General features: G+C 41.3%; 2 protein-coding genes, 1 long non-coding RNA gene and 1 pseudogene across 16 annotated transcripts; 3 read left to right on the top strand and 1 right to left on the bottom strand.

The window, feature by feature from the left end:
• The first annotated feature begins 54540 nt into the window (after positions 1–54540).
• VPS13A (vacuolar protein sorting 13 homolog A) lies at positions 54541–302553 on the top strand. 8 transcript variants are annotated; one of them, XM_070050552.1, is made up of 73 exons: positions 54688–54930; positions 56615–56797; positions 72852–72895; positions 78369–78411; positions 84015–84110; positions 84720–84821; positions 89460–89569; positions 90200–90259; positions 99769–99828; positions 100027–100107; positions 100909–100966; positions 104320–104447; positions 104617–104723; positions 105774–105945; positions 108840–108902; positions 109364–109493; positions 111249–111343; positions 111634–111776; positions 118093–118282; positions 118369–118483; positions 138823–138959; positions 143449–143581; positions 146308–146425; positions 164393–164531; positions 167112–167196; positions 168716–168870; positions 169621–169777; positions 176908–176987; positions 178509–178568; positions 178752–178905; positions 181224–181340; positions 181422–181525; positions 184211–184378; positions 186625–186929; positions 190679–190826; positions 192478–192628; positions 196721–196848; positions 197204–197385; positions 204040–204257; positions 205101–205333; positions 214138–214230; positions 214677–215033; positions 217335–217436; positions 217786–217944; positions 218112–218367; positions 221134–221294; positions 224975–225078; positions 228659–228941; positions 232064–232459; positions 233056–233160; positions 233278–233424; positions 236233–236361; positions 237093–237226; positions 245339–245468; positions 255220–255452; positions 258770–258923; positions 259401–259547; positions 259857–259938; positions 260799–260868; positions 261977–262082; positions 265797–265910; positions 266686–266831; positions 268005–268086; positions 268966–269079; positions 269909–269984; positions 270070–270233; positions 270878–270923; positions 271029–271152; positions 276343–276454; positions 293476–293561; positions 296449–296572; positions 298442–298516; positions 301114–302553. In XM_070050552.1, the coding sequence occupies exons 6-73, from the start codon at positions 84758–84760 to the stop codon at positions 301162–301164; spliced, it is 9210 nt and encodes a 3069-aa protein (XP_069906653.1). In that variant the 5' UTR covers positions 54688–54930; positions 56615–56797; positions 72852–72895; positions 78369–78411; positions 84015–84110; positions 84720–84757; the 3' UTR covers positions 301165–302553. The 8 variants fall into 8 exon arrangements, 7 of the variants coding, with proteins under 7 accessions (XP_051714804.1, XP_017197429.2, XP_051714817.1 ...); XM_051858844.2 differs by lacking the exon at positions 56615–56797 and having other exon boundaries at positions 54541–54930; XM_017341940.3 differs by lacking the exon at positions 56615–56797 and having other exon boundaries at positions 54636–54930; positions 197216–197385.
• Positions 302554–308493: 5940 nt separating this feature from the next.
• Positions 308494–533017, bottom strand: GNA14 (G protein subunit alpha 14). 7 transcript variants are annotated; one of them, XM_070050562.1, is made up of 8 exons: positions 532935–533017; positions 532137–532342; positions 400653–400837; positions 322163–322317; positions 319864–319992; positions 317343–317472; positions 313678–313831; positions 308494–312406 (listed from the first exon to the last, which is right to left on the bottom strand). In XM_070050562.1, the coding sequence occupies exons 2-8, from the start codon at positions 532258–532260 to the stop codon at positions 312216–312218; spliced, it is 1068 nt and encodes a 355-aa protein (XP_069906663.1). In that variant the 5' UTR covers positions 532261–532342; positions 532935–533017; the 3' UTR covers positions 308494–312215. The 7 variants fall into 7 exon arrangements, 6 of the variants coding, with proteins under 6 accessions (XP_069906663.1, XP_017197434.1, XP_069906670.1 ...); XR_007924456.2 differs by lacking the exon at positions 532935–533017 and having other exon boundaries at positions 308836–309315; positions 309779–312406; positions 532137–532707; XM_017341945.3 differs by lacking the exon at positions 532935–533017 and having other exon boundaries at positions 532137–532707.
• On the top strand, positions 309262–310998 carry LOC100340458 (cytoskeleton-associated protein 2-like pseudogene; annotated as a pseudogene).
• On the top strand, positions 313827–317119 carry LOC138844077 (uncharacterized). Its single transcript, XR_011379481.1, has 2 exons — positions 313827–316537; positions 316915–317119. It is a non-coding gene; the product is annotated as an uncharacterized lncRNA (long non-coding RNA).
• Positions 533018–541233: the final 8216 nt, after the last annotated feature.

Raw genomic sequence — 541233 nt, 5'->3', positions numbered from 1 at the left:
CAATTTATTTAGTCCAATACGTTTAAATTATTTAAATATATGACCAAGTCAAAAATATTAATGAAATGCTTAACATTATCTTTTCATATATTTTAAACTTACAGTACCTACAGAATATGTCCACTTGGACTAGTCATATTTCAAATACTGAAATAAATAAGGCACATGTAGCTAATGGTAACTGTAATGGACAGCCCAATTCTAACATGCGGTAAGTAAAAATTTAAAAAAACTAAGCAGAAAACAGGATAATATCTATACATACCTAGAATACATAAATATTTCTTTTTATTTATTTAAGATAATTTTACATGTGCATATTTATAAAATAAAATCTAATAATTTTTTACATATATTCAATGGATAATGATCAAGTCAGCATCTTCACTTCTTTAAACATTTTTTAAAATTTTTGATTAACACTCAACAGTTGTATTTGTCTGTGGGGTGCAGTATGACATTTCAATAAATTTCAATGTGCAACAAATCATTTCAGTCAATGTTTCCTTTTCCTTGTCATCACTCCATGTTTCAAATGTTTGGGCTCCTCTCCTCTACCCATTCATAAAACACCTAATAGATTATTGTGAATTATATTCACCCCACTGTGCTGTAGAACACTCGAACTTAATTCTGTTTATCTAGATGATACACAGAGATTTCTTAGGCAATACATAGCCACAACCAAGAAAAAAAATAGTATATGTAAATTGGACCTCATCAAAATGCCTAAAACTCTGTTCTTCAAGAGACACAGTTAGGGGCCAGCGCTGTGGCTCAGCAGGTTAACGCCCTGGCTTGAAGCACCTGCATCCCATATGGGTGCCGGGTTCAAGACCCAGCTGCTCCACTTCTGATCCAGCTGTCTGCTATGGCCTGGGAAAGCAGTAGAAGATGGCCCAAGTCCTTGGGCCCCTGCACCCGCATGGGAGACCCAGAAGAAGCTCCTGGCTCCTGGCTTCAGATCAGCACAGCTCCAGCAGTTACAGCCAGCTGGGGAGTGAACCATCGGATGGAAGACCTCTCTCTCTTTCTGCCTCTGCTCTCTCTGTGTAACTCTGACTTTCAAATAAATAAATAAATCTTTAAAAAAAAAAAAGAGAGAGACACAGTTAAGAAAATGAAAAGACAAGTCATCCATTGGAAGAAAATATTCATAATACATACATTGGATAGAAGACTATTTCTAGAATATAGAGAGAACTCAAATTCAACAAGCAGGAAAAAAATCCAATTAGAGTTTTCTATTACCATCAGTTCCTGTCATTTTCAGAGTTCCCTGCTGGACTTTTCTTTTCCTGGGTGTCCATTTCTGTAGGTTTAGGTTGCAGCTTTCTCTGGTATGTAAGTCACCACTGATTATCATTACTCTTCTCAATTTAAAGTTTTTTGTTATTGCTCTGTCATCTTCTTCCATCCTCATTTCTTTGCTCTTATGAGTTCACATGTTCTTTACTATCATTTTCTCAAGGAATTAAGAGGGAGTAGATAAAAGCACATGTTTACCTTACCATGTTTAACTGGAAGTCCTATTTTATGTGTAGCCTTAACAAAGCATTGTCATATTTTTGTTTATTATGACTTCCTCCAGAACAGATGATACTTTATTCTTCTTTCTATCTTGAGTTTCCATCTCAGAGCAGTTATGCCATAAATATTTGTTGACTGAATAAGTGAATGTCCATTTAATGTATATATAACATTGTCCTCTCCTCAACTGTAAGTTCTATGAGAGCAGAGATCTTGTAGGTATTGTTCATTATAAAGGAGATCTTCAAACATTTCATAGAAAATAAATATTATAAAAAAGTGCAAACATTTCAAAATTTTTTGCACCAAAATAATTTACTTTCTTTTTTTTTTTTTTTTTTTTTTTTTTTTTTTTTTTTTTTTTGGACAGGCAGAGTGAACAGTGAGAGAGAGACAGACAGAGAAAGGTCTTCCTTTGCCGTTGGTTCACCCTCCAATGGCTGCCGCGGCTGGCGCGCCGCGCTGATCCGATGGCAGGAGCCAGGTACTTCTCTTGGTCTCCCATGGGGTACAGGGCCCAAGCACTTGGGCCATCCTCCACTGCACTCCCTGGCCACAGCAGAGAGCTGGCCTGGAAGAGGGGCAACTGGGACAGAATCTGGCTGCCCGACCAGGACTAGAACTCGGTGTGCCGGCGCTGCAGGTGGAGGATTAGCCTAGTGAGCCGCAGCACCGGCCGTAACTTACTTTCTAATTCCATTTTTCCATGAACTTTTTGAAGTATTCTCATAGAATTCCTGTTGTCTAGAACAATCCCTTTCCTGGCAAGTGCTAAAAAATAGGGGAAAGATGAATGAGTGGATGAATTTTAATAGTTTTGCAAGCCTTAACACTTATATTTTACATTCTCTTTTGTCTTTTACTGTTTATTAAATCAGCAGAAATATGTGCATTATATGTACTATACTTCCAGGGACTTCATTGTATATATTCAGGAAAGTTGCTGTTGGATGTCTATAATTTAATATATGTACATGGTCATATTTAGAAATTATTGGGATACCCTCAGTGACACTGGTCAATGCAATACATTTGTAAACATGACTCAAATAATCTGAATTAGCTGCTAAAGAACTTAGAATTCAATCATTCAGAGGTCATAAAAAGAAGAAAGGACAAGTGGATTCATAACATAGACAAAGATCTGAGTTACTTTCTGGAATTATTGGGCATTCAAAGTCATATTCTCACTTGAGTCAACTTGGTGCTACTTCAGCATCTACCACACTGTAGTGGAGCACTTATTATGTCAGCTACAGTCATGTTTAATTCATCTAAATGTTATTAAGAATTCCACCCCCTCTACCAACTTTCTGCAAGGCTCTACCTTTATTTTTTCTAGTATTTCTTCAGAGGATGAAAAATTATCCAACCATCCAAGTTTCCATTCAATTTCATTCCATTCAATCACTTTTTAAGAAAAGGATGTATTTTATTTCTTTAAATGACAGAGCATCCCGAGAGGGAGAGACAAAGATCTTTCATCCCTGGTTCACTCCCCAAATGACCCCCAATGGCCAGAGGTGGGCCAGATCAAAGCCAAAAACTTGGAACTCTATCTGGAACTGCAGTGTAGATGGCAGGGGTCATGCTACATGGGTGCAGAACTCTTAGTACATGGAGCATCTTCCACTGCTCTCCCAGGCCAATTAGCAGGTAGTTGGATTGGAAGTGGAACAACCTAGACAAACATCACTCTGATATGGGATGCCAACATTGGAAGTGGTGGCATAGCTCTCTGGGCCACAATGCCAGCCCCTCCCACTCAATCTTTAAAAACAAAATTATTTATTTATTTGAAAGAGTAACACAGAGAGAGAAGGAGAGGCAGAGAGAGAGGTCTTCCATCCCCTAGTTCACTCCCCAATTGGCTGCAATGGCTGGAGCTGTGCTGATCCAAAGCCAGGAGCCAGGAGCTTCTTCCAGGTCTCCCATGCAGGTTCAGGGGCCCAAGGACTTGGGCCTCCTTCCACTGCTTTCCCAGGCACATTAGCAGGGAGATGGATTGAAGTGGAGCAGCTGAGACTCGAACCGGCACCTATATGGGATGCCAGCACTGCAGGCGGCAGCTTTACCAACTATGCCACAGCACCAGCCCCTAAATCCTTTTTGAAAACTAAACTTTTCCATTTAATTTATTCATATATATAAGTACAAAATATTTTTAATGATTTAAGTATTGTCACTTAATGAAGTTAAAGATTTCCCAAATCTTTTTTCCTGAGTATAATTGAAATGATTGATATAATAGGACTCATGAGAGTGGTATCTTTTCAGCAACAAAGATCTTCAGAATCTTGTTATGTTTTTAGAGATTTATTCATTTGAAAGGCAGAGAGACAGACAGTCAGAAAGATAACTCCAATGGGCTGTTTCACTTCTCAAATGTCCTCAACAGCCCAAGGTGGGTCAGGCCAAACCCGGGAAACAGGAACTCAATCCAAGTCTCCCACATGGATGGCAAGGATCCAATCCCTTGAAATATTACCTGTTGCCTAGGGTGTACATTAGCTGGAAGCTATTAGCATCACAATTAGCTTCTTAACCACCGAGGTTTCTTAACCTCAGTCCCAAAAGCCCACCCAGATTTTTGCTACCTTAACATACTGCTAACATAATTAGAATATATTAAGCTCTAAAACATCAATAAGGTAAATTAGCAGGTAGGGTCAGAACAAATGAGGGTTCAAGTAAAGTAGTTAAAGTTAAGGAAAAAAATGGGACAAATATGTTAGAAGTGAGGATGATATTTCAAAGATTCTGAAAACCAATTTTCTCATTGGCTTTGGAAAAGTTGCTCTTCCTATGGACTTATTTCTTCAATTCCAGATTGAAATTCTCACTGAATTTGACTATGAGGACAGGAATTGAGATGCTGTATGTATAAAAGATAGAATTTTACCAATGACATCTGGATGTTGTGGGTGTTTTGGGAATGAACCGGGAATTGAAAGACCTCTCTCTGTCTTTTTTCCTTCTTCCTTTCAAATAAAAATTTTATTTTTTAAAATTAAAAAAAAAAAGTCTTATAACTTATTTTAGAACAAAGGCAACATGGGGCTGGCATTGCAGCACAGCAAGTTAAGCTACTGCCTGGAATGCTGGCATCCCATAATGGAGTGCAGGTTTAAGTCCTAGCTGCTCCACTTCCAATCCAGTTCCCTGCTAATGTACCTGAGAAAGCAGCAGAAGATTGCCCAGCTAATAAAAGATTTCTCTCTCTCTCTCACTCTCGCTCTCTAGCTGTTACATTGCCTTAATAAATAGTTATATCCTTTTTAAAAAGAAAGACAATGTATAATTCCACAGTAATGTGTAACACATGCTTTTGCCTATGTTACAAGATGATCCAGGTTTAGCAATAGATGTGTCTTCAATGAATTAACAAATCTCGTCACTGTAAGTTAAACGTCACTGGCAGTTTCTAGAAAACAAGAAGCATGTATCTAGAATGCTTTCCTGTAGTCTAGTGATCCACACTGTGCTTCAGGAAAACTGACCACAGGGCTGCTTTCTTGGTTCTTTTTTTCTTTATATAATTAGTTAATTCTCCTTTTTCTTCTTTCAAACAAGTAGTTTTAGGTTTTACAACTTTGCTATGTGGCTTCAAGGATTTGTGGTAGAAATGATGAGCAAGTTTGGTTTTGGTTGAAGGGAAAGAACCTTGAGTTTATAAATGTCTCAGGTATTTCCAATAAATTGGAGGTCACCACAAAAGATGTGAGGATAATAAATCTAGCCTCTAAGTATACATTCCCTTTGCCCAGCGGGGAGCCTCCTGGGATCACTTGTCTGCTGTTCATTATCTTGTTTGCATTATTCAACAGCTCTGTTCTTGCTCAGTGGGCGTCAGAGAGCTTTTAACAGCTGCAGCATCCGCCAATTTTTACTTAAGTTCTCTTTCTCCATGTAGCAGGAAAAAAATGAAGAAAGAAAACTTGTTATTGATGTGCAAGTACTACCTGAGTAATTGAAACTATGTCAAAATTGAGCCTTTTTAAATTTATTTTGCATTAACTGTATCAGCAGTATTACATTGTGATATTTGGCAGGGGCCCAAAAGAGAAAGCTTAACTTTAAATATGAAGAATGTAAAGCTTTTTAAGAAATACCTAATGTAAGGGAAAGAGTACAGATTGGTGCCTCCTCACACGGGGCACCAAAACGTAAGGAAAAGAGGCACAGAACAGAGAGGAGGCAGGGTACGAATTTACAGCCAGATTGAATTTATTCAGAGAAAATAAATCTGCAGAGAGAGATGGGTGACCAACCACCAGCAAGCACAGACTGAACAGGTGGCAGAGGGCCCAGACTCCAGCAGGCTGGGCCTTTCATAAGGGGTGCAGTGGGAGTAGGGGGCAGCAGGCAGAGGTGAATTCCTCCACACAGGTCTTCCAAGTGGCCACAGAGCTTCTGAGCCTGCAAAAGAATGCTGGGGGCTGGGGTGGGGTTTGTAAAAAGACAATAGAGTGTGAGACTGAATTGAGATTTAGGGACAAGGGATAAATTCCAATATTATCTATCTTTTGGGCAATGAACAAGAATGGCTGAGGCTTATGTCTGTTCCATCACCTAAAACCATCTAAAAGATACAATGCAAAGACATTTAATTTCTCAGAGATGTTAATTTTAAGCTCCCTTTTAGGAAAAATTTCTTTTTAAACATAGCAAACCAAGAAAGCTTTTGGTTTTATTTTTAAATTGCTTGATTGATTTGAGAGGCCGAACCACACATACTCCCACCCACCCATGCACACACACACACACACACACAGATCTTCTATTTGTTAGTTCACTCCCCAAATGCCCACAATGGCTGAGTTGTGCCAGGTTGAAGACAGGAGCCAGGAACTTCATCCAGGTTTTCCACATGGGTGGCAGGAACCCAAGTACTTTAGCCATCATCTGCTGCCTCCTAGGCTTGTTAGCAGGAAGCTGGATAGGAAGCAGGGTCAGGACCTGATTCCAGGGAGCCCAATATGGGATGTCAGCATCCCAGGTGATGATTTAGCCTACTATGCCACAATGCCTGCCACCCAAGAAAATTTTAAAAATCACCCCAAAAGTATACTACAGGATTGAAAAAAGAATTCACTTTGAGGAAAGAGAAGAGCAAGTTTATTAGTTTAGCCAGGCGAAATCTTTGCATTTGGTTTGTCTCAGGACATACTTGGCTGTTCCATTGGGTAAGTTGTTTCCAAAAATGTTAGCCTCATTCATGATTATGATCTACCTTAATAGCTAACTAACCCTAAAGCTATAACAGTAAAATAAAGTATGGTATTGTTTGAGAATCAACCAGATGATAAAGTAAAATTGGTTTTCCAGGACCAAAGGAGGGAATCTACTTGAAAATAAAACTACCTGATGACAAGAATTGCTGAAAAAAAAAAGGGGGGGGGGGGTAAAAAGGAAGGAATGGACAGAGCAAACATTAAACCAAACAGAAGCTAATGGAAGCACCTTAGCGACTTATCAAATATTATGGCACCTCAGTCATGTGGATTTCAGAGGACTAATGAAAATTCTCTACTAAAAGCAGTGGAGTTCCTCAATGATCAATACTGGTGCTCACATCTTAAGTTAAAGAATACAGAAGAGCTAAGATGAATGGAAAGCATATTTTAAAACAGTATTTAAAAACAGATCAGGGCCGGATCTCACTTGGTTAATCCTCCACCTGCAGTGCCAGCATCCCATATGGGCGCCAGGTTCTAGTCCCAGTTGCTCCTCTTCCCATCCAGCTCTCTGCTGTGACCTGGGAGTGCAGTGAAGGATGGCCCAAGTGCTTGGGCCCCTGCACCCGCATGGGAAACCAGGAAGAAGCACCTGGCTCCTGGCTTCGGAACGGCGCAGTACCGTTCATGGCGGCCATTTGGGGAGTGAACCAATGGAAGGAAGATCTTTCTCTCTGCCTCTCTCTCTCTCTCACTGTCTATAACTCTACCTGTCAAATAAAAAATTTTTAAAATTAAAAATAAAAATAGAAACAGATCAATCTAGAGGTGGGCATTTCCCGTAGTGGTTCACATGCTGCTTAAGACACTTGCATCCCATGTTAGAGTACCTGGATTCAAAACATACCTCCAGCTCCTGGTTCACATTTCTTGCTAATGCAGGCCTTGTGAGGCAGTAGCAATAGCTCAAGTGATTAGGTTCCTGCCACCTTCAGGGGAAACCTAGACTGAGTTCCTGGCTCACAGCTTTGGTCCTGGTTTAGCCCCATCCATGTGGGCATTTGGGAAGTGAACCAACCAATAGAAGTACACTCTCTTTCTCTATCAAATAAAAAAACATAGTTCATACCATTCATAAGGAATTATTTAGTTATCCAATGATAATGTGAATTATATTTGAACACTACAAGAACTATTCTTTTTTTGGTGAAGGCTATCTTTGGAGTATGGTCTGTTCAAGATGGAAGTAGGGAGAAATATTTGTGAATGGAATAAAGTCATTTAAATTTGCTTGTGTGACCCCAAGATCCTCTGATCTTTAGCAAGAGAATAAGGTCTACAGAGGTTACAGTCCATGTCCAGAATGGAATGTCTTGATCTGTGGATAACAACAGGGGCTTGCAATTTCCTAGCATTAGATCATCATATTAAAAACCAAGGGAGCTTTTCAGCACCACCATTCGATCAGATTAAGATCCTCAGTGTTGTACAAAACACAGCTCGTTAGCCACCCGAAGTCTGAAAGCATCTCTAAAGTGTCATAGAAATGCTAAGTAGTCCCAGGCACATGGACAATGCCTGACATCCAAGTGCAAACCAAAGGCCTCCTCAAGTGCCAGGGTATTTGCTACTGGGAAACATCTAGAAAATTAACTGAATCTGTGTGTAGAAACATGTAAATAAGTGGCTGAAAGTTTAATCCAAATATTTGTTATCCTTTTATTTGGACCTCCTAAAGCATTTTCAATGCTATGAAAGCAAATACAATCTTCATCACTTGCTTATTAAGGTGTAATAACAGCCCTGTGAAAGTGTAAAATCTACATACAAGCTCTCAGTTATTTTCTGAATCATTAAATACGCTAGACCTGAAGTTGCTTCCTTAAACTTTTAGAATTCAGCCTGCAAAGGTAGCATCTGTCCTTGACTATCAGATCCAATTTTGGTGAATGTATTAACTCCCTTTGTTAGACAAAGTAGACAACCTTACAGTTCAGTGAGTCTGATTCTCATCATCACTACCTCTCAGTATGCAATCAGCACAATACCAAAGGTTTAAGATGGGACACATTTAAAGCCGTTCTAGGATCACGGAATGGGTACCCAGACTGACTTCGTGAAAATAGCTTCAGTGTTTTGTTTCTAATTTCACCACTGCAAAAGCCTCAGATTTCTACTCTCAGAGAAAAGATAAATAAATTCAATATATCTTTTTGGCTGATTTCCATATTTTCAGTTAACCAAGCCAATTTGTGTAATAAGATAAAACTCAGAGTACAAGAAATGTCTCTTAATTTGAAAATCTCTTTAAACATCTTCCAATGTGGGGTGGGTTTTGGCACAGTGAATAAGATGCCACTTGGGGTACCCGTATCCCCCATCAAAGTGCCTGGGTATAAGTTCTGGCTCTGTTCCCAATTTCAACTTCCTACTAATGTGCACACTGGGATGCAGCAGGTGATGGCTCAGATAGTTGGGTCTCTGCCACACACACATGGGAGACCTGGATTGAGTTCCCACATCCGGGCTTTGGCCTGCCCCAGCAGTGGCAATTGCAGGCATTTGAGGACTGAAGCAGCAGATGGGAGATCTCTCTGCCTCTCGAGTAAATAAAGTAAAATAAATCGTTTAAAAGAGCTTCAAATGTAAGAAAGCTATGTTAATTGATTGTATGTCATTAAAGAGATAAACGAGGGCAGCAGAGAGATATACCATTTAAGTACAAACTGACCATATGCTGTTAAATTAAATTTTAGTTTTTCAGGCTTACAGAGCTTCACCATTCACTCTCCTGAAGAAGGTACACTTGTTTCCGAGTAACTGGCAACATCTTTGATCAACTATAATATGCCTTGTGCTGTAGTGGTTTCTGCCTCACTCTGATTGCAGATCAGTGCAAGAGCACCACAGGGATTTGAGGCAGTGGGGAGAAGGATTGAGGGGACTGTCCATGAGACAGTTCGTGCTTCTCCTTTTCTATTCACCTTGGGCAGGTAGGTATGTGTGTATGGAGAAAATTGTTAGCAAAAACAATTTTGTTTTTGTGCAGAATGGAATCCAGAGATTGGCATGAAGTGCTAGCTAAAGACTCCACTAAGTATAATCCCATTCCTGTCCACACAGGTGGCTTGTGATGAAGCGTAACTGCTTTTTAGAAGGGACTCAGGCACAGATAGAGAGCATTTGCCACACATCACACCTGAAATCGACAAATAATGGCCCACAGGTATGACACACAAGCTAAGGATGGCTTTTCCATTTTAATTTTTAATAATAATGGCGGTAATATCACCCTTATTTAGTTCCCTACTTAATTTTTATCAATTTATTTTTGTTTTATTTGGAAGGCAGATAAACAGATTTTTCCATCCACTGATTCACTCTCCAAATGTCCACAACAACTGGGGATGGGCCAAGTTGAAGTCAGAACCTCAGAACTGAAACTGGATCTTCCACATGGGTGCTAGGGACCCAGGTCATTTAAAAAAAATATTTATTTGAAAGTCAATTACAGAGAGAGAGAGAGAGAGAGAGAGAGAGAGAGAGAGACTCTTCATTCTACTGGTTCAGTTCCCAGACACCTGCATCAGCCAGGGCTGGGCCAGGCAGGAGCCAGGAGCCAGGAATGTCATCTTGGTCTCCCACATGGTTGGCAGGGGCCCAAGCGCATGGACCATCCTCTGCTACCTTTGCCAACCCACTAGGAGGGAGGTGGATTGAAAGTGGAGCAGCTAAGACTTGAACCATTGCCCACATGGGATGCCAGCATAGCAGGTGTTGGCTTTACTGGCTTCACCACAGTTGCAACCTCTAGGGACCCAAGTACTTGAACCTGCTGCCTCCCAGGATGTGCTTTAGCAGGAAGCAGAATCAGAAGCAGAGGGGCTGGGACTTATAGTGGCATTCTGATAGGGAATGCAGGCATCCCAAGCAATGGCTTAACCACTGTACCACTACTTGTCCTGTTTTTACATTTTAAATAATTAAAAGGAATAAAAAAAGAAAACAATATTCCTGACACATAAAATGATTCACAACTCAAATTTCAGTGCACATAAATAAAGTTTTATTGGAACACAACCATGTTTATTCATTTAAGTACTGTCTGTGTTACTTATGCTCAATGTCAGAGTTGAATAGTTGAGACAGACAGCATCTGGCCTGAAAAGCCTAAAATATTTACTATCTGGCTCTTTAAACAAAAATTACTGATTCCTGAAGTTAACTCTGTGCTAAAGATAATATATATGTTATTATATTTTAACAGCTATAGACCCAAAACATTTTAGAAATTGAGTTAGTACCTCACCATTATTTAATCACATATATATTTAGGATTTAATGTTTCCTCCAAAATGAACATTCTGGAAGTGTCAATACTATTTAAAAGTTATGAATACTAAATAGTTTTTACACTAAATAATACTAAAATAGTGCAAAGATCCTTTTTTCCTTATTTCTTGGATTTTACAAAATTTCTCTCCTCTTTCTTTCTACATCTTTATAAATTTTTACAAAATGGGTCTCTCTAATAGCTGGAAAATTCCACAACCCTTAGAAATGATTCAAAAATGCTAGTTTCTCCTCAGGCAGTGCCAAGAGTCCTGTAATATATATACTTTCCCAAACAAGGCTGGCAAACTTGGCCACTGAAGCAGCTGTAAAAATGGAAATGCAATCACAGAAGGAGTTATCAGCCTTATGAATTGAGGAGTCTTGACACTACTTGACATTCATTCTCAATTACCAAGTTCAGGCTTTTTGCCTTCATTGAGCAGCACTACAGAGCACCTCACATAAATGAGTGGATTCTGGGCAGCCATGATGCTGTTAGTAGCATGCTTCACTTCTTCAAAGGACCTGGGTTAGCCAACAAGGCACTAAGCATTAAATTATTTCTGACAGCAGCCACAGGCTATTAGAATGTAACCCACCTCTCTCTTTCAGATATTTATCTTTGAAGCAACCACTCACATGTTTATTGCAGTCATAAAGTCTGTTGTAATGATAAAAATAAAAAGGACATTTAACCTGTACCTACACACTGGAGCAGAGCTCTGGGCTTCTTAACTGCCTTTTCTCACGCTTTCTCCACTTCCAGTTATGAGACTTGAGGGAAGTTCAAAATGGAGAAGGGTGGCTATGCAGTCAGCAGGGTAGGAGTCAAGTATGTGTCAGCTAACTTGTCTCTCCAAGAATACAGATGGAAATGAATAAGGAAACCTGAAGTTTGTCCGGACATGTATGTTTTTGTTGCAGTATTAATAGAAACCTCATGAATTATAAGAGATGGAAACACCTATGGCTTAAAGAATTTGACATTGCATAAAATTGTATGATGTTAGACCCTAAAAATTTGCATTTTATACATTCATACCTTTATTGTGTTAATGTGTCTCAGGTATCATGCTAAGCAAATACATATGTGACTACCAATTGTGTTCAATGTTGTTAATGTAAAAAAGTATTTTGAGAGATTCTAGCAGGAAAAAAATGTGCTTTAGGAAAAGGGATGGTTAAGTATCAGGAAAGATTTTTTTCAAGAAAGGACATTTGCACTGAAATGTGCAGGAAGGGAAGATTCCAGCAGGAAAAATGTCCCATGCCACAAGCCAGGGGTGGGAAGTAGTGTACAGTGTTATATTCTACAAATTTTGATCCCATCTATGTGAGTAACAAATGATTAACAGATTGAAATTGAGATTTTCTTTTGTAGCAAGGCCATGTGCTATGAGCTAAATTATTTAATTTGTAACTGCACTTTAAATTTAATAAATCATGTGGTTAGTATGAAAAATAAAGTTCTGGAAAAGACTTGACATGAAATCAACAAAATGTGTTCAATATATGAGCCGTTTTTAGGGTAGAAATTTACTTCCTCTGTGTTCCTATGTTACCATGGCTGAGACCCTCGGTTCTAGAAACCATTTGATAAAGAGGCCCAAGAGGACCCAAGAATTCCAGGTCAATATCATGACTTTGTCTCTTATAAAACTATCCAGGGCAAAAGACGCAGTCCTTTCTTTATGCACAGCTCTAACAAATAAATCACTAAGACCAATAATCTGATGGGAGAAAAGGGACTAAGGATTTAACCAAGGCAACCCACAAAAAATACTACGAGCTTTAAATATGAAAAGATGTTCAACACCACTCTCAATGAAACTCAAGTTAAAACCACACTGAGACATCATTTCAAACTACTTAAAAGATTAAAACGTTAGATAATGAGCATGGCAAAGGTGCAGGGGACTTTCACATGTACTATTGTAGAAGTGTAAACTGATACTCTATTTGTGAAACAATTAGCAAGAATAGTTATGAAGTTATTTGCAGTAACATTGTTTGCAAAAGAAATGAAAAGTAGAAGCAACCAAATATTCAACACTGAGTTTTTTCATTTTTAATGTCCATTCCATCTTCACTCTTTTTAAAGTGTATATTTACTTATTTAGTATTTATTTGGAAGGGGAGAGGAGAGGAGAAGGGAGGGGAGGGGAGGGGAGGGGAGAGGAGGGGAGGGGAGGGCAGGGGAGGGGAGGGGAGAGAGGGACAGAGAGAGAGGGAGAGAAGGAAAGAGGGAGAGAGGGAGAGAGGGAGAGGAATGAATATTGGAGAAAATAGAGAAGAGACAGATAAAAAGCTTTCATCACTAGTTCACTCCCCAAATGCCTGCAACAGCTAATGCTTGGTCAGGCCAAAGCCAGGAACCTGGAACTCCAGCTGGATCTCCTTCTTGACAGGAATTCACGTGCTTGAGTGATCATCTGCTGCTTCCCAGGATGCACCTTAGCAGGAAGCTGGATTGGAAGCTGAGTAGTCAAGACTCTGCTATGGGATGTGGATGTCCCAAACGGTGGCTTAACTGGCTGCACCACAATGCCCTCCTTAACAATTGAGTTCCTGACAAACAAAATGCGACTACTCAGACAATGAAATACTGTTTGTACATAAATTTGTGTTACTTTTAAAAACTGTTTTTGGGGGACAGCATTTTGGCACACAGCTGTGTAATCTCAGCCCTGCTGCTAATCCAGCTCCCTGCTAATGCACTTGGGAAGGCAGCAGAAGACAGCCCAAGTACATGGATCCCTGCCTCCATTTTAGAGATCAGGATGGAGTTCCCGGCCCCTGACTTCTGTCTGGCCCAGCCTCCACTATTGCAGCCATTTGGGGAGAGAACCAGAGGATAGAAGATTGGTCAATTTCTCTCTCTCTCTCTCTCTCTCTCTCTCTCTGGTTCTCTCCCTCTCCTCCTCTCCTTCTTCCTCCCTCCCCCCTTTTCTCCCTCTCTTTCCATCTCTGTCGGTATACCTTTCTCATTAAGTCAATATTTTTAAAATGTTCATTTATTTATTATCATCTACTTGAAAGGCAGAGCAACAGAGACAGGGAGAGATTTCATCTACTAGTTCACTCCCTAAATGCCCACAAAGCCAGCACTATTTATTTATGTATTTGAGAGTCAGAGTTAAACAGAGAGAGGAGAGGCAGAGAGAGAGAGAGAGGTCTTCCATCCGATGGCTCACTTCCCAAATGGCCACAACAGCAGGAGCTGCGCCTATCCGAAGCCAGGAGTCAGGAGCTTCTTCCAGGTCTCCCACGCAGGTGCAGGGGTCCAAGGACCTGGGCCATCTTCTACTGCTTTCCCAGACCATATCAGAGACGTGGATCTGAAGAGGAGCAGCCGGGACTAGCACCAGCACCCATATGGGATGCAGGTGCTTCGGGCCAGGGCGTTAACCCTCTGCACCACAGCGCCAGCCCCACCATGTATTGTTTTTCATTAATTTGAGAGGCAGAGACATGGAGACAGAAAGAGTTTCCATCTCTGGTTCACTCCCCAAATGCTGGAACTGGGCTGAAACCAGGAACGTGAACTGAGAATCCAGTCTAGGTCTCCATGTATGTTGAAGGAACCCAATTACTTCAATCATCACAAAGCTTTGGAGGGTTCACCTTAGCAGGAAGTTGGAGTCAGGAATCAGAGCCAGGAACTGAACATAGGTACTTTGGCATGGAATGTAAGCATTTCAAATAGTGTCTTAACCACTAGGCTAAACGCACACCGCCGGCCGGCTCTCTCGGGGGCTGCTCAGATGTTATCCGGATGTTCCCCTTAGATGTTCCTGGTGCATGTTGTCTCTCTCCTTTATAGTCCTCTTCCACCAATCCCAACTCTGCTACCCACATGCCAAGTATGCTGCTCTCCTCCAATCAGGAGCAGGATCAGCTCCTGCAGCTCATTCAAGTTGGCGAGAGGCAGCTGCGTAGAAGTTGTTTACTCCCTTCTCAGCGCCATATTGTGGGAGAGCAGATGCATAGAAGAAGTCTTAATTCCAGTAACTTAGCCTAGTCTCAGCTGCTCCCCACAGTTTCCCCTTTCTTTTTATTTTTTGGCGTTGATACGCACCTGTCTTCGGTGCCCCGTGGCACACACTCTGCTCTACTTGCTAGAGTTGCCCACAGGTGCTTACAAGCCCTACCAATCAGGCAAACCGAACCCGGGTCCTCTCTTCGCCATGTTGTGAGGAGGTTTTTAGGCGCTGATGCGTGCCTGTGTTCGGTGCCCTGCAGTGCATGCTCTGCTCGAGCTGCCTGCAAGTGCTTATCACCTAATCAGGCAGACCGAATCCCAGCTCTCTCATTGCCATGTTGTGGGGAGGCCTATTGGTGTTGATAACGTGCCTGTCTTTGGTGACCTGCAGCGGATAAGCTGCTAGCCGCCCGCAGGTGCTCATCGCCTTACTAATCAGGCAGACCGAATCCAAGCTCTCTCATTGCCATGTTGTGGGGAGGCCTTATTTTTCTCTATTTCTCTATCTCCGGGCATTCCTATCTCTCCTATTTTACTTCTATCTGCCAGCATTCGTATTCTCTCATTTTACTTCTAAACTTCTGTTTCTCTTATCCCCGCAGCTTCCTGGTGCCCGCCCCAAGGCAGCTTCTCGGCGCCTTGCCCCGCAGCGGCTTCCCGGCTCTGCACAGCTTCAGCCCGCGCTTCTCTTATCTGTGCGGCTTCCCGGCTTCACGTGCGCTCCGTGGCCTCCGCGCCAGCCCTGCACTTCCTATCTACTCGCACCCCGTGCGCTCTCTCCACTTGTGCCCCGCGCGCTTTCTCTGCGCTCGGCAGCTTCCGCGAATCACAGCCTAGCTCACGTTTCGCCATCAGTTGGTTTAGTTTTCAGTCTAAGTTCCCCGGGCTAACCTGACAAAATCCAACCTAGCTTACGTCTCCGCTTTTTCGGTTTGGCTTCCCATCTTTTGCTCCCCGGGCTAATCTGACGGATTCCAACCTAGCTTACGTCTCCGCTTCGGCCTGCCCCCGCGACTTCACTTTCCCTAACATATTTTTCTCTACCCGGTATGTTTCCTAACTTTTCTTCCAACAATATTTCTCTCTCATTTCTCCTGGCTTCTCCCCACAGTCCATATCCGACTCTAAGTTTCTTCTAGCTTTCACTTTCGCTTTCAACCATAGATTTCTCCTAACTTCCCTGCCATAGTCCGTATCCAAGTCTAGTCCGTATCCGAGTCTATGTTTCTTCCAGCTTTCACTTTCGCTTTCAATCCTAACTTCTTCTGGCACTTTTTCCGTCCGGCTTTTCCCTAGGCTCTCTCTCCGGTATTTTCCCACTTCTTCCTGCTTCTTCCCTCCTAGGTTTCCTATCCAAGTCACAGCCCCACTATGCCTGCTAAGTTTCCTATCTGAGTCATGGCACCATTATGTCGCTCCCCCTCTTCGCGGAGGAACAACACAGGACCCTGCACTGTTCTTTGTCTGCTCGGCCCTTCCCAGGTTTGCTGCTGGTTCTTCCCGGGTTGGCTGCCGATCCTTCCACCTCCATGGAAGGGCGGCTCCCCCTGCCACTTTCCCCACTTCCGCTGGGGAGCAGCACATCGCTGGCCGGCTCTCTCAGGGGCTGCTCAGATGTTATCCGGATGTTCCCTTTAGATGTTCCTGGTGCATGTTGTCTCTCTCCTCCTTTATAGTCCTCTTCCACCAATCCCAACTCTGCTACCCACACGCCGAGTACGCTGCTCTCCTCCAATCAGGAGCAGGATCAGCTCCTGCAGCTCATTCAAGTTGGCGAGAGGCAGCTGCGTAGAAGTTTACTCCTCCCCAGCACCATGTTGTGGGAGAGCAGATGCATAGAATAAGTCTTAATTTCAGTAACTTAGCCTAGTCTCAGTTGCTCCCCACACCTGTCCCCATGAAACATTGTTACAAGAATGAGGTATGTTGACTGCCACCGCGGCTCACTTGGCTAATCCTCCACCTGCGGCGCCAGCACCCTGGATTCTAGTCCCAGTTGGGGTGTCAGATTCTGTCCCAGTTGCTCCTCTTCCAGGCCAGCTCTCTGCTGTGGCCTGGGAGTGCAGTGGAGGATGGCCCAAGTCCTTGGGCCCTGCACCCACATGGGAGACCAGGAGGAGACACCTGGGTCCTGGCTTTGGATCGGCACAGCACGCTGGCCGTGGCAGCCATGGCGGCCGTGGTGGCCATTTGACAAGTGAACCAACAGAAGGAAGACCTTTCTCTCTGTCTCTCTCTCTCTCACTGCTTAACTCTGCCTGTCCAAAAAAAAAAAATGAGGTATGTGGGTGTTTGACACAATGGTAAAGATACCACTTGGCGTGCTAGCTCCCATATCAGAGTGCCTGGGTTCAAGTTCCAGCTCCATTCTCAATTCCAGTTTTCTGCCAATTTGCACTCAGCAAGACAGTGATAGTGGCTCAAGTAGTTGGGTTCCTGACACCAACGTGGGACACCTGGATTGAGTTCTCAGTTTACAGCTTTAGCTTGGCTCTGCGTTGGCTGTTGTGGACAATTGGGGAATAAACAGCAGATGGGAGCTGATGCTCCCAGTCTCTCTCTCTCTCTTTCTCTCAAGTAAATAAAAATTGTAATTTTCAAATAAAGATGAATGATTTGAAATTATAATACATGTGTAAAATAAGTTGATCAATTCTAAAGAACACATGAAAACTTACCATGGTTTGGCTTAGGATTTTTTGACTTTACGATGATTTGAAAGCAATACACATTTAGTAGAAACCATACTTCATTCTATGCGTTTTCTATGACATAAGACCATTCTCTACATGGATTTCAAAACTTTTTTTGCACCAAATAAATGTAATTTTAAATTGTTATCCCTGAGCTTTTTGAAGCACACTCACAATGTGTGTTCAGAGTGTGTGTGTGTGTGTGTGTGTGTATAAAATGTCATCACTCCAGCCACATATGAGAAACTAAGCTACTTATTCATTTATTTATTTGACAGACAGAGAAAGCTCCTATCCACTGGTTCACTCCCCTAAATGCACACAATGACCAGTACTGGGTCAGGCTGAAGCCAGGAGCCAGGAATTCAGTCTGGGTCTCCCACATGAGTGGCAAGGATCCACTTACTTAAATCATCACCTGCTACTTCCTAGGGTGTGCATTAGCAGGAGGCTGGAGTCCAGAGTAATTGCTGGAGCCCAGGTCACCCCGGTATGAGACACTGGTTTTTCAACCAGTGTCTTCATCCCTAGGCCAAACCTCCGCCCCTCTACTTTTTAAAATTTTGACTCTAGGAGCTGGTGTATATAGGGAAGTAACAATTGTGTGAGTTTATGAACATTTGTTTGAAAAAGCTTTCCAAAATTAAGCTCAGGTTTTTTATACTAAAACTTAATAGAGTACACAAAGTCTTTGTGAAGATTTTGCTTGAAATCTGACAATTTACTTAAGCTGACAACATAACTTTTGAAACATTTGCAAAGCAAATTCAGTGCTTAAAGGTTTTAGATGTTTTGGGGTATAAAACTGCTCTAGGGGCTAGAGCTGTGGCGGAGCAAGTTAAAGCCCCAGCTGTGGCACCGTTATCCCATATGGGTGCCGGTTTGAGTCCCAGCTGCTCCACTTTCAATCCATCTCCCTACTGATGCACCTGGGAAAGCAGCAGAGGATGGCCCAGGTCCTTGGGCCCCTGCACCCACATGAGAAACCTGAAAGAAGCTCCTGGCTTCAGATCAGCGCAGTTCCAGCCATTGCAGCCAGTTGGGGAATGAACCAGCGGATGGAAGACCTGTCTGTCTGTCTGTCTGTCTCTCTCTCTCTCCCTTTGTATCTACCTCTCTCTGTAATTCTGTCTTTAGAATAAATAAAAAATAAATCTTTAACAAAAATTAAAAAAACTGCAGTGGCTGTGTATAAAAACCAGAGAATCTATAGTTGACGTGTCACTGAAATGTCAAGAGAGTGGGACCAAAGAGACGAAATGGACAAGGAGACCAGCCAAAGTCCATTACAAAGGGCAGAGAACGTGAAAGAAACAAAACTGATTGGAATGAGAAAAAAAAATAACAGAACTCTGTAGGACTAATAAATTATTGTACTATAAATGTTTGGCAAATGACAATGAACCCTGGAAACATTTGATGTAGTGAATGTGTATCTTAACCCTGAACCCTGTCTGCATATGTGGCACACACTTCTTTTCACACTGTACACAGATATGGCTTTTATAACCAGAAGAAGATAACTTCCAATACATTTGCTGTTTTCAACCATTCTTACTTCACAGGGACAGATTTTGAATTGAATCAGAGTGCACCTTCTGAAATCTGCAATATTTACTCAAAATTATGAAAAACATTAAGTGATATAACTGAGAACAAGATTGCTGATTGTGTCTACAATACCCAAGTAAATGTTACAATATTATTAATGACTGTTAAGATCTCTTAGATTCTTTTGTGCTCTGATATATATGCTATTTTCACAAATTTACTATCCCATTCTTTTAATAGGTTAGTTTATAGAGAGAAATAAGTGGAACTCAAAGGGGCATTGGCAAAGTTGTAATTAGTATCCAAGCCGTCTCTTTGTAAGCTGAATGTTTTATTCATCCAACCATGTCGATATTATAAAAATTGGGACTCACTGAGGCTGTCACTAGAAGCACCCTTTTCATTCTACCTGGAGAGATATTCAGCCCCTACATTAGGCATGAATTTGTGGTTGTGCTTTCTAGAGTGTAGGGCTGACTTTTTATTCATTTGAATATCACCCTTGATTCTGTCTAAACCCATTTAGGACCAAGTTTCCAAGGTTGTTAAAAAGACTACTGAGAGGCCTGCCCTGTGGCATAGCAGGCAAAGCTACTGCCTGCCATGTCAGCATCCCATAGCGGTGCTGGTTTGAGACCCAGCTGCTCCACTTCTGATCCATCTCTCTGCCATGGCCTGGGAAAGCAGTGGAAGATGGCCCAAGTGCTTGGGCCCCTGCATCTGCATGGAAGACTTGGAAAAAGACTACTGGGAAGAAATCCATTCTGAATGACTTACATAATATAAAATTAGCCAGATGACTTACTGATATGTGTTTAAAGAAAGACACAAATGTTGAATTATTGAATAAACATTGGACATTAACCATCATTTGGACTTATTACTCAGGAATTTTTTATTGAAAAAGCAATAAATAGAAGAATGAAGTCAACTTAATTCCAGAAAAAAAAAAAGCGTAGCTATTTTCATTGGATTCTGCATGTAGGTTTGCAGTCATATTTTAATATTATGCTGTATTCACTTTACATGGTTATAAATATTTTCCTTTGTCTATATAATTTTTCTGATCACATTACAATGCCTGTGTACCATGCTAGCATATATGGTTGTGATTTTAACAATAACTTTATTACTTTGAGATTAAATGTAAGGGTAATAATACTTTTGGCAGACCTCACATATTTGAATTTATTTAATATAAGCCACTTAAAACTATTCTTTGAGTTCTTAAAATTCATTATTAATTTAATGCCCTTAAGATCTTGAAAGCATTGACATCCTAACATATGAGTTATTTAATTCAACTTGGAAACATACGTTGTTTTTTTTTTTCAATATATAACCATTTTTTTTTCATAAATACAACTTTAGGAATATAGTGATTCTTCCCATTCACGCTTCCACCCTTCTTCCTCCTCCCTCTCCTATTTTCATTGTTATTTTTTGCTAAGATCTATTTTCAATTAACTATTTTTTCATGGGACCCTGCGTGGCAGCTTTACCTGCTACCCCACAGCACCAGGCACTCCAGCAAGATTTTTTAAAATATTTTATTTATTTATTTATTTATTTAGGTATTTATTTATTTGAAAGGCAGAGTTACAGAGAGGCATAGGTTGGGGGGAGGGTCTTCCACCCACTGGGTCACTCCCCAAATGGCTACAACAGCCAGAACTGAGCCAATCTAAAGCCAGGATCCAGGAGCTTCTTCTGGGTCTCCCATGTAGATGCAGGGCCCAAGGACTTGGGCTATCTCCCACTGCTTTCCAAGAGATCTGGATTGGAAGTGGAGCAGCCAGGACTAGAACCAGCACCTCCATGGGATGCCAGCATGGCAGGTGGCAGCTTTACTTGCTATACCACAGCACTGGCCCCTCTTTTCAATTAACTTTATACACATATGATTATTACTATACTAAGTAAAGAGTTCCATAAATTGTATGGAAAAAAAAACTGTTCCTCAACAAACAAGACAAGTGCTTTTCAAAGTTATCGCATCTCAAAGTGTCAATTTCACTTCTATAGAGTGCCTTTTGGGTGCTTTATTAGTTGCCACAAATCAGGGAGAACATATGGTATTTGTCCTTTTGGTACTGGCTTATTTCACTAAGTATGATGTTGTCCAGTTTCATCCATTTTGTTGCAAATGACAGGATTTCATGTGTGTAGTATTCCATGGTGTGAACATCCCATAATTTCTTTGTCCAATCTTAAGTTGATGAGCATTTGGGTTGATTTCATGTCTTTTCTATTGTGAATTGAGCTGCAATAAACACGGGGTTGCAGATAACTCTTTCATATGCTACCTTTATTTATTTTGTGTAAATTCCCAGAAGTGGAATGGCTGGGTCGATAGTATGTCTATATACAGATTTCTGAGGTATCTCCATACTGTCTTCTATAGTGGCTTTACCAGTTTACATTCCCACCAACAATGGATTAGGGTACCTTTTCCTCATATCCTCACCAGCATTTGTTGTTTGTTGATTTCTGTATGAGAGCCATTCTAACCGGGGTGAGGTAAAACCTCATTTTGGTTTTGATTTGCATTTTCTTGATGGCTAGTAAGTGATCCTGATCATGAGTCTGTTGGTCATGCAAATGTACTTTGAAAATACAAATTACTTCCACAATAAACATCAATATATTACATGCTTGTTTAAGGAATATTTCTATACATCATTTTTGTAGGAGGTAAGGAGAAGACATTGATTTTGCTAAAACTAGACCACAGTGGATTTCAAATAAAAAGAAAGAAGTGCTATTCATTCTGTTATTATATATGCTATAATAGTGACATGTCTAAAAATACCATTTGGGTATTCTTGCTATCCTTGTTTAATTTTTTGATGGCCACTGGTGCTTCAGTCCAGACAGCAGTGAGATTTCATCCTGATGTCAAATCCTATGCAAGCATGATTTATTGAAGCAAAATTTAATCTTACCAAGGCATACTGCATTTTGCCTAGGCTTTTCATGCCAACTTAGATCATTTAGTGTATAATTGGCTGGGACTGGCACTCGCACAAGCTGTGCCATTTCCTATCAGCAATAGAGTAATACGTGAAAAGTCAAAGAAACGATTACACAGTGCAGAAGAAGGGAAATATAACACAAAGCAGTTCTGTCCACTTCAAACAGGTAGTGAGGAAGCTATATTACCTGCCACCCTGCTCTGTTCTACAAAATGTAAGAAGTCAAGAAAAGAGAAAGTACTGACTGGGAAAATAAAGGATGAAGTCCTTTTGGAATTTTCTGTTCAGAGAAGGCAAACAAAATAGACTATTAAGAAAAGAGATTCAGAGACCACCTAATACTAAAGAAAGATGGAAGATTATATTGACTTAGAAGAGATCAGTCAGTTGAGAAATCAAAGAGAAAGAAAAACTTGGAAGTTGAATGCAGTAAAAATGAATGAAAGGAATAAAGTAAGAGACCAAAAAAATTCTTAAGAAAAAGCAAGTAAATCTAGGGCATATGGTCAAATAGCTAAATAAAAACTATGGCATCCATAGATTATGATAAGTGCTTGCTTTCTTTAATAATGAAATATAAAATAATATAACAATGATGTTTCATTTTTTCCTATCCCATTAGCAAAGGCTAAAAAGAAGTTTAATATCCAATTTGGGCAATTATGTAGATAAACAGTCTCACTGTGTGGAACTAATGGGTAAAACTTTATTAAAATATACATACCTATTGACTCAACAATGTCCCTTATAGAAGAGACATTCTATACAAGCATGAAAGAATATACATGCAAGGATGTTCCCTGCAGGATAGCTTATGGTCAAGAAAAACTGGAAATAACCTAAATATGCATGTGCTATTGATCAAATTGTCACATGGCCACACCATGAAGTACTATACAAAAGGTAGACAGAATTAAAAAAATTATTATTTAAACGTCCAAAATACATTAAGTAAAAATGCCTCAACTGTAATAGTAATAATAATAATGACCATAGTAAAAATCTAATATTGTGTGATTTCCACCATATGACAGTCTGAAAAGGCAAAATTATGGAGACAATAAAAATATCAGGGCTTAGAGGAGAAGGAGAGATGAATAGATGGAGCTCAGATGATATTTTTAGTCAGGGAAGCTTCTCTGCACAGTTCTACAGAGCTGGATATTTGTCATCATACACTTGTCAGAACCTACAGAATGTACAACACTGAGAGTGAATTCTAATGTTGCTAATGTATACCCTGGACTTTCAGTGATGCAGACGTGTCAATGCAGGTTCATAGACAGTAATAATGGACCACTCTGCTGGGAGATGTTGACAGTTGGGGGGAGGTGTCAAGAAGTATATGACAACTCTCCATACTTTCTACTTAATTTTGATGTGAGCCTAGAACTGATCTAAAAATAGTTTTCTCCTAAGTTTTAATTTAATATTTACTGAGAATTTATAATGCTAAGCCCTTTATAAGCATTGCTTCATTTAATTTTTGTCAGGGTTTTATTATATACATAGTATTTTTATCGGCAGATGGGGAAGTCTGAGACTTAGGGATTTTGAACAGATTGCTCAAGGGCTAGATAAATTGTAAGGGCCAAAGATGGATCCTGAATCTTTATACACCTGGCTTTCATGTCCAGGCTTTTAGCAAACTGCCTGGGAATTTCTGGGCTCCAAGGCCAGGCCAAAATTCAGATTCCCAAAGTACAAAGTGATTCAGTTTTTAGAAAAAAAAAAACAATTTAGTAAATGCAACAGACAAAATACAGAGTATTAACCAAATTGGTAACATTCTTTAGCTATTGAAATTATGGGGCTGTATTATACTCTGTTTATTTCTACAATGTTTATCATTTTTATGACATCTTTTGCTTTGTAATAAGAAGTAAATAAGTTAATAAAATGTTTTATAGACATCAATTGCAAGATAGCATTCAAAAGTGACCAATAGCTTTTTAATCAATGCTCTGAGGACTTTCAAATGCAGGGATTCCTGAATGTCAATCTTGAACTGAACACATCAGAACCACCTGCGGGGTATTTTACTGCACAAATCTATTTCTTGGTCCCAAATGCTCCATCCTACTCAGTTCAGTACCTCTGGGATGGAGCTCAGGAATTTACATTTTTAAAAAGTTCCTCAGGTGATTCTGATACCTAGCCAGGTTTGGGAATCACTGTCTAAGGGAATGTGATTTATGTAGATCCAAAGAAGACAGAGAGAAAGTGCGCCATATGGCACATTAACTCTTTCTTTAATTGCATTTCAAAAGTGGCATCACAGAGAAAGAGTTGCTATATCATCAGTACATGTAATCCAGCACTTGCATATATTACTGAAAATGTACCTGCAACTTTGTTCATCTGAAATATGGCAATAATTTACATTAATCTTGGAATGGAGGGAGAGAATGTTTGTGAGGTTTTACAACTGAGAAGTTAAAACAGTGTCACACTGGTACAGAAAAAGGCATCTAGGCCAACAGAGCATAATGAAAAGCACAGAAACATAGAGTACAGTTCAGGCCTTTGCTTACAGTAGGGGTGCCCATAGATGAATGGGGAAGGGTGGTATTGTGCGGTGGCCCTATTTTGCACTTAGCACTTCTTAGGCTTTCAGACTGTTATTTTTAAAGATCTATATATTTATTTTAAAATTGAAGTTACAGAGAGAGGGAGGATGATTATCTTCCATCTGCTAGTTCACTCCACGAAATGGCCACAATAGCCAAGTCGGGACCAGCCTGATGCCAGGAGCCAGCAGCTTCTTACAGGTCTCCCACATGGGTGCAGGGGCCCAAGCATTTGGGCCAACTTCTGCTGCTTTTCCTAGGCCACTAGCAGGGAGCTGAATCAGAAGTGGAACAGCCAAGAGACTAATCAGTGTCCATATGGGATGCCTGGGTTGGAGGTGGTGGCTTTACCCTCTCTGCCACAACACCAGCCTCAAGAGACTGATAGATTTTCCAAAAGAAAATCTATCTTCATATTCTTCCATTGTCATAACTTTGCCCACCAAAGACAGAAATCTCAAAGCTATTCTTTCCTGTAAAGGCTTTTGTTTCACATTCTGGACCCACATTTCCAAAGCTTGAGGGATCTCATGGGTAACAGACCAATTTATTATCTTCATTCCATGCTTTTTCTACTGTAATTGCAATCTAAGTTAATGAAACACCAGCAGCCAGTTTCCCAGAGGTCTGCAACCTCATCTTCTCCCTGTCGACTGACCACCAAATCAAGTCCTGTAATTTATACCTTAGAATAGCTCTCAACAGTTCTCTATCCCTATTACCTCTGCCTTAAACTCCTCAACATTCTCATCTCTGTGATTACAGGTCTCCTGTCTCATCTGCCTTCTTTACATACATGTCTCCTAGCCCAGTTTAGTCATCATATTTTAGGAGGAAGGGATTTGTCACATGAAATTGGTAAAATAAAATAACATCTTGTGTACCACTCCCCCTGCTAAAGGACTGGTGGCTTATGGAAGGAAAGCTACATAATGAAGTCCATATTCATTATTTGGCAAGTTACAACAATCACAGCAGTGGTGTATGGATGCCTGTTTTATTGATGATCAAAAATGGCACGGAGGTTAAGACACCACTTGGGACGTCCACATCCCTTAGCAGGGTTCCTGTTTAGCTCCATTGCTTCTGATCCAGCTTCCTGCTAAAGTACATCCCGGAAGGCAGCAGTCGATGGCTTCCTGCCACCCATGTGGGAGACTGGAATTGTGTTCTGGGTGCCTGGCTTTGAACTGGCCCAAGCAGTTAGGGATTAAAACCAGCAAATGGAAGATCTCTGTGTCTCTATTTATCCCTGTGCTTTTCAAATAAGATCAAATAAATAAATAAATAAAAATCTCCAAGACATTGGTAAGGTTGTCTTAGGAACATGGTGCTATCTGAGGAAGTCTCAGGTAGAAAGGGTTTCTTCTGCTGTGGGTAGAGTTGCACCCTCTGAGCCCCATGGACAAGCTTCGGGAGTCTAGGACAAGGTCCATAATTGTCCCAAGTCTCACAAAGCTGACCATGACCGCCAGATTAAAATGCTGGGATCCTTTCTGCAGAAGAGACCGCTGAGCAGATGTTACCAGCAGACATCTGTAGTGCGGAGATTTATAGCAAGGAGGGCTGTTCGGAAATGAAACCTTTATAGTAAAATGTCACGAGCTCGGGATCACTGGAAGCACTGGAGCAGAGGCCAGATAAACACGTCCAAACACACAAAGAAAGCAATTCCCATGGAACTTGGGGGCAGCTGAAGGCTATACTTAAAACAAAAATCCTCACTACCTCAATCTCTGTGATTCTAAAACGTGATACCTAACCAATTTGTCTTTATTTTTTTTTTCCTTTGCAAAAGTTTTGATCCTTCCAGAAGTATCAGGGCATCTTCCTCTGACTGTTTTCTTTCCAGGCTCCTACCCCTAACAATCATCATTAGGTTTCTTTGCAATTCTTAGAGAAGTTGAGCAACTCCTGTGAATTCTGCTGAAATCTGCAGGCCCTGGTAGTGCCTACTTCTCTCCCTACTTGGAGTGTCTCCTGATTGCTCATTTGTCACTTTTCTTGCTTTATAGGATACACGGATCTTTATTACCTTATCTAAAAAACTTTGAAGTGTGAAGTGTGAAAGTAATTGTTCTATCTACCTAACATCCAACTTACCTCATGCAGTTCAGTTTTTATTTCTCCTCAGACATTTATTTACTATTTAAACCACTGTTGACACAACAAAAACTCAAAAAATTTCACAGTGTTGCTTTCCAAAAGATAATATAACAAGGGACTGGCATTGTGGTGTAGCAGGTTGGGCTGCTGCCTGCGACACCAGTATCCCACATAGGCACCAGTTTGAGTCCTGGCTGTTCCACTTCTGATCCAGCTTCCTGCTAATGTGCCTGGGAAAGCAACAGAAGATGGTCCAGGAACTTGGACTCCTCTTGGCTCCTGACCCCTGGTTTTGGCCTGGCCCAGCCCTGTCCATTGAGCCTATTTGGGGATGAACCAGCAGATGGAAGATCTCTCACTCTCTGTCTCTTCCTCTGTAACTCTGACTTTAATACAGCAAGGGTTTCATTTAATGACATGTCAGAGATTTTCCCAGTAACTTTTCCCCACATCTATTTAATTTTTGTACTTACAGGTGGTGAGAAGGATGCATTGCATTTTGTTTTTAAATTTTTATTCTCCAGAGAAATAATAATATATTTATTTGAAAGGCAGAGACAGAGATAGGAAGAGACAGAGGATTCCCTCCACTGGTTCACTCCTCAATGCCCATTATGGCTGGCGCTGGGCCATGTCAGTGCTGTGAATGCAAACCACATGTCTCAGACGGGTGGCAGGAACCCACATACTTTGGCTACCACTTGCTGCCTCCCAGGCTCTGCAGGAAGCTGGAGTCAGGAGCCAAGTACCCAGATACAGATTGCAGGCATCTTAACTGCTAGGCTGCATGCCTGCTCCCGGCACTGTTTTTAAAAGGATAGATTGGGCACGTGATGGAAAATACAAGAGTACTTCTAAAAGTTCATGAAAATAGAATTAAAAGATAAATGTATTTTGGTACAAAAAAAGTGAAATCTATGCATTTTCCCTGGACTTTTTGAAGACCTCTCAATAATGTAAATATTTACCATTTTGTTTATATCCTAAAGTTGTACCTTGGAAACATAATAAATATATATAATATTTTATTAGAAGTGACCCTCAAAGGGGGCAGACACTGTGGTACAGCAGGTTAAGCTGCCACCTGCATGCTGGCATCCCATATGAGCCCTGGTTCGAATCCCAGCTGCTCCATTCCAATCCAGCTCTCTGCTAATGTGCTGGGAAAGCAGCAGGAGATGGCCCAAGTGCTTGCACCCCTGACACTCAGGTGGGATTCCTGGATGGAGATCTAGGCCCCTGGCTTTGGCCTGGCCCCGACCTATCTATTGCAGCCTTTTGTGAGGTGAACCAGTGAATGGAAGATATTTCTCTCTCTCTCTCTCTCTAACTCTGTCTTCCAAATAAATTAATAAATCTTTCTTTAAAAAGAAGTGTATATGAGAGCCAAGATTAAATAAATAATTTTTGTTTGGTTATATGTATTAAAGTTTATGTCATGTTATTAAAGAATAAGTTAAATCCTTATGTCATATTTCATATTGTCAAACCTTCCTGTAGACCCTTTAAAAAGGATAAGCCAGGTCTAAAATGGATTAACCTCCTTGCTTTTCACTGAGAGAAGAGTGGAGCAGATGTAAATGACTTGGATTATTTTTGTTGACTCAAAGAAAATGCTTCAAAAAAAACCATCAACTCTGAACCTGTAGATTGGGTCCCTAATCCAGTCAACACTTGCTGCCATCTTCTGGTCAGAGGAGAGAGCTGCAAGAATCGGACAACTGTTGGAAGTTGTCGATGTTGAAGGTTTTCTCCTGAGGAGAAAATACGGTATTTCTATCCCGATTATTGCCCACCCTTCACCTCACTGATTATTCCAACCATTCAAATATTGACTAAGAATCAATTAAAAATAAGAATTAGGAATGAAAATCTGGGGCTGGTGTTCTGTTGCAGCAGGTTAAGACATCACCTGCAATGCTCACATCCCATAAGAGGACTGGTTTGAGTCCTGGCTACTCCACTTCAGATCCAGCTTTCTACTAATATGTCTGAGGAAGCAGCAGAAAATGGCCCAAGTGCTTGGGCCGCTGTCATCCACATGTGAGACCCAGAAGAAATTCTTAGCTCCTGGCCCAGCCCTGGCCATTGCAGTCATTTGGGAAGTAAACCAGCAGATGGAAGATTCCTTTCTTTCTCTCAGTCTGTCTCCCTGTCTCTCCCTCTTTCTGTAACTCTGCTTTTCAAATAAATAAGTAAAATTTTTAAAAAATAAATGAAAATCCAGGAACACAAGCAAACCAGATCAGGGGTCTGGTTGGGGTAGATGAAAGCAAAGACCATGAGACATGAGAAGTAGTTCCATTTGCATTAGATGTTCTCCTCGGGTCAAAGTTTTATTCATTCATAGCATTATTGTATGTGTATAGGGTACCAAGGACTTACTTTGAGGAAAATTGAGAATATTTTCAAATTACAATTTCAAATACAAAGAAAACAATATTTTATATTTTCCAAAGAGCCTAGTAATTCAATTTTTGTATGAATCAAATGAACTTTTACATATTTAAACACACAGAATCTCTGCTATTTAATTTTGCAGATTAAAGTGATCCATTAAGGGGCAAGCATTGTGACACAGTGGCTTAAACCTGTGCTTGGGACACTCACATCCTATATCATGGTGCTAATTTGAGTCTAGGCTACTCCACTTCAGATCCATCTCCTTGCTAATGCACCTGGGAAGCAGAGCTGATGTTATGATTCAGGAACTTGAGTCCCTGCCACTCACATGGGAGACCTGAATGGAGTTCCTGGCTGCTGGCTTTGGCTTGGCCCAGCCCTGGCTGTTGCAGCCATATAGAATGAACCAGTGGATGGAAGATTCTCTCCGCTCACCCCCATCTTAGCTTTGCCTTTCAAATAAATTAATAAACCTTGAAAAAAAAGCCATTAGAGCAGACAAAAATTAAATGACTCACATACAAAGGAAATCCAAGATATTTGGAAATTTATTTTTAAAGATTTATTTATTTGAAAGTCAGAGTTACACAGAGAAGGAGAGAAACAGAGAGAGAGGCCTTCTATCTGCTGGTTCACTCCATAGATGGCCACAACATCCAAGGCTAGGCCAGGCTGAAACCAGGAGCCAGGAGCTTCATCCAGGTCTCATAATTAGGTGGCAGGAGCCCAAACACTCTGGCCATCTTCCTCTGCTTTCCCCAGGAACATTAACAGGAAGCTGGATCAGAAGCAGAGTAGCCAAGACACAAACCATTGCCCAGATGGGATGCCAGCACTGCAGGCAGCGGCTTAATTCACTATATCACAATGCTGGCCCCTGGAGATTTTGAAAAACAATTCAGAAAGGTAATTTCTCCATTGCAATTACTTATACGTTTAAGTTGCAATTTCCAAAAGTCAATTTCAAGTTAATGGCATATCCACCTATATTGTGAGAACTAGAAAATCATGCTTCTGTGTGTAAATCCTTTTTTTTTTTTTTTAAGATTTATTTATTTATTTGAAAGAGTTAGATGAAGAGAGGGAAAGAGAGAGAGAAAGTGCTTCCATCTACTGGATCACTCCCCCAAATAGCCACAATGGCTGGGCCAGCTCGAAGCCAGGAGCCAGGAGCTTCTTCTGGGTCTCCTACATGGATGGCAGGGGCCCAAGCAGTTGGGCAGTCTTTCGCTGCTTTTCCCAGGTCATTGGCAGGGAGCTGGATCGAAGTGGAGCAACCGGGACTTGAACCAGTGCTCGTATGGGGTGCTAGTGTCCCAGGAGGCAGCATTTATCTGCTGCACCACAACTCTGATCCCATGTGAACTCTTAATATTTTGTATCAGTTTTCTGATCAGCAAGGGTTACTACACAAGGATGAGAAGCAGCCCAGTAGAATCCCCCTCAATGAATGCCTTGTGCTCCTTGGCACCACCTGCTGTCTTAGAGCAGTGTCTCGGAAAACAGAATGGAGATGGAGATTTGCATGCAGGAAGCTTACTGGGAGCACCCCTGGGAATGACCCTGAAGGAAGCAAGGGAAAGGGTTGGGCAGTGGAAGGGCCAAGCTGCAGAGCAGCTGCAACAGAGGTCTCCACTGAGCCTAGGAAAATCCCTGCAGCTGGGATGGCCTTTCAGAAGTTGTTCTCTATCTGGACAAGGGAGGTAGGTCTTGGCCCCTGCATTCACTAGCATCCTGGGAAGGAGGCGTTAGCTTGGGGGATACTCTTCTCTCTTGTCCAGTAGTTCTCTGAGAGACTTAGCTGTGGGCCAGCAACAGCTATCAAGAGCTGGGAGGATGACCCGTGCTGGATGGTACCCTACAGCATCCTGCCAGCGGTATGCATAGCAAGGCATCATTCAAGTATTTCATATTTTACATAAGACTGTTATGCTTATATTCATTTCGCAATGAGTCAGAACCAAGAATGTTCCTGTCTTTTCGTTGGGCACTCTTGGATCAGACAGAGCAGACTTACATCATTATAAGGATTGGTGACTGTGAACAGCCAAGCTGAGAAAGTAATAAGTATCATGTGCTCTCTATCCTTTAGATAAAGAGAGTAATGGCTATAGGAGTAAATAAACAAATATCAGTCTAAATATTGTGTTTGAATGGGTAGATGTTCATGGAAGACACCTGTCAGTCATATGGAACAACAGGGCCAATGGAACAAGTCTTCCCTCAAGGCGGGTGTCTCCCTCCAGCTGTCCTAGGACCTTAACTGACTCATCCCTCACCTCCCATCAACACCTGGCACTGTGCCCTCTGGCTTCCTTGCAATACTCAGTTGCTCTGCAGTCCTACTGTCCTAATGATTCTGGTATCCAGGTCAAATTCACTGCTGACTTCCACTCATTTTGAGACCAGAATCAACAGAAACAGTTTTTTTTTTTTTTCTTAACCAAGGTGAGCTGGCCCACCATATGGGTATTAATTACAGATTCATGTTAGTTCATTGATTTAAAATGAGAGTAATTGAATATATCAATGCTTTCCACTGGTCCCATGCAATGCTGTTTAATTGCTTGCATAGGCTTGTTTAATGGTTTTGTACTGCTGAAAATAAACCTTTAAAGTAGATCATTTGGGAAAACAGAAATATAAAGATTGAGGAAGAAATTATGGTTGAATTCATAGTGATTAAGTATCCAGTTTCTTAAATAGTACTGAAAAGAGAAAATTCAAAATGTTCCATACAGTAAAATATGTATATCCACACTACACATATTAATTTAGTTCTTTAAAGAGATTTGGCTCTAGTAGGAGACTGAAAAATATATTCAGAGTTTCTTTATGTCCACTGGGTAAAAACACTTTCCCAGATTTACATGGTGTTAAATGAAATTGTTGAAAAAGAAAATATCTTTGGTTAAAATGTATTAAAATCATCATGATTCTGACAGCATGTTTTATCTTTATTGGTTCCTTTTTATGTCATTAAGCACATATAGAAATGTATGAAAGTGTACAAAGATTACTGATTATGTAATAAGTCAATTGCACTTCTCCTCTAAGTTAAAATGCTTCCTGAGGGGCAGGCATTTAGCCTGGCAGTTAAGATACTCGTGTCCCACAGTGGAATAGAGTGCCTGGTTCTGGCTACTAACTCCAGCTTCCTGCTAAGACAGACCTTGGAAGTTATGGCTCAAGTAATTGCATTCCTACCATCACATGGAAGACCTGGATTTAGTTCCCAGCTCCTGGCTCTGGCTTGGCCCAGCCCTGGCTGTTCAGGGAGTGATTCAGCAGATGAGAACTGTTTCTCTCTCTCCCTCTCCCCTCCTCCCCCTCCTCCTCCCCCTCCCCCCTCCCTCTTTCTCTCTCCCTCTCTCTCCCTCTTTCTCTTTCCCTCTCTCTCTTTCTCTCTCTCTCTCCCTCTCACTCTTGCTCTTGCTCTCTCTCTTCCAAACAAATAAAAATTTTCTGGTTTTTTTTTTTTTTTTAAGATTTAAAACAAAATTTATTTGGAAGGCAGAAAGAGAGAGGAAAAGACAGAGAATGATCTTCCATACCATGTTTCACTCCCCACATGATCACAATGGGCAGGGCTAAGCCATGCCGAAGCCAGGAGACTGCACCTCTATCCAGTTTTCCCACATGGGTGGAAGGGTCCAAGTAGTTGGGCCATCAACTGCTGCTTTCCCAGGTACTTTAACAGGGAGCTGGATCAGAAGCAGAGCAACCAGGACTTGAACTGGTGCTCTGATATGGGATGCCAGCATCACAGGCAGCAGCTTAATCTGCTGTGCCACAACACCAGCCCCAATAAATAAAAAATTTTAAAGAATGCTCCCTGGGAGCAGGGACTTTGGTTTGTTTCCTCAGCACCCACAACGGTTTCCAGCACATAGTAGCATGTATCAATAAATATATATTGAATGAAAATGGATGGATGGTGAAGTCAGCTATATGGAGCTATTTCCAAGTGTCTTGGAAATAGAGGGGAAGTTGCAAAAGTTCAAAGCAGGACAGCCAATGAGACTGCTGGTTAAAAGGCAGAGTAAGAAAGAGGTGTTTGGCACAGCAGTTAAGACACCACTTGGGGTGCCCGTATCTCATATTCGCGTGCCTGGGTTTGAGCCCTGGCTCCGCTTCCAACTCCAGCTCCTGCTAATGCATGATCTGTGAGGCAGCAGGTGATGGCTCAATGCCACGGGTGTTAATCACCCATGTGGGAGACATGAAATGAGTTCCAGGCTCCTGGGTTCAGCCTGGCCCAACTCCAGCTGTTGTGGACATCTGGAGAGTGAATCAACAGACGAAATCTCTTTCTATCTTTATTTTTTCCCCATTTCTTTGTCTTTCAAAAAAATTAAAAATTAGTTAATTAAAAAATACAGTAAATGTAGAGGATTTTTGGCTATTCAGAAAGCTTTAAAAAATTAAAAGGCAGAGTACTTGGGACTGAAATAAGAATCAAGAGGCTCCCCACCCCCCTTTTTTTTAAGGCTACACAGCCCTGCTCCTAAAAGATAGTTCCTTGAATGTTTCTGAGAGTTATATAAGGGAAATTCACAAAGGTCATGAAAAATGGAATTAAGGTAAGTTTATTTTTGTGAAAAAAACTGAAATACATGCATAGTTCTTCATACTATGAATTTCTAGTCTTCTGAGGAAAACTGTCTCAAATGTGTGTTTCAAAAATTTTTATAACAATCAAAATAAACATGTTTAAATTCCATTTTCACTTACTTTTTTAAGTACCCTTGTATATATTCACCAAGCAAGTATAAAACAAGTCATTTGATCTATAAATGTCTGAGTTAGCTCAGTTAATTTAATTCTATCTAATCAAGCTATAGGCCTTTAATCTTTTTGAGACCCTGACTGTTATATGCAATATGGTTTCTTAACATAGATGGCAGGTTTCTCCCATCTGGGAGGATATCTCCCAGAGTCTTGTGACTAGAATCCTAGCAATGTCCATTAAGTGTCTTCCTCTGTAGGGATCAACTCCCTTCTTGCCATTCTATGCAACTCATGGTACAACTGCCAGCTACAAAAGCTACCTATGACTCGTGTTATCCTGACGTATTCTCAGTCTGGCCAACTGTCTTATGAGAAAATGCTATGGAAGACATGTTTGTTTAGTTGTTTTTCCATAAGCTGAATCAGGTTTGATCCATTTTGTGAAGCTTTCCTATTTTTCTCAAGCAGCCTTAGTTACTACTTCTTCCAGGCATCTGTTGCACATCAAATGTGCATCCATCATGGTGATTAACATACTACATTGTAGCTGGTTATGTGCTTTCCCTCCTATAGATCCAACGTTCCTTAAAGGAAGTATCTCTCTATACCCCTATGTAACCTGATACAACTGGTGCTTGATAAATACAGAGACTGGTTTGGTTTACTGACCTTAGGGAAGGTTTATGAACCTCAGTATACCTGTCAGTATTTTGAGGGAAGATTGCATAGGTCCACCCTATAATCAAGGGGATATTTATTAACCAACACTTAGAGAAGTTGGTGTTGCCACACTTCAACTATTCCCTTCCAGACTATATTTCCTTACTCTGCCATAACAACCTGTATTCCAGTAAAGTTGAAAAGTGTAAAATTGCCCTATATTTGAGCTGTGACACTCAGCAATTTCATATAACTCAACCTAATAGTGTCAGTGTACCTAATATCTTCACAGATATCATTTAATCTTGTCAGCTTCTGGCACCTACTGACACACAGAACCTTCCCCTTAGAACTAAAAATGTTCCATGTGTCTCAGAATTCTGAGAACATCCCTTGGGTTTCCTTCTATATGTAAATTATCACTAGATTACCACAATTATAAGGGGAAAGCTGAAAGTAAAATATTCTAAACAAAGAGGAATATAGACCAGGGCTGCTGCTGTGGCTATTCTACTGAACAAAGATAAGAAAAAGTGTCATTAATTTCGTGACATTTAGAACATTGTAAGGGGATGGTGTTGTGGCATAATGGGTAAAGCCGCCGCCTGTGATGCCAGCATCCCATATGGGCACTGGTCGAGTCCTGGCTGCCCTGATTCCCATGCAGCTCCCTGATAATGCACCTGGGAAAGCAGTGGAGGATGGCTCAAGTGTTCGGGCTCCTGCACCCATGTGGGAGACCCTGATGAAGCTCCTGGCTCTGGCCTGACCCAGATCTGCCTGTTGCAGTCATTTCAGGAATGGACCAACATATGGAAGATCTCTCTCTCTCTCTCTCTCTCTCTCTCTCTAATACTGCCTTTTAAATAAATAAATAAATTTTTCTTTAAAAAAAACACACAATTATTTACATAGAATTTCTGTTGTATTAGGTACTATATGTATGTGTGTGTGTATCTAGAGATGATTTAAAGTATACAGGAGGATGTGCATGGGTTCTATGAAAACAATACTTTTTTTTAAAGATTTATTTGAAAGGAAGAGTTAGAGAGAGAGAGTGCAAAAGTAAGCAAGCTTCCATTTGCTGGTTCACTCCACAAATGGCCACAATGGCCAGGGCAGGACAGGCTGAAGCCAGGAGCCTGGAATTCAATCCTGGTCTCCCACATGGGTGTCAGGGGCCTGAGTACTTTGGCCATCTTTCACTCCTTTCCCAGGTACATGAGCAGGGAACTGATCAGAAGTGGAGTGACCAGGACTCAAACTCATGCTCATATGGGATGCCAGAGTAGCAGGTGGCAGCTTAACCCACTATGCCACAACACTAGCCCTACCCAGTTCATTTTAAATAAGAGGCATGAGCATTTGAGGGTTTGAGTATCTTAAGGGAGTCCAGGAACCAATGCCTGGAGAACAGAGGGGAGAGGAAGCAGCTATATCATTATTACAGGTGAAACTGCAAGAAACTGCATGGAGAAAGATTACCGTGGTTCTTTGTCTCACATGGAAAATTTTTCAAGCAGACAAGGCAGAGAGAAAAGCAAGTTTTATTTAAGCCAGAAACCTCCAGCCAAAGCAACCAAGAGGGAGCTCCAAGAGAGGCAAAATCCCCTGAACTGTAAGGGTCTGAGTCTTTTAAACACTTTTTCGAGGAAAAGAAAAAAAAAAAAAAAAAAGAGTGGCAACTAGCAATGTTAGATGGCGGGACAAAACTCATCAAGAGTCTAGACTGGTCTGTCCTGTCTAGCCATCAGAAGGGTGGAATCACCCCTCCCTTGCTATTTTCATGATAAGACAGGAAGCTCTCAAGGAGTGGGATAGGCACTTCGATTTTGCTCAAGATAACTTTTGGGGAAGGCAAGCATTTTGTACATCTTAGAGGGAACACCCTTTCCTCATTTTCCACCCATACCAACCTAACTGCCTATTAACCTGTCTGATTCCTCACCATAACCTCCTCCTTTGGGTTAATCCATACTCCAGGAAAGTGAAGTCGCATGTGTAACTTTATTAGAGAAATTAGAAACCTCCTGTTTGATGGCTTTCTTTCATTTTGTTATTTTCCTGAAGCATTTCAGACATTTTAAAATTGAAATCATGACAATGAACATTTTGTTAAAGAATATAGGGTAAAAATATGATTGTCATCTTTGAAGAAGATCTCAGAAGATGGATCCACAGCACACTCTCCTGGCTCATGAGTGTACCAAAACAATATGAACAAGCTCAACTCACTTTGTTGCTTAACGTACAATTTTCAGGATTTCTCCTCCTTTTCAATGCCCTTCCATTTTAATCTCTTCCTCCCTCTTTGTTTCAAAGTTGTTTTTTTTCTAGTTGCAAAAGAAATACATGCCCAGTGAAATAAATGCAAAACATATCCCTAAACCTATCAGTCACCTAGAGACAACCACTGTTACATTCTTTTTAAAAATATTTTTGTCCTCAGGGTCTGGTGCTGTGGTGCAGCTGGTTAAGCCACCATCTGCAGTGCCGGTGTCCCATTTGGGTGCCAGCTTCAGTCCTGGCTGCTCCACTTCTGATCCTGCTAATGCTCCTAGGAAAGCAACGGAGGGTGGCCCAAGAGCTTGACTCCTTCACCCACATAGGAGACCCAAAAGAAGCTCTTAGTTCCTTGCTTTGGCCTGGCCCAGCCACAGTGATTGCAGCCCTTTGGGGACTGAACCAGCAGATGATAGATCTCTGTTTCTCTCACTCTTCTCTCTGTAACTCTGACTTTCAAATAAATAAATAAATCTTTAAAAATGTATATTTGTTATTTAGTTGTATTTTATTTGAAAAGCAGAGAGAGGAGGGAGGGAGAGAGAGATATAGATCTTCCATCTGCTGATTCACTCCCCAAATGCTTGCAGTAGCTAGGGCTAGACCAGGTCAAAGCCAGGAGCTAGGAGCTCCACCAGGATCTCCCATCTGGTGGCAGGGACCCAAGTACTTGAGTAATCATCTGCTGCCTTCCCAGGATGTACATTAGTAAGAAGCTGAATGGGAACCAGAAGCTCTAACCTGGCACCATGATGTGGGTACAGGAATCCCACGCTGTGATCTAAGTGCTGCACCAGCTACCTGTCTCTCACTAGCATGTTCTAGTGTAAATTCTTCCAAACTATTTTCTTTTCTTTTTAGAACACAAAAGCAGTTGTGTGAATGAAGCTGTTTTTAAGTTTCTTCACTGACAACTCCATCTTAACCATTGGACAAATTGTACTTAAATTAACAGTAGTAAAAATATAAAAATTTAAATTGAAACATGAAAATAGGGAACAACAACAAAAGAACAGGAAATGTCTTCATTACTGAGCAGATTAACAAATCCACAGTCACTCAGATACTTTCTGAAGTACAAAATACCTACATCAAACAAGTTTCATTCATTTGAGAGGTATTAATACAGGTTTAGTGCTGAGACTATTTGTAGCACTTACAGTATATACAAACCAGCATTAGACTACTGTGGTTCACATTTGAGAAACACAGATTTAAGCTTCATACTACTACTTGCCAATTTAACATAGCTAACTCAGTGACACACATTTCATATTTTTTTCTTCTGAAACTCAATAAGGAAGTTATCATTTAAGCACGTGGAATAATGTCATGTCTTCTTCATTATCATAGTAAATTTTAAAATCCAAGTACTATGTATCATGAAAACTTTACCTAGCTGTGCAAAGGCTCCCAAATACGGTAGACATAAAGTTTCTTCTATGTAGATTCCATTATGGATATTTATGGGTATTTTAGTACAGATAAATGCAGGACACTACTCTAGATTATTGGGTAACAGAAATGTCAGTGTGTCACTATGTGTATTTAAGTTCAGCACACCACACCCACACCATGGCAAGTAAACGCCCTCACATGTACTCCACTGCTTCCGGGGTTCCTTTCCACGTCACAGGAGCTAGTTTAATGGATACCATTTGGTCTCAACCTATCTCTGAGAGTTTCTTTATTATAAATTTTGAAATTTAACTAATGGAACAGCTACAGTCTCAGTAAGCTAGTTTTTTTTGTTTTTTTTTTTTTACTCTTTACCAACTAGTTCAAATAAAATATGTAATGTTTTAAATTTTTATAGACACCTTATTAAAATGATTAAAGATATCTAAAGTACTATTAGTGGATAAAATATTAACCAAAGGAAATTGACACAAAGAGTAATTTTGAGACTATTTTATTGCTAACTAGAAAAGCGATGGATTCATAATGAACACAGATGTAATGACACTTTAACCCTGCTGTTTCACAACATCAATAATAAAAGTAAATGCATGAAGCACAGAAAAGAAGAGCAGGGTTTCAGGAGAAAAATCTGGTAAACACTTGAATTTTAGAAACCCCAAACACAAAAACATTCACAGTGCTTACAAGCACTCTCATTATTTTCATCCTTTAAGTACTTCAAATTTTTATTTCATTTCTAATTTTATCCAGAAATAAAAACCTAATTCATTACATAATGAATCTTTTCTATTTCAGTTTTCAAGTAGTCAAGTAATGCAAACCCAAGTTTTTTCTTTTGTAGCAACAACACACTTGCAGACTGAGCTTCAAGGACAGGGAAAAATTCATTTAAGATAACTGATGCATTCTTCTGCCTAAAGACATAAGAACTAAGACTTAACATTGTAATCACACAGATGGTATGTAATAAGAGAGGGGGAAACAAAGATGGTCCAATATAACCAATGTCTTCTTTTTAGGAAGATTCAAAAACAGATAACCTTAATATGTGGTTAGATTCCCAGTAACAGGATATTCTGAAATCTAAAGAACCACAGAAGAAAAACCAGAGTAAGTTCAATTTCCCTGCCATTTTTCCATAAATGTTCCTATTGTTTACTTTGGATTTCCTTTGCACTTTCAGTGGGAGATTTTCTGCCTTCACCTTCTTTCATAGTGATGACCATGTTTCTGTGTGTAGCACATCCTTAAGCATCTTCTGTAAAGCTGGATGAGTGGTGACAAATTCTTTCAATTTCTGTGTTATGGAAGGTCTTTGTTTCACCTTCATTCATCAATGAGAACTTTGCAGGGTACAGTATTCTGGGTTGACAGATTTTTCTCTTAAGACTTGGAATATATCTCACTATTCTCTCCTAGCCTGGAGAGTTTCTGATGAGAAGTCTAACTGGAGATCTTCTGAAAGAAAACTGGCACTTCTCTCTTAGAATCTTTTCTTTATGTTTTACTGTGCATTTTGACTACAATGCATCACAGTGAGGATCTTTTCTGGTCATGCTTATTAGGAATTCTATGTGCTTCCTGTACTTTGATGACCCTTTCTCCAAATTAGGGCAGTTTTCTGTATTAATTTCACTAAAAAGGCCTTCTAATCCATTCTCTCTTTCCATGCCTTCAGAAACTTCTAAGAACATATGTTGGGTCATTTTGTAGTATCCTATAGATCTCCAACACTATTTCTTAGTTTTCTAATTTCTTCTTCTTTTTTCGGTCTGACTGTAAAATACCCAGAAATTGTCTTCTAACTTGGATATTCCTTCGTTTGCCTCACTGAGTCTGTTTTAAGGCCTTCCACCAATTTTTTATTTGATCTATTGAATTCTTTATTTCTAATATTTCATTTTGATTTCTCTTTAAAATCTCAATTTCATAGGAAAAATGTTCATTCATGTCATGTATGGATTTCTTAATTCATGTATTTTCTTCTGATTACTTCTAATTAATCCTATGATCAATTTTTTGAATTCCATTTTTGGCATTTCTTCAGTCTCTTCATTTTCACATTCTAGTATTGAAGTGTTGTTGTGTTCCTTTGGAGGCATCTTGTTGTCTTCCTTATTCTGTTTCTTGAGTTACTGCATTTATTTTGGGGCATTTGTGGAGATATTTGTTGTCTCCCCCCTCCATGATGGCTTTTATCTTTGGACTATGTGACTTAGTGGAGTCACATAGTGAATGCCCTGAGGTGTGTACTGGGTGTGGCCAGGGAGCTCTGCTCAGTGCTCCAGGATAAGGGGAATGTCCAAGGTGACACCCAAATTGGGCATGGTAAATCTCTCTCTCTCTCTCTCTCTCTCTCTCTCTCTCTCTCTTTTAATCAGAGGGGAGGTTTGTTCTCCTCTCTTGGTGTAGTCTCACGCTCACCTCCTCTCTTCAGAGGAGACCAATGCCTGGGTGCTAGCCCCAGTGGGTGTATTTGTTTGCCCTGCCACAAGAACCACACAAAGGATCCATGTATTCCTCGGTACGAGCACAGATCCCACAGCAATGACACTCACCAGGGAATCAGGGAGCCCTGATTGTGTGGAGCTGCCCACAGTGACTACCCAAATACCCAGCCACACCCTCCATCCTCACATGCAGCCACAGTGTATTCACAGTTGCAGCACACAAGGCTTCTACAGTAATGAGCACCCAGCTCCTTGTCAATGCTCCTAGCCAGACTCAGGCGTTTCCACTTGGCTGGTTGCAGGCGTGTGGACACGAGCTAGTGCAGCTGTTGTGTATGTCTAAAATAACGTCCCTCTCTCTCAGCTAGTTACAGGACACCGGTGTCAGATTGTCAGGGAGAGAGAAACATGCCCCCTCCCTTTTTCCTCTAGGTTGGCAGGACTCCAAGCCAGACAGGGCTTCAAGCCAGACTCACGCCAAGCTTGTCCTGCAGCTTTATCGCCAGTGGCTTGGACTGCTGCAGTCTGGTCTCAACTCACTCTCCCAAGCTGGTGCTGAGGCTCTGGGCTGCTGGGGTCCTGAGTTGTGTGCATCCACACCTCCCATATAGACCCGCAGTGTCCCTCTAATTTGTGTGGCATTTCCACTGCTGTTTCCTCCTTAACTCTTCCCTGAGATTGCAGTCTCTCTACCTTCTTTAAGCTATCTTCCCCTAGACTAGAGCAGTAAGCTCCCTACCTATTCTGTCATCTTGGTGTCTCTTCCAGAATATTTCCTATTCAAATGCTCTCCAAGGTGAACAAAATCTGAAGCACTTTGTGAGGGCTCAAAAAAATCAGCTATTAATACTATTTCTACTGATTTTTGTACTTTAGCAAGATAGTCTACTTCTGTTTTCTTTCAAAATTTAGACAATCTGGGGGCCGGCGCCGCGGCTCACTAGGCTAATCCTTCACCTTGTGGCGCCAGCACACCGGGTTCTAGTCCCGATCGGGGCTCCGGATTCTGTCCCAGTTGCCCCTCTTCCAGGCCAGCTCTCTGCTGTGGCCCGGGAGTGCAGTGGAGGATGGCCCAAGTGCTTGGGCCCTGCACCCCATGGGAGACCAGGAGAAGCACCTGGCTCCTGCCTTCGGATCAGCGCGGTGCGCTGGCCCCCGTGCGCCGCCCGCGGCGGCCATTGGAGGGTGAACCAACGGCAAAAGAAAGACCTTTCTCTCTGTCTCTCTCTCTCTCACTGTCCACTCTGCCTGTCCAAAAAAAAAAAAAAAAAAAAAAATTAAGGTCAGTTTTACCCTAAAAAAAAATTTAGACAATCTGGGGCTGGCATTGTGGTGTAGTGGGTTAAGCTACCACTTGTGATGCCACCATCCCATGTGGGTACTGGTTTGCATCCCCGCTGCTCCACTTCTGATCCAACTCTTTGCTAATGACCTGGGATAGTAATGGAAAATGGCACATGTGTTTGAACCTCTGGCACCCGCATGGGTAACCTGGAAGAAGCTCCTGGCTCCTGGCTCCTGGCTCCTGGCTTTGGCCTGGTCCAAGCCCACTTGGTGTGTTTATTTGGGGAGTGAACCAGTGAATGAAAGATCTCTCTGTCTCCCCTTTTTTCTCTCTTTAACTCTGCCTTTCAAATAAGTAAAAAAAAATCTTTAATAAAACTTTAGATACTAAATTTTAAAAGTGTCTTGTATTTTAATATCATAACTTTGAATATTTTCCTCATTTTATTATTTTCCTTTCAATTTCTTTGAAATATTCAACTTTAATGTTATGCTTGGAAAATTATCTAGCATACCAAGATTATATTATTCACCTACATAGATGTTTGTACACATATACAAATAGTTTTCTCAATTATGACATATATTTTTGGAATCTTTATTCCTGTCCTATCAAGTAATAGAATTCTTTTTTTTCTGAGGATTTATTTTATTTACTTGAAAGACAGAGTTTTATATATATATATATATATATATAGAGAGAGAGAGAGAGAGAGAGAGACAGAGAGAGAAAGAGAGAGAAAGAGACAGAGATCTTACACCTGCTGGTTCATTCCTCAAACGACTGCCATGTCCAGGGCTGGGTCAAGCAGAAGCCAGGACCCAGAACTTCATCCAGGTGTCCTATGTGGGTGCAAAGGCCCAAGCCCTTGGCCTGTCATCCACTGCTTTCTCATGTGCATCAGCAGAAATCTGGATTGGAAATGGAGCGGCTGGGACATTGCAGGTGGCAGCTTAACCTGCTTATGCCACAACGGGAGCCCCAAATAACTTAATTCTAATAGAAATTTATTATAACTTCCTACTACATTTGTGGAAAGTTCTTCTTCTCCTATTTTTAAAATAGTTTATATGTTATGAGATTCTATGTGGTTTGGTTAATAAAGTTATAGAATTGTCCCCCTTCTGTAGATGATAATTTTTTTCAGTTTAAACAATTTCTCTTCATCCTATTCATTTTTTTATCTGAAATCTACTTTATTTGACATTAGTATCTTAAGTTTCTTTAGATGAATTTTCTCATTTTAACTTTGCCTGTTCTTTAATTGTAATCTTCGTGTCTTTTTATTTTTAAATTTTAAATTATTCATGTAAGAAAGAGAAAGGGAGATAGAGTGTGCACGCAACAGAGTCTCTATCCACTGATCCACTCCACAAATGCTTGTCATGGTCAGAGCAAGGCCAGGGCCAGAACCAAGAGCTGGGAATGCAATCCAGGTTTCCCATGTGGGAGGCAGAAACCCAAGTTCTTCAGTCATCATCACTGCCTCCCACCGTCACCACTAGTGAAGATCTGGAGTCTGGGGCCAGAGCTGAGAATTGAGCTCAGGAACTATGATATGGTATGTAGGCATCTTAACCACTAGGCTAAATACCCTGTTTTTCTTTTAATGAAGTATGTGGAGTAGGGAGCTCAAAGGCCAAGGTGTTGGCAAGTTTGGGGCCTAGTGAGGGCTGCTCTCTCTGCTAAAAGATAGTGCCTCATTATACCTGGCTTGTCCAGAGGGATCAAATGTTGCCTCCTCACGTGGAAAGGGATGGGAAGAGATAGCTCTCTGAAGTAACTTTCGTAAGGGCATGAATTCCATGCCCTTCTCATGACCTACTCACCTCCCAGAAGCCCCACCTTCAAATGCCATCAACTTGGAGGTTGGGTTTTGACATAGGAATATGAGAGGGACATAGCCATTCAAACTAAAGCAATAATTTTTGATGGGATGTTAGACATTGTGATGTTATATTGTCGTTTACTGGGTTTTAATATATTCTTTTAAGGAGTATTGGACAGAGCGCCTACACAAATATGCACAGATGGTTTTGATAAAAGTATAAAGACAATTCAAGGGAGGAAAGATAGCTTTTCAACAAATTGTGCTGCAGCAATTGGACATCCATGGGCAATAAAAAAATCTCTACTTAAGTCTCATACTTTATACTACAGTTAAGCTAAAATGAATCATGGGCTTAAAAGTAAAATGGATAAAACTTTTAATGACACAGGAGAAACTCTTCAAGACCTAGAGTTACTCAAAGATTTATTATACTAAACAACAAAAGCATGATCCATGAGGTTGGTGCTATGGCTCAGCAGGATAAACCACAAACTGCCGCCTACAGTGCTGGCATCCCATATGGGTGCTGGTTCAAGTCCATGCTGCTTCACTTCTAATCCAGCTCCCTGTTAATGTGCTTGGGAAAGCAACAGAAGATGGCCCAAGTCCTTGGGCCCCTGCACCCATGTGAGAGACCAGGATGAAGCTCCTTGTTCCTGATTTCAGCCTGCTGATGCAGCCATTTGGGGAATAAACCAGCAGACAGAGATTTCTCTCTCTTTCTGTCTCTCCCTCTCTCTGTAACTCTGCCTTTCAAATAAATACATACATCTTTTTAAAAAATGCGTGATCCATAACAGGAAACTTGATAAATAGAATTCATCAAAATTAAAAGCATTTTCTCTGCAAAAGACTTTGTTAATAGGATGAAAAGGTAAAACTACCAAATAGGAGAAGATATTTGCAAATCAGCTATCAGAGAAAGGAATACTGTCTGATAAATAAAATATGTATATTAATAAAATGAATATATTATTATTAATAATAATAATGATATAGGTAGAAGGCAAGCTGGGTTAGGTTAGACTTAGGCAGACAGCTAAGGGTGGGCGACTACATGATCAGGAGAGCAGCCTCTGGTTACTAAGCAGCACAGGATGAAAGGAGCCAGAGAATGAATGGCAAAAAAAGTAGAGAGAATAAAGAGGCCCCTCTGGTCATGTGGAACATTTTCTTAGCCTAGCTGGGAAATCAGCCTGAGCTAGAAAGCAAATGTGATAATAAAAGACATAATGAATTTTACTGATTGGTCAGCAGAAAAGCAGGCTCTGCCCCCAGGGTCACGTAGATGGCCAAATGGCTCGAGTTGTCTGTGACCAGTCGCAGGGGTATGGTGAAGACTAACAACTCCTCCAAACCCCGACAGGCCCCAAGATAGAACTTGTTGTGTGTCCTGTAAAAAGTCACAACCAAGTGAGGGGAATGAGAGATAAAGACAGGATGAGCTCAGCACACACAAGAAACACTTTTCTTAAAGCACCTTGTACAAACTGTCCAATGGGTATAAAACTCCCAGATACTTCCTTCCAATGGTATTTTCCTTGGGAATAAGCCCTTCAGGGCTGCTTTCCCTCTGCTAGTGTAAACCCTTTGCTCTTTAAAATAAAACTCTCTTGCTAAAAATCTGCCTTCTTGGTTTGTTCATCTGCCTCATACTAGGTCGCAGATAGAACAAGTCCCCAGGGTTCACTATCAGCTGTAACAGTAATATATTGATATATAATTGATGTCCTGATATCAATTAGATATCAATGATAATAATTATCTAATAATTTTGTCAAAAGACAAAAGGAAACATTTCACTGAGATGATCAATAAGCTCATGAAAAGATACTCAACATCATTAGTTAACTGGGAAATACACACCCATCAAAATGACTGAAATAAAAAATAGTGACACCACCAGATGCTGGTGAGGATTTGGAGAAATGGATCATTCATGCATTGCTGGTAGGAATGTGACATGGTGCAGCCATGCTAGTAAAGTTTAACTGAACATGAGACTATCATACCATTCATAAGTTGCACTGCTGGGTATTCATCTCAGAGACATGAAAATTTATGTTCTCACAAAACCCTGTACATGAAGGTTTATAGCAGCTTTATTCATAGTAGCCAAAACAGGAAACAACCTAGATATCTTTCAATGTGCAAGAGTTTAAACAAACTGTGGCGTATCCAACAATGGAATTTTACTCAGCAATAAAGAGGAACAAATTACTGAGACAAGCAATAATGTGGATGAATCATCAGAAAATTAGGCTGAGTGAGAAATGCCAATTCCAAAGGGTTACATACTGTACTATTCCATTCATGTAGCTTTCTTAAAATGATAAGATTAGAGATGGAGAACAGATTAGTGGTTGTTAGTGTTTAAGGAAGGTACACTGAGAAGTAAGTGCAGTTGTCCATTTAATGGCAACATGATTCCGTGGTGGTGGATATGCTCTGAATCTTGACAGTAGCAATGTTAATGTCCTGGTGTGCTTTTGTACTGTAGTTTTCCAATATGTTACCACTGGGAGAAACTCAGTAAAATACACCTGGACTCTCTCTTGTTAAGGGAATAAACCAACCAAGATGAAAAACAGAATACAGCTGGAAACTATGAACTTGTATCCCCACCAAATCATATAGTTTGATTCATTTTTATTCATTGTAAAAATTACTTTGATCTACTTCTGTGTACTTTGACCCACTTTTATGCATTTATTAAATGATTTATTAAATGTACTCCCAGGATTGAGGAGACACATTAACCTTATTGTGCTCCTTACATTGTTTACAGGCTTGTTAGTCTGATAATAAAACCAGTATTTCAAGCTGGAGTATGTTTGTCTTTTCATACCAAATGTACTGATGAAATTAATAAAATTAAAGGAAAAAACCAGCGTGTATTTGGCTTGACCACCAAAAAAATGTGTTGGAATTAATTCTACACCTAAACTTTTTGAACCACCTCAGAGACCAAATACCTGACTTAGCCATGAGTAGAATTAAACCTCCTTTGTTCAGGAACTGGTCCTCTAATAATATGTTGTGGGAGGGAGACAAAGTCAAACTGTATTCAATACCACAAAGTTGCAAATCAACTGGGCCTTTCTTAAAAAGGTATGGATTGGTCTTAGAGTTGTATATATGAACTCTGTTGAAACTGCTAAAAAAACTATTTGAAAAGTAAAATTAAAAAGTTAAAAGGTATGAATCTGGAGCCAGCACTGTGGTGTAGCAGGTAAAGCCGCCATCGGCAATGCCAGCCTCCCAACGGGCACTGGCTCATGTTCTAGCTGCTCCACTTCCGATGCAGCTTTCTGCTAATGGCCTGGGAAAAGCAGCCGCAGATGACCCTGATGTTTAGGGATGAAGCTTTTGGTTCCTGGTTTTGGCCTGGTCCAGCCCTGGTGGTTGTGGCCATCTGAGGAGTGAACCAGCAGAAGTTTTCTCTCTCTCTTCCTCTGTAACCCTATCAAATAAATGCATCTTTAAAAAAAGGTATGAATCCTCATGAAAGGCAAGAAAACTTTAGGATGCCACAGCTAAAACTCAGATGGGAGCCTAATTCAGTAGTAAGAATATGTGGCCAGAATGTGAGAAATTAGGGGCAGGTGTTCTGGCACAGTGAATTAAACCTGCACCTGGGATGTCCACATCCCATAGACAAGTGCCCATTCAAGTCCCAGCTACTCTACTTCCAATCCAGCTTCTAGCTGATGCATTCTGGGAGGCAGCAGATGCCTTAAATGCTTGAATCCCTGCCACCCATGTGAAGACCAAGATAGAGTTTTTGGCCCGTGGCTCTGGCCTGGCCCAGGCTGTCTGTTGCAGGCATTTGGGGGAGTGACAGCAGATGGAAAATATGTCTCCCTCTCTCTCTCACTCTTTTTCTTTCTCTGCCTTCCAAGTAGATGAAAAAAAATTTTTTTTAAAGAATTATAACAAAAAAGTCAGAAAGTGACATCACTAATTTTGATTTTCTAATATGAAGCCTAATTGAAAGGATACTTAGGAATTTTAAAATAAAATATAAAATAATTTATTCATAATTGCTCTTTTAAAAAAAACATTTTGTTTTAAAAATTGGTGATTATTTCAAGTTGAAGACCAATTTGGAAGGATTTTTTGTCAAAATTCCACTAGATGGTGCTCTTTTAACTTCCTCAGAGTGAAAGCTAAAGTAGTTCACATCAGTAGCTGATGTCTGACTCAGCTAATTCAATGTTAATGAAAGCAAATGAGTGCATCTGACTCAGAATTTCCTTGGATGTAAAAAGCAGAGTATATAATCTAACAACCATATAAATGTGATAGTTAATTGATAGAGTACTTTTAGCCGTGGAAAACTACCACGATTACTTTCAAGAAAGAGATTATGGGAACATTACCTATGCACTCTTTGGAACAAGGTTTTATAAAATATGAACATTGAAAGATTTTATACATTATCAGGTTTTGCTTAATAGTAATTGTTGAATCAACTACATAATTTGAATAAAAACATAACTGCTACACCTTTATGTGGGCTCAAATGTACCAATAGCCTTTTTGTGTAATTATAAATCTATCCTTTATGTGTGACACTGTGTGAGAATTCTCTAGACAAAGCACATAAGCTATCTCTACTGGAAATGGAAAATATTTATGAAAGCATTGGTTTGTGTTACAATCTATAGCACATCTGTGTGTACACATGGATACAGACTAGGAGCATGGGATTTCTTGTTTCCTCATAACCTCACATATGTGCTTAGGATGTCAGTAATGGTATACCTTCTCAAGATTTGTATTATAAAAGTACATATGTATAGAAAACAGTTTTTCGGGGCCAGTGCTGTGGCAAAATGGGTTAATGCCCTGGCCTGAAGCACCGGCATTCCATATGGGTGCTGGTTCGAGACCTGGCTGTTCCATTTCTGATCCAGCTCTCTGCTATGGCCTGAGAGAGCAGCAGAGGATGGCCCAAGTCCTTGGGTGGGGAACCTGGAAGAAGCTCCTGGCTCCTGGTTTCGGATCAGCACAGTTCCGGCTGTTGTGGCCAATTGGGGAGTGAACCATCGGATGGAAGACCTCTCTCTCTCTCTCTCTCTCTCTCTCTCTCTCTCTGCCTCTCCTCTCTCTGTATAACTCTGATTTTCAAATAAATAAATGTCACTCCCCGTCTTCGTGGAGGAACGACACAGGACCCTGCGCTGTTCTTTTGTCTGCTCGGCCCTCCCCGGGTTTGCTGCTGGTTCTTCCCGGGTTGGCTACCATCCCTTCCACCTCCGTGGAAGGGCGGTTCCCCCTGCCACATTCCCCACTTCCGCGGGGGAGCGGCACACCGCTGGCCGGCTCTCTCGGGGGCTGCACAGGTGTTCCTTCAGATAGATGTTCCCCTTAGATGTTCCTGGTGCATGTTGTCTCTCTCCTTTATAGTCCTCTTCCACCAATCCCAACTCTGCTACCCACACGCCGAGTACGCTGCTCTCCTCCAATCAGGAGCAGGTCCTACAGTTTATTGGTTGAACTGGAGGCAGCTGTGTAGAAGCTGTTTCTCCCTTCTCAGCGCCATATTGTGGGAGAGCAGATGCATAGAATAAGTCTTAATTCCAGTAACTTAGTCTAGTCCGAGTTGCTCCCCACAATAAATAAATCTTAAAAAAAAAAAAACAAGAAAAAGAAAACAGTTTTTCATCTATTTTGTTAAAAATCTATTATAGACTAGCAAGTTTCCAGGCAAGCAGTTGTTAAGTAAAAATGTCAAGACATAAACTGTGATTAAAGCAGTAAGAAAATAGGATATTTGGAAGTGAGTGCTTGGTTTATTTATGAGTCAGTTAAAATTCTTACCAGAAATGATACTGTGATGATAAAAGTATATGCAAGAATAAAACTAATTTACATACTGCAAAAATGCAAGCATTACTATGTACATTTATTGAGCTAATAAATCTTCACTGACAATGAATCTGTTTTAAATTTATTTTGTTTTGTTTTGTTTTGTTTTTGTTTTGTTTTGTTTTTTTGATAGAAAAAAGGAGAGAGAAAGAGAGTGCTTCCATCTGCTGATTCACTCCCCAAGTGCCTGCATAGATAGGGCTGGGCAGGATCTGAAGCTGGGAGCCAAGAACTCAATCCAGGTGTCCCACATGGATAGCAGAGACTCAAGTACTTTATCACCTGCTGCCTCCCATGGAATGAATTAGCAGGAAGCTAGAATCAATACCTGAGCCTGGACTTGAACAGAGGCCCTTTGATATGGGATATGGGCGTTCCAAGTGGTGTCTTAACCACTAAGCCAAACACCCATCTCGGAATCTCTATTTTACTATTGAAGGAGTTATGTGCACTTATGTACTTGTAAGTATTGGAGTGACCTTAATTTTCTAAACATAAGCATACTACTGGTAAACATGACATTCAAACTTATGAGTAACCCTTTATTATTAATATCTACTCTCTTGGTGACTCTGACTAGACATCTCTAAGACCCTGTTTGCACTAACAGCTGAATTCACTTTAGTATTCTAAATTCTCCTTCTTGGTATATCCAAAATTTTGATATTTCTGACCTTATCTTTCTCCTGTAGACCATTCTTGGATTTCTGGGTTACTCCAAATACATTGGTTCCCAGTGTAATCTCATGTTCATTTGACTCCTCCCTAAACGGCAGCATGTTCCCACTGTCAGTCCCAATTTTTCTGGTTTTCTTTGTCTATAATTCTTTATTCCTAGTGTCATGCACACATTGGATATTAATGATTACTTCTGTGTATGGAGCTCTCTCAAGTATACATCTCTTGCCCTGGACTCTCAGTGGGACCTCACTCCTTTGTTTCTATCATTAGACATTTCCTCCTGAATTTCTACTTATTCTCTGTCCTGGTGTCTTCCTCTAGAGTTCAGACCTCACGGAGACTACCAACAGCTAAAATCCTCATCCTCTACAAAAGAACCATGGTGCCTTGTTTTCACATTTAGTTTCTGTGGATGACACAATCTTGGAATTATTTTATTTACCTCATCTACCATACTTAATCATTCTCCAAGGTTGGTAACTTCCACCTTTATGGCCTCCATTACAGCAATACCTTTAATCCATTCAGATTGCTGTGGCCTACTTGATGCCCATAATTACCTCCTGCCTACATCTTGAACATGACCTCCTGGCTGCTCTTTAATTCTGGGACTTTCCTACCTCACTCCATCCTGTTCAGTGCTTCCCATTTCTCTGTTTCAGTTTACTTTCATTAACAGAAAGGTTGAGGAGGGTAGGCAAGGTAAGGTAACCTTAGAATTGCACATCAAAATGATTATCCTTGGGACTGGTGCTGAGGCCTAGTGGGTAAAGTCATTGCCTGAGACTCTGGCATCACATATGGGCACTGGTTCAATTCCTGGCTGCTCTACTTCTAATCCAGCCTCCTGCCTGGGAAAGCAGTGGAGGTTGGCCCAAGTTCCTGGGCTCCTGCACCCATGTCAGAGAGCTGGAAGAAGCTCCTGGCTCCTGGTTTCACATCACTCAACCTCCATTTCTGTCAATGAATTGCAAAGGAGGGAAAGAGTACACAGGCAGGAAATAGAGATTGTGGTCAATATTCGAAAGTCCAGATATGTAGAGAGTTCATTTCTGGGATATCTTTTACAACTTTTTTTTTTTTTTTTTTTTTTTTTTGACAGGCAGAGTGGACAGTGAGAGAGAGAGACAGAGAGAAAGGTCTTCCTTTGCCGTTGGTTCACCCTCCAATGGCCGCCGCGGCCGGCGCGCTGCGGCCGGCGCACCGCGCTGATCCGATGGCAGGAGCCAGGAGCCAGGTGCTTTTCCTGGTCTCCCATGGGGTGCAGGGCCCAAGCACCTGGGCCATCCTCCACTGCACTCCCTGGCCACAGCAGAGGGCTGGCCCGGAAGAGGGGCAACCGGGACAGAATCCGGCGCCCCAACCGGGACTAGAACCCGGTGTGCCGGCGCCGCTAGGCGGAGGATTAGCCTAGTGAGCCGCGGCGCCGGCCTACAACTTTTCTAAATCAAGATTGGCTCAGGCGTGGGGAAGCTGGAGTGAACAAGCAAGCAAAGGCATTGTTATCAGTGACTCAGTTCACAGTGAGCAACCTAACTCCGCGGCTCTGAGCCACAGGTCCACCAAGAGCAGAATCTCAGCACTCCATACCCGCAGTCCATCTTCTGCTTCCTTCACTTGACCCGCCTCACACTTTACTGCCTGACCTGCTCTTGATTATCTGTGCCCTTGCTCTCGGGACTCATTACCCATTTATTTATAGATTGGCAGTCGTTCCTTGTCCTGACACTTAATCCTCTCTAGCCCTGAGCCTGGCTTCCCTCCTCACCTATAATTTTCATTACTCCCTTAGATGATACTGCTTTCCTTCCTCAGCAAAACATCTCCTTTGGCACAGACTTGCTTCCCCAAGGAAGTAGGGCTATACAAAATTATAACTGATTATAATTAAGTAGATATAAAATTAAATAGTGAAAGAGTAAAATGAGCACTCTAAACTATTGAGGAAGCAGTTACTGCAGGAAGCAGTGCAAACTCAAGGGTTAAGTGGGCCAAGGGAGAGACCTGGAAATACACAAGGAGCCCTTGAACTGCAACACAGACTTCCATGGAGGGAACTATTTGGTCCCTGTGTCTCAGTTCTGAGAAGCAAACTTCTGAGGACAGAGGACCATGAGAGTGGTTCTGATGTCTGCAAGATGCTGATCCTGCAAGTGTCAGAGTAAAAAGTAAGTTAGACTCAGGTGCTGCTACAGTGTCTGCTAGTTCCTTGAGACTGAGCAGTCAGAGAAAACATCTCTGATTAGGTGCTATTTGAGCACAAACCTTAATGGCAAGATGTATCAGTCATGTGAAATCAGCCGTGTAAAAATCTGAGAGCAGTAAACACTGATGGACATTAGCATTTGGAACCAACCATCTCTATTTGCAAAGAGGTTGGTCATTTTACTTAGCCAGAGCAAGCTATTTGAAAATGCCTTACAGCACATCTCTCTAATATTTTACTGGGACCACAGAGTAATCAACGTTTTAATACATTCTGATATGTTATTACATTCAGATGCATTCCCCTCTTGAATATTTTATCAAGCACCTTGTGCAGGGATATGAAAGCATCATGCAGGATCGTCTCATCCTCTGGGGCATCTTTTAGTCGACTGCAAATTAGCAGGCACTTTTTAAAAAAGTTATTTATAGATACTTAGAAATTCCTAGTAAGTTGTGAGAAAAAAATTCCCAAGGGGATCCCATTGTACCCATCATCCAGTTTTCCCCAATGATACCTAATCTCATAACTATAATGCAATATCAAAACCACAAAATAAAGACACCAGTACCACCCATAGAGTTAACTCAGATTTTCCCAGTCTTACATGCACTTATATGTGTGTGTGGTTTTGTGGAATTTTATAGAAACATGACCATATTCAAGACACAGCAGTGTACCCATAAACACAAGATGCCACACTAACTCTCCTGCCCATACCTATCCTCTGGTAATGACTGATTTGTTCTCCACTGCTTTAATTTTGTTATTTCAAGGATGTTTTATAGGTTGGGCACTAGCCTAGAGGTTAAGATCCCTGCCTGAGTTTTATTACTTGCTTTATTTCCTGATTCTAGCTTCCTAACAGTGACTTTGTCTGGGAGGCAGCAATGATGGTTCAAGTACTTGGGCCCTGCCACTCAGGTGGGACACATTGAGGTCCACCCTCTGCCGGGCCAGCCCTGGGTGTTTCAGGTATGCGGAGGGAGTCAACTAGCAGATAGGGGAAGTGCACAGGCAACCTATCTGTCTCTCAAATGAAAATAAATAAATAAATGTAACAGAAAAATCATTACTCCTTTGCCACGCCAAAAAAAAAAAAAAGTTCCAAATACACGCCTTTTATCTTAAGTCTTTGAAAGGAAGATTAACAATAAGTCTCTAAATTTCACATCTTCAAGTCGCAGTGACTTCAGGCCTTTAGGACTAACGGGTGGGGCAGAAAGAGCTTTAACTTTAATTTGTATTTACTTAAGGTCAGTCAGTCAGCGTGAAGGCCCAGGAGTGAGCGCAGTATTCCTGTGGGTACAAGAGGCTGACGGGAACTGTGCCAAACTGGACCGAAGGGCAGCTGCGGGTGGATGACTTGACCAAAAACACGGACGCAGGGCAGGGCGTGGAACGCCGCACACCCCCTCCCCACATCTGCGGGCGAGAAGTCGGGGCAGGTGGCCAGGATCAGGCGGGGCATTAGTAGCGTCCAGCCCCCCTCAGGCTGGCCGGACCCTCCAGTCCAGTAGTAATGGCTGGGATTCCCGCTCCTGAAGCCTCTGGCCTAGCAGTAAAATCGGCCCACACCTGAGCAGCCCCCAGCAGGAGAAGGGAAGGGCGTTCCCCTCGGCTGTAACCGCCGCGTTCGACCCTCGGCGGCCGGTAGGGTCTCCGGCCCGCGCGGGTGGGGGTGGGGGTCCAAAAAATCCTGCAGCTCCGAACACGCGTGCGTTGCCAGGCGATGGGGGTGGGGGGAGGGCGGGGCCGACGGGAAAGAGGAGTAGGGCCCAGCCCGCAGGGGGCACGCGCCACACCGGCGGCTGCGCAGCCGCCCTGTCCCTCTCTGGAGCTCACGCCCTCTGGGCTGTGGCGCCGCGCTCCGCCCCCACCCGCGAGCCCGAGGTGCGCACGCGTGGTGCGAGGGGCCGCCTCCGCCCCTCGCTGGGCTCGCGCTCTGGCTGCCGGTCCGGCCGGCGGTGGTGCGACAGCCGGGGCCGTCCGGGAGCCGGTGAACCGAGCGATCTCGAGGAAAGGCGCAGGGAGAGCGGGGGCGGGGTGGGGACGCGGCCACCGTACCCTTCGTGGCTGAAGAAAATGGTGTTCGAGTCGGTGGTCGTGGACGTGTTGAACCGGATCTTGGGGGACTATGTGGGGAACTTGGACTCGTCCCAGCTCTCTCTGGGCATCTGGAAAGGTAACGAGACCTCCACCGCCCCTTAGTCTCGCCTGCCACCGGACCCGGGCTACCTGAGCCGGGCCCCATCTCTGGGGCTGCGGGTTCCTGGCAAGCCCGGCGCTACCACCCACCGCCTTTCAAGTTACATAAAGCCGACCGGCTTTCCGGGGCCCCCGCCACGAGTCGCTGGTTTTGGAGTCCGGGAGACGGCGAGGGTCTTGGAGGGGTCGGGATGCAAAGGTCTGCCTTCTCCAGGGGACCCGCAGTGGACCCCGTGCGTCTGGAGTTCGGGTGCGAGCCCCTCGCTGCGCGCCGTCGGGCTTCAGCTGTGCTGGGCCGGGGGAGGCGACGACTCGCACCCGGGTTGGGTCCCGTCCCCGTCAGTTCCCCGCTTGGGTTGTGACGAAGGCCCCGGAGAGCCCACGGAGGGTGGCACGCTGCCTCGCACGTGAAGGCGCGGCGCCCGCAGACGCCCTCTTTAACTTCCTTCCCAGCCTCAGTTTACGGCTACACCGGAGCGTGCTCTGCTCCGGCTTCCGGCCGCGGGACCTGGATCTGGGCTCCGGGTTGCTCTTCTGCGGTTTGACTGATAACAAAAACGAAACTCCTGTGCAGCATTAACTCGTTTGCAGCTCGCGAGTTGAATCAGGAATGTGTCATGTTGGCAAGGATTTTGGAGTTTTGTGGGTCAGAGTGAATTACTGAACTAAAAAACAGAAAAACTAGGTGCACTGGATAGCAGCCCAGACCTATAAAGACCAGTGGCCATGCACCTGACGCTGTTTAGATGCCGAAGGACTGGAGCTTTGCTTTATACCTGATGACTATTGTACTCTAACTTACTTACAGCCTCATTTTAGTTCTCCCGTCTGTTATTATGTTATACCCTTATTTATTTTAGGCAGCCAGTAGAAATTAGACTCCTTTGTGACACGAATTAATGTATGTAGTAAAACTGTTTCTTTTAATTTTATTTGAAAGAAGAGAAGGAGAAGAGAGACCTCTCTCCCACTCACTGGTTCACTGTCTGAATACCCGCAACTGCTGGGCCAGGTGGAAGCCAGGAGCTTGGAGCGCAGTCGGGGTCTCCCATGTGGGTGACAGGACCCCAAGTACTTCAGCCATCACCTGCTGCTTCCCAGGGTGCCCATTAGCGGGAAGCTGGATCGTAGGAAGCTGAGTAGCTGGGACTCAAATCAGGCATTCCACTGTGTAGGATGTGGGCACAGCATAAGTGGCATCTTAACTGTTGAACAGATGCAAGCCCAAGTACATATACTAAAGATAATTTATTCTTGGACCTGCACAGACTTCCATCCTATTATGAAATAATGTAAACAGATAATTTCGTTGGATACAAAAATCCCACCTTGTTACTATTAGAGTAACTATAAAAACTGGACTAAAAAAAACTGGATGTAAATACTAGAAAATACTAGGCATTAAAAAACTATGGAACTACAAAAACTGGATATAAGTACTACCCTCTGAATAGTATCAGAAACTTGTAGATTGTTTAGGCACCTTCTCAGCTGCAAAGTGAAAAGCATCTCCAGTTATCTCGAGGAGGCCTAAAAACATCTGGTGTGCTTTGTTTTCTAGTATACATTGCTTCAACCTATAAGGTAGAGGTTTGTGTAGTGTGTAGTTTGTGTACTGTGTGGTTTATCAATGGATTTATTTATTTTTTTTTAATTTACAGACAGTTAAATTCATTGTTGTGGAAACCCGTGCTTTTATGCAGTGGGTTGAGTTACTACTTGCAATGCCAGCATCCTGTATTGGAGTGCTTGTTCAAGCCCTGACTACTCTGCTTCTAGTGCCTCTTCCTGCTAATGGGAAAGCAGTGTTAAGTGGCCCAACTGCTTGGGCTCCTACCACCCAGGTAGGAGACCCCAGTGGAGTTCCTGGCTTCTGTCTGGTCCAGCCGTGGCTGGTGTGGCCATTTGGGAAGTGAATCAGTGGATGAAAGATCTCTCTCTATGTCTCCCTCTCTCTGTCACTATGCATTTTAAATAAGTAAATAAATATTTTTTTAAAAGTTCACTTTTGTGGTGCATGATTCTGTCTGCCCTGACAAATGCTAAAAGGCATGTGGTCTGCCATCATAGTGATACCCAAAAGTTCCATCAAGCCCTCAGACTCCCTCAGCCGTGCATTTGTAGTTCACCCTACCACACGCCTTACCCTGGCAATCCCTGATCTGTTTCTATCCTTATAATTTTATCTTCCCTAGAGTGTCATATAAGTGAAACTATATTTTGTGTAATATTTTGGGTCTTCTGCTTAATTTCATTTCTTTTTATTTATTTGAGAGGCAGAGTTAGAGACAGAGGGAGAGACAGAAGGGTCTTTCATTGGCTGATTCACTCCTTGAAAGCCAGGAGATTCTTCCAAATAACCCATGCAGGATCAGGGGCAGTGGTCCAAGCACTTGACCATCTTCCACTGTTTTCCCAGGCCCTAATCAGAGAGTTGGATTGGAAGAGGAGCTGCCGGGACATGAACCAGCACCCATGTGGAATGCTGGCACTGCAGGCAGAGACTTCACCCACTACGCCACAGCTCTGACTCCATAATTTCGTTTCTTACAAAAATGTGTTTTGGGGCCAGCACTGTGGCACAGCGGGTTAAAGCCCTGGCAGGCAGTACTGGCATCCAAAATGGGCACCGGTTTGGGTCCCAGCTGCTCTACTTCTGATCCAGCTCTCTGCTATGCCCTGGGAAAGCAGTAGAGGGTGGCTTCAAGTACTTGGGCCTTTGCACCTGCATGGGAGACCCAGAAGAAGCTCCTGGTTCCTGGATTCAGATCAGCTCAGTTCTGGCCATTGCAGCCATTTGCGGGGGAGAGGGGGGTAACCAGTGGATGGAAGACTCTATCTATCTATCTCTCTAATAATAAATTTTAAAAAATGTGTTTTTCACAGTCATCCATGTGTTTCATCATTAATATTTCATTCTTGTATTTGTAAATAGTAGCTCATTCTATAAATGGCTGCTGGTTGAAGGATACTTCACTTTTTGGCAATATTTAATGTGCTGTTTAACCATTTGTGTGCGGGTTCTGTAAACATACATTGTTATTTTTCCAAAAGTAAATACTGACTGAATCTTTTTTTTTTAAAGATCTTTTGTTTAATGAATACAATTTTCATAGGTACAACTTTAGGAATATAGTGATTCCCCCCCCCCCCAATACCCACTCTCATCCCATTCCCTACTCCCTCTCCCATCCCATTCTTCTTTAGTATTCATTTTTAATTATTTTTATATACAGGAGACCAATTCTATACTAAGTAAATACTTCAACAGTTTACACACATACACACAATGTAAAAGGTACTGTTTGAGAACAAATTTTGCAGTTAATTCTCATAGGACAGAGGTCCTACATGGGAAGTTAGTGTACAGTGATTTCTTTTGTTAATTTAACAATAGACACTCTTATTTATTATGACAGTGATCACACGAGGCTCTTGCTATCAGCTGCCAAGGTTATGGAAGCCTTTTATGACCACAAACTCTTTCAGTATTTAGACAAGGCCATAAGCAAAGTGGAAGTTCTCTCCTCCCTTCAGAGAAAAGTACATTCTTCTTTGATGGCCCCTTCTTTCTACTGGGTTCTCATTCACAGAGATCCTTCATGTAGGATATTTTTGCCACAGAGTCTTGGCTTTCCATGCCTGCATTGCTCTTGTGGGCTTTTCAGCCACATCCAATTGCCTCTGATTCTGAGGTCAGAGTGTTACTTAAAGTGATTGTCTTTCTTAGGAGTCTGCTGTGTGGACTGCTTCCCATGTTGGACATTCTCTCCTTTTTAATTCTGTCTGTTGTTAGTACCAGGCACTTGATACTATTTATATGGTCTCTTTAACACTTAATCCTGTCTGTATGTTCACTTTAACACTTAAAATGATCACTTTAACAATTAAGATGGCATTTTGCAGCTTTACAGTTAGAAACTTCCTTCTCCCTCTCTTATTCCTTTTTACTGAGATCTACTTTCAATTGACTATGTATTTGGTGCATTTTCTTTTCTTTCTTTCTTTTTTTTTAACAGAGTTAGAGAGAGAGAGAAAGGTCTTCCTTCCATTGGTTCACCCCCCAAGTGGCTGCTACGGCTGGCACTACGCCGATCCGAAGCCAGGAGCCAGGTGCTTCCTCCTGGTCTCTCAAGCAGGTGCAGGGGCCCAAGCACTTGGGCCATCCTCCACTGCCCTCCTGGGCCACAGCAGAGAGCTGGACTGGAAGAGGAGCAACTGGGACTAGAACCCAGCGCCCATATGGGATGCCAGTGCCGCAGGCAGAGGATTAACCAAGTGAGCCATGGTGCCGGCCCTGCATTTCCATTCTTGATGTAGGCACCATTTGCTATAAACTTTCCTCTTAATACTGCCTTTGCTGTATCCCACAAATTTTGGTATGTTGTATTGGCATCTTAATTTGTTTACAGAAATTTTTTGATTTCTCTCTTGATTTCTTCTATGACCCGTTGTTCTTTCAGAACCATGTTGTTCATTCTTAATGTATTTGCATATTATGTAGAGATTCTTGAGTTGTTAATTTCCAGCTTCATTGCATTGGTCTGAGAAGACGCATGGTATGATTTTGATTTTTTGAATTTGCTGAGACTCACTTTATTGCCTAGCATATTGTCAATCCTAGAGAAAGATCCATGCACTGGAGAAAAAAATGTGTACTCTGTGGTTGTGTGGTGGAAGGCCCTGTAGATATCTGCTAGGTCTGTTTGGTCTATGGTATCGATGAGCTCTGTTGTTTCCTTGTTGATTTTCTGTTTGATCTGTCCATTGCTGAAAGGGAGGTATTGAAGTCCCCCATTACTATTGTATTAGAGTCTATATCTCCCTTTGAATCCCTTAACATATCTTTTAAATAGCCAGGTACCCTGTAATTAGGTGCATATACATTTATAATAGTCACATCTTCCTGTTGAATTGATCCTTTAATCATTATATAGTGTCCTTCTTTGTATCTTTTAATAGTTTTTATGTTAAAGTCTGTTTTGTCTGATATTAGGTTGGCCACACCAGCTCTTTTTTGGTTTCTATTGGCATGGATTATCTTTTTCCATCCTTTCACTTTCAGTTTGTTTGCATCTTTGTTGGTAAGGTGTGTTTTTTGTAGGCAGCAAATAGATGGGTTTACTTTTTAAATCCATTCAGACAGTCTGTGTCTTTTAAATGGGGAATTGATACTATTTACATTCAGTGTAAATATCGTCTTTGCCCTGCCACGTTTCCTTAAATAGTCCTGTTTCTGTATTTTGGATTTCATTTGTACTTTTGCTGGGTCCTTTCCTACATTCATCTTCTATTGTAGTGATGTTCTTGTTTCTGTGTTTTTGTGTATAGCACATCCTTGAACATCTTATATAAGGCTGGGCAAGTGGATACAAATTCTTTCAATTTCTGCTTGTTGTGGAAGATCTTTATTTCTCCTTCTTTCATAAATGAGAGTTTTGCAGGGTACAGTATTCTGGGTTGACTTTTTTTTCTCTTAGGACTTGGAATATGTCTCGCCATTGTCTCCTTGCCTGTAGGGTCTGTGATGAGAAGTCTGGGATGAGTCTAATTGGGTTTCCTCTGAATGTGATTTGTTGTTTCTCTCCTGTACATTTTAAGATCTGCTCTTTGTGTTTCACTGAGCTGAGTTTTGCTACATTGTGTCTTGGTCAAGTTCTTTGCTGGTCCTACTGGGAGTTCTGTATAGTTCTTGTACTTGGATGTCTCTTTCTCCAAATTGTGAAAATTCTCCTTTATTATTTTGTTAAGAAGGCCTTTTAATCCCTTCTCATTCCACACCTTCCAGAATTCCTAGGATCCGTAAGTGTGGTTGTTTGATAGAATCTTGTAACTCTCCAACCATGATTTTTAAGTTTCTAATTTCTTCTTGTATTTGGTCTGACTGTATTATTTCTAGAAGTTTGTCTTCAACTAATTCTGATATTCATTCTTCTGTTTCATCTATTGCATTGCTATGAGATTCCACTGCATTTTTTATTTCATCTGTTGAATTCTTCATTTCCAGTATTTCATTCTGGCTTCTCTTTAATATCTCTTTCTTGGGAGTGCTTTTCATTTAGATCCTGAATTTGTTTCTGATTGCTTCTAAATAATCTGTTAATTTTCTGAATTCTTTTTCTGGCATATCCTCTATCCCTTCTTCAGTCTTCATTTTTGAGGAATTGTATTGGTCCTCTGGAGAATTCATAGTCTTCCTTATTCTTATTCAGGATTTTTCCATTGTTTGGCATTTCTGGTTGACTTCTGGTTGATGTTATTTTTAACTCGATTTACCTCTGCTATGAGCTGCTGTGTCTGTGCATTGCAAATGGAAGCATGCAGCTCCACCTCCTTACTTCTAAATTGTGATGGAGGCAGGTACCAGGACTTTGGTGCGCTACGCCCGCCTACTGGGGCCTGGAGCGCTTCTCCTGGTGGTGAGACGAGCTTGGGTTTTTACTGTTTAGTACTATTTCTTGTTGTGCAGCTTGTCTGCTGGAGAGAAAATCATTCTGAAATGTTATGATCCTTGTTCCTGGGTGGGGCATGTTGTGAGGTTCCCCCCCCCCCAATTGATGGGTGTGTGTGCAGGAGGCAGACACAGTGGTCCCCTGCTTACACTCGAAAGTGTAAACAGTCTACATGGTTTCTCCCTGCCGGCTGTATGTCTGGTTGGTTGGAGGCATTGAGACACAGAAGGACCAAGGCATGCCCAACCTCTCCACCCGTTCCCCTACAGTTTCTCCTTCTTCCTGCTTGGAGTTTCAAGCGCAGTGCACTCCACCAAGTTCCCCTGCCTGCCACTGTTCACAGCTCTGTGGACTCGATACCTCTCAGCTGGTTCGCTGGGGGCAGCGCCCATCTCCTCGGTCCCTGCGTCACTCCTTCGGTGCACATTCGCCGCTTCGCCCTCCTCTTTGCTCCCCTGGCATGGGGGTACTCCTGGGCCACTCTGTGTGAACGGCTCGTGATTCCATCACTGGCTGATTGCCCATGATTCCCTTGCACGACTCAGAACCTCCCACTGCTGTACCGCCATCTTACCCCAGACTGTGGGGTCTTTAAGTTACTTTATGAGAAACTATGTGCTATGGTTTGGATATGGTCTCAGTGTGTCCCCCAGGGGTTCATGTGTTGGAAGCTTGGTCCCCGGTGCTGGCTCATAGGGTAAGTTTCTATATAACTTTTTGAGAAACTGACAAAACCTTTTCCTAAGTGTTTACTTATAGTTAAGTGTTGAGAGTTCTTAAACAATGTGGATAGAAGTCCTTTGTTAGATAAGATATTTGAAAATATTTTCTTCCGGTCTGTTCCTGGTCTGTCTTTTGCAGAGCAAATATCTTCATTTTGATAGCATCACTTTCATCAAAAATTTCCTCTGTGAGTCTGTGAATCATGCTTTTGTATCATGTTTATGAAATTGTTGCCTAACCTCAAATCACAAAGATGTTCTGTGTTTCTCCTAGAAGTTTTATGTTTAGGCTTCCAATCTATTTTTGCATAAAATGAATTATTTTTCAAGTGGTTGAAGGTTGAGGTTCATTTGTGTTTGGATGCAAATGATCAGTTGTTCACCACCGTCTGCTGAAGAGACTATCTTTTGTCAGCTGAATTATCTTTGCACTTTTGTAAAAAAAAAAAAAAATCTTACATTGTATAGATTTATTTTTGGATTGTATTTTGTTCCAAAGATCGGTGTATCCATCCTTGCACCAATACTACACTGTCTTTATAATTGGCTTTGTAGTAAATCTAGAAATCAGGTAGTGTGATTCTTTAACTTGTGTCTTGGTTAAATAATTTTTACAGTAGTATGCTGGTGTTTTATGTATAGAAATTGGTTATTTTTGGTAAATGAAACTATTAACTGAAGTATTTTAAAAAATCCTTTGAGAATTCAAAGGTAATAATTTTTAATAAATTAGAAGGTTTCTAAAAATTCTTTGAAAATTTTGTTAGTGGAAACTAGATGCTGCATAGGAAAAATTTTAAAATGAGGGACTATTTTGTAGTTTGATTCCAGAAGGAACTGTTGGTAGTTATAAATGTGTGCTTTTGTTATGCTTCTAACTATTCCAGCTAATTTCGCTATTAGTGCTAATAATGTCAGTTAGTATTTGTGTGGGACCAATGGGTGATGCTCAAAATTTGTGAGATGGTTCTTTGGAAGGATACATTTTCCCTTAGAAGCATTGTTATATATGTTATTATTTATTTAAAACAAATGGTACCAGGGACTGCAGTGCACAGCTGAATGTGTTTTAAGAAGACGGGAATAATATTAGAAATTCAGAGGCAAAAGCATTAGAAAGGGTGATTTGTGTGACTGAGTTTTCATTTGAAAAACAGGAAGTACTCATATTTTCTAGCATTTTAAAAAAGATTTATTTATTTTATTTAAAAGGCAAAGTTATAGAGAGAGATGGGGAGAGAAAGAGAGAGAGAATATCTTCCATCCACTGGTTCATTCCCCAGGTGGCCATATTGGCCAGAGCTGGGCCTGATGGAAGCCAAAAGCCAGGTGCTTCTTTGAGGACTCCCGAGTGGTGTGCAGGGGCCCAAGCACTTGGGCCATCTTCCACTGCTTTCCCATGCACATTAGCAGGGAGCGGGATCAGAAGTGGAGCAGCCAGGACTCGAACCAGCTGTTCCCATCTTCTTTGTTTTCTTTAAAATTGTAGTTCTTAGATAAATTTGTAATATTTCTGGTTATCCCTGACATCTTTATATAGCATTAAAAGCTCAATTTATGTGAATCCTCTACTGGATCACTCCCTAAATGCCTGCAATGATTGGGCTGGCTGCCGTGAATCTAAGGTCCAGGAATGTAGTTCAAGTCTCCCATATAGGTGGCAGGAACCCAGTTACTTGAGTCATTACTGCTGCCTCTGACTGCATTAAGCAGGATGTTGGAGTCAGGAGCTGGAGCTGAGAATCAAACTCAGATCCTATGATTTGGGATGTGAGTGTCTTAATGACTAGGCTAAATGCCAGCCTCTTGTTACTTTTACATGCACACACATAATATAAAAATAAATAAAATATATTTTTATAAGTTTTTTTTTTACTTTTTTTTTGCTTACTTATTTGAAAGGAAGAAAGAAAGAGAGAGAGAGAAAGAGAGGTTCTGTCAATTGGTTTATTCCCCAAATACCTGCAATGGCCAGGGCTAAGTGGCCCAAAGCCAGGAACCTGGGTACCCAGTCTAGGTGTTCCAGGGGTTGGTAGGGCCCCAACTACGCATTAAGTGCTGCCTCCCAGGGTGCACATTAGCCAAAATCTGTAATCTGGAGCAGAGCTAGAACTTGAAGCTAGGCATTCCAGTGTGGAATGCAGGCATCCTAACTGCTAGGTCAAATGTACCCTCTCTCTGTTTTATAATGTGTTTGAAATGTTAGTCTTGGTTTTCTCTTATAATAGAATATAATGTTCAGTGGCCACTGATTGCATGCCCCATTATATCAGGGGTCTTATAGGTAGAAGGAGATGAAGCTTCAGACAGGACAAATTTCTTGAATTTATTTTATTTTATTTTTAAAGATTTATTTATTTGTGAGGCAGCGTTACAGAGAGAGGGAGAGACAGAGAGAGCGAGAGATCTTCCATCTACCTGTTAACTCCCCAAGTGCCTGCAACGGCCGGAGATGAGCCGATTCAAAGCCAGGAGCCTGGAGCTTCTTCCAGGTCTTTCATAGTGGGTGGCAGGGTTTACTTGAGCCATCAAGACTGCACCCCATTGTCCGCATTAGCAGGAAGCTGGAATCAGGAGCCAGAGCCTGGTATTGAACCCAGGTGTTCCTATATAGAGTGGGAGTGTATTAACTGGCAATTTTAGCCACTAAGCTTGTATGTTGCCCATTGGTTGATGTTTGAATGTTAGACTAACCTTGCATATCTGGAATAAATTTTATTTGCTCATGGTGTATAATTACTATACATTATGGGCTTACATTTGCTCATATTTTATTGAGGATTTTTACATATGTGTTCATGATAGATACTTGTAATTTCTTTCCTGTGATGTTTTGTTATTAGGATGATGCTGGTCTCATCGAATGAGTTAGAAAGTGTTCCTTCTGCTTCTGTTTTCTGGCAGAAATTAGAAAGGATTAGTATCATTCTTTTCCCTAAATGTTTGGTACAACATCAGAGAACCCATTTGGGTCTGGTGCTTTCAGTTATTGACTTACTCAATTACTGAATTGTTTTCCCTTTTGTGACTTTTGGTACAATGTATCTGTCAAGGAATTGTTATATTCCTATAAGTTACAAAATTTGTGGAAATGTTTATAATCCTTTATTTTCTAATGTTATTATGTTAATGTCCGTGGGACGAATAGTGATAGTCCTTCTTTGATATCTTACATTAATGATTTGTATCTTTTTCTTCCACAGTTAACTTGGCTATAAGTGTATCATTTTATTTGAAAAAAGAATCAACTTCTGTTTTTTTTTATTTTCTGTATTTCATTGGTTTCTGTTCTAATTTTTATTACTTCATTTCTTCTGCTTACTTTGGATTTAATTTGCTCTTTTTCTAGATTCCTAAGATTGAAGTTAATTGAGTTTTAGACCTTTCATCTTTTCTAGTATATGTAGTCAGAGCTTTACATTCTCTGTAAGCCTGGTTTTTACTGAATTTCACAGCTTTTGATAAGCTGTATTTTTATTTGATAGGAATATTTGAAAATTTCTTTTAACAAGTCTTCTTTGATTTTTTTGTATTATCCAAAGCTAGCAGTTTGGGCAGGGGTGTTTGGCTTAGCAGTTAAAACCCCTGCCGTCTGCATTGATTTACCTGTATATGATTACTGCTTTGTAATTGTGTTCCTGCCACCCATATGAGAGACTTGGATTGTGTTGTTGACTCCTGGTTTCAGCCCCATTGTAGGTGTTTGGGGAGTGAACCACCAGATGGGAATTCCCTCCCTTTGTCTTTCTCTTTTCTCTGCCTCCCAGATAAATGCAGCAAATCATTTGAATATGTATAAGAAGGCTTATTTGTGGGCATTGTGTTCTCTTCCACTGGTCTAGTGTCTGTGCTGGTATGGCACTGTTTTGTTAGTGTGGTTTCAATAAGTTTAAAAAAATGTTGTTTAAAGATTTATGTTTATTTATTGGAAGGGCAGAGTGACAGCTTCCATTCACTGATTCATTTCAGATGGCTGCAATGGCCAGAGTTGGGGCAGGCCAAAGCCAGGAGGCTGGAAATCCATATAAGTGTCCCATGTGGGTGCAGGGGCCCAAGTACTTGGGCCATTTTCTGTTGCTTTCCTAGACACTTTAGCACAGAGCTGGGTTCCAACTGGAGCAGATGGGACTTAACCTGGCACTCGTATGGAATGCTGGCACTGTAAGTGGCAGCTTAACCTGGTATGTCAAAACACTGGCCCCTATTTTTATTTTATTTATATATATATATATATATATATAAATTTCTTAATCTCTCCTTAACTGTATACAGTATTTTTGATTAAATATTTTTTCTTTTAGCATTTTAAATATTACCATCTCACTACTTTCTGACTTTATTTTTAATTAGTTTTTAGCAGATTCTGTGTGATTTGTAGATAAAATCCTAAGAACATGATAGTCCCTTCCTCCCTCCCCCTCTTTCCCTCCCACCCTTCCATCCTCTTTCTTTCTCCAGCTCCCCCTTTTTTAGTTTTTGAGATAACATTATACATTTATATTACAGTAAAAAGGCTCAGTCATTTTTGTTGAGAAATCCACTGATAATTTTATTGATGGTATGTATATTATTAGTTGCCTCTTTCTTGCTACTTTTGAGAGTCTCTGTCTTTGGTTTTCAGTATCTTGATACCAAGTGTCTCAGTGTAGGTCTATAGGTTTACCCCATTTGGAGTCTGTTTAGATTCTGTATTTGTGTGTCTATGTCTTTCCTTAAATTTGGAAAGTTTTTGTCCATTATTTCTTTTTTTTTTTTTTTCTTTTTTTTTTTTTTTTTTTTGACAGGCAGAGTGGACAGTGAGAGAGAGAGAGACAGAGAGAAAGGTCTTCCTTTGCCGTTGGTTCACCCTCCAATGGCCGCCGCGGCTGGCGCGCTGCGGCCGGCGCACCGCGCTGATCCGATGGCAGGAGCCAGGAGCCAGGTGCTTTTCCTGGTCTCCCATGGGGTGCAGGGCCCAAGCACCTGGGCCATCCTCCACTGCACTCCCTGGCCACAGCAGAGGGCTGGCCTGGAAGAGGGGCAACCGGGACAGAATCCGGCGCCCCGACCGGGACTAGAACCCGGTGTGCCGGCGCCGCTAGGCGGAGGATTAGCCTAGTGAGCCGCGGCGCCGGCCCATTATTTCTTCATATGAGCTCTCTGACCCTTTATCTGTCTTCTCTGAGGCAGCCATAATACATACAAGTATAAAGATTATTTCATGGTTTCCTGTAATTCTCCCAGGCTCTATTTTTCTTTACTTGACGTATTTTAAGATTTATTTTACTTATTTGAAAGACAGTTACATAGAGAGGTAGAAACAGAGGGTTCGTCCATCCATTGGTCTTTCCCCAATGGTCGCAACAGCCAGAGCTGAGCCAATCTGAAGCCAGTAGCCAGAAGCTTCTTCTGGGTCTCCCACATGGGTACAGGGGCCCAAGCACTTGGGCCATCCTCTGCTGCTTTTGCAGGTGCATTAGCAGGAAGCTGAATCAGAAGTAGAGCAGCTGGAACTCTAACTGGCGCCCATACTGGATGTTAGCACTGCAGGCCAGGGCTTTAACCTGCTGTGCCATACTGCTGGCTCTGTTTTTTTCCCCCCTCATTGTATACTTTCAAATGACCTGTCTTCATGCTTATTGATGGTTTCTTCTTGTTTACACTTGCTGTTGATTTTCCCTAGTGATTTTTCAGTATAGTTATTGCATTTTTCAGCTCTAGAATTTGTTTTGTTCTCTTTGTAGATATTCTCACTTTGTTTACATATACTTTGTAACATTTCCTTTAGCTCTCTGTCCTTGTTTTCCTTTTGCTCTTTGAGTGTGCTTAAAATGTTTTTTTTTTCTAGTAAATCCTAAACATGTTTTGTTTAGTGTTGCTTTTTTTTTTTTTTTATTTGACAGATAGAGTTAGAGAGTGAGAGAGAGAGACAGAGAAAGGTCTTCCCTCCGTTGGTTCACCCCCTAAATGGCTGCTACGGCCGGTGCTACGCCAATCCGAAGCCAGGAACCAGGTGCTTCCTCCTGGTCTTTCAAGCAGGTGCAGGGGCCCGAGCACTTGGTCCATCCTCCACTACCTTCCCGGGCTACAGCAGAAAGCTGGACTGGAAGAGGAGCAACCGGGACTAGAACCTGGTGCCCATATGGGATGCTGGCACTGCAGGCAGAGGATTAACCAAGTGATCCATGGTGCTGGCCCCCTAGTGTTGCTTTCTTAAGATTTAATATGTTCTTTTGAATGAATCTTGTTTCCTGTTTCATGACATACCTAGTGATCTTTTATTGAACAGTAAGCATGTGAAAAATAAGCCACCACTGTGAATCTTTGCAGAGTACTCTGTACTGTTAACGCCTTCACCAAAGAGCTCTGAGTAAAAGCTTCTGTGCAAATTGTCCCTTAACCTGTGTGTGTGTGTGTGTGTGTGTGTATACATTTTTTCTTTTCTACTTTTCATTTAAAATTTTTTTGAGGTAAGTTTTACATTTATATTATAATCCAAGGCTTAATGGCTCCACTAAATAGAGAGTTCAACAAATAAAAAGTAAAAAGACCATAGTTCAGCAGAAAAATAGGCAGGGGCTATAAACAATAATCAAATGAAAAGATGTTCAACTTCATTCATAAAAATTTTAAAATACTCACAAAATCACTGAAACTTAAGCAAAGATTTAAAACAGTTTGACAGAATACTATATTTGCAGCAAAACTGATACACACAGGCATTGCTTTCCTTTGTTTAAAAAGGATTTCTTTTCTTTTTTTTTTTAACTTTTATTTAATGAATATAAATTTCCAAAGTACGGCTTATGGATTACAATGGCTTCCCCCCCATAACGTCCCTCCCACCTGCAACCCTCCCCTTTCCCACTCCCTCTCCCCTTCCATTCACATCAAGATTCATTTTCGATTCTCTTTATATACAGAAGATCAGTTTAGCATACATTAAGTAAAGATTTCAACAGTTTGCTCCCACACAGAAACATAAAGTGAAAAATAATAGATGATTTTTTAAATGATGATGAAATCAGATCAGACCTACTGTCATGTTTAATCCCAGCGAGAGTCAAGTTGGGAATTGCTAATTTCTTCTTCTTCTTTTTTTTTTTTTTTTTTAACAGAAGGTCAGTTTAGTATACATTAAGTAAAGATTTCAACAGTTTGCACCCCCATAGAAACACAAAGTGAAATATACTGTTTGAGTACTCGTTATAGCATTAAGCCTCAATGTACAGCACATTAAGGACAGAGATCCTACATGAGGAGTAAGTGCACAGTGACTCCTGTTGTTGACTGTACAAATTGACACTCCAGTTTATGGCATCAGTAATCTCCCTATGCACCAGTCATGAGTTTCCAAGGCTATGGAAGCCCCTTGAGTTCTCCGATTCTTATCTTGTTTAGACAAGGTCATAGTCAAAGTGGAGGTTCTCTCCTCCCTTCAGAGAAAGGTACCTCCTTCTTTGAAGACCTGTTCTTTCCACTGGGATCTCACTCACAGAGATCTTTCATTTAGGTGTTTTTTTTTGTTTTTTTGTTTTTTTTTTTTTTTTGCCAGAGTGTCTTGGCTTTCCATGCCTGAAATACTCTCATGGGCTTTTCAGCCAGATTGGAATGCCTTTAGGGCTGATTCTGAGGCCAGAGTGCTGTTTAGGACATCCGCCATTCTATGAGTCTGCTGAGTATCTCGCTTCCCATGTTGGATCACTCTCCCCTTTATTTATTCTATCGGTTAGTATTAGCAGATACTAGACTTGTTTATGTGCTCCCTTTGACTCTTAGTCCTTTCATTATGATCAATTGTGAACTGAAATTGATCACTTGGACTAGTGAGATGGCATTGGTACATGCCACCTTGATGGGATTAAATTGGAGTCTCCTGGTATGTTTCTATCTCTACCATTTGGGGCAAGTCAGCTTGAGCATGTCCCAAATTATACATCTCTTCCCTCTCTTATCCCCACTCTTATGTTTAACAGGGATCACATTTCAGTTAAATTTCAACACTTAAGAATAACTGTGTATAAATTACAGAATTAAACCAGTCATATTAAGTAGAACAGACAAAAAAAAAACTACTAAGAGGGATAATGTATTAAGTTGTTCATTAACAGTCAGGGCTATGCTGATCAAGTCACCGTTTCTCATAGTGTCGATTTCACTTCAATAGGTTTCCTTAAAAAGGATTTATTTTCATTTATTAGAATCAGTCTTCCATCTGCTGGATCACTGTCCACGTGGCTGCAGCAGCTGCAAAGACAGGAGTCTTGAACTCCATCAGTCTCACATGTAGGTGACAGGGACTCGAGCACTTGGACCATTTCTGCTACTTTCCTAGGCTTGTTAGCAGCGAGCTGGATCAGAAGTGGAGCAGTTGGGACTTCACGTGGCACTCATGTGGGATGTCAGTGTCATAGGATACGCTGGCCTCTCTGTTTTGTTGTGTTTAGTTTTTTTTTTTTTTTTAAATTTTAGCTCCCACATATGTACAACTGCTTTTTAAATGTCTTAATTTGGGGGCTGGTGCTGTGGCATAGTGCGTTAAGCAGCTTCCTGCAGCACTAGCATCCCATATGGATGCTGGTTCAACTCCTGGCTGCCCCACTTCTGATCCAGCTTCCTGCTGCTGTGCCTGGGAAAGCTGTGGAGGATGGCCCAAGTGCTTTGGACTCTGTACCCACATGGGAGACTCGGATGGAGCTCCTGGCTCCTGGCTCCAGTCTGGCTCAGCCCTGGCTGTTGTGGCCATTTGGAGGAGTGAAGCAAGCAGCAGATGGAAAATTTCTCTCTCTCTACCTTTACCTCTCCCCCTCTAACTGCCTTTCAAATGAATAAATTAATCTTAAAAAAGAAGTCTTAATTTCCTTCAGGATCTTACCACTACTTCTTCTCAGGGTTTTACATGTTCTGTTGTATTTCTCTTCCCTTAGTCTCTTGCTCCACATACCCATGACTGTACAGTTTTTTGTTGTGTCCTGCACTGCTTTCATTGGTCTTCAGTGTGATTTGCAAACTCTGCTACTGTTTCATGGGATCTCCAAGTCATGTTAGATAGAAACCAGTACTGGGGGCTGGCGCTGTGGTGCAGTAGGTTAATCCTCCGCCTGTGGTGCCAGCATCCCACATGGGTGTCGGTTCTAGTCCCGGCTGCTTCTCTTTCCTTCCAGCTCTCTGCTATGGCTTAGGAAAGCAGTAGAAGATGGCCCAAGTCCTTGGGCCCCTGCACCCTCATGGGAGACCTGGAAGAAGCTCTTGGCTTTGGATTGGCGCAGCTCCGGCCATTGCGGCCATTTGCGGAGTGAACGAGTGGACGGAAGACCTCTTTCTCTCTCTACCTCTCAAATAAGTAAAAAAAAAAAAAAAAAAACTTAAAAAAAAAACTTAAAAAAAATTAAAAAGAAAAAAAAAGAAACCAGTACTATCAGCAGTCCCAGATAATCAAGAACATAACAAACAAGTTCTGTTTACCTTCACTACCCAAAGGAGGAAACAAGGATTGAATGGATTACCACACACTTACTGTGCTGTGTTGGGGGTAGAATGGGACAAGTGTGAATGAAATTTCCAATTTTTTTGGAATGTGACTTTTTTCATGGTTACACATTTGCTTGTTTCCTTTACATCCTTTTTTTTTTTAAAATATTTTTCTTTCAAAGATTTTATTTATTTGAGGGGTAGAGTTACAGACAGAGGGAGAGACAGAGAGAAAAGTTTTCCATCTGCTGGCTGCAATGGCCAGAGCTGGGCCAATCCAGAGTCAGGAGCTAGGAGCTTCTGCTGTGTCTCCCTTGCAGGTGTAGGGACCCAAGGACTTGGGCCATCTTCTGATGCTTTCCCAGGCCATAGCAGAGAGCTGGATCAGAACAGGAGCAGCCAGGACACGAACTGATGCCCATATGGGATTGTGGCACCACAGGTGAAGGCTTAGCCCACTTTGCCACTGTGCTGGCCCTTAAGATTTATTTTATTTATTGGAAAGATAATTACAGAGAGAGATAGAGACAGGGAAAGAGAGGGGTCTTCCATTTACTGGTTCACTCATTTATTTATTTATTTGAGAGGCAGAGTTAGACAGAAGGAGAGACAGAGATCTTCCATCCACTGGCTCACTTTCCAAATGGCCACAACGATCAGGGCTGGGCCAGGCCTAAGCCAGGAGCCAGAAACTTCTGTTCCAGGTCTCCCACACGGGTATAGGGGCCCAAGCACTTAGCCCATTCTCTGCTGCTTACCCAGGCGCATTAACAGGGAGCTGGATTGGAAGTGGAGCAGCCAGGACTTGAATTGGCATTGCTGCTGCTGTAGGCCGCAGCTTTAACTCAGTGAACCACAACACAAGCCCTTGACTTTGCATTTTCAGAGTTCCTTTTCCAGCTGTTCATTGCAAGTATTAAAATACATTTTTCTTTTTGCATATATATCTTGTGCTACTTTGCTAGATTGATGTTTTTATAATTCTGATTTAAGGTAATTCATATTGGAGTATAATTGCATTAATATTGATCTATATCTGCAGGGAGGAAAAATATTACAAAAATGAAGTTTAATCAAACATCTCATCTTAAACTATGCAGAAGAATGCAGATGATTTAATTTGATCATAGATAGATCCTAATTTCTCTTAACTACATTATTTGTGATTATTTTTCCCTAGTATGAGATGCAGGAATGAACTATACTTAGCTTTCTTAAGTGAAAAATATTTGAATGTTTCAATTTTTTTAAAAATTTTTATTTTTATTTTTTAGGAGCTGTGGCCCTCAAGAATCTTGTAATTAAAGAAAATGCCCTGGTAGGTTTTACTCTGAAAAATTTGTGCATTTAATTATGTATATTATTTCTTGATTGATCATGCCACCTTAAATTATTTGAGGAAATTTTTGGGAGACAAAATTTGTAAAATCTGAATTATTCAGAATGGATTTTAATCTCCCTAAAAGTAAGTGTAAAGTGAAAAATTTATTTTCTTCATTCTTGTATGTTTTATTTTAGTGTTTCAGTTGTCTTCCAGTGATTTTCAAGTTTATAAAACACCATTTAAATAATTTTTTACTGGAGGACATTCCAATATGGCAGAATAGGTAGGGAACTTACTCTTCTAGTCTAGAGGAAGTTAGTTAAAAGAGTTAGAGGGAGAAAACAGCAGAGGAGATGCCACACAAATTAGAGGGACACTGTGGACCTACATGGAGGGTGAGAACATGCACAGCTCAGGACCCCAGCAGCCGAGAACCTCAGCACCAGCTTTGGGAGTGAAGTGAGACCAAGCTGCAGCAACCCAAGCCACTGGTGATAAAGCTGCAGGAAGAGCCTATCATGAGTCCAACTTGGAGCCCTGTGGGGGACAATGTACCCACGAACCCAGAGGGAAAAAAGGGGGCATGTTACTCTCTCCCTGACCACCTGGCACCAGCATCCTGTAACCAGCCAAGAGAGGGCAGGCACCATTTTGGATATACATGACAGCTGCACCAGCTTGTGTCCATGTGGGAGAATTGACAGGGGGCTGGGTGCTTGTGACTGTGGGAGCCTTGTGTGTTGGACTGTGAAAACACTGTGGCTACATGGGAAGGCACAGGGTGTTGCTGGGTCTTTGGGCAATCACTGTGATGGCTCCACATGCTCGGGACTCCCTGATTCCCTGATGAGAGTCATTGCTGTGGGATCCATACTCAAACCAAGGACTGCACACATACTTTGTGTGGTTCTTGTGGCAGTAGGGATGAATATTGTACCCACTGGGCCTAGCACTCAGGTATTGATCTCCTTGGAGGAGAGGAGGTGAGCATGAGACTAGGCCAAAAGAGCTGATCAAACCTCCCCTCTGATGAAAGAAATAGAGAGAAAGGAAGGAAGGGAGGCAGGAAGGGAGGGAGGGAGGAAGGAAGGAAGAAAGGAAGAAAGGAAGGAAGGAGGGAAGATTTACCATACCCAGTTGAGTATCATCTTGGACATTCCCTTCACCCTGGAGCACTGTGCAAAGCTCCCTGGCCACACCCAGCATACACCTCTGGGTATTCACTGAAAGAGCAGGCACTACACTAAGCCACAGGAGCATAGTTCAAAGATAAAAGCCATCACAAGGAAGAAAAATAAAACATAATACCACAAATGCCTAATAATAAATGCAGCAATTCAAGAAACCTAAATAAGGAAGACAGCATGAAGTCCCCAAAAGAACACAACACTTCAATACTAGAATGTGAAGATGAAGAGATTTAAGAAATGCTGGAAACGGAATTAAAAAATTGATTATAGGATTACTTAGAAGTAATCAGGAATGGGGAGGGAGCTTATTGCTCTAGTCTGGGGAAGATAGTTTTAAAAAGTGGAGAGAGTGCAGTCTCAAGGAAGAGTTAGGGAGAAAACAATAGAGGAAATTCCATGCAAATTAGAAGGACACTGTGGACCTATGTGGAGAGTGTGCATGCACACAACTCGGGACCCCAGCAGCCCAGAGCCTCAGCACCAGCTTTGGAGAGTGAGGTGAGACCACACTGCAGCAGCCCAAGCCACTGGCAATAAAGTGCAGGAATAGCCTGGTTTCAGTCCAGCTTGGAGCCCTGTGGGGGATGGTGTACCTGCCAACCTAGAAGAAAAAGAGGGGGCATGCTTCTCCCCAACTACCAGGCGTTGGCGTCCTATAACTAGCTGGGAGAGGTGACATGTGACAGTGCGCCAGCCCATGTCCACATGCCCAGCAACCAGCTGTGAGCAGATGCCCAAGTCTTGCTGGAGGAATTGACGGGGCTGGGTGCTCCTGATGGGGCTGGGAGGCTTGAGTGCCAGGACTGTGAAAACACTGTGGCTGCATGGCGGACTCAGGGTGTGGCTAGGACTTTGGGCAGTCACCGTGGGTGGTTCCACATGGTTGGGGCTCCCTGATTCCCCGATGAGGGTCATTGCTGCAGGATCTGTGCTCAGACTGAGGACTGCACAGATGATTTGTGTGGTTCTTGTTGTAGTGCAGATGAATATTGTACCTACTGAGACTGGCGCCCAGGCATTGGTCTCCTTTGAGAAAAGGAGATGAGTGTTAAGACTACACCAGCTGAGCAGAACAAACCTCCCTTCTGATTAAAAAATAAAAAAATAAATTACCACACTCAACTTGGGTATCACCTTGGACACCCCTCACACTGGAGCATTAAACAGAGTTCCCTAACCACAGTAGCACATGCCTCAGGGTATTCACTGAAAGAGTGGACAACTCCACTAAGCCACAGAGACGTAGTTCAAAGATAAAAGCCATCACAGGGAGAAAATAAACCACCAAGTATCTCCACAAATGCCTAAAAATTAATGCAGAAATTCAAGAAACAAAAATAAGGAAGGCAACATGACGCCTCCAAAGGAGCACATAGAATATGAAAATGAAGAGATTGAAGAAATGCCAAGAATGATGATCAAAACATTGATCTTAGGATTGCTTAGCAGTAATCAGAAGCAAATCCACAGACTAGAGAATTCTGTACATCACTTGAAAGAAATTTTTTCTAATGAAATTGAGATTTTAAGGAGAAATTGAAACAAAATGTTGGAGATGAAGAATTCAGTAGAACAAATTAAAAATTCAGTGGAAAGCCTTAAGAACAGACTCAGTGAGGAGAAGAAAGACTGAGTTAGAACACAAATTTCTGGAAATTTTACAATCAGACCAAAAAAAATTAAAAAGCTAAAAAAGTGTTGGACATCTGTGGGATACTATCAAACGACCCAACATATAGATGTTAAGAGTTCCTGAAGACATGGAAAGAGAGAATGAATTAGAAGGCCTTTTTAGTGAAATAATTTTAGAAAACTTCAAGGGATGTCCAGGTACAGGAAGCACAAAGAACTCCTAATAGCCCAGAAAGATCTTCGCCACGACACATTGTAGTCAAACGGTCCACAATAAAAAAGATTCTAAGATGTGCACTAGAAAAATGTCAGATTACTTTCAGAGGATCCCCAATTAGACTCGCAGATGACTTCTCATCAGAAACCTTAGAGGCTAAGGGACAATGGAGAGATAAAGAGATATATTCCAAGTCTTAAGAGAAAAAGCTGTCAATCTAGAATACCCTGCAAAGCTCTCCATGATGAATGAAGGTAAAATAAAGACCTATAACAAACAGAAAGTGAAAGAATTTGTCACCACTCATTCAGCCTTATAAAATCTGCTTAAAGATACACTACACACAGAAATATGGTTATCCCTATGAAAGAAGGTGAAGGCAGAATAATTTCCCAAATAGTGCAAAGGAAATCCAAAGTAAACAATAGGAATATTTATGGAAAAATGGCAGGGCCAAGTCATTACTTACCAATAGTCACCTTGGATATAAATGGCCTCAGCTCTCCAGTTGAAAAATACAGACTGGTAGAATGGATTAAAAAACAAAACCCATCTATTTGCTGCCTTCAAGAAACACATCTTGCCAACAAAGATACGGACAAAGTGTAAGGATGGGAAAAGATATTCTGGCTAACAGACATCATAAAGAGCTGGTGTAGCCATCTTAGTATCAGACAAAATAGACTTTAACACAAAATCTGTTAAAAGAGACAAAGAAGGGCACAATGTAATGATTAAGGGATCAATTCAACAGGAAGATGTGACTATTAAAAACATATATGCACTTACTTACAGGGCACCTGGCTGTTTAAAAGATGTGTTAATGGATCTAAAGGGAGATATAGACTCCAATGGTAATGGGGGACTTCAGTACCCCACTTTCAGCAATAGATCAACCAGATAGAAATTTAGCAAAGAAACAACAGTTAATAGACACTATAGACCAAATGGACCTAACAGATCTACAGAAGTTTTCATCCTACAGTTGCAGAATACATATTTTTCTCACCAGTAAATGGAGCATTCTTTAGGATAGACCACATGGTAGGCCATAAAACAAATGTCAGCAAATTCAAAAAAATTGAGATCATACCCTGCATCATCTCGGAACACAATCGAATGAGCTGGAAATCAACAGCGCAACAATTTCTAGAACATACGTAAACACATGAAGCCTGAACAACATCCTCCTGAATGAACAGTGGGCCTTAGAAGAAATCAAAGGGGAAATCAAAATATATCTGGAAATGAATGAAGATGATCTGTACCCCCATGTTTATTGCAACTCAATTCACAATAGCTAAGATATAGAATCAACCCAAACGTCTGTTAGCCAGACTGTATAAAGAAATTATGGAATATATACACCATGGAATACTACACAGTGGTTTAAAAAGTGAAATCCTGTCATTTGCAACCAAATGGATGAAACTGGAAAACATCATACTTAGTGAAATAAGCCAGTCCCAACAGGACAAATACCTTATGTTCTCCCTGATCTGTGCTAACTAATAGAGCACCTAAAAGGTAATTTGTAGATGTGGAATTGGCTCTTTGAGATGCAACAACTTTGAACAGCCCTTGTCTTGAGCAAGTTATTTTTTTTTAAATACTATTTGGTGAACGCTTTACTTAGTATAGAGTTAATCATGTATATAAAGTTAATTGAAAATAGATCTTAGTAAAAAATAAGAATGGGAATAGGAGAGGGAGGAGGAAGGGTGTGTTACGGTGTTAAAAATCACTAAGTTCCTAAAGTTGTACTTATGTGTGAAGTTTGTATTTTTTACATAAAAAAGTTTCTCTGAAAAAATAATTTTTTTAGTGTTCAACTCAGTGACATTAAATACATTCACAATTTTGTGCAACACTTACACAGTATCTTTTTCTAAAACTTCATATCCCCCCAAAACACCTCTAACCTTTATGCAATTAATTCTCCATTCTGTCTCTCCATAGACGAACTTTTTTATTTTTGCACACTGAAAGTCTACCCACTAAACAATAACTCCCTGTTTCCATCCTTCCCCTTATCTTTATTTTTTCTTTATAAGTTTGCCTTTTATGTACCTCATATAAAAAAGTTTGTATTTTCCCTCCCTCCCTCCCTCCCTTTCTCCTTCTCTTCCTCTCTTCGTCTCTCCCTCCCTCCCTTCCTCTCTCTCTCTCCTTCTCTAACTCTGCCTTTCAAATAAATAAAAAATCCTTAAAAATGTATATTTAAAAAAAAGGAGCCTCCTTGGATTTTATGGATTTGAGGAAAAGAGTATGTGTATGGTGTTTTATAAATGCTTTTAGTAAATTTGGGAAAAACAAAGTAGTCATCTGTGTTGTTGAACTCTGTATGTACTGTTTTCCTGCATATACATATATATATATATATGTATGTATGTATGTATAAAATATGTATATGTTTTTCTCTTCATAGAGTCAACTGGATGTACCATTTAAAGTTAAAGTTGGTCACATAGGTAAGCCATATTTTTATTAGAGTGTCCTTATTTACTGGAAATACAGCCAGAATAACATGCCTATCTCTCTCCAGTATGATCATTTTAATGTTTCCGAGCATTAATTGAAAGTATCATAATCATGTGTCTTAATCCAAGTAGAGATAGTTGTGTAACTTCAAAATATTGTGAGGTTCATATATCCCACGCCGAGTACTTGATACCTAAGAAATTACTTACTTGGTGTTAAAACTTAGTTAATTGAGATCCAGAGCATTTGTCTAACAGAACTGTTAACTGTCTGGTTTTCTTAGGTTTCTGATACTGGTTACCATTGTTGTGTTGACTGGTATTGGATATGTGGTGCAAATAATAGGGTTTGGCTCATCTAGGCACTGTGGTGTGGGGCTAGGTTTTTTTTTGTGTGTGTGTGTGTGAACAAAATTTTTATTCAACTGTGGTTCAAAAATTTTTTAGAATGAATTCATTTAGATGACCAAATAGACTTTCAAAAACAAATCTTTGCCATGCAGTTCAAGTACTTCTAAGTTTCAGTTTTTTGGTAGGGTAGGATATATACCCCAGCAATGTAGTACCATAAACATGTTAATAAAAGGCTACTCAACAGTGAAAGCCTTCTATGACCAGTAACTAGATTTACACAAGTGTAAGTAAGGGATTAAACCATGCCATTCACAAGTTAACTTACCCCTGGGCTCCTTGAAGGCTTGTCAGTTTAGTCTTTGGAGGTCCCCAAATACCATTTCAAGTGTTACCATGTTACTGCTGCTGAGTAATAGTGCAAATGCTAAAACACAAAATTCAGATGGTACAGGGTTTGGAAATCATGCAGATTCAGATGCAGAAAAAAAAATAAAACAACGCAAGACCGTTTTACAGAGGAAACTGATTAACGAAACAACATGGTGATCACAAAATCTAAAAGGATGATTTCATTTATAAACACACAACTTGCAAAATGACAAACCTGTTTATCATAATCTGATTAGGTAAGGGCATTATGTAAACTACCAACACATATATTATCATAATCTTCCAATTAAAAAATGAGAATCAGTAGTTACATAGAAAGTACAACCAAGAATCAATGTATTATTACTTTCACATACTTAACAACGCACGTGAGAGTCTGATCTGAGTGCTGTAAGTGGTTTCACTCAACATCACTACACGCCCCCAGCTCTGGTGGGCAAAAGCCCGTTTCACTTGACAGACAGCCTACCCTGCTAGTTTTTAAAGCTATCAGGCTTCTTAATGGATTTTAGGCACAAGAAAATTTGTGGTTTCTTCTCCTTTATCCCTATTGCAATTAATTGCACTTTTCAAATCCCCAACTAGAAAGGTGCTGAGGTTCCCTTGTTTCCAGTTGATGTGCTTTGCTACAAAGCACTGGAAATCAATCACTATTGCTTTGCCCACACCCCCACATAAAAGATTTTCAAAGTCATGCTTTCCCAGTGAAGACCATACAAGGCCATGTGAATACAGAGCATCAGAGGCACTGAGACAACACTGGAGGGTACTACTTACCATGTTAGGTGTGGGCACCCAGACTAGATTTTGAAGAAGGAGGAAAAAAAAAACTTTTCACTTTGGACAATGCAAGAATGAATAACAATTAAGTCTGGGTGTCAGGTGTCAAGGCCTGACAGATGATGAATCCATCTGACTTGAGACAACTTTTCAAATTAGTTTATTTGAAGCAAAATAAACTACTACCAAGAAACTTTATCAAAGTTCTATCTCAAAAGGGTCAAAAAAGGGGAATTAACTGCTATGAATTCTTTGCATTCAGGGCTGCAAAACAAAGACATATTATTTAAATCAGTTTTATTTAAGAATTTCCAACATTGACAACTCTTATAAAAAGCATCCAAGCACAGTACACAGAACTGCAGCAAACAGCATTCTTATGGGTAGCTAACAGACATTTGAACTTCCACCCTTCTTGGAGACACCTGAGCTCACTGGGGAACTCTGCTTCCAGGTACTCCTGCAAAGCACAGCACAAGCTCAGTCCATGTTCTCACCCCAGCAGCTTCAGTTCACATGACCACGCTTGCAGATCAGTAACAGGAGAAACACACACTATACAGCATTCACAGCAGTTGACAAAGGGGCAGGGGAAATACAAGTATCGTTTCGCTTAACACATTCAGTTAATGTGGGTTATCAAAGAACAAAACTCACTTAAAGTCTTCCAACAGATGGGGATGTTCTTTGAATGCAAAAAACATTTGTACATTATTTGCTGTCAGTGCTTTCTGCACACTCTTGCACCAAAGCCACAGGATTGAGAGACACATCTTGCCAAGATAAAAAATATCCATTGTGGCCGGTGCCGCGGCTCACTAGGCTAATCCTCCGCCTTGCGGCGCCGGCACACCAGGTTCTAGCCCCAGTCGGGGCGCCGGATTCTGTCCTGGTTGCCCCTCTTCCAGGCCAGCTCTCTGCTGTGGCCAGGGAGTGCAGTGGAGGATGGCCCAAGTGCTTGGGCCCTGCACCCTATGGGAGACCAGGATAAGTACCTGGCTCCTGCCATTGGATCAGCGCGGTGTGCTGGCCGCAGGGCTGGCCGCGGCGGCCATTGGAGGGTGAACCAACGGCAAAGGAAGACCTTTCTCTCTGTCTCTCTCTCTCACTGTCCACTCTGCCTGTCAAAAAAAAAAAAAAAATCCGTTGTGCACCCCCAAGTCTCTGCACGCGCTCTCTCATTCCCTCACTCATACTAGCCTTTCATGCCTTGGCACCACCATCAATTCCACACAAGGTTTCAAAAGTTCAAACAGCCTTCTGGTTCCATATCACAGTGGGGCTAGTTTGAAAACTAATTTTTGCCCTGAAAGTTTGTCTGGATTTCCAGGAGATATTGTGCTATCTTTTGTTATGTATTATTTTGCCAGTGTATATACTTATATTTTAAATGTATTAGTTGAGTAGAAGCTGACTGGAATGTAAGGCTTTAACGTGTTTAGTAAAAACTTGTCTGCCAGGATTCATAAATTATGTTTTTTTTTTTTTTTTAAGATTTATTTATTTGAAAGGCAGAGTTATAGAAAGGGGTTGGGGGGAAGAGAGAGAGAGAGAGACAGACAGACAGACAGACTTCCATTACCTGGTTCAGTCACCATATGGCCACAATGGTCAGGGCTGGGCCAGGCCTAGGCCAGGAGCCAGGAGCTTCTTCCGGGTCTCCCATGTGGATGCAGGGGTCCAAGCAGTTGCTGCCAACCCTTCCCCCTCCCCGGCACCAAGCAGGGTGTTGGATTAGGAGTGTAGCAGCTGGAATTTGAAGCAGTGTCCATGTGTGATGCTGGCATTGCAGGTGGTGACTTAACGTGTAATGACACAACACTGGCCCCTGTGTGGTAGTTTTACTGCTTTGAATTTTGTGCAAGATGATAGGATATTTAGTTTAGATGTTTGGAATATTTTAGTTACACAGATAGTGTTTGTAGTAGAGCTTTCTTTTTCTTTTATTTAATAAATATAAATTTCAAAAGTACAACTTTCAGATTATAGCAGCTTTTCCCCCCATAACCACCCTCCAACCCACAAAGCATCCCATCTACTCGCTCTTCCATCCCATTCTTCGTTAAGATACATTTCAAATTATCCTTATATACACAAGGTCTACTTAGTATATACTAAGTAAAAATTTCAACATATTGCACCACACAGTCACACAAGGTATAAAGTACTGTTTGAATACTAGTTTTACCATTAATTCACATAGTACAACACATTAAGGACAGAGATCCTACATGGGGAGCAGGTGCACAGTGACTCCCATTGTTGATTTAACAATTGACACTCTTGTGTTACCAAGGCTATGGAAGCCTCTTGAGCTCACAAACACCGACCTTATTTAGACAAGACCATAATCAAAGTGAAACTTCTCTCCTCCCTTCAGAGAAAGGTACTTCCTTCTTTGATGGCCCTGTTCTTTCCGCTGGGATCACACAATCACACAGAGATCTTTCATTTAGGTGGTTTTGTTTTTTTTTTTTGTTTGTTTGTTTTTTTTTTTTTTTTGCCAGAGTGTCTTGACTTTCCATGCCTGCAAAACTCTCATGGGTTTTTTAGCCAGATCTGAATGCCTTAAGGGCTGATTCTGAGGCCAGTGTGCTGTTTAGAGCATTTGTCATTCTATGAGTGTGCTGTGTATCCTGCTTCCCATGTTGGATCGTTCTCTCCTTTTTAAGTCTATCAGTTATTATTAGCAGACACTGGTCTTATTTATGTGATCCTTTTGACACTTAATCTTATCTTTATGATCAATTGTGAACTTAAACTGATCAGTAGTAGAGCTTTTTATAATTTTATAGAAGCCATATCACTGGGGAACAGAGTATTCTGAATTCTTACATAAATTTCAATAAAATCTTCACAATTTTGTGTACTGCAATTATGACTAGTTTCAGCCCATGTATCATAGAAAGTTTTTGTCATTTTATATTGCTAAGACTAAAATTCTATGTATTCTGTATATTCCAATATAAAGAGAATTTAGCATAAGTAGGAGGGGAATAACATCCATTTTTTTTAATCTAACATTTTAATTTTTGCCCATTTCTTAAATTTTTACAAAAAGATTTATTTATCTGAAAGAGATATAGACAGGAGAGATAGGGAAGGAGAGAGAGGAAGAGAGAGAAATACGCAAAGATATCTTTCTTCTGCTGGGTCCACTCCTCAAAATGACCACAATGGCCAGAGCTGTTCCAGGCCAAAGGCAGGAACCTAGAAGTCCATCTGAGTCTTCCACTTGAGTGGCAGTGTCCCAAACACTTTGACCATCTTCTGCTGCTTTCTCAGGTAGATTAGCAAGGAAATAGAAGGATTAGTATCAGAAGTAGAATAGCTGGGACTGAAACTTTTACCCATATGGGATGCCAGCATTGTAGGTGGCAGCTTAACCTATTGTTAACAACACTGACCCCATAGAACCTATCATTCTTTAGTATCATGACTTAATTTTTATTTTCTACCTGACACTAAATTTCTTGAGAAGTCAGTTTATATTTATTATATCTTTATCACTTAGCATATTACTTACCATACAGTTGGGGCACAGTTTGTTGATTGAAAGAAGTACATGTTTGCTATTGTGTGGTACAGTAGTACAGTCAGTTTTATAGCAATGTGTTGTCTCCTTACTGTTACTGGGTATCATTAGACTTTTTCTTTTTTGGTTTTTGAAGAGTTATTAATGTATTTGAAAGGCAATTATAGAGAGACAGAGATGACTTCTATCTGCTAGTTCATTCTCCAAATATCTGCAATGGTGGGGGTTGTTCTAAGCCAAAGTTAGGAACCTAGAGTACCATCTGTGGGTGGCAGAGGCCCAAGCATTTGGGCCATCCTCTGCTGCCTTTCCAGGCACATAAGTAGGAAGCTGAATCAGAATAAGAGCAGCTGGCGTTTGAACCAGCACTCTGATGGGGGATGGTGGTGTCGCTGGTGGTGGCGTTACCTTCTGTGCTACAACACCTGCCCTAGTCATATTTTTCTTTTAAAGATCTCTTCTAATACCTGATAGAAATAGGGTGATAGTAAATATAGGTCGAATGAATAATTTGCCCTCTTTTTTTAAAATATAGGTAATCTTAAGCTTATAATTCCTTGGAAAAACCTTTATACTCAACCAGTTGAAGCTGTATTGGAAGAAATTTATTTACTCATAGTGCCTTCTTCTAGTAAGTAACATTTTTAAAATTATAATTTGTTATTCTTTTTGCTGATAGAATGTCTTTATATTTGCTAATTATGCTTTTTGAAGTATTTTGGGATAATTTGAGATTATTAATATATATTATGTTTAATATATATGAATATATTTTTAAAGATTTATTTATTTGAAAGGCAGAGTTAACCAATAAAGAGGGAGAGACAGAGAGAAAGATCTTCTATTCATTAGTTCAATCTCCAAATGGCCCCAGTGCCTAGAGTTGCGCTGATCTAAAGCCAGGAGCTTCTTCCTGGTTTGCCACATCGGTGCAGGGGCCCAAGTACCCGGGCCATCCTCTGCTGCTTTTCCAGGTGCATGAGCAGAGAGCTGGATTGGAAGCAGAGCAGCTGGGACTCAAACCTCTGCACATATGGGATGTAGGCTCTGCCCACTATGCCTCAGCATTGGCCTTGAGATATTTTAGTATTTGAGCTTGGAATTTGTTTATTCACATTAAACTGGATTTTAGTCCAGTGTTTTGCGGACTTTGAATCACTGATTATTTTCAAGGATTTTTTTGAATGCATATGTTTAAATTCAAAGAAATTAATATTCTTCCTTTTTATGTTTCTCACAGGAATAAAATATGATCCTTTAAAAGAAGAAAAACAACTCATGGAAGCAAAGCAACGGGAATTAAAAAGAATAGAAGAAGCAAAACAAAAAGTAGTTGATCAAGGTAAAGAAAAACCAAAGCAGTTGTAATAACCAATGGAGAAATGACCTAAATATTTATCATAATAGAATATTATTTTTTTTTGGAGCAACTGAGATTGTTTAACAAATATGAGAGAATATTATTACATAGAGTATTTTAATGTAGTTTGTATATTTTGTTATGTGTATAGGAGTTTTACCTGACAGAAATTTATCTTAAAGTAAATAATATATCTGGTGTATATAGGTGAGGTCACTTTTTATAAATAACAATTAATTTATCAAGTATGTTTTCTTACATTTATAGCTTTTGCTTTTTTATTCTGTTGCCAATTCTGTCCTCTGTTGAAGATAATTCAGTTCCTTGATACTTTTCCCTCAGTGTGTTTATTTCCCCCTTTCATCTTTTCCTGTTCAACATAGCCCACATGGTTGATTCCTACAATCTTTTCATCACTGGAAAAGCTGCCATGCAGAAATGAAATTCTTTTCCACTTGTCCTCTGATCGTTGTGGTGGGAAAGGGATAGTTGTGTGGTTGCTGGGCTGGGAATGGAAGGGTACCCAAATGTTGAGTTGCTCATTATGTAGACTTTGAAGCAGTTCTTATGTTATCTCCTCCCTCCATCATCATGTTCCCTGTTGGCAATTTTTCTTTGTGTGGGATCTCTAGTTCCCGAATACTTCCAGGGTTCCATTTTTTTTCGCTCATCTTGTGCTTCATTGGCCTTTCTTTCTGTGGGCATTTAGGATCAAGTTCCTTTATCTCTGCCTAGTTGGTAAGGTCATCTTCTTGCCAGCTTCAAAATTTTTGTTGTTATTCAGATGTTCTTTTTCTTGTCTTCTTCCTTTTTGTCTTGGGCATTTATCCATCCCTCCTCCCCCCCCCCCCCGCCTTTTTTTTTTGACAGGCAGAGTAGACAGAGAGACAGAGAGAAAGGTCTTCCTTTGCCGTTGGTTCACCCTCCAATGGCCGCCGCGGCCGCGCGCTGTGGCCGGCACACCGTGCTGATCCGATGGCAGGAGCCAGGTACTTATCCTGGTCTCCCATAGGGTGCAGGGCCCAAGCACTTGGGCCATCCTCCACTGCACTCCCTGGCCACAGCAGAGAGCTGGCCTGGAAGAGGGGCAACCGGGACAGAATCCGGTGCCCCGACTGGGACTAGAACCCGGTGTGCTGGCGCCACAAGGCAGAGGATTAGCCTAGTGAGCTGCGGCGCTGGCCTCATTTTTCCCCCTTTATTTTGGCTTTCATGAGATTTTTAATGAGAAATACAGAAGTGCATACAATGTACATATTTAATCAGAATTCCCTCATATTTATACCTAAGTCTAAAATATAAATGTTTAATCATGCTTAAAAATAATTGGTGATAACCATATTGTTTTTAGGATGAAATTTAAATTCTTTAGCAAGATATATAAAAACCCTGATGACTTAAATCTTCCCTATCTATCCAGCCTCATAACTGGCCCTAAATCTTACCTCTTTTCTTTGCTCAAGCCATACTGACCTACTTGCATTTTACTGAATATGCCAAGTTCTCTGCATACTGTATTTCACTTGATACCTTTTCAGTATACCAGTTACTAGTGGTAGGATTATAGTTTAGGCTATATGGCATGGATGAGAGTCCCTGAAACAGCATTACAGAATGAGAAAGAAGAATGGTTCTGGCATTGAGCTTTCAAGAAGTCCAAAATGTAGTGATTGAAGAGAGGAAGAAAACAGACCAAAGGAAAGAAGGTCAAATAGAGTGGCTATGGGGCCAACGTTGTGGTGCAATGGGTTAAGCTGCCGTCTTCAGTGCCGGCATCCCATATGAGTGCCAGTTCATGTCCTGGCTTCCCCACTTCCTATCCAGATCCCTGATAATGCACCTGGAAAAGCAGTGGAAGATGGCCCAAGTTCTTGGGCCTCTGCACCCACACAGGAGATGTGGATGAAGCTCCTGGCCATTGTGGCCATTTTGGGAGTTAACCACTGGATGGTAGATCTCTCTTCCTCTGTCTCTCCTTGTGTAACTCTGCCTTTCAAATAAATAAATAAATCTATTTTTTGTGCCATCTCACTAGTCCAAGTGATCAATTTCAGTTCGCAGTTGATCACACTGATATGTCTAAGAGTCAAAGGGATCACACAAACAAGACTAGTGTCTGCTAATACTAACTGATAGAATCAAAAAGGGAGAGAACGAGCCAACATGGGAAGCGGGATACACAGCAGACTCATAGAATGGCAGATGTCCTAAATAGCACTCTGGCCTCAGAATCAGCCCTTAAGGCATGCAGATATGGCTGAAAAGCCCATGAGAGTATTTTAGGCATGGAAAGCCAAGACACTCTGGGAAAAAAAAAAAAAAAAAGAAGAAGAAGAAGACCTAAATGGAAGATCTCTGCGAGTGAGATCCCAGTGGAAAGAACGGGGCCATCAAAGAAGTAGGTACCTTTCTGAAGGGAGGAGAGAACTTCCACTTTGACTATGACCCTGTCGCAATAAGATCGAAGTCGGCGAACTCAAAAGGCCCCCATAGCCTTGGCAACTCATGACTAGAGCCTAGGGAGATTACTGACGCCATAAACAAGAGTGTCAATTTGTTAAGTCAACAACAGGAGTCACTGTGTATTTACTTCTCATGTGGGATCTGTCCTTAGTGTGTTGTCCAATGTGAAGTAATGCTATAACTAGTACTGAAACAGTATTTTACACTTTGTGTTTCTGTGTGGGTGCAAACTGATGAAATCTTTACTTAATATATACTTAATTGATCTTCTGTATATAAAGATAATTGAAAATGAATCTTGATGTGAATGGGAGAGGGAGTGGGAGATGGGAGGGGTGCGAGTGGGAGGGAAATTATGGGGGGGGAAGCCATTGTAATCCATAAACTGTGCTTTGGAAATTTATATTTACTAAATAAAAGTTAAAAAAAAATCTTTAAAAAAAAGAGTGGCAGCATAAGTATGAAGGAATTTATAGCTTATGGTTTCGTGGGAAAAAGATTTTAAGATCCAAAGAATGTCAGATTCTGATGAGATAGCAAATAAGTGTAGGTTATTGATCACTGTAGAGGTAGTTATATTGATTGGAATCATGATAGCACAGAAGGAATTACATTCTTGGAGCTTGTCTTTCTTCCAAAACTGGAGGTTAGGTTATCCACTAAAGGAGAAAGAGCAGTGGTAAGGTTGTTGAAATGTTGAGGAGAAACAGATTTTAAAATAATTGTCCTCCAGAGTATGAACATGTTAATCAGAGAAATATAGTAAGGTCGTGGGTAGGATGAAGGTGGTGACAACTAGTTTAAAATTCCAGTCTGTCATGCAGTGGTTTTTGTCATCTAGAAATCACTGGCAACATGTAAGTATAACTATGTTTTTATATAACAAAAAGCAGCTGATTTTATTCATGGCTAGGTCTTTATTGATGGGAAAATGAGGGGAAAAAAGAGCCGTGTAGTTAAAGGTGGTGAAATAATGTACAGTAGTTCCCCTCTTCCACGAGTGATAAATGTTTCAAGACTGCCAGCAGGTGTGTGAGATCTTGGTTAGTACCAATTCCAATGTATAGGTTTTTTCCTATATACACATTGCTCAAGAAAGTTTAATTTATAAATTAGGCACAGTGTCTTCAGGCAGTGGTTTTACCTGCTATGTTCTAATGCTGGTCCCTCTTTGGCACTTTTTTTTTTTTTTTTCAGATTTACTTATTTATTTGAAAGACAAAGTTACATAGAGAGAAGTCTTACATCTACTGATTCACTCCCCAATTGGCCACAATGGCCGGAGCTGGGCTGATCTGAAGCTAAGAGCCAAGAGCTTCTTCCGGGTCTCCCATGTGGGTGCAGGGTCCCAAGGACTTGGGCCATCTTCTGCTGCTTTCCCAGGCCATAGCAGGGAGCTGGATCAGAAGTAGAACAGCAAGGTCTTGAACCGGTGCCCATATAGGATGCCGGCACTTCAAGCGGTGGCTTTACCTGCTATGCAACAGCGCTGGCCCCTCTTTGGCACTTTTAAAATAGGAAAGGCATAGTAATTAGTGGTTATTAGAGATTTTTTTTTTAAATTAGGAACCTCAATTCTTTATTCTTTTTGCTTCCCTGGAAAATATTGAAATGAGAGTTAATATTTTCTGAAAATGAGACAGGTGATGAACTTATTTCATCCTTATTTTGAAGGAGCAGGAAGATTCTTTTTATTTCCTATTTTGTATTCACTAGGGAGAGGTGCATACAGTATTCAGCTATTTTATACTTTTTAGCTTGGATAAGTTTGAGTAGTCTGCTTAATTTTAATTGAGAGTCCTGTTTTGTTGCTAATACTGACTTTTCTAATTTAAGCTTATTACAATACTTACCCTAATAAATTTCATTGTTTTCTATACCTTTATGTACTTAACCATAGTTCATTGATAAATTATAAAATTTAAATGCCAGCAAGTTTTGTATGGTTGATTTTATTGTCATCGAACAAGAAATTAGCTTTTGAAAAAATTCTGTATTTAGTGGCCTTTGAAAGACTTTTGGAAAGCTGGTTATTAGTGTTCTGTTTATAAGTATATATTTTTTTCTTTAATAAGGCAACATAAGTATGTTGTCTCAATGTGTGTATTATAGAGTATTTTTTCATTCATGTTAAAAAAAGAATGTTTATACTTATAGGAAATCCTCCAGAGGAAAAACAGGACACATTTGTAGAAAAACTAGTTACTCAGATCATAAAAAATCTTCAAGTGAAAATTTCTGATATCCATATTCGTTATGAAGATGATGTAAGTATTATGTAGGTGATTTAAAAAATATTCATATGTGAGTTATTTTACTGTTTATTGACACTGTAGTGACTAAACTGTTAAATATCTGAAAGTGGAGGGATTCAGAGCTGAAGATGACATGAGCTTTTTTATCTTATAGTTGTAATTTTATGTCTGTAGTGATGCATGCTTGATTATGCTTTCCTAAAATGTTCAAACATTGGATTATGAAGGAAAATGACCTGGGAGTTATGAATTTCACAACTGTGTATCTAAGATGCATAAAATATACTATATTTACCTCTTGAAAATAGCGCTGGTTGAGGAATTATTAGATCTAGACTTAACTATTTGATCTTAAATAAGGTTATTCTCAGACACATAATTAATTATTTGTCTTATAGTGCTATTGCATGTAAATCTTTTATAATCTGAGAATTACGGCAAATAGAGTATTACATGAAATTCATATGTTCATGTATTATATGATAGTTAGCATTCTAGTTTGTTTTAGGCTAACTGTAGGAACCTAAGTTAATCTGGAAAGTAATAAAATGTTTTTGTTACTTCCAAGAAAATGAACTTTTTCTATAAAATGAATTTTGTCTACTAAATTTGTGAGTAAAATTTCCTGTTTTTCCTCTTTAGATCACAAATCGAGACAAACCACTGTCATTTGGTATTTCCCTTCAGAATCTGAGCATGCAGGTACTCATACTGTGTTTTAAGAAAAAAGTTAAATTCAGGCTGTTGAATACAGTTCATGTATGCCAGTATCAAAAATAGGTGTTTTCATAGAATTGGTTCCGAAAAGGCATAGACTGGATTGGAATTGAAGGGTAGCTTGATACACATTTCATAAATTGGTTGACAATCAAATTTAATTTAAAATATTAGGGCCAATTGTTGGTGATTGTGATGCTGGATACTTTGGCTTATTTGGAAAAAAATCCATTTTCAAATTTTCAATGCATAAGTACAAAATAAAAGCAATACTCATTTATGAAATGTTGATGAGCCTTGGAAAACATAAAGAAGCAGGTTATTTCCTCATGACCATTATTGATATTGTGGAGAATTTTGAAACATTTATTTGATCTTAATGGGTGGTTGCTGAATTTGTCATTTGTTACAAGTCTTAAATATTTTTGTAGGAATAAGCTCTTAGGGATAAAATTTAAACCCCTTTTGTTCTCTGTTTCCATCCATCTCTTCTTCGTCAGAGATAAACATCCTACAGTTTTACACTTTTATATATCTATTAAAATGTAAGTTTTTATAAATGTTGTAAGTTTCCTTTTTCACTTCACAATGTTTTGACATTTATCTATGTTACCATATAGTACAATTCATTCAGTTTAGGTCCTGTTTAGTATTTTGTTATGTGGTTACATTCATTTCATTCCAACAGATATCACATCTGTTGGAATTTGTGTATAATTTATTTTTAATACATGCCTCTAGAAGGGGATTCTGCATTAGAAGTAAACATGTAACACAGATCACCACCAAATTCACTGACAGAGCAGGTAGAATCATTATTCTGTCAACAAAATGACAGGTCTTAGTTCTTCTCTATCAATACACACCCTGAATAAAAATGATTAAATTCATCAGCCAAAAGACTTAGGCTGGCAGAATGGATAAAAATCCAGGACCCCACTATATGCTGCCTACAAGAAACTCACTGCTCAAAGATAAACACAAGCTGAAAGTGAAGGATTGGAAAAAGATAGACCAGGCAAATGGAAACTAAAAGCCCTCATAGCTATCCTGATATAAGATAAGACAGACTTTAAATCAAAAATTGTAAAAAGGGATAAAGGACGTTATATTTTGATAAAAGGTTATATTCAGTATGAAGACATAATAATTATAAATAAATGTGCATCCAACACAAGATCACCCAATATACACAGCAAGTACTATTAGATCTAAAGAGAACAATGGACTCAAATATAATAGTAGTGCGTAACTTCACCCTACTTTGATCAATAGACATGTCATCCAGACAAAATCAATAAAGAAATATATGAGTTGAAACATACTATCAAACAAATGGATCTAACACCAATTTACAGGACATTTCACCCAACGGCTTCAGAATATACAATCTTCTCATCAGTACATGTAATATATTCTAGGATGAACCATATATTAGGCCACAAATCAAGTCTCAGCAAATTTAAAAAGATTGAAATCATACCACGTATCTTCTCAGAGCATGAGAAATAAAACTAGAAATCAGTAACAAGAAGAGCAATAGAATCATCAAAAATACTTGGAAAATAAACCAGTGCTACTGAATGATCAGTGGATCACTGAAGAAATTAAAAAGGAAGAAGACTTTCTTGAAATAAATGAAAACAATGTATCAAAACCTGTGTAATACAGCAAAAGCAGTATTAAGAGGAAAGTTTATAGCATTAAGTGCTTATATTAAAAAAAGAGATATGTCTCAAAGATCTAATTATGCATCTTGAAGACTTAGTAAAACAAGAACCAACCAAACCTCAAATCAGTAGAAGGTGAGAAATAATAAGGCTTAGAGTAAAAATAAATGAAACAAAAAATGCAGAAGATCAACAAAACAAAAACTTGTTTTATTACATAGAAAAAAAAAAAAAACCTGTAGCCAGACAAGCAAAGAACAAAGAGAAAAAACTCAAGTAATATTAGAGATGAAAAAGGAAGAATTACAACTGGCATCACTGAAATACAAAAGATCATATGAAGCAACTGTGACAAACTATAAACTGTTGAACTAGAAAACCTTGCAGAATTGGATAAGTTCTTGGATTCATGTAACCTAACAAAATTAAATCAAGAGATAGTGGCAACGTCAACAGACTTGTAACAAGCAATGAGACTGGAACAATATCTGAAAATCTTCCATTAAGGAAAAGTCTGGGACCTGATGCCTTTGCTGCTGAATTCTTTTTTTTTTTTTTTTAACTTTTATTTAATGAATATAAATTTCCAAAGTACAGCTTATGGATTACAATGGGTCCCCCCCCCCCATAATTTCCCTCCCACCCGCATCCTCCCCTTTCCTGCTCCCTCTCCCATTCACATCAAGATTCATTTTCAATTATCTTTATATACAGAAAATCAGTTTAGCATATATTAAGTAAAGATTTCAACAGTTTGCACCCACATAGAAAAAGTGTAAAATACTGTTTGAGTACTAGTTATAGCATTAAATCACAATGTACAGCACATTAAAGACAGAGATCCTACATGAGGAGTAAGTGCACAGTGACTCCTGTTGTTGACTTAACAAATTGACACTCTTGTTTATGGCATCAGTAATCACCCTAGGCTCTTGTCATGAGTTGCCAAGGCTATGGAAGCCTTTTGAGTTCACCAACTCTGATCTTATTTAGACAAGGTCGTAGTCAAAGTGGAAGTTCTCTCCTCCCTTCAGAGAAAGGTACCTACTTCTTTGATGACCTGTTCTTTTCACCTTTTCACTGGGATCTCACTCGCGGAGATATTTCATTTAGGTTTGTTGTTGTTGTTGTTGTTGGTTTTTTTTTGCCAGAGTGTTTTGGCTTTCCATGCCTGTAATACTCTCATGGGCTTTTCAGCCAGATCCGCGTGCCTTAAGGGCTGATTCTGAAGCCAGAGTGCTGTTTAGGACATCTGCCATTCTGTGGGTCTGCTGTGTATCTCGCTTCCCATGTTGGATCGTTCTCTCCCTTTTTTATTCTATCAGCCAGCATTTGCAGACACTAGTCTTGTTTATGTGCTCCGTTTGGCTCTTAGTCCTATCATTATGATCAATTGTGAACAGAAATTGATCACTGGGACTAGTGAGATGGCATTGGTACATGCCAACTTGATGGGATTGAATTGGAATCCCCTGGTATGTTTCTAACTCTACCGTTTGAGGTAAGTCAGCTTGAACATGTCCTGAATTGCACATCTCTTCCCTCTCTTATTCCCACTCTTATATTTAACAGCGATCACTTTTCAGTTAAGTTTCAACACTTGAGAATAACTGTGTATTGATTACAGTATTCAACCAAAAGTATTAAGTACAGCAAACAAAAAAAATACTAAGAGGGATAACGTATTAAGTTGTTCATCAACAGTCAGGGCAAGGGCTGATCAAGTCACCATTTCTCATAGTGTTCATTTCACTTTACCAGGTTTCCTTTTTGGTGCTCAGTTAGTTTACTACTGAATTCTACAAAACATTCAAAGATGAAGTAATTCCAAAACTCTTCAGACTGTTCCAAAATATTGAACAAGGAAGGGCATGCTTCACAGGGCTAGGGATCAACAGTGAGGAGAAAAGTGTAGGAGGTACACTCTCAGCGGAGAATTGGAGAGAAAGCTTTCTAGGAAGCATCATGGGAAGAAGTGAAGCTGTGAACCTGTGTGGTCAGTGCAGCCTGCACAGCTGCAGTGGCAGAAGGCTGGAGCCAGTGGCATTTTAGGAGGGGAGGCTGGTCTGCACCAATCTGGGGGAGGGGTAGAGCCAGAGAGAGTTGTGTGGGACCAGACTGGACAGTGGGGGCTGGTGGCTGCTGGTGGTCGCTTGTGGTCCCAGTGGACGTGGAGGGGAACATTTGATTCAAACCAGTCTCTCCAAAACAGAACCTGTAATCTGGCTGAGAGAGGCAGCTGCCGTTTTGTAAAAGGGCAACAATTACCGAAGCTTGCAGGAGTGCACATACAGTTCACTGAGATGGAACACCTGAACGCAGTGCTGGTGGCAGTGGGTTGCAGACATTTGGCCAATGGCTCTAGTGTGCATGTATGATCCAGAGCTTCAAGTAGGGGGAATGGCCCACAGTCCTCACTGATTCAGAGCACTGAACGCTCAGCGGACTGAAAGTGAAAGGTTGGAAACAGATGTTCCATGCTAACGGAAACCAAAGAAAAACTGGTGTTGCATCCTAAGATCAGACAAATAGAACAACTGTTAAAGGAGATGAAGGGCACTATGTAATCATTAAGGATCAATCCAACAGGAAGATGTATCTATAATAAATGTTAATGCACCCAATTATAGGTTACCTGGCTACTTAAAAGGTAATGGATCTAAAAGGAAATATTGACTCCAATACAATAGTAATGGGGGACTTCAGTACCACACTTTCAGCAATGGACACATTAACCAGACAGAAAATTAACAAGGAAACAACAATCAACACTTTAGACCAAATGGTCCTAATGGATATCTACAGAACCTTGCAACCCACAGTGGCAGAATACACATTCTTCTCATTAGTGCAAGGGACTTTGTCCAGGATATACCATATGTTAGGCCTCAAAGCAAGTCTCAGCAAATTCAAAAAAATCGAAATCATTCCATGCCCCCTCTCAGACCATAATGGAATAAAGCTGTAAATCAGCTCAAGAATCACTAGAACATATGCAAACACATGGAGATGGAATAACATGTTCCTTTAAAAAAAAGTGGGTTATAGAAGAAATCAAAAGAAAAATAAAAAATTTCTGGAAACAAATGAAGATGAGAATACATGTTATCAAAACTTACGGGATACAGCAAAAGCAGTGTTAAGAGAAAATTTATAGCATTTAGTACTTACATGAAGAAACTGGAAAGATACCAAGTAAATGAGCTAGCAGTGCATCTCAGGTACCTAGAATATCAACAACAAGCCAAATCCAAAACAAGGGAGAAATAAATAAAATGAGAGAAGAATTAAGCAAAATTGAAACAAAAAAATACAAAATCAGTGAAATGGAAAGCTGGTTCTTTGAAAAACAAAATTGATACACCCGTGGTGCAATTAACCAAAAAAAAAAAAAAAAATACCTAAAGTAATAAAATCAGAGATGCAAAAGTAGATGTAACAACAGATAACACAGAAATGAAAATAATCATCAGAAATTATTACCAAGAGCTGTATGCCAACAAATTAGGAATCCTAGAAGAAATGGATAGATTCCTAGAAACATACAATCTACCAAAATTGAGTCATGAAGATGCAAAAAACCAAAAAAGACCAATAACCAAGATGGAGACTGAATCATTAATAAAGACCCTCCCAACAATGAAAAGCCCAGGACTGGATGGCTTCACTGCTGAATTCTACCAGACTTTTGAAGAACTAATTCCAATTCTTCTTAAGCTATTCAAAATGACCAAAAAGGAGGGAATCCTCCCAAACTCCGTGTACAAAGCCTGTGTTATCTTAATACCTAAGCCTGAAAAAGATGCAACAGAAAAAGAGAACTAAAGACCAATATCCCTGATGAACATAGATGCAAAAATCCTCAACAAAATTTAGCTAATTTAATCTACAACACATCAGAAAGAAATAGAAGACAGTAAATAAATAAATCTTTAAAACAAAACAAAAAGGAGCAATGAGGGAGGAGGAGGAAATAAAAGCATCAAAATTGGAAAAGAGGAAGTCAGATTATCCATGTTTGCAGATGACATGATGTTGTACATGGAAAAACGTAAACACTCCATCAAGAAGTTGTTAAAATTGATAAACAATTCAGTAAAGTTGCAGGTTATAAAATAAAAATTATAGCTTTTTTGTATGCTAATGGTGAACTCATAGAAACAGAAATCGAGAAAGAAATCCCATTTACAATAGCCACCAAGAAAAAAAAATACATAGAAATAAATTTAACCAAAAAAGTGATATATGTCTGCAATGAAAATTATGAAACATTTATGGAGGAAGTCATCAAGGATACACAAAAATGGAAAGATATTCCTTGTGCATGGATCTGAAGAAACAATATCATTAAAATGTCTATACTAGGTAAAGCACTCTACAGATTCAGTGCTGTCCCTACCAATGATATTCTTTACAGAACTAGAAAAAACAGTCCTAAAATTGACATGGAATCACAAAGGATCCAGAAGCGCTGAAGCAGTCTTGTACAAGAAATACCAGGTGGAGACATCACAATTCCTGACTTTAAAGCATACTATACAATTTTGTAGTAATCAAAACAGTATGGTCGGGGCCAACATTGTGGTGTAGTGAGTAACACCTCCGCCTGCAGTGCCAGCATCCCATATGGGCACCAGTTTGAGTCTTGGCAGCCCCACTTCCAATCCAGTTCTCTGCTATGGCCTGGGAAAGCAGTGGAAAATGGCCCAGGTCCTTGGGCCCTTGTACCCGCTTGGGAGATTCAGAAGATGCTTCTGGCTCCTGGCTTCAGATCAGTGCAGCTCTGGCCATTTGGGGAGTGAACCAGAGGAGGGAAGACCTCTCTGCCTCTGCCTCTGCCTCTCTCTAACTGTGCCTTTCAAATTAAATAAATAAACAGCATGGTACTTACATAAAAACTGAAACATGGATCATGGAATGGAATAGAGAGCCCAGAAATTAATCCACATACATATATATACAACTGTTTTTTAATGAAGGTGCTCAGACCATACCTTGGAGTAAAGCTAGTCTCTTCAACAAGTGGTGCTGGCAGAACTGTTTGTATATATGTATGTATATACTGTATGTATAACTATGTATATATGTATACACACATATATGAGGTATGGGTCTAATTTCCTTCATATATGTGTGTGTGTATGTGTGTGTGTGTATATATATGTATGATGTGTCTATGATATATATATATATACACACACACATATATATAGATATATATATATATGGCTGGCGCCGCTGCTCAATAGGCTAATCCTCCACCTAGTGGCGCCGGCACAGCAGGTTCTAGTCCCGGTCGGGGCGCCAGATTCTGTCCCAGTTGCCCCTCTTCCAGGCCAGCTCTCTGCTGTGGCCCAGGAAGGCAGTGGAAGATGGCCCAAGTGCTTGGGCCCTGCACCCCATGGGAGACCAGGAGAAGCACCTGGCTCCTGCCTTCGGATCAGCGCGGTGCGCTGGCTGCAGCGCGCCAGGCATGGCGGCCAATGGAGGGTGAACCAACGGCAAAAAGGAAGACCTTTCTCTCTGTCTCTTCTATCTCACTGTCCACTCTGTCTGTCAAAAAAAAAAAAAATATATATATATATATATATATATATATGAAGGAAATTAGGAAATTAGACCCATACCTCTCACCATATTCAAAAATGAGCTCAAGGTGGATCAGAGACTTACATTTAAGGGCTGAGACTATGAAGCTGCTTGAAGAAAATGTAGAGGAAACTCTCAAAGACATTGTTGTAGGGGGCAACTTCTTGGACAAGATCCCCAAATTACAGGCTGCAATAGCAAAAATAAGTGGAACTACATCAAACTCTGAAGCTTTTGCAAAGAAAACGATCAGAGTGAAGAGACATCCAATAGAATGGGAAACAAATATTTGCAGACCACCTATCTGATAAAGGCTTAATATCCCAATTGTATCAGCAACTTAGAAAATTCAGCAGCCATAAACAACCAATCCAGTTGAGAAATGGACAAAGGACTTCAATAGACAATTCTCAAAAGATACAAATGGCCAACAAATATATGAAAAATCCTCAACATTACTAGCAATCCGGGAAATGCAAATGTAAACCACAATTAGATATCACCTCACGCCTGTCAGAACTGCTAAAATCCAAAATAGAGTAACAAATGCTGACGAGAACGTGGAGAACGGGGAACATTTACACAGTCCATGGGAATGTAAATGAGTGAGGCCATTATGGAAAACAGTGTGTTGGTTTCTTAAACTAGAAATAGACTTGCTGTATGATCCAGCAATCCCACTACTGGGTATATACCTAAAAGACTTGAACACAGTGTATCATAGAGATAGCTGTACCACCATGTTCACAGGAGCCAAAATTTGGAATCAACCAAGGTGTCCATTATCAGATGAATGCATAAAGAAAATGTGGTATATATACACAATGGAATATTATTCAATTATATAAAAGAATGAAATTTTACCATTTGTAGTAAAATGGATGCAACTGGAATTATCTTGAATGAAATAAACTGGACCCAGGAAGACAAATACTGTATGTTCTCACTTACATATGGGTGCTAAAATTTGAAAAACAAAGAGAAAAGATAAATGTCTGTGTGTATCAGTATTGCTGGAAATACAGTTTTGTAAGGCTTTTTTTCAAAAATACTTCTGTGAAAACAATGGTTAAGAATGTTAGTGTGGTTTTATGATCTGTGGTCACTTTAAATTTATATGGGTGAATCAGTTTTCCATTCAATTATTGTTTATAACCCTTGTCTGTATTCCTACTAGGATCTTTTTGCTTTAAAAACAAGCCAAAAAACAAACAAAAAACCCCTTATACTGACATATATTAAATATACTTTTATGCTTTTTTTTTTAAATGCCTCTACGCCAAGTAAAAAAGGAAAAAAGCCATGTGAAAAGTTATTCAATAAAAAATTAGGTGGGATCTACTGTTAGGTTCGAAAATAAGGACGGGGATTAGTTGTTGGCTTTGGCAATGTGCAGATATTGGGAACTGTTACAACAGTGGTTTTAATCACCATTCGTGTAAGCCCAGACCTATTTAGTTAGAAAGTCTGGGGTTGGAACTGCACAGTTCATGTTTTAAAGCCATTCTGGTGATCCTCATGCGTGCTCAATCTTGATGACACTACTCCATTCAATTCTCCTCCAAAAATGTGAACCATTTAAAATAAAGATCTGTTCACTTTATATGTACCATCAGTGGCTTTGAATTGCTATTAGGATAAAGTCTATAATTTTGTCTTTAACTAGTTTATATCCTTGTAATTTAATTGTAGGTAACATGTCTGGTTTTGCTTCTTGTTTTGTGTGTGTTTTGCATTTTATCATCTGGCCATAGTAAATTATTTCAATGCCTTCAACATGTCCTGTTTGCACAGTTTTGGGTGTTTTCACTATTTCTCCTCCTCGGAATCATCTAAGTTCAATTCATATATATTGTGTTGATCAGAAGACTGTACTTTTAGGGATCACTTTTGTAGTTTTTGTACTCGGTTAGCTGTCACTTGATCCGGGCACATCCTGGGTTTGATGCCTCTGCCATGTCTCTTAAACTGCCTGTTTAAACCATTATGGCACTTCATTGTTTACAGGTTTTTGTTTTTGTTTTTGTTTTTTAATTTTTATTTTTTGACCAGCAGTGAGCTTTTTGAAAGCAGAAGCTTTTTTTTTTTTTTTTTAAATAAATTCTTGACTGAATGATTTGTTTTCAAAGGTATTTTGATGAAAATTGGTCTAAGGTATGAAAGATAAAGATTTATCATTCTACCATTTCTAATATAATGATTTTTTTTACTACTCTTCTTTTTTCCCCTTTTCAGACAACTGATCAAAATTGGGTTCCAAGTTTACATGATGAAACTGAGAAACTAGTTCGTAAGGTAAAATAAATCTTAACTCAATGGACTTGATGCAAAAGGCTTTTAGAAAGGCAAATGGTAACATGCATAGATGAGGATTTCTGTGAATTGTGTCTGTTTGCTTAACCATGATATGACTAGTTATTTGAGACTTCTGGAAATAGCATATGTTAAAAATGTTTCAGTGAAAATGAGACCTGTAAAAATTTTTATTTTCAGTTGATCCGATTGGATAACCTTTTTGCCTATTGGAATGTGAAGTCTCAGATGTTTTATCTTAATGATTATGATGAATCATTGGTAAGTAAATTTTTTTGCTCTATGTATATATATGTATTTGTTGGTGTCATATTTTATATCAAGTTTAATTCATTGTCTGTAATCGCACATAGAATTTTTTGCTAGGCAGAGTCCATTAGAATTTACAGAAACAGGTGAAAATGTGTGTTCCTATACCCAGACATATATATGTACACACACATATCTTAATAGCTCCTAGAACTTTTTGTTATAGTGGTTTGATGAGATACTGTTTAAGCACTTTGTTATTATGCCATAGCTAAGTCCTTCTTACTTAGGGTTACTTATTTATTTTACATTTTAATTAAAAGACTTATTTATTTGAAAGACACTGTTACAGAGGGAGAGGGAGGGAGAGAGAGGTTCTCCATCTGCTGATTCACTCTGCAGAATTATTTTTTGTTTGAATTGCAGGGAGAGAGAGAGAGAGGTGAGAGAGAGAAAGAGTTCCTATCTGCTCACTCTCCAAAGGCTCACAGTGGCTGGCACTGGGCTAGGACTGGAGCCAGGACAGTACCTCAGTCCAGGTCTTCCTTATGAGGGGAAGTATGCCAGTTACTGGAGCCAACACAGCCCTCTCCAAGAGTCTGCATTAGTGGGGATCCGTAGTCAGGACCTGGAACTGGAAATTGAACCCAGACCCTCTGATGTAGGACAGGGGTATCTTAAGTACTAGGATAAATGTCTACTCCCAAGTTATTTATTTTTTAGTTGCTTTGATGCAGTTTTCTTTTTGCAAAAGTAAGATTTTTTAGGGTAAAAGTATATTGTCATAAATGAAAACATTTTGTTTTTTAATAGGACAGGTTGAGGAATGGCATTGTCAAAGAAGATATTGTTCCAGGAGGTTATGATTTTGGTAAGTGTATTTCCTAAGATAAAAAGTCAAATTAACCAGTATAAATTTTACATTACAGTGTTGACATCACTGTGATATTTTCTATTAAATTTTTGTCCTATGTAGTTAAATATACTTATTATAAAAAAAGCTTATCTTTTCTGTCTATTTTGTTAGGAAGTTTTGTCGATGTTTCAAAGCTATAGTTGTCGACAAATGTCTAACTAAAAGGATGTTAATTGTGACAAATCTCTAATATTTAATTCAAGAATAATTATGATAATGTATATAAAAACATTTTGAAATGAAAAATATAATAAAGCTAACTGCCATCTTACAATTTTTAAAGTATGCTTTTGAAATTTTTCTTTTTGACTTTTTTTTTTTTTTTTTTTTTTTTTTTTGACAGGCAGAGTGGACAGTGAGAGAGAGAGAGAGAGAGAGAAAGGTCTTCCTTTTGCCGTTGGTTCACCCTCCAATGGCCGCCGCGGCTGACGCGCTGCGGCCGGCGCACCGCGCTGATCCGATGGCAGGAGCCAGGAGCCAGGTGCTTTTCCTGGTCTCCCATGGGGTGCAGGGCCCAAGCACCTGGGCCATCCTCCACTGCACTCCCTGGCCACAGCAGAGGGCTGGCCTGGAAGAGGGGCAACCGGGACAGAATCCGGCGCCCCAACCGGGACTAGAACCCGGTGTGCCGGCGCCGCTAGGCGGAGGATTAGCCTAGTGAGCCGCGGCGCCGGCCTCTTTTTGACTTTTTACAGTTTTCTGAATTTTGTAAAATGATGTATTACTCTTGTAATCAGAAATAAGGTACTAAAATATACAAAGAAAAGGAATGCCATTTCTTCCACCTTTAGGGCACTCTATCAATGTTGACTGGTGGTGATTAACTTGTTTCTTTCTTTCTTTTCTTTTTTCTTTTCTTTTTTTTTTTTTTGACAGTAAGAGACAGAGAGACAGGTCTTCCTTCCGTTGGTTCACCCCCAAAATGGCTGCTATGGCCGGCGCACTGTGCCGATCCGAAGCCAGGAGCCAGGTGCTTCCTCCTGGTCTCCCATGCGGGTGCAGGCCCCAAGCACTTCGACCATCCTCCACTGCCTTCCCGGGCCACAGCAGAGAGCTGGACTGGAAGAGGGGCAACCGGGACAGAACCCGGCACCCCAACCGGGACTAGAACCCGGGGTACCAATGACGCAGGCGAAGGATTAGCCTAGTGAGCCGCGGTGCTGGCCTAACTTGTTTCTTACATTTGGCTGCCTGATGTCATTAACCTTAGAATATCTTTCCTGAAAGTATTTATTTTCTTGGCATTAGTGATAGTTTTTTTTTTTTATTGTACCATTGTGATAACGCTATTTCCTCAAGTGACTCTTCTTGTTGTGACATTCTTAAAAATAGTAGTTTCATTGTTTCAATTTGGTTTGATTTTCTTGTTTGCTTCCTTTTAGGAAGTACTTATATAAGTATCTATATATTTTTTTTCTCATAGGAAATATGAGTTATGTATCACAGTGATGTAGTGATATTTCTCTAATCTATTACTCTTAAGTTTTACTTATTTTCTCTTTTTTGCGTGCTCTATCAGTCAGGGTCCAGTGAGGAGAGAGAAACCACACAAGAATTTGAGTATGCAAAGCTTTATCAAAGACTTTTAGTCTTTCTTTTTTTTCTTTTTAATTTTTTACTTATTTATTTGAAAGACAATATTATACAGAGAGGGTGAGAGAGAAGTCTTTCATTCCACTGGTTCGCTCCTTAAATGGCTTCAACAGCTTGAGTTGAATCAGGCCAAAGCCAGGAGCCTGGAACTCCATCCGTGTCTCCCAGTATTTATTTTTAAATTAAAAATATTTTTGAGAATTTTTAGCTTTTGAAAGCTAAAAAATTAATTTAGGGATGGCTAACATAAGAGGAATAATCTGTGTATACAGATTAGCCTATAATTTTTTATAAAGATTTATTTATTTATTTGAAAGAGTTACACAGAGAGGGGAGAGGCAGAGAGGGAGGGAGGGAGGTCTTCCATCCAATGGTTCACTTCCCAGATGGCTGCAACGGCCGGAGCTGTGCCCATCCGAAGCCAGGAGCCAGGAGCCTCTTCTGGGTCTCCCACGTGGGTGCAGGGGCCAAGGATTTGGGCCATCTTCTTTTTTTTTTTTTTTTTTTATTTTTATTTTTATTTTTATTTTTATTTTTTTGCATTTTTCTACCTTCTCCTCCACTTTTTTTTTTTTTTTTTTTTTTTTTTTTTTTTTTTTTTTGACAGGCAGAGTGGACAGTGAGAGAGAGAGACAGAGAGAAAGGTCTTCCTTTGCCGTTGGTTCACCCTCCAATGGCCGCCGCGGCCGGCGCGCTGCGGCCGGCGCACCGCGCTGATCCGATGGCAGGAGCCAGGAGCCAGGTGCTTTTCCTGGTCTCCCATGGGGTGCAGGGCCCAAGCACCTGGGCCATCCTCCACTGCACTCCCTGGCCACAGCAGAGGGCTGGCCTGGAAGAGGGGCAACCGGGACAGAATCCGGCGCCCCAACCGGGACTAGAACCCGGTGTGCCGGCGCCGCTAGGCGGAGGATTAGCCTAGTGAGCCGCGGCGCCGGCTTGGGCCATCTTCTACTGCTTTCCCAGGCCGTAGCAGAGAGCTGGACAGCAAGTGGAGCAGCCAGGTCTCGAACGAACCAGTGCCCATATGGGATGCCAGTGCTTCGGGTCAGGGCGTTAACCCACTGCGCCACAGCACCGGCCCCAAATTGGCCTGTAATTTGATAATTAATCTCTTTCTAGATTCTTCTATTACTAGGCTCAATTGTGATTCTTGTTCATTTTGGCACTAAATAGAGTTGAAATAAATTTATCTTAGATTGTGGTTTAAGCCAAGCAGGTAATCCTGGGTAAACTCTCACACATCTCTCTCTTTTATGAGTTGAAAGGAGGAACAGGTGGATACAGAGACATTGATCAGAAATTCAGGAATGATAATCATAAAATGAATGAGTCAGTGTTAAATATAGTGTCTTTTCCCCTTAGCATTTCTGCTCTCTAGGACTGTGTACTTTCATAAAATTGTTTTTATTGAACTATGTTTCCTTATGAAGAATATACCTGCTATTAAGAGTCATATTGGTGATTTGAAGAAGAGTTCAGTGAAGCCTTTGTTGTACTGTTAGAAGACAGTAGGAAAATTATAAGCAGGAAAATGATTAAAAGAATGATTACTAATTACAGAATGGGTCATCTGACCAAATCATGGCAATGTGGATATTTGAGAAATGTAGAAAGGGTATATAAAAGACATAAAAATTTGTGTTTTGAACTTAATTGTTCGAATGTTTTCAGAGTTTTAAAATAATAACTACTTTTTCAATTTGTTTTATTTCCAGTATTTCTCCCTCTATCTGCCAATGCCAAACTTCAGATGAATCGCCGATCAGATTTTGACTTTTCTGATCCTAAAATAAACCTGGATGTTGAGTTACATGAGATAGCAATTGAATTTAATAAACCACAGGTGATTTTTTTGAATAAATTTTAAATTATGATTTTTTTGATAACTAAAATTTTAATGTTTTCTAAAATGTTGCATGCTACCATTTCATTAAAAATTCAATAATTTTTATCTTAAAAATTGGACAGAAAAATCTGAAACATTTAAAAGCTTTAATTTTTTCATTCTTTAGTATTTCAGTGTTATGGAGCTTCTTGAGTCTATTGATATGATGACACAAAATCTGCCATATAGAAAATTTAAACCTGATGTACCTCTTCACTACCATGCCAGAGAATGGTAAATGCCTTACATTTTCAAGGTTTTACAAATACGGTATAAAAGTAAATTTCTTGATATTAAGAATAATTATTTAGAGATACTGTTTTTAAGATCAGATACAAAGTATGATTTGTGGCTAAAAACATATGTAACTCCTTTTTTTTATTATGTTAATGAAATGGACTCAAAGGATTCTGCATAGCAGAATTTACCACTGGAGATAGTAAAGTATCAGAGCTTTTACTTCCTATAGAAAAAATCAGTATTTTTGAAATTATTTTTAGAAACTGTATCCTGGTTGTTTCCTAGCAAGGGTTTATTTGTTTTATTTTTTGTTTGTTTGTTTTTTCCTGCCCAGCTCCTCCTGTTAGACTTACTTTGTATTTAAGGGATTCTTTTCAGTATAATCCCATTGTAAAATTCAGAAATCTTGTTATTTGAGTATTTAAGTTATTTGCTAGTTTCTAGAAGTTGTAGTTATTATTTCAGTTGACTATTTCAATTATTCAGGTGACTAACATGTTGTTTCTTAGCTCATGCCTTAATAGTTAATGTATATTTACATATATAAGATTTATTTATTTATTTGATAGGCAGAATGATAGGGTAAATGAGATAGAGATCTTCCATCTGCTGATTCACTCCCCAAATGACTGCAACAGCCCAGGCTGATCCAGGATCCCAAAACTCCACCTAGGTCTCCCATGTGAGTGACAGAAACCCAAGTACTAGAGCCATCCTCTGCTGCTTTCCAGGTGTACTAGCAGGGAGCTGGATTGGAAGTGGAGCAACTGGAACTCAGAACTCAAATTGGCACTTCAGTATGGGATTAACCCACTGTACTACAACACTGGCCTCAAACTGTATTTTGAACAAAATTGAATGATTTTTACTTATTTTCACATTGGAAAGAGATATGGTTAATAGATTTTTAATGCAGTCAAGGGTGGGGAAAAAAGTGCTTAGGTAATATACCATTTTAATAGTCTTTGAATTATAGTTATGCTTTTGGAGAAGCAATATCACATATTTTGCACTAAGGATGTTTTCTTTTTGTGTTTTAACTAGGTGGGCTTATGCTATACATGGTATTCTTGAAGTAAATGTTATCCCTAGGTTACAAATGTGGTCATGGAAGCATATTCGGGAACATAGACAAAAAGTGAAGCAGTATAAAGAACTGTATAAAAAAAAACTAACAAATAAGAAGCCACCTGCAGAAGTTCTTATGGATTTGGAGGTTAGCATTTAAAAAACATTGTTGAGTATTTTGAACTGTATAATTCTTCTTTTACTGATCGTTGTCTCTTCTATTTAGATGTTTTTATACTCGTGTTCTTAATTTCACTTGGGTAAAATAAATAATGGTGAAATTCTGCTATGAGCTTTTGAAATTTAGGAGAAGGAATTTGGTTTCATGCACATAGTAACTTGAAATTCACTTTATTATGACATTTTTAACCTCAAAAGCATAAAAACTATTTACTACATTGATTCCAAACTTTTCTGTATTGATTTTAAAGCTATAGTATTATCTTTTAGCACTGCATTTGCTCTCTCTTACATCTGACTGAATTAAATAAGTTTCCTGTCTTCTACATGTGTAATGCTCATTCTTACAGCCATGCCTGTGCTTAATGAGGGTACTTGAAATCATTTATGAAAAAATAGAGTTAAAAGATTATCTTGGTACAATTTTGAAATCTTAGCATAATGTGGGATCCTCAAAATTCATTGAAAATGTATATTACGAAAAAACTGCATAGATTTAAAAATACTTTTCAAAATTCTCTTTTGAATTTCATTTTTTAAAAATCTTATTCTTATTTGAGAAACAGAGTTAGAGAATGAGAGAAATGTTCCATCCATCCATTGGCTAACTCCCACATGGCCACAATGGCTGGCCAGGCCAAAGCTAGGAGCTTGAAACTCCTCCTTTTCTGCTTTACCAGGCTCTTTAGTGGGGAGCTGGATTGAAAGTAGAGCAATCAGGGGGCTGGCACCATGGCTCACTTGGTTAATCCTCTGCCTGTGGCACTAGCATCCTATGTGAGCACCGGGTTCTAGCCCTGGTTGCTCCTCTTCCAGTCCAACTCTCTGCTGTGGCCCAGGAAGGCAGTGGAGGTTGGCCCAAGTGCTTGGGCGCCTGCACCCGCATGGGAGACCAGGAGGAAGCACCTGGCTCCTGGCTTTGGATCAGCATAGCTCCAGCCGTAGCGGCCATTTAGGGGGTGAACAAATGGAAGGAAGACCTTTCTCTTTGTCTCTCTCCCTTATTGTCTAACTCTATCTGTCAAATAAATAAATAAAAAGAAAGTAGACAGGACTATCTCTCATATGGGAAGTCTGTGTTGCAAGTGGTGGCTTATCCCACTACACCACAATGCTGGCCCCTTTAGTTCCATTTTCCATGAACTTTTTAGAGTACCCTAGTATGTTTCATCTGTCTTGCCTCATCTCTATTCCTTATTCAGTTATACTCATCTCTGAAGCCCTGTTTGAGTTTCATCTGTTATGTGAGTGTTCTTGAATTTTCTGTGCATTCAGGGCTCCTTTTAATTCTTGTTGCATCTCTATTCTGTATCAACAACTTTGCTTTTAATTATCTGGTTATACTTGTTTAGTCTTGCTTTATATTTTAGTATTATGATATATTCAAGAGGAGACTGTTTTATAGATTAAGTACAGCTTTTAGAGACAGTTATCCTCTTGAAAATGAAGTACCAGGCCGGCGCAGTGGCTCACTTGGTTAATCCTCCGCCTGTGACGCCAGCATCCATATGGGCACTGGGTTCTAGTCCTGGTTGCTCCTCTTCCAGTCCAGCTCTCTGCTGTGGCCCGGGAAGGCAGTGGAGGTTGGCCCAAGTGCTTGAGCCCTGCACCCACATGGGAGACCAGGAGGAAGCACCTGGCTCCTGGCTTCGGATCGACGCAGCACACCGGCCGTAGAGGCCATGTGGGGAGTGAACCAACAGAAGGAAGACCTTTCTCTCTGTCTCTATCTATAACTCTACCTGTCAAAAAAAAAAAAAATTGAAATACCAATATGGAATCTCAAATGTATTTCCAATTAGAAACTCCCTAAAGAATAAATTTTCTTTCTTTGTTTTTAGAAATTTGTTTTTATTTATTTGAAAGATGCAGTTACAGGAAGAATAGTGAGTGAGTGAGAGAGAGAGAGAGAGAGCTTCCATCTGCTGGTTCACTGTCCAAATGGTCACCATAGCCAGAGCTGGTCCAATCCGAAGCCAGGAGCCAGGAGCTTCTTCTGTGTCTCCCATGTGGGTGCAGGAACCCAAGCACTTGGGCCATTCTCCTCTGCTTTCCCAGGTGCATTAGTAGGGAGTTGGATTGGAAATGGAGCAGCAGGGACTCAAACTGGCACCAATATGGGATGCCAGTGTCACAGACAGCAGCTTAACCAACTATGCCACAACACCGGCCCTGAGTTTTTACTTTCAATGTGGACAGCTTTCTGAAGACTTAGGACAATTAGGAATGCTATCTTTAGAGGCTTTGGGCATTAGTTTCAATTTTTTTATTTATTTTTTTTGGTTTAGTCTGAATCCTCCAATTCTGGACAGTAGAGCCCTGAGTTGTTTTTGAGATAATACCAAAGTCATGGTTGCTTCTCTTGGGGATGAAGTGATTTGATAATGAAAACTTGAGAGTAAATATCTGAATGTATAGGTTTGATGAGAGATTTAGTTTATATCAGTTTGTTGCAGTAGACACAGTAACCTTGAAAAGTATAAAATTTAAAAAGATTTTAATACTTGGAATATCTTAATGATGACATACAAAGTGTACATGTAATATGAAGATTTATAATTACACTAATCTGTTTACCCTCAGTTTAAGCCCAAATAAAAGTGATTTTAATTAATGTATATATGTTGTTTTTTAGCAACTTGTATATAGGGCATGTATGGTTTCTTTGTTCAAAAAGTTACTCTGTACTACTAATTTCCAAGCTGATAAATATGAAATAATGGCTTCCTAGCATTTAACAGATGTATTATATTGATGGATGTTTTATGCTTCCTATAATATCTTTTTATTACTGTATCCATTTAATAGATTATGTACTAAAGTCACTTTGGTGAATTAACACATTTTTGTTTATATTTTCAGGAGTTAGAAAAAACTCTGGATGTCTTTAATATAACCATAGCCAGACAACAGGCAGAAGTTGAGGTAATTTCAGATTATCTTTAAATTAGTAACAACAAATACAAAATCCATGTGGATGTTGTGATGTAATTAATATTGTGCTGTAACATACTGTTTCCTTAAGGTTCAAATTTGCTTTTTGTGTTACAAGAAAATTTGATTTAATGTTTTTACTACAACCATTTAAATTAGGTTCCTTTAGGAAAAATTCTATGTAAGTAATTGGGCTTATGACATATTCAGAGTTGATATGAAGATGAAAAGTTAATTCTTTTTTTTTCTCTGATCACCATCTTTTGTGAGTCAGTGAGGGAGAACTAAATTCTTATGCTTGGCTGAATTTACAATTACTGGGTTCTATTGTCAGTGTATATGTAGCTTACATTCATTCACTCAAGCAGAAAAGTTTTGGAAATATGCTTTTATTTCTCTCAATTTTAAATAGAGGATAATTTGTTATTTCCTTGAACATTTATTCATTTTAGGTAAAGAAAGCTGGATACAGGATTTATAAAGAAGGTGTAAAAGATCCAGAGGATAATAAAGGATGGTTTGGCTGGCTGTGGAGTTGGTCAGAATCCAATACTAAACAACAACCAGATGTTAAACCTGGAAGTATGTCCATTTCATTTTACAGTAGTGTACTTAATCATTGGATGTGAAAATACAGTTTTGCAGAAAATTTTCTGATTAAAATGAATATACACTATAAGTATTATAATGATATATATAGTTAAGACTTGCTGTCAAAATTACTATTAAAATTTTAAAATTATAATTGTATTTAAATTATAATTGTTTATAAGACAAGAAATTTAATAAAGCAAAAATTTTTAATCTTGGTAATACTTAAAGAAGAGTTCTATTCCCAGAGGATTTAGTGAAGCCATGTAGCACAGTTATAGGTACATAAAAATTGCAGATTGTTCTATACCATTGGAAATTTTTAAAAAAAGATTTATTTATTTGAAGGGCAGAGATACAGAGAGAGAGAAGGAGGGGAGAGAGAGGGAGAGAAAGAGATACCTTCCATCCACTGATTCATTCCCAAAATGGCCGCAGTGGCTGGAGGGGGCTGATCCAAAGCCAGGAGCTTCTTCCAGGTCTCCCATGCAGGTTCAGGGGCCCAATCACTTGTCTATCTTCCACTGCTTCACTAGGCACATTAGCAGGAAGGGAGCTGAATCAGAAGCAGAACAGCCGATACCAGAACCAGCACCCATATGGGATGCTGACACTGCAGACAGAGGCTTAACAACATCAGCCCCTGTAAATTTTTTTCATAAAGATTTGGTCATTCAACTGCAGAGGAAGGAGAGACAGAGAAGAGATATTAATCAATTGATTTTACATCTGCTGGTTTACCTTCCAAATGGCCACAACTCCTGGTACTAGACCAGGCCAAGCCAGGAGTCAGGAACTTTCCTGTGTTTGGGCTTTCCTATAGATGGGCCATCTTCTACTTCTTTCCTAGGCTCATTCACAGGAAAGTGGATAGGAAGTGGAGCAGCTGGGACTCCAGTTGATGCTCATATTAGATGCCTGCAATGCTTAACCTGGTGTACCGCAACACAGGCCCCAACATTATAAATTTTAATTGAAATTGTCTCTTGGAAACATTTTTATTGCTTAAAAATGCCTAAGATAGCTTTAGAGGCTTAGGGACTTAGGTGTGTGTCTTATATCTGTCACTTGTTGGCAGTCTGGTCCTGGAAAGTTATTTAACTCTCTGTCATGTAATCTGTGAAGATGTCCTATTGCATATTACCGACTTTGTATGCTTACTGTGTTAAACCACAGTGCTATTAAGTGCCCAGTTAGCCTTTGAGTACTTACTATAAGCATTTAGAAAGTTACGTTGTTAAATTTACATATTAAGTAACATATTTTTGGAGAATAATTTCTAAACTTACCAATGCCATTTTAGTCTTCATTGGTTCTTTACAAGTAGGTGCTGGTGCTGTGGCGTAGCAAGTAGAGCTGCCACTTGCAGTGCTGGCATGCTGAACTGGTGCCTGTTCGAGTCCTGGTTACTCCACTTTTGATCCAGCTCCCTGCTAATGTGCCTGGGAAAGCAGCAGATGTGGGCCCCAGCACCCATGTGGCAGACCCAGAATAAGCTCCTGGCTCCTGGCGCCTGGCGTTGGATCAGCCCAGCTCTGGCTGCTGAGATGATTTGAGTTGTGAGCCAGTGGTGGAAGGTCTCTCTCTCTCTGTCTAACTTTGCCTTTCAAAAAAAAATCAATCTTTTTTAAAAAAGTATAAGAAAAAAGAAAGTGAATTTTTCAGTTTATTAAAGGCAGCTAAATTATGTGTTACTTTTATATTTCTGTCAATTAAAAACACAAACTGCTTCTTTATGATTTATAGCTCTTGAAGAAATGTTGACACCTCAAGAAAAAGCATCACTGTATGAAGCAATTGGCTATAGTGAAACAGCAGTTGATCCAACCTTGCCAAAAACAGTAAGATATTTTCTTGCCTTATATCTCAGAGTTTAATACCAAGTATATCTTTTTTTGAATCCTTTAAGAAATAATAGACTGTTGACTTATTCTGCAGTTTTCTGCATCTGTCAATATTGCATTTATTTTAATATTTTTATTTGGTGTTAATATGGTGATTATTTAATGTACAAATAGTGGTCTTTAAAGTACTTTGTGGGTTTTGAAAAGAATGAATTAATGAATAAGAGTATTTGCTGCATTTATATAATTTTTTTTTTTTACATTTTATTCTTTTGAATATACTCCAGTTTGAAGCAATGAAGTTTTTTGTTCACTTGAAAAGTATGTCTATTGTCCTAAGAGAAAATGACCAAAAGCCTGAGCTGTTAGATATTGTGGTAGAAGAATTTAGCACTTTGGTTGTGCAAAGACCTGGAGCACAAGCAATAAAGTAAGTATCAATTTATTATTTTTTAAATAGGTCAAGCATCCCTAATCTGAATATCCAAAATCTGAAATGTTTCAAAATCAGAAACTTTTTGAGCACTGACATACTTCCACAAGTGGAATATTCCAGATTTAACCTCATACATCGCAGTTAAAATAGGTATTCACTTAAAATAATGTAAATAATTACCTTTAGGCTATGTGTCCATATTAAAGATAAGTGAATTTTACATTTAGATTTGCATCTCATCCTTTGATATCAATCTCTTTTTAAATTTTTTTTAAAATTTACTTATTCAAAAGGCAGTGATAGAGAGAAAGATATATATTCCATCTTTTGGTTCACTTCCCAAATGGCCTCAATGCCCAGGGGTGGGTCAGGCTGAAGCCAGAAACAAGGAGCTTCTTCCAGGTCTCCTATGTGTGTGAAGAGGTACAAGCACTTGGGACATCTTTTTCTGCTTTCCCAGGCACATTAGCAGGGAGCTGGATCAGAGGTGCAGGAGCCAGGACTTAAACTAACACCCATATGGGATACTGGCACTGCAGGCAGAGACTTAATTTTCTACACAACAGCGAGAGCCCCCTTTAGATATCTTATTATGTGTATACAGATATTCCAAAATTCAAGAAATCTAAAATTATAGACACTTTTGGTCCTGTCTTAGATGAAAGATAATTAACCTGTATTTTATAAGAAAAAATTTCATTTTGAGGTTGGAAGTTAGGTCTTACATAAGTCTTGTAAAGAGTACTGTGATTGCAGAAACAGAAACACGGCCATCAATACGAAAGAAGGTAAACGCAGAAAATCTCTCAGTAAAAAGATCACAGGAAGTTCAAAGCATGTGTTAGAAATATCTTTGGAAAAATGGCAGGGCAAAGTCACTACTTATCAAAGTCACTACTTATCATTGAATGTAAATGGCCTCAACTCTCTAATTAAAAGACACAGACTGGCTGAATGGATTAAAAAACAAAACCTGTCTATTTGCTGCTTACAAGAAGCACATCTTTCCATCAAAGATGCATGCAGACTGAAAGTGAAAGGTTGGAAAAAGATACTACATGCCAACAGAAACCAAAGAAGAGCTGGTGTAGCTATCTTAATATCAGACAAAATAAACTTTTTTTTTTTTATTTTTTTGACAGGCAGAGTGGACAGTGAGAGAGAGAGACAGAGAGAAAGGTCTTCCTTTGTCGTTGGTTCACCCTCCAATGGCCGCCATGGCTGGCGCGCTGCAGCCGGCGCACCGCGCTGATCCGATGGCAGGAGCCAGGTGCTTATCCTGGTTTCCCATGGGGTGCAGGGCCTAAGCACTTGGGCCATCCTCCACTGCACTCCCGGGCCACAGCAGAGAGCTGGCCTCGAAGAGGGGCAACCGGGACAGAATCCGGTGCCCTGACTGGGACTAGAACCCGGTGTGCCAGCGCCGCAAGGTGGAGGATTAGCCTAGAGAGCCGCGGCGCTGGCCAGACAAAATAAACTTTAACACAAAAACTGTTGAGACAAAGAGGGGCACTATATAATGATTAAGGGATCAATTCAACAGGAAGATGTAACTATTATAAAGGTATATGCACCTAATTACAGGGCGCTGATTATTTAAAAGATATGTTAAGGAACAACACATCAGAAAGATCATCCACGCAGACCAAGTGGGATTTATCCCTGGAATGCAGGGATGGTTCAGTGTTCGCAAATCAATCAATGTGATACACCACATTAACAAACTGCAGAAGAAAAACCAATGATTATCTCAATAGATGCAAGCCACTTTGGAAGTCAGTCTGGAGATTTCTCAGAAACCTGCATATAGCCCTACCATATCACCCAGGCATCCAACTCCTCAGAATTTCCTCAAGGGTAATTAAATTGGCAAATAAAAGGGCTATCTGGACCTCAATGTTTATTGCAGCTCAGTTCACAATAGCTAAGACCTGGAACCAACCCAAATGCCCATCAACAGTAGACTGGATAAAGAAATTATGGGATATGTACTCTATAGAATACTATACAGTGGTTAAAAAAATGAAATCTGTTCATTTGCAACAAAATGGAGGAATCTGGAACACATCATGCTGAGTGAAATAAGCCAGTCGCAAAGAGACAAATATATGTTCTCCCTGATCAGTGACAACTAACCGTGCAACAAAAAAGAAACCTGTTGAAGTGAAATGGACACTATTAGAAATGGTGACTTGATCAGCCCTTCTCCTGACTATTGAGGAATAACTTACTGTTTTCTTCCTTTTAGTATTTTTTTTTATTCTACTTAATACCATTTGTTGAACTCTTTAATTAACACGCAATTATTCTTAGGTGTTTATATTTAACTGAAAAGTGATCCCTGTTAAATATAAGAGTGGGAATAAGAGAGGGAGGAGATGTACAGTTCGGCACGTGCTCACTTGGACTTACCCCTAATGGTAGAGATAGACATGTGCCAGGGGATTCCAATTCAATCCCATCAAGGTGGCATGTACCAATGCCATCTTACTTTTTTAAAGTCATCAGTTTAAGTTTATAATTGATCAAAAAGATAGGATAAATAAGATCAGTTTCTGCAAATAATAATGGATAGAATTAAAAAGGAGGGAATGATCCTGTATGGGAAACAGGATACGCAGCAGACTCATAGAATGGCAAAAGCCCTAAACAGCACTCTGGCCTCAGAATCAGCCCTTCAGGCATTCAGATCTGGCTAAAAAACCCATGAGAGTTTTGCAGGCATGGAAAGCCAAGACACTGTGGCAAATAAATGACCCAAATGAAGATCTTTGTGAGTGTGATCCCAGTGGAAAGAACAGGCCATCAAAGAAGGCAGTACCTTTCTCTGAATGGAGGAGAGAACTTCCACTTTGAACGTAGCCTTTTCTAAACAAGATCAGAGTTGGTGTACTCAAGAGGCTTCTATAGCCTTGGCAGCTCAGGACAAGAGCCTCAGGTGATTACTGACGTCATAAACAAGAGTGTCAATTTGTTAAGTCAACAACAGGAGTCACTGTGCACTTACTCCTCATGTAGGATCTCTGTCCTTAATGTGTTGTACTATGTGAATTAACAGTAAAACCAGTATTCAAACAGTACTTTATACTTTGTGTTTGTGTTTGGGTGCAAACTGTTGAAATCTTTGCTTAGTATATACTAAGTAGATCTTCTGTATATAAAGATAATTGAAAATGAATCGTGATGAAGAATGGGATGGGAGAGGGAGTGGGGGATGGGATGGTTGCGGGTGACGGGAGGTTATGGTGGGGAGCCACTATAATTCAAAAGTTGTACTTTGGAAATTTATATTTATTAAATAAAAGCTAAAAAAAAAGAGTTCTGTGATTTAATTTATCATTTTTAAAGGAATTTAGATTTTTTGAGCAATATACATTATATTTTTTCGAATTATGAAGATAATAACATGGTCCATAGAAAACAAAGCTGAAGAAATATGTATGGAACAATAAAAATTACAAAAATGGTCAGCATCATGACACAAAAATCAACAGCCTTAACTATGTGATTTTTAATCTGAGTATGTATGTATTTTTCATCTTTTATTTTTTGTAAAGATTTAACCCCACCTGCCACCTGCTACAGAACATATAACACTGTCCCAAAATTTTATTTTTAAAAGTAGTTTGATGGGGGCTGGTGCTCTGCTGTAGCAGTTAAAACTACCACCTGCAGCACCTACATCCCATGTGGGTGCCAGTTCATGTCCTGGCTGCTCCACTTCCCATCCAGCTCCCTGCTGTTGTGCCTAGGAAATCAGTAGAAGATCGCACAAATGCTTGGGCCCTTGCACCCATGTGGGATATGTAGATGAAAGTCCTGGCTCTTGGCCTCAACCTGGTTCAGTCCTGGCCATTGGTGACCATTTGGAGAATGAATCAATGGATAGAAGATTTTGATCTTTGTCTCTTTTGTAATCTTTAACAGTGCCTTTCAGTTTTTAAATTGAATATATAAATTTAATTGAATATATTAATTTTTATTTATATAAATCTTTTTAAAAGAATTTTTGATGGGGCCAGCAGTGTTGCGGCATGTTGGATAAAGCCACCAGGTATGATGCCAACATCCCCTATGGGTGCTGGTTTGTGTCCCAGCTGCTTTAGTTCCGATACAGCTCCCTGCTAATTACTTGGGAAAGCAGCAGAAGATGGCCCAAGTATTTGGGCCTTGCCATCCACGTGGGAGACCTGAAAGAAGCTCCTGATTCCTGGCTTTGGCCAGTAATGGCTGTTGTAGCCACTTGGCGAGTGAACCAGCAGATAGAAGATCTCTGTCTCTTCCTGTCTCTCTGAACTGACTTTTTAAATTTTTATTTATTTGAAAGAGTTACAGAGAGAGGTAGAGACAGAGAGAGGTCTTCTGTCCACTGGTTCACTCCCAGGATGGCTGCAACGGCCGGAGCTGTGCCGATCCAAAGCCAGGAACTTCTACCAGGTCTCCCACGTTGGTGCAGGGGCCCAAGGACTTGGGCCATCTTCTGCTTTCCCAGGCCACAGCAGAGAGCTGGATCAGAAGAGGAGCAGCTGGGACTAGAGCCGGCGTCCATATGGGATGCTGGTGCTTCAGTCCAGGGCTTTAACCCTCTGTGCCACAGCACCAGCCCCCATGAAACTGACTTTCTAACAAATAAGTTTTTAAGGGAAAAATTAGTTTTATGGAGATAAAATTGACATACCAGAATTCATCCATTTAAAGTACACAATTCATTTTTTTATAACTTATACCAACTTACGTTGATGTATTTACAAGGTTGTACAACCCTTCTAATTGCAGAATGTTTCAGCACATCAAAAAGAAACCCTGTATTATTAGCAATTACTTCCTGGTGCCCTCTATCCTGACCCCTAGTAATAAGTAATTGATTTTTCTGTTTCTAAAAGATTTGTCTATTTTGGATGTTTCGTATGAAGGGAATCCTATAATATGTGGCCTTTTTTGTTTAGATTTTGTCACATTTTATGGTTCATCCATGTTACAGCATGAATTAGTACTTCATTCCTTGTTATTGCCTAATATTCCACTGGGGAGATATACTGCATTTTGTTTGTCTGTTGATCAGTTCATAAATATTTGAGTTGTCTCCACAACTCAGACTTGTGGAAGTGTTTTCAAATTTGGCCGTTATGAAGCATGCTTCTGTTAATATTCATGAATAAGATTTTGTTTTGGTTTTGTAGGTTTAAATTTCTTGGGTAAATATATCTAGTAGTGGAATCGGTGCCTCAAATGATAACTTTAACATTTTGAGCAAATGCCAGTCTTTTTGTTTGTTTTAAAGATTTGTTTATTTGAAAGATAGAGTTACAGAGAGAGAAAGGGATCTTCTATCTGTTGGTTCACTCTTCAAATGGCCACAATAGTGGAGCTGGTCTGGTCTGGAGCCTGGAGCTTCTTCTGGGTCTCCCACATTTGTGCTGGGGATCAAGTACTTGGCCCATCTTTCACTGCTTTCCTGGGCACATTTGCAGGAAGCTGGATTGGAAGTGGAGCAGCCAGGACTTGATCCAGCACACTTATGAGATGCTGGAGCCGCAGGTGGTGGTTTTACCTGCTATGCCACAGCGCTTGCCCTTTTTGCCAGACTTTTTTAAAGCAGCTGTGCCATTTTACATTCCTATCAGCAGGGGTATATGATTTCCAATTTCTCCATCCTCATCAACAACTGTTGTTAGCTGTCTTTTAGAATATAGATTTTGAAGATTTATTTATTTGAAAAGCAGAGTTATATGGAGAGGAAAGGCAGAGAGGGGTCTCCATCTGCTGGTTCATCCCCTAAGTGGCTGCAGCTTCGGGCTGGGCCAGTCATGAGCCAGTAGCTTCATCTTGGTCTCCCATGACATTTGGGCCCATCTTGTGCTGCTTTCCCAGGCTCATCAGCAAAGTGGAGCAGCTGGGGCTTGAGCTCATACGTGTGCCAGCATTGCAGACTGTCTTAACCTGCTGTGCCACAGTGCTGGCCCCAAGATACTTGGTTTTTAATTATTTATTTTTGTTCTTAGAAGAGGAGGTGCTTATAACATGCATTTAAACATTATAGGGATTTACTGTTATTTTCTTTCAGATTTCAGTAGAAAGTACACCAAGTATTAGTTTATCATAGCTTTTTTTACATAGAAATTGGTATGTGAATATGATTCTTTGTGAAATCTGTCAGTTCAGAGAGAACCTTTGTATATTTTCTTTGATCTGAATGGACTAGATAGAGTTGCAGGAAATGCGAAGTGATGTTAATTACTTTTTATCATTTTCAATTGGAAAAAGTTTCTTAAAATTGTATTGATTAGTAATTTTGTCCTTTTTCATACAGATTTGTAACCAAAATAGATTCATTTCATGTTACTGGCTTACCAAATAATTCCAAAAAACCCCGCCTCTTGTCCTCTTTGGATGATGCTACGTCACTTTTCCAAATCATATTTGAGATAAATCCATTAGATGAAACTGTTGCCCAAAGATGTGTTATAGAAGCTGAACCTTTAGAAATGATATATGATGCAGTAAGTGTTTTTTAAATTAACAAGTTTTAATACATTTCAATTTGCTTTGAGTTTTTGCCTCATGCTAATGGTGCTTATTTTAACAGAGGACAGTGAATAGTATAGTGGAATTCTTTAGACCTCCAAAAGAGGTACATCTAGCACAGCTCACTTCGGCAACTTTGACAAAGCTTGAAGAATTCCGTGATAAGACAGCAACAGGTAAATGCTGGCGCTAAGAGTGATCAATTAACTGTACCCTATGCTAAACTTTATTTGTGCTTACTATGTTAAAATGATTTTAGTAAATTTTACTTTAATTATATTTCTGTACTAGATATAGTTGAATGGAAACTGAATTGGTTCTTTTCTTTTTGAAGACAAATATAACAAATAATCTTTTATTATACTCAAAGTTCATATGTGATTAGTACATTTAAGTTAATTGCAAGATTTTGCTTAGTATTTTTGGACTTCTGTGACAAGAACAAACCTATAATTTTCTTATTTTGATATTTTGGTGGCAGGCCAGTGCCGCGGCTCACTTGGCTAATCCTCCATCTGCAGCGCTGGCACCCTGGGTTTCGGTCCCGGTTGAGGCGCTGGATTCTGTCCCAGTTGCTCCTCTTCCAGTCCAGCTCTCTGCTGTGGCCGGGGAAGGCAGTGGAGGATGGCCCAAGTGATTGGGCCCTGCACCTACATGGGAGACCAGGAGGAAGCACCTGGCTCCTGGCTTCAGATTGGCGCAGTGCGCCTGCCGTGGTGGCCATTTTGGGGTGAACCAATGGAAGGAAGACCTCTCTCTCTCTCTCTCACTGTCTAACTCTGCCTGTCAAAAAAAATAAATAAAAAATAAAAAAATTAAAAAATAAAAGATATTTTGGTGGCAAAAAATAAAAATTGCATCTTTTTTTAGTCTCTAGGAGAGTTTGTGTGAAGTTGAGTGTTACTTTTTCCTTAAAGAGTATTGTAGTGCTGAATAGTAAAACCATTTGGGCTTGGAGATTTCTTTGTGGGAAGGTTTAAAATTACACATTCAAGTTTTTAAATAATTGAATATAGAGATAATTTGTATGAATTTAACACTTTGGAATTTATTGGGCCTTGCTTTCTTTTTTATTTATTTATTTATTTATTTTATTTTATTTTTTTGACAGGCAGAGTGGACAGTGAGAGAGAGAGAGACAGAGAGAAAGGTCTTCCTTTGCCATTGGTTCACCCTCCAATGGCCGCTGCGGCCGGTGCGCTGCGGCCGGCACACCGTGCTGATCCAATGGCAGGAGCCAGGAGCCAGGTGCTTTTCCTGGTCTCCAATGGGGTGCAGGGCCCAAGCACTTGGGCCATCCTCCACTGCACTCCCTGGCCACAGCAGAGAGCTGGCCTGGAAGAGGGGCAACCGGGACAGAATCCGGCACCCCAACCGGGACTAGAACCCGGTGTGCCGGCGCCGCAAGGCGGAGGATTAGCCTAGTGAGCTGCGGCGCCGGCTCCTTGCTTTCTTAATATGTATTTATTTATTTTAATGTTCCATATATACTAAAAAGCCTGTGTTTTTAAATGTTTGTGCATATCCATTAGGTCACATTTGCTAGTCATGTACTTTAAATTTTCTGTATCTTTGTGAGTTTTTTTCCCCATTCTTTTTGTCACCTTGACCTAATGATTTAGAGAAATATATGAAAATGCCTCATTATAAATATACATTTTGTTTCTTCTAGAATTGTCTGTTTTTTCTTTAAATTTTGATGCTGTCTTTGGATGCATGCAGAAATATTTTTTTTCTCCTGTGAACAAGTCTTTCATCTGTATAAATTGTATATTTTTAATAATACTTTAATATTTTTCCCTCTATGCTCATTTTAATTGATATAAATATGGATAAATAGTGTTTCTTTTGGTTAAAATTTTACTTGGTATATGGTTTTCCATTTACTTCACTTCTTTTTCCTCTATGTATTTTCACATAGGTCAGCAGGGTACAGTAGGATTTTTCTCATTTTAGATTTGTAGTGTTCATTCTATTTTCATCTTTATTTTATTTAAAAGCCAGAAGGAGAGAGGGAGAGATTCCATCCGCTATTTCACTCCCCAAGTGCGTGGAAAAATGGAAGCTGGGCCAGGCCAAAGGCAGGGATCCAGAATTCAATCCAGGTTTCCTACATGGGTGGTGGGGACCTAAGTATTGGAGCCATCATTTTCTGCCTTACCAGGATGCACATTAGCAGGAAGTTGGATTAAAATCAGAGCTGGAACTTGAACCAGATACTCTGAATGGAAGCCTCCCAAGTGGCATCTCAATTGTATTGCCAAATGCCCACTCCTATAGTCTTTATTTTATATTTGCATTTAATTTATTTATCCTTATATCTGTGATTTTATTTTGTGCTTTTTAATTTGATTTCCTGTTTTATGTATCTCTCTTGCCTTTCTTTGTATAAATTATAGCATTCCCTCCTCCCTGTTACCTGAAACTATGATTTTGAGTTAAAATTTTTATTCTATAAATCCCAACATATTTTTTCCAACATGTAAATATCATAGAAAATTTGCACTCTTTTAGTTATTAAAATGACTTTAGTACACTTGAACTTCATTTACCATTCTAATGTCTGGAATGCTATTAGTATATTTCTATTCTTAACTTCATTGGACTTTGTTTTGTATGTGTTAGTATAGTTTAGTATATGTTAGTTTAGAATTTCCTAGATAATTTTTTGCCCTTTAGTACTGTTTATTCCCCTTTTATCTGAGATCTTTTTCTTTGTATTGGAGGTTCATTTGTAAATTTTTTTCTTTGTGATTGATGTGAAATGAAATTTTTTCCACCTCAGCTTTGAAAGCTATTTTGAGTGGATATAAATTTAAGGATTGGCTAGTATTTTCAGCCCAACACAACATTTTACTGTCTTTCAGGTTCTGTTACTGAATTCAGGCATCAATATGTCTACTGTCTCTTTGTAGATTATCTTATCTGTTATTTATCTTTTTAAGACCTTTTTTTATTCAGTAGTTTCATATGATTAAACCAGCTGTGGACTTTTATGTATACTTTTTTAGATTCATTGTATTTTCTGAATTTGAGAACTGGTGCTGTCTAGTGAATTCTAGAAAATCCACTGGGAAATTCTTATCCATTAACTCTTTATATACATATTTTTTTTACTTGGAACTCTGGCTAAATGTATTTTATCCTTTCTTTCTCTCTTCCATTGCACTTCTATATCCTGTTTTCTTTCCTTCTTATTTTGTTATTGTTCCATGTTATATAATGGCTAATTTCTTTCCTAATTTGCTGTCTTTCTTCAACCATGTCTAATATGTTATTACAATTCAGTTTAATTTCACTGATGGATATTTTTCACTTTAGAAAGAATGTTAAAATCTGCTTGCCACTATTTTTTAGTATTACATTTCTCATGGATATCCTTAACCTTGCCCTCTATTTTTTTTAATATCATATGGATAGTATTTTGTATTCTGTTTCACCAGATAATTCTATTTATATAGTTCCATTTTGTGAAGACTTTTGTGGGTCTCTGCTATCTTCTCTCTTTGGTTTCTGCTAGTTCTTATTTTTGATAACTTGAGTTTTTTCATGCTTGGTAATTTAATTGTGATGTGTTGATTTTTCTTGGAAAATTATTTGGGATAATTTTCTGAAGCTTAAGTGAAATGCATTTTTATTCAGGAAAGATTTTTCTTTCTTATTCCAGAAATTAGAATATATTGGTGGTACCATTTAAACTAAATTCACGGGTTAAGGTATTCTGTTCTGCAGAGAAGTTGTTAAGGATACATTCATACTAGAGCACCATGTTGTGGTTACAATTCACAGGGATATTACCCCTTTATCCTGATTTTCCTCAGAGCTTTCCTTTGTGTTCTCCTTTGGTATGGTTTAGGGAGAGGGAGATTGAACTTTTGGCTTGTTCTCACTTTAAGTAGGTATCCTTTGAGATCCCAGCTTTGTGAGGAAAATTCCCGTTAGAATCCTCATCATTGTCTTCTGTTCTTCCTGCTCCAGCAAACCATGAAACAAAATATTCAAGTTTTCCAGGTGCAGAAAATGGTTTCAGGATAAAATTTTTCATGGATGCACTTAAATCTGTTAGTTACACCTTCAATTTGATTTCACTATATTTTGGTGTCATTTGTTTGTGTCATAGTCAACATTTCTTGTTGCTTTTTTCTCAAGAGTCTGGCTATCTCTTCATCCATATTACCAAGGTTTGGCAATATAATTAAATATTTTAGTCTATATTCAAAACCTAATCTTAGTTAAAATTCGCCTTGGTAGGTTGTTTCGTTTTCCATGTTTGTTGTCTGAGTTGAGGCTTTATGTAGATAAATGGATACTATTTTCTGGATAACACTATTAAATATTCAACTGAAAGTGAATTCACTTAACTGCCAATGGGTTCTTAGAATTTTTTTGTGGTTTTAAGTATATAAAATAAAATACATAAAGGTTAAAAATATATTAAAATAGTTTCAAAATACTTTTTAAAAAATCAAACTGTGATTAGTACTATGTTTAGTACTAATACATCTTCACTTTTGAATTAAAATAACACAAATTAATAGCTCAGAAAACTGCCATAAATTCAAGGTAAGGTATAAATGATATTTCAAGGTATCTTCCAAAACTATGTTAATGGAGTAAAAATGAAATGATGTGTGTTTCTTACAGTAACAAAATCACAGGTATAGTGGTTTGTTGCCTATATATTTAAAACATTTTGAAAAAAGATTTGTTTATTACAAAGATAGGGTGTCAGAGAAAAGGAGAGAAAGAGATCTTTCATCTTCTGGTTCGCTCCCCAAATGGCCAGGGCTGGGTCAGGCTAAAGCCAGGAACCTAGAACTCCATCTGGGTCTCCCATGTGGGTGGCAGGCGACCTAGTACTTGGGCCATCTTTCACTGACTTTTTACATATATATGTAAAAATTTGTCTTAAGGTTTATTTTATTTTATTTATTTGAAAGGCAGAGTGACAGGGGCAGAGAGAGAGAAAGAGAGAGGAACCTATACTTTTAAATGAAGGAAATTCTAAATGTCAGCAGTAGTTAATGAAAATGAAATTATAATTTTTTCCCATTTAGGTTCATGTAATCATCCTTGAATTCCATTCTTGGACCCCTGGCTAATGGTCCCTGATTTAGTTCTATGATTTGCCTTGGGAATTTAAAGGGAGACTGCAATATGTTGATGAAATATTGGTATACTGTATCTATAATAGCTCTCCAACTTACTAGTTATCTGTTTCATAAAAAAAACCAGGGCTAGGCCAGGATGAAGCCAGGAGCTTCTTCCCAGTCTCCCATGTAGGTGCAAAGGCATAAGCACTTGGCCATTTCTGGGTGCTTTCTCAGGTCATTAGCAGGGAGCTGGATCAGAAGTGGAGAAGCCAGGACTCTAAGTGGCAGTCAGTTGCTTAACCCACTGTGCCACAGTGCTCGCCCCTACAAATAAATCTTTTTTTTTCTTAAAAACTTATTCAGATGGAAAAAGTAATGGGAAAAATGCGTTAAAGCTAGAGGGAAAAAGACACACACATATATTTTTTAAAATTTATTTGACAGGTAGAGTTATAGACAGAGAGAGAGACAGAAAGTTCTTCCTTCTGTTGGTTTACTCCCCAAATGGCTGCTATAGCCGGCGCTGCGCTGATCTGAAGCCAGGAGCCAGGTGCTTCTTCCTGGTTTCCCATGCGGGTACAGGGGCCCAACCACTTGGGCCATCCTCCACTGCCCTCCTGGGCCACAGCAGAGAGCTGGACTGAAAGAGGAGCAAGCGGGATTAGAACCTGGTGCCCATATGTGATGCTGGCGCCGCAGGCGGAGGATTAACCAAGTGAGCCACGGCACCGGCCCCAACACACATATTTTTAAAAATATAATTCTCTTCTTCCTGGGAAAAAAAAATATTAAATAGCTTTATCAAGACATACACATACAGCCTAGCATAAAGGATAGCTCAGCAGTTAGAAGGCCTTATCAAAATAGCTGATGATTTCTTCATCTGCTTGGCTCAAGTATTTTTTCCTAGTAATCAGAAGACATAAAGGAAAATGATAATATATCCCATTTGTACCAATTTCACATTCTGTGTACTGGTATATTATAGAAACCAAAAGCATAAGGTCAAGTCTCTTTTCTAGTCAGTTCCTCTTGATTTATAGAAACAGTTACAGTTAAACATGAATTGATTGTATTGGAAATTCACCATACTCGTTCAGATTTAGATACTTTTTTCTTTTAAGAGATTTCCTTTCCTAAGCCTTTATTTTGTTTATAAAGATTGCCAAAGCAATTGCTAAAACATTAGGTTTGAATATTATGGAAATATATTTTAGAAAGTTAGATTATTCAGTATTTTATCTCAGACTGTAACAATGTTTACAGTTTGAAGTCTGTTCTTGCAGCTCATGGTGCAAGCTTCTGTCCCCAATTTCGGTGCTGATTGGCAAAGGGAAAGCATTTAAAGGACTTGGATCCACTTTCTCCAGTGCAAGCATATAGGTGATTTGGAGCTGAATGGAGAAACATATTGGTAGTAGACCCAAAGAAGTGAGAATGATTGGTGCCCGAGTTTAGTTTTGTGGTGATGTCAAGAAGATCACTTTGGAAAATTAACATTAAGAGCAGATGTAGGATCCACCAAGCTGAAGAGAAAGGAAGGGCCTTCAGTGCTGTGGTTAACTGCAAAGAGCCTGGCTTGGGAATGAATTTGGTGACTTTGGAAGTTGCATAAAGTTGAATTTGTTCTAAGGTAGTAAGAACGGAGAGAGTGGAATGATGTTAAAATGACACATCTCAGTTACACAAAACCATGCAAGTTATATTAAGCAGTTAGGATTTTGTTTTACATGCAAGGGGAAATAGGGGAGAAACACACTAGACTTATATTTGAAATAAAACAAAATACACTTTTCCTCCCTCCCATTAAAAAGCAACCTGGAGGGGCTCGTAAAGCTGCTTCCTGCAATGCACCAAGTCCGGCTGCTGTACTTCTCATCCAGCTCCCTGCTAATACAGCTGGGAAAGCAACAGAAGATGGCTCTAGTACCTGGGCTCCTGCTCCCATGTGGGAAACCTGGAAGAAGCTCCTGGCTTTAGCCTGGCACTGCACTAACTATTGTAGCCATCTGAGGAGTGAACCAGCCGGTGGAAGATTTCTCTCTCCCTCTCCCCCTCCCCCCTTCCCTCCCTTTGTCTCCTTGTCTCTGTAACTCTGCCTTTCAAATAAATGAATCAATCTTGGGGAAAAAAACAAGATATTTTTTAGGCAAGTATTTTATTTTGTTCCCAGAAGCCTTTTATTTAAGGAACACAAGCTTCATACATTTCATAATTACAACTTTAGGAATATGGTGATTCTTCCCACTGTACCCGCCCTCAACCCTCTCTCCCACCCCTCTTCCTATTTTCTATTTTCAATTAACTTTATACACATATGATTTACTCTATGTTAAGTAAGAGTTCAACAGATAGTATTTAAAAAAAAAAAAAAAAGCTGTTCCTCAACAGTTGAGACAAGGGCTTTCAAAGTCATTGCATCTCAAACTGTCAATTTCACTTTTATGGATTGCCTTTTAGGTGCTCTGTTAGTTACCACAGGTCAGGGAGAACATATGGTATTTGTCCTTTTGGGACTGGCTTATTTCATTAAGTATGATGTTTTCATTTTTTTTTCACCGCTGTGTAGTATTTCAAGGTATACATATCCCATAATTTCTTTTTTTCATTTGTGTGTATCTCATAAATACAACATTAGAAACATAGTAATTCTTCCCACCCTACCTGCCCTCTCACCCACTCTCTCCCCTTCTTCCTCCTCCTCCTATTTAGTCTGAGAAAGAAAAAGAAACAAAGAATGGAATAAGAAAACTGAGGGAACTGTTCCTCAACAGTCTAGACAAGGGCTGTTATATGATATTACTTCTTGAAGGTGATTTTGCTTTTTTTTTTCTTCCCCCTTCCTTTTTTCCCTTCCTTCCTCCCCTTTCTATCCTCTTAGAAACTTAATTGTCTTTAAAAAAGAACCCAAGGATGTTACATCTCTTTTGATTTCTTAGACATAACTTTAACTTATGAGACATAGTATTATCCTCCACTTAATACACTAAATGAAAGTGATTGTTGTGAACAAGTTTTACTGTTAAGTCTCACAATACAACTCTTTGGGGACAGAAGTCCTGCATGGGATCTTAGTGCACAGTGACTCTTGTTTATTTAACAAATAACACTCTTATGTATGACATCAGTGATCACCCAAGGCTCTTGACATGAGGTTGGCTTTGGAAGTCTTTCGATTCTACTGGCTTGACAAGGCCGTAAGCAAAGTGGAAGTTCTCTCCTCCCTTCAGAGAAAAGTACATCCTTCTTTGGTGGCCATTTCTTTCCACTGGGGTCTCACCCACGGGTCCTTTATGTGGGACATTTTTTTTTCCCAGAGTGTCTTGCCTTTTCATGGCTGAAATGCTTCCCCTGGGCTTTTCAGCCAGAATGGAATGCCTTTAGGGCTGATTCTGAAGTTGGGGTGCTACTTAAAGCTGTTGTCATTCCATGAGGCTGCTGTATGGACTGCTTCCCATGTTGGATCCTTCACTGCTTTTTAATTCCATTATTGTTTCCAAACACTTAGTCCTATTTATATGATCACTTTAATACTTGAATCTATCTATATGGTCACTTTACCACTTATTTCTATCCATTTGATCTTTATAATACTTAAGCTGCTATTTTTATCAGCCAGCTTAAGGATTTTGGGGTCCTGTGGCTACTTGTTAAGTTGTACCCTTAGAAGTAAGTCCATAGGACCATAGGAATGTATGTAGGACTATGTTGCTTTGAAGTTGTGAGCTTTATACATTTCACAATTACAACTTTAGGTTTTTGTTTTTGTTTTTGTTTTTGTTTTTGTTTTTTGACAGGCAGAGTGGACAGTGAGAGAGAGAGACAGAGAGAAAGGTCTTCCTTTGCCGTTGGTTCACCCTCCAATGGCCGCCACGGCTGGCGCGCTGCAGCCGGTGCAACGCGCTGATCCGAAGGCAGGAGCCAGGTACTTATCCTGGTCTCCCATGGGTGCAGGACCCAAGTACTTGGGCCATCCTCCACTGCACTCCCGGGCCACAGCAGAGAGCTGGCCTGGAAGAGGGGCAACCGGGACAGAATCCAGTGCCCTGACCGGGACTAGAACCCAGTGTGCTGGCGCCGCAAGGCGTAGGATTAGGCTAGTGAGCCGCGGCGCCGGCCCTACTTTAGGATCTTGATAATTGTTCCCACAGTGCCCACCTTCCCACCCACACTCCCATCCTCTTCCCTCTTTCTTTCTTATTCTCACTCTTATTCTTTACTGAGATCTATTTACATTTAACTTTATACATAATATACATATATGGTTAACTGTTAAGTATAGCATTCAGTGAATCATATGAAAGAAAAAGATAAGGAAAATATAAAGGAAAAGAAAAGAAAAAACAAAAATATAGAATAAGAAGCTTTTTATCAACATCAAGAAAAGGACTGTTCCAAAATCATTGCTTCTCAAAGTGCTTATTTCATTTCTACATGTTGTCTGTTAGTTATCACAGGTAGGAAGAACATACAGAATTTGTCTCTTTGGGACTGGCTTGTTTCACTAAGTATGTTTTCCAGTTTCATCCATTTGTGGCAAATTTACAGAATTTGTTTTTGTTTTTACTGCTGTGTAGTAGTATTCCATGGTGTACATATCCCATAATTTCTTTATTCAGTCTATAGTTGATGGGCATTTGGGTTGATTACATGCTTTGCTATTGTGAACTGAGCTGTGATAAACATGGAGGTACAGGTGGCTCCTTCATATGTTGATTTCATTTCCTTTGGGTAGATTCCCATGAGTGGGATGGCTGGGTCAAATGGTAGGTCTATATTCAGATTTCTGAGTATCTCCATACTGTCTTTTGTAGTGGATTTACTAACTTATATTCCCACCAACAGTGGGTTAGGATACCTTTTTCTCACGTCATCGCCAGCATTTGTTGTTTGTTGATTTCTGTATGAAAGCCATTCTAACTGGAGTGAGGTGAAACCTCATTGTGGTTTTGATTTGCATTTCCTTGATGGCTAGTGATCCTGAACATTTTTTCGTGTGTCTGTTGGCCATTTGAATTTCTTCTTTTGAAAACTGTCTTTTTAAGTCCTTTGCCCATTTCTTAGGTTGTTTGGTTGGTTGTTGTTTATTTTCTTGAATTCTTTATATATTCTGGTTATTAATCCTTAATCCCTTATTAGTTGTATAGTTTGCAAATATTTTCTCCCATTCTTTCAGTTGTCTCTTCACCTTGCTGATTGTTTCTTTTGCAGAAACAAAGCTTCTCAATTTGATGGAATCCCATTTTTCGATTTTGGCTTTGATTGCTTTTGCCTCTGGGGTCTTTTCCATGAACTCTTTGTCTGTGCTGATGCCATGTGGGGTTTCCCAAATGTTCTCTAATAATTTGATGGTGTTGGTTCATAGCTTTAGGTTTTTAGTCATTTTGAGTAGATTTTGGTAAAAGGTATCAGGTAAAGGTCTTGCTGCATGCTTCCCCATGTGGAGATCTAGTTTTTTCAGCACCATTTGAGGAGCCTGTCCTTGCTCCAGGGATGGCTTTTAGCTCCTTTGTCAAAAATTTGGTTGTAGATGCTTGGATTAATTTCTAGCATTTCTGTTCTTTGTCATTGGTCTATCCATCTATTTTTATACCAGTACCAGGCTGTTTTGATTATAACTGCCCTGTAGTATGTCTTGAAATCTGGTATTGTGCTGCCTCTGGCTCTGTTTTTGTTGTATAATATTGCTTTAGCTATTCGACGTCTCTTGTGCTTCCATATGAATTTCAGCATCATTTTTTCTATGTCTGAGAAGAATGTCAGTAGTGTTTTGATTAGTATCACATTCAATCTATAAATTGCTTTTGGTTGTCTGGACATTTTGATGATACTGATTCTTCCAATCATGAACATGAAGATTTTTACTTTTTTTTTTTTTTTTTTTTTTTTACCTTTTTCTGTTTCTTTGTTTAATGTTTTCTAATTTTCATTGTAGGGATCTTTGACATTCTTAGTTAAGTTTATTCCAAGATATTTGGTTATTTTTGTAACTATTGTGAATGGAATTGATCTTAGAAGTTTTTTCTCAGTCATGGCATTCTCTGTGTTTACAAAGGTTGTTGAGTTTTGTGTGTTGATTTTATATCCTGCTATGTTACCTTCTGTAAGTTTCAGTAGTCTCTTAGTGGAGTCTTTTGGATCCCCTATAATATAGAATCATGTCATCTGCAAATAGGGAAAGTCTGACTTTCCTTCCAATTTGTATCCCTTTGATCTTTTTCTTGCCTAATGACTCTGGCTAAAACTTCCAGGACCATATTGAAAAGCATGGTGAGAGTGGGTATCCTTGTCTTATTCCAGATCTCAGTGGGAATGCTTCCAACTTTTCCCCATTCAATAGGACACTGGCTGTGGATTTGTCATGAATTGCCTTTATTTGTTGAGGACTGTTCCTTCTCTACCCAATTTGCTTAAAGTTTTCATCATGAAAGGTTGTTGTATTTTATTAAATTCTTTCTCTGCATCTATTGAGATAATCATATGTATTTTGTTCTTCAAATCTTTAGTGATGTGTCCCCTTGATTGATTTGTGAATGTTGTGCCATTCCTGTATTCCAGGGATAAATCCCACTTGGTCCAGGTGAATGATATTTCTGATGTGCTGTTGAATTCGATTAGCTAGTATCTGTTGAGGATTTTTGCATCTATGTTCATCAGGGAAGTTGATCTGTAGTTCTCCATTGTTTATCTTTTTCAGGTTTAGACATTAAGGTGATCCTGGATTTATAGAAAGAATTTGGAAGGATTCCCTCCCTTTCGTTTGTTTTGAGTAGCTTGAAAGAATTGGAGTTATCTCTTCTTTAAATGTCTGGTAGAATACAGCAGTGAAGCCACCTGGTCCTGGTCTTTTCTTTGTTAGGAGAATATTTATTATTGATTGAATTTTCCTCTTGGTTATGTATCTGTTTAGGTTTTCCGTGTCTCCATGGCTTAATTTATGTAGGTTGCATGTGTCAAGGAATCTGTCCACTTCTTCTAGGTTTCCTGGTTTGTTGGCCTATACCTGTTTGTCGTATTTTCTGATGATGATTCTTATTTCTGTGGCCTTTGTTTTTACATTTCCTTTTTCATCTCTAATTTTATTTATTTGAGTCTTTTTTTCTTGATTTTTTTAGTTGAGCCCATGGTGTGTCAATTTTGTTTATTTTTTCCAAAAACCAGCTGATTGTTTTGCTGATTTTTTTGTATAGTTTTTTTGGTTGTGATTTTTTTAATTTCTTCTTTAATTTGAGTTATTTATTTTCTCCTGCTAGTTTTGGGTTTGGTGTGCTGTTTTTTTACAGCCTTGAGATGCATTGATAGCACATTTATTTGGTGCCTTTTCAATTCCTTGATAGCAGGTAGCAGTTGCTATAAACTTTGCTCTTGACACTGCTTTTGCTGTATCCGATAAGTTTTTATTAGTTTATTGTCATCTACATTTGCTTCCAGAAATTTTTTTATTTTCTTTTGATTTCTTCTTTGACCCAGTGTTTATTCAGGAGCATGTTGTTCAGTTTCCATGTCTTTGCATATGTTGTAGAGATCCTGAGTTGTTGATTTCCAGCTTCATTCTCTTGTGTTTAGTGATGATGTGAGGCATGACTTTGAATTTTTTGAATTGCTGAGACTTGGATTTATGCCCTAGTGTGTGGTGAAACCTAAAGAAAGTTCCATGCACTGAGGAGAAGAAATTGTACTCTGTGACTGTAGGAGGAACGTTCTTTAGATATGTTAGGTCCATTTGGTCTATAGTGTCAGTTAACTCTGCTGGTCCCTTGCTCATTTTCTGTCTGGTTGATGTGTCTGTTGCTGAAAGTAGGGTATTGAAGTCCCCCATTACTATTCTTTTGGAGTCTGTCTCCCTTTAAATCTTTTAAATACCCAGGTGCTCTGTAATTAGGTGCATATACATTTATTTATTTATTTTTTATTAGACAGAGTTACAGACAGTGAGAGAGAGTGACCGAGAGAAAGTTCTTCTTTCCATTGGTTCACTCTCCAAATGGCCGCCACGGCCGGCACTGCACTATCGAAGCCAGGAGCCAGGTGCTTCTTCCTGGTCTCTCATACGGGTGCAGGGGCCCAAGCACTGGCCATCCTCCACTGCCCTCCTGGGCCACAGCAGAGAACTGGACTGGAAGAGGAGCAACCGGGACTAGAACCCGGTGCCCATATGGGATGCAGGCACCGCAGGCGGATGATTAGCCATGTGAGCCACGGCGCCGGCCCCTGCATATACATTTATAATAGTCACATCTTCCTTTTGGGTTGATCCCTTAATATAGTTTACTTCTTTGTCTTTTTTTTTTTTTTAACTGTTTTTGTGTTAAAGTCTATTTTGTCTGATATTAGGATGACTAAACCACCTCCTGTTTTGGTTTTTGTTGGCATGGATTATCTTTTCCCATCCTTTCACTTTCAGTCTGCGTGCATCTTTGTTGGTGAGATGTGTTTCTTTTAGGCAGCAAATGGATGAGTTTTGGTTTTTTAATCCATTCAGCCAGTCTATGTCTTTTAATAGGACCATTAAGGCCATTTACCTCAATTTTGTGACTATTGATAAGTAATGATGTGGCCCTACCATTTTTCTATAAATATTCCTGTTACTTACTTTGGATTTCTTCTGCACTTTTTGGGAGGTTTTCTGCCTTAACTGTTAGGGTCCGAAAAAGCCCACCGCCCGAGGAACGACTCCAAGAGACTTTTTCTCTCATGCAACCAGCAAAGGGTTAAATTTATTGATCCAACATGTTGGGGCCCTTTGAACATACAAGGACAGAGGAGCAGCGAGGAACTACAGCATAGGGTTTATAAAGGCAAAAACCGCAAAATCGGGAGGGGGGAGAGAATACACGGTTGCTAAGCGGTTGCTAAAATCTTACAATCAGCAATTATGATTTTAAGACATAGACAAATTACATCTTCATTATTAGCCCAGGTAACCCAGGTACAACCTTTCTACTTTTAAGCTTGAGCAATCATGCTAGGGGGTTTTTGTGCGTTGCCAAGGGTGATGTAGTGCACTGCTATTGTCCGACTATTTGAGATCATAGTATCAGACCAGAGTCTCACGGTGGGGGGGTGCTTTCCCAGAATGGAGTCTCAAGTGCTCCAAAATGGAGTCCCTACTGTCAAGGTGCTACTTCACTCTGTTTTATTTTCACAGCTGCACCAGGAAGGTTTAAACCTGTAAGCTTAAGCTTAACTTTTTATACCCGCACATATACAATTTTAACTCTTCATAACCTTCTTTTGTAAGGATGATCATATTTTCTGTGTTTCTCTGTGTAGCACATAGTATATCCTTTAGCATCTTTTGCAAGGCTGGATAGGCGGTGACATTTTTTTAGTTTCTGTTTTTTATGGAAAGTCTTTATTTTACCTTCATCATCAAGAAGAGATCAGCAGGGTGTGATATTCTGGGTTGACAAGTTTTTTTTTTTTTTTTTTTTTTTTCTTAAGACTTGGAATATATCTTGCCATTCTCTCCTAACCTGTAGGGTTTCTACTCTGAGTCTAATTGGAGATACTCTGAATGTAAGCTGGAATTTCTCTTATGCACATTTTATAATCTTTGTTCTACTGTGGTGACTTTGACTGCAGTGTTTCGTGGTGAGGATCTTGTCTGGTAATGTAATAGGGGTTGTATGTACTTCCTGCAGTTGGACATCCCTTACTTTTCTGAAGTTTTCTGTAATATCACTGTAAGGCCTTCTAATCCTTTTTCTCTTTCCACACCGTCAGGAACTCCTCTAAGACCTTTATGTAGGGTCGTTTGATAGGATCCCATAAATCTCCCATGGTGTTTTTTAGTTTTCTAGTTTCCTCTTTCGTTTTTTTTTTGGTCTGACTATAAAATTTCTAGTAATTTGTCTTCTTACTTGGACATTCTTTATCTGCCTCTCCAGGTCTGTTATTAAGGCTTTCCACTGCAGTTTTTATTTGTCTTATTGAATCCTTCATTTCCAATATTTTATTTTGATTTGATCTAAATTTCATGGCATGTACAGATTTCATTAGCTTGTAGATTTGCTTTTGATTACTTCTGACTAATCCTATGATCTATTTTTTTGCATTCTGTTTCTGGCATTTCTTTAATCTCTTCATCTTCATATTCTAGTATTAAAGTGTTCTTTTGGGGGCATCATGTTGTTTTCCTTATTCTTGTTTCTTGAATTTATGCATTTATTATTTGGTATTTGTGGAGGTACTAGTTGGTTTCTATTTTTTTTCCCTATGATTGCCTTTATCTTTGTTTTTTCAGTAAATATGCAGAGGTGTGTGGTGGGTGTGGTCACGGAGCTGTGTTCAGTGCTCCAAGGTAAAGGGAGTGTCTAAGGTGACACCCAGTTTGGGCTTGGAAATCTCCTTTTTTAAAATGTTCTTTAGTTTGCCAGAGGGAAGGTTTGTTCTGCCATGTTGGCATAGTCTCACGCTCACCTCCCCAAAGGAGACTAGTGCCTGGGTGCTACCCCAGTGGGTACAATATTCGTCCATGCTGCCACAAGAACCATGCAAAGGATTTGCAGTTCTCAGTGTAATCACGGATTCCATAGCAGTTACATTCACCAGGTATCAGGAAGCCCCTAGCATGGGAAGCCTCCCACAATGACTGTAGAACATCCCAGCCACATCCTGAGACTTCTGACAGATCCACAGTGTTTTCACAGTCTCGGCACTTAAGCCACCCACAGTCATGAGCACCCTGCCCCCTGTCAGTTCTCCCTTTTAGACTCAGGTATCTCTGCTGGGTGCATGAACACATGCTGGTACAGATGTTACTTATGTCCAAAATAGTGCCCACCCTCTCTCAACTTGTTACATGGTGCTGGTGCCAGGTGGTCGTGGAGAGAAAAAATTTGTCCCTTTTTTCTTCTCTAGTTTGGCAGTTACACTGTCCTCTACAGGGCTCCAAGCTGGATTCCTGCTAGGCTCTTCCTGCAGCTTTGTTGCCAGTGGCTTGGGTTGCTGCAGTTTGTTCTCACCTCACTCTCCAGAGCTCCTGCTGAGGCTCTTGGCTGCTGGGGTCCTGAGTTGTGCGTGTCCATACCCTCCACGTAGGTCCACAGTGTTGCTTTAATTTGCATGGAGTTTCCTTTGCTGTTCTAAGTCTTCCTGAGATTGCACTCTATCCACTTTTTTTTTAATAAGGAATTTCAAATTTTTTATATACAGTTGCTAATTGATTATTAGATTGGCTTAAGAATTATCTGGGTTGCTTTTTCTTAATAGAGAATGCGGCATTGCAAAAATAGGTATATGTTCACTCAGGTTTAGAGAATGTCTCAGATGTCTTATTAAGCTTCAAAATATGTTATTCATTACAGGAAATGCATTATTTTCATTCTTTTTTACAAACTATTCCAGAATTCACTTAGGTGTGTAGAATTCTGAAATTTTTTTATGGAAAGCTTTTATTTAATAAATATAAACATCATAAGTACAACTTTTGGGTTATAATGGTTCTTCCCCCTATACCTGCCCTCTCATCCCACCTCCTAGTTCCTCTTCCATCCCTTTCTTCATTAAGATTTGTTTTCAATTATCTTTATATATAGAAGATCAACTCTATACTAAGATTTTAACAGTTTGCACAACACAGGCACACAAAGTATAAAGTACTCTTTGAAGAAACATTTTACTGTTAATTTTCATAACAACCTTAAAGACAGAGGTCCTCCATGGGGAGCAAGTGCACAGTGACTCCTGTTGTTGATTTAACAGTTGACACTCTTATTTATGATGTCAATGATCACCAAGGCTCTTGTTATGAGCTGCCAAGGCTATGGAAGCCTTCTGAGTCCACCTCTGACATTATTTAGACAAGGCCATAATCAAAGTAGAAGTTCTCTCCTCCCTTCAGAGAAATTTGATGGCCCCTTCTTTCCACCGGGCTCTCACTCAGTGAGATCTTTCACGTTGTCCTTTTTTGCCACAGCACCTTGGCTTTCCATGCCTGAAATACTATCATTGGCTTTTTAGCCAGATCCGAATGCCTTAAGGGCTGAATCTGAGGCCAGAGTGCTGTTCAGGGCATCTGCCCTTCTATGAGTCTGTTGTGTGACTCACCACTTTTTTTAAACTACCTTTTCCTGCACTAGAGCAGTAAGCTCCCTCCATATTCCACCTCTTGGATCTCTCTCAAGGATATAATTTAAGCAAAAAAAAAAAAAAAAAAAAAGCAACCTAGAGCTATCATGGCATTAAAAAAACTTGTGTCATGGCATTAAAAAAACTTTCATTGAAAGTGAAGCCTAAAATATGACTTCCTTGGAATACAAGATTTAGATTTTTAGAGTCAGGGTTACAAGAGAAAGATCATTTTGGTTGGGTAATCTTTAGAATGTAGATAGAAATGCAGATAGAGGAATGGTAGACTGGAGAATCTTGAAGGCCAGTGTGTCCTTCTGTGTATTTCTTGTAACTTACCCAGAAAATGAACTTGAGTAAAATTATATTTGAATCCATCTGTATTTTAATCAAAATCATTTTTTTGTTGGAAAAATGGACAAATGTGATTTAAGTCAGCTCTGATTTTAAATTCCAAGTTTATTGGCTAATCATCAGAATATTCAGTCCCTGTATTTTGCCCCATTTCCTATCCTCATTTTGATAGCGTGTGCTTATACATACTCATATGAGATTTTAGCATTGCAGATGGTGGCTTAACCTACTGCACTATAGCACCAGCTTCTTTTATCTGCTTTTAAGCTTTACTTTTCTGTTATTATATATATTTTTTCACCTTCTATAATTTTAGTTTAATATTAGTACTTTTAAAATTGCTGACTTTTCAAATTGAACATGCATCCTTTAATAATCTTTAATTTTAAAGGTTGTATTAAAATATACTGATCTTCTTACATTTAAGCCTTTTTGCTTTATCTTGTCATAGAGTGACAAAATATGGAGTGATATTTTTTCAGGATTTGGCTTTTGGGGAAGAAAGGACTAAATATTGATGAAATATGGAGCAGCACATTTCAAACAAATCCAATGACATTGTTCAGATATTTCTAACTTTCTGGATCAGTTTTTTTTTTTTTTTTTTAAGATTTTATTTGTGAGGCAGAATTACTGGTAGAGAGAGGGAGATACAGAGAGAAAGGTCTTCCATCCACTGGTTCACTCCCTACATGGCCACAGTGGCCTGAGCTGGGCTGATCCAAAGCCAGGAGCCAGGAGCTTCTTCCAGATCTCTCACAGGGTGCATGGACCCAAGCACTTGGGCCATCCTCCACTGCTTTCCCAGGCCATAAGCAGAGAGCTGTATTGGAAGAGAAGCAGCCAGGACATGAACCGGCTCACATAATTGATGCTGTGGCCACAGGTGGAGAATTAGCCTGTTAAACCACAGTATAAGTCTCTGGATCAGTTATTGTGTAAAAATCATAGGACACTCTTTGCACAGATGTTTTGATTTAAACAATGTTTCTACTAAGTTTTCTAGTGATCTTTTCTAAGACCTATTTAGTTTTAAAAGTAATTTTAGGCCAGCGCCGTGGCTTACTAGGCTAATCCTTCACCTGCGGCGCCAGCTCCTGGGTTCTAGTCCACATCGGGGAGCCGGATTCTGTCCCGGTTGCTCTTCTTCCATTCCAGCTCTGCTGTGGCCCGGGAAGGCAGTGGAGGATGGCCCAAGTGCTTGGGCCCTGCACCCACGTGGGAGACCAGGAGAAGCACCTGGCTCCTGGCTTTGGATCGGAGTAGCGCTGGCCGTGGCAGCCATTTGGGGGCTGAACCAATGGAAGGAAGACCTTTCTCTTTGTCTTTCTCTCTCTCACTGTCTAACTCTCTCTCTGTCTCACTGTCTAACTCTACCTGGCCAAAAAAAAAAAAAAAAAAAGTAATTTTAGATTTTTTTACATTTCACAACTTTTTTATACATTTTATTAACATAATTGGTATGCATGTTTGGGGTGCAGTATATTTCAACACAGTGTGTATTAGCTTAGAGTAAACAGGATTTCTGTATCCTAATATCCTCTTCCCATCTTTGTAAAATAAGAAACTTTCCTGTTTCAGTTTGAGATCTTCTAAACTTTATAAATGAAAACATCTTTTATTCACTCAAATTGATTTAATAGCTGCTTCCAGGATTTTATCAATGAAGAAAGGCTTCTGCTTCCTATCTGAGGTGTCATAAATTATTTAGGTTTAAGGGCTGGCACTGTGATGCAGTGGCTTAAAGCTCTGGCCTGAAGCACCAGCATCCCATATGGGCGCCGGTTCTAGTCTTGGCTGTTCCTCTTCCAATCCAACTCTCTGCTGAGACCTGGGAAAGCAGTAGAAGGTAGCCCAAGTCCTTGGGCCCCTGCACCCGCGTGGGAGACCTGGTAGAGGTTCCTGGCTTCAGATCGGGGCAGCTCCAGCCGTTATGGCCATCTGGGGAGTGAACCAGTGGATGGAAGACCTCTCTCTCTCTACCTCTCTCTGTAACTCTCTTTCAAATAAACAAATCTTTAAAAAATAATAATACTTTATTTAGTTTCAAAAGCTGATATTGGACTTAACAACACAAACCATTACTTTGTATTTTTGTTTTTCCTGTTATAAAAGTGAATAAAATGTTTATTAGGATAAAAAATCTTGAGTAAATGAAATATCTAAGGAATGTGGAACCTGGTTTTGATGCCTTTTCTTGTTTACTCAGGACTTTAATTTATATAACTTAATCATTGAATGTTTGTCATTCTCTCAATAATATTATGATCAAGTATCACTTTTCAGTATGATAGATGTAGCTATATTAAGTTTACAGATTGATTAAAATCTACACAGATTCTAGCAGTATTTGCAAATAAATGTTTCATACCATTTTTTCTTTAGGTCTTTCTTTCTCCTCTGTTTTACCCAAGTTAAGTTTAGGGGTTAAAATCAATTTTTTGTATAAATCACTTTTTTAAGAATTATTTTATTTATTTGAAAATGAGAGTTACAGAGAGAGATAAAGCCAGAGAGAGAGTTCTTCCCATTCCGCTGGTTCACTCCCCAAATGACTGCAATGGCCAGAGCTGAGCTGTTGTGAAGCCAGGAACAAGGAGCTTCATCCGGGTCTTCCCATGTGGGTGCGGGGCCCAAGCACTTGGGCCATCTTCCACTGCTTTCCCTGATCCAGCACAGAGCTGGATCAGAAGTGGAGCAGTGGGGACTCAAATTGGCACCCATATGGGATGCCGGCTGCAGGCTGGGGCCTTAACCCCCTATGCCACAGCACCAGCCCCTGTAAATCACTCTTAATTTTATAGTCAGGTTTAATTAGTATATGTATTGATGAGCAAATATTTCAATTTTACATTGCAAATATTTTGCTCAAGATCAGTTTAAAATCAATATTGTGTTATTTTAAGATTGTATTATCAATTCATATATACACTCATTCTCTAACTTTTAAGTAATTTGGTTAGAGTATTCATTGTGAAGATTTATATTTTTTACAGGTCTACTATATATTATTGAAACACAGAAGGTTCTTGATCTCAAAATTAACTTGAAGGCTTCATATATTATTGTCCCACAAAATGGAATTTTTAACTCTACATCAAATCTGCTTCTTTTGGATCTTGGTCATCTAAAGGTATATACTAATAATATTTTATTTATGTTGCAACATTTAGGCTGTTTAAAATGTATTTTGGTTTTTAAACTTTTTGTTTTTTAAATTTTTAAAGATTTATGTATGCATTTGAAATGCAGAGCAACAGAGAAAGAGAGGAGAGGGAGGAAGCAATAGATAGAGAAGAGAATCTTTCAGCCACTCCCCAAATATCCACAACAGCCAGGTTTGGCACAGGCCAAAGCCAGGCCCAGAAACCCCATTTGGGTCTCCGATGTGGATGGGACGCAAGTACTTTTGCTGGCTTATTAGCAGGAAACTGGATCAGAAAAAGAATAACTGGGACTTGAACCAGCATTCCAGTATGAGATATGTTGAAAGCTGCAGTTTAACCCACTGTGCAATAATGCTGGTCCTAGTTTATTGATTTTTAAATTTATTATAAACACTAGATTTGTGAAATCTTTTTGTGTGTGTGAATAAAGTGAAATGTAATTTAGTTAGGTAATTTTCCTACATTTCTAAAAGCAAAAAAGAGCAATTGAATTCTGGAATAAGGGGCAAACCTAAGAATCATGTTTACAGAGTTTGGGAGTCATACTTGAGCAGTTTATTTCCTTTTCAATTTAAATCTATTACTTGGTTAACTTAAAGTTACATAAAGTAGAAGGAATTCTTAAATTAATCAAATATCCTTTTATCTAAATTTTTATATGCAACTGTAAGTATTGACATCAATATTTCTGTTAAATAATCTAAAATTGAGAGGTGATCTTGTATTTACCTGATTATTTTGGTTTTTTCTTTCTTATGAACTTTTTTCTTCCTGCATTTTAGTAGAGAATTCTAAAAAATGTTATTTCTAGATTTTTACTGTTAAATATTTTAAGAACTATGTAGGCTGGTGCTGTGGCATAGTGGGTAAAGCTGCCACCTGCAGGACCAGCATCCCACGTGTGTGCCGGTTCTAGACGTGACTGCTCCACTTCCGATCCAGCTCTCTGCTGTGGCCTGGGAAAGTGGTAGAGGATGGCCCAAGTGCTTGGGCCCCTGCACCCCCATGGGAAGACCCAGAGGTAGCTCCTGGCTCCTGGCTTCAGAAGGCACACCTCTGGCCGTTGTGGCCAGTTGTGGGGTGGAAAGTGGAATGGAAAGCCTTTTGCTCTCTGCCTCTCCTTCTCTCTCTGTGTAACTCTGACTTTCAAATAATTCTTTCTTTTTTTTTTTTTTTAAGATTTTTATTGATTTGAGAGGTAGAGTTACAGATAGTGAGAGGGAGAGACAAAGGTCTTCCTTCCATTGGTTCACTTCCCAGATGGTCGCAATGGCTGGAGCTGCACAGATCCTAAGCCAGGAGCCAGGTGCCTCTTCCTGGTTTCCCACACGGGTGCAGGGGCCCAAGGACTTGGGCCTTCTTCTGCTGCTTTCCCAGGCCACAGCAGAGAACTGGATTGGAAGAGAATAAGCTGGGACTAGGACTGGCGCCCATATGGGATGCTGGCACTGCAGGTGGAGGATTAACCTACTGCGCCACGACGTCAGCCCCCAAATAAATAAATCTAAAAAAAAAAAAAAAGAAATACAAAGAAATGGAATTAAATAATGGTTATTTTGGCTCGGAAATGTGAAATTCATGTACAATTTTTTTTGTAACATTTCCCATGAACTTTTTGAATTCTTTTTTATGGATTTCAAAATTTTTGCCACCAAAATAAACTTTTAATTCTACTTTCCAACAACTTTTTGAAGTATACTCATAGAGTACTCATAGCCATATGTGATTTTTTAATTACTTAAGATTTAAAATTATTATTATTATTACAGATTTTTTAAATTTACTTGAAAGGCAGAGTTGGAGAGAGAGATTTTTCATCTGCTGGCTCACTCTCCAAGAGGCTACAATAGTTGGGACTGTGCCAAGCCAAAGCTAGGATCCAGGAGCTTCATCCAGGTCTCCCACATGGATGGCAGGAGCCCAGATACAAATATTTTCCATGACATAATAGCTAGAAGTTGGATAGGAAATTGAAAGTAACCGAGACTCAATGACTTGGAACCAGTATCCACATAAGGTGCTGGTATTGCAGGCTGCAACTTAACCCACTGTGCCACAATGCTGTCCCCAGAATTCATTGTCCTAAGTCATATTAGCCACATCTAAGAATTTAATATTTAAGGGCTAGTGTTGTGGTGCAGATGGTTAAGCCACCACCTGCAATGCTAGCATTCCATATGAGTTCCAGTTTGAGTCCTGGATGCTCTGCTTCTGATCCAGCTCCCTGCTAACACACATGGGCAAGCAGTAGAAGATGACCCAAGAACTTGGGCCTCTGCCATCCATGTGGGAGTCCTGAATAGAGTTGCAGGTTACTGGATTTGTCCTTACCCAGCAATGGCCGTTGTTGCCATTTGGAAAGTGAACATCCAGATGGAAGATACCTTTCTCTGTCTCTCCCTTTATCTCTGTAACTGCCTTTAAAATAAACAAAATAAATAAAATAAGTTTTTAATACTTAGAAGTGGCTAGTGACTACTGTGTTGAATGGCACAAATGTAGAACATTTCTATCATCATAAAAGCTGTATTGGACAGCAGTACTCCAAATCACTAAATAGAAAGGAATGCCTATAACCAGACTCAAGAGAGATAGGTGCTTTTTCCATCTAACAAAAATGTGCCTTTGTTTATATTAATATTCTCCCTTATTCCATTGTTTTTCAGTCTACTCTTGGTAATTATGTAGATACCAGCTAGTTACTCATATTTGAATTTGATTTTTTAGTTGTTTCAAAAGCAGTGTGTTGGCCGGCGCCATGGCTCAATAGGCTAATCCTCTGCCTGCAGCGCTGGCACACTGGGTTCTAGTCCCGGTCAGGGTGCTGGATTCTGTCCCGGTTGCCCCTCTTCCAGGCCAGCCCTCTGCTGTGGCTCGGGAGTGCTGTGGAGGATGGCCCAAGTACTTGGGCCCTGCACCCACATGGGAGACCAGGAGAAGCACCTGGCTCCTGGCTTTGGATCAGCGCGATGCACCGGCCGTAGCGGCCATTGGAGGGTGAACCAGCAGCCAAAGGAAGACCTTTCTCTCTGTCTCTCTCTCTCACTGTCCACTCTGCCTGTCAAAAAAAAAAAAAGTGTGTTATAGTAGGAAGGGCTTAAGGTTAGGAGTAAGGAAATCTATCTAACTAAATGATATTAAGTAATTTTCTTAACCTGTTACCTAAAATTCATTACTTTTCAATAGAGATAATCATTTTTTTACTGTTTCATTTACTTCAGCTATATAAAATAGAAGAAAATACAGCATACATATGAATATTATTATGTACTATTGTGATCTCTTAAGGATATTTAAGCAAAAAAAAAAAAATAAGGATATATAGTATGCCAAAAAGAGGGAGATATAAAAGTAACTCTCCTGAAGTAACATAAATGGCAGAGGTGGGATTAAAATTCAGCCATTTCAATACTGAATTCTGGAGTCTTACTTATTATAAAGTTGTCTGTATATTTGTCATTTTGCCATAGAAACAACTTGTAATTTAATCTCTTTGATCTTAACCTCAATGAGAAGGCTTATCAGATGTTAACAATTTGTAGATTGAATGTTTTCTGGACTGTTTCTTTTTTAAATCTTCCATGTTTTAAAGTGGTAACTTTTAAACCCTCCACATAGAGTCCTAAAGGTCCTTGTCTGGGAAGTTTGCATGGAGCACAGAAAGGTCAGGCTAGACTGTCAGTCACACAGTGAGACCACAATAAACCTCTATAAGTCATTGTTTCTGATCTGTATTGTACCTTGAAAAATAATGCAAAGTGAATCAAACCTCTACTCAAAAATATGGACTGCTGTGTGAATTTGTGTCATTTATGCAGCAAAGAGCGTTCAGATCTTCTCTGTATGGCTTCAGTTTTAATATATGTGCTGGTGACGCAAGAAACTGGACTTTTGTTTGTTTTAAAACTGTTATTTCAAGACTAAGAGACTTCTCATCTGCTGGTTCAGTCCCCAGTTGCCCATAATGGTCAGAGGGTCAAAGCCAGGAGGCAGGAGTTGATCTTGGACTCCCAAGTGGGTGGCAGGGGCCATCACCTTCTGTATGGGGGATGGTTGAGATGGGGCAACATTGGCAGGAAACTAGAACAGAGAACTAAGAAGGGAATTGAACCCAGGTACTCAAAAGATAACCATTGTCCCAAAAGCCATGTGCCTCACTTTAACAGATTAACTATTTACTCAGTTTAAACATTGAGCCGACTGCTCATCTAGGAACTGTCTTCATTTAAGTAAATGGGAAATAAAAACTTAATATGTAAGAATTTCCTTTATGCTTGCCCTTCTCAGTATACAACAAATGGATAAGTACCATTCTAAACAGCCTGATAATATATGTCCACTTTTGAGGTTTTGCTGTCCTGTTAAATTTTCGTATTATAAGTCTGAATGATAAAATATTTCTAATTATTCTTTGAAGTATTATATGTATTCTAAAGTATTATTTTTAACTTTAAGGTAACCAGTAAAAGTCGTTCTGAATTACCAGATGTGAAACAAGGTGGAGCCAATCTTGAAGAGATAATGCATAGAGCTTATGATTCCTTTGATATTCAGCTTACAAGCATACAGCTGCTTTATAGCAGAGATGGTAAGTATAAAACACATTATTTACTGATTGACTTGTTGAAGTGAGTAATTAGGTTTCTTTATTTTTCTTTGAAAAATTTATGTATTTATTTGTTTGAAAAGCAGAGCAATAGAGAGTGAGAGACAGAGGTATCTTCCATTCACTATTTCACTGTCCAAGTGGTTACAACAACCTGGTCTGGGCTAGGCTGAATCCAAGAGCTGGGAATTCCATCCTGGTCTCCCACAGGCGGGGGGTGCACTGGGGTGCCAACTCTGAGCTATCTTCTTTTGTCTGCCCGGGCACATTAGGGAGCTGGAAGCATGCAGCACCATGATGCTGGCCCCTAATGTTTTTAGATATTTGGTTTGAAGACCTTACTCCTAAATTAGTCCTAGGACTAATGTGTACATTTTAACATTTATTTGAGACACAGAGTTCCCATCCACGTCTCAAATGTCCAGAACATCCAGAATTGGACTGGGCTGAAGACAGGAGCCCAGAGCTCTGAACTGCATTCAGATATCCTGCATGGGTAGCAAATTTGCAAGAACTTGATTCAGCATTTGCTGCCTCCCAGGGTTCACATTAGCAAGAAACTGTATCAGAAGAGTAGGAGTGGGATTTCAACCAGACACTTGAATATGGTGTGCAGGATCTTAAATGTTCCACCAAATGCCTGCCCCTTAAGTTGAGAAATTCTGATCTGTATCATTGTTTTCCAGCCCTGACCAAAAATTGGCACATTATGAAACTGACATTAAATACAGCTGGATAACCTAGTGGCTTTTTATACTAGCCAGTTGGAGGTTTTCACAGCCCAGGCCCTAGCCACATAAAGACTGAAGAGGGTCGTTATTCTAGGCATACCTTTACCTCACACACTGTGGTAATTCACTTTATGGCATCTTTGAATCCACATGTAGTTTTTACAATGAAGGCAGAACCAGAAATTCATTTAATAAAAGCCACAAAGTAGTTAGGAAGAAACCTCAGACTCATTTAGGTCTCTTTTTCATTCTGTACTGCTTTTGGATTTCTGGTATCAGTGAATATTCATATACTTCAACAGTTAGAGATGATTTCAGAGATTTGTATGTTTACCTGGTCCGATTTTAACCATCTGAGCTGATTGATAGAAGCAGTGAGAATCCAGTGTGATCATTATTAAATTGTTAATTTATATAGGACTAGAACATTTTTATTTCTTCATTTGTATTTACCTTAGGATAATTAATTTGCTTTCTGTTTTAATTCTATTTGTTATGGAAGGAACAAAGAAATATAGTGGGTGGCAAAAGTAAGTTGTTTTAAAAAAGTCCCTAAATTCTTTTTCGGGGAATAAATTATGACATTTTGGTTTGAGTGATACATTTTGGTCACAAGTTCTCAGAGTCCTTAAGTCATACTTCAGTTAGTATTTAAAATATTGAGACAAGTTGTTGGGCCTAGGGTTTAGGACACTGAGTGGGGTGCCACATACCCATATCAAGGTGCCTGAGTTTGAATTCTGATTCTGTTCCTGATTCCAGCTTCCTGCTCATGTGTACTCTGGAAAGCAGCAGGTGATGGCTCCAGGCTTGAGTTCCTGTCATGCACGTGGGAGACCTGATTAAAATTCCCATCTTCCAGCTTTGGCTTGGCTCAGCCCTAGCCATTGCAGGCATTTGGGGAGTGAACCAGTGGATAGCAACTTTGTTTCTCTCTCTACTGCTCAAATAAATAATTTAGGCCAGGAAAGATACTAAGATGCAGAAATGTAGAAGCATTTCATTGTTACTGCCTGGAGATTATTGGAATTCCTTGGAACTGTTTTTGATAAACATTAACTGTTCTTAAGTAATGGAATCCTTTTTAATGCAATTTTTTGGTTATTGTGGATGTGTTATATAATTGTCATAGAATATCTTGATAATTACTGAAGTAAGTATATGCTTCTAGATAACTTTTTTTTTTTTTAAAGATTTTATTTATTTACTTGACAGGTAGAGTTACAGACAGTGAGAGGGAGAGACAGAGAGAAGGTCTTCCTTCCGTTGGTTCACTCCCCAAATGGCCGCTACGGCTGGCGCATTGTACCAATCTGAAGCCAGGAACGAGGCTCTTCCTCCTGGTCTCCCACACGGGTGCAGGCACCCAAGCACTTGGGCCATCCTCCACTGCACTCCTGGGCCACAGCAGAGAGCTGGACTGGAAGAGGAGCAACCGGGACTAGAACCCGGGGCCCATATGGGATTCCGGCACAGCAGGCAGAGGATTAGCCAACTGAGCCGCGGCGCCGGCCCCAAGTCTCAGTTTTCTAAAAAGAGTTGATTACACATATTTGTGAGAATTAAAGTTTAAATACTGTCTAGAATACTGTTAGTTTTATATCTTGAATAACTGACAGCAGTTATTAGTATTAAAGGTCCTCACAATTTCCTGTTTTGTAGCCATGTTTTTTGAGTAAGTTATATGGTTGATGTGGTGGTTGTCAATGGATGCATGGCAGATTTGATTAAAAAGTGTTTTTTAAAGTAAATGTTTTTTTTTCTAATAGAGGATATTATAAAACAGTGGCAAAATGCTGAAAGAGAAAAGAAGTCAGCTACTAACTGTGTCTATCTGGGAATGTGACATTAAGGTTCTGTACATGTGGGACAATTTCCTTATACCATGCAGTGTGTGATTTTCAAGTATTAATAGTAATTTTTGGCTTTGTGTATTATCAGATCATACTAATGGTGACATCTGTTTTCTGTAATTAGGAGAAAATTGGAAAGAAGCACGAAAACTCAATGTATCTACACAGCATATTTTGGTACCTATGCACTTTAATGTGGAACTCTCTAAGGCCATGGTTTTCATCGATACAAAGATGCCTAAGTATGTAATATCTGTTTCATGTGATTTTTTATTTTCTCAGTAATTCCATAACTAAGGAAGTGCCAGTTTTATTGGTTCTTTTTATTTATGCTAAAATGTACATACATAACAAAAATTATCATTTAAACTTTTATTCATTTCATTTTTTTTTTTGGAAGGGTAGAGAAAGATATTCACTGGTTTACTCATCTACCAAAAGCCTACAACAGCCACGGCTGGGATAGGCTGGAGTCAGGTGTTCAGAACTCTGTCTGGCAGAGACGTAGGTGCTTGAGCATCTTCTGTCTCTCAGCGTGCACATCAACAGGGAGCAGCTCAGACATGGAATAACTGGAACTTAAACATGGCATGTGGGCGTCTCAAGTGGCAACCTACCACTGCCACCACACACCTGCCCATTATATTATTTTTAAGTGTATATTGTCATTAAGTACATCACACTGTTGCCCTCAGGCCTTGGCAACCACCATTGTATACCTCTACTGTTATGATTTTGACTATTTTAAGTACCTCATATAAGTGGAATCATAAAACATTTGTCTTTCTCTGTCTGGTTACTTAACACAGTGTCTTCAAGGTTCATCTGTATTGCAGCATATGTCATTATTTCATTTTTTAATAAACACTGAATCACACACAGAAGGAGAGAGATTGATCTTCCATCAACCAGTTTACTCACCAAATGGCCACAGCCAGGTCTAGGACAGGCCAAAGCCAGGAGCCAGGAACTCCATCCTATTCTCTCACATGGTTGACAGGCTCAAGTGCTTGGACCATCTTCCCCTGCCTTCCCAGGTTTATTAGCGGGAAGCTAGATTTGAAGCAGAGTAGCTGAGACTTGAACTGGCCCTCCGATATGGGGTGCTTGTGTTCTGAGTAGGGATTCTTAACTTTCTTTGTCATGGAGCTGGCCCTTCATTCATTTTTAAAGCTGCATAATATTTCTTTTGTGTACCTATATTTTGTTTATTCATTGATTGACCCTGTTTGGCTGTTATAATGATGCTGCTATGTACAATATCTGTTTAAGTCCCTGTTTTTAATAATCTTGGATGTTTCCTTAGAGTAGAATTTCTGAATCATATGGTAATTCAGTGTCCAGGGTTTTGAGGAATGCTGTACTGTACTGTGTTTCATAGCAACTAAACCATTTTACATTGTTACCACTAACATGTAATGGTTTTAGTTTTTCATCTCCTTGCTAATTAAATATATTAACTAATATCTTACTAGGTGTGAAGTGGTATCTTACTGTAGTTTTGACTTTGATTTCTACAGTGCCTCATAATGTTGCATGTCTCTTTATGTGCTTATTGGCCATTTACTATTTCTTTGAAGATGTATATTCAGCTTCTTTACCAGTTTTTTAATCTGGTTGTTTATTTTTTTCTTACCGAGTTGTAGGAATTCTTTATATATTCTAGATATTTACCCCTTGTTAGGTGTTTTATTTGCAAATATTTTTTCTGATTCTGTGGATTGTCTTAATACTTTGATAGTTTTCTTTGCATACAAATTTTTAATTTTTATGAAATCGCTTTTGTCTTTGTATGCTTTGGGTGTCTTATCCAAGCAATTATTTCTAAATTCAGTCTCATAAAGCTTTTTCCATTATGTTTTCTTCATTGAATTTTATAGTCTTAGCTTCCATATTTAGTTGTTTGGTATCTTTTGATTTAAATTGCTTATATAGTACAAGTAGGTAAAAGTAAGAATCCATTCTTCTGTTTGCAGATATCTAGTTTTCCTATACCATTTATTGAAAAGACTTCTTTCCTCATTGAATGTCTTTGGTACTTTTTAAAAAAAATAATTTAACTATACATGCAAGAATTTATTCCTGGGCTTTCTATTCTACTCTGTTGATCTTTATGTCAAATGCCATGCTGTTTACATTACTACAGGTGTGCAGTATGGAAATCAGAAAATGAGTCATCCAAATTATTCCTTTTTGAAATTGTTTTTATTATGAGGAATTCTTTGATATATCACATGAATCTTGGAATGGGTTTTTCTATTTCTGCAAATAAGTCCGTAGAATGTTAACATGGGAGCCATTGAATCTGTTGATCACTTTGAATAAAATTGACATCTTATTAACTTTTCCTGTCTTTGAATAGGAAATGTCTATTTATTTTTGTCTTTAGTTACAGCAACATTTTGAGTTTTCAGTATGTAAGTCTTTCACCTCCATGGTTAAATTTATTTTTTTTTAAGTTAGTGTAATGGACCTGTTTATTTAATTTTCTTTTTGGATATAATATTGTTAGTATATGGAAATTCCTCTGGTTTTTGACCTCACAAGTTTCTAAATTGTTCTACCAGTTTTGTTTTTATGGAATCATTAGGCTTTTCCATATACAAGATCATTCATCTGTGTCCAGAGGTAATTTTGCTTCTTCCTTTCTGATTTAGATGGCTTCTGTATTTTTCTTTGCTTAATTACGCTAGTTAGAACTTCTGTTACTTTGTTCAATAAAAATGGTTTAAGCAGGCATCCTTGTCTTGATTCTAAGTATAGAGGAAAAGCTATCAGTGTTTCATCATTGGGTTTGTTAGCTGTGGATTTTCCCTGTCTGACTTTATTATGTTGAGGGAATTTCCTTTCACTACTAATTTGTTGAGCATTTCTGACAAAATGTGCCAAAATTTTTTCAGATGCTTTTTCTGCATCATTTGAGATTATCATGTGGGTTTTTTTTCTTTGCTTCATTAGGTTAATGGGAGTTACAAAAGGAACTTCAGAAAGTTCACTCAAAATAGAATTAAAAAATAAATCATTTTGATGCAGATTATTTTGAAATCCACACAGATTTTTTTTCATAATACAAATGTCAAGAAGCTTGTATGTATGTCTATATTATTTGAGTGAGAGAGAGAAATACACCATCTGTTGATGCATTCCCCAAATGCCTGCAATGGCCAGAGGTTGGCCAGGCCAAAGCTGAGAGCTAGGGACTCAGTCTGAGCCTTCTATGTAGATTGCAGGGGCCCAAGTACTTGTGGCATCACCTGCTGCCTCCCAGGGTACACATTAACAAGAAACTGGAATAGGGAAGTGAGCTGGAATTTGAACACAGACACTATTGATATGGGATGCAGGTATCATAAGTGACATCTTACCCACTACATCATATTACTGCTTCATCTTAAATTGATTAATTTTCATATAAGGATCATACATCTATTCCAGGAATAAAAATTCACTTAATCGTGATGTATAAGCCTTATAATGTGCTATTTGGTCTCCTATTGTTTAATTGGATAGTTTTGTGTCGATACCCTTTGGAAATATTGGTTTGTAACTTTTTTCCCCTTTTGGTAATTTTGACGAGTATCAGGGTGATTCTGTCTTTATAGGACATATTAGGAGGTATTCTCTCCTTTTCAATTTTTAATTGTGTCATAGAATTTGCTATTGAAACTGTCAGATCATGGACTTTTCTTTGTCAGGAAGTTTTCATTGTTGATTCAGTCTCCATAGGTATTTAAATTTACCTAATCTTTCTATTTTTTTCACAATTCACTATTAGTTTTTTTTTTTCTTTCCCCTTTAAAAAAAAACGTTTATGTAAGGAATACAAACTTCATGCATTTCATAAGTACAACTTGAAGAATATATATATATATATATATATATATATATATATATATATATATATACACGGCCTTCCCACCCTCTTTTTCCTCCTCCTCCTATTCCCAGTCTTTTTTTTTTTTTTTTTACTAAGATCTATTTTCAATTAAATTCATACACAGGAGGTTATACTAAGTAAAGAGTTCAACAATTTGTATGGGGGGAGGGGAACCTGTTCCTCAGCAGTCACCAAGGGCTGTTCAGAGTCATTTCATCTTGAAGTTAATTTCACTTTTTTTTTGGAGAAACTTAATTAACTTTAAAGAACCACCCAAGAATAATACATCTTTTGTGAGCACTTAGACATAACTATAACTTATGAGACAAAATATCCTCAACTTAATGAATTAAAAGAAAGTAATTCTTTGAGAAGAACAAGTTTTATCAGTATATAGTATTTGTCCATTTGGGACTGGCTTAATTCACTAAGTATGATGTTTCCCAGTATCATCCATTTTGTGGCAAATGACCGGATTTCAGGTTTTTTTCTTCTGCTGTGTAATGTTTCATGGTGTAACAATTCCAAAATTTCTTTATCCCGTCTTCAGTTAATGGGCATTTGGGTTCATTCCATGTCTTAGCTATTGTAAATTGAGCTGCCATAAACACAGGGGTAAGGATAACTCTTTCATTTGTTGATTTCCTTTCACTTGGATAAATTCCCATGAGTGGGATTGCTGAGTCAAATGGTAGGTCTATAATTAGATTTCTGAGTATCTCCGTACTGTCTTTCATAGTGGCTTTACCAATTTACATCCCCATCCACAGTGGGTTAGGATACCTTTTTCTCACATCATCGCCAGCATTTGTGTTTTTTTTTTTTTTATTTCTATATGAAAACCATTCTAACTAGGGCGAGGTGAAACCTCATTGTGGTTTTGATTTGCATTTCTCTGACAGATAGTGACCCTGAGCATTTTTTTATTTGACTATTGGCCATTTGGATTTCTCCTGTGCCTCCATATGAATTTCAGCATCATTTTTTCCAGATATGAGAAGAATGTCTTTGGTATCTTGATTGGTATCACATTGAATCTGTAAATTACTTTTGGGAGAATGGACTTTTTGATGATATTGATTCTTCCAATCCATGAGCATGGAAGATTTTTCCATTTTTTGGTATCCTCTTCTATTTCTTTCTTTAATGTTTTATATTGTAATCATAGAGATCTTTGACATCCTTGGTTAAGTTTATTCCAAGGTATAGGGAATGGGATTGATCTTAGAAGTTCTTTCTCAGCTGTGGCATTGCCTGTGTATACAAAGGCTGTTGATTTTTGTGCATTGATTTTATATCCTACTACTTTGCCAAACTCTTCTATGAGTTCCAGTAGTCTCTAAGTGGAGTTCTTTGGATCCCCTAAATAAAGAAATCATATAATCTGCAAAGAGGGATAGTGTGACTACTTCTTCCTTCCCAATTTGTATCCCTTTAATTTTTTTTTCTGCCTAATGGCTCTGGCTAAAACTTCCAGAACTATATTGAATACCAGTGGTGAGAAGGGGCATCCCTGTCTGGTACCAAATCTCAGTGGAAATGCTTTCAACTTTTCCCCATTGAATAGGATGCTGGCTGTGGGTTTTTCATAAATTGCTTTGATTGTATTGAGGATTGTTCCTTCTATACCCAGTTTGCTTAGAGTTTTCATCATGAAAGGGTGTTGTATTTTATCAAATGCTTTCTCTGCATCTATTGAGATAATCATATGGTTTTTCTTCTGCAGTTAGTTAATTTGATGTATCACATTGATTGCTTTGTAAACACTGAACCATCCCTGCATACCAGGGATAAATCCCACTTGGTCTGGTTGGATCATCTTTCTGATGTGTTGTTGGATTCTATTGGCCAGAATTTTATTGAGGATTTTTGCGTCTATGTTCATCAGGGAAATTGGTCTGTAATTCTCTCTCTCTCTCTCTCTCTTTTTTTTTTTTTTTTTTTTTTTACAGGCAGAGTTAGAGAGAGAGACAGAGAGAAAAGAGAGAAAGGTCTTCCTTTTTCTGTTGGCCCACCCCCCAAATGGCCGCTGCGACCTGCATGCTGCGCCGATCCAAAGCCAGGAGCCAGGTGCTTCCTCCTGGTCTCCCATGCGGGTGCAGGGCCCAAGCACTTGGGCCATCCTCCACTGCCTTCCTGGGCCACAGCAGAGAGCTGGGCTGCAAGAGGAGCAATCGGGACAGAATCCAGCGCCCCAACCGGGACTAGAATCCAGGGTGCCGGCGCTGCAGGCGGAGGATTAGCCAAGTGAGCCGTCCCCTGTGTGTTTATTTTATATCCTGCTACGTTACCTTCTATGAGTTTCAGTATATTTTAGGGGAGTCTTTTGGATCCCCTATAATATAGAATCATGTTATCTGCAAATAAGTAGTTTGACTTCTTCCTTCCAATTTGTATCCCTTTGATTGCTTTTTCTTTTTTTTAGCTCTGGCTAAAACTTCCAGGACCATATTGAATAGCATGGTGTCCAAGACAGTCCTTGTCTTATTCTGGATCTCAGTGGGAATGCTTCCAACTTTTCCCCATTCAATAGAATGTTGGCCATGGGTTTGTCATAAATTGCCTTGATTATGTTGAGGACTGTTCCTTCTATACCCAGTTTGCTTATAGTTTTCATCATGAGAGGTTGTTGTATTTTATCAAATGCTTTCTCTGCATCTATTGAGATAATCATATGTATTTTGTTCATCAGATTGTTAATGTGATGTATCACTGTGACTGATTTGCAAATGTTGAACCATCCCTGCATACCAGGGATGAATCTCATTTGGTCCATGGAATGATGTTTCTGATGTGTTGTTGGATTAAATTGGCTCATATTTTGTTGAGGATTTTTACATCTATGTTCATCAGGGAAATTGATCTTCTTCTCTGTTTATCCTTTTCGGGTTTAGGCATTAAGGTGATGCTGGCTTCATAGAAAGAATTTGGGAGGATTCTCTTCCTTTCAGTTGCTTTGAATAGCTTGAGAAAATGGAGTTATTTATTTATATGTCTGGTAGAATTCAGAAGTGAAAAGTCCTGAGCTTTTCTTTGTCGGGAGAATCTTTATTACTGATTCAGTTTCTGTCTTCATTACGGGTCTGTTTAGGTTTTCTGTATCTTAAGGCTCAATTTAGGTAGGTTCTATATGTCCAGGAATCTATCCATTTCTTTTAGGTGTCTTGGTTTGTTGGGATACAGCTGATTGTAGTATTTTCTGATGATTCTTTTTATCCCTGTGGTATCTTTAAAGTTCCTTTTTCATTTCTAATTTTATTTATTTGGGTCTTCTCCCTCCTTTTTAGGTTAGTGGGCTAATGGTCTGTCATTTCTGTTTGTTTTTTAAAAAACCAGCTCTTTGTTTTGCTTTTCTTTTGTATTTTTTTTCCTCTGATTTGCATTATTTCTTTTCTCCTACTAGTTTTGGGTTTGGTTTGATGTTGTTTTTCTAGGTCCTTGAGATACATGGAGAGCTCATTTATTTGGTGTCTTTCCAATTTCTTGATATAGACACCAGTTGCTATAAACTTTGCTATTAACACTTCTTTTGCTGTATCCCATAAGTTTTTGATATTTGTATTGTCATCTTCATTTGCTTCCAGAAATTTTTTGATTTATTCTATGACCCACTATTCATTCAGGAGCATGTTGTTCAGTCTCCATGTGTTATAGAGATTTCTGAGTTATTAATTTCCAGCTTGAATTTGTTGTGGCCCAAGAAGATACATGGTATGATTTTGATTTTTTTTTTTTAATTTACTGATACTTGCTTTATGGCTTATCAGGTTGCCTGTACCACAGGAAGTTTCATGCACTGGTGAAGAATGTGTAATCCAGGACTGTAGGATGGAAGGTTCTGTAGATATTTGTTAGGTCCATTTGGTCTTTAGTGTCAGTTAACTCTGTTGTTTCTTTGCTGATTTCCTGTCTGGTCAATCTGTCCATTGCTGAAAGTGGGGTATTGAAGTCCCCCATTACTTTGTTGTATTTGGGTCTTTGTCTCCCTTTTGTTCTCTTCACATTTCTTTTAAGCATCCAGGTGCTCTGTAATTAGGTTCATACACGTTTTCAAATAGTCACCTCTTCCTGTTTAAGTGATCCCTTAATCTCTTTGAACATTTTTTGTGTTAAAGGCTATTTTGTCTGATAATTAGGATGGCAAAACCAGTTCTTTTTGGTTTCTGTTAGCATGGAATATCTTTTTCCATTATTTCACTTTCAGTCTGTGTGCATTTTTGTTGGTGCAATGTTTTTCTTATAGGCAGCAAATAGATGGGTTTTGATTTTTAATCCATTCTACCAGTCTCTGTCTTTTAGCTGGAGAGTGAAGGCTGTTTACATTCAAGGTGATTATTGATGAGTAACAATTCAGTCCTGCCATTTTTCATAAATATTCCAATTTTTTACTTCAGATTTCCTTTGAACTTTTACTGGGAGATTTTCTGCCTTCACCTTTTTTCATAGTGATGACTTTGTTTCTGTGTGTAGCACATCCTTAAGCATCTCTTGCAAGGCTGGAACAGGTGGTGACAAATTCAATTTCTGTTTTTTATGGATGGTCTTTATTTCACCTTCATTCATAAAAGAGAGCTTTGCAGGGTACAGTATTTTAGGTTGGCTTTTTTTTTTTTCTCTCGACTTAGAATATATCTCTCCATTCTTTCTGACCTGTAGGGTTTCTAATCAGAAGTCTGCTCTGAGTCTAATAGATCCTCTGAATGTATTATGGCATTTCTCTCATGCACATTTTACAGTCTTTTATTTATGTTTTACAGTGGAGAGTTTGATTACAATGTATCATGGTGAAGATCTCTGATCATGTCTCTTAGGAGTTATTTGTGTTTCCTGTACTTGGATGTCCCTTTCTTTCTCCAAATTAAAGAAGTTTTCTATTATTACTTCACTAAAAAGGCATTCTAATTCTTGTCTTTCTGCTCCTTCAGGAACTCCTGGGATCTGTATGTTGGGTTGTTTGATAGTATCCTGTAGATCTCAAATAGTGTTTCTCAGTTCTCTGATTTCTTCTTCTTTTTGGTCTGACTTTAAAATTTCCTGCAATTTGTCTTCTAAGTCAGATATTCTTTCTTCTGCTTCACCGACTGTGTTGTTACAGCTTTCCACTGCATTTTTATTTATTTTATTGACTTGTTCATTTCTAAGATTTCATTTTGATTTATCTTTGAGATCTCAATTTCGTGGGACAAATTTTCTTTCCTGTCGTGTATGGATTTCATTAGTTCATTGATTTGCTTCTGATTACTTCTAAGTAATCCTACAATCAAGTTTTTGAAATCCTTTTCTGGCATTTCTTCATTATCTTCATCTTGACATACTAGTATTGAAGTGTTATGTTCTTTTTGGGGTGTCATGTTGTCTTCCTTATTCTTATTTCTTGATTTTCTGTGTTTATTATTTGGCATTTTGGAGATACAAGTTTGCTTCTTCTTTATTTTTCCCATGTGATGGTTTTTTTATCTTTGGACTATACCTCTGTGGCTTAGTGGAGTGTCCCCCCTTTCAATGAATACCTAGAAGCCTGTGGTTGCTATGGCCAGGGAGCTCTGTTCAGTGCTCCAGGGTGAAGGGAGTGTTCAGGGTGACACTCAGTTTGGGTGTGGTAAAACTCACTTTTTTTTTTTTAAGAGGGAAGGTTTGTTCTGTTCTGTTGTCATAGTCTCTGCTCACCTCTCCTCAAGGGAGACCAGTGTCTGGGCGCTAGGCCCAATTGGTATAATGTTCGTCCATAATGCCACAAGAACCACACAAAGAATCTGTGCAGTCCTCAGTGTAAGCACAGAGTTTGCAGAAATGACACTCAACAGAGATTCAGGGACCCTTGAGCGCAGCCGCCCACAGTGACTGCCCAAAGTCCCAGCCACAACCTGAGTCCTCCCACTCAGCCTCAGTATTCTCACAGTCCCAGCACACAAGCCTCCTACAGTCACAAGCACCCAGCCCCCTGTCAGTTCTCCCCTCCAGACTCATACATCTCTGCTGGTTGCTGGGCACATGGACACAAGCTGGTATAGCTGTTATACATGTCCAAAATGGTACCTGCCCTCTCGGCTTGTTACAGGATGCCAGTGCAAGGTGGTCTGGGAAAAACATGCCCCCCTCCTTTTTTTCCTCCTCTAGTTTGGCAGGTACACTGTTTCTCACAGGACTGCAAGCCAGATTCCCTCCAGGCTCTTCCCACAGCTTTGTCTTCTGTGGCTTGGGCTGCTGCAGTCTGGTCTCACCTAATTCTCCAAAGCTGGTGCTGAGGCTCTTGGCTGCTGGGTCATGAGTTGTGCATCTAGGTCCACAGTGTTCTTCTAATTTGCATGGAGTTTTCTCCCTACCTCTTACCTGAGATTGCACTCTCTCCACTTTTTTTAAACTATCTTCTCCTAGACTAGAGCAATAAGCTCCTTCCCTATTCCACCATTGTAATCCCTCTGAAGGTTTGTTTTTCTAGGAATTTCATTGAGATTACTCAGTTTGTTAGCATAATATTATTCATAATACATAGATAAACTAATTCTGTATTTTTTCTTTAACTAAAGATTTGTCAGTTTTGTTGATCATTCTGAAGAATTGACTATTGGTTCTGTTGATTTTTCATTATTTTTCTGTACTTTATCTGTACTCAACTGTTTTTATTTTCTTTTTCTTTCTTTCTTTCTTTTTTTTTTTTTGGGGGGGGGGCCTTTGGTTTAGTTTCCAGTGATGTTAGACTATTGATTTGAGATTTTTTAAAAAATTGTTTTTAAATGCACCAAGCACCTGGTTCCTCCCCTTCTTAAAAAAATAAGATGTTTACAACTATAAATTTCTCTATTAGCAGACTTTGCTGTTTCCACTAATCTTGGAGTGTTATGTTTTCATTTGTCTCAAGATAATTTTTAATTTTTTTGTGATTTCTTCTTTGACTCATTTTTTTGTCTACGAAATTTTATTTCAGTAAATTTTGAATATGCTGTTTTCCTTCTACTTTTGCTTTCAATAATTGTCTGCTGTTCTCAGAAAAGATACTTTCTGAAACTTCAATCTTCTACAACTTTTTTTTTAAAGATTTATTCATTTATTTGAAAGTCAGACTTACACAGAGAGGCAGAGAGAGAGAAAGGTCTTCCATCCACTGGTTCACTCCCCAACTGACTGAGATGGCTGGAGCTGAACTGATCTGAAGCCAGGAGCTGCGAGCTTCTTTGGGTCTCCCATGCGAGTACAGGAGCCCAAGGACTTGGAGGACCATCTTCCCTGCTTTCCAGGCCATAGCAGAGAACTGGATTGGAAGTGGAGCATCTGGGACTCAAACTGACACTCTTGTGGGATGCTGGCACAGTGATTTTACCCGCTGTGCCACAGCCATAGTGCCGGCCCCTTCTGCAACTTTGTGATAACTTATTTTGTAACCAAGCATATAATAGATACCAAAGAATGTTCTCATGTATGTTAGAAAAATGTGCATTCTGTGGTCTCTAGATGGAGTGTTCTCTGTAGGTCTGCATGGTCCTGTTAGTAATGCTGTTCTAATACTCCTTATTAGTTTTTTGTTTGGTTATGTTCATTATTAATAATAGAATATTGAAATCTTGTGCTATTAGAGAGCTGCATTTTTTCCTCTTAATTCTGTCGATGTTTGATTCATGTATTTTTTTTCTTTCGTTTTTTTTTTTTATTTGACAGGTAGAGTTATAGACAGAGAGAGAGAGAGAGAAAGGTTTTCCTTCTGTTGGTTCACTCCCCAAATGGCTGCTACGGCCGGCGTGCTGCGCCAGTCCGAAGCCAGGAGCCAGGTGCTTCCTCCTGGTCTCCCATGTGGGTGCAGGAGCCCAAGCAGTTGGGCCATCCTCCACTGACCCCCGGGCCACAGCAGAGAGTTTGACTGGAAGAGGAGCAACCAGGACTAGAACCCATTGCCCATATGGGATGCTGGCACCGCAGGTGGAGGATTAACCAAGTGAGCCACAGCGCCGGCCCCTGCTTCATATATTTTTGAGCTCTGACATTTGATGTATTTTGTTGAAATGTAACTTTCATTATTATTATAGATAATATCCTCCTTTGTTCCTTGTAAGTTTTTTTTTTTTTTAAGATTTATTTATTTATTTGAAAGGCTGTGAGGAAGGGAGGAAGTGAAGGGAGGGAAGGACAGGTCTGGAACAGGATAAAGCTGGAAGTCTATCCTGGTCTCCTACAGGTAGCAGTGGCCGAAGCATTTGGGTCATCATATAGCTTCCTTCTCAGGTGCATTAGCTGGATGCTGTAGCAAGAGGCTGCTTAACCTGCTTCGCAACACCAGACCCTGCATTCTTTCACTTTTAACCTATATATTTTCTTAGATCTAAAGTGAGTCATTTGCAGACAGCAGATAGTTAAATCTCATGTTTTTATGCATTTTGGTAATTATGTCTTTTGGTTGGGAAGCTTAAAATATTAACCTTGAAAATAAATACTGATGGGCATTGGAAATATCTTTACCTGTACACTCAAGAGGTAGACATAGAGTCAGGAAGTGCGATGAAAGCAACAGTTTATTGGTGATCATGCAAGTCCCAAGTCTGATAAGCAGGCACACCCAGTGCAGGTAACAGCAAGCAGTTTATATCTTAGCAAGCAGGTTCCTCACTGAGTACTGTGGGGTGTCCAGTCTTCCCAGTCTCCTTTTTTTTTTTTTTTTTTTTTTGACAGGCAGAGTGAGAGACAGAGAGAAAGGTCTTCCTTTGCCGTTGGTTCACCCTCCAGTGGCCGCCCCGGCCGGTGTGCTGTGGCTGGCGCACCACGCTGATCCGATGGCAGGAGCCAGGTACTTATCCTGGTCTCCCATGGGGTGCAGGGCCCAAGTACTTGGGCCATCCTCCACTGCACTCCCTGGCCACAGCAGAGAACTGGCCTGGAAGAGGGGCAACCAGGACAGAATCCAGTGCCCTGACCGGGACTAGAACCCGGTGTGCCGGTGCCGCAAGGCGGAGGATTAGCCTAGTGAGCCGCGGCGCCAGCCCTTCCCAGTCTCCTAAGCTACACAGTTATCTTCCTCCTTCCTTTGTAATTTCTTATTGTGAGTTGGCTGCTCCCTACCAATCTTGTTGCCTAGGGAGTTTTGCTACATCTGCAAGTCAGCTACATCTATAAGTCAGTTATCTGGTTTCTATTTTACGGTTTTTCATAAGTGGTAAATTTCTATTCTATGTTGAAATGGATCTCTCTCTCTCCCTCTCTTTCTCTCTCTCTCTCTCTCTCTATATATATATATATAATATATATATATTTCCTTCCTTCCTTCCCCCTCCCCCCTCTCCCTCTCCCTCCCCCTCTCCCCCTACCTCTGCTTTTCTTTTTTTATTTTAATAGATTTTATTTATTTGTTTGAAAAGCAGAATTAGAGAAGAGAGAGAGAGAGATCCTCTAAATGCTGGTTCACTCCCCCAGTGGCTGCAATGGCCAGGGCTGGGCCAAGCTAATGTCAGGAGCTTCTTTTGTGTGTCTCCTGTGGATGCAGGGAACCAAGGGCTTGGGCATCCTCCACTGCTCTCCCAGGCATGTTAACAGGGAGCTGGATTGGGAGTAGAGCACTGGGACTCAAACTGGTGCCATATGGGATGTCGGCATCACAGGCAGCAGCTTTACCTGCTACACCACAGTGCTGGTTCCCATTTACTTACATTGGGAAAAACTTACTTTTTCAGTGTGTGCTTCCTGTGTGTCTTCTACTTTTTTGTCCTTTATTTCCTGTATTGCTGCTTCCTTTGTGTTTAGTTGATTATTGTATCATGATTTGATTCCCTTCTCAATTCCATTTTTGTATATTTTATAGATTTTTTTGTGGTTACTTTGGAGATGACATATGACTCCTAAAGTTATACTAATATGTTTAAAGTTGATACTAGCTTAACTTCAGTTTCATGCAATTGCGTGTGTCCTGCTTTATCCATTTCATTTTGTTATTGATGTCATAGTTTAAATCTTTATATACTCCACAGCATAGATTTATATTTATTTTTATATTTTATATATTTATATATACTATATATATTTTATATGTTTATTTTTATGCATTTGTTTTGCTGGAGTGAGTATTTATGTTTGTCCATGTATTTACCTTTACCAGCTTCTTTATATATTTTATTGTTTGCTGAAGCGATGATCCTGGGACCCTAACTAGAGAAGCCCATTAGTTGATTTATTCTCAAATAATTCTATACCATAGGTATCCATTTCACATCTTCTGTATACCAGCACCTTTTTTTTTTCCCTTGTAACATTCAAACCTCAGCCACAGAAGTATTTTATAATTTAACCAAATAGTCATGTAACAACCTACTCAGTGGTTTCAGGGTTCAATGAGGCAGCAGGGAGAATGCTCCTGCGATAGTACTTAAGGTTTCTTGTTTTATGGGTAGGAGAGTAGAGGCCATTTAGGGATAGCGTGGCTTTTTCCTGAGGGTATGTGGTATGGGCCTTGTTATTCATACTTAGTGTTATTACTTTGTAAAAAGGAAGCACCCAAGAGAGAATGCATACCCTTTGGTGGGCTTGTGTGACACCAGCTGCTCCAGAAAGCCTCTCCTGATTACCTTTCCTACATGCTTTTTCTTTTTCTTCCTTTGTGTGTGGTGGTTTTTTTTTTTTTTTTTTTTTTTTTTTTTTTAAAGAGGAGACATTGTCTAGAGTCCTAAATCTTGTGCTTTTAGGCGTTTTTCTGTTAGAAAGTCAGAGTCTAGAGGCAGAAGAATGCCTGGAAATTTTTTTCTGATCATACTTAAGTATGCTTTTATTCACAAATGTCTCCCTCCCCACTTACCTGAAATTTCTTATAAAGTTTTTAGTCTGTGATATAGAGCAAAGATATATATGATTTCCTGTTGTAAATATGAATTGGTCTTTAAATTCAGCGTAGTTTACTTTGATTTTTTCTTGGTAAAATGTAGGAAGCTACATGGTACTAGAATAAAAGGACACAATAGTTCTCCAAGGAAAGAAAAGAACAGTTTATCTTGCTCTCACTTTGGATTTATTCTGTTATCATGTAGTTCAGAAGAATATGTCCCACACACCCATTCCCCACTCCTCCTTTGGAAGATTTATTTATTTATTTGAAAGGCAGAGTGACAGATTTTCAGGTTTTTCGTCTGCTTGTTTACTTCCCAAATGGCCACAAAGCCAGACCTGGGCTAAGTTGAAGCCTGGAGCCAGAAACTCCATCTGGATTTCCCATGTGAATGGCGGGGGCCCAAGTACTTGGGGCATGATCGGCTGCTTTCCCAGGTGCATTAGCAGGAACTAGGATCAGAAGCAGAGCAATCAGGGCTCAAGCCAGCATTCCATTTTGGAATGCTGGTGTCTCAAGTAGCTACCCAGTGTTCTACAATGCTGGTCTCAGATAACTGTCTTTGATGCAGGGAGTAGATATACCAGAGCGGGATTAAAATAGTTGGCTAAAATGTGTCTGTTGATTATGTCTGTACATGAGGACCAGGAAAGTAATTAAAATAATTATAGGCCACAAATGACAGTGTTTTAGAAAGATGACATCTGAGAAGTTCTCTGGTTTTTATTTTACAGTTTTTCATAAGTGGTAAAAAGTGAATGTGATGTTTTGTTAAATCCAGAAAATTGAGGTGGGTGTTCAGCAGTTAAGATGCCCGCATATCTTACCCAAATACATGGGTTTTGACACCTGGCTCCCGACTCCTGACTATAGCTTCCTGAGGCATGGGGGGCAGTGTTGTTGGCTCAGATAATTGGTTTCTTGCCACATACATGGGTTCCCAGCTCCTGGCTTTGGCCTCAGTTGTTAACAGGCATTTTGGGAATCAAGCAGTGAATGCAAGCTCTATCTGCTTCTCAATCAATCAATCAATAAATAAAATTTAACAATAAAAATAAATTCCTGGAACTCTCAGAATATTTCCTTTGAAGTTTGAGCTAAAAAAGTGAGACAAATTAAAGGAAGCCTATTATTTTGTATGTAGTACATTGGTACACACTGTCTTCATATTATACAACTTACATATTTCAAGAAAGTGTAAGTTTAGACAGATTGATGGGACTTCATAATGTGTAACTAAGTTAAACTAGAATGAATGAGATAAATTATAAATTAACTTTCTTTAGGAATTCAGGTACAGTTTTAGAAGGAGAACCTTAACAGTCATTGTGCATTAATTGAAAATAAACCTTAAGGAAAATGTAAAGATAAAAATGTTAAGTGAAAACTTTGTTTTTTATGCCTGTTTCCTTTTTTTAGGGAACATAGAACACAAAATATAGTTTTTACTTAAGCAGTTGCGTGAATGAGGCTGTTTTTGTTTATTCACTGACAACCCCATTTTAACCGTTGAACAAATTATACTTAAATTGATAGAATTAAAAATATAAAAATTCAAATTTAAACATGAAAATATGGAACAACAACAACAAAAGAACAAGAAATATTTTCATTATCAAACAGATTAACAAATTCTCAGACACTCAGATACTTTCAAAACTGTCTTTCTTTTTAATTCTTTATATCCTGTCTGTAAGCAAAGGAGACTGACAAAGCATAAAGCACCTACTTTTTTTTCATCAATTAGAAATCATTCTTTTAAAAAATTTATTCATTTTATTTGAAAGGCAGACAAAGAGAAACAGAGATCTCTCATCTATTGATTCACTTCCCAAGTGTCCATAATAGGTAATGTTGGACCAGGCAGAAGACAGGAGGAGGCTGAAACTCAGTCCAGGTCTCCCACATGGGTGTCAGGGACCCAAGTACTTGAGCCATCTTCTGCTGTCTCCAGTGTATACCTCAACAGGTATACCTAGATCAGAAGCAGAGTAGCCAGCCAGGACTTGAACCAGGCACACTGATATGACATGTGAATGTACCAAATGGGAACTTAAGAGCTGTGCCAGGGGCCGGCACTGTGGCATAGTGGGTAAAGCTGCTGCCTGCAGTGACAGCCTCCCATATGGGAGCTAGTTCCAGTTCTAGCTGCTCCACTTCTGATCCAGCTCTCTGCTATGGTCTGGGAGGGAAGTAGAAGATGGCCTGGGTCCTTGGGCCCCTGTACCCATGTGGGAGACTTGGAAGAAGCTCCTGGCTCCTGACTTCATATATGCCCACTCTGGCCATTGCAGCCATTTGGGGGGGGGGGGGTGGTGAACCATCGGATAGAAGACCTCTCTGCCTCTGCCTCTCTGTAACTTTGCATTTCAAATTAAATAAATAAATCTTAAAAAAAAAAAAAAAAAGCAGTGTCAGATATCTGCTCCTGAGGTTTGGAATGGAATCATAGTTTTAGAATTATAACCTTTTGGGTAAGTTATTTGAACTTCGTAAGGCTTAGTTTCCTTATAGAAACCATGTACGTAGAGTTGGCAAGTAAGAAGTAGATTGCCTCATCCGTTGTGTGGACTATCTGCAATAATGCATATGAAATGCTTTCCTCAATGTCTGTCAGTTAAAAACACTTAAGTAGTTAAGTTTACACGGCAGGGCCGGTGCCGTGGCTCAATAGGCTAATCCTCCGCCTTGCGGCGCCGGCACACCGGGTTCTAGTCCCAGTCGGGGTACCGGATTCTGTCCCTATTGCCCCTCTTTCAGGCCAGCTCTCTGCTATGGCCCGGGAATGCAGTGGAGGATGGCCCAGGTGCTTGGGTCCTGCACCCCATGGGAGACCAGGAAAAAAGCTCCTGGCTTCGGATCAGTGTGATGCGCCGGCCGTGGCGGCCATTGGAGGGTGAACCAATGGCAAAGGAAGACCTCTCTCTGTCTCTCTCTCTCACTGTGCACTCTGCCTGTCAAAAAAAAAAAAAAAAAAAGTTTACATGGCAAACAGTAGAGGCACAATAAATGTGATAATATTGGAAAAACAAGCCTCTTAAAAATAGAAATTAGATGAGTTAACTATCTAATGAAACTGGTTACTATGATATGTTTGGAGTAGAGATTTTTAGTGCTTAAAATTACATTTGATTATATTTGTGTAACTTGAGGGGAGGAGTCCTTTTTATATTAAATTTTTTTCTTAGTTTTTATGTAGATTTATTTGAAAGGCAAAGTGATAGAGAGGGAGATCTTCCGTCTGCTAGTTTGCTCACCAAATGGCTGCAAAGCCAGGGCTGGGACAGGCCAAGGTCAAGAACCAGGCACTCTGTCCAGAGTCTCCTGTGTGGGTGACAGTGGGCCCAAGCACCTCTGCCTTCCCAGATGCATTAGCAAGAAGATGAGTTGGAAGTGGGGCAGCCAAGACTCACCAGCACTCTGATACAGGATGCTGAACCTGCTGTACCACCAAGTCTGCCTCTAGTCTCCTGCTAATTAGTGTACTTAAGTCAGGTTGAGCGTCCTTCTGTAATGATTCCTGTCTTTTTGAAACAGATTCAAGGTTGCTGGAAAGTTACCACTTGTTTCTTTACGAATCTCAGATAAAAAACTGCAAGGAATTATGGAACTGGTTGAAAGCATTCCAAAACCCCAACCTGTAACAGAAGTATCTGCCCCTGTCAAACCATTGCAGGTAATGTTATTTTCAGAATTAATAAAAGCATAAATTAAAAAAGAAAGTTCACAAATGCTATTTGAAAGAGCCACATTAATGTCAGATAAAATAATTTGCAGTTGGTTTTGAATATACCTTTAAAAATGACATCTTAAAAAAGAAATTGAAGAAATGGTAAAAAGTATAGTAGGTAAAAAAGATACAAAATGAAACGTCGCTTTTCCTTACTTCTACAGTCTCCTTTTTCCCTAATGGTAACACTGTTAACTACTGCTTCTCTAGTTTTTTAGAAAATGTTTATGATGTATACTAATAAACACAAACAACTATGCATGGACCAGTATACGTACTATTCTGAATCTGTATTCTTTTCATCATGATTACCATATATGTTCTATATCTTAGAGATATTTTTACATGTACACATAGAGTGTTTTTTGCTTTTCATGGTGATAAAATTATGAATTGTGTGGAAAATAGAAATGAAAGATAATTTTATGTTTCAAATAATTTTGAAGTCTCTGCATACTTTTGCTAGATTTAAAAGGTAAGAGTGTTTTTTAATGAAAGTTATGGAAAGAAGGCTTATGTTCTTCATTTGGAACTTATATTGGCTATAGATAAGAGGTGGGATTATGTGAGTCCGTAAGAAGTAATTGGTGTTTCTGTATTGGTTGGGATTGTGAGCAAGATGCAGTACAATCTAGGGAGTTGTAATAGTTTTTTTTTTGTTTTTTTTTTTTTTGTTTTTTTTTTAAGATTTGTTTATTTGAGAGGTAGAGTCATAGACAAAGAGAGGAAGAGACAGAGAGAAAGGTCTTCCATCTGCTGATTCACTCCACAAATGGCCACAATGGCCAGAGCTGGGCTGATCAAAAGCCGGGAGCTTTTTCAGGGTCTCCCACATGGGTGCAGGCTCCCAGCACTTGGGCCATCTTCTGCTGCTTTCCCAGGCCATAGCAGAGAGCTGGATTGGAAGAGGAGCAGCTATGACATGAACAGGCGCCTATATGGGATGCCGGCGATGCAGGCAGAGGCTTAGCCTACTATGCCACAGCTCTGGCCCCCTGTAATAGGGTTTAAGATAAGGCTTTAACATATCCTCAAGAATGTAAGGTGATCCGTTTAGCCTGTAACTTGTTACTGATTGAGTTCTTCCCCCATTTTACCTCCTTTCTATCTTCAGGCTATTTAAAATTAAATTTAGGGCATATTGGAATATTTTTTCTTATCACTGAAATATGATTAGAAAATTAAAAAATAAAACTGGAAGCTTTCCAATTCTAGAGGACTGAAATATTGGGACTTGTGTTTCATGGGTGGAGGTGGTTTCCTTACTAGTGACATGTTGATTCAAAACAGACATAATGGGCCGGTGTTGTGACACAAGGGTTAATCTACTGCTTGGGACTCACTCCCATGTCCCATATCAGTATACTTTTTAGTCCTAGCTTTTCTGCTTCCAAGCCAGCACCTGCTAATGCATTCTTGGGAGCTGCAGATGATGGCTCAAGTGCCTGGATCCCTGTCACACATGTGGGAGACCCAGATGCAGTTCTGGGATCCTGGTTTTGGCCTGACTGAGCCCTGGCTATTGGGAGCATTTGTGAAATGAACCAGTAAAGGGAAGATCTCCTGTGGATTCTTTCTCTCTGTCACTCTGCATTTCAAGTAGCACATAAGAAATATATACATAAGACTAGGGGCATGCATTTGGTATAGTGGTTAAGTCACACTTTAGGATGCCCACTTCCCATATTGGAGTGCCTGGGTTTGACTCCTGTCTCTGCTTTTGATTCCATCTTCCTACTAATATGAGCCCTGGGTAGAAGCAGATGATGACTCAAGTACTTTGGTACCTGTGACTCACATGGGAAACCTGGATTGAGTTCCAGGCTTCTGGCTTCCACCTGGCCCAGCCGTGGCTGTTTTGAGCATCTGGGGGCTAAACCAGTGGAAGGCTGATCTTTGTCTGTCTCTGTGTCTTTTTTTTTTTTTTTTTTTTTTGTCTCTCTGCCTTTTAAATAAATGAAAATATACAATAAAATTATTAATGAAGCCTGTCACCTTAATACATATTTCCTATACAGAGTCTCTCATCAAGGAAATTAACAGTGCTACAGTTTAGATTTAGCCTTAAAATGTGTAACTTCTTTTAATCTACAGTTTAGAATTGTCATTGTAAAAATATTTTTATTAATTTGGAGGACAGAAAGAGTTTCCATTTGCTTGTTCATTCCCCAAGTGCTATCTATAACTTCTAGCACTGATGGGCCAAATCCTATAGCTAGGAACTCAATCCAGGTCTCCCATAGGGGTGATAGGAGACCAGTTAGGAGTCATCACCGGCTATCTCTCAGGTTCTACATAGCAGCAGCTGGGTATAGCACACTGGTACTCCAATATGGAAGGGCCACGAGCATCCTAACTAAAGTCTTAACTGCTAGACTGAATGCCCAACCCTGTAATTTACTTTTCTAATTCAGACCTGATGTTTTTCTCAGATAGTTCAAATTGATTGGCTCTTTTTTAAAATTATTTTAAAAGTTTTCAATAGAATGTTTTGTGCTTATTGACAGTGAATTACTTTTCTTTCAGACTCATACATCTCTTTCTTTGGGAACATCACAGATTTCGCAGAGAATAATTCCTCTCTTGGAACTTCCTTCTGTTGCTGAAGATGGTAAAATAAACTGCTTATGGTTATTTTCCTCATTATACTCATATATGTTATAAAAATAATTTCCAGTTTGAGACATATCTTTCCTAAATGACAGTGGGTAGGAAAGAATGTATATGGTGCTTTAAAAAATAGGTTTTCTGTAACACTAGACAGATTAACAAGAGAAAAAAATAGAAATTGATTAGCATATCTCTTGTGTACATGGAAGAAACTCAGGGATGAGTAACTCGAAGGGATGATTGAGACTTGAGTTTGTATACCATTTTAGGTTTAAGCCAAGGAAAAGAGATTTTGGGATAATCTGATAGGGATAAGGTAGAGGTAAGTTTAGAGAAGGTAACCAGGAAAAGCATAGTGAGCAAGGGTAAGGTTTGTTATGCATATTTAAGTAACTCCTCTATCCTTGCATTCTGGAGGTGGAGACACCATTCATTGATAGCTTTACTGACAAATGTTAATTTCCCTTTAGAAAAGGGAAATTTGTGCTACTTTCAGAGTTTTATGCTGTTTCTAAAAATAATCTATGCAGTGTCACCCTTTTGCTAAACATGTATTTTGGAGTTGTATACTCTAGTCTCTAGCCATATAGAAAATTACCAGCAGTAGCAGTTACTTGTATATTTTCAAGAAATAGTCACAAAAAATCCTTTAAAAAGTAAGTAAGATATTCCTTAAAGTTGTATTTGCAGTTGATTTTTTTTTCTTTTTTTGAGGGGTGCAAATAAAAGTTGAGCTCATAGGACCACTAAAAACTAATAATTTTTTTTCAGCTGGGGTCTAGGAAATCCTAAAAAACTTCGTAGATGTCTGATTTATAATGTTTCATTTAGGTATTTGACAGTTTTGTTATAGTGTGTTTTTAAACATTTTTAACCATCTTTGTTACTAAATGAACAAATCAAGTCTTAATATTCTGCATTCACATATAAAAGTTTGTAAATATCCTGTTATCAGATAACTTGTTTCCTGGCCACACTGGAAAGAAAAAATAGACTCTTTGTAAAACTTTAAAATTAACTAACTTTTAAATAATGGTAACTGCCATGTTGATTATCTGTTTTCCAGAGAATGTTTTCTTTTTATGTGGTTTTGACACCTAAAATTAGCTATCTTTTCTGCTGTTAAAGTGTCTATTGTTACTTTAGCCCAGTGAACCTTAGGTTAAAGCTGAAGCTTCTCCCCATGCTGCTATAGTATACTGACAAAGGACAGGACTGCGGGAGATTTCATCACACTACATGGAACAGCATGCAGTATTCATGCTGTGCATAATCATTAGAATTGTCATTTGCTGTAAAAATTTTTTTATGAAATCTTAAAATAGGTTAATAATTTTAAAGTTTATGCTAAAGATTTCTTTAAAATTTTATACACTTTTATCATAAAGATGTTATTTCTTCAAATATGTTTCTATAGATCTTAGTGCTTTAATGTTCGTATTCATTTCAGGAAGGTTATCAAGATGTTTACAATTTGGTTAATTTTATTATTGACTTAAACAATGTTCTGTGAAATTTAGATTCAGATGAAGAATTTTATGATGCACCATGTAGTCCCTTAGAAGTAACTCCTCAAATTCCAACCAGAGTTAAAAATGTTCGACACAGAAAGTCACAGAAGCAGGATCATTCTGTAAATTTGACTGAGTTTAAAATGCGATTTGAAGTAGCAGAGGTATGTACTATGGTAAAATTAATATGGTTTATTTAAATGGTTTGCCATTTTTATTGTTTACAGCTTATCTATATAGTCTCATTAGGAATAAGTACTCTTTTTTAATCCTGGTTACGCTGAATCCAGACTTTTTTTTTTTTTTTTTTTTTTTTGACAGGCAGAGTGGACAGTGAGAGAGAGAGACAGAGAGAAAGGTCTTCCTTTGCCGTTGGTTTACCCTCCAGTGGCCGCCCCGGCCAGCGCACCGCGCTGATCTGATGGCAGGGGCCAGGTACTTATCCTGGTCTCCCATGGGGTGCAGGGCCCAAGTATTTGGGCCATCCTCCACTGCCTTCCCGGGCCACAGCAGAGAGCTGGCCTGGAAGAGGGGCAACCGGGACAGAATCCGGCGCCCCGACCGGGACTAGAACCCGGTGTGCCGGCGCCACAAGGCGGAGGATTAGCCTAGTGAGCCGCGGCGCCGGCCTGAATCCAGACTTGCTGTGTGATACTCCCTCAATCTTTTTTGTTGGAGGTTAACTTTTTTCATCAAGAATTAGGAGCCTAGATAATATACTGTGGTTATTCAATAAATAGTTTTTGAAAGTGATTATTTCTATATGTGTATGTTCTATGAGTATATGAGAATAAAGTCACTCATTTTAAATGCATTTCATATTGTGTGTACCACATATATCTATATATAAACAGTGTACATAAACATGTTTTTGTTTTATACAGTGGTGTTTTCTTTTTTCCTTTCTTCCACAGGTTTTGATTCAATTTTACCACCTTGTTGGAGACTGTGAACTACCTGTAGTAGAAATTAATGTTTTAGGATTGGGCACAGAAGTTGAGATTAGAACATTTGATTTGAAAGCAAATGCCTTTTTGAAAGAGTTCTGCTTAAAATGCCCAGAATACTTGGGTAAGAATCTCTATTTTTAAAAATAAGTAAATTTCATTGTTGGCTATCTACTGGAGAATTTTCTCCTAAAGACTTTAAATCTTAATTTGTTAAAATATTTTCAGATCTATTACATTATGAGTTTGTATTAATCCATTTTTAGTTACTATATTAAAATACCTGAGACTGGTTAATGTATAAAGAAAAGAGGTTTAATTAGCTTACAGTTTTGGAGGCTGAAAGTCCAAGCTCTGGTGGCTCCATTGGGTTTGCCTCTGGTGGGTACCTCATGGCAAACTGCATCACGGCAAGAGCATGTGATCCCGTGGTGATAGAGGAAGCCAATGAGCAATTTAGGGTTGTGTCTCATGAGAATTAACTGGAGTCCCACAGGAACTACCCTGATCCCTTCCATGGGTACACACCCAGTGACCCAATTTTCTCTCACTAGGTGAGACCTCCTCTTTTTTTTCCTGTCTCTTTTTGTAAGATTTATTCATTTTATTTGAAAGGCAGAGTTATAGGGAGGGAGGGAGGGAGGGAGAGAGAGAGAGAGAGAGAGAGAGAGATCTCTTCTATATGCTGTTCTATATGCTGACTGGACCAGGGCATGCTGAAGCCAGGGGCATCATCTGGGCCTCCCACATGAGTTGCAGGGTCCCAAATACTTAAACCATTTTCCACTGCTTTCCCAGGCATGTTAATAGGGAACTGGGGCAGAAGTAGAGCAGCTGGGACTTGAATTGGCTTAACTTGTTGAACCACACAGCCAGCTTCAAGGTTCCACCTCTTTTTTTTTTTTTTTTTTTTAAGATTTTTTTATTTTTTATTTATTTGAGAGGGGTAGATTTACAGAGAGAGAGAGATAGATATCTTCTATCTACTAGTTCACTAGTTCACTACCCAAATGGCTGCAACTGTCAGGGTTGGACTAACCCAAAGCTAGGAGCCAGGAACATCATTGAGGTCTCCCATGCAGGTGCAGGGGCCCGAGGACTTGGGCCATTTTCTGTTGCTTTCCCAGGCGTATTATCAGGAAGCTGGATTGGAAGTGGTGCAGTGGGGTAAACAAGTGTCCATATGGGATGCCAGCGCCGCTAGCAGCAGCTTTAACCCATTACAAGACTTCACCTCTTAAAGGCTCTGCCATTTCAACACTCCACCCTGAGCACCAAGCCTCCAGCATATGAATCCTTTGGGGATAAGCCTCATCCAAGTCATAGCAAATAATTAATCTCTCTCTTTTTTTTTAAGATTTTATTTATTTATTTGAGAGGTAGAGTTACAGACAGAGGGAGAGACAGAGTGAAAGGTCTTCAATCCACTGGTTCACTCCCAAAATGGCTGCAATTGCTATAGCTGGGCCCATCCAAAGCCAGGAACCAGGAGTTTCTTCCAGGTCTCCCACATGCATGCAGGGGCTCAAACATTTGGACCATCTTTCACTGATTCCTCAGGCCATAGCAGAGAGCTGGGACAAGAACTGGTGTCTATATGGATTGCTTACTATGCCACAGCACCAGCCCCATGAGTTAATCTTTAATCTTAGAGTTGATGATCCAGGGACATAATCCAAAGAGAAAAATGAAGATTTTTTTTCATTAAGAACAATTAAATGGTTGTGATCGAATATTAAATCTAATTAACTGAGTATAGGAGCACTAATATTTAGCTTCCTCATGGTACTGTAAAATCTACCATGAATTTAGTGTCTCAAAACAACTCAAATTTGTTATCTTAATGTTGTGTAGAGTAGAAGTCTGATCCAGGTTTCACTAGGCAAAAAGCAAGGTGTTGACTCCTTTTTTCAAGGCTCTAAGGAAGGATCCATTTCCTTACTCATGCAGCTATTGACTAAATCCAAGTTCCATGAAGTTTAATTATCTGTTTCCTTGTTGTTTATTAGCTGTTGACTGTCCTTAATCCTTGAGACCTCTATTTGTCTTCACATTCTAGCCCTTTAATATCTCAGAATCAGCGACAGGTATCAGACCCTTCACATACATCTCTTGACCTTCTGCCATTTGTTTCCATTCTTAGCTGTTTAGGTGATTAGATTGGACACACTTTTATAATCCAGGCTATTCTCCCTTCACCATAACCTTGATCACATCTTGAGAGCCCTTTTTGCCGTTTGAGGTAATGTCTTCATATTCCAGGAGATGAGAGTGTATGTCAACTTGTATATGTGAGAAACAGGCAGTATACAGCCTACTAGGAACTCCTTATGTTTCAAAGTTAGAATGGACATACTATCCCTAAGAAAACAATGTGTTTCCTGTGTTAGGCTTTTGTACTATATTTCTTCATTCTGCATTTTTTTTCTTGAATGATAATTGTTAATGGTAGAGGGAATTTTAAGGTAATGGTTCAGTGGTTTAACTTCATTAAACTTCTTTGTAGCATAGTAATAGTATATATCATAGAGGTAACATTACAAACTTTCAAAATAACTTTACTTTTAGAGTAGTTTTATTTAGATTCATGGCACAGTTGAGTAGACTGTACAAAGATTTCCTCTGTACCCCATGTACCCGGATATGCATAGCCTCCTCTGTTGGGAGCATGCCCCACAAGTATGATATGTTTGTTACAATTAATTAAGCTATATGAACACATCATCATTATTACTCAAAGTCCATAGTTTACATTAGAATCCACACTTGATGTTTTACCTCTCATGTGTTTGAGCAGTTGTGTAAGGACACATACCCACCATCATCTTATTACACAGAGTAGTTTCATTGTGCTTAAAGTCTGTGTTCAAGTTACTCATCCCCTATCCCTATAATTCCTGGAGCCACTGATATTTTTATCATATTCATAGATTCACTTTTCCTAGCATGTCATAGTTGGACTCATATACAGTAAGATCCTTTTTAGGTTAATTTCTTTTGATTTAGTGATATGTGTCATGGCTGGTTAGCTCATTTCTGTGGGGCTTTTCAAATGAAGAGACAGGACATGAGAACGTCCGTCCTGAGTGCGCCACCAGATAGCTTTGTGTAGACAATTTTATTTAGAGGGTACCAACAATTCTGCAAGCTAACAGGCACATAGGCAAGGTTATACATCAAATTTATAATTGGGAAAAGCGGTCCGGTCTGGTGGTCCATGATAGAGAACAGGACTGTGATGTTCAAAGACAGGCCCATTCAAATGCTTAAGCCATTTTACAAATTCCTGAAAACACCCCAGGTAACAGTTACAGTCTATTGGCCCCCTGCTGCTCCAGCTGCCTTATTCCTTTGGTGACAGGTGTGTCCATCCCCTGGCCTGTGTTGGTGGGAAAACCGAGACTGCAGCTGCACCTCTAATTCCAGGGCAGTTTGCCACTCTGAGAGACACTGAAGCAGCTTCCTCTACACATTTCATTTAATCAGTGAATAATATTCCATTGTGTGAGTCTACCACGTTTTACCCTTAACCTGCTGAAGGACATTTTCATTGTTTCCAAGTTTTGAAAGTTATGAACAGAACTGCTATAAATATTTATGTGCAATCTTTATTGACATAAATTTTGAGTTTCTTTGGATAAATACCAAGGAACTTGATTGCCAGATCATATGGTAAGAATCTGTTAATTTTGTAAGAAACTGGCAGGCATTTTCCAAGGTAACTATACCATTTTGCATTTCTGGCAGCAGTAATTGAGATTGTTTTTCATTGCATGACTTCTCCTGCTTTTGGTGTTTCAGTGTTCTAGATTTTGGTTATTCTAATAGGTGTATAATGGTAATTTGAATTTCCTTATTGACATAATATGTGAATTATGTTTTCATATGCTTATTTTGCCATCTGTATATCTTGTTAGTGTTAAGATCTTTGACTTAAAAAAAAAAAGATCTTTAATCAGTTTCTTAAGCAGGGAATAAATTAGCTTATCCTGAAACTTAGCTAGGAGATATGATTTATACATCCTCCCCCACCCCCATATTTTGAACTTGTTCCATAGCCTTGAGAACTTGAGTGTGATATACTGTATTCTGGTTTTCCCATGCCAACACCATCATGTATAGAAGATATGTTTTTGTTTTATTATGATTTTCACAATAGGAAACAGTTTGATAATTGGAAAGAAAAGTAAACCAACTTGATAATGTTCTATAGTGATTCATAAATATTATAATAGTTACATTTGTAATTTGTTTTTCCAAGAGCAGAGGATTAGAATAACCTTGTAAATACAGCACAATTAATAACAAGGAATTATTGATGCACCTATTTTTGTAATAGTTTTACTTCAGTTTTTTCAGGAGTGGTTAATAGTTTCTTATGTAAAGTCAATGATCAGCCGGTGCTGCGGCTCACTAGGCTAATCCTCCGCCTAGCGGCGCCGGCACACCGGGTTCTAGTCCCGGTTGGGGCGCCGGATTCTGTCCCAGTTGCCCCTCTTCCAGGCCAGCTCTCTGCTGTGGCCCGGGAGTGCAGTGGAGGATGGCCCAAGTGCTTGGGCCCTGCACCCCATGGGAGACCAGGAAAAGCACCTGGCTCCTGGCTCCTGCCATCGGATCAGCGCGGTGCGCCGGCCGCGGCGGCCATTGGAGGGTGAACCAACGGCAAAGGAAGACCTTTCTCTCTGTCTCTCTCTCTCACTGTCCACTCTGCCTGTCAAAAAAAAAAAAAGTCAATGACCAATAATTGATGAATCAGTAAATGTAGACAAAGTTGCACTTGTTATGAGTTGAAAGTGGTAGGAAAACTGATTATGTGCTCATAAGCTTTTAATTTGGAGGAATTTGTGGAACTTGGCATTTTTTCTCAAGAATAATATACTTAGTTTGTAGTCCTTTCTTCCAGGGTCTAGATATGAATTTTTAGCAGGCATATGTATTATGCTAGTGATAGTTTTTAAGGCATTATACAAAATCTCTTCTACAGCAATTTTCTTAGTCTAACAGATTTTGAACAGATGCAGTAATGTAACTAGTAAGTACTGATTACAGACTAATAAGGTTTATTTTTTTTTAACTTTTATTTAATGAATATAAATTTCCAAAGTACAGCCTATGGACCACAATGGCTCCCCCCCCATAACTTCCCTCCCACCTGCAACCCTCCCCTTTCCCTCTCCCTCCCCCCTTCCATTCATATCAAGATTCATTTTCAATTCTCTTTATATACAGATGATCAGTTTAGCATATATTAAGTAAACTGTAAAAAATACAGTTTGCACCCACATAGAAACACAAAGTGGAAAATACTGTTTGAGTACTTGTTATAGCATTAAATCTCAATGTACAGCACATTAAGGACAGAGATCCTACATGAGGAATAAGTGCACAGTGACTCCTGTTGTTGACTTAACAAATTGACACTCTTGTTTATGGCATCAGTAATCACCCTAGGCTCTTGTCATGAGTTGCCAAGGCTATGGAAGCCTTTTGAGTTCACCAACTCTGATCATATTTAGACAAGGTCATAGTCAAAGTGGAAGTTCTCTCCTCCCTTCAGAGAAAGGTACCTCCTTCTTTGATGACCTGTACTTTTCACTGAGATCTCACTCACGGAGATCCTTCATGTAGGGTTTGTTTTTTTGTGTGTGTTTTGTTTTGTTTTTTGTTTGTTTGTTTGTTTGTTTGTTTTTTGCCAGAGTGTTTTGGCTTTCCATGCCTGAAATACTCTCATGGGCTTTTCAGCCAGATCCGTCTGTCTTAAGGGCTGATTCTGAGGCCAGAGTGCTGTTTAGGGCATCTGCCATTCTGTGGGTCTGCTGTGTATCTCGCTTCCCATGTTGGATCGTTCTCTCCCTTTTTTATTCTATCAGCCAGCAGTTGCAGACACTAGTCTTGTTTCTGTGATCCCTTTGGCTCTTAGTCCTATCATTATAATCAATTGTGAACAGAAATTGATCACTGGGACTAGTGAGATGGCATTGGTACATGCCAACTTGATGGGATTGAATTGGAATCCCCTGATATGTTTCTAAACTCTACCGTTTGAGGTAAGTCAGCTTGAGCATGTCCCGAATTGCACATCTCTTCCCTCTCTTATTCCCACTCTTATATTTAACAGTGATTGATCACTTGTCAGTTAAGTTTCAACACTTGAGAATAACTATGTATTGGTTACAGTATTCAACCAAAAGTATTAAGTAGAACAAACAAACAAACAAACAAAATACTAAGAGGGATAACGTATTCAGTTGTTCATCAACAGTCAGGGCAAGGGCTGATCAAGTCACCGTTTCTCATAGTGTTCATTTCACTTTAACAGGTTTCGTTTTTGGTGCTCAGTTAGTTGTCACCGATCAGGGAGAACATATGGTATTTGTCCCTTTGGGACTGGCTTATTTCGCTCAGCATAATGCTTTCCAGATTCCTAACAGGGATCACTTTTCAGTTAAAATTTAAACACCTAAGAATAATTGTGTGTTAATTACAGAGTTCAACCTAGTACTATTGGTTGAACTCTGTAATAAGGTTTATTTTAACCTAAACTGATATACAGAAAATCTTGATTCCTCATCACGTTGTTGAGCTATCTTCTCAATAACTGGATTGTAAAAAATTTTGATAATTTTCTAACTATTTCTGTGGCCCAAGGCCAGAATTCTCCTATGCCTTTTGATTGCTCCTCAAAGTCATTCTGGTTTTTCTTTTCAAAATTTATTTCTTTACAGGGATAGCTCTCATCTGCTGGCTCACTCCCCAAATGCCCACAACATTTAGGAACAGATAGGCTGAAGTGTAGAATAGGGAATCCAGGACTCCCATGGGTGACAGCAACCCAATTACTTGAACTATCATTGCAGTCTCCCAGGGACTGTCTTAGCATGAAACAAGTAAGGAGCCAGAGCTAGATGTGGAACCCAGGTATTCCATGCTGAAACACCAGAATCTCAAGTGTTCAGGGTAAGCTTGCCTGCCCCTATTCTTCTTTTTCTTTAACTGACTGCTACTTTTTCTTACCTTTCTTCCTATCTGGGTTTAAATTTTAGTCTTGTATGTCACACAAGATAGAGAAAGGAAATTGTGAGGATATATTATTCTTGCAGAGTTTCAAAAAATAAAGAAGGGACCAGATTGGGTAAGGTCACATACAAGGCCCAGAAGTCATACAGGAAAGTCTTTTACAATTCCACTATTACTCATATTGCCTGCATTTATTGTCAGTAATTTTATGATAGATAATTTAAAAATTATTTTCAGATGTAAACAAGAAGCCAGTTTATTTGGTTACAACACTGGATAATACAATGGAAGATCTGTTAACACTGGAATATGTGAAGGTAAGCCAGCTGCTGGAATGTTGTGATAAGTTTCCTAAGTTTAGTAATATTCAGCTTGTTTAATTTTCATTTCTACTGCAGTCTTTGTCACTTGTAATACTTTAAGGTTTCCCATCATCCTGTATTTAACAGTTGTGATTTAGGAATAATTTCATATAGCAAATTAAGTAGCTCTGTGTTCTAAGTAGACAGGATCTGTAGTTTGACTTTTTCCCCCCAACAGCATACTAAAAAAATATTTTAGTCTTGATGGAATTTATTATTGAATATGATGCAAAGTGATGCTTCCAATTCATTTACCATCATTGTTTGAAGTTACCTGATTTTCCTAGTGTCCATGACTCTATTCTGTTCCTATTGATTTATGGTATTTGTATTATTATCTGTTAGTTGAATGTATTATGGTCCATTTCTGCTTTATTCCGCGTTTTCATTTATTTTTTTATGTAAGTGCAGCATTATCTTTAAAATTGCTGTAACATAAGAATAATGCTAAAATAATATTTTATTTCTTTTAAGATCACTTTGCTATCTGTTACTAATGTTAGATGTGTTAGGATTTTTGTTATTAGTTATGCATTAAATAACTTTTAGATTACCAGAGTGTTTCTAGAGCTGAAGAAAATAAATGGATAACGAAAATATGGTATAAATAGAGTGGAATATTATTTGATCTTTAAAGGGGAGAATCCTATTATTTGTAACAACGTGGATGACTCTGGAGAACATTATCATAACTGAAATAATCTATTAAAGACAAAAATTAAAGATCTCACCTATATACAGAATCTGACAAAGTTTGGCTCATAGAAGTTAAGAGTAGAATGGTGGTTACCAGAGGCTGGGGAGCATAGGGGAGGCAGGGATGGGGAATTGTTGATCAAAGGGAACAAAGTTTTAGATAGACAGGGAGAAATAAGTTTTGAGATCTCTTGCTCAGCAGGGTGACTATAATCAACACTAATGCTTGTGTATTACAGAATAACCAAGAGTAAAATTTTCAAATGCCTCACCATAAAAAAAAAATAGATAAGATAGCGACTATGTATATCAGCTTGATTTAATCATCCCACAATATTTAAATGTATGAATCATATTTTATCCCATAATGAATACATTTTTGGTTTATCTATCAAAACTAATACTGATAAGTTTTTTTAGGAAAAAAAACAATATTTGAATATTTGTTGGACAGTTGTCATAAATTTTGTTTTCAAATAAAGGAGGAAGAAATTTGGAGGAATTGTTGATACCGAAATGTTCTTTACACTTCATATTGTGTAACTTCCTTTCTTGATGATATGCAACATTTATTCAGTACTTGCTATGTGCCAGAGAGGCCTATACTTAACACATTTCTTTTGTTCTGGTAAAGCAGTTGCTTTTTTAGGTAAACTTAAATTATATATTAAAAAAACTGGAAAAATTACACAAATGTATAATAAGACGGTCATGTAATTATACAGTCAGGTACACATATTCAAATACACATGTCCTAATAGCTTTGTTTTCTCTGAGTAGGTTGAAAAAGGTGTACCTGACTTGAAAAGTACCTATAACAACGTGGTACAACTGATTAAGGTATGAGAGGATAATAATTTATTTTTAACTAGATACTAGATTTCTAAGTATATTGTGAAAATTATTTTCTGAATGTATAAGATTTGTTAACTGTATCCTTTGTAGCCAAAGTATAGTGTTTTATAGAGACCAGACAAGCAAATTTTGATTGACTTATTTAGTAAAATCAGCCTTGTTCTTTAGGTGAATTTTTCTTCTTTGGATATTCATTTACATACTGAAGCACTTGTAAATACAATAAGTTATCTCAATAACATCCTTCCACAAACAGAGGAAAAATCAACTTCAGCATATGTTGGAGAGACTGAAGACAAAGGAGATGTCATTAAAAAATTAGGTATGTGTCTTTAAAACTCAACCTCAAATATTTACCAAGCAGATGATAAATTTAGTCTTATTTTAGTAACTTGAAAATTTTTTAAGATTTTTTATTTATTTGAAAGTCAGAATTATATAGAGAGGGAAAGACCCAGAGAGATTGTCTACTAGTTTACCCCAAAGATAGCTGCAGCGGTCAGGGCTGTGCCAGGCTAAAGCCAGGAGCCAGGACCTCCTTCCAGGTCACCCACGTGGGTGGCAGGGGCCCAAACACTTGGACCATCTTGTGCTACTTTTTTCCAGGCCATTACCAGGGAGCTGGATTGGAAGTGAAGTAGCCAGAACATGAACCAGCACCTCTATGGGGTGCTGGCATTGCAGGTAGCAACTTTACCCACTATGCCACAACACTGGCCCCTATTAACTTGAAATACTGGCTTCAGAATTCTATTTGTTTATTCTATTTATTATATAATTGGTTTTAATTTAAGGTTATACAGAAGTATTTAGACTAAAACTCATGGGGCCGGTGCTGTGGCACAGTGAGTTAAAACCCCGGCCTGCAGTGCCCACATCCCATATGGGCGCCAATTTGAGTCCTGGCTACTCCACTTCCGATCCAGCTCTTTGCTATGGCCTGGGAACGCAGTAGAATATGGTCCAAGTTCTTGGGCCCCTGCACCTGCTGGGAGATACAGAAGAAGCTCCTGGCTTTGCATCAGATCAGCTCAACTCTGGCTGTTGCGGTCATTTGGAGAGTAAACCACCAGATGGAAGATCTCTCTCTCTCTCTCTCTCTCTCTCTCTCTCTCTGGCTGTACCTCTCTTTGAAATAAATAAAATAAATCCTAAAAAAACTAAAAAAAAATGCATTAAATAACATTCTTTTAGATAAGAAAAATGTGACTAAAATGTGATGTCATAGTTTAGCAGTTTAATTTTAAATTAGAATAAAAGTTGAACATTCATAATCTGAAAATCTGAAATGCTTCAAAATCCAAAATTTTTGTATTATCTTTTTTTTTTTTTTGACAGGCAGAGTGGACAGTGAGAGAGGGAGAGAGACAGAGAGAAAGGTCTTCCTTTGCCGTTGGTTCACCCTCCAATGGCCGCCGCAGCTGGTGCGCTGCGGCCAGTGCACCGCGCTGATCCGAAGCCAGGAGCCAGTTGCTTCTCCTGGTCTCCCATGGGGTGCAGGGCCCAAGCACTTGGGCCATCCTCCACTGCACTCCCTGGCCACAGCAGAGAGCTGGCCTGGAAGAGGGGCCACCGGGACAGAATCCGGCACCCTGACCGAGACTAGAACCTGGTGTGCCGGCGCCGCAAGGCGGAGGATTAGCCTAGTGAGCCGCAGTGCCGGCTCTTGTATTATCTTATCAGTTTTAGAAAACTTGTGGATTTGGGAACACTTCAGATTTTGGGTTTCTTTTTTAGTTAGGGATGATTGCATTTTATTGATTTTTTTTTCCTCATAGGAAATATCTATACAAATATCTATATTCTTTCCTTATAGGAAATACAAGTTATCTATTGTAGTGATATAGTGATGATTCTCAAATCTGTTAGTTTAGGTTTTATTTCCTCTTTGTGCTACAATCGTAATTGCTTGCTATAACAGGGTCCACTAAAGAAAGAAAAACCACACACAAATTTGAATAATGAAAGCTTAATATGAAAAATAAAATTTTTTAAATACTTTATTTGAAAATCAGAGTTACAGGGGGAAAGATAGATCTTCCTTCTGTTGGATCACTCCCCAAAATGGTCACCATTGCTGGGTCTGGGCCAGGTGAAAGCTACGAACCCAGACCTCTATCCAGGTCTCCCACATGGGTGGCAGGGGACCCAGAATTTGGTGCATCTTCTGCTGCTCTCCCATGCTCATTAGCGGGGAGCTGGAATGGAAGCATAGCAGCCAAGTTGGACACCAGTGCCTTGATATGGGATGCCAGTGTTGTAAGTGACATCATAAGTCACTGTGGCACAATGCCAGCCCCAACTTGAGCTTTGTAAATAGTAAAAACTTGTTTTTAAATACTAAGTATCACCTAGTTGAGTCCCATAAGTTTGAGTATTTTATAGCTACAGCTTCCTAAACTCAAATGTTTAGTCTCTAAGAACAGTGTTATGTTTTGCCTCTGTATTTGCTTTTGTTTTCATGGTATTTGTTTTTTGGAATTCCCAGTAAAGTAGGGAAGATTTTATTTAGCTTTCATTTGCAAATCAAGTTTTTTGTAGTATTGTTACTTGTGGTGATATTTCAGTTACTTCATAAGTGTAGTGAAAAGCTACTGAAAGTTTTTCCTTATGTTTTAACATATGATTTTTTTTTTGCAGCTTTAAAACTATCCACAAATGAGGATATTATTACCTTGCAAATTTTAGCAGAATTATCATGTTTACAAATCTTCATTCAGGATCAGACACGTAACATTTCTGAAATTAAGATTGAAGGTAATAATGTTTCAAATATTTCAAAAAAAATTCAAAACTTAAATGTAGGAAAAGCAGTTACTTTTCCTTTTATTCCCTTAGGGCTTGATGCTGAGATGGTTATGAGGCCTTTAGTTGCTGAAATAAATGCAAAGCTAAGAAATATAGTTGTTTTGGATTCTGATGTAACAGCCATATATAAAAAGGTGAGAATTTGTATTTACTAAGTAATAGTAATAGCTGATGCTGTGGTGCAGTGGGTTAATGCCCTGGCCTGAAGTGCCAGCATCCCATTTGGGCGCCGTTTCGAGACCCGGCTGCTCCACTTCCAATCCAGCTCTCTGCTGTGGCCTGTCAAAGCAGTAGAAGATGGCCCAAGTCCTTGGGCCCCTGCACCCACTTGGGAGACCCGGAAGAAGCTCTTAGCTCCTGGCTTCAGATTGGCGCAGCTCCGGCCGTTGCGGCTATTTGGGGAGTGAAATAGCAGATGGAAGTTTTATTTTCATCGATGTTTTCTAGTGTAGCTGTTGCAGTTTTAAGAGTCCTTTGAACAGGATGGTATTAGAAGTTGAAAGATAGATATTTTCTTCCCTAGTGTAAAGCAGTTAAGGTTTTTTGGAAGAGACACTGTTGTGAAGTTGGACAGGCTTACATTTTCTTGTTAAATGTGATTCCCTTCATTGTAGCACTGCTTCAGATCCCTTCTGTTATATATTGTATTTGAGATGGAGGTTACGGGTCTGGGATTCTGCTCCATGCTCAGGCTTTCATCTTCCCTCTGCTCTTGCGCCTCAGAAAGTGCTGTTTGTATACTCTTGGCTCTTTACTTGATGTTTTGGACTATTGCTTGTTTCTCAGTGCTTGAGATCTTAATGGTGAGTATTTGGGGAAAGGGCAAAAGGAAGAGTGAGTAGACTCATCAGCATCTGGTCCATTTTCAGCCCTAGTCAGGGCTGTTTCTCTGTTTCTCAAAATGAGGCATTCTTGGTGATCCTCTCCCCCTCTACCCATTCACCTGACAGGATGTTTATGGTGGCTCCTCTGTAGTGTTGATTAATTCTCCTCTGCCACAATAGAAGGGGGGCGGCCCTCAAATGGTCTGGTTCCAGGAAGTTTTCTGTTCTCCCATATATGGAGTTTTCTTGTCCCTGGGGTTTTGAATCTTCACGTGGACTCTAAGAGCAAAAGGTCTATTGTCCTTCCCTTAGGGTCTTAAAGCTTGGTTTTGAGAAGAAGATAATCCTTGGGATGCTTTGGGGCTTTTCTGCAGTACAGGCTTCTCTTTCTCAGCATCATAACCACGGAAAATTTTATATGATTTTTTGCCCTGCCTGCAGTCTTTCCTGTGCTCCCAACAGACTCATGAAGTACCTGCAACTGAGCGTGAACTCCCCTTCTCTCTGTGGTTTACAGGCATTCTGTATGTCACATTAGTCCACAGTCAACCTTTGTTATTATAGCTGAATTATATTCTTTCCTAGCTTATATAGTACCTAGCATCCATTTCTCCTTCTCTCTGTTGCAAGTGAGGGGATGCTTGCTTCTGTCTTTTCCTGAAATATCTGTTTTCACTTTTCCTTAGGTTTTACTGTGCTTTATTGTCCTGTGGCCTCAGATTTGTACTATTTTTAAGAAAAATTATGATTCTGTAGTTTTCAGGTCGTTTCTTATTGGTAGGATTTGGAATGACCCTCTCTCCAGCTTTGTGCATCTTAGATAAAAGTAGAACTGTAGAGTTCTTTTTCAGCCTTGTCTTGTACCTCAACATTTCAGAGGTCCCTCATATCTTTGGTTCTTGAGGACTGTTTAGTCTGTGGTTGGAATGGATTGCTTGTTGATGGTGTTGTTGTTGTTGTTGTTCTTCTGACAAGCAGAGTTAGAGAAAGAGAAACAGAGAGAAAGGTCTTCCTTTTTCCATTGGCTCACCCCTCAAGTGGCTGCTACGGCTGGTTCGTTGTGGCCGGCACGCTGCGCTGATTGATCCGAAGCCAGGAGCCAGGTGCTTCCTCCTGGTCTCCCATGCGGGTGCAGGGCCCAAGAACCTGGGCCATCCTCCAATGCACTCCCGGGCCACAGCAGAGAGCTGGATGGAAGAGGAGCTACCAGGACAGAACCGGCCCCCCAACTGGGACTAGAACCCGGAGTGCCGGCGCCGCAGGCGGAGGATTAGCCTAGTGAGCTGTGGCACCGGCCTTGTTGATGGTTCTTTAGCCCCTTGCCCTTGTGCCTACCATTTAAGAAAGTCAAGAACACTATGAACAAAGTTAGTGCTCTCACCATGTTCTAAAATTTCTATCTCCTGTTGTCTCCATAATTTTCAATTGGTATTTCTGAGCTTGAGATTTTAACTCAAGTAGGTAAGGTAATTCCTAGTTTGTAACTAAGATGAACTCTTAACTAACTTATAAATTAAAAAAAATTATTAAAGATGAAACCCTTTTGAGCAGTCTGTAAAATCTATTCACCTTCATCAAGTCAAACGAAGTAGATTACATTTACTTGTACAGGTTTTTTATTTTATTTTATTATTTATTTTATTGTATTTTAGACGATTAGCCAGAAATACACTTATATGGTGATTGTTAGTACCAAAGAGTATACTGTGAATGAAAATGCATATTCTGTTTTCTCTTCTGTTCTCCATTTAAAACACAAAAAAACTGAGCCATGCCTACTAACTTGACTTTATGACCCACAAAGGAACAGAACTGATATCAGCAATTTGAAAAACCTTGCAGTATAGTTTCTAATAAAGCAATTAAAATTGTTGCCTCCTTTGTATTTGGCTTGAATACTTGACTATTCAATATATGTACATTTTGTTTTCTTTTTGTACTGAAGGCACATCACTTCAAAAATGGATTATAATAATTTAATTTTATCTTATTAAGGCTGTTTATATCACTGGAAAAGAAGTTTTCAGCTTCAAAATGATTTCTTACATGGATGCAACTGCTGGTCCTGCATACACAGATATGAATGTGGTTGACTTTCAGGTTGATTTAACTGTTGGTTGCATTGAAGTAGTTTTTGTCACAAAATTTCTGTATACTGTATTGGTAAGTATTTTAACAAATTGTTTGCTATGTGTAAAATATAAAGAATAACAAGAATTCTTGGCTTAATTAACTTTTTTTTCTGAGTTTTCATGATTTTCTGGGTATAATGTAATGCTTGAAATGAATATGTATTACCTTTTATAAACATCAATTTACATAAGCATATTGCAGTTATTGAACTTTATGTTTAATATAGTAGCATTGAATATGTGATATTTAGCATATGACAGTTACATATTTAAATTTTTTAAAACATGACAGGAGCTTAAATCCTTGTTTTGCAAAATACTGAATATGTAATTAAAACCTTTTGGTTTCAAGTCACAATTAAAAGTAATATTTTCAATTGCATTATAATCCTTTGAATATAGGAGCTTTATTTATTTTATTTATTGGACAGGCAGAGTTAGACAATGAGAGAGAGAGTGAAAGGTCTTCCCTCCGTTGGTTCACTCCCCAAATGGCCCCCTACGGCTGGTGCTGCGCCGATCCGAAGCCAGGAGCCAGGTGCTTCCTCCTGGTCTCCCTTGCGGATGCAGGGCCCAAACAGTTGGGCCATCCTCCACTGCCTTCCCGGGCCACAGCAGAGAGCTGGACTGGAAAAGGAGCAACCGGGACTAGATAGAACCTTGGGTGCTGGCACCACAGGCGGAGGATTAGCCTAGTGAGTCGCGGTGCCGGCCTGAATATAGGAGTTTTAAAAAGTTAGATTTAAACACACATTTGACTCTGCCCTAAGGTGTTTGAGGTATTTTTTTTCCTGTTTTCCACAAGTTTCTCTTTTGTTGCTATGTTTTTCCCTTGTTGTCAGTTGATACTTTTTGTGGTGTCACACCTGTCTCTAACATTATTATCTTTTCTTTTAAAATGGTGTCTCAACGTTCTAGAGTATAACTAGGCAATCAAATCTAAGGATATGTGAGGTGAGGTGTTTAACATAGTGGTTAAGATGCCCACATCCCATAGCAGAGTGACTCTATGTTTTGAGTTCATCTTCCTGCTACAACAGACTATGGGAGGCAGTGTGCTAGACCAAACAGTTGGGTCCCTGCCACCAAGTTCCTGGTTCCCAGCTTCAGCCTGGTTCAGTCCTGGCCGTTGGAGACTGAAGATGGAACTCCTGTCTGTCTCTGTGTCTCAAATAAATACATTATCTTTAAAAATCTAAGGGTTTAATAGAGTAAATAGACCAAATATGGAAATATTTATAAACAAGGAGTAGATTTGTGTACTTGCTTAATATATTTCAGGATTTAGAACCTTTTTTTTTGTTTTGTTTCATTAAGTAAATAAAAATGTAGGCCAGCACTGTGGTGCATTGGGATAAGCTGAGACTTACAATGCAAGTGCCTGTTGAAGTCCACTTCCAATCTAGTTCCCTGTTACAGCACCTGAGAAAGCAGCAGATGATGGCCTGCCTACCATCATCTGGATGGAATTTCTTTTTCATGGCTTTGGAGCAGCCCAGCCCCAGCTGTTGCTATTTGGGGAGTGAACCAGTGGATGGAAGATCTCCATCTCTCTGTTTCTCTTTCACTTAATCTGTCACTCTGCCTTTCAATAATGAATAAATTTTGAAGAAAAAAAGTAAAGATGAACAAGTGTTTTTTAATTTCTTTTTATTAGTCAAAAACATGTCACTGATGCCTCTTATAACTTTATATTTAAGAATTATTTAAAATAAGTATTATTTTTCCCCTGAATGCGAAAATTAAGTGTAAGTCTAAGGAATTTATACGTTGTGTCATTGAAATACTTTTTACTATAATTCAAGAATTAGAAAAGTTAATTTGAGAGCTTTGGAAGAAAAATGTTTTTTTTTTTTTAATCTTAAAAATAAAATCTCTGTCCATTGAGTTTGTATGGGAACTGGAATTATTTAGCTGTTAAGGAAAGTGAGACAATACAGGAAACAGATATCAGTGAGACATTCAAGTATTGATATTTTGCTTTATTCCAAGGATGATTTTTTATTTTATCTATACTAATATGCATGGTTTTTTAAAAAAAACTTTTATGCCATATTATCTCTAAGGCCATTCTGCATGAACTTTTTGAGGTATTCTCATTTCTTTGTGTTATTAATTTTTATAGTCGAAAATTTGTATTTTTGTAGACAGACTTGGAATAAATAATGCCTGTAGCAAATAAAAATTCTTAATGAAAATAAAATCATGAACATCAACATGTATTTATTAGGTCTTATCGATGGTAACTTTAAGAATAAAGCTTTGTTATCTTTACAGGCTTTTATAGATAATTTTCAAGCAGCTAAACAAGCCTTGGCTGAGGCAACTGTTCAGGCAGCAGGAATGGCTGCTACTGGTGTAAAAGAACTGGCACAGAGGAGTTCCAGAATGGCATTGGATGTTAACATCAAAGCCCCTGTTGTAGTCATCCCACAGTCTCCAGCATCTGAAAATGTTTTTGTTGCTGATTTTGGACTCATCACAATGACAAATACATTCTATATGATAACAGAGAGCCAGAGCAATCCCCCACCTGTTATTGATTTGATAACGATAAAGCTGAGTGAAATGCGACTATACAGGTAAGCTTTTTATATTTGTGTAGAATGCTGTCTTAAAATTTTTACATTAAAGGCTTTGGCATCTTGAGAATTTTGTGTGCAGTGATATTTGTCTTCCCCAAGCATTTTTTGGTAAGATCGATCATCATCTTATAGTTTTAAAAACCTGAGAAGTATTTGAAAATTACTTCTTAGGTAATTAGGGAAACTGAAATTTATTTTCTGATGAAATCTGCTTTTGTGTGGTTTTTGGAAGTTCTTCATAAATTTTAAAGTTGTTGAAGAATTTAATGGTATAAAGTTGATGGCAGTATCCCCTTCTTAGTCACCAATATCTGATTATGTGTTTTTACTTACTGTTCTGGTAAGAGGTTTCAGTTTTTCTGATTTAAAAAAGACAGCTTTTGGTGTATTTTCATTTCTTTTTTAAAATCTATTTATATAGTAGAAAGAGTTGAAACTATTTATATAGTTGAAAGAGCAAGAGATCTTCCATCCCCCAGTTCACTCCCCAAATAGCCACAACAGCCAGCACATGCCAGGCCAAAACCAGGAGCTAGGAGCTTCTTCCAGGTCTCCCACATGGGTGGCAGGGCCCCAAGCACCTGGGCCATCTTCTGCTGCTTTCCCCATGCCATCAGCTGGGAGGGGGATCAGAAGTGGGGCAGCTGTGGCATACATGGGTGCCCACATGAGGTGCCAGCATTCTAGGCAGCTACTTTATCCTCTGTGCTACAACACTGGCCCCTAGTGTTACTTTCTCTAACGTTTTTCTGTTTGTTCTTTCATTGATTTTTATTTGATATTTATTATTGTATTTATTACATATATTTATTTCCTTCTGTTTAGTTTAATTTGCTCTTTTTCTTTGTTTAGAGATTATTGATTTAATGCATTTCTTCTTTTCTACTATGTACTATAGTGCTATAAATTGTAGTGCTATACATGTTGATGTTAACTTTTAATTCCTTTCTGTGTAGCTCTCTTCCCTCTGTCATTTTGGCATACGAACTCTTGCTGTGTTTGTCTCCCAGGACTCTAAACTCCATCATCTCAATTCAGATAGTTTCCCGGCCTTTTTTTCAGTTCTTCCTTCCTGATCTGTAAATTGTCTCAAAACAATAGTAAACACCTTGTGTTTTCCCTGTTTCTCTGGAATCACTATTTTTTGAGATCTTTTGTCTTGCCTAAATAAATAAATATATATATATGTATATATATATTTATCTCCTGCATGTTTTCTGGAAGGAGGTGGGAAGTTGTTTCAGGCAGGAGGGCAAACACAGTTGATGTTACTCCATTTTGGATGAGAAAAGTTCATAAATTGAATATTTGAACATTTACTAAGCACCTAATATATCCCATGTACAGTAGTAGAAACAAGATATATAATAGTGAATCTTTTTAAGGGATTAATAAATAATGCCTATCTTTTTGGGTTGTTGTGGTAGATTCCATTTAATGAATTTAATGAGCTGATGCATATACATAGTAATTCTAGATTTTTGAAGAGTTTTAGTAAATAGGTCAAAAAGAGACAAAACTGGAGGTTAGAGGAATATTTTGTAACTGGTAGTAATTTACATCAGAATTATAGGTGACTCTTTGGAGAGGAAGAACGTATGTATTGATGTTGACAAACCCGTAAGGTCTGACCCACAATAAAGCTGTTTACCTGCTCCTGTTAGCTATGGATTTGGAGAGTCCAAATCAACTGCAGATAAACTTGTTAAAAGACAGTGTGCCATTTTGCCAGTTATCAGAAGCCAAATAAGGACACACTGAAGTTCATTTAAGAGAATCGCACCCATTTCCAAGTAGCTCTTGAGCATGTAAGAAATGCTGGACATCTGAAATTTTAAACAAGTTAAATTGTCAGCCAAGCTGAAAGAAGCAAAACCCACAGTATAAAGGCTGAAACTGGCTGGAGGCTAGCCGCATTGAATTCAAGTATCAGCAAATTTTTCAAGCAGTATAGAAATATATCAATAAGACAAACTTTTTCTCCTTTTATCTCAACCTCATTCTCTATACAAGAAACCCTTTGTTCTTAGGTTATATATATCCTTCTGAATATAAGCCATGGGTATAGAAGTGTATTTTTGTCTGAATAAATATTTTGTATATACAATAAACCCCTGAGATGATGTGACAAAAAAAAGAATTACAGTTGACTTAAAAGTAGAATTAGTAGTAGCTGATTATTTAAAAATTTTTAAATATTTATTTGATGGGGCCTGCACTATGGCATAGCAGGTAAAGCTACTCCCTGCAATGCCAGCATCCCATTTGAGCACTGGTTTGGGTTTTGGCTGCTCTGCTTCTGATCCAGCTCCCTGCTAGTGTGCCTGGGAAGGCAGTGGAAGATGGCCCAAGTCCTTGGGCCCCTGCACCCACATGGGAGACCCAGAAGAAGCTCCAGGCTCCTGGCTTCGGATCTACCCAGCTCTCATCATTGCATCTATTTGGGGAGTGAGCCAATATATGGAAGAGCCTATATATATTTATATAAAATATTCCTTATAGGGCTTTTAGGTTCCTTACCTTCGTAGTGTTGAGATTACACAGATACATGAATGCATGTATAAGTCTAATGTCATTTTATGGATTACCCATAAAATGGTTCGATACTAGGCATTCTGAGGGATCCCTGATGAAGTCTGCTTTCTTTTTTTGTTTTTGCTGTTGAGAAAATGGTAGTTTAAATTCTACAGTCATAGTTTCATACCTTAAGGATTTGCTACCAGTTTAAATGTAAGTACATTATATGGAGAAGTGGAATTGAGATTCTCACTTGAAGGTGCAATGGGAGGCTTTTATAGTCAGGTTGTCACTTGAAAGAGTTGAGTGGCCAGCGCCGTGGCTCAATAGGCTAATCCTCTACCTACAGCGCTGGCGCACCGGGTTCTAGTCCCGGTCGGGGCGCTGGATTCTGTCCCGGTTGCTCCTCTTCCAGGCCAGCTCTCTGCTGTGGCCCGGGAGTGCAGTGGAAGATGGCCCAAGTCCTTGGGCCCTGCACCCGCATGGGAGACCAGGAGAAGCACCTGGCTCCTGACTTCAGATCAGCGCGGAGCGCCAGCTGCAGCGGCCATTGGGGAGTGAACCAAAGAAAAGGAAGACCTATCTCTCTCTCTCTCTCTCTTTCTCACTGTCCACTCTGCCTATCAAAAAAATGGAAAAAAAAAAAAAAGAGTTGAGTGACCTGCTATACTATTCTTCATCACTGAGCATTAGTTATTACCCTTGTAAGTGCTTGGAAAAGCAAATGTGATTCAGTTTAATATGAAATTGTATACATTCAACTACTTTGATTCACAGAAACAAATTTTATATTGTACAACTTAGTTTTTTTTAATAGGTGCTATGTGGTAGTCTAAACATCTAAATCAGTGAATTAAAATATTTTAAAATATCTTATATAATGTTTGTTTATAGATTGTATAAAGATAATTCATATTTTAAGGATTTGCTATACAATTGCTGTATTTTTGGCACTTTTTACTGTATTGCAAAATCCAATTTTAAAAATTTCTAAAATGAGCCCTTGCACCCTGAGAAAGTAGTTAGGTTTATAGTGGGGAGGAACATGTCCTATTTTGACAGGTCCTACTTAGCATGTTTTAGCCTGGTATTTTTTGTCTTCACACTTGAAAAATTACTAATTTCTCTACTTGTATATAAAATGATCAATTTATTAAGTCACTCTATTTTACTATCTGAATGTATGTGAAGCAATTCAGATTAATACATTTGTACATTTGTACTTACAGATCTCAATTTGTTAATGATGCATACCTTCAAGTACTGGATCTACTACTGCCATTAAATCTTGAAGTGGTTGTTGAGCGAAATTTATCCTGGGAGTGGTACCAGGAAGTTCCTTTTTTTAATGTAAATGCTCAGCTGAAACCCATGGAGGTAACTTTTGGGATGTGTATTGATATCTATTTTGTTTGTTGAGAAATACTGCTTATAGATATAGAATTGATACATAATCACCTCAGGCAGAATTGAAATAGCAACTGTGGTAATCTAGAATTTATTTTAATTATTTAATATTTTCCATTTCTTTAACACATTTTTGAGTGCCTACTATATGCCTAGCCCTTTACTAGGTATTGGAGCTACCATAATAAAGCTATGGCATTGTTTCTTCATGGAACTTACTAGTGCAATGATGGTGATGGTTGTTTGGAAGTAGATAGATAGTAAAAACATAAACAGATATGTATTAATGTAGTTATAAAATTTTGCTAAATTCGATGAGGTAAACAAATACTAGGCATGGTGTTGTAAGTAGTCAGATATATTGATAGAGAATTTACTGTGTCTCAGGTTTGCTGAAGTGATAGCAGCATATATTCTGGGAGGTTTCTTTAAGTAACCTACTTAGCAAATTGCCTTCCTTCTTCTCACCTCTAGTTTCCCTTTCTATTCTGTATAAAAAATTGTATTCAACAACAGAAAACTACCATTTTAGAGATTTAGGACTTCAAAGTCAAAAATATATTCAGACTTTAAAACATGATGGTGTCAGCTAAAGATCCTTAAGCTCCTAGTATGTAAGGTAATATGAAGATGAATAGATAGAAAGCATCTTCTTAAGGTAAATGTTTGAAGTCACTTTGTAAGACAACAGACAGAAATTTGTAAACACAAGTGGCAAGTTCCACCCAATGTGCTGGGGAAATCCCTGCCCCCCAGGCTCAGATCTTTGGCAGATTTTCAGGAGGCAGCAGAAACACTGCTTTCCCTCACTCTTCCCTTGGGGAGAATCTGTGCAGAATGTTGAGGTGATAGTATAGCCCATCTACAAATGCCCGTTTACCTTCTGGGACAGACCCCACAAGGATGAAGTTGAGTCTTTCCCTGTCCTGATCCATGTAAGTAGTTAGCAGCTGTTGTAGCTAGTGGCAGAACCCACATATTTTATCCCTTTTGGACCTAATCCTCTATTGTCAGGAGGAACTGGAATCAAGTCTTAAAGAAGTCAGTTTGATGTCTCCAGGTCAATTGATATAGCTTGTGATTTCTGACTTGTCAGATACCTGGAGGTAGTACATACAGCCTGTTCTGACATAAAGGAGGCACAGATTAACAGCTGTGGAATCTCTTCCTCCACTAAGCTGCTGGGAAGAATGAAAAATGATACTTAAATAGCACTTAGTGTATATGAATTAATTGAAAGATGTGATTTAGAAATTGTAATACTTAATTTGATTTATTAATTTATATGACAAGTCTTTACAATGCCTGTTGCATAATAATCACAAAATGTGTGCCATGAATAAAAAATGAATGAAAAAATGTTTTAAATCTCAAAACTAAACTAGCATAAATCAGGTACTCCTGGACTTCGTATTAAAACACTTGATTAATTTGTCTTAGCTTTGAAATGTAGTCAAAGGAATCTTTGTACAAACAAAGCTTAAGTTTTGTGTGATTAAAATTATTCCTAATGCATTTTAACAGTTGTAAGTAAATGTTTTAAGAAGTTTTTACAAATTTAGAAATGATTCAAAATACATTAAGAAAATGTCTTGATTAAATCTTTTTTTTTTTTTTGCAGTTCATTCTTAGTCAAGAAGATATAACAATTATTTTTAAAACATTGTATGGCAATATATGGTATGAATACAGTAATAACATCCCATCTGCTGTAATGAAAAGCCCATATAGTGTTAACAGTGGAGTTACTGATGCTTCACACCCTTCAGGAGGTATGTTCTTAATGATAAATTAGTTCCTACCTTTCTCTTTTTTCTCCTCTCCCTCCTTACCTCTTCCCTTCCCTTCTTTCCTTCATTTATTCCTTTCTCTGGTTTTGGTAAACTGGGATTTATAAAGCTCTTTTTAATCAGCTAATCCCATCTGGACATTTCTAAATTACCTATTATTAACCATTCTGTTGATTTTTTTTCTATGAATCAAAGTTCCCAGTCCTGTTATAACAAAATTCCTTAGTGTTTATTCTTGTTTTCCCAACTTTTCTTTAGATCCTTATTTTACATTTTCCCCCTTATCTTCCTCTTCTCTGTTTTTTTTTTTTTTTTTTTTTTTCCTAGTGTGGCATAGATCCCAAGTGGGATATTGTATACTGACCTTAGGAATATGACAATATCATTAGTAGATGATGAAATTTAATACATTTTTGGAAGGTGGATGTTTGGAAAAGACTGAAAGCTATGTAATTGATAGAAGATAGACAAAACAGAAAATAAACACAGAAAATTTAAACACTGTCAACAAACTTGATCTAATTAATGTAATACACAATTGCAGAAGAAGTCTTTATTTATAGGCTTCCTGGAGTGTTCACAATGACAAACCATGAGTGGGGGCTAGGGAAGTGGAATTAAAAACTAGAAGTCAATAACAATAGGATTTCAAAAGAGTTGGAAATGTTTGGACATTAAACAACTTCTAAATAAGCAATGGCTAGAAAAGGAAATAACAAGGGAAATTAGGAAATCATTTGAGCTGAATGACAGTGAACAAAGACGCATCAAAATCTGTGAGATGCAACTAAAATAGTTATGACAGAAATTTATAGTTATAAAAAATTCTATTAGAACAAAAGCAAACCTTCCACTTAAAGAAAATAGGGGAAAAAGCAAAGTAAACCCAAAGGAAAAAAGAAGACAGTAATAAAAATAAGTATAGAAACCAACAGAAGAGAAAGAGACAAACAATAGGGTATATTAGCAGGGTCAAAATTGTTTTTGGGGATGCTAATAAAATTGATAAATCCCAAAACTGATGATAGAGGAGGAAGAAAACACAAATTCCCAGTATCAGAATTAAAAAGATTACCACAGATAATGATAATAATAATAAATGGATATTGTGACTTTGTGAACATGAATTCTGAATGGATGAAATGTACAGATTTCTTAGAAGGCACACGTTGCCAACACTGACATGAGAAGAAGTAGAAAATGTTACTAGTCCTATATTTATAAAAGGAATGGAGTTTCACTGTTGAATTCTGTTCTTTGATACATACAGTGTTAAGCCAACTCTAAAGGAAGATAGATAGAGGAGGGGACACTTCTCTAGTAATTTTATAAAGTAAGCTTTATTCTGATACAAAATCACACATCACTATTCCTGTTAAACACAAATATAAAAGGTCTTAGGATATTAGCATACTATTTCATCTTGACTAAGTTAGAATTATCATGAAATGCAAATTTTAACACTTAAAAATTCAGTTAAGGCAATTCACCATATTAACCAAACCAAGAAGAAAAATAATCTAGTCACTTCAGTAGATGCAAAAGAAGAATTTGACAAAATTCACCTATTCATGATATAAGCTAGAAATATCTAAAAGTCATAGTTAATGGTGAGATGTAAAAAGTTTTCCCCTTAAAATAGGAACAAGGCAAGAATATCTACAGTCACCATTCCTGACCAGCATTTCAGTAGCTTTCATTGACAGAGCAAGAAGAAAAAGAAAAAGGTTAATAGTATGGTGGAGAGTAGAAGGAAATCAAAATGTGGTTGGACATTTGATTCAGCAGTTAGGATGCCCTAACTTGGGTTGCCCACATTCCATATTGGAGTACCTGATTTGAGTCCCTTCTCACCTCTCTCTCTCTCTCTCTTTTTTTTTTTTTTTTTTTTTTTTTAAGATTTGTTTATTTATTTGAAAGGCATAGTTACAGATAGAGAGATCTTCAATCTACTGGTTCACTCCCCAAATGACTGCAATGGCCGGAGCTGGGCCGATCCAAAGCCAGGAGCTGGGAGCTTCTTCCAGGTCTCCTGTGTGGATGCAAGGACCCAAGGACTTGGGCCATCTGCCACTGATTTCCTAGGCCATATCAGAGAGCTGGATTGAAAGTGGAGCATTCGGGACTTGAACCAGCGCCCATACGGGATGCTGGCACTGCAGGCAGCAGCTACGCCATGATGCCGGTCCCCTTCTCACCTCTTGATTCTATTTTCTTGCTGCTGTGCACCTCGGGAGGCAGCAAGTTACCAAGTACTTGAGTCCCTGTGAACCCTATAGGAGACTTAAGATTGAGTTCCAGACTTGAGGCTCTGGCTGGCCCACTCCTAGATGTCGCAGGCTTTTGGTGAGTGAACCAGTGGGGAGCAAATTTTTCTTTGTCTCTGTGTCTGTCTCTCTGCCTTTCAAAATAAAATGAAAATAAGTAAAAAAGTACAAAAGTTTATAAAAACACAGCATACTTAAGAAGACTTTTAATAAAAATCATGCAAGGCTTTGACACTGAAAAATGCTGTACATTGATCATTGAAACTAAATGAATTAAGCATGTAGAGAGGTATACCATGTTTGTGGATTGAAAAATTTCAATATTGAGGAGATACCAATTCTTACAATTTTGAGCTACTAGGGCTGGCACTGTGGCGTAGTGGGTAAAAGCCACTGCCTGCAGTGCCAGCATCCCATATGAGCGTGATTTTGAATCCTGGCTGCTCCACTTCTGATCCAGCTCTCTGCCGTGGTCTGGGAAAGCAGTAATAGAAAGCCCAAATCCTTGGGCTCTTGCACCTGTGTGGGAGACCCAGAGGACACTCCTAGCTCCATTGCACAGCTCTGGCTCTTAAGGCCATCTGGGGAGTGAACCAGCAGATGGAAGATGAATCTCTCTCGTTCTCTCTCTGTCTGCCTCTCTGTAACTCTGCCTTTCAAGTCAATCTTTAAAAAAAAATATTGAGTTACACATTCAAAATAAATGTATCCAGACTTTATTTTAATAGAAATTGGTATATTTTAAAATTTACTTGGAAATGCTAATGACCAGGAATAGCAGAAAAACAGTTTCATGGAAGAGTAAGGATTTATTTATACCAGTAATTTTTAAACTTGTTATAAATCTGAAAATTTGAATCATAGGTATTGAAATAAAATAAATAGATTGCTAAAAGAGAAGAAAAAGTATAGCAGGTACACAAATACAATCAATTGATTTTCAGCAGTCTTTTCTAAAGGGAGAGGGTAGACTTCTTTTTTTTTTTTTTTTTTTTTTTTGACAGGCAGAGTGGACAGTGAGAGAGAGAGACAGAGAGAAAGGTCTTCCTTTGCCGTTGGTTCACCCTCCAATGGCCGCCGCGGCTGGCACACTGCGGCCGGCGCACCGCGCTGATCCGATGGCAGGAGCCAGGAGCCAGGTGCTTCTCCTGGTCTCCCATGGGGTGCAGGGCCCAAGCACCTGGGCCATCCTCCACTGCACTCCCGGGCCACAGCAGAGAGCTGGCCTGGAAGAGGGGCAACCGGGACAGAATCCGGCGCCCCGACCGGGACTAGAACCCGGTGTGCCGGCGCCGCTAGGCGGAGGATTAGCCTAGTGAGCCGCGGCGCCGGCCAAGGGTAGACTTCTTAAGAAATGTGTTGTCGGGGTCCGAGCTGTGGCACAGCAGGTGAAAGGCCTGGCCTGAAGAGCCAGCATTCCATATGGGCGCCAGTTCTAGTCCCGGCTGCTCCTCTTCTGATCCAGCTCTCCGCTATGGCCTGGGAAAGCAATGGAAGATGGACCCAGGTACTTTAGTATGCATTTTGCACATGCTACTTTATTTAAGCCCCAAAACAAACCCAGTAGTTAGCTGTACTCCCATTTTACAAAAGTGGACATGGAAGCATCAAAGGGAAACAGCACCAATGTCAGCAATATGCCCAAGTAATTATGGAAAAAGCTCTAAGCCAAGATTTAGTGAATTCCATGTCTGCATTTTCTTATCTCTTGTATTTTCTTGAATATCAGTTTATTATATCCATTAATTCATTGTTTTAATGAGCTGCTTTTTATGATTTTTTTCTTTGATTGAATAACTTTCCCAAGGAGCAACTGTGGTGACAGCTGCTGTGGTGGAAGTACATTCGCGTGCCTCTCAAGTTAAGACAATGCTAAATATGACTTTGAAAACTGATTATCTTACCATGGTACTATATAGTCCAGATCCTGAAAAGGTAAGTTCAGGAATAACAGAAGCTATGTTTTACTTGCAAAAAATTGTGTAAGTGAATGTTATTAAATAGCAGTCATTAATATTTCACATATGTTTTGTGGACCTTGTTCTCTGAGAAAAATACTTGTTTTTTTCACTTTAATAATAATTTGAACCATTTTGATTTTTAAATGAATTACCTTTCATGTAATTAATGATTTAAAAGATAAATTTTAAAGTAGCTTTTTTGTTTTAGTTTTTCGTTGGAGAGCATATTGGAAATGGAGAATATTAATTTAATTCAATTATAAATTAGCAGAGACAATAAAATATGCTTTGTACTGTATATACTATAGACTATGTAATTTTTATATTAGTTTCCTCCACAGACTTCCTTTACAGATGTTCGTGATCCTTCTCTGATACTTGCTGAATTTAAATTGGAGAATATTTTAAGTACTGCAAAAATGTATTCAGATGATTCAACATCTTCTTCCTTCTCATTAAAAAATTGCATTTTAGATGATAAAAGACCTCATGTCAAGAAAGCAACTCCTAGGTATGAAATATAATGAAGTTCTGTGTATTCATTTGAGAAATGGTTGACTGACTTTACAGACTTATCCCTAAAGTTGCTTGTTCATTTTCTGTATGTATCTTAGCATCTTCTAAGTTTCAATTCAATAAAGTCATGGTACTCAGTTAACATTTAAAATGTCCTGGTTTAGTTATGTGCTATTGCTGAACAGTTGGTAGACTGGTCATGTGAAAATAAATAATCAGTAATTAAATTGATCTTAATCTGCATTCTCTAATATAAATTATTTACCCATTTTAAATACAATGGGAAATACATGAGAAACAGAAGAAAAATATGACTCAAAATGGATAATTTGAGGGAACACTTTATTTTTTTTAAATTTTGTTTAAGTTATACAGTTTTCATGTATTTCATATATACCGCTTTAGGAACATAGTGACACTTCTCCTTCTACCCTCCCTACTACCCACGCTCCAACTATATCTTGCCTTTCCCTTCTTTGTCTCAGATTGTACCCACACAGACACACAAAGCATAAAGCACTGTTTGAGTAGTAGTTTTACCATTAATTCACATAGTACAACACATTAAGGACAGAGATCCTACATGGGGAGTAAGTGCACGGTGACTCCCGTTATTGATTTAACAATTGACACTCTAATTTATGACATCAGTAATCATCCGAGGCTCTTGTCATGAGCTGCCAAGGCTATGGAAGCTTTTTGAAACACAAACTCCGACATTATTTAGACAGGGCCATAATCAAAGTAGAAGTTCTCTCCTCCCTTCAGAGAAAGACACCTCCTTCTTTCATGGCCCGTTCTTTCCACCGGAATCTCAATCACCGAGATCTTTCATGTAGGTCATTTTTTTTTGCCACAGCACCTTGGTGTTCTATGCCTGAAATGCTCTCATGGGCTTTATAGCCTGATCCGAATGCCTTGAGGACTGATTCTGAGGCCAGAGTACTGTTTAGGGCATTTATCATTCTATGAGTCTGCTGTGTGGCCCGCTTTCCATGTTGGATCGTTCTCTCCTTTTTAATTCCATTATTATTAACAGACAGTGGTCTGATTTATGTGATCCCTTTGACACTTATTCCCACCTTTATGATCAGTTATGAACTTAGTAAGATGTCATTGGTACCTGCCAACTTAATGGGATCTGGAGTCCCATGGCAAGTTTTTAGCTGTGCCCTTAGGGGTAAGTTTGAGGGAATGTGTGCTGAACTCTACATGACCTCCCTCTCTTATTCTCACTCTTATTTTTAACAGGAATCAATTTTCATTGGATTTAAACACCTAGGAATAATTCTGTGTTAATTAAATAGTTCAACCAATGGTATTAAGTAGAAAAAGAAAATACTAAAAAGAATAAAATAGAAAGCTGTACCTCAACAGTCAGGACAAGGGCTGATCAAGTCATTGTTTCCTATAGTGTCAGTTTCACTTCTACAGGTTTCCTTTTAGGTGCTCAGTTAGTTGTCTCAGATCAGGGAGAACATATATTTGTCCCTTTGGGACTTGCTTATTTCACTCAGCATGATGTTTTCCGGATTCCTCCATTTTGCTGCAAATGATCGGATTTCATTTTTTTCTTACCACTGTGTAGTATTCTATAGAGTACATATCCCATAATTTCTTTATCCAGTCTTCTGTTGATGGGCATTTAGGTTGATTCCATATCTTAGCTATTGTGAATTGAGCTGCAATAAACATTGAGGTCCAGATAGCTCTTTTATTTGCTGATTTAATTGCCCTTGGGTAAATTCTGAGGAGTGGTATGGCTGAGTCATATGGTAGGTCTATATTCAGGTTTCTGAGGAATCTCCAGACTGACTTCCATAGTGGCTTAACCAGTTTGCATTCCCACCAACAGTGGGTTAGTGTCCCTTTTTCTCCACATCCTCGCCAGCGTCTCTTGTTGGTAGATTTCTGTATGTGAGCCATTCTAACCGGGGTGAGGTGAAACCTCATTGTGGTTTTGATTTGCATTTCCCTGATTGCTTGTGATCTTGAACATTTTTTCATCTGTCTGTTGGCCATTTGGATTTCCTTTTGAAAAATGTCTATTGAGGTCCTTGGCCCATTTCTTAAGTGGGTTGTTTGTTTTGTTGTTGTGGAGTTTCTTGATCTCTTTGTAGATTCTGGTTATTAGCCCTTATCAGTTGCATAATTTGCAAATAATTTCTCCCTTTCTGTTGTTTGCATCTTCACTTTCTTGAATCTTTCTTTTGCAGTACGGAAACTTCTCAATTTGATGTAATTGCAGTTGTTAATTTTGGCTTTGGCTGCCTGTGCCTCTGGGTCTTTTCCAAGAAGTCTTTTTCAGTGCCAATATTTTGCAGGGTTTTCCAGTGTTCTCTAATACTTTTGGTGGTGTGTTGTAGATTTAGATCTTTAATCCATGTTGCGTGGATTTTTGTGTAAGGTATAAGGATAGGGATCTTGCTTCATGCTTCTGCACGTGGAAATCCAGTTTCTCAGCACCATTTGTTGAATAGACTATCCTGCTCCAGAAATTGGTTTTAGCTGCTTGATCAAATATAAGTTGATTGTAGATGTTTGGATTGGATTTCTGGTGTTTCTTTTCTGTTCCATTGGTCTATCCATTTGTTTTTGTACTACTACCAGGCTGTTTTGATTACAACTGCCCTGTAGTATGTCTTGAAATCTGGTATTGTGATGCCTCTGGCTTTTTTTTTTTTGTTGTATAAGATTGGTTTAGCTATTCGAGGTCTCCTGTGCCTCCATATGAATTTCAGCATAATTTTTTTCCAGATCTGAGAAGAATGTCTTTGGTATTTTGGTTGGTATTGCACTGAATCTGTAAATTACTTTTGGAAGAATGGACTTTTTGATTATATTGATTGTTACAATCCATGAACATGGAATATTTTTCCTTTTTTTTTTTTTTTGTATCTTCTATTTCTTTCTTTAAGGTTTTGTAATTCTCATCGTAGAGATCTTTAATGTCCTTGGTTAAGTTTATTCCAAGGTATTTGATTTTTTTTATAGCTATTGTGAATGGGATTGATCTTAGCAGTTCTTTCTCAGCCATGGCATTGCCTGTGTATACAAAGGCTGTTGATTTTTGTTTATTGATTTTATATCCTGCTACTTTCTCAAACTCTTCTATGAGTTCCAATAGTCTCTTAGTGGAGTTCTTTACATCCTCTAAATAAAGAATCATGTCATCTGCAAAGAGGGTAGTTTGACTTCTTCCTTTCCAATATGTATCCTTTTGATGTCTGTTTCTTGCCTAATGGCTCTGGCTAAAACTTCCAGTAGTATATTAAATAGCAGTGGTGAGAGTGGGCATCCCTGTGTGGTACCATATCTCAGTGGGAATGCCCCTAACTTTTCCCCATTCAATAGGATGCTGGCCGTGAGTTTGTCATAAATTGCCTTTATTGTGTTGAGGAATGTTCCTTCTATACCCAGTTGGCTTAGAGTTTTCATCATGAAAGGGTGTTATATTTTATCAAATGCTTTCTCTGCATCTATTGAGATAATCATGTATTTTGTTCTTCAATTTGTTAATGTGGTATATCACATTTACTGTATACTTTTCTGTGCTTTGTCTTCTAAGTCTGATATTCTCTCTTCTGCCTCACTGATTCTGGTTTTAAGACTCTCCACTGCATTTTTTATTTGTTCTGTTGAATTCTTCATTTCATTTTGATTCCTCTTTAAGATCTCAATTTCATGGGAGAGATTTTCTTTCATGTCCTACATGGATTTCAGTAGTTTGTGCATTTGCTTTTGATTACTTCTATGTAATCTTATGATCAATTTTCTGAGCTCCATTTTTTGCATTTCTTCTGTCTCATTGTCTTCATAACCTGATATTGAAGTGTCGTGTTCTTTTGGAAGTTTCATGTTGTCTTCCTTGTTTCTTGAATTGTTGCATTTGTTGTTTGGCATTTGTGGAGATACCCATTGGTTTCTTCTTTTTTGTCGTTGTCATCATCATCATTGTCGTCATCATCATCTTTTTTTTTTTATTTTTATTTTTTGGTGTGGTGGCTTTTATCCTTGTTAGATGATTCTGTAGATAAGTGAGATAAGTGGAATGTCTGTTTCAGTGAAGCACTAGAGGCTGGTAGTGGGTGTGGGCAGAGAGCTTTGTTCAGTTCTCTAGGGTTAAGTGCCTAAGGTGACACACCCAGGTTTGGCATCCTAAATCTTCTTTCTCTTTTTTTCAGTCAGAAGGGAAGTATAATCTGCTCAGCTGAGCTCTTGGAGACCAGTGCCTGAGCACTAGCCCCAGTGGGTGTAATATTCATCCTCTGTGTCCCAAGGACCACACAAAGGATCTGTGCAGTCCTCATTGTAAGGTCAGATTCCCCAGTAATGTCTCTCATCAGGTAACCGGGAACCCCCAAGCTTGTGGTGTCTCCCACTGAGACTGCTCAAAGTCATAGCCACACCTTGAGTTCTCCCACACAGTCTTAGTTTTTCCCCCTTAGTTTTAGAATCAGCCCTGGTTCAGCAGCTTCACACAGTCACAAGCTCCTAGCCCCCAGTTATTTCTCCCCACCAGAATCAGGAGTCTCCGCTTGGCTGATTGCCAGACACAGACACGAGGTGGCGCAGCTGTTACCTGTTACCGAAATGGTGCCCACTCTTTCGGCTTGTCACAGTACACCTTTGTAAAGTAATCGGGGAGAGAGAAACGTGTCCATCCCATGCTTTTTTTTTTTTTTTTCCTCTCCTCTAGTTTGGCTGGTACACTTTCCCTCATGGGACAGAAAGCCTTGTCCCTTCTAGGTTCTTCCTGCTGCTTTTTTGCCAGTGGCTTGGGCTGCTGCAGTCTGCTCTCACCTCACTTTCCAGCACTGGTGCATAGGTGCATAGGTGCTCTCCTGTTGGAATCCTGAGCCGCGGGCACCCATGCCCTTTAAGGAGGCCCACTATGTCCCTCTAATTTCAGTAGTGTTTCCTCTGCCATTTTTTCCCCTAACTCTTCCTTGAAACTCTACTATCTCCACTTTTTTTGAAGTATCTTCTTCTTGGCTAGTACAGTAAGCTCCCTCTCTACTCCGCCATCTTGGAACCTCCCCTTCTTGATTTCTCTTTAAAACTCAATTTCATATTTCATTAATATCATGTCTGGTTTTCTTTAGTTCGTGGATTTGATTCTGATTGCTTTTGAGTAATTCTATGATTATTTTTTGAACTCCATTTCCTCGGTTTCCTATATCTTCACATTCTAGTAGTTGTTATGTTTCTGTTGGGGGCATCATGGTATCTTCGTTCTTGTTTCTTGAATTTATGCATTTTTTTAGGCAGTTGTGGAGTTGATTTTTGTTTTTTTCTTTTGATGGCATTTATGTTTGAGAAATGCCTCTATGGCTTAGTGGAATGTCTGCACTTTCAGTGAATACCAAGAGATGTGTGGTAGTTGTGGGCGAGAAGCTCTGATCAGCGCTCCAGGGTGGAGTGAGTATCCAGGTAGCACCCAGGTTGGGCATGGTAGATCTCAATGTCTGGGTGTTAGCCACCAGTATTTCTGCATCACTGTATGAACTGCACAAATAATCTGCGCAGTCCTCACTATGAGCATAGTTCCGGGGCAGTGACCTGCTCTGGGCAACCGTGGAGCTTCGAGTGTATACAGACGCACTCAGTGATTGTCCAGGGTCCCACCTACACCCTGAACCTTGTCATGTAACCACTGAGTCCCCACAGTCTCAGCACACAAGGCTGCCACACTTGCTGGATGCAGAGATTTCTCTCTACTCTGCCAGCCCATTCTGTCAGCAGAGAGGCAGATGTTCCCCAAGACATCTCTGCCTAGGTGTCTTGATCCTGTGAGGCTGCAGGTGCATCACTGTCTCACATGGTTTCCCAGCCAATCTCAAAGTCAGTGGGGACTGAGGATTTTTCCCTTTCCTAGAATCTCTTGTTCTCATGTGTACCCAAGAGCCACTGGCTGAATGTTGCTCTCTCCCGTCCACCGCGCTAGTACTGCCAAGAAGGTGGTATCCTGTCTCATCCAGTTGCTGTCCACATGCACAAAGTCTTTTGCAGCTCCCACCCACACCCAAAATGGCACCACCCTTTCACAGCCACACAGCAGGCACTGTAGTGGGGAAGCTGATGTGAGTCAAACATGCCCGTCTACTTTCACTGGGTTCATGGGCAACCGCAGCCCCCAGAACTCTACTCCAGACTCAACGCCACAGTCCCACTGTGGCTGTACCACCAGGGGTTGCTTGGTGCAGTCCAGTCTCACCTCCGTCTCCAAGCTGCTTCCCACCCCAGCTCTTGCCTGCTGCAGATGTGCTTCGGTTCATGTTTGTGCTGTGCGTCTGCACCCTCCACATGAGTCCACAGTGTTCCTCTTCCTCTCGTATGATTTCCAGTGCGGTTTTCTTTTCAATTCTCTCCCTGAGAGTGCACCTCCTACACTTTTTTTTTAACTGTTTATCTCTAGGCTGGTGAAGTATTGTCGTTCCCTAATCTGCCATCTTGGAATCCATCAATACTTTCTAATTTATCGGAACAATTGTGTCCCCGAAGTTTGTAAGTTTGGCAGTTCATGAATCTGTCCATGGGACATTACTTCAAAATACTTGAAACGATAAAAGATCTTTGAGTTTTGTTGGTATGTTTACTTATTTGTAAGTTACTCTTATGTGGGAATTGTTGCTGTTGTGTTTTTCAGAATGATAGGACTGACTGTTGGGTTTGAAAAAAAGGACATGATGGATGTAAAGTATAGAAGAATCAGAGATAACTGCGTAACTGATGCAGTCTTTCAAGAAATGTATATTTGTGCAAGTGTGGAATTCCTCTTGACTGTTGCAAATGTCTTTTTTGAAGCATACACTGAAGGCACAGCTTTAGAAACCGGCGTTCAAACATGGACTTCTAAGGAAGGAGGTTAGTTATTGGCTAACATACTTAGTATTAGTGAAATGTGATAACAGCGCTTACTTTAATTAGCTTTTTAGAAGATCAATGTATTAAATCTTTATTTTTCAGAGATAGAAGGAAAACTTCATAGTGTTTTCTGGAAGAATATACAATTGGCTTTTTTCTTGAAGTTGTGAATGTATATTGATTCCATAACATATGACACTTGCCTTGACTGAGTAATTGTACTTTTTCTTCAGTCAGTAATTTGAATGGACTTTTTAGTGGAAGAAAACAAGTAGAAGATTGTCAATTAATGACTGTTCCTTTCCATAATTCAAGATAGTGTTTTATTTTAAATGATTCTTTTTTATTATATTCTAGCTTTTTAAAAAAACTTATGTGAAAGGCAGAGATAGAAAGAGAGAAAGAAAAGAGATCTTCCATCTGCTGGTTCACATCCCAAATGGCCAGAGCTGAGCTGGTCAGAAACTGGTAACCAGGAACTTCTTCCAGGTCTTCTGCTTGGGTGCAGTGGCCCAAGGACTTGCGCCATCTTCCTCTGCCTTCCCAGATGCCTTGGCAGGGATCTGGTTCAAAAGTGGAGCAGCTCAGATTTGAACTGGCACCCATATGGGATGTTGGGTTTGTAGACAGCAGCTTAACCCACTGTGCCAGGAGGCTGGCCTCTATTTCAAATCTTTATTAAGAGAATTGTGGTAAATTCCTTTGGGATATGATTCCTTTTTGTTTGTTTTTTATTTAAAATGAAATAACTTTTTCTCACAAATTATTCACAGGTAATATATGCACATATAACAATTATTTCTAAATTTTAAAAAGATTAATTTGCTTATATTTGTATTTTAGTGCCTGTACAGGAATCAGAGAAATGGGAAGTTAATATTATTATTAAAAATCCTGAAATAGTCTTTGTGGCTGACATGACAAGAAATGATGCTCCTGCTTTAGTCATTACAACTCAGTGTGAAATTTGCTGTAAAGGTGACCTGGAAAACAACACAGTGACTGCTGCCATTAAAGATCTCCAAGCAAGAGCATGTCCATTTCTTCCAGTCAAGAGAAAAGGAAAAATCACTACTGTGAGTAATTAGTTATCTCCTTAATTATAAACTATTTTGGATTTAGTATAGACCACTTTAGGAAACAAAAAAAAATTTTGCTCTGTAAAATACCTTTCTTGCTGCTTGGAGAATGTATTTTTAAAAATTTTATGCTGTGTTTTAAATTTATTTTCCTTATTTATTTATTTATATAAGGGAAACAGATTTCATATGTAGAGATTTAAGAGCATGATGATACTTCCCTTTTTCCATCAATGCTACCCGCTCTTCTTCCTTTCTTATTTTTCCTTTTATGACTTTCCATGACTTTTATGACTTTCCATGACTTACTTTCAGTTTACATTATAATCACAAGCTTAACCCTCCAGAAATAAGACTTCAACAAGTAGAAAAACCACTGTTCCTCAAGGGTATAGACAAGGGCTATAAACAATAATCGAATCTGCTCAATTAGAGTACATTTTTTTGTATTCTGTGTATTAATTACCACAAATCAGGGAAAACATGATATTTGTCTTTTTGGGACTGACTTATTTCATTAAGCATAATGATTTCTAGTTGGATCCTTTTTTGTTGTGAAAGATAAGATTGCATTCATTTTTACAGCTGAGTAGGATTCCATTATGTATATATATCACAATTTCCTTATCTAGTTGTCAGTTGATAGACATCAGAGTTGATTCCATATCTTCCTTATTCTGAATTGAGCTGCTATAAACATAGGGGTACAGATAACTCCTTCTGCTGATTGCATTGACTTTAGGTAAATTCCCAAGATAGGAATGGTTGGTTTATATGGTGGATCTATTTTCAGATTTCTGAGCAATCTCTAAACTGCCTTCTATATTGGATGTACTAGTTGACATTCTCACCAGCAGTATACTAGGTAGCTTTCATCCCCATAGCTTTGCCGATGTTTATTTTTGTTTGATTTCTGTGTGATAGCCATTCTGACTGCAATGAGGTGAAACCTCCTTGTAGTTTTCATTTGCATTTCCCTGATGGCTAGTGATTCTAAGCATCTTTTCATGAGTCTGTTGACCATTTGTAGTTCATCCTTTGAAAAATATCTGTTCATAATATCTGTTATAATATGTATGTTATAATATGTTATAATATATATGTTATAATATCTGTCCTAATATCAAAATATCTGTTCAAAATGTCTGTTCATATCCTTAGCCCCAATCTTAACTGGATTGTTTGTTTTGTTGTTGTCGAATTTCTTGAGCTCCTTTTATATTCTGGAGTTGAAACTTGTTTTTATTCTTTCACATGCTCCTTATTATTGTTTGTATTTGTGGGAACACTCTCACTAAAAAGTTGGCTTGATCTGGACACTTTTTAAATAAGATCTTATTCTGACTTTCTAACTATTTTGAATGGAAGCTGCTCTTTGCCCTTTAAGATTTTTGTACCAGCTTGCTATGTTGTTTCAGTTTTAATAATTTAAGTTTTCTCCTCTCATATAGGTGTTTTTGCTCAGATGAAGTATTTTTGCTTGTCCTCATGTAGCTTATTTGACCTTCAGCAATTTCCAAGTTGATGTGCTTACATTTGTATTTTACTTTCTAATAACCTTGTGGTCTTCTTGTGCTTCATAAAATTTAAATTTTATTTCTTCAAAGATGTCTTACTCCCAGTAGTCTTATAAGCCTCGTAAAAATGTTTAGACTTCTAAAGGAAGCAGAAGTATAAATGTTCTAAATACTATCAATATAGACATATAAACTGTGATTTTTTTTAAAGATTTATTTTATTTCCTTGAAAGTCAGTTACAGAGAGAGAGAGAGAGAAAGAGAGAGAGGCCTTCCATCTGCTGGTTCACTCCCCAAATGGCCACAACAGCTGGAGCTGCACCAGTCTGAAGCCAGGAGCTAAGAGCTTCTTCTGGGTCTCCCACGTGGGTGCAGGGGTCCAAGGACTTGGGCCATCTTCTGCTGCTTTCCCAGGCCATAGCAGAGAGCTGGATTGGAAGTGGAGCAGCCAGGACTCAAACCGGCACCATATGGGATGCCGGTGCTGCAGGCCATGGCTTTACCCGCTATGCCACAGTGCCGGCCCCAAACTGTGATTTTGTTATAATATTGGAGAACTTTAAAAAGTTTGTGGAAAATGGAATTAAAGAATAAGTTTATTTTGGTGCACAAAATTTTGAAATCTATGTATGTGAAAGCTCTTCAAAAAGTGTAAGGAGGCCGGCGCCGCGGCTCACTAGGCTAATCCTCCACCTTGCGGCGCTGGCACCCCGGGTTCTAGTCCCGGTCGGGGTGCCAGATTCTGTCCCGGTTGCTCCTCTTCCAGGCCAGCTCTCTGCTGTGGCCCAGGAGTGCAGTGGAGGATGGCCCAAGTGCTTGGGCCCTGCACCCGCATGGGAGACCAGGAGAAGCACCTGGCTCCTGCTTCGGATCAGCGCGGTGCGCCGGCCGCAACGGCCACTTGGGGGGTGAACCAGAGGAAAAGGAAGACCTTTCTCTCTGTCTCTCTCTCTCACTGTCCACTCTGCCTGTCAAAAAAAACAAAAACAAAACAAAAAGTCCAAGGAAACAGCATACTTTGAAAAAGCTGTGTATGGATTTCAAATATGTCCTGCACCAAATTAAACTTATTTGCTAATTCATTTTCCCACCAACTTTTTGAAGTATTGTCTTACAGATTTTATTAGGATATAAGAAAGACTGTTGCCCTAGTTGACAAGGCTGCTGGGTCATCATTGAGAAAAGGCAAGAAATCAGAAATAAAGGGCATGCTGATTCTGCTTCAGGTTATCACTTAGAAATTTTGCCTGTACTTCTTTTCATATCCTTTTGGCTTGAATGTTGCTGTATGACCACACTTATCTGCAGTAGAGGTTGGAAAATGTGTTCTTTTCTAAGCTACCTTGTGCTCAGATAAAACTGCTATTATTGTAGAAGAAGAGTAGAACAAATATCAGCTGATAACTAGAGGTCCTTCACAGAGGCCACTCAGATTTTTCCCTTCATCTACACGATCTGTACTTGTCTTTTTGTTTACCCTTAGAACATATTACACCTTCTCCTCAAGCAATATAATTTCAGCTCAGGTTCTGAGACCTTAGATTTTCATTGCTGGATCTGTACATAGCTTCACTTAAAAATCTATTTTTTTTAATAAGAGTGTTAATTTTTTTTAGATTTATTTATTTATTTGAAAGAGTTACACAGAGAGAGGAGAGGCAGAAAAGAGAGAGAGAAAGAGAGAGAGAGGTCTTCCATCTGCTGGTTCACTCCCTAGTTGGCCGCAATGGCTGGAGCTGTGCGGATCCGAAGCCAGGAGACTTCTTCCAAGTCTCCCACATGGGTGCAGGGGCCCAAGGACTTGGGCCATCTTCTGCTGCTTTCCCAGGCCATAGCAGAGAGCTGGATTGGAAGAGGAGCAGCCGGAACTAGAACTGGCGCCCATATGGGATGTCAGCGATTCAGGCCAGGGTGTTAACCCACTGTGCCACAGTACCGGCCCCAACAATCTATAAACTAACAGAAAATAAGCTACTACTTTTTAACATACAAACACACACACACACACACATATCTTACTACCATGCACACAACCACTATATGATCATCTCATTCAGAAACAGAAAGAATGGAAAGCACTTGGTAATCACTAATCTATACCAGTTGTCATATCATGCTGACTGGAATTGTGAAATTTTTAAGCTTGTAGTTTTTAGCCTAAAACTAAATTTTAAGCTTTGACAATGTAGTAGGTTCCTCACTTGGCTTGTCTTTTCCCTCTGAGAAGTTTTTCTGTGCCATTATCCTCTGTAGACAGATCTGAAATCACTGTCTTCTTTTTTAGGGTAACTATACTATTTTTCAGGGCTTAATTCTGAGCTGAGTTGGTTAAAATTGTTTTAGCAGTTTAAACATGGCAGGCTTTTGCATGCCAGATACTGGTTTCTTTGGCAATCCTTAATCTATTAAACATTTTGTTTCTTCTAGGTAGTTCTATGTGTAAGTAACCACAAATGGAACTATTATTTATTTTATTCATAGTCATAGTGTTTTTTTGCTAGACAAGCTATTTTAATATTGTATTTGCTAATTCCTTGTTCTGCCTTTCCTTCTTTCACTTCAAGTTAGTGAAGAATATTTTAACAATTGATTTTGGAGAAGGGTGATAGGTGACATCTGTGATTTTATTTTTTTGCAATATATTGGCTCACATGGCTTTAACAAGACTGTATATAGGAATAATTGGAACCATGGTCTTATCTCTTGCTAAAGCTCTTCTTTAGGGTTTGACTAGTGTACTTTTCCTGATTGTATTTGCAATCACTAGAAAGTGGAAGCTAACATACAACAACATTCTAAATATTCCAAGTCTGTCTGGCAAAACATTTTGGCTTTTTTTTTTCCATGCCAGAACATGGTCTGCCTTCCCTTTAAGTTTTTGAACTATTTTTTATAGCAAGTTTAGGACAATTGGCTTTATATTTTTAATATGCCTTGTCCATCTAATTGCTAAATCGTTTTCAAATATTTTTATTTTGTAGCAGTGTCAAATTTTAGGTGTGAAATTTTGTATTAGTTAAGATGTAAACTAGGCTCTATACTAAGAATACCCCACTCTAAACAGGAAATCATGGTAGACCTGCATGTTTTTTCTAGGAACATGGTAAAATCATTATGGTTTAATATAGGGAAACCAGGCTCTTTTTATCTTGTTCTACTATACCTAGGATATAACTTAACCTACTTGTTCAGATATTTTAGAGGGAATATTCTCATTTTTGCTATCTGTAGAGTATAAAGTTATTTCTGACTTTATTTTATTTATTAGAATTTTAAATATTTTTATGTATTTACTTTTATTGATTTGAAAAGCAGAGAGATCTTCCATCTGCTGGTTTATTCCCAAATGCCTGTAACAGTCAGGGCTGGGCCAGGCCAGAGATTGGAAATCCATTTGGCCTGCCACATGGGTGGCAGGGACTCACATACTTGAGACATCACCTGCCACCTCCCAGAATGCACATTAGCAGGAAACTGAATTGGAAGTGGAATCAGGACTTGAACAGAGGGACTTGTATGGGATGCAGGCATCTTGAGTGGTGTCTTAACCGCTGTACCATGATGCCTGCCCCAATAAAATTTTTGAATAAATTCCTAAATCCTAAGAAAATAAAAATTATTTTGTATATGTATATTTTAAATCTATTATTGATTTTTTATCAATTTATCTTATCCTAAACTATTATAAACTTACATGTACTAATTTTTGGTTGTTAGATTTTTAAAAAATCATCTACAAAAGTTACTTTCATGTTTTGTTCCCTAAATGGCAAGAAGAATCCATTTTCATTTTATTCCCATGCTTAAATAAATTGATACTATTATTATGTTTAATATTTGCTTGTTTTTTTTTATTTTTTTTTTTACAGAAGATCAGTTTAGTGTACATTAAGTAAAGATTTCAACCGTTTGCACCCCCATAGAAACACAAAGTGAAATATACTAATATTTGCTTGTTTAATATTTACATATAAAACCTTTGGTATGTTGAGAAATTACATCTTTCATACCTAGGGGCTGACACTGTGATGCAGTGCTTTAGGCTGTCCCCTGCATGGCCAGCTTCCCTTATGGGTACTGGTTTGAGTCCCAGATGCTCCTCCTCTGATCCAACTCCTTGCTAATGTTTCTGGGAAAGCAGTGGAAGATGGACCATGTCCTTGGGCCCCAGCACACATATGGGAGACCCAGATGAAGCTCCTGGCTTTGATCTGGCCCAGCCCCAGCCATCACAGTCATTTGGGAGGTGAACTACAGATGGAAAATATCTGTCTCAATCAATCTCTCTCTCTCTCTCTCTCTCTCTCTCTCTTAAATCTGCCTTCTGAATAATAAGTAAATCTTTAAAATAATAAGCTTTTCTATACTTAATTCTGAAAGAATTTTGATCATGACTAAATGTAGAATCTTAGTGTGTATTTATTGGTGTCTGTTGAAAGAACTACAGTTTCCTATAGTATACAAGCCTTGTGTGTGTAGGTTAATCCTAAATTTTAAGGTATTTTAATTTGTTTATATATTTCTTTTGCTAAGGATACCTAGGATTTTATGATAGAACATAACTGGACTGGTTGGTAGGCTTCTCAGTGTAAATTACATTTGTGCTGATACCTGAAGGATGAGTAGTTATTAGACTGGAGCAACAGGAGTCACAGGAATGTGTTGGGTTTTAAAATTTTATTATTAGAGACAACTCCCATCTGCTAGTTTCACCCCCAGTCACAACAGCCGGAAGAGAAGAGCTAGGAGCTAGGAACTCAATCCTGGTCTCTCATGTAGATGGTGGGAACCCAATTACTTGCGCTTCTCAGGGTCAGCCTTAGCAGGAAGCTGGAATAAGGAGTCAGATCTCTCCCAGGTGCTCAGTGTATAATGCAGGAACCCGACATCTATTTTAGGAAAAAGGAACAGCCTGTACAGAGAACTTGGGCTCCCAAGAACCCAAGTTCCTGCCATATTATCCAGTTACCAACATCTATAATCATATATTCTACTTTTTGTCTTGTTATTCAGTGGTCTTCATCATGGGCCAATAAAATATAATAGCTTTCGTGGGCTTCTGTTCATTTCGTATAAATGCTGGTAAGTTAATTTCACAGGGAAGCAGTAGCAGTATCAATAGTAAAAATGAAAGTAAGGGAGTAATATAGTATTGAAGTAGGAAGAAGAAAAATAAAATGATAGAAATAGCACTAAAAGCACGAAGGAAATAGTTGGAGGCAACAAAAATAATACTGGTAGGAAAAAAAATGCACTTTAGGAATGGTTTCTATAACATTAAGTTGAATTTTGTGAATTGTCTTATGGAGAACTTGATTGTAACACAGCTTTGGCATGAGCAGGTTTACTGTTAAGGACCAGCTGCATTATCTGGTACCAAATTTCCAGTGGAATTCAGATTCACGTAATCTATTGAATTTTATTCACGGAGGGTATCCTAATAGAGTAATCCTTCATTTTGCTGTATTGAACTGTCTTAAAATTTCCTGTTTCAAACAGCTACATTACTTGATTGAAACAATTAAAAAAAAAGATTTTCACATTACAGGGAAATTTATATATATTTGTACTTTCTTGTTTTTGCTTTCCCCAGGGAAAAGATAACACAAATTTTATGTTTAGAATCTAGACTTAATTATTATAATATAGTTAAATTTTTCTGTTCTTAGTTTATAAACAATTTTTAGACTGAATTAATAAGTCAAGTACTAACTCTTCTTACTTATTTTTTAAAATAATGGTAGATTGTGATTACTTTGAGTAATGGGTTTAAATGTCATTATTTTCTTTTTTTTAGATGTCTTTTTGTATGTGTGTGTGTGTGTGTGTGTGGTAAGTAAAATTCTAAGGTAGCCGCTAAGATTTCTACCTCCTTTTATGTGTGCACTCTGTAGTCTTTTCCTGGCTGAGTATAGGTAAGCAAGACCAATATGATCAGGACATTAATCAGTAGACTGAGTCAAGTCAAAGGGAGATTTTTCTGGATAAGACATTAGAGTGAGATGACTAGAAGATGGTCAAACATCAGAGATGGCTCTACTGCTGATCTTGAAGGTACAAACTGCCTTATTATGGAGAGGGCTATGTGGCAGGAATCTCTGAGCAGCCAGTAGAAGCCAGCTAGCAGGCAAATGAAAATTGCCTTACCTTATGTATTAAAAAGAGAAAAAAAGAAAAGGATGACTTTGAGGGTGAAAATGAGAAAATGGTTCACAGCTTTTAAACCTAATCAGGAAATTCATTTGCCTGCTGGATTTCAGAATTCTTGGGATAAGTGGCTGCTTTATCCTTGTGTTTACATTTGAACAGGAATATCACTCACTGTTATCCCATGTCTGTTCCACGTTTGTATATTGGGGGCAGATAACTTGACTTAGCTTCCCAACAGGACAAAAAATGTGCCTCAACAGCTGTATTTGATGCATTATATCTAGACATCTAATTAGCACCTGAACCTGATTGAGAATTTAGACTTTGAAGTGATCAGAGATAGGTGAGATATTTGACTTTGTACTATAATAGTACGGGATTCTTGACAGCCTTATGGGAATCATTGAGGGGCTGAAGGGAAGAATTCGGCTTATTACATTTAGGGAAAATTCAATGCACTTATAATTAATTAGGGAATTATTTATATAATTTTTTTATTCTTTTGTAGCTTTACCTGTGTAGATTAACTTATTTCACTTTTGCAGTGAAAAAACATCACAACAAAATTTTATTTTAGTACGTAAAGTCAAATACAGAATATGAGGATACTTCAAAGAACTCATGGAAAATCCAGAATAAAGATTCGTTTTCCTCAGGCTACTCATATGGGTACAGAGCCATGAGTAATTGATGTATCAGTAAAGTCCATTACACGAAAGGAAAGTTAAAATAGAAGCTTATTGTGGTATAAAAATTTTTGAAATCCTCGCAGTTTTTTCATAATACATGCTTTCTGTTAACTTTTCTTCAAAATTCCCAGTATATATGGATTTCAAAATTTTTTGCACCAAAATAACTTGTTCTCTTACTCTATTTTATACAAACATTTAGGAGTATTGTCTTAAGTTTTATAGGTTAGTTTTGGATATTTAAGAAATGTTTCTATTTATTTTTTATTGCTAATATTTTTGTTAACACTTCCTTTTTATTACAAATAGTGATAATAAAGAGGTTGATATTGAGTCATTTAATACTTATTTTTACTGATTTGCTTATTTATTACTAAGAAACCCTTTAGTAGGATTATTTTAATATTTAAATATTAATTTAATGGTATTGATTTTTTTCTCATAGGTTTTGCAGCCTTGTGACTTATTTTATCAAGCTACTCAGACAGGTACGACTCCACAAGCTATTGATATATCAGTGAAATCCTTGACACTAAAGGTAAGTTACAATCAAATCATTCTATCATAAAAAATTCATGAGACCTAGAAACAAGGAGTTATTATAGTAAGTCTTAATTGTTAAATAAGCAAAAAAAAAAAACTTTTGTTTTTGAAAATATTATTTACAAAATGATATTGTTAATATACATTTTATCATGAATGTTATTGTATATTTAATTATTTGCATTTAACTAGTTTATTGGTATTTAACATTTATATATATAGTTGAAATAATACTTGATCATTTTAATATGAGATTAAATATTTTAGCACGTTGAAATTAATAATGGTAATTAAAATTTTTTGTATGTAGCACATCGTATCTTCTATTTTGTGGTGATAATGTTAGTAGATTATTAATTCCTCATAATTATTCAGCAATTAGGTTTAACAGTTTTTGAAAGTAGCATATGTAATTTTTTAATTTAATTTTATTCCATTTAGGTTTCACCAGTTATCATAAACACCATAATTACCATAACTTCAGCACTTTATGCAACCAAGGAAACCATTCCAAAAGAAACTGCTTCTTCCATAGCACAGTTGTGGGATAAGAAGGATATAAAGAATTTAAAAATGTGGTTCCTGGAAGAATCAAATGAAACTGAAAAAATAGCTCCCACAACTGAATTGGTACCCAAAGGAGAGATGATAAAAGTGAACGTTGATTCTATTTTTATAGTTCTTGAGGCTGGAATTGGTCATAGAACAGTGCCCATGCTTTTGGCAAAGTCACGTTTTTCAGGAGAAGGCAAAAACTGGAGCACACTAATAAATCTCCACTGTCAACTTGAACTAGAAGTAAGTAGATAAAGCATTTTTATGGTTTTTAATGACAAATAATACAATATCTGGGATGTTTGGGGAATATTATTTATTTAAATTAAGCTTATTGTAAATATTATATTTGCTCAGAAACTTAGAAGAAAGCTTATAGATTTATGCCCTTGAATAGTTGGTGTTATGTGTACATTATTTCTACTTTTAGAATACATAGTCATATTAAATTTGTTATAATGCATTATATCAACTTAAAGGTAACATGGCAGTAGACAAGTATTAATTTTAAAATTCTCATTTTTAGGGATTGAATTTTAAGGGATTGAATATTTTTTATTCCAATTTTTTTTATTTATATAAAAGGAACAGTACAGTTTTAAGAACATAATAATATATCTTACCCTAACCTCCTTTCCTCACTCCCACCTTCCTTCCTACTTCCTTTCTTCTTTTTCTTTTAATTTATGCAATGACATACTTATTTTTTTTTTTAAGCAAAAAGACTCTAGTTTATTGGGAATATAGACAATGGGTATAAACGATAGTTGAATGGAAAAAATGACCATTTTAAAACATTCATAGGGGCTGGCACTGTGGCATTGTCGGTAAAGCTACTGCCTGTGGTGCCAGCATCCCATGTAGGTGCCGGTTCAAATCCTGGCTGCTCCACTTCTAATCTGGCTCTCTGCTATGGCCTGGGAAAGCAGTAGAAGATGGCCCAAGTCCTTGGGCCCATGCACCCATGTGGGAGACCTGCAGGAAGCTCCTAGCTCCTGACTTTGGATAGGTGCAGCTCTGGCCGTTGCAGCCATTTGGGGAATGAGCCAGCAGATGGAAGACCTCTCTCTATCTCTGACTCTCTGTAGCTCTGCCTTTCAAATAAATAAATATCATTAAAAAAATTCATAGACTAAATTTCTGGATATATAGATAATATAATCTTGGTATAAGGAATTAGAAGGATATGCCTTATGCTTTTATATAATATTGAGTTTTTAACGCTAATGAAAGTCCATTAAGACTTTTCAGATTTTCATAAGAGTACTTTAAACCAAGTTTAAGTTGATATTATTTGGGAAATATCTGAGCAAACATATTTTACTTTGGAATTTATGTGGAATCTTTTGAAGTGTACCGTGGTTTAAATTAATAATATACTTTATTAAAAACTTAAACAAATATTCTCCCTTGTAACAGTAAATATGGAAACATGAAATTCTATTCTTTTATTAAGTATGTTGCGGCAGAATGGTTTGCTAATTAAGAAGTATAACTTTGACTTAAAATTTTCAAATTCTGATTAGAATTCTGTAGATTTTACAGAAAATTTGATCTAGGATGTCTATAATTTTTTTTTTAAATCTATGTATTTATTTGAAAGGCAGAGTTATAGAGAGGCAGAGAGAGGTCTTCCATCCACTGGTTCACTCCCCAGATGGCTGCAATGGCCAGAGCTGCGCCAATCTGAAGCCAAGAGCCAGGAGTATCTTTTGGGTCTCCCACGTGGGTGCAGGGTCCCAAGGACTGGGGCCATATTCCACTGCTTTCCCATGCCATAGCAGAGAGCTGGATGGGAAGTGGAGTAGCCAGAACTTGAAATGGTGCCCATATGGGGTGGCAAAATTGTAGGCAGCAGCTTTACCCACTATGCCACAGTGCTGGTCCCTATAAAATTTCAAAAATTGAGAATGTCCACACCACACTGAATTTAATTTTAACTTAAATGTAACAAAGTTCAAGCTTTCTGATCATGAGCCTTGCCTACAGGCTTCCCTGTTTGACCTCTGAATATAATTTTCAAATCCAAGGCCATTGCTTCCTATGCATCTAATGCAGATAATTATGTGACATTTATTATGTGCTAGACGTTATTCTAAAACAGGTATCCCTCTTTTAATCTTAACCCTCTAAAAAGTTGTTGAAACATATGATATTTTCTTTTAAGCACTTTGAATTGGAGGCACAAAATTTCTTTAATGTGTTATAGATCAACAGTGTTTGATGCTTGGCCTAGTATGGAATTAAAGAAAGATGCTTAAAAGAGGTTTTGTTTATTTTCTTCTGGACGAAAGGCTTGTGATGAAAGCTGCTCATATGCTTCCCTGGCTGGTATCTACATTGTGAAGGGTGGACATGGGCCATTTTAGCTAGGCGAGGGAATTGCTGCGGGAGTATATGGAGCAAGCTGTTGAAGAGTGTGCAGAATGGTTTTCATATAGAAAGAGCGTGGGCAAAAGCATAACAGTAGGAAACAGCGTGGAAGATGATGGCGTGGAAGATACCAGCATGCTTCATTTAAAACATAAAAAATTGTCTCTGTAGGTACATTATTATAATGAAATGTTTGGTGTATGGGAGCCTTTGCTTGAGCCCTTAGAAATTGATCAGACTGAGGATTTTAGACCATGGAATCTTGGTCTCAAGGTATGTATAAATCTGTGTAGGTATATATATTTTTTCAAAGTATTTTCTTAGAGTGATTTAAGATGACTACAAAATTAAAAAGGTACAGAGGTTTCCATATACACTTAGTAATGCTGGGATTTTTTTTTCCTTCTAAATTATGCTTGCCATTTTGCTGTCGTTGGGTTTCCTCTAGAACTGCCCCTGTCCTGTTTGACCTTACAAAAGGACAGCAGCAAAAATAAAATATATCGCTGCCTCTAATGTTAAAATTGGAACTTTTCTAAAGTTTGGTTTTACTTTGCATAATGAGTCACATTGTTTTAGCAGCAAGTTTTTTTTCTTACCGTTTAATATTTTATCATTTTAGATGAAAAAGAAAGCCAAAAAGGCTATTGTTGAGTCAGATGCTGAAGAAGAAAACTACAAAGTGCCAGAATATAAAACTGTCATCAGTTTCTATTCAAGAGACCAATTAAACATCACATTATCCAAATGTGGTCTTATAATGTTAAATAATTTAGTCAAGGTAAGAAAAGAAATTTGAAACTCTAAATGTTGAGATACTAGGCTGAATTGACCCTTTTATTTAATTAGAAGTTTTTTGTTGAATTCTTTGTCGTGTGTCCGTTAGTGTTCTGCTTTTGATTTAGTTTTCCACATTTTAATTTATTTATGATAACTCTCACTTATTAGGCATTTACTGAAGCTGCCACTGGGTCTGCCCCTGTCTTCATAAGGGATCTAGCACCGTTTATCATTTTCAATTCTCTTGGACTTAGTGTCTCTGTTTCACCAAGTGATTCTTTTAATGTACTCAACGTTCCTATGGCAAAATCATATATATTGAAAAATGAGGAGAGTTTAAGTATGGATTATGTCCGAACTAAGGAAAATGATCATTTCAGCGCAATGACCAGCCTAAGCAGCAAGCTCTTCTTCATTCTTCTGAGTAAGTGATGCATTATTTCCTGTGGCTTTGGTTTAAATCACAGTCTCGTGTGCTTTGCTGTTTTACTCATTTGTAGTATTCTACAGATTTTTTAAATCTTCCTAGTAAATTGGGAACATTTTTTTCAACTTTGCAGTTGGTTGCTGTTGTTACTAAGATCTTTGTATTCCAAATTCTGACTTTGCTTACCCACTGCATTATTTAAAGCACGGTAATTTCCTCTTTGTTGTTGGGAAGCCAAATGTTAGAGCTCATCCTAATTCAGCTTCTACAGGCCATAGAAGCTGATACTGTCTTTTTTTTTTTTTAAAGATTTATTTATTTATTTATTTGAAAGGCAGAGTTACATAGAGAAGGAGAGGCAGAGAGAGAGAGAGAGAGAGATGTCTTCCATCTGCTGGTTCACTCCCAAGATGGCCTCAATAACCAGAGCTGCATTGATCCAAAGCCAGGAGCTTCCTCCTGCTTTCCCAAGAAACTTGGGTCACCTTCTGCTGCTTTCCCAGGCCACAGCAGAGAGCTGGATCGGAAGTGGAGCAGCCAGGGCTCGAACCAGCACCCATGTGGATGTCAGCACTGCAGGCGGTGGCTTTACCAGCTATGCCACAGCATAGGTCCCAGATATGCTTTAAGCACATTTGGTACAACTTTAAGCACATTTGGTACAATTTGGTAGTATTTTTTTTTTCAGATTTATGTTATTATTCAAAAGCCATAGTCACACACACACACACACACACACACAGAGACACATTTGGTACAACTTGGTAGTATTTTTTTTAAGATTTATGTTATTATTCAAAAGCCATAGATACACACACACATGCACACACACGCACACACACGGGGTGGGGGGGAGAGAGAGTTCTTCCAACTGAGGGAAAGTAGTAGGGAGGCAGGGTGAGAGATCTGTCTTCCATTCGATGCTTTACTCCCTGATGGCCACAAAGGCTGGGCCTGATGCAGGTGGAAGCCAGAAGCCTGGAATTCCACCCCCGTGGATTAGGTCTTCCAACTCAGTGGCAGGAGCCCAGTGATGTCTTCTCAGGCACATTATCAGGGAGCTGGATCAGAAGTAGAGCAACCAGGATGTAATAATGCTTAGTCACCAACAATAGCTTAACCTCTGTGCCAAGATGTCAGCTCCACAACTTGGGAGTAACCTACCCATTTTGTATCTGACTGAATTTAAAACTTGAATTAACGAAAATGACACATTAGTAATTGTTTTAGAATTGATGAATGGTTTTTTATGTGGCGATTTTCCCTTGTCTTTTCTAATTCCCACAAGTTTTTCATTTTTATGGAAGGTGAAAGTAAATTCTTAAATTATCTTGTCATGTAATGTTATATACTCCCAAAGCCTCACCTATATCACTTTGTAACACTCAAGTAATTATTAAAGAGGACATCATTTGAAAGGTTAAAATTAGGTATAGAAGTGAAGTGCTTTATTAGTGCTTTCTTCTAATCAGGAAATAACGCATAACAAGTGTTTCAGGGACTGTTGGAGCATTGTCAATGAATTGTTACCAGTTTTACCTCTGGTTTGGAAGTAACATTTTTATGATGAAGGGCAAGTAAAATCTGCAAGTAAGTAATTTCACCCCAATACCACATGTGTTTATTAGATAAATATGTACAAAATTTTCTTTAACCAAATCCAAGATGTAACATAAAAAGTGACATGCTTGTTGGAAAAATCAGAAACTGAAAAATCATCACTATGCTGATATTTAAAGATGTCTGAAGGGATTAGCCCTGGTTATTATGACAGAAAATCTCAGTGTTCGTACAGTTTTCAATTTTTGCTCTCATTGTTCAGGTTTTTTTTTTTTTTTCTTTTTGAAGATTTATTTATTTGAAAGGCAGAATGGCAAAGAGAGAGAGGTCTTCCATCTGTTGGTTCACTTTCCAAATGGCTGCAACAACCAGGTTGGGTCCAGGCTGAAGCCAGGAGCCTGGGTAGCAGGGGTGCGAACACTGGGGCCATATTCCACTGTTTTCCCAGGTACATTATCAGGGAGCTGGATTGAAAGCGAAAGTGGAAGCAGAACAGCTGAGATTCAAACTGGCAATGGATATGGGATACTGGCATCATAAACCGCAGCATAACATACTGTGCCACAATGCTGGCCCTACTCAGTATTTTGTTTGTTTGTTTTTGTTTTTGTTTTTTTGACAGAGTGGACAGTGAGACAGAGAGAAAGGTCTTCCTTTTCCGTTGGTTCAAACCCCAATGGCCACTGCGGCCGGTGCACTGCACTGATCCGATGGCAGGAGCCAGGTGCTTCTCCTGGTCTCCCATGCGGGTACAGGGCCCAAGCACTTGGGCCATCCTCCACTGCACTCCCAGACCATAGCAGAGAGCTGGACTGGAAGAGGAGCAACCGGGACAGAATCCAGTGCCTCGACCGGGACTAACTCGGGGTGCTGGTGCCACAGGTGGAGGATTAGCCTATTGAGCCGCGGCGCCGGCCTACTCAGTTATTTTTAAAGGGTTTGCCATGGTTGCTGAAGGTTAAATTCCTGGAAAAGATTATTCTTTTCAATTAAAATAATTGTTTTTTGGTGAAATGCTTTGAAGGTTTTAGGTGAGTGCTGTGGAAATATGTGGTGGCCTCTTAAAATAGCCCCTTTTATGCATTATATCCCAAGACTTCAGGAACTGCTATTTATAACTTCAGTGCAATCATTTGATATTTCTTACCATTAATATACTAATATTAATGTACAGTGAATTTTCAAATATGTGTATTCATTTAGCACCTGTTAACCATTCTACTGCTGATAAGATCCCTTTAACAAAAGTGGGACGACGTCTATATACTGTAAGACACAGAGAGTCTGGAGTTGAAAGATCTATTGTTTGTCAGATTGATGCAGTGGAAGGAAGTAAGAAGATAACAGTTCGCTCTCCAGTACAGGTACAAAATGATTAATTTGTGGGGAAGTCCTGTGGAGTAATCTGTGTACTAATAATGTTCTGGTATATGAATTTGTTATTTTTGGTAGGAAAAACAATATTATTAAAAATAAATTTGCCCAGTAACACGCAGCTAGTATTGTAGCAATGCCCAAATTTGATCTTTCACTTTAAGTTTTGTGTCCATTCCATTCTTCCATTATATGAATATTGTTTGGTCATAAACTTTATCAGTTGTTCCAGCAGGGAAAGCTTAGCTGCAGCGTGCTGTTATATAAATGTTTGCTTTCTCCTTGTGCCAAACAGTTCTCTGTTTATTCCACCTCTCCAGCCTTATTCCCATTTCTTTCCCGAGACTCTGGTCCCCAGATTTTAAATCATTAGTTTATTCTCTGCTTCCAACTATTTTTTGCTACACTAAGCTTAGTAAAAAAAAAAAAAAAAAAAAAAAGGAAGCAGTAGGAAACTTTGTTATCAAACTTCACATTCTAAATAGACACTACTGAAAAGCATGTGGCATGTGTCTTCTTGAATATTCTGTGTATATCAGTGATAAGTTGAATATACAGTTTATTGGAAATTCTATTTGTAATTTTAAAAAGTGTAAACCTTAATGTTTGTTTGAACTTTGTAGATATTAACTATTGGTTTGATAGGGGTTTGATTTTTAGAAGCTTTATCCAGTTATACCTTTTGTGTTGAGAAATTTACTATAAATAATACAGACCTCTAGCCACCTAGTTTATAACAAATGATGTTTACAATGTTTTTACTTCACAGGGGAAGTGTTCCTCTAAATAGTTACAGTGTTCCTTTGGATGCCTGCATCCTTTCAGAGTTCCTGGGCTCAGGTTCCAGCTCTGCTGCTGAATCCAGCTTCCTGCTCATATATACCTTGAGAAGCCATGGTGATGCTAAAGTGGTTGGGTCCCTGCCACTCACATGGGAGATCCAAATTGAGTTCCCCATTCCTGGCTTGGTTCTGGCTTAGCCACAACTGTTGCAGGCATTTGGAAAGTAAACTCCAGTGGATGAGAGATCTCTGTGTCTCGCTGCTTTTCAAATAAATAATATTTTAAAATATTTTTTCCTCTGAGCCAGGTGTTTGGACTAGCAGATAGTACGTTTGTGATCCAAAAATGTCTGAGTTTAACTCCCAGGTCTGGTTCCTGATTCCAGCTTCAGCCCAGCCCTTGTGGGCATTTTGGGGACAGAAGATCTATGTCTCCCCCCTTTCTACCCTCTCTGCCTCCTTCCTCTCTCCCTTTCACTCTCCTCTGCAAAAAGAAAAAAAAATTAAATGAAGTTTTTGCTTCAGAGATTGTAGTCTCTGTGTTAGTATACATTTCCCTTTCTTTCTAGAAAGAGATGATCTGTTTGGTGATATGATGTGTGTATATATATATATATATATTTCTAGCCTCATGTTTTTAAAACTATGATTATGTGTGCATAAAATATAAATTGTGCTGTATTTTTAGTTATAGTGTGTTCTACATAAATAAATTTTAAGAAAATTTTCTAAATACTGTATTCATGAGGTTGTTTCCCTTTTTTTCCATAATACAAGCAGTACTGTAGAGAACATTAATGTTGTTGGCTGCACATGTGTAAATACTTCCTTATATATACAACTAGGAGCAAAATTGTTAGGTCTTTTAAAAAGATGCATTTTCATTTTTATTAGGTTTTTTCAAACTTCTGCAAAGTTATTTTATCAGTTTCCATTCTGTCAGCATTTACTGAGTCCCTAGTTATATCCTTTTCAACTGTTGATATTACAGGACTCTGGATATTTGACAGTCGGATAGTATGAAATGATAGGCTATGATTATAACTTGATATAGGATGTAAATGATATCTTATGATTATTACCAGTCATGTTGAATGTCTTTCCAGCTATTTATTGGTCATTTAGTTTTTCGCTTCCATTTATTTTCCATTCCCTGCTCAAATGCACTTCCCAATTTTCTGTTAATTGCAGGATTTTTGTGTGTGCAGGATTTTTGTGTGTGCTTAGCTATAAAGCTTTTGTTAGATTTATTTTAGACATTTCCCAGCTTGTGACCTGATATTTGTTTTTGTCATATAAATATTTAAATTTTTCTTAGAATTTTTGTAGTACGTTTATTATTTGTAGTATTTTATATAATTTTTTGTAGAATTTGTAGAATTATTTGTATTATTCTTTTTTTTTTTTTTTTTTTTTTGACAGGCAGAGTGGACAGTGAGAGAGAGAGAGACAGAGAGAAAGGTCTTCCTTTGCCGTTGGTTCACCCTCCGATGGCTGCCGCACCCGGCGCAGTGTGGCTGGCACACCGCGCTGATCCAAAGGCAGGAGCCAGGTGCTTCTCCTGGTCTCCCATGGGGTGCAGGGCCCAAGCACTTGGGCCATCCTCCACTGCCTTCCCCAGGCCACAGCAGAGAGCTGGCCTGGAAGAGGGGCAACCGGGACAGAATCCGGCACCCCAACCGGGACTAGAACCCTGTGTGCCAGCGCCGCAAGGCGGAGGATTGGCCTATTGAGCCACGGCGCCGGCCCGCCCTTCCTTCCTTCCTTCCTTCCTTCCTTCCTTCCTTCCTTCCTTCCTTCCTTCCTTCCCTCCCTCCCTCCCTCCCTTCCTTCCTTTTCTTCCTTCTTTTTCTTCCTTCTTTTTCTTCCTTCCTTCCTTCCTTCTTTTTCTTCCTTCTTTTTCTTCCTTCCTTCTTTTTCTTCCTTCCTTCCTTCCTTCCTTCTTTTTCTTTCTTGACAGGCAGAGTGGACAGTGAGAGACAGAGACAGAAAGGTCTTCCTTTTGCTGTTGGTTCACCCTCCGATGGCCGCCGCGGCTGGCTCGCCGCGCTGATCCGAAGCCAGGAGCCAGGTGCTTCTCCTGGTCCCCCATGGGGTGCAGGGCCCAAGCACTTGGGCCATCCTCCACTGCACTCCCTGGCCGCAGCAGAGAGCTGGCCTGGAAGAGGGGCAACCGGGATAGAATCCGGTGCCCCGACTGGGACTAGAACCCGGGGTGCCGGCGCCGCTAGGCGGAGCATTAGCCTGTTGAGCTGCGGCGCCAGCCTCTTCTTCTTAACAGGCATGTCTATAAACAAATTAATCCCTATTCCAAAGTCAAGAAGACATTATTATTATTCTCTTTGATGTTTAAAATTCTATTTTTGAGATATTTTTACTTTTTTTTGTTTTTAAAGATTTATTTATTTGAAAGGCAGATTTACAGAATGAGAGTGAGAGAGACATCTTTGATCCACTGGTTCACTTCCTGAATGGCCTCCAAGCTAGTCTAGGCTGAAGCCAGAGGCCTGGAACTCCCTGCTAGTTTCCCCTGGGGATGGCAGGAGACCAGACACTTGGGCCATCTTCTGCTGTTTTCACAGGTATATTAGCAGGCAGCTGGATCAGAAGTGAAGCATTCAGTACCTGAACTGGTGCTTACATGGGATGCTGGTGTTGTAGGCAGCAGCTTAACTCGCTGTGCCTCAACTCCAGCTCCTTTCAGATCCTCTTTCTGTAAAACTGAAACTTTGCCTATATTTTTAGGATAAATACTTGTTTGTTTCTTATAATTTATATGAGCAAGATGAATATTGTCTGGTGGTTCCTTTGTTAGAATGTTTAAATGGATGTATGTTGTTTTTAAATGTCTTCAAGGTCTTAGATTTATGACACTTTATCTTTCTCAGCTTAAAAATCACTTTTCAGTCCCAATCTCTGTTTATGAAGGAGACACATTATTGGGAACTGCTTCACCTGAAGATGAATTCAACATACCATTAGCTTCTTACCGGTAATTTTTTCCTTTATCTTATTTGCTCTGAGATCTCATAGAATTTTTAGTTGCTTGATTCTATGTAGAATCATGTCCTTAAATTATAAAACTTTGATCAGATCTGCCTTGTTGATATCACATGTGTTTTATGTAGGATTCAGGCCATTTCAGTTATTCTTTCTTTGAAAATTTAATGCTCTTAATTTATACCATGTAAATTATATATTCTATTGGTAAATTAGTATGTGCTTGCAGTATAATCATAATTATATATGTTCCTAAACTTTAAAATGTCTCTTATTGGTAGTTTCTGGATTTATATATTATGAAGCAATTTTTTAGAGGTTTTATAATATAATGTTTTTGAAAGTCCTTTAAAAAACAAAATATATTTTTTTTGTTTAAGATTTTATTTATTTGAGAGGTAGAACTATACACAGAGAGAGGAGAGATAGAGAGAAAGATCTTCCATCCACTGTTTCACTCCCCAAATGGCTACAATGGCTGGAGCTGTGCCAGTCCAAAGCCAGGAGCAAGGAGCTTCTTCAGGGTTTCCCATTCTGGTGCAGGAGCCCAAGCACTAGGGCCATTTTCCACTGCTTTCCCATTCCATAGGCAGAGAGCTAGATCAGAATAGGAACAGCCAGGACACAAACTGGTGCCCATAAGGGATACCAGAGCCACAGGCAGAGGTTTAGTCTACCACACTGCAGCACTGGCCCTGAAAATGTATGTTTTTATCTACACATTTATCTGTTAACTGTTCAGGGGTAGATTTATAATATATATTGAAATATATACTGCTTTAATCTTGAAGACTTAAAATAATTGGGTTAAAGTTGATATAAAATGTTATGGTTTTTGTGGGTTTTTTTTAAGATTTATTTAGTTAGTTAATTAAAAGGCAGAGTTACAGAGAAAAAGGTAGTTGGTTCACTCCCTGTATGCCCTCAGTGGCCCAGGCTAGAACAAGCCAAAGCCAGGAGCTTCTTTTGGGTCTCTCAAGTGGGTACAGGGGCCCAAGCACCTGGGTCATCTGCTTTCTCAGAAGCATTAAAAGAGATCTGGATTGGAAGTAGAGCAGCCAGGACTTAAACCTGTGTCCATACAGGATACTGGCACTGCAGGTGGTGGCTTTATTTGCTACACCACAGCACTGGCCCCAAAATATTATGTTTTAAGGGAAGATTGATAAGATATTAATGATGAGCTACTCATAATTATTGCCTTAATATTGTAATAAGTATTATTATTCAAGGTTATTAATCTGTAATTGAAAGTAATCTCTTCCATGAAGATTGAACTCTATTGGAGAATAAAAGTTCCCTCAGAATTAATTGTTGTAGTTTGTTAGAAGACACACTAGAGGGGCCAGCGCCGTGGCTCACTTGGCTAATCCACTGCCTATGGCACCAGCATCCCATATGGGCACCAGGTTCTAGTCCCGGCTGCTCTTCTTCCAGTCTAGCTCTGCTGTGGCCCAGGAAGGCAGTGGAGATGGCCCAAGTGCTTGGGCACTTGCACCCATGTAGGAGACCAGGAGGAAGCACCTGGCTCCTGGCTTCAAATCGGCATAGCTCTGGCTGTAGTGGCCATTTGGGGGATGAACCAACAGAAGGAAAACCTTTCTCTCTGTCTCTCTCTCTCACTGTCTAACTCTATCTGTCAAATAAATTTTAAAAAAAAAATCTTAAAAAATGAAGACACATTAGAAATGGACACTCAACTATGCATTTTGTTCAAGGGAGAAAGAAATGTCTAATATTTTTTTACCCGTAGCTGGAAGTCATTGAGAAAGGAGGCACTGAGAAGTGAGTATGGAGGGTTCAGTGTTCAGTCTAGCAAATGTAAGGCACTGTCAGATATCATTACAAAAAAAAAAAAAAAAAAAAAACCTATTTAAAATTTAAGAATCTGAGCTTATGAAAATGAGGGATAGAGATCTGATATTTATAAGGAACAGTTTCACAATCATAGTTGATTAGATTTTAAAATATAAAAAAACTTGGAAAATTTTTTAAAGATTTACTTACATAATTGAAAGCAAAAAGAGATACAGAGAAAGAAGGAGAGAGAGAGAGATCCTCCATCTATTAGTTGACTCCCCAAATGGCTGCAACAGCCAGGGCTGGTCCAGGCCAAAGCCAGGAACCAAGAGCTTCTTCTGGGTCTCCCACCAATAGTGTATAAGCATCCCCTTTTACATATATTCTCAGCAGACTTTTTTTTTTATTTTTGTCTTCCTAATAATAGCTTTTTTTGACCACAATGAAGTGATAGCTCATTGTGGTATTTACATTTCTCTAGTCAACTCAAGATAATGGATCATTTTTTCATGTATTGGTTAGCCATTTATATTTCTTCTTTTCAGAAATGTCTATTCAGATACTTTCCCCATTTCTTAGAAAAAATCCTTAATTGCTTATTCTTGGACACAGCTTAGGTTAAAAAAATTATTAAAGCTGGGGCTTAGGTTGTGGTATAGTGGGGTAAGCTGCCACCTGCCATGGCGATGATACCATTTTGACAGTGAACCAGCAGATGGAAGATCTCTCTGTCTCTCCATCTCCATAACTCTGACTTTCAAATAAGTAATTAAAAAAAAAAAAAAGTATTAAACCTTGGGGGCAGGTGTTGTGGTGCAACAGCTGAAGTTGCTGCTTGTGATGTCCATGTTCCGTATCAGAGTGTTTGATTTGACTTTAAGCTACTGTGCCCATCTAGCTTCCTGATAAGGCATCTGAGAGGCAACAAATGTTGACCCCAGTACATGGTTTCCTGCCACTCACATAGGAGATCTCTGTACAGAGTTCCTAGCTCATGGCTTCAACCCGGCCTGGCCCTGGTTGTTGCAAGCATTTGGAGAGTGAGCCAGTGGATCGAAGATACCTGTGTCTCTCTCTCTTTCTCTCCACCCCCCAATCCCTTTCCCTCTCTGTCTCTTTCTCTCTCCCTCCCTCCCTCCGTCAGTCAGCCTTTCAAATACATAAATCTCTTTTGAAAATTTTTAAACTTGAAAATATTGTTGAAATCTAAACAAAGAATGTGATATGCAAGTGTAAAGACAAGTCATTTGAGGTACCCAGTCATTTTGTCATCATTTTCTTATAACCTCTTCTCTGCGTCTGTGCTCTACATCTCAATGGAATATCTATGAAAGCTTTCCTTTGCTTAGCTTTGGAAAGCTAGTGATTATTTTTAGAATTTTTTGTTCCATTCCTTGTCCTTTTAGGAGCATATATCCAAGAAAACCAATTTCTTTCAGTTAAATATATGTCACAGATGGTTCTATGCAGTTTGCTTTGCATATATGATTGATGCAATTATGTGTCTTCTATAAGAACCAGTTATTTGCCTGTAAATATGCTTTTAAGGTGGTAAGTTTGCGAGAAAAAAATTCTCCTCTCAAACAAAACTTGATTAGTCTGCAGAAAGGGAAGATGATATTTATATATAAAACCTATTTCTAAAATGTATATGAAAATATTTTAAAATTATTACAATATAATGGAAGGACATAATTTTATTATTAGAAGGCTATAATAATAACTTTTTATTTTAAAGCATTTTAAAGTGTGTTGTTTAATCTTTTATACAGATCAATGCTTTTTCTGAAACCGGAAGATGTAGACTATCAAAAGTGTGAAGGAATTGACTTTGAAGAAATTATAAAAAATGATGGAGCTCTTCTGAAGAAGAAGTGCAGATCTATAAACCCTTCTAAGAAGTTATTTATTATTAATATTGTCCCAGAAAAAGATAACTTGACATCTCTGTCAGTGTATTCAGAATATGATTGGGACTTACCATACGTACTGCATTTGTGGCCACCTATTCTACTCCGAAATCTTCTTCCTTACAAAATTGCTTATTACGTAGAGGTAATCTGGAATATTTTATCTTCCTATCTTTGATTTTGTAGCTTTAGTTATTTAAAACTGTGACCAATAAAATATTTTTTTAAATTATAGTACTTATATAATAGTATAGATATTCTTCTAATGGGGAAGAAATGTTTGTTATGATGTATAAAAAATAATTTCAAGGGAAATATTTTCTACTGATTTAACAACAAAATCTGACCACTAAGTTAAATATAAATTGCATGCACAAATGTGATTTACCATTAGAAAAATTGGTGCCAACCTTTGGCATAGTGGTTAAGACTGCTGGAGATGGTGTGGGACAAAGCGGCTAAATTCAAGTCCTGGCTCCACTTCCAATTTCAGCTTCCTGCTGAGGCACACCCTAGGAGACAGTAGGTGATGGCTGAAGTGCTTGAGTCCCTGCCACACACCTGAGAGACCTGGATTCACTTTTCGGGTCCTGTCTTTGACTGGCCTGGTTCTGTCAGTTACAGACATTTTGGCAACTGAACCAGGAGATGGGAGGGAGGTCTCTGTTTCTCTCTCTATTTTCTTTTTCTGTCTCTTTCTCTTGCTCTTTGAAATAAATTCAAAATAAACTATTAGGTAATATATAGTCCTATTAGTAACTTAGAAAATAGAGATAATAAAAATGCTTGTAATCACACAATCTAAAGATACCAGTTCAGATTTAGAAGATAAACTTTTCAGTCTTTTCTGTGCTGTATGTATTTCTTTTTTGTTTGTTTGTTTGTTTGTTTTTTGACAGGCAGAGTGGACAGTGAGAGAGAGAGACAGAGAGAAAGGTCTTCCTTTTTGCCGTTGGTTCACCCTCCAATGGCCGCTGTGGCTGGCACACCGCGCTGATCTGATGGCAGGAGCCAGGTGCTTCTCCTGGTCTCCCATGCAGTGCAGGGCCCAAGCACTTGGGCCATCCTCCACTGCACTCCCTGGTCACAGCAGAGAGCTGGCCTGGAAGAGGGGCAACCAGGACGGAATCCGGCGCCCCGACCGGGACTAGAACCCGGGGTGCTGGCGCCGCTAGGTGGAGGATTAGCCTACTGAGCCGTGGCGCCAGCCTGTATTTCTTATATCATATTTAAAGGATGGATATTAACTTTTGATAACAGTATGAACATTATTATTGTAAAAACATTTATATTCTGGATTTAAATGAAAAAAATCCTGCTGCATATGTTATATTCTTTTAATGCTAATTCTCTAAAAGGATTATGTATCCTTTAAGGTTGCTTTTATTTCTTCCTTATTGTTGTAATATAAGCGATCTTGCTTCTGTTTGTTATGACATAAGAATTTCTCCTTCTTAAGATTTTATGTAAATATTTCATGTATCAAGCTTAGTAAATGAATTAAAATAATTCTACAGTATATTCTATTATAGATTTACTTTATTTTGGATATTACTGTACAAATATGTTTACACTTTTCTAATATTTTTTGGAAGGGGGTTGTTAACATTTACTGTTTAAAAGTATTTGTTTTCTATCTAAGTGGCAGATTATCATAATGATTAAGAATTTGCCACAGTGATTGACAGGCACATGGTTACCATCTATTTAATCCCTTTAACACCACCATCAACTTCATAATTCTCTGGAATATTATTTAACATGTGAAAAATCAATAATATTTTTTGCTTTAATTAGCTTAAAATCTTAAGATGAAGAAAATGCAATGTTACAATAATAGGAATGACCCAGAAGAGAGATACTAGAAAAACTGGCAAGCTACCCATGTACACTGTCTATAAACCATTCCATTTCCTTAACTTTGATTTGGATTTGGATTTAATTTGATTTCCATCAACTTTTAATTTGACACTTTTAGGGATCACAGTCTGCCAGTTTCCAAGGGATATGATGATGAGTTTTTAGAAAGACAATTCAAGTGTGGTATTGGAGAAGGAACTAGAGAGGACAAATGTGATTAGGAGAGTATAAAACTGAGAAAGTCATAGTGACATCAGCTATGGTAATAGAGGTGTGGGTAGAGAGAAATGAATTAATTTTGAGAGGTACATTAGATATCAGCAGTGCTTGGAAATCAGTGAAGGGATTATTGAAAATCAAGAATGCAGGGCGAGTGTTTGACTTGCTGGTTAAGATGTCACTTGGGCTGCCCATATTTTGTATCTGAGTGCTGGGTTCAAGTCCTGGTTTCAATATTGATTGCATGTTCCTGCTAATGTGTACCATGGTGGCTCAAGTACATGGATACCTGTCACCTATGTGGGAGACCCTGATTGAATCTCAAGCTCCTGGCATTGGCCTAGCTCAGCCCAAACTAATGTGGACATTTGTGGAATGAACCAGTAAATGAGAGATCTTTGCCTTATCTCTCTCTCTCTTTCTCTCTTCTCTTTCTCTTTTCTCTCTCTTTTCAAATAAAATAAGTAAATGGGGGGGGGGGGTGCTGTGGTATAGTGAGTGAGGCCACCACCTGTGGTGCCAGTGTCCCATATAGGTGCTGGTTTGAGTCCTGGCTATTCCACTTTTGATCTAGCTCCCTGCTAATGTACCTGGGAAAGCTGAGGCTGGCTCAAGTGCTTGGGCCCCTGCTACCCATGTGGGAAGCTCCAGGCTCCTGGCTTCAGCCTGGCCCAGCCCCAACCATTGCAGCCATCTGGGAAGTGAACAGCAGATGGGAGATCTATTTGCCTCTCTGTCTCTTCTTCTCTTTCTCTTTGTGACTCTGACTTTCAGATAAGTAATTAAAAAAAAAAAAAGTTTTTTTTTTTTTAAATCAAGAATGGGAGGTAGTAGGTTTATTTATTTTGTATTATTACTTTCTACTACATTTTTCATTATTTTATTCTCAATACTGAAATCATCAGTGGTTAGAACTTTTCTTGTTGTTTTATACTAATTATAGTGTTTTATGTTTATAGTTTCCAGGTGAGTTTCACTTATGTTATTTACTATCCTTACAGTAGTCCATTGAAATAGGTTATTTAGATCATATAAGTTTACCGTGGTTTACAGTGATAGAACTTGAATATAAGTCTTTAGTTACAAGTTTTACAAGGTGTTTTTTTGTAGCATTTGGAATAATTAATAGAATTTTGGGGCATCTTATTCAGAAGCATTTTTATATTTAATGTGTTTTTTTTTTTACAGGGAATTGAAAATACAGTTTTTACTCTAAATGAAGGACACTCAGCCCAGATTTGTACTGTACAGTTGGATAAAGCCAAGCTACATTTAAAATTACTTGACTATCTTAATCATGATTGGAAAAGTGAATATCACATAAAACCTAATCAACAAGACATCAGTTTCATCAACTTTACATGTGTTACAGAAATAGAAAAGACTGATTTAGATATTGCTATCCATATGACTTACAATACTGGTCAGACAATTGTGGCGTTTCATAGCCCTTATTGGATGGTCAATAAAACTGATCGAATGTTACAATACAAAGCAGATGGAATTCATCGAAAGCATCCACCTAATTATAAAAAGCCAGTTCTCTTTTCTTTTCAGCCAAACCACTTTTTTAATAATAATAAGGTATGTAACATTTTTTCTTTCTTTGACTTTTTCTTAAAAAGATTTATTTATTTATTTGAAAGGTAGAGTTACAGAGAGGCAGAGAAAGAGAGAGAGAGAGAGGTCTTCCATCTACTGGCTCACTCCCCAAATGGCTGCCACAGCCGGAGCTGTGCCAATCCGAAGCCAGGAGCCAGGAGTTTCTTCCTGATCTCCCACATGCATTCAGGGGCCCAAGGACTCAGACCGTCCTTCACGCTTTCCCAGCCACATTAGCAGAGAGCTAAATCAGAAGTGAAGCAGCCAGGATTTGAACCGGCGCCCATATTGGATGCCAGTACTGCAGGTGGTGGCTTTACCTGCTGTGCCACAGTGCCGGTCCCTCCTTTTTTCACTTTTGTTTAGCTATTTGTCATCCCTTTTTAGTTTTTAGAATTCTGAACAAAATATTATGAAACTTGGTAGAAACAACATTTGTTAAATATTTGAGGTTAAAAAGGTTAGCATTGAGATATACTATCTTAATATAATATTTAATTTATGTGAAAAATTAAATTATTTAAGCAGACAGTTTTAAGTGTTTGTATATTGTAATATATTGAACTATTTTTTCCTAGGTTCAGCTTATGGTAACAGACAGTGAGTTGTCAGATCAATTTTCAATCGACACTGTTGGTAGTCATGGAGCTGTTAAATGTAAAGGACTGAAAATGGAGTACCAAGTGAGTGAGTTTACTCTATGCTCATTAAGAAACTTTTATCTGAAATTTCTGTTGACTATTAAAATTTGTAAGGATTCTATGTTGGTATAATATTTTTAACTAATTTTTTCCCCTTAGGTTGGTGTCACTATAGACCTCAGTAGTTTTAACATTACTAGAATTGTGACATTTACACCTTTTTACATGATTAAAAACAAAAGCAGATATCGTATATCAGTAGCTGAAGAAGGACATGAAAAATGGCTGTCTCTTGATTTGGAGCAGGTGGGTAGATGAATTTCAAAAATGTACCTCTTTAGATTCTCTTTTCTGCTTAGATTTAGTTATATAAATCATTATGTAATGTTTTAACTCTCCCCCTCCCCAACTTTGAGTTCCAAGAACCTTTGTTGAGTATTTGTACTAAGCTCTAGATAATTAATTATTAAAAATTGATCCTTGCCATCTAGGAATGCATAGCTTGATAAGGGAAGAAGACACTTAGCAATTACTAATCAGTGCAGCAGCACAAAACTAGATAAGAAAAGGGAATCATTGATTTTCTCTGAAAACATGTTAAGAAATGCCTCATAGAATAGTTAAGGCAGGCATAACTTAGGGGTAAAATTTGGATTTTGTGCCATCAGTTGCTATTAGACTTGTGGAAAAGAGTTTTCCAAATGGGTTATAGGTTGATAGAGTATTTTACTTGTGAGAACTTTGATACTAAATGTTAGAATTAGAAGTATTAACTATTCTTATTCACTGCTCCTTTCATGTAAAAGCCATCCTTATGGGATCATTACTTTTGAGATACATCTTTTAGAATTTCCTTTAGAGCTGATTTTGAAGCTAAATACTACTAGTTTTTGTTTATTAGTAAAAATTCTTACCACCTTTTATAATTTTTCTTGATACTAATTCTAGCTTTTTATTCAATTTCTTATCAGGTTATAGATTTTTCCCACACTGTCTACTGGCTTCCATTTTTGTTGAAAATAATGTGATTTTGTCATTTTTGGGGGTGGTGGTTTTCTTCTTTTTCTGCCCTCTTACATTTCTTTAGTTTTTAGTTGTCCTTCTTAAGATACTTGAGTCATGCATCGGTGGATTAAAGTGCTTCCTATGTTTGTAAAATTTGCAACTACTATTTCTTTAAATATTACCTTTCTTCTGTTCTTCCATTTTCTCCTCCTGGGTCTTTAACGAGACATGCTAGACATTCTTATTCTACCCTAAATGTCTCTTAGTATCTCTTTTGTGTTTTCCCTGTGTTGGACTCTGTGCTGCATTCTGGATAAGTGCTACATACATGAATATATCTTTCAAAAGTTTGTACTTTAACCATGTATAAAGTGCTATTTAAGCCTTGCACTGAGTTTTTTTTAAAAGATTTATTTATTTATTTGAAAGAATTAGAGGGAGAGAGAGAGAGATCTTCCCAAATGGCTGCAATGGCCAGAGATCGGCCATGCCAAAGTCAGGAGCCAGGAACTCCATCTGGATCTCCCATCTGGATGCAGGGACCCAAGCATTTAGGCCATGTTCTTTTGGTTTTCCCAGGCCATTATCAGAAATCTGGGTTGGAAGATCAACTAGGACTTGAACAGGTACCGATCTGGCATGCCAGCATTGTAAACAGCAGCTTTACCCACCATGCCACAACACTGTCCCTGTTCCACTGAATTTTTATTTGAATAATTATACTTCTCATTTTTAGAAGTTCCATGTTTTTTCAAATCTTTTCACTCCTTTTTAGATATTTTTTTAAGTTTATTTTAAAGGCATAGTTACAAAGAAGGGGGAAACAGAGAAAGATCTTCCATCTGTTGATTCACTACCCAGATGCCACAACGGCCAGAGCTGGGCTAGGTGGAAGCCAGGAGCTCAGAGCTACATCTAGCTCTCCTGTGGAGAGGCAGGGATCCAAGTACTTGGGCCATCTTTAGCTGTTCTTCTCCACACATTAACAGGAGCTGGATTGGACATAGAGGATCCAGAACTGCAATCAGTTCTTATATGCGGTGCTGGCATTGCAGGCAGCAGCTTAATCTGCTGTACCTCAATGTGGGCTACCTAAATTGTTTTTCTCTTTTTTTAAAAGATCTATTTATACAAAAATCAGAGTTACAGAGAAAGGGGAGGAGAGAACGGTCTTCCATCTGCTGGTTCACTCCACAAGTGGTAGGAGCTCATCCAGGTCTCCCATGTGGGTGCAGGGGCTTAAGCACTTGGACCATCTTCCACTGCTTCCCAGGCCATTATCAGGGAGTTGAATTGGAAGTGGAACAGCCAGCACACCAACTGGTGCACATATAGGATGCTGATGTTGCAGGCTGTGGCTATACCTGCTGTACCACAACACAGGCCCCCAAATTGCTTTTCCTACTGTGAACTTTGACTATTTCTCTAGCTTTTTAACCCTGCTTTGATGACTCATCATTTGTGTTTCTTTGACTTCTGCTTGATTACCAAATGATTTTCAGGAACTGATTGTACTCTTGTTTTAAAATGATCATGTGCTTACCAGTTCTGAGCTGTTACTTAGTGATTTCAGCCCTTTGCTGTGAGATCTATGCCATAGATCTATGAAATCTATGTCTTCTCCAGCCCTCTACTTATCTTGGCCCGTGAACTTAACACTCATTGTTGCTTGTATTCACAGTGCTTACAAATGACAACTCTTCTAAGTTTGTTGTTGTTGCTGTTTAAAGATTTATTTATTTGAAAAAGCTACAGAGACAGAGGGTGAGAGAGCTTCCATCTGCTGGTTCCCTCCCCAGATGGCCTCAATGTCCAGGGCTGTGCAGGCCAAAGCCAGGAGCCTCATCAGGGTCTCCCATGTGGGTGCGAGGGGCCCAAACAGGCCATCTTCTGATGTTTTTCCCAGGCCATTAGCAGGGAGCTGGATCAGAAATAGAGCAACCAGGACATGAACTGTTGGCCTCTAAGTTGACTGCTTACAGCTGTTTAGCTAAGCAACCTAGTAACCAAAGAAGTGTTGAAAAAATTTTAAAGTTATCTTAAGTCTTCTATAATGAGTTTAATAAAAACATAGAAGTATTTATGACAAATATGTAATATGTGTTTTAGTGTATCCCCTTTTGGCCTGAGGATGCTTCTAGTAAACTTCTTATACAAGTAGAAAGGAGTGAAGGTCCTCCCAAAAGGATATATTTTAACAAGCAAGAAAATTGTATTTTGTTACGTCTGGATAATGAGGTGAGTGTGTTTTTTAATATGAGTCGCATTATTAAAACTATTAATATATACTTAAGAATAGTTTTTTTCTATCAAATGATAACCTCATGATTTTTTCCCACTTTCACCAAAAATGAACATTTCTTTTTGTATAAGGCCAAGTTATCAAAAGGAAACATATAAAACAACTTATTATACAAAACAAATAAGATTGTCTAGAATACTAGAATATACTACATCTAGAATTTCTGTTAGCTGCACACAATAGTTGACATTTGTGTTTCCCACAAATTCAGTATAAAATCTGGATTTTTTTATTTTTAAAGATTTATTTATTTATTTTAGAGACAGAGTTAGAGAAAGAAGGGAGATGGTGAGAGAGATCTTCCATGCAGTAGTTCACTGTCTTAATGGCTGCAAAAACTGGGGCTGGACCAAGCTGAAGCCAGGGGCCAGGATCTTATTCTGGGTCTCCCATGTGGGTGCAGGGCCCAAGCACTTGGGCCATCCTCTGCTGCTTTCCCAGGCACATTATTAAGGAGCTGAATTGGAAGTGGAACAGCCAGCACTTGAACTGGCACCTGCAGGTCACACCTTTGACTTGCTGTGCCACAGGGCCCACTCCCCTGAATTGTTTCTAAATCATTGCCTCAAATGAAGTTAAGTCATAAATATTGTTATCAATAGATGTTACTAGTTAATATTCTTTGTAGAAGGATCACATTAAAGATGTTTTTTACCTTTTCTTTCAGCTTGGAGGTATTATAGCAGAAGTTAATTTGGCTGAGCATTCTACAGTTATTACATTTTCAGATTACCATGATGGAGCAGCTACATTCCTGTTAATAAATGACACCAAGGATGACCTTGTTCAGTACAAACAAAGGTAAGAAGATTATTACAAATACAGTAACTCTTGATTTTAACAACGTCTAGCAATTTTAGCGATGAAACATTGACTTTTGGATACTATGTAGGAGTATAAACTCCGCAAATGGCATCGTGGCTGGCAAAAACTAGGTCTCACTGTTTTTTCAAAAAATGTATACCCAAGTATGTAGAGATAAAGCAGCCTAGATATCGACAAATTTACTTATAAATGCTTACAAAGAAAAAAAATTGAAGTGTTGAAGCAAGTATAGAAAAGCTTGATCATTGTTATATCTGGTCAGTGTGTGAATGATTGTTGCCTATCCTTGAGACTTTTCATATTTTAACTAAACAATGTAAATATGAAAATGTCAGGGTTTTTTTTTTCCAAACAATTAATCTTCTCTTCTAACTGAGATATGTGGAAAAAGGACTACTTCCTTTAGGACCAAAATCAAATCTTGATGCTTTAAGACTGCTCTTACTCTTTGTTTCACTTTACTGTGATACCACATTTTTGTAGTGCCATTACAATTTATGAACTTTATGTTCTGCTACTTGGTCCCAGGCTTTTAGAACTTCTTATTTTGTCTGAGCTTTTTGTGTGTTTTCCCCTATTAAAGATTTATTTTATTTATTTGAAAGACGGAGTTATAGAGAGATGTAGAGCCAGAAATAGAGAGAAGGCTTCCATCTGCTGTTCCCTCCCCAAATGGCCTCAATGGCTAGAGCAGAGCTAATCTGAAGCCAGGAGCTTCTTCCAGGTCTCCCACGAGGATGCAGGGGCCCAAGGACTTGGGCCATCTTCTACTGCTTTCCCAGGCTATAGCAGAGAGCTGGATCAGAAGTAAAGCAGCCAGGACTCAAAGCGGTGCCCATAAGGGATGCTGGTGCTTCAGGCCAGGGCTTTAACCCGCTATGCCAACAGCACTGGCCCCTTCTCCTATTACTCTTTTTTTTTTTGGACAGGTAGAGTTAGAGACAGAAAGAGAGAGAGAGAGAGAAAAGTCTTCCTTTCCGTTGATTCACCCCACAAATGGCTGCCACAGTGGTGTGCTGCAGCCGGCGCACTGCGCCGATCCGAAGCAAGGAGCCAGGTGCCTCCTCCTGGTCTCCCATGCCGGTGCAGCACCCAAGCACCTGGACCATCCTCCACTGCCTTCCCGGGTCACAGCAGAGAGCTGGCCTGGAAGAGGAGCTACCAGGACAGAATCTGGCGCCCCAACTGGGACTAGAACCCAGGGTGCTGGCACCCCTGTTACTTTTAAGTGGACTTATATTTATACTCTGCTAACTGTATAACTTTTAATAATTGATTAAAGTCAAACAGATGGCGCTGGACTAGCAAATATTTAGAACTTCTCCTTGCCTATCATTCTCTTCATTTGTCTAAGATATTAAGGAAAAAAGATACATTTTTATTATTAGACATGTTCTAAAAATTGTTTCTTGGTCTCTGTGGACAATTATAGCAATAATACCTTATACGCCATTGTTTGTATACAACAGAATTGTATTCTGGCACAGTTTTGGAGACGGGAAACTCTAAGATCAGGTCACTGGCAGATGAGTATCTGGTGAAGGCTCTCTGTGTTTGATAGATGGCATCTCTTGCTGCATCCTCACATGGCAGAAGAGCGAAACAGCTCTTCAGCCTCCAGCAGATCCCTAAGGACCGCAGCTGTTACACTATCATATTGGCAATTAAGATTCAACATATGCATTAGAAAAGGAAGTACTTCAGAACATTGCAAACCAATTGATTAAAACTGACAAAAGCAAATACAAAGGATTTCTCATTTTTCCTTAAACTCAAATACCTTGCCTGGCCTTTCTCAACCAGTGTTCACAGAATTAAGACAACAGTTATTTATTTAAGCAACTATTTCTTAATTTTCTCAAGCATGGTACATAGATGGGTAGCATTCTAGATAACAGAAGAGCTAATTTAATCAGGGGTCAGTGCTGAGGCATATTCTTTGACAGAGTGTTTTATTCGGGATGCATAGTAACTCCTGTTTGATTCTCTATTTTATATTTTATTCTCTCACTTTTTGTGGAATTTTTTAAATTAATTTTTATTCTCTTTTTGGCTGTTATGATTTTCCTATAAGTTTATAAGGGTCTTCATATGTCTGTTTTTAAAGTTCTAAATATTTTGCAGAGAAATGCCTTGGACGATATTCTGTATTTCCTGATACCCAGAGTTTTCCAATTTCTTAGCATAAAGTTGTTCATCATGGTTTCTTACCATCCTTGTATTTCAGTGATGTCAATTGTAGTGTCTCCTTTTTTTATCTCTAATTTGAGTTTTTTTTCTTTTTTTCTTTGTTATTCTGGTTAAACAGGGTTTATCTGTTTTGTTTATCTTTTCAAACAGCCAACTTTTGTTGATCTTTTGTGTTTTTTTTTTTTTTTTTAGTTTTGATTTCATTTATTTCTGCTCTGATCCTTATATCTTGCCTCCTTTTTTTTTTTTCTTTTTTTTTAACTTTTATTTAGTAAATATAAATTTCCAAAGTACAGTTTATGGATAACAATGGCTCCCCCCCCATAATTTCCCTCCCACTCGCACCCCTCCCATCTCCCACTCCCTCTCCCATTCCATTCACATCAAGATTCATTTTCAATTCTCTTTATATACAGAAGATCGATTTAGTATATATTAAGTAAAGATTTCATCAGTTTGCACCCACACAGAAACACAAAGTGTAAAATACTGTTTCAGTACTAGTTTTAGCATTACTTCACACTGGACAACACATTAAGGACAGATCCCACATGAGAAGTAAGTACACAGTGACTCCTGTTGTTGACTTAACAAATTAATCTCCCTAGGCTCTTGTCATGAGTTACCAAGGCTATGAAAGCCTTTTGAGTTCGCCGACTTCGATCTTATTCCGACAGGGTCATAGTCAGAATGGAAGTTCTCTCCTCCCTTCAGAGAAAGGAACCTCCTGCTTTGATGGCCCCGTTCTTTCCACTGGGATCTCACTCTCAGAGATCTTTCATTTAGGTCTTCTTTTTTTTTTTCCAGAGTATCTTGGCTTTCCATGCCTAAAATACTCTCATGGGCTCTTCAGCCATATCCGAATGCCTTAAGGGTTGATTCTGAGGCCCGAGTGCTGTTTAGGACATCTGCCATTCTATGCTTCTGCTGTGTATCCCACTTCCCATGTTGGATCGTTCTCTCCCTTTTTGATTCTATCAGTTAGTATTAGCAGACACTAGTCTTGTTTGTGTGATCCCTTTGACTCTTAGACCTATCAGTGTGATCAATTGTGAACTGAAGTTGATGACTTGGACTAGTGAGATGGCATTGGTACATGCCACCTTGATGGGATTGTATTGGAATCCCCTGGCACGTTTCTAACTCCACCATTTGGGGCAAGTCTGATTGAGCATGTCCCAAATTGTACATCTCCTCCCTCTCTTATTCCCACTCTCATATTTAACAGAGATCACTTTTCAGTTAAAATTTAAACACCTAAGAATAATTGTGTGTTAATTACAGAGTTCAACCAATAGTACTAGAACAACAACAACAAAAAAAACTAAAATGGATAAAGTATTACATTGTACATCAACCGTCAGGACAAGAGCTGATCAAGTCACTGTTTCTCATAGTGTCCATTTCACTTCAACAGGTTTCCCCTTTGGTGCTCAGTTAGTTGTCGCCAATCAGGGAGAACATATGATATTTGTCCATTTGGGATTGGCTTAATTCACTCAGCATGATGTTTTCCAGATACCTCCATTTTGTTGCAAATGACCGGGTTTCATTGTTTTTGACTGCTGTATAGATTGCTTTAGCTATTTGAGGTCTCCTGTGTCTCCATATGAATTTCAGCATCATTTTTTCCAGATCTGAGAAGAATGTCTTTGGTATTTTGATTGGTATTGTATTGAATCTATAAATTGCCTCCTGTTAATTTTGGTTTGGTTTCAGTCCTGTTTTTCTGAGTTCTCAAGATGCATCATTAGATCATTTATTTGAGATTTTTCTATTTTTTAATATAAGCACTTAATGCTTCCCTCTTAATACTGATTTTGTCATCCCACAGATTTTGATATGTATTTTAATTTTAATTTATTTCAAGAAAGTTTTTTTTTTTTACTTTAATTTCTCCCAATCACCTACTAGTTGTTTAGTAGCATGTTGTTTAATTTCCATGTATCAATAAATATTCTGTTGTTCTTGTTGTTTATTTCTAGTTTTATCCCATTTTGTTCTGAGAAGGTACATGGTATGATTTCATTCTTTTTAAATTTACTGAGACTTTATTTGTGGCTTAATAGGAGTAGCCTAGAGAATGTTCCATGTGCTGATGAAAAGAATATGTATTCTGTAACTGTTGGGTGAAATGTTCTATAGATATCTGTTATGTCCATTTGCTTAATATAAAGATTCAACTCTGATTTATCTTTTTTGATTTTCTCCCTCCATTATCTATCCTTTAATGATGAGGGGTGTTGAAGTCTCCCACTATTATTGTATTAGTCTGTGCATTCCTAAAAGTCTGATAGTATTTGCTATATATATCTAGATGATTGTTAGATACCTATATATATTTATGATTCTTATATCTTTTTGCTGAATATTTTTATCAATATTTAAGGTTCTTCTTTATATCAAAGTCTGTTTTATCTTGTTTGTCTCTTTTCTACTTGTTTCTGATTTCCATTTCCCTGCTGTATCTATTTCCAGCAGTTCACTTTTATGTATCTTTACTTTTTTTGTGTGTTTTTTGTGTGTGTATCTGTACTTGTGAAGTGAGTTTCTTGTGGGAAGCACATAGTTGATTATTGGTTTGTTCATCCATTCAGCTAAGTTAAGTCTTTCGACTGGTGAATTTAAACCATTTACATTCAAAGTTAATATTAATAGGTAAGAATGAATGCCTGTCATTTTATTGATTGGTTGTTGATTGTACCAGCTGTGTTGGTGACTTTGGTAGTATCATGTGTTTTCATGATGTTTACTTCTAATGTAGGACTCCTGCAGAATTTCTTGTAAGGATGGTCTGGTGGCACTCAGTTGTCTCAATTTTTGCTTATTTGGGAAATACCTTATTTTGCTTTCACTTCTAAAGGATAACTTCACTTTATAATAATATTTTTGTTTGGAAATTTTTTCTTTTAAGACTTTGAATATATCATCCCACTCTCTCTCTGACCTCTGAGTTTTCTGCCTGGAAATCAGTCATAACTGATTTTCCTTTATATATAACTTGATGCTTTTCTCAAACTGTCTATAGGATTCTCTCTTTGTACATGACTGTTTACAGTCTGGCTGTAGTATGCCTTGGAAAATTCTTTTTGTATCTACTTGGGTTAGTTTGAGCTTCCTCTATCTGGATGTCCATATCTTTCAGAACTTGGAAAGTTTTCAACTATTATTTCATTTAGTGGGATCTCAGTGCTTTTTTTCCTTCTCTTCTCTTTCAGGAATCCCTATAATAGGAATATTTTGTCACTTAATGATATCCCATATTACATATAGTCTTTTTTCTTAATTCTTTTTAGTTTTGTCTAATTGGGCTATTTAAAAATTTTTTTCTTCCATATAAGAGATTCTTTCCTCTTCTTGGTCTGTTCTGCTGTTGAAGCTCTTATTTTTTTTTAATTTTCTTGTTTGAGGATTTCACCTCTAGTATTTTTTTTTCAGTGATTTCTATCTCATTAGTGAATGTTTCATTCATTCACCTATCATTTTCCTCATTTCCTTAAGCTGTCCATCTGTATCCTCTTGCATCATATTACATTTCCTTAGAATCATTATTTTAAATTCTATTTCTGGCATTTTATACAGTCCCTGCAGTTCAGGATCTATTGTTGGAGAATTAAAATGTTCTTTTGGAGGTGTCATGCCACCTAGCTGCTTCATGTTTCCTGTGTTCCTACATTGATATCTGTGCATTTTGTGTGATAGTCCCTTCTTTATGGAGTAGGTTTTGTTTGAAGAGTTTATGGTTTAGATGGGATGCAAGGTGTCACTTAGCTTGTTGCTTTGGCTTTGATTCTAATTAAGCCCAGAAGTATAACTTCTGAGTGATTTATTTTGCTTTAGTCAACATTCGATATGTCTATAAGTAACACAGTGGTCGACTCTGTGGCAGTTCATTAGGGTAGAAGTGTGACTTTGAGGTGAATGTGGGCTTCCTAAGGTATGTATCTTCAGTCCCTAGAGAGTTACGCGTCAAGCGTACTAGGGATTGTGACAGTCAAGTCCTCATTCTTGGTGCCCAGGGACATAAATCTGGCTTTCCCTTTGTTTCATAAGCAATCCTGAGTGATGCTTGGGCTTATGGCCCCAATAGCTGGTACTCTGTGACTGTGTAGTGGATGGGACTTCCACCAGGTCCTACTAGGAGTGTGTGACCAGTGCTGGGGTTTATAATACAAAAACTGTAATCCCAGGATTACAGGGTATAAACTGAACCCTGCTCCACTCCTTAGGGTGACTGCAAGGTATACAGGAGATTTTACACTGACAGGTATGGGTCAGAGAGGTGGAAAGCCGGTAGGTATTTCCCTAGGTTCTACCTGGTAGATTCCAGTGAGTTTGAGGGAATTAGTACTGATTGTTATGGTCCCGGTGTTGCAGTATTAAGGGCAGTCATTATCTAGATCTCCGAGGGGTGGCAGCCAGATGTTGGGGAATGGTGGTAGCCACCTGCCTCAAGCATAACAATGCTTTAAGACATTCCAAATACTATAAGTGAGTGTGGTTTCTCCTCCGTAGGCTGTAATACCAACATCAACAGCTTTGGTTACGCAAGGCACAGATGGAACTGCCCATAGTTTTCCTGATACATGCAAGGGTGATTCTGGGGTTTGTGCCTGGGTTCTCAAGTACTGTGAGCTGGGAAGTACTAAGGGGATTTCCTCAGGTTGGGTTCTAATTTTTTTTTTATGGACTGCTGCTAATGGTAGCCCCAAGAAGCTGAAGGGAACCGCCTGGATCACATAGAGTCAGTGAGTGCAACTCCAGCCAGGGCTTACACCCAGAACTACCACACCTGCAGGATGCAGGGGGTCTGCTCTCTTCTGTAAATCACCCTGACTTTCTCTAGTTGCTTCTGGTGATTGCTTGCTGTCTACTGAATCAGAGCACAGTTCAGTCGTGACTCTGACACCCAGTTGAGACTGGCACTTTGGGAGGGTTGGAGAAGGTAATGAGTTCCCTTTTAAGAACAAAGTAGGCTAAGACCTGAATCGGCTCCCCAGAGAGGACTGGAAGTCAGTGGGAGATTGTGGAATTATTTCTCAGTTAAAGATGCTGGTGGCCAGGCACCACAGCAACTCTGTCGTACCTTGTCGTAGGTATATGACAATTCCCAGCCAGCTGTGTGGATGCGAGGTAGACAGGTAGTGTGGCTGGCTGGGACGGCATGTCTGTCCTCTTGCCTCACTGTGACACAGAGTCTCTATTCTGTTCTGTCACTTCACTGCTGAAAATTTTTGTCAGATCCCCGGGAACATGGTCCTTCGTTTTTTTTGTTACCTTTCTGTGGCGTGTCTTCTCACTATTCAGCCACCTTAGATCTCCCCAAAGTGAAGTCTGATCTGTGTGGTAAACTCCTTGTTCAGCTCAGAAAAGCAATTTGTCAGTTCTTTTGTTTATAATGTCTTGTTATGGTTTCTCTTCCTGAGAATCTTTTTATGAGTCAGTTGAATTTCTTAGATTTATATCCCATGTATTAAGATTATTTAAAAATAATTGAACTGTATCATTTTTGTTAAAGTAAGACCAATGCTTTAGAAATGATTGCCAACTGAATTGTCTTAGATTTTGTACACATAATATAAAGTGGTTGGAATAAGTTTTTCCATATTTAATTTAATTTCCATATTTAATTTTCCATATTTAATTAAAACAAAAATTGACAAAATACTTTCAAAACATTTTAAGACCTTCATTTCCTAAGTGGGAAATTTCTCTTAAAATAGTCTCATTATTACCTTAGAGAACCTTTATGTGATTGTGTAAAGACAGAATTTGTCTAGTGTCAATCAGAATGTTCATAGACTTCAATTATTAGGCCAAGAATTAATAAAATATTATTTTGGAATTTCTTTATATTCTTATGCTTAATTTAATGCATCTTTTTGCTACTTACGTCAGCTCCCTTAGTGAAATAGAAGATTCCCTTCCTCCTGGAAAAGCAGTGTTTTATACATGGGCTGATCCAGTGGGCTCTAGAAAGTTGAATTGGAGATGTGGAAAAAGCCATGGTGAAGTAACACAAAAGGATGTAAGTATTAGCTTGATTATTGTGGTGCTCTCATCAGCCTTTATGTTTTATTAAAGAGGTTTTTAGCCTTGCTAGTTTTAAGAACTGTTTTGTGGCTGTACTTGTAAATAAATGCCAAAAGTTTTTTAAAAAGTATTAATGCTTTAATTTAACCAGAAGTGTTAAAAATCAGTAGTCTTATTTTGTCTATAACTCTGTTTGCTTCTACTATGTTTAAAGGGTAAAACTGTCCTAAGAGAAGGTTTTTCAGCATTCATTCTGTCATAAAAATATTCTCTGCATTGATAGCCATCTTAGGGAGATTTAGCTTCTGTAAGGGACATTTAAGGATCCACTGAGTGAACTAAAATTATTTCTGGGTAGCAAGACATGATAATAAATTGTGCACAACATTTTCCAGTGACACTTAAATCTGCTGTATTAAATTCAGACAGTTGTTTTCCCCTTGTTAAATTTGTGTGAGAGTATGTATAGGTACACACACATATATACACACAGAAGTTCTTAAATTTTATGGAAAATGTATATTATGAAAAAATTATGCATGAATTTGAAAATTGCTTGCACCAAGTAACTTTTAGTTCCATTATCCATATACTTTTTGAAGTACTTGATGATCTTATTTTGATCAAGAGTGAAATGTCTGATTAATTTTTCAATAGCAGACCAATATGACATTTCTATAATTGGCTTGCTCATGTTTTAAGACCTTTGCTTGTATTTTCTTTTTTTTTTTAAAGATTTATTTATTTACTTGAAAGAGTTAAACATAGAGAGAAGGAGAAGCATAGAAAGAGAGAGAGGTCTTCCCTCTGCTGGTTCATTCCCCAGATGGCCACAACAGCTGGAGCTGGGCCAATCTGAAGCCAGGAGCCAGGAACTTCTTCTGGGTCTCCCTCACAGGTGCAAAAACCCAAGGACTTGGGCCATCTTCTACTGCTTTCCTGGGCCATACGCGGGTACAGGGGCCCAAGGCCTTAGGCCATCTTCTGCTGCTTTCCTAGGCCATAGCAGAGAGCTGGATTGGAAGTGGAGCAGTCAGGACTTGAACCGGAGCCCATATGGGATGCTGGTACTACAGGCAGTGGCTTTACCTGCTACTCGACAGTGCTGGCCCCTGCTTGTATTTTCAAAAGAAAAATTGTAGTACCTTGTAATGAACTTTGCACATTTTCATATCAAAGTAATGCTGACTTCCTAAAAACGTTGAGAAATGCTTAATTTTCCTTATTTTCTATAAGAGCTTATGTGAGATTAATATGGCTTCTTCCTGAATGTTTGGTGTAATTCACCCATAAAGCCAGGCTATTTTAGCCTACAGTTGTCTTTGTAGAAAGGCTTTAGATTATGAACTCTTTTATTGTTAAATATAGGACAATTCAGTTCCTATTTCTATTTGTGTCATTTTGCTATTTTTCTAATAATGTGTTCAGAAGATCCATCCTTTTATCTTTTTAAGTATTTATGGTGATGTCCTTTTCACTTCTGATATTGGTTATTTTTGCATTTTTTCCTTTTACTTTGCAAATCTTGCTAAGGACTTATCAATTTTATTAGAAAGTTATTTTTTCAGATAGTTTATTTTTGCTCTTTGTACTTTTTTTTTCTTTATTATTTGAGAAACAGGAAAAAGGGAGGGAGGAAAAGAGAAAGAGCATTCTCATCTACTTATTCAGTTGCCCAACAAATGGGGCTGGGCTGGGCTGGGCTAAAGCCAGGAGCAGGGAACTCAATTTAGGTCTCCCACATGTGTGACTAGGGACCCAACCACATGAGCCACCACCACTGTCTCCAGGGTCTGCATTACCAGGAAGCTGGAGTTGAGACCCAAAGCTGGTATTGAACCCAGACACTTCAATATGAAGGGGTATCTTAAACAGTGTCTAAACTGCTAGGCTAAATACCTGCCTTTGTTTACTCTTTTGATATCTTTTATCGTATGTTTTCAGTTTTACAGATTTATGCTGTAATCTATATTGTTATCACTCATTTATTTATGTTTTTTTATCTTTTATTTAATGAATATAAATTTCCAAAGTACGACTCATGGGTTACAATGGCTTCCCCCCCCCATACCGTCCCTCCCACCCACAACCCTCCCCTTTCCCACTCCCTCTCCCCTTCCATTCACATCAAGATTCATTTTCGATTATCTTAATATACAGAAGATCAGCTTAGTATACCTTAAGTAAGGATTTCAACAGTTTGCTCCCACACAGAAACATAAAGTGAAAAATAATAGATGTGTTATCACTCATTTAATCTTTAGATTTAATTGGACAGTTTTCTTCTAACTTTTGAGATATGTACTGTATTTTTCCATTCAGGTTGCCATGATAAAATACCATACACTGGGTGGCTTAAAAAACAGAAACTTACTTAGTGACTGGAAGTCTTAGAGCAGAGCTAAGGGCTGTGCTGAGAGATCTCTTGTGGCTTTCCAGTGACCACCTTCTTGCTATGTTTTCACACATGGCAGTTGGGGGGCAACAAGAAACACAAGCTCTCTGGTGTTTCCAGTGACAGCCTATTGAATCAGCTCTGCCCTTATGACTTCATGGAACCTTAACTACCTTCATGAAGGCCCTTGCCGCATACAATCACATTGAGTATTGAGACTTCAAAGTACGAATTTTAGTGGACACTCTTCAGTGTGTGAGCAATAGCTATTTTTCAGTTTTTCTTTACTTTTTGAAATAATTTAGAGTTGCAGATTTTTCTCCTAAAACAGTATTACTTTTGCCTCACAAATTTTATATGTTGTGTAATTTTTAATGCTTTGGTTCAAAAAAATTTTTTAAGATTTATTTCGTTTATTTGAAAGACGGAGTTAGAAAGAGAGCATGCACTTCCATCTGCTGATTGACTCCCCAAATGGCTTCTATGGCCAGGGCTAGCCAGGCTAAAGACAGGAGTCAGTAACTGCATCTGGGTCTCCCACATGGATGGCAAAGGCCCAAGTATTCTGGCCATCCTCTGCTGCTTTTCCAGGTGTATTAGCAGGGAGCTGGCTCAGAAATAGAGAAGTCAGGACACAAACAGGCACTCTCATGGGATGCCACTGTTGCAGGCAGCTGCCTCACCTGCACCATTCCAGTCCCAAAATATTTTATAATTTTTATTCATATCAAGTTTTCATGTTTTAATGGCTATTTTTATTTACGTAATATTATTTTTATTTTGCTTATAGTTCTTCCATGTGAACAATATTAGCAAATAATTCATAGGAATATATATTATGTTGCCTTCATTACAGTGCTCTGTATTACATGTCAGTTTATTCAAATTTGTTATTTGTGTTATTGAAATATGTTGCATGTTCTATTACTGTGAGAAGTGTGTTAAAAATCTCCAAACAAAAGCATGGATTTATACATTCTGTTGTCTTTTCCTTTTATGTTTTGGAGCTATATGAATAGGTAGATTAAAATTTTGAATTGTTTAATTTTTCAGGTATGTTTATCTTTTACCACCCACTATAGTATCTTCTGAAGTCCAAATGTTTAGACACGCAAAACTATTGCAGGCCAAGTTTGCACTTGCTTATCCAAGAGGATAAAGGCCAGCAAATGGCATGCCAGTAAGGGAGTGTTGGACATTCCTCTTGGGTGGTAGAATTTATGGCAACCACTGAGGTAGTTTAGGCAGTATGCTCTTTTATTACTACAAATGAGGTTTGGAGCTCACTGGGTCTCAGTCATGTTCCTTCTCTCTAAAACTTTTTTCCCTTTGATCAATAATTCTTCATTCCTTTTTTCCCCTGTTCTCCCCAGCCTATGGTAACCACCATAATTTTGCTGTCACCTTCTATGAGTTCAATCTTGTTAGATTCCATATATGTGATATAATGCAGTATTTGTCCTTTTGTGGATTGCTTATTTTATGTAGCACAGTGTCCACCAAATTCATCCATGTTTTTGCAATGACAAATTCCCCCTTCTTAATGGTTAAATACTATTCCTTCTTGTATATATAATACATTTTCTTGATTCATTTATCTGTTGATGGGTATTTAGGTTGTTTCCATTTCTTGGCTGTTATTAATGCTGCAGTGAATGTGGAAGTAAGAAAAGCCACCAACATACTGATTTCAGTGCCTTTGGGTATATGGTGATGTATTACTTGATGGCAGGGATACATAAAATTTACCAAGATTGAATTATGAAGAAATAGGAAATATGAATGCTCCAGTAACAGGGAGAGAGAGTGATCCAGTAGTAAAAAGTCCAGTAAAAAAAATCCAGGACCCAGCTGCTTTACTGCTGAATTCTACCAGGCATTTAAAGAAGAGATAATACCAATTCTTTTCAAGTTCTTCCAGAATATTGAAGAGAAGGGAACACTTCGAAACTCATTGTACAAGGCCAGCATTTACCCTGATACCAAACAAGACAACAAAGAAGGAACACTATAAACAAATGTGCCTGGTAAACATAGTTGCAAAACTCTTCAACCAAAATGCTCGCAAATTGAGATCATTCACCATAATCAAATGAGATTTATCTGTGGAGTACAAGGATGGCTCAACATTTGAAAATCAATAAACATGATACATCAAATTAACAAAAGCCATATGATCACTGCCCCATTTACAGTAGCTACGAAAAATCACCTAATGATAAAAACTCTGAGAGAACAGCACTTTGGTCCAACAGGTTATGACATCAGTATCCCATATCAGAGTGCCAGATCAATTTCTGACTACTTGGGTCCTGATTCAACTCTCTGCTAATGTGCCTGGAAAGGCTATGTAAGGAAGATCTTTCTCTCACTTGTGCAGTCTGTGTGTGTGTGTGTCCTTCTCTGTCACTCTCCCTTCCAAATAAATAAAATTGAAGAAGTAGTGAAACTCTTGACAAACTTAAGTATAAAGGGAATATACCTTAACACAGTAAAGACAGTATATGACAAGCCCACAACAACTATCAAAGTGAATGTGAAAAGCCAGAAGCTTTTCTGCTAAGATTTAGAACAAGACAAGAATGCCCACTTTCACACCAGTAAGCAAAAAAAGAAATGAGACATCCAAATTAGAAAAGAAGTTAAATTGTTTCTTATTGTAGAGGGCATGATCTTATACCTAAAAACTTTACCCGAAACTGGTAGAACTAATAAACTAATTCAGTAAAGTTGCAGGATACAAAATCAACATATAAAAATCAATGGGGTTTCTATGTTAATAATGAACTGTATGAGAAAGAAATCAAGAAAACTGTCCCATTTATAATAGCTACAAAAAAGGAATAAATTTAACCAAAAAAATGAAAGGTCACTACACAAAAACTGTAAAACATTGATGAAAGATGTTAAGACACTAAGAAATGGAAGGATAACCCTGTGTTTGTAGATTGAACAGTCTTAAGACCCCAGATAGCCTAATTGTCCTGAGCAAAAGGAACAAAGTTGGAAGCATTATCCTACCTGACTTCAAAAACATACTAGGAAGCTATAGTAACCAAAGCAGCATGGCACTGGCACAAAACAGCCACAAAGACTGATGGAGCAGAACAGAGAGCCCAGAATAAATCCACACATTTATAGCCAACTGGTTTTCAACAAAAATGCCAACAACACAAAGTGGAGAAAAGGATAGTTTCTTCAGTGAATGATGGAGGAAAACAGAGTATCCACATACAGAATGAAGCCAGACTTTCTTTTCTTGCCATATGCAAAAGACAACTCAAAATGGATTAAAGACTTAAACATAGACCCAGAACTATGAAACTGCTAGAAGAAAACATCAAGTAAAGCTCCTTTGGGCTGGGCAGTGATTATGTGAACAGTACCTCAAAGGCATAGGCAACAAGAATAAAAGTTGACAAATGGTATTATATCAAGCTTATTATATGAAAATGCTAGTTGCTCTGCTCTGCTACTTAACAAAAAAAGAGTGAAAAGGCAACCTACTGAGTGAGGGAAATATTTGCAAACTATATATTTTATCAGAACTAAATACTCAATATTTGTAAGTAACTCAACTCAATAACAAAAAACCACCAGATTAAAAAGTGGGCATGGGCTGGCATTGTGTTACAGCAGGTTAGGCTGCCACCTGCAACTCTGGCAACCCATGTGGGTGCCAGTTGGAGTCCCAGCTGTTCTGCTTCCTGCTGATACACATGGGAAAGCAGCTGAAGATAGCTCAAGTACTTGGGCCCTTGCACCTTCATGGGAGACCTGGATGGAATTCCTGGCCTTGCCCTGGCCCAACCCTAACCATTTGGGGAGTGAACCAGCAGATTAAAGATATCTCTCTCTTTCTCTTTCTCTCTTTCTTTCTCTCTCTAACTGCCTTTCAAGTAAATAATTAAATCTTTTTTTTAAAAAAACTTGGCATAATCTTGAACAGACATTTCTCAAAGAAGGCAACATTTACTAAAACCTGATTTACAAAAACCTGCAGAGAAATACTTGCACTTCTGTAGTAACACGAAGACCTCATTAACTTTTCCTTGATGTGTCTTACATGCTGTTGTATATTTCATTTCTAAATATATGTTAAACACCATAAAAAGAATAACTGTTTTCTACAATTAATATTTCATTTAAAAGCATCCAAATATTTCTCCTTTTGCAACTTTTCATTCCTTCCCTATATCTGTATATTTCCATCAAAGCTCATTTTTTTTCTCCTTAATGTTTTTCTAATGTTAGACTACAGCTGACAAATTATCATTCTTTGTCTGAAAATCTCCTTATTTTGCCTTTTTTCTATGAGATACTTTTGCTAGATATAAAATTTCAGGTTTGGCACTTTTCCCCCTTTACTTTCATGACTTCTTTTTATTGGTGTTCAGCAATTTTATTATGTGTTTTCTTGATTTATTGTGTTTCTCAAATCAGTGACTTGAAGTCCCTGATCTGGTTTACAAATTTCTGTAATTATCTCTTCAAATATGATTTGTGCTTATTTTTTCTTTAGGGATTTCACATTTATATAAATTTTAACACTTCTTCACCAGGCACCTTGCAACTTTCTGTTTCATTTATTAATTACCACGTTTGTGAGACACAGAGATCTCCCATCCTCTGGTTTATTCTCTCAATTCCCATAGCATGTAGTAGTAGGCCAGGCAGTAGCCAGGAGATAACCCAATGTGAATTTCCCACATGGGTGGTGCCAACAATTTGAGCCATCACCAGCTGCTTCTCAAGGTATGTACTAGATGGAAGCTGCAATCAGCAGCAGAGCCAAGGCTCAAACCCAAGCTCTCTACTACGGGATGTGCATGTCCTAAGCAGTGTCTTGATGACTGATGCTGACATTAGTTTATTTTTAGATATAATTGAGACTGTATATGGTGTTCCTTTCTCTTGAGAAAATATGGGTTTGCCTTTGGGAAAATAGTCTAGAAGGAGATTAACTTAATCCAAGTGGGGATTGAGATTATTTAAAATCTGGTCTTGAGTCTTTGTAAGGATGGGTAGAACTTCAGTTCACCCTAGTATCTGGAGTATAGTCCTTTGTATCCTGAAATACAAATCTAAAATATTGATCCCTTTCTTTTGACATACCTCTGCTCTAGTTTTGTTTTTTCCAATCCCAAGGGCCACCCAGTAATTGGACTTTGTTAGCCTCTGAAGTTTCTGCTTCTATTTTCAGAACTGGCAGTTGACTTTTGGAGAAAGTGCCTCCAAGTACAAAGCTCTCAAATTTCTTTCTCCCTCAGATCCTGATCCCATTAATTCTTGCTGATTTTGTAACTTTTCAAACATGTTACTCTTTTGTGGTTGGGGGTCTGGCTTTTATTCTTAGCAAGAAGGTTGGTTGAACCCCACTTGTTGATCAATTGTCAAACCAGAAAATGACAATATTTTTTAAAAAATAAACTCATTAAACTTGTATTCTTTTAAAAAGTGTTCCCCTTTGGGGCTGGTGCTGTGGTGCAGTAGGTTAAAGCCCTGGCCTGTAGCACCAGCATCCCACATGAACACCAGTTCCGATCAATCTCTCTGCTTCCAATCCATCTCTCTGCTATGGCCTGGGAAAGCAGTAGAAGATGGCCCAAGTGCTTGGGCTCCTGCACCCACGTGGGAGAGCCGGAAGAAGCTCCTGGCTCCTGACTTCGGATCAACTAAGCTCTGGCCATTATGGCTATTTGGGGAGTGAACCAGTGGGTGGGAGACCTTTCTCTCTCTTCACCTCTCTCTGTAACTCTGTTTTTCAAATAAATAAAAATCTTTAAAAATATAAGTAAATAAAATATGCTCTCCTTGGACAGTCATAAAGTAATAGACTTTTGTTTCCTTCTTTCCAATCCTTTAATTTTTCTTTTACTTTCATCTTGCTACACTGGCTGAGACATTTATATATTGTTAAAGTTTGATGATTATAGATATTTTTGTCTTATTTCTGATCTTAAATTCCTTCAACATCTCACAGGTATATTTATGATCTTCACTGAATTTTTTTAGAGAAGTTTTAATGAGAAGTAAGAACTTCTCATCTAGTCTTTATTTGCCAGTTTTCATCTTGACTGGATATTGGATTTTATACGTTTTCCCACATACCTGCTCTTTTATTTGCAGAACATTCCTTTTGGCTGTAGACATCCACTTTAGATCATTTTCTTTTTACAATTAGTTAATTCCTTCTGGAGAATTTTCTTGAATCAATCTCTGTTGATGGTGAGCTTTAGTAATTTTAATGTCTTTAGGTATCTTTATTTTGTATATTTCTCTTCAGTGAATGATATTTTTACCAAGTAAGGAATTCTGAGTTCAAGATTATTTTCTTTTAGCATATTGAAATATTTTCCATATCTTCGATAGCTACTCCAATAGTTATTGAGAAATTCAGTATGAGTTCTTTATATTGTGTTTAAGAGGGCCCCTATAATTGGCCTAACTTCATTTTTAAAAAATCTGTGATTTTATATATGATCAGGAAAATATTGTATTTTAATATAAAAATACATTCCTTTGAGCTGTTGATAAGTAGTCTTGCATATATGTACATATTTTATAATGATAGTTTAAAGTTTATAAAAACCTGAAAATCTCTATAAGATATTAGACTTAAGAATTATTTGGATATAAGTTTTTTGTTTCTCAGTGTAATTTTAGTGCTTTCTTGTAGAAAATATTTAATGTGCTTTAAGTAAATTTATGGAAATAGCCATAATTTTAATATTTTACACTGTGTCATGATTGTGTACTATATATTAAATTTTTTGCTAATAAGAATGTTATTAACTAGAAATTCATGAATTATTAGAATTTGCTATATTTGTCTTGGCATTGAATTTCAAGACTAATATTAACATAAGGTTTATATAAGGGGTTGATTCTGTGGTGAATATCAGTGTTTTTTAGAATACAACTAAAAATGTCAGGTATTTTTTATCCTGTTTGACTCAGTCATGTAAGGAAATAGGAATTTCAGACTGAAACCACTTTTAGTACATAGCACATTGCTCTGGATTTAGAATAAAGCAGAGATAATCATACCTTATTTTATTGGTTAGCCTACAAAGGAAAACTAATTAAACTTTATTAAGGTGTTAAAAGAAGTGTAACAATTGATCTGTCTCCCTGAGTAGTAGCTTCATAGTAATACTTACTGAAGTAGCGAAAATCAAATTATTTCAATGATGTTAATTGCCAAGTGTTGTACAAATATTCATTTAGCTTGCCACTCCAACCCTATCAAGTAGGTGCCATTAATATTCTCATTTTATAAATATGGAATCTAGATTGCATGTATCATGTTCAAACTCTAATTTTTTTTCTTTTGATGGTTTTGTTTTAGGATATGATGACACCTATAAATTTGGGGAAAAAGACCATTTATTTAGTTTCATTCTTTGAAGGCTTACAGCGCATTATTTTATTCACTGAAGATCCAAGGGTATTTAAAGTTACATATGAAAGTGAGAAAGCAGAGTTAGCAGAGCAAGAAATTGCATTGGCATTGCAAGATGTTGGAATTTCTCTTGTCAACAATTATACAAAGCAGGAAGTAGCCTATATAGGCATTACAAGGTTAGATGCATTAAATATTGGGTAAATTTAAATAATCATCTCTTAGTAAGAAATAATGACTATAAAGTCTGAAACGACCTAGTTTAAATTTTGTGTTTTGACCATCAATACTCAGGTAATGGTAATTTAAAAGTTCATTTGGTACTTTTCTGCATTTTAAGGAAAAAATTAAAAATCATTTTTATTAATCCTTTGTTATATTTTTAAATCCCTGACCTCTAAAAGTTATTTAGTATAAGAAAAACATATTTTAACTTGTCATTAAAAATGTTTAATCAGTTGTCCAATACCACCTAGCAACGTGCAGGATACACTGTAGATGCTCCATAAGTAGTTGTTGAAGGGCTAAAGATGCTCACTTTCTAATTTGAATTTTGTACTTTAAGAACTAGTAGGGTGATATTGTATTTATGATTTCTCTTGCAAGGCATCACCAGTAGAGCTCTTGTCTCTTCCTTATGCCCTTATTATTCCTAATCATAGATGCTTAAACAAAAAATAATTTCTATATCAGTGCCTAATATGAAAGCATTTCTCAGGTAGCTTTAATTCTTTACTTGAGTTAAATTCCCAAATATATATGTATACAAAAACGTAAAATATTAAAGGTATGTGATGCAGATTTAAATTGTTTTCGATATAAATTATGGATTCCACTGATGTCTCATTGACTGGAATCAGTGACATTTAAAAAAAAATCGAGAACTTTTTTTTTGAAAATTCTCAAAAAATGTAGGATTTTATTATTTAAATAAAAATGCCAAATAGAGAAGAATTTTAAGGTGTTTATACCTATTATGTGTTATCCTTTATGCTAAATCATGTAGACATAAAGATTAATAATGTCATCTGTACATTTCTGCTTATTAAGTGAATAAAAACATTGAATATTTAAATATGTAAATAAACAGTATAAGTAATTTCAGCATATGGATTTTTTATTTTGTATTTTAGATTTTTTGCCATTTTAATTTCAGTACAATTACGTTTCTTCCACTGATACCATCTCTCCTAGATTACTATTTTATACTTTGTCTCTCCTCAAACCCCTTGATTCACTTAGTTCCCTACCTTGCATCCCTCCTTCCTTAGAATACCAAAGCCAGGAAAAGCGAACTTCCACACACCACGCCATTTCCCAATAATATAGCTCCCTACTAATCAGCGTTTGCACCTACAGAGTATACTGACATTATTCTCTGTAGTTACCATAGATATATTGCAAATGTTCAGTTTAAACGTATTTTTCTACTTTAACACTACGTTTCATTCCCTCTTTCTTGAGCACAGTGATCCAGCATTCCTCATTTCTCCTAAGTCAACAGCTTTTGGCTCTTTTCCTGGATCGTTCCCATTAGTGTTACTTCTTTCAAAAAAAATTCTTTTGTTCCTATTTTCTCTCTAACAATTGCTCATTTCTTTATGTCCATTTTCAGACATACTCATCAAATATGTGGTCTATTAAAAAGTTTAGGAGCAGACATTTAGCATAGCCACTATGATGCCACTTTTAAGACACTGCTTGAAATGCCTGCATTCCATATCAGCATACCTGATATGGGTTCAAGTCCTTTCTCTGCTCGTGATTCCAGCTACGTGGTAATGTTCACTCTGAGGCAGCAGATGATGGTTTATATACTTGGGTCCCTTCACCCACATGGACAACATGAATTGAGTTCCTGGCTCCTGGCTTCTGTGTAGCCCAGCCCTGACTGTTGGGAACATTTGTGAGTGAACTAGCAAATGGGAGATCTCTGTCTGCCTTTCAAATAAATAAATTAAAATTTTAAAAAATGTATATTCATTATTTCCAGTTCCTTTTCACTCACTGTTTTCTTTAACCATTCCAAATGATTTTGCTTTCAGCACACATGAAACTGGTCATCTTAGATTACCAATGACCTCCATAATGCCAGATCTAATGTAGAATGATGTGTCCTCATTTTATATCAGCATTTAACACAGATTCTCTTTCATACCTCACCGTCTCTTGCCCCCAGCACCCTTAGTTTCCTTTCTTGGCTCCTTTCTTGTCTCAGCTACTTACAATGGCTACTCTGAGACTCTTAGACTTTAGTCCTTTTCTCATCTATTTCAGTTTTTTATGTATTCAAATGCCACATATATGTCAAAAAATTTTATCTATCTACCTGCCTACCAACTTATTTCCAACCTGCCTATTGTCAGCTAGACCTGTCTTCTGAACATGACACTTGTAAATCCAACTGGCTACACAAAATCTCTGCTCACGTATCTAAGAGGCGTTTCTTAAACTTCATCTGTAGCACCAAAACCCCAGATTTCCTCCTACCAAAACCTACTTCCCCATCAGATTTAATTTCAACTAAACCCTAGATGGTCAGGCCAAAAAACCTGAGAGTCATCCTTGATTCTTCTGTTTATTTCACATTCCACATCTGTTCCAACTAGAGGTTCTGTGCTGGGTGTACCTTCAAAATACATAAGATATGACTCTCTTATATGACTTACCACCCCCTGGTCAGAGCCTTCACCATTTCTCACCTGGCTTACTGCATTAACTCCTAACAATTTTTCTGTTTGTAGCTTTGACTCTCTGTTCTTTCTCCCCACTCCCTCATACAGTAGTATCTTAAGAGAGTTATCTAAATCAGATCATGTTGTTAATCTTCTTAAAACTTTCCAGGAGTTTCCCAAGAGTCTTTTCGATGTCCTTCATAGCTTTGCATTATTTTGCCTTCCCTAGTCTGCCCGCATCTGTTACTCAGAATGTGCTTCTGTCATGCTAGGCTTCATGCTCTTCTTCATGTAGTACAGGCATGTCCCTGCTGTAAGACTGTTGCTGAAACTGGTCCCTCTTCCTAAATAATCTCCTCTTGTCTGCTGGATAATTCTAGGTTGCTGAGATCTGACCTTCTTGAAGAGGCTCCCCACTGACCACTCTCTCTCACTACAACCCCCACCATGTCACCTGCTCCAGCACTCCAGATCCTCTTCACCCTGCCTGCTTTTCCTTTTTTCAAAGGCATCTTAACCTCCTATATATTAAAATTGAGTAGTAGTTACGGTGTTTCCTATTTATTGTCTGTTACTCTAGCTAAAATGAATCTCAGGATGGCAGACATGTTCACTGATAACATCCTTGACACCTAGAATAGTGCCTGAATAGGAATTTATTAGGAATCAGTTAATTTATGTTTTTAAGCTTGTAATATGCTTGCTTGTAACTTATGCTGTTGCAAAAAGTTTGATCAAAGGTTTTGTCACTGATGTAATAATCCAGTTTAAATGAAAGTGAACATAAATTAGTCCTGTGTTTTTTTGCTTTCATATGTAAGTTCTGATGTGGTTTGGGAGACAAAGCCTAAGAAGAAGGCAAGGTGGAAGCCAATGAGTGTAAAGCACACCGAGAAGTTAGAGAAAGAATTTAAGGAATATACTGAGTCTTCACCTTCAGAAGATAAAGTTATCGAGTTGGACACTAACATTCCGGTAATATTTTTAAGTTCTGCTGTGACGTCTTAATTTTTATCGGTTATAGTTTGAATCACTAGTGAATTATAAGTAAAGCCTGTCTTCCCTCCAAAACAAACTGAACATATTTAATCCTATCCTACATACTTCATATAAAATCTTTTAAAGGGCTAGGAAATCAAGTTTTCTCTTAAGGTACTAGATACAAAAAGTTTATTTATTTTTTGTTTTTTACTGCATGAAAATTATTTTTATTTTGTTAATGTGTTTATTATAGTGAATTAATATATTAGTTTATAGCTAAGATATAAGAATTATATCAATGTTTATATTAATTTAAGGGTATGGGGCATAAGGATTTGAATATAAACCTAATTAAATTTATTTGACCAACTATTTTGATGAGTATTGTCTTTAACTTTTTAGGTATAAATTTTAGTCCATTTGAAGAAGAGAAATTCTATTGTTTTTCCTTGGGGGTATTATATTTTTCAGGTTCGTTTAACACCTAGTGGGAATAACATGAAAATTCTGCAACCACATGTAATAGCTCTACGAAGAAATTATCTCCCAGCATTAAAAGTGGAACATAGCACATCTGCACATCAATCATCATTTAGAATTCAAATTTACAGAATACAAGTAAGTCTTTCTAAAATTATAGGCAAAATTGCATTCTGAAGGAACATAGTAAGAAACCAGATGTGTTTGTTCCCGTAGTCTGCTTTTCTCAATACAAAGCCCAAAGGAGAAGGCAAGATGGAAGACAGTGAGTATGAAGCACCCTAAGAAGTTTAAGAATTAAAGGAATATTCTGAATCCTTTTACCTTCTACTTCACTGTCACTATTGGACCAGACTTTCTGATTCCTTCTACTTAAATTTTTGTTATTCTAGTCATGTTGTTTAATTGACATACTAATATGCCAACCTATTTTTTTAATTTCCTTAGATCCAAAACCAGATACATGGTGCTGTATTTCCTTTTGTGTTTTACCCTATTAAGCCTCCAAAGTCCATCACCATGGATTCAGGTTTGTTTTTATTTTTAGATTACCATGCAGATAGTTGCATTTGCTATTTGTCTTATTTTCCTATACAAATTAAAATGAAACCATTCTTAAGGTTAATTTCTATAGAATCATTGGAAAAACTGCATATAAAAGATTCAGCAAGTTCTCAGCTAACTTCAGCAAAACTTTTAAGTGAATACTGAAGAAAAGGTGTTACAAATATGTTTAAGTTTTAGAAATAGTAATTTAAAAAGCAGATAGCTAACCTGTAAGCCTTAGTTTTTAAATCCTAAGGACCTTTGAGTAAATAATGAGGAGCTTCATATCAGAATGTTTTTGAAGAGTAGAACCTGTCCTGTGTTCTCCAGATAAGAATAACTAACAAGTCCTTTTTCAATCCTTTTCTTCCCTTTTTTTGCCTTTCTTTTTTCCTGTCTTTCTTCCTCCCACTATCTCTTCCCTCCCTGTTACCCTGTTTCACTTCCCTCTCTCTTTGCTTTCTCATCCTTTACCCCATACCACTGATTCTGAGCTGTGTAGAGGATCACTGTTCTACTCTACTTGGAATCTTTTTAACCACTGTACATGTGTAAGCCTCTCTACCTGATGGTTCAGTATAAGTTCTTAGAATATGTTTTCACAGTTTCCAGCTTCTAATGCATACGAGTTTAAAATCACTAATTTATAGGGTTAGTTACTATTAGAGTGACTCAAATAATTTTTTAAAAATCCTGGAGTCTGAAAATAAAGTTGAGTGGATCTTGCAAATATCAGTAATTTTAATTGATACTCATGATTTAGTAGGTTAATTTTCCATAGTAATGCTTTAAATTACAAGAAAATGCATACCACATTACTAATCGTTTTAATCGCTTTTGTAGCACCAAAGCCCTTTACAGATGTCAGTATTGTCATGAGATCTGCAGGACATTCCAAGATATCACGTATTAAGTAAGTGTCAGTACATTTCTTACATGTTCCTTAATGTTTTGATTTAAAGACATGAATAATATTTGGTCAAAGACTAATAATTACTTTATAATTTTAGAATCAGAAAACTCTGGATTAAATACATAAAGGTAGTTTAACGAGACTTGTTTCTGGATCATGTGTGGTTTTTTGTGTGTGTGTGTCTTTGTTTTCTCCTTTAACTTGTCTATAATGACCACATATTGTTTTAGAAACAAGGAAGAAAGTATTTTTTTCATATTCACCATCTATTGCAAGAATTAGAACATGAACAGAAACTTCCATCTGATACCCTAACTTATTCCTACCACCTTTTCACTAAGATAAATTATCTTTATTCCTTTGCTTTTTAAAAGACACTTCTGGGGCTGACATTTTGGCTTAGTTGGTTAAGCCACCGCCATCCCATGTGGGCGCTAAAGCGTTCATGTCCCAGCTTCCACTTCTGATCCAGGTCTCTCCTAATGGCTTGGGAAAAGCAGTAGAAGATGGCCAAAGTGTGTGAGCACCTGCTACCCACGTGGGAGACCTGAATGGAGCTCCTGGCTCCTAGCTTTAGCCTGGCCTAGCAATGACCATTGCAGGCATCTGGGGCATGAACCAGCAGATGGAAGACTTCTCTGTTTCTCCCTCTGTCTTTGTACCTCTATCTTTGAAAATAAATAAGTAAATGATCTAATATCCATTCAGCCATATATATGTATATGTATATATTATGTGATATATGTACCTACACTTAGGATTTTTAGTTTTAATTTTTTTACTAATGAAAAAATTGTTCTAAGCTGTATACACTTACTGGGAGTTGCTTTTTTAGTCAACATTTTTCACTGTTATTGATTTTATTGTATGTAACTATAGTGTATTGATTATCAGAGATATATAATATTGTATTGCTATATACCACAGTTTACTTATTCTTTTCCTGTTAATGACCATTTTCGTATTTTGAGCTTATTATAAATAATGTGACTATAATTTTTTAATTCATTTATCTAAAAAGTTCTGAGATTCAAAATTCTAATATTTATTTTGTATCTAGTTTTCTTAATATAGTTAATAATTTTTAATGTTTTCTACTTTAATACAGGTATTTTAAAGTATTAATTCAAGAAATGGATCTCAGGTTGGATCTTGGGTTTGTCTATGCTTTAGCAGACCTTATGACAGAAACTGAGGTGACTGAGAACACGGAGGTATGACTTCAAATAATAGTATTTGCAGGGAAACATTAAGGAAAGAGGGAGTTGAAAGCAAATGGTGTCATTCAATTTTTTGAATTGCTGATACATTCTGGATTTAATCCTTTGAGAGAGTAGCTTGCAAATATTTTTTTCCATTTTATTGGATGCCTCTTCAGTCTATTGATTGTTTCCTTTGCTATGCAGAAGTGTCTGAGTTTGATATATCCCGTTTGTCTATTTCTGGTTTGGTTGCCTGTGTTATGGGAGGTCTTATTCAAAATTCATCATTTAAAGCAGTTTCTTGGAGTGTTTTCCCTACATTTTCTTTTTTTTTTTTTAAGATTTATTTATTTATTTGAAAGTCAGAGTTACACAGTGAAGGAGAGGCAGAGACAGAGAGAGGTCTTCCATCTGCGGGCTCACTCCCCAGTTGGCCGCAATTGCTCCGATCCAAAGCCAGAATCCAGGAGCCTCCTCCAGGTCTCCCACACAGGTGCAGGGGCCCAAGGACTTGGGCTGTCTCCCACTGCTTTCCCAGGCCACAGCAGAGAGCTGGATCAGAAGTGGAGCAGCCAAGACTCGAACTGGTGTCCGTATGGGATGCTGGCACTGCAGGCGGTGGCCTCACCTGCCATGCCACAGCGCCAGCCCCTCCCCTACATTTTCTTCCAGCAATTTCATAGTCTCAGGTTTTCAGTTTAGGTCTTTGAAAATGTTGAGTTGATTTTTGTATATGGTGAGAGGTAGGCATCTAATTTCTTTCTTCTACATATGTACATCCAGTTTTGCCAATACCATTTATTGAAGAGATTATTCTCTGATGTATGTTTGGGACACTTTTGTCAAAAATCATTTGGCTGTATGTATATGGATTAAATTTCTAGACTGTATTGTGTTACATCTATCTGTGTGTCAATTTTATGCCAGTGCTATGCTATTTTCACTTCTATAGCTGTGTGGTTTGCTTTGAATTCAGGTATTATGATGCTACCAACTTGAATTATTTTGGGGGGGGGGCTCAGGATTGCTTTGGCAATTCTGGTATATGAATTGTAGAACTGTTGTTTCTAATTCTATAAAATGCTATTGGTATTTGATAGTGATCACATTAAATCTGTAGGTTGCTTTAGGTAGTTTAGATATTTTAGCATTCTATAACAACAGCAACAACAACAAAACAATTCAATTAAGAAAGGGGCAAATGACCTCAATAGACAGTTTTCAACAAATACTAATGCCAACAAATGTTAGAAAAAAGGCTCAACATCACTAGCTATTGGAAAATTCAAATCAAAACTCCGTGAGCTATCACCACATCCCTGTCAAAATGGCTGTTAGCCAAGACAGAAAGTAACAAAACCAGGACAAGAAATAGACTGCATGTATCAGTTTTGCTGGAAATACTATTTTGTCAAACCTTCTTTTATGTCTGTCAAACCATTTTTAAAGAATGGTATACTACTATTGTTTTAATGATTTCTAGTTATATTTAAATTACTGTATATGAGAGAAATGGACATGTTTTCATTTGATCATTGTTTATAGCCTTTATCTATATTACTGCAGAACTGTGGTTTTCTATTTTTTTATTTTTTAAAAGATTTTATTTATTTATTTGAAAGGCAGAATTAGAAATACCTCCCATCTGCTGGTTGATTCCCCAAATGGCTACAATGGCCAGGATTGGGCCAGGCCAAAGGCGGGGGCCACGAGCTTCTTCCTGGTCTCCCATGCAGGTGCAGGGGCCCAAACACTTGGGACATCCTCTACTGCTTTCCCAGGCTATTAGCAGGGAACTGTATTGGAAGTGTAGGCGCCCATATGGGATTCCAGCACTGCAGAGGGTGGCTTAATCTACTCCGCCACATGGTCAGCCCGTTTTTTTATTTTTACTTGTTGAACTCTTTATTTAGTGGAGTATTAAGCCTTGACTATAATGTAAATTAAAAATATGCTCCTCAAACATTAAGGAAAAAGGAAAGAAGGAAGGAAAGAAAAGAGGAGGAGGGAAGAAAGAAGAGAGTATCATTATGTTCTTAGAATTTTATCTATGAACTACATTGAATATTCTGTTTGTATTAACATATTAGCAACATGAATTAAAAAGAATTAATGAGAAAAATAAATTCTTAAAGATATTAAAATGTTATCTATTTTACAACTATTTTTCATCTTTGTGATTCTAATGTGAGTATATTTGTAGAAAACATTTTTAAATGTTGGAAGATAGAAACAGGACAAGTGGAGAAGCCTTTTTAATGTATATTACCATAATAGAAGAGATTTGGGACCAGTAGTAGGGGGAAAACGTAACAGTCATATTCACATCAGTTTTTTCTTCTGTTTTCCTGGGTGAGTTTTGTTTTATTTTTGCTTTGGTTAATAATTCAGACATTTGAGTTATGTCCAAGATTAGCTAATGAGAGAAGGGTAAAGTAGTAACTTCTTGGTGACATGCGAAAGACTATAAAATCACTGTAACAGGGTGGATCAGATATAGCTTCTTTCAAAAATAATTCTTAAACTAGGGTAAGATTCATGAAAAGAGAAAAAGGAAAATAACTCCTCCATGTGATGTAATAAGTTTATTGAGATACATTCATATATTATGTACATTTTGTCTGTTTAAAGTGTCCAATAGTTTTTAATATATTTACAAAAGTATGACCATCACCATTGCCCAAGTAAGTACTATAGCTTTATGTAGCCACTAATACACTTTCTAACTATATAGGTTTTCTTATTCTGAACATTTCAAACAAATAGAATTATGCACTATGATCTTTGGTGAAGAGCTTCTTTCACTTACCATGTTTTCAAAATTCATCCACGTTAATAGCATGTTACTTGCACTTCATTCCTTTTTATGATTGGTAATATTCAATTGTTTGGGTATGCTGCATTTTCTTTTTCCATTCATAGTTATTGAGAATTTTTAGGTTGTTTGCACTTTCTGATGATCATGGATAATGTTGTTATAAATGTTTGTTTATACGTTTTCATTTGGACATATATTTTTGTTTCTCTTGAATATATACCTAGGAGTAGAATTTCTAGGTTATATGTTAATTCTTTGTTTAATAACCATGTTAGGACTACCAGACAGTTGTCTAAAGTAGCTTTACCATTTATATGTTTATACAGGGTTTATACAAGAATATACAAGGGTCGTGATTTCTCTTTAGCCTCACCAACACTATTTGTCATCTTTTTTATTTTAGCCAGCTTAGTGGGTGTCAAGTAATTTCACATTGCTGTTTTGATTTGCAGTTAACTAAAAATGTTGAGCATCTTTTGATGTATTAAGACATTAAGCTTTATAATAAGACTGTAGATCTTATTCTGAAAGGGCACACATCCATTTTATCAACACACAATGCATATTCACAGGTAGTGTTTTGGTAACTGTCTTACTGCAAATTACAGAGGCCAGTAATATAATTCTAAAAAGGCTAAAGCATTGGGAGAATAACTGTGTTAATGGTTTCATTCTTGAGAATCTTTTAATGGTTTTAATGGAAGCATAAAAGATGCTTATCAGTTTGTGAATGGCAGACAGAACTGTAGCAGTAGAGATGTTAGTTTCCATTCTGGGACATTAACTTTCCAACTGTGAATAATATTGTGTCTGTATTTTATAATTTTTTGCAGTGTGTGAGTCATTGGATTAAATATCTCATGCAGTTCAGCCTTTTTAGTTATTAATATTTTATCTTTCTTTTATAGGTTGAACTTTTTTCTAAAGATATAGAAGCACTCCAAGAAGAATGTAAAACAGATGCTTTAGTAGATCAATCACAAGTCAGTCTCTATGAATATTTTCATATATCTCCTATCAAGGTAGATAAAAAATAATTCATTTTTGTTACTATTGATACTCTAGGTAATAGCAAACATTCTGTTTGGAAGGATATAGTGTTTGTATTCTTTAATAGTAATATATTTTTATTTTCCCTTAAAATAACTTTCACCATGCAAAATAATAGTGAAGTCACGTCCAGCATATGCTTACATTTTGATCTAATAACATTTGTCCTTAATTTTCCATTAAACTGCTTATTGTCAATTTTCAAAATTCTGTGTGTAATACTTCTCTTAGTTTTAATTTATAAAACAGGCTTGGTTTAAGAATTAAAGATAGAACAAAATTAAATCTGTTAGTTTTAACACATAATTTCTGAGTTACTAATAGAATACTTCAAGAAATTTATTGTACAACTGTGTAGAATGTATGTGCAACAAAATTGCTTTGTAATGGCTTAATACCAACTTAATTCTAATAGTTTAAATATACACTTTTGGAGATATTTGGATAATTTTCAGCACCTAGTAATTCTAGATTTTATAATGTAATTGACAAATAGGTAAAAATTGTGATTTTATTAGGTTTTCCAGTAGAATAAGATTGAACTAAAAAACATGTAAACTTAAATTGTTAAAATTTAAATACTCAGATTGAATTTTAAATTCTGTTAGCCTTCTACTTACTAATTTTGTGTAATCCATGTGAGCTTGAAATGTTATTTATGGTGTAGTGAATTTAAAATGAAAGTGATTTTTAAAACTATCAATATGAAGAAGATACTTTAAAATATTTATCTCCTTATCTCTTTAGTTGCATTTAAGTGTTTCGCTGACTGCGGGTAGAGAAGAAGCTAAAGATTCAGAACAACATGGAGGACTGATTCCAGTTCATTCTTTAAATCTTTTGCTGAAGAGTATCGGTGCTACCCTTACAGATGTACAGGATGTAGTTTTTAAGTATGTTTAAAATTCAAATCTGTGAGTTGATTAGCAATTCATTTAAATTTACCTAAAATTTTGTAATTGAGGAATTGTATAAAGTACAGTGAGGGTCACAGGCAAAATGGGATTTTTACCTTTAAATGGAATACAGTAAAAATAACACCAAACATTTTATCTGCTAACCTTTTAACTACTAAATAACAGAATAATTACTAAATTTCCTTAAAAAAAGAGACATGGGCTGTGCAAGTTGGTACATTTTAGAAAGTCTGGTCTGGGGAAGGATTCCTAAGAAATGTGTCTGCACAAAATTCAGCCTGAAGGATGTGGCTTTGACACCAATTAAGAACAAGACTTCAGAGCATGTGCAACTAGAACAAAATAAACACAGTGATTAGTGAAATGAAGATACTAGTTTAAATGCTATAGTCTAGAATTTGTGTTTTCATGTGAGTTGTAATGGAAGCTAACAGAACATCTGACCAGAGACTCAAAGAGTCTGAGTGGAGACTTTCAAATAGTGTGTTGAACCAGTTATCTGCAGTCTGGGGTGGACGTCTGACCTAATGGTTAAGACGCCTGTGTTCCATATTGGCATGCCTGGGTTCCATGCCTGGCTCCACACCTGACTCCAGCTCCCTGCTGATGTTGACCCTGTGAAGCAGCAGCAATGGCTCAAGTAATTTCGAGAGTGAACCAGCACATGGGAGCTCTCATTTTCTCTCTCTCCCTCTCCCCCCACCCTCTCTTCCCTCCCTCTCTCTTTATGCCTCTCAAATAAAGTACCCCTGAAATCTAGATTAAATTAGTGGTCAAGTAAATGAGCGTAGGTTTGATGGCATCAGGAATAGGATGAAATTTATGGTCTTGTTGCTCTTGTATTTAGCAGCAAGCATAGAGTATCCTTAGTGGATTAGGTATATGGTATGAATGGATTATAAATTAGCTTGTCTTGACTCGTTAACTGTCAGCATATTAGGCTCAGGACCTGCAGAAACTGAACCTTGGTTGTTGTTGAGCAGTCTCTTCCATTTATCTCATCATGTAGAACATTCTCTGTGTGGGCCATGATAGGACAGAGTTGAGAAATAGTTTAGTAGTTTGCAAATTGGATTCCCTCCACCCCAACCTGTATGTTTGTTCATTCATTCTTTCATTCATTCATTCATTCATTCATATTTTTTCCAGGCTTGCATTCTTTGAACTCAACTATCAGTTCCATACAACATCTGAACTTCAGTCTGAAGTAATAAGACACTATTCAAAACAGGTTTGTCTGAAATTATCTTACAGAGAAACACTGTGCTACAGACCAGTGAAACCTGTATGTTTGCACATGTGTAATACAGATTTGTTAAGGCAGTAAATGGCCGTTTTTAAACTTTTTAAATTGGGTTCTTTTCTCAACTGTAGAAAGAAATTTAGCCCAACTACCATTTCAATTTTTTGTCCTTTTGTTTTTTCTTAGCCACTTACAGATTTTTTTTCTGGATCAATGTGTGCTAGAAATAAATAAATAAATATTTAAATAGACTATAATCCTGGATTTTTTTTGGATCAATGGTGTGCTAGAAATAAATAAATATTTAAATAGACCATAACTAATTCACTACATTAGTTATTTAAATAACTGATTCAAGATAAGCAATTAGTAACTAACCAATGAATGCTTAATATTTTAATACAGTTGTTGAGTCAGCCATATATATTAATGAATTCTTTTCACCTTTACAAAGACTATTATACTTTATGTTAATAGCTTGAAAGCATCTGGATAGGTGTGGTATAGAGGACGGATCACTGAGCATGACTTAAAAGATCTAGATCTAGATCCTCCTTTTGCCGTAACACCCACTGTGTAACACTGAACATCATTTGACTTGTGTGTTTTTCCAGTCTAAGGTGGTGGTAATAACAACTATAAAAGTATTTTAGATAGTCTAGAATTTTATGTAAATATGATGTCATATTTGTAATAACATCAAATTGCTTTTTAAAAACTAAGATTATGATAAATAAGGTAATATGATTTTGTGTTAAAATTTGTAGTAAATCATATTGGCCTGAGAAGTGTGGATTTATGTACAAAATGATCTCTAAGAAACAGTATAAACAAATTATCTGAATTAATGTTACATTTCATTTTTAGGCCATTAAGCAGATGTATGTACTCATTCTTGGACTTGATGTTTTGGGAAATCCCTTTGGCTTAATTAGAGAATTTTCAGAAGGTGTAGAAGCATTTTTTTATGAACCTTACCAGGTAAAATAGTTTTTATGTAATATATTTCCCTCATACTTCTGAATAGATAATGCATTTCTATTATTAGCTGAAGCTATAGGTATACATAGATTTTGGGAATCACACAAAAAGCTATTATTTATAGGAAAAAATGTCAAGTAATTATAGGGGAAATTTTTACCTTTTTGTCAAAATTTAAACTTAAGATTTTGTTAAGATACGTTGAATTTCATATGTTCTGTTGGAATAAAAGGAGTATAATCCACATTGTATTAGAAGGAAGATCATGATATATAGAGATAGTATTTTTTTGGAATAGTAATTTGTAACTATAAAAATAACCATAAAAACTGACACTACACAAAGCAGTCTTACTAAGCAATGGGAAAAACTATGATTGTTCTACATCCCTTAAAACAGAACTCTCTTACTTTCACTTATAATTTCATAGAGTAATAAAAAGTAAGGTAAAAGGTAAATTTATTTTATATTCTGTATTTTAAAACATTAAGAATTTTAAAGTATTTCTTTACTAAAAAATATATTAGGAGTGATTTGAACTGTGCTTGCTTGCTTTTCAGCATATAGCTTACAGTACACATCAGACGTGTTTTCTAAACCTTGAATTGTCAAACTCAGTTTCTAAGCTTGAAACAGCTTCCAACGTTCTATCTTTTATACTTTCAATGTCATGAAATGTCCCTGTGATTTCTTTTAATTTATGAGTAATTTTTTGCTAATCTCACTTTCTCTGGGACATCTTTATTCTTTTAGTAACTATCAGTTTCCCCATTTGCATCATTAAGCTCACCTTTAAAAGTAAATATAACCTTATTTATCTACCCTTTAGGGGGCCATCCAGGGTCCTGAAGAGTTTGTGGAAGGAATGGCACTAGGATTTAAGGCGCTAGTTGGTGGAGCTGTTGGTAAGAAGCAAAATGTTTACCAGACATTATTGTATTATAAAGAAATGACATTTACTTTTACTAAACATACTATGATTTCTGTTAGGTGGATTAGCTGGCGCTGCCTCCAAAATCACCAGTGCCATGGCTAAAGGGGTAGCAGCTATGACCATGGATGAAGATTACCAGCAGAAGAGAAGAGAAGCTATGAATAAGCAACCAGCTGGCCTTAGAGAAGGCATCACTCGTGGAGGAAAGGGCTTAGTTTCTGTAAGAAATTCCACAGGATTGTGGACTTTTTTAAAGATTGATTTATTTACTTGAGGGGCAGTTACACAGAGAGAGAAAAAGAAGAGAGAGAGAGAGAATCTTCCTGTCTGCGAGTTAACTCCTCAACTGGCCACAATGGCTGGGGTTGGACCAAACCAAAGTCTTGAGCCAGGAACTCCATCCAGGTCTACCACGTGGGTGCAGGTGCCCAAGCAGCTGGGCCATTTTCTGCTTTCCCAGGCACATTAGCAGGGAGCTAGATAAACACAGAGCGGATAGAACTCAAACCAATGCCTATATGGGATGCCAGTGATGCAGGCGGCAGACTAACCCACTGCACCACAATGCTGGCCCTGGTTGTGAACATTTTAGAGAATATCTTTTAAACCTGCATTCTGTGACTAAGAAATGGCCAAGGCCAGCATTGTGGCACAGCAGATTAAGCCACCATATCTACATAAGCATCCCCTGATCCAGCTCCCTGGTAATATGTCATGAGCCTCCAAAAACATTTTATTTAAATAAAATAGTTGGGAAATATGTTAAGCCTTAAGTATATGAAAAAATGGAACTCTATGTTTTGTGTATTTTGGTTCTTCTAGGCATCATATGAAACTAGTGTAAACTTTGTGTTTTCTCTCTAGGGTTTTGTAAGTGGCATAACAGGAATTGTCACAAAACCAATCAAAGGCAAGTATAGTAGTTCCCTTGAGTAATAGTTATCAAATTTTTCACACACTGATTCTGTTTTCATTCTTGATTTAGTTGGCTAAAATTACCTTTTTTTCTTTCTAGGAGCTCAAAAAGAAGGAGCAGCAGGTTTCTTTAAAGGTGTTGGGAAAGGTCTAGTTGGAGCAGTGGCAAGGCCAACTGGAGGCATCATAGACATGGCTAGCAGTACATTTCAGGGAATAAAAAGGTAAATTTCCCTTGATGTAAAATACGAGTGAAATCTTAAGCTATGAGACATGGCTTCGAGCACTTAGTCCTGAACACTTTGATATGTCGTGCTGCATATGATCTTCCTGATTCATTATGGTACTTTTTAAATTCCTGCCATCGTCTCATTTCAACTCTGTATGGTTCTTCCTTATTTGCCATTACTAGCAGCCTTGACAGAAATGGTTTGGCAAGTTAACCAAGCTTTTTCAGTAACCTTGATTGAAATACATTAATGTAATGCTATATGTCTCTTTTGAGAAAGAAAGAATAGCATTATATATTCCTTGCTTCAAACTGTCTTTACTCTGCTTTATAATGTTATTTTGTTATGAAACTGTTACATCCATTCCATCACTTCCCCTTCATTGATATTTATGTTCCTGTAATTTAGAATTTAGATGAGGGAAAAGAGAATTGGTCTCCTCTCTTCTAACATTAATCTCATAAATGTAATGTGTTAAGTAGTAGTCATCAGATAAACTCAAAACTCATGAAAAAAACAGACTCCAGCACTCGTAGAGATCTCTGTAGACTTCTGCCCACAGCTACTAGAATTACCTTCAACTTATCTAAGGCCTTCTCATTCTGTGCCCAGCTATGTTACATCTAAGGATAGAAAGCAAATTAAAACAGTTTTAGGAAAAATAATAAGGACTTAGGAGCTATTAAAACATGTATTTACAAAGAACATTGAAATCAAAAGGAAGAAAGGGTTACAAAAATCGAAAGTGAAAATATAAATTGGTGGATAATCTAATTGAGCTATTTGAAACAACATTGGACTCAATTATAGAAAGGAATGAATCTCATTAAATATTCTAATACATTGTTAAAAAAAGGATACTTGTACTCATTAATATTAGATGAAACAGAGTATAAGACAAAAATATTTGTGGCCGGCGCCGCGGCTCACTAGGCTAATCCTCCGCCTAGCGGCGCCAGCACACCGGGTTCTAGTCCCGGTTGGGGCGCCGGATTCTGTCCCGGTTGCCCCTCTTCCAGGCCAGCTCTCTGCTGTGGCCCGGGAAGGCAGTGGAGGATGGCCCAAGTGCTTGGACCCTGCACCCCATGGGAGACCAGGAAAAGCACCTGGCTCCTGGCTCCTGCCATCTGGCTCCTGGCTCCTGCCATCGGATCAGCGCGGTTCTCCGGCCGCAGCGCGCCGGCCGCGGCGGCCATTGGAGGGTGAACCAACGGCAAAGGAAGACCTTTCTCTCTGTCTCTCTCTCTCCCTGTCCACTCTGCCTGTCAAAAAATAAAAAAATAAATAAATAAATAAAAGACAAAAATATTTGTGATAACGTAAGTAGCTAACCACAAAAAGTAATTAGCCAAGTATATAATAACAATTTTGAACTTCAGTTCAAAAATTATCCAGTTCACAAAATAAATTTTAAAAAAGTATTCAGTTCACAAAATAGCCTCAATTTTTATGAAGAAAAAATTGTTAAGATTATAAGAACTGTAGGTGATGTGGCCTAGAGGATAAAACCACCACTTGGGATGCTGGCATCCCATATAGACGCCAGTTCAAGACTCAACTGATCCATTTCCAACCCAGCTGTCTGCTAACGTGCCTGGGAAAGCAGCAGAGGATGGCCCAAGTGCTTGGGCTCCTGCATGCATGTGGGAGATCAGAAAGAAGCTCCAGACCCCTGGTTTTGGCCTGGCCCCACCTTGGCCATTGCAGCCATTTGGGGAATAAACCAGCAAATGGAAGATTCTCTCTGCCCCCACCATGTATATGTCTCTCTTCCTCTCTATGTGTAACTCTTTCAAATAAATAAATTTTTAAAAAAAGGATTATAAGAATTTTACAAATGTACTTATAATGGTGGAAGGATTTGACATTTCTCTCAATAGATCATGAAGACAAAATATAAGTAAAAAGATTACTTAGATGCATTTAATGAGCTATCTAACATACACATACAAATATTTATATAATAACAATTAGACACTGTTCTAATCACTTGAATAACCAGAATAGAGTAAAACTGACAATGTTCCTGTCTTCATAGATGTTACATTCTAGCAGGAGAGTAATAGACCAAACCAGAATAAGTAACTGGTAAATATGAGTATATCCTAAAGGGAAAAAATGCTGTGAAGAAACAAGGCATATTAAAGGAAATAAGAAGAACAGAAGTGATGGCAAGAAAGGTTGCTATTGTATGTATACACCATCCAGGGACACTTTAGTAGTAGGATTACAATTGAGGGGAGAAACAAGTAAGAAAGTGAGCCATGTAAGGACATTCCAGGCAGAAGAAACAGCAAGTAAAAAGCCCTGATGCAAGAATATGCTTGGCCTGTTTGAGGAACAAGACCAGCATGTGTGGAATAGAGCAGGAAAAAGGAACAGTTGGGGAAGATGTGATTCCAGTGAATGAGCAGGATTTCAGATCTCATAGAGCCTGGCAACAATCTACTGAAATGGTATAAGGTCTTTGGCTTCTTTTTTTTTTTTTTTTTTTTTTTTTTTAAGATAGATTAGAAGCCATTGAAATGTTTTAGACCAGAAGAATGATGTGAGCTGGCTGCTGTGTTGAGAATAGCACACAGGGGCCTAGGACTGAGGCAGTCCACTGAGAGATTTTCAGGTCTGGTAGGTGAGAGATGATAGTTTAACCATTGTGGCACTAGAAGTTGTAAGAAGAGGTCATGTTCTGCATGTATTTTGAAGGTGATGCCAATTGGATTAGTTGATATATTGGCTATGGGATATGAAAGAAAGAATCATGAAGAATTACTAGAGGTTGACATTTAACTTAGCTGTTAAGACACCTGCATCCCACATGGAATGGATATACAGATATCTGATCAATACACCTGAATTTGATGCCTGGCTTCAATTCCTGACTCCAGCTCCCTAGCAATACAGACTTTAGCAGCAGTGGGGATGGCTCAGATAATTTGTTCCTGCCATATACACTGGAGGCCTGGATTAGTTTCTGGCTCCTGGTTTCAGCCTTAGCCAAGTTCTGGCATTTGGGGAGTGAACCAGTAGATGAGAGCACTTGTTCTCATTCTCTCTCTCTCTTCCTCCCTCCCCCCCCCCCCCCCCCCGCCTTATGAATCTTACGATTCCAACATTTTACGCCTTAAACAGGTTAATTTTTCTGTGCCCATAGGGCAACTCCTTGGGTCCACATGTTACCATAATTGAACTTTGTAACTCTGATAATATTTTCACAGATTTCCCATGGGACCCATTCCATGGTATGACTTTTAGTTGGCTGTTGCTGCTGTATACACATGTAGGCCCTCTCTCTGAGCTCTGTTTCCTGAGCAACCATACTCAGCCATTTCAAATGACATCCAGTGAAGGGGTGGCACTTGTTTCGGTCCCGTCGTGGGTTTTTGGTTGCTCTCCAGGTTGCACCCCATGTTGGACACGAGGGGTTCTGGGAAGTCAGCCAGGTCCAGTTTTCTGGTAGCAGTTGGTTAGATGTGCCTTGGGAATCCCCCTGCTGCTCCTGTGGGGAACTCAGCATACCAAACAGTGTGATACATTTTGCACTAAGACATATGTATGAGCCCTTCAGACTATGCTATTGGCTTGAATAAGTCTGTTCGAAAAGACAAACAGCAACAGAAGCCATCCTAGGCCAGTCACATCCTTCAGGCAATAAATAAGCATGTGTTTTATCTCTCTCTCGCTCTCTTTTTTTTTTTTTTTTTTTTTTTTTTGACAGGCAGAGTGGATAGTGAGAGAGAGACAGAGAGAAAGGCCTTCCTTTTTGCTGTTGGTTCACCCTCCAATGGCTGCCATGGCTGGCGCGCTGCGGCTGGCGCACCGTGCTGATCCGAAGGCAGGAGCCAGGTGCTTCTCCTGGTCTCCCGTGGGGTGCAGGGCCCAAAGACTTGGGCCATCCTCCACTGCCTTCCAGGGCCACAGCAGAGAGCTGGCCTGGAAGAGGGGCAACCGAGATAGAATCCGGCACCCTGACCAGGACTAGAATCTGGTGTGCTGGCGCCGCTAGGTGGAGGATTAGCCTATTGAGCCGCGGCGCCGGCCATGTGTTTTATCTCTTAATAACAATGGTAGCAGGGAGCGGAAGACATCCCAGTCTCCTCTGTCTCCCTTATGCCTAGGCAGTAACATCACAGGCAGTTGGCTAACAGGCCACATGGCCAGCAGATATGTTCACCTTAATAGTGTTTGTCATATCTCCAGGTTGTACTGTTACTAGGGTCAGTCATGGAGTACCATGGGTGTCACCTATACATAAAACTATGTTCCTGCTTCCCATGGAATAAAAGACTCTCTGGGGGATAACTTAAGCTGTGATAAGCCTAGGCACAACCGTTTAGCCTCTTCTCCTTCCACTAAAGGAGAAGCTGGTAATAACACAAGATCATTTGGGCTACTCCGTGGCTGCAGAAGTCCATCTTCTGTGTTTACCAGACTATGTACACACTGTGGCTGCCTCTGCAGTATCATATCTAGTGGGGGACATCCTCATTTTTGGGGGAGGTTGCTTGATTTAATCCATGGACTCACAAGCAAACCATTTGATTCAATCTGTGGACTCACCCCTTTAAGATAGACAGATCAATTTCCAGCAGTAATTCTTCTGATATTAGTGATTTGTCTCTCTTTTTCTTCATCGATCCAGTTAATGGTTTGTCATTTTGTTGGCTTTTTCAAAGAACCAATTTTTTTATTTTATTGAGTCTATTTTTTTTTCTTTTATCTAAGTCATTTGTCTCTGTTCTAAATTCTGTTTTCTTCTAGCTTTGAGTCTAACTTGGTTTTCTTTTTCTACTTTCTTAAAATGTAGTTATAGTTGATTTTAGAGCTTTCTAATTTTTTCTAAATTTTAATGTAGTTTTCTAGAGAATATATATTATTTGTGTCATGAAAACAAATTTAAAAATAGAGAGGTATTGGGTGGGCATTGGCCTAGGGGTGAAGACACAGGTTAAGATGCCTGCCTCGCATGTCAAAATGCAAGTTTGATAGCTCCAGCTCCCAACCCTCGCTTCCTGCTAGTGTAGCCCCTGGGAGACAGCAGTGATGGCTCAAGTGAGAGAAAAAAAGAGAAATGATCTGGGACTTTTATTTGGTCTAAAAGAGGATTCTTTGTGGTATTTGCATTTTATAGTGATCAATGAACTTCTGAATAATTTTTTAAATGAAATAATATTTTTTTTCCTCTAGAGCTACAGAGACTTCTGAAGTGGAGAGTCTGCGACCTCCTCGGTTCTTCAATGAAGATGGAGTTATCAGACCTTACAGGTTGAGGGATGGCACTGGAAATCAAATGCTACAGGTAAGTGAAGAAACATCTTAAACATTAAAATTAGATTAGTCAAGTTAGGATTTTTCAAAAATAGCTATATAATACCTTAAGTGTGTATTTAATCATTTGAACATTTATGTTTCTGTTTACTTTCATTTATAAGTTTCTTATCTTCAGTTAGATTTTAAAGTACATTTGTTTACTATAAGATTTTTTTTTTTCTTTCTTACAGGCATCAAAAAGTTTGATATGAAAACAGTTAATGCATGACTTTGCAAGTGAAAGCCAACATTAGAGTGTAGTCTTAAAATTTATAAACTACGCACAGCTGTTTAAATATTCTGAATACAAAGAAAACCTTTTCTATTGGTAACCTTTTTACAGGAATTTCAGTGAATCGGATCTTTTTTAGATATTCTTGTGTCTGCACTGATTTGCCAGATTTGTTAAACTCCAATGTGCCTCATGTACCCTCATAGTTGATGGTACATATTTAGTCAAATTAGACCATTTCTGTTTGGGGTACCTCCTCCTATTTAGCAAACCACTAGTGGCTGGTTTTTTGTTTTTGTTTTTGTTTTTAACCATATACAATCCTCATATTCAATTAGTCATGAAGAAGGAAAAATAAAACTCAGGAACACTACTGTTGCACATTATTCCTTGGTTCTTAGGCATTTCTTTTGAAGATGTTCAAATAGCCATTGTCCTCTTCCTACTTTAGTCTGTAAAACCTTGTGGGATTTAATAAGCAGTTCAGATGAAAACCAGTATCTTTTAGTAAGGAAGGCTAATGTTTGGAATAGGCAGTTTGAAGGTAGAATATTTTATCTTTCAGACAACTTTCTACTTGATAAATCTGCCTTTTTAAAATCTGGAATTATGGTGTAGGTAACATAGTAATCGTATTCCTGCTACACCAGTGGTAAAGTTGTGTCTGTGATTTAGATGTGGACTACTAAATTAAATCACTTGTCTGGAAAAAACAAGGCATTATGTTGTATAGACTTGAAAATATTCATGGTAATAACACACTGTCTGAGTGTAGAATTGCTTTTATAGCCTTGATATTTTAATATTTTCATGTTTAATCAGGGTAAAGATTTAAAACTAATATTTTACCCCTAACATATAGAGCATATAATATATAAAACATAACTTCAAATCTTTGAGCCTTAAATCTTACATATTAAATTGTAAGCATAGATTTAATGTTGAATGTTTAATAAAGTGACTTTATAGCATGATTTTAAAATGCTTTAAAAGTAGCAATACTTGCCTGTTGAAATAGAACTGGCAATCTGTTGAAAGGTTGTGCTGTAAAGAACATATTGTGCAATCTCTACAATAACCTCATGTCATTCTTTGGAAAATAGAAAATTTGTACTGTCACCTATGGCTAATACTATTGAAATACAATTTTCTACCCAATATCTGCCTTCTCTTGTTAGAGCACAATTAACATGTTACCAGCATTTTTCTAGACTGAAAGTTGAATTGTCTTCAAATCATCTTTTAAAATTTTTTAAATATTTATTGAGAACCTATTTTAATAAACTTAGTAGGAAGTAAGGATGAATAGTGAGAAGAGTTTAGAAATCTTTGATTATCATTATTGGGGAACAGATTATAATATTTGAGTATAAAGAAACCATGAGTTACCACAAATTTCTGATGGATAGTAATTTAACTTAAGTAACAAGTAAATTTATCTCACACTTTCATTAATTGTTTTCTGAGGGCTTAAACTTTGGAATTTAAAGAAACAACTTTTGGCTATATACTTTTAAAGATGCAAACTATTTTTAGGACATCCTTAGCACTTATTGCTAAAAAGAGCTATTTTAAATGACTAAAAACTTGGAAATCAGACATTATATGTGTTTCAGCAAATTTAAAATACAGTATTTGCTGAAATAACTGTACAGATATGCCAGATGCCTTAGTATGTTTTTTGGTTAACAGAAAAGATGTAAGACATGGATTGTTGTTTTAGTGGTAGGGTGCTTTTTTTGAATCAAAACTCTACTGTGTTGTTAGTAAGCTCTTTAAAATATGTGAATATCAGTACTGTGGGAAATACATTACACAAAAACAAAGTAAAATCTCATCTGTCTACATCTCATCTAAGTGATTTAATGATGGTACCTTGGAAAATGTTTGACACTTTTAAGTGTCCCTGCTTTTATTTTCTTTTTTCTAAAAAAGGTGATCTGTATTCACTAAATTATATTTGCCCATATGGAATGGATAAACATAAAATGTGTTCCTTCATTGTATACATTTCTATGTAGAAAATAGCACATTATTATAGTGCTTGAATAATTTTAATTAATTATTTCATGAATCATAGAATACCTTATTAGTATCGTAAAACCATTTTATACAATGACTTTATACCAACCATGGGATTGAGCTTAGCTCTAGTAAGTTATGGAATATTATATCCATAATTAATTATATCTGGAGTCAAAGTTGAGAACTCTATATTAAAAATATTCTGATTCCTTGAACATTTCATAATTTTATGTGTCCAAGAAGTTTTCCATACTTAACTAATTTTTGTGCTTCTCTTTTCCTTTACCATGCTTACAGAAAATTCAGGTCTACAGGGAGAGGATTATGACTCACAGTAGCAGTAGTGATGATGATGATGATTAGCCAGATCTAAACTGTTAAAAGACATATGCTTTTTGTCATTTTACTTGGAATGTATCATTAACATGTCTTGTATGACTGCTGTCATAATGGCCATATATCCATTTTGAGGGAGGCGAAATATTTTTTCCTTTTAAAATGTTTTTCTGCACATCTCATAAAGCAAAATAATTGCATTATCTAAGCACAGAAAAAATATATTTAAAATACAAAGTAGGGTATACTGTATATTATATATATTATAGATTTATTTATTTTATAGCTTTCTATTATACAATTTGTCTTTAAACTTTAAAAATTTAGTTATTTTTTAGCTTTGTAGTATACAGTTTGTCTTTAAGATTTAAAGTTAGACCTAAAAATATTTTTTAGTGTTCAGTAGTTTTAGGTTATCTGCTGATTTGTTAGCAAATGTTTTTTTTTTTTAATGCTATCTGTAAATTTTCTGGGCTGTAACATTATACCATTGTATAAAAAGTAGAGAAAGATAATAACAACTATTCACTGTTTTTTATGTTTATTAAGCATTTAAAGATATTTTTGTTAAGTTTCTTCTAATACCAATAAACTATGTAACTTGAAGCAGTGTGGATTTGTTGTTCTATTCCAAAATGATACAGGCTGAACAGCCATGATTAGAAAACAAGATTTGTCATGAAAGGTTAGATAGTGAAACACTCTTTTAGAATGAAAATGAAAAAAGCTTTTTTCATTTCTTTAGTTTACTTTGTAGTGTTTAATTTTATATATTTTGTTAAATATAAATTAAATTTATATTATATATCCCTTTTATAAATATTATGAACTCAGGATATTATAATTTTTATAATAAACAATGTATTCTTTCAGGGTAATATAGGGAAAAAGTATAGAAATTAAGTGATTAGTGGTAGTAATAACAATCCCTTATCACAGCTTTGCTTTGGGGTCAACAAAGGAACATTTATCTTGAGTTATGGTGAGCACTTTGCTTATATTAAATCATAGTACATAACTGGCTTAAATGTTGAACTTAAAATTTAAGTGATTCAGCCTGTAATTGCTATGTCTCTTCTAATTCTTAGCTTTATCAAGTTCTTATTTCTGTAATGATTATTCTGTGTTTTTTGAAAATTATTATTTTAGAATTTAAAATATTGAATTTACCAAAAAACAGCTTTTTGAAAAATCAGCCCTTATTTCTACCTGCCTTGCATTCATTTAAAATAAAATGAAATCAAGTTGTCTTGTGTATTAAGACTAATAAATATGTAAATATCAAATAATTTGATTATTGTTTTCGTGGCAGTATTCTCATCATTTTGGAATAAGTAGTAAAAACAGTAACCAATAAAACAGTCAGTGACTTTGATTTTGTATCAGAGACTGGCTTTGTCTTTGTCATGTACTCATTACCATCCCACCACTGGCCAAAAATGAAACAAAAACCCCTACTAGAATCTAGAAAGAACACAACCTATTATATAGACACCTGCTTCTACTAGAAACTAGAAAGAATGCAGCCAGTTTTATATTGTGTATGCTTGAGGAAGGGTATGGAAATAATCTTCATTGACCTCTTTCTTTCCAGCTTTGCTAGGCACAAGGGCTTTGTAAAAGAGAGGATAATGAAACTCTTGTTTATAAAATATTTACTGGTTTCCTGTATTCTGTGACCGTCCTATGGTATATGTTTCATAAATATGGTCTTAAACTTCTATTTCTTAAGAATTTGTAGAGAAAAAGTTCTGGTTATTTCAACAGTGATTTTCATTTTAATGAAAATGGAGATAGGATTTTACTTTTAAAAAATTTATTCAACAGTGTAAATAATTAAAACATTGTTATAATAAAACCTAGTAAATTTTGCTCATGTGGTCTTAGGATTTCATCATGTAGTTTTTAGCCCTTAAAATTGAAATATGTTCTTCAACAGTATAATTACTGTTGTGATTCAATTTCTGTTTTTCTGCCACAGTTAAATAATATTCTCAAACTTCTTTCAGCACAGATCTTAATTGGTTTTCCAGTTTTGCAAAAATGTATTTGTTGCTTTCATTAGTTAAAAATTTAAGACTGAAAACTGCTCTATTGTTTTATAACATTGTTTTCTTGGTGAAAATACTGGACAAAAATATCTTATTCCTCATAAAATACATATAAGTTAGTTCACTTTTAGCATTTTAATTAGATGAGCAGATTTTTTGTTTAATAGTGGCTCTATATTTAATTGAATTTTTTAAATAGTCAAAACTTTTTAAATGGACAGAGAAAACTATCAGGGTATTTCACAAAGCTTGTGAAAATGAAAACATGTAACTCTTGGGGCAAAAAAATCTTAAAATCCACACATAACTATTTATTTATTTAGAAAGGCAGAGTTACAGAGAGAGGTTTTCCATCTACTGGTTCATTCCCCAGATGGCCACAATAGCCAGGCTGGGCCAGTCTTGAAGCCAGGAGCCAAGAACTTCTTCTAGGTCTCCCACAGAGGTTCAGGGGCCCAAGCACTTGGGCCATCTTCTGCTTTCCCAGGCCATTAGAAGGGAGCTGAATTGGAAGTCTAGTAGCCAGGATTCAGACCAGTATCCATATGGGATGCTGGCACTGCAGGCGGAAGCTTAGCCTGCTAAGCCACAACGCTTGCCACCAGCATGTGTGCTTTTTCATAATACACATATTCCATGAACTTTTTGAAGACTCTTTTATGTTCGAAATTCATTACATAATGTCATACCTTTCCATATCCTTCTATTTTTGTTCTAGATTTCTATATGATCACTGCCTATGTATAGAAAATTGGAAGGAAGATTTCTCTTTTTCCTATAGGAGTGATTACCTTTAGAGATTCTTTCTTTCCATTTGTATCTGCCTGACACTTGAATAACCTTGAAAACTGGCAGGAAGAAAACTTTGTATAAACCCATGCCAATTCATAAAATAACCTTAAGTTAATAAGATCCCATAAATGAAAGTACTTGGTACTCACATTGGATATAGACAAAAGAAATTTAAATCCAAAGTAATATTGCTGACTTTCAGTTTTCCTTATAGAAAGTTAAAAATAAGTTTCATTTTTCTTTAGTGTTTAATATCAGTATTTTCTATATTTTAGCTTTAGAAATCATGTGAAGCATCATGAATGCAATGTTAAGTTGATTTTTAAAGTCGTCTTTTTAAAATGTATAGCTGGAACTGTTGTAGAGATATGACTAAGAATTCAGTATTCTATGTGAAAAACACTTAAGAAAATTACTGCTATCATAGCTACTGATTTGTCTGATTTAAATCCTGTAATGAAATTTTGCATTAAGCTTGGTGATGGGAGAAGGACCAGAAAAGCATCCCAAATAGTATTTGATACTTTGCTCTAAGCTTCAGTTTATCATTGGTAGATACCTTGCCAAAGAATTTATAATAGTCTCAAAATATTAAAGCCCCTGTTGGGTTTAAATCAGATGATGTTAAGTGTGCACACAGATTATTAATTTAGATCAGGTAGTAATTATGAGTATGTATAAAATAATATAATTATTTTCTGTCTTTGCAGCTTTGAGGAGAGTATATATCAATTTAAAATATTTAGACCATTAATCTTTAATTTCACTGTATGAATGTCTCAGTTTGTGAAGTACACTGAGTATAGCCAATGTTATATAAAAACAAATTTCTGAATCAAAGGAGAATAAAACATTTTAAATAGGTTTGTGTTAAAGAGCTAATTAGAATAATTTAAGATTTTTATATATAGGGGTTTTATATATAGGGTTTATACTTTGGTTTGCTTTAATATAGTAAAATACTTTCATGTCTACAGTTATCTCCCAGTATGATAAATTTATTTAGCAATTACACCATATCAACCAACTTTTATATATTGCAATAGTGTACTTCAAAATACCAGTTTTTAAATAAATTTTAATAACTTTATAAAGCAACTTAATCTAATCTTCTTCATTGTATATACTTATTCTAAGCAATGAAATAATAAAGATTTCTACTAAATTGCATATGCCATTCCTCAGGATCAGTTATGTTAGCATCCAAAATATTGCATGTACTATTGATGTTTCTTAAAAACCAATAATCAGGATAATCAGAGACATGGCTACATATATAATTTGTCTTAATGTGGTCTGTTTATTTTTCTACCATAAATTATAATTAACCAATAACCTGCTAACTATATCTTCAAAGATTTTCTGAATATCTTTAATAAATCTTGGCATGTCACTTAATTTTGTTAGAGCTAATACAAGGGTATTTCAAAAAGCTTGTGGTAAAATGAACTTAAAAGATTATTTTGGCCCATTAATTTTTGAAATTGTATATATGACTATACTCATTAAAGAAAAGTAAGAAATAGTAGAAAAAATATTCTTTGCCTCCTTACCACTTAAAAGATACATCCTTTTTAAATTTTTTATTCACAGTTACAATATGCATATATTTCTAGTCCTTTATATATTTTTATAAACAATGTTACTAACTCTAAAGATTGAAACAGCATCACATTCCTAGACTGATTACCAGTGTGATCATCTCTATTTGTGAAGAATACAAACAGCCAACAGATCCTTTTGTTTATTTTTTATAGCTGGTACAGAAGCTTTTTCACTAAACATATTGCTACTTTTTAATTTTACCTTTTAAAAAATGTCTTCCCGGCCAGCACCATGGCTCACTTGGCTAATCCTTCACCTGCAGCGCCAGCACCCCAGGTTCTAGTCCCGGTTGGGGCGCCGGATTCTGTCCGTTTCTCCTCTTCCTGTCCAGCTCTCTGCTGTGACCTGGGTGTGCACTGGAGGATGGCCCAAGAGCTTGGGCCCTGTACCCGCAAGGGAGACCAAAAGAAGCACCTGGCTCCTGGCTGTGGATTGGCTCAGCGCGCTGGCCATAGCAGCCACTTGGGGGGTGAACCAACAGAAGGAAGACCTTTCTCTCTGTCTACCTCGCTAACTGCCTGTCCTAAAAAAAAAAAAAAGTCTTTAAAATCTTAAACTTAGTGTGTTTGTGTGTGTGTGTGTGTGTATATGTGTACTTCCTGTGCCCTTCAGTGTGTATGAATATTGACAGCTGAGTTGTCCCATGGGAGTAGTAAATTCTTTACTGTTTCAGGTATTTGTGAATTTTATCTATGTTGTTTTTGAATCCTCTACAAAAGTTTCATGCTTATACTTTATAACTTGTTGTAGAAGGGAGGCTGCTTTTGTTTGCTGTGTATGTCTTTTCTTTCAGAAATTACAGACGTTTATAATTAGCTTCAAACACTGCCTTAGTAACAATTGGAAGATAACTGCCTCCAGCCATCGTGCGTGGCCTTTCCTTTTCCTTCCGAAGAATTACAGCTAATCTGGAAGAAAGGGCTTACGATAGCAGTCAGATCACCAGAGTAGTGCTGAACACTCTTCTGCTGGCTTCATCTGAAACTTTGAGTAAGTGGACAAGAACTAGGAGACAAAAGGCTTATTGGACTACACTCTTCTTTGTTATATAACTCTTCCTCTCCAGAAGGACACTTCTGAATGGGATGAGAAAACTGAAGAGGGCCAAACTGTGTTACCCAGGCAAATTAGAGTTCTTAGCATCCTGGATAAAGCAGATTCTATGGAGAAGGAGATTACCTATTCAACTTGGATACGATTCTCATACCTAATTTATTAACTTAGCAAAAAATCTCTTGGTGTGGTTCTTTATTTAGATAATTTTCAAATATTCAGACTTAAGAACACTGAACTGTATGGTCCACTAAATTTATCTTGCATCCACTTAGAACCTTCCAGTATTACATAATGAAAAGTATTTTTTGAATAAGAGTTAGAAATAATGTCTTTCTCTGGAAGTGATGGTTCCACTTAGGGGGAGGTTCAGGGTTTTCTGTTCATCTCAAGAGTAAATTTCTTAATTCTGTTTTTAATCCAGCAATTTGATGTCACTAATTCGTTTTCTAAATCTTATTCAAAGTTTGCATCCCTTAAGTTTGTAATATATTAAAGAGAGATAAATGCTATTATAATAGACAACTTAGTACATTTTAGCATTATAAGAAATCTTGAAATGTTAAGTTCAAATAGGCTCAATTTGAAACTTACCCTCTTTTTTAACCAAGATGTGTAAATATAGTTAAAACTCTGCAGTGAATATTAAATGAGAAGATCTCCAGTCTTAAGCTGAATATGCTAAATTCTAGCACAAAACTCACGATTTCTCTACTGATGTGTTAGAGCTCTACCTTATAACTTCCTTTAGTTACTTTGGTTAGACATAAAGACCCATAAGGTGAGTTTAGTAAAGCTCCGTAAGAAATGTGTATGTGTGTGTGTGTGCATGCATGTGTGCATATGTGCACCCCAACAGTAGTGTTAGAAGACTTTAGTATAAGTTACAAAATGCCTATTTTTATTGGCCAAAAGTTCTATCAAAGAAAGAATACATTCACTTAGCCAATTCATTTTTTCCATGAGTTTAGATTGAAAACCGTGTTCACTCAAATAAAAATTAAGTTTAATGTCATCTGTGAAGAGAAGCAACATGTTTTTGATTGTTTTTGTTGAGTCTTCAGTTATGAATGCAAGTAAAATTGATATCCTAGTCACTTATAATGACAATGAATGAAGTATAATTTTTTCAGTGAAAATTTAACAATGTAAAGAACTCTCAGAAGCATTTTGGAGACATGCATTTGAGATTTTCGTGATACTTCAAGTCTGAGGTAGTTTTAATTCTTGAGTTCATGAAGTATAGAAATACAGCTATGGAAGGCTAATATTTCATGTGAAAACATTTCTAGAATAAGTGGCCAGGCTACTTTGAATTTTAAAATTGCCAAAAGTAAAATATGTAATTGTGTATCTGTAATAGAATTATTGGCTTGATTTGGTAGTGTAGTTTATATACAAAGAAAAAAAATATAATACCAAGTATTCATTCATTCTAAAAGTTCTGTGACACTACTGTTATATATCAGACAGCCTTCATTGATACTAGGATTACAGCTTTGAAGAGGATAGTCAAGATTCCTCTCATCTCTCATGAGTTTTAATTGCCCTAAGCTGTGATTCAGGTGATTAGAAATAAACATACCGGCCGCCACCGGGGCTCAATAGGCTAATCCTCCGCCTGCAGCGCCGGCACCCCAGGTTCTAGTCCCGGTCAGGGTGCCGGATTCTGTCCTGGTTGCTCCTCTTCCAGTCCAGCTCTCTGCTGTGGCCCAGGAGTGCAGTGGAGGATGGCCCAGGTGCTTGGGCCCTGCACCTGCAAGGGAGACCAGGAGAAACACCTGGCTCCTGGCTTCGGATCAGTGCGTTGCGCCGGCCGCAACGGCCATTGTGGGGTGAACCAATGGAAAAAGGAAGACCTTTCTCTCTGTTTCTCTCTCTCTCTGTCCACTCTGCCTGTCAAAAAATTAAAAAAAAAATTTTAAAAAAAGGGTAAACTTACCACATTAGCAACTACTCTAGTTGTATCACATCTTCAGTCTCATTCTTGTTTTTTTAGTTCGTCTTGTTTAGTTTTTGTTTAGTTTGTCTTGTTTAGTTGCTACATGTAAGACTCTAAGGAGCTCCAGAAATTCAAAGACATGTAAGATAGGATTCATCTCCCAAAGGGATAATGATCCCTCAGTATTTTGTGACATTTGAAGCATTGGAAGAGGTGGGATATCTGAACCTATATTCCATTCATTTGTTCCTTAATATCCATGAAGGATTGATTCCAGGTCCCCAGAGAATACCCAAATCTGTGGATGTTCAAGTCCACATATAACCTACACACAAATTCCTATACACTTTAAATTACCTCTAGGCTACTTATACCTAAGAGAATGTAAATGTTAGATAAAATAGATGTTACACCGCACTTTTACAGTGTAACATTAAAATTCTCTATATGTTTAGGACAGATGCAATTTTTTGTGAACACTTTTGATTGAATCCACCAGTGTGCAATCTGCAGAAATACTGGGCTGACTATAGTCCTTCTATGCTAATTTTGATAATAAAAATGATTTGAGATACAGCAGTACTCTTTGGCTCAGGGCCTGGATTCTTGAGCTCGGTAAATCCAAGTTCAGTTCCAGTGCTTTTCTTTACCAGCTTTATAATCTTTTATCCTGCTTGGCTGACCTTAGTTTCCAGACTGTAAAATGGAGATAACTGTAGCTTACCTAACTGCCTTGGTGTTGCTAGGATTAAAAAAGATGAAGAAATGTATGTAATTAATCATACAGTACCTGATAACTCAATTTTTTTAAAAGATTTTATTTATTTGAGAGGTAGAGTCACACAGAGAGGGAGAAACAGAGAGAAAGGTCTTCCATCCATTGGTTGGTTCACTCCCCAAATGGATGCAATGGCCAGAGCTGGGCTGATCCAAAGCCAGGAGCTTCTTCCATGTCTCCCACTTGGGTGCAAGGGTCCAAGCACTTGGGCTAACTTTTACTGCTTTCCCAGGCTGTTGGCAGGGAACTGCATCGGAAGAGGAGCAGCCAGGTCTTGAACCAGCACCCATATGGGATTCCGGAGGCTCAGCCCACTATGCCACAGCACCAGCCCCAAGAACTAAAATTTTTGATATTTCAGATGAATGCCAATTTATGCTTGTTCTTGGCCACCATTATATAAATTCTGTATTCCTCATTTATTTCTTCTTTGCCAAGATAAAAGCATCATTAAATCTTAAGCTTTTTTTTTGTTGTTCCCTTTCAAGGTTAATAGAATAATTAAAATACTGGGACAGTTTCCACACAGTAATTGGTAAGCAATTGAAACAGTAAAACCTCAGTGATTTAAACTTTTAATTATACATTGTTTTAAAAGAAATGCTAGTTTAGTTTTCAAGTATACTCCTGTGTGGTGTTATGGTTTCAAAAATGCTGATTAGTAGCGATTCTGTCACAGCTGCTATAGTGAGACTTTGTTTCCTGACACATCCACTGTGACCCTTCTTAGATATGTATTAGGTCAGTTGATAGTCTGGTGTTTGCAGTGTGCATAGCTAATTTATGAACATAATTCTGTCCTTTTTCCAAGTTGTTTTGCTTGTACCAGTAAATAATAATTTACATATCTTAAGATAAAATGATTTATTTCACATGATTTTATGTATAAGCCAAAGGCTTATGCTCAGCTTTCCTACCTTGCTTAAGCTGTTAACATAGTCCTTGCCTGTAGTTTGGCGGTGATCAAGAGAGGTCATTAGCATGGGAGGAGACAGAGATATGAAAGGGATTAAATAAAGGCTATAATTTCTCTTCAGATTTGATTACCCCATCAGTGAGACCTGATTTTTTTTTTTTATCCAGCCTCCCTCACAGGATACACCTAACATCACTTCTCTTTTGTTGATATTTAATTATATATGAAATCATTGAGCTTTGAGATAATAAATTTCTGTATTTTATCACAAATCTAAATTGAATGCCTTTTCTTGACCATGGCACTCAAGTCTCAGATTTGAAATGAATTAGTAAGACATTTTTATCTTTGAATATTAATCAAGTAACTCTGAAGAAATTACACTATTGACTAAGTTCTTCTCTAAAAGTATGCTGCTTCTGAGCAAGTTTTCTGTTTACTTAGGTAATTAAAAAATGATAACAATGATAACAAGTACTATTTTATAACACTGAATTTTGTGGGTCTTTAAGTGTAAATTTTGAGCAGAATCTATTCATAAACCTTTCCTCTGTCCCATCATCTCCTAATTGATATTAATCACACTGTAAAACCATTTATTATCTTGATTTTCTTGATAACAATCACTTTATCTTTCTTCTAGATGAATTTTTTTCCTTTTATCTTCCATGTTGCTTTAAGAAAAGTATCACACCTTTATGAGACACTTTTGTCTTCCAAAAGAGTCAGATATTAATCACATCTGTAGTTATTCTTTGCTGAACTATGTGTTCTTATCCTTTATCCAATTTCCTTAAGAGTACATCCCGTGAAAGATGAGCACTTTATATTGTTTGAGAGTTAAAACCTTCCATGTTAGTGATTTGTTCATAAGAACTATCTTTTCATGTTTACTTTCTCAGAAATATTTTTGTTATGAAACTCTTCTATATAATAACAATTTGAATGATTTGAGAGTGTTAGATATTTGTGTTGCTATTTTCTGGTGTATGCCTTTTTCCTGACAGGAATATGGGTATTAATAGAAGGTAACCCTGACATCACTGTCATTAATTTCCTATTTTGTGTTTCCAAATAATGTGTTTAATTTGGTTTGGGTTTATTTACACTTGCTAAAGTACCTTTTATACAGTCATCTCTTGTAAACACAAAAGGATACTTTTACTAATACTCATACATTTTAATTGTTATCTGCAGATTTTGACAATTACATGTAATGAATGCAGTTTCTGTTTTAGAAAGTTATCAAATTGATAGGTAATTTTATATATACTTCTGGTGAATTAAGCAAAAATTATATTTCCTTTAACATTAAAGTACATAAATGAAACTAGCATGTCTGAAGTACCAGCTGTTGTTAATCCCTTCATATTTTACCCAATTTTTTTTTTTAAGATTTATTTATTTGAAATGCAGAGAGAGAGAGAGATGTTTCACTCACTGTTTGACTTCCCAAGTGGCCACAACAGCTAGGGCTGGGTCAGGCTAACACCAAGTGCCAGGAATCCATCCAACTCCCAGACATGCATGGCAGGGACTCAAATACTTGAACCATCATCTGCTGCTTCCCAGGCACATTAGTAAGATCAGAAGCAGAGTAGCTGGATCTGAAATTGGGACTCTGATAACGGGATGCGGGCATCCTAGGTGGTGACTTAACCTGCTGTGCCACAACACTGAATCCTTTTAATGAAATCTTGATCTTTATGTGAAGGTCCTGTGTAGTAGTTCATACCCCTGATTTTTTTCTAATTCATTTAATTTTTTTTTTTTTTTTTTTTTGACAGGCAGATTTAGACAGTGAGAGACAGAAAGAAAGGTCTTCCTTTTTCCGTTGGTTCACTCCCCAAGTTGCTGCTACATTCGCGCTGATCCGAAGCCAGGAGCCAGGTGCTTCCTCCTGGTCTCCCATGCGGGTGCAGGGCCCAAGGACCTGGGCCATCCTCCACTGCCTTCCAGGGCCACAGCAGAGAGCTGGACTGGAAGAGGAGCCAACCGGGACTAGAGCCCGGGGTGCCAGCGCCACAGGCGGAGGATTAGCCTAGTGAGCCGCGGCACCATTTATTTTAAACGGTATCACAAATTAATAGGAACATTCAATATTGTGTCTTTTTGGGATGTTGGAATATAGGATATTGACAGTGAACTATTTGCATACTGTTGATCTAGAAAAACTCAGCTAAGCTAACCTGCCATACCTTCCTGCCTCAGAAACTACCAGCATCCATGGATAGCAAAGACATCTTTGAGGTACCATGGGGGAAGTGTGCCTGAAACACTAAGAGCAAATGTGGTATAGTTGAAAAGTACTGGAATTAGCTAAGTATAGAAACCTATGTTCTGAGTCCAGTTTTGCAGTTAACCCTTAACAAGGTCACTTAACTATAATCTTAACCTAATTACACAAGATTTCTGAGAAGATTTAGATGGATTTATTGGATACTTTACCTAATCTTCAGTTTCTACGTGTATAAAGGAGATTGGTTTGGATGAACAATAACTTGTCTTCAGGTCTGAAACTTTTATTTTTCCTCAAAAATATAATGTATAAAGTCAGATAATTAGGCATGAAAGTGACCAAAAAGCATGGCATTTGTTGACTCTACAACGTGTAGAATAAGCCATCACATTCTCTCCATGCTTCTGTGGATTTAAAGTTTTGTAGTCTGCTTATAATGCTGCTCTTATTCAATATTCAAGTTTTTAACAGAAACCAGCAATGAGTTATTTTTGATGTTTATTGAAGTGTATCCACTCCACTGAAAAAGGATAGAATTTATTCAAAGTAGACTGCAATGACTAGACTGTTCATTCATGTTTCAAGTGTTGCATTTAAGGTTTGTTGTGAACTCCAGAAAGTATAGCATGAATTACTCTTTGAAATTTGTTTTACCTTTTATTTATACCAGATGGTTTTGTGGCTGTTGAAAAAGGTTTAATTGCTTATAAACACAGCCTAGATTTAAGTCAGAAAAATGCACAGTAATGAAAGATAGGTCACATTGCAGTTCCCAAAGTTAGTATATGAGTAGAAACTAGGTACTGAGAGTTGAACAATGGCTTTTAAATTATTTGAGGGTTATGATCTATTAATGAAGTATTTTTTTGCTAAACCATCTGTTCTATCCTTTATACATTTTTCTGTTGGTTTACTCATTTTCCTTTGGTTGGTTTATTTGAATTGCTAGAATTCACCATATTTTGAAATTAGTTCTGTATCTGTGTATTGACAAACATTTTACCAATTTGTCTTTTGATTTTTGTTATTTATTTGCTTATAGTTCAGCCATTCAATAGTGTTTAATTTCTGTGTACTCACCAACTTTTTGTGAATTATATTTTATGGATGTTTTATTTTGGCCTTTCCCACTTGAGGAGTATATAAATGTTAACTCTTCATAATACTTTTGTAGTCATTTTTGTATGCATAAATCATGGTTTTGTGGCTTAATTTTGTGTAAAGAGTGAAGTAATGATCTAACTTTTGTTAAAAAGTTACCAAAATAAACCATTTATATGATAGTATATGCTAATTTTGAAACTCTAGATGTTGTAAATTCCTACTTTCAGATATAGAGTTTTGTAAATTCCTGTGTGCATACTTGTCAGTTTCTGTGATCTGTTCTTTATAAAGAATGTATGTCTATATACACTTTGACCAGCACCAAAAATGTTTAATTACTGCAACTTTATAAGTTATGTTAATGTCTACTAGGGTAATTCTTCTCATTCACTACCTTTCATAATTTACTGGGTATTACCATATTTTTTTATTCTAGATAAATTTTACCATAATTTTGTCCCCAACAATTCCTTCTCCCACCCCATCCTTCAAAAATCATCATTATCTTGGGGTCACATTGAAAGGGAAATAAGTATAAAATTTGGGAGATGAATAAAATCTTTATTATAGTGAATATCTAGAATGAAGCACTGATTTTCAAAATATTTCTCTATTATAGCTTTTATCACAGTCTACACATTACTTGTTAAACTTATGTATACTTATCCTTTTATTACCCATTTTTTGTTTATATTTACAAACTCATTAGGTTTTGTATACCTGAGTTTCATCTGTAACTAATTTCTAATATATTTGATATTTCTCTAATAATAATATTTTCTTAAAACATAATTTCACCTAGGTTCTCCATTTATAAATTTATAATTTGTATATAAATAAATATATAATTTAGAAGTTATCTGATAAATTTATGTCTTCTGAATTTGTGGTTATCTCTTTTTGATTTGTAATACAAGATGTTTATATTTATTTGTCCTCCCTACTGTCTATATAGTAATGATATACTTTCTTCAATATTTTCAAATCTTTGAAGTTAGGAACTTCTTCCATACAATTTAGCATTAATCCTGCTGTTTTAGTTGTTTTTTTAAACTTTGGCCTCCAATAAAAGTGAACACTAATCTACAATCTTTCTATATCAAGATTATTAAGTCACTGCTTAGCTTCGTTCTAAAGCCAAATACTTTTAGAATTTTAAAACAGCTTTAAGGTAGACAATTTTTAAAAATCTCAGTATTCTCTTAGAATTTCTTCAAGATGTCTGACATTTTGGCTAACTCCTCATTGTGACTCCGAGGAATTTTAGTCATAGTTACATTGCTTGCCTTTAAACAGTAGCATATGATAAATATATTTATAGAATAGTATAGCCTGATAAATATCTTAAATAGCCCGAGTAACTCCATCTTTAGAGCAAATGTTACTGAAAATGAAATTTTTAAAAACAGTCTGGAAAATAAATTTAAAAGACCATTACATATGTGAAGTAGGCCTTGGAGTCCTCCATTGACTTGGAAACTCTGCTCCTTAGTTTTTAATGGACTATGAGATTGACAAAACATGTTTACAAGGCAGATAGGGACTTTCAGAGAAGACTTCCAAGGCAGATGATAGCAGTAATTTATGTGATGCATATGTTTAGGTATGTGTTAGTTTTTTCAAGCAGTTTGGTACAGATGTGTTCAAATAAAAATATACTAAGATAAAATTACTGTAGTAGTTTAAAACTACATTGGACTGAATTTAAACTTTATGTGAGAACAATAGCTCCTAAAAATTAATGATTGACATTGCTGCAGGTGAGTAATCCCTTTTAAGAAAGGTAACAGCAATGATTTTGTAAATGCTTAAATTTTCTGATGCATGTATATTTACTGTTTATGTTAATGACTTACCTCTGTCAAAAAATGGCTTTTAGAGTATCATAAGGTATTATTGTAATATCATGTTTTCTTATTGTCTCACTTTTTTTTTAGGTCATGGAAAATGGAAGATTTGCAAAACATAGATATTTTACCCATGTTATGATCAATAAAACAGATATGTTCATGATAACCAGAAGGTAACTTGCTTTCCTTCTCTAATGTAATTTGATAATGCATTAATTATCAGCCACTCCTGAGGTGAGAGAAGTTGTTAGGTCTGTTTTGTTCCATTTAATCACATTGATCCCTGCTAGCTCTGATCTTCTTGCTCTGCAAGCCTGGTGTTCAGCGTTGTGTATGCATACAAATTAACACATAGTCATGTGCAGACACACTTGTAAATTAAATGTTAGTATTTGTTTCACTCAATTCAGGTAAGCACAGAAATTCCATAAAGTTAACCTCTTTGAAAGATAAGCTTCCCCTCTGTAAAGGTACAACTTTTTTTTTTTTTTCTTAAGGTACACACTTTTAGGTTCGCCCAGATATCAGCAGTCCTCTGATGGTATCTATTCATTAAAATACATATAAATTTATTAGCATAAGTACATATGCCAGTAGAAACAGATAACACTTTTGTGGATATTCCAGGCTATGGTGACAACTTCAGACAGACCTGCAAAAAACACACTGTGGTCTAGCTTTAGAGGAGCAAGGGTACAGTAGTCATTATTGTTAAACCAGGGGAAGGAATGAGCAAGTGCAGATTAAGATTGAGATTGCTGGGTGGCACAGGGTGCAAATTTGACCAAGGAGGAAAAGTTAGGGCTAAACAGAAAGTAGTGCTCAGAGCTTCTTTTCAGTATTCACAAGGTGTGGTTGTATACGTACCTTTTGCTCCAGCTTTACTGCTATACTTCCACTCATTTTTAATTTTTTTTTAAATTTACTTATTTGAAAGAGTTACACAGAGGAGAGGCAGAGAGAGAGAGAGAGAGGTCTTCCATCCGATGGGTCACTCCCCAGTTGGCCACAGCGGCTGTAGCTGCACCGATCTGAAGCCAGGAGCTTCCTCTGGGTCTCCCACATGGGTGCAGGGCCCAAGGACTTGGGCCATCTTCCACTGCTTTCCCAGGCCATAGCAGAGAGCTGGATGGGAAGTGGAGCAGCCAGGACTCAAACCAGTGCCCATAGGGGATGCCGGCACTGCAGGTCAGGGCGTTAACCCACTGCGCTGGCCCCATCATTTTTAATGTTTTTAAAATCAACTGAGTCTCAATAATTTCTAAGTCAGAAATTTACTGCACTATCTTAATTAAAGTAACTTAAGGAGAAAAGTCATACAGTGTTAAAAGTAAAACATGTGAAAGTAAGACCTCATTCCATCTCAGATACCACTGCCTCTGCTCCCTTTCTCACAGACAGCCCCTTTTACTTGCTTCCTTCGTATCCTTGAGATATTCTGTGCCTGTTCAGGTATATAGGAATAGACATGCCAAAAATCTATTATGCTGTTCTGTACTGAGTTTTAATTTTTTACTTGCTATCGATAATCTGGAAGCTTGTCTCATGTCAGCATATAGAGATCTTTAATTTATAAACGGCTGCCTAGTTGTCATTTAGAAGTATGTGCCATAATATACATATAACTTTTTCTAAACCTGTATAACACTGTATCAGTAGTCATTTCTGTTCATCAAATGTTTTCAAGCTGTTTATTACTGTTCCTCCCTTTGATAACAGAATGGTGATGACCATTCCAGTTAAAGAAGAGTCAGCTGCAAAGTTTTTTTCCCAAATCTTGCAACATTTAAAAAATTTTCTCAATATGATAGACCTTTTTAAATGAGGCCACATGTATGATAAGGCCACATGTATAAAAAGTTCATAGCAAAGGTGTATTAGAAGAAACTATGGAGTTCAAAATTCTTATGCACCAAAATAAACTTTTTAATTCCATTTTTCACAACTTTTTGAAATCCCTTCATATCATGACAGAGAAAGGGGAAAGTGAGTTAACTGCAGTTTATTAAAAGGTGATGTTGATACTTAAGATTTTTCTTTCCAAGTTTTGAATCAGTAAAGGGAGTGGTAGGAACCTGCTATAATAGACTGTATCTGTCTTTGAGTTTTTACCTGGTTGAGGGAGAATTGCTCGGTTTGTCCTCCCTGTCTCTGTAATCCAGGATTGGTGAAAGAGGAGATCAGGGACAGAAAGTTGAAGTGAGAGGTTGAAAGCTTAGTTTATACTTTTCCATCCCAGCCAGGAACAAGCTGTTTCTCTAACTTAAAAGTATATGTGACTTAAAAGAATCTCAGGTTATACCTACAACTGATGTTTCAACCAGAAAGAATACTGTGAAAGAAAGACGTTTCAAGGAAGGATAGAAAGAATTATAGGAATTTTCATTTATTGACTTCTTCCTCCAACATGGGAAAACAAAAATTGATTGAAATAAAAAGCCCAAGATGGTGGTTTTTTGAAGTTTCTGTCTAAAGCTAACATTAATATGCCTTTTTGCCTGTGCCAAATCTTAAGGCTGTAGGCATGTTGATTCTATTCAATGTGGTTAGAAAATCCTGTTTCTAATTTAGGTTAGGAAATACATTTACATGGATCCTTAGTAATAAAAATAATTCTGGTAATTCATTCATTATTGAAAGTTTCTCAAAATGTTGGTTGATAATTGGTTCTCTAAATGGTTGCTGTTTCTTATGAAATACCTTACATTTAAGTTTTATGTTGCATTCTCATTCTGTTCAAAATGTTTTCTAATTCCCTTTGAGATTCTTTGACTTATAGATTATTTAGGTGTGTCTTGTCTTCCAAGTCCTTCGAAATATCCATGTTACCATTTCTGTTGCTGTTTCTAGTTCAGTTCCACTATGATCTAAGAGCATATATTTGTAAAAGTTCCAGTTTTTTTTAACAAAGATTTTGTATCACCTAGAATATAGTTTTTCTTGGTGAATATTCCACATTTACTTGCAAAGAATGTGTAGCCTGTCATTACTGGATATTAGTGCTTCAATTTTTAAAGTGGATTCTTTTCCCTCCTCCCTTCTTCTCCCCTCTCCCCACAGTGGGGTGTTGTTTGTAACAAAGGGAACGTTTGGACAGCTTACATGTGAGTGGCAGTATAGTTTTGATGAATTTACCAAAGAGCCATTCATCGTTCATGGGAGAAGATTGCGCATTGAAGCAAAGGTATGTTGAACAGATATTTTTGAAAGCTGGAATTGAAAATACACTAAAATAGGCCTCTTTAATAAATCTCACTGTACCTTGATATGATTTACCTTTATACTTGCTGTTTTACTCAGGCTTAAAGAACAGAATGCTGGACCCCAGTTATATTATCAACAGCATTACTGGGCTCTCATTTTATATGCAATAACAGAACCCCACCCCTACATTCAAAAAAATGGATAGCTTTCAGCTTCTCCTCTAGACCATACTAATTCATGCTTTCCCCTTTCTAAGAAGCACACTTCCTCTTACCTCCTTGATTTTTTCCCCTTCCATCTTTTCTTGAGACCTTCTATCAGCAATCTTTAATAGAAGAATCTTATATCTTCTAGAGTCTGTATTTGCCTAGGTATTTAAATTGCTTATAAGAATTCTTAGGTGAACAAAATTTCCTCTATGCTCCCTCTATGATCCTACCCATAGTTACAGAAGTAAACATCATCCTCATCAGTAGTTCCACTGTTTATCTCTCAAATACTTAATATCTGCTTTTAGACAGTTCTCTCCCACAAAGACCCTATTTGTGTATTCTCCAGTTTATACATCCTCATTACATGACTGGATTAAAGCGTCAGAAATACATATCCCTACAATATATGTTTATATACACAGACATGTAGTACTTTCAAGCTTGATTTAATCGTGATTCCATGGGCTGATGCCTAGAACTGTCAGAGCAATTATTTGAAGAGGAAAGATAATAGTACCACTCCCAGACTGACCTCTTTTCCATCCTTATCAACCCTTTTGACCCTAACAATTGACATCTCACATTATGCTTTAAAAAAAAAAAAAGTTTATTTGATAGGCAGAGAGACAGACATCTGCTGGTACACTCCCCAAATAGCCACAATGACTGGGGCCCACAGACTTGGGCCATCTTCTGCTGCTTTCCCTGGCACATTAGCAGGGTGCTGGATTGGAAGTGGAACAGCCACGACTCAAACAGGTGCCCACAGGGGATGCCGGAGTTGCAGGTCATGGCCTAACCCACGGTGCCCCCTCTCCTTAAGCTTTTTAATTTAGGTTTATTGAAACTGAATATATTAGAATATAGTCTTTTATGTTTTGGTTCTTCATGGTTTCTCATTCTTGGTTTTTTTTTTTTTTTTTTTTAACTTTTATTTAATGAATATACGTTTCCAAAGTACGAATAATGGATTACTATGGCTTCCCCCCCATACCGTCCCTCCCACCCACAACCCTCCCCTTTCCCACTCCCTCTCCCCTTCCATTCACATCAAGATTCATTTTCGATTATCTTAATATACAGAAGATCAGCTTAGTATACATTAAGTAAGGATTTCAACAGTTTGCTCCCACACAGAAACATAAAGTGAAAAATAATAGATGATTTTTTTTAATGATGATGAAATCAGATCAGACCTATTGTCATGTTTAATCCCAGTGAGAGTCAAGTTGGGAGTTGATAGTTTCTTTTTTTTTTTTTTTTTTTTTTACAGAGGATCAGTTTAGTATGCATTAAGTAAAGATTTCAACAGTTTGCACCCCCATAGAAACACAAAGTGAAATATATTATTTGAGTACTCGTTATAGCATTAAATCTCAATGCACAGCACATTAAGGACAGAGATCCTACATGAGGAGTAAGTGCACAGTGACTCCTGTTGTTGACTTTACCAATTGACACTCCTGTCTATGGCATCAGTAATCTCCCTATGCTCCAGTCATCTCATTCTTGGTTTTTAACATTTTTTGTATAAGGTAGATGTGTCAAGAATAGACTAAGAAAAATGTGTGGTATGTCTTCATTGTATTTCTGCAACTGGATTTTCTCCTTAAGGAAGTTATATATTCTGTTTATAGGAACGGGTGAAATCTGTATTCCATGCCAGAGAGTTTGGAAAAATAATTAACTTCAAGACCCCAGAGGATGCTAGGGTAAGTATAATGAGTCTTAACCCAAGTAGGAATTCCTCAGTAAGTGAAGTATTTTTCAAAACATGTTTTATTTGGGTTTTTATTTTTGTGTTGTGGCAGATTTTAGTATATGTAACTAGATAATACTTCTATCAAACACTAGATTCAGTTCAACACTCCTACCTACTTTTCAAATAAAATTGTTTATTTTAAGTCCTAACTATAAGTCTTGGTTTAGAAAAAAGTCAACGAAATAAAATTATTTAATTATAGTGTTAATCAGTCAGATCTAGCAGGGAAAGGGTAGCCTTATGTTGCTGATTTTTCTAAGCATAGCTTCAGTGATTTAAACCAACAGAAATAGGGGCGATACTGTGATGTAGTAGGTAAAGCCAACTGTCTGCAGTGCCAGCATCTCATGTGGGCTCTGGTTCAAGTCCTGGCTGCTCCCTGCTGATGTGCCAGGGAAAGCAGCGGAGGATGGCCCAAATGCTTAGTCCCTTGCACCCACGTGAGAGACTTAGAAGAAGCTCTTAGCTCTTGGCTTCAGACTGGCCCACCTCCAGCCATAGTTCACTCATCTGTGAGAGCACCCACAGGTGGAAGGTCACTCTCTCCAGTAAAGTTTATTAACATTTTTAATAAGAGATTTGAGAGGCATAATTACAGACAGAAGGAGAGACAGGCACAAAGGTCTTCCATCTGCTGGTTCACTCCCCAAAAGGCCTCAATGCCCAGAGCTGGGCTGATCCAAAGCCAGGAGTTTCTTCCAGGTCTCCCATTTGGTCGGGTACAGGGTCCCAAGCACTTGGGCCATCTTCCACTGCTTTTCTAGGCCAACAGAGATCAGAAAAGCAGCAGCCAGGACATGAATTGGAAAAAAAAATAAAAAACCAGCAACAACAAAACAGTACCATAGCATGACACACAGCAAAGGGAGTCACAGCTACAGTCAGAAAACCTGGTTCTACTCTTTCTTATCTATAGAACTTTGTGGAAAGCCAGTTAACCTCAAAGTCCTCAAAACGGGACTGATATGAATTGAAAAACTCTCCATATTTCTGTAATAAACTATATATACTTTATGAATTACAGCAACTAAAAGGATGTAAACTGAAGAAAATGTAAACTATGAATTGACTATCTAACCTCATTGGTCATAACTAAGATACTGTTCCTGACATGTAAAGGGACTTGCTATGTCAATTCCAAGTAAAGAAGCCATGTGCTCTGAATTACAAGTGAATGTATTTTATGGTTGTACCCAGTCAGGAACAATACAGAAAGTAGTAGAAAGGTAGGATGCTAGGAGCCCAGTACTAGTTTGTGGTGTTTCTGGCTGGGTGTAACTGTTTACCTGTTTCACTAGTCACATCTGTACCCAAACAAGGGGACTCCAGCTCCACATATTTTGGACCAATTACCATGTGATTTATAATTTTCTATCTAGACATATACATATTAGGCAACATTTGCATACTCAACAGTAGAAAACAGAAAAAGTAAAACCTAAATATGCACATCACCTAGAACCAGAGAGACAGAATGGAGCATAATAGCATCAATTTTAGTTCTTTTTTTTATTAAGACAGAGAAAGGTCTTCCTTTCTCCATTGGTTCACCCTCCAAGTGGCCACTACGGCCAGCACGCTGCGCCGATCCGAAGCCAGGTGCTTCCTCCTGGTCTCCCACACGGGTGCAGGGCCCAAGGACCTGGACCATCTTCCACTGCATTCCTGGGCCACAGCAGAGAGCTGGACTGGAAAAGGAGCAACCGGGACAGAATCCAGGCGCCCCAACCAGGACTAGAACCCCGGGTGCCGGCGCCGCAGGCGGAGGATTAGCCTAGTGAGCCACGGCACCAGCCAAGTTCATGTTCTTTCGTGTTGCTGAAGGCCATACCCCTCTATTTCAGTTTCTCTGCTAAAAAATTTTCCATATAATCCCTTTGTGACTTTACTCCAGAGAGTTTATTTTAATCCTCTTCCTTTGCCAGAAACATCCAGAGAAGCTTGTTGAGTTCAGTTCTCTCTCCTGACTTGCTTACTCATACTAGGTTCTTCTTAGGTTAAAGTGGCACAGATATCTCTGTTAAATCTTAATAAAATGAGATCTATCATGGAAGCCCCAAAATAAGGAAATTGTGGTAGAAAGGTTTGGATTAAATTTGCATTCTATTTGTGTAATTTCAAATCTTTTAAAACAGAAATGTATCATGAGAATATCCAATGTGAAAAAATGTTCTCATGTTATACCAGCTGTAGAATTGTATGTAATCATTTCTATTTGTGATAAAAAAAATTGACATAGGTTCAAATAAATTTTATAATTTTCATACTATGCTAGTTGCTTCATCCAGCTGCCAAGTTATCCTTTTCTTTCAAAAAGGTTCATTTTACTTTGAATTTTTTGAAGAATATTAAAAAGTTTTATTTCTACCTTAAAAGCATAACCAGTACTATTGTCCTGAGCCGTCTCGTCAGTTTAAATGAGTGATCTCTTCTGCAGTATGAATGTTACGTGTTGGCTCTCAGTGTACACCTAACTTATACATTTCCATTCATTACATTTTGTTTCATTGAAGAATATAAGTAAATATCAGTTTATTTCCCCAACAGTGGATCCTTACAAAGCTAGAAGAAGCAAGAGAACCTTCTCCAAGCCTCTAATGGAGGAAAAACTGCCTCAAGACACACAGCAATAAATATTACAGCTTCCATATTGTACCTTCCAAAATCTGTTTGGAAAGAGGTAATTTCAAGTACCCTGTACTCGAGATGCATAAAAAAAAAAAAAAAATCAGGTAAAACTGTGATGTGATTAAACTATTTCAGCTCTTTAGAGATGCATTTGGTTATCTAACTTGAGTCATGCATCTGGTTATAATTCAAATTACTTTGTAAAAGAAGAAACATTTCTTCTAGGAACCTTAAATGTTTCTCCAGATTATTTATTCTCTGTAATGGTGGAAAGGTTGCTCATGATTAGTCTCCACATGGAGCGAAGTTTAATATCAGTTTACATTTTAAACTTATGTCACACTTCTTCAGCCTCCTTGAGTAATCGGTGTGTGATTATATCAGACATGGCCTCAGTCGTGTCAAGATGACTTTGGAGATAATTTCTTAAGAATCATGAAGTTCTTTTTTACAAATAAGTATTTTGGTATTATTTTCCTTCTATTTTAAATAAAGGATAATTTAAATTATACTCAATATTACCAGGATTATAAAAAAATTTTAAAATACAATATAGATTAATATTTCCTCAAAATCTCACCTAAGAAAGGCTTGAAGAAATGAATCATAACCAAAAAAGGATCATCTCTCACAACTTTAAAGCCTTAGAAATATTTCCTCAAGCCAACTCGATGAGATCTACTTTGTTTACCTAAGTCATGTTTTTAATAGACTGCGGGTTTTAAAGGAAAATTCCTAAAGCCTTAATAATAATTCCATTCACTGCTAGCTTAACCTGAAGTAAGCAAAATGCCCAGTATCTTAGATATAACGCAATAGGCTTCAGAACAATCCCACCACCCCCAAGTAAATATATGTACCTCAAAATCCAATCTGTCACAATTGATTGAGAATGTCTGGTTTGCTGTCTGTATATTCAAATAAAAAATCACTCATTTAAATGTATAATTCACCAGAACACAAATCATGGGCTGTATATTAGTCAAAATAAGGCCATGGGTGTTTTTCTTGGTTTTTGTCCAAGATCTTTGTACCTTAACGGGCTGTTCTACATGGAAGGGGATGAATAACTGATTATGAACTATAAAGAGAATGATGGGTGCATTATTTTTATTTAGTTACTGATAATACAGAGTATTCAATGCATGTTTGTGTTCCCAAATTATTATAAACTTTTTGGAATTGAAGATTCTGTATAGTCAGTGGGTTGTGAACTCTCAAGCTCTTCAAACCCTTGCTTTGTTGTAAAAGCTAAAATAAACAGCATGCAGACTGTTATTGTATTTCTTGCTGACAAAATCCTTCCACTATGTATTATTGATTTCCCTCTGATTACAAAACATTGTTTTATTATCAGTATTTGTGTCTAGAATGTTTTTTTCTTGGCTAAATGTAAATTGAATCAAAAGATGACAAATTTCAAACCGTGTGATAGTGTATGTCCCAGTGATGATCTTTGTTCAAAGGTACGTATTTTTTGTTGTTGCTGCTGAGCTCCTCCCATTTTGCATACATCAGAAGTAAACCCAAAAGTAGAAGTAGTCAGAAAGCTTGCATCAGATTGTCCTCATCTGAAATGTTGCTTTGCTGGAGTTCCGTTCAGTGCCACTAATCAGATTCCTTATTACCTACACCAATTTCTTGATGTCAGCTTTCTCAGAAAAATAATTCCCCGAGCATCTCTCAGTGAAGTGAAAGAGCCTTCACTAGTAGAAATAGATTTAATGGCTATCTGCCTAAAAGCCTTAAGATGATGATTGTTGTTTGGTAGTTCCGTTGGAAGGAACGTGGCTCTTGTTAACTATTACACCTACAAAGCCAATGTGCCTATCCTTCCTGTTCCCTTACCCATACAAACCTAGAAATGTCTCTTATTCTTTCTCTACTAATCATGTACCTATCGCCTCCCCTCCCATCACATCCCTGTCTCTAGAGTAGAAGGACTCACAATTTCAAAGACTGTAGTTTATTGGTTGTTTTCTTAGTTTTTTTGTTTAGAGGAAGACAGTCTTCTAAGAATCAGTAGATCACTAGAGAATGAGTCAATCTTTGTTAGCATAGCATTTTACAGTTTTACAGATCTGTGTTTGATTCTATAGTCCTTTTTATTTAACATGTCCAGAATCTTACTGGATTTGAAAATAATCTTGCCTGAATTAACTTTAAATACATTTAATGGCTATGTACTTGCAAACATTAAGCTTATCGTAGTTGTTCAGTAGTTGCTATGGAACAAGGTTCTGAGTTTTTTGTCCTTTCCCTCTATGTATTATTTGCTTACTGTATCCCCAGGCCATTAATTCTAGTACAGCATATATTCTGGCCAGTGCTAATTCTGTGAGGACCAAGGCAGATTTTCTATTCCCTGCCAACTCTCCAGAAAACCAGGATCATCAAAAACAACAACTTTGATGTCTAGTACAAAATATTAGAATACTGAATCAAAGGGCATGTACATTTCTCCAGTGGTTTCCCTTTTACAGTTTTCTCTGCTGTTTAGCAAGTTCTTGAGATTTGTACCAGGGCCAGTTTGGCTTCTTTTCTTGTCCTTGAATAACCATTACCACCTCCAGGCAGCCCTTTCTTTCCTCTGTAATCCTAGTCCTTTTGGAGGCTACTATCCTGTGGCCTACAGCTAAATAAGAATGTTCTCTTAAGTTTACATGATCTCTTCTATCATAATTATCTCTTTTTCTAATAGTGAGCTGTAGCAGTAATAGTCTGATGAATATCTATGCACCTAGTTCCTTACTTAGAAACATAACCCTGTAATATCCTCTAACTGGTAAAAAATTTTAACAAGACTGTGTACCAAATATTCTGTACCTTACTCATCAGTTGCCAGTATTAGTTGATCCTTCAGGTTAACCAAGTGTCTCTTTGATTGTCCCTATCTTTTTAATACAGAGGCCTAAGTATTTGGTTAGTTTGCGTGTGGGGGCTGAAAGTGTGTGCCACATACATTAAAGATGGAAATACCTGGGGCCAGCGCTGTGGTGTAGTGGGTAAAGCCTATGCCTGTAGTGCTGGCATGAGTCCTGGCTGCTCCACTTCCATTCCAGCTCTCTGCCATGGCCTCGGAAAGCAGTGGAAGATGGCCCAAGTCCTTGGGCCCCTGCACCTATGTGGGAGCCCCAGAAGATACTCCAGCCATTGTGGCCATCTGGGGAGTGAACCAGCAGATAGAAGACCTCTCTCTATCTTCATCTCTGCCTCGCAAATAAAATTAAGTCTTAAAAAGAAAGAAAATGGAAATACATGTCTGGCCTCAGTATTTTCTGGCAACATTATTCAGTAAAGTCTGGGTTCCAGGGCTGTTCCTATCTATTTATTTGAAAGTCAGAGTAAGAGAGAGGGGTATCTTCCATCTACTGGTTCACTCCCCAAATGGCTGCAATGGCTACGGCTGGGCTGATCCAACGTCAGGAACCAGAAGCTTCCTCTGGGTCTCCCATTTGAGTGAAGGGCCGAAGGTCTTGGGCCATCCTCCACTGCTTTCCCAAGCATGTTAGCAGCAGGGAGCTGGACTGGAAGTACAGCATCCAGGACAACAGCTGGCACCCATATAGGATGTCAGTGCAGCAGGTAGCAGCTTTACCCTCTATGCTACAGCACCGGCCCCTGGGCTGCTGCTTTGTAACTTTCTCAAGAGCAACCAATATCCTTAAGGACAGTGTTTTTCAAGCTGTAGCTCCTGGTCTTTTGGAGGTCATGAAACCAATTTAGCACTTCAAGACTAGCATATTTTCAAAGTGAAATAGAGGAACAGTAGAGCAGGTAACAAGTTTAAATACTGCATCTTGAAATACTGTTTCAATTAAATACTCTATACTGTGTTTAATGGGTCACAATATAAAGGGTTATTCCATTTTGAGTTCCAATAATAAGCCTTGAAAAACTGCTGTCAGAGGCATGAGCAGTCTGTAGAGCCCTAACTCAGAAGTCCTCAGACTCTGAGCAGATGAGAGCTATTGTTATGATTTGTACAGTGTTTTCCTTCTTGGTGTGCAACAGATAACCTCATGTCATTCAATGGACCTGAAAAAAAAAATTAGATCCAGTAAAGGCTACCGGCTGTCATTTAACAACATGTACCACTAAGCATTTTACCAGATTCAGAGGTAGTTTTCCTTTCGAGTAAACTAAATTTGCTCCATTTACCTTCTGACTGATTATAATGGCCGTTAAAACTGGGCAACTAATGTATAGGGGACATTCCTTTAGGGATAAAATACTCATTCTCTGTGGTGATACTAAGGAGTGCTAGCCAATGGCAATACATTTTAACAAAAAATAATGAATTTCCACATTTCTCTAAAGTCCAGGTAGAAAACATGGATCACTAGCATTCTTAATGCAGGACTCAGTACAGAATTTGATCATTTTTCTTTGGTGCTATTCAGTATCACTACATCTCCTTCACTCAGAAAGGACATTCCCCCTCCTACTTAATCGTTTGAAAGATACTCTTGAAGTTATGTCTTAATGCCAATTAACCATGCCAGCATTCATCAGGTAAAATGTTGTGATTATTCTAATCTGTATTTTTAATTGTTGGTCAGTACAGCACTTTTGTTTCCCCTCTGTTCTTTGTCACCATTCTGTAGTAGTTGTTTCAGGACTATCCTTAAAGTAAGGCCAGCACATTGAGGGAATGCTGCTTCCTATTCCATTACAGACCTCACTCATGTTTCTTTAACAGAAGCCTTTTTATACTCTATTCTTTCGTAAGATAAACTTCCATGCCATTTAAAATTATATTATTTTAGAATTATGGGTTAGTTCTACTTTTTTAGAAGCAACATAGCATTTCCAAAGAAAGAGTTGGTTTTGGTTACCCATGGAACTACATTGAGAAGTGTAACTTCAAATTTTATAGGTTTTAAAATTTTTATTGCTTTACACAAAATACAAATTTTCCCTCTTTCACTGAACACCATCCATTTAGTGTTGCCTGGATACCTTAATGTATTTCTTCCTCATGAAGTTCCTGTAACAAGAAACCCTATGAGATTGATAAAATATCTAATAATCAGAAGTTCACTTAAAGTAGACCATGTCAGAAAAACCTACCAATCTTGTTAATCCATCATACTTTGTATGTTTAATTGGTTACCCAAAGGTTCCCAATTCTTAGGCTGAAAAACATCCAAGTTAAAATATAGATTACATTCAGATGTTCACAGTATCAGTGATTTTTATACCCAAACTACTAGAAATTATATATGGGACTTGTTACAAGGTCAGATACATTGTAACTGACTTTTTAAAATTATCTCTATGTAACCATGTATTATATGAAAATGAATTTTTTAAGGATGATGCACTTTAAAAATATTTTCTGTTGCTAATATTTATGTTGAGTGAATAATTTTTGCTTCTTTGAAATGCTTATGTGAAAATATGGTTGTCATAGTTTTTAAAATATATATATTTCTGCATCATTATATTTTTGTTCTTATTTTTTATGTGGGCTTAGCCCAGTTGCCCGTTTTGTGTATTCTGATAATTTTTAAACACAAACATTTGTGGTGAAGTTCTTTCTCTTGAAATTTTGTCTTTTTTCTAAAACTTGGTTAGCTGTGCTCACTAATGACATTTTTCTAAACTAATTATTTCTTGGATTGCATGGTAAGATGACTGCCCAGTTTAGCCATGTCTATCTTTTTCAAATAAATTAAGTCAAAGATTTCTGACCTTCTGTCTGCTTTTGTTTTACTTATGGGACAGAACTAGAAACATCATTAATAGACTTCCCTTGTCTATCTGAATTCTACCTCTTTAAGATCTAAATAAATGTTGATTTGTCAGGCAACTGGGACAGCAGCCCAGCATGATAACTGTCAACTACAAGCTTATGTGGTAATACTTGGTGAATCCTTAATTACAGCCCTGTACCTCTCAACCTCAAGAAAACTTCAATGGCTCATTTCCTCAGTAAGTAATGAGTGTGTTTTGAAAAAAGGTAAGGAGATGACATTTTTCTAAACTAATTATTTCTTGGATTGCATGGTAAGATGACTGCCCAGTTTAGCCATGTCTATCTTTTTCAAATAAATTAAGTCAAAGATTTCTGACCTTCTGTCTGCTTTTGTTTTACTTATGGGACAGAACTAGAAACATCATTAATAGACTTCCCTTGTCTATCTGAATTCTACCTCTTTAAGATCTAAATAAATGTTGATTTGTCAGGCAACTGGGACAGCAGCCCAGCATGATAACTGTCAACTACAAGCTTATGTGGTAATACTTGGTGAATCCTTAATTACAGCCCTGTACCTCTCAACCTCAAGAAAACTTCAATGGCTCATTTCCTCAGTAAGTAATGAGTGTGTTTTGAAAAAAGGTAAGGAGAATTTTCTACCTGCAGAATCAATATTGGCAGAGGAAATTAATTTTACCTCTAATAGTGAGACTTCAGCCTTTTTGTAAGGTAAGCAAAATACTTTGTTATCACCTTTTGCATGATTTGACAGCCCTCCTGCAACTAGTGATTTGAAGCCATAATTTTCTTGTGTAGTCTAAGCGTCAGCCAAAGATAAAGTGCTTGAAATGTCCACATAATCTCCTTGATTCTCTTGAGACCCAGTTCATAATTTTAGCACATGAGGAGTTGGAGAGATTATCTTGTTTCTAGAATCCCTGACGGGCTAATCATCCACCATTTTGCTCTTTGTGCAAAACTGTTTTGGCTAGTCTTTGAACTTGACTGTTCCAGGTAACTTTGAAAACATCAGTTTGTCAAGTTCCATGAAAACTTGCTGTTGCATTCATCTAGCAGAGGTAGGGAACCTTTTTTCTGCCAAGGACCATTTGGATATTTACAACATCATTATCAGCTTTAAAACTGGTCTGCTATAGGATTTTTTTAATTTTGAGTCCCACCTGTGGTTGCCTTGGCAGGGCCAGACCCGATGATTTTGAAGGCTGTAAACAGCCGGGCGTCCTCCACCTGAGGATTAGTTTTCAAAGCTTGATGTTGCATGGTAGAATCTCTGACTATAAGCATAATTTGAGTTATTTCTGGCACTTGTGTTCTTTGCTTTGCACCTGGCTGAAGGCAGGCTTGGGACAGCTATTGGAGTACCTGCACAATGTTCTATAACAAAGCCTGTTATGTTTTGTACAGTTGCTCCTCAGTTTATCATGGGAGTGTAAGCTGAACAGTCCAAAATGCATTTAATATACCTAACTACCCAACATTCTAGCTTCGCAAGACAGTGCACGGTAGAGGACGAGTTGTGTACCAGCTGTGGCTCATTGCCTAGCATTGCTGCTTTCCCAGGAAGAGATCAAAGGTCCAAATTGAAAGTTTTTTATTGAACATTTTCACACCATCATGAAGGCAAACCATTGTGAGTTAGACATATCACACCTTAAATCCCTAAAGGTTGTGTGCGCCTTGAGATGAGAAGCAGAAACAATCATCGGGCCCTTTAGTTTGAAGCCCTCTGTACTTCCTGGAGGATTCTGCTTTACCAAACCAGCTACTAAGGGAACTCCCAATATAATGAAATGAATACAGCCTTTCCCATTTCTTCCTCTTGAGGCAAGTTTCGGAGTTACTGTTAAGGCCACAGCATTTTCTCTATAGGCAGAACTATCAATCAACCACGAGCTCTAAGAAATACAACACAGTCCTTTGCAAGTGGTAGAATGGTATATTCTTAGCCTCCTCAGAAAGTCATAGCATACATAGTTCAAACATAGCCATTTGGTAAGTGTACAAGACCTGGTCATAAACATTAGAATATATATTATATATAATATACAGTACAATTTTCACCAATACAACATACATGCTATATGCCCATTCACCATATGTCAGCTTTGGCTCTATGATGGTCAGATTGTGACAAAATTAAATTAGAGGGGCCTTTGAAGAAAACCTGTCTCAGGAGTCATGGTGGGCCTGGGACGCAGCCCCGCCTCTGCTGCAGCGGAAGCTCCAGGAGTACTGAGCAGCCAAGGGGAAACTGAAGGACCAGAACGCCAAGAATAGTTGCCCAAACTTCTGGGCATGTTTCTCTAACCCAAACTGTCAGGAAAACCAAAGGGATCACTTAATGTACAGCCTCTGTGGACAACACCCATGTTGAAAAGGAATCCTCAGATAGCTTTCTGAAAGAGAGAAACAGACTTTTATCAGAACCTCAGAGGAAACCAGGCCCTGAATTATGTATTGTAAGTAAGGCAAAGACTAACTGTTGTAATCAAACCAAGAGCAGTTTTGCTCCTAAAAAGGCATGGGCAAAAGTTTGGTGAATAGCGCAGTTCTGAAAGAGTTAATAAACTGTAGGAGAAACACGAATCAGGACTGTACCACTGAAATCTCAGCAGCTTTCTAGAGGAGAGCTCATAAGGCCAGGAGGAAAACCCTCGAGGACAGTTCCCACTCATGGTATTCAGACCCTTAGTAGGATCCAAGTGTCAGAGAAGCCAGAGGTCAAGGATACAAAGGCTGACGGGGTAACCATGGAAGACAAAGTGAAACTAAGTTAAACCCCTTTACTGAACAGAAAGCAAAACATACCAAACCCAGGACATACCCCAATTTTGTTCTGGGAGTACGTAACAGACTTACAAGCATCAGGCAGACCAGAAATCCACGCAGCCTTATTTTAGACCCCAGACATCGTGTATACTGCAAAAAAATGAAACCAATAAACCAGAAGCCTAGTCTGACCATTTGCAGCTCTCATTCAGTCACTCCAAGCATGCCCAACTTAAGTATGGCAACAGCTTTCAACAAAAAGCAGACTTTGGACTCCCACTTGAAAAGGGCTCTTCCTCAGAACAGTTTTCTGAGCATGACAGCTCCCAAAACTTAAGCTGGAGTCACAGCCACGGCTAGGAACAGCAGAAGATCAAAGGAAACAACTGGAAGAATGGCAGAAATCTAAGGGGAAGATCTATAAGCAACCTTTTATGGAACTTAAAAATAGAGGAAATGAATATTTCTGGAAGAGCATTGAAAAGAAAGCTCAATTTGAGCTGTCCAATAAAATCAACAAAACTTACAGAATGTCTGCAGCTCATTGAAGAGGGTACGCTTTCCAGTGACATACTTGCCATACTGTCCAGCATTCTTGAGGCTGAAAATTTGCTAAATTCTGGATCTGCAAAGCAAAGTTGTTGGCAAGTAAAGGCACCTTTGATGTCACTGGGCTATATGAAGAGGCCATTAAAAAGGGGGCAACATCAATACAAGAGCTGCGAGAAGTTCTTAGTATTTTGCAAGACTCAAAAAGAACTGCAGAAGGAGTTACTTCTGACCCTTTAGTCAGTGAAACTAATACAACCTCAGTGGAAGAGCTGGCCAACAAGATGGAATCTGGACAGTCTTGTCTTTCTCCAAAAGAGAAGGAGGTTAGAGGACACCCCACATCAGCAAGGCAGAACAGGATATTCACCCTGGTATCAAATTACAGATTGCCCCAATTCCTAGAGTAAGTGGAATGGCAGAAGTGCAAGACATGGTCCTCAGCGAGGATCGAGGAGCAGTGTCCCACTACCCAGAAATGCTGCAGGAGCATGACTTAGTAGTGGCTTCTCTCAACGAGCTCTTGGAAGTGAAGGAAACAGTGTTTTATATTCCACAAAAATGAGGCTTTGCCTGTAACATTAGGGTTTCAGATCCTTGAATCATAATTTCTTGCTGCTTTAAAAAGAAGAAAAAGTGAGAACCTCCATAAGACAGGAATGCCCTTGTCAGGTGCCCTGGAAAAGAATGCATAATGGAGAGGCATCATCGGGATGCAGGAGACTATTCATAATTCACTCGGCTACTTTGCAAATTATGCATCCCCACAAGGAGGGCGTTGTGGGTCTAAGGCTGTAGTTTGCCACAGTTTTGCAACATACATGAATTTCAAACTGTTGAATATTAATGTGCCCCACAAATATGGTTAAAAATCTGCTCATCCTTGAGCAACTTCAGTCCCCAGCTGGTGCTGTGTTGTATCAGAAGATCGGTGCCACCACACAGTGGACTTCCCTCCTTGCACCCCCCTGCCGGAGGGGACAGGTCCTCACAGCCTGGCAGACCTCGCGGTTCCTGTGCATGCGGAACACGGACGGAAGTCCTTGGTTCCATCACAGTGTCCCATAGATGAGGGCGGCTCCTGCCACTCCTTTCCAGGAACCAAATGACACACACTCCTGAGTTGGCGTGGTCGTGGTCATCTAGTTCCTAATACCCAAACCTGGTTTTGCAGTTGTTTAGAAATGCTTCAAGTAAAAGCAGAACAGGGCAAGGGAGAGGGGACAAGAGGGACACTGCTTCACTTCGATCTTTTGCCATGGGACAGCTGCCTGGGAGGGCACTGTGAGCCTCAGGAACTATTACGGGATTCTTTTTCTTTCTAAGAGCATTTGCTCAGGAGGAAGCTCAAATCAGAGTCATTACGTAAATAGAAGGTATAGTAAAACCCAGTCAGCACATTTTAAATTTTAGCCTTCTTAATATTTAAATTAGAGGTACTAATTCGTTAACTTGGCTTAGAAAATTAACACAAAAAGAACCGTTTTCAGTGGCATGTTAAAGTAGTCTTTCTTCAGCATTAGAGAAAAACAATTGAAAATGCCTCTAAGACTTAATAAAAAAGCTTTAAACGCATTTATATTCCTTTGAGGAAAAAAAGACCCAGATTAATCCTGGAGGTCTCAAGGCATAATCTATAAATTAGTAGGCCCCTCTCAAATGATTTTTAGTGCCTACTATTAAACATACTTAAAGTAAATCACAGTGGCCACTTAAAATTCTATAAAACATCAAATAAAAAAATTAGACAAATCTTAGTCAAGAAAATAATTATTAAAAACTTGGAAATAAAAAACCTCTAGAAGGTTATAGTAAACTAAACTCGAAGTTTCATTACCCATCTCTATTCCCAGGGTCTGCATGATGTCCTTGGTGCCTGGGACAAGGGCCTGGCTTAGGCGATGATGTCAGAGCACTTGAAAATAAAATGAGGGGCTTACAAACCATTGTCTCCTGGTCTGGAGGAAGGGCAGTGCTTCTAAACTAAGTTGAATTCCCTTAAGTTTAATTGCAGGATTGTGTCTTTGACAGCAGCAAAGACAAAGCGAATATTCTCTGTATCCGTAGCGCAGGTGAAGTGGGAATAGATGACTTTCTCTTTGTCAGGATTCTGATCTTGGTAAAGCTTCAGGATAAAGTCTCTGGCAGCTTTGACATCCTGCTTTGGTCCTAGATACCAATGTGATTAAGAGGAATAAACAAAGATACAGAGTCATCACCATGTTTCCCAAGAATCCTTTTTACTGTATTCTTGCTCTGATTTGGGGATCCTTTTTTATCTTTCTTACTATATTTGTATAGAATAATGTATTTGAAGCATTATTTTTACATCTTATCATGAACCCATAAAATGGATTTTAAAGTATCCAGTAGGATCTAAAAATTATACTTTAATGTGATTTGTTTAAAAATTACGACCTGGGATGACACTGTGGCAAAGTGGGCTATTGGAGCGCTGGTTTGGGTTCCAGCTACTCTGCTTGGATCCAGTTCACTGCTAAAGTGCCTAGGAAAACAGAAGATGGCCCGTGGACCTGAGCCCCTGAAACTCGCACGGGAGACCAGGATGAGACTCCTGGCTCCAGCCATTCAGAAGTGAACTGGCAGATGGAGAAATCTCGCTGCTGCTGCTGCTGCGCCTTTCAGTTACATCCATCTTTAAAAACAAGAATTGTGACCCAACTCCGTTTTCTGATTTAGAGGACTTTTGAAGAGAAGTAATCCTTATTAACACATATAAACAGATGTGGGCTTAAAAAGTGAAAAGGAAGACTAGAAACATTTTTAGGCTGATTTTAAAGCTTGAGGGATCTTTGCTGCACCAACAGTGTGGCAACTAAAAGGAAAAAGGGGGGAGCTGGAACACTGATTCTCTGAATTTCAGTGTCAAGCTTAGTAATATTTGAGACATCCTGGACCAGAACTTGACATGCCCCCTTTTTCTGAAAAAAGGGTGCCACACTTTAATCCACACATAGGAAGTGCCATGAGCTCTGACTGGTGCTGGAAAGGTAAAGATAAATTAGGCACAGGCTCAGACCCAAAGAACTGACGGGGGGGAGCTGAGTGAGTGAGCAGGCAACACTACACAGCACAGTGACAGCCAAGAGGGAGCAGGGGAGCCAAGGGAGCAGGCAGGAGGCAGCACTGTTGTACCACACCAGTGGACAGGAAAGGATCTGGAAGGCCCTCACAAGGAGAAGCAGCCTGAGCCGGGCTCTGGAAAAGCAAAGGAGTTGGGCAAGTATATGCCAGGCACTAGGGGAGGCACGAGTAGAGGTGCTGAGGTGAGAAAACCCACTGAGTGCAACTCAGGCTTCCATTCAGAGGTCGGTGGGATGGGCTGTTCCCAGCAGACTGGAGAGGCCCCTGCAGCGTGGTGCCTAAGAGTGGACAGGATGGACCCAGAAGCATGGCCCCCAGAATGAATGTTCACTTACCTGTGTATTCTGGGAAATAGCTAATGAGATGAGAGTACATGATTTTCTCTTCCAAAAGATCCTTCTTATTTAAGAACAAAATCACAGATGAGTTCAGAAACCAGGGGTAAGTGATGATGGTTTTAAACAAGGCTTTGCTCTCTTCCATACGGTTCTAAGTGAGAAACAAAGGACTTTGAGATAAAACTGGAACAGAGAGCAGTAGTTAGGAAACAGCATGCCAGACTGCTCACCCAGTTGTCTGTTCGCTCACCTGCTGAAGCGGGGAGCCTGCTTCTAGGAGCGCCCATTAATTGCCCCCTTTGGAATCTTTTTGTGGAGTACCTCAATTCTTCTCTAGCACCAAAACTACCATGTAAGAAAATGACAAAAGCCTTGGGCACAGCGTCAAGAACTAAGGTCCATAGTCACATGTGAAAAAAAAAAAAGTTTTCTGTGTTCTGTAATTGTTGGAATTACCAGTGGGGAAAGTGCCAGCATCAGACCTAAGAGGGCCATTTCAGCTGGGTGTGGGCTCCCGACTGTGCCTCCAGAGTCATAACAGGAGGAAGGCAGGCGCCTCCAGCAGGGCCACTTCCTTAGGGATGCTAGACACCGACCTAGCAGGGAACCCCTGCTACTTGGGCTTCCACTTATATTCTGTGCCACACCTGACAAGTGCAACAGTGTACCCATTTGATGGGCACTGTTCAGAAAACTTTCCTGCACCCATATAATATTGGGATCTGGTAAAGATTATTTAGAATGGTAATTTCCAAAACATTTTAGACACTGGCAAGAAAATATTAACCACTCCTTGTTTATGGAGAGCAGACAGGACACAAATTTCATCTGGTGGCAGTAACTGTTCTAGACAGAAATACTTGTGAGTGCAGAATGAGAAGAGGAAAGGAACAAGAAGTTGCCCTTAGAGAGGAAAGTCGTCAGGCTGACTAATAATCCAAGGCCAACTCATGCACCCTAGAGAGACATGACGTAAACCTCCATTTCCCTACAACTCACGCACATGGCACATTCCCCCTCAGTACAGTTTTGGGGATTTAGATCTAAAATGTACTGCCAGAGAAGTTTAAAAACTGAAATTTGTTATCAGTGATCTCCAAGGAGAAACTTGTACCATATATGAAAAAAAATCTCTTATAGCACAATTATATATATATTATATATATATAATATATATAAAATAAAATGCATATCTACAACCAGAAGGGGAAAGCATGGAGAGGCAGCCCCTTAGTTTTTCTCCAGCCTTAGGAGTTTTAGGAGGAGGAAGGATTTCATTTCTGAGCACATCAGGCTGAAACACTGGTCCCTTGCAACCCCGACCAATCTTGAGTTTCACGAGAAATGTTACAAGTAATTCTGGAGACAAAATTGAAGCTAATCTTCTATACGGATAACTGGTTGTGTTCACTTTAATTTTTTTCTTCCCCACTTGGGAGAGCTGGGCAGCAGCCAAGATTTCTGTTCTTTGCACAGTGACACAGCTAAATGGGTTAATTCTCCACTAATTAGCTAATGTAGCTGTGTTCCTCAGAGAAAAGTCTGCTCTCAAGACATACAGGATATGGTTTGTTCATAGGTGTTGCCTATGGCTGGGTAGAGTTCTTCACTGATTTCCCTTCATGCCCTGGAAAATCCTATGCAGGTTCATGGGGAATGATGGTGGGAAGTTCATCAGGATCCCATAGGAAAGAACCCTGACCTCACAAAGCAGTACCTGTGACGGTCCTCTTCCCTGTTGGAAGCAGATCAAGCAAATGGAATTGGATCCAGGCAACATTCAGGCAGGTCTGCAGGGATGCTGAGCATCTGTTTGAGCCAATCAGTCCCTGCTGCCCTGAGCAGGTCCCTCCCACGGGAAGTAAGGGCAGCCGCAGTCGCAGGCCGCCCCAGCATCTACCATTATTGCCCACACCAACTCAGCTGGGGACCTAACTGGGGAGTATCATGGGCTAGAGAGGCTGTGAAGTCTATGCTCAGATAGTCTGTCAAGCACAGTGTTGCTCAAATTTGAAAGAGGAAGTGATGAAATCACTTGGAAAAGTGAAGCCTCTCTCCTAAATCTAGAAAATACAAATCTCCAGTAAGGAGTCCAAAAGGCAGTATTTCTAAGAAGTTCTCCGTGGGAGCACATCATGCTGCCAAGGATAAAATCCTCTGCTTGGGCGTGGTTTCCAACCTCAGAGGCACATCAGATTCACTTAGCTTTTTAAAGCATCCTGTGGCTCAGGACACAGCCAGGACCAAATCCAGATTTTCCAGGGTGGATGGACACAGGCACCGGGTCTGAGTTCCTCATGGAATTCCTGTGTGCATCTAAGTTTGAAAATCTAGTGTTCCAGCAGTTCTCAACCTTTCACATATATAGTCAATGCACTGCACAGTGTGTCAGTCAACGGCAGACCATATATACAGGGGTGGTCCTGTGAGATTATAATGGAGCTAAAAAAATTCCTACTGCCTCATTTTTGCTGTCTCTTCTCTGGTTAAATACAATTGTATTACAGTTGACTACAGTATTTAGCAGAGTAACCTCTGCTGTCATAGGTTTATATAGCCTAGGAGAAATCGGCTCTCCCGAGGCATGGAATAGATTAGGTTTGTGTGTGTACACCCCTGTGATGTTTGCACAACAATGAAATCACCTAAGGATGCGTCTCTCAGTATATCTCTATTGTTGTATTTCATTTCTCTGGGATCTTGCTAAAAATGCACTTTTGTGACTCAGTCCGTCTGGACTTTTCAGTACAGGTGCATCTCTAATGAGCTGCTAGTCTACAAACTACACGGAGTGGCAAAACTGTGCAGCCTAAAGCGTTGCCTGAACCAGCTGGCTTCCTGTTAACCATGGAAATAGGTTTGTCTTTCACAGTGCTGTGCTCCGGATATAGTTTAAGTGTGTCCCCAAAACAGTTCGTGTGACTGGAGGCCTTGTCTCCAAGGTAGCAGCGCTGGGAGGGAGGTGGCAGAACCTCTAGAGATGGGGCCTTATGAGAGGTCCTTAGTTCAATGGGAGTGCTACTCTAGGAAGGTAGGTCTGGTGTGACCCCTTGAGTTCTCATGAGAAGATTGGTACAAAAGAGCAAGCCTGGTCCTACCAGCTCCCACTTCCACCTGGTTTAAGATGTATTCTCTGGGGCCGGTGTTTCAGCATAGCAGGTAAAGCTGCCGCCTGCAGTGCTGGCATCCCGTGTGGGTGCCGGTTCGAGTCCCATCTGCTTCACTTCCGATCAGCTCTGTGCTGTGGCCCAGGAAAGCAGTGGAGTCCTTGGGCCCCTGCACCCCTGTGGGAGACCCGGAAGAAGCTCCTGGCTTTGGATCAGCACAGCTCCGGCTATTGCAGCCAACTGAGGAGCGAACCAGCAGATGAAGACCCTCCCTTCCCCTCCCTCTCTGTAACTATGACTTTCAAATAAATACATAAATTTAAAAAAAAAAAGATATAATCTGCTTGCTTTTGCCAACACTGCCATTGCAATCTACCGTTCAATGATGCAGCCAAGGGGACAGCTCTCCTCTGAGCCTGCGCTGTGTCTGGATTTTGAACCTCCATTACTGTGAGCTACCTACACCCCCATCTCTTTATACAGTTAGCTCCCTCGGGTATGTGGTGGTTGTTACACAAAGCTGACAAATATACAAGACTACTTAAGTGCCCATACCTCATTGTTACATTCAGCCAAGACCTGGTCATATTCGCTCAAAGCCACCAAGAAAATGATGGAAGTGACGCTCTCAAAGCAGTGAATCCATTTCCGTCGTTCAGATCGTTGGCCACCCACATCCACCATCCTGTTCAGTGGAAACACAAGTTGCTCAGAATGGAAGACACGACTTCTGAAAGTGGGCCTAAATTTAGTAGGTTTGAGCACCACTTGGCTTTAGACAATGAAGGATGACTGGATGTTTTTTAGCAAAGTAGGCACAAGACATAAATGACATTTCTGAGGCCAGAAACGGGTGGAACCTGCTGGGGACCCTGGTTAGGAAGCTGTTGCCATAGTTCAGGCAGAAAACACAGTCATCTACTTTGACTGTGTGGACTCCCAGGACACCAGACACAAAAGGGATGGAAAGCGAGAAGTCTTCCAGGTCCCCCAGCTCTCACTGGTACTTGGTCCGTTCTTGTTTTCGTGGCTCATCTAGTTCATGTACCATCCTGTCTATATCAGCTGGATGCCAACCCTAGTTCTTTATAAGGGCACCTGCAGGTGCCTTCATCCAGTGTGTAAATCCAAAGCTGTACCTGGGAGAGATTTTGTGGACTTAGCTCAGGAATTCCATGCTCAAATGGCACAAGGGTCAGGCAGTTTAGGGAAACCAGTCAAGTGGTCCTCTCTGAAGCAGAAACACTTGGACTGCACAAGAGCTAGGGGCCCTGTCTAGCGGGGTGGCTGCTGGGCAAGATGAAGGCTCACTGTGACCAGGTCTGCTGACCTTGCGGGAGAAACGATGCGAGATGTTGAGTGAAACACCTCCATCTTAAAGTGTTAGCTCACAAGTTTTTATGATGCTGAGTGGGCCAAAATCAATACACCTGAGGGTTAGAAACAGCCACAAACTGTCAAGTCACTCCCCCTCCCTGACACACTACCCCCAGTAGACACCTGACTGGTGTGGTTGGGGGCCCCTACAGACCAACCCCCTACCATAACTGTTGTTCAGAATGGTGCTAGAAAGGAAACCAAAACCCAGCTCTGCCCTCAAACCAGGTCCTGCAATGACTTGTTCATGACTGGCTGAGAATGGAGCTGGAAAGGGAAACTAGCAGGTTAGGCTTTGGGGCCAGCATTGTGGCACAGCAGGTGAAGGTGCTGCGTGGGACACCTGCAGCACATACCACGAGTGCCAGTTCAAGTCCCGCACTCCACTTTTGATCCAGCTCCCTGCTAATGAACGTAAGAAGGCAGCAGATGATGGTATACGTATTTGGATCTCTGCCACCTATTTGAGAAACTCAGCATTCCAGGTGTCTGGTTTTAGCCTGGCCCAGCCCCAGGTGTTACAGCCATTTGGGAAGTGAACCAGCTGATGAAAGTCTCTTCTGTCACTGCCTTTCAAGTAAATCTTACCAAAGAACCACAAAAATGTAAAAAAAAAAAAAAAAAAAAAAAAAAAAAAAAAAAAAAAAAAAAAAAAAAAAGTTGGGGCTGGCACTGTAGCATAGCTGATAAATCCACTGTCTGCAGTGCTGGCATCAATGGGCGCTGGTTCGAGTCTCGGCTGCTCCACTGCCCATCCAGCTCACTGCTGTGGCCTGGGGAAGCAGAAGATGGCTCAACTGCTTGGGCCCCTGACCCTGCGTGGGAGACAAAGAAGCAGCTCCGGCTATTGCAGTCATCTGGGGAGTGAACCAGAGGATGGAAGGTTTTCTCCCTCTTTCTCTGCCTCTACCTCTCTGTAACTCTTCCTTTCAAGTAAATAAACCCAATCAGCCCCCAGACGATGTTGGAAAAACCATCCATCAAAGCCAAAAGAGGGTAAGTGCAGAAGAAATGTCTTTTAAAATAAAACAAACTAACCTTAGGAGCTCCCCCGTCTGGGAGGTTTTGGAAGTTGCATGCACCAGTTGACTTTATAAGGGTCTGGAAAAGTACCCAGCACACATGCACAAGGCACTACCATTAAAATTGGGAATCTGCCAACAAAAATTCAGATCATCTGCAGAGGGGCTTCACCACAGGTGTCCCACAATATGGAGAAGCACTGGGGATAAGGACAGGCAAGCCCTGGATACGAGAGATGGCCAACTAGCAAAGTGTCTCATAACTGCTAGGAAGAACACGGGACATAATGGATATAAAATGCTTTGAAATGCGCAGTGTTCACATAAGCCCTGTATTCGTCTCTTTCTTTCAGTAATTAACTTAGTCATCTTAGAAGTATTTCCTCTTTGTCAGTGGTGAGGCACACATTTTTACACAGCTGTAAGTCATTTATACATAATAATTTTGATACACATTTTTGTATTTTTAAATTTGTTGTAAAGCCAAAGAAAGATCCCACAATTACCAGTTTATGCCCCAGATGCCCCCCAGCAGCTCCAGGCCAAAGCTAAGGCCTGAAATTCCATCAGGGTCACCCACATGGTGGCAAACACCCAACTACATGAGCCACCCTGCTCAGGAGTGCCACGCCTGGCAGACAAATTCTTCATGAACCACACCCAGGAGACAGTCTTACCGAAAGATGATGTTTTCCAAGTCAAATGGATACTCTATGATGCCAGTGGTGGGCACCCGGACCCGGAGCACATCTTGCTGTGTTGGCACGAAGGACGGCATGGCAATCCGGTCAATGTCAGTCAGGTAGCTGTGCGGTTAGAGGAGGAGGAGCTGAGAGTCCACCCAACTCAACAGTGACCCCAACACACACACACACACACACACACACCCATCGGCGACTTCCCAGGACTGATATGGAGAGAATACAGACCCGAAGCTCTTTCCTGACCTTCCTGGGACCTCTGCAGACCCCTCCAAGGTTCTGCCTCCGGCACTTCAAACTCTGTGCCCACATCCACTTGGCCAGCAATGGAGACAGCAGAGCTGGACGGTTGGAAATGACTGGTTTTCCGGTGGCCCGCCCCACTCCAGTCTCCTGCAAGTGCCTTAGCTGATGTAGATGGTATTTTCTAAAGCTTATGCTCAATGAACCAAATAGAGTTTATAAGAAAATATAGAGGTGTAAAACAGGTCACAGGGAAATTCTTAGAAAATAACAGTAAAAAGTATTCCTGTGTAAGGTGCCAGAAAACTAAACATCTTCTAAAATAACCTGGAACTTGTCTTAATTATTTGACTATATACTAGAGACCTAAGCTTAAGAACGTGCCACTTTTTAAAAGAAAAATGAGAATACTTAAAAAAAAAAAACCTTGAAGGCCTTTATAAGAGGCATTTTTAGTGAAATAACTGTCACATGGTCCCTGCCTAGGCCTTCTGTGACCCACCTCCCATGCCCAGCTATGCAAGCCCAGGACCAATCGCCGCTTTAGTAACACTCTGATGTATGATTGCTTGGTTTACCTGTCTTGTTCCACCAGACTGTACATTTTCTTACCACGCCGCCTGGCACATCACAAGCATTCATCAGGACTTTGTGACATGAATGCATGTGTCCAAGTTAGCAGACATGACTTGCGGAGCCACAGAAAACCCTCTGACCTGGCCTGAGGAACTGCAGGAGAGCGTCCGGTCTCGAGATGGGGCAATGGTCCAGGTTTATGAGTGCCATTTTTTCTGCGGTAGTTCTGGCCACCCCCATGTCCCTTTCCCGTAGCTTTCTCCAGTTTGCAGGCTTGCACTCAACTCTACAGCAGTGGCTGGGGAGACCCAGACAAGCCTCAGGGCATTCTCAGAAACACCACCAGGTAGGAGCTGCAGCACCGTGGCTGCCCCTGACCTTGAGAGGTGCCTGTCACCTTGAGCCGTCCCTGGCTCCCTGGGTTGTCAGGGGCAGTCTGCCTTTTCCTTGCGACACTTCTGTCTGTCTTTTCTGTGCTTATCAAGCCCCTCATTAGGGTCTCCTGTTTTCCTGCCTGGCTGTACTTTTTGTGCATCCAAATATCCTCCTCCAGGTTGTGCCGACCTGGATTAACAACGTTAAACACTGCCTGGCACAACGCCAAGCAGAAATCAGTGAAACTCCAGGAGGTGACATTTCCAGTTTCCTTTCCCACCTTGTCCAGGTAAGAGGGGTGGTGGCGAACAACTGCCCAAGACAGCTCAGAGGACGCCAGCAGCCCCTAATGGCAGGGGGACTGAGTCTTGGGAAAAGACCCAGGAGCCTCAGGGAATGGAAGACGATACAGGGCAAGTGAGAAAGAATGGAGAGGCAAAAGCAAGGCTCTCTTCCTCCTCCAGGGCTGTAATCAAATCACTTGGCTTGGTGACCTGGCTGATGGCCACAACACCTCAGGAAATTCCTCAGAGACTCCAGTCTCTGAGGTGTGGTCTGCATGCAGATCACATAAATAGAAATCATTTCACCTGCAGGGATGAATTCTTTAAAACTAAAGCTTTATGGATCCAAAAATACAATGCAGAAGCCTTCGCGGGGGGCCTACATAGCTGTGTGCACCTGAGTGTGCCGGGCCCGCAGTGACGCATCTTTCCCACTAGAGGGCAGCACCAGATCAGCCGCTGACAGGGCTCTGGCCACCCTCCACCCCACGTCCTCATCTCCCCGCGGGAGCAAACTGCGATTTTAGGCTGGTTACAGCCTGCTGTTGTCTGCTGAGAAACCAGAAAGGCAGAAGGGTGTGGAGAGGAGGCACACGGGAGCCAGCACGGGTATCTCTGAATCAGATCATCACCGCACCCCAAGGCACAGCTGTCCCACTGAGGGGTCCCCAAGGCGCTTGAGCCTCTCATCGAAAAGGCCAGGCTTGGAGCCCAGAGGGGCCAGGAGTGAGAGGCGGCACCGCGAAGCCGGGGGAGCGGAGGAGGGGAGCGCGGGCCGGGTGCCCGGCCGTACTCACTACTTGGCCGAGTCGGACAGCTGGTACTCGCGCCGCCGGTCGTAGCACTCCTGGACCCCGGGGTCCCGCCACAGCTGCTTGATGGCCTCCACCTGGTCCCCGGACAGCGCCGACACCCTGTCCACCTCCACCTCTCGGATTAACTGCGCGTTCTCCTGCACACAGAAAAAAAAAGAGCCTTCCTTGAGGCCCACGAAAGGAAGCCCGCCCAGGACCGGTGTGGGGCAGGCTTGTCAGGGGTCTGCTCCCGCACCACCACAGACCCCAACGGCGGGCAGGGCAGCTCGGGGCTAGCGCTCAACCAGGGAGTGTCTGCGCGGCCAACGGAGCAGCCGGGAATTAACTATTAGTATCAGGGCTCAGCATTGCAAGGGGATGGTTGGAGTGGGCCACCCGGGTCACGATTGCCATCATTATTACCTTTATAGCAGCCACCATTCTTTGGCCACTTACTGTCTGCCAAGGCCTCTTCTTCCATGATCTCATTTAAATCAACAGAAGGCTAGCACCAGGCCAGAACTCTTTGTAAACATCAGAAAATAAAAAAGGATACAGGTGCCTTGCATCCACCACATCTCCATGTGTTGGCCCCAGAGGCTCTGCAATTCTTCCCTGCTTCACGCCGTAACAGCCCAGTGAATTCCTGCTGGGGAGACAGGAGCTGGGCCTCCACTACCCTCTCCTACCTTCCTGCATCAATCGCGTATTACAGAGCTCGCTACTCCGTGGTGGCTGGGAGGCAGCCCAGCATCTGTTGAGGGCTGCGATCCCATCAAGTGGATGGGGTGCCCCTGAAAAGCTGCTTCTAGCTTACGTCGCTCATCCTTGTAAGCAATGGAGACAGCAGCAGCCAGAGAAAGGGAGGCTCTCACAGGTCCCCACATCTTTGGTGAAAGCAGAGGCTGCGTGGTAATCAAGTTGGCTTCGTCCCACATGCATCACAAAAGTGAATGTGAACTCCTCCCCCCAGAGACGGGGCACCCTAAGGCAGGTAGGGTCTCTGTCAAGGTAAAGGCCAGATGGAGGAGGTGGGGAGTGCCCTGGGAAAAGCTATGAGGACTCTGCCACATCGCCTGCTTCTGTGTCCTTGTTTGTAAAATGAGCCAGTGATTTTCAGGGGCGCCTGAACTATCAGTTATCAAAAGCATTACCCAGGCCGGCGCCGTGGCTCACTAGGCTAATCCTCCACCTTGCGGCGCCGGCACACCGGGTTCTAGTCCCGGTCGGGGCGCCGGATTCTGTCCCGGTTGCCCCTCTTCCAGGCCAGCTCTCTGCTATGGCCAGGGAGTGCAGTGGAGGATGGCCCAGGTGCTTGGGCCCTGCACCCCATGGGAGACCAGGAAAAGCACCTGGATCCTGGCTCCTGCCATCGGATCAGTGCGGTGCGCCGGCTGCAGCGGCGGCCATTGGAGGGTGAACCAACGGCAAAAGGAAGACCTTTCTCTCTCTGTCTCTCTCTCTCACTGTCCACTCTGCCTATCAAAAATAAAAAAATAAAAAAAAAAAAAGCATTACCCAAACATAAGCAGCATTGGCCTTGTTATTACAGCAGATGCCTGAAAACATAGTTCTTGTTGGTAAACACAGGACACATCACCGCCTCTGACCCAACTTCTGGCACGTGGTACATCACCTGCCCTTTCTCTCCATAGAGGAAGCCACCAGCCATGTTCACCTGGAGTGGAAGGACGTCCCCCACACCTCCCCTCCCCAACACTCCGGTGGCCACCCTCACTCCTCCCAGAGCCAGGCAGTCTCTTCCCACCCCGTGCCAAGCTCTACCCTCTAAATTGAAAATTGCTGTCTTCCTCTCTGTCTCCAAGCCAGGAAATGCCGCAGGGACAGAGCCAGTGTCTTACTTGTCCTTTTGTCCCAGAACCTGGCAAATCACTGATGTGTGTTCAACATTCGTGATGCATATAAAACGCATCCAACCGCAGGAGCACAGAAGAGACAGCAAACATGTAAGAGCGAGACAAGGGACACGAACCCGTTCCAGTGGGGTAGAGGGGAACTCTCTCAGAGGGGGAAATACCCTGGGGACCGCTGACCCCTGTGTCCTCCCTACTCTGACCCTGACGGCGTCCTTGCTTCTCAGGGCACAGATCTGTAGGCTGCCCACCACAGCCTGCCCTCCAGTCCACTTAACTGCCAGAGTCAGCGCCATGACAGCCACAGAGGATATTACAAATGCAGGGGAATTTCAACAAGTTCATGGAAAATGGAATCGAAAGGAAAGTTTGTGCTCGTGCAAAAACGAATTTGAAATTCATGCATTGAAAAGTTCATGGAAAATACATATTATGCAAAAACAATGTGGGAATTTCAAAACATTTTTGGCAACAGATTTTTTTTTAATTTCATTTTTTAGGGGCTGATGCTATGGTGTGGTGGGTAAAGCCGCCACCTGCAGTGCCGGCATCCCATATGTGAGGCAGTTCAAGTCCTAGCTGCTCTGCTTCTGATCTAGCTCTCTGCTATGGCCTGGGAAAGCAGTAGAAGATGGCCCAAGTGCTTCGGCCCCTGCACCCACGTGGGAGACCCAGAAGTTGTTCCTGGCTCCTGGTTCCAGATTGGCCCAGCTCTGGTCATTGTGGCCATTTGAGGAGTGAACCAGCGGATGGAATATATCTCTCCCTCTCTGTAACTCTCCCTCTCAAGTAAATAAATCTTTAAAAAATTTGAGAGTGAGAGTTATACAGAAGCAGAGAGAGAGAGAGATATCTTCCACCCGCTGGTTCACTCCCCAAATGGTCACAATGACTATGGCTAGGATAGAAGCCTCTTCCGGGTCTCCTACATGGGTACAAGGGCCCAGGGACTTGGGCCATCTTCCACTGCTTTCCCAGGCACTTTAGCAGAGAGCTGTATCGGAAGTGGAGCAGCCGGGTCTTGAATCAGCGCCCATATGGGATGCTGGCACCACAGGCTGTGGCTCAGTCCACTACGACCAGCACCAGCCCTAAATGTCACTTTTTCATGAATGTTTTGAAGTATCCACTGTATTTCTGCCTCTCCTCCTCACAAATGCACTGTAGGATTGTGCTTCACAGTGAGCAAAATCTGAGCTGCAATAAGATTCTTCTGTCTTGGGGCGAAACTTGCAAGTGCCAGTGACTAATTCGCCACACTGCCTTTCATCGTCCCGGGGACGGGGAAGCAGAAGATAAGCAGAGGTGCCTATGGTGAGCACAGCTGCGGTAACACCACGCACTGGATATGTCGCCTGAGTGAGAATCCGACGGCTAGGTTCCCATCAGCAATGAGCTGAGCAAGCTGAACCTGAGCAGGAGTTTGCTGCCCCAGCATATCCTACTGCACCTATCAGCACGTACACATGCTGCGGTAGATAAACCCAGCCACCGGCTCTTCCAGTAGACACAGAAAGTACATTCCCAAGAGTTAACCAAACAGAACACAGACTTCTGCACAGGCTACCAGGAGAGGCGACTGGAGGAAGAAACAGAGACCTGAGTTCTCAGGTAACCAGGCAAGCTCAGCCAGGAGAGAAAGTCACATTGCCTGGCCAGCCAAGACAAGAGAATTTGGGAGAATCTGGCTTGAAGTAAGAAAGGAGCTCGAGATCTTGGAAACCCAACAGCACAACTTGAGTTTGGGACAGACTGAACCCAGAAGTATTCCAAGTTCTTGAACTCCAAGTTCACAGCTGCTGGTGAGAGAGAAGATGGCCCAAGTCCTTGGGCCCCTGCACCCACGTGGGAGTCCCAGAAGAAGCTCTTGGATCCTGGCTCCTGGCTTCAGATCGGCACAGCTCTGGCTGCTGCAGCCATTTGGGGAGTAAATCAGTGGACAAAAAATTTCTGCCTCTCCTTCTCTGTAACTCTGCCTTTCAAATAAATAAATTATAAGATTTTTCTCTTAACTTCTTATTTTGAAATAATTTAAGACTTGGAAAAATGTGACAGAAAAATGTTACAAAGGTTTCCTCTACTCCTTTCAAGATTGGTCAAGGAATCAGCACTGTGGCATAGAAGGTTAAGCCTCCTCCTGCAATGCCAGCATCTCATATGGGCATTGGTTCGAGTCCCGACTGTTTCACTTCCAATTCAGCTCCCTGCTAATGTGCCTGGGAAAGCAGCAGAGAATGGCCCAAGTCCCTGGGCCCCTGCCATCCATGTAGGAGACCCAGAAGAAGCACCTGGCTTCAACCCGGCTTCGCTCCAGCCATTGCAGCCACTTGAGGAGTGAACTTGTGGATGGAAGACCTCTCCATCTCTCCTACTCTGCATTTCAAATAAATAAAACAAATCTTAAAAAAAAAGATTCATCAAATGTTAACAATTTACTACCTTCATCATGCATGTGTGTATGTACAAATACACATAGACACACACACACACACACACACACATAAATGTTTCTTTTTCCTGATTATTTGAAAGTTGCAGGTACACTACCTTTTTATCTCTAAAAACATCAGCATAGTTCCCTAAAAGCGTCTTGCACAATCACAGTTTAATGATCAAAAGGAAACTAATAAGGATGCGACATTACTATCCAATCTTCAGATCTTGTCCAAAGTTTGCCAGTCATCCCATGCATGTCCTTTACCTGGGCTGGAACCCAGTGGAGGGCCACAAATGTTGCATTTAGTTGGGAAGTCTCTATAGGCTCCATTTACCTGGCAAAGTTCTTTGGTGAGCGAGGGTGGCCTGACAAACCCCTGTTTTGTAGTCACAAGCTGTGATAAGGATGACTGGGAGACACACTGGCGCCACCAAGAACCCAGCGAGTATTCCAGAAGCAAGTGTTAGGAAAGGCAGGGAGGAATGAGGAAGAGATTCTCCTATTACCTTTTTTCAATCAGAATTTTATTGAAATATGAGCTGAATGGTGTCTGTGCGCTGCCACAATGTCTGTGTGTGACCAGAGGGGAGTTCTGTGTATAGAGCATTTCCCCTCTGGCGTGGCCACACAGTCCCACAGCAAGGACGGTGGCACTGGGATGGGCGTGTCCCAACTGTGTCCACAGCGCACGCCCTCCGGAAGCAAGGGAGCCCCTGTACAATGTGGGGAAGCTTTGTGTCACTGCAGGCAGGCTTCTTCAACTCCCAGGAAGAGGGGAAGTCAAGTCAGACGTGGCTCAGCGCGTCCAGGAAACCATCATGACGTGGGCAGGGACCACACTGAGCAGCTGGCCCCGTCCAGCAGGCAGACCCGTCAAAGGGGTCTGAGTTCACAGGACAGTCCTGGGCCGGGGCAGCATATGAGGGGGCTTCCAAAAGCTCTTGGCAAATGGAATTAAAGGGTAATTTCACCTTCTTGCAAAACTTTTGAAAATCTATGCTTTTTCCTAATCTGCATTTCCTCACATGATGAAAAAAAAAAAGTTCTGTGCCAAAATCGACTCATACTTTTAATTCTATTTTACCGTGAACTTTTTGGAATACCTCATTTGAGGGGAAACTGCCTAACGTACTTGTTTAATTGAAAAGGAACCAAAATCCACCTCTAGAGAGTAAACATTGCAGGTGCAAACTCGACAGGTACACTGAGAGCCACGACCAGGCTCCCAAGGTGCTGAGCTCCTAGCTGGCTTTTTTTTTTTAATTTCCCTTTCTCAAACAAAACCACCCTTCTTGCTGCTGGGAAGGGGAACAGATGTCCTACGTGTGTGTTTCACTGAGAAATTCCCAGGCTCTCAGTAAAACATGCTGCTACTGAAGTGGCACCATGCTGGTTTCACACAGGGGTCGGCGGCGATGCCGGTGACAGCGAGTCCCTCTGGCTGGGACCCAGGGCCCAGCAGGCTGCCCACCAGGTCCTCTCCTGGGGCGTCCCCACACCATTAACAGCTCCAAAGCCTTGACTGCAAGACCGACCTGCCTGCTGACTGAAGGCAGTCCTGCCTCCCCGCGGCAGGGGCTAATGGTCCTGTTCTTTCCTTGAGTAATTAAGCATTTTTATGACAAGTTATATTTTCACTTTTGGGTATTTTTAATCAACAAATCAAAATCATATGTATGTTTAGTGTACTTGTGCATCATGTTTTGACGTATACAAAGGTACTTCAAAAAGTTCATAGGAAAATTCAATTAAAATTTAAGTTCATGGCCGGCACCGCGGCTCAATAGGCTAATCCTCCACCTGTGGCACCAGCACATGGGGTTCTAGTCCCAGCTGGGGCGCTGGATGCTGTCCCGGTTGCCCCTCTTCCAGGCCAGCTCTCTGCTGTGGCCCAGGAGGGCAGTCAAGGATGGCCCAAGTGCTTGGGCCCTGCACCCCATGGGAGACCAGGAGAAGCACCTGGCTCCTGCCATCGGATCAGCGCGGTGTACCAGCCACAGCGCGCCGGCAGTGGCGGCCATTGGAGGGTGACCCAACGGCAAAGGAAGACCTTTCTCTCTATCTCTCTCACTGTCCACTCTGCCTGTCAAAAAAAATATGTAAGTTCATTTTGGTGCATAAAAATGAAGTCCATGTAAAGACTTATTTATTTAAAAGGAAGACACAGAGAGAGAGAGAGAGAGAGAGAGAGAGAGAGGTCTTCCGTTTGCTGGTTCTCTTCCCAGAGGAACAAAACAGCCAGGGCTGAGCCAAGCTGAAGCCTAGAGCCTGAAATCCACCAGGGTCTCCCACATGGATGGCAGAGGTGCAACTCGGGCCAGTTTCCACTGCTTTCCCAGCCATAGTAGCAAGGAGCTGAATCAGGAGTGGAGCAGTCAGGACTTCAGCCAGTGCTCGTATGGGACATCATAGGCGGTGGCTTACCAACCCCCTGTGCCACAATGCTAGTCTGCAAAGCTTTTTATAATATGCACTTTCTATGAACTTTTTGAAGGCCTTGCATATACATAAATCATGGAAGAGCCAAATCAAGCTATTTAAATTTTCTGTTTCTTCATATCCTTGTATTTTTTGTGGAGAGAAAATTGAAATCCAGTCTCAGCCATTTTCAAGTATATATTCCATTGTTACTAACTTGGTCACCAAGATATGTAACAGAGCTTGAGCTGATCTCCCTACCTAGCTGACACTGTTGTTCATATTAAATCTATTAACATATTGGAAATGATAAAAACAATATTTCAAGTGTCTACTATAATATACAATTCCCCTAAACTTAACAAGCTTTGTAAAAATAAGTGATATTAAAATAAAATGATTGAAAATGAAAGTGCCCTGTGGCCAGGGTGGGAGTTTGGCACAGTGGCAGATGCCACTTGGGATGCCCATACCCCTTATGGAGTGCCTGAATTCAAGCCTTAGCTCTGCTTCTGATTCCAGCTTCCTGCCATTGTGCTTCCTGGGTGGCAGCAGCTGACGGCATTGTCCTCGGATCCCTGCCACACACATGAGACCAGATCAATGTCCTGGCTTCTGGCTTTGGCCTGGCCCAGCCCTGGCTGTTGACAGTATCTGGGGAATGAACCAGTGGATGATCTACCTTTTTGCCTTTCAAATAAATGTAAATAAATAAATTTTTTTACAAGTTCTCTGTAGCCCTGCCTGCAAACAATTGGATTAATTTTCCCCACTCTTTGTTCCATCAACATAAGCCTGGGAGAACCAAGTCTTTAAAACACAGGCCTTTGGGATTCACCCAAATTAAAAACCAAACTAAAGCAGGTGACTAGGGAATCTGGATCAAGTTTCCCCCTAAGAACAGCTAGAAATAGTAGACAAAATATTTCTTAAAATACGTTTGAAAGTATTAGTAAGCTAATGTGATCAAAAGTAACTGCTGAGCCAGAACACAGGAAGACGGTGCCGGAGGAGTGGAGACCAGCATCTGGCTTCCTTTCTCCTGGGACTGCTGCCTGTCCAGAGATACGGTTAGTGGTTGACCAGCTGCTTGCTGAACAAGACAGGGCTGGGGTGATAGGAACTGGAGCTGAAGGGTTGAGGAGCAACCTGCCCTCATAAGCCCTCTGGGCTGGGACTCCCAGGACAGTCCCTAGGGGGCTGCAGTCAGCTCGGAAGCGTTTGTCTCTGACACCAGACCCCACGCAGGAGAAAAGCAAACATCCTCTTGAGTCTGGAAGGCAACATCTTCCTCGTCCTCAAATTATTTGTCAGACATGTATCCAGCACACTGCCAAAAATGACCAAGCGTAAGAAGATACAGCAACTCCGAAGATGACAAGTAAAAAGGTGCAAGCCACACCACACAAACACCAACACAAAGCTGGAGTCTCTCCATTAATATAAAGCAGCCTTGAATGTAAGAAGTGTAACCAGAGAGCGAAATTTCAAGAGATGAGCAGTTCTAAACTTTTATGCTATAGTAACATAGGTTCAACATATATGGAGCTAAATTTCACAGACTGAGCAGACAATAAGACAAATCGGTCCAGGTATTTGTCTAGTGGTCAAGGTGCCCGCGTTCCATACTGGAGTGCCTGGGTGCAGTGCCCACCTCTGGCTCCTGACTCCAGCCTCCATCTAACGCAGTCCCTTGGAGGTAGCAGTGATGGCTCAAGTAATGGGGTTCTTGACAGCCTCATAGGAGATTGGGACTGCGTTCCTGGCTCCCAGTTTCAGCTCCAATCAGAATCTAGAGTAGGCATTTGGGGAGTCAATCGGTAGATGGGAATATGCTCACTCTCATTCATCCATTTATTCTGTGTCTCTCCTTCTCTCCCTTCCTCTCAACACACACACACACACACACCCTCCATCTTACGGGAGATTTAATAGTAACTGGTGGAAGAAACACAGAATATTCAGGAATAGCACAGATAATTCACGCATACTTTACAGATACACTCAGAACTCTCAAGTACACCCAAGACAGAGTTGAGCCTCACTTATTAACACCTAGCAGTAAGATGAAAAACTTGGTTTTCAAGCTTCAATTGATCAATTGCTGGTTTATTTAGAAACTCCAGACTCCAGCAGGCTCTTTTCCCATGGGCCATCCCTGTCACGGTGTGGACAACTGAGCATTTGCCTGCTGAACTAAAGCTGCCCAGATTTCTCGTTTTCCAGTACACCAAATGGAAAGTAAGTTCTTGAAACAACACAAAATTCAGCACACATCTTTATTTCTAGTACAATCTTTGCTTTCCTCTTTCTCCTCATCTTTTCTCCAACAAAAAAATAACAGAATCCGCTGGCTAAAGTACTGGCATGGAAGGCCAAGTTATGTTATCTTTTCCTACCTGTCAGAACTTCAATGGGTTTCACTACAAAAGGGCCATTTCCCAAGGCTCCTGGAGTAATTTATTTTGGCACACACACCTGCACATTCATAAGCATTAATAATGCAATGAAGGGACAGGATATATGGCCTTGCACTGTGCCAACTTGGCCATGATGTTTCCCAGAATTCCTCTTCCAGGCTTGGGTCTGGGTTAGAGCGAGCCACAAAGAAACGTGAATGAGATGTGGAAGGAAGAGGTGAAGCAGCCGCCTCACGCGCCGAAGGGCTTCAGCCCCAGCTCCCACACGTGCCCGAATCCTCCAGCTACCTTCACTGGCAGCTGGGCCCCCTGCACCCCTGACCCCTGCTTGGGTCTTCAGCTTCCCCAAGCCCTGGAGCAGACGTGTGTGCAGGTCCACAGGAAAGGGTGCCAACCCCTTCTGCAAGGCACCAGCTCCTCCGAGACGGAGCTGGGAGGAGACCACGCAGGTCCGTCTTGCCCCACAGGATCCGCTCTGCTGTCAGGGGTTCTGGTCTATGGGGCAGGGCCCAGTTTGTCTCTGCTCTGCCCTGCTCCATCTCCAGCTCTTCTCCTCGAATTCCTCCCGCTCACTCTGAGCCCCTGCAGGCCCAGCACCAGAAGGAAGAGTCAGCAGCACTCCCATGCCTTCGTCGTGGCTCCAACAGTAACATACAGGGCAATCCCACACTTAACCCATGGTTCCCGAACACTGAAAATCTCCAATTCCCTGGTCAGACACAGACTGGTACCCAGGAGTTTCCATATGGCCCTTTCCTTTCTAGGCAGGGGCAAAACCTTAGGTTTGGTGGAGGCAGCATCTTTGGCCTCCACTGGAGCAACCTACCTGTCCCCAACTCAGCTGAGCACCTGCACTCACGGAGCACCCACCCACCCCTTGGCACGCAGGCTCACACACCTGCTCCTTTCCATACTGGGGCTGGTGGCTGGGAATCTGAGTAGGATTTCGGGTGGGACAACAGATCCACACACAAGTGTTACAAGAGCAAAGAAAAAGAGAAATCAACTGGGGGTGAGAGAGGGGCTCTGGGCTGGTGTTTCCCAGCGGAAAGGGCCTGACGGGCAGAGGGAGGAGGGGCTTGCTGCCGTGAACGGGCATTCCTGACGATTCCCAATCACACCGCTCCTTCCCGAGATGCTCTGGAAAGCACCTGCGCCCCTCAGGCCCGAGTAGCGGAACACATTCAAGGCATAATTAACTGAACAGCATCTGGTAGCCTCCTCCAACCCCTCATCCTGCAAGGAAAGACTAAGTAAACAGTCATCCCTAGACATTTACTGGGGCTTGGTTCCAGGACCCCTCTGCTATCTGCGGATATAAAAGAGGATATAAAAGTGCGGCTCACTAGGCTAATCCTCTGCCTTACGGCGCCGGCACACCAGGTTCTAGTCCCAGTCGGGGCGCCGGATTCTGTCCCGGTTGCCCCTCTTCCAGGCCAGCTCTCTGCTGTGGTCCGGGAGGGCAGTGGAGGATGGCCCAAGTGCTTGGGCCCTGCACCCCATGGGAGACCAGGATAAGTACCTGGCTCCTGCCATCGGATCAGCGCGGTGCACCAGCCGCAGCAGCCATTGGAGGGTGAACCAACGGCAAAGGAAGACCTTTGTCTCTGTCTCTGTCTCTCTCACTGTCCACTCTGCCTGTCAGGAAAAAAAAAAAAAAAAAAGAGGACATACAGAAAAGGCATTTAGCCTAGCAATTAACACATCCATGTCCCATATCAAAGTGCTTGGGTTTAATTTCCAGCTCTGGCTCCTGACTCCAGCTTCCCGCCAGTGTAGACTCAGGGAGGCAGTGATGATGGCTCAAGTCACTGAGTTCCCTTCCACCCATAAGGGAGACCTGGACTGGGTTCACACGTCTGTCTTCAGCCCAGCTGCAGCTGTTGCTGCCACTGGGGAGTGAACCGCAGGGAGAGACTTCTGTCTGTGTCTCTCTGCCTCTCCAAATGTGAAGGCAGAGGATTTGCATATCATCCATGCACTCCTCCCGTGCACTTCAGTTTTTAATTTTTATTTATGTACAAACACATACACACAGAGATAAAGAGTGCACGTCCTCTGGTGCACTCCCCAAATGCCCACAACAGTGAGAACTGGGCTGGGCCAAAGACAGAGCTGGGAACTCTACCCAGGCCTCCCATGTGACTGAAGTAACTCAGTTACTTGAGCCATCACCGCTGCCTCCAAGAATAAAAATTACCCGGAAGCTGCAGTCCAGAGCAGAGCCAGGTATTGCACCCCAGTTCTCCAACGTGGGACGAGGGCACCTCAACTGCTGTCTTAGCCACCAGGCTAAATACTCACCCCCTCTCATATACTTTAAGTCATCTCTAAATCACTTACAGTAACTAATACAACATAAATGCCATGTAAATAGTTGTTTCTCTGTACTGTTAGGGAACAATGACAAGAAAAACAGTTTGTGCATACCCAGTACAGAGGCAATTATTTTTTCAAATAATTTCTGTCCAAGATCGGTTGGCTCCATGGATGCAGAACCCATGGATATGGACGGCCAAGTCTACTTGGCCAACAGAAGTTGCCTCTCAGAAAATCATTCGTTTGGAGCCCATTTAATTGCATGTGCGGAGGCCATAACTGTGGTGGTGTTTCACAGCTAGACACAGGCTTCTGTTCCTGTCACCCTCTGGCTTCTCTGCCTCTGCTCCCCTAGTGGAGAAGCGTTTAGTTTTATGAAATCTGTATTACGAGAGAGTTCACTTTAGCAGGGGGTGGCTCTGTCTCTGGTTCTTTGGCTGTCTTCAGAATGACATAGCCTGCTGCTGGGGGCCCACGGGGACCACGTCAGGACCCACCCAGATTTTTCCAGCAAAGTCAGTGGTGAGCACACTGCTGCCGAGAAAGTCAGGACTGTGCAGGGAGAGGCACAGCTCTGCAGGGAGGAGGCCACAGAGCAGGCAGCCTCCCCGGCCAGGCCTCGACCCAGCAGGCTTCCCACGCGCACACAGAAGCAGCCACGAGGCTCTCCCAGAGCACAGGGAGGGCTGGGAAGTGTGGTCTTCCTCTGGGCACAGGTGGACAGTGACCCAGGACTGCCCGAGTGCAGGGTGGCACCTCTGCCACTCGTGAGGTCTCAGAATCCCCGTTCTTGTCCTCGTGATGTCCGCTGTGTGATGTCACTGTGTGCCGTTGTATGGGTGAGGACAGGCTACAGCCGGAGGGCCAGGTCCAGCCCACTGTGTTTCTGTAACTAAATTCCTTATCGGAGAGCAACCAGGCTGTGGCATATTTGCTCGCTCTCACACCTATAGGCACAGCATCAAGCCACTGCCACGGAACCCACGTCAGCCACAAGGCCTGCCATGCTTTCTGGCCCTTTACAGAAAATATCTGTGGACTTCTAGTATAGACGGGGCGTATATGATCAAGCACGCTGCTGCAACCTCAGTTCCCTCGCCCGCTCGTGCACTCACTCCCTGGGCTTTGTCCCAGAAACCCTCATTCTTCACCAGGCCTCCTATGAGGCAGAAACACTAAACTGAGAACAACACCGTCTTTTCTCTTGAGATTTCAGCCTTCAGCCACGAGGGAAATGACCACAGCAGATGGTCAGGGTATGGAAAAAGGACCCTTTAACAAAACGCATCCAGGGGGCCGGCGCTGTGGTGTAGCGGGTAAAGCTGCCACCTGCAGTACCAGCATCCCAAATGGGTGCTGGTTCAGGTCCCAGCTGCTCCACTTCTGACCCGGCTCCCTGCAAACGCGCCTGGGAAATCAGTGGAAGATGGCCCAAGTGCTTGGGCCCCTGCACTTGCGTGGGAGACCAAGAAGAACCTCCCATCTCCTGGCTTCGGATCGACCCAGTTTCGGCTGTTGCAGCCCTTAGGGGAGTGAACCAGCAGATGGAAGACCTCACTCACTGTCTCTGTCTCTACCTCCCTCCCTATGTAACTCCACCTTTCAAATAAATAACTAAATCCTTAAATAAAAAACATATTTGGGGCCGGTGCCATGGCTCACTAGGCTAATCCTCCACCTTGCGGCGCCAGCACACCGGGTTCTAGCCCCGGTCGGGGCGCCGGATTCTGTCCTGGTTTCCCCTCTTCCAGGCCAGCTCTCTGCTGTGGCCAGGGAGTGCAGTGGAGGATGGCCCAAGTGCTTGGGCCCTGCACCCCATGGGAGACCAGGATAAGTACCTGGCTCCTGCCATCGGATCAGCACAGTGTGCTGGCTGTGGTGGCCATTGGAGGGTGAACCAACGGCAAAGGAAGACCTTTCTCTCTGTCTCTGTCTACTCTGCCTGTCAAAAAAATAAAAATAAAAAAGAACATATTTGGTTATTGATATCGTAAGAGGAATTCCACGCAAGCAAACATGCCCAGCTCCAGAGCTGCAGAAGCACAGGGCCCAGAGCGGGTTGGGCAGTGGGTGGCAGGCAGAGGAAAGAAACCTCCGCCCACCCAGTGGGAAAAGGCACAAGGTTCTGACGCAGGCTCCTTTTCACAAAGCTCACCAATTGTCCCTCTTCTTTTCTACCTTAATCACTGCCTTAAGAAAGCCACTCCATGTTAGTGTGCCTGAGTCTAACACTGCATTGTTTGTTTTTATAAGATCTTTGCCAGCCCAGGGCCAACAGCCAGGTATTTCCAGAGAACCTGGGCTTGCACAGGGCAATGCCCCCGTATTCCTCCTGCGGTACCAGCAACTTTGAAGAGAGGCCAGCGACTCCCTTCCTCACCCCCAACGTACACACAAAAGCCTTTTGAAGGCAACTCCAAAAAGCTCCTCCAGTCCTTCTGGCCAACCAGGCTTCCTCCAGGAACAAAACAAATAGAAGGGAACAGAACAGTCACTCGGTTGGTAACACCTCCGGGCAGGTGCAACCAAGGCTGAGCCAATGAACAAACACCCAGAAAGAACGTTCTTCGGTGGCACCAAGCCCAAGCCTTATCTGAACGCCTCTCACTTAGGTCCAGGTATAATTCTAGAAACTTCCTGCGAGTGCCTCATCGTGACTGAGACCCCCTTCCTCCTTGCCCGACACAAGCACTAGGAAGACAGGGACACGCGTGACACACATCTGCCAGCAACCCGGAGGCCCTGGCCCACAGCTGCTCCACGCTGGACAGTATGTGCCAACCTGCCACCTGCTGCTCTTACCCCTCCACGCCACCGAGGCCTCTGCAGGCATCAGGCGAGTCAGGAACGCACAGGGATCCGTGTAAACTGCCTCTTCCTTCACGCATTCCAACGCTGTGCAGGCACAACCAAGTCCACACTTCCTATCAAAAACTCCTAACCGAGCTGCCGGCTAAAGCACGCCACAGCGGCCTACAGCAGCCACCCACATAGAAAGTGACACGTGCTCTCCTGACACCCTTACAGTCCAATGATGCGCCACTCAGTGGAGATGGCCACGGGCTTGCCACCTGCCAGGTGCCACTCTGGGTCCCAGGGGAAATGGATGTGAATCCAGCCTCGCTGACCTGAGGGAGTGGACTTTCCAACCCAGCATCCCTCGGGAAATTCCTGGCCCTGGCAGCAGGTGTGGGACGGCTGTCTGCTCAAGTCACAGTCCAGCATGAGACCTCAGGATCCACCAAGTCAGCACTTGCGTGGTGGGGGGTGAGGGTGGAGAGGGTAGGCTGCAAATCTGCCTCCAAGAGCCCTGTAGACCAAAGCCTAGTGGAGAATTTCATCTCTCTGCTGTCTCTCTTCTCCAGCGTTGAAGCAAATGGTATTTATGAATGGTTTTTTTCTGAAATACACGCAGTCAGTCTAGGCCATGTCTTTATCATTTGCTAGGCTGGTATGTTACAGATTGCACCACTCTACAAAATGCTGTAAATATCCTCAAAACAGAACCCAAGATACCTTATCCAAATACGTTTAGGACAAGGTCTGAAACAGTGTTTTTGAACCACAAGACTTCTCAAAAGTCTGTGGTATGCACAGGTGGGTGTGTGTGTGCGCGTGCGCGCGCTCTGCAGTGGTCTGAACATCTGTGTCCCTCCCCCAAGCCCCTGTGTTGATGCACAGAGGCCACAGCCTCCTGAATGGGGTTAGTACCCCCCAAGAGGTGCCCAAGGGAGCTTGTTTGTCCCTGCTTCCGGATGAGGGCACAGCAAGGAGGGACCACGTGCGAGCAGCAGGCCCTCACCGCACAGGCTCTGCGGGCACCACGAGCTCCGACTTTCCAGTCTCCAGAACTGCGAGCAGGAAATTCTCGTTTCTGCATTGCAGAGCCCAAGAGTTGGGCTACAGCAGCCAGATCAGGCTGAGATCTTAGCGTCTTTCCTTCACTGATGCGCCCCCTAGTGTCCAGAGGAGCAGCTAGCATGGAACACAAACTAAGTGAACAGGTGAATGTCACATGCAAATCTTTGCATTTAGTCAATATTGATCAAATGCAGTTGAAGAGCCATGTACGTTCATGTGTAACTACGCACATGTAAATTCTTAAACATTCAGTCACTTAGGAAAAGGTTGTACATGTGTATGACAGAAAGAAAACCCGCAATAACCCTGAAACTAGACAGGACTCCATCAAGTGTGCAGCACTGACAGTTTACAGAACCAAGCAGGCATAGATAAGCACCAAGTAGGGGCACCCAGAGCATAGGATGCCTGCTAGACCAATTTTATTCCAAGTCTCCAGAAAGGAGCTTAGAGTTCACCACCTGCCAAAGGCACTCCGCTTCAGTGGCACCTGCAGGGTATGACAGCCTCAGACCCAAGCCACTTCCACGGCTTGAGAGGAAATCAGGGCACGGTCTGCATGGTCTGCCAGTCCCAAGGGTCTCACGCCCGTGGCTCAGTGTCTCTTGCCATCTGCACAGGTGCAAAGCTCATCCTCTGCCCACCCCTATCTGCTCACAATCTCAGGTTTCACAGAGAAGGGTCTCCCTGCAGAGCCTCCCACTGTCTCCGTGACTCCACCCCCACCTCCTTCCATCTCCACTTCTCAGCCCTCTCTCCCAGGGTGTGGGGCAAAGGCTCCAAACTCCTCACCTGTGCCTACAAGAGCGAAAGCCCAGCCCTCCAACACTCAGACGTAAGGAAGAGAGGCTCAGACCGTACCCCCAGATGTGCAAGAGGAATCCTACTTTATGAAGCCCATTTGCTTTGGGGGCCCAGCATCCTTTCTCCACCCTCAGGGTTACAATGGCCCCTGGTTGGGACTGCGTGCACATCCAGGCACATCTGCCAATTCAGGTGTCCTGCTCTGCCCGCCAGGTGCCAGCCCCTCCGCTACTGCTGCAGGTGGGTCCCTGACCATACCGCAGCAGGAAAGCTAACCGAGGGCATTCATTTTGGGGGGCACTGGGGCCATGGACATTTTCTTGGTAAGAGGCCCCAGGAGTTTCCTGTCCTCTGAGGTTTTCTTCAGCTTCCCGCTCACTGCAGCCATCCTGTATACGCCCCTTTGCTTGTATCAGTCAGCCCTTCTCCGTCACTTAAATCCAAGAACAAGACTCGCTGCATGACCAGTGGAACGAAGGCCTTCTCTCTGATGTCAACAGTCAGGGTCTGTGAAATAAGTAGCCTTTCCCTGTTTCCTGCACATCTGCTAGGCCCCTCCCCACCCTCTAATGTTTTATTAAAGTTAGTCTGGGCAATGCCCTAGCAGCTGTAGGCCTTAGTTTGAAATCTACTCAATGGCGGTGGACCTCAGCGGTGCGATCCGCAGATTTTCTTATCGCTCTGTAACAAACGGCTGCCAGCACAGCTGCCCAAAACACAGCCGTCTCCTGGCCTCAAACTCGTGGCACAAGGGCAGGAGGTGCCGGCTCGGGGTAAGTGGGCTCTCCGTGCAGGCTCTCACCAGGCGCTGGGCTGTGCAGTCCTTCGGAACTCAGGACACTCTCCAGGCTTGTTCAGGCTATGGCAGGGTCAGGTTCTTGTGATTACAGGAGCGGGCTCTCTTTTCTTGTTGGCTGTTACCTGACGTCTCTCTCAGCCCCTAGCCCCCTGGCCCGTCACAACGAGGCAGCCAACAAGACAATCGGCCTGACCTGGAGATCTTTAACAGGCTTATTAGGCCAGGACCCGCCAGGTAGCCTCCCTTTGGATTAATTTCAAGTTTGTGATTAGGGACTTTAATTCCATTTGGAAAACGCTTTCATCTTTGTCAGCCGACGTGGTCTAATCACGGGAGTGGCAACTGGCCCACACTCAAGGCGGAGATGATGCAAGGAGTGTCCACCAGGGGGCGCTTATCTGAGAGGCTGCCCTAGAACCCTGCCTAGCTCTTGGTCTGCTTTAGGGAAACAGAACTGCCCTTTGCGTTTCCCTTGACTGATACTGAAGGAGTGGCTGTGATGCCTCCTGTCACTGGGCTTGCTGTCTCTTCCACCTGCTCCTATTGGCTGTGTGATGCCCCACATAAGCGCCACTGACTTTTGGCATTGAGAACCAAGAACAATGATGCCATACTGTGGAAGGAGCAGTCAGTGGCCCACAGGAATCACGTCAGAGGTCTGATTCTCTTCACTTGGGTTAGTGAGAAGCTCAGAAACAAATAGGTGGTGAAGTCCAAGCCAGTCAGTAGACGTTTATGAGCGGCCACGTCCCACAATCGCTGTGTTCCATCCCCCAACCCCGCCCCAAGCTCTGCAACTGTATCTCAACTCAAAAGTTTCCCTGGCATTGACTTTTTTATAATAAAGGTAATTACTCTTATAAGTACCCTCAGCTGTATTTCATAAGGAAACAGGTTATAAACACAAATGAAATCTTTAAAAAAGAAAGGAGGGGGCGCAGCGCTGTGGAATAGTGGGTAAAGCCGCTGCCTGCAGTGCTGGCATTCCATATGGGCGCTGGTTCAAGTCTTGGCTGTTCCTCTTCTGATCCAGCTCTCTGCTATGGCCTGGGAAAGTGGTAGAAGATGGACCAAGACCTTGGGTCCCTGCACCCATGTAGGAGACCCAGAATAAGCTCCTGGCTCCTGATCGGCACAGCTCCAACCACTGCAGCCAACTGGGGAGTGAACCAGCAGATGGAAGACCTCTCTCTCTCTCTCTCTCTCTCTCTCTGCCTCTAATTCTCTGTGTAACCGACTTTCAAATAAATAAATCTTTAAAAAAAAAACACAAACAACACATTGACACACTTGGCCGTCAGTATCTGTGTGCTCTGCATCCACTGATTAAACTAGCTATAATCTATTTTACAAAACTCCCTATAAAATATGTATAAACCTTTATCATAAATCCCTAGACAACACAGAACAGCTATTCACAAAGCGTACTGTAAGCACTCTAGAATGACGTAATGTGTCTGGAGCACGTGCAGAGATCGCACAGAAACACTACACCATTTTATCCCAGGGACTAGAGCACCCACAGCCTTTGTGTACTGTCATGGGTGTTGGGACCAAGCCCCCACGGACACTCGGGGCAGACTGTTAGGTGACTCCCAGTGTGAGCACCGTCTCACCTGAGCACAACAACTACCCATCCTAGTCCGTACTTCAATACTCCTGTCCGATGGACGATGCTCAAGGGTAAGAGGGGGTCGAGAGGCGTGCCTGGCCAGAGGCTAGGCTATCCACACCAGGCCCTACTGCTTTAAATACATTTCCAACATAAACGGAAGATGCCTGCGACGCCTTCCAGACCTCAAAGACACCGTCCTACACCTGGCCAGGACCTGAGCGATCATTTTCTGCACACCCTGCCTGGCAGCTGCTCTCCACGACCAGAGACAGAGCTCTCAAAAGCCCTGCCCCTCACAGGGGGAAGAAGGGGCTTTCAGAGATAAAAGTTTGGAAAAACAGTTTTTCCCCCCATGGTAACAGATCTGAGAGTATCTGACACCAGGCCCCACGCACAAGACTTTCAAGTATTCACCTTGCAGGTGAGGAATCAAATGTGCTCTTCTTAGGGCAGAATATGCAGAGCCAGAGTTAGTAATGCGAACTCTGAAGGCACACCCCTGATGCCAGTACCTGAATCCCTTCTCTCTTACCCTAAAGGATCTCGTTTACACAAACAGTCCTCCAAGTCAGTTCATAATAGTTGTGGTGGTTCATAAACTACCAATGTGATGTCTATAGGAGAGCAAACATCATTGATGAGTTTACATACACTCAGGACCAAAAATAGTCCTGACTAGGGAGCTGCGCCAGAGTTCACGCCATTATGGCTCATGGCGCCACCCAGTGGTATCTTCCCGAATTGCGAGTCTGTTGCCTGAGCAGTGAGATTACATGGTGCTTGTGTTACACCCTCTACCTATCAAGTTCAGCCAGGACGACAGCACGAGATTCCATATTGAAGCTTATCTCAAAGTAAACGTGAGGGGGAGGACGCTGGCTTTCCCACTCTTCGAGACTGAGAGCAAAACATGAAGGAGAGACACAGAGGGAGGGGCTGCGTTAGCACTGAGTGGAAGGCAACTTGTCGCTGTTACTTTTCCAAAAAGACAAATCTCTTGTTTTCTGATGTGTGGTCATTAATATAGAGAGAATATATAAAAATCTTAATGCACAGAGTGAAATTGATGTCTTTGGACTGGACTGTATATTCCTGCTCTACAGTGGTTTTCCACTTTCTATTTGTTGAACTCCTTAGTGAAGCATTAAGCGCTTGATTATAAAGTAAATTAAAATACATTAACACAAAATTTAAAAAGGAAGGGGGAGTGGAGGAGGGAGGGGAGGAGAAGACCATTAAAATCATAAAAAAGGGGGCTGGTGCTGTGGCATAGTGGGTAAAGCTGCCGCCTGCAGTGCCAGCATCCCATACGGGTGCCGGTTCGTGTCTTGGCTGCTCCTCTTCTGATCCAGCTCTCTGCTATGGCCTGGGAAAGCAGTAGAAGATGGCTCAAGTCCTTGTGCCCCCACACCGGCGTGGGAGACCCGGAAGAAGCTCCTGGCTCCGGATCAGCGCAGCTCCGGCCATTGCAGCTATCTGGAAAATGAACCAGCAAATGGAAGACCTCTCTCTCTCTCTCTCTGCCTCTGCCTCTGCCTCTCTGCAACTCTGTTTCAAATAAACAAGTCTTTAAAAAATAAAGTTACCATCTCTTTTTAAAAAATTATAAAAAAATAGCTGCCTAGTTTAAAATTTTAAAATGTTAGAGAAAGGGAGAGGGAGACAGAGAAGGAGAGAAAAGCCAGCCAGTGAATTTGAGCACTACCATCTATTCCCCTCTCCACATAGCTGTGACAGGGAGGAGGGGCAGGTATGAAAGCCTCACGGGAGCTCAGTCCCGGCCGCCCACGTGGGTGGTGAGAACTTGACCACCTGAGCCACACCCAGCACCTGCTGCCTCTTGGGGTCTGTGTTAGCAGGAAGCTGGAGGCAGGAGCCCCAACTGGGAATCGAGCCCAGGCGCATCTTAATCTGCCGTTATCTTTAAGGTCAGTAGGGTATTAATTACCAACATACAGTCCCTCCCAGGACTGCGTTCTCTCTATTCAAGTTGTATTAGTAACCCTCTGAAGAGCAGAAAAATCAACAAGAGTGGTCAATTTGCTTCCTGCAGTCATAAAACACATGAGTGAGCAAGCAACGGAGCCCAGCTGTCCCTGCCCCTGAGCTTTCCACGTGACGTCATCAGCACGGCCACAGCCAGCTCCATTCAGCTGGCGGGCGACGCCCACCAGGGGCAAGGGGCGGGAAAGCACTCAAGCGGGCAGCCAGTTCCCTGTGCAGGACAGGACCTGTGTGGGGCTGGCCTGCGCTCCGGTCTGACCGTGACACGGTGTCTCCTACACCTGCTTCCCACAGCGTGCCTTCCGTTTCAAAAGCGAGGTCCCCCCTGTGCCTCTGACGCCCTCACTCTCACCGCCACCCTGCCACTGGTGACTGCAGTCCAGTTCCGAAGCTCTCCTTGCATTCCAAAGTGTGCATCTGAAAATAAAGCACGGCCATGCAGCTCCCAGAGACCCACGAGGCAGTGCTCCATGCATTGTTTCTTTTCTCTATTCTTTCTCGATGTTTCACTTTTTCCGTTGTCAACAGCTTGCAAACCTCTTCAGCACACTGCCTACAAATATGTGGGTCACAGCTTGTTTTAATGTGCTTTTACAATGCTGGTTTTCATCCTGGATGCATTTTTGCTTGTTGTTTCCACCCAGAGGCATTTCTGCCTCGGGGCACCCCAGGATTCCCAAGGGCGCCCTTTGTATTCTGGGCTCTTGGGGAGGTCACAATAGCACCCAACCCTGCTGTCCTCGGAGTGGATGCCCTGGCCTGAATCCACAAGAGACAGTGGAGAGAGACACCTGTCTCCAGGGGCACAGGCAGGTCCAGGTCTTCTTGCAGCCATTACCCACTTCTCTGAATGTGAGACCAGGTTCAGACATGCAGCTGTCAACAGAGAGGAGGCCTGGGGTAAACGCAGTAACAGGGGGTGCACTGTGGATGGGAGAAGCTGTGACTGAGCAGAGTGGGGGGCAAGGGAGGGGCCGAGCACTCGCAGCTCACACGCCAGCCTGCAGTGCGTTCCAAGGGCTTAGGGACTGATTCCACCACAACTGGACATGATTAGCCTAGTTCTGGATTTAATTATCCCTGTTATCAAAGTTTCATCAGAGTGTGGCTGCCCAAGAAAAATACAGATACCCAGTTGAAGTTGATTTTCTCTTTTTCCTTAAAAAAAAAAAAAAAGATTTATTTGAAGATCGGAGTTACAGAGAGAAAGGGAGAGACAGAGTGAGAGAGATCTTCCATTCAATGGCTCACTTTCCAGATGACCACCGCAGCCAGGGCTGAGCCAGGCGGATGCCAGGAGCTTCATCCAGATCTCCCACGTGGGTAGCAAGGGCCCAAACACTCGGGCCATCCTCCTCTGCTTTCCCAGTCCATTAGCAGGGAGCTGGATGGGAAGTAGAGCAGCCAGGACACAAACAAGCACTCACACAGTATGCTGGCATCACAGGCAGCTTTACCCACTATGCTATAACACCTGCTCAAATTTCTTAAGTTTTAAAACACTTACTTGAAAGGGAGGGGATGGGAAGGGAGAGGGAGAGAGAAAACTTGCATTCCTATCTACTGGTCACTCCCCAAATGCCTCCAACAGCCAGGGCTGGGACTGGGCCAGTCTGAAGCTGGTAGCCTGGAACTCCATCCAGGTGGAGTTCCTGACCCAAGTACTTGAGCCATCACCTGCTGCTTCCACGGTGCACATTAGCAGGGAGCTGGAATCCAGGACTTGAGCAGAGGTACTCTGGTGTGGGGATGTTGATGCTCTAACCAGCATCTTAATTGCTAGGCCAAATGCCAGCTCTGAATTTGAACGTCAGACACACAACCCACACTTGCTTCATGTAAGTGCACCCCGCACACTTGCAAAGCCCGTATACCAGGGCCCCACCTCCTCTCCTGTTGTGTTCAGCTGTAGTAACCACACTGAAGAGCCTGGGTGCTTCTCTTAGTCCCCATTTATCCACACAGTGGCTGTGCCCTAGCATCAAAGGGAGCTTGGCATTTGCAGCCTGCAGCCTGTGGGGACAGGGCAGGAATCAGTGCCTGTTTGTCTCTGAACAATATCCCAGCTCAGCTTTCCTCTCCTCCAGAAAGCGCCAAGAGCTCCTTGCATCCCAAGCTGGGGGGAGGGGCTGACTTCTCCCTCTCACCCAGGACTGCATGCCCACCTTCTCATGGGACTCCTACACCAACAGCAAGCACCCCCACCCTCCTCATCCTCACACGTGATGAAGAAGTAAGGAGGCGGCACAGCAACAGAGTGTACTTCCTGCCATGGAACTGGCCACCCCACACTAGCTGAAACGGTACATTTTATCTTCTGTTTGTTAACATAAGGGGCAGAGGGCTTGCCTGTTAGACGACCTAGAGCTTCCACAGGCCTGTCATGCCTGATCCTCTTCCGCTAGCTCCCTCCTGCCTGCAGCAGGACAAGGGGCCTCACCCTGCCATGTGCACGCTCAGGCACCAGGCTAAGTGGGCACAGTGTCCATCTGGAAGCCCCTCCCACCGCCCTGGCCCACTCTGGCCACCAGAGACCTCCCTCTCCCACCCCTCCTCCCCACTGTCCTCCACAAACCCTTTCCCAAGCTCTCCAGGCCCCTCCGACTTGCAAGGCAGGCTGTGCCCGTGCCTTCTCTGGCTATTTATGAAATACCAGCAGCGCCAGGTCCCTCTGTTTTCTTTTCCAAATGTCAAACTGGCCTCTCGGGAGCCCAGCACAGCAACGTGTGCTTACTGCTCCCCCAGGCTCACTGACAGGTAGGAAGCTTGCGCATCTCCCACCCGGCCTGCGAAGTGCCTGTGACACTCCCGGCACTCACGGCCATCCTTGGCCTACCCCATCCCCCCCCCTCACAGTGACCGTGTGTGGTCCTGGCAGGGTCACCAAGGAGTCACGTGGATGCCCTGTAGCTCTCCTGTCCCTGTGCACTTGTCCTGGACAAGATCATTTCCCCCTCTGCCTTGGTTTCCCCATCTGGTTCCTCCACCCCACCAACTCCTGTTAGAAAGTCGTTCCGAATCCTACAGAGCTGAACCATGTCCCCATCAAGCCCACGTCCAGCTGGCACCTCAGCAGGGGACCTCACTTGGAAACAGGGCCTTCACAGATGCAATTATGGTAAGGACAGAGATGCGGTCACGGTGACTGGGCTGGGCCCGAAATCCAACAACAGTGCCCCGAGGACACCAGGAGGCAGACCAGGGGATGTTTCTGCAGGCCAAAGAACATCAAGAATTCTCGAAAGCCATCACAGTCTGGGAGAGAGCATGCCCATCTCCCCTGGGAGCCTGCAGAGCCTGTGCACCGGCGACGCCTCCATTTCCCACCAGTGGGAGCAGAGCTCTGTTCACCCACAGGGCTGTGTGGACAGCCCTGGGAAACTCCACACACTCAGCAAAGCCCTGGGGCCCAGCACCCTGCACCAGCTGGGACAGAGACCAAGACGCCTGCAAACAACAGTGACCTGGGACTCCAAACACCCAGGCTGGAGCTCCAGCGGGCAGAGGCGGCCAAGCGACCACCCTCAGGGTCACGCATGGGGAGAGGAAGCAGGAGTGCGGCCAGAAGGGGTGAGGAGAATGAAGTGGGTGTCACGGTGAGAGGGTGGGGTGGGGACGCAAGAGCAGGGTGGAGCCAGTAGCCTGGATCTTGGTTTTTCCTAAGCAGGATTAACAGCACCTTCCTGGGATGGGTCTCAAAGAAAAACCAAACCAAACCAAGCCAGGGCAATGACAGGTGTCAAGGTGCTCCGCAAGGAACCAACAGCATTCGCCGACTCCAAGCTGCACTCTCCACTCCCTTCTCTGATGGCTGCAGCTCACTCACTGTGCGGAGTGGTGCATGCCCAGTCTTCACCAGGGGCCATCAAGCAATGAACCACGGCTCCTGCCCAGAGTACAGCCCCCGCTCCCTCTCCCCAGGCCTTCCTGAGGGCTGCCATGTACCACTTTGGGAGTGATGTCAGACTTGCCTGTTCAAAGTGTGGTCCCCACACCCACCGCACTGGGGCTCCAGAGCTGTGAGAGACGCAGAATCTCAAGCCCCACCTGAGACCACCTGCATCTGAGTCTGCACCTTAACCAAATTCCCAGGCATTGCCCTCACAGGTGGCTCTTGCAATATATATCTGAACAAAATGATCATCTTCCCAAAAAATGGAAAAACTGGACTTAGAAAGGTTGGGTAACTTGCTTGGTGTCACACAGCTTTTCAAACAACGGAACAGATTCAAACTGACTCTCGACTCATCTTCTTACTTTTACCACCTTTACTGAAAAGGGAAAGTGTTAATATAGGGGGTGCTTACATCATAGGAACCAGGAAGCACACCAGGACTGGCATAATCCTCCTAGCTTTATACTCACTTTTTATTTAAGGATAGTTACGGTATCTTCTCCCAATCTCAAATCAGTACATATTTACTTTACAAATTTATTGAGCATACAATATTATCTCTGTCTTGCCCTTTTAAAAGATTCTGGAAGCTTTCTAATTTTTTCCAAACATTGTTTTTTAACTGACACATGTTAATTACACGTATGTATGAGCTACAGTGTGACATGACATTTCAGTACATGTATTAAATGTGCAATGATCAGATCTCAGTACTGGAACATCTACCACCTCATTTATCCTTTCTTTGTGCTGACATCCCTCCTGGGCCTGCGAAAGCAGTATAAAATGGCCCAAGTCTTTGGGCCCCTGCGCCTGCGTGAGAGACCTGGAAGAAGCTCCTGGATCCTGGCTTCAAATCAGTACAGCTCCAACTATCGTAGCCCTACTGTGTGAACATTACAAGTAACTCCTCCCATCCAATTGCACCTTGAACCTGTTAGCCTCTCTGATATCCTACGAGCCAATGTGAAATGTCTAAGAAATTACTTACTACTTGCATGTGTTCCAATTTTGGGTGAGTTTGTCTTGGTAACTTACTAACAGGGCTGGGGGCGTGGTCAGGGCAGGAGGTCGGGAGACGAGGGTCCTGAGGCTGCGGCTGTGGGCTTTGGGGACCGGGATGCTGGCCCAGGCTGGAAAGGTAAGTTCTACCGCATGTGAAAATGCACCGAGTTGCATGGTTACAGCTACTCTTTGATAACTACAGAGCAGGACACTGGATCCAGGAATAAGACATCTTCAGACATCCCCCAGGGCCATCTTTCCCTGGGCACGTGTGTAGCCAGGTGGACTTGGCAGCTCAGACCCACACCTCTTTTCCTCAGTTGTGCTGGGCTGGATTGGAAATGGAGGAACCCTGTGCCATGACAAGTGCGGGTGCTTCTAGGAGGCTGTTGGCTTCCTCCTGAAATGGCTGGATGAAATCCCCCTCCTAGAGGGTCCTTGTCTTGCATTTTTTTATGTATTTATTTTATTTATTTGAAGAGTTGCAGAGAGAGAGAGATCCTCCACTTGCGGTTCACTCCTCAGATGGCAGCTTTATCCACTATGCCACAGTGCTGGCCCCGCATTTTTCAAAATTTGAATTTAAAGGACTCAGCTTAGGACTGGCTTTGTGGCTCAGGGATGCCAGCATCTCATATAAGCACCAGTTCAATGACTGCTCCATTTCAATCTAGCTCCTTGTTAATTCACGTGGGCAAGCAGCAGAAGATGCCTAAGTACTTGGGCCCCTGTCACCCACCTGGGTAACCCAGACAGAGTTCCTGACTCCTGGTTTTGGACTGACCCAGCCCTGGCCATTGCAGCCATCTGTGGAATGAACCAGCAGACAGAAGACCTCTTTTTTTTTTTAATTTTATTTATTTGAGAGGCAGAGTTACAGACAGAGGGAAGGGGAAACAGGTCTTCCACCTGCTAGTTCACTCCCCAAATGGCCACCACGGCTGGAGCTGACCTGAGCCAAGCCGAAGCCAGGAGCTTCTTCTGTGTCTCTCACACAGGTGCAGGGGCCCAAGTAATTGGGGCATCTTGTACTGCTTTCCCAGGCCACAGCAGAGAGCTGGATCGGAAGTGAAGCAGCCAGGACATGAACCAGTACCCATATGGGATGCTGGTGCTGCAGGCAGAGGCTTAACCCTCTATGCCACAGCGCTGACCCTGACGGTTGATCTCTCTAACTCTGACTTTTAAATAAATCAGTCTTTTAAAGAAAAGACAGCTCACACTTTTTTCAGCCACGCCTCCCCTATATATTTCAGGGTTCAGAGAAAACTGTCAGCTTTCAGCTTCCCCCAGGCTGGTCAGATCTCCAAACACCTTCCCCCATCAATCTGCTGCTCTTGGGCCTCCCTGCCGGGCGCCGTGGCTTCCCCAGTAGATGGCGCCCCTCACAGGGGAGGAGCCCATGTGTGTTCTTCCTTCCTGAGAAGTCTCAACAGTGACCTCAGCCTCCTCCACAGCTAGGGCCCAGCGCAACAGCAGCTCAAGGGCACGTAACACGCCCTTCCAGAACGCAGAGTCTACAGCAGAAACGACAGGAGACCGTGGCCACGTGAAAATTCGCACACCAATGAGCAGATGTCTGCGTGCTGAATGAGCCGAGCGACTAGGGCTGCCCGCGGTCATCAGCCACAGCAAACGTGATATTCAAACAGCTGGCAGGATGGAGCCAAACTCTGTGGAAACTCCCAACTCAAGACACTGAGACCCAGGGCTGCCAATGAAAACAGCTTGGAATCAGCTGATGTCATTGCAAAAAAGAGAAAAGCAGGCTGCCTTCTATGTGAACTGGTCAGCACTAAGACAGCCGCTGACCTTTGCTTTTCAAAACCTCCCCTTGCAGCAAAGGGCAGGGCCGAGGCCAAGGGGATTAAATCTAAGAAAATGGACCTTTATCCTTAACCTTTCATTTCTAACTCCAGCCAAACATTCCTGTCCTTTTGAGAGTGTGATGAGCTTTTAGATAAGCCTCTTTGCTCCCTTCCAGCAGAGAACATATGTAGTTCCCCAGCCAATATCAAAAGCAATTAGAAATGCCTCCTCTTTGCTTTGCATTGCAGGAGTGGATCGGGGTAGAATGATGCTGAGACCCCATGACCCTGACCCTGGTCGGGAGATGGCAGGGCCCAGGCGCAGCTTGGAAGCTGGGCACACCTAGGCCCAGGGAACAGGGAAATTGCAGGAGCAACCCCAGGTCATTCTGCCCTCATGTGAGTGAGACCACACGTGCAGGCTCCTTTCTTTACACAACTCTCTTCACATAACCAGGAGAAGACAGAAAAAACAGGTATAATTATAGTGTCTTATCAGTCCCTACACTCACTGCCTGACAGGAGCTCCTTGCTTATTTCACGTGGATTCAAACTACTGCTTAATGTCACCATCTTTTAATCCAAAGAACTTGCTTCAGTATTTCTGTTAATGAAGGGCTGCTGGCCACAAATTCTGCATTCTCTAAAATTTAAGATCTGAGAATCTTTATTTTTTACAACAACTTTAACGAGGTGTAATTCGCATCCTATACACCATAGCAGAGCTGGTGATGCCAACATCCTATACTGGAGCACAAGTTCAAGTTCCAGCTGCTCTGCTTCAGATCCAGCTCCCTGCTCATGCACTGAGAAGGCACTGGAAAACCACCCAAGTCCTTGGATCCCTGCCACCCATGGGAGACACCAGGATGGAGTTCCTGGCTCCTGCCTTCAACCTGACCCAGACCTGGCTGTTGTGGCTGCTTGAGGAATGGACCAATGGATGGAAGATCTCTGTCTCTCCTTCCCTATCACTGTGCCTTTTGCATAAATAAATCTCCTTTTTAAAATTATAATTCAATAATTTTCAGAATACTCATGAAGTTGTGCAATCATTATCATAATTGAATTTAAAACATTTTTACCACCCCCAAAAAAACCTCACACCCATTACAGGTCTATGGGTTGAACTGTGTGCTCCAAAAAGATACATTGATCCTCCCAATACTTTGAAAGTGGTCTTACTTGGAAATATACATGATTCTATATTTGCCATGGGACTAGGTTCCGATAAACCCATTATAAATCGAAAATCTCGTAAGTTGAAAACACTTTGGATACCACAAACCTAGCAGGCCTCCTAGCTGAGCAACCCAGCAGACTGTGGAGTATGGGGCTCTAGCCCTCGTGACTGTGGGCTCACTGTGAGTGCACTGTCACAGCCTAGCACTGAAGAAAGGATTGTGCCACCTAGTGCCAGCCCAAGAAGAGATCCACGTTCAGAATCTGAGGTACATGTCACTTTCACACCATCATAAAGCAAAAAAACTCAAAGCTGAGCCATCCAAAGTTGGGGGCCACCTAGGATCTTTTCAGGTCTACTCAAGGGCAGATGATGTCATTAGGGTGGGCTGCAACCCACACACCCCGTATGTCTTCAAGAAGAGGGAGACTTGGACACACACACATGCAAAGGGGACACTGCCATGTGACGCCAGGCACAGAAGGAGATGGTGGCAGAGGCTGGGGCTCGGGAATGAGCCCAAGAACTTCTGGGCTGCAGGAGCTCCCAGAGGCTGGGAGGGATGGCCTCCTGTAGCCTCCGGACACAACACAGCCCTGCCAGCTTCCTTGTTCACTGTGAATATATCTCTGCTGTGTGAAGCCGCCCAAGTTGTGTGCTTTGTTATTCACCCCTAGGAAACTAACACACAGCCAGTCTCCATGCCCTCTCCCAACCCAACGATGCACAGTCGCTCTGCATTTACCTACCCGGGATACTTTATAGAGCAAGAACCACACAAGACGTAGCATTCTTTGGCTTCTTTCACTTAGCATCATGTTTTCCAGTTCCCCGTGTTGTGGCCGCATCGCTGCTTTACTCCTTTTCATTACTGAGTACCAGCCCCTTGTTCATGCATAGCACGTTCATTTATCCACTCATTGACAATCTCCATTCTGGAAGCACGCTTAGGTGGGGAGCAACTGGGAAGCAAGGATTCTCACGCCATCCTACCTGGAGCACCGAGAAGGGAAAAGCAGCCCGGTGTCCTCGGCTGCCCCTCCCCCGCACAGGGTGGACAGGGGGAGACACTTGGGCAGTCTCTGCCTCTCCAAGGGTGAGTCCACAGCCCCAGACCAGGAGCTATGGTGGGGAAGAAGCTCCCATTTGCTGGCCACATCCTCCTGGAACTGCCAGCACATGGAGCTGGGGGTGGAGGGAGCAGGCACGAGAATGGGCCATGGCCCAAGTGCTACCCATTCTAGATGCTCTTAGAGAATGAATGAATGCTTCCCCAATGGCTGCCGCTCTTAGGACAAGTTCCAGAGGTTTTAAATCTGTTTCTAATTTTCAGCACTCAAGCAGCTGCCTCATTGGAGACAGGTCTGGTAAGGTCCTCATACTATGTTTCTGAAGGCTGGGGAATAAAAGATGCATTTACTGGAAATGTAGAGTGACAGAGAGATATGGAGAGCCAGAGACAGATTAGAGAGCTTCCATCTGCTGGCCTACTCCACACATGGCCACAACCACCAGGTATGGGTCAGGCCAACCAGGAGCCTGGAATTCCATCCTGGTCTCCCACATGCATAGCAGGGACTCAAGAAATTGGACTATCACCTGCTGCTCTCCCAGGCTCATTAGCAGGGAGATGGATCAAAATGGGGGGAGCCAGACTTGAACCAGCACTCCAACATGGGATGTCCATATTGCAAGCAGTGGCATAAGCAGCTGTACCACAACATCGGGCCCTGGAAATCCTCTTTCAATCAGATGTGCACACATCAGTCTAGTTCTGTAGTCCACCATCATCTACAAGACATCACCCTCCAGTTCCTGAAGCAGTTTGGCTGCGCTGGGAGTGTGCTTGCTCTGTGGGGCGCACAGTTGGAGAATCCATCCATATTGCAGCTGCTGCTCTCTCTAGGAACATACTACTCTCCCTGCCCTTCTTGATGTTCGGTGTGACTCTGTGACCTGCTTTGGCCAGTGAGACAGGAGAAGTCTGTCCCTTCCAAGCGGAAGCATTTGTTGCTACTGTGCATTTATTTTCTTTCCTCTGTGGAGCTGGGATGATCATAAGCAGGGGAGTCCCTGTTGCCCTGGGTCCCGAGCCACCCTGTGTGAGGCAGAGCCTACCCCTCTGACTGCAGAAATACACTGTGGCTGCTCCAGATCCCTGAGGTTTGGGGACTGTTTGCTTCTGTAGCGTATCCTAGCCCATCTTAAATGATGAGTGCTGCTCTGGCCTCAGAATCAGCCCTTAAGGCATTCGGATATGGCTGAAGAGCCCATGAGAATATTTTAGGCATGGAAAGCCAAGACACCCTGGGGGAAAAAAAAAAAAAAAAACAAGACCTAAATGGAAGATCTCTGAGAGTGAGATCCCAGTGGAAAGAATGGGGCCATCAAAGAAGGAGGTACCTTTCTCTGAAGGGAGGAGAGAACTTCCACTTTGACTATGACCCTGTCGGAATAAGATTGAAGTCGGCGAACTCAAAAGGCTTCCATAGCCTTGGCAACTCATGACTAGAGCCTAGGGAGATTACTGACGCCATAAACAAGAGTGTCAAATTGTTAAGTCAACAACAGGAGTCACTGTGTACTTACTTCTCATGTGGGATCTGTCCTTAATGTGTTGTCCAATGTGAAGTAATGCTATAACTAGTACTGAAACAGTATTTTACACTTTGTGTTTCTGTGTGGGTGCAAACTGATGAAATCTTTACTTAATATATACTAAATCGATCGTCTGTATATAAAGATAATTGAAAATGAATCTTGATGTGAATGGAATGGGAGAGGGAGCGGGAGATGGGAGGGGTGGGAGTGGGAGGGAAATTGTGGGGGGGGAGCCATTGTAATCCATTAACTGTACTTTGGAAATTTATATTTACTAAATAAAAAAGAAAAAAAGAAAAAATATGATGAATGCTGTAATTTTCAAAAAATTAATCTATTTATTGGAAAGAACAGGTGATCACATGTTCCCATCCACTGGTTCATTCCCATATTAAGAATTCTTATCATACACGGTACATTTTTCTGAAATTCACCAGATCGTCATTATGGTTAATGTCATTTCTCAGGGCAGTATAAGATCCATGTTCCTGGGGCCTGGGTTGTATCGCAGTCGGTTAAGCCACTGCATGCAAGCCAGCATTCTATATAGCCACCAGTTCGAGTCCCAACTGCTCCACTTCCCATCCAGTTCCCTGCTAATGCACCTGGGAAGGCAGAAGATGAACAAAGTGCTTGGGACCCTCCTAGCCATGTGGGAGACCTGGATAGGGGTCCAGGCTGGCTTCAGTCTGGTCCAGCCCTGGCCATTGTGGCCATCTGGGCCAGTAGACTATAGATCTCCTGCTCTAATTCTGCCTTTCAAATTCCCCCTCCCTCTCCCCTCCCTCCCCCCTCTCTATCCTCCCTCCCTTCCCTTCCCTTACATTTAAAAAATATGTGAGATCCATGTTCCTTAGCGAGTACCTGTGGCATGGCAGAATCTGCACCCTGCCGATCAGTCTCAGCTCCTCCTCTCCCCTTCAACTCAGCACTCACTCCCTTGGTTCAGGGAACTTCGTAAACTCCCCTCCCATACAGACTCCTGCTGCCTGCCTTCCTGTGGGAATCCCCATTCATCCTTTAGGGTTAACCAAGGGCCTTTGCTCAGAGACAGGGCGGGCTGGGAGAGAAAGGTAGGGTGAGGAGAGACGAAGGAACCGAAGTTGCGTTCATGTTCAAGTGGTGCTGTAAGAGGGAGGGACCAGAAATGGTCTTGAACTACATCTAAAAAAAAAAGGAAAGAACTTTCTAGACACATTGTTTACAAGCATGTGTCAATGTCTTATTTCAAGCTCTCTGCAAGGCAAGACTGGCAACCAGAAAAAAAACAAGAGTCTGGTTAAAGATTACGAGGTCAGTCAGTCAGTTGGGTGGACAGCCCTAACTTCCCAGAAGTTCTTGGTCATTGAGAATTGTCAGAAAATGGCTTGAGCCTTTAATCAACAAGTGGATCACTTCCCAGAACAGGATTACGCATTGCATCATGCCTGAAGTTCTGCTGCAGACCAGGTTTGGACAATTTTTCTTTCTCGGGAGGCAATTAAGAGATAGTGTTGCCCTGACGGGCTTGTGGCTCACTCACCAGCTTGCAACATTTCTGGACTTTGCTTTCATTCATTCCAACATTTATCGAATGCCTACCAGATGACTGGATGCCAGTGTTACACAGATAAACAGAAGGTTTCTGCTCCTTGGGGAGTTCACAGGCTTCGGGAGAGACGGATGTGTACACAAAGCATTTTATAAACAACCAGAACTGTGCCTTGGGAACTGGACTGGTGGGGTGGGTCTTCAAAAAGCTCATGGAAAATGAGTATCATAAAGGAAATTTGCAGATTTCAAATTTTTGAACCAAAATTACCATACCTTTTAATGCCATTTTTCATAAGCTTTTTAAAGTAGCCTCATATATGCAGGACTGTGTGAGTGATGTAAAGGAAGCAGGTTTGCCTGGCCTCATCGTGACAGCAGGGACAAGGAGAGAGACAGAGTAAGCTGAAAGAGGCAATCTCTCTATTCGGGAGGACAACAAGGTGTTACCAGGCATCCAGACACTCTGGGAAGTAGAGAATACTGAGGGGCACAAGACGGGCAAGACAGACTGGAGATGTGAGACAAGCCCGAGCTTGGGTGGGACAGGATGGAGAAGCTGCATCCCTAGGACCTGAGCTGACATCCAGTCACGCTGGGAAGGGAAGCTCCTAGGCAGGTGACTCTACCTAGTATTATGTTAGAAAAAGCTGCAAACTGAATGGGAGGCGTGGAAGTATGTAAAACGAACTGTATCAGTTCAGGTAAGAGGTACTCAGGGTATGTGCCGATCCGACCTGAATCAGGCTGGCTGCAGGATACTCTGCCACGGATTCAGCCGACACCACGTCCCTGCAGAAAGCCCCCGCAAGAGCAGGGTATTCACACATTTACAAACTTAGCTGAAGGGCAAGTGCCTAGGAACGCTGCAGCTGAACGACTTCAGGGCTTCAGAAAGTCTAAGAGAACACAAGTAACTGGAGACATCAGGACAGGCTTGAATGCGAGGGTCACCTTTGATGTGGGTTGTAAGAGAGCAACAGGATAAATACAGTCTTGCTTCATTTGTAACTGAAGAGAGAGGGCATGCAAAGAACTGGGAGTCAGAAAGCAAAGGACAACAAAGGGAGGTATTGAGGTTTGGCCCCAGCAGAGACTAGATGGAAATGAAACACAAAACTTTGCATGCTTTGGAATTTGGACTGAATTTTACAGGAAATGCAGAGCCACTGAGGCTGGATGAGCAGGCAAGTGACACAGACAGACCAATGCTTGATGGTTAGACTTGTAGCAAATTAAGTGGAGAGACAGATGAATAGGGTGACTCTAACATCCGGGCCCTCTATGTGGTTGCAGACTCCTGAGCATGCAGCGGGTGGGAAGTGTGAATGCGTCTTAGAAGGAAAACAGGTGGACTCAACATGACCACTGAAGACTAGATGAGGGAAATGAGGCAGAGGAAGGTAAGAACATTAGAGAAACCTGAAAGACTGCTAAGAAGGATAATGTCATCATTAGGAAGAGTTGGGACTCTCAGGGGAAGAGCAGCCTGGGCCGGGACAGCTGGGGGTGATCAGTTTGCTCTACTGGTAGGACTGTGTAGAGACTGGTACATCAGTCATTTGCTGCAGTCTTGCACAAGTAAGGGTGAACCATCACGAAGTCTGTGCAGCACACCGGGTGATCAGGGACTTGCAAAGGCAGTGAAAAGTGCTCAGTCCTCAAGCATGGTGGAAGGAGAAAGTACACACCCAGACTATTATGAAGAGTATAAAAAATACACAGAAGACAAAGCACGTGCCCACTGCATGACTGGGTAAGAAGGCGTCCATTGGGGCCAGCGCTGTGGCATAGTAGGCTAAGCTTCTGCCTGCAGTGCCTGAGTCCCTTATGGGCACCAGTTCGAGTCCCAGCTGCTCTACTTCCAATGCAGTTCCCTCCTAATGTGCCCGGGGAAAGCAGAAGACAGCCCGAGTACCTGGGTCCCTCCTACCTATGTGGGAGACCAGGATGGGGTTCCAGGCGTCTGGCTTCAGCCTGGCCCATACCCAGTTGTTACAGTCATTTGGGGAGTGAACCAGTGGATGGAAGATCTGTCTCTCCCTATCATGCTACCTCTCAAATCAGTTAAATAAATCTTAAAAAATGTTTGCAAAGATGCAGACACCAGGTCAATGTAAAACATTAATTATAATTTTATATGCCAGGTTATAGACTAAATGTCCGTGTCTCCCCAAAATTAAAATGTGGAATCTGTAACCCCCAAGGTGACATTTAAAATGAATAACAGCAGGGAAATACAAACCAAAATCTGAAGGTGGAAACTTGGAGTTTATTAGGTTCAGAGGAAGTCATGAGGGTGGTGGGATTAGTGTCTGTGGGGAGCAACCCGGACTAGACTAAGTTACTGGAATTAAGACTTATTCTATGCATCTGCTCTCCCACAATATGGCGCTGGGAGAGGAGAAAACAGCTTCTACGCAGCTGCCTCTTGCCAACTTGAGTGATGACCTCCAGGAGCTGATCCTGCTCCTGATTGGAGGAAAGCAGCGTACTCGGCATGTGGGCAGCCGAGTTGGGATTGGCGGAAGAGGACTATAAAGGAGGAGAGAGACAGCATGCACCAGGAACATCTAAGGGGAACATCTATCTGAAGGAACACCTGTGCAGCCCCCGAGAGAGCCGGCCGGCGGTGTGCCGCTCCCCCACGGAAGTGGGGAATGTGGCAGGGGGAACCGCCCTTCCACGGAGGTGGAAGGGACGGTAGCCAACCCGGGAAGGACCAGCAGCCAACCCGGGAAGGACCAGCAGCCAACCCGGGAAGAACCAGCAGCAAACCCGGGAAGAACCAGCAGCAAACCCGGGGAGGGCCGAGCAGACGAAAGAACAGCGCAGGGTCCTGTGTCGTTCCTCCACGAAGACGGGGAGTGACAGTGTCCTTCTAAGAAAAAGAAGAGATCCAGGAATTCTCTCTCATTCTCTCTCTCTCGAGCATCCACACAAAGACGTCCTGTGAGCACAGGGGTGATGGCAGCCATCGCAGGCCAGAACACGAGGGGCTCTCACCAAGAGCACAATCTTAGAGTACATCTTCATCTTGTACTTCCCAGCCTCCCAAACTGTAAGAAATACGAGGGCATTTCCAAAGGTTCATGGAAAACGGAATCAAAACAATACTTTTTCAAATAAAAATGTTCCATGAACATTTTGAAGGCTCCACAGATGCACAGACTTCAAAAGTTTTTTGCAACAAAATAAACTGATCTTTCAGCTCCATTTCACATTAGCTTCTTTTTTTTAAAAAGATTTATTTATTTGAAAGGCAGAGTTACAGAGGGGCAGAGAGGGACAGAGAGAGAAAGTATCCCATCCACTGGTACACTCACCAAATTTGCCACAATGGCTGAAACTGTGCCGACCCAAAGCCAGGAGCCAGGAGCCTCTTCCTGGTCTGCCACATGGGTGCAGGGGTCCAAGAACTTGGGCTTTCTACAGCTTTCCCAGACCACAGCAGAGAGCTGGATCAGAAGTGGAGCAGCCAGGACTTGAACCAGCACCCATATGGGATGCCAGCACTGCAGATGGTGGCCTTACCTGCTACACCACAGAGCTAGCCCCTCCTATTAACTTTTGATGTACTCTCATTCCAAATACCCAGTCAAGGATATTTTGCTATAGTAACCTGAGCTGACTAGTACAATTAGCAATCATTCCAAAAAAATGAAATTAAAAAAACATTCCCACTTAGAAAAGCATCACAAAAGTATGAAATACTTAGGAATAAATTAAAAAAAAAAAGAAATGCAAGATTCTTATACTGAACATCTCAAATTTAATTTCTTTAATTTCAAAAGAAATTGTGGCATAATAGGTTAAAGCCACTGCCTGCAACCCAGGCATCCCATATGGGCGCCGGTTCAAGTCCCAGCTGCTCCACTGTGATCCAGCTGCCTGCCACTGCACCTGGGAAAGCAATGGCAAATGGTCCAAGTCCTTGGGCCCCTGCAAGCACATCAGAGACCAGATGGAGCACCTGGCTCCTGGATTTGGTCTGGCCCAGCCTTGGCTGTTGCGGCTATTTGGGGAGCAAACCAGCAGATACAAGACACCTCTCTCTACCTCTACCTCTCTCTCCCCTGACGTCCCACTCTTTCTTTCTCTCAATGTACTCTGCCCTGAAAACAAATAAATCTAAAAAAAATTTAAAAAAATGAGCCGGCGCCGTGGCTCAATAGGCTAATCCTCCACCTTGCGGCGCCGGCACACCGGGTTCTAGTCCCGGTTGGGGCGCCGGATTCTGTCCCGGTTGCCTCTCTTCCAGGCCAGCTCTCTGCTATGGCCAGGGAGTGCAGTGGAGGATGGCCCAGGTGCTTGGGCCCTGCACCCCATGGGAGACCAGGAAAAGCACCTGGCTCCTGGCTCCTGCCAGGATCAGCGCGGTGCGCCGGCTGCAGCGGCGGCCATTGGAGGGTGAACCAACGGCAAAGGAAGACCTTTCTCTCTGTCTCTCTCTCTCACTGTCCACTCTGCCTGTCAAAAAAAAAAAAAAAAAAAAAAAAAAAAAAAAAAATTTAAAAAAATGGAAAACTTCCCCTATTCATAAATCTTAAGATTTAACATTGTTAAAATGGCAATATCCCAAAACTAATTCACATATTCAATAAAATCCCTATCAAAATCCCAGCTGTTTTTTTTTTTTTTTTTTAAGATATTGACAAGCTCACCTTAAAATTCACATGGAAATGTAAGAAACCGAGAATAGTCAAAACAGTCTTGAAAAAGAAGAACAAGGCTGGAGAACTAGCACACCATGATCTCAAAATCTGTTACAAAACAGCGGTCAAGATACTGTGTGTCCGACTAAGGACATACACGTTAACGGGACAGAAATAAAAGTCCAGAAATAAGCCCTTCCATTTACTGCCAAATGACTTCTTACAAAGGTGCCAAGTTGCTCCAATGTGAACAGATAGCCCTACTGAATAGTCTAACAAATTGTGATGGCACAACTTTCTTCACACTCAGGAGAATGAAATTGGACCTCTACCTCACACAATACATAAAAATTAACTCAAAATAGATCTGCTAGCTAAACGTAAGAGCTAACACTATAAAATTTTTAGAAGAAAATATATCTTTGTGACCTTTCGTTGACAATAGATTGAGATATAACATAAAAAGTGAAGTAACAAAAGAAAATAGGTAAGTGTGAGTACATAAACATTAAATCATACATCTGAAAGGGTCCTTTAATTAAAGAACTCTTATAATTTAATAAAAGGAAAAGTATGCAATTTAAAAACAAAAGATTTGAAAATATGTTTCTGCTAAGAAATATAATGACCAATAACCACTTGAAATTAGTAGCATCAGGGAAATACAAACCAAAATCACAGAGATATCATTTATACTCAATGGAATTGCTACAACTGAAAAGACGGACAGCGAGCATTGGTGAGGATGTGGAGAAACTAAGCTTCACACAGGGTTGACATTTTACAGTTGTGCAGCTACTTAAAAAAAATTTGGCATTTCCTCATCTAGTTAAACATGTTACTATACGACCCAGAAATCCCCCACCAAGTACATCCCCAACAGAACTGAAGACGGATGTCTACACAAAAACTGGTTTGTGAATTTTCATTACAGCATTATTCATGATAGCCAGAAAAGGAGAAACAATCCAAATACTCATCGATGGATGAAGAAATAAATAAAATGCCATCTATCCACACGATGGACTCTAACTTGGCAATAAAAGGGAATGAAACACTGACTCACTCTGCAACATGGATAAACCTTGTAAACATTATGCTAAGTCAAAGAAGCCAGACAGAAATGGCCACGCATTGGGTGATTCCATTTATATGAAGTATCCAGAGTAGACAAATCCACACCAGCAGAAAACAGATCAATTGTTTCCAAGGATCAGGGCGGGGAGGTGGGGGAAGTAGAGACTTTACTGATCAGTGAATACATGTTTTTTGGGCGGGGGAGTGGTGTGCAAAAAAGTTTTGTGATGTGTACTCAAATTTGAGAACCACTTCTGGACTCCAAAAAGGCAGGAGTACATTCACTAGGCAGCTGTCAGTGTCCAATCACGCCCAAAGGTAAGGAAGAAACAATGTGCATGGCTTCCATCTCCCAGTGAAAGGCACACCTCAGTAATGGAAAACCAGATGACATGGAAGACGAAGAATTGATTTAAAGTCAATTCTCCAGCATGGCTATGCAAAGAATCTGCTCATATAATCACCTACACTCATAGGCTGAATTTTAAAATCAGCTATTTAACAGACACAGCGATGTCTCCCATCTTTTGGTTCACTCCCTGAATGCTCCCAAAAGCCAGGGAAGGGGCAGGCCACAACCAGGAGCCAGGAATCAATTTGGGTCTCCCACATGGGTAGCACACACTCACCCAGTATTTGACCCATCATCACTGCCTCCCAGGGTTCACATTAGCAGGAAGCTCGAGTCAGGAGTGGAGCCCAGACTCAAGCCCAAGCACTCCAGTGTTGGGTCAGTGTCTTAACTGTTACACAAAGTGCCTATCTCTAGGCTTTATTTTTATAAAAATAAGCAGAAATATGGGCTCTCATTAAGAAACCTAGGTGCCTAGGATCAGAATTTGAAAAGGCTAGGTAGATGCTAGCACGTGCAATGCCGCCGAAGCAGAAGGACAACACCTGGATTTTGGCTTTTATTTTGCATAATCTAAATCTTACCCTGAGGATGGCCCTTCAGTTCAGAGTGGAGGGACAAAGGGAATTGGGCCTTGGGGGCAGTGCGTGGTCTGCTCCCAGGGAAGGACTGAGCCTGAGCCCACTCTTCTTGCTCGCCTTCCCTTCTCTAACTCCTGGCTCCTCTGCAATCTCCCTAGAGCATTGCTCAGGGCTGGGTCAGGCTGACAAGGCAGCACCTAGGATCACGCCCTTTCAGGTGGGCTCAGCGTGTGCATGCTGCCCTAGTTCACTGGGTGCATGCAACAAAGAGACCACTTGGGCCCTGGGAGTGGCTTAGCATGGCTGGGTGGGGGACCTGGGGGCTCTGGAGACTGAGAAGAGGATGCAGGCTCCACATGGGCATGTCTTCTTAGCCCCTTAAAACCATTATCTCAGGGCATGGGCACCGAGAGAGCAGGAAATGATGTGTTGTTCACCTCAGTATAACACACAGAGCAGAGCAGCTGGCCCAGTGGCTGTCTTTTGCCTGAACAAAGCCAGACCACAATCATCCCTCACTGGAACTGGTTCCAGGACCGTCTTCAGAGACCCAAACCTGAGGATGCTCAAGTTTTTTATGTGAAATGCATAGCACAGCATAAGCTATGCACAACCTCCTGTACACTTTAAATCATCTCCAGATTTCTTAGAATACCTAACACAATGCAAATTCTATCAGTAGTTGTTACACTATATTGTTTATGGAATGATGACAAGAAGATGCCCTCAACATGAGCTTGGCTGAAGCTGGACATAGAACTAGCAGATAGAGACGCCTGGCTGCCAGTTCAAGTGTGATATCATAAAGTTCATACACAGGTGCAGAGGATCCTCACCTGGAGAGGAAAAGCTGTACAAATGAATAATATTTGTGTTAAAGATGCAGGGTGGAAAGAAGACAGAGTTCCTCTAGTCCTGGTGACCTCACATACATACCCTCCCCCCAGATCTCACTAACATGACAATAGAGGGATTTTTACTAAAAAGAAAAAAAATGAAAGCAAACATTGTAAACTTGAAAGGAGATATTGTGGGGAGGTGAAGAGAAAATCTAGACAAACAGGAAGCAGAGGCAGATGAGTATGTGCTAAGGACTTCACCCCACAGAGAGCAGAATCTTGCCTTCTTCTGGGGGACACAAGCAGAGGAGATGAACAGGTTTGTGCCTCAGAACATCTCGGAGGCTGTTCCTGGGTTATGTGAGGCACCATCTTGAAAGCAGATATTCTTGAAGACAGTGGGGTTGGCCAATGGAAGGTCTCCATGGGTAGTAGCTGGGTTCCACCCTCCACAACTACTCCACGTTGTCTGAATTCCAGAATTTGTTCCCACAGCCACAGAACATGGGGCACCAACCACAGTTTGAGGAGGAAGGTGCATCTGGAAACCAGGTATGCTACGTGTGAAGGTCTGTGCAATGAATGGTGAACCCTTCAACTTCATTCTCCCACTCAGAATATAGCGGGACTTGTGTTCAGAGTGTTCCTCTCTGCTTAAAAGAGAAAAAGCCCATAGCTACAGGAAGCTGAAGTCCCTTAGCAAATAGCCAAGGAGGGATCTAATGACCTACCCTTCACATAGAACTTCCCATATTACAGTGGCTCACTCTGAAATAAGAGCGAGCTCCACAACACAAAACAGAAAGCTACCAAGGAAACAAATCCCCTTGGGAAAACAGAAAATATAGGGAGCAGGAAAAAAAACTTTATGAAAACTTACAATACCATCTTCAGGATTCAAAAAAAAGATCTTTGAAAGAAGAACAGGGTACTATAAAAACGGGAACCTTTGGAGAACAAATAGAACATTAAATTCAAGACAGGGAGGGGAAAATTGAAAAATTCTTCTAGATGAATAACAAAGGGCAGGTATGGTGGAAAGAATCACTATATTCCTAAAGTTGCATGAAGTTTGTATTCCTTAAATAAGAAGTTTATTTGGGAAAAAATAAGACAAAGATGTAGAAATTAGGAATAGAATAATAAGAAAATTATAGACTCACGCAGGCAGAATAGTATCTAGCTAAAGCGAGTTTAGGAAACAAGAACAGGGAAAATGCAGACTTTTTCAAAAGAGTCTTACATGAACATTGCCAGAACTATAGCATAAAAATCTCTCACTGAAAGGGCTCTGGAGGGCCCAGCACAATGAGTAGAAAATACCACCCCCAAAACAGCAGGCGTAAGAAAAGATGTGAAGCTGTTTCCAAAAGATGATCCTGTGTAAAGCATGAAAGTCTCAGTGGCATTATGTTTTCCAAAAGAACACAGACTAAAAGACAGCAGAGTGATGCCTTCAAAATCAGAGTGTAAGTGACTTCCAGCACAGAAGTCAGTACCTGTGAAATACTGATCAAGTGCAAGGGTAGAATGAACACATCCGAAACATTCAACCACGCATAGCGTTGTCATAATGCACATTTTCCAGAAACTTTTCAAAGCCCCTGCACAGGTTCCACATTGGGGAATACTCTGGAGACGGAGGGGCATCCACACTGTCCTTGGAATTTTTTATTGTACTCTCAGAAGATGAATAAACAGGAAAGGAATTTATTGTTGTTTCCTTCCTTTGGCACATAATGACATTTCAAATAATGATAGTGGAAAAAATACTGTTTCTGAAACAGCTGTCTTTTAAAACCTTATTTGCTTATTTTATTTGTTTAAAAGGCAGACATCTCATCCACTGGTTCACACCCCCAAACACCCACAACAGTCAGAACTGGGCCATGCTGAAGACAGGAACCTGGAACTCGGTCTGGGTCTCATACATGGGTGGCAAGGACACAAGTACCTGAGCCATCCCTCGCTGTCTTCTAGGCTTTGCATTAGGAGGCAGCTGAAATGGAGAGCTGAGACAGGACTCAAACCCAGGGACTCCAATAAGGGACGGGGTGGGGGGTCCAAAGTGGTATCTAAACTGTTGTACCAAGTGCCCACCCCCAGAACACTTGTCTTTTAGGAAACTTGCACAAAATCTGTCTGCCTTGGAAAGTGTGAACAGTGCCTGGGTTACACTCAACCTGACTTATTTGTACAAAGCTCTAGAACAAGTGCCAAGTTCTCCCAGGACATCAGGTAGGAATTAACTCCTTGTCACTCAATGTCTTCTGGAAGAGCTTTGCCCTAGAATGCCCTACTTATTCAGAGTCCTGATTCGCAACATTTTAAGGCCAGTGTAAGTATCTCAGATGTTCCTGTGTGTCTCCTGTAGCCCAGGTAGAGGAATGGCTTGGGACTGTGAGGAAGGGGGAGGGGTACGAAGAGTCAAGACTCCTATCTGAACAGAAATCAATGCCTTTGACAATTATTCTGAGATCACTACTGGTGCAGGGATGGTGTTCTTAGTACATTTTCCAGCATGATTTCATATTTCAAAAATTGTATTTTATTTGAAAGGGAGACAGAGAGTAAACCACATGATTCATTCTCCAAATATCTGCAACAGCCAGGGCTGGGCCAGTCTAAAGCCAGGAGCCTAGAACTCAATCCTGTTCTCCCACATGGGTGGTGATGATCTACTTGAGGCTTCCTGGAACCAGGAAGCTGGAATTGGGAGTGAAGTAAGACTCAAACCCAGAGGCTCTGATAAGGGATGCAGATGTCCCAAACAGAATATTACCAGCTGGGTCAAATATCATCCCTTGACTTTTCGTTTCATATTGACACAACACTTAGCTGAAGTTACTTAGGATACAATGTGAGACCCTTGGAGATTAAAGGAGTGACCCTCTGACTGCTGCTGGTAGAAGGCTTGTCTACTTGTTCAGCAGCCACTGCCAAGAAACCTAGGTCTGGAAAGCCCAGTGCTGTGAGCTGTGGACAGCACAGAGTTCAAACACACAGCAAAGCAGCGAGGCTGTGTCCTCAATAGGCCAAGCAAGAGGTACAAATTTGTATGGTAGAAATTCCTGGACACAGTTTCGCAGCCAGGAGGGGGACTGGGAGATACTTCCATGGAGGAAGTAGTATTTGAACTATTCCTTAGGGTACCAACGCACCTCTGCAGAAAAGGTCAAGTTTACTGAAAATCACTAAAGTGCTTACTGTGGGTTGGGCTTAATAAAGGTTCATGTCCCACTCACGGTGCATTTTGTTTTGAGAATATTTTGAAGAGAAAAGCATATGGAAGAATTCAACAAGTGTTTCTGTACCCACAACTTTGCTTTGCCAAACTGTAACCTTATATAGTGTTTGCCTTAGGTTTTACTATCTCCTGAGGTTCCTTCACAGCCCTCCAGGTCCTATTCCTCTTTGTGAGATAATCATGTTTGAAGATGGCACTCATTTCCCTAATTTGGAATCTGTATCCCCCATGGCAGATGCTGTTTATAGACCATAGCTGTTCCCATGGTCTTAGAATGCTTCACCCCCCCTGGACTTTATCTGGGTGATGGTTTATCTGTAACTCCAGCTTTTGGGAACCCAAGAGATAGAAAAAGCGAAGAACTGGGTACGTCTACCCTCTGGCTCCTCCATTTGTATAGAAAGCAATCTGGGGGCTGGTGCTGTGGCATAGCCAGTGAAGCTGCTGCCTGCAGTGCCAGCATCCAATATGGGTGCCGGTTCAAGTCCCGGCTGCTCCATTTCCAATCCAGCTCTTGGGCCCCTGAATCCATGTGGGAGACCGGAACAATCTCCTGGCTTCTGGCTTTGGCCTGGCTGTTGCGGCCATTTGGGGAGTGAACCAGCAGATTGAAGACCAACCCCTCTCTCCCTCTCTTTCTCTGCCTCTGCCTCTCTGTAATTTCACCTTTTGAATAAATATTTTTTTTAAAGGAAGCTGATCTGGGCCTGAAGTGGACATTGCAGAATTCACACCTGTAGGGAGAACAAGACAGCACTAGACCAACAGGCAGGAATCGTGGTTTCAAATCTCAGCTCCTCCAGCTCCTGAAAGTGCAACCATGGGTAGGGCACAGCCTCACAGAGCCCTTCATTTACCTATGAACCAGAGACTTTGCCCCCCAGGCTGCAGGCCCAGTAGGGTTGAGTCTGTGTGCCTCCTGCATGTTTCCTTGGCATCATGAACTGAACTCTGTTGCAGCATTTCACAGCTATGTGATAATTATTGAGCAATTTGCCTTTTACAATGAGCTATGAACTTCTTGAGAGTAGGGACCATGTCCTGACTAGGTGTTCGATGAATACTTGATGAACTGAATGGATCATACTCAGATGCATGTATGATCTAACATCTTTATATACACACACGGTTCATGATCTATAAACCAGATGTAATTCTCATTTGGTACACAAATTAGCATAAATGGCATTGGTAGCCAGTACCACTGCATTTGGCATCAATACTCTTTTGGCTACACCTACCAATGCCCCATGATAGTAACTTAACTAGGTTTGCAGCCTCTGAAATTGCCTGCCTGGGGTCAAATCAAGGCATTGCCATTTTCTTGTCACAGCAAATTATTTGACTTCTTTTTCAAGTTCCAATTTATAAATTAAGCCACATGAAAATAAACTGCACCAGGGTATGGATTTGGGTGTGTTTTCTTCAAGTCTAACAACATACCTGGAGTGGGGTTGTGCCCATAGGAAGCACTCAGCAAACAACACAATGGATAGATGGATGCCAGAAATTACCTCCCAGGGTACAGTAAGGGCTCCATGTAACATCTGGCATTTTTAAATGATGATTTTGATTAATAGTTCATGCCCAGGGGAATGCAATCATTTCAATCAGTCTTGATTTCAGTCTCATGGCCCCCAGACTTCTCCATACAGAGGAGCACCATCAGCTTGGCTTTTCCTAAAGAGTAAAGGCTACCCTCAGGGTCGCTGATGGGCTTCTCGGGTCTTCCTGGCTCTGTGGGGTGGCATGGTTAAAACCTTAGTCCGTATGCATCCACACGGTTCGTGCTACCTCTCTTCTCCTGGGCAAAATCCACAAACTGGTCGAGAAATGCTGACAGCTGTGAGTGGAAATTTTTTGACACTTTGGTTTGATATTAGTAAGAGCAAACGCCAAGTATGTGACAGATTGTGGAGAGTAGACAAAATGCTAATATATGGGAGAATCCCACAAACTTATTAGAAATATAAAATGGTATTAAGGAAAGAGTAAGTAATTTAGGCATATGGTTACCCAAAGACCTGCAGTCCTAACACTTCTAAGCACCCCCTTTAAAAATTATTTTTTAAAACAATTGTAGTTTTTCTTGACTTCAAAAGCTCATTTTTATTTTTCATGATTATAGAAGTTCATTGCAAAACTGTGGAAAATACCAGAAGAATGATTACGAAACATGACAACTTCACCACCAGAGATAAGTACTGCCAACATTCAGTAATCTATAATTTATATGTAATTTAAAAAGAACTTGTGATCACAGTGCAAAGAATTCAGTGTTTTTTCTACCTATAATGTGTACATCTTAGTATATTATGAAGTAGACTTCAAAACTGAAGATTTTTGTCTGTTTTAAATAACATGAATACAAAAGGACTGCACAAAATACATGTACATCTACAACAGGAATAAAGAAAATACAATTCCTGAGAATATTCTAACTCACTACACAGTATTTAACCCATGGAACTGCCATACCTTAACTTTTCTCCTGTTAAATAGTTGGGATCTAGGATCTTTGTCAAAGTCTGATGATTTTTTTTAAGATGATCTTTTACCTTCTTGTAAAATTCCCTTCTGATGTAATTGTACAGTCACATGCTATTATCAAAAATAATATAGAACCCCAGTATATGCTTTACACAATTTTCTCTACTGGTAACATTCCAAGCTAAATGATAGCACCACAACCAGGTTGTTGACACTAACAGAGTAACAGTACATTCCCATCAGAAAGGTCCCTCATGGTGCACTTTGGCAGCTGTAACCACTTCTCTCCTGTCTCCACCTGCATTTCATCCTAACTCCTGAGCCACCAATCTGTTCCTCATTTCTGTACTACTGTTATTTCAAAACCATTACATAATTAGAATCATCGAGTCTGTAATCTTCTGGAATCGCATTATCCAGTCAGCCTAATTGTCTAAAGATTCATCCAGGCTGTTCCACATAGCAACACATTGTTCCTACTTATTTCTGTTAACAATGGCATGGATGTACCACTGTTTAACCATTCACCTGTGACAAAAATATTAGGATGTACCCTAGTTTTTGGATATTACAGGTAAAGGGGCTATAAAAATTTGCATATAGATTTTTGTGTGAATATAGTTTTGTCCCGGATGCAATTGCTGGGCTGTGTGGTGGTAGCATGCATCATTTAAGAAACTGTCAAATTGCCTTTAAGAGCGACCACACCATCTGACTTTCCTAAGAGCAATGCATCTAGTTTCTGCAGATTTCTTCCAGTCTTTGCTGCTGTCCTACTTTTTGAATGATTCTGATGGGTATATAATGATATCTCATTGTGACTTTAACCTGCATCTCCATAATGGCTAATGGATAATATTGAACATGTTTTGCATGGGTTTATTTGTCATCTGCACATCTTCTGTGAAATGATTGTAGCTTCTACTCATTTTTTTTAATTTGACAGGCAGAGTTACATAGTGAGAGAGAGAGAGAGACAAAGAGAAAGGTCTTCCTTCCATTGGCTCACCCCCCAGATGGCCGCTACAGCTGGTGCTGCGTTGATCTGAAGCCAGGAGCTTCCTCCTGGTCCCCTGTGCGGGTGCAGGAGCCCAAGCACTTGGGCCATCTTCCACTGCCCTCCCGGGCCACAGCATAGAGCTGGACTGGAAGAGGAGCAACCGGGACTAGAACCGGGCACCCAAATGGGATGCTGGTGCCGTAGGCAGAGGATTAACCTAGTGAGCCATGGCCCCAGCCCCATCTACTCATTTTCTAATCAGATCATCTGGGATATTTTTACTATTGAGTTTCCAGAGTAATTTTTTTTATAACTTCTAGATCACGTCTTTTGTTTGGTATATGGTTTGAAAATATTTTCTTAGATTTTAGCTTGTCTTTTTACTTCCTTTAATGTGAATTGAAGTCTTTTTATTTGTTGTTCAATTGAGTGATTTCTACTGTTTTATCTTCCTGTGCACCAACTCTTCCTCTGTCCCCATCCACTCCACTCCACTGCTGAGCCAATTTTGGCTACTGGAAGTTTTAGTCCTAAAATCTCCATTTGGTTTTTTATCTTTTCTTTATTCAGACTTTCTATTCTTCCTTGTTTTTAGCCTGATCATAGGTTGCTCATTGGATTATCGTGGCTGCCGTAAAATATCTGTCAGATAATAGTACGTCTCCGACTGCACAGTGTTGGTATGTCTTGTCTTTTTAAGTTTGAGATCTTCCTTAAACTTGCCATGCTGAGTGATTTTCAGTTAATGTGGATATTGCATTAGGAGATTCTGACCCTGCTCTCGCAGCAAAGTGGGTGGCAGAGGAGCCACACTGTTATTTCCTGGAATTCCTTGATCCTGCTGGATGAGTATCGGGACAATCAGTTCTTTCCTGACGTATCTCTACTGGTAGAGGCAGGAGAGCCTCATTACTGCTCCCCATGGGATCTCTCCTTAGACCAAAGCCAGCGCCATGGCATACAGGTAGAGTTACAGACAGTGAGAGAGAGAGAGAGACAGAAAGGTCTTCCTTCCGTTGGTTCACTCCCCAAATGGCCGCTACGGCTGGCGCTGCGTTGATCTGAAGCCAGGAGCCAGGAGCCAGGAGCCAGGCGCTTCCTCCTGGTCTCCATGTGGGTGCAGGGGTCCAAGCACCTGGGCCATCCTCCACTGCCCTTCTGGGCCCCAACAGAGAGCTGGACTGGAAGAGCAACCAGACTCAAACTGGCACCCGTATGGGACGCCGGCGCTGCAGGTGGAGGATTTACCACGTGAGCCACAACGCTGGCCCCTGAACCTTTTTGATTTAAATTTCTTTACAGGCCAGCGCCACGGCTCACTAGGCTAATCCTCCGTCTGCAGCACCGGCACACCTGGTTCTAGTCCTGGTCGGGGCGCCAGATTCTGTCCCGGTCGCTCCTCTTCCAGTCCAGCTCTCTGCTGTGGCCAGGGAGTGCAGTGGAGGATGGCCCAAGTGCTTGGGCCTTGCACCTGCATGGGAGACCAGGAGGGGCACCTGGCTCCTGGCTTCAGATCAGCGCGGTGCGCCAGCCGCAGCGGCCATTGCAGGGTGAACCAACAGAAAAGGAAGACCTTTCTCTCTGCCTCTCTCTCTCACTGTCCACTCTGCCTGTCAAAAAAAAAAAAAATTTTTCTTTACACTATGGAATACTGCTCAGCAGTTAAAAAAAAATGAAATCCTGTCCTTTGCAACAAAAAGTGAGCAGCTGGAAACCACTATACTTAGTGAAGTAAGCCAGTCCCAAAAGACAAACACCAGGATTTCCCTGATCTGCTTCCCTGATAGAGTACCTACATTTTTTTAGTTTATTTTATATTCTTTTAAACAAATTTATATAAAGATTTCACGTATTTCATACACAGTTTTAAGAACATAACATTATTTCCCACCTTCCCTCTTTTTTTAATTTTTGTAATAACTTACTTTCAATTTACTTTACAATCACAAGCTTAGCCATCTTATAAATAAATTCAACAAGTAGAAAATAGAAATATCACTGCTCCTCAGGAGAATAGACAAAGGTAAAAACAATAATCAGATCTCAAGATGTTCATTTCACTCACATCCACTACTTTTTTTTTACTCTACATTTTAGCTACCACACATTACAGAAAACATCTGATATTTGTCTTCATGGGACTGGCCTATTTCACTAAGCACAATAGTCTCCAATTGCATCCATTTTGTTGCAAAATCAGAACTTATGTGTTTTATATTTTCATAATTTTTTAGTTGTGCTAAGTGGGAAAAATAGGAAATGTATCACCAGGAGGAGTCCCTATTTTTAATGCACAAATACAGCATGGTCTGTTGTGACTACTAGTCCTCAAATACTAGTCAACAGCATCCATTAGGGTATGAGGAATACCAGGCCTCATGGGTTGATCTTCAGAGTTTTAAGGAAAGATAAAGACACAAAAGGTAGAGAGTATAGAAGAGAGGCATGTGGTAGACGCTTTCGTACTGAATGCAACATGGACGTACAGCAATGATTCCAAAAGCGTCCACTGTGCTTCCCACAGGCACATGGAGGGACTTGCTAAGTGAAAAAGGACTTAAGAAAAAATGGGAGGTTAATGTCCCTCCCCACCTCCCCATTCCTTTGGTGCTGACCTACATGCTTGTATTAATTGCTATGGAAACACAACTAATACTTAACCTCACTGAGTAAGTGCACAAAGACATTTATTTCACATTTAGACCAAAATGCTAAGATTCCAACGCAGAAGGCAACAGATGGGATGTGTATAGAAACAAACATGCACAATGGCCTCCAGTGAGACCGTTTAACTTCTCCACTTACTCTGGCCACAAATTACCCATTCCAACAGGCTGTATCCTCCGCTTTTGTTAAGTTTCCATCTGAGAAGCAAGAATTTAAACAATTTTCATCATAGCCAACTTACGCTATGAGTAATGAAAACCTTACCACCTTCACCTTTCATCAGAAATTCTTCTCAAGGGCCCTTAGAAACAATGTCTTTCTTTTTAAGCCCTAAATATTTGATCACTTGCTGAGGACTACACGAATCAGATCTTCATCTCCCGAGAACTGACCTCACAGGAAGCTTTCTTTCCAAGGGGCTTCAGCCTGCAGGGCAACTTGGTAAGACCATAGCACTCTCTTCCAAAGGCCAAGAGCCAGAAGTTCTGAGAGAGGAAAAATTTCAATTTTTCCTAAACAAAACGGCCTCAAAAAAAGTGACCTTGGGGCCAGTGCTGTGGCTCAGTTGGCTAATCCTCTACCTGCGGTGCCAGCATCCTATATGGGCGCCAGTTCTAGCCCCAGTTGCTCCTCTTCCAATCCAGCTTTCTGCTGTGGCCCAGGAGTGCAGTGGAGGATGGCCCAAGTGCTTGGGCCCTGCACCCGCATGGGAGACCAGGAAGAAGCACCTGGCTCCTTGCTTCGGGTCGGCGCAGCGTGCAGGCCGTAGCGGCCATTTGGGGAGTGAACCAACAGAAGGAAGACCTTTTTCTCTCTGTCTGTAACTCTACCTGTCAAATAAAACAAAACAAAATGTGATCTCATTTTGTTAAAAGTCAAGAGAATGAGAAACAAATCCACACTTGATTGTTGGGGAAAGTCCTGGACTCTTAGGCTCTGGAGTTCTGGAAGCCTGACTTTTTTATAATTCACATTTACTAAGTCCTCTAAATTTAAAAGTTCATAATCAAGAGGATGCAGAATCAGAGGCATGGCTTTGAACCAGAGACTCTAAGGAGACAAACTCTCCCGGATGGTAAGGCAGGCTTTTGGCACATTGGTGAACAATAAATAGACCATGTCTGCTTTTATGGAGAGCACAAGGGGACTTCAAGGGAAACTTCATGGGAAACAGAGTTAAAAGTTAAGTTTATTTTGATGCAAAAGCTGAAATCCATGCATATTCAGTATAGTTTAGCAGACAGATGAAATTTGACAGCTGAAGTAGACACACTGGTGAATGAAGAATACAGACTGATGATAAAGCCCCTTTGAAAGCATAGGGCGAATAAGAAATAATCTTGATGTTTATATTTGCTATCTTTTTAATCTCTTTAAATAAACTTGGCAAAGCCTCTTTGAATAATAGCACAAATAATCAAATTATGAAATACCCCAAAGCCAAGCCAAGTATTGGTCACTGTTCTCCCTTCCCAGCTAGATTCAACACAGCACTGCAGACTAACCCCCGCGGTGCCATACTGCAAGTGACTCAGCTTCCTCCCATCTCTGCAGACGGGGAATCCTTCAAAGCAAGATGTGTTGTAATTCAACTCCTTAATCTGAGGGGGCTGAGTAGAAGCAATGAAATGAATAAACGGATAGATAAGTGAACTAATGAGGAAAAAACCAGCAGATAGGAGTCACATGGTGTTTACTAGTCCGAACTTTTCAAAAGTGACACAACTGGGACACAATCCAAGATGTGGTTTTCCAATCCAGAGTCAGGACTCTAGCTGTAGCAAGGCTCCACTATTCCTGCCTTATTTTTATATAAAGCTTTGAAGAAATACTCTTTTATGGGTAGGAGGGGAGGAGGTCTCAGGGAAAAATAAGTTAGAGTAGCACTATAGGATAGAAATATGAAAGCCACTTAAGGAATTTAAAGTTTTCCAACAGTCATTTAGAATGTAAAAAGAAATGAGACTAATTTTAAGAAAATATTTTAACTCAATATATCCCAAACTTCTTTCTAATATGTAATCAGTGCAAATACTAAGCAGATAATTTAGCTTATTTTATTTATACTAATTCTTTGAAATCCAATGTATTTGAGAGATCTCCAAAGGGTTAATTGAAAATATGTATAATGAAAAAACCATGCATGTATTTCAAGATCTAGTTGAAGGCAAAGACATCAGTTTGAAAAGAGCTTCTATCAAAACAACACGAATTCTGCTAAAATTGAAGCAAGCGCTAACATCTAATTTATGTTGAAGCCTGGGTGAAAACATGGTGAAATCATGGATGCTTTAAAAAAACCAACGGCCCAAAGGAAGCTGCAGCTTACAAATGAGTAACTCATTGTAAGAAGGGATGAGAAGATGTTGAAGATGAAGCCCACAATGACAGACCTTTCACATCAATTTATGAGGAAAAATTAACCTCATTTGTGCTCTAACTGAAGAGCACCGATCATTAACAGAAACAGTAGCTAACGCCTTACACATCTCAATTGGTTCAACTGATACAATTAGGACTGAAAAATTACAGAGGAGCAAACATTCTGCTTAAAAGGTATCCAAACTGTTGTGCCCAGATCAAATGAAGACAAAAACGGAACTTCCAAAAGGAATTTTCAGTACGTAAAATCAAGATCCTGAGGCATTTCTTCAAGTAACTGTTACAGGAAATGGAACATAGCTTTACCAGCACAATCCCAGAGACCAAGCCCCATCCTAGCAATGGCTACCAAGAGGAGTAAATGGCTTGGTCAAAGCAAAAGTGGATCAGTCAAGAGCAAAGGTCATGGCTACAGTTTTTTTAGGCTGCTAAAGACATTTTGCTTGTTGACTTTCTGTTGGGCTAAAAAGAATGATCGCATTTGTTCATCAGAAGAGAAAGTTGAACAAAGCTTTTTTTCAGAAAAACGCCTAGGGAAAACATGACCAGGAAGTCCTCCACCAACAGAATGTCCCTGCTCACTTGTCTCAAACAAGAGCAATTTTGTGAGCTTCCATGGGAAGCATCAGGCTTCTGCTTTGCAGTCCTGGTTTGGCTTGTTGACTTCCGTGCCAATGCTTTTTTTTTTTAAAAAATTTATTTTTATTTATTTCAAAGGCAGAGTTAGAGAAATATTGCCCATCTGCTAGTTTACTCCCCAAATACTCCGGTTGGCCAGGCCAAAGCCAGGAGCTTCATCTGGGTCTCCCACATGGGTGGCAGGAGTCCAAGGACTTGGGACTTCCTCTACTTCCTCAGGTGCATTAGCAGGGAGCTGGACTGTAGGTGGAGCAGCTGGAACTTGAAATAGCACCCCATAAGGAATGCCGGCATTGCAGGCAGCGGCTTAACCCGTTTCACCACGACACCAGCTCATTTCATTTCTCCTCAGCTGATAACGTGAAAAACACTGTCTTGGTTCAATTTTCAGGACCCTCCACTCTTTGGGGATGAACTACAGGACTGGTATCGCCACTTACAAAAGTATCTTGAACTTCATGGAACCTATGTTGGGAAGTAAAGTTTTATTCTCTATTTTTATCTTTTAACTCCATTTCTTCTGAGAACCATTTGATGTCCCCTTGTACATAATACTCATGGCATATCTTGATTCAAACTTGCTACATTTCAAGGACTTGATAGGTATGTGAGGCTAGTGGCTACCGTGTTGGACAGCAAAGGGTTAAGAGATAAATTTAGTGCTCACCTGTAGTAACTACTTTTCATTCAGATTTCTGGTGTCATTAATTTTCACCACCCATCCTATGAAGCACAATCATTTATCCTGACATCATCAGAGTAGGTAGAGATGAGTTATTTCTTGTTAACTCCTAGGAATCCTGTTTTAAGTGTGTGGGGCACAAATCCCAAATGAAGAGAGAAGCACAGCAGAATTCTACCTCCTCCATTTTCCAGCTGAAGATGTTGAAGTCAGGGGCAGCCAGGCTGGTCACAGGGCTGGGAAGTCTTTCAGTCGGAGCTACAAACTCAGAGTCGGCACCATGGCTCACTTGGTTAATCCTCTGCCTGCAGCACCGGCATCCCATATGGGTGCTGGGTTCTAGTCCCAGCTGCTCCTCTTCCAGTCCAGCTCTCTGCTGTGGCCCAGGAAGGCAGTGGAGGATGGCTCAACTGCTTGGGCACCTGCACCCGCATGGGTGACCAGGAGGAGGCACCTGGCTCCAGACTTCGGATTGGCATAGTCCTGGCCGTAGTGGCCATTTTGGGGGTGAACCAACAGAAGGAAGACCTTTCTCTCTCTCTCTCTGTCAAAAAACAACAACAACAACAACAAAAACACTACACACTCTCAGGACACCAGCTCCCACTTTGCTGCCATCTAATCACCTCTTGTACAGATCAGAATATTTCACTGGGTGGGGGGATGGGGTGAATAGTTTGAGAATTAACTAATGAGAGGAGGAGAAAGAATCTCGTTTCAAAATACTAACTCAACTCCTACACAGAAGTCCAAATGGCTCACTGGGGTGAGGAAGAGGTTAGGTCTCAAAAGGAAGTTATTTCCCCAACTTAAAAGAGATATTTGGTCCTTTTCCAGAAGCCAGAGAACCTTTTAAAAATAAATCAATTCCTCATTTTGAAGAACAACCATGTAGAGTGTGTTTGCTGGATCAAATGCCATGTCTGAGAAAATGTCACCATCAAAGCCAAGGACAGCAACTGAACCCCCAAACAGGATAAAATCTTAGCGGAATTCATACAGAACAGCTGTCTTTCCCTCTATGTCACTGAATCTAACCTTATGTGCTATTTCTTGTTTAAATAAACATACAAAGCATTACTCCAACAGCCAGGAAACCAATTCTTTTTTTAAAGTCTCTTCTCTTCCTAATTCTCACCTCTTACACTTTTCACTCTTACATCCAGTATATGTAATCATGTGAAAATTCTATTTTTTTTTAATTTATTTGACAGGTAGAGTTACAGACAGTGACAGAGAGAGACAGGCAGAAAGGTCTCCCTTCCATTGGTTCACTCCCCAAATGGCCGCTACGGCCAGCGCTGCGCTGATCCAAAGCCAGGAGCCAGGTGCTTGGTTCTTCCTGGTCTCCCATGCGGATGCAGGGCCCAAGCACTTGGGCCATCCTCCACTGCCCTCCTGGGCCACAGCAGAGAGCTGGACTGGAAGAGGAGCAACTGGGACTAGAACCGGCGCCCATATGGGATGCTAGTGCCGCAGGCAGAGGATTAACCAAGTGAGCCATGCGCCGGCCCCAATCATGTGAACATTGTAAATGATCTCTCTCCCCACCCTCTCTCCCATTGCTTGTTCTGATTCTCCACTCATCCCTACCACCACCAAGACCTTAATCCTACCCTCCTTACTGAGAAAGAAGGGAAATACACTCAGAAGATACACTTAGCACTGCTACAAACTGGAAGATATGAATTTTATTGTTTTTTTTTAAATGTTGGTGTTTAAATGTTGTTGGTGTGATAAACTTGACACTATTTTGCTTACCAATGGATGGAGCAAATGAGTAAATCCGCGGGTGTTCTTGGGAGCCAGGGTTGTCACTATGGGAGAAGGGAGGTAAGAAGTACTTGGGTGAGGTGAGGTGGGGAAAGCTGTGGTGTTGGATTTAAACTGGACTAATAAATGCCTGCATGTATTACACGTGCACATCTGTGTATGTGCGTGTAAGCATGTGTGCACATGCGTCCACATACATGGGCATGTGAACCTATGTTTGTGCTGTTCTAGCCCAGTCCACTGTCAGGGCACAAAACCTCTGTCAGTAACTCACCAACCATTCAGGGCTTGGTCTCTGACGACAGTTCCCCTGTAGAAGGAAGTAGGTCTCCTTGGAGAAATGGCTGTGTCTAAAACTGGGACAGGGGGAGTAAATGTTAGCCTGGAACATCTTGATCCAGAAAGCGGGGAAGAAACCAAACAATAATGGGGGACACTGAAGTAGCTGGAAGGGGCTCCCACTGGCCAATTTCCAGTGTCAGAGTAATTATAATGACCCCTAAGAGGGTCTTTTTTGAGTGTATAATAAAATAACAAACGACCCTTTTTAAGTTACAATCCTTTGGTATTAAGGACATTCACACCGTCAGGCAACCATTACCATGATCCATCTCCAGAACTTTTCCAGCTTTGCAAATAGAAACCCTGTCCACATTAATTATTCTCTACTCCCTGAACCCCCCAGCTACCCTCCTTCTCTTTTCTTTTTAAGATTGATTCATTTATTTGAGAGGTAAAATGATAGAGAGGGAGAGAGAGATAGGTTGTTCATCCACTGGTTCTCTCACTAAACAGCCACAATCAGCCCGAGCTGAGCTGATCCAAAGCCAGGAGCTGCTTCCTGGCCTCTCACATAGGTGCAGGGGCCCAAGAACTTGGGCCATCTTTTACTGCTTTCCCAGGCTATTAGTGGGAAGCTGGATCAGAAGCAGAGCAGCCAGGACTCAAACCAGTGCCCATATAGGATACCAGTGCCACAGGCAGAGGCTTAACCCACCATGCCACGGCACTGGCCCCCAGACTTCTATTTTCTATGAATTTGATTTCTTTACCTCCTATGAGGGGAATCATACAATATTTGTCACTTGTGTCTGACTTGTTTCATATAATATAATATTTTCCTTCTTTTTTTTTTCTTGTATTATTTGGAAGGCAGCGAGACGGAGAGAGAGAGATCTTCTATCCTTTGGTTCAATCCTTAAACATCCACATCACATTGGCCAAGCTTACTGTAGGAGCCTGGAACTTCATTCAGGTCTCCCGCATGGGTGACAGAGACCCAAACACTCGAAGCTTCACTTGCTACTTCCCAGGGTGTGCATGAGCAGGAAGGTGGATCAGAAGTGGAGCTGTCAGGACTTCTACCAGACACTCCTATGTGCGATACGAGTGACCCAGATGGTGATGTAACCACTGTGACAAATGCTTGGCCCTGTTAAAGAGTATGGTATTTTCAAGGTTTATCCATGCATGTGTCAGAATTTCATTTCTCTTTAAGGCCAGATAATATTCCAACAGATGCACTTAATACAGTTTGTTTATGCATTCTTCTTCTGATAGGCTTGCAGGTAGTTTCCAACATTTGGCTATCATGGGTAATGCTGCTATGAGCCCAGGTGTGCCTTTGTGTCTGCACACACATAAAGAAGTAAGGGGACTGCTGTAATTTAAAGGCAAATAAAAAATGGCAACCAAAAGCAATGTTCTTTCAAGGTTGCTTGACTGGCTCCTAGACTAAAAACAAACACTGTAAAGGCTGTGGTGGGGCACATGGAGGTACCTGAACATGCATTTTCTCCTGGATAATAGTAAAGCCACAAACTAAACTTTATGAGTTATGATGATGTTACCATGGTAACACAGGACACTGCCATGGTTCCGAGGCAGTACCACTGAAACATTTAGGGTGACACCATGCTATACACATCTGATTTCAACTCACAAACACTGTGTGTGTGTGTGATATCTGTGTCTATTTTGCTGTGTACATGTGCAAATAGAAGGCAGAGATCAGAGAAAGAAAGATTATCACAAAATTTCTCTTTAAAATAATCAAAGACAAAAGCTACTTGAAGAAAGCATAAATAGATTTTTATCCTAAACAATGTACAAATGGAAAAAAACACATAGATAGCTCTTTTCAGATACCCCCTGAATTTCTCTAATATGATTTGACTTCTGATAAGCTGATGTTAAAAATCCTATTCTTCCCTCTAAGACTCCTGAAGATGGGGCAGGAGTTTGCCCAGCAGTTAAGATGCTGAGTGAGACATCTGTGTCTTACATGGGAGAGCCACGGTGTGATTTCCAGCTCTGGCTCCCGACTCCAGCTTCCTGCTAATGGGAAGTGGTGACGATGGCTCCAGCGAGTTCTTAATGCCCACATGGAGACATCACTGTGTTCCTGCTCCTGGCTCTGGTCTGGCCTAGCCGACTCTGGCCATTGCAAGTGTTTTGGAAGTGAACTAGGAGATGGGAGCTCTCTGACTCTACATCTCCAAACAAAAACTCCTGAAGATACGAAACAGTGCTCCTACTCAGACTCCATCCAATTTTCTTCCTAATTTTCCTTGAGTCCTTAGCCTTTAATTATCTGCATCCTAAAAAAATAAATAAATCTGAGTTGACCTGGAATACACTTGAGGGTCCCTGCAGGCTCTGACGTTCTGTGACTGTAAAACCAGGCTTCTTAAATGGCATTCAGATGGCATTCAAGTCACATATCCCCTTGAGTACAGAGTTGGCCTTGCACACCCACCACTTTTACATTCGAAAATATCTGGAGGAAAACTGTCTGCACTGAACATGTACAGATTTGTCTTTTTGTCTTTGGTCCCCAAACAATATGGTTTAACATCAATTTACATATAATTTGCATTGTCTTAGATATTATAATTTAGAGATGACAAAGTATACAGGAGACAGTGCTAATCATAATCCTGAGACACAACTCCAAATATCGAAACTAAAAGATCAAAATCCCCAGTCCCCAAAAATCACAATTCTGAAAGATCCCAGATGCTGAAATCCTGCAAACCATAACTCCCACTGCGGTGGGGGACTACACACTCACAAGGGGGATAGAAAGCTGAATTCTGGGTAAGGGAACAGTGCATTTTCAGCTGTGGACATGAAACTCACACCTTTTAGAAGAAACACATCCCTAGAAATGTACTAAAGCATTATTGTGTGTGTGTCTAAGAGGCCCTTTCCGAAGACGAGGGTGAATCTCAGCGGGAAAGGTCCGCCTTCAATGTGGACATCGTCCAATCAGCTGGGGCCCAGAGGGAACCAATACACAGGGTGAGTTTGTCTGGGAGCTGGGACAGAGTTTCCTTCTGCTGCCTTGTTCTAAAGCGGGATACACAAAATCACCATCCATAACGATATGTTTATACATTTCTGTTCCTTTGTGAATGCAGTTCATCCCGCTCAACACTAGGATGCCTGTGCAATTGCCATTATCTGAGTTTTTATGCTTGCAAAAATGTTATGCTTATGCATTTCATTGTGTAAAGCAGCCTATGAAATGTTCTATTATGGTTTTGCATGAAGTTCAAATGAATTCCCCTTTAAAAATATAAATAAATATCTTTTAAGTAACTTGTAAAATTATTTTTCTAGAATTTTATTTTTAGGATTCTCATCTTTGGGGATTTTAGACTTCAGGAGTTGTGATGCATTGGGATTTTAACATTAAGGATTATGGCCTAAACCTTATGGGAGGATGTGCATAAGTTATATGGAAATACTATAGTATTTTGTATAAAGGACTTAAGCATCTGCAGACTTTGGTATCCTTGAGGGGCTGTGGAGGTGTCTCCTTTTACTTCACTGTGGATAGAATATTAATCTAAAATCTTTAACCACATTTAAACAGCTGAGCCCGAGCATGGTGGGAACATGCTGTAGGCCAAAGCACACCATCCTCAGACAGCTCCCTCTGCACTTAGGTTTGGTTCCCAGTCAATGGCCTCTGGGCATCTCACCAAGGAGCAGGCCTCCATCCAAGACCCCCTGGGACAGCCTGGGAGACAGAGACGGAATGTTCCCTTTGCTCCTTTCTATATCAGGCTTCTCGGATATAATTAGGAGGCAACTCCCAGAGCAGATGTATGGGGAGTCAGGTTGAGAAGCATCCCTAGAGAGAATGCGCAGAGAGGCCTGCGGTGGTATCCTAATTTGAATAAGATTTGATAAGGGATGAAGCAGCTCAGACCTGGAGGTGGGTAATGCTCTTAGAAACTCCCATTTTAGAGTAGCTCAGTAGAAAACAGGACCACAGACCCTGAGATTACAGGGCACCAGAAATGTTCTCATATTAAAAAAATACAAGATTATTATATATTTTTTTTTGAGAGGAAGAGAGACAGCAAGAAACCTCATCCACTCGGTCACTTCCCACACATCCACAATGGCCAAGGCTGGGCTGAAACCAACAGCCAGGAACAAAGTTCTCCTACATGGTGGGGAGGACCCCAACTACTTGAGCTGTCACCCAATGCTGAAGGTCAGGGCCAGGATCTGAACCCAGGTACTCCAGTATGAGACATGGGCATCTTAACCACCAGGCCAAACACTTGACTCTAAAAAGTTTCCATTTTTAAGGCAAGAGGGAGTTGACATTAAAAGACCCTTCCCTGAATGACCAATTATCTTAAGGAATTTCAAAACATCCTCATTTTATTATTCTTAAACTCATAGACAGGTCCTCCATTCCTTCTACAGCTCAGGAGTTAAAGATCATCCAGTCTAGTTCATTCATTATTTTATTAATGAATTAACAGGTGCCGAAAGGACTATTAACTTACCTGAGTTGTCTAGCTACGTTTACAATGTTAATGCCCACACGGCTCCCTGGAACAGACGTTAATCTCAGATTTCAAGAGCATCAGGCAAGGTAAACAGAGGACTGCAATCTCCATACGCGACCCATTCCCCAACTCTCTGCTTCAGTCTCTGGAGATGAGGGGCTGTACCTCACTGGCACAGAGGGATTGGAGGCATGGCGCGTGGCAGGTGCCATCTGGGCAGATGCGACAGGTTAAGAATATATCCTCCTCCTTTTTTCTCCTTCTGTGTGTTCGCTCCAAACTGAATTAAAACCAAACTCATGAGCAGACTGACTGAGGGCAGTTCGATCTGTAACCAGTCCAGGTGGAACCCTAAGATAAGAATGGGCCTCGTGCATCCCCTGGTTCTGCCCTCTGCCAGCACAAAGGCCTGTTCCTGGGGCCTCAGCGAGCTGCTAGTCTGAATGAAGCTATCCACACTGAGGCCTGGAGAAAGATAAAAGTAAATCCGGAACCTGCATCTAAGAGACCAGTAAACAGTGAGCCTTCTAACCGGAACACAATGTTACAGAGGTAATGGCTCTGTCACTGTGCTTTCTGCCTGTAAACTGCCTCCTCCAACCCCTACCTTTTTCAACCTCAGACACTTTCTCTCCAGGTCAATGGCTCAAGCCAAGAGGCCTGAGAGCCTCCCATTGCCTGCCTCACTTTGCCCAGAGTTTCCATACTCATATAACCAAAACTTAATTAATCAGAGAGATAGCCAGCCAGCCAGCCAGCCAGTGCCCCCATCTGCTGATTCACTACAATATGCCCACCACGGGCAGGCAGGCCACAGCCAGGAATGAAGAACTAAGAACTGAGTCCTGGTCTTACTTGTGAGTGGCAGGAATCCAACTCCTTGAACCATCCATACCCTGCTGCCTCCCAGGGTGTGCCTTCCACAATCCCGAGTAGAACCAGGACTCGACCTCAGGCCCTCTGATATGGGATGCTGGCATCCCAAGAGGCCTCTTAGTCACTAGACCCAATACCCTCTATAAATACAGACGTAGAAGCATATGTAACACAAACATGAAAATATTTTCCAGAACACAAACACTTCACTAAAAAGAATGGAAATAGTACCGTTTCTGAGAGTTACTACTCACATTAACTTTAAACTGCTAATATTTAACAAAAATATGGAATAAGAAATTATTCTCTCTAAAATAATAATACAGATTTGATGTAACTGTTAAAGGCACCAGTGGCATTTTAGTCATTTTTCTCAAACTAGCTACTCATATTAATTTGTAAATGCTACCATTTGTTTTCAAGTAAAATATAGTATTTAGGTTGTACTTTTTAATTCAGAGAACTGAAAAGTAAACTGGGCAGGTGTTTGATTCAGCGCCTTAGCTGCCACGTGAGATGCCACATGCCATATAGGTGTATCCAGGCCCGAGTTCCAGCTCTGCTCCACTTCCAGCTGTCTACCAATGTACACCTGGGAGGCAGCAGGCGATGGCTCAAGTACTCGGGTCCCTGCCACCCACACGGGAAGCCTACATTAAGTTCCCACTCCTGGTCTTTGCCTGGCCCAGCCGCAGATGTTGGGGCATTTGGGATGCGAACCAGCACATGTGAAATCTGTCTCTGTCTCTCTGCCTTTCAAATAATTTTAAAAAAGGAGTAAACTAGGATGGCATATTTCACTCTATTGACATCACCCACATTCATATTTCTTTAAAGTAAATGGAGTGTAACAGAAAAATTTAAAGTGAAATTATCCCTCCCCACTCAACTCCACAGGCCCTCTCCAGTGTATTTCTACAGTATATTGTTATTTCTTTAAAAAGCAATTTGTGTTTGTGTGTGTGTGTGTTTAAAAATTCTGTTTCCCATGTGATCTCACTATGTTCACACACACACACACACACACACACACTTCTTTCTGTATCTTTTCTCACACCTGCTACATTTTGAACATACACACAGCTCTGCCACATTCTTTTAAAAAACCCTAAGCATCGGAACACACTCCAGCTGAAGCGAGTCGCATTCCCCCCACTGTCAGAACATGTTCTTCAGCTTTTATTTCCTCTTCCTGGCACGGATTCAAAGGTCACCGTCATGTTTTGAGAGTTTCAATTTGAAAAGTAAATTCGAAATAATCTCTGGCTTGTTTACTTCTCTTTCCTGGGGAAATAAAAGGAAATGTAAAAACAAAACGCTCCATGCAACCGCTGCAAGCCCACTGCACAGAAAGCTCTCCAGTGCTCAGACGTCACCACTGGATGCACTCACCCTGACATTTCCCTGTTTGCCTGCCTGCGTGACCCTGGTGTAAATACTGAGAGAGATGACCCCGACAGTCCTGGAAGAGAGGAGTCCAGCCGGGGAGAAAGGACTTCATAAGGGAGGCCGGGAATGGAGATTGTGAGACAAAGAACCCCTCTTTCACGTCGTTTACTGCGTTGATACTCAAGCATCAAAAGATGACCTGGCACGCCCATCCATGGCCTCCAGTCGCCCACTGACAGGTGTGCAGCACAGCCAGCGGCAGCTCAGTGTTCAGGCTCCAGCTCGGACACCTGATACCTGTGTCACGGTGGGCAAGCATTTAACTTCCAAGAGCCTCAGTGACCATGTCTCTGGGTGGGGGCCGCTGATAGGACCCCCAGTGAACAGCGGCCCGGGATAAAATGATGTATTCCCAGCAGAGTTGGGCACAGAGCGCTGGTGCAGATTCATACTTGTCTTACCTCCCAGAAGTGTGTGCAGTTCCACACGCTCAGGGAGCTCACTGCGTGCTGGACTAGACAGTGGCTACACAGCCAACACGCTCAGTACTTTGCAAGGAGAGGCGTGAGAACTGAGTTACACCTCTGGCCTCTGCCCCTCCCTCTATTTTGCTTTTCTCTTCTGTGCTGTTAGAGGCCTGCCCTGCTGGGGGAAGCCTGGGAATCTCCCAGAACAAATGGTGACCTTGCTGTGAAATACATTCTGGGCTCAGGATGACTGAGCCCAGAGCTCTGGGTTCACATGACTGGAGGGGTGCCCCACAAGCCCTTGTGTGGTCCCTTAATGCCTTACGATTTTGCCTTATTTTTCAGTTACTTTAGAACTTATTTGGTGAAGAGGGTACAAGTGGAATATCTGTAATTCAAAAATTCAAAATCTGAAATGCTCCAAAATTCTCCTTTTGAGCAACACAATGCCACAAGTAGAAGTGGAAAAGTTCTCACCATGAAAATTTGTTTTGTGTACAAAATTGTTTAAAATATTGTAAAAAAATCACCTTCAGGCTATGTATGCAAGGTGTCTATGAAATACAAATGCTTAGGTTTCAGTCCCATCTCCCAAGAAGTGTCACCTATATTCAAATCCCCAAATCCTAAAAGATCCAAAATCCAACATACTTCTGCTCCCAAGCATTTCAGGTAAAAAATACTCGATTTGTATTATCTGTTGAGTCTCTAAGCCACTCTCCTCTGGGACCCTGTTTTGGCCCTGTAGCTGGTGACTCAGCCTGAGAAAGAAGAGTCATCACCACGGACTTAACTTTCCCGGGCAGATCACACTTGCACCTCCCCCACACATCCTCAGAGCTGACCACGGCCAATCCCGACCTTCCAACACTGGACTGACAGCCCCACAACCATGCAAGACTTCTTGCTTATCCTGCAACTTGAAAGCAGCATTTTCGACTGCCAAGTACTTCCTTGGAAAAAAAAAAAAAACCACAGCCATGTGGAATGCTTTTTACCCAGTATCACAATCCCTAAGTCAGGGAGGCCCAAGACCATCATGTGGGAGAATAGCCAGGCCATCCTCTGAGCTGTGGGTGGCACAGCCCAGACAAAGCTCTCAGGTGGTTTTGGGCTTGTGAGGTTATCTTCACATGGAGTTATAATGTCACTCACTTCACAAGCATTTATTGAGTTCAAGGGGATAAAGAGATGAACAAGACATGATTCCTGATCTCAAAAAACTCTTAGTCCGAAGCGGGAAAGAGGTCTAAAGAATTATAGGGTGGGCGGTTAATATACCGTTTGGGGTGCCCATTCCCCATATTGTAGTGTCTGGGATTGATGGCAAGCTCTACTCCCGATTCTAGCTTTCCACTAACACACATCCTTTGAGGCTGCTAATGCACACTCTTGGAGACAGCAGGTATGGATCATGTGGTTGGGTCCCTGCTACCCAGACGCCAGACCTGGATGGAGGCTCCTGGCTTCAGTCTGGCCCAACCCTGTCTGTTGTGGGCATTTGGGGAGTAAACCAGCAGATTAAAGAGCTAGAGTTAGTCCTCACTCTGATTCTGCTCCCCTACCTTCAAGTAAATTATTTCAATTTAATGTGAAAATGCCAGGTATCACAGGTAGACTGGAAAGAACACCTAACCCAAGGGAGGTCGAAGGGGAGGCTGCCAGATACCTTACTAAGATGAATAAAGTTATCTCTTTATGACAGCAAAGCGAATAGGTCTCAGGATATTTCAGGATAACAGATGGGAACATGAGGCAGTGGCGAAAGCATGGGATATGCAGGAAACCACAATCCAATAGGGAGAGGACAGTGGGGTGGACAGTTTGCCAGAGGCAAGCTCAGGAGAGGCCAGGATGTGGACCTAAGATCACCTGCATGGGCTTGTGAAAAAAAAAATCCATTTCCTAAGCTCCCGAAATTGGTGATTTAGGAAAAGGTCTGTAGCAACCTGGTCTATACCCCATGGCAGGCACTGAAGCCACACAGGCGGATGAAAGGAGACTGCCATGGGTCCTGGGCCTTCAGGGATCTCTCATTGCAGAACAAGATGAGAAAGACCTGGCCAGGCAAAGAGAAAGGGGAAGCAGTAGGAAAGTTTGTGAAAATGTCCTGGGCTTGAAGGAGCATTGTAAATACTGGGTCCAAAAGACAGCAGGTCACTGGGATTGGAGCCAAAACGACACTGCTGTCAAAGACCCAGATGCTTGCAAGTAAGAACATGTCTAGGCTCATGGGTGGGTTTTTCTTAGAACGACAAAACTCAAGGTGATACGCATGTCATTCACCTTGGGCATTTATCTTTTCTTTGTGGTGAAACATTCAAAATTCTCTCTTCTAGCTCTTTTGAAATACACATCACTGAACTACGGTCATCCTACTGTGCAACAGAACACCAGAACAGGATACTCCATATTACAACTTTGTACCCATAATGAAAAGGCATCAGAACCTCTTATCACACCCTACAAATCTGCAGTTACGATGTATCAATTTTTTCATTATTAATTTAAAAATGCTAAAATGGTGATATAACAACTTCTGATGCTGTCCATCTAGGATTCAAAGAGTGGTTATTGGGGTGGGTGTTGGATCCAGAAGTTAAGAGGCCAGTTAAGATGCCCATGTCCCATATTGAATACCTGGGTTTGAGCGTCAGCCCTGGTTCCCAACTCCAGTATCCTGCTAATCCAGGCCCTCAGAGGCAGCAGGTGATGGTTCCAGTAGTTGCTACCCTGCCACTCATGTGGGAGACCTACACTGAGTAGGTAGTAGTTTTGGGCTCCTGGTTTCAGCCACGGCTGTGAGTATTTGGGAAGTGAGCCAGCAAACGGGAGCTCTCTCTCTCTCTCTTTAAAGTAATTCTTTAAAAAATACTGCCTTCTTTTATTCATACAACATTGTGTCTGACAGCTGGAGGGACGAGGAACGCAGCACTGCTCTAAGGGAGCTTCATGGAGTAGCTGTACACCATAGCGAGAGATGCGCAGTGAGGGAAGGGGGCGTAGGAGCTGGGAACAGTGCAGTCACGGAGGACTTAGTGGTTACCAGGAAATCTTCATTCAGGAGCCCTTCCTTCCATGGCAACAGTGAGGTCATTAGACCCTTGAAGCCCTAAGATCCTAGGCCAGTTACCCATGTGCAGTGCTATTCGGCATAACCTTTCGAGAGCACTCTTAGCTTCTGCCATTCATTTAATTCAGAAAACAAATATGTATCAAGTGACCACTACTGCTTCAGATTGGGACTTCATCTCCCAGTTTCCTAGGAGGAAATTAGTTTTTGGTGTGATCAGCCACTCATGTCTTTATCTAGTGGCAGAAATGCCACCTGCAGGGAGCAGCGAAGGAAAACTACCACAGGTGGGTTTTCATAATCAAATGGAGGGAGGTTTTGACCTTGCACAGCGGGCACGAAGGACTTCAAGTCACACCTTCACAGACACTGACATGGGACATCTCTGGCCAGACATAAAAAAATAAAAATAAACCAGTCTAAAGACAGTCAAGATGACTTGTCTCTCGTGGATGGCCAAGGGAGGACCATGATTCCCCAGGGCAGGCTCCTGGTTTCTCTTAGCACAAAGTCCACGTCTGGGCAGTTGGAGACTTGTGGACAGCCAGAGCCAGCCCAGTGCCTGGTGCGGCCTGGCCCTTTCTCTCCAGGGGAAGCCATGGCGACATCACAGAGACAGATTCATCAGTCAGGAAGAGTCTTTCTCCAGCCCCTTAACCCAGTAACCCACAAGTCCCAAAGAATCAAGCAACCCGAGAGATAGCACATGTTTCCTGCCTCACTTTGGCTGTTCTGACTCCAGTTCTGTCTGCAGATGTTTGTTCGTATGAATGGCGGCCATGGAGTCTATGAGAGACAGGGATGCCAGCAGCCGTGGGGGTGGGAGGCACCCATCCACTTATTCAAAATAAGTGTCAAGAACTTAAAGAGGCAGCACCCTCAGGAAAGGGGTAAGGACGTGTCAGAAAGCCATGAGCGGCCGGCGCCGCAGCTCACTAGGCTAATCCCTCCGCCTTGCGGCGCTGGCACACCGGGTTCTAGTCCCGGTCAGGGCGCTGGATTCTGTCCCGGTTGCCCCTCTTCCAGGCCAGCTCTCTGCTGTGGCCAGGGAGTGCAGTGGAGGATGGCCCAAGTGCTTGGGCCCTGCACCCCATGGGAGACCAGGAGAAGTACCTGGCTCCTGCCATCAGATCAGCGCGGTGCACCGGCCGTGGCGGCCATTGGAGGGTGAACCAACGGCAAAGGAAGACCTTTCTCTCTCTCTCTCACTGTCCACTCTGCCTGTCAAAAAAAAAAAAAAAAAAGAAAGAAAGAAAAGAAAAGAAAGCCATGAGCACTACAGAACAGATTTCTTCATTGCACGCCTAGGGTCTTCTCTGGTCCTTAACTTGGTTTTTTAGTGCATCTGAAAAGAACTCTCAGATTTTAGGAAGTACAACAGCCTATATTGACTTGACATAGTGACCAGTTCACTAGATACTTGGGTTAAAAAAGAAAAGTAACCAGTTTAGGGCACGACAGAAAACTTTTTGGCTTCTGAAGGTAGGTTACCCAAATGCTTCAATTTTGTGGTATCACCAGGAGCCAGCTGAGCCCTCAGGCAGGAAGGAAATGAAAGCCTGCGAGGTCTGGTGATTTGCCCACGACTGCTGGGGATAGGAATGGCAGTGCCGGAATTCCCTTTCATGCCAGCTGTTCCACTCTGGTACTCCAAGAGCTCACTTCACCGTGTTTGGGGTTATCACTAACATTGTGGAGGGCCTCACGTCGCAACTGCTCCAAACGATGATGAGCCTGATGATGATGGTAAAACCCCAAAGTGAAGGGAAGCCTCCCCACAACGTGTTGGGGAAGCCATTCTGTATGGACAGAAGCAGAACTGGCGGCCCCTGGTGACCGTGGCGGTCTCCTTCACCGTACCACGAAACCACTTCCACTGCCCTCCGTGCACAAGGAAGGGAGACCACGCAGGGGCTCCTACGTACAAGCAATGGTCCCGATGATCCTCATTCTTCTCCATCCTAACTGCTTAAAGGATTAAAAGACTAGAGTTGATTTTGTTCTTAAAGAAACTCAGAAACCAGCCACCTTCCTACCCGCAACTGTACACTCACACCCAAGTACCTTCCTAGTCAGATCTTGTAAGTGGCTGAGTTAGACAACTGCACTCCTATCTTTACTTCTACTTGCAGATGGAACCTGCCAAAATATTTTCAAATTTTATGTAGGAAGACTACACTGCAGTAGTTAAATGTGAAAGCTATTTATATTAGATCATTCTTAATTAAATATGACAGAGATTAGGTGTCCAAAATCAAGATGAAGTATTCACAAAATACAGCATCTCCCAGCTCCCTGAAAACACTTCAGCTTCCAAACAGACATGTCTGAAAAAAGCAATATTTTCTACCTTCAAATGAATACTAGCTTTACTCTAAAGGTAGATTTACTGGTTAAAAAAAAAAGCAAAAGAAAAACCTTTTAACAGTTTGTTTCTGCTGGATTAATTACTATATTTGATTTGAAACATCCCCTCTTCCCACTACCACCTTAAAAAAGAAAGCTTTTAAGGGGATTTTCTTCTAGAATTTTCTGTCTACAATGCTGCTGCAGAGCTTACTAACCATTTCATAAGAAAAGAGGCCTCTAAGTTCCTAACACGAGAAACACACCAGAATTCTGCATCTGGACACCGAAACAAAACCCCAGCTAGGGCAGAGCTTGCCCCTGGCCCCTGGTTATGACATTCACCCACCAGTGGAGGCCCTGTGGCCCGAGGAGGCAGCTGTAAGGAGCAGCAGCATCAGCACCTCTCTTGCTCCCCACCACCAGAAAGCAGGAGCACGGCTCTGCCACAAGAAAGCAGCTTGTGAAGGATAGCGGATCACACAAGAATTTTATAGGAATTCCGCTGGCGGTGCCAGCGCTGGGGTGTAGCGGATAAACTGGGTAAAGCCACTGCCTGCAGTGCCGCCATCTCATACGGGTGCCGGTTCGAGTCCTGGCTACTCCACTTCTGATCCAGCTCTCTGCCTATGACCTGGGAAGGCATAGAGGATGGTCCAAGTGTTAGGGCCCCTGCACCCAAATGGGAGACCCAGAAGCAGCTCCAGGCTCCTGGCTCCAGACTGGCTCAGCTCCAGCTGTTGCAGCCATCTGGGAAGTGAACCAGCAGATGGAGGACCTCTGTCTCTGTCTGTCTCTGTCTCTCTCTCTGCCTCTAAGATCAAAAAATAAATCTTTTATATAAAAAAAGAATTCTGCTGATGATTCTAACATCCATTCTAACACGAGTGTTTCACAAGCTTTGTTTTCTATTTTAGGATAGTATTACGGTTCAATGAAATTTAAAAGGCTCAGGACAAATATTTCACATATCTGGAAGTGCTAACGGATGAATGGATGCATGTTCAGCTAGACTGATGGTCACAGCAGTTTCTGGATCATTTGTACCTTTGTGGGATTTCCCTTTTACACCAGATTTTAGAAACCATTGGGGGGGGGGCAGGGACAGCTTTGTGGTACAGATTTCTGCAATCTAACTTTCAAATAAACTTTTTTAAAAAAGAAGACATTTCTTGAGATGTGATGAGTTCACACTCAGTTTTGAGGTGAGGGAGAGAATCAGTCTTTCAAGAATCCACTCAATCCCATTGGTCACCACCAGCCCCCAAACTCCCTCATTTCCCAATTCAGGCTTCATTGAAGGACAGCATGCAAGCAAATTCGGCCCTCGTGATAATTAAGGAGAAAACTAGTTCTTTTCCATCCTATTCTTTCCTATTTTGTGGAGTAGCAGGTAAAGTCATTGCCTGCAGTGCCAGCATCCCATACGGGTGTTGGTTCATGTCCCAGCCATTGCAGCCATCTGGGGAATGAACCAGAGGATGGAAGACCTCTCTCTCTCCACCTCTGCCTGTCTGTAACTCTTTCAAATAAATAAATCTTTAAAAAAAAAAAAACAACTCATATTTCAAGCTCCGACATAATGGTTTTCACACTAAAATGAACACTGATTAATCAGAGAGCTATTGGAGCCATTGGGAGAAGTGAGAAAGTTCCTGCCCAAGATTTTGGTGGAGAACTCATTGCTGTGATAACAGGCAGGACTTCATGTTCCTCGTTTGGAGAAACATACCCTCGGTGACATCTGATGCGCAGCAGGACATGGGAAGCAGGGGCCTCAACTTAACATCTGCCAGGAAGCCAGCCACCCTGGGCTACGGCCCAAGTCGGAACACTGGCTGCACTATTCCCACAGGTTCGTGCAGAACTCGGCTTCCAGTTAGAAGAGGAAGTGGGACAGAAAAATCTATTTAAACATATGTTTTAAAAATCATAAAAGAGGAGGGTCTTAAAATATTCCCAGCCCTGAGAAACTTTCTGTGAAAAAGAAAATGAAAATTTACACTGAACTGTGCCTGATTTACTCACACGGGTCCCCCACGACCTCCTGGGAATTCAGTCTCCCACTTTCTGAGAATGAAAAATCAAGCTGGAAGAGTTACACAGGTGCATTTCAACAAGTTCCTGGAGGGATAGGCATTGTGGCACAGCTGGCTAAGCCTCTGCCTGCAACACTGGCATCCTATATGGGTGCCAGTTGGAGTTCCTGCTGCTCTTCTTCCGATCCAGCTCCCTGTTAATGCACCTGGGAAAGCATCGAGAGGTGGCCCAAGAGCTTGGGCTCCTGACAGCCACATGGGAGGTCTGGAAGAGGATCCTGGCTCTTGGCTTTTAGCTGGCTCAACTCTGGCCATTGCAGTCATGTTGGCAGTGAAACAGCAGGTGCAGCATCTCTGTATTCTCCTTCTCTGTAACTCTTTGAAATAAATATTTTTTAAAAAACTAGCAATGGATCACATTTTTCATACCAAAATAAATTTATCTTTCTAATTCCTTTTTCCAAGAAACTTTCTGAAGGACAAGAACCCTTAGAGTCAGCCCTACATACTTGAGTGTTCCGATTCCATGGATTAAAGCCACCATGAATAGAAAACATTTTTTAAAACTGTACTGAATACGGAAAAGGTTTTTTCTTGTCACAATTCTCTAAACAATGACAGTGTAATAACTACTGCCATAGCATTGACATAGCATTAGATATTACAAGCAGCCAAGATAATTTAAGCATCAGGAGAATATATTTAGGATATACACAAATAATATACCATGTGTACAAAGGACTTGATCATCCATGGATTGTGGTATCCAGAGAGTTCTTCAAACAGATCCTCCATAAACCCATAAATACTGTGCGATGCTGCCTTTCACACAGATATGAGGCTTTATCAAAAGTCCTCCTGGCATTAAAAAAGTACTTTCTCATCTCATAAATACCATACTTCATTGCTTAAATGTGGAGTTCGATGTTTTAGACTTAATTACTGTCTCAAATAAAAATACTTAATGAAACAAAATACATAGCTACCTAGTTGCCCTAGGTACTGCCTCTACTGACTCACAAATCAACTTGTATGGTATCTTTATTATAAAGAAGACCTACACCTGGGTCTGTTATCAACATAACCTACATCCCTGATTGTTTTATCCAAAGTTAAATTATTATTTCCACATAGCAACAGTGGGAAAGGAGGTCAAGAAGGCACCACTGATGTGATCTTAAGAGAACAAGGCGGGACTTCCTCCTCCACTCCCACCCACTTCATCAGTGGGAGCTCTGGGTACAACGCTGTGCTAACATCATGTCCCTGGGGGACTCACAGACCCTTGCCTTCCACTTAAAGATGACACCTGGTGTTGCTTTCAAGGCTACCATCACCTCGTCTAACCAAGGCAGCCCTCTGTGCCACCTGCTACGTTTCCCTTTGATGGAGATTAACTAGGCTGTTCCATGGAAAAAAAAAAAAAAGACTAGAAATCTCCTTTCCCTACTATGGAAAGGTTGACAGGGAAGCAGAACCCAAACCGAACACATCTACTGATGTTAAGACACACGCATCCGTGGTTCTCAACCTTGACTTTCCCATCAGAGTCTGAAAAGCAATCGCAATGCTCTGCTGCACCCTGGGATGCTAGCCTTGAGTCTCTGGGAGTGATACCCTGGGCACAAAAGTCCCACAGGTGATTCCAATATGCATCCAAGTCTGAGAACAGTAGCTCTGGGTGTTCTGGTACCTGACAAACCCAGCAGTCAGCGGAGGAGGAACTGCAAGGGAGCGAAGGGCCAAGGCATCTATCTACCCAAATGTCAGACCAGCAAAATGTCAAACAGAACTAACAGAGGCCTTGTGAGTCACATCAACTCAAATAATTCAGCCCTTGAGAGTGGTGTGTGGCTGGATGTCCCAAAACCACCAGCAAAAGCTAGGAAAACAGTATGAGGTTTACTGAGGGGGAAATTCAGAACTCACACTTCTAGAAACATTGTGTTCTGAAACTGGGGACTTAGAGTCGAAGAGCAGGCAACAAAATCTCCCTACTGTGCCATTATTACCTCTCCTTTTAAAAATTTCAAGTTTTACTTATTGATTTATTCTTGCTGTGATGAGCCTTTACAATTAAATTTGAATTGCATACATATACAAGGGCACTTCAAAAGGCTCATGGAAGCAACTATCAAAAGCTAAGTTTATTTTGGGTGGAAAAACTTTTGCAACCCGCATTTAGTTTTTTCATGATCTGCATTTGCCATGAACTTTTTCAAGACTTCCTGTATGCACAGATTTCAAAAGTTTTTTGCACCAAAATGAACATATGTTGAAATTCCATTTTCCATGAATTTTTGAAGTCCCCTCTTAGGCTGTGAGCCCAGTGGAGCCAAACAGGAGGGCAGAAAAGAGGAGGAGGTCTGCTTGCAGCAAAGCCTGCAGAGCTCCTTCTGTCTAGTGATCACCGAATACAAAACTGCAAGGCTTCTGAGAACTCAAGCACCCGTCAATTACCCTTGGGGAGTTCTGGATCTCAGCCGCCCAGGCAACCTCAGCACAACCTTAGTGGATCACAAGGTCTCTGTCACTGCAAAACAGGCTCAGAATGAGAACTTCCCAAGTACAAGATGCTACAAACAGCAAACAATATGGAGCTCTTGTGACTTCAGTGAAATGAGCAGGAGTAAACATGAGTTATAAGCTTGGAAGCCCTGCTGTTGGGCAAATGCCTTTGGAATATTTATTCAAGAAGTCATACATTCTAATATGTGCTCATAAAACACTCTTGAGATACATTCATAAAAATCAAGGCTTATCTACAGAGTGAGCAAATACACATGAATCATTTTTATTCCAAAAAAAAAAAAAAAAAAAGCGGGTACAACATAAGAAAATAATCTTCAAGGCTACATCTTAATTGAAAAAACATGTTGGTTAAAAATCAAATGCTTGATTAAATTTCTGATAAATTTCCTTTAATAAGCAGCCTTTCAAGTAATAGGCTGAGATTTTTCAAGAATCTATCTGAGCAAAGATCTCACTAGCATTTAAATTGAAACCCTTGGGGGCAGGCATTCGGTGCAGTGGTTGAAACACCACTTGGAATGCCCACACTCCATGTCCTAGTGCCTGGTTCCAGTCCCAGCTCCTCTGCTTCTGACCCAGCTTTCGCTAATGCACGTCCTGGGAGGCAGCAGATGATGGCTCAAGTCCTTGGTCCCTTGCCACCCACATGGGAGACCCAGACTGAGAGTTCTGGGATCCTGGCTTCAGCCTGGTCCAGCCCCAGCTGTTGTAGGCATTTGAAGAGTCAATCAGCACTTGGAAGATTCCTCTCTCACACACATAAATTAACATTAAAGTAATTTAAAATTTTTCATTCAAAGTGAAATAAAACCTCTAAATTAACTTTGAATTCCCTTCTACATACTCTGAAGAAATGTTCCTAGTTCTAGGGAAAAATACTCCAAAACAGAGAATGGAAATAAATACCCAGGAATAGCAAGTGAGGGAAGGATGGCACCGATATGAAAATAAAAGGTAATTACGGTTTGATGCATCCCTCTCTTAACTAATCAACTGTTCAAGGTTATTCAACTACTTTGTAAAGAAGACAATATATAGTGTGTTTCTTAAATCAATTACTGAATACACTAAACATTAATCATTTATGACCTATGCAGGTGATTCTGTTAAAGCTTCATTTCTGGAATAAGGACTGACCCGCAGAGACAATTATTAGAAATAGTAACAGCCCCCAGGCACAGAGAGAGCGGCTGAAAATGTCATAAGCACATCATAGAAGAAACAACGAGTCCATTTTGGTGTTTGAGCTTGCCCCAGTAATAACCTTGTATTTCTCGAGTGCCATTCAATTTCTGAAGCACTTCCCTTCGCTCGTGTTGGCTTAGGAAGCAGACAGAGCATGTGTTGTCTGCATTCAACAGATGAGGAAATGGAAAAACAGAGAGGTTCCAGCTTCCCCTAGGACCAGGGTTGGCACACGAGGGCCATTCATGGCCTGGGTAGATTTTTGTATGGCTTGTGAATTAAGCACAGTTTTCACATTTCGCAGAGTTTACAAGTGAGCCACACACTGCAGTTTGTATATCATCTAGGGTTCCGTTCCATGCTAACAGCAGCAGAGCTGAGTAGTTTGGACAGGGATCGGCTAGCCACAAAGCCAAAAACAAATTTGCTCTCAGGGCCTTTACAGCAAAAGTACGCCCTAAAGCCCCAGGAGAGCCATGCTTTGGATGTACACAGAGAGGGCAACGCATATGAGCACAGAGACACAGAAAGGAGAACACTCGTTATAAAGACAGTGGCAGAAAATGGAGTGAGGCAGAAACACCGGGAGTTTCCAGAAACCACGAGAAGCAAGGAGAGAATCAGGGAATAAATTTGCTCCCAGAGCCTGCAGTTGGAACCAATCAACACTGATCTCGGACTTGCAATATCCATGACAGTCTAAAAGGAAATTTCTAATGCAAGCCACTTCCTTTGAGGTTCTTTTGTTATAAGGTCCTAGGGGTCTAATGCAGATCTGTGGACAAGGAGAGAAGACATCCTGGAAAGAATTAACAGCAAGAGAGGGACTGGCACTGCGGCACAGCAGGTAAAGCCACCACTTGCGACACTGCCATCCCATATGGGTGCCAGTTCAAGATCTGGTTGCTCCACTTCTGATTCAGCTCCCTGCTGGTAGCCTGGAAAGCAGAAGATGGCTCAGGTGCTTGGGCCCCTGCACCCACGTGGGAGACCTGGAAGAAGCTCCTGGCTCCTGACTTCCATCTGGCCCAGGCTTGGCCATTGCAGCCATCTGGGGAGTGAACCAGTGGATGGGAGACCTTTCTCTCTCCTTCTGTCTGTAACTCTACCTCTCAAATAAATAAATGATATCTTTAAAAAAAAATTGCAATGGAATGATGGTAAAGAAATGAGGCTGTAGAGATAAAAGCCAAAATTTGGGGCACAATGTATTTTCCTTTGTAATTCTATCACAGAGAAGGAAATAATAAATTGCTTGATTGCTCTGAAACCTTGTCTATCATATACGGACATCTCCAAGTTAATGATGGTCTGACTTCTGATTTTTCAACGTTATGATGGTGCAAAAATAAGATGCATGCAATATAAACTATAGTACATATTTTAATTTAATCTTTTCCCAGCTAACAATAATGGTTCCATCCTCTCCTGTGACGTTGGGCAGCAGCAGCGAGCACAGCTCATGGTTGGCAGGGCAACAGCTCATTCCATACAGTGTGCTGGGTTGCTAAGCCAAGATGTTCAGTTTAGGAACATTCAATGCATTTTCAACTTAACCGCATTTTCAATTTATGATAAGTTTATCAGGCTATAACCTCCATCATAACTTGGGGAGTATTTTCTCAAAGATATACAGGAAGAAGTGGGCATTTAGCATATTGGTTAAGACGCTGATGTCTCACATCAGAGCCTCTGGCTCTTGCCTCGAGCTTCCTGCTAAGGCAAACCCTGGGAAGCAGTAGTGATGACTCAAGTAATTGGATTTCTGCCATTCACAGGAGAGACCTGGACAATGTTCCCAGCTTCTGGCTTTACCAACCCTGGCCATTGCAGGTATCTGGGGGAGTAAACCAGAGAATAGGAGTTTTGTCTCTTTCTCGCTCTTTGTCTATGTGTGTATACTGTGTCTCTGTATGTAGCACAGCGGGTTAAAGCCCCAGCCTGCAGCGCCAGCATCCCATATGGGCACTGGTTGGAGTCTTGGCTGCTACACTTCTGATCCAGCTCCCTGACAATGGGCCTGGGAATGCAGTGGAGGATGGCCCAAGAGCTTGGGCCCCCACACCCACGTGGGAGACCTGGAAGAAGCTGCTGGCTCCTGGCTTCACATCTGCCTGGTTCCAGCCATTGCAGCCATCTGGGGAGTGAATCAGCTGATGTCTCTGTGTCTCTCTTTCAAATAAGTAAAATAAATTTTTAAAAATTAAAAGAAAATCCCTGGAGACCCATCTGACACAGAATTTTTCTATGTAACATTATGCCATTTGTAACTTTGTAGAAACTATTTTAAATAAACTCATGTCTAATCTAGATTTTTAATGAGCTCAGGCACAGGATCATTTCCGTTCAGACTTCATTCCAATATACCACATAAAGCTTTGCTTGCATCTTCGTCTCACCCTCCTACCTTATGATTTTCCTCTGGTCTTAAATGTCATTTTTAAAATAATAGCTATTTATTTATTTATTTGCAAGGTGCAGAGAGAGAGATCAATCTATCTACTGGTTCACTCCCCAAATGACCTCCACTGCCAGAGCTGGGCCAGGCCAAAGCCAGGAAACTGGAGCTGCATCCTGGTCTCCCACATGGGTGGCAAGGGTCAGACCATCATCTGCCGCCTTCCCAGGTGCACTAGCAGGAAGCTGGATCAGAATCAGAGTAGCTGGGACTAGAACCAGCACTCCAATATGCACTGGCATTGTAAGTGGTGGTTTAACCTGTACCACAATGCTGTACCCAAAATCTGCATTTTTAATAACCAGTGATGAAAGGAAAGCAAATGCCAGCTTGCTACCGTCCCATCACGAGAACACCTTGCAGGCTGAGACACGAGCATGTTCTTGAAAACCATCTCTTAGTTCCCAAGAAGATCCAGATCCTAACACCAAGAAGCAAAACCTACTGATTTCTGATTAGTCTGCAGCACATTAGTGAAAATATTCTCCAGGACTGGGAATTCTTAAAAAGCTGGCCACTGTAAATCCCACATCTCCATCATTAACTAGGTCTCCTAGCTGAAAGAAAGAATGGATATGTCTCCCTTTTGTCAGTGCCTGAAATAAGCAAACTTGACTGCTACCCAAACATCTCACACCTGCGCACTGCAGAGCATCACACACACCGTGCCAGCCTTCTGCACAAATGAGACCCCAGGGCCAGCCAAATTCATCACACTGCTCTTAAGAGTCTCTATCCCATCAAGGGGCTTCCGTAGCCTAGACAGCTCATAGCAAGAGTCTCGGGTGATTGCTGACATCATAAATAAGAGTGCCAATTGTTAAATCAACAACGGGAGTCACTGGGTACATGCTCCCCACGTAGGATCTCTGTCCTTAATGTGTTCTACTATGAAACTCAAAAACAACACTACTATTCGAACAATACCCTATACCTTGTACGGTTGTGTGAGTGCAGCCTGTTGAAATCCTTGCTTAGTATATACTAAGTTGATCTTCAGTATATGAAGGTAATTGAAAATGAAACTCAATGAAGGGTGGGATGGGAGAGGGAGTGGGAGAGGGGAGGGCCACGGGAGGGAGGGAGGTTGTGGGGGGGAGCCACAACAATACAAAAGTTGCACTTTGTAAATTCACATTTATTAAATAAAAAAATAACTATATAACAAACAAAAAAAAAGAAAAAGAAAAAAAAAGAACTTAATACTTTACCCTTTTAGTATTTTTTATGTTCTACTTAAAACTATTGGTTGAACTCTGTAATTAATACACAATTACTCTTAGGTTTTTAATTAATGCTATAACTAGTACTCTAATATTTTACACTTTGTTTCTGTGTGGGTGCAAACTGTTGAAATCTTTACTTAATGTATGCTAAATTGATCTTCTGTATATAAAGATAATTGAAAATTAATCTTGATGTGAATGGAAGGGGAGAGGGAGTGGGAAAGGGGAGTGTTGTGGGTGGGAGGGAAGTTATGGGGGGGCTATTGTAATCCATAAGCTGTACTTTGGAAATTTATGTTCATTAAATAAAATATAAATATAAAATAAAACAAAAAGAGTCTCTATCCCAGAGGCCAAGCCAGCTGCTCCAGCAGCACCTCCCCTCCAAGACCCCAACATGAACAGCCATTCACTCACCCATCTATGTTTACAAGAGCTGGGGAAGCCAGAGGAGGGACCACAGTGCCTGGTTTGGGTATAATAAGAGAAGACGGAGAAGGCAGGAAGGGAAGAGTCACCATGTCACCCGTGTCCCCAACTCCCAGCAGCGTAGCGTGGAGACACTGCCTGCTCAGCGGAGGGAGAGAATTAAGTCCAGGTCACGGTACCAGGCCCAGTACCAGGCCTGCCACAGTGAAACGCAGCCCCAGGCAGAGCTGCACAGTCCCCACTCCCAGACCAGTAGCTGTGGACTGAGCCACCAGAGGCCAAGGGACTGCCTCTACTGCCCCTCCCCGAGCTGGGGCAGCATGGTGCATAGGAAGACTCCACTGGTTGGGGAGTGGAGCAGGACACTGAGTCCAGGACTGGACACTACAGATACACACAATGGCCTTACAAAGAAGGGGATTAAACACCCAACATTTGCCATGTTGTCTCCAGAGATCAATCGTGAACCAGGAGGGACCTCACCCGGTGGAAGAAGGGTTGGATAGAGAGGACAGTCATGGAGAAGCAAGACTGAAAGACAGAAGACTATCACTTAAAGGGAATCAACTGGAGGAAACACACAACTCTGACCTGGCATCTGACCAAAGCACCCATTAAGTCCTTTTGTTCCAATACATGAGCTAACCAGAGGAGGAAGGTGTGGTCCGGGGGTGGGGGGCAGCACCTCTTGGGGCACTTTACCTTATTCTGCTCACACACGTAAGGGATCCTTAAGGTGTCCATGGCTCTGATCATGGCCTGCATGGCGGTGAAGATGTTCTGGTAAACCAGCTTGGTGAAGCCCTTCCTGTCTTCGTCGCTGTAACCAGACCCATGGATGATTCTCATTTGCTTGATAAAGGTGCTCTTCCCACTTTCACCAGTTCCTACAAGACAGAGCAAGTGAACAAAGCAGTCAGCCAAGTTCAGAGGGAACACACTGAGCAAGGGAGGGCCTTCTGGCAGTACTGGGCCATCTCACAATGAAGAGGTGGACGGGATGGGCTTAGCGAGGGCCTGCTGGATGCCCCTGCAGTTTTAGGCTACAGGGCTGTGCCGCCCTCAGTCCAGGGAGATGCTTCTCCCCATCTCCTGCTCCGAGTCCTTAAAACAGCGGGCAGCTGTGTGGGAAAGCCTTGAGCATTTGAGAATGGGCAGTGCAGTGACAGAGGCAACTTCGCGGTGCAGGGAGGATTTGAGCTGCAGAAACATTGAGAAAATAAACGGTTAATGAACTTGTCTATTTCTCTCTTCTGGATGTGTGAGTGTACTTTGCACAGGGAAGCCCTGTTTCACTGTCACCTCAATCACCAATGTGATTGTTACTCCTCATCTTCCCCTTAGTCGTTCAGGAAGTCCTCAAACTCACATGTGCACAGGAACAGTTTACATTAAACCATTCCCACTGCTCAACTGCATGTAAGTGTCCAGCTATAACATATGTGAAACAGGATGTCAAGACTGACAATAGAATGAGATTGAGATATTGCTTGAAAAGACAGTAAATGTTGTAGTGTACATGGTAGAGATTTACACAATGGAATTAAAATCTTTTCTGTGATAAAGGTATTTATGTTCAATATTTTGAACAAAATGTTTCATTCATGGTTCATTTTCAATTCTAAGTTTTATTAACAGGCTAGGTTGATGTAATCTTGGCAGGGCAAAGTTTCTTCAAATTAAAATAAACTGTAGGAGAAAAAATAAAATAAGTGACAGGGCCATTGTTGTGGCGTAGCAGGTAAAACCATCCCTTGCAGTGCCAGCATCCCAGCTGGTTCAAGTCCTGGCTGGCCCACTTCTGATCCAGATCTCTGCTATGGCCTGGGAAAGCAGAAGATGGCCCAAGTCCTTGGGCCCCTTCACCCACATGGAAGACTCAGAAGAAGCTTCTGGCTCCTGACTTCGGATTGGCACAGCTCCGGCCACTGTGGCCAATTAGAGAGTGAGCCAACAGATGGAAGACCTCTCTCTCTGCCTCTCCTCCTCTGTGTAACTCTGACTTTCAAATAAATAAATCTTTTTTTAAAAAAAGGGAACAGATCTTTATTCAACAATAAGCATAATATTTTAAAATAAAGTAAATGAGAAACTGTATCAGAACTACAATGACTCAAGAGAAGTCATATACTTTGCATGAACTGTTTAGGATGTGAATTATACCTCAATAAAGCTGTTAAGAAAAATAAAAGTTGTCTCAGTATTTCTGTCAAAAGAATGCATATTTTGGCCAGCGCCGTGGCTCACTAGGCTAATCCTCTGCCTTGCAGCGCCGGCACCCCGGGTTCTAGTCCCGGTCAGGGCGCCGGATTCTGTCCCGGTTGCCCTTCTTCCAGGCCAGCTCTCTGCTATGGCCCGGGAATGCAGTGGAGGATGGCCCAAGTCCTTAGGCCCTGCACCCGCATGGGAGACCAGGAGAAGCACCTGGCTCCTGGCCTCAGATCAGCGCAATGCGCTGGCCGTAGCACGCCGGCTATGGAGGCCATTGGAGGGTAAACCAACGGCAAAAAGGAAGACCTTTCTCTCTGTCTCTCTCTCTCACTGTCCACTCTGCCTGTCAAAAAAAAAAAAAAAAAAAAAGAATGCATATTTTGTGAATATTAGTGATTTTGTGATAATGAAGAAAAAATTATGGAGTAGGAAATGATTTCTTAATTGTAAATATTTTTAATATCCATCCACATCTTATTGTCTGAACAGAACACCTAGACTGTGCAATTAGAGTGAAATTAAATTTTCTTGGACCCTCTGGACTATAAGTCATGTACAAACCACACTTTTTGATATTTTAGTTCCAGAGACATGTTTGCCAGAGTAGGGGGATGGAACACACAGGTAGATAACCTGGAATTATTTAAACTTACAAAATGGGAGTCTCCAGATGTGATTCTGCCAGGGCCCTGCAAACATTAAGACCTGTTACAAGGGCCCTTCTAAGATAAAACTTAGAAACTTGGATGAAATTCTTCCTTCTGAGAAAAACGCTTCCTTCAGATTGAATTTTTTCTCTAAACACACGCCTGTTTCTCTGCTTCCCCAATTTCAGCTCAGCACCCTCACTGAGGCCATTGGTTTCCCACTCTGCTCAGGAAGAAAATACCGACTCCTTAGTGGGGCCACCACAGGGAGTCGGCCCTCTATCTTCAGCAGCCTCTCCCCACCACACGCTCGCTTCCCCGCTCTGGACTCCAGCCATGCTGGCCTTCTTTCTGACCTGCCTCCTTGCGATCTTCACACACACTGCTCCCTGTTCCTGGAATGGCCATCCCTCCATTGCTCACCTTGCCCATCTCCGTGAAGAGGTCAAGTTCCTCTAGCCTGCTTATCTTGATTCCTGGCAATCTCTGCGGTTTTCTCATCCAGTCCCAAAAATGACCATTAATAGGGCAGTCTCTGTGTGCCATGTTTTCTATTCAGATGATCTCTTTTAAGCCTCTGAAGCATGCACTATTACTAGTGTCTTCATTTCACAGATGAGAAACCTGGCCCTCAGCTTGGCTAAGTAATCTCTGTGAACTCAGTCAGCAAGACTGGACTCCACAGACTGCTGTCAGAGAAGACAGCCTAAGTCATAACCAGAAGGGCTTAGTTGCACTGGACTACCAGGGGGCACATCTGAATTTACAGCTGCACACTGAACCTTAAAGCCCAGTGATCCAGCATCCTGCAGGCAACACTGCTGAGGGGAGGAAGGCACCTTCAGACAGGAGAGGATCCCCATAAGCAGTCCCACAGTTATTGATCCTCTCTCGACATACAGCAAAGGTGAGTGCTGTCTCAGAGATGAGGAAACTGGCTCCAAGTCAGGGAAAAAGTCGAGGTTCAGAGCAAAGGCAGAGCTGGAGCTAGAAGCCACGCCACAACCCCTTAGCTTTCAAGGTGTACCACCAGTGTTGCAGGCCCTCTATCCCTCCAGAAGTTGGTTCTGCCCACTTTGTGCTCTCAGAACACACTGTCAGTCCCCATGGCAATGCATTGCCTAAGTGCTTGTTGTCTCTCCCGACACCCTTAATGTAGTAAGGGTGGGGACTGGCATTCACTCATTTGAGTACCAGGAACAATTAGCCTGCTACATAATCAGAGCTCAGAGAAATGTTACTCAAAGAATGGACAGGACAACTAAGAGATGTCACAGTTTTCCACCATCCTCCCATGGGTCTTACCCATCATAAACAACTTCAGAAAAATGAGACATGACTTGTACAAGGACAACCATGATGAGACCAGGGGCCACTGGAAGCCATTGTTTGATGACAACTCTTGGATGCCCAGACTACATATAAAAATCCCAAAATACAAGGAAGACCCTATGCTGCCAGAGGATGGCCCCAAGTCCCAGATTTGGTTAGGTCTCTGTACCCACAGAATTGTGGGGTCTCCCATCTCAACAATGGCAAATGTCACATTTTCTTCTGCTCCACCCCAGTAGACATGAGCTCTGAGCCAGTGTCAAACATTAACATTTCCACATTTTACACATGAAAAAGCTGATATGAACACAGAGCATATATAACTACTTCAAGACAAGCTGTGTCTTAAAGTCACATGCCCCAAAGCCACAAAAGTCACCCAAGACATATCCCAAAATTCTACACCAAGAAAGAGAACTGTCAGTCACAAGGATAATTCACCTACAAGAGGTTAAAGCTAACCCTACCATCAGCCCCAACATAGTTTTCTGACTACTGTTTTTGGACATGGAGTATTCACAAAAATGCTTTAAATGATTTTAAAGATTAATGAGAGAAGACATAAATATGTGGGCTTTTTTAAAAAAGATTTGTTTAAGAGACAGAGTTATAGAAAGAGAGAGGAAGAGACAGAGAGATCTTCTATCTGCTGGTTTACTCCCCAAATGGCCCCAATGGCCGGAGCTGGGTTGATCCAAAGCCAGGAGCCAGGAGCTTCCTCTGGGTCTCCCATATGGGCGCAGGGGCCCAAGCACCTGGGCCATCCTCCACTGCTTTCTCAGGCCATTAGTTGGGACTTGATCAGAAGAGCAGCAGCTGGGACTGGAACCAGTGCCCTTATGGGATGCTGGCGCCGCAGCAGAGGGTTAGCCTACTACACCACAGGGCCAGCCTCTGACATACATGTGTTTGAAAAATGCCAATATTTTAAAATATTGTTCAGTTTTAAATTGCAGTTGTTTGCTAAGTAAGAAACTAAATGTGCTGCCTAAAAGGGGCAGCCTAAAGGCAAAGAGAAATTGAAAGACACCTGCCATCAAGGGCCACGGTCAAGAGGACAAAAACAGTGTGGAAAGGCCTCCCGCTCTCACCTAAACTTCAACGTAACCCAGCTAGTATCATCTCCTACTAGAAAGAAAATTGAAAATAAAAAAAAAATTAAATAGGTTGTCTAAGCCACTAAGAGTTGAGGCCTGGAGCTCAATCTACACTGCTGTACATACTTCCCATGATTCCACCAGGGACCAGGTTTTACACAGAGTATTTCCCCAAAACAAACAGCCCAACACACCCTTCTATCAGCACCGAGATCCGGTTCTCAGCACTGTATCTTTCAGCCCTCAGAGCTCTGCTCTATGTGACCTGGTTCTGGCAGCAGGTGCAGGCAGAAGACGGGAAGTGACAGCGAATGAGAGCATCCTTCCACAATGACAGGGATAAGGACCACAGGGACCAGATACACTCAAGCGAATGACCCACATCATTTCCTCATCTGCTCTCAGCATAAACGCCACATGTCAACAGTAAGTACACAACTATTCATTCAGGGAAAGTAAAAGAAAAACCAAAAGCTATGGTCTGTACAACGACAATGGCTGGTGACTGGAGGCGGGCTGCTGTCTTTACAGCCTACCCAGTTACAGACTGGAGTGTGTGGCTAGGTGTCCTCTGCTCTGCCTTTCTCACCTGTCCCCCTAGAAAAACAGGCTGGAGGGGGCTCCTCTAGGGCTCAACAGACAGACATCAAAGAGAGCAGGAGCCTTCCCGCTGGGAACAGCTTTTGGCTCAGGAGGACGGGGCGGGGGGGGGGGGTCCTCTTGACATCAAGGTGAATCTGGGGCCAGGTTCCAAGGGTTTCACTTAAAGGGGAGGGTGGGCGGGGGCCACAGCCCAGAAGGCTTTCCATCTTTGAGCAACCCTGTAAAAATAGAGGGGAGAGAGGGAAAGAAAAGGACAATTCCATTTCTAGACTCCGTTCCAAATATAACTCGGGAAGTGGCCTTTCTCCGGTGAGTTTTTGTTTCACTGTTTTCACAGTTGAAAATAAAAGCCAACCACGGCCGCAGGTCTGCCTATGTTCTCCGTGGCACTGTTCCAGGCAATCATGGAGCACATACATAAGGGCTGTCCTATAGGATGGCAATGGCACTGGAAAATCCCTCAGCCTAGCATCTCCCACCACGTCCGTTCTGGGTATAAATATGTGGGAACTTCCCACTGTTGCTGCCGCCTGCAGTAGTCACAGGCTCCACGCATTTGTGGCCCAGCAGCAACACCGACCATACCACAGCCTGTGAGTTTGTGCAGCCACAAAATCTCCCAACTGCCCATTCCTCAGAACTCACCCCTTGTGACCGCACCATCAAACTCTTCTCATCTTTGGAGCCTGCCATTTTTGAGGTCTCTACTATTGCAGCTGTCCTCTGTAATGCCATCAGTGGACAACAGTCAAACAGTCACAGTTTCAGCTGAGGACTTGAGCCCCTTTCTCTGCCTTTACGCTCCCTGACCGAGAGGAGAGAATTTCCCCCCGAGCAGGGGAGAAACCTGCTTCTGCTCTAAGGCTCCCAAGCACTCCTGGGTCTCTTTCTGTCAAGCTCAGCCCGGGATCCTCTGTCTTCCTGCCCCCCCCCCCCAAATGGGGCCCCTCTCCTTTCCCAGGGTAGATACTCAGTTACTGCTTCGACAGGACACACAGGGCTTGCTGCTCTCCAGGATGGCATATAGAGACGGTCTGTGTTCTGTCAAGGTAAAGCCCTCCTCCACCGCTTCCTGCCTACTCTGGGTAAGGCGTGTGTGTGCCTTGGCCTCATGGGGTTGGGACCTCTCCTATAAGACACTTGCTCCTGGCTCTCCACTCCGTGTTCTTCAAACCTCAGCCATCTGTGTACCACTCCTGTGACTCCTGGCAGGGCCACCTGCCACCTGTATGATTATTTACTATTCAGCTTTACTTTGTTTAAATATGCTTGCTAGGAAGGGAAACATGAACAAAGTGAAAAGCCAGTAGTAAGACTCAAGCCCCGTTCCAATTAAAAGCATCTTATCCATCACCAGGGATCTAGATAGCACATTTTGACAAGCATTGGACACACCAATCTTTGTCCCCCTTATGGGCAATCTCCCACTTCACTTTTCACATCCGCCTCTCTCTTTCTAGAGGCTTCTGAAATTCCACCCAGGAGCTTCATCCAGACAAAATAACCAGGAGCCGAGACGATGCAACTCAAAGGGGCCAAGAAAACGCCAGCGCTAAAATCCTAAACTCTGAGATTTGAAAAATACATTATGAAGTTCAAGTTTCAACTTAATTGTAAATACACAGAAAGGTTTGTGGGGAAAACAAAAAGTTGCCTTGAGGAGCCAGGAGAGAACAGGGGCCAAAGCAAAATAAATCCTTTCCAAGGGACATACCAAGGACAGGAAAACAGCAAGTCGATTGTTCTCGTCCAGAAGGCACACTTCGCAGAGCCAGAGCAAGGAGCTGATAAGGTTTCACAGATGGGCAGCATCTCCACTAGTCTGCAGTGCTTTCTGAAACTGTCCTGGGAAGCCACTGTTTTTAGCTCAGTTTTAGATTTTATCTTGTAAACAGAACAAGGGGGAAGTCAGAACAAAAGTAAGGACACAATTTTGAACACTGGTCACGTATCTAACTGACCAGTATGGCCAACAGACTGCAGAAAGGCAGGCTGCCTCTAAGACAGGACCCTTGTTCATCTTGGTATCCCTGGTATCTATGGAGGCTAGTGCAGAGCACATAGGAGTCTAATGAATATTCAAGAATGGGTATTTAGGCCGGCGCTGTGGCTCACCAGGCTAATCCTCCACCTGCGGTGCTTGCACCCCAGGTTCTAGTCCCAGTTGGGGTGCCGGTTCTGTCCCGGTTGCTCCTCTTCCAGTCCAGTTCTCTGCTGTGGCCCGGAAAGGCAGTGGAGCATGGCCCAAGTGCTTGGGCCCTGCACCCGCATGGGAGACCAGGAAGAAACACTTGGCTCTTGGCTTTGGATCAGCGCTGTGCACCAGCCGTAGCGGCCATTTGGGGGGTGAACCAACGGAAGGAAGATCTTTCCCTCTGTCTTTCTCTCACTGTCTAACTCTGCCTATCAAAAAAAAAAAAAAAAATGAGTATTTATTGTCTAGGGACAAGGAGGGTGATTTTGGTTTTAGCAATCAGGAGGTGGATGTGCCTACTTGGCACAGACAAGTCTGCTGATGTGCAAAGCCACCTCTTCTGCAAGCTGGGCCCCTACTGCTTGCCCTTCCTGATGAATGCACTTGTGACCTGGCTCCAAGCAGCACCCAGAGGTTCTGGTTCTGTATCAGGGGCTTGGGGCCCAGGCACCCTACACAGGAGTGTCTGGTTTCCATTCCAGCTACTCCCCTTCCCACCCAGCTTCATGCTAATGCACACCCTGGGAGGCAACAGGTGATGTGGTTACTACTGCTGTAGGCCATTGGGGGAGCAAGCCAGTGATGGACGATCTCTGTCTCTCTGCCTTCCAAATAAAATGAACATCAGTAGCAGGAAGGAAGTCTGTCCAGAGGAGTATGCCATATCTTTGGTTTCTGGGTGACCTTGGGCAGTAGCCACTCACTCCATGGCAATGTCAGCAGCTGACTATTCTACAATCGTGATGCTCATTCTTCTAGACACTGATCTATGAAAACATCTGGCTACAGCTGGGGAAAATTCCAAGTGACTCCCTGCCAAGTGCAGAAGAGCGTCCAGGGGGAGAGGGACATTTGTTCAAAATTCAGGTTCTTTGGTGCCTGCTCAGTCGGATTTATTTTGGCTGGCCCTTGTAGGAACCTGGAAACATGCATTTTAACCAGTACTACAGGAGTTTGAAGACTCCAGTCCACGGACTGGTTAGAAAAATACTGCTCCCAGATCCTTCTAAAGGTCTAGCTGGGGCCGTCCACTAACAATGTTCCTGGGACTAGAATACTCAAGCTTTAACATCACGTTCAGTTGACTTGATGGATTCTTCCAACAAGTCCTAATTTCATGTATGCATGAATAAAATATCCTCCCAGGAGTTCTGTTTTTCCATTTCCAGGGGAGAAATATTTTTAAAGTGTCCTTGCACCAGCACCATGGCTCACTAGGCTAATCCTCTGCCTGCGGCGCCGGCAAGCCGGGTTCTAGTCCCAGTTGGGGCGCTGGTCCTGCCCCAGTTGCTCCTCTTCCAGGCCAGCTCTCTGCTGTGGCCCGGGAAGGCAGTGGAGGATGGCCCAAGTGCTTGGGCCCTGCACCCGCATGGGAGACCAGGAGGAAGCACCTGGCTCCTGGCTTCAGATCAGCACAGCACACCAGCAGTGGCGGCCACTTGGGGGGTGAACCAATGGAAAAAGGAAGACCTTTCTCTCTGTCTCTCTTTCTCACTGTCTAACTCTGCCTGTCAAAAAAAAATAGTGTCCTTAAGATTCATTTTTCAATTCTACCCAGCCCCTACATCACTGTAACAATCATTCCACATGCCCCAGCTACTGCTTTCTCCATGAAAGAAGAAGTAGCAATGTCCTAGGCAACATGGAGCTGGAAAATCCAAGACCGGGATCACAGCTTCTCAGAAAAAGAGGTTAACACAAGACTTTCGTGGTAAAAAGGAAAAGTCGAAAGAAATTAAGTGATGTGTTGCAATAGTTTAATGTTTTAAAAAGACAAATAACAGTGCAGAATTCCAAAGATGCTGCACTGTAATGGATAGTCTCCTTGATTAATTATTCTGCAAAATCATCTTTGCTGACTAAACAAGAGTATTTTTTTTTGACAGGCAGAGTGGACAGTGAGAGAGACAGACAGAGAAAGGTCTTCCTTTGCCGTTGGTTTACCCTCTAATGGCCGCCGTGGCCGGTGCACTGCGGCTGGCGCACCGCACTGATCCGATGGCAGGAGCCAGGTACTTCTCCTGGTCTCCCATGGGGTGCAGGGCCCAAGGACTTGGGCCATCCTCCACTGCACTCCCTGGCCACAGCAGAGAGCTGACCTGGAAGAGGGGCCACCAGGACAGAATCCGGCGCCCTGATCGGGACTAGAACCTGGTGTGCCGGCGCCGCAAGGCGGAGGATTAGCCCAGTGAGCCGCAGCGCTGGCCAGGAAGAGTATTTTTTACCAAGTTATGTCTTTCTACCTCGTCATCTTGGCTCTCTTTTTGATCAAAAAAGTACTTTCAAGTCCTAACTTGGTTTGTGAATTGTTCCTTTATTGGACAAAGACATAGGTCAAGCTAACAATTTTTAATCACAAATAATTTTTGAATAACTATTTTTCTAATATGGGATACTGAAAATAACATAGTTCTCCCAGCTATTATAAGTACATTTAAAAGTTCAAATGTAATGAGGTGCCAAGGCTCATTTTACTCCAAATTAATTGAGCTGTTTTCCTATATAAATTTCTTTAATTATGGCATTCTTTAAAAAATACAAATATTTAGTTTAGTGTTAATTACTTTTACCAGAAGACAGTTGGCACTGATTTATATTCATTGCTTATATGTAAGTCACATGTTTGGAGATCTTTGTGACTTACCAGCCATTATAAATGACCCTTCCATAAAGAGTTACAAAATTTTATCCACTCTGTGTCATTACCTCATCTGTACAATACTCTGGAAAAGAAACAAAATACACAGAATCTTAAGAATCAAATGCTTATGAGTGACAAAACTTTATTCTAGAAAATGTCCTGGATTTTAACTGTTTTTTTCCTAAACATGAATTAACCGCATAGAAGTTAGGCAGAAACCTATTCAAACAGATTCTGTGCTTACAGCTAAAATGTTAGTGATTCCATTAGAAATGCAATTCAGCTCCCTTGTAAGGGGAGCCATGAGATCACTTTCTGCTCTGTGAGACTGACTCATAATGGTTTCATTTCTAAAAAATGGTACTGTAAGCAATTTCATTAATGACTTTAAGATCTCCACAGTTCACTGCTGCTTCTGAAAATTCACATTCCCATCATCCTTACAGAAACGTTCACCAAGAAATCCTAACACCAGGGCACTGTTAGGATTTTGGCCTTTCAGCCTTTGCAAGAACATGAAAAGTGCTTTCACACTAGAGTGGTTAAAGCGAGAAGAAGCTCAAGATCAGAAGATCAGAACTTGTACTTGTACAATCATTATGTTGCTCAAAAGTTTGCTTCTGCTTATGTTGAAAGAGAAAGGACAGAGGGAAGCAAAGACAGAAACTGCTTAAAGGAAAACAAAGAGGCTCTAGGAAGAGACAACAGACTCACAATCCTTAAACCCCCTTAAGGGCAGGAAAAAGAGTTTTGAAATCCTTAAACATCTTGGTGAAATAACAGCAAACACAGTATCTAACCTACTCTCCTACCCACCCTCCCTCCACCTCTGAAGATAAATTCAAACAAAAACAAAGTAAGTGCTAGTGAAACAAAATGATCCATCGGAGTCAATGTTACAGTGCAGCAGGTCCAGACACGGCTTGCAAGGCCAGCATCCCAAATCAGAGTGCTGGCTCGTATCCTGGCTACTGCAATTGCATTCCAGCTTCCTGCTCATGTGCCTGGGAGGGCAGCACATGATGGTGTGAGTGCCTGGGCCCAATACCAGCCGTGTTCAAGATCAGGATGGAATTCCTGGTTTTGGCCTGGCCCTGACCTGGCCGCTGTGGCCATTTGGGGAGTAAACCAGCAGATAGAAGATCTGTCAGTTTCTCATCATTCTTTCAAATAAAATAAATAAATCTTTTTTAAAAAAGGAACTACTTTGGGCTGGCACTGTGGCACAGCGGGTTAAAGCCCTGGCCTGAACTGCCGGCATCCCATATGGGTGCCAGTTCTAGTCCTTCTAGTCCCGGCTGCTCCTCTTCTAATCCAGATCTCTGCTATGGCCTGGGAAAGCAGAAGATGGCCCAAGTCCTTGGGCCCCTGCACCCATGTGGGAGACCTGGAAGAAGCTCCTGGCTCCTGGCTTTGGATCAGCGCAGCTCTGGCCGTTGTGGTCATCCGGGGAGTGAACAAGCAGATTAAAGACCTCTCTCTCTCTCTCTCTCTACCTCTCTCTGTAACTCTTTCAAATAAATAAATCTTTTAAAAAAATAGAACTACTAGTGCAATTAATTTTAAGAATGAAAACATGAGAATTCCAATACTCACTCTCTTTAAAAGAGTAATGCCCTATTCTCCACTTTGGAAAGCTAAGAAATTGTTCTTCCAAAGTCCCTCTCAGAATTCTTATAAATCATAAAATTTTACTCAGATTTAAATATATATACAAATAGGCATTTAGTGTTTTTCAGACACTAATCTGATCAAAATCTATGCATTTATTCTTGAAAACTTCAGTTTAAGAACACATGGGCCTTGGGGCCGGCACTGTGGCATAGCGGGTAAAACTGCCGCTGACAGTGCCAGCATCCCATATGGGCGCCAGTTCATGTCCCGGCTGCTTCACTTCCAATCCAGCTCTCTGCTATGGCCTGGGAAAGCAGTGGAAGATGGCCCAGGTCCTTGGGCCCTTGCCAGGGTCTTCCACACGGGTGCTTCAGATAGACTCAGCTCCAGCCATTGCAGCCATCTGGGCAGTCAATCAGCGGAAGGAAGGCCTTTCTCCATGCCTCTGCCTCTCTCTAACTCTGCCTTTCAAATACATAGATAACTCTTTTAAAAAATAAAGAAAAAAAAAAGAACAGATGGGCCAAGTATTAGTATGATATTGACAAGGTCACATCAACTGCAAAAAACTCAGGCTTTGTCCTTGGTAAACCCCACCAACTCAGCCTCTTACTATTCCAGCAACATTTCTTCCTGGAACACCCCTCAACTCCCAAGAATAAAGACTGGTTCTCTTTTCCCTCTTACGGAGACAGTCATATGTTGCATACCATGATTGCTACATTTGCTATGATGCTTTCACATCTTCTCATTAGATGTTTGTCTTCCCATTAGTCTGTGAGTTCCCTTAAATCAGAAACTACCATCCCCCACCTTCATACCCAATACCTTACACAACAGCTGCCACAAATTAGGTGCTTCAGTTGGGTAGCCACAGATCATAACATACCACACATTTCAAAAAAAAACTTGCAGAAAGCATTTTTGAAGGTTTTCTTTACAAAGAATATGTATGATAAACATTTGAAGTCATAGATATGCTTGTTTTGACCTGAACATTACACAATATATACATGTTTTAAAACATCACATGGTATCTCATATAGATAAATATGCCAATTACAATACATTAACAAAAGGGTAGGTGCTTGATAAATGAGTGAATTTTGGGAGAACTATCTAATTCTGCCTTCATTAATCCTCTTCTAATCATCACAGAGCCTTGGAATGGTTCTTGACCCTGAATTCAGAAAGGCCTTTCTCAGGGATATCCAAGTACAGAAAGCACATAGAACTCCCAATAAACATGACCAGAAAAGATCCTCACCATGACACATTGTAGTCCAACTCTCCCAAGTGAAACAAAGAAAAGATTCTAAAATGTGCACAAGAGAAACACCAGATTACTTTCAGAGGATCTCCAATTAGACTCACAGCTGACTTCTCATCAGAAACCCTACAGGCTAGAAGAGAAGGGTGAGACATAGTTCAAGTCTTAAGAGAAAAAAATTCTCAGCCCAGAATACTGTGCCCTGCAAAGCTCTCATTTATCAATGAAGGTGAAATAAGGATCTTCCGTAACAAACAGAAATTGAAAGAATTTGTCACCACTCATCCAGCCTTATAAAAGGTGCTTAAGGATGTGCTACACACAGAAACACAGAAAGATATCCATTACTGTAAAGCAATGTGAAGGCAGAAAATCCCCCAGTAAAACTACAAAAGAAATCCAAAGTAAACAACAGTACTATTTATGGGAAAATGGCAGAGCCAAGTAGTTACTTATCAATAGTTGCCATTAATGTAAATAGCCTCAACTTCCCAGTTAAAAGATAGGCTGGCTGGGACTAAAAAACAAGACCCATTTATTTGCTGTCTACAAGAAACACATTTCACCAACAAAAATACAAGGAGAGTGAAAGTAAAAAGATGAAAAAAGATATTCCATGCTAACAGCAACCAAACAAGAACTGGTATAGCCATCCTCATACCAGACAAGACAGAATTTAACACAAAAACTGTTAAGAGACAAAGAAGGGCACTATGTAATGATTATGGGATCATTTCAACATAAATGTATATGCATATAGGGTGCCTGGCTATTTAAAAGAAATATTAATGGATCCAAAGGGAGACACAGACTCCAATACAATAGTAACAGGGGACTTCAACACCCCACTTTCATCAATGGACAGGTCAACTACACAAAAAACCTACAAAACAACAACAGAGTTAATTGACACTATGGACTAAATGGACCTGGTATCTACAGAACTTTTCACCACACAGTGGCAGAATACACATTCTTTTCATCAGTGCATGGAACTTTCTTTATGGCCTAGCATATTGTCTAGCCTAGAGAAAGTCTCAGCAAATTAAAAAAAAAAATCGAAATCTTACCATGTACCTTCTCTGACCACAATGGAATGAAGCTAGAAATCAACTCCAGAGTAACTAGATCATACACAAACACATGGAGATGAAACAACATGCTCCTGAATGAACAGTGGGTCACAGGAGAAATCAAAAGAGAAACCAAAACATTTCTGGAAACGAATGAAGACAATATACAAAACTTATGACACAGCAAAAGCAGTGTTAAGAGGGAAGTTTATAGTAATTGTTGCCTACATGAAAAAATTGGAAATGCACCAAATAGATGAACTATTAATGCATCTCAAGGACCTGGAAAAACAAAACATTAACAAAGCCCAAATTAGGAGGAAAGAAATAAAATTATAGAATCAATGAAATTGAAATTATAAAAATACAAAAGATCAGTGAAATGAAGAGCTGGGTTTTTTGAAAAAAATAAGCAAAATTTATACACCACTGGCCCAACTAACCAAAAAAGAAGACGACCCAAATCAATAAAGCCAGAGATTTAAAAGGAGATATAGGGGCTGCAACTGTGGCTCAGTGAGCTAACGCCCTGGCCTGCAGCACTGGCATCCCAAATGGGCACCGGTTTTCTAGTCCCAGCTGCTCCTCTTCTAATCCAGATCTCTGCTATGGCCTGGGATGGCAGTATAAGATGGCCCAAGTCCTTGGGCCCCTGCACTCATGTGGGAGACCTGGAAGAAACTCCTGGCTCCTGGCTTTGGATCAGTGCAGCTCTGGCCATTGCGGCCATCTGGGGAGTAAGCCAGTGGATGGAAGACCTCTCTCCCTGTCTCTACCTCTCTGTAACTCTGCCTGTCAAATAAATAAAATAAATCTTTTAAAAAAGAGAGAGATATAATAACAGATACCACAGGAAAAAAAGAATCATCAGGAATTATTACAAAAAGGTGTAAACCAACAAATTGGGAAACCTAGAAGAAATGGATAGATTCCTAGAAACATACAATTTACCAAAATTGAGTCATTAACACAAAGTAAAACCAAGCAGACCAATAACCAAAACTGGGATTGAATCAGCAATAAAGACCCTCCCAACAAAGAAAAGCCCAGGACTGGATAGCTTCACTGCTGAATTCTACCAGACATTTAAAGAAGAACTAATTCCAATTCTTCAAGCTATTCAAAACAATTGAAAGGGAAGGAATGATCCCAAATGCCTTCTATGAAGCCTGCATCACATTGTTTTCTAAACCTCAAAAAGATACAACAGAGAAAGAACTACAAACCAATATCCCTGATGAACATAGATGCAAAAATCCTCAACAAAATATTAGCTAATTGAATCCAACAACGTATCAGAAAGATCACTTATCTGAACCAAGTGGGTTTTATTGCTGGTATGTACAGATGGTTCAACATTTGCTAACCAATAAATGGGATATATCACATTAACAAACTGAAGAACAAAAAACACATGGTTATCACAATAGATGCAAAGAAAGCATCTGATAAAATACAGCATCCTTTCATGATGAAAACCTTAAACAAATTGGGTATAGAAGAAACATTCCTCAACACATTCAAGGCAATTTATGACAAATCCACAGCCAGCATCCTATTGAATTGAGAAAAGCTGGAAGTATTTCCTCTAAGATTCAGAACCAAGCAAGGATGCCCATTCTCACCATTGTTATTCAATATAGTCCTGCAAGTTTTAGTCAGAGCCATTACACAAGAAAAAAATCAAATAAAAAAAAGAAATCAAAGAGATACAAATTATGAAAGAGGAAGTGAAACTATCCCTATTTGCAGAAGACATGATTCTATATATAGGGGATCCCAAAGACGCCACTAATAGACTATTGAAAATCATAGAAGAGTTTGGTAAAGTAACAGGATATGAAATGAACACATAAAAATCAATAGACGCCAGCGCCACGGCTCACTAGGCTAATCCTCCGCCTTGCGGCATCAGCACACTGGGTTCTAGTCCCGGCCAGGGCGCAGGATTCTGTCCCGGTTGCCCCTCTTCCAGGCCAGCTCTCTGCTGTGGCCAGGGAGTGCAGTGGAGGATGGCCCAAGTGCTTGGGCCCTGCACCCCATGGGAGACCAGGATAAGTACCTGGCTCCTGCCATCGGATCAGCGCGGTGCGCCAGCCGCAGCGCGCCGGCCGCGGTGGCCATTGGAGGGTGAACCAAGAGCAAAAAGAAGACCTTTCTCTCTCTTTCACTGTCCACTCTGCTTGTCAAAAAAAAAAAAAAAAAATCAATAGACTTTGAATACACAGACAACGCCATTGCTAAGAAAGAACTTTGAAGATCAATCCCATTCACAATAGCTATAAAAAGAAATAACTTAGAATAAATTTAAGCAAGGTGGTGGAAGATCTCTTCAGTGAAAATTACAAAACATTAACTAGAAGAACAAAGAAAAAATGGAAAAATCTTCCATGTTCCTAGATTGAAAGAATCAATACCATAAAATGTCCATGTTCCCAAACACAATTTACAGATTCAATGCAATCCCAATCAAAAAAATCAATGATATTCTGCACAGATCTAGAAAAAAAATGCTAAAATTCATATGGAAATATGAAAGACCCTGAATAGCTAAAGCAATCTTTTACAATGAAAACAAAGCTGGAAGAATTACAATACCAGATTTCAAGACATACTACAGAGCATTTATAATCAAAACAGCCTGGTACTGGCACAAAAACAAACTCGTATACCAACATGTATACCAACTAATCTTTGACAAAGGAGCTAAAATCAATCTCTGGAGCAAGGACAGTCTATTCAACAAATGGTGCTTCGAAAACTTGATCTCCACATGCAAAAGTATGAGACTAGAGCCATACTTTACACTTTACAAAGAAATCCACTCAAAACAGATCAGAAACTTAAATCTACAATCAGATACCATCAAATTACTAGACAATATTGGGGAAACTCTGCAAGACATTAGCATAGGGAAAGACTTCTTGGAAAAAGACCACAGAAGCACAGGCAGTCAAATCCATATAGACAAATGGGATTAAATCAAGATAAGATGGTTCTGCACTACAAAGGAAACACTCAGCAAATTGAAGAGGCAATTGACAGAATGGGAGAAAATATTTGCAAACTATGCAACTGATAAAGGGTTAACACCTAGAATCTATAAATAGCTCAAGAAATCCAACAACCACAGAACAATCCATCCAGGTAAGAAATGAGCAAAGGACTTGAATGGGCATTTTTCAAGACAGGAAATTCAAATGGCCAATAGATGCTTGAAAACAAATCTCAGGATCACTATCCATCAGGGAAATCAAAATCAAAACCAAAATGAGGTTTCACCTCAACCCAGTTAGAATGGCTCTCCTACAGAAACCAACAAATGCTGGCAAGGATGCCAATGCGGGGGGGGGGGGTACCCTAATCCACTGTTGGTGGGAATGTATGATACGATCCAGCCATCCCACTTCAGGGAATTTACCCAAACCAAAAGAAATCAGCATATGAAACAGTTATTGGGCTGGCGCCGCGGCTCACTAGGCTAATCCTCTGCCTTGCGGCACCGGCACATCAGGTTCTAGTCCCGGTCGAGGCGCCGGATTCTGTCCCAGTTGCCCTCTTCCAGGCTAGCTCTCTGCTACGGCCTGGGAGTGCAGTGGAGGATGGCCCAAGTCCTTGGGCCCTGCACCCGCATGGGAGACCAGGAGAAGCACCTGGCTCCTGCTTTCGGATCAGTGCAGTGTGCCGGCCTCAGCGGCCATTGGAGGGTGAACCAACGGCAAAAGGAAGACCTTTCTCTGTCTCTTTCTCACTGTCCACTCTGCCTGTAAACAAACAAACAAACAGTTATTGGTACCCCCCCCCATGTTCATTGCAGCACAATTCCCAATACTAAGATATGGAATCAACACAGATGTCCATTAACTGTTGACTGGATAAAAAATTATGGTATATATACACTACGGAGTATTACTCAACTGTAAAAAAGTGAAATTCTGTCTTTTCCAACAAGATGTATGCAACTGGAAACCATTACAGTTAGTGAAATAATCCAGCTCCAAAAAGACAGATGCCGTATGTTTTCTCTGATCCAAGGCCACTTATAGAGTACCTAAAATGTAAAGTATTGGAGTGAACTGGGCATTTTGAGATTTGATGACTGTTTACAGCCCTTGTCTCCTCTGTGGAGGACCAGTGTATTTTTCTTCATAGTATTTGTTGAGCTCTTTTAGTTTAGGGTTAACTTTACCATCATCAAGTAAACTGAAAGTAGATCTTTGTAAAAATTAAGAGTTAGAATATGAGAGGAAGAAAGAAGGGTTGGAGCATGGGCAGGGGGAGGGTGAGGAGGTAGTATCACTATGTTCTTAAATATATATTAAACACATGAAACTTGTATAACTTAATTTTTTTTTTAAAAAAAGGGATATGGTTAAGCAAAAATGTGGTAATTATACCCACTGGGACACTATAAAACAGCTAAAAAATCATATATAGGAACCAGCGCTGAGGTGCAGTTGGTAAAGCCACCACCTATAGTCCCAGCATCCCATATGGATGCCAGCTTGAGTCCTGGCTACTCCATTTCTGAGCCAGTTTCCTGTTAAAGATTCTGGGACAGCAGAAGATGGCCCAAGTATTTGGGTCCCTGGATCCACTGGGAGACCCAGAAGAAGCTCCTGGATCTTGGCTTCACAGTAGCTTAGCTCCAGCTGTTGCAGCCATTTGGGTAATAGATCAATGGATCGAAGAGAGGAAGATGTCTCTCTACCCCCTCTAATTCTTTCAAATAAAATAAATAAAAATCTTTATAAATTACATATAAAATATCTTTCCAAAAATAATGAAGGGTCTTCCTCAATGTCAGTGAAATATGCCCCTCCTCTGATTCTCTCCTAAACCCCCAAGCTGAGAGGGCAAGTTCATGCCTACTCAACTTTTAAAGTCTCATCAGAAGGTCTTCATTGTGGCTTCATCCTCTCAAAGAAATAAATTTCTTTCCTGGTGTAGAACTGTTAATCACCCCAATTCAGGACACACTCAGAGCCATTCCAGTCTTAATATATTCAGTACACACTGAGTGCCTGGGATGGGCACTAATTATGGGGGACAAGCTTCCACTTAGGTGAGCAAAGTCAACTCCACAGTGTCCTTTCCTCCAAGTTAAAATCTCTTTGTGCTCCAGTCTTTCTAGAACCATGAATGCCAGAGTGACTAAGACCAAAGCCTTTGGTTTCAATGTGTCTCTGATTACATATATAATCTATATAACAATTATATAATATATAATTATATATAGATAAGTGGTAATTATAAATTTTCTTTATATAAATATATATTAACATATTTATATTTACATATATTTAATATTATATATTATGTGTATTAATGTCTTATATATTAATATATAATTAAACACATAATATTTAAGTAATTTCCACTTATCTATTCCACTTATCTATTTCTTTAATTATATAATATATAATATGCAATATAAAATATATTATATATAATTATATGATATTATATATACTTTTTTTTTTTTGACAGGCAGAGTGGACAGTGAGAGAGAGAGACAGAGAGAAAGGTCTTCCTTTGCCGTTGGTTCACCCTCCAATGGCCGCCACGGCCGGCGCGCTGCGGCCGGCGCACCGCGCTGATCCGATGGCAGGAGCCAGGTACTTATCCTGGTCTCCCATGGGGTGCAGGGCCCAAGCACTTGGGCCATCCTCCACTGCACTCCCTGGCCACAGCAGAGAGCTGGCCTGGAAGAGGGGCAACCGGGACAGAATCCGGCGCCCCGACTGGGACTAGAACCCGGTGTGCCGGCGCCGCAAGGCAGAGGATTAGCCTAGTGAGCCGCGGTGCCGGCCTATATATACTTATGATTTATATAGTATATAATATAGTATTATATAGTCTTTAAATATAATATAGTATTATATATTCTTATAAATATATATTCTTTAAATATGTATTCTTTATATATTATATAAGTACATAATGAATTTTTTTTAGATAATTTCCACTTATCTATTTAATTTCCAACAATTTAATGATTTAATGATTCATGCCTACTAATTGTCTCCAGCCTTGTTCATCAAAATCTCTGTGGCAAGGCATTTGTAAGAACACAGACTGGAATCCTTTCTCCTAGATGAGTTAAAATAACCATAACTCCTGGTTGCCCAAGACATGCTTAATTTATACCCCCTGTCCAAGGGAATTACTAACAGCATGCATTTTCATTCTCAAAAGTATCCTACACAACAAAGTCCGTGTTTGCCCTAAGTACAGCTCGACCTTATTGGGGGTGGGAGAGATTTTACAGCTTCCTCAGGCATTGCAACTACAGTTCAAGATGAGAACACACATAACCAGTCAGTGTTTCCTTTTCATACCACCTCCACAAAAAAAAAAAAAAAAAAAAAAAAAAAAAACCCTCACATTTTCAGGAAGAAACTGTGGGAGCTACTGACAAGTTTCTTATATTGGGCGGATGTGCCTCATACCCTGGTTACAAAACCAGGGGAGCAACATAACCCGCCGGTTGTGATGTGGCAGACAGAAAAAGAGGTCATTCCAACCAAAAGAAATACGCACATGAGCTAGCTACTCTGTATTAATTAAATCTACAGTGCCCTAGTTATGGGGGAAATATTTCCAACAAAAGCCAACTTGATGTCGCTTCAGTGCCTAATTAAACATAGGAAAGACAGTCTTTTGTCATCAGGGGAAATCAAGCTCTTTCTCTGTCGATGAGTGGGACGCCTGTGCTGTGATAATAAGGAGGGTTATTTTTCCAAAGCATGGGGCAGTACATGAGAAAGATCCGAGGATTTCCCTCATTTTATCCTAGCGAGGCAGCCATGTTCTTGCGGCCTCTCCTCTGGGATGTCAGAGGAGGTGACATGGCACAGTAATTACAGCCAAGCAGTACATTTGAGGCTGATCTTTTTTTTCTTTTTTTTTTTTTTTTTATTTGACAGGTAGAGTTACAGACAGAGATAGAGAAAGGTCTTCCTTCCCTTGGTTCACTCCCCAAATGGCCGCCACAGCCGGTGCTGCACCGATCCAAAGCCAGAAGCCAGGGCTTCTTCCTGGTCTCCCATGCGGGTGCAGGGCCCAAGCACCTGGGCCATCCTCCACTGCTTTCCCAGGCCACAGCAGAGAGCTGTACTGGAAGAGGAACAACTGGGACTAGAACCCGGCGCCCATATGGGATGCTGGCACCACAGGCAGAGGATTAAAAACGTGAGCCATGGTGCTGGCCCCTGAGGCTGATCCTTTTTCTTGCTGGAATCTGATTTTTTTTTTTTTTTTTTTTTTTTTTTTTTTTGGACAGGCAGAGTTAGAGAGACAGAGAGAAAGGTCTTCCTTCTGTTGGTTCACCCCCCAAATGGCCGCCAAGGCCAGCACCTGCGCCGATCTGAAGCCAGGAGCCAGGCGCTTCCTGCTAGTCTCCCACGCGGGTGTAGGGCCCAAGCACTTGGGCCATCCTGCACTTTCTGGGCCACAGCAGAGAGCTGGACTAGAAGAGGAGCAACTGGGACAGAACCGGCACCCTAACCGGGACCAGAACCCAGAGCACCGGCGCTGCAGGCAGAGGATTAGCCTTGTGAGCTGCAGCGCCGGCCTGGAATCTCAGATTTTTAATCTACTAGTTAACGGTATGACCTCAGACAAATTACGTAAAATCTACGAATCTAAGTTTCCTCATCAGTTAGGTGTGTTGAATCATATCACTCCCATTATTGTGTGTTATGAGAACTAAACTCATTTAGCTGTAGCAAGTGGTGGTTGAACATTACTTATTTTAAGTAATAAAGAGGATGCTATCTGGGGAAATGGAAAGCAAGGCATGCATATAAGAGTTGGGAGACTCAATGTAATGGAGACAAAGTTAGAAACAGGACTTGGTCACATTCCCAGAAATGCTGGGGAAGTTACAAACAGCACCTGTATTAGTTTTTGAGGCCTCTAGTGTGTGGTGTGGTTTAGAATTGCACAAAGGGCTCTCCCCTAGAAGCTCGGAGGGCACCTGCTCGATGCTCTCTCCTAGCCTCTGTTGGTTGCTGACTATCTGCAGCCTGTGCCTTTTCGATCACATGGTCACCTCTCCATGTGTGCTGTGCCCACACTTCATTCTTCTAGGGACACTATTCAAAATCCTTCAGATTCCTCCAGGTTACTATGCTTTCCACAAATAGGTAAAAGTCAAATATTTCCTCACTGAGTAGATCTGCACCAAAATGAACACAGGTTGGGAGAATTTATCCTGGATAAAAGTAGAAAAGAGAATCTTTCCAATAACAGTTACCTTGTCAACTCTGAGTGCATACCGAGCCAACGAACATTTGCAGGTCCCAGGCAAATCTACAAATGAAAGCCCCTGGCTGGTGTTCTCTTCTCACCTCCTCCTCCACCCTCTGTGCAAGGGACTTTCCATGCATTCTGATTAGCACATCTCAGCTTTGCCTGCACCCCCTCACAAACATCTGTCCCTTGGCCTTCCATCAGGCCTAGGGGTGTGGACATTGGTGTATGTTCCTGTCTAAGGGGATGGGCTGTGGGACAGTCCACATAAGCCCTAGAAGTGGGCTTGGGACCATATGGACAGTGATACTCCAGAGTGCCAAGTGCCTGAGCAAGACCCGGGAGCTGGGGAGAGGACAAGGGCCACCAATAGGCATGAGCCTCAGCCCTGTGTCCTCTCCGCTTCCTTGGGTGGGAAGAAGAGGGAGGAGGAGCAACAGGAGGTCATCAGGAGTTGGGGTTCCTTTGCCCAAATCTAAGGGAGGCACTGTGCAGAGCCCTGGAATACGAGGGCAGCTGCTCGATGTGGTCTCGCCAGCCCATTCATTTGTAGCCAGCAAACACGCAGCTGTCTGTCTGGTGCAGATTGTTGAGCTAGGTGTTGTGGGAGGATATAAAATATGATGCTATTTTTAATTAGTTGTGGGGGAGACAAAAGCTGAACTGAGAAGAATTTCAAAACAAGGGATTAATAAGGGCAAATATCCCATAATCGTCAAGGAAGGGAATTTGAGGTGAAATGGAGTGATAGCTCTAGCTGGAGAAGGAGGGCCGATTTCAAGATCATCAGGTATCGGAATTCATCGTTTCACGCTGGAAATGATGCTTTCAGAGCTTCAGCAGGTACCACACATGTTAAATGGGCCTGGCTTAAGACAGTAGGGGCTACCGATTGAACATTAAGAGGGCCTGGGCTGAACTACAGAACGTATACCCCAAAAAACTCCACTTGACCTTAGCCAAAAGACCCGAAGCAATCCCAAAAAACTCAGGAAACTTTCAAATGAAAGAGTTGTATGTGTGCTGTTCAAGTTAAATGGGAATGGATCCGAGTTCAAACTCATGGTGTTATTGGTAAATAAGCTGATACTGCCACACTGATGTGGAAATGCAAAAACTGACTGTTTCCCTACTTATACTCCTAACACAGTGACTTTTGTCAAGAAAGCTGCTGCAATAGAAAGCCAGAGTAGAAAGCAGGCATTTAGTCTAACCACTGAAATGTCCACGTGCCATATCCGCGTACTTGGGTTTGATTCCCAACTTCCATCTAGTTCCCTGCTAATGAGGACCCTAGGAGGCAGCAGATGACAGCTCAAGTAGTCGGGACTCTGCCATTCAGGTGGGAGACCTGGATTGAGTTCTGGGCTCCCAGTTTTGGGCTGGTCAAGCTGCAGCTGTTACAGGGATTTGGGAAGACAATCGAAGATGGGAGCTCTCTCTTTGTCTCTCTCTCCATCTCAAATTTTAAAGATTTTACTGCATTTATACTTTCTTCACAGTGGGCATTAAGTCACACTTTATATATTTTCCTAGAGTCTAACCACTGTCTACACAATGAATTCTAAATGGACTCAAATGAGATGGAAAGGAGATGGCTTGGGCCGGTGCTGTGGCTCACTTGGCTAATCCTCCACCTGCAGCTCCGGCACCCAGGTTCTAGTCCTGGTTGGGGTGCCAGATTCTGTCCCGGTTGCCCCTCATCTAGTCCAGCTCTCTGCTGTGGCCTGGGAAGGCAGTGGAGGATGGCCCAAGTGCTTGGGCCCTGCACCTGCATAGGAGACCAGGAGAAGCACCTGGCTCCTGGCTTCGGATCAGTGCAGCGCGCTGGCTGTAGCGGCCACTTGGGGGGTGAACCAACGGAAGGAAGACCTTCCTCTCTGTCGAACTCTGCCTGTCAAAAAATAAAAAATAAAAATAAAAGAAAGGAGATGGCCTTGGCAGGACTACACCAAGGTTAGGTTGTCCACAGGATAAACGCAATCAATTTCAGGTTACAGCACACACATTCCAGTGCTCACTTCCTTCCGATTCACCTTCCCACACTGCAGTTTACTACAGTAGTTTTCAAGATCAGGTTTGCGATTTCCCCCATCTTATTGGTCACACTACTGTGGGTCCGGCTCCTGCTGTGAATCCTGTATGGAAATGAAAGCTCAGGTCCGATTCTCCTGATGAGCCTATCTGCAAGTCAGCCTGTTAGCCTCCCTTCTCCACCCCAGCCCCACAAGTACACATCGCTAAATGCTGGTTCCACAGCGGACTTGAAGGAAGACGTTTCAACCTCTTTGGCAGATTAGCTTACACGTTTCCAGTATATTTATGTTTATCTATATATACACACTTTATGCTTTATACAGAACTTATGTATGTAAAAAAATCCGTAAACAATCACAATCAAGAATCCCCAGCTAATGTTCCTTGACACAGCTTGATGCACATTCTCTGGCTATGATTTTCCTTCCCTCTCCTCATTCTTTTTTCAAATTCTGGACCTTCTTGGGCTCCTGGAGGATTCAGCTTCCACTCATCTACTAACATTTTTTAAGAATCCAAACTCTATCCTACAGATAGCAGTCTTCCATTTTTTCTTCCCCTGGATTGTGACATCTGGTCAACCACTGGCTAACACAGACTCACCTTTAGCCCTTTCCCAAAACAATCTAACATTGTAGTTCTATATAGCCTTGATACATCAGAAAAACAAGAATTTTAAAGTCACTCTTACTTTATCCTAGTTTTGTTAATGCCAAGAATTTTTGGATTCTTGTAGCAAATCAGTATCATCAAGCACTGAAATGAAAATGCTCACAGCACTCACATTCTAATGTATTTTCCATCCAGCATCAAGTAACGGAAACCTTGTCAGTGAATAGAACACTGTAACACAGGATGCTGGGAGAAAAGCAAGGGTAACTCGGAGTTTTCTAAAGGGTCATTATGAGAACCCCATCAGGATCGCTCCCACTTATCCAGCGATAACGTGCCTCTGGAATAAAACATCCCAGAGGGAATGGAGAAAGACATCTCAGGATCTCAGACTAGCTTTATAGAAGACAGTAATTCTAAGTCATCCAGGAGAACTTCATAAACAGCAGTAACAAAACAGTAAAATCTCAAATCTCTCTTGCACCTTGTTTTTATTCTTCTAATCCAACTCTTGGATGTGATCAGGCTCCTTACTTAGCAGTACCTCAGCCTGGACTAAGCAAGAGACAAAGAGTAAGGAAAGAACAGTCAATGAAGAACCATGTATTCCTACTGTTGCACCTAACATTATCATGAATGGCATCTCAGTAGTGTTGAGATTAGATCTTGGGGCCTGGCACCCTGGCTCACTTGGCTAATCCTCTGCCTGCAGCACCGGAATCCCATATAGGTACCGGGTTCTAGTCCCGGTTGCTCTTCTTCCAGTTCAGCTCTCTACTGTGGCTCGGGAGGGCAGTGGAGGATGGCCCAAGTGCTTGGGACCCTGCACCCACATGGAAGACCGGGAGGAGGCACCTGGCTCCTGGCTTTGGATCGGTGCAGCGCCAGCTATGGCAGCCATTTTGAGGGTGAACCAACAGAAGGAAGACCTCTCTCACTATCTGTAACTCTACCTGTCAAATAAATAAAAAATCTTAAAGAGATTAGATCTTAACTATATTTAAAAAAAAACACAGACCTATGTGGCATATCAAAATAAATTTCAAGTGAGTCGAAGACATAGATGCCAAAACCTTAAATGATCAACACAGGGCAAGAAAATCAAGATGAGTATTTGCTTAATATTGTATTGGGGAACTTCAGATTTATTCTAATACACACAAAATACAAATTAAAGACATGACAAAACAAAGATCCCACTAAAGGAAAACTTTTCTTATACACACTTTATATTATTCACTTAAATGTATATTCTATTAGACTTTATATTGCAAATTAGTTTTAAAAACAATGGATCAACAGAAGAGAAAATACAAAAAGTGTTAACAAGGCTGGGCTGGCATTATGGTATAGCAAGCAGGTTAAGACACTGCCTTCAATGCTGGAACCCCTTATGGGTGCTTGTTTGAGTCCCAGCTGCTCCATTTCCCATCCAGCTCCCTGCTAATGTGTTTGGGAAAGCAGCAGAGGATGGCTCAAGTGCTTGGGCCACTGCATGCACATGGAGACCTTGAAGAAGCTCCTGCCTTCAGCCTGGCCCAGCCCTAGGTATTGCAACCATAAGGGGACTCAATCATTGGATGGAAGACACTTCTCTCTCTGTCAAATAAATGAAACAAACTTTTTTTTTACAGTTACAAACTTAATACACTTCATAATTACAACTTTAGGAACATGGGGATTCTTCCCACCATGCCCACCCTCCCACCCATATTCCCAACCCCCCTCCCTCTTATTCCCACTCTTATTTTTTACTGAGATGTATTTTCAATTGACTTTATACGTACGTTTAACTCCATGTTAAGTAAAGAGTTCAACAAACTATAAAAAAAAAAAACTGTTCCGCAACAGTCAAGACAAGGGCTATTCAAAGTCATCGCTTCTCAAAGTGTCAGTTTCACTTTACAGATTGCCTTTTAGGTGCTCTATTAGTTATCACAGGCCAGAGAGAGCGTGTTATTTGTCCCTTTGAGACTGGCTTATTTCACTAAGTGTATTTTCCAGATTCGTACATTTTGTTGTAAATCACCAGATTTCATTTTTACTGCTGCGTAGTATTCCACAGTGTACATATCTCATAATTTCTTTATCCAATCTTCAGTTGATGGGTATTTGGGTTGATTCCATGTCTTAGCCATTGTGAATTGAGCTGTAACAAACATGCGGATGCAAGTAACTCTTTCACATGCTGATTTCATTTCCCTTGGGTAAATTCCCAGGAGTGGGATGGCTGGGTCATATTGTAGATCTATATTTAGATTTCTGAGGTATCCCCATACTGTCTTCCACAGTGGTTTTACCAGTTTACATTCCCACCAAAAGTGGATTAGGGTACCATTTTCCCTACATCCTCACCATCATTTAATGTTTGTTGATTTCTGTATGAAAGCCATTCTAACTGGGGTGAGGTGAAACCTCATTGTGGTTTTGATTTGCATTAAAACAAGTCTTTTTTAAAAAAAGTAACAAGGCAACTCACAAAAACCAAAGTACATATGTAAAAAATAGCTGGTCTCACTATAATCAAAGTACCAATTAACACCATGACATACTATGTTTTTTTTCTGTTAGAGATGTGAAATTGACAAAAATTCCAGTGTTGATGAGCATGTAAGAAAACAGCCGTGCCTATTTATCCTCATCCACAGCAATACAAAAGGTACTATGCCAGCATGTATCCACCTCATTCAAAATATGATGCTGTAACACCTAGAAATTCCAATTCTAGGATATGTAACCCAAAGAAAACATTTAATGGGACAGTGGTCATCATGTTCTACGAGGGCACTTCAAAAAGTTCACAGAAACATCAATTTATCTTCTAACTCCATTGTCTATGAACTGAAGTGTCCGTATGTAAAATAGCAAAAAAATAAGAAAAACATGCAACGCATATTGGTAGGACGTAAAATCATTAGTTATGGAGACTACACAATGGAAACACTATATGGTCAAGAAAATCAATGTAATAATATAATAATGTAAATATGTAATATTAATAAATGATAATGTAATGAACAAAACCTACTTGGTCGGGAGGTTTTATGTAATAAAGGTTGAGGGGCTTCCTGTGCTCCAATTCTAGTTCTATTTACTTTGTGCCTCACCTTAAAGAGCCCTTCATCAGGAAAAAAGGGAATGATCACAGTACAAACACTTAGACCAGTGCTTAGGCCACAATAAACACTCAGTAAGTGTGTTACTTTGAGATGAAGATGATTATTTTTCTGCTTGTAGACACACAGATACACAATCACAAAGGTACTTCAAAAAGTTCATGGAGAAGCAAGTGTTTGGGGTAGTGATTAAACCACTATTTGGGATGTCTGCATCCCCTACTGGAAAACCTGGATTCCAGTCATGGCTCTTGTTCCAATTCCAGCTTCCTGCTAATGCATACCCGGGAAGTGGTGATGGCCGAAGTAGTTGGTCCTACCCAACACATGCAAGGCCTAGATTGAGTTTCTGGCTTCTCACTTTGGCCAAGCCCTGCCCAGTCTGTACGAGCATTTGGAGAGTGAATTAGCAGATGGGAAGTCTCCTGTCTTCCACACTAAATAAATACAATTTTAAAAATTCATGGAAAAGGTTTATTATGAAAAAAATTCTTCATGGATTTCAAAACTATGCTCAAACACACTTTTCTTTAAATTCTATTCTCCAAACTTTTTGGACAACTTTGGACATAAAACTAAGTTGAAATTACAGTCACCAAATGTTAGTAGTAGTAATCACTAGATATTGTTTGCTTTGTTAATGCATAAGTAAAAAAATATTACTCCCATTGGGTTATCAGCACATCATGTCTATTGTTAAAGGTTAAATGTAAGATATTTTGCTAAAAACTACAGTTTCAGTGTAGAGTTACAGCATGAATACAGTCTCTTGTTTTCTCTCTCCTCTCAGCGGAGAGCTTCACATCCTGCAGCCTATTTTAATACTAAAATCATTCACTTTATGCAAATTTCAAAACAATATTAAGTAATAATACTTCACTGAATAAATTTTGGATCCTCAATGTAATTGCATCAAAACATTCCCTGACAAGACTTGGCTGAAAGGTCTGTGTTTATGAAGTGAAGAACTGAGCCGCGTTACATTTCCTTCCTAAATCTTAAGGAAAATAGGAGCATCCTGTTCCAAATTGCTCAGAGACACGGAGTTTATCTTCCAGCGCTGGAAACCAAACAGGGGATCTCATTCCTATTTTGACAATTAAAAATAAACTCTTATACTTGAATTACATGTTTTAGTGGTTGAATTTCTTTTTTAAAATGCAAATGTAAGTGATATTTTTCTTCCATCTGACTAGCAAAAATTAAAGACAGAGAATCAACTGTTGGTGGATTTGTGGGGGAATTTAGATTTCTATGCATCACTATTGGGAAAAGTAGATCAGTACAAGTGCTTTGGAGAGCATTTAACAGCATTATTTACAATAAAATATGTATGTTCTAGATTGGTTATATCATACTATGGAATTATTAATTTTCTTAGGTATGATCCCATTATGGTCACAGAAGATAATGATTATTAACAGAAAAGTGATGGAATACATGGAATGAACCTAAAACTTCAAAAGTTTCAGTAAAAACTAAACACACATACATGGATATGTATATTCTATCTATGTGTTTATCCAAAGAGAAAGCTTATATCGTCAATTTAAATGATGGGACAATTTTGGGAAAAGGAAAGCAGATTATTACTTTATGTACTTGCAACTTCCCTGCAGGTTTGAAAAAAAATCCTATCAACAAGGGTTGGAGGCAAAAGTGGCACATGATCCTTTCCACAAGCTGACATGCATAGTGTCCACTGCACTTCTGTTTGTCACTGTGAAGAATTGGCAGTCGCCGGCATCGAAACATTTCAATGTTTTGGATGAAATATTTTGCAGCAATGAAAAGGAATGCATTGAATCTATGAGTATTCTGCACCAGCACAGGTGGATCTTAGAAAGCACCATTGAGTAAAAAAAAAAGTAAATTGCCAAATTAGTTCTACAATAGCATTTTAAAGTCCACACAAAATGCATTGTTTCACAGTTGCGTAACTGAAAGATGTGGAGAATGGATTCAGAGACTCCACAGAATATACGTAGATTACAGTGGGGAGTGGGGAGCATGAGGAAGAAAGAAGGACCATGACGGGCCCACAGATATGATTGATGAAAGTAAAAGCAGGTCAATTCTGAGATTGACAAGATTAGACAAGATTGATTTATTTATCTATTCATTTTTAACTTCACAGATCAAATGTTTTAGAAAGCAATGAAATACACTCATCATAAACTGAATCATCCCAGGCCACCCCCCAGGAGTCACAATACCCCTCCATCTGTGTGTTAGCTGGTCCCAGAGAACCAAACCTTCCCCTCCTTTGCACCCTAAGCCCATCCCACTGGTGGTCTGAGCACTCCACTTTATCCCTCCCAACCAACCCCAGGCTCTCCAAGTCAGGAGCATGTTTGCAAAGTGCCTTGTAACAACCAAATCTGCCACACTCACCACCCATGGAGCTCTTTTTTTTTTTTATTCGTGGTGATCCAACAAGCTCCTCCAGCCAATGACCTTCTTGCTGCCCTCCACTTTGAAGTGAGCTATGGCTAATACACAAGGAAATCACATCCCAGCAATCCCCTCTAAAAAAACCCTGCCCCAGATAGATGTCCAAGAAATAGGCAATATACCTACAAGGCTACTTGCAAAAGTTGGCAAAAAGTGGAATTAAAAGATAAGTATATTTTGATACAAACAATTTTTAAATACATACATGTTGTTGAAAAGGTTCATGAAAATGCATATGTTAAAACTATGCATGCATTTAAAAAATTTTTGCACCAAGATAAACTTCTTTTAGTTCCATTTTCTGTGAACCTTTTGAAGTACCCTTATATATGTGGAATAAATGAGTCAATAGCAAAGGAAGGAGAAGGGAGAGAGAAAAAAATGAGAAAAACAAAAAGGTTAAAGCAGAAGAGCAGTTTACTTCGCTGGCAGAGCCAGACACATCTCCCATATTTATTACCCCCATGAGCAACAGAACCCTTGGGATAATAACCAGAACACAGTGTGCATCAACAATCTCCGCGAAATCAGAGAAGACCACCTTGCTTGTTCCAATGCATTTATGTTCTGGGCCAAGTACAGACACTGCGCTGAGCACTCTAACCCCTCAACAACTCAACGCCATTTCACTAAGAACAAAATATTGGATAACAAGGAATCCTTTTGGCACAGAATGAAACCATCTTTTCAGTAACCTACAAAAATATGAGGGCCTGGATGAAGGGTACAAGAAAGCAAGCTACATGTAAGGCTGCTCCTTCTGCAGGGGGCCAAAGGCTGAGTGGTTGATAGATGATGTCATGGGAGAAACTGCGGCCAAAGGGTAAGTCACTAGAGCTCTCATCACCAACCTAGAAATCCCCAATCAAGAATGAAAAGGAAACACTTTCTCAAGCAGTAAGTATCATCTGCACATTATTTTTATGCTAGCAATTTATAACCATGTATTTGGGGGGAATCAGAAGACTCTGCAGAGATTATTTTACCCAATCACCTCATTTTGCCAGTGAGCTCAGAAAGTCCAAGTGACTTTCTAAGGCCTCAAATTCATTAAAAACCAGAGTCCATGACCCCAGCTCCCACTTCCATATTTTCCAAATGCTATCACTTTATTCTTTCCTTCCCAGTCTCCATCATCTGAAATCTGACTCCGTTCTCCCATCTCTTGGGTCTTCTGTTTCGTAAACCAGTATTTTAAAAGATCTTAAGCCAACTGAGGCTATCTGAATATAAACTGGGTACTACATAAAGTTCTGGAAAAATTATCAATATTCTTAGGCATGATAATAGCCTTCTGTTTATCGAGAGGAATGTTCTTGACGAGGCAACGTTTGGAGGGGCATGCCATGAAGTCTGCAGCTCTCATGGCATTCACAAATAGATGCCCAAGAAACATCATAGCGGTCCTCACCTGTGCATTCTAATAAATAATTCTGAAGCATCTAGCTTGATGCTGTGTCTCCTCTAGGAGGCAGTTAGTGAAAATGGCAAAACCTCCCCCAGCACCTGAGTGGGATGAAGCTAAGTATCAGGGTATTTACCAAGGGTAACTGGCTTTGCTCCTTCTCCTCTCTTGAGCCTGATTGAAAGCCTGTTGCTCTCCCCACTTTGACATAAACCAGAAGGTATCTTCTCTGGATTCTCAGCTCTCATACCACACATTTCTCTGGCCTTAATCCTTCTTGCTAATAGGAGACAACTTATGCTCCATTATCCCCATCAATTAACCGTGTTCAGTCCAATTACTGAGAACAGAGTCCAGCTTCCAGAGACAGTTTCCATGGAGCCTGGCCTGAAGCTCCGCCTCCAACCACCAGCATAGCTCGAGACAGCGCTCTGGCTTAGCAATAGCTGACTGTGCTCACAAAATATGGGGAAGCATCGGCCCAAAGGGTGCAAGTGATGGCCCCCACTGACTGTAGAGAGATGATAGGTCACCAGAAAAAATAGTGACACCACGAGAGTGAGACCAGTGCTGGGGAGCTGCAGACAAAGATTGGGCATCTCTTCTGGGCCTGAGGGCACAGTGAAGAAGGGCCAGTTCACATCCTGATACTCTCATGAGTGAGGGTAGAAGGGGCATGTGTTCTTAAAGAACAGCCTGGTTTGCAACAGTAACAGGAAAGGGAGTGTGAGTCACAGAGTGATGATAGACACCAGGGTCTTTGCTTGAGTCGAAGGAAAAAGTTCTTTATCTCAGCCTGGTAAAGTCACTGCAAGAGTTGGTTCAACAGAAGTGGTTATCTAATTCTCCTCACCAGATTTTTACAACAGGAAGGCCCACTTAGAAATCACCCCATATTTGTACACTGCTCTCTCCTATGGCTGGGATGCAGTTTGTCCCCTACATGTTCAAGTGCTGGAAGCATCATTCCCAGCGTGGTGATGCGAGAAGCAGTAGACCTTTCAGAGGTGGAGTCCAGGAGGTCGTCACTGGAGGCACTGCCCTCAGGAGGCAGCGTGGTTTTCCTGGCACCTTAACTAGTCCCTGAGAGAAGAGTTGCTGCAGAAGGGCCCCTTCCTGCTCCCCGTGGCTCTGTTTTGCCAGGCGGCATCTCCCCCTTGCACACTCTCCCACCCATGTGATGCCATCCACCATCATGCCCCCATCAGAGGCTCCTAAACTGCGAGCCAGGTGCACTAACCATCCTCAGATGTTTTTTCTAGCAACAGAGAATGGACAACGCCCCTCTCCTCACACCAGCTTACTTCACACAGGGTGCTGCATAAACGGTCCTTCCACTTGCTCGCTTTGGGATCAGGGTCAGGGCTTAGTTTACATTTTCAGTCTCGGCCTTGATCTGTTACTAAACCTGCCAACAACAGAAAACGCCCCAGTCTGGTGGTGATGAGTAATCCTTGCTATGTGATAAGCACTGCTGGGTTTAGACGAGATGATGCTCAGAGAAAATTAGATCAGTAATCCTCACTACGGGTTGCCCATGAGAATTACCTGGAGATCTTCACGGAAGTCTCAGATGGCAGGCTCTGCCCCTGCAAAGTTCTATGGCGATTCTACCATCAGAGTTGAAATTTACTAGAATAGAAATAAATATTTTTATATTTTAGCTTTTTTAAGAAAAAAAAAACTCTGAATATAGGAAAAAGTAAATTGGATTGTATTTAAGGGAAATATGTAAGACTAAACAGAAAAACTATTCCGATAAGATTACTTAGTTGTTTCCCTTTGTTATTTTTCTTTCTCAATCTGAGGCTATTTTAACTTTTCTCATTCTTCTCATTCAAGTCTTATCACCCTACCCTGTTTCCACTGCTGCTTCAACACAGAGTGAAGAACTAGGTTCTTTCTTACCTGGAGTGCCACAGTCCCAAATTCTCAGGACAATTCCTCTTGCTTCATTATATTCCTTAAAACAGTTATGGGGCTGGTGCCACGGCTCACTAGGCTAATCCTCCACCTGCAGTGCCGGTACCCCAAGTTCTAGTCCCAGTCGGGGCGCCGGTTCTGTCCCAGTTGCTCCTCTTCCAGTCCAGCTCTCTGCTGTGGCCCGGGAGGGCAGTGGAGGATGGCCCAAGTGCTTGGGTCCTGCACCCGCATGGGAGACCAGGAGAAGGAACCTGGCTCCTGGCTTCAGATCGGCGCAGTGTGCCAGCCATAGCAGCCATTTTGGGGGTGAACCAACAGAAAGGAAGACCTCTGTCTCTCTAACTCTGCCTGTCAAAAAAAAAAGTTATGGAACTGGCATGGTGGCATAGAGGGTTGGGCTGCCATGTGCAACGCCAGCATCCCATATCAGACTGCAAATTTGAGTCCCAGCTACTCCACTTCTGATCAAGCTAATGTACCAGGAAAAGCCAAAGATGGCCCAAACGCTGGGGCCCCTGCCACACTTGTGAGAGACCCAGATGGAATTCCAGGCTCCTAGTTTTAGCCTGGCACAGCCCTGTTGCTGCAGTCATTTGGGGAGTAAGGCAGTGGATGGACGATCTCTCTCTCTGTGACTCGGCCTTTCAAATACATTTAAGAATCTTTTTAAAGAAAAGAGTTATTAGTACTCTACAATTTTTCTCAAGTTATCAAGGTGTTGGGAAAAATAAGGAGAGTACTTATGCATTCACCCAAACCAAAATTTCCTTAATGGACACATGCCTGACTTCCTACATGTAACTTTTCTAACTGCTGCCTCACTACCCAAGAATGTCAACCACAGAGAGCTCTCAGTCATGATTGCAGTTCTCAAATGTTAAATAGCTGTTCCTCCCACAGCTGTTACTACAAACACCAACTTAGATAAGAACTTTTCAAAGGGTTTTTATATAGAAATTTAAACAGGCTTTTCAAGAGTCACCAGGTTCCTATTAAGATACATGGCACTGCCCCCTCCCGGCCTCTAAAGACCCCTACAACAGACAGCCAGGCACAGAGGATGGGGTGTGGTTAAACTCAACACACCTGGTCTCAGCAACTGTACTCTGCTGGTCAAAACACCTTCTCAGACTGAAATCAATTGTTCCCTGGGATAAACAAATGCCTCTTCAGAGGTCTAACAGAGGCTAAGAAATCTCTTGAAAAGGAAGAATGACAAAAAAAAAAAAAAAAAGAAAAACTTATAAAATGCCATGCAAGTGATACCAATGTTAGTTGAATACTGTTTTTATTCATCTAGATGAATAGATAAGCAGAATGTAGTATATGCATAACATGAAATATTATTCAGCCTTAAAAAGGAAGGAAATTCTGATAGATGATCCCTGAAAACATTATACTAACTGAACTAAACCAGACACAAAAGGGCAAATATTATATGACAGCAATTACATACGAGGTACCTAGCTCAAATTCAAGGACGCATAAGGAGAATAAAGGTTACCAGGGACTGAGGAAGTGAGGGGAATGCAAAGCTACTGTTTAATAAGTACAGAGTTTATCTTCAGGACGCTGACTTTCTAGAATGGATAGTGGTGATGGTTGCATAACATTGTGAATATAGTTAATGACACTGCAATGCATGCCTCAAAATGGTTAGGCAATTTTTATGTGTATCTTACCATGATAAAAAAAAAAAGCCATGATTATTAAGTTTCTCCTATCTCTTAGACTAATGCTTAGCAAATCCCAGGCAGCTAGAATTTGATTACATTTTCCTTCAGCTGGCTAACTTATTACGACATTAACCCCACATCAACTCTGCCTCCTCTTTCCCGAGCTACCCCAGTTGCTAACAAGCAAACGGGGCCCCACAGTGGGCCTTTCTCTCCTGGCCAATCCCTCTTGTCCACTGCTTCACCCTCTCCCTTTCTGGGACAAAGTCCAAGCAACCTATTTCCTATTGGTTTTTTGCAGGAGGTTTCAAAGCATGATGAGCCAGGAAGTTTTCAATCCACAGCCGAGTTTTTAGCCCCTTGAATCACCCATCTATATTTAGAACTGCTTCCCTCTCATGTGTCCTGAGTCTGTAGATGTTTCTGGAATAGCTGGTAAGGGACTTCATTAGGAAATTTCAACAGCTGCGGGACAGTAAAATCACAGATCAACACCCTGGACTCAGAATTCAAGAATTCCTTCATGGGAACTCACCAGTGGGATCCCGAGATCAGTAACAATGGGTTATCAAAATCCACCATTCCTTCTCCATGGAAATTATATGAGTATGCAATGAACCACACAGTCCCACCTGTCCATGAAGTCAGGAAGTAATGTGTGATCATGTGTGGGCACAGCAGGGAAGTGTTTTGGCAACTCTGGGGATAAAGAATAGATTGTGCATGGTCTCAAAAACAACTAAGCATCTAAATTAAATGAGGAAGAGGGATTAAGGAGGGCACCTGAGGAACACAGAGTGACAGGATCCCAAAAGATGATCACCTATAGGGTAGGACACAGAAGAGAGCCACAAAGCTGGTAGAGAGGACTTATTCCTCGAAGCAGAAAATAACACAAAAAGGGGAAGCTCAAGTCCAGTCGGGGTAGTGAAGAAAGAGGGGACTGAGTGACTGAACAAAGTCTACTTATGCATAGTGGACGTCTCAGTGCTAGAAAGCACCTATTGGTGATTAAATTCTGCTGGAAAAGGTATAATAAAAAATTCTATACTTATTTCACTTTATTTAATCCATCTTTTCAACTCTTCTTAATATCATCACCTACAGTTTTGAAAATGTAACATCACTTTATATTTAGACTTTTTGTTTTGTATTTCAAAATGAAATTCCAAATAAGCCCTTTACCCCATTGGCTCATTTTAAGCGGCTTTTCCCCTAAATTGGTCATCACAGATCATGGGTTCTCCTACAGGCCTTACCTAGGTCATTGCAGGCCCAGTCAGACCCAGTCAGTACCAGCATCAGATTTCTTGACTTGTGGAGCAAAGATGGGAACTTGCTACCAAACGTCTACCCACCCACTTCAGAGTCTGTATGACACTAATCCAGCATTTGGACTGTTCAAACAGATGCATTAATTCAGTGGCAGGGGTTAAAGCATCAAAACCCTCACCATGCACAACTTCACAGCAAATAAAAACTTAAGAACTAAAACCAAATGAGGCAGGGCATCATTCAGCTGGGGAACATTATCAGCTGAACAATGAAACCTGATGCAGACCCATTTTACTCTTCAGAGCTCATGTTATAGACTATCATTAGTAGAGAGGCACTGAATTCATGTCAGTAGGATGTGAATCTGTTTCCATGGTGACAAGAGAGCAGGTCTTTAAACTCCAGGACAAATGAATGGAGTGTTCTCTAAATCAGGCAATTTCGGGATATTTTCAAGACAGATAATGGCTGTAAGTCTATCCAAACACTGATTTGTTTCATTTTATAGTACAGAGGAGGTCAATGATCTAGAAATGTAAGATAACTGCATCGTGAACCAATACTGACCCTGGATCAAGTGTAAAATACACCTGATTCCCTAGGGGACTTATCTGGTCGAATGAGATTACGTTGGCTTCACTCTGGATGGCACTCATTTTGACAGCCACACATTCAGGTAGGATTCAGCAAAATGAGAAACTGTAAGAGTTTTTAATACAAAATTTTTCCTATGAGTCTAATGAAAGTGATACTTGTACATACCAAAAACACTTGGTTTCATGTTTTCAAATGGTAAAAGGAGCTCATGTATCTAAGAAAATTCCTTTTGAAGTTACAATCCTTTACCTTGTGTACTGCCTATTGGACAGCTTTCTGTGGAGTACAATATTGGGGTCTGTGGCACTACACAAAGGTACTTCAAAAAGTTTGGGGAAAATGGTAATAAAAGTTGATTCTGGTGCAAGAAAATCTTGGAATCTATGCATGACTTTTTTAGAATATACTTCCATAACTGTGAGGACTTCTCATACCCATAGATTTCAAAACTCTTTGCACTGAAATCAAATTATCTTGTAATTTCATTCTCCATGAGTTTCCTGAAATATGCTTGTACTTACTACTAGGAAAAGGAGTGTAAAGTACCTCATTAATAATTTTCACACTGACTGCATGTTGAAGTGATATGTTAGAGGTACTGGATCAAATAAGACATTTTACCTGTTCCTCTTTATTAATGTAATGATTAGAAAATATTAAATTACTTACATGGCTCCCATTGTATCTCTATTGAATGGTTCCACTCTAAATATGGACATTCAGGCCACTTGCCACTCAACTTACATAAGAAACCACCACAATGGATGTCGTTACACAACGGTGGTTCTCAACAGGGGCCTATTTGGCAATCTCAGGACCCAGGGTTTTTTTTCGTTTGTTTTTTTGTTTTTTGTTTTGTTTTTTGTTTATTGACAGGCAGAGTGGACAGTGAGAGAGAGAGACAGAGAGAAAGGTCTTCCTTTGCCATTGGTTCACCCTCCAATGGCCGCCACGGCCGGCGCACCACGCTGATCCGATGGCAGGAGCCAGGTGCTTCTCCTGGTCTCCCATGGGGTGCAGGACCCAAGGACTTGGGCCATCTCAGGACCCAGTTTCGCCACAACGTGGGAATGCGGCTGGCATCACTGCATGGAGGCCAGTGATGCTGCCCCACATCCCACAGTGCACAGGACGGCCTCTCCAAACAAAGATTTCTGCCTGGCACCAAGCAATGAAGCAATGAAGCCGAGAAACCCGGCCGGCAGGAGTCCTTATCCACATGGAGGAAAGCCGCTCACAAGGAGCTCTGACGGCAGAGTCGCCTGTGCTGCTGAAGTTTTCAGCCATCTCACCTACGTGTGCTTCAGGTACATGTATCAGTCTCCTCTCCCATCAGCAGGACCTGAGAACACGCAAATTAACCTCCAACACATCAATAAGCACAGCTGAATGTTGGAGAGGCTGCAAAATGTCTACGAAACACTCTAGTTTCCTCTTGTCACCAACATGGAAGACTATGCCAATCAGAGCCCCACTGTTTTAAGCGACACTTCAGAGGTTTAATCCATCCCTATTTTAAAAATTGTCTTCTATGGTGCCAGAATACAATTTATCTTGGGCCGTGGTACTGTTAAGTTCGAACTAATTGGTCTATCTCTTTGTTTTTCAACTAATATCAAAATTTTAATCTTTGAGATTCAATCATCAACTGCTAACTAAAAAAGAAATTATTTGAAACTGTCTTACACCCAGTAACCTGAACTTCTGTTTTCCTAGTAAATACGATGCTTGGAATGACTCACATGTAGGAACTCCTAATACAAGCCATGTGCCCTGGAGCAGGTGCTCATTTTCAAACATATCGCATATTTATTAGTTATAGATGATTCTGCCAAATCAAGCAGTAGATAGAAATACAAGAGTACCTTTAGAAATCTGTGGAATATGCTATCAAAATAAAAGTTTTGATGTAAAAAATAAAAAATTCATGCATATAAGCGTCTTTAAAAAGTTCATGAAAATGCAAACTGTTCTGAAATCCACAGATGAAGGTGCCTTGTATGACTTCCACCACTAACACTGGATGAGTCTGTAAAGTACATCTTCATTATTTTTATTTATGATGGAGGAATGTATCCCCACTCTCCTTTCAACACAATGTTTAACTTTCTATATTTTATGTCCTGGGGGAATTGTTGACTTTGAAAATAAGCCTATTACATGGAAAGCCAAGACACTCTGGAAAAAAAAAAAAAAAAGACGACGACGACGACCTAAATGAAAGGTCTCTGCAAGTGAGATCCCAGTGGAAAGAAAGGTCATCAAAGAAGGAGGTACCTTTCTCTGAAGGGAGGAGAGAACTTCCATTCTGACTATGACCCTGCCTAAATATGATCAGAGCCTAGGGTGATTACTGATGCCATAAACAAGAGTGTCAATTTGTTAAGTCAACAACAGGAGTCACTGTGTACTTACTTCTCATGTGGGATCTGTCTTAATGTGTTGTCCAGTGTGAAGTAATGCTATAACTAGTACTGAAACAGTATTTTACATTTTGTGTTTCTGTGTGGGTGCAAACTGATGAAATATTTACTTAATATATACTAAATCAATCTTCTGTATATAAAGATAATTGAAAATGAATGTTGATGTGAATGGAATGGGAGAGGGAGCAGGAGATGGGAGGGGTGCGAGTGGGAGGGAAGTTATGGGGGGGGAAGCCATTGTAACCCATAAACTGTACTTGGGAAATTTATATTTACTAAATAAAAGTTAAAAAAAGAAGCCTATTAATAAACATTCTTGATAATTTAAGTGCACTGTGGTGCATCATCCTTAAGTCAAACTTTGTTTTCTTATATTACAAAAGCATTAATTTAGAATGCACTGTGTCCAGGAAGTTAACAGTCAATGGTCCGAATTTCTTTTTCTTACTACACTGTCCTCCCTAAAAACCTGTGTAAGCTCAGGTTTAACCAAACAAGAGCTTTAACTTTTTTATTGCATTAAAATAGTAATTCAATTTCTGGTGTACAAAATAGCAATAAACTGTAGTGACAGATCTTTTAGAAAAAAAGGTTTATTGTGACTTATTTTACACATATGTAGACAATGTTTACATACTTGTTATTTCAAAATAAACTGCAAGATATATTGACAATTTAGGTCATACCAACAGAATAAATAATCACGAATTTTAAAAGAAAAAAAAGAATTGTAATTTTTTGCATCAAAATAACTACCTTTCAATTCCATTTTCCAAGGACTTTTGGAAGTGATTTTGTATATTATAAATCTGTTATGCAAATCCAGAAGTGAAATTTATATGAAATGTAATGCTCCCATGTATTTGCATTTTATTTGGTCATATTTAGGAAACAAGGTTATTTACCCTCTCCAATTTCCAATTTTCATATTTGCAAAAAAGCCAATTTTAGCTCTCCCGGCTCACGTTCCAAGTTCTTTGCACAACATGCAAATGTCAAGGCCCTGTTACCCTCCTCTGCTGTGATCCTCCTCATGAAGTAATCTTAGCTTTCTTTCTGGAGTGAATTTGAATCCTGACTTTATTCTTGGTATTAACTGGAGTATGCAGAATGTGAATTCTTGAACCAATTACAGTTGCTTCTAACTAGTCACAATTTCCCCATGTCTTAAAACATGTATTGTTGTATGGGGCAATTTCAAGAACAAAACTATTTCACTATAGCCAGAAAACACCTGCGATAATTTGTGCCAGATTTCTGTCTAAAGTGATGTTTCCCGATTTGCCTATTTTTACCAAACATTTGGGTCCCTGCCACTCACACGGGAGGCCCTGAATGAATTCCGAGTTCCTGGCTTCAGCCTGTCCCAGCCCTCTTGTTGCAGATATTTAAGGAGTAAACAAGAGGATGGGAGATTTGCCTCTATGTCTCTCTACCTTTCAAACAAATAAAAATCAAAATTGCAGATCATAAAAATACAGTGGGGAATGGAGAAAGAGATGGAGAAAGTAGGAGGACGAAAGGGGGCTAGAACCTAAGCTCCTAAAGAAAGGGCATTGCCTTTCTTGTTTACGGCTCTGTCTTCAACTCTCACAAGTGGTGCCGGCCCCTGGAGCACAACTCAGATAACTGGAAGCAAGAATCCAAGATGGAGGAAAACAGCGACCCAGGTGAAAATGTAAGGGGCGACATCACAACTCTGACTCAGAAGCACGAATGAGGACCTGGCCAATGTCCAGCACGGGCTCGGCTGGTGGGGGTGGGCAGAGCCCCTCTCCATAGTCGTCCTTGGTGGGAAGTGCCGACTGAGCTTGCCTGAGGTACACGAGGCAGGGTGGGACCGGGAGCCTCTCAGCCCATCAGGGGTTCGTCATCCACCAAGCTGGGGAGAAGTCTGCAGACAAGGCCTAGAGGCTGCCAGCTCACCCCCTTCCACAGGCCTAAAGGAGGGAGCCAAGATGCCAGAAACCCTAATGGGGTGCAATTCGGCCAGCGGATGCCATGCCACTTCTGAGACCAGCAGGGGTCTCTGCGCCTTGATGCTTGCAGGTAGAACGTCAAGGCAGGCAGGTTTCGCCAATGCCCAGGCAGAAACCAGCTTTCATGATCAACCCAAGCCTCATACACTCAGTCTCCAATTTTGTTAAAGGGCTCTACTGCCCCAGAAGCATTGGGAGCTGAATGTCCAGCCTTGTGAACCTTTTCTGCCTCTTCCTGTTTGCTTTTAAATGGGATCGGAAAAAAAAATCCTTTCCCTGGAAGAGGGTGCTTGCGCTTACTCTTGCCGTTAATTCAAGTCTTGAACACCTCTTTCCTTGATCCTAGTGGTGAGCTCGTGTCTAGAGAGGCCATGGGGACTGTGGTCCTGTTCACATAGCAGCAAAGGCACAGAGAGCCTTGGCACTTGGGTTTCCAAGATGGCACACATTGTGAACACTGCCAGGTGTGCTGCAGCCACTCCCCTCCAGGGCTGGAGGGGCCAGCATCATCCCACCCAACAGCTTCTAGAGTACCTACTATGTGCCAGGTAACATTAACTGACTGCACACAAGATGGACATGGTCTCTGCTCCCCAGGGCTACAGGGTGGATATGGCTTGAGTGCGTCCTCTGAAGGCTCATGAGCAGAAGCTTGGTCCCCAGTATGGTAGTGCTGGGGTACTGAAACCTTTAAAAGGTGGAACCTAGTGCAGGGTACCTTCCTTGGGTCTTCGCATGCTGGTCTCATGAAATACACCAATTCTTGAAAGAATGGGTTGTTAAACCAAGATGCATGTCCTCTGCTCACTTTCTTGCTCCTATCTCACCATGTCTGACCTCTCCTCTTCTACATGCACCTGAGCCAGGTGCCATCCGCCAGGAGGCCCTCACCAGAGCCAAGCAGATGCTGGTCACATGTCCTTGGACCTCTGAACTGTGAGCTACAGAGACCTCTTTTGTTTATGAAGTACCCAGGCTCGGGTATTTTATCACAATAAAATGAGGACTAAAAGTGAGGGAGAAACATCCAAGATGACTTCAGAGTGCAGTTACTGCTACAGATGGGGTCACTCTGGGAAGAACCAAGCAAGAAGGAATGAAGGGCCAAGGCTACTGTGCACTTCAGTTTCTCCCTGGGTTCAGTCCATTTCAGGAGGTCTGTGTCTGACTCTCTAAACCAGAAGGAAAAACACACTGTAAAAAGAGCCATGTCTTCTGGCAGGAATGTATTTTTCTTGACATAAATTATTCAAGTGAAATGTCTATAAATCTGGGAGACAAGAATTTCTATTTTGATTAGCTTTTGTTGTTACTGTTATTCATTTGGGGAGGAGGAAGGAGCATGTACTTAAGGCAGAAAAATATATTTTTTCCTTAATTCTAAGGAATTCTAATTTTTATCCAAATTTGTAATGTCTTTACTGAGTTATAATCTATAAACCAAAAATGTCTACCCATTTAACGTGTATGATTCAATGGTTACATGACTATTTACTAAGCTGCATAAAAATCACCATGACCTCATTTTAGAACACCCTTGTTACCCCAAAAGAAACTTACCAATTATCAGTGACACCCAATATCCACCATTCCAGCTCAGACAGCCACTATACACTTGGTCTCCATTGATTGGTCTATTCAAACATTTCCTATGTGGAATCATTAACATGTGGTCTTTCATGGCCGGCGTCTTTGATCTAGCATAATGTTTTCTGAAATTCAACTACATTGTAGCACGTATCAGATATTTTTCCCCTTTCTGTGCCAAATAGTGTTATATTGTAAGGATATACCACATTGTCCTTGTTCACCCACCAATTCATAGACATTTGGGTTGTTTCCAGTTTCTAGATCTTGTGAGGAATACTGATATGAACCTTCATGTACAAATTTTATGCAGATGCATGTTTAAGTTTTCTTGGGTATATACCCAGGAATGGACTTGCTGGGTCATATAGTTGCTCTATGCTTCACCTCTTGGATCTGTCAAAGCATTTTTTTTAAAGTAGTTGTATCATTTTTCACTTCCACTAATGATATCTTGGTCCCTACACTGAGTGTTTCTGAAATAAGGGTACAACTTACATTATTGTGCATATTTAATATCATTTGCCACTTCATATTTTTAATAGCTGTTATTTAATTAATAGCATCCCAGAAAAATGAGAAATAGAATAATAAGCTTTTGACTGAGACCCAAGTTAAGTGCTAGGCACACTTTGTTTGATGCTCACTTACACTGTGAGGGAGTCATTACCTCATTTTATAGATGAGCAAATTGAGGTTCAAAAACCGGGCTATAGTTGCTTAGCTACTACTGCTGTACAATGGTTGTTTCTAGCTGGGTCAGTTTTCTGCCAAAATCCAATTCTGTTCAACACTTTCAAGCTATTGTTCAGAGACAAGCAAAGGGTAACGTGGACATTCTATGATTTCACAACCTACAAGACAGATAATTACATAAATACTTGAACACTAGAGAGGCTGTGATAAGTAGTTAATAAGAGAAAACTGACAAGTATTCTGGGAGAGGATTCGAGATGGCTGAATATTGAAAAGCAGCACGGCCCTGAGCCACAGACAGACACCAGGAAAAAAAAAAAAAGGCCCATGTTCCCAGGGGACTTAAAGAAATTTTTCAGAACAGAAGAGACTGCGTGGGGCATCAAGGAGAGAGGACAGACACCCCACGGATGCTGACCACACTGCCAGCCACCCCTGCATACATGACCAGCTCCTTGCTGAGAAGTACCATCTTGCCAAGAGAAAGTAGGAAGAAGGTACCACAGTCCCTGCCACCGGCAACTTGAACTGGGGAGAATTCCATAGTCCCCATGGACTTCAAGTCCAGACTTCAGAGCTGAAAGGGATCTGAGCAACTACTTTGCTCCAAAAATGGAAGCCATATTGTCTCCCTCAGCTTGCTGGGGTAGAATTGCTGCTGGATTCTGTTCTAACTCAGGGGACAGTGAGCAGTCCCACTGATGCTGAGGGCAACTAGAATGGAAACAAGGGAAGTTAACAGAGTGGAAAGTAGATCCTCTGCACCCTGTGGCTATGGTAGTTCTCGGCATAAGCCCCAGAACTATGGCAGTCACAGGCTGTGGCTGGATTCCCGTGCACCCACCCAGCCTGACTGCAGAAGCTCAGAGCTACTCGCATACTGGGGCAGACCTCATAATAGGGCCAGGAGATGCACTACAGAATGTAGTAGAAAACCGATTCAATCAAACAGCAGAAAGTTCCCCAACTTGGAAAAAAGATATGGACATTCAAGTACAGGAAGTTCGTGCAACTACAAATAGGCATGATCAGGACAGGTCCTCACCACAACACCAAGCCAAACTCTCAAAAGAAAGCATACAGAGAATATTCTAAAATTTTCAGGAGAGAAACATGTCACTTCTAAAGGCTCCAATCAGAGTAACAGATTTCTCAACAGGATTCTCTACTACAGGGCAGGGGAGAACAGATACCGTCCAAGTTTGAAAAGAAAAAACTGCCAACCCCAAATACTTTACCCAGCAAAGATCTCATTCATAAATTAAGGTAAAATAAAGACCTTCCAAGACAAGCAAAAACTGAAAGAATTTTACACCACCCACTCAGCCTTACAAATTATACTTACTTAAGTATTACATACAGAAACAGATGAAGACAATTAGCTTCAAGAAAGAAGGTGCAAGCAGAAAACATAGTAAAACAGACATTTGAAACAAACAATATTTATGGGGAAATAAGACCAAGTCATTATTTACCAATAATAACCTTGAATGTAAATGGATTAAATTCCTCTGTTGAAAGATACAGACTTACTGTGTGGATTAAAAAAAAAATCTATACACTGGCTATAACAAACACACTTCACCAAAACACACACACACACAGAATGAAAGTGAAAGGATGGGAAAAGATTCCATGCAAGTGAAAATCAAAAATGAGCAAGAGTAGCTATCTTAATATCAGACAAAATAGAAATTAAGGTAAAAACTGCTGAAAGAGACAAAGAAGGGGCCTGTGGTGTCAGGTTAAGCTGCCGATTTTGTGCCACCATCCCATATGGGCGCTGGTTCAATTTCTGGCTGCTCCACTTCCAATCTAGTTCCCTGCTAATGCAGCTGGGAAAAGCAGCAGAGAGGGGCTGGCGCTGTGGTGTAGGAGGTAAAGCTGCGGCCTGCAGTGCCAGCATCCTGTATGGTTTGGGCTCTAGTTCGAGTCCCAGCTGCTCCACTTCTGATCCGGCTCTCTGTTATGGCCTGGGAAAGCAGTGGAAGTTGGCCCAAGTCCTTGGGCCTCTGCAACAGCATGGGAGATCCGATAGAAGCTCCTGGCTCCTGGCTTTGGACCAGTGCAGCTCTGGCTCTTGCAGCCATCTGGGGAGTGAAAAAGCAGGTGGAAGACCTCTTTCTCGCTCTTTCTCTTTCTGCCTCTCTCTCTCTCCATCTTTCAAATAAATAAATCTTTTTAAAAAAGCAGCAGAGGATGCCTCAAGTCCTTGGGCCCTTGCAGCCATGTGGGAGACCCCAAAAGAAGCTCCTGGCTTTGGCCTAGCCCAGCCCCAGCAATTGCGGCCATTTGGGGAGTGAACCAGAAGATGAAGATTGGTCGATCTCTAACTCTGCTTTTCAAATAAATAAATTAATTAAACAATGTAGTCCTCCTGAAGAAAAAATTGATCATTTTCAAAAAAGAGAAAAAGAAGGTTATTACGTAATGATTAAGGGATCAGTTCAACAAGAAGATGTGACTATAGTAAATATTTATGCACTCAGTGCTAGGGAACCCAGTTTTATAAAACAAGAGTCAATGGATCCAAAGGGAGATATAGCTCCAAACAATGGGGACTTCAACACTCCACTTTAATCCATAGACAGATCAACCAGACAAAACATCAAAGAAACAGAGCTAAACTACACTATAGATCAAATGGATATAACAGGTATCCACAGCACATTCTATGCCGTAACTGCAGAATACACATTCTTTTCAATCAGTGCTGTAACATTCTCTAGGAAAGATCATATACTAGGCAACAAAATAAGTCAACAAACTCAATAAATTTGAAATCATACAGTGAGTGTATCTTTTCTGACTACAATGGAATGATCTGTAAATCAACAACAAAAGAAACTCTGGGAAATATTAAACACATGGAGACATACTTATGAATGAACAGTGTGTCATAGAAGAAATTAAAAGGGATGAAAATGAAAACACAACATATCAAAACATGAGATACAGCAAAAGTAGTGTTAAAAAGAAAGTTTATAGCATTTATTGTCTACAAAAAAAATTGGAAAGGTACCAAATAATCTAACAATGCATCTCAAGGATGTACAAAAACAAAAATAAAGCAACATTAGTATAAGAAAAAACTAAAATACAGAAGATCAGCAAGAGAGACCTCAATTTTTGGAAAAATAACATTGATAAACCATGGGTCCAACCAACCAAGGAAAAAGGGGAAAAAACCTAAATAAATAAAATCAGAGTTGCAAAAGAATATATTATATATAAACAATCATTTGGAATTATTACAATTATATACCAACAAACTGGAAAATCTTAAAGAAATTGGATAGATGGCTGGACATACATAGCTTACCAAAATTGAGGATTGAGGACACAGAAAACCTGAATATACCAATAACCAAGGCTAAGTTGGAGTCAGTATTATGAGCCTCCCAACAAAGAAAGGTCAATGACTGGATGGCTTCACTGCTGAATTCTACCAAACTTTTAAGAAAGAACTAGTATTGGAAGAATCACGATGCTCCTAAAATTGTATATATGAAATGCATGAAGTTTTTACACCTTAAATAAAAGGATTCTGGGTAAAAAAGAAAAACTAGTATCAATTCTTCTTAAACTATTCAAAACAACTGAAAGGAAAGGAACGCTTCCAAACTCATTATATGAGGTCAGAATTGCCTTTATTTCAAAGCCACATAGAGATAACAAAAAATAGACCAATATCCCTGATGAACATAGATGCAAAAATTCAACAAAATACTAGCAAATCAAATCCAACAACACATCAAAGAGATCATCCACCCTGATCAAATGGGATTTATCCCTGGATGGTTCAACATATGCAAATCAGTAAACATAGTTACACCACATCAAAAAAATTGATTAAAATGAATATGATTATCTAACAGATACAGAGAAAGCATTTGATAAAATATAGCACCCTCTCATAGTAAACATCTTAAAAACTGGATACAGAAAGAACATACCTTAACACAATAAAGGCAATATATGTAAAACCCACAGCCACCACCATATGGAATTGGGAAAAGCTGTAAACATTTCCATTAAGATCTGGAACCAGACAAGGATGCATACTCTCACCACTATTATTCAATATAATTCTGGAAGTTGTAGCCAGAGCCATTAGGTAAGAAAAAGAAAGCAAAGGGATACAAACTGGAAAAGAAGTCGTCAAATTATCCCTGTTTGCAGATGACATAATCCTTTATATTGGGGCACCAAAAGACTCCACTAAGACTATTAGAACTCATAAGAGAAAAATCAGCAAAGTTGGAGTACATAAAATCTACACAAAAAAATCAATAGCATTCTTATACACCAACAATGTTGTGGCTGAGAAGAACTTGTACAATCAGTCCCATTCACAATAGCTACAAAAAAATTAAATGCCTTGGGATAAATTTAACCAAGAATGTAAAAAAATCTCAACAATTATAAAACATTAATGAAAGAAATGTAAGGCACAAAAAAATGGAAAAATCTTCCATACTTATGGATTGAAAGAATTATGTCATAAAAATGTCCATACCACTCAGGGCAATGTATAGATTCAATGTGATTTCAATCAAAATTACAAGGACATTTATTCACAGAACTAGAAAAAGCAATCTTAAAATTCATATGAAAACACAACAGACTTCAAATAGCAAAACAATCTAACAATAAAAACAAAGCTGGAGGCATCACAATACCAGATTTTAAGACATACTACAGGGTTTTTATAACAAAATTTATCAGTACTGGCACAAAAATGGATATGCAGACCAACAGAATAGAAATCCCAGAAATTAATAAACACATCTGCAACCAACTGATCTTTGACAAATCAGCTAAAATCATTTCCTGGAGAAAGCAGTCTTTTCAAGAAATGGTGCTGGGAAAACTTGATATTCACATACACAACTTTGAAACAAGACTACTACCTTATATCAAATACAAAAATCAACTCACAGTGGATCAAGGATCTAAACCTAAGACATGAAACCATCAAGTTACTAGAGGAAAACACAGGGGAAATGCTGCAATACACTGGCCTAGGCAAAGACTTCTTAGATAAGACTCCAAAAGCACAGGCAATAGAAGCAAAAATAGATAAATGGGATTACACCAAGCTAGCTAAGAAGCCTCTGTACAGCAAAGAAAACAATTGACAAAGTAAAGAGGCAAGTGACAGAATGGGAGAAAAGCTCTCTGCAACCTACACGTCTAATAAAGGATTATTATCCAGAACTTAAAAGGATCCCAAGAAAGTCACCACCAACAAAGCAAACAAGAGCATTAAGAAATGGGCAAAGGATTGGAACAGGCATTTTTCAAAGGATGAAATACAGGCATTTTTCAAAGGATGAAATACAAGCAGCCAACAGAAACTTGAAAACAAACAAAAAACTCACTATCATTAACCATCAGGCAAATGCAGATAAAAACCACAATGAGGTATCACCTCACTATGGTTAGAATGGCTGTTTTCCAAAAACAAACAACAAGCTTGTGGAGAAAAAGGTATCCTAATAGGTGTTGGTAGAAATGCAAAGTAGTACAACCATTATGGAGAACAGTATGGAGATTCTTCAGAAAACTAAAAACCCTGTGACCCAGACTCTCCTAGGAATATATTCAGAGGAAATAAAGCCAGCATATGAAAGAGACATCTGCACTCCCATGTACAGTTCAATTTATAATAGCAAAGATATGGAATCAACCTAGATGTCCATCAACTGATGATTAAAGAAAATGCAGTGTATATATATACATGGTGGAATACAACTTGGACATAAAAACAAATGGCATTTGCAACAAAATGGACACAACTGCAAATCATTATATTAAGTGAAATATGCCAACCCCAGGAACACAATATTACATGTTTTCTCTTATTTGTGGAATATAGAGAGTATAAAGATTATGTTCATGTCCTACTAGTGGTTAGTTATAAATATTGCTTTATTGAATCATACCATGTAAACAACAATGCACTCAAACTCCATTTATGATCATTGTCATGAATCCCTCACTGTGCAAGGAGTCTCTTTTCAAGAAAAAAAATAGTATATATGTGTGTGTATATAATGTCTACATTTGAAGTTAATGAATGTGTCTAAATATTTTTAAAATGTAAAATGCCAAGTGTTCTGGATGAGGCAGAAATTAGAATTGATGGAGGAAATATTAGAAGCTGTCTGAGATAAGGATTTGAGGCAAGATTGTGCTATATGGGGCAACATCTTAAATCACTGATGTATGACTGCACCATCCAGTAAGGCAGCCACTGACTCTGTGGGCACTGAGCACCTGACATCTGGCTGCTCCATCTGGGAAGTACTCTGACTACACCCTGGATTTCAAAGACAATATTAAAAGACAGCAAAATTTCACACAATAACTTTTATACCAAGTACACGTTAAACTGATATTATTTTGGATATACATTGGGTTAAATAGAATTTCACCCTTTTTAACTTTAAGAAGTTGGAAAAATTATGTATGTGGCTGGCCTAATTTCTATTGGATGACACTACTCAGAGATAAAAATGGCAGAGAATATGCTGCAAAAACTGTTATTAAAAAGGTCAGAAGGTAAAAGGAGAAAAACATGAGAAAGAAACCAGGGTCATACTAGTAAGGGCTCAAATGCCCTACAATGCCAAGTGCTTCGAGCCGTGGGATGGCTTTCATAGGAAGTCAAAGGTTTTGATGAGTGAAAAATCAGGTATCTCAGTCTATGTAGTCTATAAAGGTGACTGTGATGACAAGACAGACCAAAACCAACCTCCTCCACCCCACAACAAGTCCAAATTCATAAAAATGCTCAGTCAAAAGCACCACCACAAAAACACACAGCCAAACCCAGAGGCAAGAAAAGGCAGGCCCGGCTGCAGTGAATAGAATGAGCTGTCAGGGCATGGGATAGAGCAGCTCAGAGGCAACGGACCAGACAGGCCGACAGAGCTGGGGTCAGGGACCTGGGTCACTGCCCGGCCTACATAGTTGACCCCTACATCTATTCGTTCTGCATCTGTGGATTAAAATAGCTGAAGATTGAAAATGCACTTTAAAATACTGTGTCTGTTCTAAACACATGCAGCCTTTTTTTCTTGTCATTATTCCCTAAACAAGAGTGCAACAACTATTTACATAGCATTTACATTGTATTAGGAATTATATGTAATCTAGAGATGATTTAAGGATTACAGAGGATGCGAGGATATAACATGCAAATACTGTGGTATTTTATGTAAGAGACTTGCTCTTCTGAGGATTCTTTATCTGGAGCGATCCTGGACCCCACCAGCCATAGATGCAAAGAGATAACTGTAAGTGGACAGGAGAGAGAGTGACCTAGTGGGAAGAGATTCCACAGATATAGGTAAGTAGCGGGAAGAAGCACAGAGCCAGGTTAGGCAAAGAGGATCCCAGATGGAGGCAGCGAAGGAAAGAACTGCAGCCGTTCTCCAGATACTTGGAATGACCCACAAGGCAGCTACAGAGCTGTTTGGAGCAGCAGCAGGCAGCTGAGGACACATCTGGTGCTGCTGCCACCGGGACAGAGAGCAAAGTGTTCATGTTGCTGAGCACAGAGAGCCCACGCTGCCACCAGATCCCAGAAACACCATTGTCTCACCCCCCGACTGTAGCCTGCATCAGAAGTTGCTGAGGGTCAAATGCACAGAGGTGACCAGTAAGGCTGAAGGAGTGAAGCCTCAACCAGGACTCCAGCATGGGGACGGGAGAAGTGCAACCAGAGCTGGATGAACCAGGAGACCAGAGGCGGCTGAGCGATGGGGCCCAGGTCCAAACAAATCCTGCACAGAGCACTGGCCAGTCTGTGCTCTCAGCAGTTAGACATTTAAATGGATGGCGAGCTCTCGTAAGCCCATTTCCCGTTGGGGGAAAGGTAAGGAAATACTAAAAGTGACCTAGCCAGTGGCTATCCTCCAACTCTGGCTCTTCAATTCTCACCATTCATTCACTTAACCTTTCCATTGTTCCTTTGATGTGCCGGGTCCTGGAAGATGAGAGTATGAGAGAAAGACAAAGTAGAATGAGCAATGTATTTAATCTAAGACTTAAGTTCATGTTCTAAGAATTCTAAGTCAATGAACATGAGGTCCCTGTTAGTGAACAGGCCAAGAAATGGTCCTTGGTCTTCCTATTCAAGGTCTGGCAGAAGGGCACGGTGGGAATGAAGCAATTCAGGAATCCTTGACTGCTACCAAGATGTCCTATTATGGGAGACTGTGTTTTCCAGAGAGCACACCTCACTGTGCGAGTGTTGGTATTCCAGCAACACTGAGGAGCAGCTGGCTGGGACCACAGGGCCTGGGGGAGCCCCTCAACAGGGAGATTAGGAAGGACCTTCACACATTCTCGGCTAAGGAGGAGAGTCAGGTTATCCTGAAAAGTACATCCTGGTCTTCACTCACACTGAGTGAAATTTTGGCAAGTTATAAGGAATTAACGAAAGGAGCATCACAGGCCGACGTGAATGTTTCTCAAGGAAGTAAGATCAGAGCAAAGGAGCAGACTCGACTCAGCGAGGAAGAATCATGGAACGCATCAGTGGAAGGATGTAGCTGGGGAAATAAATCCAAAAACTACTTTCTGCTTTCTTGGATACTCCTACCTGTTGACATTTCTCTTTCCTGCTCTTTCTTCTTTATAAAGTTAAAGCAAATACATATTTTACAGGGTATATATCAAGACAGGAACACCAAGTGGGCCCAAATTGGTATCTTACAAGAGATAGCTTTGTTTCAATATGCAATAAACTGATTTATAATCTGATCTGTGATCCAGCTTTTTAAAATATTCATAACAGAATCAGTGTAATTAGAAACTGAAGTTGACAAACTACAAATAAAAGTCAAGTTAGTTTAAATTAGCCCAGGTAACTGAGCCCAAAGGAATTAAATACTGTTAAAACAATAATTAGCCTAAAAGGCATCTTATGCCTTAGAAACAATGCAAAATTCTGTTATCCATGTGTCTCCTGGGAGCCTCTGCACATTTTAAAACGAGGTCAGGCCAGATCCAATTAGCATGCTCCCAAATGCTTTGGGGTCATAATTTAATGAGTTGTAGCAATAATTTACTAAGTGTTCTATTGTGGCTTCATGGATATACTATTTCAGGTAGACAAGCATAGGTTTATAGAACTAGGTGACTGTGCAAAATCAATATTTAGTAATAATATCTCAACTAAAGTTGAATTCTGTTACTGTAATTCTCTGCTTGAAAATACTTTTATCAACCTGTTGATGCTTCTAGAAAAATAATCTAAGTTGAATGCTTTGGCCTAATAGATGTTGTGTTGCAGGAAAGAGGAGCAAACGGAATGAAGATCTAGGTTTCAGTTTCCACTGAAATACAACAGATCAAGCGACTGAACGAAAATACACCAGCTACATTTCAGGTCAACTGAATTCCAATGTCTTGGGGACAGGTCCCAGACACTGATTTTGGTTTTTGAGCTCCCCAGATAGTTAAAGTTGAGAATCTCTACTCTAGAAACAAGTCCCCCTTACTGCCTACAAATGGCTACTTCCTGTTGACTTTTAAGTCTGGAGAGCTTTAGAAGATGACCAGATATTTTTATTTAATTTATCCTGTTGGTAGGGCTGGACATTAGGTTGGGATATTTAAAGCTCTTCATGTGATTTTAATGTGAAACCAAGGATAAGAATTGCAATTCAATGGCCACACAGCCATCCCTAATCCTCCTTTCACACTAGAAGTGGCAGGACCAAAATTGGGGTGTGGGGGCAGTAGAGGTATGTGGAGGCATAATCCAGGGTGCTAAAATACTCTTATTTTATTGAATCTTAATTTTTAACAGTTATAAGCATTATTTGTAAACACTAAAATATTTTCTACTGTTGTATATTTTAAAAATAAGACCTATCAAAATATCTTACTTGTCAATGATCTAAAAACCTACTCTTTCACAGAACTGCAACTTTTATGGAAATGTTATGTTCCATGACTTTCCCTAGCAACAACTTGGTAATAAGAATTGAATGAATGCTATAAACATTCCCCAATTTATGACTGTTCTCAGAACTAGAGAAAATTTTCCCAGAGTAAATGACATTATGAATAGAAGTCTGATCTGCTAATCTGAAAACATCAGAACCCCACCTCATCAGCAAAATAATTTAGAAATGCATGCCTGTTCCTTGTTAAGTCCCAATGTCTCCCATGAGGCAATGTCACGTGTGTGCACAGAAATCCAATACATCACATAGAAACATGCTTCAGGACAGTCATATTCCTAATCCTCTGCATGCAACTGGAAATTTAAGGATTTAGACACTTCCTAATATGCAGATCCACAGGCTGTTTGAAAAGTTAATGGGGGAAAACTGCTCATCTTAAGCTAAAATTACTCAAGAAGTCACTTCACTTACAACCAACTTGTTTGAGCTTAAACACCTGAACTTAATGCTTTGGGGGAAATGAAAGTAAGTTGGTGCTCCATGCTTTCTCAAACATGCCCCACTTCACAGATAGAATTTCAGACACATGTCATTTCCTATTCAAAGGTCAGAGGTTTGCTGATATGGTTAAGAGAACAATAAAACTGTTCAGTTCTCAGAGCTCGACCATAGATCTTCCTTCATCTACACAGGCATTTAATGAGTGGGTTTCATAAACTCGACTTTTAGTGGATTCAGGTCAAGGAGTTTCCAAAAGCTCACCAATTTGATCATACTCAAATGGTCGAGCAACCCTCCCCCTTAGACTGTCATCTGCAAGAAAAGACTTCTGGGGCGGCATTGTGACACTGCAGATAATGTTGCTGCCTGCGACACCAACCTGCCACACGGCTACCAGTTTGAGACCTGGCTGCTCCACTTCCAATCCAGCTCCCTGCTAACGTGCCCGGGAAAGCAGCAGAAGATGGCCCAAGTATTTGGGCCTTTGCACCCACGTGGTGTAGGATTTGGAGTCCGTAGCTTGCTAAATGCCGGTCTCTCTTCTGTACGCTGGCTGCTTGCTTGCCTGCTATGCTCCCTTGGAATTTATGACCTCCTGCCCCCCACTAGCTCCCCCTGGAATTTATGGCCCGATGCTTCCCACCAGTTCTTCCCTGTGCCATCTCCATTGTGTGGCCTTCCCACCACATCACGTATATAGTCTTTACGTTTAAATGAACCAATGAACATGTTAGGTCCCAATACCTTGCTATATAGAGAATAAGAAGGTAGCCTACCTAGGAGATGACCTGCACCCTTGTAAGTGTGAGGCTATAAAAACCTCTCTTATGCAAATGAGAGGGCTTTTTGCCTGTGCATTACTAGAGGGCTATGTTTGGGTAGGGGGTCCCAGCCAGCTGGTAACTAACAAACCTCTGTTTTTGCATCCGCAACTGTGTCTTGTGCACTGATTGGGAAATTCGGACTCTACAGTGGGAGATCCAGAAGAAGCTCCTGACTCCTAGCTTTAGCCTGGCCCAGCCCCAACATTTGCAGCCTTTTGGGGAGTAAACCAACAGATGGAAGTGCTCACTTTCCATCTCTAACTAACTCTTTCAATTAAATAAATAAATCTTTGAAAAAAAAAATGACTCCTCTTTGCTAAAGCAGCCTTCAGGAACTAGTCAACCATCAACACAATTTGAATCCTTTTACCATAGCCTTCACAAACGTCTCATTCCCTAGCTACAGATGCAACACTTGGGAAAGCTTCCTATGTACTGCTCATTTTCAAAGAAGGCTCTGTAGAATCTGGAAGCAAGAAGACAGAAACATTGTTTGAAGGCAGTCCTTTGCAATGGCCATCATGTCATCAGAACTCCAGGGGAGCTGCTCTGAGGCCGCACGGACACGTCCTTAGGCACTGGGAGATGCCAGCACCCCAAATGCTTGGCTCTGCTACTTCCAAAGCTTCTCAGTGAACATGCTTTTCCCACTGAGTCTTGCTCTCCAAAGACTCATATTTTGTCAATGGAAGTAAACAAAGAAATCCTAACTCCCCACCTGTCACCAGTTAGAGTTCCTATTCTGCAATCTGAACACATTCATCACCAGAATCCACAACAATAGGCTGAGGGCGATAGAGTGGACCAACGACCCATCCTAGCAAGAAGATACAATCCTGGCTCACTTTTATCTCAGGTCCATTGCACCTGCCCTGTATCAGTGGCTCTGTGGTTTCAATCTCCCTTAAGATTCTAGAAAACTATCATATCCAGGGCCAACAACAGCTTCATCCTGCTTGAAAAACATGTTTAGAACTTGTTATGCGTTATGCCGTCAGTAAGACGCAACTGTTGGAGTGAATACAGCAGTGAAATATATCAGACTTTAATTTCAGTGCATGTGGCGACTGTCTTTAAATACAGCCCAAGCTAGTCTGTATCTTAACACACAATTTTAAAAAGTGAATGAGAAGCCGGCGCCGTGGCTCAATAGGCTAATCCTCCACCTTGCGGCGCCGGCACACCGGGTTCTAGTCCCGGTTGGGGCGCCGGATTCTGTCCCGGTTGCCCTTCTTCCAGGCCAGCTCTCTGCTATGGCCAGGGAGTGCAGTGGAGGATGGCCCAGGTGCTTGGGCCCTGCACCCCATGGGAGACCAGGAAAAGCACCTGGCTCCTGGCTCCTGCCAGGATCAGCGCGGTGCGCCGGCTGCAGCGGCGGCCATTGGAGGGTGAACCAACGGCAAAAGGAAGACCTTTCTCTCTGTCTCTCTCTCTCACTGTCCACTCTGCCTGTCAAAAAAAAAAAAAAAAAAAAGTGAATGAGGATCAAGGAAACATTTTCCTGCAAATCTACCCAGAACCTCAATTTCAACAATGATGATTGTCCTCCCAAAAATAGCTCATTTAAATCTTGTGCCCGGGGATCTGCCTCTCTTGGGAGCGCCCTCCTGATCACTGTGGTAGGAGGGTTCTGACTTAAATAAATCTTGCTGTTCTGCCTTGTCTGCATGGAAAGCTTCCGGGTGAGACAAAGAACTGACGTCCCCTTTCTCTGCCTCTGTTTCACCCTGAACAGTTTTTGAACGTTTCCCTCAGAGGAAGTTTATGGAGAAAGTTAGCCTAAGTGGGTCAAGGTTCCTTATCTGCAGGCTTTCTTTGTACTAAACTACCCCTGATAGAGCAGGAACCACAGGAAATCCCCCCTGCTTTCTTAGAATGATGGAGGAAGACCTTAAAGAAATATACTCCATTAGATCCTAACTCTGTGGAAGAGCAGGCAATTTTAAAAGAGTTTTCTAACATAGCTTGCCCCGGACATTAGGAAAAAAGCTTCAGAGACTTGCAGCGGGACCTGAGAGCACCCTAGACAATCTCCTTAGGGTGGCCACCATGGTCTCAAATCACAGAGATCACGAGGGGACCCAACACCTGAATCAAACTGTTAAGTGTCCCCCTCCTGGTGACATCTCAGTCCCAGGGAGATCCCTGGGGACCTCCCAAGTGATTTCACTGTAGACTCTTTGCCAAGGACCATAGAAATTGACCCCAGGGGCCGGCGCCCCAGCTCAATAGGCTAATTCTCCCTCCTTGCGGTGCCGCCACACCAGGTTCTAGTCCCGGTCGGGATGCCGGATTCTGTCCCGGTTGCCCCTCTTCCAGGCCAGCTCTCTGCTGTGGCCAGGGAGTGCAGTGGAGGATGGCCCAAGCGCTTGGGCCCTGCACCCCATGGGAGACCAGGAGAAGCACCTGGCTCCTGCCATGGGATCAGCGTGGTGCGCCGGCCGCAGCGCGCCGTCTGCAGCGGCCACTGGGGAGTGAACCAACAGAAAAGGAAGACCTTTCTCTCTGTCTCTCTGTCTACTCTGTCAAAAAAAAAAAAAAAAAAAAAAAAAAAAAGAGAGAGAGAGAGAGAAAGAAAAGAAATGGACCCCAGGGCCACGGCCTATCCACAGAGATCACTGGCGATTCGACTGCCCTGAAGGCCAAGAACTCGGGGTCAGGCATTTCCAATAGACCTCCGGCACGGGACTGAAGCAGCCCAGGACTCTCCTTACCAGCTCCACTGAAACATCAGATCAGCGTGCAGCGGCCCCGGGTGGCTCTCACAGTGCATGGAGAATCTGAATTTCCTTCTGGACACCTGAGAGCGCTTCTCTCTCTTCTTCACTCTAGCTTTGGCCCCCTCTCCTCTCATAGTGCTGTAATGGTGTCTCAGGAATCACCCCAGTTACATATGTGACCCAGCCTTTGAGCAGTGTCCACAATGGTCTAAGGTTCACTCACTCTTTGCTCATACCAGAGAGCCCAGCACCTTCACTAGGTAGAGATGTCCTAAACCAGACGAAGACCACGTTCTTACAGGACCACGGGAGACTTGATGCCTCCCTCTGGCAGAGACAGATGTTAATTCCAAAATCTGGAGTGTCAGGGGAAAGGTCGGGCGGGGAGTAAGTGCCCAGCCTGGCCAGGTTAGAAGAGGTCTAGCCCAACTTTCTCTCAAAACTCTCCAAGACCCTCCTGACTTGGGCTCACCTGATCTGCCTAGGGTCTGTTCAGCACCCCTCTCCTTTCCTCACAAGTGTTGCCTCTGTTCAGCAGCCAAGGTCCAGCACCTGGTCTTAGGCTGCCCTCTCCTCTAAAGGATGCCACCTGTCTCGTTTTCCCTACGTCCTTAGTCGCCATTTTTAAAATGACAAGAACTGGCTGCAACAGGGTTTAAAAAAAACGGCTGTCTTTAGCAGTGACCAGACTCCCTGCAGGGCCATGTTTTCCAATCTCAACTCCTCCCCCGCCCCCACCCCCCCGATTGTCTGCTGACCCAAAGGGTTCACATTCTCTCGCTTGCTAAATTATAAAAGTTTCTCTGGGGGCCGGTGCTGTGACGTAGCGGGTAAAGCTGCTGCTTGCCGTGCCGGCATCCCATATGGGTGCCAGTTCGAGTCCCAGTTGCTCCATCTCTGATCCAGCTCTCTGCTATAGCCTGGAAGAGCAATGAAAGACAACCCAAGTGCTTGGGCCCCTGCACCCACCATGGGAGACCCAGAAGAAGCTCCTGACTCTAGATCGATGCATCTCCAGCAGTTGAGCCGATTCCCCAAGAAGACCTCTATCTCTCTGCCTCACCTTCTCTAACTCTGACTTTCAAGTAAATAAATCTTTTTTAAAAAAATTCTGACCACCTATTGAAGATTCTTCTGTTCTCCAATCATCAATACATGCCTTGCTAAACCATACAGCTCCCTAATTGCCACTGCCATAAACAGTACGAGGGTCTGTGAAACTCTGCTACGCTTTCTAAGACACTATAGAGTTGTTATAGTAGTCAACCTCAATGTGATTCTCAAAAATATGTCTTGTAACAAAGCATTGTTGGTACTATGCTTAAATGTTGTATTTTCTAGGCTTAACATTTTTCCAAGACTCCTAGGGTTTGCAACACTTTGGTAAAATACAACTGTATTTGGCTGGCGCCGTGGCTCACTAGGCTAATCCTCTGCCTGCGGCACTGGTACTCCGGGTTCTAGTCCTGGTTGGGGAGCCGGTTCTGTCCTCTTCCAGTCCAGCTTCTGTGGCCCGGAAGTGCAGTGGAGGATGGCCCAGGTGCTTGGGCCCTGCACTCCATGGGAGACCAGGAGGAAGCACCTGGCTCTTGGCTTTAGATCGGCGCAGTGTGCTGGCTGTGGCGGCCATTGGTAGGTGAACCATTGGAAGGAAGACCTTTCTCTCTGTCTCTAACTCTGCCTGTCAAAAAAAATCATTTATTTGTTTCCTACCTGGATCTGAAAGCTGCTATCAAGTAGCTATGGGTTAAAATTCTGCATGTTCTATTAAACTGTCCCAATGGACACATGCTGCTGTCACATACGAATCCTTCTCAATCAGGGTTTTTTTGTGTTTTCTAACTGACCTAGGCAACAACATTTTATGATTTCAGGGAGGTTTCTCGCATTTTCTATTGCCATTGAGTTTAATTACTTAAAAATTGGAATCTTCAAGGAGTTAGCTTTATCTGACTAGATCTGGTTCACAGCTTTAGTTAAAATGCTCAAGACTAAGTTACTTTGACTAAATGGTTTAAACTCTTGACAATTTTTACATCCAAAGTTCCACAACTGTCTGACATTGAGGCTTCCAGCTGAATCCCTGGAACTCGCACCAGATCAGACCCTCAGCTGGCAGAGATGGTCACTGCCTTATGCTCTGTTATCCAGGACTGACCGTCCAGAAGCCATGAAACTCCAGGTGACGTTCTACCCGGGACCCTTGGGTCTAACCCTCAGAGGAACGTCGTGCTTCTGTCCCTCAGCGACATCCCCTTTCAGCATAAAGCAGCCAGAGTGTTCATTGCCCCTTAACAGAAGTTAGGGTCCATTCTTCTAGGGGACAAAGAGTGTGGAGTCAGATGGGTTAACAGGCAGTTAAGTTGGTCCTGGTGGAAATGAGGACAGGGAAATCTCTTTGAGATGGTGCAAAATGCTTTTTTCTCCACAAAAGTTATTTTTAGCAAGACCAAGATACCAAACCCCACTGCATGTTTCTCCCCAAAAGCTACCTTTAGCAAGACCAAAGTCCCTACCCAACCCTCTGAGCTTCTAGTTTTATCACGAAAAAGAGAAATAAGCTGCCTATCTCACCCTTCTGATGGCTCTTTTGTTTCATCATAAGCAAGCTAGACAGGGCAAACAAGATTCAAAATCCAGCCTTTTGATCGGTTTTGTGCCCACCTTTTAACTGATTATTACTGACTGTTAGCTTTTCTCGAAAATTGTGCTTAAAAACCCCACTTCTGCCAGCCTCTCGGGTGTGCCTTTCTTGGAGCACCTGCCATTGTGGCAGGAGGTTTCTGATTTAATTCAATCTTGCTTTTCTCTCTTTCACATGAGACAAGGAACCCAAGTCACCTTTCCACGCCATCGCCATCGTTTCACTTGCATCCTCAACACAGCATGAGCTTCGACAGCACTGCAGGAATCCAGACAACACTGCAGCCCTTCTCTCAGACAGCAAGACAATGCTGGCTACGAGGTCTTGGCCTCGGCCCTATTCCCTTGGAGGCTGGCACCGAGATGCATGTGATGTGAGGACAATCTTTCTACCCAGATTCTGATATCCGGGAAATCCATCCCACCCTATGCTATGCCCATACACGTGGCATTCCAGAGCCTGTGTCTGCCTTCAGGTACCCTGAACAAATTAGGGGGCTTCACCCTGAGGTTGGATACAACTGAATGTCAAGGAGCAAAGCAGGTAATGTGACAATTGTCTTCAATGTGAATACTGTGTGACAACGCAACACATTTCCTCTCCTACACCCTCACTATTCTCCCAAAACTTAATTTATGGGGACTAGAAGCTTGAGAACAGGAGAGGGAAGTGTGCACTGGTCCCGCCCTCTCTCAGCAATACAGAGATTTGTAACCAGTGACAAGCTGCTAGTCTGGTTTCGTGACCGCTCAGTGACCCTGGGGCACATTCTTTCAATTTCTCAAGAATCAAGTTTCTCCAGTTTTGTAAAGTGACGTTGATATTGTAGAATCAAAGGAAATCTTGATGCCCGCAAGTTCCTGGTCTTGGGCTTTTCAAAGACCTTTTGTCTCCCCTTCAGCCACTGAAGAGTGTTTTCCATGGCAGGGAATGCTGTCAAGATGCCAAGTGCTCCCCAAGATTCAAACCTTTCATTGATAGTCTTATCAAAAGATACAAGAAGTGGAATGAATTTTTTTAACCTCTCTTTGGGTCTGTTGATTCACTTCTTTACATCAATGTCAAGAACTACCTTGCAGGTATGAAGTGCTTAGACAGTGTTGCTAAGAGTGGTCTGTTTGCCCCTTCCCTTCCCACACCCCTTCCTTACCACCCCTACCCTTGCTAGGTGACTGATTTCTCTCCTCCCCACCCCCCTTTCCAGGAACAAACTTCAATCTGTCATTTATACATTCAAAATCTATTAAGCACCTATCATGAACCAGGCCTTTTGGAACTTCTGCGTTTCTCTATCAATTTTAGGCAGGCTGGAAATATTATGGGTCAACTTGTGACTTCTTTCCATTCTCACTAAATATATAACATACAATCAGGGTGATCTGATCTTGTTTGTCTGCAACAGTCCTAGTCTGCGTTGCCCTTACAGTCCTAGCTTCCACCAGTGCTCACACTTCCACTCTCAGACTACGTCCATTTGCATGTTAAATTACATGATCACCCTAAGGGTGTCTACCTGTAATTCAGACTTTGCATGGGGTATGTGGATGGGGGGGGGCAGGAGGGGTATTGCAGGAAGGGGTGGACCCACTTGTATAGAGACCACATGAAACCTCAGTTACACACTACGCTGAGACAGGCTATGGGACTAAACCCTGAAACCTGGTGCTACCTTTAAGAAGCATGCTTGGAATCCACTCTGAGAGGCAGCCTCCTAGGAAGGCCCAGAGCAGAAACTCTCTAGCAAACCTCCTGGCCATACCCTTCTCTAGCTATGGACACTGAGCCTTGGTTCCTTTATATGTAAAATAAAAATTATAATAGTACCTACTTTGTGATACTGTGAGGATGGCATGAGTCCATGTGCCTGGCCCATACAAAGTGTGGTAGGAAGTGGTTCTGCCACAGATGATTGTCCAGGACCCAAATCCTGGTCCCAGGCAACTGCGGACTCACCGGAAACAAAAGGTCCACTTTCCAGAAATGTGGTGCTGAAGACTTTGGTTTGGGAATTGGCAGAATCAACCCAATCCTATTCTCTTTTAGGAAGTCAATGCTCAATGAAAAAGGCAGATCACAGAATTGTCTTTTTTTAAAGAGTTATTTGAAAGGCAGAGTTAGAGAGAGAGAGAGAGAGAGACAGAGAGAGAGATTTTCCATCCACTGATTCACTCCAGCAACATCCAGGGCTTGGCCAGGTCAAAACAAGAAGGCAGGACTTTGTTTTAGGTCTCCCAATGTGGATGCAGGGGCTCAAGCACTTGGGCCAGCTTCCGCTGCTTTCCCAGGTCATAAGCAGGGAGCTGGATTGCGAGTGGAACAGCTGGGACACCAACTGGTGCCCATACGGGATGACACCGCCACAGGTGGTGGATTTACCCACTACGGCACACGCTGGCCCCCCACGGAATTATATCTTAAGTTACGCAGTCTCCTGTTGCCGCAGTGTGGTGTGGTCACAAAATACTCAGGACCCAGGGTGCCAAAGCACCCAGAACAGCCTGGCATCCCATGTTCCTGAGAACCCTTGTCAAAATCTCATGCTACCCAGCTGCATCTGTTGCTGGCTCTCCTCTGCCACCTCAAATAAGCCCAAGGTGGGACAGGCCAAGCTCAGTTCAGGGAGGAAGAGGAAAGTCTGGGACATAAGACTTAGCCTTTAATGGTAATTTCTGAAGGAATCTTAAATTATGGCATTCTGGTCTCAGTCCAACTCAGCTCCCCAAAGCTGAGGAATTCTTTGGATACTTTGGAACCCCCATTGTTGCTGAAATTATTTTCACTCCATACTCATTCTCTTTTCTTCACAGCCTGGGTCTTGTGCTGTATCGTTTTTAACACTCTTTCAGCCACACTTAACTCTCACCTCTAAGTGTTTGTCCACCCAACCTTGAGTTGATCCTACTTGGCATAGAAATCCCCAAAGAAAATACAGGACACTTTAGACTTGCGCTGCTACTCAGTAATAGTTTACTGTTGGAGCAGACACTAAGTACAGTGCTTCTCCTCAAACTGGAGAATTTCTAACCCACTAACTCCCCACCTGCATTACCGCCTTCATCAACTTCCCCAACCTTCTCCCCTCCCCCACTGCTTCCCACCTCAGGTACCTGTCACCCAGTTTGAAAGGAACTGCCCATCAGGATAAAGGCCAATCTCCTTAACCCCTGTGCATGCGCCTCTCCTGAGATCTTGTGCATCACCCTGAATTTGCAGCTTGCCCTCATTCAGTGTAAATTCACATGTCTGAACTGCACCAGCTGTAGCATCTATCTGGCTTCTTTTTTCTTCTCTTCAACCCAGCAGACAAAAACTCAGACACAAACTCCTTTGCTCCCTCATCCCAGGTTGCCACAAGATTTAATCACAGGCTCCATTTTTATCACTTGACACTTCCTACATGTTTCTGTTGTTGCACAACATATCTGGGATCGCCCATTATCTTTCTTTGCTACAAAACACGGAGCTACGTGAAATCAAGGGCCTAGTTTTGCTCATCTTTGAATTCTCGGGATACTGGGCAGTCTCCAGGAGGTACTGAAGAGCCACGGGTCATCCTGATGCAAACTCTACTCTTCTGCTGCCAGTGTTTGTGTTTTACACCTCTCCTCAGCCATGTTACCATCAGGATCCCTACTGATTTCTACAGTGCTGGAATCTGAAATTTCTTTCAGCCAAATTGCACACCAAAGGCTGCTCCGAGATTTCCCAGCATCACTCACTGGCATGAAGCTCCAGCGTCCCGGGACATGCACAAGAACTTCACCCCACCTCTCACTGGCCTAATTCCCCCAACAAAGCAAGGACAAGGCAGCCTTTGCTTTGTCAGTCTCACCAGGGAATGGAGGCAAGGCCTCCCAGGCTGAGTTCAGGCTTGGAGGAGAAAAAAGAAAAGGCAAGGAAATTATTAAGGAAGACAAAAAAAAAAAAAAAAAAAAAGCAAGGAATGTATACCCGAGGTCATCAGAGCTCCAGGCAAGAAGGCAGATCAACAGCAGGGAGCTGGCAAAGCTCTGGCAACCTAAAACTCTCATTCAGGGGAGCCGGGCTCCCCCAGAAGTTCTTGACAATCCAGGAAACTTATCTCAGATTTTAGTTAGTTGTTATCTTCTCATTGATTGGGAGGCTGGGGTTTTTTAAAAAAAAATCTTTCATTTTAGTTCTCTTTGACCCCAACTGACCAACTGGTGAGTGTGGGTCTGAGCAGACACTGGACGCCTGAGTACTGGGTGAGCTGTCTGCAAGGCTACAATGGCGCCTCCATGATCTCTGTGCCTCCTGTCCGCCAACCTCCCACCTCTGAATCCCACAGTAGCCCTTTAACAACTCTTCTCTGCAGACCAAACACCTAGAGCTCTCGCTCAGAACGCAGATTCTGACTCGGCGGATTGAGGTGCTGTCTGACAGTCTGCATCTCTAACACGCTCCCACGTGAGGCCAAGGCTGCTGGTCTGGGGACCTCTGCTTCAGTAAACAGGGATATATTCTCCACCACTGGATCCTAACCTGAACCGCGGCATGACCAGGGCAGAACAGAACAGAATTATGACCCCTTCGTCTTCAGAGAGTTCGCTGTTCGCCTCTACTGATATGATCTGTGATGTCTATCCACTAAACCTATGTCTTTTCTGTTGCTTGTCCTCTCCTATGTATTAGTCATATATAATTCCAGATTTATGGCTCAAACTGTTAAAGATTTATTATTTTAAAAAAGATTTATGTATTTGAAATGCAAAGTGACAGAGAAGTGGGGAGACAAAGAGAGAGACACACACACCAAACATCCATCTGCCAGGTCACTCCCCAGATGGCTGTGACAGCTAGGTCTGCAACAGGCTAGGCCAAAGTTAGGAGCCAGAAATTCCATCTGGGTCTCCTACAGGGGTGGCAGGGGCTTAAGTACTTGGAAACATTCTACCCTGCTTTCTTGAGTTCATTAGCAGGGAGGTGGATAGGAAGTGGAACAGCAAGGACTTGAACTGGCACTCCAGATATAGGATGCTCACATCACAAGCAGTGGCTTAACCCACTGCACCCCAGTGCCAGCCCCCAATTTATTACTGTTGTATGACTTTAAAAAAATATTTTACTTGAAAGGCAGAGAGGCAGAGAGGCAGAGAGGCAGAGAGAGAGAGAGAGGCAGGCAGAGAGGCAGAGAGAGAGGCAGAGGCCATGGGGTTCACATGCCTGCTGCATTAGGAAAGGCAAGTGTGGGCACAACTAGAAAGAAGAGCTGTCTGGGGCTGGTATTGTGGCCTCATAGCTTGAGCCTCTGCCTGCAGCGCTGGCGTCCTGTATGGGCACAGGTTTGAGTCCCAGCTGCCTTGCTTCCCATGCAGTTCCTTGCTAATGAGCCCAGGAAAGCAGTGGAAGACGGCCCAACTGCTTGGGCCCCTGCATTCACAGGAGAGACCTGGAAGAAACTCCTGGCCTCAGACTGGCCCAACTCCAGCCATTTGGGTAGAGAACAAGCAAATGGAATATCTGTCTCTCCTTCTCTGTAACTCTGCCTCTCAAATATTTTTTTTAAAAGCTGTTTTAGACAATAGCATTTAAACACTACTTTTATTCTGTCTCATACCAATATACTTGGGAAAAAAAACCAAGCTTGGAATCACAGAAACTTCAGGTACTCCAAGCATCTATTTAGTTCAGTAACTTAGGACCAGCTTGCCACAACCTGGCATTGGTTTTCACAGGTGCAGTTCTTGCAAGCCCCACTGGCCTTAAGAGCAAACAATTGCAGGGGAAGTCTAGGCCAGGCCACTTCATTTCCTTGAGCCTTTTAAGGGCAAAGCTATTTGACTGTGCCTGCCTTGAGCAAACTGTTAGTATTGCCAATTCATTTGACTTTGACCTAGAAATTTTACTCATGCAAAATGCAGTGGGTTTTCTCTAATTAGGAAGTCAGGGTTCCTGGAAGAGCAAAGAAACGCTTTGTCCACTGTGTTGTCTTAGGTTCAGGTATCACTTGTATTTCATTCTCAAAGCCCTGCCTTTACAGGGGCATGTTTGTAGAGAGGGGAGGGGGCTGTTTGTTCATCCAGAGTGGAGGAAGCACTGGTCATCCCTGGATATTGCCTTTTTCCTACCCCCTCAGGTTACAACCTTCAGTCAGCACACAGCCGTAGGTTACCTAAAGCAGCCGTGACAGGTGGGCTGCCTGCGAGGGCACACCTTATCTAGGAGGGCCGAGGCTGAGTTGTAATCACAGCCACACGAGGTTACTGCCCGCACGAAGAACTTCCAAAAATGATGTTCTGCACGCTATGCCTTCTGTAACGAGGAAAGCCTTGTTAAGTAAGAGCAAACCCAGTGCTCCTTCTCCCCCACCTAAAAAGGATTATGGGAACCAGGACAACATCAGTTTTCAACCCAGCCAAACTCCCCCTCATTTCTCTAGTCCTTTCTAGTCAATTCCCAAGCAAATTCCTCCCCGAAAATAAAGTTTCTAGGGCTTCAACTTGGCACCAAAGGAAGCTGATGTGTCCACATTGTTGAGGGAGCACAAGTCAGACTGACAACAAAACCAACGTGGTCTAGACAAAGGCAGTGAGCACAGCTCCGCAGAGTCCAAGCTCCATGGAGCTACCTTCCCTCTTCGCCTCTCTACAGGGAAAATGCCATGGTTTGGCGACCTGATGTTCCACATCTCCCATGACAGCGTGGACTTCATACATCTGTCCCACAAGTTTGTGCATAGTCATCCCAGGCACGTGAACAGTTTCTGCCTCATTGAGGAGTACATGGGGAGAGGGAAGGAATCTCCATAACAGCCTGTTAACTAGGAAGCCAGCAAAGGTAATGAACTCCCAGATCATACACATGAGGCAACAGGAAGATCAGGCACAAAGTTACTGGGAAGGTACTCTTACTCATCAGTACAAATATCCCCCATCCACATCAGCTGGTTTTCCGAGAACTAAGACATTCTAGAACTCAACTGTTTCAGACTTTATCTCATGTTTTAAATTTTTGCTTCAGCCAGGGCCGAGCCACGCCAGAGTCAGGAGCTGGGAACCCAATCTGTCTCTCCCATGGGTGGCAGGGACCCCACCACTGGAACCATCACCTGTATCCTCCCAGGGTGCAGGACAGCAGGGAGCTGGAAACGAGTGGAGCCCAGAATTTGACCCAGGCGCCCCAACGTGGGAGGCAGCTCTGCCAAGCAGAGTGTCTTCACCACTGTCGAAGGCTCACCCCATTCACCTTCTGATTAGGAAGCCATAGCCAAACGTCCAGGTAAGGAGGACACTGCACTCATGATAACCAGCTTTTCAGACATCTAAAATAGCCATGGTCACAGGGTCACGGGCCAGCAGCACAGCTGTTATGCCAGGCCTGACTCTGGGGCAAGAATTTCCACATTCTTCTCTAGAATAGGGCAATGTAGGTCGTGACCTTGACACAATCAGTACACTTCAAGTCATCTCATATTTAGTGATAGTGAAAGACAACGTTAACTTGCTCTAGTAGATGAGACCTGCCTCCTGGAAGGCAGACAGAGCACTGGAACCCTATCTTGGGGACAACCACCACTATTTCCTAGCACTGTAGTGCTCCTACCCTTCGTTGGCACTTTACACACACATCAACTTGCTCCTGACCATCAGCTTCTGGTTGAATTGAGTGCCCCATCCTTACTCCGAGATCTCTATGTATCTGACGTGAAATTACAGGGAAAATTTCTCTGTGTGTGTGTGTGTGTGTGTGTGTGTGTGTGTGTGTGTGTTTGTGTCCTTCTCTCTAACTCTAGCTTTCAAGTAAATTTGAAAATATTGAAAAAAAAAAAGCCAGGGGAGGGGACAGTGTTATGGCATAGCAGGTTAAGCTTCTGCTTGCGATGCTGGTGTCTCATATGGGCACAGGTTCAAGATCTAGCTGCTCCACAATTCAGATCCAGCTCCCTGTTAACGCACCTGGGAAAGTGGTGGAAGATGGCCCAAGTCTTGAGCCCTTGCACCCAGGTGGGACACCCAGAAGTGGGAGTGAACAACAGATGGAAGATCTTGATCTCTCTCTCCCTAACTCTGCCTTTCAAGTAAATTAAAGAAAATATTTTAAAGTTACAGGAAGGTAGAATTACTAAAGAGAACTCATCTGTGTGTGTCTGTCTCACACACACACACACACACACACACCTGTGAATACAGTAGAGGGACTAACAGTCTTTAGAATCAAATGTCCCTGGGTTTAAATCCTGACCTGTCTCTCTAGCTGGATGATGTTGAGGGACTCCTGGTAGCCCCGGTTCTCTCGTGTGTTAAATGGAGATTAATAATTCCTGCCCCTACCTTAGAGGGTGTGACTTGTGTGAAGCACACAGCACTGTGGTGCCACGCCTGGGTCTCCGTGATCTAACGCATCTCCTAACATGGTTAGCACTGTGTCATGCTTACCTAGACGTTCAGTACGGTTTTCTAGTCAGAAAGTGGATAAGGGTGAGCCTTCGGCAGTGGTGAAGACACTCTGCTTGGCAGAGCTGCCTCCCACGTTGGGGCGCCTGGGTCAAATTCTGGGCTCCACTCGTTTCCAGCTCCCTGCTGTCCTGCACCTGGGAGGATACAGGTGATGGTTCCAATAGTGGGGTCCCTGCCACCCATGGGAGGGACAGATTGGTTTCCCAGCTCCTGACTTCTTCTACCCCCCTCCCTTACTCAAAAACCTCCCCAGGTCACCACTTTCACCAGGTCACCTCTAACTTCCTATCTGGCACTCTCGAGGTGGTCTGTCGGCTTTTCAGGCAGGTCTCCCAGGACACTTCGATGTCCTCACTCCACATGAGCATCCAAGGTCCTTGCCAGTGTCCAGTGCTTTCTCTATCAGCCTGGGGTGCTTGGATTCAATCCTTAATGTTTAAGTCAAAGCTTATGAACAACTGTGTAATAGTGTGTGTACCCCTATGGGGTCTTAGTTTGCTTCTGTCAGTTGTCTCAAAAATTCCAAGACTTCAAAAAAGTGACTTTCTAGATTCTCCTTAGATATCATTTATGGTTGTTCTGGCCCACATTCCCAGTGGCAACCATTGGTTCTGCCTGAGTAGTGGGCAAGCATTCACGAGAGCCAACACCTGCCCAGTTTACCCCACTCACGCCTGCCCTGCCCGCCCCTCCATCATAACACACCAGCTTGGCTCTCTGAAGGGAATTGAGTTTATCATCTCTAAACTCAACTGTACCCACCCTTAGCCCTTTGTCAATTCCTCCTTGATTCCTCCTGTGTCAGAAATCATTTTATTTTTTAGCTCCCCCAGCTCTATTTGTTACTACATGTGTCACTGGTCTCTTCATCAAACAGTACTCTATAGTTTTGCATTAAGGCCTTCCTAAAATTTAAGCCTTTTGACACAGAACCCACAATTGGACCGTGCCTGGCTTAGCACTAGATACAAGCAGGTGTTTGATTAATACTTTTAATTGAATAAAAACATGGTGTCTAATCATGGGAAAGTTGTATCTCATAAGGCATGGAGACCATTGTTTCAGGGATGGGATAAGTTTCAACGATCAATTATTCCTTGGCAAAGGCATTAGGAGAGCTGTGGGCAGAGGGCAGGAGAAGATCCACTTGGGAGAAAAAGGGATTCATGCTTGTAAGTCTTACACCCAATTTCAAATTTTGTCCTCAACTTATTTGCAAGAAAAAATTCCTTAAACTCTTCTGTGAGAGCTCTGTTACAATTCTATATTTGCTAAGCATTTTATTTTCTTCTGTGCATCGTCATAGGCAATATGCTGTCAGAATCACACAAAACCTGTGAGTAGCAAGGCAGGGTTATTATCTCCAATTTCAGAGGTGGAAGCTGCAGTTGTACTTTGCAAGGACAGAATACCACTGCTGACATGCCTGACTTCAAGGCATTTTGAAATGAACACAAGACCCCTTTGGGCAGCTGTGATGTCTGAGCTGGCCAGCAGCACCCAAGCTCTGATCAGCAACGGCACAGGACACCCTGGAAAGAATCACTGTTTTTCACAAAATTTCCTTTTTAATTATGCCAGCCAGCTACACATTAGCCAGGCAGACAGGCTAACAAAAAACCAAGCCCAGGTCAAATATGCCTGTACTTTTCAAAACTTGCTTTCAAGCGTTCTCTTTGCCGCGTCCATCTAACCAGCACATGCGATTACTCACCATTTAGAAGCTACTACATGGGGATGCATCAGAATCTACAAAGCTGGCTCCACAAAGCCACGTTTGCCAGATCCTCTGCAACATGGGGAAAGAATGATCGGGGTGGGGGGCATAGTCACATCATGGTATAGACTAAATCAATTGGACACAGTCACTGAGTTAAGCAAACAATTCAGCAGCAACCTTTTGGAACAACGAACTCAGCGAGTCTTGGACTGGGGGTTTCAGAGACAGGAGGCTCCTTCCTTGCTGTGAGGCTCCTGTCTTCCCATAGTCAGCATTTCAAGTCCAGGGAAATCGTGTCTTCCCTGCTGGCAAAGGCAGGGCTTCAGAAGCACTTGAGAACTCCCCAGTCTCTCTATATCAGCCTGGACGGGTGAAAGGAAAAGTTTCCATGGACCACCCACCCTGCCCTGATCTCCAGCTGGCCCGGAGTGGGATAAGGACTAAGAACAAATGGAAATGCAGTTTCCTCTCCAAGTTTCAGGTACTGATGGCGAGTCTGCTGGCTTCTGAACGGCACACACTGGGATGATGCCCACAGCCACAGACCAAGTCAGTCTTGGTAAAATGTTCTTTTCCCCTCGTCCCTGTCATTCTGAAAAGGGTCCTGCACACAACCTGAAAACTTGATATACTTGGTCCTTGAACACTGAAGCTACCTCCAACCCATTGAAGATTCACATGCAGCTTTTGATTCCCCAAATACTTATCTACCTATAGCCTGTTGCCGGCCCAAAAGCCTTACCAATAACATAAGCTGTTGATTAACACATTTTTTGCTTTTTAAATACATTTATGGTGAAAAATGAGAACTCCAACAGATCACTTCTCACTGCAATACCTAATTTTTTGGAGATGAACTGCTCACATGGAGATAACACCATGGATGGTCTATAAGTTCTTTTAAGTTTTTATACACTTTATCTTTTTAATAGATAAGTACTTATTTTATGGTAGTAAATGATAAAACAGACCATTTGAATTTTATGTATTCATGACATATTTTTAAAATTTTTTATTTAATTTTTTTGACAGGCAGAGTGCACAGTGAGAGACAGAAAGGTCTTCCTTTGCCATTGGTTCACCCTCCAATGGCCGCCGCGGCCGGCGCACTGCGCTGATCCAAAGCCAGGAGCCAGGTGCTTCTCCTGGTCTCCCATGGGGTGCAGGGCCCAAGCACTTGGGCCATCCTCCACTGCACTCCCTGGCCACAGCACAGAGCTGGCCTAGAAGAGGGGCAACTGGGACAGAATCCGGTGCCCTGACCGGGACTAGAACCCGGTGTGCCAGCGCTGCAAGGCAGAGGATTAGCCTATTGAGCCGCGGCGCCAGCCTAAATTTTGATAGCTCTAGGCTACATGTTTTTCCTTAATTTTTTCAAGTTATTGCATATCTCCAAAAATATCTGTGTATACACAAACTTAAGCAGTTCAAACTTGTGTTGGTCAAGGGTCAACTGAAGTTGGGCTAGTTTATCAAAATTGAGGAGAATCAAAGACTTGTGAACTGTAAAGAGAATCTCTCTCCTGAGTTACAACTATTCCTAACTTTTCAAAAAAAAAAAAATAAATAAAGATTTTATTTGAAAGGCAGAGTTACGGAGAGAGACAGACTGATCAATCTTCCATCTGCTGGTTTACTCCTCAGATGGCCACAATGGCCAGGGCTGGGCCAGAACACCTGGCCTCATCCAGGCTCTCACATGGGTACAGAAGCTTGGGACTTGGGCCTCCTTCCCCTGCTTTCCTAGGCGCATCAGCAGAGAGCTGGATCAGAAATGGAGCAGCCAGAACCTGAACCGGTACCCATATGGGGATGCCAGTGGCATTACAGGTGGCAGCCCAGCCCACTATGCCGCAACACTGGCCTCTGTAGCTTTCTTAAAGTGGAAGACATCAGACTTGACCCTGTCCCTACCACGTTTGCTCTCCAGTCTGTAGTCAAGGGCAGGGCCTTAGCTGTGTGCATCGGACAGCAGCCTCCATACCAAGTTCACGTCTACTGCAGACATCTTATTATTTAAAGCAAAGAAGCATTACAGTGTTACAAGAATAAGAATGCTAGGAGCCCTGGAGAGCAGAAAGTAAGTGATGGGGAATTAAACTAAGCCTTTTCTGCGACTCCACTCTGCTCGAAATGCCACTCAATGCCCAGCTCAGATTTCAGCTTTGGCACGAAATCTTCAACTGCTTCTGAGTGGTCAACACCTTACTCTTCTTGCTTGTACCAGTCACAAACACTGTGTGATGTAGCTGGTTGCCACACTTCCTGCCTCCATTAGATTGTTGGCTGCTGTTGCCACATCTTCTCCATTTCTTTTCTCTACACCACTTGGCATGGTCCACCGGTACACAGCTGATGCTTGATGAATATTTGTTAAGTTAATGTCTGGATTTATTCCATGTCGTAGCTCCCCAAGGAAATTAGGCTGCTAAGTGAATGAGTTACAATGGGAATGTGCCTTCTCTACCCCAAATAGCTGATCACAGCTTCATGAGTGGAGGATGACAAATACCTTGAGTGTGGTTCCTAGCTCGTCACTCCTGTTAATGCTAACTGCCTTTTCTCACAGAATGGGGCCTTGCACACTCCCCATGCTAAGCGTTAAGCAAGTGCAAAACACCCACCTCATCCTGCAGAAGATTAACCAGTGGTTATTGAAATTCTCTGAGCCCCAGGACACTCAGCAAGGAAGAGCCAGCAGTGGCGTTTGCCTTCAAAGCTCATTCTTTGATTCAGCCCATGATTTTCAGCCCTTCCGTTGTTCCCAAAGCAAAATGCTGATGTGATTATAAAACACTACACTTCTCATTTCCTACTGCTCTCAACCAAACCGCGCTATCACTGGTCAGGCAAGTGAATGTGATAAAGTCGGTCTGGGAAGCAGAACAGACAGGAAATGAATTTTACTGTAGTAAAATTCAAGTTGCAACATTTTGCCAAGGGGTAGTGGAGTGGGGGGGGGGGGTGAGCACTCAAGGCTATTAGGGATATTTCCCCAAGAGAAATTCCTCTTCGAGGGCTGGGCTGTTTAGTTCTGAAACAAAGAAAAGATTATATAGTCTTTTCCAAGATTGCCCAAGCACAAGGATGTGTTTCTCTCTCAGGGCAGGGAGAGTGGCAATGGGCCATTGGGCCTGCCTTGAACCTGCAGGGAGGAGCGGTTATCTCCAACACATCCAACGTCTGACGGCTTTACCAAGTGCACTGCCGATAACACACACCTAGCACTGCAAATGCTTCTGCACAGGAAGACGCCATGCCCGGCGTGTTCTGCACTATGCAGAGCTTTTCCCTGAACGCCAGCTACTCTTAAGTTCAGCGTCTCTATACAGTGTCACTAATCAAATGTCGCTCTCTAAATCAAGTATGAACATAGTGTTGAAGTTAATAAAAATGATTTGAGTGGCTGAAGGAAGCCACGTTTATGAAGCTGACCATAAAAAACCTTTAGAATATGACAGTGTTGTTTCTAGCCAAAGAGACTTGCTACATGTAGCATGATGTTTCACAATTGCTATTCGCTGGCTGTTTTTACCTAGGATCAGCAAGACTGAAAAATCCTAAAAGGTCCCTTTTAATCAAGAATTCAACCCTCTTCTATACTTCCTGCCTTTAATGAGTGCTTCTGCTGGGATCTGGGCATAATCCCAGAAAGATGCGATCTTGAATACCATAGACCTGAATGTTGAAATCACGAAAGATCAAAATCTCCACAGTTCAAAACTTTGAAAAGACAAAATCCTGAAAATACATTTCTTATAAATACATTTACTTACATTATAAAGGGAAATTTATCTGAAAAACCAAAGTATGCAAGAACATTCTATAGGCTGTTTTAAACCATTAAACAGATAATGATAAACAGTTTTTCAAGTAGAAGCACTCAAGCATAGTAACAGCATTCACATGTGTGTAACAGTATCAAGTAGACAAACTGTATTCATAAGCAGATTGCATCTGGCATTGTGGCACAGCGGGTAAAGCCGCTGCCTGTGACGCCGGAATACCATATGGGTGCTGGTTCAAGTCCCAGCTGCAACAATTTTGATCCAGCTCCTTGCTAATGGCCTGAGAAAGCAGCAGAAGGGGTCAAAGTGTTTGAGCCCCTGCCACCCACATGGAAGACCTGGAAGAAGCTACTGGCTTTGGACTGACCCAGCGCTGGCTGTTGCGGCTATCGGGGAGTGCACCAGCATATGGAAGATCTGTCTCCCTCTCTCTTTCAAATAAAGAACAATGCTTTAAAAAAATATTAGAGGTTAAGGGCAGGTGCTATGGCACAACATGCTAAGCCTGTACTTGGGACACTCGCATCCTATACTGAGTTCCTGGAATACATTCCCTCCTTGGCTGCTGATGCAGCTTCCTTTCAGTGCACATCCTGGGAGGCAACAGACAGGACTCAAGTACTTGGGTCCCTGCAACCCACCTGGGAGACCTGGAAGCAGTCCCTTGCTCCCAGGTTTAGCATGGCCCAGCGCTAGCTGTGGAGAATGGCCCAAGTGCTAGGGCCCCTGCACCCATTTGGGAGCATTTAGGGAATGAACCAGTGGGTAGAAGATCCCTCTCTCCCCCCCTCCCTGTCACTCTGCCATGCAAACTAAATAAAAGTGCTTTTTAAGAAAAAGAAGGGCCAGGAGAAAAAGCAGAATTTAAAGGAATAAATACATTGAGAAGCAAAATGTAGAAACACACACGGTTGTAATCATGTGCACCTAGCTTTGTAACTTTGGTCATGTCAAACACCAGGACACACAACCCTCTTTTGACATGGCCAATCAGAACAGTGCCACAGGTAACCACCACATACACACTCTCCAAAGAGCAAAGACCTTGATAAACTTCCTCTTTTCACAAATGCAAATGTCCGAAAATGACATCTGTCTTGGGGCCCGGAGTTGTGGCATAGTGGGTAAAGCCACCATCTGCGATGCCGGCATCCCATACAGACTCCAATTTGTGTTCTGGCTGTTCCACTTCGGAACCAGCTCCCCGCTAATGGCCTGGGAAAAGCAGTGAAGGATGACCCAAGTGCTTGGTCCCTGCTACCCTCATGGGAAACCTGAAAGAATCTCCTAGATTCAGCCTGGCTCAGCCCAAGCTGCAGCAGCCATCTGGGGAGTGAACCAGCAGATGGAAGGTATCTCTCTCTCACTGTGTAACTTCGACTTTCAAAACAAATAAAGGATATCTCTTATCAAGGAGGTTTCAATATTTCAATGTTTTATGTCCATGCACAATGTTCACACAGTCAATGTTGCGCAAATGCATTCTTTCATAATCAAATTTGCAACCAAAGTCTGAAACAAATTAGAACTCTCTAAAAGTCCTTTTACAACATATACCTCCAGTACTGGAAATAAAGTGAAATATACAGTAAAGCAGGTTGTAAAAAATAATGCTGAAATTCTATACAGTGGGGGAAAAAAAACTCAGAAAACCAGAAAAGGAATGCAACCTATGAGCACGAAGATGTGTCCTACACGGACAAAGCATGGTGACGCACGGAGATCCTCCACATTGATCACTAATAGCATACTGAAGTCCTGCATCATGATGAACCAGTAGTTTTTGTTCATTTCCTTGTAGGATACAGCTCTGTTGAGAAGATGCACTCACCTTCAATTCCTATGAGACACTACTCTTGGAAATTCTCCCACAGTTTGAAGAACAACTGATGCCAGCATTCCCTATTGAAATGTCCATCTTTTGTGCAGGGCTTCTGAGATCTTTCAGGGTATATGGAAATCCATTCCACACACGCTTATCCACAGACTTCAGATTTGCTGGAAATGGTGCTGGTGGTAGAACAGCAACACCAGAGCATGTCTTATCATACTGGGTACATAGTTGTTTTCCAACCTGGCCATTGCTTCCCTGGCTTGCTCCTTCAGGCAAATGCGGCTTTCATTTTGTAAAAGCTCCTAGAATTTCATCAACTGCAAGGAATGCCAATGCAGAGAAATGACTCATTTGGAACGGAAGGTTGTGCCATTGCCTTATTGTGTGGCCAATCACTCAACTGAATTTTCTACTCAAAGCATTAGGCTGAATGGGAAAAATAAGCTTTGTAGGGAACACTTTAAAAGTGAATTTCAGAAGCCTTTGTCACACCCAATCCAAATCTGTCAGTATGATTTGGAAATCATTTTTCTTCTTCAAAGTCCACCAAATCTCCAAATACATAAAGTAGTTTTTTTTTTTTTTTTTTTTTTTTGACAGGCAGAGTGGACAGTGAGAGAGAGAGACAGAGAGAAAGGTCTTCCTTTTGCCGTTGGTTCGCCCTCCAATGGCCGCCGAGGCCAGCGCACTGCGCTGATCCGATGGCAGGAGCCAGGTGCTTCTCCTGGTCTCCCATGGGGTACAGGGCCCAAGGACTTGGGCCATCCTCCACTGCACTCCCTGGCCACAGCAGAGAGCTGGCCTGGAAGAGGGGCAACCGGGACAGAATCCGGCGCCCCGACCGGGACTAGAACCCGGTGTGCCGGCGTCGCAAGGTGAAGGATTAGCCTAGTGAGCCGCGGCGCTGGCCAGTAGTTTGTTTTTCAAAACATAAATGAACACCTAAGTTCTAGAACTGGGGGATCCAACAGGACCATGAATCATATGTTTAAGTCAACAGTGAGGACAGTTTGCAATGTGCCACCCCTTAGCCCAAGTACAGCGTGTGCTGGTTTTTCTGTTAGATTTCGTGGGAGGCCGGCGCCGCGGCTCACTAGGCTAATCCTCCGCCTTGCGGCGCCGGCACACCGGGTTCTAGTCCCGGTCGGGGCGCCGGATTCTGTCCCGGTTGCCCCTCTTCCAGGCCAGCCCTCTGCTGTGGCCAGGGAGTGCAGTGGAGGATGGCCCAGGTGCTTGGGCCCTACACCCCATGGGAGACCAGGAAAAGCACCTGGCTCCTGGCTCCTGCCATCGGATCAGCACGGTGCGCCGGCCATTGGAGGGTGAACCAACGGCAAAAGGAAGACCTTTCTCTCTGTCTCTCTCTCTCACTGTCCACTCTGCCTGTCAAAAAAAAAAAAAAAAAAAAAAAAAGATTTCGTGGGAAATACAACCAGGCTATCCTCTTTGACAGTCAAACCCCTACAAACAAGAACTCACCATCTTCTGGGAGGTGTGACACCAGAGGAACCTCTGGATCAGCGAGCACTGGCTCAGAGGGTCACAGAGCTTCTGCAGGTATTTCTGTTCTGATATAGGGTATTTTTTGAAAGACACTATTTTCCTGTGTGGGAAGGTGCAGAAGCAGTACACACTGAATTATATGTCAGGCAGGTATCCTGTGGTTTTGCCTTTTTTTTTTTTTTTTTTTTTTTGGATTTTTCACCTGAATTTTCACTTCTCTAATCTTTGAAATGCTGCATTTGTATCTGGAGAATGGTTGTGGTCTACAATTTGTTTGAGTCAATGCCATCCCCTTCAAAATGTAGTCATTGCTCTACTCTTTGGAAATTTTCTGTAGTCACAACACCAGTAGTAATTACCACTTAAACTTTTATGTTTCACCACCAAGTATTTGTTCAGTCTAATGTGACACAACTACCTTCATTCAGCTAAAAATACCCTTCCCCAGAATTCAGCTTTCTACCCATTCTAGGTAATTATTTTCCCCAAATGGCAACTGTAGTTTTCAGATCTTTTGCTTTTGAGATCAACATTTGTGATTTTAGAATTTCAGGATTGTGACTTGGGAGATTGTAGACTTCAGATATTTTGATCTTTCAGAATTTCAACATTTGGGATAATGGCATTCTGGATTTTGTTTTGGTAATTATGATCGATTCTGTTCATAAGCTCATTTAACCCTTCAGAACTGCTGTAACAGATAAAACATCAGTCCACATTTCAGTTCCTTCTAAAGATGTTGTGTTTGTACCATATAAACCCCTTCCAGAGGCAGTCACTTAGCACAGCACTTAAGACTCCACTTGAGAAACCACATCCCTTATCAGAGTGCCTGGTTTGAATACCGGCTCCTCCACTTCCTATCCAGCTGGTGTAGCTAATGGCCCAACTGCTTAGGTACATGCCCATCTGCAGGGGATGCTCTGTGCTGCCTGGCGTCAGCCTGACCCAGGCATAGCTATTGCAGGCATTTGGGGAGCAGACCGGCATACAGGAGCTTTTTGTTTCTCTAATAAAATGATAAACTAAACTTAATTATAAAAATAAAATACTACTAGTCTCACAGCCTGAACTTCTCTGGAGAAGTGATGAACGGATTGAGCAGCTTTGGCTATAACCAATTGGCCTTGAATGCACCCATTATAACTTTTTTTTTGACAGGCAGAGTGGACAGTGAGAGAGAGAGACAGAGAGAAAGGTCTTCCTTTGCTGTTGGTTCACCCTCCAATGGCCACCGTGGCCAGCATGCTGCAGCTGGTGCACCGCGCTGATCCAAAGGCAGGAGCCAGGTACTTCTCCTGGTCTCCCATGGGCTGCAGGGCCCAAGCACCTGGGCCATCCTCCACTGCACTCACGGGCCACAGCAGAGAGCTGGCCTGGAAGAGGGGCAACTGGGACAGAATCCGGCGCCCCGACAGGGACTAGAACCCAGTGTGCCAGCGCTGCAGGCGGAGGATTAGCCTATTGAGCCGCAGGGACAAAATTGAGTTTTGAAATTAAGACCAGGGGCCGGCACTGTGGCGTAGCAGGTAAAGCCACCGTGGGCAATGCTAGCATCCAATATGGGCCCTGGTTCAAGGCCAGGCTGTTACTCTTCCCATCCAGCTCTCTGCTATAGCCGGGGAAAGCAGTGGAGGATGGCCAAAGTCCTTGGGTCCCTGCACCCACATGGGAGACCCAGAAGAAGCTCCTGGCTCCTGGCATCAGATCGGCACAGCTCCGGCCATTGTGGCTATCTGGGGAGTGAAACAACGGATGGAAGACCTCTTTCTCTCTCTGCCTCTCCTCTGTGCAACTCTGACTTCCAAATAAATAAATCTTTTAAAGAAATTAAGACCAACAGCATCATGCTTGATCATGTCAAGGAACATGGACAGCTTCTGTCTCCATTCAAGAGATTCTTCTCCTGGTTCATCGTTTATTAAAATTTTCAAATACTTATCTTGTCTGCTGTTCCATCTTCAATGCTCTGTATAGCACAATCTTTTCCAAGGAGATTTTAAAAAGGAATATTTGGTAAACTTCTCCCTTTTAACTCTCTCCAATAAATTTTCCTATTAAAAATTTTCTCAACATAGGACAGCTCTTTTGTCTATCCTTGTATCTGGCTGGTCTATTACTTGGCCCATTTAGGTATTTTGTGTTAAATTTACTTAATTTGTATAGGGTTAAGCCAAGAACTCCATTACTTTCAGGAGCTATACTACCTGAAAAATCTGGCAGTGAAACAAGCATACTCCTGACTAAGCACTTCTTGCATTCCTGTTCTTAGCAAAGAATGAGAAACCTCAGATAAATAGGAAGGATCCTCAGGAAGTACAGGGGAAAAGGAATTAATAGTTTATTTTTATGTAAAACTTGTTGAAATCATGTATATGAGCGATCTTCATAAGCATTTGTGAAAATGTGGATTATGAAAAAAACATACATGGATTTCAATTTTGGCACCAAAATTACTTAGTTTTTTAAAAAGTTTTATTTATTTATATGAAAGGCCGGTGTGAGAGAGGAGGAAAGACAGACCTTCCATCCGCTGATTCACTCTCCAAATGCCTGTAAACAGCCAGGGGTAGCTTAAGCCAAAGGCAGGAGCTGGGAACCCCGTCGGGGTCTCCCACATGGGTAGCAGGGGCCCAAGCACTTGGGCCACCATCTGCTGCCTTCCCAGGCACATTAGCGCAAGCTGCGTCATACGTGGAGTAGCTGGGACTCAGACCAGACATACCAATATGGGGTGTGGGGGTGCCAAGAATAGGCTTATACTCCTGCACCATAGCATCTGCCCCTAAACTTATCTTTAATTCCATTTCCATGAATTTTTGTAAAGTACCCTCTTATTTCTCAACTGAACAAAATGAACTACTTCTCATTCAGATCCAGCTCAAAATCTGCTCCCATGCAATTTCTAGTTTCCAGTGTGTGACAGTGTCCAATCTCACAAGTTCTCATGTTGTTCAATCACCTCCCTCGCTACAATGGACCTTCTCAGATGGTTCTGGATCCTCCGTGGTATCTCTCACAGCCCCAGGCACAGTGCCTCCTGCTCAGTAACACTTCTGAACAGACCTAAGATGTAAACTTGCCTCAAATCTAGAAAACCAAAGCATTTGCTGGCATATGTTTGGAGATTCCTGTTAGTCCTGAAAACTCATCTGAAAATTAAAAAAAAAAAAACACACACACACACACAACTGATATAAAACTCCTTTTCAGGGACCAGCACTGTGGCACAGAGGATTAAAGCCCTGGCCTGCAGCACCGGCATCCTATCTAGGGGCCAGTTCGAGGTCCAGCTGCTCCACTTCTGATCCAGCTCCCTGCTAATGTGCCTGGGACAGCAGCAGAGGATGGCCCAAGTGCTTGGGTCCCTGCACCCATGTGGGAGGCCCAGAAGAGGTTCCTGGCTTTGGCCTGGCCCAGTCCTGGTTGTTGCAGCCATTTGGGCAGTGAATCAGAGGGTGGAAGACCTCTGTCTTTACCTCTCCATAACTCTGCCTTTCAAATAAATAGGCAAGTCTTAAAGACCACTCTTCAAGAGTTATTAATTCCTGATCTAGCCATGAACAGAATGTAAAACACCAACCAAAGAGCTCTGCTTTAAGGAGCAGTCTTGGGAGCCCCCTGTTTAAGTGAAAGGCTCTGTAGTAGGCACTATGTCTGACCCGCCAGTTCATTCAGCTCTATGATTTATTCATTATTTCTTTAAGCACCTACCCACTATTAGTGATCTGGGAATATAAATTGAGCAGCACTGCCTTTGACCTTGGGAGTTAAGTTTCTCAGGGGAGACTGACATGCAAATATTTATTAAGCAATTGAAGAAACACAAAAAATAGATGCACACACCAAGTCCAACAAGCATTCAGAGAAGGAAATAACTACTGTAACTCAGTTGGGAGGGTCAGGAATTTTTTTTTTTTTTTTTTTTTTTTTTTTTTGCAGAATTGGTATTAGAGTTAAGATTTGCAAAATGAATGGAATTTTGATCAGATATAAAGTAAACAATATTCTGGAGTGAAAATAGCATTGGCAATATAATAGCGTATTGGGAATAACACTGCTACCAACATCTTGATTTGATGTTTGTTTGACAAGGTATTATTAGGTCATTGGGTAAGATGAAGGCCCAGGAAGAAAAAGACACAGAACAGAGACATTTTGAACAGTGGGAAGGAGAAAGGTGAGGGTGAGGCCCCTCCGCCAGGATCCTGAAAGGGGCTGTGGGATGTTCACACTCCCAGTGGCTTGCCGAATGGTCACCTTTGTTCTAATTCCCACAAAGGTATGGTCAAGGCTAACTGTGCATCTATTGGTAAACATAATTTGAAGGTAATGTAGAAAACAGAGCTGAGTACAAATGCCACCAGTTCTCTAATCACTTTATTTTCTAAAATGTATTTGAGAGACAGAGAGCAAGCAAACTCCTACCTGCTGGTTCACTACTTACACCCTCTTAACAGCTTAGGTTAGGCAAAGCCAAAACCAAGAACAGTATACTGGTCTCCTTCCAGTGCCCTGCATCAGCAGGAACCTGGAGCCAGAGCTGAGTGCTGAATACAGGATGCAGGCTTCGGAACTGGTATCCTAACCACCAAGTTTAACGCCCAGCTCCCGGCCCTCGCTTCCTTAATTTATATCAGCAAGTGCCAGCCAGGGAGCCTACCACAGTCCATTTCCTCTAAAAGCTTGGTCAGGCACAGGTGTATCAGTCAAGTGTGTACTGGGCCATGAGCTGACATGTGCCACTGGGCCCCATTAACCTAATGCAATTCTCTTAGTGACATGTCCCTTCTGTCCTCCATCATCCCAAGCTGTAGGAATGTTTAAGATGACAAGCATCCCTCTCCTGGGGTGGGGTAACAAAGGCCAGGAATAGCAAAAATTAAAGCAAGAAACTAATCACAAAGTACACCTGTGCATTAAAAATCTCAATGTTAAAAGCAAGGCAGCAACACTTTTCTTCCAGTTTCCATTAAAAGCCAGTTACATACATAGGTTAATTATCTCATTTCATCATTCCACAATGCATGTGGCTTATATCATACTGTATGCCATAAACATATGCAGTTTTTATTTGTTAATTAAGAACAAAAGCCAGCTGTAAACGGACATGAATGTTCTTAGTCAGGCCTGGGGACCTTTTCAGAGTTCTCTAGCTAATAGGCTGGAGATCCAGATGGGATTATGTTGTCCAAACTCTCCATAGAGAGGAGCACAAGGGGAGGGGAAGCTCAAGTGTACCCATCTTTCTCCTTGCAGTTCAAACAAGCCATGTTTAATGCTATTCCCTATTTTGACGGAGCAAGGTTTAAGCTTTCCTCCTAGGAAAGTGTTTGTCACTGAAGGTTTTTTTTGTTTGTTTGTTTGTTTTACTACCTGGAGGCTTCTGTGATTGTCCTTGGCACAACCTGAGGATTCTATAGCCTCCAATTTCTCCTACTCAGGCCCAAAGTATACAAACTCTCACACGCTTCCCCACGGCAACCTACGCAGGGTCCAGAGAGTGAGGTGAGGGACCACAATGTGCAAACAGATGCCGGACAACATCCTAGTTCACTGGCAGGGGAAGAAGTCAAATGATCTTTTGACTCAAGGCTAATCGGGCACGGTAACATCAGTGTTCACAGACGTGACCTTCATTTACTCCTGTGTTTTCCATGTGGTTTGTCCCAGCCAAGGCTCAACTTTCCAATGTGATGGTTTTGGGATGTGATAGGCCCTTGAAGATGTGTTCATGTCATACGGGGATTCATGTCATTTCTTCCGGAATGGGCTAGTGAACCATCCCAAGACTGGGCTGTGGTAAAGCCTCTGGCCTCTGGCCCTTCCTTCTGCTCTGTGTGCCTACTCTGCTTTCCAAGCCCACTGGGCAGGGAACAGCACGAAGCCCTCACCAGAGACTGAGCAGATTCAGTGCCCTACCTTGGACTTTCAGGCTCCACACTGAATAAATTAAAGCTCTTTTCTGTATAAATTATCCAGTCTCCAGTATTCTGGACCACAGCAGAAAATGGACTAATGTATACTCTAGTTCAATACATGCTGTTTGAATAAAGTTCTCTGGCTGACACTTGCTTTAGGAAGTAGTTCATTTACATGATTTCAAATTGGTAAAATACTTATTTGCATAACAAAAATTCTATTCACTCTATTCTACATAGGAAGAGGCAGCATTCCTAGGAGTTAGTACCTCTCCTCAAAGAGGAAACAGAATAAAAGTGTAGCAAGAGCAGTAAGACAACTTTGTAATTAGTAATTACACCCTACTAGATCATCACAGACCCCTCTGTTGGATGAGGAACATATAATTACCTTGTGTCTAGGACAGCACAGGTTCTGAGCAGTTAGAAGCAGCCCTGAGTCCCCTTAGGAGCAAACTGGTGCCCGCCTCCTGACCAAAGAGTTCCATTCATTGGATGGTATTTTCTGTCACTTAAGCTCTCCCCTCCTAGTAACAAGGCTTCACTCCAGTACTTCCCAGGGTCATCAATGGGTCTGCTTCTGCCCAGTCACTCATCTAGCAGAGGTTGCAAACTGATGGCCAGGCAATCCCACACCACATTTCAGGATTATTTGGTCCTGAGCATCTTCCCACTGATGCCATGTTCCCTGGCTTGCCTTAGTCACCTCTGGTCCTCTGTCCTCACATATACACCCTCCCTGCTTGGTTCTGTTTATATGGGAGTTTGGTCTCTCATGCCATTAGTAATACTGCCTTAGTGAATGAGTACTGCTTTGTTCACGACCTGCCTAAAATCTTACCTCGACTAGGCTCAAAGCTTCAGTGCAAAGAGGTTCAAATTTCCATCATTTTAGACATTTTTCACCAACATTACCAGTTCTCTTCCATACAATAGACTAGATCCCTCCCCTACTCCCCACCAAGGTAGACAAATATTAACGCATTCACCATTCTTTGATGCCATAGTAAATGCAACTACCAATGTGCTTCAACAAATAGTGTGAAAGAATCCTGTGATTAGTTAACCACCCAGTTCTGTGCCTTGTAGGTTATGCTGTCTACGAGGATAACACCCAAAAGCCTTCCCAGCCCATCCAACAGAGACCCAGTCAGTAATATTGGTTTTCTGTTTCCATTCTCAGACTTATGACCATCTTTGACCCGTTTTCTGCACTTCACCTCATATGGTTCCCCTTCTTTTTTCATATAACCATCGGATTCTTGGTTTCTTCCTTCATACTCAAACTTCATCCAGAACTTTCTCAATGCAAGACACTTTATCAGGGCAAACCTCATGGGCACATGACCTATGCAACTCCAAGGCTCTCATGCTTTAAAAGGGCCCTTTGTGTGGTTTAATACTCGGCTATTTTGCACCGGTCCCACACATTACACAGCCTGCCATGAACATATTTGATCTGCAACCCAACTCATAAATTACCTATGTGTTCCAGATTGTATTTCCTTAATGCGAACTATTTATTGCCTTCTTTGAAGCAGGACAAACATCTGGTCACTCCAGGCTCCTGACAAATCAGTGGTTCTCAGTTTGGCCCACACAACTCTTCACACAGATGGCTGGCTCACAGTGATGACTACATGGGTGTGCTTGTGTTCTTCTTCCATGAATAATTATATTAAACCCAGACAGCACCACTCACCAGTTCAAAGGCAATGCTATGGTGCCAGCTTTTGTGTATAAGAACAGCAAGTGGGTGAGAGATGAAACACTGTGCTCTGATGGTTGCAATAACTCAAAGACACTGATGCACATGACAGGGCACACACCCTTGTGTTATCAAGAACATGCCCCAGGTTCCCACAGTCTTGGGATACCGAGTATTAGCCTGTGTCTGTACTTCTTAAAATGAGACAAGGAGCCCAAGGTAGCCAGTGGTGTGCCCGGGAACAGAGCTGTGATATAGTGAGTCATGATCATTCATATTAATCTGGAATATTTTTAATGAGAATATTTTAATGTAAATCCTCAGTAACTTTTGTAAACAGAAGACTTCAGAGCTATTTCCCACTCTAATACCACTGCTTGAACTCATACCCAACTGCCCAAGGTTCTTCCTTCATTCTCCTCTGCCATTAAGGATTATTTGGTGGGAAATTTTATGATGTTCTCTTCTGCTATATCCACACCAGGAACATACGAAGGTCCCACAGTCTGATATCTCATACTTGGTACTTAGAAGGCGGCACATATCTGGTGCAGATGGAGGTTCCCAGAAATTTATAAGAGTCTCAATGTCAGGAGAGATATTTGGATGCCACTTGGGATGTCCACATCCCATAAAGGAGTGCCTAGTTCAAGTCCTGGTTCCTCTGCTTTGGATCTAACTCCCTGTTAATTCACTAGGAAGCAGCAGATGACAGCTCAAGTATCCAGGTCCAACCACCCACATAGAAGATCCATATTGAGTTCCTGGCTCCTGGCTTCAGCCTGGATCAGTCCCACCTGTTACAGACATTTGAGGAGTTTACCAATGGATGGAAGACATCTGTCTTCCTTTCAAATAAAAGGAAAATAGATTTTTTTTGTTTCAAAGTGTTTTTTAAAAGACACTCAGAACATCAAAGGTTGAGATTCAGCCTCTCTTGTTTTAATCAGCCCTAAGCAGAAGTCCTGAAGCAGCCAAATGGGGTGATACTCAGAGTTGGTGATACTCCTTACACACAAATCACTACTCTTCAAAGGAATCTGACCATGTGAGCAACAGGACAGATCATCAATCCCTCAGTATCCCATGGATGCTGTCTGAAAACACAGCAGGGTAAGCCCCATCTGGCTTGTCTCTCACCACTTAGCAGAGGTGGTCTCAGGAGTCCCCCCCCCCTTTTTTTTGACAGGCAGAGTGGACAGTGAGAGAGAGACAGAGAGAAAGGTCTTCCTTTGCCATTGGTTCACCCTCCAATGGCCACCGCACCGCGCTGATCCGAAGGCAGGAGCCAGGTGCTTCTCCTGGTCTCCCATGGGGTGCAGGGCCCAAGCACTTGGGCCATCCTCCACTGCACTCCTGGGCCACAGCAGAGAGCTGGCCTGGAAGAGGGGCAACTGGGACAGAATCTGGCGCCCTGACCGGGACTAGAACCTGGTATGCCAGCGCAAGGCAGAGGATTAGCCTAGTGAGCCGTGGCGCCAGCCACGAGTCCCCCTTTCCATCCTTACCAAGAAAGCATAAACACATGGATGCAAAAAAATCACATGACCCAGAGCCCCAAAGTCCACAATCAAGACATGGCTTGATCCACCAGTGAGTTTCTGCCAGTGTAAAAATGAACCAACACCCAACTGTCCACGGAACTGTTAGAAAGATCAAGTTAACAACTGTCAAACAGTGATACATCGCTTAAAGATGGGGACAGTTTGATAAATGAATAACTAGGTGATTGTGTCATTGTGCAAACATCATGGGATGTACTTATACAAACCTAGACGGTAGGGCCATCTAACACACCCAGACCACAGGGTATATATTGTTGAGGATGAGGTCTTTAAATGACAGAAGTATTATGCAGCACAAGGCTATATCATTCTTTCTAGTTTCCTCACTGATTTTCACATCACCCCACAGTTCTATCCTTTAATAGTTGAAGGGAAAATAAATTATACCTGCTTTTAATAAAACACTCCACTGCAGGGCCCTCTCACAGGAAGTCATTCTGCATTTCATGGGCAAAGGCTTCACCTTCCAAACTCATCAGATTCAAATCTGAACAGCACATTCTTTGCCTTTGTGTTCCTAGTCATATAGCTTAAATGTCATTTTCGCTTATTATTTAACCCTATAGAAACTATCTAAATACCTCAACCCTGGACTTTCGAATAAGAGATTTGAATATAGAAAGTCAGTTGAGTGATGAGTAAGGGAACAGTGCTCCTTTATTGTCCACAATTTTGAGATTTTGTTGGAGAGTGATCATCTGGGACCTCAAGTAGACAGACGAAATCAGCAGTCCTTGGGCAGAGGAGTCACACACAACAACTCCATACCACACCTGTGGGTTCTTGGAATAAGATGTCCATACAAAAATGACATCCCAGTCACTCGGTAACAGGGATCAAAACATGGCCCCTTGACACGTAAGGAAATGACAGGACCGTGCTCACCTTCCTCACCCCTCTCCCCTGAAGCAGGGCATGGGACCTAAGTAACATTTTCTGAAGTGCACCTGAGCCAGGTCAGAAGGCCTTCAAGGGAATCGAGAGAGGAAATGTGGGACATACAGATGGTCCCCAACTTACAATTCAACCTTAAAGATTTAACTTATGATTTTTTTGCAATACAATGGTGTTAGAGTGATACACATTCTGTAAAAACCATTCTTCTAATTGTCAATTTTCATCTTTTCCCTCGGTTCTACTGCCTCATGATCCTAGGCAGTGAGTGCAGCTCCCTGTAAGCCCATGATCACAAGAGGAAACACCTCACGCTCTACAGGGTATCACGATGCCTGTGATTGCTGGACATTGTGTTTTGTGTCTAACACCCCAACACGTCTACAATATGCCACTGTGTCCCACTTCTGGTGTAAAAAAAGGCAGCAGCAATTACTCCTGGGGAAAAATTCAACATGATTTTCCAGCATGAGGGCAGGAAGACAGAAATGGACAATGTATACAAGTTAGGACTTCAGTAATCAAACATCTACCACCTTAAAGGATAAAAAGTGCATCAGTGATGCAGCAAAACTGTCAGCACTGGTTAAACCCATTATCAGCAGAAGGCAAAGAACTTGGCCAATTTATAATATGAAAAAAAATTATTTGTCATGCTGATCGAAGACCAAATACAAAAGCGCATTTTGCTTAGCTTACTGACAACAGGAGTTACAGCAAAGAAATCTTTCCCATCACTAAAAAAGCCTTCCTGAAAAGCCCATGAAAGCATTTCAGGCATGCAAAGCCAAGACACTACAGCAAAAAGTGTCCTACATGAAGGACCTCAGTGTGTGACACCCCAGTGGAAAGGAGTGGTCAAAGGAGGAGGTATTTTTCTTGGAAGGGAGGAGAGAACTTCTACTTTGTTTATGGTCTTGTCTAAATACTGATGGAGACTGGATTCAGAAGGCTTCCATAGCCTCAGGTGAACACTGACATCATACAGAAGAGTGTTCATTGTTAAATTAACAAGTGTTGCTGTGCACTAACTCCCCATGCAGGAGCTCTCTCCTCAAAGAGCTGTATTATGAGAGTTAACAGTAAAACTTGTTCTCAAAGATTTACTTCATTTAGTCTGTTAAGTGGAAGATATTATGTCTCATAAGTTTTAGTTATGCTGAAGTGTCCAACTCCATTGCTTGTTTTCTTAGGTACTTCCTTAATTCTAAAACTCGTTCAAGAACTTACTTTCCTTTAATCTATTAAGTGGAGAATGTTTATGTCTCATAAGTTGTAACTATGTCTGAGTGCTCACAAAAGATGTATCATTCTTGGGTGCTTCTCTAAAGTTAAGTTTCAAAAAAAAGTCAAATTAACTTTGAGATGCAATGACTTTGAACAGCCCTTGTCACCACTGTTGAAGAACAGTTTTGGGGTCCCCCCTCTTTTCATGCAAATTGTTAAACTCTTAGTATGCAGTTGGTAGGAGCCAGCGCTGTGGCGTAGCAGGTGAAGCCACCACCTGCAGTGCTGGCATCCCATCTGGGCACCAGTTCAAGTCCCAGCTGTTCCACTTCCGATCCAGTTTCCCACTATGGTCTGGAAAGCTTGGAATATGGCCCAAGGCCTTGGGTGCCTGTAACCACATGGGAGACCTGGAAGAAGTTCCTGGCTTTGGATCAACCCAGCTTTGGCCACTGCAACCAACTGGGGAGTGAACCAGCATATGGAACACCTCTCTCTGCCTCTGTGTAATTCTGACTTTAAATAAAAAAATCTTGGTCTTCTGCGTATAAAGTGAATTGAAAATGGATCTTAGTGGAGAATGGGACTGGGAGAGGGAAGAGGAGAGGTGTGGGGGGAGGGTGGGTATGGTGGAAAGAATCACTGTATTCCCAAAGTTGTACTTATGAAATGCATGAAGTTTATATTCCTTAAATAAAGTTTCTTTGGAAAAAAAAAAAAAAAAACAAGAACAAGTATTGGCAAGGATGTAGAGAATTTGTAACATTCATGCGTTGCTGTTGAGATTGTGAGACATGCAGCCATTTTGCCAAACAATTTTTCAGTTTCTCCAAAGGAAAAACAGAATTATCATGTGACTCAGCAATTCTGTTCTAGGTATATACCAAAGAGAATTGTAATAAAACGTGTTCCCACCAAAACATAAAAGTCTTTCACTTTTTGTCCAGTATTGAATAAACGATATGAGATATTCAACAGTTAATCATAAAATGGGATTTGTGTGAAATGCTTTTGCCCAACCGTAGGCTCTGTAGGTGTCCCAGGTATGTTTAAGGTAAGGTAGGCTTGGCTAAGCCATGCTGTTTGGTAGGTTAGGGGTATTAAATACACCTTCCGCTTACGATATTTTCAACTTACAGTGGGTTTATCAGGATGTAACCCCATCCTAAGTAGAGGAACATCCATATACACAATGGAATACTACACAGCCTTACAAAGAAGCAAACTTCGGTGCAGGAATTGGGTCACAGTGGATTAAACCGCCCCTTGTGATGCACACACGCCATATCACAGTGTCAGCTCAAGTCTTAGCCACCTCCGCTTCTGATCCAGCTCTCTACTGACGTGCATGAGAAGCAGATGATGGCTCAAGTACTTGAATTCCTGCCACCCACATGGGAGACCTGGATGGAGTTCCTGGCTCCTGGATTCTGAGTGGCCAGGCTCTGACCATTACGGGCATTTTGGGAACGGACCAGTGGATGGAAGATTGTCTTTCCCTCTCTCTGCCTTTTGAATAAAAAGAAATGCTCTCATTTAGTGACAATGAGCGAGTCTGGAAGACATTGTATTAAGTGACATAGCCAGGCACAGAGGAGAAATACCACATAATCTCATTTCCATGTGGAGTACAGAAATTTAACTTCTAAAACATAGTCAAATGGTGGTTATCGGAGGCTGGGAGGATGGTTGGACTGGGGAGATATTGGCTCAAGGACACAGTATTTCAGCCAGACCAGAGGTGTAAATACAAGAGGTCTATGGCACGTCAGACTACAATTAATAACTAGATATAATGTAATTTGTAATTAATAACTAGATATAACTTGAAAAATTCAAAGGCTACATTAATTGTTCTTACCAAAAAATGATACATGATGTAATAAGTGTCAAATAGTGTGATCTAGTCATTCCACAATGTATACATCAAAACACCATGCTGTGCACTAACTACACACAATTGCTACTCGTCACACGTGTTTTTGGAGTGATAGGTGCCCTGCCCCTGCCTGGAGGAACGAGCATCCTCATCTCGCAAGACCAGGGTCACAGAGCCTAAGCAGCAGGCTTCACTAGGCTGCTCAGCTTCCTGCCATCAGATCACTGTCCCATCATACGTCACAACTCCTCCTCCTCAAATCCAGCACAAAGATACAAAGTTTTAGCATTTCTTGACATTTTCATTTCCTTACAAAGACTCCCATGATGCATAAGAATATTAAATGTGTGGGCTTTCCTCCTGTTGATTTCTAATTTCTTAAAAAAAAAAAAAAACTGGCCGGCGCCGCGGCTCACTAGGCTAATCCTCCGCCTAGCGGCGCCGGCACACCAGGTTCTAGTCCCGGTCGGGGCACCGGATTCTGTCCCGGTTGCCCCTCTTCCAGGCCAGCCCTCTGCTGTGGCCAGGGAGTGTAGTGGAGGATGGCCCAGGTGCTTGGGCCCTGCACCCCATGGGAGACCAGGAAAAGCACCTGGCTCCTGGCTCCTGCCATCGGATTAGCGCAGTGCGCCGGCCGCAGCGCGCCGGCCACGGCGGCCATTGGAGGGTGAACCAACGGCAAAAGGAAGACCTATCTCTTTGTCTCTCTCTCTCACTGTCCACTCTGCCTGTCAAAAAAAAAAAAAAAGAAAAAAAAAACTTTTATTTAATGAATATAAATTTCCAAAGTACAGCTTATGGATTACAATGGTTTCCCCCCCAAAACGTCCCTCCCACCCGCAACCCTCCCCTTTCCCACTCCCTCTCCCCTTTCAGTCACATCAAGGTTCATTTTCGTTTCTCTTTATATACAGAAGATCAGTTTAGCATACATTAAGTAAAGATTTCAACAGTTTGCTCCCACACAGAAACATAAAGTGAAAAATACTGTTTGAGTACTAGTTGTTATAGCATTAAATCTCAATGTACAGCACACTAAGGACAGAGATCCTACATGAGGAGTAAGTGCACAGTGACTCCTGTTGTTGACTTAACAAATTGACACTCTTGTTTATGGCCTCAGTAATCACCCTAGGCTCTTGTCATGAGCTGCCAAGGCTATGGAAGCCCCCTGAGTTCACCGACTCTGATCATATTTGGACAAGGCCATGGTCAAAGTGGAAGTTAATTTCTTATGGGGGTATCAACCATGAATTTCAGATGGGCAGATCAAAAGGTATTTTTCCTCCCCAACCCAGCATTTTAAAAGGATTCTGTCCCTCCTCTTCCATTAAAAACCAAAACAAAACAAAACCTTCATTCACAAATTCAGCAACTACTGATAAGGCTTTAAAAAGTTAACAATCCTTGCGAACATGAATTGCTGACTTCAGTTTGCACTATGCTATAGACACAGAGCAACGGCGCCTTTCCCACAACAGTAAGTTATGCTTCAAGTCTCACTGACATTCTCCACTTTCACACACTCAGCTTTCTTCACTCCCTTCAGTGTGAACTTAGAGGCATAAGCTCTCATTTCCCGGTGAACCAACAGAAACCTTCAGAGTCCACAGTTGCTCTCAGGATTCATTTCATTATCTCTCTTCCTCTCTGTTTATGTCCATCTACATGAAATGCAGACAGAGAGGAAGATCTTCCATCCATTGGTTCACTCCCCAAATGCTTACAACAGCCAGTGAAGAACCTTAAAATCAAACTAAGATGGAATGACTTAAGCTAACGCTATTAAAAACAAGAAGTCACCTTTGCCCCAAATAAAATTATAGCCCTAAACTTTTTCCCCAGAGCTAAGAGATCTACACAGTGTCTAGAGCAAAGCCACGCGCACTAGGAGTCTGTGGAAAATTTTATGGGCCCCAAATCGCTGTTTGTTGGTGACACCTCTCATAGATTCTATATGAGAAAGACTCAAAGTAAAATTGAGGCCTGAATGTCCCCAGGAGATTTGCTCCTTGCTTCTCTGTCATTGGATGGAATGTGACTGGCAGAGACCCACCCCATTAGAAAGGAGGGCAGATTGTGGGGACTGTGGGCCAAGGTTGCGGTTCTGATTCCGGACGGATCAAGGTTTCTTCCCTCTGTCCCAGTGATCTCATCCTGAAATCAGCGAGTTGAATGAGGGGATTTCTAACTTTCCAGTTCCGAGATCTGATTTGAAGCAGCACTATTTTCCACTCCGAAACAAAACTAGATGGAAGACTATCCGCTGGTAGGGAGCGCCTCCTGATAAATATAATGTATCCTGTTGGGAGGCAACTCCTTTTCCTGTTAATAGGCAGGGTGGGGGAGGGGAGCGGGATTCAAACAATGAAGTCATTCAGGAAACGTTTATCAGTGCAAGATGGAGCAGATCTTAAGGTGTGCAGCCTTGAAATGGAACAGAAGCATTCTAAGTGCTATATGATTGCCCCAAAACCAAGATGAAGATTCTGTCCTTGTCAGGCCTTGACCAAGAGAAGGCAATCTAATTGATGTGCAAAGAAAAAAAAATCACCAGCAATTCAAAGTTCTTGTTTTCTAAAGGAGATATAAAGCTATCTCCTACCAAAAAATAAACCGAGAAGTAATTCTCTAGTTACTAGGATAATAAATCCCATTCTTCCTCTTTTTTCAACTTTTAAATACAATTGTCTACAAATCTCTGAATTAATGAACATTTCTCCCTGCTACCCCATTGAGTTGCATGTTGTTTTTGGATCAACTACTTAATAAATATGATTGTACAAAACCAGAATCTGCACCTCCCCGATTTCTTCATTAACATGGCCAGTTTCATTAGAACAAATGAAAGGAGTATCAAAGGGGAGATCTCTTCAGATGCTGTGTCTCAGACTTACTTGCACAACCACTGTGTCTTATCAAAGGCTCAGAGAACTGTCCCATGAATGCAGTCAAACTGATTGTAAAGAGCTTAATTGGTTGGAGTCATGAGGGAGTCATTTTCTTGGTAGATGTTATAAAAAACAACAACAAAGTACTGCATAATTAACATCTTCAACCTCACTAATCCTTCTCTTATGGACGGAATGCTTGTGCTCCTCGCAAAATTCCTATGCTGGAGCCCAAACCCACAGTGCAGGAGAGGGGCTTTTGGGAAGTAATTGTTTAGTTGAGATCAACAGGGTAGAGCCCTCTAATCTCAATAATGAGATTAGTGCCCCTAAAAACAAACAAAAAACCAGAAGGGGCCAGTGGCTTGCAATGCCATAGGGGCGCTGGTTCAAGACTCCAATGCTCTACTTCAGATCCAGCTCCCTACTATTGCACCTGGGAAGCAGTAGAGGATGGTCCAAGTGTTTGGGCCCCGGCACCCACATGGGAGACCTGGAGAAGCTCCAGGCTCCTGGATTCCGCATGGCAAAGCCCTTGCTGTTGCGGCCACTTGAGGAGTGAACCAGGAGATGGAGGATCCCTCTCTCTCTGCCTTTTGAATAAATAACAGAGAGAAAAAGAGAGGGAGAGAGAGAACAGACACTAGGGCTTCCTCTGTTATGTGAGGATGCTGTGGGAGAAGGTCAGTGCACATCAGCAAAAAAAACCTCACCTCAACTGTGCTGGCGCCCTTATTGCACACTTCCCAGTCTTTGAAACCAGGAAATAATGATCTGTTGGTTAAGTCGCCTGGTCCATAGTATTTTGTTATAGCAGCCAAAGATCATGAAGCCATCTTTTTCTTACCTGTAAACTCACGGGCTTGCATGAAATGATTTGAAATTTTCTTGGACTTCAACAGTTCATAATAAAAAATAAGTCTGCCACAGAATTATAATAAGAGAATTTCAGGGGCCTGTGCTATGGCATAAGTAATGCCACCGCCTGTAGAGCTGGCATTCCATATGGATGCCAGTTCAAGTCCTGGCTGTTCCACTTCCATTCCAGCTCTCTGCTATGGCCTGGGAACGCAGAGGATAGTCCAAGTGCTTAGTCCCTGCAGTCGCATGGGAGACCTGGCAGAAGTTCCTGCCATTGCAGCCATCCAGGAAGTGAACCAGCAGATGAAAGATTTCTCTCTGCTTCTGCCTCTCTAACTCTTTCCAATAAATAAATCTAAAAAAAAAAAAAAAAAAAAAAAAAGAGGCCGGTGCTGTGGCTGTGGCACAGATTAAAGCCCTGGCCTGAAGCACCAGCATCCCATATGGGCGCTGGTTCTAGTCCCGGCTGCTCTTCTAATCCAGCTCTCTGCTATGGCCTGGGAAAGCAGTAGAATATGGCCTAAGTCCTTAGGCCCCTGCATCTGTGTGGGAGACCTGGAAGAAGTTCTTGGCTCCTGGCTTTGGATCGGCGCAGCTCCAGCTGTTGCAGCCATCTAGGGAGTGAACCAGTGGACTGAAGACCTGTCTCTACCTCTCTCTGTAACTTTTTTTTTTAAAGATAAACAAAAAGAATTAAGTTAATCCTTGGCTCACAGACAAGAGATGTCAAGTAAGAAGGCATGTGTAAGGAATCACCGTAAGTGATTACTGATGAATCTGGAACTCAGCACCGCCTCCGATTGCCAAGCAGGGGGAGTACCTTGATGGAGTTGGCACTGTTTGAGCTCTTTGTGGGGATGAAGTGGCCCAGTACAGGTTTCTGCAGAGGGCATGCAGGGTCACCTGTTCAGATGTGTCTCATGCACATTAACAGAATCTACCCTCACATAGCTGTATGTGGTATAAACAAAGACTAGGAAAATCCAGATTTCCTAGGGGATCAGCTCTGAAGATCCTCGTTAGCTCCACTGACTGCTGTCTCCTCGATATTTGTTTGCTGCTCTGTATTTGTTTCTTAGGGCTGCCATAACCAAATACCACGGGCTGGGAGGCTTTTACCAATAGAAATTGACTTCTCCCAGCTTAGGAGTCTGAGAAGGCCAAGATCAGGTGCTGGCAGATTCAGATCCTGGCAAGCATCCGCCTCCTGGCTTGCAGAAAGCAGTCTTCTCTCTGTGGCCCCACATGGCAGACAGAGAAAACTCCTCTTTGAAGGGGACTAACCCCATAGCACCAGTGAGCTACCCTCATGACCTCACTTAACCCCACTTGCCTCCAAGGCTCCAGCTATAAATACCCTCACACTGTGATTAAAGCTCAACACATGAATTCTGGAAGACATAAGTGTTCATTCTAAACAATTACTCTAAAATGCACGCCTTTCTCAAATGCAAATGGGGCAGGGCTTTTGCAAAGCACCTCACAACTACAGCTACCCCCAGAGCCAGGAGGACTAAGCTGTCACACCTTAGCAGGTCTTAAGTCAGAGCACTAAACCCTGGAGAATTACTCTCTGGCCTTCAGAGCTAATGGAACTTGACTTACTAGATTTTGAACTTGTGTGGAGCCCATCATCCCTTTCTTTCTAATTTCTCCCTTTTGAAATGCCTGTCCCACCACTGTATTTTGAATGCACAAAACCTTGGAAGATTTCACACGTTCACAACTACAGAGGAATTTTGCATCAGGATGAGTTTTACCTTACCAAGCCGATATTCAGATGAGACTTAGACTTCCCAGTAGACACTAGAATGAGCTGTTCTCGGTGAGGAGTTAGGCATCCTGGATTTCCGGAGGGGTCTGCTTATACGGTCTTTTAAAGAACAGCCCCACTGCAGAAGCATCTGTCAAGGCCATCCTGCCTTGCAACATCTGAAGAGGGACTTCTATCCTTGGGGGAACCAGTCCTGCCTCCTGGGCCTATGTGGGAGTGGCAGCACCTGATAATCTGATTTGCTTTGGGGGTTATTCTTTCCTTTTTGATCAAGCATGTTCACAGCCAAATAGCCCTTTCATCCAGTCATGCAGAATCTAAGAAAATCCAATGTCCTTTCTTGCTGTCCTATTTTTTCCTGTCCCCTTTACTCTCAACTGGCAGCATTTGTTGGCACCCATTTCTTTTCCTGGCTTCTGCTGAGAGAATTGATTAAATCCACGGTTCACACCCAGACTAAATCTCCTTATCCAGTAGTGTTCTGCCACACTCCTATTCTCTTCAGAAAATCATTTTTCGCAAATGGATAGCAAGAGAATGTCCAAAGTCTTCAAATTCTGATTCCTTTTTGCTTAGAAATTCCTTTCTTAATTAATCTTTATCTTCTTTATTGGTTATTCCATAAGCCTTTTTTTGTTCCCATGTACATCAATTTTTTTCCTTGTCGAACTGGGACTTTATGCCAAATAAGAACAAAAGAGTAATAGAAACAAAGGAAATGGGCAAAGATATACTGAAAGATGACAGGAGATTTCAGGGTCAGAGACAAAGGACTTCATCGCATGGAAAGCAGCATGAGCATCCGGGTATTTGCATGAGTTCTCCTGCTTCAAAGCCCAAAGGGACTACACATACAGGCTCAGCTGGATGCCTGCATGCTCAGTGGTTGTTACAGGAGAAGAACTCTGAGATTAGGAGACTTAGATCTTTTATAGTGGGCAAGAAGCATACATGTCCTTCACTCTTGAGAAACGACAATCTCTTTCTTTTTTTTTTTTTTTTTTTTTTTTTTTTTTTTTTTGACAGGCAGAGTGGTGAGAGAGAGAGACAGAGAGAGAAAGGTCTTCCTTTGCCGTTGGTTCACCCTCCAATGGCCGCTGCTGCAGCCGGCGCACCGCGCTGATCCGATGGCAGGAGCCAGGATCCAGGTGCTTTTCCTGGTCTCCCATGGGGTGCAGGGCCCAAGCACCTGGGCCATCCTCCACTGCACTCCCTGGCCATAGCAGAGAGCTGGCCTGGAAGAGGGGCAACCGGGACAGAATCCGGCGCCCCGACCGGGACTAGAACCCGGTGTGCCGGCGCCGCAAGGTGGAGGATTAGCTTATTGAGCCACGGCGCCGGCCTGACAATCTCTTTCAAGACTGTTGGCTACACCAAATTCCTTGAGAAAAAGATAGAGTCCCTACAAAGAACAGTTAGCGCCTTGCTTCCAAGAAGTGCAGAAACATGAGGCCCAGGGGTAATTAACTCCCAATCATTGCCACGAACCTGCAAAGCAGAGATTTCAGACAATGACTTTTAATCTCCTCCCTTTGTACTGTCCTCTTCTCATACATATTTGATATTCAGAGAGAAGAAAAAGCCAAAGCAATAAAAGTGATAACACATTTTTGCCACTTGTGAATTTGAATTATTTGTTCTAGTGTCTGCCGCACCCTGATGCTGAGTTATAAATGCAAGAGGCTGTTCTGGCGATACAAACAGCACTTTGGACTTCTACACCGAGAATGCTCTAGAGGCCCACAAGTTTCTAAGCTTTAGTTGCCTCTGAAAGGCAAAGTACTAGGATCCATGAGCAATGCACAATAAACCATCAGCATAAAAAAAATCTAAAATACTGTTTGTATAAATAACTGAAGTAGAATAGTTACTACTGAGTGATTATAATACACCAGAAGCTATGCTGTAGACCTATGTGAGGAATCTTGAAAAAGTTCATGGAAAAACAAATCAAAACTGTTTATTTTGGTGCAAAAATATTGAAATCCAAGCTTAAGTTATTTATAATATACATGTTCCATGAGCTTTAAAACATCATGAACGCAATTTTGCAGAATCTTTTGATTCCATTTTCAAATATTTTCCTTATTTTAAAAATAAGGAAATGCTTCAAGTCCCAAACAAATTCATCAAGGAGCATACAGACAGGAAGTGACAAAGCCAACAACAGAACCCGAATTCCTTCCCAGTGTGCCATTTTGCCTCTGACAAGACAGTAAAATTACACCAATCCAAAGAACCAAACTCTAAGTTCTCACCAAGGTGCGAGGCTAGCAGGTAGCCAAGGGGAGACAACCGTGGGAAAGTTCTGCCCCAGATCCTGTTGCAGATATTACTCCTGCCAGCCTGGGAGGGTATGCAGCTCCCAACACAACCTGTGTCCAGCCACAACAAATCCTCCCTCAGGGTTTTTATGCCCTTTGCACCTACCACCAGGCAAAGCGTTTAAGTAAATAAACAAACAAAAAGCAAATACCAAAACCTAAAATGTAACCAAATAAAAAGATGCAAGGACAAAATAAAGGAAGGACTCACTCCTGTTCAACATCACAAATCAGGGAAACACAGGTCAAAAACCATAACGAGGGGCCGGCACTGTGGTGCAGCGGGTTAAAGCCCTGGCCTGAGGTGCCAGCATCCCATTTGGGTGCTGGTTCTAGCCCTGGCTGCTCCTCTTCTGATCCATCTCTCTGCTATGGCCTGGGATAACACAGGATGGCGCAAAGTGCTTGGGCCCCTGCACGAATGTGGGAGACCCAGAAGAAGCTCCTGGCTCCTGGCCTCGGATGGGCCAGCAGTGGCCAATGCAGCCATCTGGGGAGTGAACCAGTAGATGGAAGACCTCTGTCTCTACCTCTCTCTGTAACTCTGTCTTTCAAATAAGTCTTTTTTTTTTTTTTTTTTTTTTTTTTTTTTTTTTTTTTGACAGGCAGAGTGGACAGTGAGAGAGAGAAAGAGAAAGGTCTTCCTTTGCCGTTGGGTTACCCTCCAATGGCCACTGTGGGTGGTGCACTGCGGCTGGTGCACCACGCTGATCCAAAGGCAGGAGCCAGGTACTTTGGTCTCCCATGGGGTGCAGGGCCCAAGCACTTGGGCCATCCTCCACTGCACTCCCAGGCCATAGCAAAGAGCTGGCCTGGAAGAGGGGCAACCGGGACAGAATCCGGCGCCCCAACAGGGACTAGAACCCGGTGTGCCGGCGCTGGAGGCGGAGGATTAGCCTATTGAGCCGCAGCGCTGGCCCAAATAAAATAAATCTTAACACATAATCAAGATTTTTTAATCTGTAAAGATGGCTATTATAAAAAAATACACAGGATATCAAATGCTGATGAGGATGCAGAGAAAAAAAGCAGCTTGGGACACTGTTGCTGGGGATGTCAATACAATCTTTATGGCAAACAGTATGGAAAGCACTCAAAGTAACATATGATACCATGTGATCCAGCAGTGCCACTGTTGTGTATTTATCCAAAGGAACTAAAATCAAGTCAAAGAGATACCTCCCTCCCATGATCCCTGGAGCATCATTCACAATAGACAAGATAGTGAAATAACATAAATGTCAGTGGATGACAGAATGGATACAGAAAACTGATGTGTCCACACCATGGAATACCACTCAGCCTGAAAGGGCAATCTTGTGATGTGTTACAACATGGATGGATCACGAAGTACAGTAAGTCAAGCGCAGAAAGGCAAATACAGTATGATCTCATTTATATGTGGAATCTGAAACAGCTCCAAAACTTAGAAAAAAAAAAAAACATAGAACGGTATTGCCAGGCCTAAAGGGTGAGAGAAATAGGTAGTTGATTGTCAAAAAGTAAAGTTTCAATTACACAACAAAGATAACCCCTGGGGGCCAGTGTTGTGGCAGAGTGGGTAAAGCTTCCAACTGTGGTGCCAGCATCTCATAGAGGCACCAGTTCATGTTCCAGCTGCCATACTTCTGATGCAGCTCTCTTAATGGCCTGGGAATAGCAGTGGAGCATAACCAGAGTCCTTGGGTCTCTGCTGCCCATGTGCAGACCTGGAAGGAACTCGTGGTTTCTGTCTGACCCAGCATTGGCCATTGTGGCCATCTGAGAAGTGAACCAGCAGAGGGGAAGATCTTTCAGTCTTGATGATTTGCCATTAGACTGCTCTCTCTGTTGTATCTCCTCTTCCTTGCTGAAGCTGCACACCTTTGGAAATGAGAGGAACATGTTCATTAAGGAAGAACAGCCATTTCTCCCTGGTGGAAGGGAAGACAGACCAGCTAGTAGTGTAATTAGAGTAACAGAGAGGTCATTGCTATACTCTGTGTGGCGAATACGGTGCATCAGAGTAAGCGAGGTTCTGCTGCGGTAACAATTAATCCAAAGATTTCAGGGGCTTCACAGCACGAAAACTTATTTTTCACTCATGAACCTAAAGCTCAGAGCAAATATTCCTGCTTGAACAGCCCTCCACGTGGGGGTAACTCTCGGCACGGCACTGCTTCTTTTGCAGTTTGGCTCTCTCTAGCCGAGGGTCTCAGGGACGACTCAAGAAGAGACGAGGATTGAGTGGGAGATGTATGGATCAGGTCTGGATGTGATATACACGACTTCTACCCATTTCCCCGGGGCCAAAACTAGGCAAGTGATCCAGGCGCACACGCAACAGCCGCACCACCCCGGGCCTTGGTTCTTGAGGTATCCGAGACACTGCCCAACGTGTTTTCTCAAATCCTGGGGTCCTATGCAGCTCAGTTTTAATATTGTGTCAACGAAACAAGGCAAGGTGACTAAAGAAGTACTTAATTCTCCATCTTTATGAAATGTCAAAGAGGCAATTCTCAACTTTCAGAATGTGTCCTCAAAATGACCTTTCCTCATTACCCCTGAAGCTCTCCTTGTCTCTACACGCCCTGCAAAAAGCCCCTGACAAACACAGCCTCTCCTCTCCCCGACCCCAGCTCCCTTTCACAGATCAACCCGGCCTCCTTCACCTTAGCATTCCCCTGGCGTCATCACTGCCTGGGCTCTCCCCACCGAGAAAGCATCTTTTCCTGAAACAGTCAGGGCTGGTAGATTGCAAATACTCCCACAGCTGTCATTTGCAGCAAATGCCAAATGTATTTAAAGCAGCAAAAGCCAGCTTGCCTCCTAAAGGGTTGTGAACTTGGGGGGACCAGGGTGCTTAACACTCTAAGTTAACAGAAAATCCACTCGTAGTTGTTGATCTTGCTTTTCTCTGTACCCACCATTCTTGGCGCAGACAAGGCTCCAAACTGTGGCATAAAGGAAATGTTTCAGTTATGGAAACAAACGGAACAGCAGCACCACAATAGAGGCTTCTCATGGGGGTAGAGGAGCCAGCCATTTGACTCCATCTGTCTCTAAATAAGCCACCAGCTCTTCAGAGGCGAATCCACTTTCTCAGCACTTCTCAGTAATTACCCCAAATTCAGTGAGATGTCGGGAAGGAATTTGGTTAATGACGCTGAAGAGATATAAATCTTAAGGAACATTTATCTACCGCTTCTCTCCTCTCCTTGGGTAAGTGCTAAGTTCTGATCTGTTCTCAGCACCTCCGGGAAAGCTTTCCTAAGCCCCAGCCCTCAGGAAACAGCACGGTGTGCTCGCCCCTCAGACGTTCAGTTTGTATCTCCTCCTGCCGTGGACTGACATCCAGAATCTGTTCCCATGTTGCAGGAGCTAGGAGCCACGCTCAGAGCAGAATGGCCAAGCAGGAGCTGGACCCACATTCTCTGCCTACCCACGTCCAAAGGACACGCCTATTCAGCAAACAGTACTGTACACGGAACATTTCAACTTAGCGTTACCGACCAGAAATGAAATATATACGATGGTATTTCAACAGATTCATGGAAATGGAATTAAATGTAGGTTTATTTTGGTGAGAAAAAATTTTGAAATCCATGTGTAGTTTTCATAGTATACATTTTCCATGAACGTTGAGAGCCCCTCATATGCACACATTTCAATTTTTAACACACTAAGTTTATCCATAAAATTTTTGAAGCACCTTCAGATACACACACACATACACACAGAGTCATCTCTCAGTATCTGAGGGGGATTGGTACCAGTACCCAAGGAAAACAGAATCTGGATGCACAGGCCCTCTGCATACAGAGTACAGTATTTCCAACTACCTATGCATCCTCTTGTGTACTTTAAATCATCTGTAGATTACTTATATCTAACATGAAGGGTCTTAAAAAGTTCGTGGGAAATTAGTGTTATTTTTCAAACGAGGCATAGATCTAAGTTTTTTGTGCCAAAATAACTTGTTAAAATTTTCTGAGCAAGATCTAGCTTCAAGTACAAAGATAATACAACAGTTTGAGAAGAACCCCATGAGAACGATGTGAATTCTGCTCAACTTAAAATCACAAACACCCGATTTACGGTGAGGCTTAGATGTAAGAACAGCGAAATCACTGCTGCTTTATGAAAAGTTTGTGGGGACAATGCTCTAAAGAAAGGAGCATTTTAAAAATGGTTAACTTTCTTTTTAAAAAAGATTTGGCAGGTAGAGTTACAGAGACAGAAAGGTCTTCCTTCTGTGGGTTTACTCCCAAGTGGGCGCAACGGCCGTAGCTGTGCCGACCCAAAGCCAGGAGCTTCTTCCAGGTCTCCCACATGGGTGCAGGGGCCCAAGGACTTGGACCATCCTCTACTACTCTCCCAGGCCATAGCAGAGAACTGGATTGGAAGAGAAGCAGCCGGGACTAGAACCAGTGCCCATACGGGATGCTGGCACCACAAGCGGAGGATTAACCTAGTGCACCACGGCGCCGGCCCCCATCAGTGGGTAACTTCTTTTAAGAAGGGATGAGACTGGGGCCAGCACTGTGGTATAGCATAGTGGGTAAAACCACAACCTGCAGTCCTGGCACTCCATATGGGCACCGGTTTGAGTCCTGGCTGCTCCATTTCCAATCCAGCTCTCTCTGTGCCTGGGAAAGCAGCAGTAGAAGCCCAAGACATTGGGCCCCTGCACCCACGTGGGAGACCTAGAAAAAGCTCCTGACTTCAGATCAGTGCAGCTCCAGCTGTTGCAGCCATTTGGGGAAGTGAACCAGCAAATGGAAGATCTGTCTCCCTACCTTTGCCTCTCTGTCACTCTTTCAAATAAGTGAATAAATCTTTAAACAAAGAAAAAAGGATGAGACAATGTTGATGAAATCTTCAGTAGCAGACCGCCACATTATTTTCTGAGACAAACTTGCTCACATCTACCTGGAGAGGACTGACAACAGCACAACAAAGGCCAACACCAGCACCATCTCCGTTGGTTCAGCTTACAGAATTCCAACTGAAAAATCCAAGTGGTACAAATTTTTTGCTCAACAGGCGCCAACACTGTGGTGCCCGGATCAGCTGCAGACAAGAGCAGAGCTTCCAAAGGGAATTTTCAATAAGTCAGATCGAGATCCTGAGGCATTTCTCCGAGAACGGTAACCGGAGAGGAGTCACAGCTTCACTAGCGTGATCCCGAAGACAAAGCACCATGAAAACAATGGCAACCACGCAGTGGACATGGCCCAGTCAAAAGCAGATTGATGAAGAACAAAGGCTATGGCAAACGGTTTTTGGGGTTCTGAAGGCATTTTTCTTGTTGAGCTTTTAAAGGGCCAATGAATGACCACACCTGCTGATGAGGAAAGGGTCTTCAGAAAGGCAGTCAAACTTCTATAGCATCAAAAGGCCCAAGACAGCTCCAAAGTCCTCCTCCACCACAGCAACGTTCCTGCTCACTTGTTTGATCACATACGGGCAACTTGCTCAGAGCTTCAATGGGAATTTGGCATATATCTTACAGCCCTGGTTTGGCTCCTCACTTTGTCTCCTACTGTTAAAGAAGTCTTTTAAGGGGGCTGGTGCTGTGGCCTAGCAGGTAAAGCCGCCGCCTGTGACACCAACATCCCCTATGGACACTGGTTTGTGTCCCAGCTGCTCCACTTCCAATCCTGCTCCCTTCTAATGGCCTAGGAAAAAAAGCAGAATATGGCCCAAACCACACACATGGGAGACTCAGATGAAGCCCCAGTCATTGCAGTCATCTGGGGAGTGAACCAGTGGATGGAAGATTTCCCCGTCTCTCTCTCCCTCTCTCTGTAACCGACTTTCAAATAAGCCTTCAAGAAAAGAAATGTCTTTAAGGAATTTTTTTTAAAGTCAACAGCATTTTTAAAAAAAGACTACACTGATGTGGTTAAATTCCTAAGACTCTGTTCTTCAGGGATGAACTAAATGGCTGGTATCACTTACAATAAACGTCATCAACTTAATGGAGGTTATAGTGAGAAATAAAGTTTACACTTCACATTTCTATCCTTTATTTCCATTTTCCATGAACCTTTTGCAGTCTCTTCATATGATCTAAACACTATGTGAGTCATTGTTTTACCGTGTTCTTTAAAGTCTAATGACAAGGAAAAAAGTCGGCTAGTACGAAAGCCATGTTTTCCATATATTTTAGATCCATGCTTAGTTGAATCCATGGATGTGGAGCCCATGGATTCAGAAGACTGACTGTCTGTATCTGTGTAAGTAATTAGTGAAGAATTTTACCACACACAAGGCTTCACTTTCCATGCAAACATTGGAAGTACAACAGAGGGGCCGGCATTGTGGTATAGTAGGCTAAGCCTCTGCCTGTGTCGCCAACATCCCATGTGGGCACCATCCAAATCCAAGCTGCTCCCCTTCTGACCCAGCTCCCTGCTATGGCCTGGGAAAGCAGAAGATGGCCCCCAAGTGTTTAGGCCCCTGAATCCATGTGGGAGACCCAGGCGAAGCTCCTGGCTTCAGATTGGCTCTGATCTGGTCTCTGCAGCCATTTGGAGAGTGAACTAGCAGAGAGATGACCTCTCTAATTCTACCTCTCAAATTAAAAAAGAAAAAAATATTCAAATTTAAAAGAAAAGTACAACAGAATTATTTGGTTTTTTCACTTTTTTATGATAAAGCCCAAAGCACAGAAGATGGAAGGAGTTTAAAGGGAGAGAGTAAGTTCTGTCCCTTTTTTTAGTACACTAACTAAATTTTTTCCTTTCTTGCTCTTGGAGTCACAGTTCAAGGTAAATATAGGATTTTTCTTAAATCTCATAGTTCTTTGCAACACGGCAAGATGGGAAATGTCCAGCATGGAAGACGTATGCTGGGATCCAAACAAAGCATAGGAGTCCTTGTCACCCAATGCTAATTCCTGTAATATCACATTGTACAGTGTTCAGAGTGGTCAAAAGAAGAAACATTCAGAGAGCGCAAGGACATCAATGCCCTCCATTTTTAAGTGATTGATACGTGACGATCACTCTTCCTAATGTCACATGGCTTGGCCATGGCCGACCCACACACAGAATCCTAACTGATACTGAAAAGATTTACCAGGGCAGATGGCATGGTATGGACAGATTCATTGGGACACACGCTATTCCACTGTAGTGGCCGGAACAGAACGAAGGAAGCTCGTTGCTCTGTGAGGTATTACTAACTACACGCTTGGTCAAGGCAGCGCTGGAGTAGCCCCAGAGGCCAGGCCTGGATGGTTAGGGTGGAAGCTACAGGATGGGGAGAGTACCTGAGCCAGTGGCTGTTTACTAGTGGGCCAAGGAATACTGCACTGTTTAACACCTAATACAGGCATGCTGCTGTTCACCAGCTGATTACTACCCTTGGTAACAGCTATTTCCCAAGCACAGATCCAAGAGTTAATAGCAATAAAGGAAAAGTACTTCTTTATTCCAAGTCATGATTCCTGGCCCCATCACTTTACACTGGTACTCATAGATAGGCAATCAAAAAGCCTTATCTGTACCCAGAGTTTGTGCCAGATGAAATCAAACTACCTCCTGCTCTCTGTATTACATCACGTTCTCTTCTACAAATAGCTAAGATGAAGATAAATCTCTCCAGCCCCAATTTCATCCCTGATGTCCACAACCATAACAATATATCAATTTGAAAACATCTAAAAATGGAATTGTTGTTCATCGGTTTATCCCCAACCTGTGCTAAACCCATTCTACCCTCACTCTCACCTGTCTCAGAAACTGCACCACCAATGACCCAGCTGCTCAAGCCCCAAACCCATGGGTTATCCTGATACTGTCCTTGCATGCTCCTGGGCGATCTATTAATACATCCAACCAACTCTACCTTCACCACTTGGACCAAAGCTAACCAATTCAGTCAAGCCTGCTGTAGTCCATTTTCTATGCTATCACAAAATACCCAAGGCTGGGTAACTCATAAAGGAAAGAAGTTTACTCCAGCTCACAGTTCTGGAGGTTGGCAAGTCCAAGGGTGTGGTGCCAGTGAGGGCTTCAAGCTGCTTCAACTCCCGGCAGAAAGCAAAAGCCAAGCAGGCAAGTGTGGAAGACTCAAAGCAGACAGGTGGGACTTGCTTTATAACCTACTCTTGTGAGAACTAATTCACTCCCTCCCTGCTGAGAAAGGCCTCAATCCCTCCTCACAAGCTAATCACCTCTAAAAGCCACCATTTCTCAACACTGCCACAAGGGCAATCAAATTTCCACTTGAACTTCAGAGGGAAAATGAATATTTCATTCACAGCACACCATAACTCCCATGCCAACCCAAGTCACCATGACAGCTCACGGCTCACTTCAACAACGCCTTGACATCTAGACTGGTTTTGCTCCCACCACCCTTACCGAGTGCAGTCTACTTTCTGTCCAACAATCAGAGCTCTCTTAAGACAATTAAATCCCTTCCTTCTGCCAATCATTATTTCAAGTTCTATGAGAGGCCAAGGAGACTAAACTTATTCCTCCAATCCTGCTTCTAATTAACCCATCTCATGCAACTCCAAGCACAATGACTTCTAGTTTGTCCTCAAACTCACCTAGCCTATTTTCACCTCTCGCTGTCTCCCCAGCCTAGAACACCATGCCACTCCTTGGTACCCTGTTCATTTAACTTGTCCCATGTCTCAACTCAATCTTTGCTCCAGAACCACCTCCTCCAAGAAGTCTTCCTATTGAAACCATACCCACCAACCTCCAGGTCTCCAGTCTCCACACTCTAACCCGTTGCTGTTTCTCTTCATAGTATTTACCTGATCTAAGATCACCCCACATGTCTATTTATAGCTCCACTGCAGCATTTAAGGACCAAAGGAGCAGAGACTCTGAAATTTGGGGCCACTCAGGTTCAGAAAAAGAACAAACAGCAGCAGCCCACAGCAAGCTCTCCGATACTTGATGGAATAATTGACTTGGTTTTTAAAATTCACTAAAGCACAGCCACTTTCTGAAAGTCTTTCTGATGGCTTTTTACTTTTTAGCCCTTTATTTATTTAGAGGCAGAGAGAGGGAAATTTTCAATCTGCTGGTTTATTCCCCATATGCCTGCAATGGGCAGGACTGGGCCAGGCCAGGGTCAGAAGCCAGGAGCTCAGTCTGGGCTACTACCAGACTCATGGATAACTGGGACCCAACCCATGAACCATGACCTGCTACCTCCAGGGTACACATTAGCAGGAAGCTAGAACTGGAAGCAGAGCTAGGATTTGAATCCAGGCACTCCAATATGGGTTGTGAGTGCCCAAGAAGCACCTTAATCCCTGTACCAAATGCCCCCCCCCCCCCAGCAATACTATTTTTAATTTATTTATTTGAAAGGAAGAGTTAGAGAGGCAGAGAAAGAAGTCTTCCATCCACTGGCCTACCTCCCAAATGGCCACAATGGCTAGAGCTGTGCCGGCCCAAAGTCAGGAGCCAGCTGTCTCCTCCAGGTCTTCCACTTGGGTGCAGGGGCCCAAGCACTTGGGTCACCTTCTACTGCTTTCCTAGACCACAGCAGAGAGCTGGATCAGAAATGGAGCAGCCAGGTCTCAAACCATCGCCCACATGGGATGCTGGCACTGCAGGTGGTGGCTTCACCTACCATGCCACAGCACCGGCCCCGCACGTGCTATCTTGACACTACATTTTCTGTGATCCTTAAACGATCCTTCAGTGTGGAACTGTTAGACTCTGACGATGTTTTCTCCATGCTACTGAAAAGAAGCAATTTCACAGTACATCCTTTAAAGAGTACAGGTGCTTCTCATCTCAGCTAGGGTTCCAGAGCACAGGTTTTAATGACTCACTGTGGTCACTCAGTATGGGAACCTCGATCCCCATGGACCTACTGAGCACTTAAAATGTGGCTACTGTGAAGAGAGATGCTCTAAGTGGACCTCAAAGATTTACTACAGAAGAAGTGAATATAATATATCTCATTTGATAAATGTTACTATAGATTACAAGATCAATGCCTGTATTTTGATACCTTGGTAAAGTTAATTGTTCCTGTTTCTACTTGGTTTTAATGTGGCTCCTTGGAACATATAAAATTGTAGACGCAGCTCACCCTCCACCTCCATCCGATAGCACTGCTTTGAAGAGATTGAGGAGCCTCCCAAAGTCTCCCTGAATCATCATGGAAGGCCTAGGAGCACATGTCAGGCCCCACCTGCATCCCACCATCCTACCAGCCACAGGTGCCCTACAGTGGCTTCTGTACCGTGGGCAATGAGAGCAACAGAATAAGAAAGCCCTGTGACTCAGCTCCACAGCCTGGAGTGTGCAACTTGGGGCCGGTGCTGTGGCATAGCAAGTAAAGCTGTCACCTGCAGTGCCGGCATCCCATATGGGCACCAGTTCAAGACCTGGCTGCTCCACTTCAGATCCAGCTCTCTGCTGTGGCCTGGGAAAGCAGAAGACGGCCCAAGTCGTTGGGCTTCTGGACCTACATGGGAGACCCAGAAGAAGCTCCTGGCTCCGGACTGGGGGAGTGAACCAGCGAATGTAAGACCTCTCTCTGACTCTGCCTAATTCTGCCTTTCAAATAAATAAATCTTTTTTAAAAAAGTGTTCGACTCAGGACAACTCATTTCATTCTTCTTTGTCTCTGAGGTTACCTTATCAGTAAATGCAATAAGTACATTGCATTCCTCAATGATTTGTAAAAATGCTATGGATTTGAAAGTCCTGAGAATGGTGCCCAAGATGTACGTTTACTGCTATTATTCTAACTGTGCATATGCTTTAAAGTAAATTGAAAGCTAGAAGCATTTTTAAATTACAAGTATTGTTTGTCTATGAGGTTTTTTTTATGTTAATAGATAATTCTGCAGGTACTAGTCAGACTAATTTATTTCTGTCCTTGACAAACCTGTTTTGATAGACCAAGACCACAGCACATGTAAAGTCTCAAGCTACATGAAAATTCAAGCTATTAGAGAACAAAGGGATATGAAGAACTCTAACATTTATCATCAAGATAAACAGCAACAGGTAGGATTTCCTACATTACACTGCAGGCACACACTACACACATACACACACACACCTTCTATACAGTCAGCATTTGCTTGGATCCATCAGTGTATGGTTAAAGGGTTACCATGGAAACTCAGGGCTGGAAGATTTCAGATTGCTGGATCCAAGCTTCACATTCTACTGATGAGCCACCATGCTTTTGTGACTTGCCTTGCTGCAAATTACATGCCATTCTGGGACTTGTACCAAAGATTTCCAGCAATCCATTCACACGGCTTCAGAAAACACTCAGCTTTTTAAAGTACTTCAAAGTTTAAAAGCATTAAAGGGAACAGCATTAAATAGATGATACAGCAAGTATAAAAAATAATGCTTGGAATTTTGGAAAACACCAATTAGAAATAAAGGAGTAAGTATTTAGCATAGTAGCTAGGATGCCTGTAGGCCACACTGGAGTACTTGGATTTCATTCCTGACTCTGGCTCCTGACTCCAGCTTCTGTCAATGCAGACCCTGGCAAGCAGTGGTGACGGCTCAAGTAACTGGTTTCCTGCCACCTACGTGGGAGACTTGGATTGAATTCCCAGTTCCCAGCTTCAGGATCTGCCTAGCCCAGCCATGGGCGCGCGCGCACACACACACACACACACACACACACTCAAATTGTAAAAGGCAGAGATAAAACACTGAAGTGATTGTCAACTTTCAGACTCATTTAAAAAAGCAGCAGCATTTAAAGCTGCCAACTGGTTGAAGTTTTGGTAGGCTTATGGTTTGTCAGGGTCTTTTCTGGTTTGTTTTTCTAAAAAGATTTTTCTATATAGATAGATCTATATAGATTTTATATAGAGAGAGAAAATTGAGGAGGGTGACAGGATATAGGGGTTGGATGGAGAGAGAAACAGTGTTCCCACAAGCTGGTTTATTCCCCCAATATCCACAATGGCCAGGGTTGATCCAGGCCAAAGGTTGGAACTGAGAGCTCAGTTTGGGTGTCCTGTATGAGCATCAGAAACCCAACTACTGGAACCATCACCTGCTGCCTCCTGGGGTCTGCATTACCAGGAAGCTAGAATTGTAAGTAAAGCTAGCTCTTGAACCCAAACAGTCCAACATGGGATATGAGTGTTCCTAACCAGTATCTTAACTGCAAGTCCAAAAGCTATATGCTTTATTCCCTGTATTTCATCTTGTTCTTTAATTCTTTTTTTTTTTTTTTTTTTTTTTGACAGGCAGAGTTAGACAGTGAGAGAGAGAGAAAGGTCTTCCTTCCATTGGTTCACCCCCAAAATGGCTGCTACGGCCAGCAAGCTGCGCCGATCTGAAGCCAAGAGCCAGGTGCTTCTCCTGGTCTCCCATATGGGTGCAGGGCCCAAGAACCTGGGCCATCCTCCACTGCCTTCCTGGGCCACAGCAGAGAGCTGGACTGGAAGAGGAGTAACTAGGGCAGAATCTGGCACCTCAACTGGAACTAGAACCCGGGGTGCTGGCACTGCAGGCGGAGGATTAGCCTAAAATTCCCATTGGAAGGGTAGCAACACATAGAAATATTAGACTGATGTGTTCAAACACAGAATGGCCAAAGCAGACTACAGGTTGAGCATCCATAACCTGAAAATCTGTAACCCAGAATGCTCCAAATCCTTCAACTTTCTGGGCACTAACATGGTAACACAAGTGGACAATTCTACACCTGACCTCTGTTAAGTTGCCGTCAAAATGCTGGCACACTGAAAATATTATAGACAATCACCTTCACTTATGTGTTTATCAATGAAGGGCAAGTGTATATTTGAAACACAAAGCAATTTAATGATTAGACTTGGGTCCCTTTCCCCAAGATCTCACATGTATATATGAGTATTTTAGAATCCAAGAAAAAGTCCAAAACCCTCTGGCCTCAACCATTTCAGGTAAGGGATACAGGACCTGCACAGATAAGCAACTCTTGTCTCTTGAATCTGAGACCTAATTTTCGTCTTTGGCTTTAAGAAACAAAAAGAATTAGAGATGTTGGGTCTGAGACGCTAGAAGAGCTTAGCAAGTGCCTCTCCAAGACAAATTAGGTAGTGAAAAAAAAAAAAACAGTCAAAGGTGAATTTGGGCACAGAACCTAGTCATTAATTAGGTGATTAACAATTTTAGGAGAGGGTAAAAATTGGAATAAAGGAGTAAGTGAAGCTTTGGGATGCAAGACAACGTATGAGCTGAAATACTCACTGTTGAGCTAAGACTGTAAATCCTTTCTTTATGGCTGTGTTGAGTTTTGCAAGCCCCATAGAAGTAAGAAAAGGAGAGTACAAAGATCTAGCCGTGATGTTCTTAAATACAATTTAATAAGTATATTAAACTTGAGTCTATTATGCCATCCTTATTTCAGTTATTTCAATTTAATATTAAATAATCTATTAAGTTGTAATTAATTTATGAGCTGACAGTATAAATGATTATTTGACTTGATTACATTTAGAAACAGAATTTGAATGTTTAAGACTTATTTAATTTTAAGAATTTATTTAATCTAGAACTGAGTTTGAGATCTACCAGAGTCACTTAGCTTCTAAGTTTTCAGACTTGAAATACTTGTATTTTTAAACATATGTAATAGGTTTCAAAATGTCCAAAGCAAATAATTTAGTTCACTGAATTTACTGTTATTACTAATAGTAAATTGAAAATACATCGAGAAATTAAGCAGCATATGCATAGTTGTAGCTATATGAAGAATAAATTTACAATAGAGATTAGAATGAACAGTAAAGGCTTGGGAAAACTAGGTTTTGATATTTTTTAGCTTTGAGAAACTTAGCATCAATTAAAACAAGCTACTCTGTATTTTGTTTACAGAAAACACTATAAAATGTTTAAAAGCTGTACTATAGAAAAAAATAAGGAAACCATAAATCCCTATACTGTTGGTTATGGTCAAAGATTGAGACAGAATGATTTAGCACTGCCCACCAGTTGGTCAATAACATCATCCACTACCTGTACCCCGATAGAGTAATACCAGGTTCAAATAACAAATAAAAAGTGATCCCTGTTAAGAATTATGCTGAGTGAAATAAGCCAATCCCAAAGGGACAAATACCACATGTTCTCCCTGATAGGTGACAACTAACTGAGCACCAAAAAGGAAACCTGTTAAAGTGAAATGAACACTATGAGAAAGGTGACTTGATCAGCCCTCACCCTGACTGTTCATGAACAACTTAATACGTTATCCCTCTTAGTATTTTGTTTGTTCTACTTTATACTTTTGGTTGAATACTGTAATCAATACACAATTATTCTTAAGTGCTGAAACTTAACTGAAAAATGACCACTGTTAAATATAAGAGTGGGAATAAGAGAGGGAAGAGATGTGCAATTCGGGACATGCTCAAGCTGATTTACCTCAAATGGTAGAGTTAGAAACATACCAGGGGATTCCAATTCAATCCCATCAGAGGTGGCATGTACCAATGCCATCTCACTAGTCCCAGTGATCAATTTCTGTTCACAATTGATCGTAATGATAGGACTAAGAACCAAAGGGATCACATAAACAAGAATAGTGTCTGCAAATACTAGCTGATAGAATAAAAAAGGGAGAGAATGATCCAACATGGGAAGTGAGATACACAGCAGACCCATAGAATGGCAGATGTCCTAAACAGCACTCTGGCCTCAGAATCAGCCCTTAAGGCATGCGGATCCAGCTGAAAAGCCCATGAGAGTATTTCAGGCATGGAAAGCCAAGACACTCTGGGGGAAAAAAAACAAACCTAAATGAAAGATCTCCACGAGTGAGATCCCAGTGGAAAGAACGGGTCATCAAAGAAGGAGGTACCTTTCTCTGAAGGGAGGAGAGAACTTCCACTTTGACCATGGCCTTGTCCAAATAGGATCAGAGTCGGTGAACTCAGGGGGCTTCCATAGCCTTGGCAGCTCATGACAAGAGCCTAGGGTGATTAATGATGCCATAAACAAGAGTGTCAATTTGTTAAGTCAACAACAGGAGTCACTGTGCACTTACTCCTCATGTAGGATCTCTGTCCTTAGTGTGCTGTACATTGAGATTTAATGCTATAACAACTAGTACTCAAACAGTATTTTTCACTTTATGTTTCTGTGTGGGAGCAAACTGTTGAAATCTTTACTTAATGTATGCTAAACTGATCTTCTGTATATAAAGAGAATCGAAAATGAATCTTGATGTGAATGGAAGGGGAGAGGGAGTGGGAAAGGGGAGGGTTGCGGGTGGGAGGGACGTTTTGGGGGGGAAGCCATTGTAATCCATAAGCTGTACTTTGGAAATTTATATTCATTAAATAAAAGTTAAAAAAAAAAGAATCTGACTTATTAACTGTATTCTTAAGTTTTACTTAAGGAGAGCATGACTATATATTCAACTTATTCTCATTCCTTCATATTCATGGGGCTTGCAAAACTCCACCCAGCCAGGAAGAAAGGATTTACATTCTTGGTTCAAAAATTAGTCTTCAATCCCATACATTCTCTTGTGCCAGCTAGCCAGTAAAATCATCCTTTGTCCTTCCCCTCATAATAATTGATTTTCCTGCCTCGGAATTATATCTGTTTTAGAAATAATTCCTACACATATTGTTGAGCCTTAAAAAAAAGCAAGTACAGAGGCTGGCACTGTAGGGCAGCGGGTAAAACTGCCACCTGTGATGCCGGGATCCCATATGCGTGCCGGTTCTTGTCCTGACTGCTCTACTTCCAATCCAGCTCCCTGCTCATGGTCTGGGGACAGGAGCAGAAATGGCCCAAGTGTTTGGGCCCCCGACACCCATGTGGGAGACCCAGATGAAGCTCCTGGTTTCAGCTGAGCTAGCCCTGACCATTGCAGTTACCTGCAGAGGGAACCAGCAGATGGAATCTTTGTTTATCCCCCTCCCCGCCTCTGTAACTCTCAATTTCAAGTGTTTTTAAAAAAAAGGGGAGAGGGAGTGGATAAGGGGAGGGTTGCGGGTTGGAGGGACGTTATGGGGGGGACGCCATTGTAATCAATATTCTATACTTTGGAAATTTATATTAAATAAAAGTTAAAAAAAAAAAGAGTATCAACATTTCATTAGCTAGAGTATAGAGCCAGCTGCTATCAAAATAGGACCAACACATGCCAGTTCAGAACTCATATGGTAACATCATGGTGTCAGAGACAAAGATCATTTCTACTGCTTTTTCATCCTCAACACCCTACTTCTATCTCATGGTCAAAGCTGACTGCTGCAGCTCCTGCCATCAAGTCAGCCTTCTAGCCTGAAAGACTCCTTTCCTTCGAAGCTCACAACTCAGAAATGGCCTCTGTCACTGCAGTTTGCATGCCATGGGCTAAAACTTAGCCACATGGCCATCTCTAGTAGCAAGACAAACTGAGAAGTAGTCTTTAGCTGGGGGCCCATGTGCTTCAATAAAACTTCCAATATTAGAAAGAGGAGACCACAGATATTCAGGAGACTACTAGTAGGCTTGCTTATAAACATGCCACTTTGTATGTGAAAAAAAGTTAACACCGAGTATGCTTACAATCACGCATAATGAAAATTTAAAAACTTAGGAGGGCCAGTGCTCTGGCGTAGTGGGTAAAGCCACTGCCTGCAGTGCCAGCATCCCATATGAGAGCCAGTTCAAGTCCCAGCTGCTCCACTTCTGATCCAGCTCTCTGCTATGGCCTGGGAAGGCAGAAGATGGCCCAAGTGCTTGGTCCTCTGCACCCGTATGGGAGACCCAGAAGAAGCTCCTGGCTTCAGCAACTCCGGCCATTGTGGCCATCTGGGGGGTGACCCAGCAGATGGGAGATTTTCTTTCTGCCTCTGCTTCTCTGTAACTCTGCCTTTCAAATGAATAAATCTTTCAAAAAATTTAACAATTAAAATACAAGTTTAGATAACAACTCAGACACACTAAATCATTGGCCCACAGCCCCATGTCAGTATGTAATAAGGTTTATCAGTCCAGAAGTGGAATTATAAGGAAAAAGTGGTTCAACATAAAATTATACTAACTCAAGCGTTATCCTCTATGAAGTCCTTTATTTTTTCAAATTCAAACATCCTATCTTCTATGCAATATTGTTGACACAAAATGGTAAAGCGCTTGCCTACTTAGCCAGTGTTTATGGAGCAGCCAGGCACTATACATGATGCTGAGGATTCGTGGTTACGATCATCCCCACACTCAAGACGTCCAGTCTAGCAGGGAAGATGGAAGGGTGGCCGAATTCCAAACTAGCTTAAGTCCTATTTTTAAAAAAATGCAGAAGACACTCAGAAAATATTCTAGAGGCTTCATCTGGATTGAAGATGCAAAGGTTTCCAGGAGGGTTTTTAGGATGTGCTCTGAACATGGGCGTTAGCTGGGAGAACACTGAGGAGTGCTATAGGCAGGTGGGTCAGGAAGAGTTTGGCTCACTGAAGGTCCTAAAAGAAGATCTGCTGGCCAGAACTGGGTCATCCCAGGGAGTAACACAAGGGTCAGCAGGGGACCGAGAGAGCATCTCACACACCATTCACAGATTTTAGCTCTGCACTGAAAGGTAATGCAGAAACAGCAAGGTTTTCAGCAAAATAACAAGCCAATTTACATTTTAAAAGGTCAGGCAGGCTGCATATGAGGAATGAACTTGGAGCGAATAAGTGGTGGATGATGAAGGTATCAGGGAGCAAGGCAAGAAGGAGGCCAATAGAGATTTGCCCCCTGGGGGTAGATTTTGGTGCGAAGTTGGGCAAGGGAGACAGAAGCAGGACTGTGATGAAGACCCAGGGCTCTGGAGTCAAGTTGCTGGGGTCAAAGCCTGGCTCTATCCTGAGCAGTGAACCATGCCTCAAAGCCTCAGTTTTCTCATCTATAGAGTGGAGAGAACAACAGCACTTCAAACACATAAGGAATTAATGAGACTGGTGTGCCTGGGATAATGATTGCATGTATAAATGTCACCATTTTATCATTGTTATTTTTATGGTTAGTGTTGGCTACAACCAAAAGAGTAAAGAGACTCTCTGGATTCTGGTTTGAGCACCTGCATGGCCAGTGGTAGCATTTATCAGCATACAATAGATGAAAACACATGATTTGGGGAGAGAAGAGAAGAGCACGTGATCAATTTTGGATGTTAAATGGTTATCGTTGTCTGATGACACAATTTTTATTGCTTGTTTTTATACTAAAATACATTTAACTGTCTTTACTAGCAAATTTAAAGATGCATATTGCAACGTTATTTTTTGCAATTGTTTTAAAACATGAACTCACAACCTCAATATCTGAAAATTACTATTTTAAATGACACCAATTACAAAGATTTGTGCCAACAAATGCAATGTATTTACACACGAACACATAATGTCACTTCAAATATCCCCCACTTAGGGCAATATAAAATAATTATCTCTGCCAGCAAAATAGAATGTCGTCAATTTCCTGTGAAATTTCCTCAGGTTCCGGTATGGCTCTTAGCACACTGCTATGGTTGGAACATGCTCTCCAAAACTAACAGTGAAATTTAATTGCCACTTCTATGGCAGCATGCAGTGGGACCTTCAAGAGGTAATTAAGCCTTGAGGGCTCTATCCGCAAGAGTGGCTTAACGCATTATTACAGGAGTGCCTTTAGTATAAAAACAAGCTGTCTGATGCATGCTCACTTGATCGTCCACCAGGGGATAGCATCACCAGACCCAAGCACCATTCTCATGGACTTCCAGACACCAGAACTACGAGCAAAATCAACTTCTGTTCTTTGTAAAGTACCCAATCTCAGGTATTGTTACAGAAGCACACAATGAGCTTAGACAGAAACTTGGTACAAGTCGGGCTGTTGCTCTCCCATGCACCCAAAGACACTCAAGCGGCTTTGATACCCGGAAATGGGTAGAGGCAATGGAGAACAGGAAGAATAAACTAGAAAAAGCCCATGTTGCCATGAATGGAGCATTAAGCACAACTCTGGACAAGACTAAGAAAAAGAGTGCTGTAGGCAAAGTCTGAATCTTCTTAGAGATGACTTGAGTGGCAGTGATCAGCATGGTGGCCAAGGAGTGAGTGAATGGCACCAAGCGGTTAAGCCACTTGGGACGCCTACAAGCCACAGTGGAGTGCAGGTTTGAGTCCTGGCTCCCCATGCAGTTCCAGCATCCTCTTATGAAGCAGGTGATGGCTCAGATACTTGAGTCCTTGCACCTACCTGGGAGATCTGGATTGCATTCCTGACTCCCAGATTTGGCTTAACTAAGCAATGGCCACTGCAGGCAACTGGGGAGTCAACAAGCATACGGGCTATCTTTCTCTTTCTGCCTTCCACATCAAGAAAAGGAAAAAAAGCAGAATGTTAGTAGAAATGTCCAAAGTAAAGGCTATTATAATGCACTCTCAGAAATGAGCACTATGGGATGGGCAACCGGAGTAAAGCCACTCTGGTATACAACTGCAAAGCACTTGGTTGAATCATGTCCAAGCATGATGGTTTCTGAAAGGGGGGACTTAAAAGCAATGAATTAGCATATCTGGTTGAAGAAATACCTAAGCAACAAGCATTCAAGCTGGCGCATGGCCACTTTAACCACACACGGTAAGATGCAGGAGCTAAGAAATAAATGAAGGGCAGACCTTATAATTATAAGCAAAGCAGAAAGATTTAGGAAATTCATGACCTGGCCACCTAAAGCATGGGGGAAAAGTGTGTTGATGAGAAAATACTGAGGTAGAAGCCAAGCAACCATTAGGTAAGGAGATTTACCAGGATGGAGAGGAGCTGGGTCCTGTTCATGAAGACCAACAGCACTGCAGAGAACTTAGGCTGTCCAGCCCACCTCACGCTGCCCATCACAGGCCCAGAGCTCTAGGGGCAGGATGGCCCAGGGATGCCTCCTCGAATTCTGGGTCAGTGCCCCTGGGACACCCCAGCCAAAAGGCAAGTGTCCCCAGGTGTGTGAGCCACAGCTCAGGACAAGTCATACACGTAGGTAGCATCCACTCGGTGTTGAAGTCTATAGACCCACAGAATGGCAGAGTTGTGAGGGCATAGCTACTTCCACCTAGATTTCAAAGGGTACTGCAGGCTATCACATCAGGTGCTGAACTACTGCAGAGAACTCCTACTAGGCTAAGTCCTGGTGAAGCCATGGGAGTGAGCGCCTCAACCCAACCACATCTGATTTCATTGAAACTCTAGACTTTGGACTTCCGGGCTGACTTTAGTGTGTTCTGAAGGATCCTAGTTTTGGGGGGCAGTTTAGGTATAATGCTATGGTTTGTCTTCTCTAAAACTCAGGTTGCCATTTAACTGCTACTGTGAAATGTTGGAAGTGAGACCTTTAATGAGTGATTCGTTCATAAGGGTTCCACAGTAATGAATGCATTAATGCTGTGATCATGAGTGTGGGCCAATTAACATGGGAGTAGCTTTAACAGTGACCTCTTGCACATGTCCTCTTAGTCCAACCTCTTTTCGTGTACACGTGTGTTCACTACCCATACCCTCTACCACGTTCTGACACAGCAAGGCAGCCCTTACCAGAAGGGGTCCATTGATCTTAGCCCTCCCAGCCTCCAAACTGTGAGAAATCAATTTCATTTCTTTGTATGTCATCCAGTGTGTGACACTTACCACAGCAGAAAATTAAAACACATTCCAAATTATGTTTAACTTAAGGATGTATGTCCTTGTAATGACTAATTCTCCTTTTTGAGCTTCTAGATTTCATATCTATAAAATTCAATGTGACGTAGGCCTCAAAAGCCCTGAAGCCTAACTCCCTTATTTTATATAGAGGCTCACTATGTATTTAGAAGATTACATGAAGACTACAATGAGCTGTGATTGTTCTCAAACCATTTCAAAATAAAGCAATGGGGAAAAACCGATTAGCACATTTATCAACTGTGTAGTCCTGGTTACACAGCAAAAACCTACCATGCACCAGAAAATGTCTTTATGGAAGTATAAAAAAAAAGTTAAAAAAAAAAAATCTCATTTCATTCCTGGGGCCCAAACTCAAATTTCATTATCCTCACATCACCAATCCAGATTAAGTACACATCCAAAATGAGCAATGAACCAAGATTTGGGCAAGTAAAAAGATAGTCTTGGAATTTCTTCAAGGCCTAGCCCAGACTTGTCTTAAAACCTTCCTAGATCATCCCAAACAGAGCACATGCAAGCGATTCTTTAGGCTACTCAGCTGGTGTTTCACTATATATGTATATATACACACTAAATTTTTCACTATATATACATACACAGGTACTTCAAAAATTCGTGGAAATTTTCATGAAATTAAAATTAAGTATGTTTTGTATCAATTTTGAGATCTACATGTAGTTTTCATAATATGCATTTTTCATGAACTTTTAATGGCTCCTCATACGAAATGGACAGATGTTGCCATTCAGCCAATAATTTAGCTAAGCTCACGTTCAGCACTGTAGGTTCAATGGTGAGCAAAGCTCTCATGCAGTTAGTTCAAAATCAGAAGAGAAATGTCCTGGACTCACCAACCGCCTGTATGTGGCCCATCCATCCACAGTCACTGGGAACACCATAGCATATACTGGTGCTCCCACACATTTGGCTGTTCTTATTTTAAAGGCTTCTTTATATGCATGTGACAGCCCACAATTGCAGGAAGCAAATCTCAATGTTGCATGTGAAAATACCACTTGAAATAGAATCCAGTGGGCTGATGGCAACAGGCAGAGGTTTCTTTTCCAATCTAATTTCAGCATTTAAATTGACTTCATGGGACTGAATACTATGTCAATAGCTATAGTAGTTTGTCTTTATTTTAAATTTGTACTCCCTGGTTAAGGAAAAAAAATTAAGTCACCTTATATCCTGATTCCAAGACTTATTCCCACACAAAATAAGGCATTTGCGGTTCAGAAGCTTTTGCACCGAATAGTACATTTACTGTGGTGGTGTTTACTTTCCTGAAAAGTTGTTTCTAAATCAATGATACGTTGTTGCCTTAGAAACCAAGAAATTCAACAGGAAGACGCCACTGACTCAATGAGTGAATAGCTGCTGAGAGCCTGGCCCTGTCTTCCGCTAAGCCTTCCCACCCTGCAGGGCCTTCTTTCTAGAATCCGAATAAGCGAGGCTTGCATTTGTGTTTCTCAAACTCCGCAGTCCTAAGGGGCCAATTTTTACAACGTTCCCATCAGATGAAGACCAGCACGCTTATGGAAAAATAGGAATGTTAAATTGCTGTAATGGTTTCTAAATGCTTGCTTTCCACTTCTGCACTTGTCTTGTGGACACAGACTGGCATGGGTTCACACCTGCATTTTGAGTGCACCGATTATGACTATCCATCATGAAGATTAAGTTGCAATTCCACAAATGATTTAGCATCCTCCTTTATTTGCTTTGGATCCGTAATATAATTAGCTCATATTTCCCCAATTACACTGTAGCTGAGCAACAGGAACAAACATTCTATGAAGAGTTACTCAAAAAGAAAACACTAATTTATGACATTCTGGAGAGCAATGGCATGGAGAATTCTTCTGAATTTAATAGATAGCTGCCCATCCATTCAGAAAACATCTTACAGGTGAAAAGTTCTACCTTTTTCTCTCATTAAAAAATTGAAAAGATGTGAGAATGATTTAGACATTTAAAAATAAGTGGACTTGACAATGAGAAATATTTCCCTTGGATGGAAATGCCAGGCAATGCTATATGGAGAGTAAAATTTCAAAGAGATAATTGATACATGCTTGTTCCTATGAGAATATGCTTACTCAACACAACTAACTGCATGACAAAACTAAGTATTTAATGATCATTATCCCTAAAACTATTGTTTATAGGAGCCCAAGTGTTTGAGTAGTATAAAGTATGGGGTCTGAGCAAAAGTAAACAACTCTTGCTTTATGTAACTTGCCAAGGGAAAAAAAATTACTTTTCCTGTCTGCCAGCCTGGCAACTTGGGACAAAGGCTCAAAGACCCACTACTATCTACCCAACTCAGACTCTGAAGACTCTTCATCAAGTTGATCAGGGGAAGCTGCTTCAACTTCCAGAAAGTTTTTCCCTATACAGGTCCAAACCAGGTGCCTCCTGGATACCTGCTCAAAGTTGGCCTTCAAGCCCAGATGGCTAATGGGAGGCTGGCCAGCTCCTGAGCTCCAGGCCGATGCTATAAACAGAGGTTCAAGCTGAGCGTGTGTCAGGTTCCCCTGGAGGCCTTAGGAATACAGATGGCAGCCTCCTCCAGGATTTGATTCAGAGGTCACAGTGGGAACTGAGAGTCCGCCGTTTTCAAAGGCCCCAGGGAAGCCGATGCTCACACTGCTGGTCCTGGGGATGCACTTTGAGAACCACTCACATGAAACACCTGCTGACAGAACTGGGCACATCTCCAAGGTCACCTGATCCCAATCTTTCATTTTACAGGTGAGGGCCTGGGTTTGGAAGGAAGGCCTCGTTCAGGATCTTATACCCAGTACTCCGTCTCATCTCATTTAAAACACGGAGGCCTCCAGAGCTTAAATACATTACTCATTTCATAGGAATTATATGTAGCCATGCGCTACATAAGGACCTCTCAGTCACTGGTGGATCACATATAAGATCACATATAAGACACTGGATTATGATAGAGTTGAAAAGTTTCTACCTTCTAGTATTTTTACTGGACCTTCTCTATGCTTATGTGTTTTCAGGTACACCAATATGGTGTTCAGATATGGTGTTCAGTTCACTAACCTGTTGTATAGGTTTGTAGCCTAGGAGCATACCTGCTAGGTCTGCAGTAAAAACCATCCAAGTGTGTGTAAGCATGCTGTGACATTCACACAAGGCAATCACATAATGATGCATTTCTCAGAACGTATCCCATCATTAAGCCATGCATGACTGTTTTGGCTGCAAAACAGGTCTTAGCTCTCCGAGAAGAGGCACCAACAGGGACTTCATGTTGTTGGTCCTTGTACACACATGCCCTCTGGGAAGCATGGGGTCCATCGACTTCCTAAGCACAGACAACTGGCCTGAGCCCAGACAGGGCAGTAGTGGCATAATGGAAATTACTCTGGAGGTGATGGTAAGAGGCAGGGGAAGGGCTACAGACTCAGGACATGCGATACCTGAGGCTTATATGCTCTTCGAGTATTGAGTGATCAGGAAAAGTGAGTTCCCATTACGAGGAATCGTGTCATGGACTCAAATTTCTTCTGACATTAATCAACTCTAGTCTTACCATTTCTCACTGTTCTTTGCTATTACTTTCCTGGTTTCGTCCCACAATCCCAAGAATATCGCCCAGTCTTTCACCTAGACCATCTTTATAAAGGATCCTTTCAGCCTAAGAGGCACATGTTGGAGGGGAATAACAGTGCCATCCAGCTGCTCTACTCCCTGAAACCTAGGGCTGAGTAACTGAATGGATGTACTCCTCACCTCACCCGTAGATTCCAGAGAACTTAGGCTTCGCAAAATTCAAACCACATGTAGAATTTCCATACTCTATCAGCAATCCCATACTAATTTTCTTTTTCTTAAAAACTATGTTTGAACTTGGTCATCCATTCCATTGTTAAAATTGTTTTGTTATTTTCATTAATACCGGAAGCATGTCACATGGGTAGTGCTTCTCCTATTTTGTGTTCTTATTTAAAAGAACAATTTTACAACTATATTCTTGCTTGCAATGTAAAAGGTTTATTCTGGAAAGCAAATAATGAAACTAAGAACAATGTATTAACTACCTGGTCCAGTTTTTAATTGACAGCCTCTAAGCAACAATGAGAACTTGTTTTGCCTATTTGTGATACAGGCATATCATCATGCATTCATTAAGAATTTTGTATCCAAATGGTCCAGATCATTTCTAATTGGTCAAATATCATTCTACCATGTTAGCATACTTTCTGTATAATTCAGTAATTACTAAAAACAATATTGGTCCAGGCGCTAGGATGTAGAAATCAGACAAGTACAACCCAATCTCATGAAACTTGATCAACAGACGGACAAGTAATCAAAGTAGAATCCCAGTTCTTTCCAAGACAAGATCTATGAAGAAATAAAGGAGATGACAGAATTGAGCAACTAAGAGTAAATGATACAAGGATGACTCCTGGCAGCATAACCAGGAAAGGCTTTGCAGAGAGGTCAATGTTTCAGTCAAGATGTCCAGACAGAGCAGACACAGCCATATATCTGGAGTGGGACTGGGGAACCGAAACAAGGATCCAGAAGACAGAGCAAGCCCAAGGACCAGCAGTGCGAACAATGCAATTATGTTCCAAGAACAAAGGGGAGAATGACTTCTGCAGAGCCAGTCAAGGGAAGAGACGGATGCTATGAGCATTCCAAGAGGTAAGCATGTGGTGGGAATTTATTCTCAGTGTATCTGTAAGACACTGAATTTAATCAAGGTAAGGCTATGACCTAAGTTTCAAAATGGACAAAAGAAAGGTCAGGTGTGTTTGTGTGAAATTGAGGATACTGCAATAACACAGGAGGGCAGGGGCCAATCAGCCTTGGACGAGATCTGCAAAACATTAGGCATTCAAGCAATGCTGGTGGGTGGGCTTTAGGGGTTTCCTGGGAAAACAGGACACACATATGAAACGCATGCTTAAAACACAAATCCAGTAAGTAAAGACAGGCCATAATATGTACAGATCTTTTTGTGCTTCCGTTGTCTGAACCTTACATTTAGATTTCTTTGACTTCGCCTTTACCAATGCATTTAGAAAATGGTACACTTTTTTCCTTATAGAATGTCTCACATTCTGGGGCTGGTGCCTTGGCGCAGCGGCTAACACCCTGGCCTGAAGCGCCGGCATCCCATATGGGTGCCGGCTCTAGTCCTGGTGGCTCCTCTTCCCATCCAGCTCTCTGCTGTGGCCTGGGAAAGCAGTGGAAGATGCCCCAAGTGCTTGGGCCCTGCGCCCACATGAGACCTGGATGAAGCTCCTGGCTTTGGATCGGCGCAGCTCTAGCCGTTGTAGCCATCTGGGAGTGAACCAGCACATTGAAGACCTCTGTCTCTACTTCTCTTTGTGCCTCTTTCAAATAAATAAAATCTTTTAAAAAGCCTCACATTCTATAACTTGGTCATTTGGGGCTGCCTCGTATGTAGCACCCACCTTTTCAGGGAGGAATACCAGAGAAAGGAGGCAGCCCAGCCCCTTGCCCATGTAGAAGCTTAAGGCTGACTGAATTTTATTAGACACGCACTGCAAATAAATGGCACTGACAATGTGCCAAGTGCTATCCAAAGCACTTTAAAAACAGTGACTCATTGAGTTCTCTTAAGTATCCACCTAATATGTTTGTTATTCCCATTTAACAGATGAGAAAACTGACCTATTCAAGGATAGTAATGGCTCAGTCAAAAACCCTACATTTTAGGCTCAGCCATACTGGCTTGAAAGAACATGTTTCTCACCACTAGAACATGCTGCCTCTTCCCCAGAAACCTGGCAGCTGGGCACATCAGAAGGCCTGAGGTTGTGAAAAGTGACACCAGGGATGTGCAGTGCTGCTGTGGAGGTGAGCGACCAGCACAGCAGCCGCCACAGTCATACAAGCAGCTGCCTTGTGTCCTTGGTGGCTTGGACCGACACCAGCATTTGCTATGTCAAGACTCCCTTGGCTTCTGCCCTTTTGCTGAGCCTGCTCTCCAATTCCCATCGATTCTGAGTTTCCTGCTTCCCCTTCAATAAATTCTTCTTCTGCTTAAATGATCTGCAACCAAGAACCCTGGCCAGCAGGGTTCATTTAGCCGTCAGCAGAGAGCCAATTGCTCATAATGAAAGGCAGGGCTCCCGCAGAGGCTCTGAGAGTCCCAGCCCCCTTCAGAGCCCTCGGATTTCCACCACGGACTTACCACTCCCGACAGTGTTCGCAGCCCTGGCTGCCTGGCTCGCGAGGGTCCCTGAACCCTGTACATCCTCTGGCCAGAATGGACAGATTCAGGAGTGTCCCCGATGCCACATGAGGCCCTGGGCTCACCCTAGGGTATGAAAGTCAGGGCCGAAGGCTCACATTTGGAAGCAAGTGAAATCAAGTCGTCACAATGGCAGTGCCCGGGAGAAGGGACCCACCCCGCTGCCCTGGCCCTTGTCTTTGCACTAGTTGCTATTATTCAGATCCTCTTTATTCCCCCCGAGATGTGCTAGCAAGCATCCTCCTAAGACAGGCTGAAAATCAAGCCAAGAGGGGCCTTAACAGTAGCCACCTCTCTCTGCCTACCTCCCTCCATCTCTGCAACCCCACAGATGGGAGTTCTTAAAGTAACATTTCTCCCTCCTGATTCAGTTATTAGAACAGGGCAAAGCGAAGGATGAAATATACTAGAAGGATCTTAAAAAGGACCCTTTGACGGTTATGACATTTTTATACTGCTTTTTGCCCAACTCTGTCAGATTTCCCCATTTTATATCTGTTTACATTTAACAGTCATTCCAGAGTCAGAAGTTTCATCCTCTTAGGACATGCTTAAGGCACTTGATCCTTCAGGTACTTAGCTACTGAGGACTGATTCGAATTAGCGGATTCAGTATCTTTATTTCACATGGCTTAAACGCCTTAGCAGACAAGGTGCAGTTCTCCAGAGCCCCTCAGATAAACAGTTGATTCCCTGGCTGGGAAAGGTTGGGTACAAGATGAGCCTGGAGCATGGTGTTAAGGCCAATAGCATGAAAGCCCATGGAAATGTTAGATTAAGGACACAAAAATACAAGAACCAAAAAACAATCTCCAAGTCCACACTGGACTGGAAGTGGTGATATGTCACTAAGGACATACAAGTAACCGACAAGCCTGGGATATAATGGACGTAAGTATTGCATCAATACCTAAATTTCCCAAAAAAGCTTCCTAAGTGGACTGTGCTTATGTAAAGGATTATCCCTATTTTTTGGGGGGGAACATCACACTCAGTATTTTTGGGTAAATGCCACAGGGTATGTAATTTACCCTCAAACATTTGGGAGAAACTGAAGGCAGCATGCAAATGAGGAAAACGGGATAACAATTCAACAATGGGTCAACTGGGAAGAGTATACACTTACGTTAATTTTCAAGAAAAATAGTAAAAGTCACATATTTCAAACTGTTTCTAATAGTTGAAGATTTGGGGAGAAGATTGACCAAAGAGGCACAGGGAACTTCTGGGAATGATGGAAACGTTATCATGATTCTGTCTGTGCACGGTTGTCTAAACATCTAACAACATACACACTTCAGACTGATGAATTTTAGTATAAGTTGTACCTCAATAAAGTTTATTTGGAGAGACTGGTGTTGTGGCACAGCAGGTTAAGCCACTGCCTACCATGCTGGCATTCCCTATCACAGGTCCAGTTTCAGTTGCAGATTTGCTTCTAATCAAGCTCCCTGCTAATGCACCTGGGAAGGCAGCAGCAGATGGTCCAAGTGCTTGGGTGTCTGCACCCATATGGGAGACCAGTAAGATTTTCAGGTCTTTGGTTTAAGGGGGAGAGAACTTAGAATCAGTTTATGACTCAGAACAGCCTAAGGGAAACTCAAAGCAAAACATTTCTATTAAAACACTGCCAAGACAGTTTAGACCAACTACCATGCAACCTGCTGTGGGAAGTGACATCTCCCCAAAAATGCTCAAAAATGAAGACATGACTGCTGACACCTAGTACTCACCGCCAGAAAAGCCCAGACAAGTTAGTCCACAGCTAAGCAACAGCAGAGCCAGGGTTGGACATCAGGTAGTGTGGTCTAGGATCTACCTTTTTAACACTTACACCAATTCTAGGTTTTCAATATGCTCCTGAGATTTCATGTTCAAAACTTAATCGCCAAATTCATGTGAATAGAACCTTTGGGAAGTGATTGGGTCATGATGGTTCTGTTTCATCCACTCATGGATCAATAGTTTAATAGCTCATTAACTAATAGTTTACTAGGTTATTGGGGGAAAAAAGCTAGTTCTCTGGTACACTTGCCCTGTCTCACCATGCAATGCCTCTACTATGTTACCATGCAGCCGCAGCCCTTACCAGATGCCAGCACTGTGCTCACTGATTTTCACGTCTCTAGAACCATGACCTCAATCAACCTGTCTTGGTTATACATTACCCACTCCGTCTTTTTTGCTAAAACAAAATACTGAAGACAATATGCTATGGGTTGAATTATGCCCTCCCACCCCAATCCATATGTTGAAGGCCCCTGGCACCCAGTAACATAGAATGTGACTAGAGATAAAGATCTTTAAAGAGCTGATGAAGCCAAAATAAGGCCCTAAGAGTAAGGCCCTAACCCAATAGAAGTGGTGGTTTACAAGAGGAATCAACACCAGCAATATACAGCTACAGAGCAAAGCAGCCGGCTGCAGGCCAAGGAAAAAGGCCTCAAAAACAAACCCAACAGCACCTGCATCTTGGACTTCCAGCCTCCTGAACTGAAAACTTTGTTTCTGTCAAGCCACACTGTCCATGGTATTTTGTTCTGGCAGTCCTACTAAACTAATACAACCAGGAGGCTTGAAACCAATGCCTTTTGTTCGAGAGGTCCAAGGTGAAATCTGCATCTGAAGTTAAGCCATCTACAACCCAATTAACCACCAACACTCCACCAAGCTTCGTTTAGCACCAACATCAATGAGAGCTCCCTTATTTGCTGTTGTCTCGATTCTTTCATCTGGTACCGATTAGTACCCATCAGTGTTCCTATCAGGACTCCTTTTTGTCTAATTTTTCTCCAAGGAACTGATAAGGAAAATGAGACATGCCTTATCCCCTTCTGACATCTTGCAATGATTAGCCTTAACCAGACAACAGCTTCTCTCTCTTCCCTCTGGATACTAACCCATGCTTTTATAAAGCACAAACAAGATACCGTTCCACCAAAAGCACTTCAGAAATATCCTCATCCTTATTGCAAAAGCACACTTTGCTGTAAAATAATTGGTGGTTAAAAAAAAAAAAAGAATCGATTCGATTCCAGGCTCTGGTTCTTTACTCTGGTTTCCTGGTAATGCAGACCCTGGGAGGCAACAGTGATGGCTCAAGTGACTGGGTCCCTGTTAATCATGTGGGAGACCTGGATTGAGTTCTCAGGTCCTGGCTTTGGTCTTAGCCCAGCACCAGCCACTGCAGGCATTTGGCGAGTGAACCCGAGAAGGGCATGCTTGCTTGCTCTGCCTCTTTCTTACAGGTTAGTAGTTTTGGGGATCATTTGCTGCTCCTTACAGGATCTGAACTCTCATATGCAAAGTGGAGTTTTCACCTGAAACATTGAGCAGTGGATGAGATCATCCACCTAGTATGGAAGCTTGGTAACATTTTCAGTAAAACCGTACAACTTCCGACAACTTCAGATACCCCTCCCTGTTACTGTAGCTTCTGAGTCACCGCCTAGTCCTTTATCCTAAGAAATGGGACCATGTCCCACTTCTCAGGAGACTGAAAGAAATCAGAGGGTTTTAAGTCAATCCTTGAGGTTCTGAAGACTTCCAACGTGGTTTGGAAACTGCATTTTTAAAAGCAAGGTTGTCCCTGTGTCATGCCTGCTAGTCTCTGATGGGCATGATAAGACAATGAGGGTCCTGGGAGGTCAGGCAGCGCCTGGGGGGTGGGGGATGGGGTAGGAGGAGCGCTGGGGGAAGGGCCTGGGGAAATGAGCAAGTCCCCAGGATTAACCCTAACTTTCAGAGCAAGCAAGTTACCTACCAACATTCCTCCTTCAGTCTGGGTCTAAATCCAAGCACTTTACAGCCAATGAATAGGCCTACCGCAAGTGCAGTAGTGCTCAGCTTCTGCCTAGTTTTTCATACAAAGAGCTAGCATTTGTCAAGCTCCAGACATACTCTGGACAACGTACTTTGAAACACTCAGTTAAATCAGTGAATAAAGTAAAATAAGGCTTGGCCTACCCTTGAGAACCAAAAATCTGCAACAAAGCCAGGCTTGCCCCGAACGTTGAGGGGACCCGGGACAAGCAAGGGTACAAGGGCAGACATGCATTCTGAGAGCCTTCATTAAGCCAGCACACTGTCACACAATCCTCCTTTGACAATGCAGCTTTGTCATGGCCTAGAAGGCTTGGTACAATTCCAAACCCTCAGACCCCTGGGCAGGCAGGGAAGAGCAGCCTTGGCCAATGGCCAGATCCCAAATCAGGTACCCTCTCAGAGGGCTTCTTGGGTGCACCTGTGAGAACCCGAGCTCCCACCCACCTTTGCCAGCTCATCCACAGCCCCAGAATGCAACTGTCCCTTTGGGCTCTTCCCTCTACACCAGCCCCAGCCCTAACAGCAGGCTTGGGGCCCTCTAGGCATGGAATTCAATCCAGTCTTGGGGGAGAAGGGACAGAGTGTACTCTGGATGGCCAGCCCCTGGAACCTGCAGACTCCCAACCCTGAAAGCGAAGGGTTACAGCCTGGGGAAGGCCAGACCAGGTCCCTGCACCCAGGGCAACAGGCACTAGGGGGTCCTCGTGCCCCACTCTTAAGTCAATACGGACTGAAAACCTTTCTCTATTTCCCACTAACCAGATTGACTTTTCTAGAAGGTTTGAGAGGCGAGTCCTCATGCTCACATTAAAGGCAAGGTGTCAGAAGATTCCTGTCAGAGGCGGAATAAAAAGGTTATATGCACCTGTGCTATATATATAGTATATAAAAGGTTATATTATATCTGTGCTTGTTTAAAGATCGACATAGAGACCTTGGCCTGTAAGACGGGAAAAGGTAGACATTCCTCATAGCCCACGCCCTGAGCTGCTTTCTTCAGAAAGCCAGACGGGGCAGACCCGAACCGAGGCCCTTTCTGCTTTGGGAAGTGGGTGCCCCAGCTCAACCTTTACAGAGCCCCAGAGTCTGATGAACAAGCAGGGAGTACGGGGGTGGCAACGGCGACCCTGAGACGGAGCCCTCGCTCGTCGAGCTCCGAGAGCAGGTGCCATCTGCCTGTAATCCTCTGGCCAGAAGCCCCCTTGGAGTCAGGTGGAGGAGGGCAGTCAGAGCAGAGGCCAAGGGCACGGCCTCCACTCCCGCGACTAAACCTACCATCAGCTTTGCTTTTTCCCAACCAGCGCCAAGCCACCAGTCTTCCAGCCCTACGTTTCTCATTCTCTTCAAGGAGTCCATTGCCTGCCTGCATCGCCAGGTGGTGATGGCCCTAAGATTCAGCAGGGTCCACACCGGGGAAGCGCCTGGTCGGCTTGGTTTAGAACTCAGAGGCTTTCGGCCAAGGCTGCAGCTGAACCCAAGCGGTGGGCCAGGTAGCTCCTCCCCCCACCCCCGACCTCACCAAGTTGGGGTTTTGCACAAACTGTATGCTGGGGCCCCGGGGTGGGGAGGGTGTGGCGACCAGATGCGGGAGGCTGGGGGTGCAGCCAAGAGGTCAAGGGTTAACGTCCCCGGCCCTGTTTTGAGATAAGGGAATGGAGTGCCTTCTAAAGAGGCCCACCCACAGGTGCCAAGGACCAGTGCCGAGGACGCGGACGCGTTCGCGAGCCGGGGCTGGAGAGCAGAGCCCTGCGCTGCCCGACGCGGGGGCACCAAGCGCGGCGAAGGTCCGCGAACCAAGGGGCAGGGAGGCGAGCCCAGCAGGTGGAGGACGCAAGCACTCACCCAACAAAAGCAGCTTGAGCTCCCGGCGTGCGTCCTTCCGGTCCCGGCGAAGCTGCCGCTCGATCTCGGCGCTGATGCGCTGGGACTCCTTCTCCTCCGCGGACAGGCAGCAGCAGCCGGCCATGACGCGCACTACACCCGACGGCGCGACGCCTCTCCGAAAGCGCCGGTCCTCGGCCCGGCCAATCTGCGCCGGGCACCGGGGTCTGGAAAGAAAAGCCCCCGGCCGATTTGGGTTTCGGATCTTCCAGGCTCAGCGCCTCCTCGAGGGTCGGCTGCGAGGCGGGGGCAAGTGCCTTGCGGTGGAAACGCTCCCGTGCACCGTGGTTCTGGGTTCACCCAGGGAAGTTGAGCGCAGCCCTTGGCACAGGAGCCCCCAAACGCACACAAACGGGGGCAGGAGACAGACGCTTGTAGAAAGTTGGGGCGTCGGTGTCCGACGGAGCGTGGAATCTCCCGGGCGGGCTGCAGGCGCGGTGTGGGACCGGCCTGCAAAGTTCTGAAAACCTCAGCTGTGACCGCAGACTAAGACGGAGCGGAAGGGCTCTGGCTGGTGCGTGTGGCGCTCAGCTGCAGGAGGAGGCGGGGCGACTCGAACCTGCAGCCCTGGCGTCTGCCCGAGTTGGCTCTCGGGGCACCCCAGGCGCCTAGGGGCGGGCAGCGAGCTAGGGACGCGGAGCCAAGTCCCCCACACCTGCGTCTCTGGCTGCGGCGTCCCGGCGCGGTGTGGGCTGCCTGCCAAGGGGTCTGTTAACAGCCCGCGCTGGCTGGCCTCAAGATCGGGGTTCTTTCGCTTACCTGGACGCCCCAGGCCACTTGGTCTCCTGCGCAAAAAGTGCGACTGGGCGGGAGCGCGCTGGCTATGCGCTTGAGGAGTCAGCAGCGGCTGGGCTCATTTATAAAGGAGCGGGAGAGGAGGGAAAACCCCATCGGCCCTTCCTACCCCACCGGATGAGGGGGCCTAAGGATGGGGGAATGGAAGACGCTGGCTGCTTTGCATTTTATGATGGGAAACACGTGTGCTTTGTCGAAAGGGCTGGCGCGTCTGGCAGCACCTGGCTAGTGCCCTTCGGCCCGCAGGTGAGCCCGCCCAGCCACTTTGGCCCGGCCCCCAGGACGTGGGGCTCGTGTTTGAGCAGCCTTAATTAAAAACTTTTAAAAAATTGAAAGCACCTCTTATGAGTCGAGACGGCAGGCACAATAGAATGCTGATTACAACGTCTGGTTTTCACCTGCAGGAATTCGGAGGCACAAGAAGGGAGAAGGTGGAGGGAAGGCATCCTGTTGTCTCATCGGTGAGCAAGTTAGCATGTGCTGTGTAAACACTCCATGGCCTTAGGCGGTCAGCTAATGCTGCCTCTCTTAAGAGCAGGTGTAAGTGCCTTTCCTGTGAGTAGCATGTATTTAACCCAGAAGCACACTGAGTGGAGTGGTGCGTGCCATTGTATAAGGAACTTGGCATCCGGATGCTGTCTGGCTGCCAGGTCCTATTTATTTTACAGATAAAGAAATGTAGACGAACCAGGCATTAAAAATGCTTGTGTATCCGTTCTTAAATGCTAGATTTTAATACAGCTGCAGGCACGAACTGACAGAAACAGTGACCCCTACAGGAAAACTCTTGGACTTTCCCCCCCTCTTTTTACTTCTTGCTTTTAAAAAATTAACTAGAAAGGGAGAGGTGTACCCATCTTCTGGTTCACCCTTCACATGCCCACAACCTGAATCTGGAAGCCAGAACTCAATCTGGGTCTCACAGGTGAGTGGCAGAGACCCAAGTACTTCAACCAGCACCTGCTGTTTCCCAGGGTGCACATTAACAGGAAATTGGGATATGGAGCAAAGTGAGGACCCAAGCCCGGGGAAGCAGATCTGGGATGTGTCATTCATTCATTCATTTGAAAGTCAGAGTTACACAGAGAAGGAGAGGCACAGAGAGAGAGAGAGACAGACAGAGAGAGAGAGGTCCTCCATCCGCTTGTTCACTCCCCAGTTAATCGCAACAGTTGGAGCAGCGCTGATCCGAAACCAGAAACCAGAAGCTTCTTCCGGGTCTCCCACATGGGTGCAGGGGCCCAAAGACTCGGGCCATCTTCTACTGCTTTCCCAGGCCATAGCAGAGAGCTGGCTGGGAAGTGGAGCAGCCAGGTCTCCAACTGGCACCCATATGGGATTGAGGCCAGGGGGTTAACCCACTGAGCCAAAGCGCTAGCCCCGGGATGTGTCGTAACCTCTAGATAACACATGTGCCCCAACATTTTAAATTTTTATCCTTCATTATTTAGACCTGTGTTTCCCCATTAGCTCTTAATAAGATTCATTTAAAATTTGAGGATAAGACCTCTTAGCTTCTCAAACTAATTGTATTGTAATTATTAGTATGTTATAGCATTTTTATGTTAGGATTACATTAAAACTAGAGCAAATTGGAACTCCAAGTTACCTGGAGAAAGTGATCTGTTAGGTCTAACATTGCTGATTTCAGAAAAGTTCCGAAACAGTGATTTTGCCAAATCTGCACGATGTTTCTGGATTCATCAACTTGGCAACATACATTAGAAGCCTTAGATACATCCACCCCGTTGATCAAGCGAATAATTCCTCCCCTAAGAAATAACCATGGAGTAACCCCTATCATGTACGTGCAAATGTTACTCCTAATAACAGCACAAGAACTCAAAACAACCTAAATGTCCAGCAACAGAAAATGGGTTAAATAAATCATGGTTTATCCATATAATGATGTTATATGGTCATTAAATATGTGAATAGCAATGTGTGAATAACAAAGATTTTGGGGGAAATCCTCAAAATACATTGAGTGATATAGGCAGGATACAAAAATATAAACAGTATAGTATAAATTTTATTATGAGCATACATACATGCATTTTTTAAAATGTGTCTATTTGAAAGCCAGAGTGGGCTGGCGCCACGGCACACTAGGCTAATCCTCCGCCTGCGGTGCCGGCACCCCGGGTTCTAGTCCCGGTTGCTCCTCTTCCAGTCCAGCTCTCTGCTATGGCCCGGGAGGGCAGTGGAGGATGGCCCAGGTCCTTGGGCCCTGCACCTGCATGGGAGACCAGGAGAGGCACCTGGCTCCTGGCTTCGGATTGGCGCAGCGCCGGCCTTAGTGGCCATTTAGGAGGCGAACCAACAGAAGGAAGACCTTTCTCTCTGTCTCTCTCTCTCTCACTAACTCTGCCTGTCAAAAAAAAAAAAAAAAAAAAAGCCAGAGTGACAGAGCAAAAGAGCAAGCTTTTCTATCTGCTGCTTTGTTCCCCAAATGACCAGAAGAGCCAGGTCTAGATCAGGCCAAAGCCAGGAGCCAGGAACTCCACTCAGGTCTTCCACTTGGGTGGCAGGGTCTCAAATACGTGGGTCATCATCTGCTGCCTCCCAAGCTCATTAGCAGGGAACTGGGTTGGAAGCAGAGCAGCTGGACTCAAGCCGACACTCCCACATGTCACGCTGGCATCACAACACTGGCCCCATGTATGCATTTTTAAGAGATGACAGGGACACACATCAGAAAAGAAAGTTGTTGTGAGTCATAGCTGTTTGGTTGATTCTTGATTGTCGGATAGAAAATTATTTGGAACAACTTGTGTACAGTTATTTAGGCCTCAATTATAAAATGGGAGGGCAGGACCATATATTAGCCCTATTTCTGTTGCTATACCTAATTTCCTGAGGTTACAGAATATGTAAAGAAAAGAGGTTTCTTTGGTTCACCATTTCAGAAGCTGAATCGCCCAGATTGGCAGTACCACTGGCTTGGCCTCTGGTGAGGAGCTCCTGATTACATCACAACATCGCCCATGGCCAGAGCACATGGGGAGAAAGACAGGAAGTAAGCAGGATTCGGGGGCCAGGCTTGCTCTCTTCCTAACAACCTGGTCTGCAGAACCTTCATGGTTCCTGCAGCCCCAGAGACCTACACCTTCCACAAGGATCCACCTCTTTAAACACTGTCTCACCTCATCATCGCCACACTGCGGTCCACGCCTCCAGCACACTCAAACCACATCCCAACCATGGCAGCTCCAGGCTAAACCTAACTCTAACATTCAGTCACTTCTCTGATGATTTTCACACAAAGAGGCATTAAACATAATCACCAACCTACAGTTGATATTGAGCACAAGGAACTAAGAGAACTACAAAACTGGGCTATCAGGAGTCAACGATTTTTTTTTTTATTTTTTTGATAGGCAGAGTTAGAGAGAGAGAGAGAGAGAGAGAGAGAGTTATAGACAGTGAGAGAGAGACAGAGAGAAAGGTCTTCCTTTCTGATGGTTCACTCCCCTAATGGCCGCTGTGGCCAGCGCTGCAGTGCTTTGCCAATCCGAAGCCAGGAGCCAGGTACTTCCTCCTGATATCCCATGTGGGTGCAGGGACCCAAGCACCTGGGTCATCCTCCGCTGCCCTCCCAGGGCCACAGCAGAGAGCTGGACTGGAAGAGGAGCAACTGGGACTAGAACCTGGGGTGCTGGCATCGCAGGCAGAGGATTAGCCAAGTGGCCACGGTGCCAGCCGAGTCAACGATTTTTATGCTTCTGTTTTATTTGTCTCTCTTTCGCTTATTTTTAGGATCTGGGAGGTAGGATGAGAATAATTTTGGGTTTTGAATTCATTGGAAACATCTTTCCAGGAAAGGGTAGCTGTGAAAACAATTCTTAGTAAAAGAGAGTATTTGTTTTCCTAAGTTATCTCAAAAATGCTGCAATTCCATTTTATTCCTCTTGCAGATTAAAGCACAGACTGGACATGAGTTTTAGAGGCCTGCCAAGCGTGGGGCTGTAAGGGTGAGCTCATTGTCTGGTATTCTCTGAATGTCCATTGGATCGCTGCCAGTCCCTGTACCAGGCACGGCGGAGTCAGATACTAAGACAATTCCAGACTTTAGGTAGAACTTTACTCTGTAGAAGAAAGTCAGACTGAGACCCTGAAATCGGAACCTACCCCTGCCTGTCTTATTCCTCACAGAAAGCAGGCAGAGGCTGGAGAGACAGGGTGGCCCCTCAGAGCTCAGAGGTGTGCACAGTGGATCCTTCATGAACATCTCCCTTCAGTGCAGCCTCACTTCCCATCACTCTCCCAGAACTCCAGCCCCGTGTTGCTATGGGCCCGTCCCCCCACCGCATGCCCTGGTGTGCATTCTTTCCTCTTCCAGGAACGCCATCGCTCACCCAGGCAAAGTTAGGTCATTTCTTTTTGAAACACATCTCTGCTGGGAAACATTCTTCCTCCTCCTGTCAGTCTCAGGCCGTCTTTCACTGCTGCCTTGGCACGGCACCTCCTCTGTTCATCTCTTCAGTGTCTCAATTTCCCAATCACACCTGCTTTCTCTCCTGTTCTGTGGTGGACTCACAGGTAGAGAGCTTTCTTGTTCATCCTGCTGTCCCTAGATCACCAAATTACATTAAGCCAGATAAAAATTAGAACCAAGCAAACTTAGGGATGAATGAAAAGTGGGTTCTTGTGGCAAAACACCAGGAAACCCAATGAGCAAGGCCCCATCGAGTGACTGTGTGATGTAGGAGCGACTCGGGCGTGTGGCTTGGCCTCGGCTGCCACTTGCTCTTCTACAGAGAATGCCTGGCCTGCTTCTCCTTCAGAACTCCAAGGGAAGAACAGAGAGAGGGCCGGCAAGATGCTGTCCTCTTGCAAATGTATCAGATGGTGAATAGCATGAATGATAATGCACCTCCAGTGCCTGGTGAGGGCTCCTCAGAATGTGTGTTGTGGAGGCAGGCCTTTGTCCTTAGGGGCGTGCCTAGGTTTGATTCCTGGCTCTGTTTTTCACTCCAGCTTCCTGTTCATGCAGACCCTGGGAGGCAGTAGTGATGGCTCAAGTGGTGGGGCCCCTGCCACCCACGTGGGAGACCTGGCTGAGTTCCTGGTTGCTAGCATCAGCCTGGCTCAGCCCCAGTTACTGCAAGGCAATCAGTGACCAGGTGTGTGCTCGCTCTCGCTCTGTCCCTCCCTCTTCAATAATTGAAAAATTCCATATGTAAAAAAATGCATGAATATCAAAAAATTTTTCACATCAATATATACTTATCTTATAATTCCACTTTTCCATGGACTTTTGGAAGTTTCTGTGGGTGTCATTATTTGCCAAGTGCAGTTGTAAAGAAAAATACAAAGAGAAAATATCAAAGTGTGCTGTTACTGCTTCATAAAACTTTAGCTTCATTGTCTATTTGAGTGTCCAGTCTTTAACACTTCAGTCATCCACAGGCTTGTCTGTTTCCCAGATAGGTCAGTCTAAACGACTCCAAATTTTCTAGTTCATTTATCGGAGTTCAACATGTTCCCATTTTCCATTCAATTTTCTGAGTCCAATGTGTTCTCTAAAATGTTTGCAGTCCTCCCCCTTTCTCATTCACCCCCCCCCACCCCCATCACTTCCAGTTTGGTAGGTGAGAATTGATGGAATAATGATAGATAATTTAGATAAAAATTGTAGCTGGTTGCTGGTTGTACTCCACATCTATTTTTCTAAGGCAATCAACAAAGTCAGCTTGTTGATCCAAAACACGCTCTGCCTGAAGACCAGAACCTATTTATTATAGAACTTCTACTGAAAAGGGTAGAATTATAGACAATGCAGCCTGCCTCCAGTCACTATTGTTTGTTTTTGAATATGACTTTTCATGAACTTAAGAAATAAATGGGGCTGGCACTGCAGCGTAGCAGGTAAAGCTATTACCTGCAGTGCCGGCATCCCATATGGGCACCAGTTTGAGTCTTAGCTGCTCCACTTCCAATCCAGCTCTCTGCTATGGCCTGGGAAAGCAATGGAACATGGCCCAAGTCTTTGGGCCCCTGCACCTGTGTGGGAGACCCAGAAGAAGCTCCTGGCTCCTGGCTCTGGCCATTGCAGCCATGAGGAGTGAACCAGTGGATGGAAGACCTTTCTCTCTCTCACTCACTGCCTCTCCTTCTCTCTGTGTGTAACTCTTTCAAGTAAATAGATTTTTTTAAAATAAATAAACAACCATCTTTAAGATGAAAAGTTAGTGTTTTTTGTTTGTTTTGTCTTTTTGTTTAGTCCTTAAAATGTTTCATGTATTTACTAGAGAACAAGATCTCATTCCTGTGGTTGATGTCCCAAATGCCCCTAATGGCCAGGGTTGGGCCAGACTGAAGCCAGAAGCCAGGAATTCAATCTTGATCTCCCAATATGGGTTGCAGGGACCCAAATCTTTGAGCCATCACCTCCTGCCTCCCAGGTGCCTACCAGCAGGAGGCTGAAATTAGGAACAGAATCAGGCACTCTGATATGGGCTGTGGGTATCCCAAACAGCAGCTTGTCTGCTCCACCAAAGCCCACCCCCAAAGTTGGAGATGCTCATTTTGTTTCTTTTCTTTTCCTCTTTCCCCACTTAAATCACTCTTCTCCTCCATGAAGCATTGTTGATAAGCTAGTATTTTTCATCATTACTTGTTTATGCTCTCATAATCACATGTAAGTATAAAGCTACTAATAACACACAGAAACCTACACAGAGGGGCTGCATCACCATTGCTTTAAAATGGACCATATTCCATGAACTCTATATTTTGTTTTTAGAATCAAGAATACTTTGAGTGGGGTCCTGTATTGTGGCCTAGCTGATAAAGTGGCCACCTGCAATGTTAGCATCCTGTACGTGTGCTGGCTATGGCGTAGTAGGCTAAGCCTCTTCCAGCAGTGCCAGCATCCCATATGGGTGCCGGATCATGTCGCAGCTGCTCCACTTCCTACCTGGCTTCCTGCTAATGGCCTGACAAAAGCAACAGAAGATGGCTTAAGTTTGGGGCCAGCACTGTGGCACAGCAGGTTAACTCCCTGGCCTCTAGTGCTGGTATCCCATATGAGCACTGGTTTGAGACTTGACTGCTCCTCTTCCGATCCAGCTCTCTGCTGCAGCCTGGAAAAGCAGTAGAAGATAGCCCAAGTGCTTGGGCCCCTGCATCCACTTGGGAGACCCAGAAGAAGCTCCTGGCTCCTGGCTTCGGATTGGCACAGCTCCCGCCATTGAGGCCAACTGGGGAGTGAACCAGTGATGGAAGACCTTGCTTTCTCTCTGCTCTCCTCTCTCTGTGTAACTCTAACTTTCAAATAAATAAATAAATCTTTATAAAAGAAGAAGAAGAAGAAGATGGTTTAAATGTTTGGGCCCCTGCCACCCATGTGAGAGACCTGGATGAAGCTCATGGTTCCTGGCTTCCACCTGGTCCAGCCCTGGCTGTTGCAGCCATCTGAACCAACAGATGGAAAATCTCTCTCTCTCTCTCTCTCTCTCTCTATCTCTATCTCTATCTCTCTGCTCACTATGTAACTCTGACTTTCAAACAAATAAATATATTTTTTTAAAATGGTACCTTGGGTGTCCACCAAATTGATAGGAATTATATATACTAGTATAGCTTTAATGATTTTAAGACTATTTTAATTTTTTTTTTTTTTTGGACAGGCAGAGTGGACAGTGAGAGAGAGAGACAGAGGGAAAGGTCTTCCTTTTGCCGTTGGTTCACCCTCCAATGGCCGCCGCAGCCAGCGCGCTGCGGCCGGCGCACCGCGCTGATCCGATGGCAGGAGCCAGGTACTTATCCTGGTCTCCCATGGGGTGCAGGACCCAAGCACTTGGGCCATCCTCCACTGCACTACCTGGCCACAGCAGAGAGCTGGCCTGGAAGAGGGGCAACCGAGACAGAATCCGGCGCCCCGACCGGGACTAGAACCCGGTGTGCCGGCGCCGCAAGGCGGAGGATTAGCCTAGTGAGCCGCGGCGCCGGCAGTTGTTTTTTTTTTTTTTTTTTTTTTTTTAATATTTTATTTATTTGAAAGACAGAGTTACAGAGAGAGGTAGAGATACAGAGAGAGGTCTTCCATCTGCTGGTTCACTCCCCAGATGGCCGCAACAGCCGGAGCTGCGCCAATCTGAAGCCAGGAGCCAGGTTCTTCTTCTGGGTTTCCCACGTGGGTGCAGGGGCCCAAGGACTTGGGCCATCTTCTACTGCTTTTCCAGGCAACAGCAGAGAGCTGGATTGGAAGAGGACCAGCCGGGACTAGAACCGGCGCCCACATGAGATGCCGGCGCTT

Source organism: Oryctolagus cuniculus, chromosome 1 (genome assembly GCF_964237555.1).
Source record: "Oryctolagus cuniculus chromosome 1, mOryCun1.1, whole genome shotgun sequence".
Lineage (NCBI taxonomy): Eukaryota > Metazoa > Chordata > Mammalia > Lagomorpha > Leporidae > Oryctolagus > Oryctolagus cuniculus.
The sequence above is the reverse complement of the archived record's forward strand: the minus strand, read 5'-3'. Positions and strand labels throughout refer to the sequence as shown.

Coding starts and splice junctions, on each gene's coding strand:
- VPS13A (XM_051858844.2), top strand. CDS start 54,831: ATGGTGTTCGAGTCGGTGGTCGTGGACGTGTTGAACCGGATCTTGGGG. Junction 143,582..146,307: donor GCTGCTTTATAGCAGAGATG/GTAAGTATAAAA, acceptor TTCTGTAATTAG/GAGAAAATTGGAAAGAAGCA. Junction 228,942..232,063: donor AAATTGCTTATTACGTAGAG/GTAATCTGGAAT, acceptor TTTTTTTTACAG/GGAATTGAAAATACAGTTTT.
- GNA14 (XM_070050562.1), bottom strand. CDS start 532,260: ATGGCCGGCTGCTGCTGCCTGTCCGCGGAGGAGAAGGAGTCCCAGCGC. Junction 400,838..532,136: donor GCTCAAGCTGCTTTTGTTGG/GTGAGTGCTTGC, acceptor TCTGTCTTGTAG/GAACTGGTGAAAGTGGGAAG. Junction 319,993..322,162: donor CTGTCCGACTCGGCCAAGTA/GTGAGTACGGCC, acceptor CTAACCGCACAG/CTACCTGACTGACATTGACC.